This window comes from Sander vitreus, chromosome 24, assembly GCF_031162955.1.
Source record: "Sander vitreus isolate 19-12246 chromosome 24, sanVit1, whole genome shotgun sequence".
NCBI lineage: Eukaryota > Metazoa > Chordata > Actinopteri > Perciformes > Percidae > Sander > Sander vitreus.
The window spans coordinates 2553228-3129943 of NC_135878.1; the positions used below are offsets into that span (position 1 = coordinate 2553228).

General features: G+C 41.0%; 18 protein-coding genes, 3 long non-coding RNA genes, 11 other non-coding genes and 1 pseudogene across 53 annotated transcripts; 21 read left to right on the forward strand and 12 right to left on the reverse strand.

The window, feature by feature from the left end:
- Positions 1-43591: 43591 nt before the first annotated feature.
- Positions 43592-53680, reverse strand: arl13b (ADP-ribosylation factor-like 13b). 2 transcript variants are annotated; one of them, XM_078243901.1, is made up of 10 exons: positions 53235-53679; positions 50549-50619; positions 49978-50227; positions 49306-49411; positions 48860-49062; positions 48658-48772; positions 47925-48084; positions 46649-46771; positions 45804-45872; positions 43592-45077 (listed from the first exon to the last, which is right to left on the reverse strand). In XM_078243901.1, the coding sequence occupies exons 1-10, from the start codon at positions 53291-53293 to the stop codon at positions 45001-45003; spliced, it is 1233 nt and encodes a 410-aa protein (XP_078100027.1). In that variant the 5' UTR covers positions 53294-53679; the 3' UTR covers positions 43592-45000. The 2 variants fall into 2 exon arrangements, with proteins under 2 accessions (XP_078100027.1, XP_078100028.1); XM_078243902.1 differs by lacking the exon at positions 45804-45872 and having other exon boundaries at positions 53235-53680.
- A 147-nt stretch (positions 53681-53827) lies between these two features.
- LOC144512555 (gamma-glutamylaminecyclotransferase B-like) lies at positions 53828-55864 on the forward strand. Of its 2 annotated transcripts, none has more exons than XM_078243322.1 (2): positions 53828-53969; positions 54644-55864. In XM_078243322.1, coding segments are annotated over exons 1-2 (495 nt in total). In that variant the 5' UTR covers positions 53828-53967; the 3' UTR covers positions 55137-55864. The 2 variants fall into 2 exon arrangements, with proteins under 2 accessions (XP_078099448.1, XP_078099449.1); XM_078243323.1 differs by having other exon boundaries at positions 53828-53948.
- On the reverse strand, positions 55865-115628 carry LOC144512554 (FERM, ARHGEF and pleckstrin domain-containing protein 1-like). 5 transcript variants are annotated; one of them, XM_078243319.1, is made up of 28 exons: positions 115382-115628; positions 108748-108967; positions 87767-87871; positions 86236-86278; positions 85964-86042; positions 82264-82361; positions 80984-81098; positions 79145-79292; positions 78448-78543; positions 78172-78335; positions 78010-78078; positions 77821-77896; positions 77218-77452; positions 70855-71057; positions 70653-70742; positions 66561-66694; positions 65944-66025; positions 65727-65788; positions 65019-65194; positions 64790-64920; positions 64528-64596; positions 64349-64438; positions 64024-64106; positions 63622-63734; positions 61011-61171; positions 60065-60172; positions 58798-58949; positions 55865-56834 (listed from the first exon to the last, which is right to left on the reverse strand). In XM_078243319.1, exons 2-28 carry the CDS (start codon positions 108919-108921, stop codon positions 56759-56761), a joined length of 3132 nt encoding a protein of 1043 aa, XP_078099445.1. In that variant the 5' UTR covers positions 108922-108967; positions 115382-115628; the 3' UTR covers positions 55865-56758. The 5 variants fall into 5 exon arrangements, with proteins under 5 accessions (XP_078099445.1, XP_078099446.1, XP_078099444.1 ...); XM_078243320.1 differs by having other exon boundaries at positions 77218-77434; positions 78172-78338; XM_078243318.1 differs by having other exon boundaries at positions 70653-70739; positions 78172-78338.
- A 755-nt stretch (positions 115629-116383) lies between these two features.
- trnai-aau (transfer RNA isoleucine (anticodon AAU)) lies at positions 116384-116457 on the reverse strand. Its single transcript has one exon. It is a non-coding gene; the product is annotated as a tRNA-Ile (tRNA).
- A 285-nt stretch (positions 116458-116742) lies between these two features.
- Positions 116743-133792, forward strand: LOC144512960 (N-chimaerin). The gene is made up of 15 exons (XM_078243984.1): positions 116743-116824; positions 117150-117257; positions 118875-118913; positions 119028-119083; positions 120890-120921; positions 121056-121169; positions 122904-123030; positions 123556-123717; positions 127652-127729; positions 128434-128518; positions 129091-129264; positions 130162-130239; positions 130406-130543; positions 130800-130905; positions 131081-133792. Exons 2-15 carry the CDS (start codon positions 117239-117241, stop codon positions 131250-131252), a joined length of 1380 nt encoding a protein of 459 aa, XP_078100110.1. The 5' UTR covers positions 116743-116824; positions 117150-117238; the 3' UTR covers positions 131253-133792.
- Positions 133793-134269: 477 nt separating this feature from the next.
- Positions 134270-145883, forward strand: LOC144512687 (uncharacterized). The gene is made up of 3 exons (XR_013501028.1): positions 134270-134360; positions 140610-140723; positions 145802-145883. It is a non-coding gene; the product is annotated as an uncharacterized LOC144512687 (long non-coding RNA).
- trnam-cau (transfer RNA methionine (anticodon CAU)) lies at positions 134482-134554 on the forward strand. The gene has a single exon. It is a non-coding gene; the product is annotated as a tRNA-Met (tRNA).
- Positions 135281-135353, forward strand: trnam-cau (transfer RNA methionine (anticodon CAU)). Its single transcript has one exon. It is a non-coding gene; the product is annotated as a tRNA-Met (tRNA).
- On the forward strand, positions 135563-135635 carry trnak-cuu (transfer RNA lysine (anticodon CUU)). Its single transcript has one exon. It is a non-coding gene; the product is annotated as a tRNA-Lys (tRNA).
- On the forward strand, positions 135791-135861 carry trnag-gcc (transfer RNA glycine (anticodon GCC)). The gene has a single exon. It is a non-coding gene; the product is annotated as a tRNA-Gly (tRNA).
- trnag-gcc (transfer RNA glycine (anticodon GCC)) lies at positions 136978-137048 on the forward strand. Its single transcript has one exon. It is a non-coding gene; the product is annotated as a tRNA-Gly (tRNA).
- On the forward strand, positions 138164-138234 carry trnag-gcc (transfer RNA glycine (anticodon GCC)). The gene has a single exon. It is a non-coding gene; the product is annotated as a tRNA-Gly (tRNA).
- On the forward strand, positions 140073-140145 carry trnam-cau (transfer RNA methionine (anticodon CAU)). The gene has a single exon. It is a non-coding gene; the product is annotated as a tRNA-Met (tRNA).
- On the forward strand, positions 141756-141844 carry trnay-gua (transfer RNA tyrosine (anticodon GUA)). The gene is given in 2 exon segments: positions 141756-141792; positions 141809-141844. It is a non-coding gene; the product is annotated as a tRNA-Tyr (tRNA).
- Positions 142703-148014, reverse strand: nufip1 (nuclear FMR1 interacting protein 1). 2 transcript variants are annotated; one of them, XM_078243535.1, is made up of 10 exons: positions 147774-148014; positions 146933-147015; positions 146696-146797; positions 146530-146592; positions 146370-146446; positions 146086-146178; positions 145816-145997; positions 144233-144367; positions 143532-143803; positions 142703-143404 (listed from the first exon to the last, which is right to left on the reverse strand). In XM_078243535.1, exons 1-10 carry the CDS (start codon positions 148012-148014, stop codon positions 142919-142921), a joined length of 1734 nt encoding a protein of 577 aa, XP_078099661.1. In that variant the 3' UTR covers positions 142703-142918. The 2 variants fall into 2 exon arrangements, with proteins under 2 accessions (XP_078099661.1, XP_078099660.1); XM_078243534.1 differs by having other exon boundaries at positions 146696-146800.
- A 767-nt stretch (positions 148015-148781) lies between these two features.
- Positions 148782-154066, forward strand: nop58 (NOP58 ribonucleoprotein homolog (yeast)). Its single transcript, XM_078243536.1, has 15 exons — positions 148782-148936; positions 149421-149497; positions 149608-149660; positions 149974-150098; positions 150188-150324; positions 150528-150592; positions 150818-150952; positions 151369-151514; positions 151786-151912; positions 152104-152267; positions 152367-152501; positions 152980-153041; positions 153132-153277; positions 153359-153468; positions 153570-154066. The coding sequence occupies exons 1-15, from the start codon at positions 148892-148894 to the stop codon at positions 153627-153629; spliced, it is 1587 nt and encodes a 528-aa protein (XP_078099662.1). The 5' UTR covers positions 148782-148891; the 3' UTR covers positions 153630-154066.
- LOC144513091 (small nucleolar RNA SNORD11B) lies at positions 151600-151683 on the forward strand. Its single transcript, XR_013501083.1, has one exon. It is a non-coding gene; the product is annotated as a small nucleolar RNA SNORD11B (small nucleolar RNA).
- On the forward strand, positions 151946-152028 carry LOC144513092 (small nucleolar RNA SNORD11B). Its single transcript, XR_013501084.1, has one exon. It is a non-coding gene; the product is annotated as a small nucleolar RNA SNORD11B (small nucleolar RNA).
- A 984-nt stretch (positions 154067-155050) lies between the features above and the next one.
- On the forward strand, positions 155051-160748 carry wdr12 (WD repeat domain 12). Its single transcript, XM_078243996.1, has 13 exons — positions 155051-155233; positions 155624-155718; positions 155980-156074; positions 156817-156923; positions 157725-157840; positions 157927-158081; positions 158229-158274; positions 158362-158447; positions 158578-158718; positions 159064-159169; positions 159326-159458; positions 160184-160256; positions 160425-160748. Exons 1-13 carry the CDS (start codon positions 155193-155195, stop codon positions 160500-160502), a joined length of 1272 nt encoding a protein of 423 aa, XP_078100122.1. The 5' UTR covers positions 155051-155192; the 3' UTR covers positions 160503-160748.
- A 347-nt stretch (positions 160749-161095) lies between these two features.
- ical1 (islet cell autoantigen 1-like) lies at positions 161096-175967 on the forward strand. Of its 2 annotated transcripts, XM_078243645.1 has the most exons (15): positions 161096-161183; positions 162076-162108; positions 162207-162381; positions 166711-166783; positions 167754-167877; positions 168059-168257; positions 168356-168481; positions 168667-168765; positions 168931-169016; positions 169606-169655; positions 170393-170437; positions 170625-170849; positions 171382-171705; positions 171802-171897; positions 173076-175967. In XM_078243645.1, the coding sequence occupies exons 2-15, from the start codon at positions 162101-162103 to the stop codon at positions 173189-173191; spliced, it is 1746 nt and encodes a 581-aa protein (XP_078099771.1). In that variant the 5' UTR covers positions 161096-161183; positions 162076-162100; the 3' UTR covers positions 173192-175967. The 2 variants fall into 2 exon arrangements, with proteins under 2 accessions (XP_078099771.1, XP_078099772.1); XM_078243646.1 differs by lacking the exon at positions 170625-170849.
- Positions 175968-180197: 4230 nt separating this feature from the next.
- On the reverse strand, positions 180198-182944 carry LOC144513031 (uncharacterized). Of its 2 annotated transcripts, none has more exons than XR_013501070.1 (3): positions 182727-182944; positions 182472-182586; positions 180198-180613 (listed from the first exon to the last, which is right to left on the reverse strand). It is a non-coding gene; the product is annotated as an uncharacterized LOC144513031 (long non-coding RNA). The 2 variants fall into 2 exon arrangements; XR_013501069.1 differs by having other exon boundaries at positions 180204-180613; positions 182472-182567.
- A 422-nt stretch (positions 182945-183366) lies between these two features.
- fam117ba (family with sequence similarity 117 member Ba) lies at positions 183367-191066 on the reverse strand. The gene is made up of 7 exons (XM_078244033.1): positions 190948-191066; positions 189324-189407; positions 189021-189131; positions 188084-188227; positions 187296-187497; positions 187033-187153; positions 183367-186326 (listed from the first exon to the last, which is right to left on the reverse strand). The coding sequence occupies exons 1-7, from the start codon at positions 190966-190968 to the stop codon at positions 186101-186103; spliced, it is 909 nt and encodes a 302-aa protein (XP_078100159.1). The 5' UTR covers positions 190969-191066; the 3' UTR covers positions 183367-186100.
- Positions 191067-195645: 4579 nt separating this feature from the next.
- On the reverse strand, positions 195646-228731 carry LOC144512546 (bone morphogenetic protein receptor type-2-like). The gene is made up of 13 exons (XM_078243300.1): positions 227776-228731; positions 215953-216138; positions 215118-215297; positions 210219-210326; positions 209911-210002; positions 206915-207145; positions 205108-205222; positions 203637-203797; positions 203281-203428; positions 202498-202634; positions 201301-201473; positions 199861-201200; positions 195646-197535 (listed from the first exon to the last, which is right to left on the reverse strand). Exons 1-13 carry the CDS (start codon positions 227852-227854, stop codon positions 197282-197284), a joined length of 3204 nt encoding a protein of 1067 aa, XP_078099426.1. The 5' UTR covers positions 227855-228731; the 3' UTR covers positions 195646-197281.
- A 551-nt stretch (positions 228732-229282) lies between these two features.
- On the forward strand, positions 229283-286233 carry dock9b (dedicator of cytokinesis 9b). 7 transcript variants are annotated; one of them, XM_078243670.1, is made up of 52 exons: positions 229283-230076; positions 248017-248133; positions 253537-253626; positions 255129-255211; positions 256551-256620; positions 257301-257396; positions 258190-258324; positions 258491-258665; positions 259006-259061; positions 259904-259978; positions 260138-260278; positions 260937-261281; positions 261373-261455; positions 261788-261910; positions 262003-262082; positions 262591-262778; positions 263345-263410; positions 263947-264039; positions 264318-264429; positions 264692-264810; positions 265617-265703; positions 265820-265909; positions 266043-266158; positions 266488-266557; positions 266662-266787; positions 267809-267880; positions 267978-268124; positions 268360-268443; positions 268565-268676; positions 268798-268976; positions 269336-269443; positions 269666-269777; positions 270125-270255; positions 271308-271422; positions 271518-271584; positions 272244-272291; positions 272774-272913; positions 273938-274053; positions 274146-274283; positions 274501-274683; positions 274828-274941; positions 275150-275365; positions 275466-275523; positions 276601-276707; positions 277420-277542; positions 278594-278707; positions 279783-279929; positions 280609-280819; positions 281040-281230; positions 281328-281428; positions 282466-282604; positions 285109-286233. In XM_078243670.1, exons 1-52 carry the CDS (start codon positions 229963-229965, stop codon positions 285223-285225), a joined length of 6240 nt encoding a protein of 2079 aa, XP_078099796.1. In that variant the 5' UTR covers positions 229283-229962; the 3' UTR covers positions 285226-286233. The 7 variants fall into 7 exon arrangements, with proteins under 7 accessions (XP_078099796.1, XP_078099797.1, XP_078099800.1 ...); XM_078243671.1 differs by having other exon boundaries at positions 272777-272913; XM_078243674.1 differs by having other exon boundaries at positions 272846-272913.
- Positions 286234-287467: 1234 nt separating this feature from the next.
- slc15a1b (solute carrier family 15 member 1b) lies at positions 287468-298071 on the forward strand. The gene is made up of 24 exons (XM_078243518.1): positions 287468-287563; positions 288369-288420; positions 288664-288695; positions 288854-288938; positions 289418-289559; positions 289820-289939; positions 290026-290125; positions 291542-291632; positions 291725-291808; positions 292687-292769; positions 292961-293047; positions 293138-293227; positions 293368-293412; positions 293501-293533; positions 293632-293720; positions 294604-294685; positions 294788-294904; positions 295031-295171; positions 295554-295600; positions 296371-296478; positions 296565-296679; positions 296775-296912; positions 297087-297194; positions 297505-298071. Exons 1-24 carry the CDS (start codon positions 287552-287554, stop codon positions 297760-297762), a joined length of 2259 nt encoding a protein of 752 aa, XP_078099644.1. The 5' UTR covers positions 287468-287551; the 3' UTR covers positions 297763-298071.
- Positions 298072-300005: 1934 nt separating this feature from the next.
- On the reverse strand, positions 300006-310449 carry stk24b (serine/threonine kinase 24b (STE20 homolog, yeast)). Its single transcript, XM_078243299.1, has 11 exons — positions 310365-310449; positions 307528-307758; positions 306970-307026; positions 306133-306241; positions 305640-305797; positions 304281-304466; positions 304025-304173; positions 303590-303713; positions 303079-303147; positions 302733-302869; positions 300006-302115 (listed from the first exon to the last, which is right to left on the reverse strand). Exons 1-11 carry the CDS (start codon positions 310404-310406, stop codon positions 302076-302078), a joined length of 1302 nt encoding a protein of 433 aa, XP_078099425.1. The 5' UTR covers positions 310407-310449; the 3' UTR covers positions 300006-302075.
- Positions 310450-311194: 745 nt separating this feature from the next.
- Positions 311195-357108, forward strand: LOC144512542 (sodium-driven chloride bicarbonate exchanger-like). 4 transcript variants are annotated; one of them, XM_078243298.1, is made up of 28 exons: positions 311195-311285; positions 311743-313029; positions 314579-314608; positions 329289-329370; positions 336017-336160; positions 336297-336438; positions 336806-336966; positions 337587-337775; positions 340294-340382; positions 340741-340898; positions 341037-341124; positions 342140-342286; positions 342985-343085; positions 345223-345397; positions 346038-346171; positions 346344-346589; positions 348668-348773; positions 349589-349750; positions 350932-351045; positions 351562-351723; positions 352055-352306; positions 352463-352531; positions 352624-352797; positions 352886-353008; positions 353136-353200; positions 353631-353735; positions 354868-354905; positions 355352-357108. In XM_078243298.1, the coding sequence occupies exons 2-27, from the start codon at positions 312982-312984 to the stop codon at positions 354878-354880; spliced, it is 3279 nt and encodes a 1092-aa protein (XP_078099424.1). In that variant the 5' UTR covers positions 311195-311285; positions 311743-312981; the 3' UTR covers positions 354881-354905; positions 355352-357108. The 4 variants fall into 4 exon arrangements, with proteins under 4 accessions (XP_078099424.1, XP_078099421.1, XP_078099422.1 ...); XM_078243295.1 differs by lacking the exon at positions 354868-354905; XM_078243296.1 differs by lacking the exon at positions 354868-354905 and having other exon boundaries at positions 336300-336438.
- Positions 357109-358793: 1685 nt separating this feature from the next.
- On the reverse strand, positions 358794-361947 carry LOC144512775 (glucagon-1-like). The gene is made up of 6 exons (XM_078243697.1): positions 361866-361947; positions 361662-361768; positions 360806-360961; positions 359902-360018; positions 359270-359413; positions 358794-359188 (listed from the first exon to the last, which is right to left on the reverse strand). Exons 2-6 carry the CDS (start codon positions 361757-361759, stop codon positions 359164-359166), a joined length of 540 nt encoding a protein of 179 aa, XP_078099823.1. The 5' UTR covers positions 361760-361768; positions 361866-361947; the 3' UTR covers positions 358794-359163.
- A 1824-nt stretch (positions 361948-363771) lies between these two features.
- Positions 363772-377456, reverse strand: LOC144512895 (dipeptidyl peptidase 4-like). 2 transcript variants are annotated; one of them, XM_078243863.1, is made up of 26 exons: positions 377351-377456; positions 372506-372593; positions 371964-372062; positions 371100-371191; positions 370859-370933; positions 370717-370769; positions 370412-370484; positions 370109-370229; positions 369327-369481; positions 369121-369218; positions 368035-368164; positions 367631-367669; positions 366992-367090; positions 366796-366866; positions 366461-366511; positions 366226-366338; positions 366014-366061; positions 365823-365921; positions 365645-365714; positions 365354-365548; positions 365041-365095; positions 364681-364780; positions 364530-364588; positions 364343-364415; positions 364058-364131; positions 363772-363981 (listed from the first exon to the last, which is right to left on the reverse strand). In XM_078243863.1, the coding sequence occupies exons 1-26, from the start codon at positions 377354-377356 to the stop codon at positions 363889-363891; spliced, it is 2229 nt and encodes a 742-aa protein (XP_078099989.1). In that variant the 5' UTR covers positions 377357-377456; the 3' UTR covers positions 363772-363888. The 2 variants fall into 2 exon arrangements, with proteins under 2 accessions (XP_078099989.1, XP_078099990.1); XM_078243864.1 differs by lacking the exon at positions 377351-377456 and adding an exon at positions 372705-372915.
- Positions 377457-378579: 1123 nt separating this feature from the next.
- Positions 378580-387919, forward strand: LOC144512636 (grancalcin-like). 2 transcript variants are annotated; one of them, XM_078243461.1, is made up of 9 exons: positions 378580-378722; positions 379806-379940; positions 380442-380669; positions 381821-381890; positions 383262-383305; positions 384615-384762; positions 385496-385609; positions 386341-386399; positions 386850-387919. In XM_078243461.1, exons 2-9 carry the CDS (start codon positions 379902-379904, stop codon positions 386874-386876), a joined length of 729 nt encoding a protein of 242 aa, XP_078099587.1. In that variant the 5' UTR covers positions 378580-378722; positions 379806-379901; the 3' UTR covers positions 386877-387919. The 2 variants fall into 2 exon arrangements, with proteins under 2 accessions (XP_078099587.1, XP_078099589.1); XM_078243463.1 differs by lacking the exon at positions 379806-379940 and having other exon boundaries at positions 378581-378722.
- Positions 387920-390170: 2251 nt separating this feature from the next.
- Positions 390171-392954, forward strand: LOC144513020 (uncharacterized). Of its 2 annotated transcripts, none has more exons than XR_013501068.1 (3): positions 390171-390573; positions 390714-390828; positions 392562-392954. It is a non-coding gene; the product is annotated as an uncharacterized LOC144513020 (long non-coding RNA). The 2 variants fall into 2 exon arrangements; XR_013501067.1 differs by having other exon boundaries at positions 390191-390573; positions 390733-390828.
- Positions 392955-398493: 5539 nt separating this feature from the next.
- On the reverse strand, positions 398494-455432 carry LOC144512710 (voltage-gated inwardly rectifying potassium channel KCNH7-like). The gene is made up of 18 exons (XM_078243588.1): positions 455357-455432; positions 454285-454515; positions 433157-433312; positions 428826-429305; positions 427710-427730; positions 426806-426829; positions 425839-426053; positions 421061-421486; positions 416080-416311; positions 415788-415955; positions 414871-415070; positions 412563-412815; positions 409572-409771; positions 408791-408869; positions 405210-405485; positions 403327-403486; positions 399785-399962; positions 398494-398912 (listed from the first exon to the last, which is right to left on the reverse strand). Exons 1-18 carry the CDS (start codon positions 455430-455432, stop codon positions 398628-398630), a joined length of 3660 nt encoding a protein of 1219 aa, XP_078099714.1. The 3' UTR covers positions 398494-398627.
- Positions 455433-517930: 62498 nt separating this feature from the next.
- On the reverse strand, positions 517931-520186 carry LOC144512972 (fidgetin pseudogene; annotated as a pseudogene).
- Between the last annotated feature and the right edge of the window lie 56530 nt (positions 520187-576716).

Genomic DNA, 576716 nt, shown 5'->3' on the forward strand with positions numbered 1-576716 from the left:
TGTAATGGTATGGCTTTAAAAGAAAGTACTATCACACATCAAAAAGAAAAGAAAATATAAAACAGATGGTGAGTTCTGAAGTTTTAGTCCACGTCTCACCTTTGATTGATACAACAAAACCATTTTGGCTTCACAATTCAACTTGTTTACTTGTGACTGCCAATTGCCCAATCGCTGTATCCACAGATATAGATACAAAGCCAAGAGCCTCTAGTGTTTACAGTCTCCGCTTCTCTGCTGCAAAAATAGCAGCTCTCTGGATGTGGAAGGCTCATTGACAGATCCCTTTTCAAGAGTAACTTGGCAACGGTTTCACCCACTTTTTCATTTAGCTACGCCTCTCTTAATGCATGGTCAGATTTTTGCCATGACAAAGGCTGATACATTGTCAACTAGGATGATTTTTGATTGGCAGGTGGAGTATTCAGTATTCAGAGTAAACAGTGTTGGAGAAGTGCCGTCTTTGTAAAAAAAAAAATATTTTTGACACAAACTGCCTGTGAAGGAGCGGTCACCTTTGTGGCTGCACATCATCCACTCAGTGACCTCCAAATATCAAAATTGTAGCTGAAAATGCTGAAACTAGACTTTTTCTTGCGGTACACTACTGAAGATGATTAAAAGTTAGTGAATCCAGGAATTCTCTAACCTACACTGGTAATGATTAACTCCTCTGAACATCAGTTGTTTTTGGTAAGCTGCCTTTTGCTGAGTCCTGAAAACCTTGCTTTAGGGCAGTGCCAGTCATTTTACAAGTGCTGATCCTCCTCCTCCTAAGCGGATTGGGGGGGATGTTTTGACGTTTTGCCCGCCTCGGTCAGTGATAAGGATGACCTGGTCATCTCACAGCTAGCTCCTACACAGCACTGTCTTTTCTTTAGAGAATAAGACAACACACTAGTGGATGTCCTTGCACGGGGAAAAAAGCGTCCTTGTGACAGCAACTGCACAAGAGAAGAAGAATATGAATTGGTTTTTCCAAGCATGTTTTGATTTTCTTTTGGTTGTTAAGTTGTTGACAAGTAGAGCAATTTCTAAAGAGCTGTGTGGTTTTTCTGTGTAGTTGCTATAAAAGCTACCGATAATAGATGAAAGCAGAAGTTAAGCCTGCTAAAAGCATATTGCGAAATTTCAAGACAAACATTTAAGCAAAGAAAGCCAACATTAGCTGCAACCGTTTCTCTTTCTCCTTCCTTTCCACTTTCATCTGCATTTATTAATTCAGAAAGTTCTGCAACCCACAGACTGCTGCAAGGTGACACAACTGGAACAAATTGCCAGCGTTGCATGAACAGAGAGCGTTTCTCTACTACAAGATTTTGTAAATAATTGGCCAGCAAATTGGTCAGGTTTACAAAGTCATTTGTTCTCAGAATTAGTATGTAGAGCAAATTGCAGTGGGAATCAGATGTTCCTTTATGCTTTTAGATTTGTTTAATTCAAACGTGAGCAGGGAAAACAGATCCTTTCAATGCTCAGCAGTACGTTCTGTGAGAAAGTGACACTAATAATGGCTTGTGTTGAGACGTCTGTCAACTCCGTATTCTCCGCAATGAAATAAATTCCCCACAAAAGGGACATGTCTCTTGCTTTTTGAATGCAGCCAGCACCATCTAATTTGTTCAATTTTCACCACTGAAAGGGTACCAATTTGTGGAGCCGAGAGAGGAATTTTCAATTTAGCAGAAATCACATCAAGAGTCCGCCTCTACGACATCAAAAACCCAAACATCTGAAGTCACTGAACACATGGTAGAGACACCATAGGAGTATGTGATACAGATCATCGGAGGCACTGCAGGAATAAAAGACCATCATACATAAATCCTCAGCAGAGCGACAAAAAGTAACTTATTACTTGATTTAAAATGGTCGAAGTACAGAATAAAGCAAGGAATAAAAGTGCATTTTCCAAAATGTCAAACTCTTCTTTTAAACTGTTGCTATGGTTTGCTTCATTTTCTTAGCATGTTTTTTCAAACTTGAACTTGGTTTGTGACTAGAAATATATTTGTTATGAGTTAAACCTCATCACTCAATGCTAAGGGACTATTTTATTTGTTAGATGTTGGCAATATTAAAAGAATTCAAGGCTCAAAGCACAAATAAAGCCCCTGCAGGGGTAGTGTTTTTGATAGGGCCAATAACTAAAATAAATGCAGTTCAAGGCGCAATAACGCAGGCTCGGGGTCAAGGGCTTGATGCACAGCAAAAAGAATATCTGCAATTATTCATTCAAAAAAAATAACTAGTTAACTATATGGGACAGACAAAAATACACATTTTTACAGCTGTACTGATGCACATGACCTAGAAAATGCCTCAATTGTTAAAAATCAGCATAAATATGTGCACAGCGTTCCTGCTGTGACTGGCGACTACAGTCAAGTTAACCTGATGAATGAGTTGAATTTCACAGAAAGCCTGTGTCCTTGGTGGGCGCAGCTCGTGTTAGTCTTTCGCAGTTCTGATTGATAGTGGCGGATGCTAATTCCATGGAAAATGATGCCATTATTCAGGGGCTCAAATTGAATTACTTCATCCATTGGATCTGCTTAACATTTTCCCCATGGAGAGTTTAGCAACCAGTGTAATCTCCCCTACTTACTTTCAAGTCCCGTTTGTCATGCCTAGTCTCCGTCTCTCTGCAGTGTTGTTTCAGTGAAAGCTCTCTTTGCATGAATCATCATGCACTGGTGTGTAGTGTGGTGCCCAAACACACATACACTCAAACATGTTGGGTAAAGTCACAGGTGACAGAATAACTCAGAGTGTCTGAAATTCATCCAAGGACATCTGTGTAACTTTGTAGTCATTATCCTGCTTCGACGCTTTTAGATAACCAAAAGATATAAATAACTTTAATATATATTGTAGTTATATGTAACTGCTCTGAAACGGAAATATAACATCAGTTTAATTAACTTTTAGTGTTTTATGGTAACCAAGTGTTTTATAATGTTAGGTTAATGCAATTGTATGCCATTTCCTCCATTGTATATCTTGTCTACTGTGTACATAACCCTGTTCTGTCAAATATGTCACAATAGTGTGTATATTTTGTGAAGTATCGTATTGTTTAATGACTCACGCTCATGAAAAAGCAACTGGGCCTATTTTTGTCATTGCTGGCCTGTCTCTGCATGTCATTTTATCTCTCAGCTCTGCGTACTGTCCTAAAGTGCTGAATGTTTCTCGCAAATTTAAACTTCCTTAACGCACCCGTTACAAAACTCTAAATAAATAACTCTGTTAGTGTTTTAAGCAGTTCTAAGAGCAGGAAATCTGTGAGCAGCATATTTTACACAATGGAGGTAAGAAGAGTTTTCTTTTGTAGTTATAGATAGCAAGAGAGTGTAAATATATATTCAGCGTTAACTGTGCTGTCAAATGTGTGTGGAAGTGTGAATATAAAGTGTGAGAGCTGTGAAGAACTAAGAGTGTTTGTAATTGAGATTATTTCTTGCCGTTTGTAACAGGCACACTGAAATCTTAACTCTTTAGTTTCTTACAGCTGTATACACCACAAGATAAAAAGGATATACTATTATATGACATTTACAGAAGTAAACAATACAGACCAATATATTTAAGGTAATTGTACTTAAACTATGTATTCCTATTAATGACAATGAATTTTCGATACATACATTTGTTACTTGATAAACTACTTGCATTATTCTATTGTGTTGCAGAACCTTGTTACCTAAACATGATGGCAATTTTACATGTTGGTCTAAGGTCTGAAAAATGGACAAATAAGTTACAAATCCAGTCTTATGCCGACCTTACACCAAACGACTTTTCAAGCGATTCCAATGTTGCAGACAAATTTCCAATATCGGAATGAAATCGCAATTCTTGCTAGATTTGGGGCGTGCTCCCGTAGTCTGAATCGTTTGGTGTAAGGTGGTCATAAAACTCAGTCTGAGCAGTCTTGTTCCCGTTTTGACGTTCCGACAAAATAAAACGTGTTTGATTATATCAGCACTTTTAAGTCTTGGTAAGGAAGTCTTTACACAGTCCTACTTGTTTAGACTTTCCATAAGAATTCCCACATGACAAGTCTGAACTAAGTGGAGTATGCCCACAGATAGGCATGCACAAGAGTGTAATGTCCTGACACAAGATGATTTAGCATGTAGTGTGCAAACTAACTGTCAGACTAGGAAGTGACACTTGCAGTAAAAAGCTATGATGTGCAAATTTGAATGAGAAGAGGATTTGCTAAGCTAAAATATTTTTTCAGGAGAAAAAAAAAAGTGCAGAAATTTGAGAGGCTTTCTCCCTCCCTGCCAAGAGCGAAATAACCAGGCAGCTTAACAGGACTGTAAGGGACACAGCTATTCATACCACAAAAAACAGAATACATCCTGACATGATGGTTGACTCTCAGGCTCTGGTTTAACAGCATTACTAGTTCAGGCATGTCAAACAAGTTCAACAAGGACCCGGTGTACTGTCGGAAACAGCTACTGTATTACTGATAACACATAGCTCAGTGGAAAGCTGTTTGATTTGGGAAACACATTCATTTTGTTGGGAACTACATATTTGTAACAAAGGATGAAAAGCACTACCCTGCAGAGATGATGATGCATTTTGAGGACAGGCTCTGAGCTCTTGATGGATGATACAGAGAACACCAGCTAAGGACCATTACTGCGTGAAGCCAATTTTCCACAAGAGCTTTGACATTGAGCTCTTGCGTGAACTCCAATACAATCCAAAGACCCCGTGATAGAGAGGTACAACCTAAAACACCATGGTTGGTGAAGTCCCTGCATGGCCTCTGGCAGCTGATACGCTCCACTTGTGCAAGCGAGTTAAATTCGTGAGGCGAAATTGCTGAGCAACGTTTGCATTAACAGGCTTTCCTGCATTAGCTTCAGAATAGGTTAAAATGTATTCACTGACTGGAAAATGTATTCATTCTCTGACTGAGAGAGGATGATCCTCTTATTCTGTGGCGGAACATAAAATATAAAAGGGCAGGTACACAAACTTCCAGCAAGTCATTTACACAATGGCTGCAGTAAAATGACAGTATTAGACTGATCTTTTCCTCAGTTACAGCCATGAGCAAAAATGACAGTAACACAGACCTGAGGGTTGGGATATTTACTAAACATACAGTAACTGAAATTGTTTAATTCAAGTTACTATGGATTTAGTACCTTCTATATTACTTTCTCATTGTATTCATAGTCTTTAGCCTTCTTTATAGTCATTTATAGCAGCAGTATATCAAAGGAAAGGTTGATGAATGATAAGCCAGTTTGTATGTCACAGAAATTCTATAATACATCCATTGGAACACCCAGCAAACTTACTGTAGTTCTGTCTACTTTACTGAATCCCATCACTAGTGTTGGGCTGTAACACAATACTCAGTAACACATTACAGTATTTGGATTTTTGAGGTTGAACGTTCCTTTGTGGCCTTGGAAATACCAGTTGAATATCATCTCAAGGTCCATTTCATTTATGACCTTACTAACCATTAGCTGGTGTACATAGTGGAACATTTAGTTGCTAAAGAGACAGACATTTTGCTAGGATTGGGTGGAGACCAAAAGAAAGCCAAAAAGGAGAGTAAAATCTTGGACGTATATTCATCAGGTGGCAAGAAACACGACCCCAAATTAATGCTAACGTTGCTCCATGTCTGTTGGTCGTGTAAATCAAAGTGACATATCAATGTTGTGTCTAAGCTTGCTGTGCTGCCCCAAAGTGGCCAAAAAAAATTTAAAAAAACTAAAAGCCTCTCCACATAGAAGCCACATATTTGTAAAGTTCTTGAGTTCTATAGAAGCCGACATCTCACCAGGACACAACCAGAAACAAAACAATTTAGTCTAGCTGACAGAATTTGGCTCTAACGTGTGTATTCCCCTCACTGTTCCTTCAGCTGCTTTTCACCAGCTCTGTGTTTTAGAGGGGTTGCTGCTCGTCCTCAGCTGAACCTACAGGGCCTATTTGTGTACAGAGTATCCAAGAGTGATGAGCCAGGACGGGTGAATAGAACCACAGAAACCAGTTGTCTTCTCTCCCAAATGGGAATCCCAGAGCGAGAGGCGGCCTGTCAGTTCCATCAACGTCTGGATAATCCAAAAGAAGAGACAGCATTTTTATTGGCCTGTGTCTCACTCCAGCACCAAGACCACCAGTCTAATAAGTCTGTGATGCCTCTCTCTTTCACTCTTTATTTCGGGCCTTCTTTTACTTACAGCTCTCGTTTTCTGGCCTCAGGTAGACAGAAGTTATTTATGAACAGAAGTCTCTTCATCCAGGCACAAAACATTGACAGCGAGCATATTATTCCCGTGGTATTCCATTGCTCTCGTTTTAATTTAGTGTTACCAGTAGGGATGAAGTGAATGTTTACAGATCGGTGCATAATATTCTTAGTGGTTTTTCATTTAATTATGAATTGCTGACCATGTACTTCCATGAATCAATGTTACATTTCAGTAATATATAGGATAAGGCAGTTATAAGTAGGTGCTAAACTTATGTGCTCTGTGGTCAAGCTAAATGAGATTTACTTGTTCCTGTACAATTGGTCTAAAACCCTTTTGTTTGCGCAAAATGCACACAAACTTGCCTCGTTTTCAAGTTAGAAATTGGACTACTTAATGTTTAACAGTTGGTTCTTTCATTTACAGCTGATGTTGACTAATTAGCCAGTCAGTTAGTAGCTAAAGTGCATGCAAGTACCTGGAATACCACTTATCTCCACCAACCACTTCCAAATCTCATTACATGAGCAGAATTGGTTTGTAAATGGTAGGAAAGTGCCTGACAGTAATAAACACAATACAACCAATAGGGAAATACAGTTCTCGCTACTTTAATTGGTGCATACATCCTGGAGTCATCAGCTTGGATACAAAATTAAATCCAGATTTGTAGATCTGCAAGCTCAAAAGTCTAAAAACACTCTGTGCACTGCCTACTGAGCACCAAACAGAAAGACTAGTTCGAGACTAGGTGGTGAACATAGTGGAGCATTTAGCTTGGCCTTATGACCTTTGTACTCCATTGGTCCGTAGCTAACCAAAAACCATTTAAAAATATATAATTATGATTTTTAAGATTACATTACATGTCATTTAGCTGACACTTTTATCCAAAGCGACTTCCAATTAAGTGCTTTCAACCCTGAAGGTGCAAACTCCAGACAAGTAGTAAGTGCAAGTACATTAGCTTTAAATAAGCAAAACTACAAAGAGCCATATGAAAGTGCAGCTTCCAGACAGACTTTTTTTTTATGTTTATCCGAGGTGTAGTCAGAACAGATGTGTTTTTAGCCTTCGGCGGAAGATGAGTAGGCTTTCGGCCATCCTGACGTCAACGTAAAATAACACCACATTTGCAAAAATGCCATTTTACCCACCAAACTAAAAAACGTTTCCCTCCCATTTCTTCCAGTGGTATCTTAATGGATTTTTAATAGGTATTTCAGAGGATCCAAGAAAGGCTGTACTGGTCTTGCTTAAGTCACGGTGAACAGATGGCATTCCAGGCAGGAAAAAAGGGAAGAAATAAAAGAGTTTATTGATCCAGCAGCTTAATTAAACAAGACTGAGTGTCAGTGCTTGGACCGCATAGTGACTGAACTTCACAGCATCTGGTATGAACCCTGCCAGACAGAGAGAACACAAAGGCACAAATGCAGAGATAATACAGCCTTTGTAGACACCCATATAAACATGCACATCAAATATAAACACATCTACACACATGGGTCAAGGCTCTGCAGAGCTATAGGCTCAGGAAAGTAGTTAAAGAGGGAGTACCAAGGTGTAGGATGAGCATAACAACAATAGCTGTACAAGCTCCCAAAGGATTGTGGGATATGTCTTTGCAAAATAGGCTCTTTGGGGGCTTGCTGCAGTTTTTCACCCCTGGGTTGCTCTGGCATAACTTGTTCATGTTGCTTCATTTTAAAATCTTACCAAAAATCAGCACTGAAAAAGTCGAGTCAAACGCTCTCAAATAGGAGCAGTCAACTGTTTAACCCAAACTGTTTTAATAACGTGTAATAGTAAGTGTAAACGCGCGCGCGCACACACACACACACACACACACACACACACACACACACACACAGGCCAATATTAAGCCTGGGCTCTATTCTGGGGGGCTGTCGAAAGGAGACTGATGGAGGCTGGCAGACAGGCGTTTAGGGAGGAGTCCGTCTGTTCCACAGTGTGGCAGAGCCAGCCACCATCCATCTCCATTATACACATCCACATGCCACTGGGCAGGGAACAACTCCTCTGGGGGTGTGGGAGGGAAAGGAGGGGTTGGGATGGATGCAGAGGAGGAGGAAGGGAGTGTCTGTCAAACTCCGGTTATGCGGTTGTTCCCAGCTCTTGCTCCTCCTCAGCTTCTACATGTGTAAATCTCTGACAGAGAGGAGCAATCAGTGAAGGGACATGATGTGAATGCATTCTCTGCTCACCTCTCTATATCAACGTTTTGTATCGATTTATTTTTTTTATCTAGTTTAGACGGCACACGTTTTATTTATTTGTTCTTTGCTAGCTAATCCCTGCTCGGCGGCCCAAGTGACTTCAGCCAACTCCCTGCCTTAAAGAGAGACTGACTTTTGAAATATTTGAAATATTACTCTTGCACATACACAAACTGCAGTTCATACGCATGAACACACCCTTGCTCGATTCAATACACAGCGGTTTTACTGCCACAGCCTTATTTGGTCTTCAGCTCAACAGTAGGAACTAAACAGTGTCACAGATATTGTCCTAAGCAAATACCCCAATTGATATTATTGTGATTATAATAAGGATTAGTAATCATGAAAGTACTAGAGGCAATAATGAGGCTGTTTGACAATATCAGCTTAAGGACAACTTGTTTGCTTTTTCTGGAGATTTTATCTGCATCTCATGTCGAGCTCCAGAAAAAGCTAACGAGAACCAAAAGCTACTGAAACTATTTCCAAAGTCAAAATGAACTTTTATTTTCAAAGACAGTCCATTAATAACCAGGTAAAAATATTTTAAGTCGAAGTATAATTCCCAGAATAAAACTTTTACTAAAATTAAAGTTTCATACAACAGTGTATTTAAAATGAATTCTGTCAGATACCATTACGGCCATGGAACTAAAAATAAATTATGATTCAATTCTATCTAAAGTGCACAGTCCTAGCTACATAAATATATTTTGGGGCATTTTATTTACTGTAGAAAGTTTGAGTAACAGACATAAAAAAAGACTGCAACAGAGAAGAATGACAAGACAAAACCCAAAATGACCACACCGACATGGATCACTGAGCCTGCAGTGAGGCCCACTGTCAACACAATACTGAGCAAAAAGATTAAAAAATAACTTTCAATCTGCAACAGGCACCATCGAAAGAAATCATTATTCTCCTGCAACTCCAGGGGTTGTGGACACGATCTGAAAGTGGCCAAATTATTTGAAAGATATGAATAAGATCAGACACAAATGGCTGGCTAGAAATGTGGTCGCCATGGGAACAGCAGCTGGAAGATTGTGCTCATGTGGGGAATTATCAGTCATATTGATTAAGTTTAACTGAACAAGACTAATTATGGGAAAGCTCTGTCAAGTGGCCTCATCTCGAAACTCACAAAACTACTGCTTCACGTTGGGATATCACAAATGATAAAGTGAACAGAGTATTTTAAAACCTTCATATACATAACTAGTCATTTTTAAAACAAGACAGAAGTAGGAAAGATGCAAGCTTCTAATTTCTAGCCAGTTAACATTACACGGAGTGTAATCATCCCCGAATCCAATAAAGAGCTGGACAGAGGTGCTAACATTAGCTTAAACTCTGATAGCCTCCAAGAACAGCTTCTCTGCTAATGCTACACAGTGGACGTGCTAGTCATGAACAGGGCTATTTGTAAAGTATATAACCCCACAAACTAATGTAACTAGTTCCTTGAGGTAGGATTGTTTACTACAAGGCAGTAAGACATACTAATGCTTGCATGTTACGTTAGAGCATATAAATACTTAAATCTATTCCTTCCACTTCTGTGCGTTTGTGGTTTTGGAAAGACTAAAAAAAAACGTGAGTTATGATTGGACAATTGCCGTTTGAGGGAGGGGTTTAGCCAATGGTCAGCCTTTATAGAACTAGAGAATGAATTGCTTTCCTGTCTTTTTCAATCCTTCCATGTCTCTTTACAGATTACAACCGTATGTGAGATAGATTTCCCCCCAGACACAGGTGAAGAGGATCTGATGTTAAAAGTGGAGGCGTGCCAGCTGGTGTGTAATCACTGTTTTAACCTCCCACTCGGTCATTAATCAAAGTCAACATACTCCGGCGGGAGATGTGATCCTCCAGCCTTGTCCACCCCAACCAACCGCTCCCATACAAGGGAGCTGACGACCGGAAGGTCTGAGACAGGCAGCTAATTAGGGAAACCACAATGAAAAAGCTGCGGACCTAGATAAAGAGAGAGAGATTTATTTAAATAAGTAGTGATTTAAAAAGTCAGTACGTGTTAATTTGTTTGAAGCACAGCCTTGCCAGAGGTTGGACTTGCACCAGTCGTTTAAAATCGGCAGTGAACACAGCCCACCCCGCGTTTGTTAGATTTCTTTAAATCCATGAATTGAATGAATTAGAATTTTTTACCAGGAATGAAGCCAGTTCCTAAAACATCTTTGTAGTCTGAATAAACAGCTTTTCAGTTGAGAGTTTGATCTTTAATTGACCCCAAGAGGCCTCTATGGCTTTTAATGAGCTATTGATTTACCTGAGTGTTTTTGTTTGCTCATTTGTATATTCATTAAATTATTTTACTATATTTGTCCAGAATTTCAATTACTGGCCAACCTGCAGCGCCACTTTCCTTTTAATTTATGTCTGTTTCTTTTCTTACATCTGTGTATGTCCATTAAACCTCTGAGTAAACAATGGAGTCATGAGCTGTGATATAAGGCGGATCTTTAGACATTGTGAATGTATTATGAATCCGGCAGCGACACACAAAATACCAAAAGCAAATTTCAACCACATACACCGAGTACAAAACTGTCCAAAAATAATGTTTAATTTATATAATTGGCGAGACACATAGCTGGTGTTTCGTTAATTATTTATATTTAGGATTATCAGCTGGTATTAAGATGCTCACAATGTTTGAGGCAGCAAGAGTGAAACTAAATGTGGATGAGGATTTTCATAGCGTCATCCAAAATACTCTCATCTTTGCGCCACGAGTACTCCACAAGGCCCATTTCCTCCTCAGTCATTTCTGATTTACATCATAATTCAGTTATTTATTGAAACCAGAAGAGTATTAGCTACTTTACATCTAGAGAATCTGGGTTCAAGAACCTGCAACCCCACAAAAACCTGGGTTTGATGCTGCTCCATATAATTCAGTTTGGCTCCCAAGTCATCATTTATGATTTATTTTCATTAGGCAAGGCGCTGCTGCTGTTCAATTCATTCCTTCGCAATAAACAGTGATTGTGAAACCAAGCTGCAGCTTAATAAAATACCCCACGCATCTTCTTGAGTAGCGGCGATGAAAAACGCTAACAGGCATCAGTTGTTGTCCCCCCGCCCTCACTCCTTCCAACAGTTGTAAAGTATGAAGTGCATTAGTGAGATTACACCTCTATTACTTTTAACAATATTGCTGCTCCTGAGTGGCAACCCGCTGTTGGTTGTTAGTCACACTTATCAACTCAAGGGAAGCACAACTTCAAAAAGCGCTCAGATCTGAGCCAAGCAGCCAGCCATTAGAGAAGAAACAACATATTAGCCTTGCTGTGTCTGATGGCTCCTTCTTCCAACTTAGAATGACAGTGTAAAATTAGACTAAACTGATTCGGAACAGACCTTGACAGTTCAACCTCAAGACAGCAGCATAGGTCTTTTTTTCTTCTTGCATCTAGGTTTATTAAAAGTGTTTGTTGACTGCAGCACCGCTCTAACTGCAACCACAGTCCTGTCTGTGGCTGAATACCATGTTATATAGAGTAATACAGCATTTATCGAGATTTATTTCTATTATTAAAGAAATGTTTTTCTTTTTATCTTTATTTTATGTGGTCATCTCTTATTGAGAGCATGGTTTGTGTTAAAATAACTTGATAAAGGGTCAGGGAGACATTGTCATATGGGTTGTTAAGGTGAGAGGACTAAAAAGCAACTAAATAAACAAGTTGTGGTTTTCTTCCTGGAGAGGCCTGTACTACGAAGCAAGATTTGGCGTTAACGAGCTAACTTCAGGTTCAACCCAGGGTTTTCTGTACCACGAAGGTGGATTAGTTGTTACCGGGTTCAATCGCCGTGGTAACTCACGCTGAACACCTAACCTGGTCGGGAGCAGGTTAAGATGGAGATCAGAGATCAACCGGTGTTAAAGCACCGCCTACTGACCAATCAATACTCGATTGATAACGGCGTCGCCGCTCTTAGAAGATCCGGTGGAGCTCGGTGAGGGGGGGAAGAGAGAGAGAGAGAGAGAGAGAGAGACGCTCATAAAAGTTAAAACATTTAGAGACCGACAATCCCGTTAACATTCAACATGGGTATCTTTATGAAAGATATAGATTTTCAGTGGAGGGAATTACATATAGGCTATTTGTCGGCTTCTTCAGCCGTGTGTCGCCAATACGCACATCGGTTAGAATTATGTTTTGACATTTTTTTATTTTCTCTCACGATCGCTTACCACTGCCAGGGTTTCAACTGAAATAAAAGGCTAAAGCAACGACAGTTCACGGAAAGCAAAAGTGTAATAATGGTCAGATCTTGTGCCTGACTGATGGGGAAGTGTATACTATTATAGTGGGTGTACTGTAGCCCACTGTATATTGGCCAGAATCTGCATTTGGGGGAGGAAGGGGGTGTCCTCCCCCAGGAAAGTTTTAAGCATCAACGACTTCATTTCCTGCATTCCGATACACTATGCACTAATGCACCAATTTACGGTAAAAAAATACCTTTATTCAGCCTATAGATGTTAAGAAAAAAGCACGGATGACAATTCAAAATGTATCAAAAATATAATGGAAAGTAGCCTATGTTGTTACGTGTCATTGGGCATTTTTAAGTGGGTAGCCTATATAGAAATCCTGGAGCTTACTATCACGTAGACTACACCACTGGAAGTGATATTGATAGGATAAGCGTTGTGATTTACGTAAAACAGTGTCAGCTTTTTTTGCCAGCTTTCCTTCCTGCATTTTGCCTGTAAAACGTGTTTGTGTTCTTCATATTTATGCAGAATTATAGTTTGCTCTTCTTTTTCAAAATATGCAGCTCTGGTAGATGTTTGCGATTGGTCGCGCTGCGCAAACACCGCCTCTTTTATGTGAACGCGTGCGCGTGCTGGATTGGGAAACCCTGGGTTGACTGAACTGGTTGCTAACTAGCGTTGTGACACAGGTTATGCGGGACCGCGGTTGTTAGGGTTAGTGAAGCCGGGTAACTGAAAGAAACCCAGGGCATGTTGATCTTGATTCGTAGTACAGGCCTCTGGAGTCTTGTCAGGCAACCAGTGGAGACTATGGGAAGTCAATGCTAGTGGCCAAGAAATACACTCCTGTTAATTAGTGAGCTTTAGAGATGCTGGTTGATTTTGGTAGTGTTGGACAGAGCCAGGCTAGCTGTTTCCCCCTTGTTTCCAGTATTTATGCCAAGCTAACCACCCGTCTCCATCTTCATATTTACCGTACAGACATGAGATTGATATCGATCTTCACATCCAACTCTCGGGAAAAAAGAAAATATGCATACATCCTAAAATGTGGAACTAATCTACTAAAAAAATGAAAAATAAAAGAAATTTAGATAATACCATGGATTTAGTCTTATAAGCATTAACAACTAGTGATATCTGACCATAAATCTATAGGTATATTTGCACAGCCTTTACAATAAAACATTTGATACATAGCTCAAAAATAAATATTGGGTAATTCTTTGCTGATTATAGCTGAAAACAAGCCTGTTATGTTACTTGTGTGCTCACAGGTATAACTGAGCTAAACAGACCTGTAACAGCATCAGACTGTTAGTGATTCAGCCGTTTCCTGCACTGCATCAGAACTGCTGCCATGCGTTTCTGAATATTTAGTGCTTTTTAACAGAACTTTTATATATAATCTGCATGTGAGCATGTCCTACCCAACTGTGAGGTTGTGTCAGTGGTGTATATTGTATTAACTTGTATTAACTTGACACCATGTGGTTCTGCTGTATGGTTCTTTCCTTTTCCGAATGAGTATAGAATAACAATAGTATATGGATAACAAAATGCAAAGCTACACTCTGCTGCATCCAAAACCGCCTACATGCTCTCCTGCTGTGGCCTATTACAGATGTTGGCAACTCAAGTCCCTACAGACCCTGGGGAAAGAATTGAGAAGGGCCAAGGAAACACAGATGTGAGACACATATTCAGCATGTCAGTCAGAGCATATATGACCCTGTTCTTTCAAGCTTTGATTATGTTTTCACAAGACACTGGTTCCTCTGCTTTCTCCTATAATTTACTATGTTTTATTCATAAAGTGGGTGGTATACTGTATGTCTTCAGCTTCCCCAATCCTTTGCTTTCTCCTATAATTTACTATGTTTTATTCATAAAGTGGGTGGTATACTGTAGGTCTTCAGCTTCCCAAATCCTTATCGGTGTTCTCTGTACCCAGCTGTGGCATACTACTTTACTTCCACCATCCACACACCTGAAAATACCGCGCGCCAGTGAGGGGCGAGTTTGGTCGAGATAAGTTTGTTTGCTCCTCTCTGCCTCTAGGGAGCCCATGGGGAGCCCAATACAGTCCATTCAGCTATCAGAGCAGCGAAGGGCATTTCGGACATCAGAGCAGCTTTGTGTGTGTTCACAAACGGTGTCAGCCTGTCGGTCTGACCAGGCAGCAGAACAATTAGTCACAGGGGACATAGGTGAGGTAGTATGTAGTACTCCACTATTTGTCATTGCTTGTTGTTTCTACACTTTAATAACACTTTGTTTCCCCATTTTCAGTGTTTATGCTAAGCTACATGTACGTTAACGGTCTCCTACACCAAACAGACGCAAGACTGATATCCATCTTCTTATCTAACTCTCGACATCAAAGCCAGTAAGCATATTTCCCAAAATGTTGAACTATTACATAAGAAAGAATTACTTGAGAAATTTGACTAATCAATAATGAAAATCATTAGGTGCAGTCCAAGATGAATCAAACAGTGTAGAAGAACCAAAATAGTGAGATTATCAGGGTGTGTAGGTATAATTACATTCCTTGCACTGAGCATGCTTTCACTATTGAGTCACTCTATCGTTGTACTCTTAGTATAGAAACTAACTTCAGTACAGAAGAGGTAGAGTAACTGATATTCTGGCCATTCAGCCTTCTTTCAACTCACTTGATGTAATCAAATCTGGTTTTAAAAAGGTAGTGTTTTTCAAATAGGAATATCTTACAAAAAAAAGTGTGTTCAGGATTTCAGTTCCACCCACTGTGGTGCTGCTAAAATGTAAAAACTGTACATTCAATCTCCCATTGAAAAGGCCCTCTTAAGAATTTCTATGGCTCAGGCTGGAAAAGCATCTGCAGAAATAGGCTCTTTTGTACCTGAACCTTCTGCTTCTGTAGCCAGAGGGGACTTTTGTGAAGTGACAGTGGAGTGGATGGCCTGGGTCATCTGCTATTATTGTATTTTTTGTTTGAAATTGCTACATCAATGAGGGTAGGGAGGTTCGGAGTAGAGAGGCTTACTAAATGTGTTCCAGCATCTCTGGTATTCAGGAAAGTGTTTTTTTTTCCTTGCTTCTGACTTACTACAGTGATGAAAAACAAAGTGCTAGTTTGAATAGTTGGAAACGAGCTACAGTCTGCAGGTAACTACGAGCACAATAGAAACATCCATTGATTTCTACTGTGAAACTCATACTAAGTCTTGTCCATCCAAGTGCGGAGAAAATATGTAATGTCAATGGCCATGTTTAGACCATTTTAATTACTACAGAAGAAGAAATCCTTTGTAGTAAGATACTCATTTCATGGAAACAAGACAGTAAGCGGTCATTCCTCATAAAAAAATAAAACTTGACTTAATAAAATGACAGCTGAAAGTTCCTGCTTGAGACTTTTTCTCAGTAAATCACTTAAAGTCAGAGAACAAATTACTTTTCATTAAGAAATGCAAAGACAAAACGCAACATCTTCATGGCTAGCAGCTTCAAATTGGCAAAGTATCAAATAACAAATTCAATGTTCAGTTTTTTTCAGTATTAATTACATTTTCACACTTAAACATAGAACTGCAGACGGGAATACATTATTTTCTGCCATTTATCCAGAGAAATATCTACAAAATCTGGATGTAAACGCCCATAAACCACCTTCATTTCCACAAACTGCTGCTCATCTCTCACCATGTCTCTTTCACGTCTTCAACTGATGGTAGAAATAACCACAGTATTTGTATTTTAAGACATTATGCTAGTAAAAAAAACAAAAAACTGACGAGTACACCATCATAGAAAATGTATTATTCAGATTTCAAATCACTGGCACATTGATAGTTCAGGCAGAAAATACACCTACTTATTTCGTTCCAAGCCTTGATTGTGGGAGACTTTAGATTAGGACTGCATTTATTTTAATGATGTCTTGTCTGTTCAGCACATAAGTAGAGCCAGTAATGAGCAGCTACTTAGCCTGGCACTGTATTTACATGCTGTATCCTCATATGACCTTTCAAAATAAATCCACTATCTACTGAAACTGGCTAAATCGAGGATTTTACAGAACAGACTGCCACATTTTTACTCCATTTCTCAATTACAGGACTGGGTGAGCGCCGCAAGAAGACAAGACCGTAATGATCAAACACAGACACACTCAACTTCCAGCGCCCTCTCAACTCATTTGTCCTCTCTCTCTCACTGTCTGCTGCAACTTGGCTCAAAGCTGCAAAGTCTCGACTAAAGAGCAAAGGTCCTTAAAGCACACAGACGTACGTGCTCAAATCTTACATGCGGTTTGGTTTGAAGAACTTTCATGACATTCAAGAGCTTTATAAGGGCTTAATTTAAGAGCATCTGCTTGGCACTTTAGTTACTGCTGCTACGCCTATCAAGCTTCCGGTTATTGTACGACACATTTGCAGTTTGTGTTTTCGCTTTTAACATTACAAGAAGGCGGCTTTCAGGAGGAGGACTAACTGACGTGTGTGGAAAATATAACACTATCTCAGGTAAATTTGGCTGCAGTTGCTAAAAGTGTAAACTTGCCCAAATCCAATCCAAAGCTGCTAAAGTTAGCCTAAAGTCTAGGAGCATCCTGGCTTCTACACAGTGGAGAAATTCACAGTGGATGTGGTAGTTGGGAACAGGACTCTCTTTATGTAATATGTGACTGCACAAATGAATGGAACCTATGGAGTTAATGATGTACTCTTTGGCCTTGAAAGTAACGCTCGGTTACTACTTTAGGTAGTAACTTACTTAGCCTTATTTGCCTACATTTGCAGTTTAAGTTAAAGGATATCACTGTTCCTAAAACTTCTGCTCGTATTTTTGTTTTTGGAACGATCAATTGGACATGCAGGTTTTTGTGCACCTCCCCTTAGACGTACCCATTTTTTCACACGCTTTTATCGTCTTTCTTGGATTTTGGCTATTTAAAGATTTGCTTCATCCAATCTACTCGCTTCTGACTGAGCAAAACATGTACGGTGACTATCTGAATAGGGAACACCGAGGTTGTCAAGGAGCAAAATTCATGCATTTCCAGCCAGGATCTCAGGGTAGTTACTTTCTTTAAAAACACATAATTCATATACTTAGCAGCTGGACATTCACAGAGGCCACAAAGCCACAAATGTGCGTCTGAATAAAACATGCATCATAAAAATCAGATAACAGGGACTTTTCTAAACCCCATGGGCCCATATAAAAGTTATACATCACTGATAAACTAATTGCCCTCTCACTTTCCTGGAGTTAATTGCCTTTGGGTGTTTCATTCTACAGCTTAACTCCTTGTTTGTTTTTAAAGTATTTATTCATATAGCAAATTATCATTCTTTACACTCCCTCCCTCTCTCTCATTTTGCGCTCAAGCTCTCTCAATTTTCCTTTCCAGCCTAATCTGGAGGTTCAAGGTGAGCAGCAGTAGACATTTTCTATCATGAATAAACCATTTTATGCTCTCTCTCTCTCACTCAACACCACTATTGAGCAATTTATTGTTTGAATCAGTGCCATGGGGAATATATTATTACAATTTTTTAAAAAGTAACCCAATGGTCATGTTGAAGCACATACTCTTCTGGGTTAGGGGTCATATCATTTGTACACAATTTTGTAAAAAAAATCTGAAACTTTAAAGGGCATCAACAACAGTCAAATAAAATGTTATTTTCGGCTTCTTCATTCTTCCCCTGCTCTACAACCAGCGGTATCAATTTGGTGGGGGTCTATCTTTTATTAAAGATTTCCCTGGCAGTACTGCCTTCTCCCCATATCAAATTAATGCAAAGGCATGCTTTGCATTCTTGCCATGTTTCAGATACATAAGACTGCATGCAATAGCAAAATAATACAATTTACACCATGACCTCGGCATATTTTAGCATGTTACCAATTGGGCAGACATGTGTGGACATTATAGCTGTCAGATAGCTTAAGTAGAAAACGACTCATCGACGTAATAATAAAATGACATGCTTTTATAATTGCCAATTTAGGGATAAAGCATTGTTTTGGCAGGCTCCAGAAGTTTAAATGAAATGCAGGTTTTTAAATTTTCAAACTGAGTTCCAGCAAAATGTCTAAAGATACTACTTCAATCAATGAACTACCACAATAAAACTCAGAGCAGATCAACTTTTTAAGGCAAGGATTTCCTATTCAAAATTCAGTGTCAGTAAGTGACTTCTTTGTGCCAATCCTTGGCTTCAAATGCTACAATACCACAGAAAAAAACCAAAGTAGAAATAACAAAAACTGAAATAAGGAAGACAAATACTGCTATCCATCTATTTGCGCTTTCTCTTTTCTCTTGCCTCAGCTCAGTGAGTGGAGACTGAGTAGCTTTCTTGCAAAGCTTTGCTTACCCCTTGTTTTTCAGTTCGTAAAGCCTTTTTCTATTGGCAGTAAGAGACGTGAATTGTACGGCACAAGAGAGGAGGTTGCAGTCCCGCTGGTCATAGATGTATACTGTACATCTGGGAAGATTCATTAAGATGTTGGGCTTAAATGTGTGGAGGAAGTTTGACATTTCAAACGGATCACACCCCTCACAAAGGCAGTAATTTAATAAACTGCAAAACTGCAAAATCCTGGAATAGTAGCTTTGTTAGCCAAAGAACCATGCAAATGAGGCATGTCTGAAAGTCCAGCTCATACATCATGTTATACGCGGTCAACTGAGCCTTGCACACCCGTCACGTCTCCCTGTATATGGCTTCACACTCACATTACCGCGGACGTCTGCTTACAGTTAAATCTACTGACAGAAACCCTCTCCACCTGTATCAGTTGTGCTCAGTTTGAATGCACCCTGGAGGGCTGTATTGTCTATGTTAATTCACACTGGTGAATTATCATAATGCTCCCCAAGTGTTAGTTAACATGTTGCTATGGATTCCTAGCTGTCGCACAGAATTCCCGCAGCAGGGAGCATCCCCATGAGCTGAATCATACCGACAGACAAACTGTAACTGCATTCGCTTTGTGACAGAAATAAAGCTAAGTACGCGTCAGAAATGCTGTTCATGGCTTGTTCACGATGTCCAAGTGAAGGGAGCTTTCTAAAGTCTGAAGAAAGGCTTGGAGGCAACTAATTTAAACAGAAGGCCTGTGTTAAAGGCTGGACATGTGGAGTTTGAAAAAAATGAGGTGTTTACCAAGGAGGGTTTAATGAAAATAGCCATCCAGTAGCATGATGGGAAGTGTAAAAGACAGTGCTTTTGGAGCTTAACCCATACTAGGGACTAAAAGTCTAAATATCTAGGTTTGAGTACTTTATAGTAGCTAAAAAGCGCAGCAAACTGCAACATAGTTTTTGAGACTCCCCTTTGTTAGTCAAAGATCAACATAACCTGAAATATAACAACTTGACCTTATTCTGACTTATTAAAAACACATTTTTGGATCTCTGGAAGACTAACACAATTTACAACCTTAAATCTAGCAAAACGCTTGCAGAGCAGTGGTCACACTTTGGCCGTGGTGTTAATGCATGCATTTATTTGCTCTCACACTAAGAAGCTGTACCTTGAAGACAGAGTTAGACAAGTGCAGATCAGCTGGGCATCATGTGTTCTGTGACTGCTCCTTAAACCAGCAAAAAAATTAAAATAAACTAAACAAACTGGGCTAAATAGAGAAAATGTTTGACCATCACATGAGAGATTTGCATCATGGCTTACCTCACAGTTTCACACACACAAAAGCATACATGCGGTCACAGTACTTAAACACCCCCCCCACCCACCCACCCAGGGCACCCCACTGGTGTCCATGTCTGAGTGATTAATGGATGTTCATTGTACCCCACACTCACCTACATTCAGATGTTTGATTGATGGGCCTGTATGCATGACAGATGGACAGATTTGGCATGGCAGAGCACCCAGGCAGGGAGTGACACCTCGGTTCTGCCGCCATCAGCAGCCACTTCCTACTTAGCAAGTACAGGGAGAGGAAATTATGAGTGAGAGAGAGGGGAGAAAGGAGAATGAATTTGCCATTTTCAAAGTGCAAATGGCTCACATTTTGTTTTGTTTCTCATTTGAACTGTTCAAAAAAGCAACTGACATTTTGTGGAAGAAAAAACAAATATCACTGAGAAAACATGAAACCAACATGACAGGTGACCAAGTTTATATGCCCTGACGGCATGTGGTCACATTACATTTCCGTCCTACAAATACTCGCTATAAAAGTTGTGTTGAAGCCCTACGCTGGATCGTCCTTGTCCTTTTGAAGAAAAGCATCAACTGTGTTTTTGATAATATGTAAAAGCAGGTCATGCGACATACATTTGTATTTTTATGTTGTGCGATATTGATTAGATGAATTTAATGCAGGTTCAGTAGACCTAATGGGGGTTTTGTGCACTGACTCTAGGGCAAAACACAGTCTGCCTGTGCTGGCTTTGGTGATTGAAACAGAGGATGTCAAAGATAAAAATTGTATTCATGATGTTGTAATGTCATGTCTTTTGTCTGCAACTCATTGTTGTTGCTGTCTGAAAAATAGACTTTTAATCTCCCATGTATGCCTGCACCTAAAAGTGGAATATCGTGAAAATACCTGCTGAGAACTCTACATATGTGAACCAATATGCATCATTAGCCACTGTGTCTAATCTCCATGCATCATTCCATCCATTTCAACAACAAGTCTTATTTAGTGGTATGTGACATCATGTCTCTACTATCCATCCATACCACTAAAGCTCATAGTGCTGCATTTCAGCTACAAGACAGAAGCAGAGAGAGACCCTCTATTCTGGGTTGCTGAAATGAAAGCGGTGGTTTCTGTTAGAGCGGCAGACAGAGCCATAAATCATACGTCTACTAATGGCAGCTCCAAATGGGCCCTCTCATCAGACAAGACAAGTGCCTTGCTTTTTGTGCTACTTCAGGCTCCACTATAACATCTGTGCGCTCTCAAGCAACTGTGCATGAGATATGTGTCGCCCTTGTATTCATTAGGAATTGTCTACTGAGCACTTACAGTTCAATTTAGTGTAATTTAGAGCGTAACTGAAAAGCAGACTGTGGCCAAGAGAAAAACAACTTTTCATCATCGTCATGACAAATTTAAAAACTTTAATTACATTTTCATTGAGAACTTTGATTCTGGCTACTTTAAGATCAGATTTTTTTTTTTGATATGTCAACAATATAAAATGTTAGTTTTAAAGCTCGCATACAGCGATTAAATGTGCTACAATACACTTAGATTTGCAAATCACAAACAAACATACTCTTGCTTTCTTATGGGATCTTTGTAAAATATTGACATTTTAAGGCAATAACCAGAGAGAATATCTACTCTACAGTGCTATAGGACCATACAAAATAAAAACAGTTTAATTTTTAAGTGACCTGAAACCAGTCACAGCGAGGATGAGGGCTTTCAAGTGCACTCGTGCCAAGATGAGGATAATCCAGCGGCTGATACGACAACCCACTCTGAAACCATAAATTAAAAGTCATACTGTATTCTGCAGCCTGTGAGACCATGGCACAATTTGATGTCTAACCCCAGAAGGGGTCAGTGTCTCTTTTTGAGGAGCAAAACCATTGAATGTTGGTCTTTTGTTCCATTTGGCAAGCGTATAATGGAGTTTGAGAGGGGTATGCTGGTGCAGTATGGAGATAGGGACTGAATGGAGGAGAATGTAATTACTATACCTGTCTATGCAACAATGGCTAACCACCTTTGTCGCCCCTCACTCCACTTAAAGAAGCCAGACAGCAAGTGCTGTTGGATTGTGAGAGCACAAAAGCCGCCCTTGCTGCAACTCCCAAATCAGTGTCTTGTGCTCGTTCTCAGACAAGAGAAAAAGAATATGTCAAATTACGTTTTTAGAAGTAGACGTGTGTGTGTGTGTGTGTGTGTGTGTGTGTGTGTGTGTGTGTGTCTCGATGTGAATTGTCTACTTTTCTAGCAGCACTGGCAATGTGCATTTTCTTATCTACTTTGTTACGTAAAAAAAAAAAAAAAATGATACCTAAAATTATAGCGGGCATTCATGCAAACAAAAATAAATTGCAACAACTTATAAGAGGAGGTAGAGATTGTATCAAATTTAAGAATGACAAAAACCAAAATCTTCTGCATTTCTTGTGCATCATTTTCTACATGCTCTCCAAATTTTGCTCAGTTGTCTGGTATCTTTAAAAACTTTGGGATCTTTGCAAGATATTTAAATAAAGCCCTGTGGGTTTAAACAATGGCTGGATGAGTTTGTATATGAGGTAACCCATTAGAATGAGAGTGGTTAAAGACATGGGTACAGGCAATCTTAAGCCCTCCATCTGCACAGCAGTAAAGCCCATCACTTTAGTGTCATATTCCCTATGTCAATACAGTCGCCTCCCCCTCAATATCTGCTTTTCTTGCATTTACTGAGCGAGCAGCAGAGAATGAGCTGCTCCCCTCAAGGCCATAGCTGGTTATTGCAATACAATATGGTTACAGCCATTATGCAGTGCAAGTTATTACACTTTTACATAATTTACTATCCTTCCCCTTCGGTTATGTTGCATGAGAAGGACGAGCTGCTCATCAGGTGTCACACCCTCCCACGACTTGCGAACAGCTTGTTTGAAATGCTGTGGTAAGCACTCTGGGTTATCATGCATGCAACATAAGCACACTGCAGCCAATTATAGAGGAAATACACGGTCAGTGTATGATGATGTCACTCTGTGATGAAGCAACATGATACATGAGGAGGAGTAGAAGGAAGAGGAGAATATGGGCGATGAACGTGATTATAAACATGATGATGTAATGTCATGAATAAAATGACACCAGATAGCGTAAAAATGCATAATGTTACTCTGAGCTCGCTTTATTGAGTTTGTTTTCCTGTACAGCACTGTGTTCCAACCTTATATTGGTTAAAACACACTATAAATAAACTAAAGTCTTAAACTAAAGCACTTGAACTTGGTCAGCCTATGAAATGGCTGTCATTCAAAGCTCCTTGCTGCTTCAGTCAGCACTTGACTTGGCGGGTAAGAATCACTTGTCTCGTAAACAACAGAGCGTTGGGCTTCAAACTAGGTGCATGATCATAGACTGTTGAAGCACACCTGCTGGCAAATGTAGTCAGGTACTTGAGGAGCGTTTCCCAATACCAAGAATGCAAAGAACAGACTTGTGTTCTTGGGGAGAACGTTCTTGCTAGTTGTACCTGGAAGAATGAACTCGCAAGTTCACAAGCACAGAAAACACTGTTAACAACAGTTTGAGACGATACGTTCTTCCTGTTATTGCTCAACCCCCCCAGCACAGAGGCTACCTGCAGGGCTCCAAAATAACAGCTAGAAATAAAAACCACAACAATATAACCACTTTGTATTAAAACAATCTCCGGACAAGAAAACCTCATAATGCTATTGCATTATTAAGAAAACTATTGTAATATTGAAAAATAAAACTTACTGAGCTTTAATTTTATTGTTTATGGTTTAGCTCAAACACCCCTTACTTATTCAAAAGAGTGGAACGCGATCCCTACTATTATTAGTGTATAAGTCAGTTTAAATTAAAATATAAGTATGCCTATGCACTAGTGTGTCTTATGTGTTCATGATCGTGATCATTTCTATATTATTGTAGTGCACTGTATATGGAAATTAGCAATTCAAATTATAAAGCTTGGTGTCTCCCCTTTAGTCTACATAACATGTCATAGCATGTTACCACTTTATGTACAACTGTTCATTTATCATACAGACTGAAACTCAACTTCTAATAAATCAGAAAACTACACCAAAAAAATATGAACTAAATACTAAATCGGGAAGAGAAAAGAAACGGGTATCTCTCTCTCCCCGCCTCTGCCTGCTGTGTGTGTGTGTGTGTTTGCTTGTGGAGTTTAACTCCGAAAAGGCAGTTAACCACAGGTTCCCGTTAATCTTATGATGAACATGTGTTGTGATATTTAAACAAACGATCCGTCAACGGCGAAATAAAAGCCTCTTATTTACGGGACCGGTCTAAAAGACCTCCGGCTTCCAGCAGGGTCTCTGAGCGCGACTATCCGAGCGACGAGCTAGCGGCCCCGGCAGGCGCAAGCTGGCGGTTGCCTCACTTCATGGAGCTCTGAAAACTCAGAAAACTTTGGCGCAAATTGTCAATTCGGCAAAGATTTGCGCAAGACTGCCTACATTCAAAATCTAAACCGTTCATTTATCGCCTAAAAATGTTCTCAGAAGTGAATTTATTATTAATTTTTGGGCTGTCTATGTACCGGAAACCCGACCATCATTGAATTCCGAAATGAATGTTGGGATACGGGTGCTGCGAAGTTCATACAAGTTACCAACCAATGCATCCTCGGTAAAATGGGCGTGTCAAGAACATTTCCGGGAATCTTAACTGTTCTTGGTGAAATGCTAACTTGTGTATTGGGACAGTACTTTGGAAACACGAGATGACGTTTCACAGGGACACAAGAACACAAGTCAATAGAAGAACACAGACTGAGAAACGGCCGTGGATTTCCCATTCCTTATTGTATCCATTTCAAGTTTTCAGTTTATTCTATTAAAGCATTCAGGGGACTCATGCCTCATAAAGAGACGTGTTATACGGATAAAATAATTGACATTTCAATAAGCTATTATCATTCAGCCTCACACTGGCGGCAGCTCTTCACCATAAAATCTATTTCATTACTGCTTTGACTCATTACAAGATTGATTTCTTAATGCACCAGGTTAAGAGTAGAAACCACCACAGCTGAGCTTGGCTGATTCACCTGTTAAACAAATAACATGAAATCACCTGTAAACCCTTTTTAAGAGTTAACATATCTTTAATAGAAAAGATCCTGAAAACTGCAACGACACATATTAGAAAAAGTGGAACTGTTACAATTACTGATATACCTACGTTTTTAGTAGTGTTACCAAAACAATACTCCTTTCAACACCTCTAAGAAGTATTAAATACATTTTTTTCCCATGCAACAAAAAGAACCAAAGTCCTTAAATATTAAACATCGTCTTAGCATACTGTAGCTGTACAAAATAAATATAGTTGGCCAATTTAAATTCTGTATAAGTAATTATACATTTGACCAGATATCCAAAGCCACATTTCAGTACTTGACAACTTTCAATAAATCTTTTTAAAATACAACTTAAGTGAAATTAACTTTTCAGATACAAACTTATGCAAAAAGAATTGCTACTTTATAAATTATGTCATTAAGAGTTTACTAGAGCAGGCTAGGGTGAGGCCGTGCAGTAAAGCTGAAATTAGGAGGTTCAAAAGAGGCTTTATTATTTAGCAGGTTCTTAAGGTAATTCAGGTAGTTTCTTCAAAATCTATATCAAAGTCCAGGAACATAAAACTTAAAATTTCATTTTATTCATCAACATTAAGAGTCTGGTACTTTTCTGTCTCTTGGTGGTCCTTTCACAGTCATATTTTCCCAGCTCCTTCCAGCAATGTGTTCTCTTAGCGCGTTCCATTTGTACCTCGGATTTCCAAGTCGGAAACTGACAACCTTACACTACCCCGAGCTCAAACTCCAACATGGTTGCTCCATACATCAACAGTAGTGAAAGCTGTGGTAACATACAGTTATTAGTCTTATTTGTGTCACACTAAATTAGTCGTACACACACACGGTACTGTTCATCTTCTATCTGTGGACACGTTACACTGTTTGCATGTTGTTATCAACTGGTATTGCTAACAATGGCTAACCTAGCTAATGAAAACACTGAAAATCCTACTTGTTAAATGGAACGCATTCAACTCCAGTGTGATGTAATTCCCAGCTCCGGCTTCTGAGTTAAATGAAACACACTATCTGTGCCCCCTGCCTCCTTTGTCCTGCCACGTGTGAAGCTCCTCAGCCCTGCTTCAATTAGGTGGCTTAAACACCTACACCTGTGTGAGTGGATGAAATATTCTGGGAGCTGTAGTGTGTGCCCCAGCAGCCAATCCTGTCTGTGAATGTAGCATCCCTCTAGTACCTGACCCCTTGTGGTGTCACAATATTGATGCATTGTGGAGTTTGAAGCACCAACTAGCAGCCATCTGCATTTAGCTGTGTTGTTTGTTTAGCATCCTTGCAGCTGCTTGGGAGTCAGTGTCTTGCTCAAGGACACTTCAGTTGGGAGGACACTTTCCAAAAAACAGCAACTTGAGTGTGGTTCAGAGACAAGCATCTGTTTATCCACTGGGCCACTCCACAGTGTTTTGCTATTCTTGCAACTTGAAAAGTGTCAAAGCAAGAACAGATTTCTTTTCATACTCTGGCCTTCCTCACTTTTCGGTGACAGCTGCTGAGTTGGCACATGTGCATCATGCTCTTAAGCACAATCTGAGCTACGACAGCAGCGCTGACAGTGCACAGACACAGAGGACACTCGGTGGATCTTTGTGGGTCTTTGTGATTGGCAAAAAGATATCAAGTGGAAGGACCAAAGCAAAAGCAATTTTCAGGAGCTGAGGGGAATATATTGAGGTCAAGTGAACTTCGTTTTTTCCCACATTCACTTTACATGAAGTCTGGTCTGGTAACACATTCATTATGTCGGAACAGCGGCCCCATAACAGCCCATGGCACAGTCCTGAATACTGATTTCCTGAGCTCTCATGATGTATTCATGCTATAGTCATGTTACATGTGACAGTGGGGTAGTCTCAGTAGGAGGTAATGTCAATATAAAAGCCCTCAATCCATTTTTTTTTTTTTTTTTACTAAAATGTGAAAAAAGCCATGAAGATGAATGTTTTTCTGCCTTTCTGTGCTATGATTTTAAACTAAATTGACAATGTCAACAATGTCACATGTTATTAGGGTTGGGTACCGAAACCCAGTTCCACTATGGAACCGGTTCCTACACAACCGGTAGGAATCGGACCGGATTAGAATGCAAATTTCGGTTCCACTTAATGTGTCGACTGAAATATTTTCCATCCGTCGCTCCAAAACGGACATAAAAATATCACACATATCTCTGTAGTCTACCGTTAGCTAGCTACCGTAAATGTAGGCTACTTTTAAAATGCGATATTTTCCCTTTGGAAAGTACTTTAAAACGTTAATATATTGTTAAAATTAAATAAAAAAAACACTATAAAACAGCCTTTCTTTGATATCATTTTTCAGTTTTTCAAGAATCGGTTTAGGAATCGGAATCATTTTAAAAGCACCGGTTCGGCATCGGAATCTTAAAAATCCAAAACGATACCCAACCCTACATGTAATTGTGATAAAACAGACATCGGAGAGGCTGAAAATCAAAACATGTTTAGAAATGCTCATCAGTAGACACCTCAATAAAAATCAGAGGAAAACAACCTTCCAGCTTTTAAAACAAAATCCAAAACCCAATAATTGCTCACATTCTGAGAAGTGGGAGCTTATTTTCGTGAGTGTTCATCTATCCCTGAAGAACCCTGAAGAGCCCTCACACCACACCCAAACACACTCAGAGACCGAGTGACAGAAAGAGAGCAAAAGGTAAGCTGTGCTGGGATGCATGATTTTACGGGGCCTGCTTTAATGTCTGTCTGCGATTCTGCAAAAGGCATCTCACTCTCTGGGTTTATTGACCGGGTCCTTTCTGCCTCGGCTGCAATGACCATCAGATCAGCCATCCTTTACTTCACAGTTTATGAACTTCAAAGCTGCGCGGCCAAAAGTGAGCAGATGATGGACTGCAGGAACATTAGAGGGAGATAGCAAAAGAGCCAAGGCTGTGCTCCTACCTGTTTAATTTCAAATGAGGGGGATGACAAGGCATCCTGTGAGTGGAAGGTATGGGTGGCCTATAGCTAGTAAATAAATCACAGCCACAGCATACTGAGAAACAAGGCCCTGTGATGCTTTGTAAGTAGTAAGTGGGAGTTTCTGATCAATATCAACATCTAAAGTGAAGCTAGCAAAGAGAGACCTTGTTTGTTGGGATATTTTGGCTGGTGAGTGTTGGATATTTATAAAGGAAGGAGATGAAGCAGCAGAGGAGGCAAATGCTCAGTGAATCACTTCCTCTTGGTCAGAAAATACCATGAAATGCCACATTTTGGAGATATTTTCAAGCTAGAAAAACTGTTACCTAGCCAGATTAAAGGAATAGTTAGACATGTTGGGAGATATGCTCATTGCCGTTTTGTAGAGACTAATGTGAGAAGCTTGAGACCACTCTCAAGTCAGTATGTTAAATGCTGGAGCCAGGCGAGGGTTAGCTTAGCTTAGCAAGAAACAGCGAGCCTGGCTTTGTTTAAAGGTCACAGAACCCACTTCTAGCACCTCTCAACTCCCTTTAATCTGTACAAAAACAATATATAATATGTTTATTAGTGATCTTTAGAAGTACTGGTATGCAGATTTTATCATCTTTGGACAGAACCAGGCTAGCCGTTTCCCCGTTCCAGTCTTTGTGCTAAGCTAAGCTAAGCGGCTGGGTCTTCTCATCTAACTCTCAGCAAGAAAGTTAATACTTGTATAACCAACTATTCTTTTAAAGCCAGTTGATGAAATACTTCTTTTGTATTTATCTTTGTTAGTGTTTGTTCTACAGCATGGACTGCAGTAATGGTTTCCATTAGTTTTCATCTCTATTTATTATTTCCAAAGATGAAATTCTATGTTAGTGTTCAAACAGCAACAAAAGCAAAGCAAACTTTAAAAACCTGTCCAATTTCTTACAATTAGAGGAAAGTGCTTTCATAAAACATGATGCATGGGAGATATTGAAAATCCCATCACTTTCAAACTTTTCTTTTCAAATTTCTTTGATAATAAAACTGGCCAAGTCAAGGGACAAAGACTGTTGGGGGGCTTTATAAATATAACTAATAGATGCGTCCAACATTCAGGGTTAGGCACATTGACACCAAGACCTGAATATGTAATTTGTGTCCTTTATTTTAGTCTGAATACATTTATTTTGTCTTCAGATCTTGATTGCTAATTTCAGCCAGACAATTGGAATAAGGGCCTGTTGCACACATTTGCATGATGCCTGTAACCGTTTTTGTCTGTGCGATGAATTTAATGAGTTTAGTCTTTGTGGAGAAAGATGACCTTCTAACATGACACTGCCAGATAAAAAAGACTTTGTCTCTGCTTAAACAAAATAACAGCAAATGTCATCCCCGAGGTCCAGGGGCTGATAATAGGTTTGATGTGCAACTCTTTCGACTGAGTCTGACTTAGGTGATATTTCATCTACTGTATGCATGCCCACACCCCTCGATACACTCAATGACACGTGCACACATGCCCAACAGAAGGGCACACAGACACAAACACCCACCCAGGCGCACGGATTGTTTCGCATTAAAAAAATAAGATTGCAGAGTAGTTTATATTGTCAGCAATTCACTCGCTGCTCTGATAAAGCAAAAAATCTACAACATGCAGGAAATGAAGTGATGCAAAGGAGCAAAAGGTCCTCTCATGGTCCCCTTCACAATGATGTGTTTGATTGACATTACAATCTAATCTGCATAACCATATTGCACTTTGATACATGACATGACTGCCATTATGTTTACCATTACAAAAGAGTTTTAAAACAGCTTTTGTCACTGAGTGTTTCTGGTCCAATCATCCACAACAAGCCCTGTGCCACCAGAAATATGGCCAGTTCAGGTCTTCAATCATAAAATTCAGTTAACCCCTACCCCGAACAGCGATAGTCAAATTATAGCTTAGAAAAGCCTGCCAAGCTATTGAAGCAGTGTGTAAAGTATGGCGCTGTCGAATAAGCGACACTCTATATAAGAGTAATGGATGCAAACGTTAGCATACCCAGCTGATGACCAACAATACTCATTTCATACATTATCCTATGGCAGTGGACTTTAACGTTTTTTAAGCCAAGGACCCCTTAACTGACTACTTATATTGTATAAAATATAAAATGGAAGTTGCATATTAAACTGGACGTAAAGCCCTTATACATACCTTCTTTTTTTTTTGCATAAAATACTAAGTTATTCAAATAGCCTAATAATTGTTGGCGGGATTTATAAATCATGTTTTAATGTTAAACATACATGTGGCACAGTGAATCCTTAGGATGAACTGGATCTGTGGATGGCTATCTTAGTAAGGTAAGCCAGTAAGCCTGTCACCAGTGGGGATTTATATTTGCTAATAGCATATTGACTTAAAATTCATTCAATTTTTTTTTTTTAAACCTTAAAAAATTAACTATAATTTGGAGGCCCCCCTGCATTGACTCTGAGGACCCCCTAGGGGTCCCGAACCCCCTGTTGAAGATCCCTGTCCTATGGGGTTACAGGTTACATACATAAAAAAAAATGAATTTACAACTGATGCTGACGTTAGCTAGCTTAGAAATCTAGACGCACCCTAGCGGCAGCAAATGTAATTTGCACCCAGGGTCAGTCTAGCAACTCTCTGTTGGCTTGCGAGCTGGCCAATCACATCGTGTATAGAGTCGGTGGGCGGGCTTAACATAAGGACAGCAGAGTTGCGACGGTTCCACATGAATTCCCTGCTACTTGAAAACAAAGATGGCTGCTGCTGCTGGCGAACAGCGATCTTTCGAATCGGCTTTGGCCGCGACTCTGGAAGACTTGGAGTTATTAGCAGTCATTAAGAAGTCAGTCATTCTTAAAAAAGGAAGATGTGTTCGGAGTTTTGCCGACCGGATACGGCAAGAGTTTAATCTATCAACTAGCGTTGCTCTGGTTGGTTGTCGCGCTATCCTATTGCGTGCAGAGGGAATTTGAAAGACAACCGTTTATCCCGCCCCTCGGATTGAGCCCTGCCAATGGGGAGTTCCCAGACCCAACATCTGGATGTGGGTCTGGCTTGTCAGGCTAGACGTTAGCAACAAACTGGTTGAAAATTTGAACAGGTAAACATTAAACTAACCTTTGTCTTGCTTGTTGATGTATGTAAGCTAAGCAGCCAAACAGGGTTATGTTTGTACAGAACTAGTTCTACATTTCAAGACAAGACCAATAGAGTTTCTTAGTTTCCATGTCTTCTACATGCATAATCAACTGGTGAGGACATCAACTCCTTACCTGGGTCATGCAGCTTTAAACAATGGAACTTGCTTGAGCACTTTGAGTTTATGAAAAAGAAAATTAAACTGGTCGTGTAAACAGCATGGAACAATGGACTGTCAGAAACCTGGATCTGCAGGGTGTTTGATGGATTGAGCGTTCTACCCACGCAGTTTCAAGTTTCTACACTTCCTGAGGAGGACAACACACAACAACAACATACCGGTTATGCTTCTTCTCAGGTCCTTTGGTGATTGCTCTCCTCACCCACTCTTTCCTGTAACAACACAAGTGGAATGATCACACTTTGAGTGATTCTCCGAGAATTGTTTTCCTTTTACACAGGTCTTCTTCCACCCACGCTGTCCACTCACACATTACTTTTGATTTGCTCATTTCACATCTGCAATTTTTCAGCCTGCAGTATCGGACCTACACATCGATTGTTCAGTCAAAATGGCTGTGTGGATTGTCCACTGGAAGGAGAAGTCACAATGAGGAATGCAGGTCGAGTTGAAGATGAGCGCTGCCCTCTTATGCAAGGCCTGTCTACCTGTAAGCACAGAGGCACAGACTCTCCATTACAGGAAGCTTTTTGTACTGAAACATTTATGATCTTTCTGATTTTATGTCCTCTTCCAGGCTGCCATTAATTTTAATGGAGCTTGTTAATTTATATTAAGTTATGTGCATTAATCCCCCTATGTTATCCTGTTTCTTACTCCTTCTAGTTCCTCCACAGGAATTATCCAACCAGGTGGCTACAAATAAGATAGGTAGATTGAGAGGGGGTGGGGGGGCGGTCTAATGTTCCCAGGGTCCTATGTTCTTTATATAAACTAACTATTGTAAGAGATTGTTATGGTGTGTCAGGTTTTCAGGAGTTGCAGGTTTAGACCCAAATGCAGAAGAAGCGACGAGGAGGTTGCAGATAGAGTGTCAGTGATTTAATGACAAAAAACAAACTTAGTGGCCGGGTTGGTTCATTGGTAGAGCAGGCGCACATATATTTAAAGGTTTATGCCTCGACGCAGAGGTCCAGGGTTCGACCCCGACCTGTGACGATTTCCCGCACGTCTTCCCCCTCTCTCACCTGTCCTGTCCATTAAAAAGGTGGAAAAGCCCCAAAAAATAATCTTAAAAAATAAATAAAACTTACAGTTAACGTAAGATGACGAACTGACACCAGATAAAGGACGCACACAGACTAAATACAAAAGCTTAACGAGGGTCTAACGAGTAACAGGTGACATGAGGGCTGATGAACAGGTGAAACAAATCAGGGCGGGGCAGACAATCATAAAGGCAGGAAGACATGACACATGGGAAGTGACTCTTACAAAATAAAACAGGAAACTAAAAACAGAAGATCATGACAATGCGCTAGTTTGCCTCAGCGAAATATTATTGAAAAGTTATCTTATGGATTACAATGTCTTTTTCCTTTCCATCCCTCACTATACTATATCTATTATTTATAGCAATTATCTTGAGGTTTCAGGCGAAATCTTTGTAGCTTTTAGCTTCCTAAACGAGTTTACTTTTAATTCAAGTATATGTAAGTATACGTAGAAGTAAATTAGTCTTTATATCTATATGTGAATGCCATTGTGTAGACATATCTTCTTCTTTTTTTAACACTTATCAATATCACACAGTGATAGTAATGTAGTCCTGATTCCTGCAGGTCCTAGCAGTCCTGTGAGAGTCTGACAAAGATGGAGGGATTCGACAGAGCTGAACTCTTTGGCTGTCACCAATTCAACAATTTGTTCCGTCGGCTACTGCACCATCTCTATTTCTCTGTTGTTCACAACCTTGTTTCTTCTGCTGTAAATAAATCCAGTTTCCGAGACCTTGAAGTGTCTCAGTGTGTCTGTGAATTTTCGAAGCCAAAGATGAAAAGTCTTTGATGTAGCTTGTTAGGTTCCCTTCCTTTTACAATAGCCTATGTTAAGGTGCTGTAATTGTTACACTTGTGGTGTAAATAACCTTTGCAGCCGATGATTAATCCTGTAGGGCCATACATCAAACAATGATGATTTGATGATATGAACCTGAACTGTATTATGCCGTAGAGTGGTAGGAAATAGCCACACGCACAGGGTCACTCGAAGTCTACAGACCAACTCTATAAAACATACATCGCCTTTGGGTAAAATCAGTCTCCTCTCTGTCTGATTCACCCCTCAGGGAGCAATCATTCTTCAGTACCTTCAATACCTTTTTCTGCAGTCGTTTTCCTCTGCCTATCAACGTCAGACACCACACTGCTCTTGGTGTCGACTAGTTTTGATTTGTCGTGTTGCTTTGATATGACTCTCTGCCTTCATCTGCTCTCAGAGTCAGAGTTATTAACTGCCTGAATGCATTGATCATGCAAAATAATGATTTCCTATTCCAGCTTGAATGTACAGCCCAAGCAGAGTATCTGGCCATGCTGAAAATGTGTCTCTGTATTGAATATATTTGGTTTTCTGTGGGCAGGTTAGAGTAATTTGCAGCTCTGATCAATATTATTATATTACATTTTGTCAACGGGGTCGCTCACAGAGGGAAAAATACCACCTAACTACATTTCCCCTTAGCTCTAGAGAGTTTTAGCATATTTAGCTCTTTCTGTTATTGGTCGTATGGTCCCACTTTGACTGTGTCTCACCTCTCTTATCAACCCAGGAAAAGGTAGCTATTATCATGGGAAATAAAAGCTCTCTTAAACCCACAGGAGTCGAAAGAGAATAAAACAGAGATTAAAAGAGAGTACATATTGGACTTACATTCATCGGGTGGCCAGGAACACAATGAAGGTTAATGTTGCTCCGTGTCTGCTGCTAGAGTAAATAGGCAACTGTTTGCTAACACGTTAGCCATGTGAACGTTATTCCGCGATAAAACAACAGTGAGGTGTTGCGGTGCAGCGTGCTAATCTGCCCCCAAGTGGCCAAAATAATCAATTGTTACTGCTTAGTTCCGCAGCGCTGTGGAGGAAGGTCTGGTAATGCCAGACTATGCTTAGAGTAGTTCATAATTTAGTTTTTCTTTCTCTCTTATTTAATTATTACCATAACATACATTTTTAAATACATTTTTTTTGTAATGGCTGGGAGTTGTTAAACATGGAGAATTAAAACAATTATATAGTATATATATAATAATATATAGTATATAGGCCTACATTTTAATCTTAATATCTCCATGATACTTAAGAGGAGTTTATTTCCCAGTGTTAAAGCTATATCAGTAAAAGTATGATTCATGAAACATTTAACATCACTTGGTTGCCAGATCTGAGGAGTCATGCTGCAGAAAAGATCAGAAATATATATAACAGAGTCAAACCACGGGGGGCTTTAAAAGTAATGAAAAGACTAAATTAAACTTAGAAAGAATCTTAAATTGAAGTGTAAAAAGAATAGGGAGCCATTGTAACACAGCAAGGACTAGAGATAACTTACAACCTAAAAGCCAAATCATGCAGCTGCAGGCTGAGGGGTTGTCTTCAAATACTTCATTTACACCAACTCATGAACTCTCGCTGGTCTCTGTATTCTCATTCTTACATCATCAAAGATCCAAATCTAACATTGTCTTTGTTGGTTTCCACATCCTCTCTCTCTCTCTCTCTCTCTCTCTGTTCTCTCTCTCTCACACACATACACACACACACACACACACACACACACACACACACACACACACACACACACACATCTTTCCTGTCGCTCTCTACTGTGTTCTCTTCAGCAAAGCAGAAATCCTTAAAACAACAACAATGCCAGTGCTTTGCTGAGCCCATGGAGGACTGACATCAGAGTGTTTTGGGTACCTGACAGCTCCCTAATGATTTCTTTTGGCTTTCCCATCCTCCGCTGTCTGCTAAGAAGCTATTATGGCCCAACTCAGCACGGATCGGTCTTTCAGTTGGTTCTGTTTGTGTGTGTGTGTGTGTGTGTGTGTGTGTGTGTGTGTGTGTGTCTAAATGTGTGTCAAAATCACTTCTTAATCTCAGTTATGCATATGCTTGCACATTAAATAGCAAAATACACACCAACCAACGAAAAACAGCATAAAGAAGCTAAAAGAGGAAAACACTGAGTATATTGGTGTTTGAATTTTGACCAGACAAAGAGCCATATTTGTGATTTTGATTTTTCTGACAGCAAGAGACACTCAATGAAAAAAGAAAGACTACCTAAAACATCTCTTTAGTATTGTGCTGTCAATTTTAGCCAAATGACATCACTCAGAAGCTCTATTCAGCTTAAACTCAAACGTTCAATTGTGTTTACACATCAACACATGAAATGCACAAAAGCCACTGTTTGACCATCATACACATACAAAATGTTACCATCCTGCGAAGTGTCAACCAATGCTTTATTTCCTCTCTGAATTCCCCCAGTGCATATTAATTGATGCAGCTATGCTTTTAATTAAACCTGTGGTGCACCATTGACCTGTTGATTCATGATATTATATGCACAGATGCACAGTTCACTCACTGTTTCATTTCCAGCTAAGTAATGGTTCAAATCTCAAATGTGTGTTCCCTCAACAACAAGTAGAGATCTATCAAAACGGTCCTGGTGGTCGAGGAGCAAAGGTGCCAACCCTGAACCGCAGCGTACCTGGTTGGAGTCCCTATTAAAAGCATCTAGAAATATCTCTTCCACTCACAAGAATGACTCAAGCAATGGAGCCTCTCTACATTTTACATTTAGCTGTCAAGATGCAGATGGAGAAGTGAAAAAAAGGACAAAGTCAACTATCAACCACAGACTGTATTGTAAGCTTCCCAATGCCCCTAAGCCTTTTTGCTTCCTCACTGGTCCCTAGTCAGACTAATTGACAAAGTACAAGGAGGGTTTTTTAACAGGAAGTCCTTTGACACCTCTGGAGACTCTTACATCTTCTAAAGAACTACTTCAATGTATTTGTCTAAATAAAGCATGCTTTGGTGTATTTCTGACCTCAAATGTTGTCTGAAACTGATTTCAGTGATATAGTTTGAAAGCTTGGTCCCGTATTTGTAATCCTGCTAAGGAGCACTTTGCTAAAAGTAAAGAATAAGACACATTTATCAAGCAACTTACCCCCACTCACAGCAAAGTGGTGGAGTAACCTTTAAGAGCAGTTCTCTAATGATTACATACTTAATGACATATACTCAGGACAGACACAGCCAAGATGAGTCAACGACTTTCCTTACATCTGCTCTCAAGTAAAAAAAAAAGAAGCTATATAGCTTATATTGAGTCTGCAAGTAGGAATACAAGTGAATGATTTTTACTTTATATTCAAAATGCTCACTTTTAGCAACTGCCCTGATGAAAAACTCAGTCCATTGTGTGCCACTTTCAGCTTCTGTTGTGGCCAGGTTGGGTCAGTGGGTAGCGCAGGTGGCACATATACTGGGAGGTTTATGCCTTGATGCAGAGGTCCAGGGTTTGAATCTGACATCTGATGATTTTGTGTAAGTCTTCCGCTCTTTCTCACCTAGCTGTCCTATCAATTGAAGGTGGAAAAGCCCCAAAAAATAATCTTAAAAGAAAACATTCAACTACTGTTGGCTTTTTAACTCAGAAGAACACTTCAATCATACGTCAGTCCCATTTAACCTAATATTAGTCTGCACTCTTTGACGCAACCAAAAAAATGCATGCTTTTTTTTGCCAGATCACAATAAGAGAGCTAATTCTGAAGGTTAATTGTCCAGCACTATCAGAACAACAACATTTGTTCAGGATATCTACAACAGTGAAAAACATACACCTATTCCCTGTGTTTTTGTTCCCATATTGCCTCGTATAGCCGGGCCTGATGTTCCCTGGATGTTCCCTCAGTGCACCCTCACACCGCCCTGTCACTCAAAGGCCGATGGCTTAATCTATGTCGAGCTTCCTTCACACTTTTAGCCCCTGTTTTGCTGAGCCTGGCCAGATATACCACAACCTTGCTCTGCTCCTTTTTCACCTTTATCTCCTCTGTCTCTTCTCCAAATTCCACTCGCCCATTATTTGCGTTTTTTCCTTTCTTTTCTCTATCACTCTTTCTGCGAACACCTCATTATGCCTTATCTGCTTTTCTCATTCTCTCTCCAATCTCTCATTGCCTTTCCCCCCTAATCTCCCTTTTTTAGTGCCTCTCTGCATCTCCTTCTGCCATTTGCTAACCTCTAAGTTTTTTTTACCGAACTTAATCAAAGCGTGCATTGTGTCTCTATCAGGTGTGCTGATACCTAGATGTTGTTGGAAATGAATTAACTAACAGCAGAGTGCATGTGGCACATTAGCCCATTGTTTTAGATGAGTACTTGCATGCTATGAGGCTATTGGATCAGAAATGTGATATGATGTGACATTAAAATAGGTCCACCATTAGCACAGCCGAGTGCATTTGTACATAAAGGCACTAGATAGCGAGGGCTTTGGCTCAGGTGCTTTGCAAGTTTGTATGTATTCATTTTCACCAATACGTGCAAATTGCTTTTGTGGAACAAGCCTACATCTCATGAGCCAGCACTTACAAGCTTTTTATTAGTTACATTATGGGACACACCAGCCACTGCCAGTTTTTTTTTTTTTACAGAGCTTTAACTGGGATTTTGCGCTTTAGGGCTTAACAATTAATTGTTAAGTAGATAAAATGTCAGAGATGTATTCCCAGAGCCCAATATGACATCTTTGAACACCTATCTTTTGTCCAAACAACAGTCTGAACCCCAAAGGTATTTAATTCACAGTAGGGAATCTTAACATTGGAGAAGCTGCAACCAGACCAACACGCAGTCAAACAGTCAATGCAGGTGATAACATCTCTACGGGAGATGAAAATGGATACACCACATAAAAAGGATTTTCAAGTTACTAAATCTGCATGCAACACTACATAAAGGTGGGTCACATTGGATTGCAATTAGCAGTATTTGTCAACTCTAAAAGTAGGTTGAGGAATCAGCACTTTGATATGTGAGTTTAAGTGTTAACATTTTATCCACGTTTGTATTTGTATTCCCAGTGATGTAAATCCTAATCCCTTCACCTCAATACAAAAGCTTCAGCAATACTTCACCCTTATGCTCCCCTGCTGGCACCATCTCTGTATGTAACAGCATTAAATGTACATTCAAGCAGCCATTGTGTACATTTAGCAGCTGCTCTCAAAATCTGCTCATCACATGCTTTGACTTTCCCCTTTTCTACCCTGTTTAATTACAAAATGAGACATTACATAGCTTCCATTAAAAAATACAAGCTTTGTGCTCTTTAGTTAAAACCAGGCTGCAGCCACTGAATAGCTGAATACAGTAGATGTAGCTTCTCCTGAGCAACATTTTGCTCCTCTATTGTCAACAGGCTTAGTTCAGACACTTAGTCGGCCCTGGAACCATCCTTAAATTCAGCCAAGATGAATAGCAGACTCAGAGACTCAGAGTTGTCAATAATGTCCAAGTAGTCCCAACTCTGTGTGCTATTTATGATGAGCTGCATTGCGGAGCTGCATTGCCCTCTGCAGGCAGTAAGAAATGACTGCACAGGATAGCAACACAGCAGCAGTGATTCCCTGTATACTCCCTGTATATTCCCCCTCAACCCCCTGAAGCACACAAGCACACTCAATTACCTATTACATTTTCTATCTTATTTTAAAGACAGATGCACACACCACAAGCCAGAACACAACTTGTTTGTTATTAGCTCTTTAGTTAACCCTCAGGGTTTCATGACAGGTTGAGTTCTGTTGCCACACAGCTCACCCCGGGCATATTCTTAAAAACTTGTAAAAAAGCATCGTTGCTGCATTTAAAGAGATACAGCATGGTGTATTATAAATGATACAATATGGAACTAGTATCAAAACAGCTTTGGGAACCTTTTTTAGCAGATGCCAGAGAGATATTTGGGTCCAGATTTGACAAAATGTCGACAGCTGTGGATGTTTGCAGGTGTCACTGTGGCACGGTTTTCCACACAGATCCTCAATTCTCGTGTCTCCTCAATATTAAAATGTTTGAGGGAGTTTCTAAGCCATGTATGCGCAAAACAACTGTACCCTTTTAAGCATTATTGAAAGGTTCAAAATATCCACACACTGAGTGGATTAAGTGGCCACAGATTTGATATCTGCATGCAGTCACTGTCCATCAGCCCGCACGTGTCCTTGAGTGAGACATGATGGCCTTTCTGCTCATCTATTGTATGCTATAGATACAATAGAGCTTTACACGTATTACATTATACAACTTCTATGCTTCCTCCTGATTTGTAATGCAATTACATTTGTCAGACGTGTTAAAAATATCAGACTAATAATGTGATAATAGCATCAATCATAAGAATTGTTGGATAGGAGTGAGTTTCTGTAAATCTCCTCCAGTAGGCTACATGTTTAAGTTAAGAAGTATTACCTGGTGTTATTAAGCAACAGATGGTTGGATGTGCCCAAATATAACATGCTACGTACATGCCATATTCTCAGTCAACATTTTCAATGAATGGTGACTCACTGGCAACAGCACAACTGCCCAAAAAGACTTCATCTCAGTTCATGGCCCTTTTGCTGCTCGCTGTTGCCAAGTGATTTAACGCAATAGTGATTCAACCTATTCCCTGTCCATGAAAGCGTTTATGTTTGCTGTTTTAAACGCTCAGTGCCAGCTGCTGTAGGTCATTCTCGGGAAAGAATGCTCTGGCGCACAGGAAGTGATGCTTTTTATGTTTCCAGAAAAGAGCCATTTTATTTGGTATAAACAGAAGAATAAAACAAATAGTGCTGGACACATTTTGATTGAGAGGAAATTATCTAGGAAGATATGTTATCAAAATAAAAGCACAGCAAATAATGATCCAACTGTTGTAATGTCACAGTAGAATATACTCTATCCTCTAAGGAGTTTCTCCTTACAGGATAGAGTATATTCTATATAAAAATCCATATCCTCAGTTTATGCCTCTTGTATAACAATTACAAGCAAGTCACAGAGCTAAGCCTTTGGTTGTCTGAAAAATAAATACCCGGAAGTCTTTGAAAAACCCCAGAATATCTTTTGACAAGTCAACACTTCTGAAGTTATTCCCAGAATCCTTCTAACTCTTGTAATCTGACTCTTTTAACCGTCTGGGTGAAACTCATGACATTCAGCCAACTTTACTACAACTATCTCATTTAAATAAATATACATTCAATGTAGAGGTCAATCAATATGTGACAAAATTTGATGAGGCTCACAGATGACATCGTGACTTGACGCCAGATACATACAGTAGAATGTTCTGTTTCTATCTACCCTCATTAATCAATATGTCACCCGTCCATATATGCTGCAGATTCTGTGCAAAGTGTCACTTTAAATAAACACAGTGAAACAGCTCCTCAATGTTTTTCTTACGTCCTACAGAGCAAACTTGATGTCAAATTGAAATGTTTCCGACGCAGCTACAATGGAGTATGATAGCAGTACATTTTTATACCATCAAACTTTGCACCTTCATTTGCACAACAATACAGAGAGACACCCATTGTATAAGACAAGAAGATAAGATACCAATTTCTCCACTGACAAGATCCTCAATAGAATAAAATGCACTGCTGCCTCATTATATGATCCTGCAGCTTTCGCTTGCATGGGGTAATTTTGTAATTTTAACAATTGCATAGGCTACACAATGGCGCTACCTTTTCATTGACATAAAAACTTCCTCTCTCCTTACTTAAACGTGCTCTCTATAGACTTTTAGGGGTTTGCTGAAAGGCATTCTGGGTTATCTGAGAAAATCAGTAAGTAAAACAGATGCAGACAAGCAGGTCTTGGGGCGGGTGGGGGGGGGTGTAAAGTACAACACTTCATCACAAAATCGCTCCTGGAATGGACTGGACGTAATAGATTGATATCAAGGAGTGTACGCATAATGAGCGGGGGATTGATGGTTGAAAGCATCTGCTTAAGGGCACCAGTGCATCTGCAGTTCCTCGTCCTGCAGGACTCAGGATCATTGCACAAATTTCAACTCCAGCGTCGTGACATCACTCACTTAAATGAAGCCTGTCTGTGTATCGACAACAGGGAGAACTGTAATGAGACAGCACATTATTGCAATGTTCCTGTTGCAAGTGGCATGGCCTGTAGAAGCTGCTAACAGATGTTTGACAATGTCTAAATGAGGTACAGCAGATTGCTGTAGCTCATTTCCAAAATTACTCATTTCCGTACTGTTTACAATTGTGAAAAAAAAATCATCATCTCTCTCTGGAGCTACATTTTCCTCTTTTTAGTCTTAATGAAAGTCCTGGCAGATAATTCTCTCCCTGCTGTCCCTGGATAAAGAAGTACAGAAAATGAGGGCAGCCCACTCTCATCAGCACTTTGTAAACGTGCAATTACTGTAAACAAGGGACTTAAATCTCCTTCCATCCTTTAAAGAATTGTTATAATTTTACATCTTTGTGTTATCCATCATCTTGGAGCAGGTGTCTCATTTTTCCAGTTCATTTTAGCATGAAGCTTTGGTTGTTTTATTATACAGCACGATTCCACGTTGAAAAATGTTTTGCCCCTGGGCAGTTTAATTGGTTTTGATGACCGATCACTACTGTAATGTGTGACCAAAAACAAAAGAGATGGTGTGTCTGGGCTGTGTGTGTATTATTACTGTAATGAGTTAATTCGGTTCGTTGTGCTCATAAACCATGAGTCAGACAACGTGACTGGTATGTTTTCTAGGCCCATAAAGACATTTTACTAGCAAAGTTATTAGCAAAAATATGATTTGAATGCAAAACCACTCACAAAAATCTGACACACACAAGTTCATTAAATGGTTCAATGTTGCTCTCTCTTGTTTTGATCTCTTGCTTTGAGTCTTCTTTTTTTTCATTGGTTCTCTGGTGAGCTTTGTAACAAAAAAAGATGAAAAGCCCAGGTTATTTTACTATTTAGGTTACATTTAGGGTGTCTTCATTCTTCTGCATCTTATTATAAGACCTTTATGCCTTTAAAGAAGATCTATTTGTAGGACAAATCAAGCAGGATTGTTTTACCTTTCTGGAGGTGAAACAGAAAATTTAGGTTGATTTTGAGGTTTGTAGGCTATCAAAATGTCTGAATATGATCTCATTGACTAAGCTCTGCCACCTTTGGTTACTGTGCACTATAGCTACACTATGTAGATATTACAGTAAATATTAGCATTTTAGAGGGCTTTTGTGCCTCAGACGGTTTTGTTACAGTAGAGCCAGAGTCGTTAAATGAGCGTTCGCTAAACTGCGCCTCCAAACAGCGATTATCCAATCATAGCGTAAGCTCTGATTAGCATGCGGCTAAATATCTTATAGTTATCAGTTGTTTTTTTACAATTCTCAGCAGTGGCAGTGTTATGACAAGCCATAACCCTATTCCTAGTCCTCATGTTAGAAGACCTGATTACGATATTACAGTAACTGTGTACAAGCCTATGAGCCAGTACCAGATATACTGAGTAATCATCAGCAGTGGCAAACAGACACAGGTGTATGCTAAGCAGGTGCTGGATGATGAACCAACTAATGTTCATGTTGAGCCAAAAACAAAACTACGCACTCTTCAATTCCAATCTAGTGACAACTGCTCCTGATAGGGGTGCACGATTCAGAAAATGTCACGATTCGATATCTATTTTTAGGCTCAAGATTCCATTCAAAAATCGAATCTCGATTCAAAAAACGATTCACAGTATGTAAATGTAGTTACTTTTCCCATGTGATTGCAGTACACATAGTTAAAAAAACCCTAGCTCCTAATGTAGAAATAATGCAATCAGAGAAACAAACACAAATTGATTCCAAGCAGTCAAGAATATATTTAAAACATCTTTAATTGTGATGTTATAAAATTCAAACTGCGTAGAAAAAATATTTTTTTCAAACATCTACATCATTAACAGGAGAGTGAGTACTGCACTATACATTTGAAATATATTGTAGTTTTACAGCTATATTTCATGGTGTTTCTTTTGCTACACATATTCTCATGTGTTCTGACCCAATACTGGTTGTTCCAGGTGTCGGTGTAATGATACTTTCTACTCCATCATCATCCCACTGAAACTCTTCCAACACACAGAAACTTAACTGGGGCAATGTTGTGTTCCAAGTTCTTCTTTTTCCATATTTGGGTTTTCTGAGATGCAATTTTAGCTATTTTCAAAGTGAAAATGGGTGCAGGAGACGGAGTAAGAAAAGCTGGAACAACAACAGCACTGGCTCACACACCTCAGGGCCACCCAAGAGGCAGCAAGTCTGAGGCTGATTCCTGCCTCCAGAGAAATATCACTTTAAAAACAGATACACAGTGTAAACAGCAGAATGCATAAACAATCTGTAGCCCTGTAGACAAATATATTTTTATATTAACAATGAATAAAAAGACCTTTATGATGCTGCTGGCAAGGGACAGAAAATGTTCCCTATTACTGATTTAACTAATCTTTTCATGGCCGTAAAAACTTTCAAAAAGACATTCAGTACTAAAACTGACCAATTAACAACAATTGTGTAGTGTAACACTTGCACGTACAGTAGTGTAGTGTAGCAAATCATTCCCACAATTCACCTCATTTAGGTGTTTGCGAAAAGGGAAATGTTTCCAACTTTAAAAAGATGACATTTAAAGCACTCAGCTGTGAAAAGCCACTTAAGACCTCCAAGAGATCACATACACCTTTGTTTACACTACAAAACCAAAAGGTGCCAAATTAATGAATAAAATATGGTCATTTTTACTGGCGGCGTGTATACAAATCCATTATTCAGTAACAGACATAAACATATATAAGGTTATAGCGGACAGATTAAAATTCTTTGTCAATTAAAAGCATTTCAGCTGGACAAATGGAGTCCAAACCGTCCAACACTGATATTCACAAAAAAATCAATGCAGTTTCAGTCTACAGTAGCGGAAAGAGTTCAGCACCAAATGTGCTTTTGTCGAGGGGAGACAGAACCTGACATAAAATCAGTTCAGGCAGGTTCATTGTTTCGCACTGAAAATGTATCAGTTTGTGGAACCACATATGAGCTTCTGAGCAGGACTTCATTTCCCATGTTGCTCCCGTGTTTGGTGTCTGTCACACTTTCGGCGCTCCCCGGCTCCCACACCAGGAGTCGCCTGTCTGCAGTGTCTCTTCTGTTTGGTTGTCTACACACCGCTCACGTGAGACAGAAAGCCAGAGAGCCATGATTGGAGGACCTCAATCAGTAAAGGAGGTTAAACAATGACGTCTTGAGTGTCACTGTTAGGCCGCGGCTTGTTCGCAAGAGGCGGGAGGGGCTTCTTGTAAAATTCTGTGGAGGGGGTGGAGAAAAAGTTTGACTACGTTAGTGTACTACATCCATCGAGTCCTGAAATAGTAACTGTCAATTAGAGCCCTATCTACAACAATGTAACAATGTACGCAAAAAAAGAGAATTAGCCATGGCGGTTGCTGCACAGAGTGAGATGGGATATGTAGACTGGGAGGAAAAATGTAGAGGAATCCACAGACAAGCCTTTGAGTTAATATAAAGATGTCTGCCACCATGAACGATCCACACACATTCAAACATATGCCTGGTGAGATGCAGGAGAAGAGAAAGACAGTGATGTGGGTCTGTGATATTAATTAACAGTCAACACACATCTTAAGCCAGACAGAGCTCAGTGTTTCCTCGGCAACATCACATTGAGCAATTTACCACTACTGCTGTGAAAGAAACAAATCCACCAGACTGTCTCCTTAGAAAAACTACTGTAGTGCTACTATTTGCAATAAGTATTTTTATTTTATAAGATAACGCCACAACAGAAAAAAGTGCTACAACTGTTAAGTGGGTTCATATTGCATCCAACACATTACTGCCTAGAGGAAACACTGATGACAGTTAGTCAATGAGTTAATCCACACAAAGAGCAGGTTAGTGAGAGAGTGAATGGCTGATCTGGCTTTGAAACAAAAAGGAAGTAATGCATGAAACTGAACAATGGTTAACAGTGAGGGATGAAGAATGGTCGGACTTCACAGGCATCTTTACCAGAATGTCTCGAGTCCCCGAGTGGTTCTAGTTTTGGCAGCCTAGAAACTTTGGGTGTGGCCCATCCCACTAAAAATAAAAAATAAAAAATATGAACAGTTATCAGGACAAATCCTAAAAAAAAAAGTCAGAAGTGATGCTCCTCATAGCAGAAGTCGAATCTGGTTCATCGGACTCCTTTACAGATTTGAGAATGCTCAGAGGGATTAGCAACAACACACAACAACAACAACAACAAAACAGCGTATCTGACAATCTATAGCTAGACAGCGACACTGGCTACATGCTGGATAGAAAGTTTGCTTCATTATATCAAAGAAGTATCAGTAGTCATGATCAAGCAGTTCAACGACAGAAATTCCTCGTCGCCATCCTTCCCACAATTTCATCATCAAGGTGCTCTATTGATGTTTTCGACAGCGGGTGAGATTTACATCACAGTGGAGCTCTTCACCGAAAAGCCCTGATTGTACTATTCCTCCCCCGCAAGATTTCAAACTGATCGGCTGATCAAATAGTGCCACATGTGTCCATATGTGGTTGTGTAGAATTTTTTTTTATTGAAGGCTAGCATGTACGGCTAACTGGCTGACAAATGCATTGCAATTCCTAGAAATGCTCAACAATTAAAGCCTCCAGTTGGTTCATCATGTTAATGTAAAGCGGCAGCTGCAGGAAATAGTCAGTTTGCATGAGCAGTGACTTCACACAGCTCTGAAAAGACTAACAGCGACCAGTAAACAGTTAAATAAATCTGAGATTTGAATGTAGGATCGAAGCGTAGGAGTGAAACTACACAGAGATTCAGTTAGAAACTACAAAAGTGCCTTTGAGGACCGACTGACCTGGAGGAGGTGGAGGGGTGGGGCTCTCTGCTGGCCCGTCCTCCGTCCTCAGCGGGTCCACCCTGTGCTTCCTCTTCAGGTGCAGCTTCCTCGTCTTCTTTTTGTCTTGCTCGCCTGTTGCGGCTGCAAGTACAGAGACATTTAAAAAGGGCATGAACAAAGAATCCAGATGTCTAAAGTGGAAAGGGTCATTTTGGGCGGCCATCCAATTATGAAGACCTCATCCACATTGTCAAAGTCATTTAAATATGGAGCCATGGCATTGAAACTCTTTTAGATAACAACACAAACCTATAATTTCTGTAGCCTACTACGAAACAACAGACTCCCTGATCCCGACTCGTGTTCCACTCCTCACACCGCTGTCTTCAGACAAAAAGTCACCTTGTGAGACCGATAACGTTGTCACACACTTTTAATATCAATCTAATCCTGTCCGTAGCAAAAACAATCACTTTTAGTGGACACAAATTGAGGCTGCACAATTGCCTCATTAGGTTACATTGCAGCTTGGTTTGTGCGGTCCCATCGCTGCGATCTCGCTCAATTCTGGACCAATTTCAAAGATTTTTGGTCACATCAGTCTATTAGACACAAATGCATGGGGGAATGGGGTCTAGGTTAAAAAAAAACGAAATTACTTTTTAATAAAAATCAAATAAGAGTGATTCCTCCCTTCTAGACTGGAGCAATTACCAACTGTTACCCCAGTGCCATCTGTTTAGTCCCTTCGTTTCTCTCGTTATCATTTTCTTAATGTGTAATTAGGTTTATCTGAGACATTCAGTACTCTGAGCTTAAAAAAAAGAAAAAAAAAGGAGGATACATATCAGACAGTTGCTTAGTTTGACTGGGTGTCTCTTTCACATTTTAAAATATACCTTGAGATATCTTTGTTGCCATTTTGGTTTGTTTAGTCATTTGCTTTCAAAATGAAAATAGATTTACTATCTTGCTTTCTACTTATCTACAAGCTCGGACTCCCCCCCCCCCCTCCCCAAAGCTGAACCACAAACTGCGAGGAAAGACTCTTTAAAAAAGGCGCCCGCTGCCCTCACATCTGATCATTTTTATCTGTTGTTTCTATGTAACTTCTAAATGAATATCTTGGCAGAAAAACACATTTTATAAAACTGTCGAACTATTTGCCAAGTGATTGAAATCATGAGGTGCTATCCAGTCAACCGGGCACACAGCAAATCCCAGCCACAAAGCTGTATACAGTAATAAAAGAAACGAGAAACGTTTGAAAATGTTTCAGTGGTTTGGCGCTTACCTGAACTGGGATTTTCCGGCGTTTGTCTTGTGTTGCCTGGCTCTTGGTCGCTGTCGTCCTCGTTCTCCTCTTCCTCTTGATCAGCATCTGTCTTCGGGGTGTTGGTCCTCGCGGCCTGCGGCTCTTGTTGCCTCTTCCTCTCCTTTTCTTTATCCTCGTTCTGAAAGGAACATGAAAGCCAAAAGCGATCTTTCCTGAGCTCTGAAAAATATACCATGACTTCAGCTCCAACTGGAAGTCTTCAACAGTCTAAAACGCAGCAATACACAGTAGGGCTGGGACAAAATGCTTCTGTCCCTTTCACGATACGTGTGTGCCGAATGGATTTGTATTGCGATTTTCATTTATTCTAGACGTATTGCAATTCGATAGTATTGAGCATTGCGATTTTCTTTTCCTTCTTTAACAAAAACAGAAGTTGAATAACACCCTTCTAAAAGACAATATATCATGAGACATTTCTAAATACTAATTGTTTTGTAAAAATAATGTCAGTCTGACAGTTATTTCATCTGTAAAGAAGTACATCACACAGATTTTCTGCTTTCGCTCTGTTTTGCTGGAAGCAGATATGTCGTAGTCGCCGCCAGCGATACCGTATAAACAGAAAATATTAAGGGGAATCATTGGTAAAAAAAAATATTGATTCTAGGGAAATGCAAAAAAAACAAAATCCCCATATATACGATTTTCCATTTTTTCCCCCCACCCCTAATACACAGTGGTCACACACCTCCATAATCACGTTGCTGATTGGTTGGAAGGGGCTCGGAATGTTTTCATCATCAAGCTTCTCCTCCTGGATCTGCCTGCCCTCACGTTCGGCCTCTTCCTGCTCCTGCCGTTCTCTGTGGACACAACATGAGGTGGGATTGTTGAAACCGTGATCCAATGTGTTCATTTGATTCCACAGATGTTGAGTTGCATGTCCTCACCTCTCCGCCCGTATCCGCCGCACTCTTTCCGCCCTCTCCTTCTTGTCCTGGTCCTCCTGTGCGCGCTGCTCGGCCGTGTCCTTCTGCACGCGCTCAGTAATGGCCTCGTAGTCTTTGGCAATGTTGCTGAGGAGCCACTTCATGCCTTTCTTGATGGACTTGTCGAACGTTTTGCCATAGCCTAGAACGGCTGAGCATGGCTCCTGTGGTAGGAACATATAGCGAGAGTTTAGTCCTCACTAGCACAATACAAAACTTGTGATTTTGAAGGATACCTTGAATGAAAGCAGCCACCAGACTACAGTACATGCCATATGCTAAAGAAGGAGAATGAACTGTTCTCAAAAAACAAGCCTGGCTATTTGTCTATATTTTGGGTAAAACTGCAGTTAAACCAAATGCCCTTATTGTCATTCAACCGCCACAACAGGTGCACAAACACTTACAATCTGACAGAGACACTTGTTCTCGTTAACAAGCTTCTCCAACGACAGGTTCTCAATGATGTCTGCTTCAGCCAGCGCTCCCTCTTGGTCTTGTTTGTTGGCAAGCCTGAAAGCAGAGCAGAATAAAGAGATATTAGTGATTTATGTTGTGAAGAAAAAGCTAAATGAATACAAACTTTGAAATAACTCTCCTGTGACTACACTAGAGCAGACCAGCTCCAGGTACAACCAACTCAATCTTTGAAAAGAAAGATAAAAGTAGCTGCAAGGACTTATCAAACTCAACCTTTGCATAGCTGCATAGTTATTAGTGGCTGGAAATCTTATGGAAATCTTATGGAAATCTTACGGAAATATGGCTCTGCCCTGATTGTGGATTGTTGATTACAACACTATCTGCATACCTGGGGAAATATTTTAAACTATCTGTGCCTCAACCTGTGCTGATTTTGTGTCCTGATTACTGAAAAAGCAGATGCCTCCAGGAATCGACCTGCAGTGCACGTATTCAGAAACAAATTGGACCAAGCACTCGAGACTTGACTTTTAGGCCGGGCAATTTCTCTATAATCTCCTCCTGCTTAACACCTCGCCCTCTGTGATTGTTTTTTACAACTTCATGAATTCTGAAACTTTGTCAAGTATTATTTCCTTGGCTGATACAACACTCACACTAGCACAGGTTTCCCTGCGATGCGCGGGTGCTGGAGAACCTCGGCCATGGTCTCCCGTGTCTCCTGGATCCTCTGGACGTCGCTGGAGTCCACCACAAACACCACGCCGTGCGACTCCGAATAGTAGTTCTTCCAGATGCCCCGGATTCTCTTCCCGCCACCCAGGTCAAAGATGGTCACATCGAACTTGCCCTGCTTCAGGTCAACCTTGGAAAAGCCCACTGTAGGAGCCACATCCTCGGGATTCTCTGCAAAAAACAATCAGCAAACATAAATCATGTTACAGAGACAACGCATTCGAAAAGGTCAATAAAACCTTATCAGACAACTTACTTTTGCAGTAGCAGTGATAAAATATAAAAGCAGCGAGGCATAACTGTTGATGTAAAATAAACATGATAATAAAATATTAAACAGAAGAGTAAATGAGGCGTAACAAGATGGAGGGCATGGTTTACAAACTCAACTGTTCTATTATTTACAATAGTTTTTTATTTAAAACAAGAAAAATGTGCAAAACACAAGACACTAAATATACATTATTGACATTTATGACAAACCGTTCTAACCTCCTTGGATTCCTCGTACTGTGGCTGTCTTCCCTGCATTATCCAGTCCCACCATAACCAGAGTCACTTTCCTGTTGGGTAAGAATGAATACATATGAACAGAGACATCACTATCCCTCAGGTCCAGAAGTCCGGGTTAGAAGTAGGGCAGAAGAAGAAGTCTGATGCCATTTACTGTATGGTGCCCTGCATTCAAATGTGCAGTGTATGAGCTAAAGAAGCTGCATTAGCTGGCATAAGATCTCATGATGCATTTGAAATGGCACGGATAAGCCAATTAATAATCGGAATGACCAACGCAATCAGAGATCCGCTCAATAGACTAGAGTGAGTCAGCAACAGTCACGTGGTCAGCTAACACAAATAAAACAAGACAGAGATACACTATATTTGCTCAAGGCAATATTAGTACAGATGGTTACAGTACTCAAAAAGTCTTCAAAAAGCATGGTGAATCGTGAAAATCCAAACAGACATCAGTCATCCCAGCAAGTATGTACGTATGCATGCACACACCTGGACAGTAAGCCGGGAGGCTCACCAAGTTGCTCAATGGTCCAAATATCTTACTAATGCAAAGAGACCATCTCTGTTGAAATTTGAATATGCAAGTGTAACTTTTCTGAAAGCAATGCAACATTTCCATTATAATGTCCCTTAACAGGGACATAGTCACAGTCTGACAGCATTTAGCCCCAACTAACCTGTCCAAAATGAAAGAAAACGGTCGAAAGTTTAACTCTCAATAATATTGGAGAAACTGAACGCACTTTTTGAAAGGACCTTTCAAAGATAAAGAAATAGCTAGAAATGTAGCACCTTGACAGTAGATGCTTATGCTGTAATTATAACAGCAACCTTGCAAATCTTTAGGTTTACATTATGGCTACTGGCATTAAACTCTTATGTAGAATGGAAAAAACCAAAATGCTAAATATAAAACAAAAGGACAGAACTGAATCTACTTTGTGAACTCGCACTGAAAAGGAGAAAAGACTGCAAACATCTGAGAAGAGATGCACATAAAGCTAAATCGTACACACAAACACACCCGGCTTTGTCTCCTGGATGCATACTTAACTTTGACACTTGCGCCGAAAAGACATCAACCGCACTATCCATCTAACTGTCCTCTCGAGCCAACTGGCCCTCATCAGGGTAGCCGCTTGTTGTGAACCTCCAGAAGGTGAGACACTGGCTGCCCTTTCTCCGCTTGCTAACCCACGCTGCTCCAAACACCTCAAAGCAACCGGCCAAAAGGAACAGACCCGCTGAACAGACCTGGCTGTAGGATTAGGTGAGGATTTCTGACTAAGTCCGAAGGATCAGATGCCTCAAAGGCACCACATGGAATAAGCACTCGCAATTACATTTTGCTGATCCTGCTGCTTCACCCTCAGAATGTTTTACATGCTCTGTATCCAGTCACAAAGGGACGGTCAGCTAAAAAATACTGGGAATCCAAGATGAAAGGTTGAAAAGACGTACTAAGATGATTATCATCAAGATCTATTTATCTACCAAATATGTTCTTGATTAATTTGATTAATAGATTAACTGTGTGCTGTATAAAATATCACATAATAAGCAAGGAAAAGCAAATGTATTTGTATAGCAGCTTTCAACAACAAGGAAATTCAAAGTGCTTCACATAAGTAAAATAGACAGATAGATAGATAGATAGATAGATAGATAGATAGATAGACAGATAAATAGACAGATAAATAGACAGATAAATAGATAGATATGAGATAGTCAAATAAAAATAGATAACTCAGACCAGATAGAAATAGATAAATGAATGAAACAAGTATGATGACATAGTAGTATCAAACTGAGTAAATGAACAGATAAATAGACAGATAAATAGACAGATAAATAGATAGATAGATAGACAGATAAATAGACAGATAGATAGATAGATATCAGCTCTATTTAAAATATCTGTAATAAGGCTCCGTTATTTACAATTTTGCAGATCGTTTACTTACGGTTATAATAAAACACAGGCAGTATTTCATACAAAACAAAATGATCTTCAACATAATAAGACAAACTGTCTGCAGTGTGCATTGGGTGCCATTTAGAAAAGTCCAACAAAGTGCTTTCGTTGCATTTTATTTGGCTGTGATGGTACAACAAAGCTATAATATGAGCATAATGGAAATTCTTCATTACTTGGGTCAAACGCCACTGAACTTAGATCTATCAAGGTTCAAGTTCTCAGGCTCCCTCCAACAATGCTAATTAAATTTGTATAAAACAGAAAATCACATGTTAAAAAAAACTAGATGAGAATCTAAGACATAAGAATAGGCCAAGTTCAAATATAGAGATAACTATATAGTAAAATGTGAAATAAGGTAATATAAATGTGTGGACGAAAGTACCTGCAAATGGATAAAATGAATGTAAACATGAATGTATGCACAGTGAGAAGAATATATATATATATATATATATATCTGTCTGATCTGTCAGTGGTTGTAGCTATTTTAATATGTTGTGTAATAAAGTAGATTATAATGAACTGCTTTGACCCACAACATATAGTAGTGACCACAAACTAAGATTCCACATCAATTGACGACTCATTCTTGCAAACTATTGAAACAAACTGATTTGAGTAGTATGTTTAGGACAGGAGGATCAAAGATTTGGTCCTCATGATAAAAACAGAACTTACCTTGCAGGCTCTCGCCAACGTTTCAGCCAGTTGCAGCAATTCGCCATCAGGCTAAACATCGCAGTCCAAGTCCAGATGACTGGGATCAAGTGGTCATCGAGCCCTAGGCGTCACAACACTATCCGACCTTGTTTAGCCAGCTGATCGATTCTTAACCTAAATTGGCTACATAGCGAGCTAATGTAGCTAACGTTAGCAATAACGGTATCTTGGTAACTCGTTTAATTTCAATCTCAGCGCATGAGTGAGTCTGTTACCATACGAATGAACGTTGTGCTCACTAGTAAAATAAAACAGGGTTTCACATATAACCGAATGCAGCTACGATAAAGTATTTTACTCACGAAAATATGAGCTAACGTTTCTTAGCGTTAGCTGACTTGTAGCTGCCGCTTTGTTTACGCCGTCTTTTCTGCTGCTAGGCTGCAGACGTGCTTACGTCACCTTCCGTAATCAACAAATCAGCGTCGTTTTCTTTTACTGTCTATGGGGAGCTGCATGGATGTATTAAGAGAACTTGTTGAAAGAGCGCCTCCTGTGGACGATAAAATAACCAACAGCTGTGAGTGAAGTTTTGTGATTGAGAACTGCGCATGCGCTGTTCACACTGGTCATCTGAACAACCTCAAGGAGGAAGCACTTTTTTAAATCGTCTTAAAAGAAGCCATAAAACGTCAAAAGAAGAAAAAGAAGATCTTCTCAATCACATTCCTGGTAAGGCTGTACTCCTTCAATGTAGGTTACATATTATAATTGCTTTTAGCCGTTTTGCATTGTAAAATAGCGCTTTAACACGGTTGGTCCTGGTATACATTATTAGGCTACTCTTAGTTGTATTTAGTCAAGTTCTGTATTTACTTACAATTAGTAAGTTTACTTACAGAATAAGTACAATTTTGATGTACTTGGAATTTCCTTGAGTATTTGTATTTTATGCCAACGTTACTATATACTTCTACTCTACTACATTTCAGAGGTAATACAATTATACTAGGCTATTTACTCCACTAAAATGATACACATTAATGCATTGTCAATAATAATAATCCAATTCTGAATGAGTACGTTTACTTATGGTACTTTTGATGCAAATACATTTGTACGTAACTTATGTAACATTTTCGATGCCTCACTTTTGAGAGAACTGTGGAAGGTGTTATTCAAGACATCCCATGATGTGTGCAAAGCGACATTCTCAGACCAGTTTTACACTTACAAATGTAGACATACTGTAGATAATAGAAAATATTAAAACTATAATTCCATAGCTCAAGTAGAGGTATTAAAATGTAGCCTATTGTTTAATGCAAAATCATATTAAAAAAAAAAAAAAAAAAAACATGGTGACAAGTTGCTCAGCCAGCTTTATTTGAATGACCCCACTACTGTTTCCTTGCTTTATTTCACAGGTGTCTGCTCTCCTGTAACCACATGGCTCGTGTCTTCGTCTATGGCACCCTGAAGAAGGGGCAGCCCAACTACTACCGTATGTTTGAGAGTGCCAATGGTACGGCGGAGTTCCTCGCCTCGGCCTGCACCACCCAGAAATACCCACTTGTGATCGCCGGCAAGTACAACATCCCTTTCCTCCTCAACATCCCCGGCCAAGGTCACCGAGTCCAAGGAGAGATTTATAAAGTAGACGACAAGATGCTGAAATTCCTGGATGACTTTGAAGGGGTTCCCACCATGTACCAGCGGACTCAGGTCGATCTGGAGGTGAAGGAGTGGGTGGGGAAGACAGAGGGAGAGGAGAGGCCGGCAGCAGGGAGCAGCACAGAAGCGTTTGTGTACAGCACGACTGCGTACCAGCCAGACTGGCCCTCACTGCCCGGCTATGAGAGCTACGACGCATATGCAGATCATGGGCTCGAGTATGTGACCAGAGAAGGACGAGACTGATGTAGCTCAGTGGAATGAGGAGAGCAGATCCAGAGTAAAGAGAAAAATATGATCCACAAAGTTAATCTGTTTGTTTTTTTTACCTCTGAACAACGATGCCTCAAAATATTGTCTGCAGAGCAGGTGGAGAATATATATCAATGACATCTCAAGAAAAAAATGTGTCTAGTTTTGTCAAGTTTGAGTACTTCATGACTTAAAGACCGACTTGAAATCAAACTAGGAGGTTGTGTTGTGGTCCAATTCCTACAGTATGTGCTGCATCTTTAAAAAAACAAACATCTTAATGCATTTTAGTAGTGCAGAAGTACGACAAGGTTTTCATCTTTTTAAAAGGAAACACAGCCTGTTGACATAATAACCTCAACATACGGAGTCACATGTTTGCTGTTAATCACGTTATGATAAGAGTAATTACTATGTCAATATGTAACCGGTCTTTAATTGATTAGTCTCATTGTAAATATACTTTAAAAAGGGCATTCATCCTGCTTCTGCTTCTGTGTTGTTTATCCTCCAGTTCCTCAAGCATTCAAATAGTTGCACAAGTTTGTAATGTTTGACGTGGTACCCAAACACTTTGGTATTTATTAAAATAATGTATGCCACACCTAAAACAAGTTTGTGTTAACTTCTCCTGAATTGTTACTTGTGATCATGCTCTTTGTTGTGTGGTCCTCATCCCATCTGGGGGTTCTGTGCCTAGAGATAAAAACACAAGACATCAATTTCTGAGTCATCTCTTTATTTTTCATATGAGCACAATCTTTTCTCATCTTTATTTAGAATAGTAAAATCCAGAAAACTCGAGGAGCACAGAAGAGAAGGTATTTGGCAAACGGACCAGTGAAATCTCTGTTGGCGTTGGAAGCAGTGTTAAAATCATTTATCCTTCTAAACAAAGCAGAACTCACAGGAAGACATAAAAAAGAGGACATTTCACAGTGTATCAAAGTACTGTACAAAAAGGAAAAAGATGGATCTAATTGTGTCCAAACTGGCATTATCTAATTATACATAGAAAACACTGTCATTACTGTCATTATCAAGAGTCTGTTCACATGCACACAGTTTAAAATCCTGGCTTAGGTCTTAATTCAAGCATTTTATGTACATGTAATACTCTCATTACAAAGGTGTCATCATACAGGAATATTTATCAAGGAAATGCAAAAAAAAAGGTGCACAAACTCATGGCTTCAGTGTCCCAAATACTTCTGGTAAGTCCCATGTATACCATTTAGGTTTATCATGACGATAAAATCCTCCTTGTTGTAAACATGATATGTTGTTGGGGGTGAATATTCAGTCTGTGTGTGTGCATGTGAACAACACTCAAAACACTAAAATACACAATCGGTAAAGGAAAAAAAACGTTGCCAGCAAGACTTTGTGTTGCCAGTTTGGAGTAGAAAAAAAACTGACATTATGAATTACATCGTGGACAACTGAAATCACAGACATCGCTGATCAGACAAGTGGTGCAGAAAGTGTTAGAAGTGGGAGGATCTCTGAGTGATGGGTATGTGATTGTGTGTCTGATATAATAAGAGTCTTTTCTGGTGTTGGTGCAGTCTGAAGTCCAGATCTTCACCCAGGCGAGCGTCTCTCTGTGCACATCATCAGTAAAGGTCTTTCCTGGTGCTCGGCAGGGAGGGGCTGGCAGAGCAGGTGGCACTGCGGATCACCTCCATCCACCTGGTGGAAAATGATGGTTCTTATAATACTGAAGCTCAAACAACAGTTTGTGTTTACTTTCTATATGTGGAGTGAAACTGTGGAACGGATTGAGTACATCCTTAAAGCAATGTCCAAGTATGACCCGGTTTAAAAAGATGTACAAAAATATGGTTTTCACAAAATACAGGGAGGAGGAAGGGTTTTGACTATCACAGACTTATTTGATTACAGGATCAAAAATCTGGGTGGGGAAAGTGAATGAGCAGGGCTTGTCACTCCCTCATTAACACCACTGAGGTGACCTTGAGCAAGGCCCTTAACCCCAACCAGCTCCAGTGGAGCTGCCCAGTGGCCAGCAGATCAGACTGTGGTTGTACTGGGCAGCTTCCAGGTATGAATGTGGAACTGTGTGAATGTGACAGGTCGTCGCTGCAAATGAGAAGTTGTTCTCAATCGACTTACCTGGATAAATACAGGTTAAATAAAATTTAAAAAAATGACTTACATTATTTATTTTTTATGGTCAATATATACATATACACAATACACATTTGTGGTGTGTCAATATACATAATAGGAAATTGTAAAGAACGTGTTAAATATGATATAAATACATTATGATGTAAACATGTAGCTATTCCTGATGATTATTATATAGTGGTGGAAAAGGGGGGAGGATTAAATAAGCTTTTGCTTTTTCCTATTCCTTTTTTTTTACATGTTTGAAATAAAGCATTCATTCATTCATTTTGAATAGTGTATAAGTGGACTGCACCAAGGTTAAGTTTCTGTCTTTGAGTGCTAAGATGCAGGTCAGGTATTCGGGCTGCACAATATATAGCTTTTTATTTTATTTTTTTTAAATCGTCATCGCGATACCAGCTGGCACAATAAACACATCGCGAAAGGCTGCGACATATCGCAAAGGACACTCGGAGCGTTTAAAGAAACTGTCAGTAGAAAACTGCACTTTATAATGCGACTGTCATTCTTTCTTTAGTAGTGTATTTTATATTCAATACAATGTTCAATAAAAGAAGGTTGGTTTCCTTTCATTTGTTTTAAATTCAACAAGCATTTGTTGTATTTTAGCAGAATAACAAAAGCAGCAGAAATGCAGAACTGAGTACACTTCAATGTTTGTTTATTTATTGCAAGTACATTGTTATCACAATATTCAACAACGTTATGTGTCATTTGTGCAATATGTACGCTATTGGGGTTGTGCAATATGTTAGTTGTGCAATATCTCATTGTGCAAGGGCCTTGCTACACTTACTGCGGAGAATGCAGCCAACAGCGTTGTTCAATTAACAAATGCCAGTGAAAGGAGAAGTTAATGTGCTTCCTATATAGGTACCTGTTTAATGTATATGGACGCAGGTTTTGTGTTGCATGAGAGTATGTGTTGAGAGATGCTTATTTTCTGTATTTTGTGGTGTCTTTGTAAAGCTGCAGCGCTGCAACTTTCACTTCTTTTAAATCAAGACTGAAGACTTTTCTGTTTGCCGCTGCCTTTTATTAAATCAAGAAATTATCATTTCCTGTTACTTTTCTTCTTTAAATAAACCATTTTATTTATTCTTTATATTCTTTTTTTATACTCCATTTAAGCCTGTTTTTATATTATATTCTCTTGGCTCTTTAATGAGTGTTTTATTTGTTTTTGAACGTCATTTTCTTTTGCATTTTGTCTCAGATCTTTTGATGTTTTGTGTAAAGCACTTTGAAATACCTTGCTGCTGAAATGTGCTATATAAATAAACGTGCCTTGCCTATGTATGAAGCAATCAGCATAAATATTATAATACATCTTCTTTCCAATCTTATTAGACAAAGTAATCAAAATCAGACGTCAAAATTAAACATCCATTCCCATTTCTGATCATCTGCACACCTCAACATTTCGTCTGAGAGTGCTGTTGATTGAAACTGCTACGGTTGTGTAAATCCCCATCCCTGATCACCCAAAATACCGTACCTTTCAAAGGTGTATTCGCTCTCTGATCTGAAGTAGTAGACATGGGATTTAAAGTGGAGTTTGAAGACGTAGTCTTTATGGATGCTCTCCGACTCAGACGGGATGGTGACGGAGTAGCCCAGCAGAGGGAGGCTGGCCAGAGGGTAGTCATCCTGTGAGCAGACGAGCCAGAAGGACAGGGAATCCTCAATAATGGTCTTTATGCAACATAATAATAATAATAATAATAATACATTTTATTTATAATGCACTTTACATTTAAAACAAATCTCAAAGCACTACAGGATAAAACCATCAATTTAAAAGACAGATAAAAGCTTAAAAACGGGAGAATAGAATCAGCAGCAAGTTAATTAAAATGTATAGATCTTGCTAAAAAGTAATGTTTTTGTTTTTTTTAAACTCTCAGTAGTCAGAGGTGGTCTCTGGGCATTCCAGAGACGAGGGGTGGCCGAACAGAAAGCCCAATCACCCGTGGTGCTGAGCTTAATCCTGGGGAGGAGGAGGCAAATTGTGTTTGCAGAGCGAAGGGATCGTGTGGAGGTTAGAGGGGTGAGTAGTTCTTTCAAGTAGGTGGATGCACTGATGAGAGGAAAGAGACCTTATATTCAATCCTGGTGGAGACGGGAAGCCAATGAAGTGAATGGAGAAAGGGTTTTATGTGTCTGTATTTTTTGCACTCTCATCAGGATCCTTGCAGCACTGTTCTGGACATATTGTAGTCTCTGAAGACTCATGTTAGGGATCCCAATGAGCAGTGCATTGCAGTAATTCAGTCTGGATTACCCAATGTAGAGAGAAGGTGGTACATCTCTGGAATGAAGGAGGAGTTTAGTTTGGGTGGCTGGTAGATGAGAACTTTTGTCATGGGAAAAGGGGGTTTACATTTAAATGCCAGCCATTCAAAAGAAGACCGCTCAGGCAAAGGCAGAGGGGACAGATCCAGATCATTGCGGTAGATGACCGAGATGACAGAGCACCACCACGACCCGTGCTGCAGACTTTCTGGAGGTAGCAATAGCCAGGGGAACAGGTCTCATTCAAAAAACCATCTGGTTGATGCCAGGTTTCAGTAAGGCACATCAAGTCCAAACACTTATCCAGTCATGGTCCAGTATCAGTCCAGTATGATGAGGCAGGATTTATTTGTTAGAGAAAGTGCATTTAATAGTAAAAACATGTTCCTACATTCCCTTATCAGACCAATTCCAACACCACTTAATTGCTGTGTCATTGTATTCTTACTGTATGTATTGATATATCTAACCTGGTGTGACTTGTAGAAGAAGAGGCTGAAGTTGGTGAAGACCACCCAGAGTTTCTGCCAGCCGTTACTGTTCTTAAACTTCCTCAGCAGGTTACCTGACAGCTGGTTCTGAAAACACAAGAGAAGAGAATGGAAACTAAGTCAACAAAAGACACAGGAGGCTCACTGAAGTAAAGCAAAGACACTGATTCCATTATAGTGTTTGAAATGGTGGGAAAAAAAGACAGGAAAGAGAAATCTGTTAGGTTCTAGCTCTAATTACACTCCTTCATGCAAAGCCAGGACATCAAATATTACAATTAAAACTTGTTTGGGAGGAGGTTGGCACAGTGACAGATACTTCAGGAATATTAAATATTCAGTAGTCTTGTAACTAGTGTGTCCAGTGAAATGTAGTTCTCTCCATTTATCAGAAGGTTTATCGCGTAGTTGTAGTGACATTACGGGAGAATCAAGACATTCTCAGCAGCTGTGGCTTTTGCAGTACCTCTCTACTCCAGCGGGTGTCACTAAACGACAGGCTGTGTGCTCTGTACCAGCAAACCACAGAGAAAGGCACGGGCCCCTGAAGGCTGCCATGGGGCCTCGTCAACTCACTGGCCGGACTACTACTGGCCTCTAGTAGTGTCAGCATGGACAGACAGAGGTGGAAATGGACAAACGGACAAAAATGGAAGGACGTAGGACATAGGAGGAGACACAAGGTGGAAGAGATGAAGATGGAGGTGTAGAAGAGAGAAGAGGGGACAAAAACACAGACATGAGAAGAAAAGTAAGACAAAGGACATTGAAGCAATGGTCCTTTGCCTGTGGAGAAGAGGACTGAGACAGACAACACACACACACAGATAAACACACAAGACTGGACTCCGAGGCTTGAGAGTAGGAACAGGTGTGTGTCATGTGTGGAGAGAGAAAGAGGATTAAAAGAGACACAGTCCGGTACCTCCACGGCAACACTAAAGTCCACCATGGACACGCTGGTGTTGCGATGCCAGCAGACGTGCACGGTGGTGTTACCACGGTGACCCTGGCGCTCCAGAGATGAGCGCGAGCCGCAGAGCTCATCCTCCGACTCCAGCTCGGCTCCACCGTCCTCCGACAGCTCTGGGGAATGACGGGGAAGTTTAAATGTGCTGGTTAGCGGAAAGAAACGGTGCTCTCGCTGGGTAGAATTCATAGAATAGACACATGAACTATCCATCACTTCATAAACTCTGTGTACACTTATAACAAGTCAGGTACATTTATCTACAGAGCACATTTATAAACAACACATGTTGAAAAATAACCAAGAGATGGGTCTTTAGATGGCTTTTAAAGACATGAAGATTAGACACTTTATGGGTTCCTATTAACAAGATTAAAATATAATATCATCTGTGTTTTTTAAAATACTGACTAATACAATTCATGCTTTGGTATTAAACTCATTTCATCTTCACAAATGTTGCGACAGAACTTAATGCCAAAGTGCTGACTACTTAAAACCCTGACAAACAAGCTCTGCAGCATCCTGAATATTGTTTTGTTACGCATAACTGGCTAATGTTTGGTATTTCAACTGGTTCCAGCCAGAGGTGGAAACTGCCACTAGACAACTTGACTGGATCCAGAAATACTACGTTTGGTGTGAGCCTCCTGCTTTGCTGCTGATCAAGGGCAGATTATGAGCCAATAGGCCCCTGGGCACAGACATGTACGAAGCCTGCACTCTGTCTACATAGAAACATGACACCCAAACACAAACAGCGTCAAAGAGTCTACTTTTACTCATTTTGTGTCACTTTGTAGGTGTTTTGCGTCTATTTTCTTGTCATTTTGCGTCTTTGTAGTAACTTTGTGTCTCTTTGTAGTAACTTTGTGTCTCTTTGTAGTAATTTGGGGTCATTTGTAGTCGTTATGTGCATGTCTTTTATCCTTTTGTGTCAGTCGTTGAGTGTCTTTTTGTGGTCGTTTTGCATCTCTGTAGTCATTTTGTTACTCTTTGTAGTCATTTTGTGTCATTTGTAGTCACTTTCTGTATGTTTGTGGTTCAGCGTCTCTGATCATTTTGTGTTTTTCTTCCATTCAGTAATCCATCCATGCTGCTGACCCCTTTTACAAGAGTTGAATTTGTAACAACAATCTGGCTTTAATAGATTCACTCTGCCTATTAGTAAGTACAGCTAACACTACAAACATTCTCATTCTTGCTGGCAGCAAACACAGAAACATTTATAAAAGCAGACATGAATCAAATCATGACAGATTAATTAAAAGTTAATATTCAGGTGGATTCAATAATATGAAACAACAGTAGAACCACATTTATGGTTTTAACATGGCTGCAGGTCTTTGATACAGAACAAAGTGCCGAGCCAAAACAGTGATCAAAGCAATTTCAATTTAGTCTGGAAAAAATAAAGGAGAAAAAAAAAACTTTTGTTGTTACTTGTAAGCCAATACTCTTCAACAGTTTGAGGTAAAACGTACATAGCGGGTGATTTAACCGAGGGACAATGAAGACGTCAAACCAAAGGTCACCAGGTGGAAGCCTCATTGAACATGGTGACAGGCGTTTATGATAAAAAATGAGGGAAAAAAAAGAAGAGAAAAAGGGGCGACAGCTGGTGCCTGGACCTACATATATCAGGTGACATTAAAAAAATATGATGAAAGACCAACTGGAACAATTCACCTGGAATTATTCATGAGGTGCTGACAGCAGCCGTCTGTCATGTTAGAGGGAAAGAAAGGGAGGGAAGGATTGAAATATATCCTCAGGTCCCAGCTAAAGTCCCTGCGTCACATCAACTTCAGCTGGGAGATTTTTGGAAAGAAAAGCCATCGCGGCTTACAAATCCCATGTGGAAACGTACCCAGAACCAACTCTCCCGTGGGGCTTTTTATGACTTTATAACTTTCTGATTCCCACAGACCGTCCTGCAATATTTTGATGATGAAGTGATGTTTGGGCAGAATGAAGTTATTTGGGAATGATGGTTCAAATCCTCGGAATCAATGAAAACCTGAGTGATCATCATCATCATTCTACTGAGATGCGGGCTCACAGACAGACCAACTCTGATGCAGTTATTTCAACTTATTAAGATGATGTTTCGGTAAAACAACAGTTACCTGACCGGCATTTGTACTAACTAGGACAGGTGTCACAAATCCAGAACTCGAAGGTCCGACACATAAAAAGAAGTAAGAATCTAAAAAAATAAAAAGGACTGAAGTCAAAATAAAAAACATCTTACATTCAAATAGATATAGACGGAATTCACAAATGACGTTGGCATGTAAACAACTTTATTAGGTACACCTGCACTACTGCAATTTAATACAACAGCTCAGCCACAACGTCTCATTTTATATGCCTATAATAATACAGGTTTACCTAATAAAGTGGGCACATAAAACAATCTTGTTTTCTTGATAATGTACATTTGTGCTGCTAATGTACAACTGTTCAAGGTCTTTGAAATACACAAACTGAAATAGAAGTAATAATAAAAGTCCACAGTGAGTCTCTTACACCCACATACATTGGCTGACATTGGAAGACTTACTGTTGTCAGAGAGGCTGGTGGACAGCAGGTCAGTGTTTGGGCTGCTTGTCTGCTCTGCCAGGTCGATGGCCATCCTGATGTCCTCCACCCACCGCTCCATCTCGGACTCACAGCTGGACGCAGACAGAGAAGACACAGAGAGCGCGAGAGAGAGAAAGAGAGAGAGAGAGAGAGAGAGAGAGAGAGAGAGAGAGAGAGAGAGAGAGAGAGAGAGAGAGAGAGAGAGAGAGAGAGAAATGTTTCTTTTTGCATCTGCATGCTGTGGAAATATTAACTTCTTTGTTCTATTTTCATTTCTTTCATTCACAGGAGATAGATTTTTAATATTATGGCTTTTGTATCATCGTGATCATTTTAAGAAAAGATATATATATATAAATATTTATTTATGTACATGTATACCTGGCTGCTACAACCACAGACTGGCGCTGTCCAAACAAGGTGAACGAATGAGGGACTCCCCACTCCTCCTCACTTTCTCTGATCTGGAAAAAAAAAAAGAAAACACACACTCGGTAATCCTAAATTTGGTCAATGCATGTCAACAAAAAATAATTATAACAACAACATCATATGCTGTAAAAATAAGCCCCAGCATCCAAATAAAACATAATTTGACAACAATACAGGTTTCAATTCTGTACTAGTTATTCCTGCAGCACAGTGCTTGAAGTTACTCAAACCGAAAAAGAAAAGCATGTTGTTAAGGGAATATGGTCGCTCGTACCGTCATGCCATACAGGGGCAGCTGGCCATGAACTTTAAACTGGTTGGATGGGGTCATTCCTCGACTGGTGTACACCAAGGAATCACTGAACTGGGGAGGAAGGAAGGGAAGAAGTGGAGGTTAGGTTTTTGTTTTTGCTGATATTTGATTCACTTTGAAAAGTAGCTGAAATGTCCTACCAGGAAGAACATCCTCTGCTGAAGGCCCTTCCCTGAGAGCTTGCTGAGGCAACCAAGCCTGATAAATTCCTGCAAGTTCAAAACAGACATGCTATAATAAATATTCAGGTATCAGAAAGAAAGCCAAAATACATTTGCAGAATCTCGCAGGTCTTGTCACTGAACAATTTACGCCTCAAACATGAAAACTAACTATTTAAAAAGGTAGTTACTTTGACTAATAACACCAAAGTGTCCAATATAGAAATGTAAAGAGTCTAACCCTCCCGGGGATGGCGAGGTTGTCGATGCCGGTCAGATCTTTCTTCAGCTCTAGAAGCTTCTGGAAGTTCTCCATCTTCATCATGGCGCCTTGGAGCTGTAGCACCATCTCTGAGATGTCCGCCAGGGCCGCTAAAGATGGGTTAAGGAAGACCGTTATAAAAAAACAAATACAAGACACATTTTGTTTCACAGGTACAAAAATACATACACAAAAGAGACATGTGTACCTCTACAGTCCCTGAAGTCGTCGTGGGTGGGCGGGTAGTGCTTGCAGAGCCTCTCCAGGATGAGTTTGTAGTGCAGCAGGCGGTGGAGAGGCCTGAGGAGGAAGATGTTGAGGGGAAGGTAGCAAACCCTCTGCTGCTCAAAGTCCCGACACGCTGCCTCCGCCTTCCGACTGGACCTGAGGAACAGAGAGGAAGGAAGAATGGAAAATGTGTGTGTTCAAAATGCTCCTACAAGGTTTGGTATTGAAAATGAAGATAGTACTTGATGTCCTGTGATAAGGTCCAGGAATTTTGGACGGGGATACATGATAACCTATGTCGGATTGTAGGGACCCTAGTTCCATGCAGCCCAAGACTATTTGTTCTAGGAGATGGGTCAATCCTTAGAGAAATAGTTGAGCACATAAAAGGTTGGGTCCAAACTTGTTTAATGGTAGCCAGACACATTCTTTTAAGAGGACGGAGGAATGATGCCGTTAATCCGAGAGTGGGCTTGTGAGATTGCTAGGGTGGCGGCGTTTGTGAAAGAACGGTTTGCCAGACTGGATGTCTACACTAGGAAATGGGGAAGGTACTTGATCTTTCTGGAGGGCTCCTAAGAAGCTTTGTGCTGGGCTTATGGTATTGTCATTTATAATTATAATAATAATAATAATAATAATATTATCCCTTAGGAAAGCTAGCTTCTAGTAGCCTCCATTCACACACCTGCAGGCCCGTTCCAGTTCGACCAGGCACTCTGAATGTTTCTGAAGATGAACTGTCAGCTGCTGCAGATGCAAAGACACAAACAAAAATTAGAAAATGGAAGAAAAAAAAGAGAGAGAAACATAAAATTCACAAAGAAGGCATCTATATTTCCTAATCCAAATCTTATAGATGAGGGCTTGTGGTGCAAAAGAAAATAAGAGTGATGTGTAGTTACCCTCAGACCCTGAATGTTCTTCAGGAGAACGTCACCAATTCGTTGATAGTCTCCTTTAATGTGGGCATTAGATCGACCCTCCCTAAAGAAGAGAAAATAAATTAGGATCTTCTTTCACATGCAGTAGCATTGATTCACACCTAGATGTCAGGCTACAGCTATGTTTATACTACACATGACTGGAAGATCTTCACTCCATTCCCACAATCCCATTCATCTTACCAGCAAGTCCTTGGGCCCTTTCCAAAAAAAAAAAAGGTTTGCGTGTATGTTTGAGTGTGTCTCTCCTCCTGTATGTCATTACAGAAATAACACAGACAAGATTCCCATACGGACTTTGCATGTGCCCATTTAGTTCCCATGCAAAGTCACATTATATAACCTTGTATGTCCTTCTTTATTGAAGTTTTTTACATCCTTGATTTAACCCCAAAGCTGAGTTGTAGGTTTTTAAATGCTTTTATATGTATGTATGTATGTATGTATGTATAGTATGTAGGTGCATTTAAATGTAGATACTTTGCTTTGTAGATGCATTGTGAGCCAAATGCTCAAGTCAGTAATCATTTTCTGTACCAAACTTCAGTTTTCTGAATGGGGAACAGACAGATACTGACCACTGTGCCAGCCGCTGCTCCACCTCTTTGAGGAATCCCTGGTGGAACTTGTAGACCGGATCGTAGCTGGCAGAGATAAGATTCTTAACAGAGTCTGGGAAGGCCTCATCTTTCCCTGCAACGCTCTGGAAGGACTACAAACACACACACACACACGCACACACACACACACACACATATACAGTCACATTTACAACATTGATTACAAATGTTGGCATTTGGAAAAAAGAAAAAGAAAAAAGAAAACATGCATTACTTGCAAAATAAAGATAAAAAAGTCCTATCTGCCATTCATATTCTCCAATTCAAAGCAAATGTTCATGTTTATAGCAACATCTAAGAACCACATTAAAGGTCCTATGACATGCTGCTTTTTGGATGCTTTTATATAGGCCTTAGTGGTCCCCTAATACTGTATCTGGAGTCTTTTATATAGGCCTTAGTGGTCCCCTAATACTGTATCTGAAGTCTCTTTTATATAGGCCTTAGTGGTCCCCTAATACTGTATCTGAAGTCTCTTTTATATAGGCCTTAGTGGTCCCCCCTAATACTGTATCTGAAGTCTCTTTTATATAGACCTTAGTGGTCCCCCTAATACTGTATCTGAAGTCTCTTTTATATAGACCTTAGTGGTCCCCCTAATACTGTATCTGAAGTCTCTTTTATATAGACCTTAGTGGTCCCCTAATACTGTATCTGAAGTCTCTTTTATATAGACCTTAGTGGTCCCCTAATACTGTATCTGAAGTCTCTTTTATATAGACCTTAGTGGTCCCCTAATACTGTATCTGAAGTCTCTTTTATATAGACCTTAGTGGTCCCCTAATACTGTATCTGAAGTCTCTTTTATATAGACCTTAGTGGTCCCCTAATACTGTATCTGAAGTCTCTTTTATATAGACCTTAGTGGTCCCCTAATACTGTATCTGAAGTCTCTTTTATATAGACCTTAGTGGTCCCCCTAATACTGTATCTGAAGTCTCTTTTATATAGACCTTAGTGGTCCCCCTAATACTGTATCTGAAGTCTCTTTTATATAGACCTTAGTGGTCCCCTCATACTGTATCTGAAGTCTCTTTTATATAGACCTTAGTGGTCCCCTAATACTGTATCTGAAGTCTCTTTTGATATAGACCTTAGTGGTCCCCTAATACTGTATCTGAAGTCTCTTTTATATAGACCTTAGTGGTCCCCTAATACTGTATCTGAAGTCTCTTTTATATAGACCTTAGTGGTCCCCCTAATACTGTATCTGAAGTCTCTTTTATATAGACCTTAGTGGTCCCCTAATACTGTATCTGAAGTCTCTTTGATATAGACCTTAGTGGTCCCCTAATACTGTATCTGAAGTCTCTTTTATATAGACCTTAGTGGTCCCCCTAATACTGTATCTGAAGTCTCTTTTATATAGGCCTTAGTGGTCCCCCTAATACTGTATCTGAAGTCTCTTTTTATATAGACCTTAGTGGTCCCCCTAATACTGTATCTGAAGTCTCTTTTATATAGGCCTTAGTGGTCCCCTAATACTGTATCTGAAGTCTCTTTTATATAGACCTTAGTGATCCCCTAATACTGTATCTGAAGTCTCTTTTATATAGACCTTAGTGGTCCCCTAATACTGTATCTGAAGTCTCTTTTATATAGACCTTAGTGGTCCCCTAATACTGTATCTGAAGTCTCTTTTATATAGACCTTAGTGGTCCCCTCATACTGTATCTGAAGTCTCTTTTATATAGACCTTAGTGGTCCCCTAATACTGTATCTGAAGTCTCTTTTTATATAGGCCTTAGTGGTCCCCTAATACTGTATCTGAAGTCTCTTTTATATAAGCCTTAGTGGTCCCCCTAATACTGGCCTTGACCAACTGCCATCCTTTGCTTGTTTGCAAGCTATGATGTCTCTCTCTCTCATGGGTGGGCCAAATTCTCTGGGCGGGCAAAGCAGAGAAAGGGGAGGTAACCTTTCCTCTTATGACATCATAAGGAGGAGACTCCAGACCTTTAAGGGAAGTAATACTAAGTGGCTCTACAGTGAAGCATCGAACAAATTTAAGGTTAAAGCCAAAGCAATTAGTTGATCGGCATTAAAATTAATATGCAACTATTTTGGTAATCAATTAATTGTTTAAATAATTTCCTTTTAGCAAAACTGCCAATAATTCTCAGGTCCAGCCTCTCATTTGTGATGATTTGCTGCTTCTCTTTGTCTTATCTAATAATACATTTTATTTTTGGGGGTTTTGGACTGTTGGTGGGACAAAAAAAAGCAATTTGAAGACGGCTCTCAGGACTTTAAGAAATTATAAAAGGCGGGTTTTTCCCTATTTTCTGATATTAAAACCAAATGATTAATCAATTTCATGAGAAAACAATTGTCAGAATAATCCATAATGAAAATGATGCTTTAAAACAACTTAACACACTATATACAGCAGACACTGACGGTGATTACAAGTGACATATGTGAGGCACCACACACACGGAAACACACAATACAGGTATGATCCCAACAGACCCCTGGATAGGAGGTCGGCGGGTCAGAACGAGTGATTTGACTTGAAAGCACGATGACATTTGTTTGCATCGAGGATAACCATCAGCTAGCTCACACACACACACACACACACACACACACACACACACACACACACACACACACACAGTGACCCTCCTGGCTCCCCGGGCGAGTGCACTACAACCCCTGGCACAAAGGTGTTATATTCCCCTTCAGAGTAAATCACACACAACTATGACAGCTCGTGCAGACAGGAGGCCGGCCAGCTGTTTTGCAGAAGGACTCGGTGGGAGGGAGGGAGGGAGGGAAGGGAAGGGTGTGGGATCTCAGGTCTGAGCGGTGCCAGACCAAAGAACATTTTTAAGAGGTTTTAAAAAAAGCGCCAGCGCACGCCTTCCTCCCACATGAAAGAGGGGTGGAAACTACTGTTGGGAAGAAAAACAGCTGAGAGGGAGAAAAAGACACACAAGAGAGTGGAAATATGATATTTTTTCACTCCACAGCACAGCGAGGTCAGAAGTCCGCTTCAAAATATTAAAGGTGATGCAGGCAGGTGCTTGCTGCTGTAGGGGCTTGAACCTCTCTTTTCCTAACTAGTATTTCTACTCCATTCCCGCTGCAGATTTTCCACTCATTTGTTACAGACAGACAGTAAAGTTGAATCACATAAAAGGCAAAGACACAGTCTGACCAACAGTAAGCTGCACTTTCAGCCTAGGATTTAAGATGCAGATGTTGTATTTATGCATGCAGAGAGTGTTTTTTCCCCTGTGTTGATTTTAGTGGTTTTACTTGTAAACTGAAGGGCCCGGAGCTAATAGTCTGTGTCAGCTTAAAGAAACAAGATAAAATGCTTGGCGGCTTAAAAAGGAGGTAAATTCTAACACATGCATTGATTTCTTGTGACAAACCAAAGAGAGAGTGTCATTTAGAAAACACAAGTAACTTAAATATGCTCACTAGGAAGATGTCATCTGTCCTGCACAAGACAAATGCTCATAAAGCCTCAGATGTTCAACCTCAGTCTTCAGTCTTGGGCCAAACTAAATGCACAGCAAAGCCCATTTTCGGGATGGGGATTAAAAATACTGGAACAGAGAGCTGAAAAAGCTCTAGTACCCCAATGTAATATGAATGTCTATGACAGAAAGGACCATCAGCTTGAGATTTTGGTTTTACTTTACCAACATGTAGGCTGTAAAAACATCAAATTCACATCCTGATTCCAGCGCAAACCAACAATGACTCACTGTCCCAACACATAAGCTTTTAAAAGACCAACTTCAGCTCAAAATGTCTCAAAATGTCAGACTCCGAAAGCTGAAACAACCAGGGTTGGCTCATTATTCCAGTAACAAGGCTCTAAACAGAACAAGCTGGGTTTACTCTCTCTCTCTGGGGCTGTAGGATTTAGGGAATGGGTTTACACTTGGCCAGACTAGCTGCTAGTCTGATCACAAATGGCTTTTAAAAGACTTCGGTCTCTCAGCCAGCTGAGATTGGCCTTGCATTTAGCATCAACATGACAACAGACTCAAGTACATCACCTAAACAAAATATGGAAACTATAGAACTTACCTCTGTGATGACCTGCAGGTCTTTGAGGTAGGTCCGCTCTGTGGTCAACAGTTCCTTGGCTATGAAGTAGGCCTTGTCTGTGGGAAACTTCTGGACACAAACAGAAAGATGAGATCAATTCATGAATCCCTTTTTAGATTCTTTAGATATTTTACACAAAATCAAAATTTCCATCTACACTCTCCCTTGTCTTTATGTCTACCTTCCTCCTCGCCTCGTCTTCTTCATCGTGGCGGACACATCCAGCATCAGTGAGCAGTGGGCTGGTGAGAGGTGATAGCAGCCGTCCCTCAGGACTCTGACCCAGAACACTGATGCTGCCCGTCCCCCGTCCATTTACCGAGCCATTACCGTTAACGACCACATGGGGACTTCCCTCCGGAGAGTCCTCTGAACCGGGACTTTCTGGGGGAGGAGAGGAAAATAGGAAAATGGAAAGCAGAGGGAGAACAAAGAGTGAGATAAGGGAGAAGATGGTAGGAGAGGATAAGGGAGTTAAAAATAAATCCATGATTCATTCCTTATCATTTAATTCTTATAGTGACATGTTCATTCTTTACTCAGGCACTTCTCAGTGGAGAAAAAGGCATCTACATTCACCCTGCATTTAGAAGCTTAAAATATTCCCCAAATGATTCCTCTAAATGTAACCAACATGTGTGGCGATGAATTTCAAAGTTAAGACAATGGTACACAATCAGTCTTACACTATGGGTCAGGACCCAGCTGTCATGTTCAGTCAGGGCGCAACATGACAGAAATGCTATGATCACTCAACTCAGAAGGAGGCTACATCTACTCTATTTGGATTATTATCATCTAAAATGTGGTTAAAGAAATAGTAGATCAAAAGAAGGAAAAAAATAATTAACTGTTAAGTAGATGTTAGTAAGGAGCTACAGATTATACAAGTCAGTTTATTTGCAAGACATATCTGTGCATTATAAGGGTAAAAAGACAAATAATGCGGTCACGCATTATAAAAAAAAAAAGCTGTCAAGTTAAGATAAACTTTCTTTCGACTAAATGTTTAATTAATTAAACATCGTTTTAGCCCTGGTAGAAAACATATCACTGCTACATTTTAACAATCTATCAATAGTTTATTAACTTTTCCATTTCCCTTACAATGCTCTATAGATATGATCTTCTATAGATGTGTGATAGTCTTGCTAGTTGGGATGACGCCTAAAAAGGAGTCTGGTATGATTGTAGCTGAAATCTATTTCTGGCAACTTTTTGGGGAAATCTCATCATCCGGACAGAAGAATAAAAAGTTTTCACTACAGCTAGTCACTACAAAGGTTTACTACATGGTACTAAGTTGACTGTATACTTGCCCAGGTGCAAAGTTTCCAAAGAGTCCACTGTTATACACCAAACTGGATGGTAAAACCATGGCAACCAACCACAGTGCAGATCTGTGACGGGTGCCATAAAAGAACTTGCCACCATACAGAAAACAAACTACCACGACAAAAAACACATGAAGAGACGAGCTAGACAACACGAAACACTGACAGACACGGGTCGAATCACGTGTGCACATGCAACAACCTCTACTCTACAGGCTAGCTACCACAACACAAGACATGTAGGGGTCACAACTAAAGCGGGTTGAGGGTGTGTGGGTGGGTGTTTGAGGGGGTGGGGCGGTTGGACGTCGATTTCATCTACAGAAAATTCTGGAGTCCCTTTTCTTTGAACATACAAGGTCGTTTTTTATTGACACTAGTGCACACAGTTACAGTGTTAAAAAGAGAGATGAAAGGTATAAAGAAATAAAACCTCAAAGAAGTCACAAGAAATAAAATCCAGTGGGTGTTTTGTCATGAAAATAAAAAAAGGACAGGTGTGCAGGAATACAAAGTGTTACAAGACTGACAAAGAATAAAAGAAAACCAGTGAGTCAGTGCATCTTTAGGCCATATAGAGAGTGTGCGTGTTTAAGGACAAGGTATTGTTTAAATGCCTTTCTTTTGTAAAGAATAAAAAGACTTTTAGGCACTTCTTAAGCTAGATTGACAGCAGTTTTTACACCTTTGCATGTTCAGTATTTATTGTGATTGTATGCTTTAAAGCAAAACTGCCACCAATCTTCAAATCCGAAAATTAGAATAGCCAGAAAGCCGGTTTATCCCTTCGAAAGAAGTCAGTCAGTAAAAAGTGTGTTATTTAAACAGAAAAAGAATCACAGATGTGATGCTAAAACGCCACCTTACACCATTTAAATTATCTAAATTAAAAGAAAAATAGTTTGACATTTTGGGAAATATGCTATTTTAAAAAAAATAAAATGAATGCATTTTTCCAAAAAGTTGAACTATTTGCTTTAAGCAGCCCGATATCAGTCAAATACGATCACATCATCCCAGCGTGTATACCGCAGAAAAAACTACAATCATTTTACTTTTTCGTTTTGAAGCAAATCTACAAAATTTGGCTCTGATTAACATACAAATTACAATAGGAGTACAAAATCACAATCTATCAGATTGTTACTCTATGTACAGTACATTAAGATTACAAAAAGCCTCAATGGAATTGACTTGCTGCAAGGGCTAATTGGTGACAGTGAAAAGGAAGACGACTCAACCCCAGCGTTCATGTGTGTGTGTGTGTGTGTACATCCTTTGACAATACTCAGACTTTCACACTTTACAACATGTCTTTCAAAGATATCTTTGTTTTTCCACTTACGTTTGCATTAAGCTTAACTTTACTTGTGTCTGTCTACCTTCGCCCTCTCCCTCTCCGTTAAAGAAAGCACTGGAATTGAGTCGGCCCTGTTTTGTCCTTGTGCACAGTGAGAAAACCTGGGTCAAAACACAAATGGTTTCTGAATGTTTGAAAAAGACAGGGCGTGGTAAATTAATCATGACGGTGTCGTAACAAAAAAAGGCATGAAAGCTGTGATATCCCAGAGTGGTTAAGTTTGAGTTCTACTGCACCTAATGCTTCTCAAACATTTGAAACCATTTTTTGAGCCCTGTGATAGAAACACCGAGTGACAAAGTGAGCAAAAAACAGAGCACAATGACAGAAAAAGCAGGGACATTGCTCGCCTGGTTAACATGCACTCAGAGTCAAGAAAAGGAAAACGGTTCCCACCAACATGCTGCTTAAAAACAGTGCATTTACAAAGCATGAAGCATGGACATTTTGTTTCAGGAAGAAGCTCTGAGGAAAGAAAAGGTTGTTTGGCTTTAGAAGGTGACTACACGTGATGAGATGCTGATGACATTAAGTCCACATTAAGTCACTTCGTAGATTAAACCCTTTAAATCACTGTTTTAGGGAGTGCCTAGGCTCCTTGAGTTATAGCATAACATTGGAAAAGTTGCTAAGAAGGTAACTCTGAAATTAGAAATCCAGCTCAGATTTCTAATAGAGTTTCCTAAAATTAATTCTAAATATGTACAGTTTAAATTGGTGCTTTTATGCACTGTGAGTCAATCATTCATACATCTTTAGTTCCAATGTATGCTAAATAACAATACATATTGAATTAGTAGCTACAGAAAACACAAAAACATGTGTTGCTGTGAGCAGACAGCCAGCAAATGACAGTGATTGGAATGGAGTGCCAGCACACCTTCAATAAACAGCATTGTAACAGAAGAGCATTCGGAAAGTGGAAGATAACAGTGAGCTACCCTTTCTGTGTGTGGTTGTAGTGCATGCCAGGGGCCGAGCCAAGCAAAGCAGACAGCTGTGGATGGTCACAGCCTTAAGGACGATGGTTGGCAGGTTTGATTATTGTTTATTGTGTGCGTAAGAAAGAAAGAAAAAAGAACGATAGAAAGAACAAGGGTCTTCATACTCTCCCTAACTTTTTAAACTGATGCAAATGTACTCCGCTAATTGTAAATACAAAAGAGAATTACTACAAAACGTCGCTACCACAAACATTCAAATTACAGTGCAAGTTGCCCACAACAGACAGACCAAAATCGAGTGAAAGCATGAAAAAGTGCTCCGTAGAAAATCAGCTCGGGCCAAAACCGAATTAGAAAGGCAGAGTGGCCGCTAGCTACAGAATTCCTCCCACAACTTACACATTTAACACATTTTACTACCAAGTCAAGTGTATTACTCTACAATCCATCGTCAACCAACAACATTCAGATATACTGTACAATTAAGAGGAATATCTCTCAGTTCGCCAATCCGTGTTATCCTTGTGGTTAAACACAATCCAAAAAAACCACAATCTGTATATAACATCTGACATAAAACTGTTTCCCCCTTTAAACCTCCATTGGAATCCATTAAAGACCCCCAGCTATCATCTTAAAGCCCTCCTATTGCACCTGACAACAGTGACATTATAAAAGTGTGATTTACCGAAAATGCTACATTAGGACACTACACAGTATTACAACAGACCAGAGTTCTATAGGGGGGGTAATGACCAAGAGAGGCAGCAGATCCTGGTCAACTCAACAGCTTTCAGAACAGGTGCCACCTTAAAACCTATTCATCTCTTGCTTCAACACCTTAATATCTCAACAAGCGTTTACAAAAGGTGAGCTACAATCAGCAGAATTCTAATTCCTCCTTAACAGAATAGAAGTACGTAAATAGTAATAATAATAAACGAGCGAGAATTGCAGAAATAATCTTCCCCCAAAAAATGTAGGATTCTACATGTTATCCTTTAGATTTCCTAACTTCCCTACATCATCTGTATGTTTCATCTTCACGTACAATGACACTGAATATACAGTTTTTAAATTATGGCACATTGTAAGGAAGGTTACACAGAGTAGACTGATTCTTTAGCTTTACAGAAAACTGTCTGAAGTGCCTCCAGGCTTTTAGGAATGCTTCTCCCTTTAACAAATAGCCAGCCAAAATGTTGACTTTGTGTAAAGTTAGACTAAAGTCAGCAGTTTGCATCCAAAATTCTATATAAAAATGAAAAAAATTTAGAAACAATGGACGTATTATCGATTTGTGTAAAAGTAGGGCAGTTGTTTCTATTCACAGTTAAAAAAAAAAAACACAAATATGTCAGAAATGTTGATTTCCATATAAATATGTGCGTCTAACAAACTAGAAACTTTGCAGAAAATGTGTGTTTGTTTAACCTAGTGTTAATCTATTAATGTAGCCGTGTGATTAGGTTTTACACAGTCGTTTATCTGTATAACACTAAATTTAGATGTTACAATCCTTACAGATATACGATTATATTTACTGTGCATTATAATGCCTAATGTGAGACCAAACTACTCGCATATCTTAACCCTTCAACAGCTAAAAACCCGCCCTCCTATGTCTTCCTCGTTAAAGCGGTAGTACCCTTCCTCTCCCTCCCCCTCACCATCATTCCCCTCCTCCAGCTGGAGACTCCTGAAGGAGAACTTGCTACGAGGCAGCGGGGACGAGTTCACGCCGTTCGAGTTTACCGAATTCATGGAACTGACAGCAGCGGGGTTGCCGTACATTAAAGGATGGCTGTACGCGCTACTACCAGTGTCCGACTCCGTGTCGCTGGAGTCGCTGCCGCTGCCACTGCTGGTAGATCCGTCAATCATTTGGACCGGCTGGTTTTGATTGTTGTTACGTGTCGGGTTGTTACCGGGCTTTCCCTGACGACCGAACAACCGCTGCACTGTGTTGGACCGTGCCTGACTTGGAACCACAGGGTTCCCCGTATGATTGCCGTTTGTGAGAATCATTCTTCGCTCCATCGGGGCAGAACATGGGGCTTGGGCACGTAACCCGGAGCGATGAGGGTCATGTTGGTGGACGGGGGTGGATGTCAGCTGACTGAGAATGAATGGATCTGTATCGGAGCGATTTCGCATGTTGTTGCTGTGATAGGGTTTGGCGAAATGTGTCGGCGTGTTTGAGGTGATCGGGGAGTAGCTGCCGTAGTGGTTTGGTGGGTGGGATGGCGGCGGGAGAGTGGGAGTTTCCACTGGGAATACTCCTGGAATTTTACTGAAATAATGCCCGCCGTCATCCCAACGTGGGCCGGAGCGTTGCTGACCGTGGCCGTTTGTCATCTCAGCGTGACTGACAGAGTTTGTGCGGTGGTGGAAGCTGCTGATCACCGGGCTGGAGCACTGACTACGAGTCCCGGTTCCTAACGGTCGCCCTACTACTGCACCTGGCTTGTCTCGACCCTGAAAGATTTCATCCAGCAGCGTGCTGTGGAGCGGAAGGCGGCCATGAAATGAACCTCCATTGGGCAAAACTTCATCATCTGTTAGCGCGTGACTCACGTTAAACTTGTTAGACACCGGAGACTGATCTACAGCGCTTCTGTTACCCAGCATACCTTGCTGCTGCAGCCCTATCATACCCTGCTGTTGATGCTGTTGCATCAGCCCCTGGTGATTGGTGTGGTAGAACCCATTTACATCCCCGAACAGACTCCCAGCTTGCCCCCCATTGCGACTGCTACCCCCATGCTTATTATTATACACACAAAGCTCATCCGCATTGCTGTTATTTGCACCGCTGTGGCCCCTGGGAGCCCGGTTGTTCTTTGTCACATCACATTCACTGTCTATGTCGCTGCAGTCTATGTAAGGAATAGAAGAGCTGCTGCCTTTGTTTGCCCTGCAGGATGGACCTGGGTTGAGGAACTGCGGCTCTGGTGCTGATCCCGTGCCGTGGTGGTTCTGTCGGGACTGAGTCGGGTCTGAGCCGGGCGCTGCTGGTATATCGTAGAAGCCGTTGGTGGTTGATGTGGCTGCCGGTGGCTCCTCTGAACCATTACATTCAGCTCGACGGCCCAGTCTGGTTGAGTCAGGCTCGTCGGCTACCTGGACAGACATGGCACTCTGCAAATGAGTAAAGGGAGGAAGAAGAGCGACGAGTCGAGGAAGACAAAAGGAGACAGCTGAGGAGAAGCTTTTTAAACTCCTATTAAACTGGGCTCATTAAACTGAATTCCAGACTTTGAATAAAGAGGGAAAAGAGGAAGAACACTGCTGAAAGAGCTGCTTTGGTACAAAAACAGCTTTGTACTTTTGGCCACAGAGCAGCTCCAGATTTAAGAGGGAAGGAGAAGTAATAAAAACAGACACAGAGTCTGTAAATGTATACAAGTAAAGTTAGAAGGAAAATTAAAGATATATGAACTAAAGCAAACAAAAACGAGACTATGGGTGAATAAAGGTAGGTGTGTGTGTGTGTGTGTGTGCATTACCTCTCTTGGCACTTGCGATCTGAAGGACGACGACTGAGGGGACATGCCGCTATTGGACAGGATCTTACTGTGCTTCCTGAAAAGAGGGGAGGGAACAGATGAGGTCAAACCATGTGCAACTAACCAGGAATACAGAAATCTGATTGGTTTCTGTTGTTGAAGTATTCTAAACAAATGAGAGAGATTCACCTTTCAAATGGGACTTTCTTCAGCTCTGAGTCTTTCACATAATCGATGATCTGCTTCTGGGTTCGACCGCTGCAGGTACAAAGAGAGAAAAGCAAGAAACAATTTAAACACAAATGCAAATGCAGTAGTTTTCTATCATTTCGATTTCTGCCCTCTCCTTACCTGAACCGGAATGAGGATCCTCTGGTGAAGAGGATGGGCTTGGGTTTGGGCTTGGGCTCCTCGAAGAGCCTGAAGAAGGCGTGATACTCTACACAGATCTTCCAGAAGATTTTACAGCAATCCCTGCTGGCCATGGCAAACTCCAGCGTGTCATGGTGGGCATTCTGCTGGAAGACGCAGAGGCAGATATACTGTAAGTATGGATGGAGGGAAGGAGAAATGCAGGACGGATAGAAGAAATAAGTAAAGGATAGGGGAGGTGTTATATGGACTTACAGCGGGGTCTGCTCTCAGCTTGATTAGGAACCGTTTGCGTTTGAAGCTGAGCTTGCGAACCTTGGACCAGTTGAAGGCGTTAATTTTTGTGTAGCCCTGAATAAAGACATTATGAGAAGCAGATTAATATTCATGAAGGACTTGGACATTACTTGGATGAATTCTCAATGGAGAATAAACATCAAAGTATTTTGTCTCAGCTTGACTTCTGCTGGAATTTTCAATCTGACAACTTCTAAGCATACAATAATATAATCTCCATATCCCAAATGTATATTATTTATTTCCTATAAATTCAAGACAACATATAGATTTACTTCCTAGTTTTCTCTACATCTTATCCCAAAACGCAAGCACACGTTCACATTCTTCTCCCCTAATTAATTAAGAGGTTGCACAGTTGTGGAGTGAGTGGAGGCTTATCAGTGAGGTGGCAACCCAAAAGAATATCTTCAAAATGATTTGTGAAAACAAAGAAGAGGTTAACAATGGTCACACTCCACCCAAACAACAGAAGTCAAGGGAAATTAGCACACCACAAAAACATCTCTACAAAATATTATGCATGTCCTTCTTCCAGAAAACAAAATCTAAGGAATTTACAGCTCAAATCTCAATATGCAGCCTTGTTCTTGACTCTGGAACTCATATTTCAGCAAAACAATTACAGATTTTAGGTAGGTTATTATGGTTTTACCTGGAAAACCAGCACACCAATGTGCGCCACAGCCAGACTGAGTTTAGTACCCTCTCGGTCCTTGGCTGGGTGCAGACGAACACCGTACATCTCCAAGCGCCGAGCGATTTCCAGCAGCTGGTAGTCTGACTCTGCAGGAGTCTGCCCACTGTGGAGAAGAGTGATCAATCAATCCATTAATTATCCATCAATCAACATCATCAATCAGCAGCTTCCTCAAGCTCAAAAAAGAAAATCATACTTTCTTCTTTTTCTGTTCTGTTAGCTTAAAGTGAAAGTGTCTCCACAGATAAAGGTGGACATCGGGGACTGTTATCATGGCAACAACATTATGGATTTTTAGAGTACTTTCCTCCATTTACCCCTCCCCCAGTGTCATTGTCTATAGTGTATGTACCAGCTGTTAGACATGACCCATTCCAGGTTTCTACTGCAGATTTATTGCGAGTGTAAAATCAACAAACATATGAAATACACCACAGGATCAGATGGCAATACCCACTGTGGGCAGAAAAAAAAATCTGCCACAAAAGAAGTTTGTTTCCTCACAAATCTGAAAATAGCTTCCTGTTTCCTGTATGAGCTGCTGAATTAGCCACTTCCTTCCTGCGTCGGCTAAAGGGGGCTGAGGGATTAGAGACGAGAGGGGGAGCAGGAGCCCACAGGAAGAGTATGTGGTTCACAGTGTGACCGTGCCAAATAATCAACAAGTCTGTGGTTTGGTTTTCAGCTCCCATATGTGGTTAAAGACGGGTTTTAGGGGAATTTGCATGTCCAGAAAAACAATGAAATACATTTGTGATGTATTTGCAAACAGCAGTGGGTAAAACACAGCTATAATGTAAATGAGGTGTGCTGGGTAAATGTGTGGTCGCAGGGGCACAGAGGGAGTGCAATGTGGTATGTTTGCAGATAGCCACCTCTGCGGGGGAGAGATTAAAAGTGTGTGTGTGTGTGTGTGTGTGTGTGTGTGTGTGTGTGTGTGTGTGTGTGTGTGTGTGTGTGTGTGTGTGTGTGTGTGTGTGTGTGTGCATAAGCAGTTGTTGGTAAAGAGATAAACATCTCTGCAGGAGAGAGACTTATGGGTTGGGTGTAATTGTGTAATGGGTGTGTTTGTGAACGCACATTTGAATAAAGAGATAAACATCTCTGTGTGTGTGAGACTTGCCGTGGAAGTGTGTGTGTGTGTGTGTGTGTGTGTGTGTGTGTGTGTGTGTGTGAAAAACAATTGATCCTAAAACCTTGAAGCTTAACACCACACAAAAACTGATCCCCAGTCAGACTAAAGTTCAGCTCATTATTGTTTTTCAAGCATGGCTAATCTTGACCAGCTATTTACAGGTAAACAGTGCTGCTAATGGAATTGTGTAACGAGATAATTTAAGTTTTTCATATAAAATGAATATTCAAAGCAGTGCATTTTCAAAGATGAGATGAAGGAGGAGATGAAAGATTTTTTAATTTAGAAATGCACCGTATTCTATGCATTAGCGGTGAGTCAAAATAATATTTTTTTTTACAAAAAAAGCCAAATATTTGCCAATTCCAGCTTCTCAAAAGAGAGTATTTGTTTCTTTTCCCAGTTTTATGTCATAGTTAAATCGCCAACTTTGGCTTTTGCAATGTTGGTCATATAAAATAAGTGATTTTCCATACCTTATAGTATAAATTGAATGTTTTGTCCAGAGATCCATTTGCTACTTTAACCTAATACCATTGCTGTTGTCACCACCATGTAGAGCGCCCTCCTTTTATCTTCTAAAAACCGAATGTGTGTCCATGTGAACCTGTACTGAAAATAGAGTTAATGCATGTGTGGGCATGTGTGTGATAACTCACACATGCTTGCGGTGGCAGTCAGTGATCTTGTCTCTGATGGCGTCCTGGTCGGGCAGGTACTTATTGTGGAGGAGATGCTGCCAGCTCTGGGTTTCATCAAAATCTCCTATCTCGGCTGATGGAGAGAGAAAAAAGGAGAGGGAGGAGAGGTGTCAAAAGGGTGAGAATACAATATTTATTTGGGGTGAAAAAGAAAAGAGAGAAATGGGATGGGAGGATTAAATAAAGATGCAGAGTGCTGAGGAAAAGAGGAAATGGCCAAGATAAAGATAGCATGAATCTAACCATATACAACATAACAAGGAAAACATACAGTTTTATTTTACCTGCCTCTATTCTAGTTCATTTCTCATTAATACCCCGCTCTAATCTAGTCTGCTGTAGATTAGATGAAGTGTGCTGATGCGTGCCTCTCCATCTGTTAAATACCAAACCCTCATAGTGTACTGTACCACCACCCGCAGGTGCAAATACAGGCCACAGCACTGACAGTTACCACGGCAACCAAGTGATATTCTACAGCATGCTGTGTGTGTATAGCAGCCCTGCCGCTGTCTGCAAGACTGAATTGAATCCATAAATTCTACATCCTTCACATACGCTGTGATGAAGACTTATAGCTTGACGAGCAGGTGCTGGGCGATGGAAATAAAGTGTTCCTTTAATTCAAATATCTAAATATAGGTGATCACTGATGCTTTATGTAACTGGAAAGACAATGGAATAAAGAAAGAGGGACGCGAGGGCAACATATGATCTGGGATCATAGTCTCATGCTGGCAAGCATCTGTCCTGCTGGAGCGAACTTGAATCCTAACAAAAGACGACGAGATCCTCTTCCCATTAGTGTTACAAGTATTCAACTTAACCGGTTTAAAATCAAACTAGAGACAAACAAGCCATAGTAAGTGCAAAGGGAATATATGTTATGCGTTTGGTGATTTATAGTCAGTCTTTCATGTGCTTTTTCATTAAATTGGGTCTCACAATGAGACTAAAGTTCATTTTCAGACATGGAAAACCTAAAAAATTGCTGGCTTCTTCAAGCTGTTAAAGTGATGGGTTTTTGTTATTCAGACATTGTTATGGCTTTATTTAGCAGTAATGCTAGCATTTACAGCGTGATATTTGTCACCTGGCAAGTGAGAGGGAACTGTGAACAGCAATGAGTTATAAAATGTTATGATAACAAGAATTTTTTATTTTTTTTTTCCCCTCACAGGCAGCATCCGTGATGGATTAAAAAAAACTACACATACATGTGTGTGTTATGCACTTACACTGAATGATGTGGGAGACCATGAGAGCAGCGCTGGTGTCGTTACAGATGAGATGACCGCATGCCAGGTCGTGTTTAATCTGCAGGGCAAACAGATACCTAGAGACAGAGACGGAGCGAGAATAACAGACACAACACAGACAGAAATGGAAGAGAGGGTGGGAGGGAGAAAAGACAGAAAGCAAGGAGTTAAATAAGGTTATTAGCTTAATGCATGCTTTATAAAGTCAACTGTTTAAAGCAATTCCATTACCATCAAACAGTTGGCATTTATACACACACAGCTGATAATTTGAATCCACTGACCTCAAACCCTAATTGAGTTTATGCCCTTTTTAGTTAATCGTTAAACTTATAACATGATCTGGACCACATGACTGACACACACACACACACACACACACACACACACACACACACACACACACACAGAAGACTGTAGTGCATTAAGACAGCTAACCTCAAAACCAACAATCAGCTCAAAGACAAAACATACACATAGTCCATAAATTCTTTCTGCTTCGGATGATTTTTTGTATATTTCAGGGTAACAATGAAGCCAATGAAAGAACAAACACATTCTACTTTCTGTTGAAGGACAAATGGTGGACTGGCAGAGGTGCACATTCAGAGTGCATTCATGTGTGTATAAGTGTGTGATTAATGGTCCACAGCAGCTTTTTATGCGATATCCAAATCCACCTTTTTATAACCGCATGATTATCTCTCTAATAAAGTTAATGAGGCATTGGCGAGTTTGGATATCTTTTTATTTTAGCCTGGAGTCATTTTAGTATTTAAGAACGCTGCACCAATTTAGAGTGAAAAATACATCATGCCAATTCAAACTCTTAAAAGATACCAGAGTGCTAGTTTACTTAATGTATTAGCGACACGGGAAAGAAATGGAACAACATACAAAAATCTGCATCTAAAATCTCTTTCTGTTCAACAATATTAGTCTTCACCTCCATCAGTGGTGCCGACAGCTGTAATCCTGTACGCACCGTGCATAACTTTTTTTGTTTATGCATCTCTTTTGTTGTTACCTGGGCTGGATTTTACCAGGGAGTGAGAGCGCCGTTTTCTGTGACACATTTACAAGTTTTCTCGGCACTATTTTGAGTGGTTTAATAAACCGGTTAATGCGAGATCTTTACTCTCCTCTCTGACTTGTAAGTGGAACCTTAGAGTGAGCGTGTGTATACAGAAGTGTGAATAAATGGATCACCGAATCAATTTACACCGCGCACTAGACATTGGTTTATTTACAGCCCAGAACACGTGTCTGAAACAACTTTACGTGTTCGCCCTTCAGTGGCTTATTTAGATATTATATTAGTTTTGTTGAAAGTCACTACAGATATGACTCCATTACCTTGACCATGTGTGAAACTATGAATATTGTCTGAGAATGTCAGGGTTTCTGCAGGTTTCAACAAGTCAAATTTAAGACTTTTTAAGACCTTTATCGCGACATAAAAGTACAACAAAATGCAGAGTCACAAAAGTACTCGCAAAGTAAATATAATTATAAAAACTGAATAAAAGTAGAGTAGTAGAGTAATAATGAAAAAAATGAAAATGTTCAATGAGCATTAGAGGTAGTGTTGCATGGAAGTAGGAAAATGTAAGCCCCGTTTAAAATTATTTAAGACCTAGAACACAATGCTTCAGCTTGTTTAAGACTTTTAAAGGCCTAAAATATTGATTTTGAAATGTTAGACTTCTTAAGACCCCGCTGAAACCCTGGAAATGTGTGCATGTGTGTTTCTACGTGGCGGGATTTGTGATGTGTATTTGGCCTTCTGCATGACTCTTCTGCAAATATGAGCTACTGTATGAGAGCTCTGGTGGTTTTTGTGCGTACTATAAAATAGAAGCCTGCTGGTACCACTGACCTCCATCATATTAGAGCAGCACTGATGGCCTATGTCCCATTTTTAATAAAAGGCTAATACAAGCCTGATATATCTTCAAAGAACTCTTTCTTCCATCTGTCCGTCTACATATTTGGTCTTTGCCCACATTAACCATCAAAGGAAACACTGGCAACAGTGAAATGCTGTGAGAGTTAAACAAAGAGGTGGAAAAAACAGCTGTGCGCCCACTTCCTGTTTAACGCTGGAGGAGTCAGCTGGCTCACTTCAAGACAATATGAGGTCAGTGGAATATACTGGCCAGCTGAAAGACCAAACATCATCAGTGAAAACTATGCAAAGCGTTCTGAACTGGTGATAATATTCTCTTGTGAAATTAGAGATATAATCCTCAAGATTTCAGTCCTGGTTGATTGTTAACACTTGTCTTGTTGATGCATTTTTGTGCTCAGTGGCAGTCTGCACAAACCTCAGTATCAAATACATTGCATTGCATTTCCTGCAGTTACTTCATACAGCTCTCATTCAGCTGCAGCAAGTGCAAGTGAACAGAGAGGCAGATATCGAGTTAAGACTGGATTAGATGAATGCATCGTCTCCTGTGAATCCCTCTCAGTTTATCTGCAAGTCTTGAAAAGTCTTAAACTGAATTCAGTTTCCCTGATAAAAGGCCTTAGAAAGTATTAAAAAGTCTTACAGTATCTGGGTTCAAAACACATTAGGACTGGTTGTTAAATCCTGCTGGGAAGTGCTAAACAAGTGATACAATAATAAATAGTTCTATGCTTTCTAGGAGCGGTCTTTACAAGTCTTACATTTCTGCAGAGATTCTGGCATATGAGGGCAATTTAAATGGAGAACTGGAAGGGTTGACCCTGCCTAACAATAAAAACTCCTATATAGAGAGGTCATTTCAGAAGGTAAATAAACTGAATGGCTCTTGCGGACTGTAAATAGTATTAAAACCGGGGTTTTATTGTAACTTTATTCGATTTCAAGAGATCCCCTCACAGATGGGAGGCTCGCTTCCTGCTTGGCTCTGGTCTCAAGTAAACCCAGCTGGGCAGTTAGAGGGAGGGAAACACAGCATCATGGGAATATGTGGCAGCAGGATAAATGTTTTGGTTAGGTGATGCAAAATGGTGCTGTACTGTAGCTGAAGTCCTGATTGAGCTTACGGACTGTGCGGTCTGGCTCTGTCAGACTAAACAAAACAAAAAGGCAGACAAGATGGTGGCTGATAATTTACAACAAGGAGTTGAAAAGGAGGCAACAGGTGGAACATTTGTCCCACATGATTTCATCTTTGAATGCTAACAGGAAGAAAAAAAAATAGATGATTCTCCAGATACAGCTGGGTGTCGCAGATTAGTGTAACATCAAAATATATCTTCCAGAGTGACAATTGTAAGTCTTTTTTCACAATAAAAACCCAAACTATGGATCAAAAGTGGTCAGAGCATTCATCTGATTTCAGCTGGTTTGGAAGAAGTTTTCAAGAGCCTTGTTCCCAGATGAATGACCTTTTTTTGTTTGGGTCCAAAGAGGAAAAGAAAAACTTGTTTGATGTTACGGCATGAGGATATAAAAGTGTTATAATTGGTAAGTGGCTGACTGAGGAAAACAAAAAGTACAAAAGAAGATGCAAAGATATTGTAACAAGGCCTCTGCTAAATGTTCAGACACAGCTGTGAAACTCATCCTAAAAAAAGGACTGAAAAACATTCTGGCCAGACAGAAAACCAAAAGCAAAACAACATGTCTTTTAATCTACAAAGTTCCTCCTCAGATAGGTGTGGTTCCTGTGTGGAGAAGACTTACCGAGTCAGCTCCTCCAAGAGCTGTGTGTGGTCAGGAGGGAAGAACTTCACCACAAAACGAAGAATGGTGTTTTTAGGCCCTGGAGGAGGAGAGGGTTATTAAGGAAGAAATCGGTGTCTGATTTAGAACGATTTGAGTTCATCTGTGTCTAACGTTTACTAAATGACTGTAATTTACGAGGCATGACTGGCTGTCCTCACTGCAGAGACACTCCGATGTAAGACAGAATAATGTAAATGCGTTTTTAAATCAGTAATGTTGAAAATACTCACGTCTGATTTGTTTCAGCGTCGGTTTCAGCAGATCCAGCCACACCTATGGAGGACAGATCACAACCTGACTATAAGTACTGTTCATCAAAGGCTGACACTTGATGACACTTTTCTCCTAAAATTCCGCAGTGAGAATGACTGTGGTCCTTCTGCAAATTGTTGGTTTAATAGTTCAATAGCATAGTGGCATATCAGAAGGACTGCCATAACCCCAACATCTAGAAATAATCATAATTTGAGCTGGGACTGTGTCACCTTAGTTAATTTCCACTCCAAATGTTACATAAATGGCAATGAGTTTTTATACTAAAATCATTTGTTTAGGTTTACTTTGGTTGGTGTAAAAATCTCTACATGATATAAACATGTCAAATCCTTACAGTACAATTCCAATCATTTCTTCTGAGGTTTCCTAGAAATAACGTTGTACTGTTGTATTAATAATTGGAAATATAGGACATTCCTTGTTCTGTTTACATACAGCATAATATAAATCCAGCAGTCATTTATTGTTGTTGGATTGCTGACTTGCTTTGCACACAAGCAAAAGACTGTCTAGGATACACTAGCAATTAGTTTTTCCCTATAATAAATGTCAAATAAGAGTTCTTTCCAGGGAACCTCTTGGACATTAAGAAAATATTTAGAAACTATGGACCGGTAAAATAAAGTTTGTGCCTCATATGCTGCTTGTGAGGTCTTTTGATATGTAGTGGAGTATATATTTGAATGTGGGTTATCTATACCAAGATAAGAAATGCTGCAGTTATCTACTTGATGTAGAGCTGCATGTATTTGTGCGTGCGTATGTATCTTCCTGTGTACGCGTTCTGACAATGTTGTCATTATTTCTTCAGCGTTACATCATTTGTTCATGCCTGAGGCACTGAAATGAACAGTTCTTTTAGATTTTTTTGGGGCATTTCCACCTTTAATGGATAGATGGATGAATACAGCTATGAAAGGGGGGAGAGAGAGGGGGAAGACATGCAATCGTCACAGGTCGGACTCGAACCCTGGACCCTCTGCGTCGAGGCATAAACCTCTATATACGCACGCCTGCTCTACCCACTGAGCTATCCTGGCCACGAGAGTCCAGTGTTTGAGTACACTAAAGTATTCCTTCATTAGTATCTTTTTTTTTTTTTTACGCACTAATGCAGATTCTACTAGGAAAATCCTCTGACTATACTGTTGAAACATTTTAGATGATAAAAATAGATCTGCCTAAGTCATGAGGTTTTCAAACTAGACGACAAACAAGACAAAGATTCTGTTAAACGTTTCCCCTTAGGTTGTAGCTGCAGGCAAAGGTCACAAAGAAATTATAATTTATTGTATTCATTTTGTAATGAAAGACACAAATAACAGTACGACAGGAAAAATAGGCTTTCTAGTTCAGAAATATTGCACTAAAAACAGTATGTATTGTACTATTGTGCAAATAATTTGTTGCAGATAATCATAGTGACTAGATGTTCTGCAAAACTGAATATATGGTAATAAATACCACTGTAAGTGTGTCTCTCACCGTCATCTTGCGCTGGTCTTGGTACTCCAGTCCAAAATAGTCTCCCTCTGACAGATTGAGATGAACGCAAACCAGGTCAAACAGCACTTTGCCGGGGGAACGTTGCTGCAAGAGAAGAACAGGGGTGGGGGGGAAAAAAGATAATTAGATTAAAAATAAAACTGGAGGACAGGGGAGGTGAGAAGAGGAAAGGAAAGTAATGCAAATGCCACAGTGTCACACAGCATCTCATCAGGGGAGTGCTGGTAATGGAATTGAGAGGAGATCAGGAATACAAGTCCTTTTCAAAAGGTTATCTGGAAATGATTTAAACCTAATAAGTCTCCACATGGTCATCAACCTTTCCTAAGAATTGTACGTTATTTTCAAATATGTCTAATTTAAAAAATAACCCGGTGAGGAAGGTGAGATGCACTGAAAAATCCTGACTAGTGGATTTTTTTTTAACAAGCCTCTTCTCCCTTAACGAGCTGCTGACCTTTGACCTGATGTGTGGTCTAGGCTTCAGGTTTGGGTCTAATGAATAGCTGGAGGCTAAGGCTCAGCTGGGAGTGTTCAGAAACAACCACAATGCCCCTGGAAAAGTGTGTGTGTGTGTGTGTGTGTGTGTGTGTGTGTGTGTGTGTGTGTGTGTGTGTGTGTGTGTGTGTGTTCTCTCTGTCTAATGATGCAGCTATACCTGATGCTGGCAATGCAGAGATAGCATTGCTTTGTTACCATGTACTGTATATACCAATGTTTTTTTCTGAACTCATTCGGCAGCAGGAGCATTACAAGTACCAAAAAAAAAAACTCTTCTCTAGAATTTGGGATTTCCTACATAGACACAGGTCGTGAAACCAAACCCCAAAATTAGCCCAGAATAATTTTCTCCGAGGCCACTCAAGCTAAATGGTACCACCCTGAAGAGTTACAGCGTACTATTATACATTCAGTTAGTCTGGCGAGGCTCTAGTCAAGAGTATGTAGTTGTTTGATGGAAAACATCCATTCAATTCGACAGGCAGATGTAATTATAATAGATACACTATTACTCATACACATTTTTACATAACACATTGGCTCATCTCTCCTCTTTACACGTTTTGTTTAAGCAAACTGTAATAGAGGACAAATAGCAGGACATAGCAGATAATTTAAAGTGTTTAAAACGTAAAAAACCCAAGCATGTGCAGTTGTAACCTACGCTGTAGTTGGAAAGTAATAGAGGGAGAGAGGAAACAAGGCAAAGAAGAAAAATGAGGAGGAGAGGAATCAGAGCGGCGAAGGCCAAGGTGTGAGCCAAGTCTGTCACCATCTGGCTACTGTGTGTGTGTGTGTGTGTGTGTGTGTGTGTGTGTCCGTGTGTCCATCTGTTTCTGTGTGGTCAGCCTGTCTGTAGGGACACACCCACCCACTGCACTCACACACACACACACACACACACACACACACACTCACGCAATCCAGGCCTCTAGAAACAACAATGGTAGTCAGACAGCGAAGATACAAATTGACTAAACGTCATCCCGTGTGCATGTTATGACAGAGAGACTGCGAGCTCGACTTGATGGATGCCACAGTCACGAGCAAAGCTCAGGGATCCCTGGGTAGTGGTAATTTTGGTTTAAAGGGGGGGGAGAAGGAGGAGGAGGTGGAGGAACAGGTTAAAGAGAATCTAGGAGCTGGTTTGTCTGCATTTATTTGTGTAAAAAACAACTTATTTATCCCCCATTTGCATTGTTTTTTGATTAAACAGTACTTTCAGTCAACTATGCACATTTTAAATTTGCTTTATTAAGACTTGCATAGAAACGCTGTTACGAAATGTCCAACTTCAACAATGCAGGGTCCAGTTTTCTGAAAACAATGCTGGGCTTGGAGGAGACACAGGAGCTTCATCGTGTGGTGACCCAAGAAGAGGAAGATAGCAGAGTATGGCGTTAGAGATCTAGACTCTACAGACTGAGAAAAAGAGGGAAATTAGGACAGAAAAAGAAACATTGTATTTTTGTATCAGGAAAGGAGAGGACTCGCAATAGGAAAGCACGAGCAAGAAGCTGAAAACGTTTGGAAACCTAGGTGCAGCAGATCACGTTGCACAAGAGGAACTTAATTAGATGGAGGAAGATTTCCAAGTATGTTTTGGGTAAAAGCAATTTCCTTTAATATCAGCAAACCCTTCTCCAATAACTACAGTAAGGCTGTGTGCACGCTTCGGGGAGATATCCCATATCACTTTCAAGTAATGTAAGACACTGGAATGCAGAGGTCAATGTCATTGAGGAAATGGTGGTGAAAGCTTTAAATATCAATACCACTTAGAATAACACCAACCAACCTGACAGCATTGTGTCTGAAAAAAGACCTAACTTTAACCTCAACTGTGTGAAAAGAAGCTGTAATGAAAAGCTGAGAGCAGAAGTGCTGGAAAGTGAGGAAAGCAGAAGCCCAAACTGACTTTAAACCAAATTGGCGTGCTCAGATTCAGCTCTTTTTTTGGGCACTGAAGAAACCCTCTAAAAACAACAGTCGCTGGCCAAGTTCACTGAATCTGGAAAACCGAGTGATGAAAGAAGTCAGCTTCAGACTTCAAAGTAAAGTGTAGAAAATGAAACCTGTAAAGCCTGATAATCTCAAAATTGATACATGTAGGTTTAGAAGTGGTGAAACAAAAACACCCAGGACCCTCTCATCCTGTTTGGGGCTATAGCCCTGATTAATTACTACTGTGAACAGTCAGAAGAGGACTCAAAATACTGTGTAAACCTTTCACTTACAGGCATAGTTTCCCATTATCTGAGATAATACCTGTAAATTTCTGATTTGACCGCTCAGTGTTTATTGGTGTTTTAAGCCCCCAACGTCTAGGATTAGGCAATGGTTATGGTTAGGGTTAGAGTTAAGGTTAGGGTTAGGATTAGGCAACTGTCACAGCGCTGCCTGGAAGGAGACGTTGGGGGCTTAAAACACCATCGAGCCCGCTCAGTTGCTAATCCCCCCCCTCACTAGCATTGATGAGCCAACTTTGTATCAAGCGACGGTCGTGTCTTAAATCATCAAGATCAAAAAGGTCAAGGATTCTCTGGTAGCGGAATGGATGTCATTTATCTCTTCCATGGGAAAGTTGTGCTGGAAAAGTCTGACGCTCCTTTCCTTTCTACTTTATTTTGTGACACTTCTGGCATTTTCTGGATAGAAATAACAGCCCTGGAAACAGATAAGGTGAAACTCTAGCAGTCAAAACAGCCGTTTTTGTGAATTGTTTTAATAAAATCTATTATCGAGCAGACATTTTTAGTATTTAAAGGTCACCCTTAATTCCAGACATTGCTATGGTGGATAAAGCTGCTCTCATGTGCTGTACTGACTTTAAGAGGCTTCAGATTCACCTTAGTTTAATGGGGTGAAGCCATCTTTGTTAGTGTGATCGCCTATTTACAATCCAGAGTTTCAAACTGAATACCTGACAATGTGCGATTGTGACAGGTAGTTAGGGTATGTTTGTTCAAGCTGTAAACTTTTTAAAAACAAAGCCAATGCTGCTTACTATAAGTGGCACTTGAAATGGAACAGCCTGTTCTCATGATCTGCTCTCATCTTGGCAACAGTTTCAGCAGAGGAAATGGTCACCTGGCCGAGGTCCAACAAGATATATATAGGTTTTGTTTATAATAAAATAAGAGAAGAATAAAAAAAAAAAAAGGCACTTCCTGGGTATCAAATTGGGGAAGTGGGAATCTTCTACAAGTTCATAGATTGAGAATTTAAAGGTATAAAAATAACCAATGTGTATGCGTCTATATTTTTCAGTTGAGCAGAGCAGACTGGGTCGTGTGGAGCCGACTGAGGTCCTTTCAGTTCAAATCACAATAACTTCATTCAGCAACTACTATCAATGAGCCTTTATTAGTCAGCCAGAAACACACTTGTGCTAGCTCACTTGCACACAGACACATTTTTATCTTGGAACTTGATTTTTGTCTTATCTAGCAGAAGTGGAATGATGCTCTGCAAACCCGGACGTATTGACCACATTCTCTGTAGCATATGCACACAGTGAGACATTCATTGGCATGCATGCTCACATGCAGACACACAATTAAAGAGTCTGAAAAAGCTATTGAAGTCAGGCTTTCCTGCTGCAACTCTGGACTGTAAAAGCAGCCTGAAAAGGCCAAGATCATGTCCTTAAAGGCAGGGTCCATTTTTCCACAGCTGTCCTATTGGATTGCCCCACACTAACATGGCTCTTGTATTTTAAGATATTTAGAAGGATAGCAGGTCTAGCAGTGAGCCTTGACAACCAACTGTCCATCAGTGGATTCTGGCTTCAAGCTTGGCAATCATCATCCAAGCTGAAAAACTACTTCCAAAAGGGACAAGTAGTGCCTTAAGAAGTCATCAAAATAGCTCCAGACGTGGGAAAAGAAACACAAACCAGCATGTATATTTGCATCTTTTCAGTGTGTCCTTGGAAAAATGTCAAAGTTCTTGTTTGATGACACAGCTAATGAGGAAAACATGACACATTTTTTATTGATGGGACAGCGCACTGCAGCTAAATAACTGGTTGTTTTTCAGCAAGTGAGAGTCACAAGGGCAGTCTGCAGCTGTAGCAACTTCTTCCTCTTTCTGTTGACCTTTTGCTGCAGCAAACTAGACTCAATTATAGTGGTGCCCCTGAAACTAAATGTATGTTAGGAGGGGTTGTGTTTCACAACCGAGCATAAAAATATACATTACGGTCAGATGGCACGTTGATTGTGGTAGATCCCACGCAGTGAGCGTTTCTGGTTTGTGCTACCGACAATAATCAAGGCTGGAGTTCACTTTGGCAGCCAACGCTGATTGTAAATTTACAAAACTGCTAAAGATAGGCACTGAAAATGTGTCGGATTTAGCTTAATGATACAATGCAATTTGATTAGCAATTAGGGAAGATGTTTCTTTCTTTTTCTTTGGACCTCTTGTCTACTAGATTCAGCAAACACACATCTTGTCCTACTTCCTTTTAATCCAAGACCTCTCTCATGCTGGCTCAACTGGAATGTTGTATATCAAAGTAATTGCTGACTCTATTCTACTCTCCAGTTGCCCTTTTGCCCCTTGAGACCTATAGCTAAGAAAACCTACATCTATTTCACTTCACTTTCTCTTTATTCTCTCCTATTGTCATTGTTTATCTGTGGCCAATGCTCCCTTTATGTTAGAGATGAATGGCTAATGAAAATGCATCATTTAAAGTAACAGGCCTCTTTCTATCTATCTTTCTCCCAAGCAAGTTAGTAAAGCAGTCACACCAGTAATGTCTGTGTCCATAGCTTAAAGTTCAATCTCTATCTCACTCTCATATTCTCTCAAGTCAGTTTTCCATTTACCATATAAAAGGATAACAGACATATTTTACCTATTCATTATTTTGTTTGTCTTCCAAAATGTTCCTTCACTCTCCCTTTCTACAGATCCTGTCTTGCCCTGCAAACCACGGCCAAGTAAAATATTCTCACCATCTGCCGTGGGGTGCTGAGGGTTTACAGAGAGCCCCACAGCGTCACTGATACAAATGACCTATGAACCCCCCCCCAGCCCAATAAATGGATGCACATGACATTTGTAGTATTCATACTTTGGGTTATGATAGATTACATTGATGCGCCCCACTGCAAAAATGATAAACTTGGAAAGGGACGTATCGAGACTTCTCACGCTTTCCAGAAATTTAAAATCGAGATATCTTACTGCCCCTGCAGAATAGACCTTTTTCACGGCAGACATGTTGACATGTCATAGTAGGAAAAGCACAGGTCTATTCAAAACCATTACTGATGGCTGCATTCCACTTAGGAGAGACCCTGGTATTGTGCATGCTGACTCACTGAAATAGCTCACTGGGACACTTGATGGAATTGAGCCAACGTTAAAGTTATTAATTTCAGCTGTGCTTTTCCTACTATGACAAGTCAAAATGTCTGCTGTCAAAAAGGTCGATTGTGATTTTCAAAACAAGTTTCAAGACATGCATGACATAAAAGATTATGACTTGAGGCAAACTGGCATAAAGTAAAGGGATGTTTGAAAGGTACTTCTCTGCAGTCCTGCACTCAGACTAATGTCAACAGAGACAGAAACCAGATGGGTGAGACTGATGATAAGAACTAACCGCGGGGGAAAAGACAGGAAAAGAAACACCTCAAAGCGGTTCAGTTTCTTGCTTCAGTCCCCTGCTATGAATTCCAGCAGGGATCTCTGTCAGGCATATGAGAGAAGAATGTGTTATTACTGTGAGGTATTAAAATTGTACCATTACTAGATGTTTTTTTTTTTTTTTACTCACAATTTAGCAGCAATAGCCCAGAAATTGACCTTTCTAAAGAGAAACATGTCTGGGATTCCATCAGTTGGTTATTAAGAATAAATCGTGCTGACTTTGAGGTTATGTGACAAAGAGAGAGAAGTGAGAGGTATGGGAAGACTGAAAATAAAAGCGATAGTTACAACCTGCTGAGAGAGCGCCAGGGAATCACCTGAACCTTAACTCAACTCCTGCCTGCCTGTGAGTGTGCGTACTAAGGTGTAATTTGAGCTGTAAATCTGTAGTTTTTTTATTTTCATGGTCAACTTACCTTATCATGAAATTCTGAAGGTTTCATACCAGAGAGTATGTCGTGTCCTGCTGCTAAACTGCAGGTCACTGGGCCAAAAATCAACAGAGAGGACACAGCTTGAGTTACAGCAACATCAAGACAGCTACAGAAATTCTAAGGAAGAGTTTGAATCCAAAGCTGTTTATTCAAAAGAGTCTTACTGATTTCTTTTCTAATTTATTCGTTAGTATGCATGCTATGATTTTGTCCAAGAACATTTACTTGAGCAGTGGTTCCCCAAGCCTTAAAAGAATTGAGTCTCTGCAATGTTTAATTGCCTAAACACACATGCTACAAAGTAGACCATAAAATCTGGTTTAATAGTGTCATGTTAAATTCATTGTCAGAGTGCTATTTCTTCAGCTTTAGAACTGATGCTACAGCTTTATTTGATGCTGCCTAAAGCAACTTCTCAAATGAGGAATCACAAAGGTGATCCCCCCCCGTTGTTCTTCATCCCCACTGTGTGCTGCACAGTGGTTAACCCAGCAACTGCTCAGTTTATGTCAGAGTTAGGAACATGTTTTCCCTATACCCTGTGGGTGCCAATGTACCATCTTGAAAGATGGGGTATTTAGGAAAGGAACAGATCTGTGTGGCTATCATTTATATGGTGCAAATTCATGACCTAATCCACCCTTTGAACTCGGATATTCTCATACGTTTTAGTACCTGTACCTCATCAATATCACCCTGGTATGAGGTTAAAGAATGCTGCGAGCCTAAACAGTACAACTTCCCCTCAAGGAAAAGAGAAAAAAAAAAAAAGAGTAAAAACGTACCACTGAACAGCAGGACAGCTGGGATACGCTTCCTCCCTCCTCGACTGTCCACCAATCACATTCGCTCGTTCAGATTAGGTTAAACGGCTTAACCTAGCCAGCTCCTCCAGAAGGGAGAGGACTCAGGGTCTCTCTCACACACACACACACACCTAACTGGACTGTTGAATAAACAGCATGTTGGCAAAATACCTGCTCGCATTGTCAGCAGTGACAGCAAGGCACTGTGGGAAATTAAACTGGCAACAGCCCCTGATGGGGGAGGTTAAAAATGCCTACAGGCTGCTATGAAGACAACAGTGTGTGTGTGTGTGTGTGTGTGTGTGTGCTCACAGCATACTTGAGGCAGACAATTAAATTGAGCAGCAGAGGGGAACACACATCAAGGGGCGGTAACCCACGAACACCGTGGTGGACACCGGTGGTCAGGGAAGCCGTCCGACTGAAGAAGGAGTCCTTCCGGGATATGTTATCCCAGACGACTCCGGAGGCAGTTGCAAGGTACCGAAGGGCCCGAAGGGCCCGAATGGCTGCAGCCTCTGCCGTGAAAGAGGCAAAGCAGCGTGTGTGGGAGAAGTTCGGAGAAGACATGGAGAAGGACTTTTGGTCGGCACCAAGGTACTTCTGGAAAACCGTTCGCCACCTCAGGAGGGGGAAGTGGAGAACCATCCAAGCTGTGTACAGTAAGGATGGGACGCTGTTGACCTCAACTGAGGAGGTAATAGGGCGGTGGAAGGAGCACTTTGAGGAACTCCTAAATCCGACTAATACGCCCTCAATGGTAGAGGCAGAGCTGGAGGATGAGGGGGGATTGGCATCAATTTCCCTGGTGGAGGTTGCTGAGGTAGTTAAACAACTCCACAGTGGCAAAGCCCCAGGAATTGATGAGATCCGTCCAGAAATGCTTAAAGCTCTGGGTGTGGAGGGGTTGTCTTGGTTGACACGCCTCTTCAACATTGCGTGGAAGTCTGGGACGGTGCCTAAGGAGTGGCAGACCGGGGTGGTGGTTCCCCTTTTTAAAAAGGGGGGACCATAGGGTGTGTGCCAATTACAGGGGTATCACACTTCTCAGCCTCCCGGTAAAGTCTACTCCAAGGTGCTGGAAAGGAGGGTTCGGTCGATAGTCGAATCTCAGGTTGAAGAGGAACAATGCGGATTCCGTCCTGGTCGTGGAACAACGGACCAGATCTTTACTCTCGCAAGGATCCTGGAGGGAGCCTGGAAGTATGCCCAACCAGTCTACATGTGTTTTGTGGATCTGGAGAAAGCGTATGACCGGGTGCCCCGGGAGATACTGTGGGAGGTGCTGCGAGAGTACGGGGGTGAGGGGTCCCTTCTCAGGGCCATCCAATCTCTGTACGACCAAAGCGAGAGCTGTGTCCGGGTTCTCGGCAGTAAGTCGGAGTCGTTTCAGGTGAGAGTTGGCCTCCGCCAGGGCTGCGCTTTGTCACCAATCCCGTTTGTAGTATTTATGGACAGGATATCGGGGCGTAGTAGGGGTGGAGAGGGGTTGCAGTTCGGTGGGCTGGGGATCTCATCGCTGCTTTTTGCAGATGATGTGGTCCTGATGGCATCATCGGCCTGTGACCTTCAGCACTCACTGGATCGGTTCGCAGCCGAGTGTGAAGCGGCTGGGATGAGGATCAGCACCTCTATATCGGAGGCCATGGTTCTCAGCAGGAAACCGATGGAGTGCCTTCTCCAGGTAGGGAATGAGTCCTTACCCCAAGTGAAGGAGTTCAAGTACCTTGGGGTCTTGTTCGCGAGTGAGGGGACAATGGAGCGGGAGATTGGTCGGAGAATCGGCACAGCAGGTGCGGTATTACATTCAATTTATCGCACCGTTGTGACGAAAAGAGAGCTGAGCCAGAAGGCAAAGCTCTCAATCTACCCGGTCAGTTTTTGTTCCTACCCTCACCTATGGTCATGAAGGCTGGGTCATGACCGAAAGAACAAGATCCAGGGTACAAGCGGCCGAAATGGGTTTCCTCAGGAGGGTAGCTGGCGTCTCCCTTAGAGATAGGGTGAGAAGCTCAGTTATCCGTGAGGAGCTCGGAGTAGAGCCGCTGCTCCTTTGCGTCGAAAGGAGCCAGTTGAGGTGGTTCGGGCATCTGGTAAGGATGCCCCCTGGGCGCCTCCCTAGGGAGGTGTTCCAGGCACGTCCAGCTGGGAGGAGGCCTCGGGGGAGACCCAGGACTAGGTGGAGGGATTATATCTCTAACCTGGCCTGGGAACGCCTCGGGATCCCCCAGTCGGAGCTGGTTAATGTGGCCCGGGAAAGGGAAGTTTGGGGTCCCCTGCTGGAGCTGCTACCCCCGCGACCCGACCCCGGATAAGCGGATGAAGATGGATGGATGGATGGAGGGGAACACACATGCACAATGTTGTACCATTAAAAAAAGCAATTGGAGTCTCGTGTAGGATGGTGGTCAGTACGTTTGTACTATGCCTCGTGCAGTAATGAGGTCTGTAAATCTCGCACAGGGCTGCTTTGTTTCCTAAAAGCCTCTGGAGCTCCATCGAGACAGAGGATGATAAAATGGAAATGGTGCAAGCTTTTATCTATAGTGTCTTACAGTACCGTGAGTACACTTGTAGCATGCTGTAGGAAGACAATCCCTATCCATGGTTTAGCTTTAAATGCTGGTTCCTAATATGCCAAAGATGTATTATTATTAGTCAAGGAAGCCAACCCTCTGACATTATCTATACAATGATAACACAAGACAGGGGAGAGAAGTGAGGCAAAGCTCAATAGTTGCAGCAGCAGCGGCTGTAACACACATTTCATGAAGGCAATTAAGGTCCTTTAAAACCCTTAGCACCCATTTGCTGCTGTGACGTCAATAACATGTCAAATCTGAACACAGACATGATTCACATAATTAATGTTACCTACACTTTGCGAGGATATTTTTTTTATCTCTGATGTCCTTTGCATATACATGTCATGAATCCTCTTAGAGATCTTAGAAAAGAAACGCTACTTATAACTCAAGTACTTGCTGAAAATCTTCCCTTTTTTAAGTTTTCTTCATTACCAAAGTAATCCAGTGGTAGTTTTTTTTTTCTGTACATACATGGGTACACTGCAAAAAATAACGGTAAACGAATACAGACAAGTTGTAGGCCACAGTATAACTGAATCCATAATAACATTATATTTGCAGTTAATGTCTTCAAAGCATCATTGGATTTGTAGTTCTTAAACATTGAGTGTGATATTCTTCCAAATAGAAGTATATAAAAATAGGAATGACAAAATCCAACAACAGCATCATAAATAGTGTGGATACTTTTGCTGCAGTCTTATGAAGAGCTTTAGGTTCCTCACAGCAAAGAACCAGCCATTTAAGCAAATCACAGATGCCAAGGTTGCCATGAGTTTTTGTTTGTGCACGTGTTGCTGAAACAGATGATTTATGAACCAAAAAAAGGGTGTGGAAACACAATTGAATAATTAAACTAGGCGTGCAGTAAACACATGTGTGTGTGTGGTTATGAGGACACATGGAGGATTTACAAGTGAGTTATAGCATTTTAATTACGCCACAGTCAAACATCTTCAATGTAATTAAAACTGGATCTCTCAGTGGCATCAAAGCATGTCAATCAAAAACACATATTATCATTAACACCAATTTTACAATCTCTGCAGCCACTCAACTTTAAATGAAATGTAACCAAATAGCAGTGATATGGGAAAAAGCACCAAAAAACTCACTCAATGTATTTGAGAGTAAGAACAAACACACTTTAATCACATTACTCAATCCCAGCAAAGTAGGAAAATGATTCATCATTGGAAATTCCCAATTAGGGCTGTAAAGGAACAGTGCCCTCAGAAGTCTGCAGTGAATTGTGATGGGAATGATGAGATAAGCATGATGAAATGGCTTGACAGAGAGAGGAGCATGAAGTCTGAGAGAACGAGGGAAAAAGAGTGATAATAAAAGTAAGAGAAAGGTGAAAACCAAAACTACTCATGGCCAGGTTGGCTCAGTGGGTAGAGCAGGTGCACATGTACTGAGAGGTTTATGCCTGGACGCAGAGGTCCAGGGTTCGAATCTGAGCTGTGACGATTTCCTGCATGTCTTCCCCCTAGCTGTCCTGTCAAATAAAAGGCAAAAAAGCCCAAACAATAATCTTTAAAAAAAAGAAATAAACCCAAAACTACTTTTCCTCCCAAACATCACATTTCAAGCCACATCCCCCTGCTAGTTTTTTCAGAGAAACAAATGGCTGGAGACTCAGAGACACAGCAGGGGAGACGCTAATGAATTCCACTGAGGCTTCTGGAAAACATCCAAAACGGAGACGAGGAGGGAGCGAGGAACGAGATTAAGATACTTCACCTATTGAAAGAGAACCCAGTTCAGCATGCTCCCAACACACACACACACACACACACACACACACACACACACACACGGGTGAAGTTACAGGGCCTGGTCCAGATTTACGACAGAGATTGAGCGAGGCCTTAGAAAGGTTTAATAAGGAGCCATGGTTAACACTCATCAATGGGGAGAAATCTCATTTAGGATACTGAAACTGACACTTGGGGTTTAAACTGCTTTCTAAACTCTTTGCATGCCCACTTACGCTTTTCTTTCCTAATCAAAAAGTGAACTGAACTTCAACCGAGTTCAGTTCCAGTCCTCTCCATATTCATTGCTGCCATCCAAACTGCAGTTGGACAGTAATGCAACCCAAAAGCAAACAGTAAATACAAAAAACAAAAACTTGAATTTCTATAATGAAATAGGTGGTGTTTCTGGGGAGAACTAAAGCACGTAATCACATATGCAAAGGGATAACCCTAACAAAAAAAATTACTACTATACATCATCAGGTGCAGATTTACGACAGCAGAGACAGCTAGAAAGTGGAGCCACAAAAACAACTCATGTCCAATTCACGCCGCAGAAAGAACAGTAAATTGTTCATTTTACTCCATATTGACTTTTTCGAGATCCCTCTCACTGCCTTGCTGCATTGAATTAGGTTTAGTTTTCAGGTGGAAGAGAGGGAAAATCAAAAGCCAAAATCTCAAAACGCACTGGGAATTATCTGATTAGGAAAAACAGGAGTGCTGCCTGAAGCTAAAGTCCTGCTGTGTCCAACACCAACATGTATGCCCAACTGCAGCTACTATGTTTTACCTCAGCCAGAATCATTTTTCAAATACAACAGGAGCTCCAAATGAGTTTTGGCTCCTTTCCAGGGTGTCTGGTAGCGATGATAAATCGACCCGCATTTGGCTAGTGGCTGATGGTTAATTTCCCATTGTGTTTAAAACAACAGCATTGAGGTATTGCCATGCCAAACTGGAATAGTAGCTGGGATGACAAGGATGCTGAGATATTATTATAGCACGTTAAGAATCAAAGTCTAACAACTCCAAATAAATACAGGAAATGATCAATATCCCACCTGTAAGAATGGAATGACAAGACAAACTTGTAAACATTACAGTGATCATTTTCATCACAATCCTATGCTCCAAACCTGCACTTGTAATCCACAAATATATGCGCCCCAGCACCAATTTGGTGCGGTGGTTTTGTGTGGCACAGTAAAACAGAGGTACAGTGATTACCCTAAATGAGGCCCAGCTCTTCCACTGTTGGCTTGACTAGCCTCCTCACTGGGGACCTCATTCACTGCAATTACAAAAAAAAGGATCCCATCTGCAGCCAAGCAGAGTGGACAGTGTTTGCTCACTCACTGGCTGCAGGCGTACTGCAAAAGGCTTCTGTGGGAGACGGATGTGGGCCTGTATGCATCGCTTTCTCTTTCTCCCAATGCTGCAATCCCCCTCTTTCTCTATCACAGTCAGTGTAACGCCACGTCTCTTTTTCGTCCCTTAGCGGGGACCCCTTCATATATTTCCTACTCCCACACTGCTCCCTATTCAGGAACAATCTCTCAGTAATTGTTTCTCCATCAGCAATAGTCTTCCACTCACTAAGCAATAATCTCTCTGTCTCCTTTGCTCATTCCCTCCTTCCTAGCTCGGAGGCAGCTCCGTCTGTGACCCTGTCTTTGAACTCAGCACGTCTAAATGCTTCCACGTGGCTCCACGTGCACACGCCCACCTTAATAGCAAAGGAGAATGCATGCCTCTGCTGAAACAGTGCAACAGTAGTACTGCACCTACATGTTCATGTCTTACTCTAATGTGTTACCTAATCAATCCCACATAATACCAAGAAAGTGGTGAGATGAGTGACTAAAAAATGCAATATCATCATCTCTTTCAACCTGGCTTTTTTATACTTTAACAGTATGACACTTTATGAGGAAATTAATGTAATGGAATTTGTTCCACAGGCAGGTCAAACTTTAGGGTCAGCTAAAGAAGGAAAAATATGGAGAAGAAGTAGCTGAGAGGAAAGTCAGTCCACAGTCACAAGTCCCTCTCTTGAGGTCTTGGACCACAGGAATGAGACAGTAAATGCCAACCATTACATAATACAGCACAACTCCTCTGTGTGAGACATGCACACAGGGTCCCAGAAAAATGTTGACGGCTGATATTCATTCAGACATTTGTTTCATACAGAATACAAAATATAGAATAGTCATTTACATAACAACAAAATGATTGCACCATCTCTATTAAATTAACTGTTTGACCCAATAGTCACTCAGCAGTTACCGTCACCATTAGAACCATTAAATGTACACACATATATCATAATGTTTAGTGCCTTTCTGTGTCCGCATGCATGCACACGTGTGTCCATGGTCGCATGACTGAGGGAACATAAGAGTCCCAAACAAGTAACTGGAGCTTACCAGGGTCCCTGGAGTAGGCTGTAGTTCCAAAATAAAAGCACCCAGATGGTAACAGGAGCTCTGGAGAAGGCTAGATTTTTTTTAAAATAAAAGCCTGAAGACTGCCTAAAAGACTGCCGTGCCTAGTTGATAAACTGTGACTGGCCAATTGCTGTTCGGGGGAAAGGGTTGCACAGAGCAGAAAAGGCCAAAAAAAACATTAAGTACACATTTTTATAATTTAAAATAGTCTGCTGTGTGACTCAGTGCTGAGGAAAGGATGATGCATCAGCCATGTATTTAAGTGATAAAAAAAAAAAAAATCATTCACATTCACATCGATGAGACATTCATGAAGGGGAGGATATTACATCAGCAAATCTTATCAAATATTTATTTTAATAGGACTAGAATTAACTAGTCTTAAGGGTCGGTAGAACTGCAGGGCAGGTCATAGCACGCAGACATGCACTCACTGTGTACACGTTCATGCACATTGGCCTATAAACTCACATAACGTGGTTTAATGTGGCCCTTGTGGGTTCATAAAAACAGCATCAATATAGGTTTAGCATGTTACGGTACTGGATTGAGCAGGGACTGGGGGTTTCAACACAGAGCAGGTCTCTGCGGACGATGACGAATGAGGCCTGCCAAAGCTACTGTTAGTACTGTATGCGCTCCAAGAAAGCAGAAAGAAGGAAGGAGAATATTTGGAAGATCAGAAGCAAGAGTTTGAACATGGGATGGTTGGATAGCTAGAGAGTGAGAGAGAAGAGAAGAAAACCCTAGTCTCTGCCATGAGACGATGGGTCATAAACTTGCAGAGATCACAAAGCCAGTGTTTGAGCCTCACCCTGAAATAACTACATTTTACAATCCTTAAACATCACCTTGGCTCTACCCACACATTCAAAGCACTTCAACTTAACTGCCATGACTCCTGCCAACTTTAAATGCCATAAAGAATCTCTCCTTCGCTCTCGCTCTCTCTCTCTCTCTCTCTCTCAAGAGACGAAAATGGTGGAAATAACTGAATTTCTATGAGTTTTAACATGCTTTAGGGCAAAATACTGCAGTAGAGGACATACAAACATCCACAAATTTAATTTGAGGAATCTAGCTGACTCTTGTAAAAAAGAAAATAAGTTTGTTAGTCCAAACACAAAACTTAAAAATAACTCTGGGCACTATAACAGTCTGGTTCTGTGCATACTAATTAAAAAATGGAGGCTGAATTAAAACTAATTTCCTCAGCTCTTGCTTGGGCCAAATAGCTACGGTCTCAGCTGTGAAAGCACAACAATAAGACATTAATACCTCTGCTGTGGGGGTGGGATGAGACACAGTTAACCCACAAATGTGCAGAAAGCTCCGGTAAAGCGTTTGGACAACATTATGGTAAGACTCTGCTTTAAAGACAATACACATTTAGATCAAGAGAAACAAACATTATGGAAGAAATAAAAAGAAATGTCATTTACCTTTCTATACCCCTTTGCTCCCTTTGTCTTTAAAAAGACACTTTAAAAAAAGGGAGTGACTGACTCACTATCTTTCCTTCTCATTCCTTTAATATCTGCTCCCTCCACATGTGTCATTCACTCCCAAGCTAGCCGACAGCACAAAAGGCCCATCCATTTGAAATGTCAACTGCTCCACATCGGAGCTAAGGAGGGAACGTGTGTGTGTGTGTGTGTGTGTGTGTGTGTGTTTGTGCATAATGTGGCCAGGGACTTGTAGCTCATTTATTATAGGCCTTGGGGGACTGCTAGTCCATCAAATGATGTTGTCTACAAAGCGGTTCTATCACCCCCCCCCCCCATCTTTCCCCAGCTCTCTTTTAGACACATGCACACACAAGGTCAAAAGCATTGCAGATCATAAAAGCCATAATCCAATCACGCAACAAAAAAAACATTATGATCTTTTTGCACCTGAACAGGCACACCCACACACACACACATGCAAACACAAAACCCTGTCCAGCCTCTCCTGCCATCTGTTTTTAAAGCTTCACTGAGATAATCTGTCTTGATGTGTGAATATATTGGCTGGTCTTGCAGAGATTACAGTCAAGTAATCATGCTAGACAAGACAAATTATAACTAATCACACACCACTGATTGCTACATAAAAGAACACCATGCTCCCTCAGTATTATATCATTTTTGAGTGAAAGCTCTGTCAGACAGGGCACATGTGGCTCCAGGTCTTAACCACTATAATATATATGCATCGTGAGGGCAGGTCCATGGGGGACATGCTTAACTGAGCTCTCCAGGGAATCAGCAGGATTTCATCTTTGCCATAATGTGGTCCAAGTCAAAGCTGGAATATGAAGATGTTGCAGATGTCTGACAAATCTGCAGTGAACTACAGCTGCAGGTGCCATCATGGAGATCCAGTAGAGAATAGGATGTGTGCAGATATTGGCTATAAATGGCTACAAAAAATGTTTTGTTTAAAACATAGCTCTGATGGGGCTGCTTGTTCCAATATTTCCAGAATTGACAGAATCAAAACGTGTTTTTTTCCTCTAAGTCCAGTTAAATTCTATATTTTTTGTAAACAAAAGACTAAAACCAAGGCTGTCTCTTCTCTACTATGCCTGTGGTACTAAACCACAAACCCATTTATTCCTGAAGAAGTAAATCTGTACAGCTGGGCACTGTAGTTTCTAGAATTTGTTACTCAAGAGACTATTGAAGACTATTTTCTGTTGTTTGGTGCCCTCATAAGCATTTCCAGCATAAGGATGGTGTATGTGTGTATACGCTGCAGCTCATGTTCACCATACTATAGGAATTTGTCAACCAGTGCATGTTGTGGCTCATTAATGTGTTTTTAATTGTTTTTGATGAACAATGGAGCTGGTATTGCACAGAGGAATAAGCTACACCCATGCTTGTTAGTAAATTCTATGTTGAGGATAAAACATTTTTTTATAGAATATTACCAGATGAATCCTATGTGGTGGTAGTCAATCCTGGTCCTTTCACTAAAAGGAGTATATTTAAAATAAGTCATATTCCCTGTTAGAAACAGGTGTGAGTTACAGTAAAGTGCAGTCACTTGTTCCTTTTTGCTGAGTTTCATTAATCTCCACCACACAAACCAAAATGGTTTCCTTTGGAAAATTCCCTTCAATCACGCTGTGACCTCATGCTAAACTGAGGGAATCTGGGGCAGGACGCTTTACTTGCAAGGGCAAATCATGCAACAAAGGTTTCTCTCTGGCATACATGTAAACACCGCAGCTTTGACGGATAAAATATGTAATAAAATCAATTATCAAAAAGGACTGACTCAAAAGTGTTCATAGCACAGTGAAAGCAAATGCAGACGGTCAAAATGTCAAGAGAAGAATCCACAAATAGGCTCTGTGAATGGTTTCACTGATGCTAAATTACATCAACAGTTGAAACCAACTGAAAGCAAATGAGTAACACACATCCTCCATTCTTCACCATGCACGCAAATACAGACACACAAACAGCACATCCTCTCTTCCTTCAATTATTCACCAGGTGGGAGTGAGCGACGATGTTCTGCACTCACACACTCCTCGACCTCGCTGCTACCATTCTACATTAATAATAAAGCTTCCAAGTGTGTGTGTGTGTGTGTGTGTGTTTGTCAGTAATGCAGTGTGCGCTAATGTCGCGTCATGATGTTTTATTTATGTAATGTATACTCAAACAATGTGCATTTACTCAATGTCAGTTCAAAGAAAAAAAATACTGAAAATGAATTATCAAACATTAATTATCAATAAACAAATGCTTTACTATGTGATATACGCAGAAGCTGAATAGCTTATTTTTCCTGTTATTTAATAAGAGGGAAAAGCTGCATTAGATTTAAATGGTATTCAGGCTCTGTGCCTCGAATAACAGAAGAATTCTGATAAAACTTTGCAGGATATCCTTTTGATCTAATGGATTCCACGTTACCCCTCATGGGAATCTGGCTAATAGAGTGCGTCCACATTCCCAACTGAAGGCCTGAGGATACAGCTGATTTTTATAAACACCAGAAATATCACGAGGACAGAGAGTTTTAAGGATGAAAGCCTGAGCCCTCAGTGTTAACCACCTGGATCCAAGAAACATTATTGAAGACCCATGTTGCACCAGAACGTTTTGAGTGGTACGTATCGGCTCAGTATTTGTTCCCAGCCAATACGCAGCAGCAAAGAAAAAGATGAATCGGTGCATGCCTATCTGCCCTGCTGAAATATGCTGAATAACAAAAACATGTCACATCAAAGCCTACTTATGATGTAAGAAAAGTACATTTAAGAGGGAACCATCATGTGGCTGGGTTGGCTCAGTGGTATAGCAGGCGCACATATATTGAGAGGTTTATGCGCCTGTGATGGATGACACACTCTCTCTCTCTCTCTCTCTCTCTCTCTCTCTCTCTCTCTCTCTCTCTCTCTCTCTCTCTCTCTCTCTCTCTCTCTCTCTCTCTCTCTCTCTCTCTCTCTCTCTCTCTCTCTCTCTCTCTCTCTCTCTCTCTCTCTCTCTCTCTCTCTCTCTCTCAAAAATTAATGGGGGAAAAGCCCAAAAAATAATCTAAAAAAAAAAGAATAAACCATGTCTACCTTGCACAAAAATAGTATATTTTTAGATAAAACAGATGTTGACAACGTTTTCCTTTGGGGACATCATTTGAAGTTGGAAAATCGCAATAATATTGTATCGTGACGCAAGTATCGTGATACTATCTTATGGTGGGGTTTTTGGGGATCCCCACCCCACCATGTTGGGTCTTAAAGTCTTTTAAAACATGGAATAAAAAAGGTTCAACTTCAAACATCGATCAACCTTAAAAAAAGGTTGAAGTTCATCATCGATCACGGCAAGCTCAAGTCAACATTACAACAGCATCACGGCATTTCAACATTGTTACTCAAAGTGTAAAGATAGTGTGACTGTTGATGATAAAGAGCCCTATGTTCTGGATCCTTCAAATGTATTGCTCCTATTCTGCAGTCCTCTGGCTGAGGTTTAAAGATAACAGGCTCAGTTAATGAACTCGCCTGCAGTAACAAAATGCCCAGTCGAGTACCAACCTGAGTGTGTGAGCTGCAGGCTTATCTGTTGATTCACACGTTAGACTACACCTACTGCCCAAATACACTGGCGGGCATTGTAACAGGAAAATACAGATTACGTGAGTCAAGACAAAGACAATGCCTCCCTTATTTCACCCCAGAATCTGTAATAAGCACAGAAAACATTATAAGTCATTCATTTGGTTCACTTTCAATGCAGCGTTCCTCAACTCCTGCTCAGGTCTCTTTTCCTTCTATCCCGTTATCCTTTGATCCATCTTCACTCCTCCCTTCAATATTATTCCCAGTGCAGTCCTCTGCTGGTTCCCATTTCACTTTTGTAAGAGCAACAAAACACTCTGAAACAATAGTGTGTGAGTGCAGTATTAGTATTTTGTGGTCATGCTGCTGTTGTCAGCTGAAGCGTTTTGCTCTCCCGTGGTCTGAGCCGTGACGTATAAAGATGTTCCACAGAGATTAGGCATTCTGTGTGTGTGTGTGTGTGTGTGTGTGTGTGTGTGTGTGTGTGTGTGTGTGTGTGTGTGTGTGTGTGTGTGTGTGTGTGTAAGACTAAGGACAGAACAAGACAGGGGAAAGAACGATAGGGGAAAGAGATCCCTGTCATGAGGAGGACTGCTGTTGCTGCTTTGTGGAGAACCACAAGGCCGGTGTTCTTACATCAATTTGAGAAGACATCAATTTAGGATTTTGAGAAAAGCTAAGAAAACACACACAAATGCTGCAGATGACATCCCTCACACAGACACCAGATCCCAGCCCTCTCCAGCCCACATACATTCTTGGCATTTCCACAAGAGCCAATTAAAGCTCCCTGAAATGGCAGCTCTGGATGTTCTACAAGCCAGCTGAGACAGTGAGACTCGCTGCAATCTTTCTTAATTATCATCACAAAAACTCCCCAAATTCTAAGCTGATAATACAGTGGCTGGGTTTTCTAAAAAGGCATGTAAATCACCGAGGAGGGCACAAAACCAAACTCTCTGTCAGCTTGCGGCAGCCACTAATTCAGAAATTTAGAACTACTCCCACGCGGGGATGACATACCAAAGCACCGCAGCACTGATGTCATTAAAGCTGCTGCCTGTGCAGCCTCTCGGAGGACCCCTTTCTCTAAACAGCATTAGGAAGCCGGAGACCTGCCAGAGACAAACACATGCCTAACACACACTTATATGCAAGCACACGCTCTCACATAAGCTCACACAAAGATTCAAAACACATGAAAATACTTTAGATGCCAGGGTGAATACTGGCTAGCATCTACAAAGAATATACATCTATGCACAGTATGTTTGTTAACAATGGGTAGATAGTAACACAAGTGACAGATGAGGACTACCTATTATAAACATGGAACCAGAGAATACATTTTTAGCCTCAGCAGAATTGGTGGGAGACCTGTCGGCATTAAATCAGCACTCAGAAAAGCAGAGGCTGGGTCTGTAGGTGTGGTGTGCTTAGACAGGAAGCTGGTGTCTTTCCCACTTCCTGTGTACCTCCAGGAAGTGGGGATAAGACTAAAGGTAAATGGAGCATATTGAGCTATCCTCTATCAAACACAACTAGTGATGGATTGCAAAAGGGCTGATGAAACAAAAGGAATATCCCCAATGATACGCCACATCTTTTTTTTTTCTTTTTTTTTTTTAAAAGATCAGTCATTCATGTGGGGGTGCAGCAGACATTCACCATACACATATTACTCACCGATATCTGGAAGACTTCCTGTGTGTCATCGAGCATCTGGACCCTGATGGAGACTTGTCGCCCTGGAGGCTGGGCAGCAGGACGCAGGCCTGGCTCCAGGGTGGACACCCCAAAACTTTCAGGGGCGCCCAGCCTCTGTCCGGCTGTAGACGGCTTGTCGGCTGGTTCCACCATGGTGATGGACGCAACAGTGAGGGGCTCTCGAGCTTCAGGAGGACGTCTGGAGGAGAAAGGAAATGATTAGGGCTGCACAATTAATCACAATTTTATTGAAATATGGACTAGTGCGATATCCAAATTGCAGGGCTACAAATCGTGTCCTACAGACTAAAGAAAAGATCTTTGATTGGTACAGATCCTCGCAAAAATTACACTATAATCATTTTAAGTTTAATATTTTTCATCAATCAATCACATCACAATCACAATATCAGTCAAAATAATAGTAATTGGATATTTTCCTCATATCGTGCAGCCGTAGAAAAAGTAGTTTTTTAATTTTTGTCTTTTTATATGTGCTTCAAGCCAACAGTCTGTGTTTTGGGGTATTTTGGGCTTTTTAAACACACATCAGGCTGTTTTTGAATCAGAAGGATCAGGCATTTCCTCTAACATTCAAGCTTCTACATAGGCCCTCATCTTAAATAGCACAGTTACATCATGTCTGTGTGTTGTTAAATGTATGCACTTGTATTCCTATAATCTTTTTATATGAATTGTCAAATGTGATAGAGATGAGATGCTTCATGAACCTCGCCAAGTTGCTTTCTGGTACAAAGGTTTCTTAAATGTGGGGAAATACAACATTTTTCTCGTACTTAAAGTGGAGTAAGAGACTCTGTTGTGTTTGGAGAGAAACTTTGTGCTTAATTAGTTCAAGAAATGTGCAAAACTCTTGCCACGTTTATTCAGTCTAGGTTAAATTGACCTTGCACAATGTAAAAACCACAAGACATTTAGTCGGTGAGTTTTCACTGGTGATTTCTTTATAGGTCAGGATGATGAAACCACTGACTAGAGCAGCCCCATACAGTATGACAGCTAAACTTTAGAGCTTGGCCAATGCACAAAGAAGCAGACAGACATGTCTCACACCTTGCTAGACACACACTTGTTCCAGCTGCAGCACATGAAGGTGGGATTCCCTACAAACCAAACACAGAGCTCTGTTTAAGACCAGTTCAGACATGAATCAAAGCTTCACAAGTAGGGCAGATGAGATACGGTCTGAGAAAACACAAAGACGCTCACCCCCCTCTCTCTTCTTTCAGACACACACACACACACTTTCCAGTGCCCCCCACCTCCATCCCACACTTGATAAACCTCAACCTCAGACAATAAATATGCTCTCAGGTGACATCACAGCCGAGGAATGTTTTAGAAGACAGTCAGGGGGCAATGCAGGGATGAGGGTTACACACTGCAGCTGACCTGCCCCGACATACAAACAGTGATTTTCTATGCGAGTTCAATCTCTTAGATTCCTTTTTTTTTTTTTTTTTGCTTTCTCCAAGGTTAAATTGCTATTTTTGTCTTTATTTCAGACACATTTGGTCATCATTACTTGTCAATAAATCATTAATCAATATGTCATTAGGGACCTATTTGACATCATAATGATTAACAGGTCGTTAGATCTTTATTTGTAGTCACAGGTTAAAATCCTCTGTCACCTGCTAAGTAGGCCTGCACGATTTGGGGAAAAATATGAATCAAGATTTTTTAGCTTAGAATCGATATCACGATTTTCTGCCACAATTTGTTTCTCACGAAGTGTAATGTTAATTGCACACATGAACCACGACAAAACAAAACAAATTGGCAGTACCAAACATAGATTTTTTTTGGCACCTATAGCACATTGCGCATCACCACGAGCCTGTAAACACAGAGGCTGCAATGAAGAGCAGGGAGAGCATTGCAGCGCTTGGGAGCTCTTTAAAACCACAAACAGCGTTTGTGATGCAGTCGGGCTCGTAAAATTAAATGAGAATCAAAGTCATAAAAAAAAAAAAATCAAAGTTGTTGTATTAAAATCGTGAACAGGGTGAATCGAGATCGCGATTTTATAACGATTAATCGTGCAGGCTTACTGCTAAGCAGCATTAAAGGTCCATTTGTCAAGACCAAATACAGTTTGTCATCAGGTTGTTGGGGCTGTCCGATTCCAAAGTCTTCTCCAAATGTGCCTGAAAAACACAGCTTTTATTGCCCAAATCTGGAGAATAAAACTGGTGGTGTATAATTTGTGGTATTTTGTAGACTATCCTAAAAACCCACAGAGTGCAGGTCACTGTTGTCTGTGTGGCTGGAAGTACAATGGCAGTACGGTGAAGGCGCTGTGCACAAACTACTTTGGGGAGAGGGTGCAACAATAAATGGAATACAGACAATATGCAACAAACAGACTAAAGCTATCAAGCTGCTGAACTCCAAGAGTAAATCTTAGCACAGCAGAGCACGGGTGCAATAAATACATCAGCACTTTTTGCACTTTAATTATTACAGTTACTGTACTTCTTAGGATGATGTGTTGTCTGTGTTGTCATGTGTCTCCTAGGATGCTTTGTTGATCTTATGTTTATGTTGATTTTATTTCATGTGGATTTTACTGTTGCATGTTTGTGTTGTGAAGCAACACATTGTAGCACTATGTCCAAGACACATTTCCCCTCAGTGACAAAATAAGTGTGTTCTATTCTATTCTAATAATCTACAATAATCTTTTTGGATTTTTGGACTGTTGGTCAATCTTCAAGACGTCATTCTGGGCATTAGGAAATAGGGACAGGCAGTTGGTACTATTTATTTATTGATGATGAAAATAATTCATAATTGCAGCCCTACAGCAGAGCCTTCAGTCCTCCAAACGTCAGATAGTCGTAGTCCAAAGGAAGAGGCCCCAGATATGGCACCCAGCCTCCAGGGGTACGGCTCTGTAGCTGACCTCTGAGTGAAAGTGGACTTCTTCTTCCTGAATCACTTACCACAAAAATATACCATATACTCCTTGTGGAAACAAAATGAATGCAATAAAAACCCTATGCAAAACTCTTTTTACATAGAAACTTCCCCTTTGTTCTTTCATACCTAATCCAGCCTTTTATTTCCAACGTGAGAACCGAATCTTTCCAGAATTCAAGACCCCATCTTCGACTAATCCCTCCACCTGCACACACAAACAAGTACCTCTCTTCACCTTAGTGACAAAAGCTGAAACTGGAGCCTGGCCAAGGCAGTGACCTAAGAATAAAAGGACCTGACATTCAAGTTACCCATTATACACCTGTGGGGAAATGCCATTGTTCTTGTGTACTACTTCCCCACTAACTGTACTGAAATGAACACTCTGCTCGCTTGTTTATTAGTAGTTCAGTATCGGCCAGTTAGGGTGAGTTTTTTTTTTTTTAAACATTACACTCACTCAGAGTTACCTACTTCTTTCTCCCTGTGTCACCCTAAATCAAAGCAAAACAAGTGTCAACTCAGAGCCAGCTTTTAAGCTCTACCTAATCATTTACAAGCAGGTGCCAATTACCCTGACAAACATCAGTAGATCATATTCTGTAGGCCGCGGGGTTGGTTTGTCACCTGCACGTCTTCAGTCTCTCAGCACAAACTAGTCACCAAGGAGCCTGTAGGGTACATTTCAGGCATTTTTAAAACTGTTTTGAAACCACAAACACAAAACAGCAACTACAGCAAGAGAGTACTTTCCCACACTTAAACATGGAGGAGTACAGCGTCCAAAAAGCTCATCCCTGGGCCTGCAATGGCACTGAAACACAATACAGCTACTTCCGCAGTTCTTTATACGGGTTTTCCCTTATGAACAAAAATCATAAGTGTTGACTAGATTGATTGAAGACGTTGAGGATAACACACTAGTTGTTAATTTAGCATCATTCTGGATTCATTTCACAACAAAAGAGGAAATTTGGAAGCAGAAGTTTCATCATCTCCTCAGTAGGGGATGGGCTGGGGATTATACATGGAGTAAATTGAGAGGAATACAGAGCGAGTTGGTCACACAGGCACAAAGGAAGCCACTGTGGGAGCTTCCAGCAGCGGGGCTTTAAAACTCAGAGGGACCGAGGCCTCTAAAGCAGCCTTTGAACTGGTGTTAGCTGAAAGTTTCCCAAGAGTTTGTGAGAGGGACGCCAGGCTCTAGGAATCAAACGTGTGTGTGTGTGTGTACACAAGTGCATCTACAGAGAAGGAAGGCTTTATGTTTTACAGGCATTACAGGCAAAGCTGGTTTATATTCGTTACTTATTTCTTTTACATAAATGAGGATGTGTCAAGTGAAAGTAAACCATTACATAATCTGCGTTTGAATATTCAGTAGGAGGTTGCATAATAGGCCAGCTATAAAACAGGCCAGACAATCAATCCTTTGATAAGTTTTCAAAGCAACATGAGATAAAACCGCATAACTATTGATTATGTTGAGGGGAACATGACGACACATGCCAACAATACAGACATTCTGAAAGAGGATCAGGGGTCACAAGCTGAAACTTACTAAAAAGGGATGTGACATGGAATGTTTCACAGATAAACTGCTAAGCTAAATTTGCAGCAGTGTAAGTAGCAGTGTTTCTATTGGGGATTAAGCTGTTTTATTTATAAAATGTCAGAGAATAGTAAAAAAAAAAATCCTGCTACAAATTCCTTAAGCCTAAAGCGATGTCTTTAGATGTCTCATTTTGTCCGACCAACAGTCTAAATCCAAAAGATATTCAGTTTACTGCTAGCAAACTAGTTTAAAATACGAAAGAAACCAGCAAAAATTCACATTTGAGAAGCTGAAATCAGTGAATTTCAGCTCTTATGAACAGCTTTGTAATCAAAATAAAACAAAAAAAGCATATGGGAAACTGCAGGAGTATGTGGATCATTTGGTAGGACAGAACTTGGATTTCTATTTAGAAAATGACATGAAAGCTGTGACAAATATTCAAAACACAAGGCCAATTCCCAGACCATCTGTCCTGCATTCACTGAGGAACGCTGTGGGATTCGATCAAAAGCTCTGGGAATAATTAAGCAAGTGGACCTTGCATTTTATATTTACCACATACAGTGCAGTACGTGTTTCCAAGGTCAAGTATCAATCTTCAGGCTCAAACAAGAAAAAAAATATATGAAAAGCTGAAAATACAGATAATAGCGTGGAGCTCCATACAATACATTAACATGCACAAAGAGCCTCAGCTAAGGACCATAAAGGGTGTACATTCATTACTCGATTGTGTTACTTGTTGCCATTTTACAGGAGGAAGAGGATCGAATTTAATAAACAGCTACTGACTAAACTGATAAATGATGCCCTCAAGCATCAACTACAACCTGGCAAAGCACAGGTGGGGATGAGATCAAGGCCACAACACGGCTCTTGACAGATCAATAGGCTGCGCTTGATACCACGTTTTATCAAGGTGACACTCTGCACACGCCATGCCATTAAGCTGCTCTTTTGCTCTCGGGAGAGGTGTGTGTGTGTGTGTGTGTGTGTGTGTGTGTGTGTGTGTGTGTGTGTGTGTAAGAAAGAAATAAAGAAAGGGAGTGGAACACCAATTTCTCCTGGCGTTATGGGTGTCATACCGATTGTGAAAGTGAATTGGCAACAGGGCAGCATAGTGATTAGGTACACCACGCTTCGAGAACACCCATGCTCCACCAACCATCAAGACAAAGCAGATCCTGCTTCCTCCCCACTGACCCTGTGCTCTGACCTCACTGCCAAAGGGGGTGGGGTGCAAAAAGAGCACATGTCCCCCAGAGATCAATAAATGAAAGGGATTTGTTTTGTCACCTCATAGGTGCCACACATTTTTGCATACATCCTCCATTGTTGTTTGGTCAAGGTTTGCCTGTGACAATACCAGGGACCTAGAATGAGTGAGGCACTGCACAACATGCAGCAGCTTTGTCAAGTGAAATAAAACAAACACAAACCTATATAGAAAGGCACACACATCAGAGTACAGTTGGCACAGTTCAAGCCCCATGATGTAGGTTAACAGAGTAATCCTTTAGGCCAGAGTAAAGATGTCAGTAGGCTAAGGCAACCTGATCACACACAAGAGACAGGATTGGTGTATTGGTGTGTGTGTGTGTGTGTGTGTGTGTGTGTGTGTGTGTGTGTTCAATATTAATGTGCATGTGATGACAATAAGCTAAGCCTATTGTAAGGTTTGGTGAATGGAAAGGCAGCTGGGAATAACAGAGGAAAGAAGCTGGAAAAATATAAAACATCACCTAAAGTACATGCCACAATATATTAACTTTGTACAAAAATGTTGCAATACGTGTAAATGTTTGAGGATTATTTGGAGATCATTGTCTATCATTAAGCTTACAGTAAAAGAAGCTCTGCTGGACCGCCTAAAGCTCAGCCGATTAGGAAACTGAACAGGCTGGCTGCAATGGAAGCGAGCTTATACTTAGGATATCGGGCTCATCAAACATCACGCAGTGTTGCGTTAAGAGGTCTTTAAACTGGAAACGTACATTGCAACACATGTGGCTAAATCTTACACTCAAGTGTGCTCTATACAGGGAATTAGCCTACCAGAGAGGCTACATGTAACCTCGCTTCATATTCAGGATAGCATGATTTCCTTACCCCCCTCTTTCTTCAGGATCCACAGATTGTCCGTCAGCGAGAGCTTTTATTTCCAACGCAGACGGCAAATCCCACACAGTGCTGTAAGTTTTGATCAATAAGTCCTCTCTTCGCAGCCGAACCGCTCCCTCTCAGGTGGGACGTGGTTCCTGTGTGGTAGCCATTGAAACAAATGTGGGAAACCGTGCATTGAGCTTTCTACTGGAACAATAAAGAGCTACACACCGCCTCCAGCACTAGCGCCCCGGCACTACATTGTAAGGCAGGGAGAAAGTAAAAATCAGGGTAGCTAAACAGCGTCACCGCACGGTAGTTTTGGGAAATAGCAGCGTGGAGGCAAAGGGTTTGGGTTTGTAGCTACTGCAGTTTTCTTCATTTAAAATGCTCGAATACATATAGCCTAGTAAACTATGGTTAATTGGTAATACATATTGTGTTAGTAATAAAGTTAGAGAGGGTTTATTTTGGGACTGAGCACCACATAAAATCCGTAAAACGTGTTGGAAAGGTTAAGACTAAAAAATGTAATATTCCTAAAATGTCTCTGGATTAGAAAAAAAGTATGCAATCTGTTCTTTCATTGTTTTTACCGAAAAATATAGAAACCGACTGACACCTCATAGGCTATGTTAAAAATAAGAGGGCAGTGAAAAACGTCTTTTTTGTTAATAGCCTAGAATGTGCACATAGTGTAGGCTATTGCTTAAACTTTTTTTTATTATTTTCTTACACGTACACTGGCAACGTACTGGTATGCAGGGAATGTAACTAAATACATCGACCAAGTAGGCTATAGGCTATTTAGGCAAATAATTAATTTGAGGTAGGCCTACTTTATTGTATTTCATGTATTTCAGTGTCATTTTACTTTACACTTCTACTCTACTACATTTCAGAGGGAAATATTGTACTTTTCTGATGTTATATCATATGTGCAGTGAAGAAAATGTACTTACTTCCTCAGTATTTCGGTAGTCATGTTATATTATGGAAAAAGATAGTTGGCCAGTACGGGGATCGAACCCGCGACCTTGGCGTTATTAGCACCACGCTCTAACCAACTGAGCTAACCGGCCACGATTCTACCTACTGCAGACATTATTAATTGTAAATGTATACATTACTCCATTGTCTTGAGTTTGTCATTGTTTCTGGAGGGCAGATGGCTGTCCAGCGAGATATCTGGTTAGTTATCTTTTAAAAACATAGCTTTGCCTATTACAAAAGCTGGGACATGATGTAACACAACTTCACTACATTATAATATTTGTTATTTTAAATTTTATATAAAACAAACTTTAAATCGGGAGTGACGACGTCTTTCTTGCCACGAAGTACCAATAGCAAGGTCCGTTGCCATAGTAACTCCAGAGAGAAGGCGAGACTGCTCTGCTCACGTGACCCAGCAAGATGGCGACCACACAATGCAGAATGGATTTGACTGTGAGTACCCCGTATTATTAGCTAACCGTTAGATTAATAAACCAGTTTACAATTTCATATTGTTGTCTGTGCACTTGTGTGTTGTATTGTATTACAAAGCAAATGTTTTCTTTCCAGTTAAATGTAAAAACAACATATATTAGTTGTGTTTTATCCTCGGTTCAGCCTCCCATGTGAAGTACTGAGTCCGCTAATGTTAGCTCTCTTATAATCTGAGCTCGATCATTTATTGTTCCCCATCTGTTTTCACTTTAGCCAGAGAACCTCACCACAGTCAGTAATTGAATACTTTCAACTTATTTTATTTTTACCTGTTCTCTTTTAGGATTTAAACTGAGTGGCTCCGTTTTGCTGGGAATTTGGATCTGCTGGTTAAATTGTTCATCATAATCATCATCATATCACGGAATCAAGATGGCCCTAAATGTCTTTGGTAAGCAGCATCACGCCTCATATATTCTCCTTTGTGCTTTCACCTGATTATATTAATGATGTGTTTGTGTGTTTGAATTTGTTTGCTTGTTTGTCAATTGTTATGGTCATGTTTCTCTTATGTTTTTAGGTCAAATTGGGAGAGATCACTAGAAATCTTATTCTAGCAACTATTTATTCAAGTACTGCAGGAAAAAAGTACTTGTGTACTTAAATATTGCCATTTTGTGCTACTTTACACTTCTTCACCAATTATGTGAGACATATAAATACATTATTTCTCCACTACATGCATTTCACAATTACAGTTAGTGGTTATTTTGCAGATTAAGGTTTTACATACATATATATGGTCATCTGTTTAAACATTAAAGTGCTGTTGCCACAGTAATGCAGCTGCAATAATAATTAATTACATACTTATACCAATATAAACACTGACAGGACTCCTGCTACATAAGGAATACTTTTATTATACTTGAAATACAGATTGCTGATGATTATTTATCAAAAATCTCATTGTGTAAATATTTTGTGAAAGCACCAATAGTGACACAACAATATCGTTGCGATATCGAGGTATTTGGTCAAAAATATTGTGATATTTGATTTTCTCCATATCGCCCAGCCCTATATACAATCATTGTATTTGTCAAAATATCCGCAGGTTAGTGTTACATGTATTATGTTTGAATATTGACACTTCACACCATGAGCCACAATGAGTCACGGAATAAATGTACACAGCACAGAATTTTAACCCGAAAGGATTTCACGAGTTCAGCCAAACTCCAATGGGGTGCTTGGGGCTGAAAATGATTCTGTTCTTCTTAGTGTATAGTGTTGCAGAGAGTCCAATGTTAATATCAGTGTTGTTTATGGTCTTCAACAGCTGAACAAGCACCAAGGACACACTGCTACAGTTTTGGTATTGATCTACAATTCATTTTAGATGGGTAGGCCTGAGGGGGTGACCGCAAAAGCTTGTCTGGGAGTAGGAAAGATAAACATCACAGTGAGAGCTCCATTACAAGCCACCCTTTCTGCAAAGCAATATACATAAATCTTTCACAGATTTCTGTGCTTCACAGAGTAGAGTTATGTATGAATTCACTTAGTCACCGTTTATGCTCAGTGAGGTTTTTGTTCTTGGAAAAGAACGTCATCCATCAGTGTGATACCTTGAGGTAATTGCACACAAACTAAAGAAAAGTAAAGTAGCTAAAAGCCTTCACGTCATGTCATGCAGTCTTTGTGAGGATCTTTTAGTCATAAAACTGCTTATTTAACTTGTTTATTTGGCAACGGCATTATTGATATTGCAAAATTTCCTTGAGCATGCTGGTGCTTCCATTAAACCAGCATTTGAGCATTTATGATTGTTTACATTAAGGCCCCTGCAAATAGATGCTCTGTTATTTTTATTGCTTTAAAATAAGAAAGATGAAATCAAATGACAGATCTTATCTGGTTTATGGTTCATATCAAAATTGAGACATAGATCAGGCAGATAAAACCAGCGCTGATCATTCTGTTTTGTCCACTTGGGGGCGCTGTAGCAAAGGACATTAAGTAAGACTAACTGTTTAAGACCTTGTTGTACTTTTTCTGTTCTCAGATCATGATGAATACAGGCCACCAGTGTGGAAGTCTTACTGTAAGTATTGATGGGACATTTACTGTGTTATAAACTTTAATTTTAGGATTGTTGTACTCTCCTTCTTTGCCTTGAGTGTTTCTTTTTGCTGAGGATTTGCTGTGGGTGACACAGTGTACCAGCTCCAGCAGGAGGCACCTCACCCACGCAGACTCACCTGCACCTGTGAGGTGAGAACACACTTCCTAATTGTCAACCAGCAAATGTCATGTTTCTTTTTTTAACACAATATTTAGTGGTAAGACTTCATGGTACTACTCTCCAAAAATATCACTTTACTTAGAACATTTAGCAAATAAAGGGTCTATAAAGTTTAAGGAGGTGCCTCTGATTACAGATGTGTTATTGCGGTTAACACATGAAAATGTAGCTTATGACTAAGCCACATTTTCATGTGCAGGAGATTTGAGCTTGAGTTATCATCTAGGTATGCCCTTTCACAGGTGTTTTATTTGAATTAAAGCCAAAGCACCCTAAGGAGGTCAGTTTGCTATCCCATTACCTTGTATCTTCACTTAGGCCTATTCTATATTCTCCAGCATTACACTATGACCAACTGCAGCAATCATTGTATGGATCAAGCCTCAAGCAAGCTGAACATTTTTTAGCGTGTGTGTGTGTGTGTGTGTGTGTGTGTGTGTGTGTGTGTGTGTGTGTGCTAAATGAACAGCTGGTTGCTTCAACGCCGCCCTGGCCCAGTCAGGTAGTCAGTGCTGACCCACTTAAAATCATCAGACAGACGGAGTAGAAGAGTCCCCGTTCCCCCCCGGCTACCAGCAGCTCCATGTTGTGTGTCTGCTGGGAGTTCAGCCATATGTGATTTAATGATGCACCAATAAGCATTTATCTAAATCTGGTACTTTTTAATTTGTGGCATGTCAGGGTGACTAAAATGAGTAGAGACTGTCCTTTACCTGGAAGACCTCAGGTTACATTATTATTATTATTATTAACACTGAAAACGTTAGCTTTATCAAAGCTCTATATACACTGTCCACTACAGGTGCCTAATATAGGATGTTCATAACATTAATAAATTGGGACATCATATTAATAAACATTCAGAAACAGTGTGTGATTCCAAGCTGTGGCGGGTCAACATTTCACTCTGTGACAATTTATTTCGTCATTTCAAAATATACTTGATGCAGAAGAGATTCAGAATGGGTTTTGTTTATTCCTTCCAGCTCAGCACTCTATAATGTGCAGTCAAGGATGTCTATTGAGCATTAGTAATGGGAGTCTGTGCGCTCCATGCATGGCTTACTGACAGACCCTTAGAGCAGTTTTGGTAAGAGAAGGCTAACTTTTACTTTTTCCATCCTTTACATTGTAGGCTTTTAGTGAATGCTGCTGTTCACCATATTGAACTGGCAGGAGTTTGGTTTTTGCTAATAATATACAGTCTACAGTCTATGTACACCTAATTTTATATCTACTCCTGTCAGAATAGGAGATTGTTGACATTATGCACATGCAATGCTACATTTGTACCTGTACCTTAATATATAAGTGTGTATGTCCCTTACTTTCCTCTCTTCCTTTGTTTCATTAACACACACACACACACACACACACACACACACACACACACACGCCTACCTTCTCTATCACAGACACAAAGCATCCAAATTAATATTCAGCGCTCTTTGTTGATTTATTGGCTTCACAGCAGTTTTGTTGAGAGCAACAACAATGTTCAGCTTTTTATCTGACTCGTGCAATATTCTCTGTGCCCACGCTCTCACGAAGAGCACACAGTGGGTACAGTTGTGGTGGCATTTCACACACTATATTGCTGTTGTTTTTTTGTCCTACAGAGCAATAAGACATTATTAGTTTTGTTATACTGCCATGTAAACATTTCCTTTTCTTAATCTTCATTGCGTAGTTGTTTCCTCAAATGGCCTCATTCCGCCCAACAACATGTACCTTTTTAGTGTTTTACAGACTACTTATTTATCTCTTCCCTGCAGGTGGACAACCGACCTAAATACTATGGAAGAGAGTAAGTTGGCCTTGATCAGTACTTTATGTGAGGCACATTCCCTCAATGCATCTCCAACAGTTAGGATGGTTTGGATTACTTGAACTTAAAGTATTTTATTTTTGTGAAATCTTTACCCTGCTTTTCACGTCCAGGTACCATGGGATGATCTCAAGAGAAGAGGCCGACCAGTTGCTGAGTCAGGCCGAAGGCAGCTACCTCATCAGAGAGAGTCAGAGACAGCCGGGCACCTACACACTGGCTCTAAGGTAATGCTTGTGTCTTATGCGTTTATCTAATTTAGTGCGATGCAGACAATCAAGAACAAATGTGAGCTCAGTGGTGCCAATGCATATGTGTAGGCTTTATTACTGGAGCAGGGATTCCAGTGTGTTTATTAGAAAATGAACCACCACAACTCGTAAAACGGTAAACTCAGATCAGAGTCTGGAAAATCTTGAAAGTCAAAATCTGGAGAACAACACCTGTTTCTGATTAGAAGCCAGTCGTAAACTCTTTATCAAACGGAATTGGCCTCATGATAAATTATCAACAGTTTCCCTTGTGTGATTTAAGCTCAGACCAATTTTTTGTTTTTTAAGACATGAATATTTCTCGGTCCATGGAGCAACGAGCAAAGATGTTTAATTTTATTTTACAAGTCCTTGGAAAGTAAGCCAAAAGATATAACTAAATATATTTTTGCCTTTACTGTGTGTGTTCTGCTTCTCCACTTCTTGTGAATCCCCTGAGATCTTATTAGGAACTGTTTTTTCTCGTTTGTCTATGTCTGCACATATTTGTGTGACAAGGCAATAAAAAAAAGAGGAGGCGCTGTGCTGTGTGAACGTTGAGCGTGTCTGATCGTGTGTTCATGCCACAGGTGCTGTGAGGAGTCAGGGTTTAAAGGCAGCCTTTGGAGTTGTAAGCTGCTCAGACTGAGGTGCTTATCTCTAAACTCACATGGCTCCACACACCTTTCCTCATGGGAAGAGGTCAAAGTGTGAGGGAGGGAAAGTTTGTGGAAGCTGTCTGAGGTATCGCCGTATCTCTATTATTCACACAATGTTTTGGGCATCAGGCCTTCTTCAAATCAAAAGTTGTCAGAATAAATGGATATATGCATATGGAGCCAGAGTGTGCAACACTTTTTCTTATTTTCAAGTCTACCTCCAGTGATGATCAGCACCTGGCTACAACCCTTGGTGTGCATTACTTTTCTATATTATATAGAAGTTTTAAATGCCTGAATAGTTTGTAAGCATGTCAGTAGCCAGTTGTGCTTGAATGTGAGCTATCATTTTCTCAGATTTAGGTGTCATACTTTCAAATGAGTGCATGGCATAATTTGAATTTGGTTTTGGGTCAGTTTGCTCTATTCATAGCCATGTCATTCTTCCACCTGCACACGTTCCTCTCTCTTTTACTGCCTCTACTATCCCTGTGGTTATAATTACCTTCCATAAATACCCATCATAAACTAGTGTCCCACTCTGGGTCAGCAGAAAGGGAAAGGTTGGATTTTTGGGTTAATGATCTAACGGAGCCGTTTTATCTCACGGTGGTTTCATTGGGATCCACCGTAGAGCAGATAATGTGTTGGCCCAGTTCAGAGTCTGTCTATCACAGAGTTTGTGCCACTTTTTGACTCTGTATTATCTTAGTAAAAGGCTGCAGTATTTTTGTGCGTTAAGAGAGAACATGAGTAGAGGTTGTTTATGATGAAGCCTCTTTTTTTCTTCTTTTGTTGTATTTTTGCTTTGGAGCTACCTTCCTTTATTCCTTTTTGTCACGCCATTTAAAGCAAAAAGCCAGCCAAATTTGTCATTTTTTCATATATTGATTTGGTTCCAATCTTGTCATTTTGATCAAATGTTATATTAAAAATAAATATAACTAAGATTCTAAGCATTAACCCAGATGCCTACTTGACTTCAACTTTAAGAACCCAGTCTGCTTCTTGACAATCTTGAAGCTTAAGCGTCTTCTTCCGTTCCATCCAGGTTTGGGAACCAGACAAGAAACTTCCGTCTCTACCATGATGGGAAGCACTTTGTTGGAGAGAAGAGGTTCGAGTCCATCCACGACCTGGTCACAGACGGCCTCATCACACTCTACATTGAGACAAAGGTGTGTCCATGCGTCGCTCACTCTTTCCTTTTTAAACATACTCTACTATTAAAAACACATGACTTTCTGCGATGGCTCTGAGAACAGTGCTGCACAGTTGGACCCATTAATCTGGGCTGTAATCACTGAATGTAAATGCTGATTATGGATGATTACAAAATGGAAGCATTTAAAGCTTTCAGCTTATGTTTGCCAGACGTTCATCTCGACTCACAAATGACGACCCTTTGATCACCGCTTGTTTACTCGATCATCTGAGTCCCTGGTTTCCTTCAAAATAATCCCTGGAAAAAGAAGGAACATCGGCACGTTCTTGAGCTCACTCCCCATTAAGTGTTTATTTGTTGTACTAAGGGGAACATAGCGGTGCTATTAAATTAAGAATATTATTGCAAGACTGAATCCAAGTACAGTTGGTTTCACAGGCAGGAAAAATAATCATTTATACTGTTAGGGCACCCTGAAACATTGCTATTGATATGAACGTGCGGCTGTCGTGTTAACAGTAACCTTCTCTTCTGTCAGGCAGCGGAGTACATTGCTAAGATGACCATAAACCCCATCTATGAACATGTGGGCTACACCACCTTGAATCAGGAGCCCACCCTGAAAAAACACCTGCCACAAAGTCCCGAGGCCCCAGATGGACCCGCACCGGCCAAAGACGAGCGTAACGCTGAGGAGAGGGTGAGGATGAACACACATGCATGAATGTTGACGCGGGCAGAGTGTCCACTACACTAGATGACGGCATTTTGGCAAGGGGTCATTCTCAGGAAGTATCTTCAGCTAAATAGTGAAACAGCTGAGCTTTTCGAGGCTGCTTAATAATAATATCCTCAACATTCATTACTCTTTGCAAGAAATATGGATATAGAAACTGTGTAGGAACCTAGGCCAACAGCATCCTCCAATTAACATATGTTTCTGGCACACTGACCTGAAGGCTTCTGGGTTTTTGAGGGGTTGGTTTTAATAAGAAATTGAGTTGTGTTGGCCCAGAGTATTGGCTTACAGACCAAAGAATATCCCCTTTAGGAAACTACAGTCTGAAACTAGGCGTAAAAATAACCATTATTACACAAATTGAATCTCTTTGGCTGGGTGTTTTGCAAATTGTCTTTGCATGTTGTAGAAGACAAATTAATGGTGATAAAACGGTGAGATCAGTATGAGTAGAGACATTGACAGTAAAAAAGAATGTGTAGGAACCCTAAGGTTTTTAGGACGGATCAATGATTGATTGAGACTACACTTGCATCTTTAAATGTATGCGCCTGAATCCAGAAGACACAAGTACGGAATGTTCTGAGTTTGTGTTTCAGTTCAGCAGAGCAAGGATCAGTCATTTGCAAGTGGGAGATGAGTGGATTTACGCTGTAGGCCGTATGCAAAATCATAAAGCAGTAAATGTTAGCATATACACCATCATAATATTTCCAGAATGTTGTAAAAAGTATAAAGCAACGATAGATAAATGTTCAGGGTAAAGGTAGGGAAAGTTGATGTGTGTTCAGTACTAAGATGGAAGGATGAGAGTTGAGAAACATGGTGAAAGAAGAAGAAGAAGGAGAAGAAGAAGAAGAAGAAGAAGGAGGAGAAGAAGGAGAAGGAGGAGGAGGAGGAGGAGGAGGAGGAGGAGGATGGATGCAGAGGAGCGATGGCCTCAAGCCAAAGGCTCTGCAGCAAAATTACATAACAGTAGTTTGCCTGCAGAAAGCTGCTGTCTCCCAGAAGCTGCCTACTAAGTATTCAGGAATCGGGTTTGTTGTTGGCTCATTAGTTTCCATTCAGCTGTGAGATAATGGCTTTCCGTGATTAGTTTTCAACCCAGAGGACAGACAGGAAAGTTTTGGTGGAGCTTTTTCAGAGTTTGAAAACAGAAGTTTGGAGATGAGAGGTTTACTTTGCGATGTAGGAGCTAACTCATATGCTAATCACTAAGCAACATTTAATGTAACTTTCTGTTCTGCAGCTGCAGTTTGTGCAGGTGGGTGCATGAAAATGTGGCAGGAGATTCAGACACACACACACACGCACACACACACACACACACACACACGTACACACGTTAACACAAGTGTAACTCAGTCCAGTTAAAATGGAAAACACAAAACACACACCAACAAGCTCATAACAAAATAGGTGTAGTGCATGCAATGTGTTTATCTGCCACACCAGCACTGAGGCCTTGTGTGACTTGCAGTGCATGACCACCTAGACTGCACCTCATACATCACTGTCTGTGTGTGTGTGTGTCTGTGTGTGTCTGTGTGTGTGTGTGTGTGTGTGTGTGTGTGTGTGTGTGTGTGTGTGTGTGTGTGTGTGTGTGTGTGTAATGGGGGAGGTCCTGTGTACGTGTGTGCTTTCATAATTGGGTGGATTTGCAGACAAAGCATTATGGCTGTGACATTGAGACCAGAGGTGGCTCTCTGTAGGGAAGACGAAACACACAAGAAATACATATTTCATGCAGCGAATCAGCTTTTATCATAGGTTAAATGCTGTTTTTTATGTTCCCTGTGGGTTTGATATAGATGTGGTTCTGGTGATGACTTTTGAAATTAAAATTTTGAAGGCCTTGTTGTGAGAGTGAGTTCACTGGACGGTGACAGGAAGTATTTTTGTGAGAGGAGAAGGCAGTAACCAGATTTGAATACCTTTTTATCTGGCAGAAAATACAGAAAAATATGCATATTAGGAGCTTAAAGGGCCAAAGATAAATATATGAGTTTGTTAAGCATAACCAGCTTTTTTCCTTTTTTTTCTTTTTCAGTTGTTTTTTGATTATGTCTATATTCGGGGTGCTCTTTTGTTATTCCCCCCGCCATCCCCACACAATGAAAACGGTCATTAAATATCCATGACCAGTCATACATATTCACTGTGGTGTGTATATAAGCTGAGGATTAGTGATTTGAAGGTGCGGTTGCTTGTGATAATGGCATTCTCTGTTAAAAGAAAATCCGACTTAATTCAAATTCCTTTTTTTATTATAACGTTTGTCACGACTTTTCCACAAAATACCATTTGCAGTAACTTGTATGAAATGAAAAATATCTAAAATAAGATCAAAACACATAGCTTGAAGCTTGTAGATCTATCTCACACCAACAGGATTTAATACAGTCCCACCTCTTGCTTGTTGACAGTTTTGCTCAGCCCGAAAATGTCAAAAAGTCCAAGCATCCACCCACCAGAGGCGCCACTTAGCGAGAAATCTCTAAAGTTCCCTTCTTAAGTGACAATTTGGCCTTAAACTGTTGTTATATAATGTCACTTGTATGTTTTAAGATAATGGAGGACCAGGGCCATCTAAGGACATGGGATTGTGTATATTCTGTCGAGCATATATCAAGCAAGAAACACTAACATAAAGCAGCCGATAGCGGTTGCTGTTGTTCACAGTGGACAAGAGAAATCGGGAAACATCGGAGCAAAAACAAATCGATGTTGTCGGTAAAATGACAAAAAAGGGAGGGAAACAAAAATTGTGAACAAATGAATCAAGTAATAGCTTTTTTATCAGCTCGTTCTTTTTCTCTCTCTCTTTCTCCTACTCTCCCGGGACATAGAGGTGGCAGAAATTGGTGACGAACAACAACAATCTCTGTATTCTGATTGGCTTATTCTCCTCTCTATGTGACCTGTAAAATTCATCCATTGCTGCAGCGTAGCTCAGCCTCCCCCTCCTCTTCTTTCTCTCTCTCTCCGCCTTTATCACCCCCCTCCTCCACTATTTCTGCCTGGTGAGTGTGTGGAGGGAAAGAGGATTAACATACACACACACACACACCGAGCCATGTGGGCTGAAGCGCTCACCTACACGAGACTGAGAGACAGGAATGCACATTCTGCAGCATCAGTCCGGTTTGAAGGATTTTGGGAACGCGTCTCAAGACGATTTATTGAATCATATTAAGGGAACTTTCTTTCACAATTTATTTATTTTCTGTTTTTTATTGGCTGGCTGGCTTTTGTTGTTTTGTTTTTTTTGTTATGAACTGGAATTGCACCATGCAGCCCCATCACTATGCAGAGCTAATCTGATTGGCTGATCTTTGTGATACTAAGACGGCAGGATTGGTCCTGTGTTGGGATGTTGTTGTCGGCTAAAGCTTTGAAATGATTTGAGAGTGTAGTTGTTGTACTTATTCCTGTTTTTATTCATTATTCTGGCCATTTTGTTGTCATTTTAACACACTCTTTATTAGTGTTTCCTTTTTGGGGGTTCATATTCAGTCTGATTGTTTGACTGTATTTATTAATGGGATTTTGGTCACAGAGCCAGCGTTTGATTTTAACCTCCAGTGTGAGTTGAATTCACACCAAAACTACAGATCCCACAATGCCGAGCCGAGAGTCATATGTCGTTAAAAGAGGTAAAAAGCAATCCTGCAGGCGAGTCGAGAAGGAAACGGGTCAGAAGGGCTCTTTGTTTACAGCAGCTCTCGGTTTGAATGTAAGCGCTGGTTCAATTCCCTCCCTGCCAGTCTCCGACACCAGCTCGGACCCAAGCACAGGCTCTGGGACCCGTCACAAGCGGGCACCAGCCCCCTCCAAACCCACCTCCCCTGCTTCCACCTTCTGGCAACCAATCAGATCTTTTGCCCTTTCGCAGCTCACGTCGCTGGTGCGGCGGGCCACCCTGAGGGAGAGCGACTTGGCACCCAAGTACGAGAAGGTCCACAACTTCAAGGTGAGCTTCTCCTTTGCTCCTCCACCCTGTCCTGTTTATGTGTGTGTGTGCTGAATGATGCCAGAATCGCTGATTTAGCTCATGGGGTCTTATTCAAATTCACCTCAGAGAGCGCAGAGCGCATTAGGATACACACATAGAGAAACACACATGTGTGCATTTACATTTCAGGGTTTTGAGCCTTTGTTTAGTGCTTTAGATTCACAGATTTCCATTTTATAAGTAGCCATTAGTGAGCAGCACAAAGGTCAGAGCCACAGTGTGCTGAGCTCAAGGGGAATGTGGACACACACACACACACACACACAAAGAGCACTGTAATGTGATGGAGGTTATTAGCATTTCATTATAGTGATGAGAGCCAATTTATGCAAAAAAAAAATAAGCAGATCAAAATTCTGTTCTCACTGTAATTTTTCTATAAATGCACTTTCAGCACTCCTATTGTGTCTCCATCATTTTCTTGTCCGTGTCTGTAATAAAGATTGGTCACATGAATATTTTTCTCACCTTGTTCACGTTGTAGACTTATATAATATATAATATAATAATATATATATAATTTTAGCACATTTATCTGGGTTTTTCTATTTATTATTTTGCCTGACCATATCTGTTTTCACTTTGATATTTGTTGAGAATTCTGTGATAAATTTACGTTTGAAAATATTCAAATTTCCCCTTTCCTCTGTCTGTTTAACCAGGTTCATACATTCAGAGGCCCCCACTGGTGTGAGTACTGTGCCAACTTCATGTGGGGTCTCATCGCCCAGGGAGTCAAGTGTGCAGGTAACACACACACACACACACACACACACACACATATAGACACAACACAACATAAACACATCCTTTGTCACACACATCAGTCTATAATGCGCTTTTCTTTCAATCCAAAAAAAGATTCAATTTCTGCTCCTCTTTGCCTCCTACACTGTGTTCGACATGTTGCGCCTCCTCTCTCTTAAATCGTGACTCAAAACTGGGACAGCAGGCTTAAAGTTAGTCACTTTTGTTGTTGACTCATCTGCTGTGTGTATCGTGGATTTTAAATGTTAAAAGATCCAATTTGGTGCCAAAGAACACCCTGTCTGTGTGATGAACTGTTCCTCTGCAACGCCTACGTTTAAATGCACCTTTCTAGTTGTAATGCTTTAAGTGTCAGACAAAATTACATTATACTGATATTGCTGTTGGGTCTTCAAAGTGGTGTGAAGATCTGAAAGCAGGGTAACGGAGCACAGGCACACTTTTAATGTAATAAACAGCCACACAGGATGTTAGAGAGCCGTTTTCAGGTCAAGAGTGGAAATACAGTAATGTAAAACTATTCACTTTTATACTCTGTCTTTCTCTGTCAGACTGTGGGTTGAATGTCCATAAGCAGTGCTCCAAAGTCGTGCCGAACGACTGCCAGCCGGACCTGCGGCACGTCAAGAAGGTGTACAGCTGCGACCTGACCACGCTGGTCAAAGCCCACAACACCAAGAGGCCCATGGTGGTCGACATGTGCATACAGGAAATCGAGGCGAGAGGTAAAGCATTGTGCTTGCTTTAAAATGTAAGAGAGAGAAAGAGAGAACACCCAGGAGGCCACCGTGTGTATGCAAAACGTGTGTGTCAATGGTATAAAGCTGTACGCAAGCAGAATAAATCCCACATGTGAGAGTGGGAGTGCTACAATTCTCCCCCCATGGGATCTGAGTAATCATAGGGGAGCTGCCACAACCAGGATTTTATTGACTACAATTCAAGACCTGAGTAAAACTAATATGCAAAATCAATAAAGACACCTGACTTGAAGTGATTGAACTTGACAGGAGCAGGAGAGCAATTCACTTCCCATCCCCCGCTCTGTCTCTGTTGTAGTCTCTCATCAATCTTCACTGCCATCCGTCTCTCTTCGTTCATATCTCGTCAATGTGTGTGTTTTACTCCTATTTCTGTATCTCCTTCAGTTTAATGAATTTAAGCTGTTCCATTGGAACAACCAGAGAGAAACCATTGTCACAAACACATTGCTGTATATCAGCATTCATCAGCCGCTGACATCTACAGAATAATCAGCCCATTTGAGTAATCTGCAGTACTGTAGTAAAGAAATTAAGGCTGCAAACAGCCATTATTTTCATTATTGATTATTCTGCCCATTGTTTTTCTCCATCAGTTGATTAATCGTTTAGTCTAAATGTGTAATAAAATAGTAAGAAATGCTTGTCGCCTGTCTTTAAACGTCTACTTTTGTCAAAGCAGCAGTCCAAAACCCAAAGATATTCAATTCATTATCATAGAAGATAAAGAAAATCAGCCATCAGCAATCCTTTGAGAAGCCAGAACCGGTGAATTCTGGCATTTTTCGATTGAAATATGTTTAAGCACAACAATTTCAGTTCACTTAATTTATCAAATTCAACTGTCGTCGTCCGTCTCAGGTCTCCAGTCAGAGGGTTTGTACAGAATATCGGGCTTCAGTGAGCTGATTGAAGATGTCAAGCTGGCCTTTGACAGAGGTGAGTGTCCTGTTTCTTCTCAAAGAATGTTCCTTTTAGGATCAGTGAAATATCAATACAATTCTGGAGGCGAATATTCCATAATCTTGGGGCTTCTTTCTCTCACTGACTCGTGTTTTTTTTGGATGGTTTGTTTGGACGATGTATCGACTGATTTGTTTCACAGATGGAGAGAAGGCGGACATTTCCTCAAACGCTTACGAGGACCTCAACATTATCACTGGAGCCCTGAAGCTCTACTTCAGAGAGCTGCCTATTCCCCTCATCACATATGATGCCTACCCACGCTTCATAGAAACAGGAAGTAGGTCTTTACGCTTTATGTACATTATTACATAACATGGAAGAATGAATGGAAGGGCAGTTTGGAAGCCAAGCTGAGCTTTTGTTGGCACTAGGCAACACGGACAAGGTGTCCGGCAAATGCTACAAATCAGAAAAAGATGTACTATGTGAAATGTATTTTCATTACTCTTGTCATTATATGATCCTTATGTGTTTTGCATTGGATAGGCTATGTTTAGAGCTCCTTTAATCTGTGTTCATTTTGTGTGTTGCAGAGATTGCAGACCCAGAAAAACGTCTGGAGTCTCTCCACGAGGCCTTGAAGCTGCTGCCGCCAGCTCACTGCGAGACGCTGCGATACCTCATGGCTCACCTCAAGAGGTCTGAACACACAAGTCCTGGTTTCACTCCATCGTATACCTTTAGTTGTGGTAGCGAAGTCGTTTTCAATTCAGCTTAGTGACGGGGGTTTAATCACTCGACCTAGATTTATTTCTAGTTTTGCGGTCAGCTTTGCCTTCCTTTTACACATACTTTCCGTCCTCTCTCCTTCCAGAGTGACCGAGTACGAGAAGGAAAACCTCATGTCCAGCGAGAACCTGGGTATCGTCTTCGGCCCGACACTGATGAGGGCCCCCGGGCTGGACGCCATGACGGCGCTCAACGACATCCGATACCAGAGACTCGTGGTGGAATCGCTCATTACCAACGAAGACGTGTTGTTCTGAGAGGAGAGGAGGGAAACGATTCTACCAACGAGGAGAGGAAGGACAGACAGATTGGGAAGCTCTCCTGTGAAAAGAAGTTGACTTATTGCAAGAAAATGAAGAAGGAACACGCAAGATACCTGGAAGTTGTGTCTTGATAGAGAGGACAACAAGGAGTGTTTTTGTAAGGAGTGGATGGAGGGAAGAATGAAGGAAGTGACTATTTGCAGTGAAAGAATTGATTAAAAAACATGGTGGAGAAGAAGTAGATGGAAGGATGCAGTGTTTCCCTACATTTTAAATGCAAAACTCAATCAACAGACTAGAAGCTTCCACAGAAGATCAAAAATGTTTAATGGTGTACAAAAATTGCCCAGCCTTACTTGATAGAATAAAAAGAGAAATAGGTTCTCTATCCTAAGGAGAAATGAATATTAGCATTGCAACAACATGACATTATCTCTGTAGGGAAAACACTGTGCGATCCATCTTTTTGTTAAAATCTTTCTTAAATGGATGCCTTGACAGTTGTTAGTTTTCTTCACCAGACTTATTTTAAAAATCAGCTACATTACAAAAGCTTTTCTTAGCATTGTTTGCATTAAGACACATAAACTGAATGAGCCACAAGCTTCTAAACAAGTGTCAGAGTGATTTCAGTGAAAAATGCAGTAATGCTCCTTTCTAATCAGCGTTTCCCTCCAACTCTGGTGGTAAGAGATTAGTTAGTTTGCTTTGTGTCCCATAGTGTCAAGATATAATCCTCCTCAAGAGAAGAAGAAGCACTGACTTCATAACAGTAGACAGCTGAATGAATGAATGAATGAATGAACGATTGGAAAAATGGAACCACTCACCCATAACGCTAACTCATTTCTCTGAATGGAGCTTAAGTGACTTGGACCTACTGTGTTTTTATTCCTCTTTTCAACCTCTTTACTTTACAGCTCCCTCTTCTGTTCCATTGACTGAAGTGTAATTGTAGTGTCATTTTACACTAAGTAGTTTTTAGTTGCTTGCATAGAAAAAACAATGCAGACTTACTCTCGTTTGTGTCATATTATAAGCTTTTGTTGCTGTATAATTACATAACAACTGATGGAGCATTACATTAAATGGTTTAACTTTTTTTTTTTTTCTCACTGTCCCTGAACCAATCTTGTGTTCTCTCACTTCTCCACCTGCCTGCTTCGCCTCTGAAGGTGAAAAATTACACTTTTTAAATAGAACGTTCAAAAGGAAGCTTTGGAAACTTTTCTGCAGCAGGCACACATACATTTTCCTCCGCATATTAAGTATTTTCTAGTTCTTAAAATTGGCTTATTGTCTCCACCCAACACTAATTCATTGGCAGATGGTGAAGAGAGGAACACATCATACCTGACTTGAAACATAAAAGTGTTAAACAGTGCTTTATGTTGTTTTTGCTTTGGTTTGTCATTTGTATAAAGCAGTATTGTAATTAAGTAGTGTTAACAAACACATTTTGTGCTCAAAATACTAATTGAAATTCTTGATTGCTTTCCCGGATACAATTCAACAGATTGAAATAATGATTTAAAGGCTGACTTTATTGGCCTGAGTGGGATAATTTAGACACTTCAGTACCGAGATGGGTTTTGAGCGCCACCACGTTATGTGAAATTTTAATATTCCCAAATTTTAAGCAAGGAAGCTCAATAAAGCAAAAACTCATAATGTTAATTACTCTGTATCCGTGTTGACAATTAAAGTGCTATTGGCACTTCCTTCTCTCAATGTGCTAGTTGACAATGAGGCCAAATTGTGAGAAATAATATTGCTTACACATACAGTAAGTACAGCCAGTTTGATTTTCTTTTCTTTTTAGGTCAAAAATAGATTAGACCTAAATACAAGTTCTTGTAATCAAATGGCATACATTTGACTGAGTTTCTCAGTTTTCTGTGCTCTGATGTGATGAAAGCAGTATTAATTGTGGGATGATGTTGCTGATCTGTAATATGAAGAAGTGTATTTGCCATGTTTTTGTATTTTTTTAACATAGTGCCATTTGAAAAGGGTAGAGGTGTTAAGTGGATGCCTTCTGCATGTTACCCCCATCTCAACTAACACACTAACCCCCTTTTTCATTCATTTCTACCCCCATTTCTGTCGGGGGTCATTGATTTCCTATTCCTAGTGCGCTTCATTTGCAGGACAGTGACGACCCACCAGACGCCAAGACCCAATTCACTGTTATTCACAAGAGTTAGGGCTGTAAAAAAAAAAATCAAGCGCACCGATCCATTGCTGGGTGCAAAATGGATGTAACATAAAAGTAACATCAGCATTTTTTTCTAACAAATCTTGATTTTAGTTTTTCATGTGTTCTTTATTTTAACTGTTTTGTTGACTTTATGTTGTACTAACTACCATCAGCCTAACCCGATGATAACATGTGAGCCTTCAGTGATCTGTGACACTTGATTTTGTTTTTATTTTTTGCAACATGAAATGTCAGTTTTTTTTATTGTCATTGCTGTAAAGTATTTCTATATTGTTTATGCATGGTGAAATTAAATTATTAAATATGGCTCTCAGTTGGTGCATGTCTGAATTTTGTTCATAACTGACTCTCCAGCCGTCACTCCAGATAAAATGTGCTCCTGAAACAATTCCTGCTTTTTATGCACTAACATGAAAGTATACAATTGACCCAGCATTTCACTGATAAGATAAGATAAACCTTTATTGATTTGGCTTTAGGTATGTATGATCAATCTTGCACGGCAGCTGGGTTCTCGCGATATCAAGCGTTCACGAGAGAGAGTCTAACCCCTTAAAATGAAGCAAAAAGTCTGAAAACTGATCTATAATGTTATGTAGCAGTTGGTTACCACTGAAATATATTAGTCTGGGGTCACAATGCAATGTATAATATTTTATTAGCCAACTGATAATGTAGTCAGACTGAAGCCGCTGTTGTAACGTTTTTATCGTTGTGCGATTGTGCACACAGCTCGCGTGAGTTCCGCTCGTGGCATCGGATCATGTTTGGCCTCCTCCTATTGGCTGCAGCTTAATTGAGGCGCCTCGGTGTCTAGAGGTCGCACTCGCTTCGCTTCTTGGACTGACAACGGAGGAATAACCTAGCTACTCACCTCGCAGGTATTGCCGTTTGGTTTAATATTTTCGGGAAAGTTCATGTTTCAAAGTACAAATTACACCATACTGTTAACAACGTGCTCGTAATCTCTATTTAAACACTTCCGGTTTAAATGTTTTCGGAGCCTCGTTGGCGCAGTAGGCAGCGCGTCAGTCTCATAATCTGAAGGTCGTGAGTTCGAGCCTCACACGGGGCACTTCTTTTGCTACCGAATTGCCCATATATTCACATACTAATAATTTATAATCTATGTATTGTATGTAATGTATTACAAAATTAATTTCCAACATTCTTTTGCTGAACACATTGGACATTGAATTAAATATAAAAGGCACTACTAAAAAAAGTGACACTTACATTATAAAGTGCAGTTTTCTTCTGATATTTACCTTCAACCAACACAAAAGATCTGAGTGTCTTTTTGCTATATGTCGCAGCCTTTCATATGTCTATATTACTGCAATTTGATGTCTTGATGACGTTAAAAGAAATGATATATTGTATTTGTAGATACAGTGAATGTTGTGTTACAGAGTCGAACTCAATTTCACTAAGGGCCACACTGGAAACCAAAAATCACATCAAGGGCCGGACACGTTGTGTTTATTCACATGCTTTTATTTCATCGAAAAAGTCAAAAAATGTAAAAAGCAACAAAAACAATGAAAAACAAACGCCAGAAAAGGCCCCAAAAACGTTGGAAAAAAGGCACCAAAAGTGTCTGCAAAAGTGACAAAAACTTCAGAAAAAGCGACAAAACATTGAAAAATTCACAAAAAGGAGGGCCAAAATTTATTGTGAACCTAAATTGATATGTGGGCCGGATCAAAATCTGCTCGGGGTTGGATTTGGCCTTCGGGTCTTGAGTTTACACGTGTGTTACAGCGTTTCTACAAGTGGATTGCTTTAAGTTGTATTTGGAGCCTCGTTGGCGCAGTAGGCAGCGCGTCAGTCTCATAATCTGAAGGTCGTGAGTTCGAGCCTCACACGGGGCACTCCTTTTGCTACCGAATTGCCCATATACACGCATGTACTAATAATTTATACTCTATTGCATTACTAAATTAATTTCCAACATTCTTTAATTGAACAAATTGATCCAGAGTTGTTGCTTGAAAAACAGTTTTCACCATAGTGTAGCTTCTTGTGCTACATTGATTCAATTGGTTGGTACAAAAATACTGGGCTTTTCTTTATGTAGTATGCCCGGCTAGCTCAGTCGGTAGAGCATGAGACTCTTAATCTCAGGGTCGTGGGTTCGAGCCCCACGTTGGGCGCAATAGTTTTTTCTACATTCTCCTTTCTATAGTAAATTGTAATTTAATGTTTATAAGTGACATTTTAGTTGTTCTGTACATTGGGCTTAACACAATAAATTTTTTCTGGACTAGAACCTATTTAAAAAAAAAGGATGAGAAAGTATGCTATGTGAGCATTGGTGGTTCAGTGGTAGAATTCTCGCCTGCCACGCGGGAGGCCCGGGTTCGATTCCCGGCCAATGCAACACTGTTTTTGCATTTGTTGTTACACTGCTACATGTAATAGACACAATAGAGCTGTTTGTTTTGTCTGTTTGTTTAATCACACACACCCTGCGCCACAGACTACGCAAGACTGCCTGGATGCCACTCACGCAGTGTCCATTCAGAGAGTAAAAGCGGAACCCAAAGTGTAACTGTGGGAAGGGAGTAAATATCACGAGGTGTGATCTGTAGTACATTGACATTGCAAATATCATTCAGCTGGTTATAGGGAACGCGTGGATATGAGTATTTTTAACTTGCGTGAAGCTGGCCCCCCATGCAGGAAAACAAAGGAAAACAATAGGGTTCCTCAGCTCCACTGGGTCTGTGGCAAAACGGTTCACAGACCGGGGGTGGAAGGCTAGGGGTTCGATTACCTGCCAATGCAACAGACTTTTGTTACACTTAAAGCTAGGTTTTTGTATGAAAACAGTGTAAGCAGTAAACAGTGGGCCAGTGGACAGTCAGTACATAACTATTGTTATAGGAGGTAGTGGAAGTGGTGGAATGGGAGGAGAGGCAGACAGATTATGCAGAGAAGTCTATCTCTCCTCATCCCTTTTTTGAAGCATTGTAGAGTTGCACAAAGTCCTCTACCAGGCCCCCTGTACTCCTCCTGCCCATCCCTAATACACCCCACAATTGCAGATCGTCCGAAAACTTCTGCATGTGGGATGACTTTGTGTTGTTGCAGAAGTCAGAGGTGTACAGGGTAAACAGGACTGGGGAGAGCACAGTTCCCTGTGGAGCTCCAGTGCTACTGATCACAGTGTCAGAGAGGCAGTTCTTCAGTCTGACAAACTGTGGCTGCTCTGTCAGGTAGTCTGTGATCCAAGATACCAGGTGAGCGTTCTGCATCTGCAGAAGCTTATCTCCTAGTCTGAGGGGTTGGATGGTGTTAAAAAGCACTGGAGAAGTCAAACAACGTGATTCTCACAGCACTTTTTCCCTTTGTCCAGGTGAGAATTCCCAGCTCCAGCTTCCAAGTTCCAAGGTAAATGGAACGCACTAATACCTAGTTCAAGCAACCCACAACAGTGACCCCCATGTCTTGTCAATGACAGGGGGCAGAGCTGCTTTGAAAGTTTGTAAGTGAGCATTGGTGGTTCAGTGGTAGAATTCTCGCCTGCCACGCGGGAGGCCAGGGTTCGATTCCCGGCCAATGCAACACTGTTTTTGCATTTGTTGTTACACTGCTACATGTAATAGACACAATAGAGCTGTTTGTTTTGTCTGTTTGTTTAATCACACACACCCTGCGCCACAGACTACGCAAGACTGCCTGGATGCCACTCACGCAGTGTCCATTCAGAGAGTAAAAGCGGAACCCAAAGTGTAACTGTGGGAAGGGAGTAAATATCACGAGGTGTGATCTGTAGTACATTGACATTGCAAATATCATTCAGCTGGTTATAGGGAACGCGTGGATATGAGTATTTTTAACTTGCGTGAAGCTGGCCCCCCATGCAGGAAAACAAAGGAAAACAATAGGGTTCCTCAGCTCCACTGGGTCTGTGGCAAAACGGTTCACAGACCGGGGGTGGAAGGCTAGGGTTCGATTACCTGCCAATGCAACAGACTTTTGTTACACTTAAAGCTAGGTTTTTGTATGAAAACAGTGTAAGCAGTAAACAGTGGGCCAGTGGACAGTCAGTACATAACTATTGTTATAGGAGGTAGTGGAAGTGGTGGAATGGGAGGAGAGGCAGACAGATTATGCAGAGAAGTCTATCTCTCCTCATCCCTTTTGTGAAGCATTGTAGAGTTGCACAAAGTCCTCTACCAGGCCCCCTGTACTCCTCCTGCCCATCCCTAATACACCCCACAATTGCAGATAGTCCGAAAACTTCTGCATGTGGGATGACTTTGTGTTGTTGCAGAAGTCAGAGGTGTACAGGGTAAACAGGACTGGGGAGAGCACAGTTCCCTGTGGAGCTCCAGTGCTACTGATCACAGTGTCAGAGAGGCAGTTCTTCAGTCTGACAAACTGTGGCTGCTCTGTCAGGTAGTCTGTGATCCAAGATACCAGGTGAGCGTTCACACCCATCTGCAGAAGCTTATCTCCTAGTCTGAGGGGTTGGATGGTGTTAAAAGCACTGGAGAAGTCAAACAACGTGATTCTCACAGCACTTTTCCCTTTGTCCAGGTGAGAATTCCCAGCTCCAGCTTCCAAGTTCCAAGGTAAATGGAACGCACTAATACCTAGTTCAAGCAACCCACAACAGTGACCCCCATGTCTTGTCAATGACAGGGGCAGAGCTGCTTTGAAAGTTTGTAAGTGAGCATTGGTGGTTCAGTGGTAGAATTCTCGCCTGCCACGCGGGAGGCCCGGGTTCGATTCCCGGCCAATGCAACACAGTTTTGTTACATTGCTGGAGTGTGAGAACAGGAATGAAGAAAAGGCATACATACAACTAAGTTGATGGGTTTTTCTCATTCTTGCATCCCATAGACTTAAGGTTGGCCTTCCCTGCCATACTTGGTGAGAAGGTTTTATTTTACACCACTAAATAAACTTTTCGAGCAGAGGGCACTATGTGGATGGAGCAATAAAGGGGGGAATGTGGGAATAAAGGGGAAATGGTGAAGCACTTAAAACGGGAAGACACTGCCGGCAAAGTGTAGATTCGTACCCGATCACTCATCTGACTATTCACACCCCAAATCACAAAGCGATCCTTCTCCTCTCCACTCTACAGTTTTTACTTGCTTCATTTTCGGCAATAAGTACTGGCATTAGAAAAAGGTGGGGAAAAACACAAGCAACCAAAGCTTGGAACTGATCACAGTTTATGCGGTTTTCATTTCAGTATTTCCCAGACATAGACTAATTTGTGGCGGTGTGCCACATAATCAACATCGGCTGATTTGGAATTGAATGTGCAGTGTTCCCAATGCATTGATATTATGGAATTAAAAGCTATTCTAAGGATTTTGAGCATTATTCACTTTTTTAAACACCCTGCTATTATTCTGAACACAACTGTATTTGAAAGATGGAGACAGCTCAGAGCCCAAAAGGCCCCCGATTCATTTCCTCCTGAACAGGTAAGCATTAGCTTCAGGCTAATTTATCATGGCTACAAGGGACAAGCATTTTATGTAATTTCAACATTTGTGTACTCACATTAAATTATATAGCTAGAGTACCCAAGTTGGTTACTTGCAAAAATAATTGATACACAGCCAGTAAAGTGATCCCGACTGGTCCTGGCTAACCCCAGAGGACTGTGAGTTTGCAGTGTGTTTAGCGATTGTTGCCGTAATTCTAAGCCAATAAAGTATGGTCAGTCTGGTGGAGAGGACGGCAAGGTAGTGTTATTATTAGTGGTTCCTACCATAGCTAATGCCGAGGAAATGTGTCTGTCCATTGGGTGGAGAGGACGGCGAGGTAGTTATTTTTAGCCTTATTTTTTGCCTTTTTAGCCTCAGTCTCAGCCTGGTAACCTCCGTGAACTTTGAGTCTGGGGAGGAATATTTTGAATTTGTACTGCAGTAACTATTTTAAACACTAGCTGTCAGTAGAGCTGGGAGATATGGAAAAAAATCTAATATCACGATATTGTTGACAAAATACCTCAATATCGATATTGCGGCGATATTGTAGTGTTGACAATTGGTGCTTACAAAAAAATATTTACACAATGAGATTTTTGATAAATAATCATTAATGTGTATATAATGACTAAGTGGGTAAAGGCAAATAATAGAAAAGCTAGAACAGTCTGGTAAAATGTTTTACTTTACTGTAATCCAGCCATTAAAACCAGGGACAGATTACGATATCCAAAATCTAAGACAATATCCAGTCTCATATCACGATATTGATATAATATTGTTATATTGCCCAATTTTCCCAGCCCTAGCTGTCAGTATTACATATTGCACCTTTAAAACAGAGAGTAGCCTACACGGCAGTACAGCAACATGCAGGGACAAACTGACACAATTTATTTTACACATGGACAGAAATAATATATTGCATTTAATGCCCCATATACAACAAGGCACACATAATTAAGAATTAATCATAGACAGTGTTTTTCAAAGTTTATAAAGTTTCCTCTATCTCACCAACTTACAAAACTGCTTGATTTTTTAAGGGAGTCTGGGGACTTTCTTCCTGGGCCTCTGTATGTGTAACATTTGACACGCCTGTCAATAACATTGATTGGTATAGTCAGGTTTCAGGCCTCGTTGGCGCAGTAGGCAGCGCGTCAGTCTCATAATCTGAAGGTCGTGAGTTCGAGCCTCACACGGGGCAAGTGTTTTTGTTATTTAAATGCCTGAAATTATCTGCAGTCACACATCAACACATACAACATGTATGACAAAGGCCTCTCAAAATCTGACGAAAATCCCAAGCCGCCATTATCAGCCAGCTGGAGAAGCCAGACCAAAGTTTTCGCGCACGCGCAGAATGTACACTCAAGTCGGCATCGCTTCGGTGTGTTCCAAGGCACTTTTTCGACCTCGGGGAGCCGACTGATCAGTCCAACTGCCTTTTCGGCCGACGGTCAGCCTTCGGGTTGGTGTGTCAGGGCCTTAACAGCTGTTTCCAGCAACAACAAAGCACAGTCCCTTCGTCTTTTCTTTTTCTCTTTCTCAATAAAATGAAGCTGCCCTCAAGTATGGTCTTTACTCCACTCGTACTATAGAAGAAAGCTGGTTTAATTTAGCAGGAGCACAGTACAATTCAGTGTGTTACATGGTTTCTTTCTCATGCAGTCCACCAAGCATTTGTCGTCAGAGATGATGACTTCATATACGAGATGAAGAGAAGAAGAAGAGATGAAAGGACAGCCATCTTACCTTGCACGGCAGCTGGATTCACAAGATCAGGTAAGATCCTGGTCCTTACTTTTAGAGCCCTGCATGGTCAAGTTCCTCCCTGCATCTCTGACTTAATACAGCTTCATACTCCCACCCGTAGTCTGAGGTCATTAGTTCTGAGGCTATTATTGGTTCCCTGCACTCATTTTTAAAACTAGAGGGGATCGATCATTCCAAGCAGTGGCTCCTAGGCTGTGGAATGACTTACCCTCATCTCTACGTTGTGTGAATTCTGTCGAATCTTTTTAAAAAGCAATTGAAGACTCTGCTACTCAAGCAAGCTTTTTAGTTAGTTGAGGGGTTTTTATGGTTGTTTATGTTTTCTATTTGTACTTAAATGGTCCTGTATTTGAATGTGTTGTGTTGTATTACATTTTATTGTGAAGCACTTTGCGATTTTTATCTGTGAAAGGTGCTATACAAATAAACTTTACTTACTTACTTACTCATGAGATCACATATCACACGAAAATCCATCTTTATCAGGCTTCAAGTAACGCGTTTGCGTCTGAACTACCAGCTTTTCGAACCAATCAGCATTCGGTGACAGCCACGACTGGGCTGTTTGCTCAAAACAACAGTGGCTGACATGATAGATAGATGGTTCATCCAATCCCCTGCTAGGAGTTTTTCTTTTAAAGTGCCTGCCCATTTTAAACAGTTTTTAATGAAAGCTTTTCAGATGGTTTGTGTAAAAAACAAACATCTGGCTCGTCAGGTTAACAGCCATCATCTCTTCCCAGGATGCTAAACAAACGCTCACATTTGGCGTCATGTGAGAAAGCCACCGATGGTCGTTCAGACTTGGCCTGGGGTGTCTCTCACAACCATAATGGCAACCAGGAGCACTAACGAATGAAGCAGTATCGATAATCTTGACAACGACCACACAGAGGTTAAATAGCTGGGTTTCCCTCCCATTCAGTCGGGACTGAAGCAGTCTTTCAGATGAGAGACGAAATGTCTTTGAGCACCTTTAACCAAGTCCAGTTGCCCTTGATTTTGAAAATTTTCTGTGAAGCTTTCCCAAAATGTGTGTCCCCTTTGATAGCTCAGTTGGTAGAGCGGAGGACTGTAGGTTGATAATTGCAGGCATCCTTAGGTCGCTGGTTCAACTCCGGCTCAAAGGAAGTAGTTTTAATTGTTTGGTGATAGCGCAGTGGATATCACACATACCTTTGGTGTGGGAGATCTGGGTTCAATTCCCTCTGTGGTACATCAACCTATGTGTCCCTGAGCAAGACACTTAACCCCTAGTGTGACCAATGACATATATAGCAATTGTAAGTTGCTTTGGATAAAAGTGTCAGCTAAATGACATGTAATGTAATTTGTTGTTGTGACTGTAGTCTTTTAAAGACTGTCCAACTTCCACAATGCTGAACTCTACAAACACAAACACAACTTCCAGCTATTATATGACTAAGTACTGACTTACAGAGGCCACAAATATAATGTTCTTCTCATTACATGTGAAATAATTATCATGCAGTTGTGTTGAATACCGATAATCAACTTTACTGTTGCTGGTCAAGTGTTTGAGACTAAAAAGAAGTTAAAAGCTCAGTTGGTTTCTAGGCAACAAGTCTGTATATAGCTGCGCTGTGGACACTGGAAAGTAAACCCTTATACAGAACCTTTATAAGAAGTATCTTGTTTATTTTAGAGGAATGTAATGTTCTTGATACCATAAGTGTCAATACAGTTTAGAAAAAGCTTAGATGTTTTCATAAAATAAGTCATTTCTCAGTTTATCCATTGGGTATAATGGTGTAACCATAGAAATAGAATGAAATCTCATTTTATAGGTGTAACAGAATAATTTGCTAAATGGATAGTTAAATCAATCAAAACTCATCTTGCCTAATACTAAGTGAATGTTTATACACTGCCTATAACATTTGTGTTACTGCTAATATATAATAAAGAGCTGTAAATACACAATTAATATGGATTCCCCTTCATTTGAAGAAATGTAAAATGATCTATAGAGTTGATGAATTTATTTCACAAGAAAAAAAGGTTGTCTTTCTTCAGTATATAACATGTTACAAAAATATAAATGATTTTGTTAGTCAAACTAACATCATATCACATAAAAAATAAGTCCTTTGAAAAATAACAATTTGAAAGAATTAACATCAACCTCTGAAAGACAAAGAAAATCTCCCTTTTATGCTTTAGAACAAAATAATAATAATTCTTTAGGACATAACAGCACCAGGGCTCTCCCATATTTCATCATCAGAAATATAAGAGGTAGATTGGATTTGATCTGTGCCTGTCAAATAAGGGTTGTGGCAGTCTTTGGTAGTTATATCTTCAGTATTTTGGATGAAATACCCTGCAACCTGCTCCACAGAAGGATCCTTGGATGATTCTGAGCACTTATGCAAGTACTGGTTATCCACAGCAGCTTTACTTTTTCCTAAATCCTCCTGATAACTAACTTTTACTGAACTCCTCTCTCCACCAACTAGAGAGGTAGACAGAGGCACAACCCTGACTTCCTCTGATGGCTTTTCTTGTCTCCCTTTATGCTCTCCGGTTGGGATAGCTGGTGTGACTTTATCCCGGATGCCCTTCTGGTTCTGAGGCCTGCTCTCCAAACCAAAGAAGTTGTTTCGGACAACATAGCGCACACACTGTAGGAGGACATTCCTCTCATGGCGAATATCTGGGGCCAGTAACTAAACAGAGTTATAGAACATAGGGAAGCTTATGAGGGCTGAGAAGATGCATTATCTTGATAATACACATTTAAAATTGTATTAATTCAATTTAAAATGTCTGTAAAATGTGCTCGTATGATCTTACCATCTGAAGTAGAGTGGGACGACGGGCCTGCGGTGTATCTTGGTGTCCTCCTCTACCACCCCTTCCTCCCCTGCCTCCTCTTCCCCATTTTCCTCTTCTGCTGTGAGGTGTGTGAAGGGCACAGTTAGGGTGGGCGTCTTTCTGAGCCTCTGTAACCTTAGAAGAGGTTTCCAGGCCTCTAGAGGGTCCTCTGTCCTGGGAGTATGGTGGCATTGTGTTTAGCAGAGCTTGGTTTTCTTGTACAAGGTCTTTGGCTCTCTGGATAGGGATGGCTGAAACATAAGGAAAGAGAATAACACATTTTTTTACGTTTTTCCCGCAACATGCTATTTCCCAATGTGTATTTTGTGTATCGATGTATATAACCCTCATCTTACAATTGAATAAAACCAACCTACCTATAATATAGCCTTTCTTGGGTCAAATTAAATTACTTAATTCATTATCTAGGGGTTTAGATAAAAAGTAATGGCCAAAGACCAATTCAATTCAATGTTGATATAACCGAAAAAGTGCAAGAATCATGGAAGTACATCAATTTCATTAAATATGCTGATCTACTTCAAGTGCTACATTTTAGAGGCAGTAAGAGACAGGGGTGCTATTTTCATGGTCCAAGGTGGAGTCTGGAGTTTTTTTGTCTGAGACCAAAGTTGTTGAACTAATACACATTCTGTTCTGTTGGATGGTAGCAAACTTACCCTCTGGTTCTTCATCACTTTCACTCATGGAGCCGTAGTTGGCCACCAGAGATCCCAGAGCTGAGCTCATCTGTTTAGGCGCTACAACCAGGACACCAGTCCTGGACTTAGGAGCTGGGTCCTCTCCGTCTGAATCTGGAAGCACGTGAGAAATGCATTGAAATACATATCAGTTACTTGTTGGTGTTTGTCTTCTTAAAATGAAGACAATATCAAACCAACAGTAGTTTGATTTTGTCTATGATGTTAATGATGGCCAAAAAAAAATGACATAGGAGTGATAATAAATGCATGGTGACATATTTTAGGTGATTGTTTACAGTCTTGCAGGACTCCAGACTGCGACCAAATGGTCGCATTTTGCGACCAAAATTTGAGTGTGCGACTGAATTTTACATCCAGTCGCACATGTGTGACCAGTAAATTTGCCCCCTTTTTTACACATTAAACGTTGAAATTTCATTACCTGACAGCGCGTAAGCTCAAGCTTATCTGTCCTCTGTGAAAATTGACAGAGAGCGGAGCTCTGACACAAACACACACACTTGCACGCACACACATAGCTGCGGACGGTGCAAACTACGTCGGCTCTGCAGTTTTGTTGAAGTCACAGTGAGTCACGGAAATGCAGATAAAGTGGTTTCAAGTGTGGTTCCAGTTTTTCAAAACTTCACGCAGACGCCGTTTGCTGCGATTTGATATTAATGGAGAGCCGAAAGCAGTCGCGGTGCTGTTGACGTTACACTTCCTAAGCAGGCACAACAGTGGTTTCTATGCCCTGGTGACTGACTGACAGGCTGAGGTTGTAAGGCAAGGTTACTTTATTTCTACAACACCTTTCAGCAACAAGGCCACTCAAAGTGCTTTACATGAAACATTAAAGAGCAATTAAAAATGGTCATGAAAATAAAACAGGCTAAAAAAGAATATACAAATACAAGAATAAAAGTTACATTGAGTAAGAAATGAATAATTATTCAATTTAATAGGTTGTAGGGATGGGTTTGGGAGGAGAGAGGGAGGGGTTTTATTTTTGTTTAGTTTCTTTAGAGTGTTACATATTCTAATAAAATAAGGTACATAAGATAAATAGGTTTGACAATAATTTTTACAACTGAAATAATTGTTTTGTAATTAAAGAGGGAAAGTACCAAAAGAAAGGTACCGTTGAGTAACGGAACCGAATTTCAGGTATCGGTACCGATATTGGTTCAGTAGTAGCCTAAACAATGCATGTTTAATTTGAAGTTGAATTCATTGTAATTGTAGACTAGAGCTGGTAAATATATATTTTTTGTTTTTCATGACAGCGATGGTGCCTGTCAGTTAACCTTCTATGTTGCATCTTCAAAAGTGACACTGAATTTGAAACAGCACATTGTAATTTCTGCATCTATTATCAAAGTATTTATTAGTAATACAATTTAAATTAGTAGAAATGTGAATATTTGGTTTGTATGTTGATTTACGGTGTGTGCCCCTAAATTTTGTGGTTGGGGGCCACTGTGCTCCTAGTGAAAAAAGGTCGTCTGGAGCCCTGTCTTGAATACTGTGCCCTGTCCTTTTCAGACAATGTCACTCACCATGATCACTGCTGGCCAGCGCTCCCAGTGGATCCCCGTCCCTGCTGGGCTGGGTGAGGGGCGGAGGTCTTTCTGTAGCACTGCTGCCTGATGGGTGAGGGCCTCGAGGGTGTTGCCCATGGAACCCTCTGTTACCCCAGCCACGGCCCCGACCCCGTCCTCTTCCTCTGCCTCTCATTCGTCTGTAAATAAAATATTGAGATTTAGATGAGATTATCCCAGGCCTCATGTCAAAGTAAATGAGTTTAAATATACTACTTTTACATTTACCCAAACTGAGCTGTCTCTAGAACTGCCCCCGTCTCCTCCCGCACCTCCATCACTTTTTTCTTCTTGTCGATATTCTGAAGTGTTGGATAGTTTCTGGAAAAACAAATCAAGGTTCAAGTTGAAAAACAACAATCATTACGTTTTGCTGATTGAAAGTAGACATCATAGGCAAAATTTATGTATATACATTGTAGAAAATCATCCTTTGGTATAATGTCATTAATAGTTCAAATATAAATTAGAATGGCTGCCACACTTTAAAAAATCTATTTGTTAATACTGACTTGCGCCTCTCCTCTCTCCATTTTGCAATCTCGTCTGGTGTGTCCAGCTTGATCCTTTTTGCACCTGGTGCGTGGTTCTGCAGTCAAGATATAAAAAGACTGAGCAAAGGAAAATACTAAGAGCATAAGTTTCAGATACACAGTGAGTTGTTTGACCTACATTTTTCCAGTGTATGCTCACTATTTTTTCATGAGCCATGAAGCTGCAGTCAGGTACAGAACACTACAAAAGAGATTTGATAGAGGTAGTCAGTAGAATTTGAATATTGATTTCCATAATTGACATGAAATAAAGCAAAATATGCTTGATAGATATATCAAATTACCTTGACATGTTGAGAAACATGTTCCTCGTACTTCTCTTGGTTTTTGAAGCCCCGGTCACAGGTGTCACAAAAATGAGAATACTCTGGTTCTTTTTTATTTTTCTGCTGTGGATTATAGACATCAATTCACTAATGTTGCTGGGCTCGTTCTCAGTGCACAGTACACTACTGTTGTATGACAAACACTATTAAGGTCAAAATCATGATTTATGTGATAAAGTTCCATCAGATAGGTACCCTTTTCCCAGGATTAGGGGCTCCATAATTCTGTCTTCCACCTCGATGTCCACCTTGATGCCATTCCCGATCAAAGTTTTGACCTGAAGGCAAGACCGAAGTTAAAGGCATGACAGCGTCTCTCTCTCACACACCTCAATCTTAATAATATGACAGTATTTTCTTTATGACTATTAAAAGGGGCACTCCACCAATGTTACACACCAAGTTGAGTTTACTCGACATGGGGGGGTACTACTCCGCCTGTAATGTCTTCTGTGGCCTTAAGGAACTTTCTCAAGTCTGAGAAATAACCTTCATAGTATGTAATCTGGGTTATCTCATTTTAGGCTTGGAGACTGCAATTTTTTAACACTAAATTGCCAGAGTGGGCTATCTCTTTAATACTCTCTTTTATCCTACACAGGTTTTAATTTTTTTTAAATTGTCTAAGAAAAATCCTTAGTAATATGGTCATGATGATGACCAGGTAGAATTAATTCCTCATGTAAAATGGCATAAATTAGTTGGATTACTTAAGGAATTCATGCAGCCTGTAAGACCAACAGGGATAACACTCAAACTACAGTATGATATTTCTGACACTGGTTGTGATTTTGACAGTGGATTAAGTAGGCTAATAGCATGTATAATTATATCAAGTAATGTCAAGGAGAATACAGGACAAGTAAGTTAAACATGATAAAATGTGCTACTTACAGGTACATTTGTTGGCGAACTTCAATTTCATCGTTAACTAACTTTTTCTAAATGTGAAAGTAGCAAACTGGAAGCTGGCAATAATACCTTGTGTCTTTGGGTTTGATCAGCATTGGACTACTGTATAGGCTAACTTACTCACCGTGTGGACGTTTAGATCCATAGTTTCCACGGCCTGCTGGGAAACCAAAGCCTGTCGCTGCCCCGTGATGCCATCCCGCCTGGCCGCTGGAGTCCCAGCTGTGCTCGGAGGACGTCTCGCCCCAGCTCCACATGCTGGGATGGAAGCTGCTCGAGTGGGGCTGCTGCTGCTGGAAAGGCTGCATGGAATTTGGAGGGGGGCAGCCGAAGTCCGGCGGAGGATAGTGTCCCGGTTCATTCATACTCCGTGCCCGAAGTCTTTCTTAACGTCGACAGTGAAATAACGTTATAGTTGAAGTAAATTTAGGTTTCTCACCATGCAGCTCTCACATGTGCATGTTTTGCTCTAGTGTACTTTACACACACGTTCGTCACTTCCGCGAGAGCAGGAAGGACATGAACATGAACACAACAAAAATAAAAATAAAAATCTAAAAAGGGCGATAGTTATCACCCTTTAGCTATGATAGTTTTCTTGAAATTACACATACCATGCTCCACTGCATCAGTGTTTCTTATGTTCAGACTGTGTGTCTGTTTTTACAAAAAATATACAGCCAGTACGTTTGCGAAAACGTCTCGCGAGATTTAACACTGATCTCATCTCTTTGGGGTGCCTGTTTGAGGAAAAACCCCGTGTGGAATTTATTTTCTACTTGATGAGAAATGTACATAAGGTAACGGAAAGCCCAATAAGTTATATATAAAAAAAACCACACAAATAGTTATACGTAAATACTTAACATACATAAGTTAGGTGGCACTCGTTTTGTCATAAGCCAACTCACTGTTTGTATATATATATATTTTTATTTTTATTTTTATTTGCAGTGTTAAACTATGTGCATGACGTAAACTACGTTTAGGCTATACTCTTTATGAAAAACCAAAACATACGGAGTAGTTTCTAAATCAGCTGAAATATCTATACAGTTTTACAATATTTCGGATATCGGGTGATATGGAAAGAGCGGATTTGGCAACCCAGCAGTTTCCGGTGCTCTCTCGCCGCGTGTGTTTCAGACAGAGAGGGAGCAGCAGCGTGGTGACGAGAAAAACCTGACGGCTCTCAACTTTGAGAGCGCACACATTCTGTAAAGTATCCGAACTGCTGCCAAAATGCTCGTGTTGTTTGAGACCGCCGCTGGATATGCAATATTCAAAGTTTGTATTCTCCTTCTGTTCCATGTCATTTAAAGAATGAGGAATTATTAAGGTTTAAACGCACATTAGCTAACGTGCTGGAGTTAGCTTAGGTTAGCCTCGCAGCTAGTTACCACAGCCCACGTTGCTTCAACTGTATGTAACCTTACTGATAGTGAGCAGAATGATATCGTAATGTTATAATTGGTACTCCGGTATGTGAACTGTATAATTTAATATGTTGATGGTACCGTTAGATGGCCGTGTTTGTTAAGCTAATGTAGGTTGGCAGTGTGAAGGCCCTGTAACCACGTGTGCATGTTGAGGCAAACTTATGTGACTGTCTCTAACGTTACTTATCCCAACAAGTTTATATGCATGTACAACATTTTGTAAATATTATCAACACAAAATCCTGAGTTCAACTTACATGCCAATGTTGGTTGATTCCCAGACCTTTTTTTTAATGCAAGACCACTAACTGAGAGTTTCTGTTATATTTCAGGTGCTTGATGAGTCCAAGCTGCAACAGGTCGACAGCCTGTATAAGGAGTTTGAAACTCCTGAAAAGGCAAACAAAGTGTAAGTGTTGAAGGTGAAATCTGCTAGCTGTCGGCATGTGATACTGTGTAGCACGTGTAAATTAAGTTCGATGACTAATATCTGAGCTGTTTTGTTTTATTCTCTGCTAGTGTGAAACTGAAGCACTTTGAGAAGTTCCAGGACACAACAGAAGCCTTAGCAGGTAATGGTGTATGTCTTTGTGCACTAGCTAATGTACAGCTGATCTGTGGTCTGTGATGTAGTTCAGTGTCTGATTTAAAAAAAAATATGAGGTATTCCAAAGTACTCGTCACTACCACTGAGACCACATTGTCAGCAGGTAGTTTAGATGACAAAGAAGGGTAGTTGGCCCCTTTTTAACTTAGCAATGATAGATTGGGTGTATACTACAATTCCCCCTCAAGCATATTCGGTTACATTTTTTCTGGTATTAATGTGTCAGTTTATGTAGGTGTTAGAATTAATTTAATAGTGTTCTTAACCTCTGCCATCAGCTGTCACTGCCCTCACCGAGGGAAAAATTGGCAAGAGTTTGAAGAAAGTGCTGAAGAAAGTTGTTGCTAAGGAAGCTCACGAGCAGCTGGCCATCAGTGATGCAAAACTCGGTGGGGTTATTAAAGTAAGTGACTCAACATTTACGTACATAATTAGTAATCCGTAACTGCGTTGCATGCAAGAGTTATGTGTCTAACAGGCTCTGGTTTTCAGGAAAAGCTGGACCTGAGCTGTGTCTACAGCCCTGCTGTGGCTGAACTGATGAGATGCATAAGGAGCCAGATGGAGAGCCTCATCACTGGACTTCCTCCCAGGGAGATCAGTGCCATGTCTCTTGGATTAGCTCACAGGTAGATGATACACAGATACGGTGTTGCATATATACGATTGCTGCCTATGATTACACTTGCTGTCTGAAACGTCCCTGTAGATTTTCCTCAGCATTCGTCACTACCACTGAGGCAGCATTCTCTCGCCAGGCGTAGGAGGATCAAAAGTAGTTTGCCATGTGTGAAAATAAGTCATTAATAAAGCTTTTCTCTGTATTTTTCAGTTTATCCCGCTACAAGCTGAAGTTCAGTCCAGACAAAGTGGATACTATGATTGTGCAAGCCATCTGTAAGTTGTATTTTTTTTTTTTTTTTTTTATGCTGTAAGAAAAACACTAAAACAATATGTAGTGATAAATAAGGCTGCAACTAATTATTTTCTATCAATCATATTTTCTCAATTTATAGATTTTATTGGTCTTTGGAATATCAGAATTACCATCACAATTAGCTACAGTGATGACTGTTTGAGTATGCAGTCTGACTTTGATCATTTCTTTCTTTGTCTCTTCAGCTCTTTTGGATGATCTGGATAAGGAGCTAAACAACTACATTATGCGCTGCAGAGAGTGGTACGGCTGGCACTTTCCTGAGCTGGGAAAAATCGTCACAGACAATTTGGCATACTGCAAAGCTGCCCGCCACATTGGTAAAGAATACTCTGCATTTGCACATAACTGTAAAAAGCGGTACTCCAGCGATTTGGTGTTGCACGTTTGCAAAGTTAGTAGGTTTGAAAGAGATTATATTAGTTAAGATTGATCCACAGAGGCAGAAATGCTTTTAGTCCCCAGTATGGGTGAATGCCAAAAAAAAGCTGGATACTACATTTCCCATAATGCAAGTTATTAGTGCATTTCATTACCCAACCCCTGTCTGGTAAAACCCCAAATCTGTTTGAGTTTCTATTGCAGGGTGTTAGTAACACATTTGTAGCCTCCAAACCCAAGCGTCTTGGATTCTAAAGCTCCTCCTCACTTGCATAATGCTTTCTAGAGCAGCCGTGTGATACTTGCATAAAAGCATCAGTGACTGTATTCCTGAGTGGCAATATTGTGTCTCCAGGTGATCGCACAAATGTGGCAGGTTCTGATCTGTCAGACATCCTCCCTGAGGAAATTGAAGCAGAGGTTAAACTGGCTGCAGAGATCTCCATGGGAACAGAAGTGTCGGAACAGGACATCGGCAACATTAGGCACCTATGTGATCAGGTTTGTCTCTTCCTTTCGTCATTACGCGTTCACACCAATACGTACTTATTTGTATATTTTACTGTTGAGCATTGGAAAGCTCAAGTGACAGTTGTGATGATGACGACATTTGTCTTTATCCTGAAACAAACAATGTGGGTTTTCAGTCACTACCTCATCTGAACAGTCACAGTAGATAGCTCCTGCTCATAACTACAGGATTGCTTTGATAATTTTCTTTGATTATCTACTGGCAGTTGTACTACAACTCGTATCTCCTTCTTTTCCATAGGTGATTGATATTTCAGAATACCGCACTCAGCTGTATGACTACTTGAAGAACCGAATGATGGCAATCGCCCCTAACCTGACAGTAATGGTGGGAGAGCTGGTGGGCGCCCGGCTCATCTCACATGCGGGTAAGTCACTGAGAAGCGTTAGTGTGAAAACCAGCCAAGCGGTGATGATGACGACATTATGTCTCTTTCCTGAAAATGACTGATGTTTTTAAGTCACTACCTCATCTGAGCTTGTGTAAAGAGGCTCAATGAGCTGGTACTGGTGAGAGCATCATATTTACGTGTCTGTCTGTTGTTTCTGTGTTGTTAAGGTTCCCTTATGAATCTGGCAAAGCATCCGGCCTCCACAGTGCAGATCCTCGGAGCTGAGAAGGCTCTGTTTAGAGCCCTCAAGACTCGCAAAGACACACCCAAGTATGGTCTCATCTACCATGCTTCCCTAGTGGGCCAGACCTCTGCCAAGAATAAGGGCAAGGTAAGTCCAGAAGGACCCATAACTGGACTAGGTAATGATCCTCACAGTCTAGTGGTTAGAAAATAAACATGGGCTTTGTTTTCTGTAATTTCTCTCCAGATCTCTAGAATGCTCGCAGCTAAAGCATCCTTGGCTATTCGCTATGATGCCCTGGGAGAGGACACGAATGCAGAAATGGGAGTAGAGAACCGTGCCAAACTGGAGGCCAGGCTGCGCCAGCTGGAGGAGAAAGGAGTAAGTACAAGTAGAAAAGATAGATTTTAGGGATACCCTTTTCGGTATCCCTGGTACCACTCTGAAATGTACATACATTTTACGTATTTTTAATAAGAATAAGAGGCATTGTTAAACGTTCCAGAGTGTAAGACTTCGTCTCAGTTCCCAAATTATTTTAGAGAACTCCAGAGGTCTCCTCAGTCAGTCAGGAGTAGCACTGGCAGCAGATACACACTACAGATGATGAGTTTCTGAAAGATACAAGGTCTAAAAAAAAAAAAATAATAATAAAATCACTCCTTGACGTTGCTAATACTTGCCTCCAGGAAGTCTTTTTACTAAGCATGTATTTACTTAGTTTTTTACATATTGGCCCAGATAATTTCCTCCTTTCACTATTGCCGTGGTGGTTAAAAAGGTCAATGTTTATGTATCTGACTGCTCTGGGCTTTCTTTCTGCTGGTTGTCTGATCTTGTCTGTTTTTTCTCTTCTCAGATCCGAAGAATCAGTGGAACCGGCAAAGCAATGGCAAAGGCAGACAAATACCAGCACAAGAGGTACATACTCACTAACAGCCCCATTCCAAAGATTCTATATTTCCACTTGTAAATATGAAAGGTGTTAAGTACCTACTTGCTTCTCCACAGTGAAGTGAGAATGTACGATCCATCCGGCGATTCTACTATTCCCTCCACGTCAAAGAAGAGGAAGTTTGAGGAGGTGGAGGAGGCTGAAGAGCCCCAAACGCCAGTGGTCAAATCCAAAAAGCCCAAAAAGGAACGAGTAACAGAAGGTGTGTAGAATAGGAATGAACCTTAATTGCCCACAATAGAGTTTATGATGCTCAAGATGTTTTTTTCTACTTGTTCTGTAGAAGCAGCAGAAACGTCAGCAGCAGCAGAGGAGACTCCCAAGAAGAAGAAGAAGAAAAAGGACAAGAAAGCAGAGGAACCTGAGGAGGAGGAAGAGGTAGCCGTAACGGAGGTAGGAATCTGTCGGTAGTCTAAAGGCTTTTCAAGAAAGATTTGACAGTTTTGCATTCTTTTTGTTGCGTATTTGTTGTGCTCACTTCTGTTCTCTCCCAGCCAACAGAAAAGAAGAAAAAGAAGAAGAAAAAGGTCAAGCAGGAGGAAGAAGATGACTGAAATAATGGACAGTGTACATATTTTCTGTTTTTGTCATTTTAGTTTTGTGTCATACATTTATATCTATCAAGAGCAAAAGTGTATTGAGGGCCTGTTTTTGGACATCAAAAAAAGAGTTCACCTTAAAGAACAATCATCAGTGGACCTCCTTTTTATAACTGCAAATAAGATGTTTGAAATCAGTATATTTGTGTATGTGTGGGGAAAAAAAATGTAAACTTTTTTTTTTTGTCTTTATTTTTAAACTGTTAAGTTTGTAATCTTCTATCCTGGTTGACTGTTTTTATGTTGATTTATTTTTTTAATTTGCAAAAACATCTGTATCAGACATGTCTCAAATTCAGCGCAGAGCAATGAGTTGATGAGGAAAGAGTCTTCTGTTCTCTGGTGACACATCTTTTGCCTGCCCTGGTGAAATAAACATTTTTTTGCTGTAATGCTTTGGTTGTACACACTGTAGCTGTATGAACATACAAATCACATTTAATTATTCAATGCAAAACTCAGACTGCTGGGGTGGATCATTTTAGTTTATATCAAATGTTTGTCACCACATGTAGTTGCTTTTGTTTCACTGTACGAGAAGATAAAATCAGATAAAAGTCCAAAGTTTGAGTCGGATGCGTCATTGCACTTCAAGCAAGACTGCGACTCAGGAAATAAGTCTTCCTCTTCCAAATGAAAACGTGAACTTGTAAGCAGGAAAATGCTCCCTTGCATCATCATCAATCATTTAGATTGTGCCACCTCAGCTGTTGTGCTATGACCCACCACTAGCTTATTGTGACTAGTTTTATTTTTTAAGTTACATTACTGAAATTTGACTTAAGCATGTCAGATAACAATTTACATAATCTGCAATGGTGAATTGTGTAGGCTACTAAGTTAAAATGGAAATATAAGCACAGAACTGTTCAAATCATAATTATACCATGTGTGTTACAACCCTTTTTAATGGAGCAGGGCCGATACTTGCGGCATTGAAAAATCAATTGTTATGAAAGGCTTATAACCATAATACAAATGTTGCACACAACATCCCTTCATTAGGAGACTATGTGACCATACTTTTAGTTAAATTAGATCACCAATGGGTGGAATGTGACTCGGTACATTTGAATTACCGGTACTGAACGTACGAACTTTAGATACTTGTACTGTACTGTCCTTGTACAGGACGAGTATTCCATGCTACTTAATATATATTAATAATATATAACACTCACGGGGTCCATATTCTGCATCCCTGCATTGTGAGTACTTTTACTTTTGATACTTAGACGAGTACATTTAGCTAACTAACAGCATCGTTTGCCTTTACTGACAATTTACTTGAATCCAATCCGTTACTATGGGCAGGCATTACTGAGGAGCACAGATCTACATCATCGATTGGCTGCATCTGTGCTCTGCTGAAATGCCTTGCTCTTGTACCACATGGCACGCACTACAGACTATGGGCACGCATGAGAGTCAGATGTGTTATGAAGAAAAAGATTAACTACTTAGCCATATCTTAGATTCATATTGCTAGTGCTCTGTAAGAGAAATATATAACTAAAAATGTCACAGTTACAAGCGAGGTTCTTCACAGAGGACAAAAGGTGAGCTCTTATTCCCTTAACGAGACAAGAAAACTAAAAGGACAGGAATGGCTAGCGGGCTGGCTAACAAGCTGTAACTTACAGTAAACAGTACCGTTACGACATTACTGTGAGACACTACCCTGCCTTTACCCAGGCATGTGTACTGTACATTTAGGCTTCGCCTCTTTTAATATTAACCTCAAATAGTTCGTAACGTTAGCTGGTTTTAGCTTGTTGATTTAGCTAGCTAGTGCTAACAATCCCAAGATATGACTGACTGCTGTCCTCATTTGCATCTATGTTATACAGAAACTTACATGACCAACTAATCCGTTTAATATTAAATGTATGTGTGTATTTGATGGCTGTAACCTACGGTACAAACTGAGAAAGTCTCTTTCTTTATAGGTATATTGTAGATGATGTCCCATTCTCCATCCCTGCTGGCTCTGAAGTGCAGGACCTCAGTAATGTCATCAACAAGCTGCTGGAGGCCAACAATGGTAAAACACACACACACTTGACTTTATACATTAACAAGTATGTTTGACTATTTCTGGCACACAGTTCCCCGGCAGAGTTTTGCAATTAAAGCCAGCACTTAATACTAGTGCACATTTAGAAGAGTTATTACTTAACACAGTGTTAACTTTTTATTACGTATATATTGTCTTTTCTATGTTTATACTGATCTTAATTTATATCAAATGGTTGACAAAATCTCAGTACTTAATCAAAAATACTTGTTCTTTTTGTTTCCACAGCATCTCACAGCAAAGTGGAGTTTGACTTCCTGGTCAGGGGCCAGTTCCTGCGAACGTCGCTGTCCATCCACATGGACACAGAAGGCATATCAACGGTATGACCGGCCTCGCTGCTTAAACCTGAGTGGATATGCTGTGTGCCTGTTACATTAGCGGCACTGTAGACTGTATCAACAATGTTTTATTTCCTGGATTGTTCAGGTGCCGCCGGAAATTTTGTCTGATGTCCCTAATTTCCGGCCAGATGTCCGTTACCTTCCTCTTTCTTTGTGTTGGCATTTTAAACTCAGGTGGATTTCTGAGGACTATGGTTAACTGCTCCTCAGATCTCTGCAGGGTAAATCCAGACAGCTAGCTGGACTATCTGTCCAATCTGAGTTTTCTGTTGCACGACTAAAACAACCTTTGAACGTACACATGTTCCACCAAAACAAGTTCCTTCCTGAGGCTATTTTGCAGAGCCACCGTCAATGTTGTCCGGGGCTTAGTGCCACCCAAGACGATTGTGATTGGTTTAGAGAAATGCCAATAAACCAGAGCGCATTTTTCTCCCATCCTGCAATGCTATGTGGACTGGCCTGACCTTCCTTTGCAGCGCTGTGGAGGAAGGTCTGGCAATGTGAGACTTGTGGCACTGAATCCTTCCAGTGACTGACAGTTGCATGCAAGCAGTGTCCTGTTTTTTTCTTGCTAAGATTTAATATTTATTTTTCATGTGAAAGCAAGGACTTCTACTATGTTTTCTTATGACATGAGAACGATTGATTTAGTGGGTTTTAATTGTCGTGGAGCACATCCTTTGATATTTATGCATCGGTGTGTTTGTGTGGGTTTCAGGAAGAAGTGGTGGAGATAGAGTATGTAGAGCGGATCACAGCCCCAGAGCCCGAGGAGTGCATGATGCACGATGACTGGATTAGCTCCGTAGATGCAGATGCTGAGTGGTAAGATGATAGATGTCAAAGGGGGGGACATTTTCCCCACTTTTCATTGCATTTACATTTCCTTGTGTCCTTTTTGGTCACAGTAGTACATTATGTAACTGGTTGCTTCAAAACATCCAAGAAATTGTATGTTTTTAATCAGCATTACACTGACATCACGCAACACAAGTTTGGTTTCCCAAGCAATACTCTTTGTTGTTTTTGTGAATGTTACTTTACGTATTTAGTTTTCTTCAAATAGTTATAATAGAACAAGGTGAATATAATAGTAATGAAACATTAGAATAAATAGATGAATACATTTAAAAAAAAAAAATGGAAGAGACAGACATTCCAGACATTTGCAAGAAATGTCTTAGTTGTTAAACATTTAAGATTCTCAGGACATCTATTGAGGTGGTACATACTATTGTACACATCTACCATTAATACTATTCTACAGAGCAATTTTGTAGTTATGTTTTTTTGCGAGGTGTTGATTTAACAGTGTGGTCATTTTGGAGAATGTATTTTGTGGTGCCATTGAGTTGTATGATGTTATACTGACAGTGAAAGGTGTTTCTATTGTTTTAATCAGAGCGGGTAGGCTAAATGATAGAAAACCCTCTCTGTATAATGCAGTACAGTTGAACAGCAGCAGAAACGGCAGCCTCCAAAATGATCATACGCAACTGCAACTGCGACATGCACTGAGTAACCCCTCCCACATCCCACCATCTTTGGTACTTCTGCACTAATATTTCTTGTTATGTGGATATTTATCTGCAACAAGTCAACATCACATATATTATCGTTTTGCAGGATCCTAACAGGGTCATATGACAAGACAGCCAGGATCTGGTCCGTGGAGGGCAAGGCGGTGATGACGGTGGCCGGACACACGGATGTGGTGAAAGATGTAGCCTGGGTCAAAAGAGGTGAGCAGGACAGAGTGGCAGACATTTACTCTGCTAGTAATAATGGCAGCCTTTCTCAAAACATCTGTGTCAACGTTTCTGTGCAGACGGTCTGACCTCTCTGCTTCTGACGGCCTCTCTGGACCAAACCCTCCTGCTATGGGAGTGGAACTCTGAGAGGAACAAGTTGAAAGCCAGACACTGCTGTCGGGGACACACGGGGAGCGTTGATGCTGTTGCAACAGACCCCACTGGCTCAAAGGTAAAGAGGGATGGATAGGGGTTAAGAAGGAGTAGCATTGAGTTGGAGCGGTAGAGAAAAACGAGGATGGAGGATGACGAGGGACGAATCTAAGGGGTTTCACTGTTGTTATATGTCAGTCAAAGCATTTGTGTTGCTCCCATACAGTTCTGCAGTGGCTCCTGGGACAAAATGTTGAAGATTTGGTCAGCAGGTAGGTTGCCAGAATGACTGATTGCATGTTAAGTATTACTGAATGAGACGCAAATCTTTAACATGCTACACCCGTTTTTCCTGTCAGTGCCCACAGACGAGGCAGACGAGGTTGAAGAACCTGCTGACAGGCCGAGGAAGAAACAGAAGACTCAACAGCTAGGCCTCACCAGGGTGAGTGGCCCAAGAGAGCTATATCAGCATGGCTAACCCGGTTATAGAAAAAAACGGATATATTAGTCAAAGTTAACATGTTGAATTATGAAGGAATAACAACAAAATCAGGTTTGTCCCACTGACGCAGACTCCCCTGATGACCTTATCTGGACACAACGAGGCGGTGTCCTCTGTCCTGTGGTGCGACAGCGAGGAAGTTTGCAGTGCATCATGGGACCACACCATCCGCGTGTGGGACGTTGAGACGGGAGGAATGAAGACTGCGCTGGTGAGAAAAAAACACTGACAAGCAGAAACTGGGCCAGAAACCGAACTGATTCAGACAGGTGGTTTACGTGCTTTACTTGACGAGTTTGTAAGTGCAGCCTGAGAGGAAAACTGCAGGCACTATTTCAAGTTTTTCACATCTAGACGTTTTGTTTATCTATATTTTTTACAGTCCATATATACTAATAATATTTGAACATCAAGCATAAGGCAGTAAAGCACACTGCTCTTTGCAAATGCAATCCTTTCAAGCTTAAACAACACTGAAATATTGTAGATTAGTGAAATTGTTAGAAAAATTGACGGTATATTTTGGTCATTTGCTGATGTTTTATTTCTTCCACAGACGGGCAGTAAAGTATTTAACTGTATTTCCTACTCACCTCTGTGTCGACGGCTGGCCTCGGGCAGCACAGACAGACACATTAGACTGTGGGACCCTCGCACCAAAGGTACCGCTGTACCCAAAATACCATTCGCATCTTAATGTCAGAGATTATTTAGTCTGCGTCTCCTAAAAATACCCACATCAACATTGTTTTATTTCCAGTCTCTGCGAGCACTTCTCTCTTCCCCGTTCTAAGCGCGTCCTCTCCTTTCCCCCACAGACGGGTCGCTGGTGCTGTTGTCTCTGACCTCCCACACGGGCTGGGTCACTGCTGTGAAGTGGGCGCCGTCACATGAGCACCAGTTGGTCTCCGGTTCCCTTGACAACCTGGTCAAACTGTGGGACACCAGAAGGTTTGTGAAGCACGTAGTTCATAGTGTATACTTTTACATAAGTAAAAAGTAGTTACATTAGTAAAATCTGTGTTCCAATCAGAAATCTGCAACATATTCCCATTAGGACTTAAAGGATGTTCTATAGTTTTGTCATTGTCAACAAATCGACTTTATTTAGTCCATCTTTCAATACTTTCTGACTTCCCTGACTGGCTGATAAATCAATCAATAACCCTAAGTAAATGGTATTATTTAAATGGTATGGCACAGATGGTTACCATGTTATTTATGTATGTATTTATTTATGTACAGAACATAATACACCTACTTGGTCAGGGTCCTGCATGGCAGACATTTGATTAGACTTAATTTTATTTTCAGTAGCTAATCAGAGCATAAGCTGGATCATGAGCCATACTGTTTGAGCATGAGGGGTTACTTGTGCAGACATGTAGAGCACTGCAGGACATCATGTTAATTCCACACATCTGATAGTAAACTGCTTTCTGTCTGAAACGAGCTTCCTGTCTTTGTCAGAATAAAATACAGTGTCAGTTTATAAAATGTTTCTTCAGCCTACACCCACTGCATCTCAACACTAATCTCTTTTGTTGGTACTGTATTTTGGTATACATTTGTCCTTTTTTGTGGGTCTTTTGTTTTCCTTACTCTTTGTGTAATAAACCTGTGTTGGCATTTCATGAATGAAGTTAACACACAAATGTTGCTTTCATATCTCCCAGCTGTAAGGCTCCTCTGTATGACCTAGCGGCCCACGAGGACAAAGTGTTTTGTGTGGACTGGACAGAAAGCGGGGTAATACTGTTTTCCACGAATATAACCCCAAAGCAAAGAATATTCAGATGGATAAATAAAACAAAATATGACTGATATACTGAAGAACAAAGACGCAGTTCTACACAAACACACTTAATACATAAAATCAATGTGTAACTTGCTGTTTCCTTTTATGTTTCTTTTCAGCTGATGTTGAGTGGGGGTGCAGATAACAAGCTGTACACCTACAGATACTCAGCCTGCCAGACAGATGCGGGGGCATAGGTCAACAGCCAGCATGGACTCCAGAGATCCACCACATCCATCCCCGCAGACAATAAGGACCGCATGTTGGACATTATCAGTGTAGTTACAGGCAGACGAAAGCAGCAGTGAATGAGAATTTTGTATAGTACAAAACTTTGCTTGCTATCCTGGTTATTTTTACCCCTCAATTTTTACACATTTTCTTATGGATTGTCTGTTTTCCTGTTACCCAAGAAAACTATAAATTAATTTTGTCTCCTGAAATGTCTCTTCTATTTAATGTTTTATTCATTTGACAGTATATTTGTGATATTTTGATGGTGACAGTTAGTGGAAGACACAAACACACAAGTTATATGATGAAAAATACCAGAAAAGGTTCCACATACAAATCTTCCCTGTTTTCTAGAGAGAAAACGGCAACACACTGAATTTAAGGGTGAGATTTCAACTGGTGATTGGTTTTAAGGCCATGTGTAATGTGTGTTATTAGCTGTGAGCAGCTCCTCATTTTAATAGACGATCATCGGTGTGGCCTGATCAGCTGATCAGCAGCGACCCCGTGTGTCCAAACAGCGCTAAAGGTATTTTGCATATCCTGTTTCTCTGACTCACGTTATGTCGGCAGTTATTGGCAGAGGAGGCTAGCCGAGCTGCGCTGCATAGATGCTCGGAGTGCTGCACAAAATTAAAAGCAAGGTAAAGGTATATTCCCCTTCTTAAATGATCTGACCATAATAGAAAAACCGGGCTTGTTGAATTGCCTCGTCGCTTGGTCAAATGTTTTCAAGGCATTAACGTTACTGCTTTTGCCACGACATTTGCTACGAGCTAAACTGCTGCTAGCACACCAGCTCTTTCACTGACGCTTTCTGCCAGGGTTTTTCCGACTACCGTTAGGTTTTTTTTCTACTTTTCATCCTTGTCATCAATGTATTTATAGTATCGATACATGTCAGAATGACAGAAAGAAAAAGCAACGGTATGCTTTTTCTTACCGTGCCATCAAGGCAGCCTTTCTTGTAACTGAACACCTGCCCTTCAGCCAGCTGGCTCTCGATTCTCTGACTCCTTGAAGTAGCAGATGATCTCTGCTCCAACAACACTATTAGATTAGCTTTTTAGCCTTTAGCACTGATGAGTTTTTGTCCAGCCACAGATGTCATCTTTGATAACCGCCTATAACTCGATAATCATTTACTGGGGGAACAACTGTCAGCTCTGTTTTAATGCTTGCTGTTTTGCCATATGTATCCCAGCGAAATTCAACAGGAAAACCAGCAGCAGTTCATTTTTTTCAGTTCGCCTTTTTCATTCATTGTTAGAGCCTGGCTGTCACTGACATTAGACATTAGTCACTTTGAGTCAGTTTTACACAAAATCTTATCTAGCTAACACAGTCTGCAGCCTTCAATCAAGTACAAATGCCTGGTCATGTCTTTCTGTGTGAGGACCATAAATAAGGAAAACATATCAATGCCAAATGGGTCTTACTATATTATTTTATACTTTTATGCCATTTTTGAATCCTCTTGCTTTTATCCTTCTTCACCCTCTGTAAACATCATCTCTATATTTCTTTTGTTTTCAGAAGAGATAAAGGCTGATATCCAGTGATGGACGGGTATGTGTAAAATCCATGTTTAGCTACACATAACTGTTAACATCAATACCATTATTATTAAGATGATATGAAACACTGTTGTTATGTCTGGGCTCCAGGTTTGCCGGGGACATGCTGAGCGGTGGCCGGGCTCTGCTCGCTGAGGACAGCTCGGTCATGGCTCGAATGCAGAAGAAGTTCTGGAAGACCAAGCAGGTCCTCATCAAAGCCACGGGCAAGAAGGAGGATGAGTACGTCGTGGCCTCAGACGCAGACCTGGATGCCAAGCTTGAGGTAGGAGAGGAGAGATGAACTAAAGCAGAGATCTTTAATAGGTGGTCCGGGACCCCTTTATGCAGTCCTCAGAGTTACTGCAGGGGGGGCCACCAAGTTATTCTTTAATCATTTAAAAAAAAAAATGTTTTCCAAAAGTTAAAATATGTCACATGAATCCATCATATTATTAGCAAAGATACATTTTAAATGTACACAACATTGATGATAACATAAGAGATGCTTACTGGCCTGTAGGTAAGGTAGACATCCACAGAAACTGTGCAACATTAAAACATGATGTATAAATATATGAATATGTCAGATATTATTATTTTAATAGCTTAGTATTCGATGCATCATAAAAGGCTTTAGGCCGCAATACACGTTATTGTAGGCGCAGTTTAATATGCAGCTCAATTTGATATAATACCTAGTAGGGGGGTCCCTGCTCTGTCTTTCTTTCAGCTAAGGGGTCCATGGCCTAAAAAACATAGAAGACCCCCTGTACTAAACCCTAAATTTTTTTTTACTTTACATTTTTAGTTGCAAAACCATAAGATTTATTTCCATGTGTTCTTCACCAATCCGTCATTCTAAACCTATTGTCATCCATTCATCCAATCATGTAAATGTTCCTTCTGATTATTGTTTTTGTTCTCCTGTAAACACTCACCACTCTATCTGCCATTGTGTCATCATTTCCAAGGAGCTTTCTACCTCTTGTGGCCCTTTACTAAGCATTATTATTTGTCCTTTTCTATTCGATAACTGCGGGAGAGTATTTCATTCTGCTATAAGCATAGCTTCAGTTGAAAGCACAGCAGTAAAGTATAATGATACCAAACGCTTCACAAAGATCATTTTTTTCTCAGAACCTTCTCGTATGAGTGGACTGCATTTACATAGCTCCTTTCTACCCAACCTTACCTCACCTATTTACCAATGGTGGCTGAGCAGCTAAAGCTTGCACTCCATGCCACCTCTCCATTGCAAGTAAAGGCGCTGCATTCAAAGTTCTACTTAAGTAAACATGCGGCATGCCCCTCTGTGGCTGATATATTATTACACACAACATTATTAGATTATTAATACTGATGCATCAATGTGTAAGCAGCAATTTACTGTTACCCATTGGTAGTTAAAGTTGTATATATCCACTGAAGTTTTTTTTTTTAATTCACACTTGTCTGTCATCCATTTCTGCAGCATATGCTCCTACAAATGAAATGTTGCTTGTGAGATATTTTGGAAAGGAGCACACATTCATGTACAGTTTTGTTTACTGTTGTAAACTACAACATGTATGTTTTATTGTGTGTCATTGTAAGGGACTATGTCTCTGCAGAATGAACACAAAGAGAGGTTTTTCAGAACATCAGCAGTATGTTGGTACAAGTGGTCCATTGTTTGCAGAGAGCTTTTCTTGCTGTCTAATTATAAGAGTTCTAATTATAGGTAAGCTGTGTCACACCACATCACAGCTTTGGGAAATGATGTCAAAACAGGGTACAGTTTGTTCCTTTGCCTCTCAGTCATGTCTCACCGGTGCAACACATGAGAACGGACAGTTTGGATTGGCTGAAACCTGACTGGCATTTACGGTAGCTGTGACAGGCTGTCTGACTGTCTGGTCCTGTGAGACAGGGACGTGGTAGAGTTACACTGAGCAGCTTGAGACACACTGGGAGGCTTTTGTTCGCTCTGGAACAAGATCAGGCCTCTTCTGTCCTCCTGCTCTCATTGTGCCTCCATTCATCCCCAGAGATACGGCGACAAACTCAGAAAAGAGGGGAAAGACTGGTAGAAGCAGAACCACATACAGGAATCCCACGCCTCTTTCTCTATCACCTTCATAAATGTCCTCTTGACTCAGCCCTCTGCGAAGCAGCAGAGCACTAAAACCACCAGGGCAGATTAGATCTGGAGCCGCTTCTGAACGGCAGCCTTACAGTTAACTTTGTTTTATCTGGTTTTTATCACAACATTGCCTCAGCGTATGTTCAAATTTCATCTCTGCTGCGTTCACTTTTTTGACCTGTGAGCTACTTAAATGAAACATCAGATCAGATTTTGTCAATGTTTGTGTTTGTCATTTTTCAAGCATCAGTACTATTTTCAGTTTCTTCCAGTTGAAAGGGAATGTGTCCTTATTGAATCATTATTTTGTTATATCCTTTGTCTTTCATCAGTGTCTTTTTTTTCTTTGTCTGGGTGATGAAGGGAACTTACAGAAAATCTCAATTTGAAAAACAACTGAATGTAGCGATGTGTGTGTGTGCACAAATGCAGGCGTGGATGTTTATCTCCATCTGCCTCTGTTTTTTCCCCTGCCATATTGCTGTGACTCAGAGCAGCTGCCATTAGATTAACATGTTCTCGATGAATCGAGGTGATTGGAATCGGTCATCTCACTAATAAACGTTAAAAAGAAGTGTGTCGTGCAGAAGCGGTGGCCTGTACACAGCCAGCCAGAGATCTGACACAGCCAGGTGTTTGGCCCCTGCTGAGGCAGACAGAATGAAGGTAGTGACTGTTTATTCTACAGTTAATCAGTAACTGCAAGTTCAAGTCACTTCCTCCCTCTGCTCTATTACAGTCTTAAATCTGCCTGGGTGCAGGGAGAAGAAGCGGACAGCACTCTACTCTTCTTTATACGTTTCCACTGAATAACAAAGTCTGAAGTCATTAGCTTAGCTTAACGCTACATGCAGACCAAACCATTGAACATTTTCCAGATCAACCTACAGCATTTGAATAGGGAGTTCCTCTGAATCACTTGTGTAGGACAAAGATTTTTTTTCTTTCAGTGCAAAATGATTATCTGCTGAATGTAGCCAACTGTTTTTTGTTTTGTTTTTATCTTAGGGTAGAGATGTGTTAACATTCTGAGTTTAATTTTTATATTTTTTAATTAGTTTAAAGTGCTTATATTATGCTTTTCCCTTTCCTTTATTGTGCATGTAATCTGTTTACAAAGTGAAAAAGCCCAAAGTCCCCCCCAAAGGGACTTACCATCTCCAAAAGAAAACACTGTTCACCAACTGCTCCAAACAGCTCTATTGTAGTCCAGCCTTTACTTCAGAGACAAACATGGTCACTTTGGAACACACGTTATAATGCTCGCCTAGCTGCTAGCATGGTACGCCCTCATGCTCTGCTTCTGACTGGCTAGTTGTCCTTACCTAGGTACTGTCAGGGCACGCCCTCATACTCTGCTTCTGACTGGCTAGTAGTCCTTACCTAGGTACTGTCAGGGCACGCCCTCATACTCTGCTTCTGACTGGCTAGTAGTCCTTACCTAGCTACTGTCAGGACACGCCCTCATACTCTGCTTCTGACTGGCTAGTAGTCCTTACCTAGGTACTGCTCATGTGCGACTCCCAACAAAGATAGAACAGAAGTGAGATGTCTCACTCTGTAGCTAAAACAGAGAGCTCAACACTTGGCTTAGCTGCTGTTTAGTAGGTCTTTTATTCCAGCAGACATTTTGACTTGCCACAGTAGGAAAAACAGGTTATGACAATAGTTCTATTAAAGTGTCCCTGTAAGTCATGACAGTGTGACAGTGAGTCAGCATAAACAATACGAGCGCCCTGACACTGGAGCAGCTGAATAGAAATTAGCCATCATTATTTATTTATTTATTTATTTTATTTACAGCTGTGCTTTACCAGGATAAAGACGAGAAGATCATACATTGAAAAGAGGTTGATTTTACTGAACCCCACTCTGTCTGCCATATTGAGATGTCTCATCGTGGCTGATGATTCTGTGATCTCGCACACACTCTTCCTCAATGCTGTGTACTCTGATCCCTAGCAGTCTCTAAAAGGTGTTTCTATTTGTATCCTACTATGTAAACCGTTTTTGAGGACTTTGAAAAGCTCTTTGTAGGGGCGACCGCTACTTCATCCAGTAAGAGCGTGTGCCCCATGTAGGCTGAGTCGAAATGGCCCCAAAAATAATCTTTTAAAAAAGAAAAGAAAAGCTCTGTATAAATCTGATGTCATTTTTAAAGTCGAGGTGACCCCTTTATGCTTTAATCTTCCCTTTCTATCAGACAGCAGTACAGGAGTGGCCTTGTGTTGCTACGACACACACTCCTCATTTAGTCACTGTTGTTGTCTGCCAGATGGGAGGAGAGGGGGCTGACTGCCAGACAGAGAGCATAAAGAGAAGAAAAAAAAATGTTGTGTTAATTAAGTGAGAGGTTGTAGTGGCAGAAAATCTCCAAACCACACAATGCTTTAAAATGGAACTGTTCTGAGAAAAGGTCTCAAGATGAGACTTTCATAGTAACCTATTTCGTGTGTGAAGTATTCTAATCGGGCCCGTTTGTCTCTGCAGTTTTTCCGCTCTGTTCAGTACACGTGCACAGAGCTGCTGAAGGTCATCGAGAAGTACCAGCACAGGATCACACGTGAGTGACAGCCAAAACTACACCTTTTACATGGTATCTCTTCGCCGACTAACAATAGACTTTTTCACGGCAGACATGTTGACATGTCATAGTAAGAAAATCACAGGTCTATTCAAAACCATTATTGATGGCTGCATTCCACTTAGGAGAGACCCTGGTATTGTGCATGCTGACTCACTGAAATAGCTCACTGGGACACTTGATGGAACTGAGCCAACGTTAAGGTTATCAATTTCAACTGTGCTTTTCGTACTATGACAAGTCAAAATGTCTGCTGTGAAAAAGGTCCATAGGGGGTATTTATTTCAGACGTTACATGTCAGATTAGTCAAGAGGCATTTTTTAGAGTTTGTGATCATGTTGCTGTTTTGGTCCCAGATATGACACATTTAGGCACATGGCAGTAGCAGCTCCCCTATGTCTTCTTCTTTTACAAACCGGTCTCCATGGCCTCCAGATTTTCTCATACACCCCCAATTTGCCTCTCAATATATATGTCAGTCTCTCCATGGACATACATTGCGCCATAGTCTTGATCCAAGCACCAGTTGTAGGTACCTATATTTTCTTCCAGATGAGAGCTATAGTCCGTTTTGCTTGTAGTATAGCAAAATCAACAAATGTATATTCTTAGGGTTTCAGATTTGTTGGATATAGGTCTGCAAAACACTTCTAAAGCTCAAGATGGTTCGTGAGAGGGATTTTACGATCATATTAGCCTTAATGGCCCTGGTCTTCACTACTCAAAATAAGTTTTGAACTATGTCCTTACCAATACAGTCATGGTATGAAGAAGTCAACTACGTAATGACATCACTCACTTAAATCAATCGGTGCCTCTTGGTTCAGGGGATTTAATAAAGCTAATAAAGATTTCCATTAATAATCTATATTCTCATTTAGTTTTGTTCTTAAGCCATTTTGTCCTTTGTGTACATGTGGGACTTGAACTATCGAGCTCTTTCTCCAGGCTTGTCTCAGGAGGAGAACGAGCTCGGCCTGTTCCTGCGCTTCCAGGCAGAACACGATCGCACAACGGCTGGCAACATGATGGACGCCACCAGCAAGGCCCTGTGCACCTCCGCCAAGCAGAGGTCAGCAGCGGAAAATAATGAAGCAATGATCATGTGTTAAAGTCACGAATATACGGTGCATTCTAAACTATCTTAAACTCAGAAGGGAATAAGTGCGCTGCCTGCTTATTTTTGCTCTGAACTATTTTTCTAAATACCTTTTTATTTTTTTTAATGAAATTGTATCTGCCTTTTCCCACAGGATGGCACTTTGCCCGCCACTGCGCCGTTTGCACCAGGAAGTGGAGACGTTCAGGCGGCGAGCCATCGCTGACACGCTACTGACAGTCAGTCGTATGGAGAAGGCCCGCACCGAGTACAGAGGAGCTCTGCTCTGGATGAAAGATGTCTCCCAGGAACTGGACCCAGACACCTACAAACAGCTGGAAAAGTTCCGCAAGGTCGGAAGACTGCTTGTTTGAGTGTATCACGGTGCGGGATGTCACTCTAAACTGAGTGTATGTTTTTCATTGTCTTGTTTTTATTTCTCTGTTGCCAGGTCCAAACCCAGGTCAGAGGGACAAAGAGCCAGTTTGAGAAGCTGAAGAACGATGTGTGTCAGAAGGTTGACATGCTGGGAGCAAGCCGCTGCAACATGCTTTCCCACTCCCTCTGTACCTACCAGGTATGTCTCTGTTATCCCATGCTTAATGTACAATATGTAGTATGCTTTAAGAATGACTCTTCAGGAGGGAGTAATCAGAGAGAGTCACCAGTACTCCTGTCAAGTATCCTGATCTGTCTATCGGCTTGTTTGTCTTGCTTGTCTTTGCCATTTATTCAATATGTCTTTCCTTCCTGTTATGACAGACCACTCTGCTCCACTTCTGGGAGAAGACGGCCCACACCATGTCGGGAATCCATGAGGCCTTTCAGGGACATGTACCATACCAATTCACCACACTAAAGGTACTTCAAATTTAGGAGACACCAGTGTGCAATCCCAAGTGGACAGCAACAACACAGTAACAACACAGTATGAATACCCAAATGTATTTATAGCAGTCCTCAGCTTAAGATGTCTGTTAATACATGTCTTTATGTTATATTTAACTGTATTTTTCCCTCCTACAGGACCTGCGTGATCCACTGGAGGAAATAACAGACACACAAAAACAAGAAGATAAGAAGCAGAAGGCTCTACAGAGCAACACAGACAGGTGAGAAAACACACACACTGAAATGAAATCCAATGTAGTATGTTGTGTGTTCTTAAACCCAGTTATAACAGATACTCGTGTATTCTGCCATGCCATGTGTCTCTGTTTTCATGCCACTACTCTCTTCTGCACTGTCCTTATTCATTCACACACACACACACACACACACACACACACACACACACACACACACACACACACACACACACACACACACACACACACACACACACACACACAAACAAACAAACACTCCTTTGTTGTCAGGCATTTTCCATCTCTATAATTTCACTTCACGGTCGGCTCTGTCCTGTCTGTATTTTTGCACACTATCACCTCAGTTATGTCTTCATCCAACATGAGGCCAATGTCATGCCCATGTTCACTCACAAGTAAGTGTGTGTGTGGCAGATTTTATACATGATGATCAGTAGTGATCCATGTGGTAGCTGAGGGCTTTAGAATAGTGAACCTGAGACTGCCGCTCCAAATCAAATAGAGGCTACTGCGTCGCTAAAAATAGCAAAACTGTGTCTTGCCAGCTAGATAATTCTTGCTTTTTTCCCCTCCTCCCTTCCTCCTTCCTCAGTCTGGTGTCCTTGGATGACGACAAGCCATCAGGAAGTGCCTCTGGTGCAGGTATGTGCTGCCCCCTGTAGGCTTAAACATAAGTGAAATGTTTACAATTTTTCTTAGTTAATCTGGCACAGTCAGATAATCAAATAATCATGATCCTCAAATTGACTGAGCCTGGTCATTGTTCTGGACAGAAAAACACAGAACCTGTGAAGACATCACATGTAGCAAATGATTGCACCATGCTAAGAGAGTTTTGTGTACTGTAAGGGCAAATATCAGATATGAAACTAATAAAACGATGTGTCCAGAAGCAATTCTGCAAGAGTCCCTAATGACATGATTTTTTTTGTATGGATTATTTGTCTTTCCTGTAAAATGTTATGAAAGCTATATGGTGGCAGTGATGAAGTGGTTTATATATTTATAAAATAAAATGTTTTATTACACTTTTTTTTTTATAGTATTTTAAATGAAACCGATAAAATAATGTAGAACAGAAATGGGGTCAACAATTACAGACAAAAAATAATAGGTTAGTTGTTGTTCCTACTGGAGTGGATAAATTAATTTACTTTTGAAATGAGTTGAATGTATTGAGTGATGGCCTTTTGCAGGATAAATGAAATGTGCAATATGAACACCTACAAAAAATCTAAACAGAAAAGTATAAGGTACTGTAATGTAAGAAGCCACATTTTGACTGCATGCATGTTATTTGGGCTGTATATTTCTGTTAATGTTGCATTGTCAAAACATTGAGTGTCATCCTGCTGTTTGTGGTGTGATGTCCTTTCCAGACCCCAACCACAGCAGTGATGGACAGAGCCAAACCAGTGACAGTGGTAGGTGTGTGTGTGTGTGTGTGTGTGTGTGTGTGTGTGTGTGTGTGTGTGTGTGTGTTGAGAACCTCTACAGAGATGGTATTGCTTGGCATTTTCCATAGCCAGCACTTGTGTAAATAATAAATGTGTACACTGGGATTGTTGTTGCTGACTGTGGACTGGATGCCTGTTGGCTTTATGATCTTAGTGCACCAAAACGCCACCACACCTATCTCAGCCCTACACAAGCTCCGTGGACTGTCAGCGGACTCTCATGACGACCTGATGCTCATGGCCTGTAGTCTGCCACAGTCCCAGCTCCCAGCTCCAGCAAATGTCCCTCTCCAGCCCCAGCTCCTGCCTCCTGCTCAGGGTGGAGACCCGAATGAGCTCTGGGGCTTCGGAAGCCTCCAGTCACAGCTGCCTGCCACCGGTAAACTGGCCTGCTGTCTCCTGTTTCTTCTACCTGTGAATTCTGACTTCAGGCTGCCTCGCTGGTTCTCTGCATTCCTGTTTCACTTTGCTTGGTTGTGGCACACATTCCCCTTACTTGGGATTTGAACTCTTCTTCCTTTTGCACTTTGGATCTGGATTCAGTCTGCATGTCTGGTGTGAGAGGCTTTGTTTCCTTCCTTCGTCATTTAGGATAAACAGTCAAGCATCTTCTTCACTTCTGATACTCACTTCTTTCACCATTTACAGTGAAGTTAGGGCACCTGTAGTTCTATTGTTAAGATGTGATCTGCTTAAAGCAATAGATTTTTCGTACCCATTTTGGAAATTGCAGTCACTCGTGTCTGTAAATAGAAGAATGAAAATTATGCAAGTGAATAATTTTCATTGATGTAATCTGAATCTCTGTTTATAACACACTGGTGCTCAGACACATCCTTTCAGAATCAACTGGGATGTATTTGCCTCTGGTCTAATACAGCACCCCTCCTGTCTTTCTCCCTTCCCTCTAGGTGGGGCTCTGCCCTCAGGTGGTCCACCCCACCCTGCTGGGACAGGGCTGAGACCGGAAGAGGAAGATGGCGAACGGGGCGACATGGCTTTTCTAAAAGACCTCCTTAGCCCAGACGGGGGGGCCAGCGACGAGTTCAGCAGAGAGTGGCAGGATGCTTTTGGGCTGTTTGAGCCTCCCAGCAATCCTCCACCGAGCACGGGAGCAGCAAGTAGTGGACCATCAGCAAGCAGTGGCCCAGCAGCAGCACATCTGCCCTCAAACCCCCCCAGCCCCACAGGCTTTCTGCCCTCCCATCTGCTGGATCACAGTCTGAGCGCTACAGGTCAGCTACACTGCCCTCTGCTGGAGGGGTGAGCTCACTGCTAGCACACTGACCCATCACTTCCATTACTCTTCTTAACCCCGCTTTGTCTTCTAGGCTGGGCAACCCCACCTATGTTCCAAGCTCCGCCCCTGCAGCCTCCTCCTGGTCAGAACCAATCAGCTCAGCCGGCTCCAAGTTCAGCACCAAATGGTATGCTCTTTCCCTATCTGGGCTCTTGCCTCTACTTGTGTTTTTGTGAACCAGTCGTGTACATTAGTCCTGGAATATTACACAGCCCCCAGGTTTGCTGTGGTAGTTTTATTACATCGAAATTGTTTTAGGAATATGCACCATCTAAGCAAAATATCAGCTGAAATAATAGTCTTCAGACTAGATTTTGACACTGCGTATCATCCTCATCATGTTAGTTGTACATGATGTTGTATCTAGAGCTCATGTTATAGAATCTCATATAGTTATTAAATATTGCAGTTAATGATATAGTTAAAAGCATACAGTAAAAAAAGAGTTGATTGCTGCAGTTACTCATACAGGCCACAGGGCTGCAGCGGCATGTTGTCTATAGTTGCAGGTGATGGGGGAAAGTTGTACAAACCATAGATTGTATAATATTAATGGACAGCGCATGTGCGACGTCACCCATTGGTTTGTGGAGATCTGCTATGAGTCGTTGAGTTTGCCGTTACGGTCGCAGCCATCCTGGTTGCAGATGTGACGATTTTAGACAAGAGGGAGGAGTGAGGGAGGAGCCCTTACACTGTACGTTACGTTACACACTTTCACTGGCAATCACATCATAGCCACGCCCTAAAACACCACCTGCTTTATCGCAGATTTTAAAATCAACCAGACCATAATTCAAAAAATGAACATCATTCTGTGTTGCAGAAGACTTAAAACTAGCAATTGAGACCATAAACTCATTATGAAAATGTTTACTGAGGTAATAAATCAAATGAGAAGTGGGTCACTTTCTCATAGACTTTTACAGAAACTGACCTATTTTTGCAACCGCAGGTGTCTCCCCCTGCTGGAATCCCGATAGAATGCAGGTTTAAGGCACTTCCGCATTTGCAGCACTTCGCCGAACTGGATGCTTTGTCCATTAATATTATACAGTCTATGGTACAGACTAAGTAGAAAGGCGAGAGAGAATCTTCATTAACACAGAAAGATGTTAACTAGTGATGCAGTACGTGTGTTCATGTATAAAATGTGCACTTCGTTCGGTAAAGGGGTAAAATGAAGAAACGTGTGATTCCGGTCATTTTTTATAGAAGCTACAGCTAAGTCCCCTCACATATTCCAGACACCAGTTGCTAAACGTAAACTTTCTTCTTACGAAATGTGTGTGTTTGTGCATGCAGCGACTCCAGGTGGATCCAAAGACATGTCTGCCTGGTTCAACCTGTTTGCAGACCTTGACCCCCTCTCCAACCCCGACGCCATTGGACGCTCCCCAGAGGAGCTGCTCAACGCCTAAAGCTGTGTGTGTGTGTGTGTGTGTGTGTGTGTGTGTGTGTGTGTGTGTGTGTGTGTGTGTGTGTGTGTGTGTGTGTGTGTGTGTGTGTGTGTGTGTGCTCTCTCTCACAAGATCTGGATGTCAGCAAGTTTTCATCTCGGTGAAAAAACACACGCACACGTTGATGCGCCTGCATTTCTGTAACCAGAAGAGATGGGTGCATATCCACACAGGCTAATACATATTTGTGTTACACTGGCAGGTGTTATTTTACACTGGAAAAGAAAAAAACAGTTGGTTGAGACGATTGTTAAAACGCTCTCTGCAGCTTTGTAAATGACTGTTAACACTACACGTGGAGCTACTCACTCATATACACACAGCAGACCTCATGTGGTTTGTGTTACCTTTCAGTCATTGCAGCTTCTGTCAAGCGGAGAGAATGTTTAGGTTACAGGTCTATTTTGGACTGGCGTTTTTCTGTGTTAGTCTGTGTTTGCGTTTGTTTGGGCGTGTGTCCGTTTGCTGTGTGTACACATCACAGGGGACCCAGGATGTACAACAAATCTCTATTTACTGCTTAATGTTGTTTAAACATCGTAGCACATGATTGTCATATATAAATAAAGACTGTACAGTATGTATATATATACTGGACATTATGTATGTATGAGATAAGATGGGAACCTGAGCCTGTATTTGCATACAAAAACATCAGTTGAAGCTCAAGCTGCACCAGGTGCCTGTATCACCAAGCAAGATTATCGGGTTATCCAGTCATCTGTGGACCTAACTCAGTGAGTTAATGATTGTAATTAAAATATACTTTTATTAGGAATCAAGAGTTTAGAGCCATGCTAGCAGCTATTTGAGGCTGTACTAGCAAAAATAACGGCAGACTTTAAAGTAGAGTGAGACCTCTTCCTGCAGCTCTCCCCTCTCTCTGCACACAGGCAGTATGCGCGGAACAGCCAATAGGAACGTGCGCTCTCTCTGCAATGACCTGTGATTGGCCAAAGTCTCCCTTCACTGTCTAGATTTTCTAAAAATGGAGCCCAAAGGAGGTGCAGAAGTCTAGTTATCTCTCAGACCATCATGCTGACAGTTTATTATGGAACTTTTGCCCAACAATGGCAAAAATAAATTGCCTACCACAGCTTTAAGCTAAATGCAAAGATCTGCATGCTAACTTGCTTACAATGACGATGCAGGTATACTTTGGTATAAATTAACCATATTCAATCATGGCTAACATTTGGTTATTCTCAAACACACAGCTGAGGCTAATGGGAATGTCATTAGGTATGCAGGTATTTGATCATAAACGTAAACGTATTGGGCAAATTGAAATTTTTACCAGAGGATGGATAAAAAGCCCACATTGTAATTTCAGCTCAGTAAAAATTGAAATAGAACATTTGAGCCAAGCTCACTGATGTTAGGCTCAGTGAAGCCAGGTAATCCAAAGTAGAACTTGCTTGTGATACAGACCTCCGCACACAAACTTTAATAAATAATGTTATTGTTAATTCTCTGTTTTCTGTCTAATGGTCCAAGCAACACTGAAATGTGACTGCCGACTGGTCTCTGGAGAGGACCGATGCTGCCATTATACTGTAACAGCCTGAACTAGAGTCAGTTTGTTTGTGGGTTTTGTGACACCAACAGCCTCTTTATATTTATCTGACCACCTTCATCCCAGATTCTACTGGCTCTGAATGTGGGTAAAAATAGGACACGTCTGAAATTATTTTCAGTCCTATCTGTCGTTAAGATTCCACAATCACAAGTCCAAGGCCAAGAAAAATGCATTAAGGATAAAACCTTTAGTTAGTCATTTTCTTTTGAAGAAAGTTTTAAAGTAGGACACAGAATTAGATTATTTAGGGGGTGGGTGGGCTATTTAAGTCCTATAAAATCTGCAAATAACGTCGCCTAAGATGCATTAAAATGTATTTATTTTCAGATTATATCACTGTATGCAAAATCAGATGCTTATGTTGTGCAGTACACTGATAAACTTAACACTAAAATATCACTGTAAAATCTATCTATTTTTAACTGTGTGTTGTGTGTTTTGAGAATTCAGATGAATTTTCGATATTATTCTTATAACAATACATTGATATATTATAACAATATATTATTGTTTTATGGGAAAAGATTCAACACTGGAGAACTGTTACCATGTCATAAAATAGATTTCTAAATGACCTTATGTGGATTTAATTCCCACTGATATTTGTGTTTGAGGGGGGAATAAAATGACCAAGAATGACATTTTTTTTTTTTATGTTTACGAATTGGTTTAGTGAAAAGTTGCAAAATGAAGATGTCTTTGTTTTCTGAAATGTATTTTAAGGGAAATATACCTCGGTTATTGAGATGTGCGTATCAAGTCCACATGCACCAACAGAAACCAAATCCTCAGTTACAACATTTGTGTGCCTGTAGAAATCACGCTCAGTGGAGCTAAGGTGATCGGAGTGCATCATGGGGGAAAAAAAAAACTCTGAAAAACACTTTTTATACAAGCTGCATATTATTATTCTGCATAAGCTTTTGTTTTGCTACTAATGCTCCTATCCACGTGCAGTGGTCACAAGGGAAACTGATGTATTAGTTTCTGTCACATGTATTGAACTTTACTCTTGATTTACACACCTTAAACAAAGAATGTACTTATCAAGTCAATCACAAATGCTTTTATTTAATTCAACTATGCCTTTTTATTTCACTCGAGGGGTTTAACAGATGACAACTTGGCAGTTCTGTTTTCAATAAACTGGACAAGCAAACAGAATCATTGTGTATGAGTATTTCTTGTGTAAAGCCTCATTCCAAAATGTTGTTTATCCACTTTGAAAAAAGCTGAAAAAAGTTGATATCTGAACTAAATCTGTATTTCTACATGTATGAATCTGCTCTTTCAAACTACCTTTTTTCGGTAAACGGATGTCTAAAAACGACCAATCAGAACATGTCGCTGTAGGTGTGATTGTTTTTCAGCAAGTGGATATTTCATTTTGGAACAGAACTCTTCATTTCTTCACTTATTTCATTTTTAGAAACATTACTCATGCCAAATCAGGTCACTGAATAAATGACATCCACACTTCTCACTACTTCTACTCTGCTACAGGTTTATATCATTCAGGATTCCCATTGGGTGAGGCTACATAGATAGCAGCTGTACTCTCTAGTTTCAATAAAAAAAAGAAAAAGAAATGCTGTGGTAGTAGCGTGTGTGCTTTGTGTAGACATTAATCTTGACTGGTGTTCATTTTACAACACACGTACAAGGAGGATATTTCCATCATTAGGTGATTAGGATCCACAAACAACCACTGATATTGAAAGGAATTAGTTAAGAAATATAATAGTTTTTTTCAGTGTGGTGTGTGTAATCTGAGCTCTGTTATTTAGGCTTATGTGACTTTAATGTTGTTTGTGCAAACATAAGTAAGTTTTTAACACGTGCCGTTATGTTGATGTGTGAACAGAGGGGAGCCTGCAGTCTCCGGAGCTAATGAAACGCACGTTGTGTTCTGCAAGCTGCAAGAATACTGTATATCGGTAATCTAATTATCTATAAAAGTAACAATAATAGATTAACAAATACAATAACAAAACTGCCCTAGTAAGTACAGACAGTTTAAATCCTGATGGAACAGTTTGAAAACGTTTTGGAACTACAGTTCAAATAATTTAGGGAGTTTTGGGGGATGTAAACAGGAAGTGCAATGTTGCCGTGAGCGAGTTAGCTGTGGGAGTTTTGCCGATATTCGTTTACATTTTTGGAGGATTGGTAGCATTAAATGATGCCGAATTAGCTATTAGTAGTTTGTTATTGCATGTACCATGGATGTACAGACAACCATAACTGGGCTGTTTTGTTAATGAAGAAAACTTAAAAACGTGCTGATTATCAGGCAAATTCGGAAGTTTTAAGGAGCGTTTTTTTCCTGTGATATGTAAGCGGATTTACGGACGTTTACTCGCGATGGACATCGAAGATAATTATATTCTCATGAAGAGTAAGTCACAATGAATCTAAACATATGTGTATCATATCAGATTTAAATAAGTGTTAAGTAGAAAATCAGGCATCATATCAATAATATAATAGTGGGCTCATACCAGTTTGGCTTAGCAGAAAGAGTGTAAACAGAAACAAAACCTCCCTACCATCACCTCTAATGAACTGCTCTCCTGTTTTTATGCTAAGCTAAGGAGAAACAAAAGTAAGACAAAAAACAAACACAGAAGACTAAGTGCACAGATTAAACATTGTGGGTTTAGCAAGCTGATTCTGATATTCTTTACATTAAGTATCTTTATATATTTGATTGTTTTGTACCAAAAATACTGTGTGATGAAATGCTCTGTGCGTGCAAAAGTCTTTTTGGTGTGTGGATAACCTCCATCATCTTCAAATGATTTAATACGCCGTATTAGCATATATGGAGAAGTTCCTTCACTCCATTCATGCCTTCTTCTTTCCGTACTCACTGTATCCTCATAGTATTGTATGTCATGAAATAAATTAATAAAAAAGTAAGTAATAGTATGTATTATGTCAAAAAAAAATCAGAAAAAGTCAAACAAAATGTCAAAAAGTGTTATTACATAGTTATTACATTGTTATAACACTTATAACATGTGTTATGACAAAATAAATCTAGCAAAAAGTCATAAAAAAAATGTCAGAAAGTTACACAGTTGTACACAGTAAGTGGATGTAAATTATTTTTCGTCCATAAAAAAAAAATATATATATATTTATTTAAATGTCCTACTCTGGTCTCTTCCTTTCTCAGAGTTGTCCTACTCTGGTCTCTCCCTTATTCTGATCCCTGCCTGTTCTTGTCTTAATACTTTCCTAACCTCTTCTTTGCCTGCACTTCCTTTCCTAACCTCTCTTTCCTATCTAAGGGGCCTATCTATGTGCACATACATTGATACCGAGCTGGTCTTGAACCCAACACCGGCGCCTTTAGTGTTGAGAACAAACCAACCGCGCTATCCACGCATGTACACCTGAAACAGTTCTCCGGGTGTATTTGTCTTTGTCATTCTGGGTGTAAAGCTCAAAATAAACTAACCATTCCTGTGTTGGAACCCATGATCTTTGTGTCTTCCAACCAGCGTTCCTTCACACTGAGCTATCACATCTACAAGCTGCACCAGTTTAGTTGTGTATTTGTCTTTGTATTTTGGGTGTAAAGCTCAAAATAAATTGACCATTCTTGTGTTGGAACCCATGACCTTCATATCTTCAACCAGCATTCCTTCACACTGAGCTATCAGATCTGATGCAAATAACATCTGTTTAATTGTCTATTTGACTTCTTCATTTTGGGTGTTGGCCCTTAAAATGTAGTGTGCTATAAAAGAGTTAAACCCACAAACTTCTGAACAGCTGATGTGGTGTTCATCATGCTGAGCTACATCTGAAGCTGGAAGCTGTTTGGTTGGAGGTTGTGTTTAACGTTCACGTCACTGAGGCGAGAAATTAAAAAAAAACTTTTAACTGAGGTGGGATTTGATCCTTCAATCTTACGTTGTCACGTCAGCATCTTATTCTGATGAGCTATTCCTCAAGCTGGAAGTCGTTCTATTATTTGTTCTTCACACTACCGGGAAGAATCCTTGGACATCTTTAGCCAGACAGGGGAGCCAGGGGGATATATGCTAGATCGGATCCACTAGACGTGTCGATGTCAAAGGACATGCCTGGTGGCCTGCCTTATGGCCTCTGATTGGCTTACCCTGTTATCCTTACCATATAACCAATCCCCACTTCTCATGCCTGAACCTAACCACGTCAACACGTCTAGTGGATGGGATCTAGCATCAGCCACTTCTCTCATAATGAAAACTTTCAGGAGTGGGAGGGCACATGAATGACTGAATTAATGAGTTAACAAATTAAACATTTATTGCCCCCAGGGGACCAAAAGAGGCAACACATCCTTTGTCCCACACAGCATTCAGCTGCTTATTAACAAGGTCTGGCCACATGGTCCGATGTGGCACTCTTGGACTTGCATGGTGCTTTGAATGTTCATTATAGAGAGAGAAGTGGCTCAACAAGACAGGCTGATGCATGCTAGATCCCATCGACTAGACGTGTTGACGTGGTTGGGTTCAGGCATGAGAAGTGGGGATTGGTTATATGGTAAGGATAACAGGGTAAGCCAATCAGAGGCAATATAAGGCAGGCCACCAGGCACGTCCTTTGACATCGATCCGATCTAGCATCTATCCCCTGGCTCCCCTCTCTGGCTAAAGATTTCCAAGGATTCTTCCCAGTAGTGTGAAGAACAAATAATAGAACGGAAAAAAAAAATCTTCCAAGCTGAGGAATAGCTCACCAGCATAAGATGCTGATGTGAGAAATGTGAGGTGGAAGGATCAAATCCCACCTCACTCAAATATATTTTTTATTTTTTTATTTCTCGCCTCAGTGATGTGAACGTTAAATACAACCTCCAACCATCAAGCTTCCAGCTTCAGATGTAGCTCAGCATGATGAACACCACATCAGCTGTTCAGAAGGTTGTGGGTTTAACTCTTTTACAGCACACTACATTTTAAGGTCCAACACCCAAAATGAAGAAGTCAAATAGACAATTAAACAGATGCTGCTTGCATCAGATGTGATAGCTCAGTGTGAAGAAATGTTGGTTGGAAGATATGAAGGTCATGGGTTCCAACACAGGAACAATTTGTTTATTTTGAGCTTTACACCCAGAATGACAAAGACAAATACACCCAGAGAACTGTTTCAGGGGTACATGCGTGGATAGCGCGGTTGGTTTGTTCTCAACACTAAAGGCGCCGGTGTTGGGTTCAAGACCAGCTCGGTATCAATGTATGTGCACATAGATAGGCCCCTTAGATAGGAAAGAGAGGTTAGGAAAGGAAGTGCAGGCAAATAAGAGGTTAGGAAAGTATTAAGACAAGAACAGGCAGGGATCAGAATAAGGGAGAGACCAGAGTAGGACAAGTCAGATGAAGGAAGAGACCAGAGTAGAACATTTGGAAAAAACATTTTTTTTGAATTTTCTTTTTCATAAATTCTAAAAAAAAAAAAATTTAATGGACAAAAAATAATTTACATCCACTTACTGTGTACAACTGTGTAATAACACTTTCTGACATTTTTTATGACTTTTTGCTAGATTTTCTTTGTCATAATACATGTTATGAGTGTGTTTAGTGTTCATTGTTATAATGTAATAACTATGTAATAACACTTTTTGACATTTTGTTTGACTTTTTCTGAGATTTTGTGACATAATACATACTATTACTTACTTTTTTATTAATTTATTTCATGACATACAATACTATGAGTATACAGTGAGTACGGAAAGAAGGCGGCATGAATGGAGTGAAGGAACTTCTCCGTTGTGGTCCGGAAACTCTGCAACTCATCTGGGGAGAAAACAAGAGAAAGCAAGAGTTTATTGGATTGTTCTGCTCCAATACATTTGGGTCCATTTCTTTTCCTCAATGAGGAATAAAAGACACCGAGACACACGGTAAAGCTACTAGTGCCGACACCTGGAGCTCGAGCACAAGCAGAGGACAGGCCGTGTTTTGTTGACATCATTTAGTATCTGAGCTGCACCCTACGGTCAACTGCATGCAGCTGCATTGTAATCCAGCTGACACAAAGCCCGTAACAAATGAAATGTGTGACACGTATTAATATTAGGGCTGCAACCAGGGGGGAAAAAACCCAAAACCCACATACAACAACCCAAAACCCACATACAACAACCCAAAACCCACATACAACAACCCGTCACCATCACATTTCTATGGCACATGGCTAACGTCAACTTCTCCTACAGCTGACTGCCTGATATTCAGTGCTGTGGGTTGTTTATGGCAAAAATTGCCAGCAAAGTGGTGTGGCTTTAAAAGTTTTGTCAACCTTCACAAACGATTCTGTGGCACTTTCACAATTTAAATAAATTATTTTATTAGGGCTGCAACTAAAGATTATTTTCATAGTCGATTTATCCGTTGATCTTTTTCTCGATTAATCGATTAGTTGTTTGGTCTATAAAATGTCAGAAAATGGTGAAAAATGTGGATCAGTGTTTCCCAAGAAGCCCAAGATGACATCCTCAAATGTCTTGCTTTGTCCACAACTCAAAGATATTCAGTTTACTGTCACAGAGGAGAGAAGAAACTAGAAAATATTCACATTTAAGAATTATTTAAGTGACCAATTTAAGAATTTTGTCTTAAAAAATTACTCAAACCGACTAATCGATTATCAAAATAGTTGGCGATTAATTTAAGAGTTGACAACCAATCGATTAAACCATTAATCGTTGCAGCTCTAGATTTTATATACATGATGCCAAGTATTTGTAATCTATTTCTACGCCATACAGGCGTTAACACAATGTGTGTGTTCAGGGATGCATGAAGCTGAGGGCGGGAGAACAATATTAAGCGATGAAGGTTGGGGTTAGAAGTACCAGAAAGAACTTCAATCTACTTTCACACTTGGCTGCATTATTTTCAGTGTTTTGTCTACAAAATGTCAAACTCAAAACCCATCTGAGTGGAGAAGATGGAACCAGCTAAACGTTGTCAGAGATTTATGACAACTAACAACAGCACTACACCACCAAGACTACCACACTCACACGTCCTCTCTGACAGCTTAGCAACAACTCTAAAACTAACGCTGCCGTCAGTGTCGGGAGCTAACAGAACATTCAGCTTCAGCACTAATTCTCTGAAACATTTCACACATTGCTTTGTGTGTTTACTCCTTCAAAACCCAGCAGACCTGCCGAGGGCTTCAAACTACAACCTTCTGAACACCAAAGCAGCCGCCTGACCGGCGGGTTTTAGAAGATGTAACACAGGGAAGACAGCGGCTTACACTCTGCTCTATCACTACATAGTCCTATTATACTTCTTCAGCATAAACAACACAACACAACCTGGGTCTAACACACACACAAGGTAACAGTTGTGCCACTGGAAATATCTCTACCACAAGCAGGAATTAAACCCGTGCAAACACTTAACCACTGACCTAACAACACAAGCATGTGAGCCATCAAGTATTTTCTCATTAACATTTAGTTTGAGGAAATGTCCACAAACAGTGTCTCAGTTCCTCCAGTTATATATATTTTAGAATCCTTACTGTGGACAATGTTGTTGAGATTCTGGACTCTGTGTGACCTGACCCTTTCAAATGAACTCAGTCCCTCAACATTAAACACAGCAGCTGTTAATCCTGAGAGAAAGCATGTCCTACCTCAGAGCTTCAGCACAGAGAACACGTTCCTTCACTTGGTCTCTAGAAGGTTCCTCTTCTTCCCAGATGGCATCCACTGAGGCTGCATATCTGCAGCTAGGAGACAATAAAAGCACTGCAGTCGCCACACAGCTGACAGTCAAAGAGTAAAATCATACAACAATAATCAACTGTTATGTAATTTATAGTTATATTTATAGTTTGCATTAGCACTGGAATGTGGAAATGTTCATGAATACAATGGCAAAGACAAACCTGTAAACACCAGTCCACCTGCAACCGTCTATTTGCAGAAACACAAACAAAACCGATATAAAACGCCATATTCCTTCTCACAGCGATGCATACTTTTCGCCTAGCATCATTCCGGTGAATGTGACCGCGGGCTCGTTTGTTTGTTCGCTCCAAACAGCCACAGTACCAACTGTACAGACGTTAGCATAAGCTAGCTGTAAGTTAGCAACGGGACACAGGAACCGTATGTTTGTTTGTGTATCCGGTCTACGGCGAGTGGATAGTGCCACTGATGATTGTTGCCTAAGGAGGGAGACTGCTGTGTGACATGCAGTCCAGCCTATGACTGACCTCATAACGTCCTCCATTCGTCTTTATGAAGCTGATTCATAATCCATAAATTCATCCGCTCAAGTTGCTACATGTCCAGAGGTCGCAGAGTCGTCTTTGGGTCAGTTTGAAGTCGGCCGGAGGTCTGGAGTGTCAGTGCCACATGAGGGTCTTCATCAGATACCTCTCATTTATCATCATCATAACATCATTAACTCAATGAAGTGATGATTGTAATTAGAACATATACAGTATATATTTTTTTTTATGATTTACACACTTGAAACAAAGAATGTACTTATCAAGTCAATCACAAATACGTTTATTTAATTCAACTATGCCTTTTTATTTCACTCGAGGGGTTTAACAGATGACAACTTGGCAGTTCTGTTTTCAATAAACTGGACAAGCAAACAGAATCATTGTGTATGAGTATTTCTTGTGTAAAGCCTCATTCCAAAATGTTGTTTATCCACTTTGAAAAAAGCTGAAAAAAGTTGATATCTGAACTAAATCTGTATTTCTACATGTATGAATCTGCTCTTTCAAACTACCTTTTTTCGGTAAACGGATGTCTAAAAACGACCAATCAGAACATGTCGCTGTAGGTGTGATTGTTTTTCAGCAAGTGGATATTTCATTTTGGAACAGAACTCTTCATTTCTTCACTTATTTCATTTTTAGAAACATTACTCATGCCAAATCAGGTCACTGAATAAATGACATCCACACTTCTCACTACTTCTACTCTGCTACAGGTTTATATCATTCAGGATTCCCATTGGGTGAGGCTACATAGATAGCAGCTGTTGGTTTGCCCCCCCTAATAGTAGTGTAGACTTGTTAGTGTGCGAAGTTTTATATCTTTTTTTTGTATCCTATTCACTACAACCTGAGATGGACGATGTAATCTATTCTTAAAATTCTCTGAAGACCAAATTACACTCCTGATAAATAAATACATTATTATTCACAATAATGAGACATGTAGTAATTCACAGTACTCAGCGGAGAAAAAGCGGGGGTGGGTGGGGGGGGGTATGGTACAAATTGACTCATTCAGTTACATATCTTTGTCAGCCGATAATACAAACACAGTGTGCCTCTATATTTACAAACCCAGTACATTCCTATCGCACCGTAGCAGGCACAGTCAAGTAGTAATGACATTTACAGGAAGATGGACCGGGGCATGGAGATGCTGCCAGCCAACAAACTATACTGCAGACATCCAAAAGTGTCGCCAGTCTCAATCAGGTGGTGTTTACCATGTGGGACAATGTGTGTATGTAAAATATGGTTCAGCCTTTTTCAATTCAATAGATTGTAATAGATAAAGAAAAGTAGTTTGCATTTTTGCTGCTTTTGAAGGAAAAAAAGAAAAGAAAATGCAAATGAATGTGCGTTTCCATCCACTATTGTACAGTATGTGTAGTAGTTTGATTCATAGAGATACTATTAAATCATTGCAGAGAAAGAGGGCACAACAACATGGCATGATTAAAAGAGCTACAGCCATTCTTTAAATAGACCAAAACATTAAAGTTGCGGGCTGTAACACCAAAACAAAGAGTGAAAAGAAGCGAAAAAGCTCCGTAGAGCTCAGGGGAATTGCAGATTATTATCTTTAGGTCTGTCACTACTAGTGACACCTTTCACATTACATGAAGTCATTTGATTTATTGTTCATGTGGAATATCGATTAATGCAGCTTTAAGGTGATGAGAGATACTTTGATTTAAACCAAATCTGCATGGTCTTTAAGGTTTGAACTTAAGCAATGTGGACTGATGTGGAAACTTTATTGAAAAGTTAAGAGGAATGTCAATCCATTGTTATGTATATGTATTCTTATGGTTTGCAAAGCAGTGTTTGGGTTCAGCAACCTCTCCATGCTCAGGGCCCTGCAAGCCAGAGGCAGCCTGTCCTGCGAGGACGAGGCCATTCTGGACACATTTCACAACAACACTAGCTGAGCAAGACAGAAGGGAAATCAGCATTACAGTGACGGTGAGGGAAAGAAAAGGAGAGAACGAGCTGGAAAAAGGAGTAACAGAAAGGGGTGGCTGTGATGGACGTGGAGTAAAAAGGGGGAGGGGGGAGGGACATTATGAGCAAAGGCTGGCGCTTGGGAAGGAGGGGCAGGCAGACACAGGTTGAACACGCTGCACACATCATAGCCCTGGCCTGTGTTTCCCATAGATACACAGCAGCTGGCAGGGGACCAGTTCACTGCTACCAGTTAGTATAACAAAGGCATCAGCTTGTACCAGTTTACAGTCAGCTTTCACTTGAAATGGCTGAAGAAAGTACAAAACAGATGTCTAGGTTTTTGTCACAGGTGGTCTTAATATACATTGTTTCTAAGCGTAGTCTGTGTACCTTACTTTATATTTTCCTGCCTGTGTGTATCTATGGCCCACCATAGTGCAAACATCATGTGTGTCATGCTAAAGAAACAGACATGATCAGAGCACTACGCTGGTTTAGCGAAACTGAGCGGTCTAAAATATCAGGCACATTTTTTAACTTCTCCTTGTCACGACCATTCAAGTTTTGCTACGATATACATCTGGCAGCACCAAAATTAGCCTCTCTGGTCAAACTCTTGGTCGCCAAGAAAACCAGCGGCCTTTTTTTAAAATATTTTTTATAATGGAAGGCATATTTTATATCAAGAGAAATAACTACAGATAGAAAAAGAGATATGTCCGTGGAAAGGCGCCATGGTATAGTACGATGAAATAAAAGAGTCGGTCCTTTCGCCCTTTTCCTCCCAAAAAACAGGAACATAACCAGCACTAAAGGTAGAAGAAAGCGATGAAATGTTAGCTGCAAAATACCTGCACAGGACTGCAGGACTCTCACGTTGTTATTGTCTGAGGAGGAGAGGCAGTGGGAAGCGCTTTTTCAACAAGATAAGGACATCAGAGAGAGCTTAGCTGGCATGCTGAAGGCATTTATTTTGGAGCAGAAGGGTTGTTTCCTAGTAAATGTTTTCAGATTTTGTGGGAGGGGAGGGGGTTCTTTTGGGGGCTGTGGTAACTTAAAGCCTTGGTGGGCCGTCAGAAGCTCTCGGGCTCCTCCAGGAGGCAGGGCTGGGTGGACAGAGGCACGAGGGACGGGGACAGGCTTCGGAGGCCCACCCCGGAGCGAAAGGTGAGGTCCGGGGCTGGGAGTAAGGGCTTGAGGATGCTGACCAGGCAGAAGGCAGAGCCGCTGTTAGGGATGAAGTTGACCTTGTTGCGGTCGGGACACAAAAAGGGAGGGATGTCCTGCAGAGGTTTGGGCCTGGAAACACACAGGCAGGGACACATTTAGCTTCCATAACAAGTGTACTAATACAAGTGGTGCCATCACCTATCAAAAGTGTATTATTATGTTTACATTGTTTGTTGGGGATTATTTTCAGCTACGGATTCAAATCTTGGGAGTATTTGGGGCAGCAGGGCGGTGTATGTGGGGTTGAGTCAAAATAAACTATAGTGTGTGTGTGTGTGTGTGTGTGTGTGTTGATGTTAATGAAGGAACATGTCACTCACACACACACACACACACACACACACACTACTTGTTAGTAGATACATTCAGTGCTGGTTTGAGTGTGCATATGGGATTTTTTCACAATAACAAAAAGATGACGTTATTCTTTATAGAAAACAATAAAACAAATTTAGAATATCAACTGACTTATTCTGGAAAGGATAGGTCTAGTTGTGTCAAATCAAACTTTAAACCTGGCTAACGTGTTAGCAAACAGCTTATTTACTGCTGGAACTGCAGACTTGATCATTCTCTGTGGGTTTATCAATACGAACGACACCTTTCACATACAAGTAGTCACTTGATTATTGTAAAACTATTGATTAAAGTTATTCAACGCTTTTAAAGGCAGTTTTAGTATTTATTTCACAGTCATTTCAGGTGCTGCTGATATGTTGTAAAATCAAAAGTGTGTTTGGTCCAGAGGAATATTCATGGGGAGTTTTCTACTCACATGGTCTCCTCAGACACTTTGACTTTCTCGCAGCCCTCTGGAGGTTCTCTCTTGAACATGTAGCTGTTGTTGGGTCTGGGAGAGGCAGCGTATTTTGGCAGCGGGGAGCAGGGGCCCAACTCTGAGGACAGGCAGAGAGGGGAGACTGGGGGTCAAAGGTCAGGTCAGCAACAGATCACGCTCAAAGAGGCTTTGGCAGGGCGTGTGTGTATAATATGCATCGGCTACAATATGTGGTGTGTGTGTGTGTGTGTGTTAGTCACCTTTGTCCTCATAGGGGCTGCCTCCAACCGTGTCATTGAGGACGGTGAGGTAGGAGGGCGAGATGGAGTCGGGACGGCTACTGCAGTTGCTATGGTTCCCACTCAGGCCGCCCCCTGAGGGGGTCTGTGTGTCGATGCTGCGTGTGCTGCTGCTGCGCTGTGGGGGTACGGGTGGGGGTGCACGGTGCCCATCTGGGACATCCTGTGGCCACACACACACACACACACACACACACACACACACACACACACACACACACACACACAAATGAGGTCACAAACAACGTTGCACCAGGGGCTTAATCCCTGGACATTAATGATGGTAAGATTTGCATTGGTACGCCAACATCAAAGTGCACGATGCGAGTGCACCGATTAAAAAAGTGTGCACCGGATACAATTTGGGATGAACTCGCAGATGCATTTTTCAGAACATTGATATAGCAGTAAACAAATATTTGGTATGTAGGCACCCTAAGCAAAGAATGAAGTCACACTCCCTCTGTGTGTGTTGTAATCTGAGCTTCTCTGTTCTTTGTTGCATGCATGCGAGCGCCTAGTGTGCCGGTATCTGACACGAGGGCCGTGACAAAGCGTCTGTATTTGGTGAGTTGGGGAACGGCCTGTGAGAGCCGTTTGGAGGCAATTCCAGTACAGCCCCATTAAAAATAAAAACTTGAATGATAATTTCTTTAGTAAAGAACAAAACATTTTCAGGGAAGGATGAAACATTTAACAGTACATTTTCAGAACACCCTAACCCCAATCCCTTAGTCAGTGGAACTCACAACGATGGTCTCTTCCTTTTCAGGGGTGTCTCGGATGATGATACGTTCAATCTCCTGGTTGAGGCCCTCCACGCTGTTGCGGAAACGAGGGGCCGATGACTTGGATATAGGGATGGGTATCAGGATGGTCTTGGGCATAGGTGACTGCAAAACACACAAGACCCAAACACACACATGGCTGCAGTTAATATAGATTCTGTGCCTGTTTACAGATGTTGCAGTGAGCAGGAAACTTTAGACACAGACATGAAAAATATAAAGAGATGCTTCATTGTTTTTCTTTCCCCAATACAATGATAAAAACCAAATTGATCATCTTTATGTTACTTAAAAGAGTGTTCCTGCTAGCTAGTGGCTCTTTGTATCAGTTAATGAGCTTTTCAAAAGGTATTGTGATAAAAGTTGCATGATAACTCAGCCAGTCCTCCTTTCTCTTTGTCTCATGAGGCCCAGAAAACAGGACAGCTGCACTCCAGCAGACTCCACAGGGAGCGTAAAACTGGCCCTACCGCTGTCACCGACACAGCAACATGACAGGAGTGGGCACTCAGAGCGCGTATGTGCGTGTGTGTCTGCAGTATCAAAGGAACCCAATTTAACTGACTTTTCATAGACCAGAGGCTGTTAGAAACCCCACGTCACATTTCAAATTAACAGGAGACACACACACACACACACACACACACACACACACACACACACACACACACACACACACACACACACACACACACACACACACACACACACACACACACACACACACACACACACACACACACACACACACACACACGCCAGAGCCAAACAGAGACATGAGGAAAAGTGGGACGTCCTCAAAATGTTTCAGATCAGAGAGCCATCCTAGTTCCTCTCAGTTAGTTCCTGCCACATGGCAGACATACAAACACTCCCACAAACACCCTCTATCGATCACCTGCGACTGGATGATGGCATGGCTGCCATTGAACGGGGACTTTCGGTCTTTATCCCTCCGATGGCGGCTGCTGCGCTTGCTGCGCTGAAGCTGCTGACGCAATTTGGCAATCTGGAGGGTTTCACAGACATACAGACAGACACTGTAAAGCAGACTTCTAGATGTATACAGATGTATCTTTTCAGTAGTGGTGTGTTGAGTGATAGCTGCTGCACATTGCTTAGAAAAAGCATTTATTTACAGCACAACAGAAAAGAGCATTTTTCTGTCGAAATGGTTGTTTATTTAAGCAGAGAAACTGACCTCCTTGAGCTGGTCGGTGCTCCCACAGGAGGCCGAGCGTTTGTGAGAGCCCCTCCTCCTCTCATCTGCCCAGGCCCTGGGGGTCTGACACAAACACACACACTTACTGGTTACAGCTAAATATCAAACATACAAGCACAAAATAGATACATTTGGAGAGCCATAGGAGAAAAGAAAAGTAACAAGAAAACTAGACCTGGATTCAAAAAACCATAAATAATGCAAACTAGAGACCATCCTGCGATGGGATCACACCAGCCGCGACGCCAAAACGGGTCAGGGCCGTACCCCAATGGCCCTTTACCTACTTCCTACCCCCCTTACTTCCTAGAATTGCAATACTAATCAAGCATTTAACTACAAACAAGTATCGTGGGTTTTATATGACAGCAACATTGTGTGTGTGTCAAAAATGTTTTCTCCTAAGCAATGTAAAAACACCTGAGGTGGTTTTGATCTGTTTGACTGAGATCACCTGCTGTTAACGAAAATATCTTCCAGCTTCTGTTTGACCTGAGTCTGGTTCAAAGTCAATTTGTTAGTGATCGTCAGAGACAACACAGCATGATGATGCAACCGTCTGTAATCTCTCTTAACCTCTTTGCATTGATTGCCTGCTTCATAAACACACATAGCCTACATCTTGCAAGCATTCAGTATGGCTTGTCTGAAGCAAGAACACACACACGCATGCACGCACGCAAAGACAACTCTAACCATCTTGACTTTCCTACACGTCAGTCTGTCAGTCCACTACTTGGTCCAGACTAAAACATCTTAATACCTATTAGATTAATGCCATGGTATTTTGTACAGATGGTCCCCAGAGGATGAATCCTACTGACTTTGATGATCCTCTGACTTTTCCTCTAGCACAAGCATCAGGTCAAGATTTTCATGTGTCCAATACTTTGGTTTATTATGACCAAATACCTGCGAAACTAACAACATTCCCATCAGCCTTAGCTCTACTTCGTATTTAGTGCCAAATCCCTGGGTCTAAATACAGCCTCGAAGAGCTGTTAGCATGACTGTGGACTCTTAGTCTAATATTTAGTGACAATTGTTTGTCACTAAATATATATATATATAAAAATACATGTTTATAATTTTTGGTTTCTTCTCCAAAAACACTGTTATAAATGCAACCCACTGAAATCGTTTCACCTCACTGGCTCTCTCATTTCTGATAGATAAACTTTTGGTAATTTATGATATTAGCACTGTTTAAATACAAGATACAATTTGAAGAGGGAAACCAGTCAAGCCAGTTATCTAATCTTCCCAAACATTTCACAAAAACAGAGGACCCTATTCAATCCGACAGAGAGGTCCTAACGTATGGAACTTTTTTTTCCTATTTGGTATAAATGAAAAAATCTGCAGAGCATATTTAAAATGCATACTGTTTTTTTTTCCAACAGTCTAATTTGTTTCATATCATTTAGGTTGTATATAAGCCCTTTTGGATATCTCTTTTCTTTGCACATACATTTGAATCATTTATATGTTATTTGTTTGATTTTAACCTGTGCATGTAAACAAAACTCAAACTCATGCACCACCCACCTCAACATCAGCACACACACACAGACTTAATGTCGCCCCCCCCCCCGGCACTCACCTGCGTCGCTTTGTCCCTCATGTAGGGAGATTGTTGGGGCTGGCTGTCGTCCTGAGGCCAGGGACCTGTCAGGTGAGAGCCAGCGAGCGCGCCCTGTGAGGGCCACAGCTGGACGCGATGGCGGGAGACCGGGAGGAGAATGAGGAGCCGAGTGCTCAGAGGGAGAAGAGGGGGACGCCAGAGGACGCAGAGGAGAAGCACAGGAAGATGTGGGAGGTTAAGGCCACTGATGTAGTCTGAGGATGAGAGAGAGAGAGAGAGAGAGAGAGAGAGAGAGAGAGAGAGAGGAGTCAAGATAAGATAGGTCTGCCTGTAGATATAAACAAATTATTTGTCGACACGTGGTAAACACATCAACAAATCAACAGACACACAGCTGGCCTGCAGGATAAGCTCATGACTGTCTTGCTCTTGTCTGTCTAGGTTTGTGTGTGCATTTGTGTCTATGAGTGTGTGTTGCCAGATAGATGTTAATCCATCCCGTGCTGGGCAGAGCGGATACACTCCCCTTAAAGTCTCACACAGCCCTCTAGTTAATGGCATTAAAACAGCTTAAAGCATGGGGGTGGGGGGTACTGACCTTAGCCTCACTGACCCTGATTCTGAGCTGCAGCAACATGGTCTGCATGATGGGTGCACGGGTCCACTGTCACAACACACCTTTATAAATCTTAATAGCTCTTAAAAACAATGCTTTTAATGAGGATTTATTACCTAAAGCAAACCTACGTAACTTCTGCAGCGGGCAGTAACAGGTACAGGGTAAATGATGAATGCTAAAACATGGTATAACAGTAACACAATTCGAGAAGAGTGACAAAGTCGGCAAACAGCCTCAATAGTATCAGTTACAGCAATATCTAGCTAATGTTAGCTAAGACCAGCCACCATAACCTACTGGTCATACCAGCGCAAGTGAGGCTGTTGCAGCAAAACGCCAGAGTGTATTATTGAATTGAGCAAAAATGTGTTTTTACTACTTATGAGTTCAACCTTTCATTTGTAAAAGGACAAAATTACTATTTCTTCATTGAAATATTACGTAGTGTTTCTTTAATTTATCCAATACAGTTTGGGACATCTCAATGGCGAGGAGGGGGAAGGAGGGTTTCTTGCGGGGCACAAGAACTGGGGAACAAATGGATGCTTATTGCATTCAACTGCACTTGAAATTTAACTGTGATATCAAAGAAAAAAATCCCTTTTATTATTAATATTGCTTGTGAACACCAGTTTAAACAACAGAACAACAACGCAACATGCACACACACACACACACACTTTCATGTATACAAAGCACCTTGCAGGTTAGAGATTGCATTTTTTTTTTTAAGCGTGGGTCCTCCCAGTGGGAAGTGAAAAGCTACCCGACCATAACAACAACAACACACTGCACATGCAGGACGTATCCATACGCACAAACACACAGCATCGTGTGTGTGTGTGTGTGGCCCAGGAGCTAAATTTGGCAGAGGCCTTGACCAGCACACATTGCTGTTGCTAGGGAACAGGGCCAACAGATCTTCATTAACACACAACCGTGTGTGTGCGTGTGTGCGTGCGTGCGTGTGTGTGCACACACGCGTGCGTGGGTGCGTGTGTGTGTGTGTGTGTGTGTGTGTGTAAACAGGGATGTGGGCATCAGCAGTCTGATAGCAAAATGCTCAGCCTTCTTTATTTGTACTGCCGATTTTCCTGTCTGTACACACAAATCAGCAAACCACTACAATGTACTGAAGGCTGACAGCAATAGTAGCACTGGCAGTAGTACTAACAGTAGTAGATATTACTTGCGAGTATCTAAGGTTTGTGAGGGATATCAATTCAAGCCTTTTTGAAGGCGCTACACTGTTACCACCTGAGGTCACTTTAAGCCAAGAGCAAAAGTGGGACAGCCAACTTGCACAGAAAGTAATAAGCACGGGATGTAAATCTACTATTTTCTCCATTGATTAATCATAGTGTATATAATATCAGAAAATGCCACAATCATAATTTCCCAAAGCCCAAATTGATGCATTCAACCAACAGTCCAAAACCCAAAGATAGTCAATTTACTCTTATACTATTTAGAATAGAGAAAACTGAGAACACCACTACATATTCACATTTAAGAAGTCAGAAGCAGTGATATTTTTTGTCACTTTTGCGTAACAAATTTCTTAAAATAGTGGTTTAATTTTCTGTTAATTGACTATCAATTAATTGTTACAGGTCTAGTTTACATCTGTGCATTTTGAATGGCTCTGAACACCCACACTGGTGTTTTCAGTCAACCTGGCTGATCAGACCTCTTCCCAGGACTGTGTGAGTGTGTATACTATAGACTGATTGATTGACATCTTCCTGAGTCTCCTGTTAGCTTTGTTGCACCTGTTAGGGCCGGACAAATTACACCAGTATCATCCTTATTGGTAGAAAAGATGTGTGACCTAATAAATTCAAATTCCATCTAAGCACCGGCCCACCTTCAACCTGAGCAGAGATCTAATCAGCCGCAGTAACTGAAATCTCCTGTGTGGGTGTTCAGAGGCTTTATCAACCACACAAAATAAAACAATATACATTCATCTTGCAATTGCTCGGTTTTATAATCAAAAACTAGGGCTAAAGCAGAGATAATGCTTAAAATATACAATTGTGGGCCTACAAATCTTGACTACGCTTCCATTTGAATAAATACAGTACTTACACGTATAAAAGATTGCTCCTTGTATATCAAATCTCCATGCAATCGCATGTACAGTAATATGTAGGCCAATTTTGTTTACTGGGAGACACGCATGCAACCCCTCCCCACACACATCATCAACACATACTCCATGCTAGTATTAAGACCTGAAGCCCATATGACAGAAGAATATTATCCAGGCTCATGATGTTTAAAATTAAATATGTATGTGTGTGTGTGTGTGTGTGTGTGTGTGTGTGTGTGTGTGTGTGTGTGAGCATAAACATCACTCACCTGCAGAAACTGCGCTGCATGCAAAGGGGCATGGAGCTCTTCAGCACCTCAGCCCCTGTTGATATTTTGCTGCTACTCGAAGATGCTAAAGAGGTGGCGGGAACATACAGGGCAGAAGGACGACAGTGCAGGCTACAAGCGAGAAAAGCCCTCTTAGATATAAACAGGCAGACATGGAAAAGATACTAAAACGTCTCCGCGGGTATAGTGGTGATACAGTATGTGTCAAAATGGGCGTTGCTGAGTTCGCTCCCTGCCTCCTCGTCGTCGTGGATGGATGTTTTTCTCTCCCGGCTGATGCGGCACGATGGCTGAAGCAGCTACCAAAACGCTTTCTGGTCGAAAAAAATGAATATAAAAAGAGAAATTTGCGTAGTGCACCTGGCAGAGTTCGTGAGATGTCGAAAAAAGACGGAAAAAATTTACAGAGGGACAGAAAATACAGAAGGGATAGCAAAAAGAAGGCGGTGATGCTGGGCTAGCCTCGGTTGACTGGAGAGGGACCAGTGTGAAGCACGGCGGGATAACCACTAAAACTTCCGGTTGTTGTTTTCAAAGTAAAACCACATGTCCTTGACCATGGCACTGGGAAAATAACTGGAGTTGGTCCCCGGTGCGGCTGTCCACTGCTCCTGTGTATATGATGGGTTAAATGCAGAGGATACATTTCTTTTCAATGTTTGTGAGTGCTGAGCAATGACAAAATAAATCTTAATCATGTTACGCTATCTTGAAGTCAGATCATGTGTTACAATCTAGTTTTAATCCGCCATAATACAATTTTGTGTTTATATGTTGTGTATTCTTTAATATATGTTTAATCAAATTACCACACAATCTGAGACCATGTGTAGCAACAGAACAACTGGAGATTGCTAAAAAAAAAGGAGGATTAGCAATTTCTTTCCCGAGGGGCCACCCTGCAGATTATTTTGCATATGACGATAAAGACTGGTGACGTTACTGTGCGCCACATTTTATATATATATATATATAAACCGACAATAGTCAGTGGTAAACACACACTGCAAAATGTTTATATAGGTTTGTTGCCATATAAATTTGAGCTCCCTAAAATGTTGTGACATCACTTGCAAGTACTATACAATACATATTTGATATTATTTTGAATGCAATTCGGTCACTTTCCGGTCCTGTCGTGCTGTCCTGGCTACTTCTAGCTGACTTGACGCTACCGAAGGAGAGCTCTGACGTACTGCTCGTGCTGATGATGCAGTTGCTAGGGCGCGTGGAGCAGACGGCGGAGAGAAGATGTGAGGTAAACAAGTGGAAGAGAGGAAATGTCTCCCCCCTGTGTCGACTTTAGAAACTGATGGTAAATTGACAGGGATGCACAAATCTGTATTTAATCCGTTTCGGACTCCCTTGTCTAATATATGTTATGCAAATTGTTACCAAAATGGTACCCAAAAAAAGGTTTATTTGGGAACAATATTTTTTTTCCTGGTAAAATTAAACTCCTACTTTACATAGCCTACCTGTATCAATGAAGTATGAAAAATTAAAATACACACCTGAGAAAAATAGAATGGACAATACACAGCCATCAGTGAGATGTTTTAAAAGGAAAAGTGCAACATTTTGGGTAAACCTCAATTGGAGGAAATTATTTCCTTTTTAACTTCTTTATACAATCGCTACTGATATGTTTCCATTTACATTACTTTCTAGAAAAGGTCTGAAACCCAAATGAAACATGTCCTGAACAGATATAACCAACAATTGTTTCATACGTTTATTGAGTTTATTTTCTTCCATATTGACTTGAAAATGTTTACAGAAACTGTACCGAGCAGATGCATAGCAATGGAATCAAAGGCCATGTCCATTGAATGCAAAACAGAACTCCATAAAAATGATGCAAATATCAATGCAATACACATACATGTTTTTTTTTTCATACAAATTACAGATTACAAAAACATAAATGAGATTTTTTCATATGCCCTGAAGCAGCGCTGAAAATACAGAATGAGTACAATGACATTTCAGCACGCCTGTACAGCGCTAGGCCCCAACAATTCAAATGCTTGCTGACATAAAGAAACACAACACACACAGAGACACACACACACACACACACACACACACACACACACACTCTGAATCAGTCATTCCAACATCAAGGGATGAGACAACAAGAAGCAGAAATAATATCCAGCGTGCTTCAGAGGGGTTTGGTTTCTTTTGGACTAGTTTCTGATTTCCAACAGAGTTCAAAGAGCAGAATCTGGGCTTTCTAGTGTTTCTAGTCTTTCAGTCACATACAGACAGCTAAACACACAGTCCACAGTGAGGTCAGGTGATAGAGATACAGCGATTGAGTCGGCCGACTGTAACAGATCCCTCCACAGATTTGATTCTGGTGATTGTAGTGTTAAAAGACCCCAGAGTTTGAGCCATTTCCTGGTGTAATTGTGCAAGCAGAGGAGTTCCATGAAACCCCTTCTTTTTTTGTCAGCCAGTTCGGATTGATTGTTAGTGTTTGTGCCCCCCTAAAAATAGTCCAGAGAAGAAGGAAAGAGTAGGATTGTCATCCATTTTCTCCTCTTGAGTCAGGGGGTGATAGTGTACAGTGGATTGTTTACAAAACGATTGTGGCAATTCATAAGTGCAACAGAGATTAACATATTAAAATAATGACGGGATAAAACAATGATCAAAATAATGGAAGCGATAAAAACATTGAAAGCATCTAAAAACTAAATCCTATTGCACAATTAAAAATTCTGATACAAAAAAAATGGATACATAGTCGAAAAAAAGACAATTTGTATTGCATACAAATCAAGGAAATACTTCTTTTTTTTATTTATTTATTTTTTTAAAGTAGTTTGTTCCGTCTTTTAAGACCATCAATTCTTTTACAGTGCCTACTCCCGAACAATGCGTGATACAGCAAAGTACGAGAAAGAGACTGCTCAAAGGGTTGATTGTTTTTCAGCCTTTTTAAGTTTAGAGACCACTTCTTGTTGTGGTCGCAACAAACAGGATTTTCTAAACACTGATTTTAGTCGGTTGAAAGTGCACATACAAAGAAAGAAATCCACTCTAAACATTGCTATGCTCATGAGGATGAAACAAAGAAAAAACGACAAAGGGAGATTAATAAAATGCGGAGACAGAAGCAGATGAGAATGCTGCATAGCTGGATTCCATTTAAAGCAATGCCGTCATCAGAAAGACACAGGAGTGAGAAAGATCTAATTACTGTACACGATCAGACTCGACTGTTAGTTCACAAGACCCTCCATAGCTTCCTCTTGCTGATTTAGAGCAGAGAGCTCAACAGACAGAAACCAAATGCTCTCTGGTTATTTCTTTTCAGTCTTGCCAGGGGGCCTGAGTTCACACGTGCGTGTCGCTGGGCTCGTTGGCCATGCTTCCCCCCCGCAGGTAAATAGCCGAACTGGACTTGGCCCGGTTCTGACTATGAGCTTGACCGCGGGAGGACCCGTTGTTGTTGACCTCAGGCCCCCTGGTGTCTGTGGAAATGGCCCATGTGGTGGGTCGCCACTTCTTCAGGGAATAAGGCGTTTTGACGCGCTTCTTGATCTTGTCTCCTGTCCCCAAGGCTCCATCTGGCTGTACCAAGCCCTCCCCTGGAAAACAGGAAGGAACACCGATCAGTACCTTGTTGCAAGTTTCTACACCAGTGTACATGAAACATATACACAACCAGTCGCCTGTAGGTGGCTGTGTACGTGTCCCTAAAAAAGGTCGCATTAGCATTAGTATTTATTTAATCTGGATAAACGTACAAAAGAATTGTACGACGTACAATTTCCAGGATAATTGCCTGACATCCGGCACGTCCGCTCTCTCTGTGTGTTGCCGTTCTCAAAATCCCTTTGCTTCGGGAAACGACAAACTTTGAGCTAGCAAGCTACACGCTGAAAATGTTAGTATAGTTTTGAGGAAAATTTGGATGGTGCAACAAGGCAGGCCTGCTTGGTTCTTTCGGGGAATGATTTTAAAGATTTACAAAGGATATGTTTATGGCATTTACTATCTAACTGGGACGTTTTGGGACAGATTGGAGAGGATTGCTGTGGACGAAGTACACACGGAGATACACTGGTAAGAGCAAAATACGTTTTGACCATGTATCAGCTAATTTAAATAGCTCATGTTACTGTATTGCGTCAACAGTTAACTTCATTTAATATTGTAGGTGGTGTTTTCTTTTGCGGGGTGGAAATGTTCCACCAAAACAAAACTTCCTGAGGCTATTTTGCAGAGCCACCGTCGCTGCATCCAGAGCTTTTTTTCTCCTATCCCAGAATGTATGTGTGGAGGGGCCAGGCCTTTCTCCACAGCGCTGGCTGGCAATGCGAGACTACTATTTATTAAAAGAGCACTCCAGCATTTCAGTATTACCTTTCAATAAAGTTGGGGAGATACTATCATAATCATAGAAATAATCACAGTAAAGGTGGATTTAAAAAAAAATAAAAAATACAGGACATGTCTCACTTCATCCAATGCAGGTATTAAAAAGCATTGATTCGACTGAGACTGCCAATTGTTATCTCATAGAACAAATTAAGTCAAAGCTTTGTGGGGGTTGCGCTGTAAGAGCAGGATTCTTGGATTTACGCAGGGCATTAGACGTTGTAAATCATTAATGTCCTGTTGAAGTTTAACGTTTAAATTTTTCTGAAAATTCTACGAGATGGATAGAGTCCTATTTGACAATGTGAAGGCAATGGACACGGACTGGAACAAAGCTCCGTAGGCTATAATGTTTATTCTCCGTACCCGTCTGAATCCTAACATTTGATGCCATAACTCCTTTGTGGATTTGCCTGCCCAGGGACCGCTGACAAAATGTAGCTACTGAGCTAATTCTGGGACAGGCAATGACTGTCCATTGTCCCTGTTAAATAAACAAATAAATATTATTGTAAAAAAAAAAAAAAAAAAAAAAGTGATATTACAAAAAAGAATCAAAACCCTAACCCTATTTAAGCTCCAAAAACACTTTACAACTAATTCAATAGACCCTTTCTGCCTGGTAAATGTTCATTTCCTTTCAACTCCTTGCCCCAGGAAGTCATTATAATCTGATATATCACATTCCAGTGGGCTTTGGTTGTATGCAGGTAAACAGAACGCTGTGGCAGAAATGCAATCTCGGAATCAATCGGCTATTGTCTGACAATGATTTCGTTTTTTTATTATCTTTTCAAAAATGTCTCATTGTCTGCATTCATATGCAGATATCTGTTTATAGAGATTAGTTGTCTCTCAACTCCAACTCCAATCTCACGTCTCAAGTTGCTAACTGAACACTGCCTACAGAAGAGGAAGTCTTGGCCCGGATATCCTCCGACTACACCGGAACCCCCAAATATTGGCCGTTGCCCCCGAGGGCTAAATTGTCCAGTGAGATTGCCCAGTATGTAACCCAGACTTTGGCCCCCCCTCTCTCTCCCCTTTCATTTCTTCAACTGTCCTCTCAAAAATAAAGGCAGAAAATGCCCAAAAAATAACCTTTAAGAAAATAAAATAAATAATAATAATGTAATTCAGCTATAAAGTATTGAAAGTATGAGTCAATTGGGTTAGTCAGTCAACAAAAAAATAAAACTATTTTAATAACTGACAAATCATTTTAAGTAATTTATACAATAAAAATGCCAAACGTTTGTATGGTTTCTCCAATGTGAGGATTTGCATGTTATAGAATTACTTTAAAGATTAAAGGTTTTTTTGTTTTTGTCAACAAATCCCATGTGCACATTCAAACCAACAATGAGTGTATCTAGTAAGACGTATTGTCTGTCTATCAAAGCCTGATACATCTTAAATCTCTGAGCCATAGAGCTCCATTGTTATTCACAAACTGTTAGAAACACACCAATGAGCCGCATAGTTGCACTGGACATGACAATCTGGTGTGAGGTGTTGGTGTATAAGATCACCTAGTGAGGCCAGATCCTGTGTTGTGAAAGACAGGTCCAGGGAGTTGGGTCTCTCAGGCCTGCGGGCTCTGGGCTGCCTGAGCAGGGCCTCCCCTCTCATGGTGACCGGAGCTTCCCCCTGGGGCACAGCGGTACCGGATCCCGACCCCGTGCTTTCTCCTGGCGGCCCAGTGGTTTCCCTGCTTCCTCCCTCCCCGCTCCCCTCCTCCTCTCCTCCATCACTCTCTCCTCCGCTCTCCCCGTCCCCCTGGCCGTGGCCGGTGTTGCTGTTGTTGTTGTTTGTGTTGGGTCGGGCTGAGCGGAGAGCTGCGACACTCGCGGACGCGTCTCTCGCATCGGGATGCTCTCGCTCACGGCTCAGGAGCGGCTCGTGTTCGTCAGGGCTGGCTGTGATGACGCCGAGGCTCAGGCGGCCGTCGTCCGATCTCAGGGCTCCGGATCCGTTCTGAGTTATGCTGGATCCTCCAAAACCTGTGGCTCCACCTGTGGCCAGGGATGAGATCCCAGCGCTGGCGTGACCGTTAACAGCGCCATTAACGCTACCATTGGCGTGCGTGTCTCGTAGACCGGGTGTGTTGTTTGTGCCTGTGCCCCGATGAGCCTCTACAGCTGTGTTTGTGCCCGTTACTGCACCAATGTTCATCTTTGTTCCCTCCACCTGCCGCAGGTTGGACTTCCCCGAGCGTCCAAACTTGAACCTGAGCGAAGACGATGAGGATTCCTTCTTGGCGGGCTTGGTGCGCAGGGGTAGACTGGACGGCCTCTTGGGCAAGTTCTGCTGCTTGGGCAGGGGGAAGATGGTGCTGGGCATGGGGGCAGCAGGGTCTGACGTGCCTGCTGCCTCACTGGCCATCTTTATGAGGGGGTAAAGGAGGCTGGAGCTGCCAGGGCTCAGTGGATCTGGAGAGCAGAACTGCTTCTGCGAGTGCTCCATCAGGTTCTCGTCCGAGCTCTCCTTCAGGTTCTTGTCCACCTCTTTCGGGTCAAGCTTGGTGGTTTCCAGGTCTTCCTGGGTCAGGTGAAGGCAGACGGGGACAGTGGCGGTCCCTGCTGGTCCCTCAGAGTCCGAAATGATAGTGGTGGTTGTGGTGGAGGCGGAGGGGCTGCCTCTCAGGCCCATGCTGGTGCTGCTACCCTCTGGGCTGGGCAGGCGGGCGTTGGCTTGCTGCTGGCGCTCCTGGTTGATGGAATTCCTGTTTCTCTCTCCGGTCCCAGCCCCAGCTCGACCACTCACAGAGCCAGTGGTGTCAGCCTGCGTGTTCTTGGCAACGCCCTCATGCTCTTCAATGTAAGTGGAGGGGTGGTCTGTGTACGGGCCAGACTTTGGCGTCATGCGATTTCTGGCAGAGAACATTAAGAGGAAAAAAGTGCAGAAAACGTTAAAGAAAACATTTGAAACAGGTACAACAATGATATAGGTAGTTCTGTGTTCATGCCGACCTCTCATTGTGCAGTGTGGTGGACATGGGGTTGAGTGTAGGGCTGACAGACTTGGAGCGGTCCCATATGAGGAGCAGTTCTGCCAGTCGTTCCTCGGCACACTGTGCTGTGAGTCGGGCCTCAGCGTCCTGGTCCCAACAGTCCTCCATCGTCTCTTTCAAAGAGCGAACCGCCTGGAGGAGACACGGTTTTAATATTTAACAATATGAACAAAATAAACACTGATCGCTATAGAAACATTTCCTGGAAGAAGGGATCACTTTAGCAAGGGATCTCTTCACAGCCAGTATAAACAGGAGGCAGAATTACAGCAACAAATACCAGTTTTATTGTCACTATGTGCATGTCAATATTGTTTTAAGACAGACGAGGGAAAAAATTATGCAACAAAGGTCCCTGGCAGGACTACAACTGGGGATGTTGTTGCTGGTCTTAAGCCCTATGCCACAGGCGTGCCCATAATACCAGGGGCTTTTAAGCTCAGGGAATCTTTAAATGATAGGTTCACATTTTTTCAGGTCTATGAATACAGTTATTGGTCGCTGTAATTGTTCCTCCTTTACATACCGGGTGCAAAAAGATCCCTTTATAGGATAATTTCAATGAAAGTGATCGGGAACTCACATCCGTCACTTCTGTGTAAAACATGCATTCCTAAATTCAGCCAAAACTAGTACAACTCTTTAGCAGTGTGGTAGTTAAATTAAAAGGGCATTTTCTAAAGTTAGTCATTTTTGTGCCAAGTTCCTCTTTGTGTTGATCTCTCTGCATTGCAGTTCAGCAAGTAATCACACTTCCAGGAAACACAGATGGGGAATTTCAAACTAAAAAGGCTCACTTTGGAGGATATTAAACAGTATTTCACAGCTTTATTCTGGGATTCTGGTTGGAAATTAGCTGCATATACAGAAGATAGACAGATACCTTTATCAATCTCCAGAGGGGATTAGGTTTACTAGATACTAAAATATCTATATGTGAAATTATTTTTCTCAACATGCCAGAATTTGAATCTGGCCAGTGACCTTAATTGCAAGATGTACCTCTCTTTTGCTCCCAGTATTTCCTGTCTGTACTATCACCATCTAATAAAGGCAAAATACCCAAAAACAATCATCTGAAAAAAACAAACAAACAAAAAAAGATAATTCTCAGAAAGGACAGCTGACAGTGTATTATTATTGAAGTCCAACTTACCAAACTGTTCTCTTTCCAGGCCTCGGGGAATTTGGGCCGTTGCTTCTCCCTGGATACCAGGACCTGCATGTCCTCAAACGTCGGGTGGTTCCCTGCCTCCGCCTGAAAGGCCATCTGGTACTCTGGCACAGACTCTCCTAGAGGTAGGACAGGAAGGGGAAGGATGAGTCTTATGCCAAAAACACACAGGACGCGGAAGTGCTGTGAAGCAGAGCCATTTTCCGATTTGTCTGGCCACACCAGCTGCGATCAGGAGCGGAGCGGCGTCTCCTCTATTTCTTCCACGAGCCACAAGCGAATGTGTCTAGCCAGGTAGTAATCACATACAGGAAGGCCCCAGCACAGCCGAATACTTTTCAAAATAAAACACACTTCAAAATAAAACACGCAGGTTTATGGTGATTGTGGAGAGGAGAAGGATCGCTTTGTAACCGCCGTGGAGAAATCAATGTCAGCTATGAACAGCCAGGCACGCAATCAGGCACAAATCTACGCTTAAGGCCGGTGTGTTTTTGGCGTTAGACATCTTGTAGGTAGCAGAAATTTTCATTAAACCCAGCATCTTCGCAATTAATGACGAAATGTCAGGGTCTGCTTCCCACTATGATAAATGTGTATTTAATGACTTTCTGCTATATGTAGCGTGGGAGGGGCTCATTCTTGTGAGGTCTGTGATAATGGCAGTAAAAAAATACTACACGCATTCATGTATTAGGTGACATGAAGCTCATCTGATCCATACAACTCAAAACAGACTTCACACAGTCCTTCCGTCTGTCTCACCAGGGAAAAGGTCAGTACATCTCATGAAGGTCTCCCAGTAGATCAGGCCCAGGGCGTACATATCCACCTGCTTCAGCGCCGACTCGCAGTCCCTCAGGTTCACCGCCCCCTCCAGGACCTCTGGAGCCATGTAGCGAATCGTCCCCACCTGGTAGACGGAGCAGGAATAAAAGGGTGGGGGGGGGCGAATTTAGGAGGGGTGAGTCATGAGAAAACGTTTGTGATGAAAAATGAGGTGAGAGGAAAACAAAACAAGTAAGACAAGGTGAGAAATGATGCGATAATGTTCCAGATGATATATGTTTTTCCTGCAATTATCTTCTATTGCACTGAATTCAAAGCTGCTGAACACTCACCTCACTTATAGCAGCGTTTTCCTCCTCCCCGTGACGCGCCTGCCTGTTTCCTGTCAGCTTCATAGACAGGCCGAAATCAATGATGACACACGAGCCGTCAGCCTTGACGAGAACATTTCGGCTGTTCAGGTCCCTGTGGGAAACCGCTGGCTTGTACAAGTCTTGATGGATGAGAAAGGAGAAGGGGGAAAAATGAATGGCAAAAGAGAGGATCAGCAGAAGACACCAAACAAAAAGGACTGAGCTAATTTATCTTTCATTAAACATCTAAACCTGTACAGCACTCCCACATTTTTTGCTTCGAAGATACAATGTATTCAGGCAGTTTTTGTGGTATTTGCAAATGAATGATAACATCCAGAAAATCCCTTCACATAGCTTTCTATTCCCCTCATTACTCATTGTTCACCAAAGCAACATGCACTGTCAACAGACAGCTAAACCCTCTAATCTAATCTACAACAATGGGATTAAGACCATATCACATAGTAGCCTCTGCCTGCAGTATTTTACTGTCCAGCAGAGGGTGCAGTGAGGCAGACTGCGGGTGGAAGTTGTGGCAGCCACAACAGTTATCTGCTGCCTTCTATTGATGTGGAGGAGTGGGGGAGGATGACGATTGTACCAAAGCCTGAGAGATTCTGCTGTTAGCAGCTACACACAAACACCAGCCCTCTCTCTCTATTCTTTAACTTCTCCGCTCTGCCGATCACTTTAGTTTCGCAGAGGGAAAGAACGAAGGGAGATGGACACTCCCGCTTGTATTTGTCACATGCTTGCACAAACAGAATAACTTCTATTCATTTACTTCAGACACTACTGCAAGTGCACTTTCTTCCCCCCTCACTTCTAAGCCTGTTTGAGGTTTATCTGTGCTGATGAAGGAGGAAGGCCAAGTGCAACCACTGAGGCTGCGGTTTGGTGACATGAAAAAAAGAGTCAAGGCTTAGTTTAGTTGTCACTTTTTCAAGAAGAATGATTTCATTGAGCCACAGGGATATTCACATGTCATCTGAATCCCTATCTTGCGTCCGCCTTCCTTCCCCCAACTTTGTCCCTCTTTCCATTTTTTTACACTGTCTGGGGATAGCTTGAGGCCAGTCTATGAATACCCTTGGTTGGGCGTGCACGCAGTGTGTACGTGTGTGTTTGTCAAAATGCAGGGATGCAAAGTGCTCCAAGCTAAACAGACCCACGTGGAGCTGCAGTGTGCATGTTGTAAGAAGGCTCACGTGCCAGGCAGTTAGACAGGCTCGAGATAGTAATACACACACACACATCTAAACTAACAGGGCACAAAAAACATTTCCATTTTTGTTTTGTTTTTCAGTAACAGATGGAAGCAGTAGCCTTGAAACTTGAGCCTGAGTAAACTGTGAGCAGTTATGTAATTAACCATGAGAGTGTGTGTGTGTGTGTGTGTGTGTGTGTGTGTGTGTGTGTGTGTGTGTTCATTCGCCCTCCAGTTCACCTCCTTTGTAGAGCTCAGTGTGTAGGTACGCCAGGCCCCGGGTGACAGAGTGTGCGAGCCGGCAGCTGCTGACCCAATCGTTGGTCTGGATGCCCAGGTAGCGATTCAGAGAGCCCTGAAGAGGACATGAGGAAATGGGACAGGGAAGGAAAGAGAGTGCAGGGAGTGAGGGGCAAAGGAGGGATAAAAACAGACAGAAATAAAGATGGATGAGGAATGTAAACAAAGATTAGACAAAGATAGGGGAGAGAAGGAGAGAGAATACAGAGAAAATCAACAACCAGCATCACTTTAAATGATCTGACAGATAACAGGGAAAAACTAAATTTAAAAAAGAAAAGAAAACCCAATTATGGCTAAGGCTCACCCAGCACAATATGTCTGCCCATGCTATTGTGCTCAACCCCATCTCACACACATTCACTTGAATCAACTAAATCCCAAGGTCAAGACAGACAACTTGCAAAAATACTATCTTCACATTTATAATCTTGAGCTCTAAAAAAGGCAAGCCTTTAAGCTTAGATCTCCCTGTGGAGTTTCACAATAAAACTGACATATATATATAAAATAATATATATAGCAATATGCCATCACCACCTAAAAAAGGCCTTACAGTTTCCTTGAGATTTTTGCAGGAGGAAAGAAATGTGCAATTCTGGTTTAAGAATTTTGTGTAAAGATGATAATGTCTTATGAGGAATAAAGACTCGATAAAAATGTTTACCAGAAATTATATCGGATATTATTAGTTTCCTTCCTCAATTATCTCCGTCAGCCTTGACAATCTATTATTGGCCAGGCTCTGACCCACAAACACACACACACAGACTTCATCTTTTCTCTCACAATCAATCGCAAGGCAATTCGCACATCCGCTACTAAAGAAAATTACATTAGATCCGTTTGTTTTAAATTAATTATATTATCATTTACTTTAATGCATTTTATGTCTCAGTTTCCTGTCCTGGCTTGCACCGTGTTTCCATGACAACATGTATTAGCGTAATGATTACGAGACACAATAGGCTCCTTTCATAGGCTGACTTGTAATGATGATGCTTGGACAGTAAACCTATTCAGTTCAAAAGGTAGCTCCGCATTCATATTGAAGAGTTCCTGGAGGCAGTCCTCAGCAGTCAGTGTCAAAGTGTTCTATTGTTACACCAGCTGCATGTTCATATGTCTGCAGGAAAAGCTGTGATGGGTGAAATGATGTGTTGAATTTACAATGACTCTACCCTGTCCATCCCTCAGAAGTCACATTGAAGTTCTTCCTATGCTCAGGCCTGCAAACTCATGTGAGGTTTTGCTGCTACCATTGTAAATTAAATATCTTTGGGTGCTGTTGGTCAAATGACGTCACCTTTGGGCTCCGGGAGAGGAAGGCATTTTCACTATTATCTAAAATGTTCTAAACTACACAATTCATTTAGAAAAGAATCAACAGATTAATCAATGGTTAGAAAAAAGTATTAGGGCTGCAACTGTCTCTTGATCTGTACCAAATGGGGAAGTGCTTGATGTCACCCATTTCCTTCCTTGACCCCTTCTTTCCTCTCTGCAGCACTTAAGAATTTAATGACGGGCAGTGAAACTCCAGTCATGTAACAACGCCCACAACACGCATTGTGCATGCATTAATGGAACAAGAAGCAGCATCCACAGTGAGTTGTTAGATAAAAAGCTCCATGTCCAGCTCCTCAGCAAGGTAACAAACTCATTTTACCATGTCCTACTGTTGTGTTGGGACATGCTGTGGTGTGCAAATCGTGGCTGCCCATGGCTGCCCCCCCCCCTTACTCACATGTGGGTAGTAGTCCATGACCAGCAGGTATTCTGTGCGTCCCTCTGGGCCTGTCCGCTCGTCGGCGGCAACAAACCGGGCGATATTGTCATGCTCCAGCAGAGGAAGCCGGTAGATGGAGCATTCATTGAGGAAGTTCTGGCGGTTGGCTGCAGAGAACACCTTCACAGCCACAGGCCGCTCATCCAGAGAGCCACAGTAGACCGTGCCATATCTACCACGCCCAATCAGCTGAAAGAGGTAATGGTGGTGGCATGGGAAAAAAAAAAACATATATATATATTTATAGATTTTTTGTTGTTGTAATTCAAGACCTTAAGCTCTCACTTGTCAAACACGAAACATGAAAACAGTGTGAATAAAATGAAATTTTTGTTTGTGCTGCTTGCAGGAAGAGGGCTTGAGAACTACAAAGAGGCAGAAACAGAAACGCATGAAGAGAGCTACACAAATAGAGACAGCCAGGCAGGCACAAGGGAGATAGGTAATAAACTAAATTACAGGCGAACTGCAGGGGTAAACAGTTAAAATGGCCTCAAGTCAGTTCCAAATCATTCAATTAGTGTCCTGAATAAGCCAGAGCACAGCATGCCATTAAGGTCTAAACATTCTGCTTCAAAAGATAATCTGCATGGGACTTAGAAATTAATTCAGGAGAGCATCCATTCCTGTGGGATTTCCACCTCCACGTCTGGCTATAAAATATACTGTAAAAACAGTGGACTCTGTTTTGTCTTTGAGTAAGACTCCCTGGCTCCCCCCCCCCCCATGTGAAAAGATCTTGTGCCTGCATTTGATAAGGCACAAGGACAGTGTTCTGAATTCAACTCCTGCCTGAAAAGATATCGCTCTCTGACTCTGGTCTGAAATGCACTGAATAGATGTTAAAAGAGAAAACAAACGCCTCTCTGTAGTTGGATCATAATGTTCAGTACTGATTGGCTGGCTGTTTTTCGGTCTTAATTCATTTTTGAGACAGCTAACATTTCACATTAGAAGACATACCACTCTATTAGCATTATAGCCAATTTACTAGAAATCATACAGTTAATATTACTGTGGACCTTTTTTTAAAGCGGTTTTTGATTTACATCTGTTGTTTTTTTTCTGCCTTCCAGTCAGTTTTAAGAATGATAACCAACTTGCAGAGACTTGAAATCTGCACCAGACAACTCAGTGCTTGGTTCTGGGTTTGTCGGTAATGTTATCATTGTGTGGTAAAGCAGCTGAAAGCAAGTATTGTCTGGTTCCATGTAGAAAATAAAATACACAGAAGACACCAGCACGATCCTTTAAATTAAATATGTAGAGCTCTGCTGTTTGTAAAGATAACACAGTTAAAAAGGGATTTTTCTTTAAACGTGGGTCTTATTTATTTAATTAAGTCTATTCTGACTATGTGTCATGCTAATTTTGCACTCACTTCGGTTGAGCTTCAGGAAACACGACATCAGCAAAACAATATCAGGAAGGGCAGCGCGAGACTGAAACTGCTTTCAGTATTACATAAATCATATTAAACATTTGTCTCTGACTCCGACCCAAAGTAAACACTGAAACTAGCTATTGTACATGACTGCATAGGAATCTTCTCCCGGGGCATTTTGCTGGCTAACCAAGCTAGCAGCCTATTCATTTGCACTCGCTGTTTGTTTACCTGTATGTGGCTGTGGGTCACTGACGGTTTAAGGCACCTGTCGACAGTGCAACAACCATCGTGTCATTTTACCGCATGTCACACTGTGGAGATGGATCTAAGTGTCCGGAATCTCTAAAATGGAGGTGGTGGAGCTATTACAACTCAAATAGGGTTGAAAAATCTCTGATTTTTCCTTTCAGCTTTCATCTGACAATAAGCTTGTGAGCAGCACCAAAACAGCCTTGTATTGCTTTGAAAACGTGTCTTTCACTTGGAGAAATGATTGAGCTTGTACATCACAGTTAGAAAAGAAATGACAAACTGACAGATCGTGAGGTTTTTAGAAAAGTAAAAGTGGACTTTCAAAGTCACAGTTGCCATCATGCTGTCTCCTGTGGCTGGATTTGATCATATCAGTGGCTACATTGGTTTCTCCTGCAGGCCTTTTAATCCCTGATAAATTAGGATTTATCAAAATAACAAACAAAAGCAAAACATCGGACCTATGCATATGAATATTTTGAAGACAGGGGAAAAAATGGAACGCAGATGGTGAGGTAGTGAATTGAAGCCAGTCATTGTGACTGAATATCATCCAGACTTTATTGACTTCCTATCACAATATGAGTTCTCCCACTTCCAGATCAGGTTTTCCGGATCCTGTGTCAGTGTGAGCAAAATCCTATTTTTGTGCGCCCTGACCTGTCACTTAATGCGTCCTGCCGTGATCGGATGATAAAGGTCACATTGAAACGACAAATGTAACCGTAAACCTTGATGTATTTTTTGCCTCTATGCCTTTGGGTTCTCCTTTCTCTTTCAAACTCTTGTTTTCCTCTCTCCTTCACATACACGTTTCCTTTATTTAGCAATTCACAGCTAAACCATTATAAATTGTGACGTCAAGCCTGGTCGACATGTAATATAATTATCATGACTTAACTTTGTAATATAAACTGAAAAAAGAAAAACAAAGCACAGCAGAACAACAGGCCCAGGGCCTCATTTATAACCATTGCGCACGCACAAAAAAGGGTTTGAAATGTACGTACCGGTACATCACTTTGTAAGCATAAATTGGGATTTAAAAAAAAAAAAAAAAAAAAAAACACACAACATATGACCTATGCATACGAATATTATGAAGACAGGGGGAAAATGGAACGCAGATGGTGAGGTGGTGAATTGAAGCCAGTTTGTAGAATTATGTATAATGATGCCTCTCACATTTTATGTCTGCTAAACTAAATATTTTGGCTCTTTCCTAGGCCAGACAATTATAATTACAAGTTGGAGCCCATCTAGACACAAAGACAGAGGTAGAAAAGTGAACAGAGGCTACACTGTGGGCACTAACCTCCAGCAGTTTGAGATTGTCTAGGTCCAGAGAGCTCTCAGAGCTAGCAGCCTCCATCATATTCAGGTTATGAAGGCCTTGCTTACCATCGCCTGTTAACACACACACACACACACACACACACACACACACACACACACACACACACACAGTTCAGAAAATTTCAAAACATGGAGATGCATTTAAACAAGAGATCAGCTCTGACTCCATTCGTTAAATGAATTGAAATTCAACCACAAACATTTGAACAGCCTTGAATAATGAATGTTCTCTGCTCTTCCTCACAGCGTGGCACCATGGTAACTCACCGTGCATCATGCGGTAACCAAAGAAGGCTGCTACAGCAACCACGGCCAGCACGGAGACTGTTGCCAGGGCAATAATTACGGTCTCTTCATGGCGCAGTGTGCGAGGGTCTACAAAAAAACACATCAATTACAAAAAGTTAAACTGACTTTAACCTTTATGTGGGAAGAGCAAATGGCTGAAACTATCACCTTTGATTATGTGAGCAGGAAGTCAGAAGAAGGCTGATATTTATACACAGTTACCAGTTTATTAGGTACACTTGCACAGGGATGCAATCCAGTCCATCAGATCTGCAAGCCTCATGTTGTGTGTTGATTTAAATATTCATATAGATAATGCACTCCATAAATTCACCTTCAATACTCACGGTGAGACACGCCATAAGCCTCTTGGCTTTTTGTGCACATATGTTGTTACTGTATGATTCTTTTGAGTTTGAACCTGTTAGGATTTTGCTTTGTTTAACATGTTCTTGCTCTATTTTGTACAGTGAAAATTACAAGAGACTAGGGGTGGTACAGTTCATGAAAAAACATCCGAACCGCTCGGTTCGCTTGTCTCGGTTCGGAGCGTGTGTGTGTCGCACGGTTCATCAGTACACTGTTAATGTGCACTAACCACTTACTGCCGTAGTGCCCACTTTATACACCTATGTTAAAACACTTACTGGAAACGACCATAGACAGTATATAAACGACGAGGGGGATGAGCGCGACGAACGCAATACATGACAGCTGATTGGACGAACGCGTCACGTGGTTGTTGCTGCTCCCGAATTTCAAAACAGACTCTAATGGCGTCTCGTTCTGAATACGATCTCGTATTTTACGAAAATAGTTCACCGAAACGTGTTTCTGACAATATTTTAAGCGAGAAATAGGCCATACAGTTGCTGAATCTGTCTGTTTTTTTGATCGACAAAGGTCAGTTTAAAAGATTTTCGTCAGATTTTGAGAGGCACCGAGCCGACCACTCCTCAGGTGGAGTGCGGAGTGCTGCTGCTGCTGCTGCAGGTCACGTCACGTGCAGAAATGTCAAGTGGGAGAGATGAGGAAGGCTGCCCGGAGTTGGAGGATGCCCTAGCGTCGTATATAGTCTGGTGTGTGGGAACATTTTGGATTTCATGTTACCTATGATGACAGCAGAAATAAAACAATAGATAGAACTGCCACTGTGTCCATGTATTGCGCAACATGCATTCAATATGCTAATTTTAGCTATCTATCATATGCTGAAGTATATTTCTGGAGTGTTAAAGATTAAAAGAAAAAATAACAAGAACCGTACAGAACCGAAAAACGTGACCATAAAACCGTGACACGAACCGAACCGTAGATTTTGTGAACCGTACCACCCCTACAAGAGACAGTGCTGGATAATGAACTGCCGTGAACTGAAAGGTGTTTCTAACACCAACTTACTGCTGCTGTTTAGGTAAAAACTCCAGCAGGGCACTGCAGTCTTTGAAACACTTTTTGCCTGTGAGTGCAACATTTTGAATATACTGGCAATATGTTTGTGATGTGTAAAGTGTTTTAGTTTTTCACTCCCAAATACACAACACAGGCCAACATACACACACACACATTTAAATGTCTTGGGTATGCAAATGTGTGTGTTAGCGGACGATCAGGCATGCCATGAAGTGCATAAAAGACCAAATTAAGCCACACAACAATGAAGCATGGTCAACAGACTGGAAAGCAGTGCAGGAAGAGAGAATCAGAGGTGGGTGTGGGAAGGGAATGAAGAGAATGAGAGAAAGAAAATATGTAAAAACAGAGAGAACACCAGAGAGCTGGTCAGATTAATTTGGTTGGTGGCAGGTAGAAGCAGTTAGCTGAGGCGGCTGCAGTTCCAGCTGTCAGGTATTTGTGATTAATGAAACCGCATCAGCTATAAGTACGACTCTGGCGATAAACATGCACACAACTTAAATATACCAACGCTTGCCTTGCTCTTATATACCACTAGTCTACAAACTCTGCAGAAATTGTATAAAAGTCCAGAACAGCTGCCCGGATACCCACAGAAACACAAACTCCCGCATCTGTTACATTAGTCAACACACACACACACACACACACACACACACACACACACACACACACACTGGTGCTGCCGTAAGACACCAGCTTTTATCAATAATTGATGACTTTGAGAGCCTAAGGGCGCCTTTGATTGACATCCTAGCATGAGCACGCACACACACACACACACACACACACACACACACGGGTTGACACAGCAGCTCTCAGTGCTGAGGTCAGTGAGTTCATCACCAACAAGAGAGTTGCACAGGAAGCCATCTGACAAACACAGGCGCAGACACACCCAAACACACCACAAATCTGTTGAAAATCTCCATAATCTTAATGTTATTGCCTACGTTTATATCACCACCAGTATCATCTCATATTCTCTCTCTCTATATATATATATATATATATATATATATATATATATATATATATATATATATATATATATATATATATATATATATATATATATATATATACACACACACACATATACACACACACACACTACACACAATATTAATACAAAATAGAATCAACAAGTAAATGATGTCATATTATTATAGATTACACTACCCAGCAGGTTATAAAGAAGCTCAACTTAACTCAACCTTTACCAGAAGTTTAGTGATTAGATAACGTATTCTGTATAATGAGTAGAGGTGTTGAAATTAATCAAATAATCGATGCATTGAATCGTGGCCATGGACGATGCTGCATCGATAATCAGGCTGGCCGTAATCGATTATTTCTGTTTACAATTTAATGTATGCCTAACAACCTTTCTGTTTACATATTCTGGTATGTTTTGCACATTCAGGAAGTGCCATTTGCTCAGTGCTGTAGTTTTATGTATCCAATTGATTTAGTATTCAAGCACTGCAGAATGTTTTGTTTTTGAAGCTTGAAAAGCTATGAATTAAATATCCTATATGGCTTTAATAGAAAAATGTATTTGACGCATCGAGATATCGAATCGAAGACATGATGATTGAATCGAAAGATCAGTGAAAATTCACACCTCTAATAATGAGTCTTTTTTTTTGGGGGGGGGGGGGCTTTTCTGCCTTTCATTTATTTTTTACAGGACAGCTAGGTGAGAAAGGGGAGAGAGAGGGAGAACACATGCAGGAAATCGTCTCAGGTCGGATTCGAACCCTGGACCTCTGCGTCGAGGCATAAACCTCTCAGTACATGTGCGACTGCTCTACCCACTGAGCCAACCCAGCCACACGTAATGAGTAATTTTACTTTTGGTATTTTATGTATATTTTGATGGAAATGACTTATTAAAATATCTACATACTTCTCCAACCACCTAGCCCTGAATGTTGTCATCCATGGTTCTTGGCTTAAGATCACTAAACAGCCAACTGACTCAAACTATTTCCTACTTCTAAATTATACTGGCATGAATCTGCCCAGACATGTTGGGAATAAAAAGAAAGAGAATTTAAAGTTTTCATACGACCCAAACATAAACCTCTCTGATCAATCAAACGTCCTACTGACGCCAAATGGTTCCTTTTCCCCCCCAACTTTCTCCTGCCTTTGTCTCGTCATCTGTCTACTAAGTGGAACAGTCAGCGGCACGCCCGCAGACAGACAGACGGAGCAGACGCCTCGTAATCCGAGGAATGCAGAGAGACGACATGGATGGCAGAGTGTGTTTGTGTTTATGTGTGGGCAGGAGAGATGATGAGCTGCCGCCGTCACCCCCACCCATTCCTCCTGCCACACACATTGCTTTCATTCACAGCTAAAATTTGAGAGCAAGGAATAATTACAGATACTGTACATCTGTTTGCTTGGTTTGACACCTTACTAACAAACTCACCGACAACTTACAAAACACAACAGGCAGGCACAGATAGAAACAGAACTCAATATCGAGCACTTCCGTGGCCCTTTAGTGGATATAATCTAGTAAGGACACTGAAAATGGTTCTAGCATATCTGTCCGTGAACGCAAACCAATTCCTCTCTGCAATTCGTAGCTCTTAAGGTTCATAATGGATAGCACTCAGAAAACTCAGTTCTAAGCAATGTGGATGAATAATGAAGCAGGAGGAAGAGAGAAAAAAGTAGCTACAAGTAGGTGTAGGTATGACAGCTCTGACGATATCAAAATATCATTTCATTCTTTTCTGTTAATAGCTTTATGATTTGGAACTGTGTGGGCCTGCCTGGGTTTATCCTTCTAATAACTACTCTGTGTGGGCAGGCATTGGTTTTCTCCCATTCTTTTCTTTGTTAGTCATTTTTCTTTCATTCATTCCTCCAATGCACCCAATTGTGTAAGATGTTTGCAACCGTGGCAGAGAAGTTAAAATCTCCAGACATGGCTCCCTGAGTCTATTTATCTATATGAAAAATAGGACAATATAACCATCTAAAATAAATTCAGGCAGTCTAGATCCAAAACAGACTTCCATTCAAAGAAGTCACAGCTACCTTCTAAATACAATACAACTCCTCTTTTAGTTTACCCTTGCAGTTGAACTGACCCGATGTCACAGTTATTCAGTGGTGAAGTGATTTCCCTGACTGCCTCCGTTTGCCAAAAATGGTCAGCATATAATTCAATACTAAAGCCTTAAGAGTATTAGTGTAGGCTGAGATCTGGCTTTGATTCTATCTGGATGACTTGCTTTTGTCGGTTAGCTGACCACCGGTCATATAAAAAGAAGATGCATCATGACTATAAAGAAATTATTTGGCAAGAAATTAAATGAAACTCACTACAGAACAAGCCAGTATTGGATATCATCTATTGTATGACTACATGTACAGAGCATAGCGGTGATTGATTAACTGTGGTTCCACTTTTGTGCAAGTGTGCAAATATGTCCTTACAGATGGGCTGCGCCGTGGTGGGGCTGGGCGGTGGGAAGTCCTCTGTGAAGTTGACATTGCACATGTCGCTGCCACAGCAGCAGAAGTGGTATGTCCCATTCTGGATCTGTGGAGGGAGGTTGGTCACCACGCAGCGGTCGTCTTGGCAACCTTTGTGGTCACCCAGGTGAGTCCAGCAGCCTGACAGAGAGAAGTGACAGATCGTAATGATAGTTGATAAAAAAAATGATAATACTTCAAGCTAAATATTGATCGAATACTTTTCAAAGGACGTCTTCTTTTTTTTTTGATTGCCCTATTTTTTCTACACATTTCCCACAGGTGGCCTATAGATATGAATGGTGATGACACAGCAAAAAAGTCACGCCCACAAAAGCATGGTTAACAAGGCGGGGTCTGTGTTTCAAGATGGGTCGGGTGGGTTGCCGACAGGGAGAGAGGGCGCAGCGGGCATTTATGCTGCCATGTGTTTTTGTGTATTTCTACCACTATTATGACATCTTTATTTAAGTTTTGGATTACAGACAGGGTTAAGTGTACAGTAAGAATACAGGGAGCATATTATTTGATACTTTATTTTAGATTTTAGGGGTAGTGTATTTCGATCGACCAATATCCATATCAAATAATGCTGCAGCACATGAGCAGAACCGTTAGGTAGCATATCTCGATAGGGAGCCCATATAGACAAAACCCCCGGCCTAGGTTAATTTTATATATATATAAAAAAAAAAAAAAAAAAAAAGGGTTGAATAGTCGAATCAGCCAAATCTGATTCAAAAAAGAAAACGTCTGATTTGAGCACCGCACTAGTAGATGTATCTAAAAGTTGCACCTTGTTTGACCAGTCGCACTTCGCCTGGAGGACTTTTCTCCCACAGGCCAAAGCAGTGGCTGCCCTTGGCACATCGGATGGTGGTGTTCTCTGGGGAGACCCGGCCTTCGCCCCGCGCCACCCGCTCCATCTCCCACTGCTCCTGCTGGTCGGTGAAGGCACACTCCCTCTCCTCACCCTGCGCCGCTGTGAAAAGACACAGTTGGATGACATTCTAAGATGGAGGCAGTTTGTGTTAGTGTGGTGAAGAGAGAGGAAAACAATTTAGATGTCATGCATTTACACATTATGCATTTTATTTATTTTTGTCTGTTAAACCAGCTACAGACACAGATTGATACTTTTACTGTGTCTGTCCATACAAGAAGATTCCACAGCTGTCTGGCTTGTGAGAGGCAGCCATCTTTGCAGGCAAAGCTCAATAGCAATTTAAAATGTAGCCTGAAGGACATAACAAACACACTCAGCAAAGCAGAGAAAAAGGGCTGGAAACAACCCGTGTTTAAAATATTAACAAAAACTGCAAGATGACCATGAAAACACAGCACAAAGAAAAGAAAAATTCAACTGCTTTAAAGCCCATAGCCAACGTTCTATGTTGGGTTTAAAGAAAATATGGATGACTTTTAGATGGTGTTAAAATTGTGTGTTTCTTGAGTGAAAAGAAAAGCTAGAATGTGTCCAGTTGTGAAATGAACAGTTTGCTTGTTGATTTGCAGTGAATGTCTGGGAGAGTGCGATGCCAGGGAGAATTAGTTTGAGCCAAAGTCAGAGTGTGTGTTTGTGTACATAGCCTGCGTTTTGGGTAATTTCTGATAAGGGAAACATGATGTGCCAGTTTGTTTCCCCTACTCCCCAGCTCCTCCCTTTCCTTCATCCGGGAAGGGGGGTGGGGGTGGAGAGTCTGCTGTGGAGGGGGTGGAGGGTGACTGTTCCCTGCCCAAGGTCAAGCTAGCCTGTGTGGGCAAAAGGTGACGCGATGGAGTGGTAGCTCTGCTGGGCACGCCGCCAACTTCTCTCCTCTGCTGCCATCATCAGATAAAGCTATCAACCCTGGGCTACTGTGGGCCTCAGCTGCCCTCAACCTGTGGGCTTCTACTGCCTACTGTTCTGTGGGAAAGGAGTTCAAACTAATGGTTAAGTAAGTGGAGGAATTTTCGTTTTGATAAGGAAACTGAATTTCAATGAGCCAGCAATGGCACTGCCAGGGTTAGCAGTTAGATTCCCAACGGGGCAGACGATTATCTACTTGCATGTATTTACAGCACAGTCTCTGGGTTAAAATGACCACCAAATAGTACACGCACTACATTATTATCGTACATATTATGCTGTACATGTTCTCACTGTATCAAACTAAAAGCTATAAAAAAAAACAAAAAAAAACAAAAAACAATACAAGCATGAAATATACTAAATAAATACTGAGCATATGAACAAAGAAAAGCAATCGTCTCCTAGAGCTGGGTTTTCATTTCAGCCCACAGCCAATCTCTAGCTCTTTACTTGGAAGATGTGGAAAAAATAGTGGATCACAGTGACACAATGAACATCAGCTCTACCATTAAACCAGAACATTAAAGGGGAGACATAATGGGCAGATATTCATCGATATTTGACTTTTTTTTACTGCTAAAGGGGAGGATAAGTAACCTGACTCTGCTCGGAATTTGCTCGGCATATCCATCTGGGAACTTTCCGTTGGAGAACTTTTGGGAAGGGGTGAAAATACTGGTTAGCTGATTGGATAAACCATCTGTCTATCACCACCTATGTTGGTGGTAGTAATGCCCACACTGTGCCCTTCAAACATATTTTCCTCTTTTCCACCTCTCTAACAAAAACTACAACTTCACATTGAGTGAAAGTCCTTTGTTTTGTTTTCCTCTGTGCGCATGTCGTCGGTATGGATGCATATTACTTTGGGGGGTTTCACTGACTATTTAAGGGCAATTATGGGCGTGACATGAAGCCGCCAAAGCTGTGCCACATTTAGAGCTGATAGTGAATTATAAAAGGGAATCCGGCGTAGGATGCGCGCGGGCACTGTTTCATAAATCCGAATATTTCTGTGCATACTTCTGACGCAAATTCGCCGCACAGTTTTATAAATGAGGCCCCTGGGCTGTGGAGGCGAGGGCAAAGGTTGTAGAGGAGGAACTCTGCTAAAAGAGGAGAAACATAAGGGAACAATTGAAGGAAGTGCAGAACCGGTAACAACACCCATAGACACTTAGACAAACAGACTGACCTTGTACACCAGGATTGGAGAAATCCATAGAGAAGAGTATCTCATATCTGTCTCCCAAAGCTGGGTAGATACTGTATGCTGACATGAATTATTCATATTTTTACTACAATTCAAGGCTATGAAATGAAAAACCCTATAATGATGCTCGGTCTTTGAGAGCTCCTTGGCATGAAAAAACTGAAACAGCAGGTAAAAGGCTTATGCCGAGTTTAATCTAGAAATTGATTTTGGGTTTTCATTCACAGGTGTGATTTTAAGGGAAAATGTTGATACTTTTATAATTATATAATTTAATATTTTTTATATTTAAATACATTTTTGTTGCATTAATACAAAGCAAGAACGCAGTGCCTCAATATTAACTGTACTAAGGGCTGTGATGGTATGGAATTTCATTTCAGCGGTGAAAAAGCAACGTATCACATCGGTCTTGAACTGCAGTGTCTTTTTGGAGACTTTGTAAAAACAATCTCTAACTACAACTGCAAGCAGTTATGACGGGGCCCAAGCCACCCACGCCAGTCGCCCCCGACGCCCTGGGGAGCGTGCGAAAGCGGAACCCGAAGCCGGGTGGCGGGGAGGCAAACGGCGGTAAATATCGAGAGGCGCGAGCCGCGACGTCTGCGGTACGTCGCCGTTGCAGACGTAGCGGTCAACAGTTCACCTCCACGCATATACAGACTACCTTTAACATTTCTCTAAAATAAACAAACTTTTTAACCCCCCTGACCACAGGGGACAGCAGAGAGAAATGAGAGTGACCGAGAGGGTGGAGGGGGGGACGCAGGTGTGGTGGTTGAAGGAGCAGGGGAGGTGGTCAAGTTGTTGCAAATGGCGTCATAGGCCGATTTATGTTTTCCTCCGTGGGTGCTTTGTGGGAAATTAAGAATCAATGCCTCCGACATAACCAATCACACTATGACAGACGCTCCACTTAGCACCAACTGCAATGTTTAATTGCACGGTATCGGCGCTTATGAATGGTGTTGATTTTGGATTGAAAAAGTGAGAGAAAAGAGTTGAATTTGTCCACTGTGAAGGTTGTAGAAACTTTGTCAGGTGGGTTAAGAAGTTTGTTTATTGTAAAAAAACCAAAGCAGCATGCAAAAGTAAAAACCGGTTGGAGGCAAACATCAGTAAATATTGAGAAGTGTGAGCTGCAAGTCTGTGGTACATTTCCATTGCAAATATCCCATTAACATTGAGTAAAAGGGCCAAAACTCGTCTACGTTGATTATAGAGCCCCCTAACGGCCAAAGAGCCTTAGAGCGGCATGCCGAACGAGCACCACAAGTTTCGTGTTGAATGCATTTACAGTGGCAGAGATATTGCAATTGCAAATTTCCCATTTAAGTGCATTGAGTTATTGGCCAAAACAAATAGACGTTGCTTATAGCGCCCCCTAAAGGCCGATCTTTGCCAAATTTGGTAAAGAGCATCGTAGTGGGATGTTGAACAATGATCTCAAGTTCTTTGCTGATAACATTTAATTTGGCCGAGATATGATACGATACGTGTGTGGTAGCTAGCTAGGAAACCCCATAGGCCACACCCACTTTGACCCCTCAGTACCCCACTCTAGAGATGGCCTCAGGTGTGTCCCTAGATGGTACCCATCAAATTTTTAAAAATCGGATGAGCCGTTCATGAGATATAAACTTTTCGTACTTGTAGCGCCCCCTAGTGACCAATTTTCGTAAAACGCGTGTGCGACCTCCAGAGGGTCATGGCAAACAAGAATCTAAAGTTTGGCATTGATAGCATGTATTTTGGCTGAGATATGGCAAAGTTGGTGTTTTCATAGTTAGCTACACAAATTTGTTTGTGCGTAATATGCGCAATTTTTATCCTATCAAAATAATTTCTATAAACTTTTTGTCAGGCCCATCTGGAGATGCTACCTGCCAAATTTCGTGCCGATCGGTCGCACGGTCTAAGAGGAGTTTGAAAAAGTAGGTTTTTGATAAATCTCGATTTTTCACGCATAAAAGTTTAGGTGGAAATGGGCGTGGCCTATATCACGTGATTCAGTTGGATCCAGGGAATGCGTGGATGTATGGTTTTAAAATGTCTGGTGTACGGTGTAGGAGTTATAGGGCCAAACACGTTTTTTCTGCTATAGCGCCACCTCGTGGTGGAAGTGGGTCAATTGTTGCGCCTGAGGTCCTTGCGGAGTTTGGGACCAGTCCTGAAAATGGCAACCCCCCACCATGTACGGTTTAGGCTGTAGTCAGAGTTTTAGGCGGAGAAGAATAATGGAAAAGATGATGATGATGATTAATCAGTAGAAAAACAATAGGGTTCTACATCCCTGCTGTGCGAACGGCATAGCTTTGCTATTGCCGGTTCTTGCAGAGTCGGGCTTGGATCCCTAATGATAAAGCAGTGGTTCTGACTGGGCATGTGTGTGTCAGCTCTAATCTCTGAACGCATTGCGCAATGGAATAACATGAGATTGACCCTACAAAAAGATTTGCGGTGATGAACTCAACCCCGTGGTAGGCATCACATGGCCATGGTATTGCGGCCGTGCGGTTACCGTCACAACCCTACTACTAAGTATGTAGTAGATATCACGTACCCCAATGGTGATAGATAATTGTTTCATTGTGTGGGCATGGCGGCACATAACAAGCGTGCACAACGGAGATGGAGAGCACCGACTGCTTCTTTAATTCCCATCTCCTCCTCATTCTTAACAAATAGGGACTATTCAGCTTCTGAAACATATTTATTGGATTAAGTAGCTCAATACACAAAGAAAAGTGGACAGAGAAGCAAGAAAGTGTAGCATGGGATGGAGCTCAAACCCAAGCAGTTATAACCAGGGTTTGTTCATTTGTAGTCTGAGCCATGGGAGCACTCCTGTAGTCAGATTTCATTGGTTTGTCTGCCACTCTGCTTGACTGTGGTTGGTTCTTTGACTAAAGTGTTTCTTAGGAGCATTTCTGGTCGGATGCCAATCTCTGTATTTATCTCCGATTGACTGTGGCAGGCTCTGTCCCTGGTTCTGCTCTGTGGAGCTTGCTGTGTGATCTTGGCTTCCACTGCAGTATTGGATTGTGGGTCAGAGTATGCAGGCAAGGCCATTGGAGCGAGGCAGATGAGAAAGAGAAGAGCGAAAGAGAGGGAGAGAGAGGGTAGTCATATCAAAAGGCTTCGGAGTAGTTTTCTGCTCCAAGCCTGTTCATTGGATGATGGCGGGCATTGCTAAGTGTTTACCCATGGCCCAGTTATTTGCTAATCTCTCTCCCCCCTCTTAGCCTCCTCCCCCAATTGGCCTTCAGTGCACCCCCCGCCCACCATGGACTACCCCCTTCCCCTCAGCCTCGCTGCTAAAAAACAACAGCGATCTAATCAGGCTCTCTTCTTCCTACTGCCAAGGCCCATTGGAGAGATGCAAGAACACAGCAGTCTGAGACTTGATTAAAAGTCACCGACTGTACTAATGTGTTGGCTGTTTTCTCTCCACAACTGGTTCCGAGTTCACGTCCAAGATTAGAGGCAGAAACACACGGTGGGAGGGGCGGAAAAAGCAGAGGAGCCCTTAAGGCTGAAACGTGTTTAATACACCCGTGCACGCACCATCTCCTCTGCAGACATGCGTGCACTGTCCACAGCCACAGGAGTTTCCAGGCTGTGCTCTCTTGCTTGGGTGCTGATGGGGAGAACTGGTATAAAGCTGCTATGTAAAGCCGTTGTACAATGCCGATTCTGTGCGTTTATGAAAAATATATGCATTTGAAGCGTCCTTCTCTCTAGTGTTTACGTTTTCCACCATGTGAACCAGCCGCCAATAATGTGCCATCATGCATGGCTATAGCATCCACAGACAGAAATGTTCATAATGCAAAGAGGCACTATATATGCCCATGTGTACGGTGTTTTCATTATTGCTCAAGCTGCTGCAGGACTACAGCCATCAGAGGCATGTATCGTCCCTAATCGCACCTGCTGCTGCTGTTTGGGCACATGCTTGTTGCTGAGGTAAGGATGGATGGGTTTGCTGACACCCCCAATTTTCAAAGTCTCCTGGTTGAGTTTAAAGGGGTGTGTGTGTGTGTGTGTGTGTGTGTGTGTGTGTGTGTGTGTGTGTGTGTGTGTGTGGGCTTTAATCTGTCCCATCTGTTGCCTCGGGACTGCCCACCCCCCCCTCAAAAACACCACCGCTCAGTCTGTGTCTGTCTGGGTCTGGTACAGTTATGCTAATCCTGGGGTTTACATGACCCTTAAAGCTTAGAGGCCTCCATTATTGACCACAATGCATTTATATCAAATATATTATACTCCACCCTGCCCTCCCTTCCTCCCTGCATACCTAAACTTTCCTGAACATGTGATGAAAACAAATAGTGGCCAAGGTGGTGTTTACCATCACACCACAGGGGGCATAATCTCAGATTATTTATGAGCAAGCAAAAGTTTGGTTGCAGGCTGCGTTTGAATGTAGTCTTTGTTTAGAACAGCTTTTCCTTGTTGAATAAATAAACAGCCACTACAGGCTTGATTGGCTACATATTACACAAGCTCCACAGCCTGCGGTTGTCTGGTATGATGGGGTACCTATTCTATGACAGCTAACAGGTGCTGTGATGTTATTGCAAACTAAGACCTCATCTTCTTTTTTTAGTAGAGACAATGAAACAATGATCGATGATGGAAAAAATGATTGGCAACTATCGCTTAACTCATTTGTTAAGCAAAAATGCCCTACATTTCCGTGTGCCATCTTCTGGATTGCGATGATGACCTTGCTTTTCTTTGTCATATGCGACAGTAAACTGAATATCCGTCTAAGGTTCTGGATAGCGTAGCAGGCAAAAAAAAAGCTTTTTGATGAGATCACACTGGGCTTTACGTAAAAGTAAAGGGCCTCTTACACTATTATTTCGTAACGTTTTACATACCAAATGATTAATCGAGAAAAGCTGAACCTTATCACTAGAGCTAGACAAATATATCGGCCAATATTATCTTATTGCTATCTATATCGATATATTGGTGTATATGTTGGCTGACAAGTAACAAGACATTGCAGTACAGAAATGCCAAACCATATAATACTATAATATTTATATCTGTATCGGCTAGACTATACTTATCACCCCCAAAAGCCACCTTTTGCTCTCCTCATCTTTTGTTGTTTCTCAGAGGAATGCTGTGAGTGCAAAATTGGTCTGAAACCCGTTTTATTTTTTACCAATGATCACTTGTAATACTGGGATCTAGTAACTGCACCTTGTTTTGCAACTATTATAAGCTGATGTGGATAGAAACATAGTAAACATAAAATATACACAGGGGACATCTACAATAACCTCAGATATGGCATCCCAGCTACTATAATAAAAGCTAGACTGATAAAGCCTTGCAGTTGCTAACAAGTAGCATTCTTTTTAAAGCTTCCATCCATGAAAACCACCACCACCGAAACAGTTCAGCCCGAGCAACATTTTTTGCGCGCTCTAGACTTATTGTCTCTGCTGGCCAAGGAGAACGCTTCGTGTTAATCATAGGCTGTCACTCTGAGTTACCATCTCAAGGCTGCACCTTTTGTTTTATAAAACATCCACTAATTTCTCCTTTTTGCCAAACCAGGTCGGCTGAACACTGTGCTATTGTATCACGCTTTGCTTTTACCTCTGCTCAGTCCTCAAACCAAGGTGCTAAGAGAGACAGACATTGATTTTTTCATCTAATAGAGTACAAGGCTAGCTGTATTAGAGACCAAATGCCCCCCCCCTCCATTCCAGCATTCATTGGTCTGTTTCTAGCTGCAGTCAGTGTCATCTCCTCTCACAAAATAATGTGGACCGAGTGCAAAATATAAAAAAAATCAAAGTGGGCACAATTATTTTATGTCCTTCGGCGTCTCCAACTACTTATTTTCCTGTCCTGAGTACTCATTATATGAACTCTATTTTAGCTTCTACACATTGATTGCCAGTTTGACAACTGATTTTAACATTTTATGAGCTACCTTTCCCCTATAGTATCCTTGTGTTTACCTCCAGAAGGATGCTGCATCCACACCCCAAAAAAGACCATAATGCACATTCAGCAGATGAACTTGACAGCTATAGGTGATGCAGCTTGATAGTGTGAGCCCCTCGGCTTTGGGCAAATCAGTGCTGTTAATTGAAACACAGACATTAACATCACACATTCTAATTATTGTGCTGCTTTCTTATGTCTCTGGCTTTCATTTTAGTTGACATTAAAGCCTTTTTAAACAAATGTACATTTACTGGAATTATTATCAAAGAAATATGAATACGGTATACGATGGTGGCATAAGTCAAGAGCTGCTTTTCGCAGTTTTATATAATTTTCAAAATTAATATTTTTGGGTGTTGTTGGACTGTTAGTCGGACAAAACAAGATATTTGAAGCCGCCACCTTGGACTTGGAGGAAATGTTATGGGCATTTTTCACTATTTTTTGACGCTCTACGAATTAATTGAGAATGTAATAGTACATTTAGAAGAATACTTCACTGATTAAGCATTGCACTCCTGTAACATTGTCAGACTCACGATAGACCAAATCGATACAGAACAACCAGAGATGTTGTCTTTTTTTAATTCCACAATTTCTTCTTTTTTGACAAAACCATACGCCTACATTACCCACAATGCAAATTGACCACTGCCAGGTCCATTTGAGGGTTGAGTGTGTTATGCTAGGAGCAGAGATGAGGAGCGAAAAAGTTTTGATAACTCCACACCCCTAGATTTATTTTTTCATTTTCAAACTTGTAGTCTTTAGGCTCAACCGACGTTGACTCAAGTGACATCACTTGAGGACATTTATCAGACTTTACACAGCTCCCTCTGGAGACACTAAAGACTTAAACAACTTTTTTTTCACATATGCAGTAGTACTCCCCAACACATGGAAACACACTTTGTTGTGTACAATCGGTGAAGTTCCCCATTAATTGATGAGAAAAATGATAATTAGTTGCAGTCCATAATACATGAAGGAGATTTATTGTGCTCTCTCTGCACTATTACAGCCCTTCCTTTCCTAGTTTTCAAAATGTCTCTGTTGCAATGTCACCGAGGAAAATTCCTGGCTGTGTATGTATTGTACTTCGCATTTAATATTCTGATTCATCCTCATTTTTAGTCTTCTCCAACCAAGCTTGCCATTAAAATCACAGATTAAATGCCAGGGCTGACAGCAGCCTGTACCTGGCTCACCAAATGTTGTGGGCTCCAATCTGAGCTAGCCCATGTGGTAAACAGACTCACAGCCATTCAGAGCAAGTCTGTAATCTCAAGCCACTTTCTGTTGAGCCGCTGATGTGACCGCAGAGCCGACAGCTTCAAGAGTCCCCCATGGCTGGAGAGTAGCAGCCTGGTTGGGGAACAGTGGGCCTGTCAACGCCACAGTATGGGGCCCGAGAAACACAGCTTCGAGTTTGGACAAGCGGAGCAAATGAGCAGTCCTTTTCATGCTAGGGTATAATACTTCTGCTCTAATCCTCTTTGGACACCAAAACCTCCAGTTTACCTGGGACAACAGTGTCTGGTGTAGGTTGTGGCATACATTATGAGCGTGCATATGCTACAAGTTGAACTTTACTTGATAACAATTTGAGCTAAAGTCCGTCCCCCCTAATGTCACTACTAAAGAACACCTGTGGTCACGCCGCAGGTAGTGTCTGCAGGCTGGTGCCATGTTTGGAACAGTTTCTACTCCAGATTTTTGAGCAGCAGGCATACACCCACACACTGATTAGTCACAGGGGACAGAGAGCGGAAGGACGACACAAGCTCAGCTGCAAACAGGTTAAACACATGGCAGGTGGAAAGAAATGAAAAACAATTTGAAAACGAAAATAAACAGAGGTAATAGCTGAGATGGTAAAAGGGTATGATGGGAGGCAATAATGTTGGAGCAGAGACAGAGGGAGCAAAGGAAAAGGTATTGGGTCAGAGCCATGACTAACAGTGCTCCTAAAGACTATTGGGTCCTCTGCTTCCTCTCGTCGTCATCATTACAAGTATCATTTAAAGAAATGGGCCCTAGGATTCTCTGCTTTGCATTCATGAGCCAAACGGCACCACCGAGAGAGTACTTTGTCTCCTGTCTCTTTACAGTCATTATTACAACAAAATCTGACTGCTGCCCTACATCATTTTGCATGGTGATGATTTAATTGGAATTTATTAGCTGCTTACATGGCGCGCATGCATACAAGTATCCATTAATCGTCTTGTACTGATTATTGAGTAAATATGTAAATCTTCTGCCAGTCACTGTAGTTGTCAAATTGCTCTCGGGGAATACTAATTTGCATGCCATGTCTCAGAGGTGAGCTTATCAAGGCAATAATATTTTGTGATGATGAGATATCTTTCAGCGTGCAGGCTGACATGCTGAATTGCAGTTTTACATTTTGCTAAATATTACCCCCTACGGATCCTACGTCACAACCGGACAACTCATCTCTTCAGTAAATGTATCATGCCCCGCTCTCTCAGCTGAATCGCCCCACTTCTTGACCTTACTCAGCTATACACTTTAGTTTTTCTAAATTTAAGTTAAAGCAGCATGCTTGTATCCCGTATTTCTTCACGTATGAGGTAATCAGAGGATGTCAGAAATGCTGTGTGGACATTGCAATGTTAACAATTACAGTGCTCGCTTGTCATTTTAATGAAGAGGGAATTTAAAAAAATACTCAGACTACCACTTGTCTGTAAATGCAAATATGGGCATGGTCTCTCTGTACTACCAGCTTTAAGTTATGAACAACAAATTTCCCTCGGATTAACAAGCCTAACTGCAAGACCACCTATTTTCAAACACAGTGCCAAAGTCTAAGCACCATGTTGAACTTCTATCACCTGAATTACCCATCTTGTAAAATACCTTTCCTGTCTTCCCACACATTCCACCTTTCCCCCTCTTGCATGCACTGTTCCTCCTTCTCTATGCAGCCCTGCCACTATCTTATCATGCCCAAGGTCTCACAGAAGCCTGGCTTCAGCCCAAAGTCTTAAACAGGGGCACAACTTGGCAGACAAGGACTGCGGTATGTTTGGCAGTGTTTTTCCAGGCCTTTGTACACAGAATGATTAAAAATGAGCCAGGGGTACACTTGCTGCTCTGTTCAAGAGAAGATATCTATGAAGGTTTACTTAACTATAATGAGATGAGCTACACAGTTAGCTCCAGAAATGAGCCAGGCAGACAACAAGATGGAAATGATAGTTAGACAGACAGACAGACGGGTCTGCCAGACACACCAATACATAGGGATGATGTGATGATTTAGGAAATGTATGTCTGATATCGACTGCTCATAAGGACGACTATCTGTATTAACATTACAAAAAAAATTAGAAATATAATAAACACTAGGTCTGCCCCTGTAAAAAAAAAAAATAGCCTAATTTGGGTAGAGGCTGAAGTATCTCACATTATTCAGGCTAGAATATCTGCACCAACAAACTGTGTGGACGAAATACAGACAGCAGGAATCCAAAGGAAAACATGAAATATTCATAAGAAGCACATGTACCTCTTTCCAAAAATCAATTGAATTATAAGCCACTTACCAGCCACAGAAGTCAGGAGAATCGTCAGGCAAAACCCAAATTTAGCGAGTGACTTCATTGTGATTCGGCCCAGAGCCATGACAGTGTACACCGACTTTGGTCTCGTAGCTGGAGCTCCTTCAAGTATTTGTTATACGTCTTCTGGTCTTCTTATTTAGTAGATGCCACTTTGTTTTCAGCCCCTTTTTCCTCACGTCAGCTCAATAACTTGAACTGATCTCTCAGGCATGGAACCACACATTGAGAAATGATGCGAAAAAGAGGCGCTGTGGTGTTGCGGTCGGTCGACGTGATTTGATAACTAAGATTTACTGCCAACAAAAGTTGGTCCTGCTATCGACCGGACAGATACACCAAGCAGCTAACTTGTTTGGTGGGTCTGCCATCTACAACTAGCCAGCCGACAACGTCCATATCTGCTAGCTAACATGCTAGCTGCCTAAGGCGACTGTCTGGTCCTATAAAACTTAGGCAAAGAAGGTAAATATAGCAAAAATAACCGACGCACAACTAATTCGTATAAGTACACACCATTCTCAGTTGTAAACTTTAAAAAAATAGTCCACCCTTTCGCAACAACAGGCACGAATTTGGCATTTAAACGTTACGTTAACCAATTAACGTTAGCTCGGTTAGGTTGCAGGCTGACTGCTATCGACGCTAACCGATGTTAGCGTAATAGCTAGCCCGTTAGTTCTCCGCGTCCCGTCTCATTTCACGGTCTTCGTTGTGGGGGGAAAAGTCAACCGCGCCACAGTGAGCTTTTCTGGTTTGCGGCGATTATTACTCCCGTTCTAGCAGACGACGGGTCGAGGGATAGTGTATATTTTGGTCTGATCTTCCCCGAGGCAGTCGGCAGCATACAAATGCAATGACGGGTTGGAGCTCCACTGTGCAGACAGCCAGGGCGGCTGGGAACGCCTCGTTTGCAGGCTTGTCTGGACCGCTCGTCTCCGGTATCGGGTTGCTGTGGGTTGGTGTTGGGGGGTGGAGGACAGTCCTACACAGTCGGGAGGGGTGCTGCAGCGCCGCTGTGCCGCAGACTGTGGATAAAACACCCTGGAAAAAAACATATGCTGCAATCAGGCTCTCGATGCAATTCTCCGAGTTTTTAGTTAGCTGTAAACACTATTAAAGCTTAGCTCAATATGAACATGCATTATAAATCAATTTAAGCAATCTGAATGCAACCTGTGCAATTAGTTATTTGCCAATTATTTGTAAAAGGCTAAATGAAAATATTTTTTTGAAAACATTGCAATAGCCTAATAATATATACAAATTGTTATTATTATTATTATTATTATTATTGTGTTGTTGTTGTCATTATTCTCATTGATATCCCCTTATTTCAATGTTTTCCACGTTGATCTAAAAGTTACTATTTCCGATTACTATTAAAGGCATCACTAGTTATTCAACTATTAGTGTTACTTTACTGCCTCTGTGTGGTCAAATAACGTTATACAGAGTTTAAAGCCTAAAACACAGACTTTATGGTTAAAACTATGAGTTAAAACAATAATCATTCCAGCAGGTGGCAATGTTAGCCTGTGCCTATGGCAGAACAGTGTGCGGTTTGTGATTATATAACCTCAAAATGTTTGATAAGCAGGGATTGAAATACTTAGCATTCGTTGCTATCTAAATCTCCGAGGCATTTAATATTCATAACTATTATCTGTTATGGAAACATTATGCCAAAGATAGAAAATACCATAAAGTGGTATTTCGACAATAAACTGAGTGTCCCACAGCCACACTGTAGAAATAATGCAGTCACGTTATATAGCCTACATTAGCACTTTTTCATCCTTAATAATGCCTTCAAATATGATGAATGAGTTCGTTTGTCCCACTGGACATTATTACACTGAGGAAGGGGGGCGTGCCAGTTTGCGCAAGGGACCTCCGCTGACGGGACAGAGCGTAGCTGGCTTTGGATGTTGATCTCCGATTTCTGTTGAGGTGAAGTCATCTCCTGGTATCCTGTACTACTGTAGATATGACTGAGCTAATGTAAAGTTTAAGAGAAGCGTAACGGCAGGATAAAACGGCACCAGTGTATATTTACGCACGTCGGACAGTCTGGAGCGCAGGGTTTTAGCCTTCGTACCGCCGCTTGGAACAGCCCTCACAGTCTGCTCTTCTCAGTACCTGGCTGACTGATGAAAGGCAGGCTGTACAATGGCTTCTGCTCCACCTGAGGCGAGGAAGTTTACCCGGGGGCTCAACAAACCGGGCACCGCCGCAGAGCTGAGGCAAAGCGTCTCCGAGGCTGTCAGGACGTCAGTGTTGATGGTAAGAGAAAAAAAACTAAACTGTCTGTTATGCACATAAGAAGGCCGAATGCAGGTGCTTGCTAATTATGGATGGCCTTAAACCCTGACATCTTGAGTTATGAGCTGGGCCACATACATTCTATAACATCATTTATTTGGTGACATTTGTATAGTTATCCTGTCACTTGCTGGTGCATATTCCCCATGTCGGATTAAGCAGCGTGTCTATTGTTTCAACTTTCTGAAAGGGGTTGCCAGGTAACTGAAACATACACCGCCAGTTCTAGGGGACAATAAACACACACACACACACACACACACACACACACACACACACACACACACACACACACACACACACACACACACTCACACACACTCATGAATGCTTGCACACTTCTTAAGTTCATCCTGTCATCTGACGCCCCAGGTGCACGTGGCAACCAGATAGGTTAGAGACAGAAACAGCTGAGTAATGACAAAGGTCAAATTTGCCAGACACAGTCTATCTAGTTCTTTTCAGAGAAACATGTGTCTATACTGATGATGATGATGATGATGATGATGATGATGTTGTATAGGTGTGACATCTTCCTCTGTGTTAAAACTTCGTTATATTGTTCCCTCATAAGTCACTTATTAAATGTAAATTGTGTTTTTAATTTCTCTGCAGAATGCACTGTTGGTGGTTCAGTTTACCTTTTGTAGTGTCGTCATCCTTAGGGAGTTACCCCGTGACTGTGTCTTGTTGCATAATAGTGATCGATATGCCATTTCTTTCTGCAACTAATGGCTTTTGCTGCCAATTATGTCTGCTGTCTCTCTCCATGGTCCCAGTGTGCCTACTGATCTTGTAATACAGTCATCAAAAGGCACAGACAGTTTAGTCTCACTTAAAATGAGAACTGGGAGCCATGAAACCCACCCTAACTGTCAAGTTAAATTGTCAATATAGTCATCTGTGTATCCGGCTCATAGTATACCAAAAAAGTCAGTTCAAAACATAGCCAGGACACTGGAAGTAAAACGTTTTCGAAACATGTTTGTATTTCCATGCATCTGCATCAAGCATACATTCAGTAGTATCACACTTGACTTGCTGGTATCATTTCTTTTCTTTTTTTTTTTAGATCAATTTTTTTTAAATTATTTTTATATTTTTGAACATACAGAACAAACACAATTGAACAAGAACAAAAAACCCTCTCCCACCCCCCACCCTCTGCGGTCGTGAGGAAAACAAAAACAAACAAATAAGCAAAAACAACTGGTATCATTGCTACATGTTGCTGAGACTTTATTTTCAAGTGCCTGTGGATAGGGGGAGCTTCGGGGTCCAGCCACTGACCAGTGAGCATGAGATCTGGTCAGTGTCAATGAGTTTGCATTGGGGTGGGCATGGGTCATCATGTTACACTCACATACTGTGCATCATTGCCTTCATTGTACAGTGAGGCTATGCACTCAGACAAAAAGGGAAGCAAAAGTGGACATTTTGTTGCACAAAATGGTGTGATTGTCAATAGGGCAGTACATGAGCTACTGTATGTTTTGTGCATTTTATATTTTGCTCCAAATTTCAAATTGTTCACTCTTACTCTTGCCAGTCTTGCCAATAGAGCAAGATGTGTAGACAGGCGACAGTTAACACAGACCAACCAGTAGGAATTGCTAGTTTTGCGAAAATCTCATTATCCCTCACCGATTTCCCACCCATGCTAGCTAGAAGCATTGCTACCAGGACATCTTAGAGGAATACTTTTGAGAAATCTGCTTATTCGTTTTCTTGCAGAGAGTAATTTGTCCAACTTGAAGAAAAAATGTCTACCAACACTTCCGAAGGTCACTGTTTAATCTGTACAAAAACTGAAATGAAAATTGATAATATGTGGTTTTACTAGGGGGGTTATATGTGAAACTGTAACCTATTTCCCATAATACAACCAACAACATATTTGGTTAGACCCTCCCTAAATTATAAATACTTACACCTATCAAACTCTACAACTCCAATTGTACCATAGGTTTTCTGTTATACATTTGTAGTCTCCAAGTCCAGGCAGAGCTAACCCAGATGACATCACCATGACATTAGATTTCACAAAAGTCCTACAAAGCCTGTTTTTATAAGCTGAGTAGTAGCCTACTACCCATGACGAGTAAACGAGCGCCCCTTTAACTAATTTTGGCAACTGTACATTAAAGTCAGGCTGAATTAGCCGCAATCTGTACTTAAACAACTTTGTAACTTAATGGTTGATCACAAGGTATGCATCTGGGTCCCATTATGTGCCTGTAATGGTACTTCTGTATCTCTATTTTTTGACTGTGTATTTAGGGTGCAGCTGTTTCCCCTGCCCATTTGACATGGAGACTGACATGCTGGTATGGTAAAAGCAAATATATATAGTATACTGGACATCAAAGAATTTCCTCAACAGCTCAGATTTCACCCAGCAAGTAGCAGGTTGGCCTTGGATTGCAGTGTGATGCTTAACTAAGCGCAACTATGATCGGATCAAACATAAGGATGGAGGATTTTGTAGATGGACAGGTGTTTGCATATAAAGAGTCTCAAATGTTACATATATACTCTTCCTGGTATAGTGGAGCACAATCCATTATTTAGTCTTAATCTCCACACTTGACAATTATGTCATTAATTCTGTCTTTGTCCGGAGTGTGTGGAGTGGCATAATGGATGTTAGATCAGATCTCTGGGCCGTATTTCATAATGGATGAGATGATGGTAGGTGTCCTGGTTATTTTTAAACACTAAGCACCCAGGGGACCATCAATTATGAACACCTGCATATGTGATAAATCATCTAGATTCAAGACTGAGGCCAGATCAGGCAAGTTAGATGCCTGCGCGCGCACACACACACACACACACACACACACACACACACACACACACACACACACACACACACACACACACACACACTGCAGGCGTGTCTGGCTCTCAGCTATACCTTAGTAAACAAAGTGGAGGCCAAGCAGAGCAGTAAAGACAGCCCCTGCAGTTTTAATAATCACTTCCAACTGCGGAAAATGCTTGCTTAGAGGTTTTTATACCTCTTTCTGCCTTGCTGAATGAGTGTCTTTACTCATTTCTACACACACAAATGCATACAAACAGTCTTGTCTTTTTGTCTGTCTACTTTGTTCTTCTGCATCTCTAGCTATGAGACTCAGAAACACTAACCCCATAATGTGCATCCTGATACCTTACTACCATCTCCCATTTATTGTTGGTTCAGACCTGCAGTTCAAACTGTGGATTTCCACTTAAGAGTGAATTCCACTTTAGAGGATTTGGTCTGATTAGTGCATAAAAAAAACTGGCAGCAATAATCTGCAGATTTGCAGATGCTTTAGCAGTGCTGACCTATATCTGTGTCATGATACAGGACCTGTGATGAAGCGGGGCATTTGGTCATCTGCTGGTTTTGTGCTGTCAGAAGTTGCTGCTGCTGATAGCTGAGGCTACGTCTTTTCTGGCCATGCGGTTTCCATGTCTTCTTTATTTAGGCTACCTCATACTCTGTCGTTACCACCCTTACGCTGGCGTAAACACCCGCTGTCTTTGCTTTCATGGCCAGTCTGGCATGTGTGTCTGTGTATGTAGACAGTCTTAGACTGTCATTTACCTTCCTTAGAGCCTTAAATTGACAAAAACAGCAAGATTCAGCATCACCGCAATACAAAATTCCTACTTCATGACATGATTTTGACATGTTGCCAGTTTCCACCACAATCAGCACGCAAGGCTGTGATCATTCTTTAGAGCCTGCAGCCTCACAAATGAAAAAAATATCTGTTCTTTTTTGAGTGCCACCTCATTTTTATTGGATAGTTGCTGCATGTTTGTTTCTGCTAAATAGCCTGCAGTGTTGATTCAGGAGAGCGTGTAAAGGAGATTTCAAATGATTGCAACATCTTAGTGTTTTGAGGCTTTTGTTTTCTGCCTAGCAGACAGTAACATTACATTTCAAGTTAAGCAGACAGTTTCACAAACTACCACAATTCCAACAGATCTTTGTGAATTGTCTCATTACTGTGAAAGAATGTTTAACAATGCCCCAATGGTTAAATGAAAAATGTTGGCTAAAGACGAGGCTGCCAAATAATCATATTCCTAAAGTACTTCGATGGGAACTACATCAGTATTGTGTATGATTGTTACTGACAGTGTATGATTTACTGTAACAACCCTGTGTCTTTAATATACCCAAAACACTTGCTATGTCAATGAGAAGTACAGCCTGCCTTTTCTGCAATAATTGGGCAGTGACCATACAAAATCCATCTGACCCAGTTGACCCAATTGCACACCCAGTTCTCTGAGTAAAAATAGCCATTTCACTTTTGTGTGAAAGTCATTAACAATCCTTTTGGCTGCCTGAGAATCCTTCCATGTGAAAGTTTGTCTAAGATAGTTAGAATTAGAGTGCATTAACCAGTGGCAGAGTGGCCGAATATATATATATATAATTATTATTATTATTATTATTATTATTTTTTTTTAAATAGAGCGTGCTGGTTTAACTCATTACTGGTTTGTTAGCCATGAAGAGTAGGCTATTGAACACAGACACAATCCATTTTTCTTTTATACATTGTGCCCTTGAGGTTTCTGTCCTATTCTGCCAGATTACCTGCAGGCATGAGACACTCAAAACACACATCACATGAGTGTAACCCAGATTTGACAGTGACATTCATTTCTGTTAGCCTGAATTTAGGTCCCTGATGATTTTATTGGAACATTCACCTGAGATGAAGAGAACCAGTTACAACTTGCACTATATACACTAAAAGTGCAATGGGAACATGATCAAGTACATGACTACTCTCCCTGTTGTGGACAAGGGCTCATGCAACATAAGATTGTGTATAATGTCCATTTAACAAAAGACAAATTATCCAGTATAAATCCAAGTGGATGATGTGATGAAATCAATTTCTCCTGTTTTCAATGTGTCCACTTCTTTGGTTTATAACCAAATACCAGCAAAATGAATGACATTCACACCAGCCTCAGCTGTACTTAGTGTTTAGTGCAAATTAGCAAATGTTAGCATGCTAACATGCTAAACTAAGTTGGTGAACATGGTAAACATTATACCTGCTAAACATCCACATTCGAGCATTGTCAGTGTGAGCATGTTAGCATATTGATATAAGCATGTAGCTGAAAGCACCACTGTGTCTAAGTACAGCTTCACAAAGCTGTTAGCATGACTCTTAGTCATGTTCCATGGTCATTAGGATTAAAAAACAAACTTGTTATGCTATGTAATCACACTGGACATGGATATCCCTCTATCTGCATTCCCGTGACTGATCATACATGCTAAAATAAATGTGGATTGATTCATGTGGATGTTGAGGGATTGTTTTTGAAAAGATGAGGTGAGTCATCAGGCTTCAGTGTTGTTGCAGTGTTAGGAGCAGCCTGTGGGAGGCAGCAGTGATGCACATCTTCTACCTCTGTCCTCACTCTGCTCTATCCTAGAGATACTGTGAAATGATCATGCTGTAGGCATTCAAACATGTAAGGACAAAGATCTGTGCTTTCTTTGAGCAATGGAGAAGAAGCTCTTGTGTGTGTCTTTATTATTGTGTCAGCATTTAGCTATGGCGTGGGGCATTCACATTCCTTAGTCATGGAATATAAGGGTTTCATTCAGTAATCCACCCTATCAATCTTAATAGGTTTTGATTGATTCTTTTTTTGTTGTTGGTTTATGCTGCTTGTGCAATGACGCTGTGTATTGGCATGAGTGATGGCTGTCCACCAAAAATATCCCTCATTTGTTGCTTTACTTTCTATAAAATAACAGTATCTTGTTACCAGGAGACCAACCTTAAACTCTCATATTTAAATTGTCAGATTCAAAGACGGCGTATTAAGGGTTCACTGCATTGAAAAGCTGATAAAAAAAATCCACATTTTGGTCTAAAACTGCAAATACAAAAACCATAAAGTTTATATAGTACATTTATGATCAAGAAGGATGTAGTAGACTGTTTTGTGGATTAGAAGATGAGCATCTGAGAAGAGCATCATGTTTTTTTTGCTGACTGAGGGGGGTTCCATCTTTTCCACTGCACCCTGTTTACAACTGATGAACTGTCTTTTGTGGATTCTGATGAAATAATGTTGTGGTCTGGGGCAATCTGTGGTCTCCCTAGTTTGCAGATGTCTATGTGAAAAGGTTATTGGGTGCATTGTGGGGTGCAGTGTGGATTTCATTAGATTAATGCATCCTCTGAGGGATAGCCCTAATGTAATGACATTGTTCAAAGAATGCTGTTGAGGCTTTTTAAATAAGCCTGAAAACACAGCAATGACTCAAACTAGCTGGCAACTTTTAAGGGGCACTCCACCAATTGTACACTTAAAGCGTAACTCTCGCCAAAATACAACCTAAGGTCTTTTTGTGAATGTACCCGAGTCAAACTTTCGTTTCAAAGCATATTTAGGACGGAAGCGCCACTTTTAAGATGTACCGTATTTTGGTTTTTCGGTCAAATGGCCTTTTGAATGGAAGTGCTAGGGGCACTTTTATGCTAGCCTCAAAATAGCTATTTTTAAAACACTAAGAAGGCTCGACACAACGTGAGACTTTGCTCGAAGTATCACCAGTGTCTCTACACCTTAACGAAAGCATTGACAACATTGTTTGTGTACCCAGAGTTTACTAAAAAGTTTCCGGCCGCTATCACCTCAGCAGTCAAAACGAGTCGATATCAAAACAAGTAGCCTCAGATTTAGTATATCCCTTGTGCACCGGTGTAGTTCATGTGTAGAGCCCCTGGTGATACTTGGGGCAAAGTTTCATGTTGTGTCGAACCTTCTTAGTGTTTTAAAAATAGCTATTTTGAGGCTAGCATAAAAATGCCCCTAGCACTCCCATTCAAAAGGCATTTGACTGAAAAACGAAAATACGGTACATCTTAAAAGTGACGCTTCCGTCCTAAATATGCTGTTAAACGAAAGTTTGACTCCTGTACATTCACAAAAAGACCCTAGGTTGCATTTTGGCGAGAGTTATGCTTTAAAGATCACTGAAAGGGCTAATAGTATTTCGACTGCAACTTTAACTTTTTCAGTATTTCACTAGTTTAAAATGTTTCCGTTGCAAAATTTCAGCAGAAAATGTAGCTTATTCTAGTTGTCATGTATGGCCACCATAATAGTTGTCTTTCCATTATCCATTATTCCAAATACCACTTCTACTTCGTGCTCTCTCCTGCTTTTTAATATGATTTCCCTTCTTACCCTTTTTGCTTCATCATCCACTTAAAAGTAGGTGAGTGTGTCATCCGCTGATGAAATATTTACACCAGCCACCAGAGAGAAGCTGAAGAAAATTCAGAGAATTGTTTGCATGTGCATTTAAATTAGCCTTACATAAGTATCCTCCAGCTTACACCCTTGATTCTGAAGAGAGGATGTGAGGATGATGTTATGTTAATAAGATGGTGATTTGCAGAGTGTTGTCTTGTTTGTCCTGGTTGTCCTATGACGAATCATGCTTGATGGATCTGTCTGATCAAGTGTTAATGGCTGTGGGCCTGGCAACGCGGGTCAAGAGTAGTTAAATCACTCCTTTTTATGTCTTGGAGCACATGTAAATGACATCAGAACGATGACTGCATCCCTTGTAATTCCGTAGTCAGTGCGAGAAAGTGGAAGGAGGGCAAGAGGCAGAGAAAAAGAGTAAAACATTGTCTGCAGAAGCCAGTTTGTGTGCGTGTGGGTGAGTTTGTGTGTGTGTGCGTCTTTGTTGGTAACAGTCTGCTTTTACTGTTAACAAAGCATGCCGAGTCAGAGAAATGACTAAGCTGTGAGAGAGAGGGAAGGCGGGAGGGAGGGAGAGAGCCTGCTGGGAGGAGAGAAGAAGTGAAAGTGACAGGCATGTGTGCATGATGGAGAGAGATGACAAGGTTGAGAAAGGAGGGAGAGAAAGCAAACCAGTGAGGAAGAGTGAATGAGAGGGAGAGAGCAAAGTGAGAGCGTCTGAGCATCCTCATCCCCGAGCAGAAGAAGGAAGGAAGGAAGAGGAGTCGGAGAGTCGACGCCCTGCTCCGACTGAATGAGCAGCTTCTCTCCTCTGCGCACGCATCCATCCCTGCTGAGCCGTACACAGGGGGATACAACTGTGTCTCACTTGGGCTGAGATTTGCTATCAAAGATAGTGGTTGCGTTTCAAATGGAATGATTGGGAATCCCCGGCTGTGGGAGAGGAAACGGTTACCTGAGTGACTTTTAAGTACACCTGTAAGAGGAATTATTTCTACATGTGGAAGAGGACAAGGTTGAGAGATCAAGTTGGGACTGCTGCATCTACCTGGACTATAAGGCGAAGAGTTTAAGAAATTAGGCTCCAACAGTGAGATCTTTTTTCTCCTGCATGGTGGTGGTGAGTGTGTGGCGGCACCATGGGATGCACCACCAGCGTGGTTCTGTTGGAGGGGCTGCGCTCCATCCTTGAGAGGAACTGTGGCTACATCAAGGGGGCAGTGGAGCTGGGGGCTCTGGAAGAGGAAGAGGAAACACTGAGTCTGAGGGGATCTCAACACTGGATTCCCACCACTGCTCTGGTAAACCCACTTTGAAATATTACCTCTTTGCCGTCGTGTATGTGGATCATTTCCAGTTATTTTCACTCTTTTGCAACAAGTTGTTGTTGTGTTGTGTTTGACAGGACAGCTAGGTGAGAAAGGGGGGAGACATGCAGGAAATCATCACAGGTCAGAATCGAACCCTGAACCTCAAGGCATAAACCTCTCAGTATGTGCGCCTTCTCTACCCACTGAGCCAACCCGGCCACAACAAGTTGTGTTTTTAATTCAATTAAACTCCAGACTGCCTGTAGAGAAGACTTTTCTTTTTCCGGTTTCATTTGCAAACAATTATTGAGAATCAGTGACTCCACTAGCTATTGTTTTTTTCCCTCACATATACATATAACACCATGTCTTCTTGAGGTAAAAAATCAATAATTTACAGATTCAGCGCAGATTCGTTGGATTAAACATGAGTTACTGCACAGATCAGCAGAATTTTGGCTAATAATCTTCTTAATAGACTCCCCTGAGGAACTAGATTTAGTAGTCAAGTATATCTTTCAGTGCCCCCGATCACACAATTACTGTTGCAGCACATCAAAAGCTTAACGTCTGGCTGCAAAGGGAAATGTAAGATAAGTCTCAGGATTTGCACGAGTTTGCCTGTACCGAGCAAGAAAAATAAAATCTAGGCCTTGATTCATTTTTCCTTGGTCTGTAGTCATGTTGTCTTCTAGTTGGATTTATGCACTGCTACATTAAGCTACTTCCCTCAAGTTAGCTCCATTAGCCCACAGCCTGCATGTGCTAAATCAAAGAGATTTAATGGACAATCAATAGCGAGGGATTTAAGCAGGACTGCTTGTGCGCACTAAGTCAAGGACATTCACTATAAACCATTATCCCTTTTGGATGCAGGGTTTCCTTTACAACCATAAAGCTGTGGTTGGCGTCCCATAACCCTTCCTTTACAACAACAATTGCCTCAGTTGCAGCGGAATATATCGTTCCATCAATATCCAAATCACAGTTCAGCTGGGGGACACAGGAGATTTAGAATGGAGCATTGGACTCAGTGCAGATTCTGACATTTTGAGCTTCCTTAAGAATTAAAATAATGTATAAACTGAAGTAGATTGGTCGGAGAATCGGCACAGCGGGTGCGGTATTACATTCAATTTATCGCACCGTTGTGACGAAAAGAGAGCTGAGCCAGAAGGCAAAGCTCTCAATCTACCGGTCAGTTTTTGTTCCTACCCTCACCTATGGTCATGAAGGCTGGGTCATGACCGAAAGAACAAGATCCAGGGTACAAGCGGCCAAAATGGGTTTCCTCAGGAGGGTAGCTGGCGTCTCCCTTAGAGATAGGGTGAGAAGCTCAGTTATCCGTGAGGAGCTCGGAGTAGAGCCGCTGCTCCTTTGCGTCGAAAGGAGCCAGTTGAGGTGGTTCGGGCATCTGGTAAGGATGCCCCCTGGGCGCCTCCCTAGGGAGGTGTTCCAGGCACATCCAGCTGGGAGGAGGCCTCAGGGGAGACCCAGGACTAGGTGGAGGGATTATATCTCTAACCTGGCCTGGGAACGCCTCGGGATCCCCCAGTCAGAGCTGGTTAATGTGGCCCGGGAAAGGGAAGTTTGGGGTCCCCTGCTGGAGCTGCTACCCCCACGACCCGACCCCGGATAAGCGGATGAAGATGGATGGATGGATGGATATAAACTGAAGTATGTGAACCAAATCCATATATATATATAGTGTTTCCCTTCATCATTTATGCAGCTTGAAAACAAATATTCTTGTTTTCCTCTGACTTTGATCTCTCCAAGCCAGTAGAGGCTTAACCATCCCTTTGCAATGCTAAAACACAGCTAAGCTACGGTAGCTTCCTGTATTTTTTGGATTCTCCGGCACTCCATTCCCTCAGAGGTCAGCACTGTCAAGATGGCTTGCTATTGGTCAACGTCTTTTTAAATCCTGTTGTGTCATGTACCTGTACAGAAAGGTAAATGTCAGCATAGATGAAGTGTTTAATTTAATAGGTCCAGGTCACCAGTCACCTATAGCACTTCAATTTAGTTTTTCTGAACAGTATTTTGATTATTTACTGACTAATTTTGTGATACCCGCTAATGAATATACTGGAATGTACAAAATACAATTTCGGAAGTCCTGCTACCAGCTTCCAGCATTCTGGTCCAGTGCAGGCTATGGATCATGCCTTTTTTTTTAAACAGACAGGGCACTGAATGAATCTACATTTTGTTCCTACATGTATAGACTAATCCCATGCAGGGACTTTCTTCGCTTCAGTTGATGTCGCTGTACAGTTTTGAGCCGAGCTCTCAGCACTTCTGAGCGCTCTGACATCATAGCGACTTAGGGAACTCCCCTCTCCCGTATCATATTTAACTTGTCCCACATGTTTTTCCCTGAACTACCTGGAGCCACACAGTAATATAATGTTGACCGCAAGACAGAGCTGCTCTTTGCTTCTTTGATTAAAGGACATTCTACATTTTTAGTGTGATGAACAATGACTTGTGACAGATGAGTGAGCTAACTTGCATGTGATAACTATATGTGTGTGCATGTGTGTGTATCACGGTCAGTCTGAAGGGGAAGTTTGACTTCTTTTCGGGCAACACCCTCACATTTTCTCTCTCCGGGGTGCCTGTAGCGATGGTCGGCTCGCAAACATTACGTCAACCTGCCCTTATGCAATTCTCCACAGTCTTGTGTGACGCTCTACGTCTATGTGTGTGTGTGTGTGCGTGTGTGCATGCCTCTTGGGAAGGGTGTGGAGGGCTCCCATGTCCTAATGGGTTCAAGCTGTGTAAATACAAATGGACGTCATCCTTATGCTTCTTTCTCTCTCTCTCTCTCTCTCTCTCTCTCTCTCTCTCTCTCTCTCTCTCTCTCTCTCTCTCTCTCTCTCTCGCTGGCTTTTCTTTTACGTCAAGCTTTATGCCGATGGTCTAGTAAACTAATTTGCACTCCCATCATACACACATTCAGACACAAACTCACACACCCTTGTGGTATTGCTGGCATAATACCAGCGATAGCTCCAGGAAGTGTGATGGCATGAGAGATGTGGGTGAATGAAACGGGATGACCTCAGTGTAGCCAGAGCCTTTGACAAGAGGCTGATTATCACGCTGAGCTGGTGACGCTGTCACTGAGGCCACTGCAGGACGATGGGGACGCAGTACAGTCAGCAGTCCGTTACACACTGAGGCCAGAGGAAAGTCAAGTCAGAAACCTGCATTAGATTTGATTTAAATACTTCACCTCAAAATATCCTTTAAAACAAATGACTTTCCCCATTTAGTTTCATCTCTCATTCTTTTTCCCCAACTATATAAATTATTAAAACTACTAAAATAAAATAGTTTCAGAGCATCAGAATCCAAGTATTTGTAGCAAAACAATTGCAATGTTTTACCAAACAGTACCTCCAATTGTGAATAGAGAAACGAAAGAAGGTACTTATTGCATTTTGGGGTGAGTTCAGTGGATTGTTTTATCTTGTTGTGTTAAGAGTTCAGGCCAGACTTCAGTATGAAGACCATCCCGTTTGGCGTTTTTAGTGAGAAAAGTATGCTGAGCGACTGGTTACGGATGCCATGATGCCCCACAGAATGATTTCAAAGGCCCATAGCTGTGAAACGCTTGAATGATATGTATGCGTATATTGGAGTATGTATTGTACTGTATTCGCCATTGTTAACATTAACGTGGTCCTGTTTTTAGGTTATTAACTGATCAATCTTATTTACATTGTTTTTTTAATTGAATGGCTTGGTGGGCTCTTGAGCTACACACTTATGTCCTCTTACAATTTGTGTTAGTTGTTACTATTGCTGTGGCAGCAGCAGCTATCCACACTTACTGTACGGCTACTCTTTTCATGATGGTTATTTCTGGTTTTTCCATCTCACCTCACCCCATGGGTGCCCCGTTGGTAAAGTTGAACCACCTTATTTTTCAGCATGTGTGCAGTTTCCTGTGTTTTTTAAAAGAAGTTATTTCTCTGAATGGCTTATTTCAGCAAGTCCCTTTGAAGCAAGTACAGTTAAAACAAGTTATGCAAATTATGCACAGTGCCTCACACATCAGAGAACCCTGCTGTCCAAAAAGTGAAACTCACACACATGCACACACACACACACACACACACACACACACACACACACACACACCCTTACCCGCCTTTGTGCTACATTTTGTTAGGAGCGATGGTGCTGAAACTGCACCAGAGAGACGACGGCCTTTGAAGTCATCCTGACCCGTGGCATGTCATCGCCTCTCTCTGACATCCCACCTCTCCCCCTCTCATTCTGCATGCCAAAGAGTCAGAAAGATGCAGTGGCTTGTATACAGCAGTGTAGTTTGGGAGTTGTGTGTAACGCAGCATAAGAGAGAAAAAGGATTTGCATACATTTACCCACAGTAATTCCTCATTGAAAACTTTAAATGTCATCATTCTGAAACACTCTCTCCGATAGAAAACAGCTGAGCCTAGGCGCCTCCGTTGCGCAAAGATTAAAGGAGAGTGATTCTCCTCGGAGAGAACGCTGACTGGATGGAGAAACAAGGGGCAACTCAAACTGTTCCTGGAGCAGCAGGAGAGTGTTTGTGTTGCATCTGAGAGCCGGATAAGGGGGAAGAGTGTTTTAATAGACCCTGCTGTGAGTGCCCGCTGCAGCGGATATGGAGTAGCAACAGTTCAAAGCAGAGCTGTATATCAATGGGGAGTAGAACTTTATCAACACAGATTGAGTGTCTGAATGCGGCTTGGGATAGTTAATTTTAGTAATTTTAACAGTAAAGCAGTACCATCCATCTGACAATCAAAACTGATGTTAGAGAATAACCTAGCTACCATAAGTTACCAACAGTACACTATGTAAGAGAGTACATGCATTACTTATTCCAGTATAATTACACAATATTCACCACAATAGCTACTAGTTTGTTTGCTTGGGAATTCGTGGCTCAGATCTGAAGTTGGAAGCCTCTGGATAAAGCTGACGGTTAATTTGACGGTTGTAGTAAAGTAGTAAACATTTTCTTCAGTGACAACAGATATAGCCTGATCAACGCAGGATTTTTTTCAGGGACAATACCGATATTGATATTTGGGAGTTTGAAACATCTGATAATGATACATTGGCCAAGGTTCATTTTATTTATATAATCCATAACATCAATTCAAAATGTTGAGATGGTTACCTTAAATTAGATTTTTTGATTGTGACTAAGAAATCTGCTGGGGACAGTTTATAGTTGAAAAAATGAACTTCACTACTATCTAATAGACGAACTATAGAAAGATGACACTATTTTAAAACATAATTTTGGCATTTCTTTACTTCAAATTTCTTGTAATTTCTTGGCCGTCACCAATATTTTATACTGGCTGATTTATTGGAGTTTATGAGTTAATTCCCCTACACATAGAGTACATCAATACTGATACTCTACTACTGTAAATTACTTAATACGTACTGTACATCCATGCAGAGATCACAAGCATTCTCATACCCAGAATGCAACACTCTTAAAGGGGAACTCCCTAGTTTTTTCACATGAAAATGTGTTTATACTTTGCATATGTGACATTTTTTTAGTTTGTCCAGAGGGAGCTGTGTCAAATTTGATAACAGTTACTGTCGCCAAGTGATGTCACTTGAGTCAGTGTTGTTTGGTTCTGAAGACTACAAGTTTGAAAATGACCTGGGAGTGTGAAGTTAGAAAGAAATGAGCTCACCAGACCTCTGTAGCTCCTCATCTCTGCTTGAGGCTGGAGGCTCCAGACTACATTGTCCAATGGTATAAGAGTGCTATGCTAAATCTGTGGAGTGCTCTTTTAAAGCAACAGGCCATTGGGGCTCTTCCTGACAGCTACCGTATACTGAGTAATGGTATTTTGGTTGCCATTTTATTATTGAGTATTACTTTTACTTATCTTCTCTTGTACCTACTGGTAGGTAATGGTACCCGGTAAGTATTACATTGATACCTAAATGTACAAAATACTTACGCTGTAATTTTTTTTCTTCATTCATCTCCTTTTCTTCTACCTTTTCTGACGCTTTGTATTTTAAACACAAACACACACACTAGGCAGGCGGAGCAGGCACATAACAACATGATTTCTGGGCCTCTTCTAAGTTTTTAATGCGGGAGTGGTCCATTTCTTCTCCCCTCCTTCTCACACAATTCACATACTGTACATACAAACACACTCATATTCACACACACTCTCACAGCTGCACAGCTGTGAGGGTGGGAGGGACCCTATATCCTTCTGATGAGAGACAGAGCGGGGGAGAGAGGGAGAGGGAGGCTGGGTTATTGTGACTGAGTACAGAGGGAATCTCACTGGACGTCGGCAAAGCTCTCCCAACATTCACACACTGCGGGCAACTTTGTGCCATGGCAGTGTGTGTGCAGTGAGTCTCACACCTGTTTACAGGCAGGCAGGATTGACCACCATGCAGGGCCGGGCTGGCAAAGCCCCCAAAAGGGAGATGGTGATAGAATCTCCACAGCAGTACAAGAGCCTGGCTGAGATTGAGGCAGAGGTGGAGACTGGTGGGTCACAGGTGGCAGCGGTAAGTGTGTGCTGTGCCATCTTTTACATAGAAGTCAATCTCATTTTTATAGAATCCTCTCTAGTTCTGGTAGTTGTAATTGGAACCGATGTGATCTGAAAGTTTTCTATCTCTTAGATTCCATTTTTTTTTTTTTTTGAAAGGGTTAGACGGAAATGGGAAATAGCACCATCAGGGTACACCTCTCTAGGGGATTGAATGTTGATCTTTTTTTAGGAAATGGAGCACTTGTGGCTCTCTCTGTTCATTAACTGTTTCTGTGCTCCAGAGTCAGACAGATTGACAAATTGGCTGCAAAGTTGGTGCAATGATAAAGTTAAAGAACACTGTAAAAAAACAAAATATACTGTATTTTCTTCTCTTTTTATATTTGACTTTTTTTTATACATGTAGATATTTTGTTGTAATTGGACTGGTGTTTGGATACCTAAGAATTTGCCACTTTACTACTATTTTTCTAAATGCATGACATGTTTGTCATTTTATTGCAAAACTTTACTAAATTTGGATTATTTTTTCATCGGTAATTGAAGATTATAAATTTGAGTTCACTTGTTAGGTAAGAGTATTATTAAACGGACAGTACACACATCATGCTCATCTACCTCATGTCTATTTCAATCCTATAATTACAATATTGTTATTAATATATTGCCATTGCACTGATCTGCCTTGCACTGTACTCATATTTAAATCCTAAAATCTCAGTCTATTGACCGATATTGCACTATTCCTTCCCTCTCTTTTGTATATTTTTTGTAAAATTGTAAATTATATTGTATTGTTATACTGTACACTATTTTCTTTATATTCTTACCGTCAACTCTGTTTTTTATTCTTAATATGTTAGGTGTACTTTGAGAGCAAAGATTACCGGAGTCAAATTCCTTGTTTGTCTACGCAAACCTGGCCAATAAAGCTGATTCTGGTATTTGAGCTTATGGAGCATAAATAACAGGCCTTTATCAGCCTTTAAGTTAAACTTGATCTCACAACTGTGTCTCTAATGTATTTATGTGAGATAGTTACTGGCAGGTCACAGTTCACAGCTGTTTGTTGTTATCTTCTGTCTGAATGGCTATTATCCAGATGGAACTCAGGAATGACGATTTTCGGCTTATCAGATGATCTTTTACATCCAAAGGGCTCAGAGATATGAAGGGATATTTTTATTACATCATCAGGAGGATTGGTTGGACGAATCAAAATGTAAATCTATGGTCAGTTTGTTATGTGTTCATTGGACCCAGACCAAGAGGCTAATCCAAATGATATTGATCACAGCCTCGCCTTGCGGCCACTTTCCAACCAGGGGAAGTTTAGAAACGCATAGAACGATGCTAACTTTTGTTCATATTTTGTCTAGTAGCTGATTTTTCTGTTTCTTTGTTTATTTGTCAGTAAAGGGAACTTTGCACTTGAGATGTAACTAATGTATATTAACTTCCTGTAATGTAATCAGTCAATAAACTGCAATCAGTAGTCATTTTTGAGATTCTAGGGTTGGTTGGTCAGTCAACTACTTTGGTCCATTGATAATATAAAATATTCTAAAAACTGTTGGATGGGTTGCCATTAAATGTGGTACAAACATGTCTCCTCAGGATGAATCGTAATAACTTTGGTTATCCCTTCCCTTTTTATCCATCATCAGGTCAAAATGCTAAACTGTCCATTACCTTGGTTTAAGACCAACTACCTGCAAAACTAATGACATTCCCATCAGCCTCAGCTTGACTTTGTGTTTAGGGCTAATTAGTAAATGTAAACATTGCTTAAACTAACTAAGATGGTAAACTTTACACCTGCTAAACTTTAGCATGTTAGCATTGTCATTGTGGGCATGTTAGCATAGTGACGTTAGCATTTGGCTTAAAGTACAAAGTACAAACTGCAGCCTCACAGAGCAGTATCGGTACACTCATTTCCATTCATAAATCTGGCCTTTAAATAATGGAAGGAATGAAATAATTAACATTGCTGAGTTAATCTTTTGTCTCTTTTTGTCTCACAACTTCATGCACAGTGTCCTGATTTTAATATACAGGCACAGCCACACGTGTGTGTCGTATGCAAGGTTCTAATATCACAGTCAGGCTGGTTGAGGGAAGAAATGCTGGAGGAATCCCTTGGGGTTTTTTCTGTGGAATGTTAAAGCTGATGTCTGCAGCGCTGGGGGAGTTTAATCTCTGCTAGATCATGAACTATGCTACACTATCTTACCTACTGCCAAGCACCAATGCTTACAAAGCCATCTCTGTTATAATGTAGCATAAGGATTTACTGAAGAATCCTGTTTGGACTGTACATAGAAAATTGAAAATTCTCAGCAGAGTGATTAGTAGAGTTGCAATGACCACTACTTCTCTGGTTCAGGTTTTGAATGTGAGCTCATGACACAGTGACTGGTACAGTGGCACACACACACAGACGCTCGCTCATCCATACATCCCTCGCTTCTCTCATCTAGCATGTCCTCTTCTGTTAACCCACATTCATCTCTGTCTCTGTGCCAATTCCTGCTGCTGTATCTCTCTGTACTCGGTGAAAAGACAATAGCAACTTGTTGTCCAGTGTGAATACCCCAGATTTGTAACTCATGCCATACACTGATACCCTTATTAATTGTACAATTATTGGTCAACAAATGATGAAAATGTACTAAAAGACCACACATATTTATAGAGAACAAAACAGGTAGTATATTTTGCCACATTTGCCACTTGCTGATCCACTGCTGTAATCTACTTATTTTTAGACAAAGCCGAAGATCATAGAGCCTCTGGACTATGAGAATGTGCTTCTACAGAGGAAGACCCAGATCATCAGTGATGTTCTGCGGGACATGCTGCAGTTCCCCACGGACGACTTCCAGGTAAGACGTGGAGAGCGTTATTTTTTGAATCCTAAAGGTACACCTTTCCCTTCTTATAGGTCAAACTCAGTTTCAGAGCAATGTATCTGGTATTAATTAAAGGCTGTCCACGATAACGCAGAAGTTGGAAACCACGATTTACCTGTAGACAAATATGCCACTCAATAATAATACTCTTTGTTGTTTTCTAAGAGCTTGCTATCCACGCTAACATTTTAATTTCAACAAAACAAATCAACACCGGTTCTCAGTTTTAAAGGGGACATATTATGCCCAGTTTCTGGTTCAAACTTGTATTTTGGGTTTCTGGAAATGGTTAAATAAAGCTGTGCTTAGGAATACAGCTGCACTGTGTATGTATTTTTAGATTTATGATTTTAATTAGTCAAACACTTGATAAAGGACTGCAGCATCAGAATGGTCCATGAAGAGATCCATGAAGCAAGAGTTGAGACGGAGGGGAAACAGTCCTTTTTGCAATAGTCTCACCTCCATTTTGTTTTACCAGGGGAGACAAATAATTATGATGAGAGGACAAGGGTCATATGAATGACAGAGGTAGCCAAAGGCCCCAGATGGAAGCTGCTCAGTGTGGCTATGGATGTATATGGGAGACTGTAGTTGGGTGAACCAGGATGTTGCAGAGTTAGGGAGGTTGGCCCAGTTAGGTCAACTGATTTACACATCGCTGAAGTCTTTAATGGCTAAGTTTTTTTATACCTTGATGTTTAAATTCATCTTCACTTTTTAGGAAATCAGTTCCTACAACAGCTGGTTACGATAATATGAGAAAATGATATTACATGATAAACCTGTGTGTTGAATCTGCTATAAATTTGACTTCTACATGCACTGCATGTAATCGTGGGCTCACACTCTTATAAACATTTACATGCTACATAGATCAGCTGCTTGTGTTCAAAGAAGCTCACAGACTGTGTCCACATTACATCACCGCAGGGCTGAGATGGATCTCAGCGGGGTCCACTCCCAGTTTGAGAGAGAAAGAGAAAACAGACAGACTCATGCTGAAATGTTTGTCATTCCTCATGTCTCCTAAGCATGTGCTAGTAATCAGACTGTAAAGGGTAAGTCTGGTCATTTTAATATTTTTGTCATTGTCAACAAATCCCATGTGCAGAGCCGAGCCAATGTATGTATCCTCATAACAAGAATTTCTTATTCATCTGTGACATAGAGCTCCATTGTTGTCAAAAAACATATTAAAAACATCAATGAGCCACACTGTTGCACTGGGTGACATGTTCCTTGATTACCATGAACACAGACACTGTAGTTTATTTTGACTCAATCCCACATACACCTTGGTGCTGCCCCAAATACTCACTAATACCCACCAAATGTGGATTAATCCACTACTGAAAAAAGTCCCCAACAATTCAATTCAATTTCATTTTATTTATAGTGTCAAATCCTAACAGAAGTTATCTCAGGACACTTAACAGATAGAGTAGGTCTAGACCACACTCTATACACTATACACTATAATTTAAGGAGACCCAACATTTCCCCACAAGAACAAGAATTTGGTGCGACGGTGGTGAGGAAAAACCCTGGCTCTTGGTGGGCAGCCATCTGCAAATACAGTATTTCCTCCTGTTTGAGTAACGTTTGCTAAAAACTAAAGTGGCCAGCTGTTTTATGAGATTACTAAGCCTTTTATAAAGATTAAACTATGTATTTGTGACCAGTTTTCTAAGATCCTCCCTTTCTCTGTCCATTTTGTCATACAATACATACAATAGTCAAATTAAGGCATCAAAACAAGAGAATAGATACACTTGTGGAACTTAGAACATTAACAATGTATTGGGAAATCTTCAACATACAGTCTGCTTCTAGACTATTTCACAATCAGTAGATGATAAGTGGTTTTCAAGGCTGCAGAGCACAGCCATTGCTAACTGCCCTGTTTGTGTGTGTGTGTGTGTGTGTGTGTGTGTGTGTGTGTGTGTATGGTCCGACCCAGTCCGTCGATCTGTCTAACCTGCCATATGTTTTACATCACTGGGCTTAGAGAGGAGAAGGTGGGAGCTAGCCAGACATATGGGTCTAGCATGTACACGTGCTGCACATGCACACACACACATATGGATACACAGTTGCACACAGTAACTGGGTGGGCAAGAGAGTGCCTCGATGTGGAAGGAGGTAAAGTGTTGAGTTATAGATCAACCAGACTGTCCTCCCCCAAAAAACAGCCGCATATGTTGTCTATACAAACAGCTTATTACGACCTGTGTTGTTTATTGTTGGGCGGTGGTGGACTTTTATCCAGGAGACCCCTGTTTGTGTCCCGCGTGGAACGAAAAGCCAACATTGATTTATCTTAACTTGCGTACGTAGGTTAATTTACGTAATGTACTTAATTAACGTCACATACTCAACATACTTAACTTTGCGAATGTAGCTTAAGTTACAAAACAAACATACTTATTTTAAACCAAACCATGATCTTTTCCCAAACCTAACCAAGTACTTTTGTTGCCTAAACCAAACTATTTGGTCATTTAGGTATGAGGATGTGTTGGGATCAACTTCCCCTTCATGTGGATTCATGTAGAACAGGAGAGATCCTTGGATGGGTATTGGACAGAATGTGGTCAATATTTTAAGATTTTAATTCATAACGGAGTATAGTAAGAATGACATTTCTCTTTTGCAGAGTCTTCCAAGGTTTGATCCTGCACATATGTACAGATAAAACACACTACAGTCACTTCCATCTTTCAAACTAGAAAGAGGTCCTCAGAACACTCACTCCCCCCCCCCAACCGCTTTGCCCAGATATCCATGCTAGAGAATTTAATTCTGCCCTGCAGATAGGCTGCACTGCCTGTGGGAACACGCTCCCCTGGCCTAGTGGAAGCCATCAAAGCCCAGCTTTAATGACTGTGAAAGGAATGCTGTTAATTGGCAGCCAGCAGTTCTTGCTAACAGTTGATTGACAGGGGTGTCCTTTGGTCAAAGTCTCCTGTGAGTGACTGGTCAAACAGGCAGGCTGTGTATGTGTTCAATCATTTGTTTTCAGTGAATCGGAAAAGTCAGTGCACCGACTGAGAAACCGGCTCTGAAGCATGTGCGAGTACAACTGTAGTGTCTATGATGTGTCATACTGTGTTATACTGCATTATGCTAATAATTCAAAAATGAATATTCAGCCATTATCTACTCACCCTTGAGTTTTATAATAACCAAGCACAGGCCCCTTATCCCCCAATCACCCTGCTGACACTATTGAAGTTAAAACAAAAGTTGGACATTTTGGGAAATATTCTCTTTCTTGCCTGGAGTTTAATGCTGGCTCCAGCTTCATATTTATCAGGTAGACATGAGAGTGGTATTGATTTTATCATCTTTCTCACAAGAACAAAGCAAATAAAAGCATTTTCTGAATTTCCATCATTTTGTTTTGCTTTTATACAAGAAAACCTAAAAGGTCTGTCTTATTTGATGTCTTTTAGCTTTTGTAGGCAAACCCCTGCATTGCCAGCCTGAATGAACAATATTTTCCTCACTGCAGATGTTTTAACATAACTGGACTGAATAAACTGAGCTCAGTTTGGGCTACTCACAAGTCTTTGATAGCTATTGCAAGAGTGAACTGGAGAAATGAGGGCAGAGGCTCAATAACTGTATATGCTTGCCAGTGTAAGAATAGGAGTTTTATGACAAAACTAGGTCATTGTGCCACTGTTTCCTACTCATCTTTGTGGGTTGAGTAGAAAAGCAGAACACTAAGTGGGAGCAAGGCCCGAGGCGCCTTTTGCTCCTCAGCTATGGATCCTCGCTCTCCTCTCTGTGGCTGTAGCTGTCTAGCAGGATGAAGAATTAGGACTGGAATAATAAAGGCTGCAGAACATTCTTTGCAGTACTGTTTTTTCTCTCTCTTTTTTTCTTATAGCGACTCAAAAGAACAAAAGCACCATCTCCTTTCATCTTTTTAACTTTGTTTGAAAGAATAGCTCATGATTGATGATCAATAATATGATTAGACAAGATTTATTACCCTTAAATCTGAAAACGAGTGGAAAACGCAAAACCTGCGTGCTTAGCTTAGATAGCTAACTTCCTAGCTTCATAGTTATGAGACAGATAGGAGAGTGGTAATGATACAGATATAATGATTTTCTCGGCAAGAAAGCAAAGAGGCGGATTCGGAACGGTTTCTCTAAATGTGACAATCTGATATGATTTGATTATCTGGATGAATGAGAAGGAATCAGAGAGGCAGAGTGTGGAGGGGGGCGGGGTTTGCAATCAGATACAGTAGAGACAGGTGTGTTAACTGACACAGCTGATTCTTGTTGGTCTAATTACACTCTCCCTTCATAAGCAGTAGTGTGCTGGACCTTCAGATGACTTTTGCAAAACAATTAAAAAAGTAGCAATGGGTTAAAATAATAACCGACAGTTAACACCAGTACGAGGCAGTAATGCAACATATGGGATGCCAACTGCCAAAACCCTTAAGAAGAAGAAGAATAATAAGAAGACATTCAGATGACTGCCACACACCACGGACAGAAGGAAGCTGCTGCGCCGTGAGATATTGTTTAGTGGAACTGCGTTAAAAACTCTGAGCAACTGGACTGTGCGAGCAACCAGAGACATACAGTCAGAAAGTGTGTGAATATATTAGGGCTGGGACGATGTGCCTTTGTCCCGATTTGATTCTTTAAGCATACGTGGGTGCCGATTTGATTTGTATTGCGATTTTCATTTATTGCGATTCAATAGAATTAAACAAAAACAAAAGTTGAATAATACACTTCTAGAGACAATATATCATGAGACATTTTTAAAAACTAATTGTTTTCCCAAAAAAAGTCATTTGTAAAGAAATGCGTAACTTTTTAGTTATTCTGCATTTCTGCTTACTCCGTTTTGCTGGAAACTGATATGATGTAGCCGCCGTCGGCGGCACCCTATAAACTATAAATATTAGGGTGAATCTTTAGGTGAATCATTGCTAAAAAAAAATAATAATAAAACATAGATTCTAGGGAAGAGAATCAATTTAAGAAATGGCCGCAAAACAAATCACGATACATACGACAGTTGTAAAATGACTACTGTTTGTAAATCGTCTGTGCTGACTGTGGTTTGTGCTGAGGGAGTCCCACGGTGGCAGCGAGACCTGCTACAATCTCTGACCTTCCTTTTTGAAGGAAAGTACAAAGCAAAGTGCCATATGGGGATCAATACAATTTCATATAACCATGAGAAGCAGTGAAACCAACACCAAACATACACCCAAAGCAGGAAATGGTTTACCATGTGAGTGAATTTTCCCTGTTGTATAAAAACACCAGCAGGATGGATCTGCTGTGCCAGTCTCTTCTATCAGTTTTCATGCCTGCTTTCCCTTTCTCTCCTCAGATCTCCTGCCTGAGGCGCCAGGGCAGGACTCTGTTCTCCACCGTGCCAGAGACTGCAGAGAAAGAAGCTCAGTCGTTGTTTGTCCAAGAGGTAAAACTAATACATACCTGGACGTAAGCCTTCTTTGTTCATTCTTTATCCCTTGGTCTTGGCCAAAGCCTCAACCTCTCTGCCCTGACCGAAGCCCTAGTCTATCCTTTTGTTTGGAGCACAGCCATGTTTTCTCTCATTTCTCCCAAACACAGGTGCTTCGCCTCTGTCTAGATAATGCAACTAGCTCTCACGCCCTGAAGACCCATCAGAAACTGGAGCTCTTCAGACACGTATCCAGCCAACCATTCATTCTGAATAGTGTATGGATGAAGCAGAGCTGATTCGATTTCAGAGGATGCTAGTGTAAAAGAAAAGTGTCGTTGACCGCTCCCATGATTTACAGACGAGGGAAAACTGATGTGGTGCACGTCAAAAATGCCTTAGCCTTTAAATGAACTTCCATTTGTGTTCTCCGCCCTCACATGTTTCCTGAGTGCAGAGGATCGGCTACAGATGGGGTCCACAGTTCAGTAGTAGTTCACGTCGTGCAGTTTCAGAGGAGCTGTGTGTTGGGAGAGTTGGGGGTGCGGCCTGATAGGGCCTGATAGGGCATAGTCCCCCATGGCTGCAGCAAGAAATGACATCATAACTACATCTGGAGTAGCTGTGAGACCTTATACAGATGGGCTGTTCCCTGAATTGATTTTTCTTCTTTTTGGTGACCCTTTGCCTCCAATCATTGTGTATTTTAGGAATTCGCAAAACTGAAACAGATATTGGAATAGCTCAACTCAAGTGATACCACTGGTGCTTGTTTTTGTTTTATTTTTTTAAGATTATTTTTTTGGGCATTTTAGGCCTTTATTTTTATAGGACAGATGAAATAATGAAAAGGGAGAGAGAGGGGGAATGACATGCAGGGCGGAGTCGAACCTGCGGCCGTGTGCGCTCTACCACCTGAGCTTCCCGGGCGCCCGTTTTTGTTGTTGTGTCAAGTATTAAGGTTGCCTCTCTCCTCTCTATAGGAAGAAATTAATTGACTAACATAATCCCTTAAAAGATTTGGCTAGCAAACTTCCAGGGAACTTTATTAGCTTGAACAGATGACGAAAACAATCAATAGACAACTGCATTGGTCTGAAATGAATAATTATACAGAACAGCCCCATCTGGATGGATTGATTTCTGTGGAGGAGATGAGGTATTTTCAATATTACCTTTGTTCAGTAATTTTAATCCAGTCCGGAGCACACGCGTCTGTGATTTTCCACCTGCTACCCCAGTAATATTTACAACCCTATGTGCCCTGAGCTTCAGTTGGATGTGATTATTTTAGTTGTTTTTCCATAGTTGCATCTGCTAAAGCTCCTTCAGGTCTTAAAGTCTGCCTTAAATGCAACATTCCAAGTTGATTCTTACTAAAATGTTTTTGGATAGAAATCCAAGGTTGTTTTAGAAACCAGAGTCTGTCCGTGTCTGGACCATGTATGTAAGTACTTGTCTTAATTTGCTCTTGTTGAAATGACCCCTCACCCCCGCTTCACTTTCTGTCTCTGCAGTGTATCAAAACCTACAAGTCTGACTGGCATGTGGTCAATTACAAGTATGAGGAGTATTCAGGAGACTTCCGCCAGCTCCCAAAGTGAGTGTGTGTGTGTGTGTGTGTGTGTGTGTGTGCTTCAGCTATGCTAACAGGTGCTGTGAGGTGTAGACCATTTTCCTGGCAATACACATTTTTAAAAGAGTCTGTAACAAACTGGAGGTAAGGAGTTTGATATGTTACTGATTTGCATCATGGGAAATGTAAGACCCATTGTTTTTAACTTCTCGACCCATACTAGCCCCGTTTTGGGACTGTCTCATTCACTGTATGGGAGGCAGTCATGGATGATTCATAGAAAAGCTTAGGAAAGGGCAATGTCACTTTTTTAAATTCAGTAAATAAAACGATTTACACCTTTATTTACTCTGCCTTTAAACCCCCCAAATTCACTTGAATACTACATTTAACAGATAGGTAACTTTGGATGATGGTGTCAGTTTGACAAACTTTTTTTTTTATGCATTTAATTTGCTAAGCAAATTGTTATCTCTATAGCTTTATATCCATGTACTGTTCAGCTACTAGTCTGTTTTGTCCATTGCATAGCACACAATGCTGCAAAAGCCCTCCAAGGGATATTGTAAATCTTATTTTGTTCAGTGACACTGCCCTTTTGTTTACAGCCCAGTGGATGTTTTAGCCAGAACTCTAGAAAGAAGGAAATCTGTAACGGAAGCTCCAAGCTCTTCCACAACAACAATAGAAGGCTTCCTATGTTTTTCTACCAAGGATAAGCAGAGCTATTCTGGGACTGCTGTTGATTGCTATCATTAGAACTCAAGGGAAATCCCACAATCCTTACAGTATGTGTCCTTGGTCGAGCCACTTTCCTAAAGGACAGGAATGTGCTTTACAGATGTTGTGTGTCATGTTTGAAACCTTTCTAGAGTAAAACCTAGACAAGCCGTGGCCTTGACAAAACATTGTATGCTAGTAGTTCCCCCGAGCAGGCTGGGTCTTGTAAAGGTCAAAGGGCAAACTGTCCGCCTGGGGATTGAGCTGCACTTCGAAAAGCAGCTGCAGTATTTGGGCTACATCCTGTAAAGCTAGAAGCATTTTCCCCAAACCCCCATGATTGTTTTCCAAAATTAACTATAATATAACATTAATATTATAATTCCTTTATTTGCCAATTACATTTACACATACAAGGAATGGACCCTCTGCATTTAACCCATCCTAACTAATAGGAGCAGTTGGCAGCCATAGTCTGACACCCGTGGACCAACTCCATTTATAATGCCTGTACCTACGTCAAAGGCAATTGTGTGTGCGTGCGCAGTTTGCAGTACATGTAAGTCCTTGGGTGATATGTTCTTTTAAGTAAACTGAAGTTGAACTAAGTGAGCAAGCAATTATCTTTTTCCTGTACTTTCAGTAAGGTGTTGAGACCTGAGAAACTGGCAGCTCACCTGTTTGAGGTGGATGAAGATGTAGAAAAAGATGAGGTGAGTCCATCAATCCAAATCTTTTTCTCCTCTTTATTTAGGGAACACGTCTGTCCCATAGTCTTCTCACAATTCACTTCTGAAATAAGTTTAACCTTTCTCTAGGCCTCAACAAACCCTGTTTAAACAGAAACTTGATTACAAGGGAATGCAATAGAGCGCGAACTATTGAATTTATTGCACAACATTGTATTCATTTATTTAATTTCACTCCTTTATAACAAGGCAACCTTTGGATCTTTTGTTTAATGTTCTAAGCCTTCACCGTTTCCCAGAATAGCAGACATCTTCATGACATTAGTAGCATTTTAAGGGCATATCTCCTCCAAACAATTACCTCACCTCAAGCATTGATTTAACGAAACACCAGTGACCTTTAATGGACACACTGTCACAGCTGAAATCCCCAGAGATTAAAAAAGTGCGGTGTTGATCTAAATGTTGCTTTTAATGAAGAGCATTCTTCTGAACAGACCGTCAATGTGGGCAGTCAGCAGATTTTCAACCTTACAGTGTGCAATGAAATTTATGTGAGAGCATGTATGTTTTATCCATTAATGGAGGAGAGGGAGACGCATACAGACATACATGTACTGTATGTAATTCTCATCTGTGTTTAGTTTCATTTAAGTGTAAAATACACATGCTAATGTGTGTGTTCTCTGCACCTCCTCTTGCAGGACACAGCCTCCCTCGGATCTCAGAAGGGAGGAGTGTCTAAACATGGCTGGCTGTACAAAGGCAACATGAACAGTGCGATCAGTGTTACTATGCGGGTGGGTACGGTAACAGCTTTAACCACTAAAGGCGGCACAGCCTTTCACAGCCCCTTCTAATAGTGTTAGTAGTGACTTTAGCAATGTTGATATTGATGTAAATACACTTTTTAGGCAATGTGGTTAAAGTGTCACTCCACTGATTGTACACATGAAGTAACTCAGCAAGAGGAGTACTACTAAGCTTGTGAAAAACAGTTGTATGTTTTCTGTAGCTGTGGAGGAGCGTAAAAGATGAAATAAATAAAATGCATTAACTTGACATAATTATTGTCTTGAGAGCTCACACAGCTCTGTGATGTGTACACCAAGGAGAATGTATTCCTGCTCCTCTTGATCATCCATCAATCTATCTACAGTGTCCTCTTAATATATAAATATTTTTTTTAACAAGACTGCTTTCCCATTGTGTAATACTTGGTCTGCTTAGTCTTTTTTCCTCAATCAGTCAGTCATCAATCATGCAGAAAACTAAGATCTATCATTCGTTCTCTTTTGATCAAATTGGATTGGTCGTTCTGGATACAAAAAATAGTAAGCGTGTTGACAATATTCGCAAAAGTGTTTTCTCTGTCATAACTTTCAATGTTAGGTAAATACAAATCTTGGACTTTCTCCTGTCAATTTCTTTTTCTCTCTGCACGTGGAAATCAAATTAGCCATTGCTTACGGTAGCCCATTACTTGTCGTACTTTATCATTTTACCCTTGAGCTTTCCCATGCCCCATCTCCATTATTTTTAAAGAAAAAGAGGCCATTTGGGATGTTAAAGTTCTCTAATTTCATCCTCTAGTCCTTCAAGAGGAGGTACTTCCATCTGGCCCAGCTGGGAGATGGATCCTACAATCTCAACTTCTACAAGGACGAGAACACCTCCAAGGAACCCAAAGGAACCATCTTCCTTGACTCATGCATGGGGGTTGTTCAGGTAAACGATCGTATGCACTGGGGCTTTTAAAACCACTGCCCCAAAATATGAATTTAGAAAAAGTGTGCATTCTTTAAGCCTCTTGTAGAAAAGGGACCTCTAGAGGCCTATGATGATAATAATAATGGACTGTATGAAATTAATGTTAGCATTTGTGTTCTTTCAGAACAGCAAAGTGCGTCGGTTTGCCTTTGAGCTGAAGATGCAGGATAAGAGCACGTTCCTGCTGGCTGCAGAAAGCGAAGCAGAGATGGAGGAGTGGATCGGCACCCTCAACAAGATTCTCCACAGCAGCTTTGAACAGGCCATGCAGGAGAAGAGGAACGGAGACCTGCATGACGGTGTGTTTTTGTGCACTTTATTTTATTGCTTTGACATCTTGTCTGTTTTATCAGCTTAATTATGACTGCATGTACTTATTTGCCTGCCTTACAGGGTTTGTGTCTGCATTTGTTTGTCTCCATATCTCTTGATGCTTGCTGCACTTGGCTTCTTTAATTCGCCTGTAGCCTATGGAATAATGACTATAGAATAATAATCTCTAGGATGTTTCTGATAAACAACTTTATTATAAATATATTTTTCTTATGTAATATTTCCCTCCTCAGAGGCAGAGACCAACACATTATGATTTTATATAATTGCATCAGCTAACAGAGTTAACGTTGATCTTTCCAACAGATGAAGATCATGGAAAAACGGACCTCTCCTCAGGAAGTTTTCAAGACGGCTTTCAGGTAGGCTTTTTCTTTTTTTAACATGTTAAAACAATGCTCACCTCTGTTTAACCATACAACAAGCCACACCATATGGATTACTCCACATACTGTAGACTGAAGTGCTACGAATGTCTGAAGGTGCCACAACGATCCTCACTTGGAAGCAGTCTGAACTGTAACAGCTTTGCTTTGAGTGGAATTGCTAAACAGCTGTATTTACTGCAACCAGGTTTCCTGTTGGTGCTAGCCAAGCAAACATCTGGTAAAGTGTGTATGGCCTCCTTATGCAGAGGCCAGATGATGCCAACACTGGTGCTAAACAGTGGAACGTGGCAGTCTGAAAACAAACTTTTAAAGGCATAGTCTGATTTGCTGTATTTACAAAGTCAACATATAGAGAATCAAGTTTTTTTTTATAATAATCAAAAATGGATCAAATGACTCAAGTATCATGTGAAAGAGGTTGCTTGAAGTGACAAACCTACAGATAATTATCACCCAATTCCTCTCAGCTCTACTGGGTGTTTTAGCACCTTTCAGCTCATTGTTTTGATTTTCCATCCCACAACTTAAATGTATTTGACTCTCACAGTTCTCATCAACATGGTTTCCAGCCGCTGTTCTGATAAAGAAAATGCGTGCAGACTTGGACTTTGCAAAGGCAATGTGAATTTACATTGCACTGACCACACTGAATACACTGTCCTTGGATTTCCTGACTACATTGTTCATTCCTCCATTCAGTTTGATACTGTATATCTAAACCAGGCCTCTGATATGGACAGCATGATAGATTTAATTCCACTTTCTTTTAATAACAAGCTGTTAATGTTAAATAATTGTTATGCTTTGTTTAACAGACTGCCAGAGATATTGAGTCTAAAATGAGGAGTGAAGCTCGTCTGAAACTGTTCACTCTGGACCCTGACACACAGGTGATGAAGATAATACCTGACTACAAAGCCCTGCGCATTTTGTGCATTGTTTAAAGTAGTGTTTAAATACTAACTAGCACCACAGTCAGTTTATCTATTTCATGACCAAAAGTTTGTGCTGGGGCAATTTAAGGCTTCTAACGTCTCCTGTTTCCACAGAAACTGGACTTCTCTGGCATTGAGCCAGACGTGCGGCAGTTTGAAGAGAAGTTCGGGAAGAGAGTCCTGGTCAGCTGTCATGACCTGTCTTTCAACCTGCAGGGCTGTGTTGCAGAGAATGAAGAGGGTCCAACAACTAATGTATGTTTCAAAAAAAAAAAAAAAAAAACAACAGTTATAGTTGAAGGTGTTAATTACAACCCGCACTCTTCTTGACATAGAAATCACACTTCTATGAATGTACATGTATTTGCAAGTACAAAAACATGCTTCCAGCGGAATTTGAGGAAATGTCCTTTATCAAACGAGGGCGAGGTCCGAATCAGTTATGATTACAGACACTTCATATGGCCCTCTTGGCTGGCCTCCATCAAAACTGGTGGTGTTGGCATGAGGAATGGCCGTTACCATGGCAACCAGTCTGGGCTTCCCACCATGAATTCGCACCAGGACTAGGCTGGTTTCCTGCTGTCACTCTCCAAGGTCTCTGTCTCTGTAGGAGGACTCCTCCTTTTACACTCGGCACTCAGCTGGGAAACCACAGCTATTAGCTCTGCTACTTAGGAAACACACACACACACACACACACACACACACACACACACACACACACACACACACACACACACACATTTGAGTAATGGAAATGCATGGTGGAAAGAGTGAATGGAAAGATGAATTACCTCAATGGCACATTTTGACTTGCTGGAAAATGAGAAGTGCATTAGGTTACTTTCTTTTTTTTAAACTGTTTAATTTTTCATCACACAAATATTTCCCTTCATCTCTTTCATCAAAGGTGGAGCCTTTCTATGTGGTCTTGTCCCTTTTTGACGTCCAGAACGGTAGAAAGATCTCGGCCGACTTCCACGTGGATCTCAACCACCCTTTGGTCCGAAAAATGACATCAGGCTCTAGTAGCAGACAAGACTTGCACATCAATGGTAGTTGTGATGGTCCCCTGGCTGGCCCCAGGCAGGGCAGTGGGCTCCCAGTGGGTGCTCTCCAGTACCCCAGACAAGGGGTGTTCTCAGTCACATGCCCCCATCCAGAGATCTTCCTAGTGGCCAGGATTGAGAAGGTCCTGCAGGGGGGGATCACCCACTGCACTGAACCCTACATGAAGAGTTCAGACTCCGCCAAGGTGCAGAGATGACGAGGACGTGGCTGTATTTAGTGTGCTCAAGTCATCTCAAATAATTAAATTGTAAAATAAATTCCCCTGTTTTCTGTAGATGGCACAAAAGGTGCTGAAGAATGCGAAGACAGCCTGCAGCAGACTGGGACAGTACAGGATGCCTTTTGCCTGGGCTGCCAGGTATGAAGACCTCCCCTTCAAAAAAAACACAAAGGAATTTAATCCCACTGCAGCATGACAGAGAATGAACGGGAAGAAAGGGCTATGACTTGTGATTTCTTGCATTTAAGGAAAACCTTTTTAGCTTCTAAAAATCAAGGGGACTTATTATCTTGTGCCATAATATATATAGTGATTCCGATTTAGGATGCTGCAAAAAGAACTGTGGAAACTGTCAAATGAAAGTCAGCGGGCCTCTGAGACAGAAATCTTTAAACCACTGGTGTAGAACTGAAATGTGCTCTTTCTCCAGTAGATTCAATGAATTTTTTTTTTTTTTTCTGTCTCTGCAGGCCTGTGTTCAAAGATGCATCAGGAAGTTTGGACAAAAGCGCTCGCTTCTCTGCTCTTTACAGACAGGACAGCAGCAAGCTGTCAGACGAGGACATGTTCAAACTGCTGACTGACTTCAGAAAGTATGCTTTTTCCCTCATCTTTTAAATATATCACTATAACTGGTTTTGATACATTTTTGTAATTGCGGTTTCTATGTCTGCTTTCCCAACAGACCAGAAAAAATGGCCAAACTCCCTGTGCTCTTAGGGAACTTAGATGTAACTATTGACAGCGTGGCCCCGGATGTAACCAGTAAACCCTCCAAATATTTACAAAATCACTTTAAATTAGAGATGCTCCGATACTGCCTAAAACGCTGGTATCGGTAAGTACTGGAGTTAACGCAGCGATCTGATACCACGTAATAAAGCCCTAAATAAAATCTACGTTAAAAGTAGTTTGTTCTTTTTCTATTGTAACAGACTGTCAAACTGCAGAATAAAAGAAAGTTCTGGGGCGTTCATTGTTTGTTTGTTCATGTTTCACAAAGAGTTTAACCTGAGCCGGACCGACAACAAAGATAGAAATCATATCACATCCATACAGGGATAGTAGTATACAGTTGTTAAAACATAATCAACTATATGACACACTGGTATCGGATCAGTACTCGGTATTGGCCGATACGCAAGTTCAGGTATCAGAATCGGTATCGGGAAGCAAAAAATGGTATCGGGCCATCTCTACTTTAAATTGTCTATTTACAGTCATCAGACATTAACCTTTGAACCCAGTGACTCCTCTCGTTTCCTGCCTGCAGATTGTGTCACTTCCTCCTACATCCCTGTGAGGAACTTTGAAGGCAATGGGCCTGAAGGCGCTCTTCTGGAGGTGGAGGAGTTTGTACCTTGCATCGCTAAGTGCTCCCAACCATTCACCATCTATAAAAACCACCTCTATGTGTACCCAAAACACCTCAAATATGACGGACAGAAATGCTTTGCTAAGGTAAGTATGGAACATAGGAATACATTGAACTTAATGTAAACACCGTCTTGAACAAGAGGAAATAGGGGACTTTTTTAATTCTGAGCCTTTCTGTTGCTGGTAAGATGATCTGCTGAATCAGTATTTTGCCCTTTGCATGCAACATAAAATCATTCCAAAACATACGACTTATCCGTTTTGGAAAGTGATGCTTTTGCTTGGCTAGCATTCTCTTATCATCATCATATTGTGCTCCTGTTTACCCTATGAAACAACTGGCAACTGCCTCAGGCTTGTTCAGCCAAGCAGCAGAGCTGGCTAGAATTATCCTTACAGAGCAGCAGCTTCTGATTAATACAGGGTTGGTATTTTTACTGACAGCTCCGTGTAGGAAAACAACCTGCCTTCTCTCCTCCATCCATCTCTCTGCCCTTTTATTTTAAATAAGAGCTGGCAATCCTTTGCCTAAAATATTTTCCCCCTCTTTATAGAGAGAGGCACAGTAAAGAAAGTGTCTGGCAAGAATTGGTTCTAGGCCAACGGGGATATCTTGGAACTGGTTTTTAACTTTTGTTTCCCCTCTCTAGGCGAGGAATATTGCAGTTTGCATTGAATTCAAGGATTCTGATGAGGATGAAGCCCAGTCGGTGAAGGTGTGTTTACATCACATACTGTACATCAGAAAATGCTGAACACAGTTATCATTTCAGCTCTTTGCCCCCGCAGAATCTAAAAACCAACAGATGTGTGGACTCGAATCACGTGGCATGAACTCATATTAGACTTCTGACTTTTGATTTGACAAAAAAGACTTGCAAAAGACTTTGGACTTGTTGGTCTTTATTTGGATCTCAATTTGGGACCTTTAGTCTTGGTTAAGGGACTTCACTTTGAACTTGCTGGTCTTGACTTGGGACTCGTTGGTCTGGACTTGGGACTTCGCTTTAGACTTGTTTTTCTTGACTTTGGACTTGTTGGTCTTGAGTTTTGTCTTGACTTTAGACTTGTTCTTGACTTTAGACTTGTTCTTGACTTGTGGTCTTGACTTTGGACTTCGTAGCCAAACCAAAATAGCACTTTATACATTAAACCATATTGTGATGACTATGTTTGAGATTAGAGTGCATGCTGACTCATCTCTCTCTCTCTGTCATGTTTGATTATCTCCTACCTTTGTAATCTAATGCAGTGCATCTATGGTCATCCGGGAGGTCCTCTATTCACTAAGCAGGCATATGCAGCTGTCTTGCACCATCAGCAGAACCCAGAGTTCTATGATGAGGTATGTCTGTGCTCATGTTACTCATCAGTTTTATTAATATCATGCATTCTGTAGTATGCTTATAATGGCTAAAATCAATCAGTGGAGAGAGTCAGATATGCTCAATGACATATATATTTTTTGAAAGCAGTGTGTTCATCAAGTTTCGGTACATTTCAAGTCAACATTAAATTCTCACTGGAAATGCTCCGTTGGCAATTTTCACTTTGATTTTCCTGAACAAAGCGACCTTTTGTATTAGGGAACCAACCCCAGGAATCTGTTTTTCTCACCTTCAGATAAAGATAGAGCTGCCTACACAGCTGCATGAGAAGCATCACCTTCTCTTCACATTCTATCATGTTAGCTGTGACAGCAACAGCAAGAAGAAAGACCTGGTGGAGACTCCAGGTAGGCTGCAGCTTTCAGTCATGTCTCCCCCCTCTGAATAAAAACACCAGCGGGGATTTTAACAAACAATGCAATGAGTTCATGTAAATATCTGGCGTCCATAATGTGGGACAACGCAGTTTGATACTGGCATACTTTACCCAGTGTAATGGTAGTTTTTATGAGTCTCCCCAGTAGCTGGAGATATTTGAAATTGTGATCTTCATGCTGCAGCCTCCCCAGTATTACCACTACTTCACAAATGTACCTGCTTTGCACACAGTGGGTTCAGCATGGCTGCCTCTGCTAAGGGATGGCAGAGTCATCATGAATGAACAGCTGCTGCCTGTGGCCGCCAATCTGCCTGCCGGGTACCTCGGCTCCCAGGATGGTGTCAACAAGGTAAAAAAATAACATCTGATGAAATTGGCATGCACTAGGGCTGCACAATTAATTGCAATTAGATATTTTCCTCATATCGTGCAGCCCTAGCATGCACTAAAAGTCATGAGTCTAGGTATCATCTTGTTTATGGCAAGTCATATAGTCCAATATTCTGTTTAAGTAAAGGATGTATGTGCTTTAGACCCAAAGTCAAAGTATTTCCCTGTATTGCCCTCAACAATTATCCCAAATGGTTTTAAAGATGGGATTTTCTGATGCAGTTTGTGGTTAATGGTTAAAGATCTTAGCTGTGATTGGATTGAGACCTTGCAGAGCTTTAAATGGCTTTTACATGAAATGCCTGTGAAATCTGATCAGCATTAAAATGTAATCTATCTCACCATTAGGACCCTTCGGTGTTTCTTTGATACAGGGCTAATGGGTTTAGTGTAGATTGAATTAATATGTACACAAAAGTGGCTCATTGTGCATAATGCTTAGTGCTAATTTCAAATGTAACTGCTTGTGTAAGTGTCTTTCTTAAAATGATTGAGCCTATAAAGTCAGTTGTTTGGTAGGACATCTGTTAAAAAATAAACCCACAAACTGGCCAATCTTTCATAAGAACTCTAGTTTAAAAAATCCTAATTTGTTTTGTAGAACACTGCAGCCATATGGCAAAACAGTTTGTCCTCTTATTTTACAAAAAACTGATTTGTCAATTATGTCTATGCATTAACATTTAGACATGCTTCTATAAATCCACACCATGCAGTTTTTATTCAATATCCAATGCAATAATTGTTGCCCATTTGTCATTGTAGAACTCTGGCTCGGAGATCAAATGGGTGGACGGAGGAAAACCCCTGTTCAAAGTCTCAACTCATCTTGTTTCCACAGTTTACACTCAGGTATTTACACATTATATACATTAACACTGCCTGCTCATTGTCCTTGGATACAAACATAATCTCAATTTACTTTAAAATGCTAATAAAATGTCTTCAAATAAAATGTGATCTTTTAGGATCAGCACTTGCAAAACTTCTTCCACCACTGTCAAATCATGGAGATGTCAGAACAAGCTTCAGAGGGAGAGCTGGTGAAATACCTGAAGGTATTCTGGGCTTTAATTTCGAATGCCTCAAGGAAAACACAGGAACACACCCTTTTGTTCATGCCTCATCAAATACGATCTTGTAATCTTGCATCTATCATTCATTCTCTTCTTACTTCCTCCCCTCCCTTAGAGTCTCCATGCGATGGAGGGTCATGTGATGGTCAACTTTCTGCCCACCATCCTCAACCAGCTGTTCTGCGTTCTAACCAGAGCCACACATGAGGATGTGGCTGTCAACGTGACCAGGCAAGCTATGTGTTACGGCAATATTTTTGGTCTCTTTTAAATTTGTGCGTAGAAAATTATAGTAACAGCACTTTCATCTGGTTCTCAATCCAAAGTGCATTCCCCTGTTTCTCTTTAACAGCCTGAATCCCTTTTCTCATTAGACACTCACCAATGTCTAGCACACTCCATGTATGTGTCTTTTATCTGTTGTGTGTGTGTGACTAGTCTTTGAAGCTCTGTAGGCAGTGTGAAAATGAGGTGTGAATTCCTATCTTAGATTGTTGCTTCTAGCCAGCCTTTGTGCCTTCTTTCTTGTTTTATATTTCTTTTATCTGTTTTTTCTTTAGGGTGATGGTTCATGTTGTAGCACAGTGCCATGAAGAAGGGCTTGAACATTACTTGAGATCTTATATCAAGGTACAGTCTTTTCTCACTATATTTATGCTGAAAAAATATTTGTATGTTTCTGTAGAAAGTAAATTGATACAATCTGATTCCCCCTCCCCAATCTCTACTCTCAGTTTGTGTTTAAGCCAGAGCCTTATTCCTCCACCAATGTAAAAACGGTTCATGAGGAGCTGGCTAAAGCTATGACGGCCATTCTCAAGCCATCCACTGACTTCCTGACTAGCAACAAGCTCCTGAAGGTAATAACTATTACCTCACTAAAGGATGTAATGCTTTCATTTTAAGCATTCAATTTTAGGCAGATTATTTTACACCCGCAGGGAATCATTGGTATAGACTATAAATGATACCTTAAATATCATTAAATATATTTTTCAATTACAGATAAAAGCAATCAACTTAGCCTGTGCAAAGGCTGGCTGTGGCTATTGCTGACTTTTACTTTGTGTATAGCTTTCTCGCTTGAGCTGATGACTTGGTTTAGTTTTGTAGTTACTTCAAATTGTATTATACATTTATATGGCTTAATATTTATGATAAAACAGAAGTCAATACGTCTGATTCTAAACTCAGTTTTGACAAACGTGTAGCCCTCGGAGGCAAGTGAGAAATAATTCTGGTGATCCATTTTCTGAGCCAAGTCTGAGCTCAATAGTTTTCTCTTGTGTTTATGACTGAAAAACAGGAGAAAAAAGGTTTTGCCAGGATAATCTTTCTATGTTCTACATTTTGTCTGTGAAACAGGTGGGGAAATAGTTTAGCTTGTTCTAAATAGGACTATAACGGCACATTCAATTAAAATAGATTTCTAGCTAAAAGAACGACATAACAGTTATGATGCATAACTTGCTATACTATATGTACCTTGCATTTAGATTGCATGGAGAAATTTAGAACATGGGGGTAGTAGTGCACGTCAGCCTCTTGTGGCCAAAATGAGTATTACAACAACAAACATTTATGATACTGATATGACAAAATAAATTCAGAGAGAGATTTTCCTGGCATAACCTTATTTATTTTTAATCTGTCCTTAAATCCTAAACAGAGAAACTATTTAGAACAGACTCAGGAAATGGACCAGACATTTTTTGGTTTTTCCTCACTTTGTTTTTCTCTCTCATGGTTTCTGTAGAATTGATACATTTTCCTACAAAATACCTTTTTCAATAGAGGTTCATTAAAATGTTAGCATGTTATAAATGAATTCACATTTAGGGTGGTAGTTTTCCTTGCCTTGACTCTGTGTTTGTGTTGCAGTACTCGTGGTACTTCTTTGAAGCTCTGGTGAAATCAATGGCTCATTATCTCATAGAAAGTGGGAAGGTCAAGGTAGGTCTTGTTTTAATCTTCTCTTCATTTTTTTTTTAACCTCATTTCTCCAAACCTAAATCCTCTCCCTGTTTTCTTTTTCGTTTCTCTTGTCCAGCTCTCCAGGAACCAGCGTTTTTCAGCGTCTTTCTACCATGCAGTGGAGACCCTGGTGAATATGCTGATGCCACACATCACCCAGAAATACAAGGACAACCTGGATGCGGCTCGCAATGCCAATCACAGCCTGGCAGTTTTCATCAAGGTTGGCACTCTCCCAATGCCCTATAGCCATTTTCATATGTAGATGAATATGACAAATTGCCCTTTGGTTTTGGATAAACATGGAAATGTCAAGGACTGTAGAGATATGTTTAAATAATTCTCACAGCAGATTGTTTGTTTGTTTAATGATCAACATTATTTCAAACAATGATTTAGTTAAATCCAAAGAAATCACTACATCTGATTTATAATGTTGTACTCACCTTTTCACTCAGCGCTGCTTCACCTTCATGGACCGAGGCTTCATATTCAAGCAGATCAACAACTACATGAACTGTTTTACGCCTGGAGACCCAAAGGTTAAACACCCTCCTGCTATCATCTTTAATGTTTCTATTCAAGTGATTAAGTATGAGGTTAAAGCTGAATTGAAGCCATACAAGCTTCCCTAAAATATATTTTCTCTTTTATTCTTTCAAGACTTTGTATGAATTCAAGTTTGAGTTCCTACGGGTTGTTTGCAACCATGAGCACTATGTCCCTCTTAATCTGCCCATGCCCTTTGGAAAAGGCCGAATTCAAAGGTTCCAAGGTAGATTAACGTGACTTTCGTCTAGGCGGAGTGCAATTCATATTCTGCTTATTCTCGGCATCATTTTCTATTTCAATCTTTAATTTGAGATATCATTTCTGTTGATGGATGCCTGCTGCAGATCTTCAGCTGGACTATTCTCTGACTGATGACTTCTGTCGAAACCACTTCCTGGTGGGGCTGCTGCTGAGGGAAGTGGGTGCTGCTCTTCAGGAGTTTCGAGAGATTCGTCAGATCGCCATCCAGGTGCTCAAGGGGCTGATGATCAAACACACGTTTGACGACCGCTATGCTTCGAAAGTGAGTTTGACAGCTGTCGACCTTCTTTACTGTGCTTCGAACACCCCCTGCACACATGAAAATAAACAGCAGTTTGTTACAACATAGGTTCAACATCGCACTATTTTGTCTTTGGTCTTAGAGTCAGATTTTGCTTTTACTTGTGCGTTTTGTGAATTTTTTTAAGCTAATGAGCATTGTTTGAGGTGCCTGAGGCCTTAGATTTTCATTGCAAACAACTACTTATGTTATATTATGCACATGACAAAGAGCCTTGAACATTCTTGTACCACAACCCAAAGACATTTTTAATTTGGCAAAGTTTTTGTGTCTCAGTTTTGTGGCTACTTGACTCATGACCACCTACTGTGTCATTCCAGAGCCAGCAAGCCAGACTTGCCACCCTCTACCTTCCTCTGTTTGGTCTGCTCCAGGAGAACGTCCACAGACTTGACATTAAGGAGTCCGCCCCTCTCAGCAACCACAATGTAAGCCTGACACCTAGTGGTAGGAGAGGGAATAGCAGCTTTATCCGTTTTATCCCAGCAAGACCTGCCCTCTCACACATTAATTACGTCCCAAGTAATTAATGTGTCAGCTTAAGATGAATTCAAGGCAATATTGGTGTTTTCTCTTCAGCTGAAACATGATTTTACTGTGATTTGTAGTTGCTGAGCTAAACCAGCTCACTTTGTTGCTTTCTGTCCCAGAATGCCAGGGAGGATTCTCTGGCATCCAACTCCATGGTGACCCCTCAGAAATCTGGGAACTGCATAGAAAATACTCTCCACAAAGATGTATTTGGAGTCATCTCTGGAACAGGTAAATCCTCATTCCACCAGCTTACTGTTGATAAGCGCATAGTCCGAGCTAATGCAGCTGAAATGCTCTTGTAAATCTTAAAAATGAGCAAAATGTTCTCTCAAAGATCTACTGTACTTGGGCTATTACTTTAATCCTAAATATAAAGCTGAAAGTTCAGCATCCTAAAGCTAACATCCCTTTTATTTTGTCCAGCCTCATTTTCCATGTGGACCACAAACAAAACATTTGCTTTTGCAATTTTTAACTTTGCAGCAAATGTATATGCTCGTCTGTAAATGAACTTGGACGCTGTAGATTTATCCCGTCTTCTGACATGTAACAGAGTATTTGTGCTCTCTCTGCAGCCTCACCTCACAGCTCTACTCCCAACATGAGCTCAGTTCACCATGCAGACTCCAGAGGCTCTCTGGTCTCCACTGACTCTGGAAACAGCCTGCTGGACAAGAGCAGTGACAAGACTAACTCCCTGGAGAAGGTAGATCAATACTTGAATCATAGGCTGAATGACTACTTCATTTGCAAAATTTGATTTGTGATACAAGGCCCTGGTCTGTGAGACCAAATGTAATAACGGTGAATGAAAGTAGTGCCATGTTGATGACCGAAGGGTTAAGGTATATAGTTTTGCAAAGCTCTCCCATACATTTGATTTATCTTCACTCTTGGACATCCTCACTCTCTTCCCATCCCCTCCTCCAGAGCTCCCACACCCCTTCTCCTTGCTTTGTAACTTTCCAACCCCACCAAAAGGAGAGATTTACCAGGAGGCACTCAGTCAACGTGCCCCCTCTCCCCCTGGACCCTGAGGACATAGTCCCACCCGTGAACCGTGCGACCAAGCGGGTCACCATGGACTTCTCCCTCCTCTCGGTGCCCTTGCCTGACCTGCTGCATGACAGTGACAGTGATAATGACAAACAAGCTGCAGGCCAGAGGGTGGATGGAAATCCTGAGGAAAACATACCTAAACAAGTATTCTGTTTGGCCTTTGTGACCTCTTCACCAGAGACTTTTGGTTACAATTGTACAGCAAATTTCAGATTTGTAATGATTCAATAAAACCAGATCATCTGATGCTTTTCGGTACTTCTTTGTGTCAGTGAATTCCAGTTTAGAGACCAAAACATTCAGTACTCAGATAGCTGTACAATATGTCCAAAATCCTCCCAAAGTTCCTCTTAAAATTCTTCTCTTCTGTGTGTCCCACATCAAAGAGTGTGGGTGCTTTTAGAAATGTGGATGTTGAGCTGACAGCTGACTCCTGAGCCCTTTTCAATTATTTCCTCAGATGCCGTAAAGTAACTTGAAATGTGTCTTCAAACCTGCAATTGCTGTTATCTCAAAGCACAGAGCTGCTGCAGCAAATGTGCTTGTCTTGCGTACTCTTCCCCCCCCACCCAAGGAAGATACTTGACATTTCTCATCTCTGAAGTTTGGGTTGTTTAAGTGATAGTTCTAATCTCTTCAGTCTAAAACTTTTTCTCTTTTCTTTGTTCCGTCTCTCGCGACTTCCTTTCTGTGCATCAGAACCAGTGTGTCTCGGCTCTAGGCAGCAGTGTGCTGCGCTGTGACAAATTGGACCGGGACGAGATCAAAAACCTGTTAATGGGCTTTCTGCATATCCTCAAGAGCATGTCAGAGGGTAAGACTGCCTGTCTGAGTCATTGTACTGGATTTTGGCACATGTTCATATAAACAGCTTCATAGTAATCTTTTCTTACCATTTCATCACCTCAGAGGCCCTTTTTGCATACTGGAACAAAGCATCTCCCTCAGAACTAATGGACTTCTTTACATTAATAGAGTAAGTACAGAACTAGACAACGTTTTTATAATGTATTTTATGTATTTATAATGTGCAGTTGAGAGTGAGACATGGGTCAAATTTGTTCAGCATCCCTTTAAAAAAGTTGCTCTGATGTCCTTAGAGACCAAAAATGTTTGTCAGAAATTCCATTATATACATTTATTTCATTGAGTTAAATCTTTTCTATGAAATAGATCAAATATGCATTCATTTTCAGAATCTTAACCTTTTGAAAAAGCCAAAAATGTCCCTAGTGATACACGAGGGTTAATCCAAAAATTAAACTGAATGCCAGGCTAGCAATTTCCCTGTTTTCACTTTTTATGCTAAGCTAAGTCATTTAATACTGCTCAAATACACATTCTCTCTTTGCTGAAAGTAGGAAGCTGTGCAAAATGGTAAATGGACTGCATTTATATCGCGCCTCTCTACCTTACCGGACAGAGCACTTTACAATTTGCCTCTCATTCAAAATATAAAGTGCATACTGAACAGCCTATATATAAAGTATGATTATTAACCTTTGTTTATTGATAGAACATATTATGCATAGTCATTTCTGACTATCATATGAACTTACTGTTCCTAAAAGTTAGATGTAAATGCAAGGTCTTGAATGCTCTCTGACTGAGCTTCTCTTCTTGTTTGCCCTGCAGAGTCTGCCTTCATCAGTTTAGATACATGGGGAAGAGATTCATCGTCAGGTAGGGTGTTCAAGGAAATAAATGACGTCACATATCTCATTTCACACTGAACTTATGAATTCATTCTTGAACTGATACTAATTATGTTCATTATCTATGCAATAATATGACTGGCCCCCGTGCACAGACTTACAAACGGCAGTCTTACTGAATCTTTTAACCCCTTTCTTTGGTGTGTTCTCTCTTCTGTAACACTGCTGGCAAGTTGTTTTGTGGTTAATATCGCGGCCCCAGGCCCCTCCTGCATGGGTAAGACATTGCTGTATTTTTGTTCCACTTCGCTGAATTAAATGCATGATGTTGCCGTTTTTTAATACCCCATTACATTCTAGCAATTAATGCATCTGCTGTGTCTCTTTCTATTGCTTTTTTCACCACTGAGACACTTCTCATTTGATTTGTGTTCATCTGATCTGTACTTGCTGTCTTGTGAGTTTAACTGACATCCAAGCCTACGGATAATGGTATTTGTCTTCTGCCAGCAGGAGCCAGGAGGGGGCAGGGCCTGTAGCTCCAGACAGGAAGTCTCTGACTCTGCCCGTTTCTCGTAACAGGGCGGGGATCTTGCATGCCCGCCTTCAGCAGCTGGGAACTCTGGAGAACGCTCACACCTTCAACAACAGTAAGCCTTCCTGTTCTGATTTGTATAGGAGAAAATAGTGGGAATGAAAATGAATAAAGCAATTTTTGCAGTAAAATATATTTTCCCCCTCCAGAACTGACACAGCAAACATTACACTACTTCTTCTCAGTCATAACTCAGTCAAATCAAAGTACACGGACATCACACACACACTGCTTCAATCAGCAGAACTCACGTTTCACAGTGGTGGTAGATGTCAATAAATCTGTTAAGAACTTATAGCAAATAAGCATCCTTCTGCTCAGCAGCTGGTTCAGTCTACTATATAGTCCTCCATTAGGAATTATTAAGGAAGTACTAATTAACGGTTCATTATCAAGCCTATCCTGATTTCCCACTTGTTTCTTAATTAATGAATCGTTTACTAATCTTTGCCTACTAGTCTATATCCACGACGTTCCACTTAGGAGATTGTTTCGGTACCGCCGGAAATTCTACCGGATGTCCCTCTTTCTTTGACTTTCGGCCGGATGTCTGTTACCGTCCCCTTTCTTTGTGTTGGCGTTCTAAACTCTGGTGGATTTCTGAGGACTATGGTTAACTGCTCCTCAGATCTCTGCAGGGTAAATCCAGACAGCTAGCTAGACTATCTGTCCAATCTGAGTTTTCTGTTGCACGACTAAAACAACTTTTGAACGTACACATGTTCCACCAAAACAAGTTCCTTCCCGAGGCTATTTTGCAGAGTCAACGTCAGTGTCCGGGGCTTAGCTCCGCCCAAGACAATAATGATTGGTTTAAAGAAATGCATCCCGGAATGCTGTGTGGACTAGCCAGACCCTCCTCGGCAGCGCTGTGGAGGAGGGTCTGGCAATGCGAGATTACAATAACAATGACCAAGCTTATCGCCTTCCATAAACAAGCAGAAATAAGTACACACATTCATTTAGTCATTGGAACTGATTAACAGCATAATCAAGCAGATGATGTGCCAAGTATTCGTTAATAAATAAATTAATAAAGCGATATCTCTAACGGTGACCATGACATGCTTTGTGTGCAGTGTACTCTCATACGGAAGCAGATGTAAGCAGCCAGTGCCTCCTAGAGGCCAATGTGTCTACAGAGGTATGCCTGAGTGTGCTGGACACACTCAGCATCTTCATCATGGGATTCAAGGTATTTCCTTTTGATAGTGAGACATAGACATGACATTTAGCATCCTAATCCCATTCTGGTGGGTTGGCCCTTACAATCTGCTGTGTCCTCAGACTCAGCTGAATTCAGATCTCGGTCACAACCCCCTGATGAAGAAAGTTTTCCAGGTCCATCTGTGCTTCCTGCAGATCCCTCAGTCTGAGGCCGCCCTCAAACAGGTCTTCACCTCAATCAGGACCTTCATCTACAAGGTGACGGAGTCTCTCTTTCTTGGTTCACCCTCTGTTTAACAATCCCATTAAATCACACTTTTTGAAGGCAGTTGATTTAAATTCATGGTTATCTAGGGAAATGGAACATTTGTTTTATCTGTTTTTTGATAGCTCCATTTTATCTTTAAATATCCTCTTAAAACCTAAACTCCATTTGTCATGCACTCCATCCTGTCTCTCCCCATGTATCCTCCAGTTCCCCTGTACCTTCTTTGACGGCCGGGCCGACATGTGTGCCTCTCTATGCTATGAAATCCTCAAGTGCTGTAACTCCAAGCTGAGCTCGATCCGCAGTGACGCCGCCCATCTTCTCTACTTCCTCATGAAAAGCAACTTCGACTATACAGGACGCAAGTCTTTTGTACGAACACACCTGCAGGTATGTGTGTCTTATTTGAGAGTGGATATGGGTGTTTTTACTCTTTGCACAGTTGTTTTGATGTAGTATGAAAGCCGTGTTCTTGTATGTAATGCTTTAGTGTAATATACATTTTTTGTTTGTTCCGCCTCTCTATTCACCCAGGTGGTAATTGCTGTCAGTCAGCTGATTGCTGATGTCATCGGCATCGGGGGTACCCGTTTCCAGCAATCTCTCTCCATCATTAACAACTGTGCCAACAGTGACAAAAGCATCAAGGTGAGGAGTGGACGCTGCCTCACGGTGTGATGAGACACACTTGATCAAGCCATTAATGTACTGTGTTTACAGTAATAACCTTTACATTTTCTTATTGCATCAGCTCAACACACAGAAGAACAACAAACCAGAAATAAATGATTAAATAAATTGAAACCACGAGACTATGAATATTAATTTGAGTAATGTTGCTATTGTACCATTGTAGCACACTGCATTTCCTTCCGATGTGAAGGACCTGACAAAGCGCATCAGGACAGTGCTGATGGCGACAGAACAGATGAAGGAGCACGAGAACGACCCGGAGATGCTGGTAGACCTCCAGTACAGCTTGGCCAAGTCCTACACCAGCACACCCGAGCTCCGCAAGACCTGGGTGGACAGCATGGCTCGCATCCACAACAAGAACGGAAATCTTTCAGAGGTAAAAAGTTTTTTGTTTTGTTTTTTAAATTTAAATTTCAGTTAGTTGACAGACTTGCAGGGAGCTAACCTGTAACTTTGTTTGTCTACTTCACCTCCAGGCCGCCATGTGTTACGTGCATGTTGCTGCCCTGGTAGCAGAGTACCTGTGGAGGAAAGGTGAGTCGAGAATACAGTCCAGTAGGAGTGTGTGTCTCCTGGTAATGGTATGCTTCCCTTTACAGATAATAACCGCTGAACATTTGAACGCCATTCCAACATTTTTACAGTCCCAATTTACAGATGCCATATAATGAGTCACTGGTAAATGTTACCACAGTAGAAAGAAGTTAATTGTGGAATAGCCTTTATTTGATTGACTTGTGTACTGAAGAAAGATTATGGGCAGTAATAAAAATGCCTTGTCTTATCAAAACTAACCACGTCAGCTCTAATTAATGCAGATTGTTTCTCATGTTTTAATAGGACTATACTACACTAAATCAGTACACCAGCAACAATTAGAAAAATAAATCAGATTTAGATGATTTTACAGGTGAAGGGTGACTAAAATATTATTATAAAATTATTTTTCACACTGCTTGGTTCTTTAACTATATATGTGTAGTTGTGTTTCTCTCTCTCGCGCGCGCGCGCACACACACACACACACACACACACACACACACACACACACACACACACACAGCTTCTATCTATATAGCTTCTATCTATATATAACTATTGCTTCTGAAAAGCAATAGTTCATTGTCAGGTCAGAGTGGCCTCAACCCTCAGACCTCCTTTCCTTTTATAGAACTCGGCACACGAGGCATCATACCTGCACTCATTGCGAATTTGTAAGTGTCAGTTGAATTTTTAGCAGAGAGCAGAGAAATTCCAAACACTCCGAACACTGCATTACCTTTTTTTCGGTCCACAGAAGTTCCCCTCATTTTTAAGAGTTTAAGCAAGAAAAAATATGCCGATTGTTTGTGCTTAAATCTTTCAATTTGTAGGTTGTTGTCCATGTGTGTGTTGAAAATAACCATGTTGCTGAGTAGGATGATCCATCTGAATGTTGAATTCTGCGTTTGTTACATTCTTCTAGCCATGATTGAATTTAGGTCCGGACCAGTGCCAGAACGCTGACATAGATATTTTTGTGTCATGAAAAAAGTAATTTTTCTTGTTAACTTTGAGGGAATAACGAAAAATGAAAATGCCCCTGATGTTGGTTCTGTATCTGTATGTTAGGTATGTTCAGGCAGGGCTGCTCGGCTTTTCGTGTCATCACTCCCAACATCGACGAGGAGGCAGCCATGATGGAGGACGTGGGGATGCAGGATGTTCACTTCAATGAGGTATTGTGATGTTGTACATGCCATATACTGTACGCCGTGTTCTAATATCTGCCAGTCCCATTGTGTTGTCCAAGCATTTAGGATGTTTTTAAGTTCCTCGTTGGCATCACGTGTCACATGAGTGTCTAGAAGAGCTCTTATCTCTTACGAGTATCAATTGCTCTGTGTAGTTAGTAGACTTAATACTGTAGACTTTGACACAGCTCGGGACATGTGTTGTAAATCACATGTAGAAAATCACTGAGCTGTCAGACGGAGCGGTCTGTAGAGGGACCAGGGTAAGCACTCCTAGAGATGTTCAGAGATTCTTACTCAAAGTCAGTCCCGCAGGGGCTGTTTTTTATTGACACAGCGGCCTGAGATCAGATCTCCTGGTCAACTGATAACCCAGTGAAATTAAAAGTGATGGCTAGAGAATGTGTGAGCTTTTATGAGTTGGTCAACAGATCTGTAGGCAATGGAAACTGCTATTACCTTCCATCTGCTCTGAAAACCTTTCAGCTTGATGAGCTGGACTCATCCCCCAATAAAAGAAAGGAGATGATGGATACATTTCCTACCGTGTCTGCTGTCTTTACAGGAACACTATGCTCAGTTTAAGTTCACTGTAGCCTTCTAGACAAATACAACAAACTGAATTGTCCCTCTTTGCAGCAATTAAATATTGTGAGCCAACTGCAGGGAGGGAGTTTACATTTATTTCTGTGTCCAGGAGGTGCTGATGGAGCTGTTGGAGGAGTGTGCTGATGGCCTCTGGAAGGCGGAGCGTTATGAGCTCATTGCTGATGTCTACAGGCTCATCATTCCTATCTACGAACAGCGCAGAGACTTTGAGGTAAACTGCACAGTGATAGAACAAGGGTTGCATGGTCAGGAGTAGAGCATCATTGCATAAAGTTGCCAGAGAACATGGTGTGCATCTTAGATTTAAAAAAGTACAATAACCCTGCAATAGATGCATGAATGCCATATGCTTATTTAACCTAACTACATCATGTTTTCAGTGCTATTAAGAACAGAATGGGTTTTTACTTGTTAATCGTGTGTCTAGAAGTTGTAATTGGTTATGAAGGTTAGAAGTGAAACTATGTAATTTATGAAAGAAGAAATAAGACAACCTTAATTTCACAAATCAAACGCAACATTTGAGCTCAGTCTGGTTGTGTAATGATGTCAGTAAGCAACTGATACGAGAACGTTGGGAAATTAAAGCAAATTGACACTTGTGGACACATGGGTTGCTGTTCAACAACAGTTAGTCTTGCATTTGATGATGATGATGATGTTGTATCACAATGTGTTTAAATGAGTTTCAGCTTCAGCAGTTTAGCTGTCAGGTCCACAACTTTCCTGTTTTAGTTCATTCTCACCACTCTGTTTCCAACCGCAGCAAGTTTCAGTTTTCTGCAGTTTTCAGTTAAAATGTGCTAAAAACCCACCGTACACTACTGTAAACCTGCTGAGCACCAAACAGCAGATAAGACACAATAAGCAGTTAGCTGGTGAACATGGAGTATTTAGCAGACAAGGAGCCAGATATTTTTCTTAGGAGTCGGTGGAGACACAAATCTGAGCTGAAAGAGAGTGAACCTGACTTACATTAATCAGGTGGACACAAACATGGCTCCAAATGAATGATCTTGCTGTGTAACTGCTGGGTTTGTAGATTTGCATATGCTTGCTGACATGTTGAACATATCAACGTAAAAGGCGATGTATTTCAGCTGCCCCCAAGTGGCTAAAAAACCATATTCATGTTTTTGCTATTTTAAATAAAGTGGTAACTAAAACATTCAATTTGATTTAACCTCCACTGCATAACTGACTTGTCAAAGTTAAAAAAAAAGTTATTCCAACTTTTCTCTCTCGTTCTTTTTGTGGAACAGAAACTGACTCACCTGTATGATACCCTTCACCGTGCCTATACTAAAGTGATGGAGGTGATGCATTCTGGCAAAAGACTGCTGGGCACATACTTCAGAGTGGCCTTCTTTGGACAGGTAAGGGACTGAGGTTTCAAAAGAAAAAACAATGTAATATAGTAACCAGCTATATTTTCATTTACCTAGCATCAATGCTAACTCAATCCAAACGCATGCCTTTTACACACACACACACACACACACACACACACACACACACACACACACACACACACACACCCCTACCTACCTTTTTGATTTTTATCTTTTTAATAGAGATTTCTCTTCTTTTCTCCCCCCCCCCTCCAAGGCTGCGGTAAGTGTGTAAAGGTTTCGCTGTGTGTGTGCGCTCTTCCATGTCCTTTCATCATTATATTGATTTAGGGCTGATGTTTTTTTGTTTATTTTTTACATTTGTGGCCAAATGTAGCCTACATTTAGCTCTACAGTGGCGGACAGTAGCGGAGAAAAACTTGGGTCCCAAAAGTAGGAAAATAGTAGTTCAATGCAGACAACAACAATGAGCTGTAATCTGAGCCAGCTGTACTTTAAGTGCCATTGCTGTATTTTCCCTCAAAGCAAAATAGCAAAATCTTGCACATACTCTCTTTTTGTCTGTAATCCCATTGGATGCTTTGGGTAACCTCTCCCTTGATCATTCCCTCCCCCCCCCCCACCCACACGTCCTTGTACTTTACCATAGATACACGACTGAGTAGCTGTGCTTGAATAAAATACATAATGTTTGTGAGGTGACTAGCTGAAGTTAGCATGTGTGATGTTTTCGTACTCCTCTTTATTCTTGGGTCTTTTTTAAACTTATCATGTGGTGTTTAAATTTTGTTCACAAATTATTATTATTATTATTATTGTTTTTGTTTAATTGCTTGTCCTTTAAGTAGCTTTTGTGTATGGTACCTCACTCAAATGTGGTGTGCCATACTGTACGTCTCTTATATAGTGTGTTTTCTTTAACAACCAATGTCTCTGCATTGTTTTGTATTTTGTTTGCACTGTATGTAGTGTCAGAAATGTTTGTCTTTATAGGCTGCTGTACAATATCTTTTTCAAGGTTTGACTTATCCTAGCTGCAGGTGATAAAGTGGCCCAGAATTCATTGCCAGGCATTTGACTTCTTTATTCTTCTCCACAGGGCTTCTTTGAGGATGAAGATGGAAAGGAATACATCTACAAGGAGCCAAAGTTCACTCCTCTGTCTGAGATTTCCCAGAGGCTCCTGAAGCTCTACTCCGACAAGTTTGGTCAGGAGAATGTCAAAATCATTCAGGACTCTGGGAAGGTGGGATCACATTTGTATGTGTTTATTTGACTGACGATCAATTTTATTTAGGACTAGGAGGCCTTGTTTCTTTGCACATACCTTGAGACCTTGCTGTTGGGAGTGGGAACGATGACATCTCAGGGTTTTCAAGTGGGTGCCCTCCTTAGTTAGCATTTCTCTGACGAGCCCACGACACCTCCAGAGGGTTTAGTGAGGAGGCCTGGCGTCCCAGGCTCACCCCACTTGACTTCATCTCCTTTTTTATGTGATTTTGGAGCTACGCTGTTGTCTTTCCTCTTAATCCAGAGCCACTGGCTTGCCCTTTCAGCAGGAAAGGGCCTTGATGGCTTGACATTGGGCCTGGCCTCTGATTCCCATGTCCTTAAGCAGCCTGGTAGTTAACATGTCTATGAAGTGTTTAAATGACTGACGGTAAATGGTCGACCCTGACAGTTGTGTAATGGGAGAACATGTAATTGGTTTGTAGTTCAGGGACAGCATCACAACTGCTATAGTCAATATGTTTTATTGATGATGGATGAAATTACTTTGTATGTAATGTGAGAGGATTCACTTGTAGTTGTAGATTGATACCACTCTTGTACACGCTAAATATAAAGCTGGTGCCAGGAGATGTTAGCTAAGCTTAGCACGTTTGAAACAAAATAAAATATCCTTGTTTCTTGTGCCACCACAGGTGAACCCGAAGGACCTAGACTCAAAGTACGCCTACATCCAGGTGACCCACGTCACACCGTACCTAGACGACAAGGAGCTGGAGGACAGGAAGACCGACTTCGAGAAGAGTCACAACATCCGGCGCTTTGTGTTTGAGACGCCATTCACAGAGTCGGGCAAGAAGCAGGGAGGGGTGGAGGAGCAGTGTAAACGCCGGACCGTTCTCACCAGTAGGTCACACGTTGATGAAAATCATTCATCACCATAGCAGTTTAGACAACGAACTGGAGCAGGAAATATAATGTGGATTTAATGTGGAATAAAGAAACAAAACAAGTCTTTCAAGCCAGCCTCATCACCCTAGCAATTGTACAATTTATGACATTTGAAAATCTAAATTTTTGTCCTTTCCGTCCGATGATTTTCTCCCCTAATCCCATTCCCATCTAGCCACCCACTGTTTCCCCTATGTGAAGAAGCGTATAGCAGTCATGTACCAACACCAGACCGACCTGAGTCCCATTGAGGTGGCCATAGACGAGATGAGTGCCAAGGTGGCCGAGCTACGACTGCTGTGCTCGGCCTCCGAGGTGGACATGATCCGCCTGCAGCTTAAACTGCAAGGCAGCATCAGTGTTCAGGTACAAACGACCAGGACAGGCTGCTGTCAATCATTGGACTCGTCGACTTGAATAGCTTGAGCGTAACTCATGATCTTTGACCGCCGTTGTTTTCCAGGTCAATGCTGGTCCTCTTGCTTACGCCAGAGCCTTCTTCGACGAAAGTAGTGCCAAGAAATATCCTGACAACAAGGTCAAACAACTGAAAGAGATGTTCAGGTACTTATCAATGACAGACATATTTGCATATGTAAAACTACAACTTCTCTTCCCTCTGCATCGTTTCCTGTTTATGGCAGAACCTCGCTGCCTTCAAGTTCAAGTGACAAGCACATTTGATTCACATTTCAACAAAAATAAATATAGAATTTAAAATGTACTAGAGGTAAATTGGTCGGTGGTTCGATCCCTGGCCCTGCAGTCCCATGTCAAAGTGTCCTTAGGCAAGAGACTGAACCCTGAATTGCTCCCAATGCCGCACCATCGGTGGGTTAATAGTAATTGTTAAGTGTCAGCTAAATGAAATGTAATGTAATTTGCATGGTCTGAACGGTATTGCACCAGTAGGTAGGTGTATGTTAAGCACAATAAAACACCAGTATGACAAACAGAGTTGTAGGATATATTATAGTTATATGGAAAGAAAGATGACACAGATGCTATTATTGTATATGTTTAGTGCTTATATCAGCATACCAGTGTGTAAACCTCTATGATCATGTTTAAATGTAGAGCTGAATTTCCCAAAAATTGGCAAAAGAAAATGCAAATTTATTTCCATCCCCTACTGTGGATGTGAATATTAGGAGTTTGGCGCTAAATCTCCAGTTGGGTAGCTGCCATTGGGCGAGAGACAGGGTACACCCTGGACAGCTCGCCAGACTATCACAGGGCTGACATCATAGAGAGACAAAAGGATGAGGTGGAAAACATTTTAGAAACCTGATGGAAATAAGGCTTTGCGTTTGTGTTTCGTCATTTGAGGACGGTTAGTCTCCTCATCACTGCCCACAAATCTGATGTTTTCAGCTGCTGCCATTTGTAGTCACCTATTCTCTCCTCCATGATAACTAGATCGGTATCCAGCATCATTTCTGTAGGGATTGTTGTATTTTGAAGGTTGAGGATGAATGACTGCCCTGCTTATCAGTCTAATGACTATGGAAATATGGCCCACCACGTTACTTTTCACTTCCTATTCTCTGCTTCATGTGAGTTTTTAAGTGGCACTAACATGCTGTTTCCTCTCACCTCAGGCAGTTTGTGGATGCCTGTGGCCAGGCGCTGGGAGTGAACGAGAGGCTGATCAAAGAGGACCAGCAGGAGTATCATGATGAGATGAAGGCCAACTACAGGGACCTGACCAGAGAGCTGTCAAACATCATGCATGAACAGGTAGGAACGCCACAGATGGATATGTGCTACAACATTCAGACCGAATGCTGTGGAATTAGACTGCTACGAGTCTTTTCACTTTGCCAGACAAGCTACAGGGACCGGATTTCTTACACATATTATTGTCCAGTGAGACAAATCCCTCCAATTAACGCAGGTAGTGCACTCTATAAAAAGTCCTCAAAACAGGTCTGAAGTGAATTTATAGAATTTTTCCAGGTCCTCAAAGGAAGCATGGAGCTCTGTTTTTAACACACCTGTGCAAATATTTAGCAGTGTCTAATCAAAATGACCCCTGAAAACCAACATTTCCTGTCTAATGAATTCTACTGATTCAATCATACTACTATACTGTTTTGTTGTATTTATGTTTGTAGTATTTCTGCTTATTGGTTTGTCTTACTTTCTTTGTATTAGCTACTTCTATGTGTCCATGTTTATTCTATTTGTTTTCTTATCTACTCTTCTATGATTTACTGTAAGATGATGTCTCGTTGTCATGGTGCATTATGGTCCTCATGTGTTGGAAACACTAATTTGTAAAAGGGCCAGATAAAAGATGTTGGAGCTTTAAATGTGTACATGCAGATATAAACATTGGATTTTGTGATTCTTGATTAAAATGTGACCCCCACAGTTCTCCAAGGTACTTGGGGGTTCAGGGTGTCCACCAGATGGCATGTGGAAATATTTAAGCTGCACGTGCCTTAGTTTCACGCTGTAGCTTCATATTTACCAGCATATGCAACTACTGTAACCTTAAAGACATGTCCACTGCTGCAACTTCTGCTCATTTACTAACCATATCTTCTATATCCTGCTCTCTGTGCTGGCCTGAGCAGATTGGATGGTAATGCTGCTTTTGTTACTTTACTGTACTCTATAGAGATAGTAAGGGACTGTATGAAAACTGTTAGCATGGGGAGTGGGGATGAATCTTATTTTTTATTTTATAAAAAAGCAAAGCCCATGCCAGTGTATTAATATTTTCTTTGGATCCCTCATCTGACTCAGAAAAGAAAATGCTCTGTCCCCCAATGTCTCAAAGTCATATCTTTATGACAAACATAACAAAATGGTGAATTTACATAAATAAATTACAGCCACAAAGTCTTCACTACACTAATTGAGTAACTGAACATGGATGGTAGCTTTGTGGCTGCTAAAGGACATTGATATTTTCGCCCCACTCTGGTTTCCAAAAAATAAGAACAAATATTAATGTAAATCAGTTGGAGTCCATGTTGGAGCCTGTTATGCATTAGATCAGATATCTGATTGTCCATCCTAAATAAACCAAGGAGAGACTCATAAGCAAATACTATACGATAGCATTTTATTGAGAGAAATAAAGCCCACCTATGCACTAGGGGTGGTACGATTCACAAAATCCACGGTTCGGTTCGTATCACGGTTTTAGGGTCACGGTTTTCGGTTCTGTATGGTTCTTATTTTTTCTTTTAATCTTTAACAGAAATATACTTCAGCATAAATTAGCATATTGAATGCATGTTGCACAATACATGGACACAGTGGCAGTTCTATCTATTGTTTTATTTCCGCTGTCATCATAGGTAACATGAAATCCAAAATGTTCCCACACACCAGACTATATACGACGCTAGGGCATCCTCCAACTCCGGGCAGCCTTCCTCATCTCTCCCACTTGACATTTCTGCACGTGACGTGACCTGCAGCAGCAGCAGCAGCAGCACTCCGCACTCCACCTGAGGAGTGGTCGGCTCGGTGCCTCTCAAAATCTGACGAAAATCTTTGTCGATCAAAAAAACAGACAGATTCAGCAACTGTATGGCCTATTTCTCGCTTAAAATATTGTCAGAAACACGTTTCGGTGAACTATTTTCGGAAAATACGAGATCGTATTCAGAACGAGACGCCATTAGAGTCTGTTTTGAAATTCGGGAGCAGCAACAACCACGTGACGCGTTCGTCCAATCAGCTGTCATGTATTGCGTTCGTCGCGCTCATCCCCCTCGTCGTTTATATACTGTCTATGGTCATTTCCAGTAAGTGTTTTAACATAGGTGTATAAAGTGGGCACTACGGCAGTAAGTGGTTAGTGCACATTAACAGTGTACTGATGAACCGTGCGACACACACACGCTCCGAACCGAGACAAGCGAACCGAGCGGTTCGGATGTTTTTTCATGAACCGTACCACCCCTACTATGCACCTATTGTATATGACTTATGGTGCACACAAATATCTTATGTAGCATATATATATATATATATATATAAAATTTCCCCAAGCGGGAAGAATGAAATAAAATGTAAATCTGGTATAAAAAAGTCCCCACCCCCACTCTACAAAAATGTAGACGACCTTCAGCAAACAAAAACAACCTCATCCTCATATTTTTTTTCCCCTAAATTTTCCTACAGTCCCTAAACTTAAATGAACATGCATGTGTGCGTTTCACTTTTAAACAGGATGAAACATATTTTTCTTTCCTAATCTTCCTAATGTACCTTCTTTCTAGATAAACCCAGTGGAAAACGGTACAAGGAGCACTCTGTCCGACTCTGTGGGCATCTTCAACGCCATCAGTGGCACACCAACCAGTGCCCACCCGCATGGCTCAACCACCATACTCTGATACAGATATTTCACACCAGGCTCAAGTCTCCCTCACCACAAATGACTGACTAAACTACCTGCCAGTCAAGAGTGAAAAACAATTAGGACACATTTTAAGTACCGTAACACAACCTAAAGCCTAATGCATTGGTATTTTTTTTATCCTGCTATTTCTGTACATGTCATGAGCTGGAAATGTAATGTTCACTCCCTGTTATCAGTTGGCCCATAGTTCTTGTTTCCTATGGAGACTATTCAAAGATGTTGACTTGTGAACAGTGATTCTGTCCACTTATTGCCAGTTTTGGGTCATTTATCCAGTTGTATAGTTTGTTGTATCCTATGTAAGATGGCGTTAAGCACAGCAAGTGTGTATCCATACTGTGACTGACAACCTGATGTTATCTTAATTATCATTAAGCTCAAGGGATGTTTTAACAAACGAGGGACTTTATGCATTTGACCCAAATTTACAACTTATTTTTGTTGTTTTTAACTGTAGGGCTCCCATTTATGTACAGTGTTTGTAAGAGAGTGAATGAATAAATGCCACTGCTGTAACCGTACATACATTCTTAAGCTAATGCAAAATATTTTTTACAATTCCCTTGTCAATTATTTTCCATTGACACCCTGTTACAGCAGATGCATTTTTCTGTGCAGTGCAGAAGCATCAGTTTCTTTTATTTTACTTTGGACATTTGAAAGAATTATTCACTCTATTTTAGGCCAATCGACGTGTATAGAAACTGTCTAAAGCCAAGTGAACCACAATGTTTTAACCTATTTTCTGTAAAGAAAAGTGTGTGTGTGCAATATTTTCTATTGTTACCAAGGCTACCTACAGCACAGAAAACCACTCTTGCCAAAGACATTAGAAAAAGACTGCAAGGCACGCCAAGGGGGTTTGTTTCTTTGTCATGTAGATTCCTTTATCTGCGAGAGAAAAAAAACATTTTTACTTAATGACTGCTCATGTAAATATGTTTAAGACTTATAAATAAATAAAAACGGTAATAATACCTTCTTCCATGCCTTGCGTTTGTATGTCCATCATAAAGCTACTAAAATATCTCTATTTAACCAGAAAAGAAGCCGACCAAGATGAACTGGTGGAAAACCCAAATGAAGAAACTTTACACAGTTCAGGAACGTAGGCAAATTAAACATCCAAGATCAGGAGGGGACTGTCATCTAAGTAGTGGTCCAAAGTAATCCATGTAAGCAGGATCTGTGGATGCCAAATGTCTTTGTAATGACCATGTATGTACGTGCATCAAAACAGCTCTGTATCTAATTAGGTTGTGGGGACATTTGACCATCCTCTATGAGCAAAAGAGGATAGCGCTGCAGTAGAAGACAGAGGACCATCTCATCAACACATTGATTATGATCAGATCGGGCTCCTGGGAAATGGGTTTGGTCAGAGGGAAGTACAGATATGCATTGGAAAGTTAGGAGACAGGGAGACAGAAGAGGAAAGAAAGGAAGCCTTGGCATGGTGCTTGGCGCGGACAGGCTGGACACCTGTCTGTGAATATTGACACCAAGGTGGAGATTTTTAACTCCCAATATAAACCGCCCTAGATGTCTGTATGCCCTTAAAGGGAAGGAAGACAAGTTCACTTGACAAGCCATGGATGAGAGAATAAAGATAAAGATCACCATCAGAAAAAGACAAAAAGCCTTGAACACACAGGGTAAGACACGTGGGGAATGGGGGAAGAGAAGTATGAAAGTGCAAAGAAAAACCATTACAAAAATGAACTTCAGCATTTGAAAAAGGAAAACACAAAGAGGGTGGTGAGAATTAATAAACCCAACATCCACTTCATGATTTGCTCCCACAGACAAGCGCAGAAAATACAGACCGCTACGGAGGAGCAACAATCTCACACGTCCAGTGCTGGAAGCAGTGAGCAGTCAGACTGTACAATACACAACTGAATGGAACAAATGATGGAGAGCTGAAGTCTTTGGGGTTTGTTTGTGCTTGATTGTGTGTGTTGTATATTGTCATGTAATGATTTTTTTTATGATTGGAGTATAAATGTATGGGTATGTGTGTATGTAGATAAATATATATATATAGTTTTTATGATGTATAGTATAGATATATTTATCTTCATGCATGTAAATTATGCTTTTATTCAGTTGTAAACTGTGAGCATGAATGCAAATATCTCTCTATCTTTATCTCTTTCTCTCTGATGCAGAAGCTACAGACTCCCAACCATCAGTAAAGCTAAAGTATTGCCAGACGGTGTTAAAACAGGCATAGAAGGACTTACTTTAGTGAAATACAGAAGATGAGTGACTCATGATGTTTGGCTGTTTATGGCTGTATGTTATTGTGGGTAAGTTGGACAATTATGATAATGAACTTCCTGTAGTTACCTTCCTGAAAGTAAGTGTAAGTGTGTGTGTGTCTCTGTTTGTGTATGTGGATGAGTTGGCATTATGGTCAGTGTCAGAGTTAATGGAGCTGTATGTAGTGGTCACACTGAGCGGCTGCACATTCATTGGAGAAAAACAGCAGTGTAACCAGGATGCTGACTCCTGTAAAATCCCCCCCTCCGCTCTCTGTGTCACAAACACTCTGAACTGTGTCATTGTTTTAGAGATTTTGGCTGCTAAACGTGTCTGGCGTGAGTCCTGCTAGTGTGTTATGGAGTGTGTTTGTGCGTGTCTAGTTGGTGAAATACAGAAGAATTCAAGATTTATGTTGTAAGCTCGACCTTTTTAAGTTTTATATGTTTTAGTCACTGCTGTTAATATCATGAATGCAGCTTCAGTTCGCTCCTTGCATGTATTATCACATTCCAGCTAATCCCATTTTCAGTTTAAGTATTAAGAAATACAGTTAAACATTACTTCCAGTATCAGCTCCTGTAAAGAGACATATCATATTTATCTGTAAAGCAAGAGCCATAAAGTGATTACTGACTGACACACACAGCTGTGATTATAATGAAGAGAATGTACTGGGAGGTGGGAATAATAGTGACTTGCATGTTGGGAGGTGCTGAGCGCCATGTGTGTGAGCCACAGTCCAGCATCAGTGGGCGTTGCAAGAGGTTATTTAAGAAGCTGGCCAGGCCTCAGCTCGGTGTTCCTGTTGTGGATCTGGACAGAGGTCACAAGTCTCTCTGTGTCTTTTAGGGATTCAGTCAGACAAAGAACCCGAAGTGGACACACACAGCAGCCATGGCAGGTGAGGATGGGAACCCTGTGACTGGGGATGCTCAGGAACTCATCCTTACATTTTGGGATTACTTTTCCTGCAAGATTTTAGTTTTAGAGGAATATTCTCTGTTTATACTTATACAATATCTGACATTCACACCAAACCAGTTCATGTTTGTTTGATTGGTCTCATCTAACAATATTTCTGCATATTTCACTTTTGAGTTTTTTTTTATATCAGTTTAAATAATGTGTGACTTCATTTCTGCAGACAAAGACATTAAGAAGTCCAAGAAAAAAAATGTAAGTTCAACTCTTATTGCACTTTCTGTAGTAGAGTATTCATAAAAATGCAGGAAACAATATGCATGCAAGTTTTATACTTGCGTGAAGAACCTGCAGGCAAACTCCTTATTAGTCATTGTGGTAATATCCTGAAGTTTTTCCTTTTCCTCTAACAGGCTACTGTCTGTGGCTACCCAATAAGCATCTTTTTCATTGTGGTCAATGAGTTCTGCGAGCGTTTTTCCTACTATGGCATGCGAGGTGAGTTGATTTGTTCTGGATCTGATGCACTTTATACAGTCGCCTTTGAGTCCTGAAACAGCTTTATTCACATTTTAGGAAGCTGTTGCATTTTTCTTTTCCTCACCTGCACTCAGTGGTGAAACTGAGGTACAATTTTGAGGTACTTAAATAGGATTAAAAAAAAGTCAAATCTCCCCCCTGAAATGTAGGGGAGTAGAAGTAGAATACATTGTTAATACTCAAGTAAAGTGCATGTACCTCAAAATTATAGTTTAGAACATTAACATTAACTTTTAATACTTATTAAGTACATTTAGTTGACAATATTTCACGTGTCCGTAACTCTTACTTACTTTTACTTGTAATGGAGTATTTTTACATTGTTGTATTGGTACTTTTACTTATGTAAAATATCTGTATACTTCTTCCACCTTGTTCTGCGTCACCTTCCACCTCATTTTTACCCATTTGTCCTCCTCCTCCCTCCCCGTCTGCAGCTGTGCTGGTGCTGTACTTCAAGTACTTCCTGAGGTGGGACGATGACTTCGCCACCACTATCTACCATACCTTTGTGGCTCTCTGCTACCTGACACCCATCCTGGGAGCCATTGTGGCTGATTCATGGCTCGGCAAGTTCAAGTGAGTTTAAAATTCTGCAAATCCTTTTTTTTTTGCAACCATATAAAAAAAAAATGCATTTTTAATATAAAAATGCACCGAAATCCATAAACTGCAAATTGGCTTTATATACTGTTGTATTAGATTGGGTAGTAGAGTTGGGGGGTGGGGTTAAAATGTATCTCACATAATCAGCTTTTAAATTTCACCCTTGGATTTTTGACCCTTGTCTATCTTATCTTTATTTGAACCTGTTTACTCCTCTTCCTCCCTCTGCGCAGGACTATTGTATACCTGTCCATCGTTTATACAGTGGGACAGGTTGTCATGGCAATAAGTGCTATCCATGACATGACAGATAAAAACATGGACGGCACCCCCGACAACATGACCCTCCACGTGTGAGTTGAACACACACAACACTATGCGACAAAAATCCAACAGATACTCAGACGTTTTTGACATTGTGTCTGTGCTGTGCCCTCAGAGCTCTGTCCATGGTGGGTTTGATGCTCATTGCCCTCGGTACAGGAGGCATCAAACCCTGCGTGGCTGCCTTTGGTGGTGACCAGTTTCAAGAAGATCAGGTTAGATGTTGCTTACGCACGCGCGCACACACACACACACACACACACACACACACACACACACACACACACACACACACACACACACACACACATCCCGGTTAAACTCTTGTTTTTCTCCAATGAATGTGCAGCCGCTCAGTGTGACCACTACACACAGCTCCATTAACTCTGACACTGACCATAATGCCAACTCAACCACACACACAAACAGAGACACACACACACACACACACACACACACACACACACACACACACACACACACACACACACACACACACACACACACACACACACACACAGACAGACTGACTATGTACATGTGGCAGAGACAAAATGACACCTCTACAATCTCATGTACCCAGTACAACAGTCCTGCAATGAATACCTGAGGGCTAATTATTGTCACCTGTAATTTCGGATTTATTTACTAATAACCTCCAAGATCTTTCTTGGATAGAATGATGAAATGTTTTAAATATTTAAGTAAGCTGCTAGCATGACTGACTGACTGTTTCAGTCACAGCCAGACATTTGTCTAGAGACGAGCACACAATTGCAAACAAACTGTAGAGCACATTGTATTAAAAAAGAAAAAATGGTAGGCCTTATCTCACTGACTTAATTTCTCATAATGATGAGAATGAAAAATAGTTTTCCTTGTAATTTTGATACGCTTATTTCGTAATTATGAGATACTTTTCTCTTAATCGTAACATCTTTTCACGTAATTGTCAAAAAGGAGCTCAAGATAGGCTAGTTTTCTCATATTTATGAGATGCAGATCTTGTAATTATGAGATTCTTCTAATTATGTATCATCTTCTTACTATTCTTATGAAATAGCATGTATTATGAGATACGGAAGTAATAACAAGGTGAATGCAGTCCACTTATGTGAAATAGTTTTTCTTTCAAAAAAATTAAAATGTATACCAATGTATTTCCTATGAAGATTCATAGGAATTACTTGGAACATTTTCGGCAAAATATTTCCCATTAAGGAGCTTTTAATTCTTTAATTTATATTGTACAATACCCAATCCTCTTATGATTATACATGCACATCACAAGCAGGAGTATTATCTCTCTCACTGTCTTGCACATACTGTATGTACACACACCACACAGGCAATTAAAAAGACAACTCGCTCAGCTATCAGTCACATCTTGTCAGCACTTTTTGTATCTCTATTTGTTTCCAGCTAGTTGTGTATTAACTAATAACCCCTGGTACATCTGTCTCAGTGGCTTTATTACACTGTCCAAGGCCAGGGACAAAGATTTCCCAATTATATCAATGACTCTGGTGATACGAGATGCTATAAAATGCATCCAATAATCCCATAATTTTGGAAAGATGTGCGTCAGTGCTTTTTGTCCAGGGCTTGTTTAACTTTCCTGTGTCCAACAGGAGAAGCAGAGAAGTACCTTCTTCTCCATCTTCTACCTGTCCATCAATGCTGGCAGTCTGCTGTCTACTATCATCACCCCCATCCTCAGAGGTACGCTAACGTTGATCACAGAGCATAAAATACACAAGTGACTCACGTGTTGAATTAAAAACAAATGTGTGTGTGTGTTCTGTGGTTTCCAGCTCAGGAGTGTGGTATTCACACCCAGCAGAAGTGCTACTCACTGGCCTTTGGTGTCCCCGCTGCTCTCATGGTGGTAGCTCTGAGTAAGAATTTGTTTTCTTTTTCAAACGTGTAAGGAGCGGATCAGTACGTGTTTTTAGTAACGGTTTTAGTCATTGTTAAATGGGTACTGAACTGATTTTACATATGTAGGTGCGCTTACTCATAACAGAGTAACTTCCTGTAACTGTGTCACGTGGCCTCCAACACGGCCACGCCTCTTTAGGACTAGCGGCAGGTCCTGAGTGGATTGTTCCAATGGGAGAAGTGAACGTGAACACAGATTATGTCCGATTCTTTCGCCCCATATTCAACGTAAATATTGGACGCATCTTTCAGATATCTCCTGAAAATTCTGACACTAAAATGGCATTTCTCAGACAAACAAATCAGGAGAAATGCCACATGCCACTTAGTTGCATTATGTGAATTGTAGGATCCAGTATTTTTAGATCTTGTCAAATACCAGGGACTAAAAGTCAAGATATTTCCACCTCTGCTACTTAAAGTTTGTCTCTTGTGCATCTCCCTAATTTAATTAAAGTACATTGCTAATGTAAATAGCTGGAGTGCACCTTTAATAAATTATTTTTTATTGATTTTAATTGCTAATAAAAAGGCCATTTGTGAGGACAGCTTCTGGGTTGCCAGGTTGCAAAACATGTTATTGGTGACTTATGTCTAAAACATTAATAAATTAAGAATGAACTATTAATAAACTAGTGTGTTATACCTTCTAAATCCTTTATAAGCCTCTTTAAAGTGTGCCATGTAAGAAAGGTGTAGCATGAATATTTATAGTGCATTTCAGATGATGACATTCTAACAATGACCTCCTTTATTTTCTGATAAGTTCCTGTTGCTGTTTTGATGACATATGTTAAAATATATATTTGGTGTGTGTGTGTCTGTCTCTCTGCAGTTGTGTTTATTGTTGGAAGTGGTATGTACACTAAGACTGCCCCTCAAGGCAACATCTTGGTGAAAGTCTGCAAATGCATCGGGGTGAGATGAATATTTTTTTACTCCTGAAGGTTTTCACCTTCGAAAATGGAGGTGAATGGTTTTAAATAGAACCTAGGAACATCACATTTATTCAAACTTGAACTTTATAAACTTTCAGTTACAGTTCAGAAAACACAATGCATTCCAATGTGAGCAAAATTCACATGGAGTGTCCTCTCTGCTATCTGTAGTTTGCTATCAAGAACCGCTTTAGGCATCGTGGTTCTGAATACCCCAAGAGGACCCACTGGATGGACTGGGCTGAGGAGAAATACAAGGTAAGTTCAGTTTACATGCACAAGTAAATGCAAATACAAACAGTACAACCAGTGAAGTTCAAATTCTAATCCTTTTATGTTTGGCTCCAGAAACTCCTGATTGCCCAGGTGAAGATGGTGGTGAGGGTGCTCTTCCTCTACATCCCTCTGCCCATGTTCTGGGCTCTCTTTGACCAGCAGGTAACTACCAATGTTCGCCTTGACACTTACTGTATGTAACTGCAATTAATAGCCCATTCTAATAGAAAATAAACTGAGATAATGCATACCCAGAAGTGTACTGGCCTACAGACTAAAGAAGAGCCATGTCTCCTCCACAGGGTTCGAGATGGACCCTCCAGGCGACCACCATGAACGGTAATTTTGTAAGTGGTTTTTGATATGTCACACCTTGTGATTGCAAACCCACAGAAATAAGATTCTGTCTGACTTCCTGCTTTTTTTTCTCAACAGGGAATTCTCACAATCCAGCCTGATCAGATGCAGGTAAGACACTTGTGTTGATTACACTTTGCTTACTTTGCTCTGGCGTTTCTTGATGCTCGTGCCGACTGACTGAGAGTGACTCGCCTTCTTCCCACCAGACTGTCAACCCTATCTTGATCCTGGTTTTTGTACCATTCGTGGACAGTGTGATCTACCCGCTGATTGCCAAATGCAAATTGAACTTTACGTGAGTTTATTTTTGGAAAATATTACATTACTTATTAGTGTATGTTAACTTTGTATAAAAAATTTCGCAGACTTTCTTTTCATTAATTCTTGTCTTTGTTTAGCGCCTTCTAAATAGTAAATACGTTATGTATGTACGTTATGTTTTTTTCCAGCACAAACTCAGCTAAAAGTCTGACTCATCAGTGTATCAACTAAACAAAGTGTCAAGCTGCCAGCAATACAAGAACAATTACACATGTACCTAAAAGTTTACAAACCTTTAGTAATAATCACTCATAAAATCACTATAGACTATACACACAAATACAGCAGAATAATGTAAGGAAGAAAACTATAATACAGTGTATTTACATGTAGGGATTATTATCTCAACTCGTTTTTGTGCCTTTTTCATTTAAAGTCTATGTATGCCTGTAAATCTTTGAGAATATTAATAATTCAAAGTTTTAAAAATGTCTTTAAAAAATATTTTATGGTCCACAGACATACATGAAATACTGTGTGAAGCTTGTCAGCTTGTCTCTAAGTGATATATAAATAATCTTACTATAAGCTATTAAGCATGTATAAGCAGTATATAAATGCTTTATAACACACTACGATGTAGTTATAGGCCATTTTGAGCTTTTTTGAGTGTTTTTCCAGTTATCAACTATATTATTGTGTGTTACAAACCATATATGAATTGCTTATACTGTACATACACTGCTCATAACTGCTAAATAGGGAGATTAAATAAAGTGATGTCGTTTTGGCCTCCTGAAAACATTGTTCCTTGTGATCGAATATGGCGTAGAGACATATTAAATTAAGTAAGTGTGTGTGTGTGTGTGTGTGTGTGTGTGTGTGTGTGTGTGCGCGTGCGCGTGCGCGCGCTGCAGTCCGTTAAAGAGGATGACTGTGGGGATGTTCCTTGCTGCTCTCGCGTTCATCGCTGCTGCCCTGGTCCAGATTCAGATTGATGTGAGTGTAACACATTTAAAAACGCACATTGGACAACTTAAAAAACCACGCATTACTTTATGAAGCACAATTCACTCACCCAAATCCACATTTCTCTTGTAGAAAACCCTGCCTCAGTTCCCATCAAGCAATGTAGGCCAAGCGAAGTTCATCAACATGATTAACAGAACGCTGGACATAGAAGTTGGAACCAACAAGTTTAACCTGCAGCCTTTCACGGTAATCGCCCCAGCATGAGACACAGTACACTGACACTATTTATCCAAATGCACTAAAGCTTAGTTTGTCTGTAAGTAACCACACACACTAAAGGTCTTGTGTAAATAAGTATCTTTTCTCCTACAGGCCAATGAGGATTACCTGAACTTTAATGATCCATTTGAACTGACACTGGGGCCTAATGCAACTTACCCAGTCAGTTTAGTGGATGGCAGTCGTAGCACCGGGGTCATTGTTCAGGATGGGGCCCAACCCATGCCTATATGGGTAAGCACACCTGCTAGATTAAATTGGTTAAAGGGCAACTGAAATGATATAGTTTTCTGTCTGTCTGCTGCAACTAGGGATGGGGTAGCGTTTTATATCGAACCTGAATCTAGGTCGGGTAGGTAGCCAAATCTTTTTAGGTCATTTGTTTGGTGGGGAATCAAGACGTCTCTCAGTTAAAAAAAGATGTACTGTTTTTATTTCACTCAGTGTCCTCCCTAACTAGCCCTACCTAACGCACTTCTGATGGGTCATAAGTGATGATTGAGAGGGATTACTTTTGTATAAGTCTGTACATTGTTGTTGTTTTTTAGGAACATCCTACAAATTATACTTTCAAGTACAAAATTGTGGAGACTCTAAAGTATTTTTCTATCTCCAGTTTATGGACATCAAATCAAAGCCGGAACAGGGCGCTAATGCTATCAGGCAAGTTTCAAATTTGTTGCAGAAACATATAGGAATGAGTTTGTATACTGTAGGAGGCTTAAATCTAATGCACTGTAATTTTTTTTTAATGTAACAAAGTGATAGTGTGCCTGTGTACATTTATTCTTAGATAACACACACAGTAAAGCTGTCACGATTACTTTACGCCTGCTAATAGTAGACTGGTAATGATGATGAATCTGTATGATATTATCATCAGTGGTTCCTAACCTTTTCTGGTGACTCCTTAAAACAAATCAGTATCTACTTGGGACCCTTTGTCACATAGTATGGCCTTAAGCAAAGACTTTATTATTTTTCAGATTGTTTCATTTAATAGATGTTTAAAGTACCTAGAGTATCCAGTATTCAGCAAGAAAAAGGCCAAATTAAGATAAAAGTCTGCCTATTTTTCTTGTAATATAAATATGTATTTTGAATCATTTTCTGCCCCCTCGAGTTTACCGTGGGATCGTGGGGCGTCCCGACCTCCAGGTTGGGAACCACTGCTTAAGATGACTGTTTTGGCTACACAGAATTCTAAATGAAGACAAAACTTCAGATTGTTTTATCACAACTTGTTAGATTTTTTGAGTTGATTTTTGTTAGAAAATAATTACATGCATGAATTGAGCAAGGGTGCTTTTGATTATAAATTCAACTTTTGAGTCGTAAGGAAAATAATGTGTTTAATCTTTTTTCAAATGTTACATTTACGGTCTCATTCCAAGACTGTCTCACCTATTGTGTTCTGAATTCTCCCTCCACAGATTTTTGAATGGTTTTGACTCAGTTTTGAATGTAACAGTGGGTAACCTGCAGTTTGGGGACATCGGCAAAAACAACATGTCAAACTATGTTGCGTTACCACAGGGACTGTAAGACTGATTTCATTATATATGTCACATACAGTAATACTAGAGAAAATCTTGTGCTCTGACTGGGGTTTTTCTTGTTATGGCAGTGCACAGTTCCGGATCATGAATGATGTTGGTCAAACATGTATCTACGATTATAACCTGGGCTTTGGCAGCTCTTTCACCTTCATCATCCCGACATCCTTCACATTTGGATCAGAAGTAACTCATGAATACATTTTGAGGCACAATTCTAGCTTGAATGTCATTTTTTTGGATTACGGTAACACATCTTGGTATCTGGCTATGTCCTGTAGTGCGGCCTGAGCATCCATCCAGTGACTGACATCATGCCTAACACCATCCACATGGCCTGGCAGATTCCTCAGTACTTCCTCATCACTGCAGGAGAGGTGATCTTCTCTGTCACCGGCCTGGAGTTCGCCTACTCACAGGTACAAAGAGCTTTCCTCACATATCTGACGACAACTGAAAACACAAACATCTAAGTGACATTGGATAATAAAGTCTGTCCTAATGTTAATTTGGCCAGAGACACAAAACACAGATATATTGACTTGATGTTGCTATAGTATTTAGTTGTACTTGAATCTCCCTTTGCTGTCCAGGCACCGAGCAACATGAAGTCTGTGCTGCAGGCTGGTTGGCTGTTAACTGTTGCCGTCGGTAACATCATTGTGCTCATTGTCGCCGAGGCAGCGACACTCTCAGATCAGGTGGGTGGATTTTATATAAACCATTAGTGCACACATATCGTCCTCACGGACCTTGGGCAAGTTCCTTTTATTCAAAATAAATGCTTACAAGGTATCTTGTATGATATAACTGGCTGTATATAATACTTCATATTCAACATGAGAATTGGTTTCAATCTTCTCATCCAACTCTCAGCAAGAAAGCAACTAAACATAGTTCTCAAAATGCAACGCTATTGCTTTCAGTTTAGCTCCAAATTAACACTGTGTGTGTGTGTGTGTGTGTGTGTGTGTGTGTGTGTGTGTGTTCGTTCGTTCGTTCGTTCACTAGTGGGCCGAGTACATCCTCTTCGCCTCTCTGCTGTTGGTAGTGTGCGTCGTCTTCGCCATCATGGCCCATTTCTACACCTACATTGACCCGACCAAGATAGAAGCCCAGTTTGCCGAGAAGGACCCTAAAGACAAGGAGAAGAAGAAGAGGAAGAGTGTGGAGATGATCAGGAAGGACTCGGTTGAGCACTGCAACGAGGACAGGAAGAGTTCTGACTCCAGCTCTGACGAGGAGGAAAACAAACAGACCAAGATCTAAAGCTTCTCCACGGCTTTCCAAATGCTGCTTGGTTCTGTGTTTCAGGCCTGAGTCCAGGGCACTGCTGGGCATGTAGTGGTTAGAATGAATGGATGATGTGAGTGAAATGGTGCTGAAGTTGGCAGAACACAGACATCGGGCTTAGATGGTTAAGCTCTTGGTGGACAGTGTTAGTGAAGGATCTTGGCAGGGATTATTCACACTATGATCACCATTTTGGCTCAAAATCTTAAAAGAATACTCCGTATTACTCATATAATTAAAATCCCTTGAGATTCATTGGTTATTAATTTGTGCTTCCCCTGTTGTAAATCTACAATGAATTATTTTGCACCGTGTAGCAACATTGTTGTAATTTTAGTTTCATAGGCTTTTGTAATGTACTGGATTACACATACAAAGAAAACATTCCAACATTTATATTTATGTCCAAATACAGGGTTGTATGTATTGTAATATATTGTCACAGTTTTATATATATATATATATATATCAAACTGTTTAATCATATTCCATATTCAAACTTGGCCTGGGAGGATACTGCCCTGTGATAATGCTGCTTGCCAAGGTCTTCAAGAAAGATGCCAGGAAGATGTTGCTGTCAATAAAGGTTGTTGTTTCTTTAACCTATGCTATGGCAGTATGTTAAATACATATCCTTATTTTTTATTGATTTTAAACAACCAACAGTCTTTCAACATATGTATTCAAATACATCAAAAAGATACGCTTCTTGCCCACCTCCCAACAACCCACCCACAAACTTGAGCCATCTGTTAATAGAAAAAAACAATAATAGTAATAATACTGGTTTACAATGAAAGTAACAAAATAACACTAAAACAAGCAAACCAAAAACACCAACAACAAAAACGTATACATGAGTGTACAGTCTCACTTGTTATTGTGATCTTTAAGAACATAGGTTACTAGGTCTTGATTCCAAAAATGTAATGAATGAATCCCATATTTTATGGAAAATATGGCTTTTGTGTTTAATGGCATATGTAAGCCTTTCAATCGCTATACATGAGGATAGTTCATTAATCCATAGGGTTACAGATGGACAACAAACACTTTTCCACTGTCTAGTAATAAGACGTTTTATGTGTAGCAAGCAGAGGTTGACCAGTTTGTTTTCATATGTTTTAAGAGATAATGTTTCCGGGATAAGGCCAAGGATACAGATTTCTGGGCGTACAGGAATTTCTTTCTGAATGATGCGGGAAATTATCTCCATTATACCATTCCAAAATGTTTGAATATGTTTACAAGTCCAGATACAATGAAACAAAGTTCCTTTCTCTGTCATACATTTCATACAAGTGTCCAGAATGTTAGGGTTAAACTTATGGAGTTTTTCGGGAGTTATATATGTTCTCATGAGCCAGTTATGTTGAATTAACCTCAAGCTACTATTAATAGTCATAGTTTGTGCTTGACAACATGCCTTTTCCCATTCTAGCTCTGTAATGACTGTCTGAAAATCTTCCATCCAGGCCATTCTCTTATAGTCTGAGGACTCTCTTGATGACTTAAGCAATTTACTGTTTACTTTTGAGATTTAGCTCGGGGATTGGGTGTTACCAGTTCTTAAATACCATTTAAAGTAGGGGGTTGGTATGATTGGTTCTTAGAATGAACAAAACTCTGTATTTGAAAATATTTAAACAAATGATTCCTAGGAATCTCAAAATTATCATTCAGATATTCAAAAGGCATGAGGGTGTTGTCTTTAACTTATACTGTTTTTTGACTGACATCTAGAACGCCAACTGTCATTTTCTAATTTACTTTAACCCTTTAAAAAAAGTTGATCTGATGTCCTTAGGGGACAAAAATGTCTGTCAAAAAACTGCCATAAAATGATAATCTTTACTTTCGGAGTTAATTTTAGCCAACATCAGTCCTGATCAGAATCAACAATAACAATATTCATTCATTTTCAGAATGTTAACCCTTTTTTTTTTAAATGAAAAAAAAATGTAAATATTTTCTGTACACTAAAAAGTAGGGGGATTTAAAATAAAAAGGCATATGTCAATGATTAGCATACTGCCTCAGTGAGGCAGTATTTAGGCACATTGGTGCTTGCAGGTATAACGTTCACCATCTTAGCTTAGCAACTTATGCAACAATTGCTTACTGCGTTCACCACGTTCCACTGTGTATCGATAACGCAACTGTCAATATCAGCTCTACACACATCTAAGTCCAGGAAATTAGACACACAAAGTTCTCAGTTAGCATTAGATCTTTATTTCTCATGTCACTTTGAAAGCTTGCAAGGAGCTTACATTTAACTTGGGAATCCTCAAATGACACAAGCAAAGATTATATACAGTACTATAAACTGTCAGCTATGATAAAGGAGACCAAATGTACATATTTTGTAGTTATTTCCGTAGCATATGTTTTTCTTTAAGGTATAGATATTTATTTTGCCGGAGGCAGGTGCCCATATCCATAAACATTCCATATTTCCATACTTAACTCTCTGCAGTTATAAAAATATCAGATATTTCTTAATTTCTTTCAATCCCTGTGTTGACAAGTGCGTCTTGATGCAACTCCTCAACATTATTGCTGCATTAGCACAGTAGTAAATTGTGGAACTCTTAAGTAAACATATAGGAAAACATGGCTATTAGCAACTTTTTTCATTTTGTTTTTTCTTCCTCTTCCAGGTTTCTTTAAATACTCGACACACTTTCAAAGTGCAAAAAACTGATCTGAAAATTAAAAAAAACTAAAAAGGTGCAAATCATACTACAAACATCTGGTGAGAGCATAAAAGAGAACATGGCACTTCTAGCACGGTGTGGAAGTGAGAACAGAAATGTCTGGAGTGAGGAAATAAAGATGGCGTTGATGTCTGCAGCTTGGCTTGTCCCGATCTACGGTGTAGTTTGGCCTTGAGCAATTGTCATAATGCTATGCCTATGATGGTCCTTGCTAGTTACTCCTCGCCTCCACTTCTTAAGTAATGCTAAGGATAAATTACAAGCCAAGGAAAAATAATACTTCACACGATATCAGCATTCAACCGCCTATAGTGGTTCCCCCTTGTAATTGTTCTCGGCTCCACTCAATATTGTTATTCTCATTTAAGAGCCACTGCTGACACAGATCTACCTCAATTCTTGTCCTAAACAATGAATAAAAATTGTCTAAACATAAGTACAGGTAGGTTTCCCCTGACTACAGAAACAAAAGAAAAGCTTCTGCCTTTGAACAAAGTAAGCTTAGTATCATAGTTAGTTGGATGATTCAGCAGGTGATTGAAATGAAAACTCAGTCACTTAGAAAGAAAACACTGATGAATACTGAACTGAGTTCCACTCACAGACGAGTAAAATGAACTAAATCTCTGATGAAATGTCAGAACGTAGATGTGTGTATCTCAAAAAGGCAAGGCATTTTCTGTTCCGTTTGAGTAACTTGAAATCTTGAAGTATCTTCTTTTAAACATTATCTACAAAATGCGCATTACCATTTTGTACACAGTGATTCATTTCCCGCAATGACAACTTGTAATCATGTACAGCATGGCGACGCCCCCCCCCCCTCCTCCCACTGCCTCGGAGGACAAAGTCCACTTAAAGCACTTTACCTGAGGTTTCATTAAGAATGCTGCAATTTGCCTTTAACAGGGAGTCTTACAGACACAAAGCACACGCGCGCGCACACACACACACACACACACACACACAAACGCGCTCGCAGGTGCCCACACACATGTTGTGCATTTAAGTACGCATACACGCAGCTTGCACACTAAGATAATATCCCTGCAGGTTCATCAAGCATGCTTTCAGAGGTTCTGGGAATATGACGCCTGCATGAAGAGGGGGATTGAAGTCTTAGATTTGGGGGAGATTTTCCGGCTCCTTGGCGAGCAAATTCCATGTCGAGACTCCATGGTGTGAGGCTGGAGAAGTCTCGCATATGCAGAGCTCAGAGTCCGACTTGGCGGTTGCCGTTTTTCTGGTGGTTTTGCTCCGACTTTGAGTCTCGTCCCATCACAGCCGATTCCACGGGTTCTGCTGCCCCCTGAGCTTCTCTCTTAAGTGGCTAAAAGAAGCTCTGCACAGTTTCTGTTATCCTCAGCTTTGGAGGTCAGTCATTTTTTTTGTTTTTGTTTTTACAGGCTAGGTTACCCCCCTCCCCCCCCACAATCTCCACACAGGAGGTCAAACGTGGTCAGCTGGTACAGAATGGCTTGGCCCCTGACTTTTAATCCTCTGACCTGGCTGTGGGGTTGGGGGGCGGAGGGGGCCTGGGAGAGCAGGGCTGGGGCAGACAGCCAATTACTAGGGGGAGGAGGAGGAGGACGTCCTGCTTGTGGAGAAACTGCAGGGAAAAGAAAACACGAATGGTAGATTATTGTCAACTACTGAATGAATAAAAAAAAAAAAAAAAAAAGAATCTAGATTACATTATGGAGGATTCTACAGAAGCCCTGGGAAGCAAGGGTGAACAAAATAGTTCTGGTGATCAGTTTCTAGGCCTGATCTAAATTGTTTTCTCTCCTGGGTTTATGAGTTAAAAGGAACAGTTGACCAAAATCACAAATGCATATTTTTCCTACTACTACTACATACTATCCATCAGTCTAGAGTATTTTGGCGTGAATTGCCAGGGGTTGAAGATATCGGCAGATATCTGCCTTAAATATAATGGAACTAGATGGCACTCGGCTTGTGGTGCTCAAAGTGCCAAACAAATACAGGACATACTCAACAGCAACGTGTCTTTCCAGAAATCATGACCCGGTTACTCGAGATAATCCACAGACCTGGGTGTGAGCAGTTTCATGGGGGAACTATTTCTTTTCTACCGAACTACACCCATCAACCAGGTCACTGCACAGAAGGAAGCGTACTTATGGACGAGAGTCTTCACAGGTGAAAAAAAAAAAGTGACTTAGAAAAAATTATCCTAGGAAATGATCCTGAGTCAGATGTTACCTCTGGAGCCTGTGGACCATGTGAGCCACCAGGGAATCGGAGATGCCAGGGTAGGCCTCCTCAGCCAGCAAGATGGCCTCCCTCAGCTCATCCAGGACCATGGGGTTCCCGTTCACCTGCTCCTGTCTCGCCTTTAGCTGGGAGAGAGGAGGCAGAGATTTGGTTAGATTGATGAGAAACAGATAGGACCAGGGACCCATCTGGGTATAATTCTAATTAGCAAAAAGAAAAATGGTTCTACGAATGGCACCAATTCTGCATTTCACTATATTTAACTTAGGCCTAGTGTGAAGGAGACTAATTTGTGGCCAGCCAGTCTGTTAGTTATCCAGGTGGAGCTCCTTACCTCAGCTAATGCAGGAGAGATGACTGTGGCCAGGCTCTGTGAATAAGGCCTCTTTGGAATGTCTTTTGTCTGTAGAAAGAAAGAAAGAAAGAAAGCCGGGTTAGCTCAGTTGGTAGAGCAGACACACACACATATAGAGGTTTACTCCTCAACGCAGCGGCCGCGGGTTCAACTCCGACCTGCGGCCCCTTGCTGCATGTCATTCCCCCTCTCTCTCCCCCCTTTCATGTCTTCATCTGTCCTGTGGAAATAAAGTCCTAAAATGCCCCAAAAAAATAATCTTGAGAGAAAGAGAGAGAGAGATGAGAAGGGTGCAGTGGAAGCAAATTAAAATAGTGCAGCTTCACCTTAGGGGGAATCTTTTTAAATCAGTGTGGCGTATTTCCCTAAATAACACCACACCATCTTACTGCGGGTTCGTTCTTGTGAAAATAGTGCACATTTTCTGCAATGTTGTTCTATCATAGTGGAACGAAGATAATCTTGATCTGGTCACGCACTCATGTCTCACCTGGTCTGTTGTCCCCGACTGTCCCTCCCCATTCTGCAGCTTCTTGGGGTCCTTCTCCCGGATGGTGAAGATCCAGTCATCACTGCCAAAGTTGTTCCCGCCCGACGCCTGGCCATCCTGCTCTCTGATTGGACAGATATTAAAGAGGCTTTGAACATTTATCAGGATAAGTGATGAAGTCATGCACGTTAAGTGCTTAAAGCCCATCATAACAGATGTGGGAGGAGAGCAGCACAGAGGATGTTTCTCTCCTTCAGCGGGATGAGTTTGTGTCAAATTGACTTCTTTTTTTTTTTTTTAAATAGGAGTAAAAGAGCTGCTAGCATAATAGCATGCAGTAAAAGATAAAATAAAGACATGAGTTAAAGACATGAAATGACTGGTGTACCAGGAAAAAACAGACATCTAAAGTGAGGAGGACAGAATCAGACTTACGAGTCAGACTCATCAGAACTGGACTCTGCGGTTCTAGACTGCTCTGCCTTCCACCTCTTGTACTTGTCCACCAGCTCAGTCAGGTAGGAGGTCTTTTTCGCATGGCGGACGATCAGCTTATGCTTCAACAGCTCTTTGGCAGTTGGCCTCTGTGGAGAGGAAGAGGAGCAAGTGAGATGAGCACATGACGCAGTCAGGAGAAGCACCATCTGTACAGACAAAAAGCAAACTCTTTAAACATGAAAACACGACTTACAAAACTGGGCTCTTTGTTTAGACAGGCCTCGATAAACTCCTTGAGCGGTTTGCTGTAGTTGCCCTCCAGCGTGGGCGGGTTGTTCTTTGGGATGAGGAATAAAACCTTCATGGGGTGGAGCTCTGAGTGGGGCGGCTCGCCTTTCGCCAGCTCGATGGCTGTGATGCCCAGAGACCAGATATCAGCCTGGAGTGCACAGGGAGACATGGTGAAAACATACAAGCCAACCAACAATCGGAGCGACAAAAAGGTTTTCCATTGGCTCTCTACAGTGTTATGGTCCAGTCTGTGTCTGCTAGAGAGTGGGTGTGGCTTTAGCCTGATTGACAGGGTCAGACTGACATGTGCACATGTAAGGTGTTTGACTCAATCAAGCCCAACAAGGTGCAGGCTGACACACTGGAGGAGAACACTGATGAAGACTGGAGCTTAATCTCACATCCCTTATTTGACAGCTCCTCGCTCTTCTGTTGAAGCAGAAGTTGTTCTGGCCCTTCTTCGTGAAGGCCGTCTCAAAGCTCTTATTCCAGCTACGAGGAGAGAGGATCAAGCATCGAGGAGGAGCTAGGAGCGAGGATACACGAGAGCAGCCTTCCTGGAAGCCGTGCAGCTCAAACCCATTGCTATCTGCACTCATACGCTGACGAATTGACGTTGACGCTTCAGAGGAAAGGACGTCTCATCCCTCTGACTAAGACGCGAGGAAGGGAGGCAAATGGAGGAGCCGCGGGATGCAAGTTACGGGACGTGAGAAGGACGCAAAGAAGACTGAAGCTGGCTTTTGTTCCCCACACACAACAAAACAATTATTGGTAAATGCACCTTTTTAAAACTGAACTACACACAGAGCGGGTTGGCGGACTCAGCTGAGAGACAGTGGAGCGAGGAGGCCGTTTTGGAGCACCGACGAGAAGTATCTGGGTGAGTCACAAACACAGCAAAGCCCCTCTCAGCTTAGGTCTCATTCTCAAGTTAAACGCAGCATGCCGAGACAGTTGATTGATATTATCTGCTAGGCTAGCGCTAACATGCTGACAGATTCTGTGTTTTTAGCTAATCTAGACTCTATATATATATATATATATATATATATATATATATATATATATATATATATATATATATATATATATATATATATATATATATATATATATATATATTTGGTTAAAACAGATCGGCGATGCCATTTTGTCCTCATTGTTCCCTGTTAACTTTTATGTGCGCCTTACTCAGTTAAAAAAAAAGAAAAGCAGCCTTTTAAAAGCTACATTGCTTGTTAGCTTTGGCATGCCGTTTTGTTTTAATAAATATGGAATACACAGGAGTGTACAGGGTAAAAATCGTCTTTGACCTTACCTTTGAGTCATAAGCCGACTGTTTGATGACCTCGGGGGCCATCCAGAAGGGTGTGCCAACAAAGGTGTTGCGTTTGATCTGAGTGTCGGTGAGCTGTCCCGCCACGCCAAAATCTGCCAGCTTCACCTCTCCTTGCTCGGACAGCAGCACGTTGGCAGCTGTGGGGGGGGGGGGGGGGGGGGGAGACAGAGGGAAAGGTTGGTGCGATACAGCTCCGAGAGAGATGCCGCATCTTCAGACACTTCTGTCAATGCCATTTATCTGCATCGCCAATTTATCTAATAAAGAGGGAACTGTCAGAAGCCTTTTAGCGTAACCTGCTGCAGCGTTCAACTCAACTCCCTGATGAAATACAAACTATATAATAAATGAAACCATAAGTGGATGTCAATACCATTAACGTGCTATGTGATATCTGTGTGTGTGTGCTCAATGATGCCATTTAGTCAGCTGAAACTGGCGTCCTCTAATAGCAGCGCTCTCAGTCAGCTACCTTTGATATCCCTGTGGATCTTCTTCTCAGAGTGCAGGTACTCCAGGCCCTTGAGGATCTCTCTTAGGATCGTGGCGATCTGAGTCTCATCCAGAGCTCCGGGCTCCATCTTTTTAGAAGAGAAACAAACAAAAGTCATGAGCTGTGGGTGTCAGCTGAGCCTTAGGGTGGATGATTCATAATTATACAGGGCTGACAGTAGAGCAAAACAAATGACTAACTTATCTAACGCCAAACACACAACTTTGATTCAGATTTTAAAAGAAGCAGTTCGCCTAAAATTACATTAAATATTCCAATGGAAAGAGCCAAACCAACAATAAATGTATCTACTAACAAGTATTGTGCTGATATCCCCAAAACTAAAGAAATCGCACAATAATCCAGGAAGAGGAAAAGCATATTCAGCATTTTGCACAATGTTTTATAGTGGAGGCGCCGCATTTCGTGCCTCACCGCTAACGTCACAGGAAATGATTATTTTCATATTATGTTAACGAAATGTAATATAAGGCTTATTAAGCTTCAGGGAAAACAAGCAGGTGTGCTACATCGCACAGCAAAGGCCAAGTATTTAATGAATGAGGAAATTATTCTAACATAATCAAGAAACTACATTGATAAAAGGACAAGATACAAGATGAGATGCTTCAGGATGTCTGATTCAGCTCAGCAGGTGACTGGCTGATCAATCCCACTGTCTGTTCACTTTGCAGAGCAGCACTTTGTAATGCCAGGGAAAAAAGTAAGGCTGTCAAGAGTTTCGGATACATCAATGTGCATCTCCAGCAATCACAAACGTCAGTGCAACAGAAACACAAAGCAGGAATCACTTACCAAATCTAATGCTGAGCCTCCACCTAAATACTCCATAATGATCCATAGCTTTGTGTCCTGGAACAGTGGAGACAGAGAAAGAGAAGAGAGTGAGCTGCCTGTGATGAGCAAAAGGGGTCATTAGGCACAATAGTACATTTGTGGAGGCGTATTCATAGCTCGTTTATGAAGGTGGTTACTGGCTTATTGCGAAGTGTCAAGAGCCAGGTGCATTCCGAAACAAGTCAGGATGACACATAAGGGCTTGGTGGGTGTCTGAAGTCGTCTGAGACTAATCCTTTTTTAATTTAGGATTATTCAGGGGAAAAGTGGGTAGAGGAAGAGAAATCCTTTTGTGTTTCATCTCATATGCTCACTTGGAGGTTTGACTTGGAGGTGAAAACTGAACTAAGAAAGTCAACTTAAATTTCTGCCTTCCCTGCTCTACCTGTAAAGCACTTTGGGTCAACTGCTGTTCATTTAAATGTGCTATATAAATAAAATGACTTCACTACATTTGATGCATATCATACAGACTATAACCTTTTCCTGTGACAGCATTTGTGTAACAAGCGTCACCTTCAGGTATGAGCCGTAATACTTGGTGACAAAGGGGCTGTCGCACTGGCTCAGCACTGTGATCTCCTGCTGAATGTCTTCGATCTCGTCCTCCGCTTCCTCCAGGTCTATGGTCTTGATGGCTACTACTTTCTGGGTGCGATTGTCGATGCCTTTGAACACCTCGCCAAACGAACCCTTGCCAATGCGCTCCAGCTTGGTGAACAACTCCTCCGGGTCAGCTTTGGTATTCTGGCAGTGATGGGAGGGGGAACAAAGCAGGGGAGGAAAGGGGAAGGTGGATTGAAGAAAAAAAAAAAGGGAAAGAAAAAGGAATGTTTGAAAAGGAACTGAATGTTGGGGAGTAAATAGGAAACACCAGCAGGGTGCCATTCTTACAGGATACATTAATTCACTCATTGCAACACCTTGTTTGTGTACACAGAAAGACACAGGAGAATGAAAGGGAAAGAGTGTAACAATTGGATAACAGGCAGGTTAAAAATAATTTTAAATAAAACAAAATATGCTCCTAAAATAACATTTGTCCTTTAAATACCCTAGTGCACCTTTGGTTTATTTTATTATCTGCCGATTCCATTCTCAATAATCGATGAGCCTATAAAATGAAGTTTCTCAAGACTCCACCGGCATGTCTTCAAATGTCTTGTTTTGTCCGACCAACAGTCCCGAACCCAAAGAGATTCCATATTTAATAATATAAAACAGATACAAGCAGATAACATTTTTTTGGCAAGATTGAATATGAAAATAATTCTAGCATTCGGAAAGTTTTGACACATTTAAGACCAAATATGAGCGTTTTTTTTTTTTTTTGTATACCAGCTAGGGCTGGGTAACGTGAACAATTTTGATACCGTATTAATACCCTTAACATGATACCGATAGCAATAGAGTACTTCATTTTAAATAATCCTTTTGCATTTTATGCATTTATTTTTATCGGACGCCACAGGCGTGTGGTATAGCCATACTTTCAAATGTTTTGGTGGCATCTTGGTGGCTGAACTGCCAACTCCATGAGATTCACCGCACTCAACTTCACCACACCAGGCTGTATGGTAGAGGTGTGAATCTTCACTGATCACCCAATTTGATTACGATTATCATGTCAGCGATTCGATGATCTCGATGCATCAAATACATTTTTCTATTAAAGCCATATAGGATATTTAATTCATAGCTTTTCAAGCGTCAAAGACAAAACAGTCGGCAGTGCTTGAATACTAAATCAATTGGATACATAAAACTACAGCACTGAGCACATGGCACTTCCTGAATGTGCAAAACATACCAGAATATGTAAACAGAAAGGTTGTTAGGCATACATTAAATTGTAAACAGAAATAATCGATTACGGCCAGCCTGATTATCGATGCAGCATCGTCCATGGCCACGATTCGATGCATCGATTATTTGATTAATTTCAACACCTCTACTGTATGGGCTGTAGCTGCTGCAGTAGTGGGCCAATCACATGTCGCATTAAATCAAAGAACGCTTGTGGTGATTGGCTGCAGCACACTGTAGCATGTTATCTGAATGTTGACTGAAAAAAAGCCTACTTGAACATCGCAGGAAGTGAACTAAAATGACTTAACTCTCCAGAGGCTGTTCTGTGGGAAACACAAGAGCAGGCGCTGACGAAAACAACTTCCTTTTATGACCTCTTTTGAGCAGAGAAAGGGTCAATATGCCTGTTTTGAGATCGCTAAAAATGAAACAGCTGCCTACAAGAAGGATGTCACCAATGAAGACCCTTTTGGTGCCATGAAAGATGTATTCAAGAAATTAAACAGTGATTCCCCTAATGGAAAGTGTGGTACAGAAACAAAGTGATGAGTCATATTTTATTAAAACAAAATGTGCTTTGTTTGGGAACAAGAGTTTAACTGAAATAAGAGCTTCAAGTCAAACACTGACTTTTTCTGCCAGATTTACAATTTACACTGGTAGATTAACTTGTCTTAAAACTTAAATATTGCAAGACAATTCAACTGACAAGCTAAAACTTTGAATGCACTTGCCTTCATGTCCTGCAGTTTAATTTAAGAGCACCTTCACCTGACTTGCAGCCAACACTTCTTTACAACTTAGAACCAGTTATTATGTTGTCTTAATTGGTTCCGAAATCCCAGCCTCTGATGTATCCTCACCCAAGTTTACATTTACTTCCAAAGCAGAGAAATCTGCTAACACGCCTGCACAGCACCATAATCGGGTGCATGAGGCAGTTTACATTAGGAACAGTTATCTCCTCTAGTTATCTACCCAACACAATTATCCCCTATAGGCAAAATCCTAAAGATAGCAGCAGAGGAAAGAACAAGGCTCATGTGTGCATAATAGTTTCTTTGTACAGGGGAGCCAAGGATATCCACGCTTTCAAGTCATGGTTGAAATATCGGAATTTTGAGTTTAATGCGTATCATTTTGTTCCAAAGCAGTTAACATGACAATAACTATGACGACATAGCAAAAATGTAAATTTCTGCTAAGTTGTCTGGCGTCCCATACATTATAGTTTTTATCATGGACCTATGTTTCGGTTGTTTTATATGTTACGTATTTCGATTCATTTTGACATCAATTACACACCTGACATTCATTTTCCTCAATCATGTTGCCAATTACTCATATTTGAAATATTTCCTGCCTCGAGTGTCAGATTTTACGAGGTGTACCTGAAATAACCAAAGTCACAGCGCTGGATAGGTGTGCAGTGCACCGTGCACAAACCCACAGCATGGAGTCAGTCAAAGAGTGTACATTTTGTTCTGGCAGTGACCTCAACTAGCTACTTATTGCGGAGCAAATTCAAAAGACATTTGGCTTACCTGCATCCCCGGCAGGTTACCCTGAACAGGAGAATGGGCCATGGTGATGCTGACTGGATTTGCGCCTCCAACAACGCAGGGCTGAGATCTCCTCGGCTTGACTTATGTTTACAGTCCTGGCTGTGGTAACGTTACTGTTAATGTTAGCAATCCTCCAAGACACCTAGTTACACAGGCCTACTGAGAACCGTCACAGGTACTTCTATGTAGTGAGAAAAATGTCCCTCCGCACAGGCTGGGATACCTTTCCTGTGTCCCAACCCCAAGTCATCCAAAAACAGCTGAGCAAGCTAACAGACGTTTGCTAATGCTAACCCTGAAGCTGCAAGCAAGAAATCCGCAATGTTACTTTGCTAACCAGCTGGCTAAGCGTTAACTAGTGCGTTGAATCAGATTCCCCATTCAGGGAAGTTAACGTTATGCCGCTGCAACAAATTTTAATTCTCAAAAACGAAGAAGTAGCAACAACTATTTATTTCAAAATTACCTAACTGTCACTTTCTGAAAACGTTTTCTCTCGCTAACGGTGTTGTCAGCTAGCTAACATGGTTAGCTCGCTAGCTAGCTAGCCAACGCAGACAGCCTGACAAACGTTCTGTCAGCGAGCGGGCTTGGAGCACGATTGTCTGCATACCGCAAATATCACCCACAGAACGTAGTCTTGAATAAACCGATTACCCAGCTTTTATCTTTGCACTAACTTGTCCGCAGCAGCTCTACAGGTCTGGCATCTGCGGCAAGGATCGCTCGCCAGTGTTTTTGTTTCCACCCTCACTTTCGTCCCGTACTCTCGGCCATCTTGTCGGTGCTGTGACGCCTGGCTGGGCGGATCCGGATCAACAACAACATCCTGACTTTTCCATATTCTCTCACCGGTGTGGATGGCAACTGGATGGACCGAGGTCCCCCAAAACTGTTTGAGTCAGTGATACTTAAATAGATTAAACCGTTTTGTTATGGCTGTGTGCCTCAGAATCCCATCTGAAAAAACTCCAGTTCTGTGATCTGGTGATTTGATCCAGATAGCCTGAGAAAGTGCTATTAAGATAATTGATAAAAACACATTTACACAGCTATAGGCTTAATAAAATGAGAGCTGAATCACTTTTCAGTTTTTTTTTAATAGGACCCCGTGAAAGCCTGTCAGGGAAATGTACCCAATTTTTGGAATCAATTCCCACTCATATTCCCACTACTGGTAATGTTAGGTCACCTGACCACCTGAGGAGGAGTTGCCTTCCTCCCTTAGTTCACTTTTCCACGTGTGTGTGTCCTAAGTTGATTTGCTTTTATATGACTTTTGATTGTCACCAATGCACACCCTTTATGTTTGATTCATTGTCAATGAGTTTTGTTATTTTGTTTTATTTCGTTGCAGAGTTAAAAACCACATATACCCGGACACAAACAGGCAGCAAAGACATTGAATTGAATCTGCCTTTTGCCAAAAACTGCTCTGCTTAAACAGCCCACTGCAGTGCTTACCGCTTCTTCGTCTTCTTCTTCCATGCTGACACCAATTGAGCTATGCGTTTCCCTTCAGGTAACGTCAGTCATACGAAAATCCATTAATCAAGTTCATTACGAATACACACACCGCAGTCCTATAATACTGATACATTCATGTGATTGTATAAAACCGTATACAACTGAATTGAGATAACACAATTGCATTGTGAGTAGACAACTAAATCAAATTCTTATAATTTTCCAACCGATGCTATTCTGCAGTGCATCAGTGCTAATTGAATCTAGCCTAATTGACGTTTCTTATGTTTCACCACAGGGTGGCGCCAGTGTATACACGTCACTGCAGCAGCATCCTTGTGTAATTTGGATGCTGATGCACCATCGCGGGCTGAGGCTAGACATAACGACGGGATGGCCAGTGCATTACTGCTGCTGGTGTTTTTGTCGTCGCCAGGAACATTTGAGACAATATAGGCTATCTACAGCTGTGTGCAGATTCGGTTCACAATGATGTCTGCGGCTGTTTTCAACCAGTTCTAACAAAGGGCCTGTATGGCGCAGGCCATAGGCTACACATGTGTTCGTCAAACAAGGCACGCTGCCTACATTAAGAAGGCATTGCAACATGATTGGTATTGCTGGATTTCATGATACAAAGATATCCTACAGAACTATTTAAATTGTAGGCTACCTATGAGAGACTATAATTGAGATACCCTATGGATGAAACGCAAAGTCGTTAAAATTCACAATTGCGTGATTCACATGGCCACTGAAATAGCCTGTTACAAGTCATTCAGAATAAAATGTATGTCTGTTTGTGTGGCTATAAGTCCACGTTCATGGAGGAATAGCCCTCACAAATGAATTTCTGGATAGAAGTATGCGCACAGCGGCTCCGTGTGTCAGTTGTGCGCCTCATCATCGCCGCGTCCAGGGTTGAACGCGTGTAATAGGAACTGCACTGCCTCCCACCTTCAAGCGTAAATTATGTAGGGCAGGACCAGAACGCTGTGCTACTTCCATTTGAGAAAACCCGGCCGGTGAATGTGAGGGGGGAAAAAGGGGAAAACGCAAAAAGCCGTCTTCAACCACCGTTTGACAGCGCATCACGACTTGACTACAGTGAAGCCAAGTAGAAGAAAAGATGGACATCACTGATCAAGGAGCTCAAATGGAGCCGCTCTTACCAACGGTAAATAGACACGCTATTGTGTTTATGTTACATTTTTCCATAAACTGTAGCTTTGAATCTTAGACAAAGCTGAATGGACTGTTGGCCACCCGCTTATGTAATTTCTCTTTAGAATAAAGCAGGCACAATTGGGATGAAACGTCACATCAATATATGATTCATATTTCTATTTCAAAATGACCTATATTTTGACTGCTTTACTGGTGTCGCCTGGATATCGTGACAAACATGAATAGCAAAATTGATATTTTCGCCATGACCACAATTCATATTTAGGCAAAAAATGATATGGATCACTACAAACGCCTGCCTTCACACAAAAGGCATTTGTGATGCACTGTACAGGTTGGTACAATGTTACACAGCAGTTATAGTTATTCATTTGGACCCTACATAGAAAGGCTCCTTTTTAATATATAGCCTTTCAGCCAAATCATATTTTACCTGTCCACCCAGTTTTTATAGTTTTAATGAAACCTATCAATCTGTTGCTTTATGTATACAGTACTGCGGGTCTAAGATGTTACACTGAGATGAGAGCATGAAGTGTATGATCCTAACAGTGGGAGGTACAGTATATGCCTCATCAGTTGGATGTAATGAGCTCGCTGTCTTTCCATCTTTCCATGAGGAGCTTCACTGGAATATTACAATGTATTCCTAACCCATTTGGCCTGTTTGTACGCATTTTGTGACCATAATAGAAATTCATTAAGTAAAAAAGTAATCCAATTCCTTCATGTGTCGTCCACCCCCCCGCATATGTAAATTGAGCACAGCAGGGAACAAAGGGGTCGAATCTGTGTCTGCCCAGGTCAGAGGCCTGTGAGCCCACTGGCAGAATATCAAACGAGCATGCCTTAAATATAAAACATCGAGCCACTTGAAGGCATAGCCCCTCCTCATTAGCATTCAGGTGAGACTGTGCTGAGAAGTGCTGCCTTCGATGCACTGTCAATGCCAGAGAGAAATTAAATATATTGCTTCGTGTTCACCATGTTCAAAAGCAGTGATTGCTCTGGAGGCAAATCAATACTTGTTTGTTCTAATTTTGGACGGGTTACATGAGGACTTAGTTTTCCAGAGCTCACAGCGTACAGTGAATCCTGACGGGGCTGATGTGGTGTGGGATGGCTGTTCTGTTTCCCCCGCAGTCTCGATGCAGTGTGGTTGCTTCCCTGTCATTGTAACTCATTGCCGTTTCTCCTGTCCCTCGCCTATGCAGCAAGCCAATGCGTTGTCATGGTTTCAGCAGGATGTGTATGGGTATGTGAGCTAATTTCAGGGACTCCTCGTTACAAAACATGGCCTTAACTATATTTCTATAGAAAAACCTATCTTATTGCACTCCCTTCAACCAGGTTGCCAAGGTCAAACTTGAGGGTATGTTTTATTTACAGCAGGAAGCACTGTATCTGAATGCCTCATTGCTAGACCCACATCTTTCACTTCTTTTGAGTTTACTCCATGAGCATCTGGCATGACAGTTATGTATCTGCATGCTTTCCCTTTTGTCCTCTTGACTTATTTCTTGTTCTTTGACTTGCAGGAACAAAGTTCCCAAGAAAATAAAGATGTGGTGAGTACATCTCATTCTCTTCATCTTTATATTCATCAGGTGGCACAAGCACAACACCAAATGAATGTGTATGTTGCTCAGCAGTGTCTAGTAGGGCCCCTTGTCACATTTCGGAAGTCTGAGATGTAAGCAAGTCCACCAAAGATGCATTTCTCTAACTATCTCAGATGGTTTCATTAAAGTAACTGTTTGAGGCCCTACTTAACCGAGACCTACTTAACCATCTATAAAGTAATACTATCTCCACCTCGAGCATCTACAACCATAAAATACTACTTACACATTGATGCATCAGTATTAACACTGTAATGAGGTCATATAGTTTGTCTTTCACAGGGGACATTTTACTTCAGAATGAGTACTTAAACTTTTAATATTTGAAGTACAATGTGTTGATGATAGATTCCAGGCAGGCTGTTTTCCTGATGGCTCTGTTGTGATCACATTTTGCTGGTAATCCATGTTTTTTTCTATAATCTGTAATCTACAGTAATATTACACAGATGCATTTAGTTTATATGTTTCATTAGCCAGTTGTTTAACAAATGTTGTGTATTTTTAGATCACAATTGTCACACATGTCACTCTGCATCTGGCAGCCCAGCAAGGCTGAGAACACGCTGGGTAACCAAATAGTAGAAAATGGGAATTAAGTGAAATTGTTTAATAGCCCACATAATATCCGTGTAAGCAGACAACTGAGCCAGTCGTGGTGAAGAGTTTTGATGCATGCATCTGTCATTTGCTCTGACAAAATATTGCTTATGCAACTGTGGGCTGTGAGCCAGACTGAGGACAAGACTGAGCACAAAGTGTCTGCCAGTGGCTAAACTGTGAATCCTCCACGTTCTAGAACTTCATGTTTACCCCTTAGGATTTTTTCTTTCCTAAATATTATGAAGATGCATTGATATTTGCCACCTTAGTTGTTTGATCACTGCAGTGTTAATCCTTATACTTCTTTGGAGCCGAGGTTACTACTTAGATTATTGGAATTTAATGATCTTAAATAGATTATCGCAAATCTTAGTGTTTGAATTAATTGAAACACAAGCTCAGTACAAATACTGATAAAACACCAGTTCTGACCGTTTCAGTGCTATGGCATTACACTGATCTAGTTCAACATTTTGGGAAATATGCTTATTTACTTTCTTGCCGAGATGAGAAGATTGGTACCACTCTTTTACAACAGAGATGTATCAATCTTATCAGTTACCTCTCATTTACATCTCATTGTTTTTCCCAAAGTGTCAAACTATTCCTTTAATCTTGAATCCAAACTTGATAACTCTGTTTTGGCTGCTTGGTCTTGTTGCCTACCCGTTTTGACTCTTTTGTGACTTGCCTCTTGTACCTGGTTTGACTTAGACTCGTTTGAGTCTGCATCACTTTTGGATTTGTCAAAACATTTCTGCCGCTTTTAAAATTATTTAAAAAAAATTGTCATTTAATAGATATATTATTTAATTTTGCACCGGTATGAAAAGGGGATTAACCTGTAGGAACTTGTGGAATACTGTAGTAAGTTGTTCAGCTGGTAAAGAGGAACTGAAGCCGTTGACTGTTACCTTGTTTGAAATCTCCCTGTACATGATTATAATGATCACCTGACTGTGTTTTCTGTGGCTATAGTATAATTTGTTGTACAGTTAGAGATAGCTCTCTTTGCTGGTCTCGAACTCCTGTCAACCACTTCTCGACTTGAACTTGAGTAGTCCTGGTCCTAGATTTGACTTGGATATGAGTGATGTGTTCCTAATTACAACCCTGACATAACAGCAGGCTCTCTGCCAGGCTATCCAGTTAGGGGCTGGTTGATTGGGCGGGTTGGAGAAGATCAGTGGGAACAGACGGAGGAAGTCTCCTGTAGTTGTGTGAAGCTTGTTCTTTTGAGTGTGGTGTTCTTGGATCAGTTTGATTTGGTGATCCAACTGTGCAAAACCGGCAGGCAGGCGGGCAGGCAGGAAGCCTCCCTACCGCAGCTAGGAGCCTGGACCGGCTGTGCTCCTTTCCATGGTTAATTATAGCGGTGTCAGTGGGGAGGAGGGTGAAGAGGGTATGGAGATAGGTACAGGCAGAGGGTACGGAGCTGGATAGAGAATGTGAGAGACGGGTGGTAAAAGAGGAGAGAGAGACATATAGAAAATTAGATTGTGTATTGTAGTTTTTCTGTCTAATACAAAGTCATCTTTGCTATTGAAAACTTTAATTAATTAAAAAATATCAGATGACATAAACCACAAAGACAGCATTATTGTAATTTGACGTCTCAGGCAGTGCAGCAGAAATAGTTTCTTGTTTCTTCGGATCGGTTTCTAGGACACCACGCCTCGATCACCGTTACGCTGACAATGCACTACAGCCAGAGAGCAGCTTCTTTGCCTCAGGTAGGTTGTGCAGACACACACGCACTCAGACACATGCACTTTAAGATGCACGCAATGTATCCAGTAAGACAGCACCGCCAATCCTGCTCACTGCTTCTTCTACTTGAGGTGTGTAGTGACATGTAGCTGTCAGGTGTACCGGGGCTGTGTGAAGCCCCTTGTACAGGATGGTGTTTGACTCCCTGCAACCTAAGGATTCTCTTAGGTAACAGAGCTACAGGGCTTGGAGGCTCAGCGGAGCAGAACTGTGCATGGCACAGCATCGTGATGTCAGAGCACTAATCTCTCTGGGCGGATTGGCGGATGGACTCTTGTCAGAAAACATTTGATGCTACCCTGGATGAAAGCAGTTGGAGGCAGAGTCGGAGCTGTGCTGAGCTCCCTGCTTTTGTTTTCATGTTGTGTTCGTGGGTCTTTCGGAGTGAGATTGCTGCCATATTCCAGCATGGGAAGAGCGGCTGAGGAGTCTGGTTAAGAGGAGGGTTCGACTAATACCCCAACAGAGAAGCTGACTCTATCTTTGTCTGCTATTCTCTTTGACTTTCATACAATCACAAACACACACTCTGAGTCCAGATTGGGGCTCAGGCCCTGAGCCTTAGCCTCTCATTTTACCATTGCTGCAAGCACAAGGGGAGTTAGCGGGCATCCTACCCCAACCTTATAGGAGGCACACCATGCTTTCAGTGGACCACAAAGGATTTATTTATCAGGTAGGTTACTCTGATCTTGCATTCACAGCTGTAAGAGGGTGAGCATTTAATTGATTTTGTTGCAGTTAAAATGTAATAGTTAGACTAAAATAGTTTTACCACTGAGTTTTGCCGTTTTTGGCAACATGCAGAAATGTACATTTATTAACAAGTATAAGACTGATTTGGATGCACTATTGTTGTGACATTGAGATTAAACAGTAGATACAGTAGATGACAAAAATTAGCTGGAAAAAGCTTGCATGTAATCTTACGTTTTTTTTCTAACTGCATAATGTTAATGCGTGTATAGTTGATAGTCTGCTGGAGCCTTGCCTCCTGTGCTGCAGAGAGGGCCAGTTGTCCTGATGTGAATGCGAAAGGTCCCGGGGAGGTTGGCTGACAGATGGGACTGTCATTCTGGGGCGAGAAAGGAGCTTATACCCGCTGCACTGACCCTGGTGATCTCTAAGGGAGAAAGGGGCAAAAAAAAAAAAGTCAGGAACTTTGTTTGAGCATGTTGTCACATACATTGATTCGTTCTGGTCTTTATGTGCTTTTAGGACATGCAGAAAGTTGTCCTACCTGCTAGTTCAAATCCAAGGAGCTATCAAAAATCTTAAACCCCCTTGCTGTTTCTGGAGGGCAGTGTTATCACTTCTCCGACAAGGTTAGAAAGAAGTGATGATGAAGCGAGATTCCCAGTGTACTTAGCATATTCTTCCCTCCGATGCTGATCCTGCTGCCATTGCCACGGTAACCATGGCCATCTGTAGGGATGATAACCATGACGACACGACTGCTGATAATCCATCTCCCCGCTTAGCTAGCTACAAGCTATAGAATCACTCTGGCTCTTAGCACATGCAGAAAGTCCACTAAAGCAGATTGAAAGTAAATAGACAGATTTACGTTAAGTCTTACGGATTTTGCATGAAACGCCTTACTTTGCACAACAGCTGGATTCTTAATTTCACGCAAGAATCACAGGATGACATATCCATCTTGTGTCTGAACTCAAGCTTACTGAATCAATCGGTGTCTGGTGAGAAGCTACGGGCGTGGTTTAGGTGATAGATGGATGGTTCATCCAGCCAGATATTTTTTGAAAATGCCTGCCCTTTTCCAAACAATTTCCATCACGGCTCATGTGGTTGGTTGGTTCTGTGTAACAAACCATCTGGCACATCAGGTGATGAAACCCCATCTGCTTGACTATTTTCTGGCCTTACTGTGGAGGATGTATGCAACTTACTACATCTGATATGATTTTTAGAGTATGCCTTCTGGCCTAGATCTCAAGGTATAGGTATGGAAACGTTCATCATCCCTGCTGTTATGAAAGCCTCAGGAGAGATCCCTATAGAACATAGAAATGAGGTCACATATCTGCTTCCCTGAGCGCATGTGATAATGTACATAGATTCCTGGAAAGGAGCTTGTGAGAATCAATAGGTCTGTGATTTATACTGGCCAAGAAAATGGAATATAATCTCTCAGACACATCTGGTGTTGACACTTGAAGACATCCTCTCTGTTTTATAACTAGTTACGTATGAAAGATAACATCACTGGGTAGTTAATATGCCCAGCGATGTGTCAAACTCAAAAAACACTGGATTGCTGGTTAGCATAGCGAAGCTTGAGCACAGGTAGCAAAGATGGGGAGTGACAGAATAGGGGATGTGATTGGGTGGTAGGGAGGATGTAAATTTGCCACAAACACTTCTACTACTGTATTTGTTTTGTTCTACTGCTACTAGCACACGCTCAATCTTTCATACTTCATACTGTCCATACTGCTGACAGTTGATTGCTGGGTGGGTTTGAGGTGTGGATGTAGGGGTGTACGTGATGTTTCCTTGAAATTTGGGAACGAGGGTGTCAGGGTACTTAACAGATTTTGACACGTTTCTTTGGGGGATGTAGGGGACAGAATTATCAAATATTCACTGGACAAAGGAATATAACTTCTGTTGTAATAAACACGGTAAAATGGACCTGGATCATTTAAAGTAACTTAATGTAATTTACTAAATTCAGTCTTCTCAAAAACAATCTTTAGCTTCTGCCCACCATTAGCAGCGCTAATTGCTAATAGATAGATCTGCAATTTGATGTTTCTTGCACATCTTTTGGAGTCTCGCCTCACATTTATGTGCACAGACCTTTTGTTTCTATCAAAGAACCAGGAGTCTCATTTATAAAACTGTGCATAGGATCCTTACTATAAGTGTACGTACGCCCAAAAGCCCAAAATGGCGTACGCCAAAAAAAAGTCAGATTTATAAAACCGTGTGTACGCACACCTGTAAGCAATGTTCCCTTTATAAATCAGAGATTACCTACAAGTGTGCATACGTGGATCAGCCTCTTATCCCGCCCTGTACACGCCCATTTTTAACCATAAATAGTCAATGCAAATCAGCTCATGAATGCTGATCACTATGTTAATGACACTGGCAGTTGTTGCACTGAATCATGATGACTGGCAGAGAAAAAGCTAAAAACTTCTCAGACGTTCAGTTATTGCTGCAAATTGAGTTATAATTTCGGCCTGTTCTCGCACAGTGTAGGGAAACCTGATCTATAACTACACGTATTAATAATACTTCCAAAACGGCCGCCATTACGGCACTCGGGGACAGCTTCAATATACCAGACGTATATGATAAGATTTAACAGAACTATAAATTATATCCAAACAAGCCTTAGTAATAAAGTTGAAGATTATATATAATATTTATATAAAAAAATACTTAGCTGTCTGACATTTCCCTCTGGAAACAGCTGGTTGCCCCCAGAATGGCGAGGACCTGTATTTGGACCAGGATGGCATAGTTCCGGCATGTTGCCCTCTCTACTGGACCCAATTCAGTACTACATAGATCCAAGCTTTAGGGAATCTAAATCGGCATATTAGCCAGTCATCACCATGGTCCCTGAACTCTCTTTTTCTCCTGATTCTTCCATCAGCGTGTCCTCCTGTAGTGCCAGCAGTGTCATCATGCAGCATTACGCACGGAGGGATCACCGCAGTATTTATGTTTACAACAATTTGTGATTGTTAACACCTTGCCAACATAGCATCAACTAGTGGTATCCCCCACTCCGAGATACAATTTGAAGACGAAAGAAAGTCTAATAGGCAAACACACTTTTCTTCATGCAGTTTTTGTCACGGACAGTATTAAAGTTCGGACTGATAACGAGGACGTTAAGGGTAAAGATTGCGTGAGAGCTTAACTGCTGGATTTTCAGACTTTGACATTTGATGATATATGCATGCAGTATTAAAGACATATATTTAGTTATTTACACTGTGTTCTGCAGTTATGTAATGGTAGGGTATTCCATGCAGTTGGTCCATCTCCTCCATTATGCTCCGTAGCTGACAATGTGACAGTGAGACAGCACCGATTAAACATTAAGAACACATTTTTATTTAAGATTTGAGTTGGAGGTGTTTGGAACAATTATCACTCAATACAAGCGCAAATAACACTGCTGGATTTAATCTTCATGATAACGTGGATGATATGGAGTGAAAAAATGTGCGTGAGGCATCAATACTTGAAAATATTAAGAGTAATCGTTATTCCCATTTACTTTCTGCAGTCTGACTTCAGTTCACCACCTCACCATCTGCATCGCCAATTCCTATTTTGTCTCCAAAATGTTCGTACGCATGGGTCAGAGTTTGTGTGGAGGACCGCACGTTCTCCCGTCAAGTTTGTTTTTTTATAAATCACAACCTTTGCGTGGGAAGTGGCGTACGCACATTTTCAACCCTGTTTTGTGCGTACGCCACGTTTATAAATGAGACCCCAGGTCTTTTCTAACACAGTTGTTCATTTGTTGGACTGATATTTCAACCAGGAGAGTTTCATGCGGATCCAAGCTGAAGAAGTGCTCCAACTGTGATTCTCGTAACATTATCCATGAACTCTGTTAGACCATCACTGCCTCCTAAGTGCCCACTTCTTTTATACTCCACACCTCCAGTTTGTAATACAGGCTTTCTGTTAAAAATTCTAAGCAACATAAACCTGATGACATCGTAAGGGTTGTGTTATCATTGGCGAAGTGCTCCTTTACATGAAAATGCTGTTGATGGTCATTTAAAAGTACCCTCCAGTAATTCCTGCATTCATACAAACTTCAATCAACAAAGTCAGTCTCCTATTGATTGTCACTACAGTAGCTCCAGGCTGTACACTGCCATGACAAGCTGAATTACACTCGCTCACTGGTTTTCAGCTGTGGCAGGGTAGTCTACATGTGAACGAATGCTGTGCTGTTAACTCTCAGAGAGAGGTCAGAGTCAGGAGGAAACTGGAGCACATTTTAGAGATGTGACTGTAAGATGCAGTAAGATGAGTCTTGTTAGAGGGTTCTGTTTTTGGAACAGGATGTTCAGAAAGCATCCTGTAAGTTTAAGCAGACATTTCCTTTCACTGCTGGCTGGATTTATTTTTGGACTGTATCAGTTGAAAATACACCACAAGATGTTGTGTATTGGATAGTTTTAAGTTTTTGTCATCCTTTGTTCCATGTCAGGTTAATGAATATCAGTAGCTGTAACTGCAGCAGTTTGGATGATCATTCAGTCGGTGTATGTGCAGGTGTGTGTATTTGTAAAAAGACACATAGTTCTGTTCACATTTTTTTTTTTTTCAGTTCCTGCTTTCCTGCTACAATAGTTGGTTCTTTTTCCGCTCACCAGTGGTCACCAGATGTGTTCACAAAAGCCAGGGTGGTGGCTGCCTGGTGATCCAAAGGACACACTGGCTTTTTTTTGGCCCTTTCAGGTCAATCACTCGATCCTCCTCAGGCATTGTTTAACAGTGTCGGGCATGAAACTCATTAGGAAGAGTGGTTGGGACACAGACCGCACGTGTAGCAGCCGGAGGAGTGGAATCAGGTGTTGAGAGGTCTGCCTTCCTTGTATAGAATTTAACTGGATGACCTTTCTTATCCTTTATTTTACCAGGAATATTCCCATTTAGATTCAGAATCTCTTTTACAAGCGAGACCTCTGTCTGTAACTGCGTTCTAAAGTGCAGATTGATTAAAACGTCTGTTAAGTGCAATTGGTAGTTCGTGTGTGAAATGAAATCAGTGCTTTTTGCAGTTCCCCACATACATCCGGCTTGTTTAAATCAATGACAAATAATACATCAACCTGTGGGAAACTTGTGCGTGGCCCCACCTGCTTGGAAACGTGTAACTCTAGATCCAGTACCTCCAGAGACACCTATTCTTCAGAGGGGAACACTGGTGGTAACTGTGAGGTATTGTGCTATTGTATTTTTTTGTTGTAATAAATCCTTTTTATTTAAAAGGCTGGTTTCAGGTTTTGTTATGCACACAGCAATAGAACATGGAGGTAGATTAGCTTGTGTTTAATTTAAAGTCAATAGAGTAAGTTTAAATGCCCCCAAAATGTATATTCTCAATCAGCAATTTTCTGCCAAACTCGGGTGGTGATGGTGCAGTGGATATGACACATGCCTTTGATGTGGGAGACCCAGGTTCGATTCCCACTGCGATACATCAACCAATGTGTCCCTGAGCAAGACACTTAACCCCTAGTTGCTCCAGAGGCGTGCAGCCTCTGACATATATATAGCAATTGTAAGTCGCTTTGGATAAAGGCGTTGGCTAAATGACATGTAAGGGAACAGTTTTGGTCATTTCACATGATATTTCTGTATTTTGTAAATTATAAAAATAAAATTTTTAAAACTGGTTTGAAGTGGGAGGGGCTCCGCTGGAAAAAGGTGATGTCACATATACTGTACCTCAGTGGATCAATCAGGATTTAGCAATGTTGACAGTTGTGGGGTTGGTGGAACTGATGGAAACCTTGATCACCTATATGTATTTGATAAACTCTTAAATACCCACCTGTTTTATCTTTGATTGTTGCTCATTTAGTTATGTTTTAATGCTTTAATACATTCATTAAGAATATAAAATCCACATACAAGTTTCTGTCCTGAGTTTCAAGGAATTGAATAAATAAAAATAAAACCAAAAGCTAATTACCTGCTGTAAGAATATCTGTCAGTGCAGGATATTGACTTTGAAGCTATACTGCATACATCGACAGAATCAAAATCTAGTGAAATCCAATGTCACGTTTTTCAAGGTCATGATTCTCCACTTCCCATCGCTGCACAATTGCTTGCACTGTGTACACATACAGGACATGAACATACACATGCACTCTTAACACAGTGGGACATTAGAACATCCTCTGGTCCTTGGTTCGTGTCCAGGCCTGAAGCCTCCTCTTCCCCTGTGTGTAGCTTAATCATCCACACTGCTCCGCCCCATCACACCAATGCCTGCAGAGGAACTGTGAGCGGGCCTATGCGTGATGTATGTACAGTACAAGTGCTGCCTGCATTATGCATGCAGCAGATATAATTACTGTGTGTAGGAATATGTACACAGAAACAAATCGATAATGAGTGAAGAAAAGAGGCTTATGATGGAAAAAAAGCAAATGACAACATAGCATGAACGTATATTATGTCTACATTCATCATGCCGGTCACATGTCTACCCCTCCTCCACCTCTCTCATCCAGACTCCCCTAGAGGCTTGGTCACGTGCTCTCTGCTTCCGTTCTCCCTGAAGCCTTCAGCGGGCCAACCGAGAAACGGCTGATTTATTTCTCTCCACCGCGCAGGGCCGTCTATCACTGATCCCGTAAAGGCTGGCAGATTAATCTCAACCTAGATTGGTGAGAAGGGATGCTGCTATCTGGGCTGGTCTGGGGTCTGCATCATGAGGTAGAGAAACCAGTGTCTATAAATAGTAGCAGGGACCCGCAGGCAAGAGATTCTGGCTCATCTGCCATAGTAAGCAGGGTAAAGCTTTGTTTGGGACAGAACAGAGAGGGGCATGCTATCACGCTCAGATATATCAGATAGCCATTATTTCAAATAGACTGGAAAAGGATGTGTATTTTACTTCAAAAAACACTATTTTGACCTTTTTTGTTTTTAGGAACATGACCAAGTTTGTAAATGCACACACTTCTTAGTTCTTACTATGTTAATCATACAGATCCAGTGAAAGTGGCAATTGAGTACAGGAAAATGCTCCATAGGTACTGTACCAGCAAATAGCACAATATAAAATGTATTTACAGAGTATATATGTATGTATATGTATACAATATGTTATGTATGTTTACATGCACATTAATACCCTGGCTATGAGACAAAACTATGTATGATCTGTGTTACCAAAGTCAAACTTCTCATTTATTTTAGCATGTTGATCATCACATCAACTACTACTTAACTTGAATCTATGATGCACCTGCAGGCATGGCAGAGAGTGATCAGAAACCTAGATATGCTGTTTACTTGCTACAGTATCCTGGTCTCTTTACTCTAGGAGTACCCCAGCTAGCATTACCAGGTTTCTCAAATGTTTAATCACTGCATTGCACTGCATTAGTTAACCACAAGCTTGACATCTTAAGTTTCTAACTATTTACAGTGAAATGTGGCTGCACTGTTTCTTTTCCGCAGTGGGGAAAAGTCAGTTAGATATGTTACAGTCTGCCTGTCATATACTGTACAGTGGTGCAGTGACGGGTAAGGGAGAAGCAGGGACGATATAGTGGACATGGGAGATGCTATACTTGTTAGACATGTATTAGATAGACAGGAGGTTACACACAGTTAGTCTGATTCAATATAACCCTGTCGCTTAAAAATTACGTGCCTATACAACTAAACTGCATTCTGAATTATGTTTAGAGAGAAATGCATTTTCTCCCAGATTATGGTCCCAGGTTAACACATGGTTAACATTGTGAATTGAAACAAAACTACTTGGTTAGGTTTAGGAAAAGATCACGATTTGGCTTAAAATAAGTAAGTTTGTTAAGTAACTTTAGTTACACACGTAAGTTAAGTACAATAGGCACGCAAAGTCATGTACGTACATAACAAAAGTTAAGTACGTTACACAAGTTAACTTGCGTGCCTAGGTTAAAATAATTCAACGTTAACTTATGGCTTTACATCCATCCACTGTGACATCCTCCCTACGCAGACTTTCATTAGAAACTTATTCGAGAAACTTCAAATACAAACTAATCCGGGAGAAGTTATAAATAAATTAAAGTTGTATTGGAACAACGGGGCTATTCAATATAATGCAGTATGCAATATAAACAGTGGGTTTAAAATCCTCATCCTCTTGCCATCTGGCGATACTCATGCTGGGGCTTTGAATTGCATACCAGCTGTGTGTAGTTTTCATGGGTCGGGGACAGGGAGACAGTGTGTAACGGAGACTGACGGAGTTTCCCTGGAGACCTGCAGGCCAAACCCCTGCTCCTCTTCCAGGCTAGTCACAAAGACTCACATCTTTGCTGCACCATGAGGGCAAAAAATAAGAAATGTATTAGTTAATAGGGTATATTTAGTCTTAAAAGTCTTATAATAGGTCTTTATTTAGTCATTTTGGCTACCCTGACATTGGGATATTCCCTCTCTGTCTTGAGTGCTGATTATGTCTGTGATTCCTCTCACAGTAGGCAGGCTTATTGGATCAGAGTGAATTGGAATACGGAGGCATGGACAATGACAAAATTAACACATTAAGACGTCACAGTATTTCAGATTGCCCTCAGGGGAAATCTAGGGAAGTCTGTCTACAGGGATTCTCATCTAGGCCTGTGTGCTTGCATATCTGAGAGTACTTGCTCTGATAATGTCCCTCTATACAGTAAGCCCATCATGTCAGCTCTCAGCATCTGTCCACACACTCATTTCATGCTTTTGTTTGTTTCTCACATGGTTGCCCATGTGTATGGGCGTGTGTGCATCTGAGTGTGAAAGTGTTGTACAGCCAGTTTTCTTGCTTAATCTCCCAGGATCAGAGATTGATGGTCAGCATCAGCTAGGGCACCTTTAGCCTGTCAGAATACAGTATACCACATGCCTCTGTGTTGGTTATTACATGCTGTAGTTATTCACAGTATAGTGTAGCCCTCAGTTTTTAAAAAGCAGGACATTTACAGTTCTGTTAATTACATTCTTTAGATGTATTTGTTGTTGTTGTTGTGAAAAATGCTGATGGTTTTATTTGATCACGTTTAAAGACAAGTTTACCACAATGGCCAGATACAGCCTTAAATATACTAACACCACCCAGAGACATCATCAACAAGTCAAAGGCACAGCTGAGTTAATTTTAAACAATTTAACATTAGAAAAAAAGTTGAAATAAAACTACATCATCTATGTACATTTTGATGGCAAGAACTTAAAACGATGCCTCGTAGGGCTCTGTCCCACCAGAAAGTGGCACAGCTCCTGGGCTATAGGGCTAGTTGGTGAACTGCTGTAGCTGATGAGCTGAAAGCTAATATGCTAGGAAGCTGGGAGCATGCTAGTGCTCATGAGTCTAGTTTCATTTTCAAAATGGATGTTGATTGTTATAATTATTGGGGATAACTTCAGGGGTGATGTCACTGATTGTACGTAGCCACAAACTGCTGTATGTATATTTAAGCTTGTGTCTGAAATATTTAATATTTGAGTTTGGTCGTCCTCATCAGAAAAGCATCTGATGTGCATTCACCAGATAACCCCTGCTGATTGCAAATGATGCATTAAGTTAGCTGGATTTTTGTTAATATTATTTTGTATATGTTTTATTACCAACAGACATTTCCTTCCTACTTTCAAATAGCATGTTTTTGTACCTGGTCCATTAAAATGACATTTTTGACCTACTGTACTTAATAATGTCATCTGAAGGGAAGGACATCCTTGTCAGACTACACAGGCAAGCTGCAGTGTAAAAAAAAAATAAAAAGTGGGTTTACAAGTTTACAAGGAATCTAACACACTGTTCAGCACTGTACTTATCAGTATCAGTGATTTCTACATTCAAAGTAAATGCCCGGCCCAAGACCACATGGCTTGGGCAGGCTCTCTGTTACTGTAATCGTTTTTAAGCTTACTTAAGGGAGATGTCTAAGTGTGGATCTGTTCAAAACTTTTTGGTTTTGCTTATTGTTCTGCCAACTCTGTTTGAGCTTTGCTGTGCAAAATGATGTAAATCGTAACATTATGTGTTGATTTATTTATTATTTTACATGTTGGTAGTCTGTAGACTTTTGATTGGCAGTAGGTCAGATAAACAAGTAACAGAGTGATGTGATGTGACGTGTAAGAAAGCTACAGCAGGTAAGAGGCATATAAATACCAGCAAGGTACCATCAGTGGCTAGTGTGCTGAGAACAACAAGGCAACTTAGACAATGTGAAAAATAACTGCCATTACCTAATGCAGGACACACTCAGGACCTGCAGCAAATTCATGGGGAAGTCTAGAGGGCAGAGAGCACAATGATCTAAATGATACACGCACATAGACGGAGACTGGAGGGAGACGGTCAGGAGAGGTCATCAGAAGTCGATGGAGGAAAACGTTTTGTCCTGCTGTTCATGGCCCGGAGGTGTTGGCGTGCAGCTCCCTGGGCAGCAAGGTTTTGAATTTGATAGGAACAACCACAGGATGCCATCTCTCTATACAAAGGCTAAAATTGTCAATATCACTGTCCACTGGCTTAAATGATCATGACTGGACACATGCAGCCTCATGTTATTGCTAAACCCTCGGTGTTGATAAGGGTTGGTTTACAGTGACACATATTTTGAGTTGTGTGTTGATTGAAGAATTGTTGTCCACTCATTGAGCTGATGTGGCTTGAGGGCATCTGTTCAAAACAACCAAAAGAGCTAAAATAACTCGACTGGTGCAGACACTCAGGCACGCAGTTGTGATTTTAAACAGTATCAGAGCTGACAATTTTGCTGTGCAGCAGTATTTGTGTGAACATTTTCGTTTTACATGGTCTGTCCCAGGATCAGATGATGTGTAAGTTTCCAACAATTGAAAACTGCCATGAATAATAAGCCAGTGTTTTTCATTAAATATTAAAAACAGTAAGCATACAAAGACCCGTCCCTCTTTCATTTGACAAGGTCAGAGCTATTTATAGCATGGAGTAATCTGAAATGCACTATGTTGCATCCATTAGCACGAGTCATTGTTCTTTCCACTCTACGCATCTAGCATGCTGTTGCTCTAGTTTTAAAAATAATTTGTCTTGCCAGAGGTGTGGGTGGTGGAACATTTACGTGATTTAAGGCTTACGAACGATGATGCATTCTTGTGAGAAACCGTGACTCAAAAAACGGTGTGATCTGGCACTCGGCAGATGCTTTTTTACAAATTAAGATTGGAGGCCATGGTGACAGAAGGTGGAAGATGGCGTTCCTCTGTGCGTGTTATTTCTGGACACATCTTCCCACTGGACTAGGGGTGGGGATCTCTTGCGTAACAACTTGTAGCATTTGGATGAAATATGGATTTTATACATTAATTATTAACACTGATTAAGTGTACTGGTATCATGTGTCAACTCATGTTAACTTTTGTGCGCTTCATATCTTATTGAATGTGTGTGTGGATCTGAGTCAGAGTATACTATTAAAATGTTGGTGTTGCATGCAAACTGTTCATACTCCTTATCTACGTGTGTTTCTTCCAGAGAACTGATGAGGAGGCAGTGGTGGACCGTGGGGGCACACGCTCCATGCTCAACACCAACTTTGAGAAGGAAGAACTGGAAGGTAACACCATGAGTGATCATTAACATTTGCATTACACTATTGAAACACATTTTAGTGGAGAAGATGACAGAAAATGGGCACTCTGGTGATTTTGCACTTAGGACTGGCAAGTGACACATTATGGAGTGCCCCTTCAAATAAACACATTCATATACATTTCTTTTTTCTTTTACAAAAAGCTTTTATTCTTTGTATCGTTGGGCCCATTTTGTCAGGTGTGATTTCAAGCTTAATTGATGGGATGCTACAAAAAATATTGTCCGCCAAGCAATAGAGAGTTTTAGAGTTTGATAGCAGTAAACTTGTCTAACACAGCAGAGCTTACTGAAGGCAGAAAACCTGGCCCTCCACCTGTCGAAATCATTACAAATGGATATTAGGTTTTGATGCAAGTCCTGCAGCATCAAAGAACGAGGGCTTTATTCTCTGCACGTGTTTGCATCAGCTTTTCATCCCTCGAAAAGGAGACAGGGATGCCAATTTCTGTACACAGCATCCTGAATTGCAGAGCCTGTTCCATAAAACAGGTTTACTGAGTTTTTAACTTGGCTGAGTAAAACCAGAATTGCTCTCAAATCTAAAACATAAACTAAAGAAAAACATATGGTCCAGGGTTTAGGCTACTTATCCAGATGTTGGGGATTCTTATATGAATAGAAAAATGCATAGAAAAAGATTTCTTTTTTTTAAACTAGAGAAAAAAAGATGAAAAAGTAGTAGTCGATGACAATTATTTAAACATAAATGCAGACAGAAAGGATAAGCAACGAGGAATAAATAAGTATTACAGATAGTTAACTCTATTGATAATTTAAAGCCTTTTGTTAACAGCAGTTTCACGTTTTAAGTTTGTGCACATTGTGTGTTCTTGACAGATGCGGGAAAGTGGGGACAATAACAATTCTCTAGAAAATAACTCCAGGAAAGTGCTGAAGCTCACACATGTATCATTGATGATGTATAAAACTTGATCATTAGCGGGAACATTTTTTCTTTTTGCCAACCAGACCACTGCATTGTTATGTAAGTCAAAAAAGTCTAGTATGGGAGAAAGGAGAGAATAAAACAATACATCTAAAGAATTGGTTCCCCTTTCAGTATTTGTGTTGCCAGGCAACGTTCACAGAGGCCGCCGGCAAATATGTCACTGTTCTGAAACTGCCGGTGAGATGGGGCTTTTATCTCAAGGACCCTCATCCTGGGATGATGGGTGCCATAATGACTAGCTCTCTGTCTAATGCTGTGGTAACGCTGATGCTGCGTCAGCACCACGCAGGAGCTGGAGAGCCTCTGAAGTTATCTCGCTCATACAGTGCTAAGCATAAGTGAATAACACCCATGCTTAAGTTGACTAAAAAGAGGAAAATCATCTTTTGGAAATTGATCTTAATGCCTTAATTAAAAAAATTAGGAAAAATCCAAAGGCACCAATTTTTTTTGTGAATGAATAATGTATCGTAAATAAATAAATGTTCTTCCTTAAAATATAGGGGGCATAAGTAAGTACACCTTTATGTTAAATTCCCATAGAGGCAGGCATAGTTTTATTTTTAAAGGCCAGTTATTTCATGGATCCAGGATACTATGCATCCTGATAAAGTTCCCTTGGTCCCCACATGATCACATCCCCTTCACCATACCTAGAGATTGGCATGGGGTACTTTCCATAAAATCATCTCTCAATGCAAATCAAACTAGCTATTAGACTAACTGAAATAAAACCATACCAATACGATACATTTATTCATTTTTATTATTCATTTTGCAAGATGTTAAATTAATATGATTAATCATGATATAGATCACAAATTTCAAAATCTGAAACTCATGCAGCTGATTACCAAGCCTCATTGAAATGAGTCTGCAGGTATTTATGATGTGTAAAAAGCAGTAATAATACTTCTAATAAATAATATTTGCATTGCGCCTTTCATACAAGAAATAGACCATTGGAATAAGGACATTGCATGACATAAGCAGACATAGAATGAACATAAAAACGGGGATAGAATGCAAAAATTAATAGAAAATAAGATGGATAATAAAACGCACTTGGGCTGAAAGTGAACAAGGGCAGGTGTGTTCCATTTCACTCCTCCGCTCCTGCACCGCCCATGTTGAAAAACTAATGAAACGCAGCCATACACTTACATTTGGGGTTAAAGAAAAAGGTTAGCGTGACACCTGTTTCCAGTGGGATTTAAAGACCCAGTCCTAGATTGGTTTACATGTTAGTTTGAATGATTTAAGTTAAGTAAGACATGGCGGCAAGAGATTTAAATAATAAGTCTGGTGATATTTTATATTGTTTTTACTGTTTACAAATCCAATGAAAAAAAAAGTATCACATTTGCGAGTGTTGTCTCATTGTCTGTGAAGCCAAAGCTTTATTATAGAATATAAAATGTCCAATATAACAATAGCATACTTTATAGCATATAGAATATTTCTATTTGAAAGCAAACATGGAGTCTTTGGTTTGATCATTTCACTCAGCTTTAATATAGCGTTACAAGCAGACAGCATAACATGCTTTATCCAGCCTCTAAGTTACTTTAGTACATTTGATTGGGTGACAGGTTCCTTTATTACCACTAGTGCAGTGCCTGTTCAAAACAGGTCGTTTGCTTGGTTCCCACTGCTGAAATCATGCATTATATAACCGCGACATCATCTAATAAAATCACCAAACTCAAAAGTTAAAGACAACAGCTGTTCTGTCAGTTCGGCTGTATTTACTGTAAAATTATCACACAGAGAGAAGTTAGAAGCGATAGACTGTCTTTCTTACTTTTCCTCCTGCACATCGCACAGACCCTGTCTGCAGTACTACACGACGCACCCACTGCATGACGCGCCTGCCGGCTCGCTGCTGCACCTCTGTCACTGAACAGATGTGACAGAGAGAGGTGACTGGCGGCCGCAACAGAGAGAGACCTTGCGGGACAATACCGGCGTCTCACACACACACACACACACACACACACACACACACACACACACACACACACACACACACACACTGTAGTTTATTTTGACTCAATCCCACATACTGTACTCCATCCTGCTGCTCCAAATACTCACTAGAGCACCTAATGTGGATTAATTCACCGCTGAAAATAGTCCCCAACAAATACACCATTCCCTCCTGTTTCATTAACCCTTGTTTAAAACTATAGTAGCCAGCTGTTTTAGGAACAACCAATAAGCTTGGGGATGAGAGCCACATACAGGGAAGGGAAGAAAAAAAGTATTGAAATAAGGACTAACACATTGTTGTTTTTGGTCTTTACATAGGATTTGTTGACATTGAAAACATGTAGAATATTGCCAGACAGATCCTTTAAAAAAATAATATTGAATGACCTATCAAAAAGTAAAGTAGAAAATAGAGGCAAAGTACATACATTTGTTTTCCTTAGCTGCATGGGTCAGAGTAGCTTTTATCATAGCCACGAAATCAGTTCCACAAATTAGTATTGTGTGATATTTGAATAGAAATGTTGTGTGGGCAACATGGTAATACATTTGACTTAACAACCCAACAAGCAGGAGGAGTCATAGCCCAGTAACTGCAACTATGAGAATTAATTAAGAACAGCGGTTGTGCTGCAACGTCAGAGCCGCATAGCCAAAGCCAGTTGTGTGAAAATAATGCACAACCCCCAGCCAATCAGAACCGCTGTATTCTGTGACCATGTAAAGCAGTGCATACATGAATACACACACAAAGACTTAAGGATATGGAACACCGAAACTCGGCACATCCCGCTGACAGAGGAAAGAGAGAGACATATTATGTATGACATCAGCATTAGTTCAGGCCTGGAGGAGGAGAGCTATTTAAGTCCTCCGCTCATGAGTCTTGACTCATGAACTTTAAAGCTTTAGTGCATTGTTCTTATGTTTTCCTCAGCTACCTTATTGTTCATGTCTGCAGGAATGTGCCTTTTTATTGTGGAAAATATGCATAATTTACACAATGCTAACAGCAATTCTCTGGATGAATCGGTAAAAGCTCCGACAGAGTAAAATACACTCTCAAACTGACATTTTGACATACAGTTAGTTTACCCATAATGTTCTCTGAGACCTCACTTAACCTGGATTCCTATTGATGGAAGATATTGAGTGAGTTGCTCTTTTCAAATGCTGTGATGTCAGTGTGCTCTTAGCTGATTCATGTTATGTGCATTGCTTAAATCTGATTAGTGTGCTATGATGTGATTAGTCATGTCTCCAAGCAAACAAAAACAATTTAAGGTATCCATGTGGGATATTCTCCCCTTAGACTAAAAGAAAATGTACACAGTCTGACAGTAATAAACAGAATAAGCTCCTTTATTTATGAACCTGCACAAATGACTTAACTTGAGCTAGGATTTAACTTTGACAGCAAAAAGGGTTCCCCAATGTTTTTCTATAATAGTTTCAAGGGCTAAGGTTTGGTTTCAGAGGTGAACGGGACACAATTGATAAATTGTTATATAAAAATGTTTAACAAAAAAATCTAAATGAACAACGAAACTTTACACTCAATAAAATAATGCTTTATTTATCTTTAAGAGCTGTGTCTTTTACTTTATTATCTTTGATTGATGATCAGTTCTTGTGTCTTTTTTTTAGGAGAATGATCTATAAATAAAAACAGCTACATATTCAAAAATGCCCAGGGGCTCGTTTCAGAAAGCAGGTTTAGTGAAAACTCTGAGTTTGTTAACCCTGAGATGAGGGAAACTGGGTTTTCTGTTTCAGAAAGAGAGGTAACTTCACCTCAGAGTCAGTTACTATGGTAACTGAGCCTGTGAACCTAACCTGGTCGGGAGTTTCTCTCAGTCTCCTCCCTCTGACACAGCCCTCTTTCATTTCCTCATTCATTCATTCACCATGTTAGACAGACTATAAAATGGTTTTGTTCTGAACATGACTTTTCCTTTTGTCGACGATCCCGTTGATGAAGAAGCTGTATTACTTTGCAGGGAGTTAAACATACGTCGGGAGATGATATTGAGACTATAGATGCATTTTAATTTCCAGATAACTACCTATTTGAGCTGTATCGTTTTTCTTCCCAGTCTATCAGTTATGTATCCTACATAACCTTATCGTCCTCACATCACTAACGTCACCCATCGTGGACATGCTCTTACATCCAGCAGATTCTTTGTGTCGCATTACATTATTTTTCAAATGGCAGTTTTCTTTACAACATTGGTGATGCGGATCATATTAGTAAAGCCACTGTATAGCAAAGCGCCGTCAGAAGCACTGAAACGTGTTTTAAATGTTTTTGTAGTGTTCCCTGGCCACAAACCAGTAAGAGCCATTAAAAAGGAGTTCCACAGTATTGCAGGTGAATGATGTAAACCCTTTGAAATAAAAGATTATGAATTATGATTCTGTTAATGATGATGCTGCAGCCTCAGAATGGGATTAGTAGGCCTAGACTAGATTAGTTTAGTAGGTAGACTTTTTCGCCTGCAGTATTGCACCTAAATGAAATAGATTATAGGTTCAGTACCATTTCACCAGTAATATTAGGCTATACTTATGATTAAATATGATATACACTATATTGGAATATATGCCTTTACTCTTGCAGCAATTTTCTCCCCAGGCAAATTCTCTCTCTTTTGCAGCAGCTGCTGTGTTGCTTTTTTTTAACGAAATACATGTTCAAACCCGCTGTATGTGTGCATGAATATTTCCGCCGACCTGTTCGCCTGTGGTTGTTACCATGGTGAATCGTAGTATCATGGCTCCATTCATACTGCCTTTTTATTGTGGTGGTGCACGCACGTGAACCTACTCGGAGTTGATTGAACCAACTCAAATCAGCTGTTCTGGAACCGAAATCTCAGAGTTTCCCATCTCAGGGTAAATCAACTCAGACATCAGGGTTAGACTCAGAGTTTGTTGAACCTCCTTCCTGAAACGGACTCCAGGAGTTGGGAGACTACTTACAAGCTACATTTAGTCACAACAACCTCCATCAAAGTATGGCAGCTTGGATGGAAAAAGAGAATGGGGACATCACCACCACCACCTTGCCTTTGAATAGATTACAGTTTAATAAATATCTAGTTTTGGAACTTGGTATAATGTGATTGAATGGCCTGTACTATAGCAGTGAAGCGCGCTTAATGTATTAACAGTCATCCCTTTTGTAATCTGTCATTGTGCTTTCTTCATGGTAAAAAAAGGATTAAGATGAAATGGGGAACCAATTTAATATCCTCTGATAGACCCCAGATTGTAGCGCTCAAGCATCAAAATGCCCTTAGTGTCACATTATGCTGGACACTGTGGCGCCTCTATATACGGCAGGAGAACAGGGTTTCTAATAGTCTTGTCTGTGTCCGGCCACTGAGCCGAGGGCTGGTGGGAAGGCAGCTCGACCGCAATAAAGGAGGAGAAAGTCAGCTCGCATTAACTTCATGTTGACCCTGTGAATGCACGCTCGTAGGCACACAAATCAGAGACTGGCCCTGTGCTTGCTTACATTGGATAATATCCTTTCAGAATCGCAGTCTCATTATATGTTCTTGTAAAAAGACCTTGTAAAAAGGTGGGAAAGATTAAACTAGTCTTGAGTTAAAAAGAGAGACGGAAGAATCTAAAGCGGTCTGCTGCATGTTGTCTCCAGGTCACCGCACGCTCTACATTGGGGTTCATGTTCCTCTGGGCAGGAGATCGCACCGACGTCACCGTCACCACGGACACAGACACAGGAAGAGGTCCAAGGAGAGGGACTCTACAGCTGATGATGGAAGAGAATCCCCCTCACACAGTAGGTCTTTTAAAATGGATGGAAACAAACTCCAGCAAGTTATGTGTACATTTCAAACCAGTTTCACCAGTGGACATCATGATCTAAATATTTCCTGTTGCATGCTTTCCTCCTCCGCCTGTCCCATTTGCTGCAGCAGACACTCCAGCTCAGAGGGTGCAGTTTCTGTTGGGGACAGAGGATGGCGACGAGGAACATATCCCCCACGCCCTGTTCACCGAGCTGGACGAAATCTGCCTCAGGGAGGGTGAGGATGCCGAATGGAAAGAGACAGCCAGGTACAACGCTGCAGTTGGCCACATGGGCTGGGTCTGGCCAGCTGTGCCATTTTTTTTCTATGTTGCACCTGAGAGTTTGATCCTGTTTGTGTCTGACTGCAAGCTTTTTTTAAAGGGCTGTTGTTATGGCGCCATACCTACTGTATCAGGATGTGCACACTTTATTTCATTTCACACCACACACGGTTTACCTTCATAACAACTTACAGCACGTGTTAAAAAAGTCCTTTATTGAGCAGGATGTCAAAAGTAAATGAGGGAAATTTTCTACAACAACCAAAATGCTGTGTTGGGATGGGGAATGATAAAAAAAGTGCACTTCTGTCAAATACAAATGTATCATGTCACGTGTTTTTAATGTGTGCAGGTGGCTTAAGTTTGAGGAGGATGTTGAGGATGGTGGTGAGCGGTGGAGTAAACCCTACGTAGCCACTCTGTCTCTACACAGTCTTTTCGAGCTTCGCAGCTGCATCATGAACGGCACTGTGATGCTGGACATGAGGGCCAACTCTCTGGAGGAGATCGCAGGTGAACACTTACAAATGTCCTGATGTCTTGTGTAGCTCAGTGGTTAAAACTAATATATGACTGTGCCACATCTGAGCAAACAAATGATGTAAAATTTTCCAAGGATCCATTCTCAGGCCTCTTCTTTTCAACATTTACAAGCTCAGATAATGGAAGACAACAAAATATTTTAACATTGTGCATATGTAACACATTTATTTAAAAAAAGACTCCTGATTTAGTATTGCACCTCTGTAACAATTGCTTTTTTATTATAAAATTAAACTTGCCTTGCCATGTCTGTTACTATTAACGAATATAAATTCTTAAAGTTACCATTTCAAAGATTTGGAGCAGAGGCCGGGTCAACAAGGCTGACTGTGTTTTAGTTTTTGAGGGTAGAATTAGAGTGTTTATCTGATTGTAGGAAAAACTGTGCAGCTGAAGAGATCTGGTTTGGTGCGATTTAATCAGCAGCAGTGGGTCGTTTTTTGTCAGAATAATCAGCTTAGCAGTGGTGGCCGCCACGCAGGGATACACACCATCAGGAGCGGCTTTTGTGAATTTAAAATGGACTGTTCAAAGAGTAATGTGGAAACCTACATTTGTGCGTTCCCTTGTGTGTACTTTTACTTTTGTAGACATGGTTCTGGATCAGCACGAGTTGTCGGGCCCTGTAGGTCAGGATGCCAGGAGGAGGATCCGCGAGGCCCTGCTCAAACAGCACCACCACCAAAACCACAAGAAACTGGCCAACCGCATACCTATTGTACGCTCCTTTGCTGATATTGGCAAGAAGCAGTCTGAGCCTCATTCCATGGACAAGAATGGTGAGCAAATGGTCTGAACACACACACACACACACACACACACACACACACACACACACACACCCCCCCACACACACACACACACACACACACACACCTGCAGTCTTTTTATCACCCTGTAATATTCTCTGCTTTTCCCATGGTGATCATATATGTTGTACGTAAATATATACAGTATTTTTTTAATGTAATGTTGTAATCCTTTGCATGTTTTTTTCCCAAAGCGTGTCCATCTGTGACTTACTTTTTTACTGCTGTTTGTAATCTCATTTTCTCCTCTTGTTTGTGTTTCTCCATGTTTGTGTATGTTTGTTCTCGTCTCCTGTATTTTGCATGTGCGTGTGCACGTGTGTCTTTCACCTAACCAGTAAATGGCCTCTATTATCAAACCATAAAGTCCCACAAGTGTTTGCCTGAACTCCCCAAGAATACTCCACACAGCAAAGCCTTTTCCTGTGTGGCATGGCCGCGGTGTGTGTGTTGCGCGTCATGTCTGTCCACCCCTCCATCACCTTTGAGCTCCTCCAGGAGCCGTGGCTACATGAACCCAGACACGCCCTTTGGCAATACCAACACCAAACGCCTTAGTGTTCTTCAAGCAGTTGCACAAGGCTACTGTCCCATCGCACATGAAGAAACAGAGCAGGAAATCTGCACAGGCAACCAGAGCGCCTAAGCTGATGCTAAACACTAAAAGCCTAGATAGTAGTAGTAGTAGTAGTAGTAGTAATATAATAAAAAGGAGCACATTAAAGTGGAGAGTATCATCATGAGAGGTTTGAAATGGGTTATGTGCAGTCAAGAAGAGACAGAAAACTTCTGCATTCTTAAACTCCTGCATCTTTATGCACAGTCTCACAGTCGTGATGCTCCTCCAGCTGTTGTATATTTAACTATTGAAAGTAAGGCAATACAAAGAAAGGTAGATGGTTTTAAGTATGCAGGAGTGTTTTGTACTTTCAAAGTCTTAAAGTCTTAGTCATTCTGCAGAATTATTTATAATTAAAAAAAATGTGCAGTGTAACAGTTTTCATGATAATGCTTTCCACTTCTTGTCATTGTCAACATGTTTAATGACTAAAAACGGTAGATTTGTGAATCGTGTTCTACCTTCATAACAGTTTAAAACATTACTGGTGGTAGCTCCTCGCTTTAAACTCATGGTGTAACGTCATAACACAAAATCTAATCTTCAGTTTGTTGCCTTTGGGTTCGTTATTCAAAGATTGTTTTTGGAAATACGCTCTTCACTTTTTTGCAGAGTTATTTATGCCAACCATATGTCTTTATGGTTGTGAAGCTGATTGGCTTAGCTTAGCATAAAGACTTGTAACAGGGGGAAACAGCTTGCCGTAATAAAATCTGCCTACAAGCACCTCAAAAGGTCACTAATTAACACGTTATATCTAGTTTATTTAATCTGTATAGAAAGGTAAGTGTAAAATGACTATTTGGGGATTGACAATGGGGGGTTATGTTCTGGACAATTTATGCTAAGCTAAATAGCTACTGGCTTCATTTTGAGTGGTATCGATTTGTACATCTAACTCTCCGCAGGTAAATACATGCACTTCCCAAACTAATCCTTATGAGGCAATATTTCGACATTTTGGGTTAGATGAGAAGCTTAGTGTAATTGCCATGTCTCTACGCTAAATATGAAGCTGCAGCCAAGCTTATCACAAACACCGGAAACAGCGGGTAATGGCTAGTCTGGCTCTATCTAATGGTGAGCTCTAGAAATGCTGGTTGAAAGATTTTGCTACAGAGCCAGGCTATCTGTTTCCAATCAGCTAACCTAAGCAACCACTGGCTTTACTGTAGCTTCATATTAAACCGACAGCTGTGAGAATAGTATCAATCTTCTCATCTAACTCTGCAAGAGAGCGTATAAGAGCATTTCCTTAAGTGTCAAATAATGGCTTTAGTGGTAGTAGCATCATTCCTTGACTGAATCGGTGAAACTGAGCAAGCCACATTTTCAGCGTTCCCTTCAAGAGCTGTGATTTGCTCAAACAGCTGAAGCATTCACATCACAAATTGCTTGAGATTTAAATTTAAAAGGAGCAATCTTTGACTTTGTTCCAGCAAAACTAAAACGAAAAAAAAAAAAACATTTGAAATGATCACCTATTTGTTAATTACACTTACATTTGAACTGGAAGTTAAAGATTGTACCTCATTTAGTTTACACTTGATTTGGAAAGATTGCACTTAAGGTCTACCTAAAACCACTATGTCCACTGAGCATTCTTCAGATTAATATTATGCTAACTCACCAGGTACACTCTGAAAGAGGGTACAATATTATCTTTTGTCACTAGGGCTGAACCTTTTTTTTATCAAAGGTACAGCACCTACTGCAAAAGGGTCCACTGTTGTATCATATTTTTCAGAGAATGTAACTGTACCCTCTAGTCACTCACTGGGGACCTTCGTCTTTGTGTGGGAAAGTAGTATTGTGATAGCCTGAGTCTCCATGAAAATTGACATGTTGGTTTCCTGCTCTGCCTGACAGGCCAAACGGTCTCACCTCAGTCCCAGCCAGCTAACAATGAAGGCAAACAGGACGTCAGCCGAGAAAACAGTGCTGTCGACTTCAGCAAGGTGAGCAACCAGACCCACCACGGATCCTGCTGTTTATCTACGGGCACTGATAGCTGGACACATAACTAGTGCTGTATATTTAACTAAGGTTGGGTTACGTGTGAAATGGTCACCATAAATCTCTTGCCCTGGGAAACCGACTGGAATTTAACAGGAGTAAAGCTTGTTTTCTTTTGTTGTGTGGACCATCAGGGTCCGATCCAGCCAGTATTTTGGATTTTTATTCAGATTGTTTGCTGTAATAACCACTTTTAATCTGTCTACCTTTTTGTTGTTGTTGATAAAAGCAGGACAAAACATTCATACTAATCTTTTGTCTAAAGATGCGGTGCTGTTGTGGTTTCTTTCTGCCTCACAGATTGACCTGCACTTCATGAAGAAGATCCCTCCTGGTGCTGAGGCATCTAACGTCCTGGTAGGGGAGCTGGAATTCCTAGACCGCCCTGTGGTGGCCTTCGTTCGCCTGGCTCCTGCTGTGCTGCTCAATGGTCTGGCTGAGGTTCCCATCACCACCAGGTTATACACAAACTGCTGGCAAAGCCCCCTGCTTTTCTCTGCCTCTTTCTCTTTCTCTTTGTATTCCGTATCAAGACTGGATAGATGAGCTGATAATGGATTTGACTTTTCCCCAAACCTGTCCTTTGTGTTGCACAGGTTTCTTTTCATCCTGCTCGGCCCTCTGGGAAAAGGTCCACAGTATCATGAAATTGGCCGGTCTATTGCTACCCTGATGACTGATGAGGTGAGGCCTAAGTACAACATTATCAAGGTTCAAATTGAAGATGTGGTAATGATGCTTGCAGGGTTGGAAGAAGCATTTAGATCCTTAGTAAAAGTAGTAACACATCAATGTGAATGTGCACCATCACAAACATGAGACTGACTGTAAGACTTGACTTACTTGAGACTTGAAGGCTAATAGCTGATTAAACTAAAAAAGTAGTTTTTGGAGCGCTGCCAAACTGTCATGAATAATAAATAACATAACCAGGAATGCGCTCAACGTCTCCATAACCTAATGCACACTCTCACTTGCAGCTGCTGGTACCAGAATGAAATGAAGAAAACTCTAAATTCAGATGAGAGAAATGACCCTTTCATTATCAAATTCATTTGTCTATACATATAAATGAGTAGCTTAATCGTTTTATTTTAGTTTGTTTTTTAAGGTTATATATGGCATTAGGGTACTTTATGGATTAGAGAAATCCCTGTGTAAATCAAAAGTCCACCTACCAGCTCTAGAGTTGCTTTTCTATAACTGACCTGCCCTTTGACCTCTGTTAAAAAACAGGAGAAGCCTTTGGGGATCAGCAGAGTATGACATAAAAACAGTGACAGGATTTCCCACAGTGCAGCTATGAGCTAATGTTATTGACCGTCATCAGAGCCAGATGTTGCCTTTTTCTTACGTTGGCAGCAGTCCTCTGGGATGATGAAAACAGAAGTGTATGGATGTGAGCCTACTTCATCACACATGGGATTGAATTGTACCCATCACCATGATTTGCTTTTCAGCCACCGTGTGCAAGAAATATGTTCTGTATCCCAGTAAATACAGTGTGATGTTCTGATTATTTCACATTTGTTGTTCATGTTATCTATGGGGATGGGAATAATCATCTGCCCAATAAACCCTTTATGGCACTGGTATATGACTTTCTGTAAATCCATTGAAATGTACTCAGTGACTGAGCGTAATAGCAGAAAGCAGACTTAAAAAAATAAATAAATAACTCCCTTCATCTGCTCCACAGATTTTTCATGATGTTGCTTACAAGGCCAAAGACAGGAATGACCTGGTGGCAGGCATCGATGAGTTTCTGGACCAGGTGACAGTCTTACCTCCTGGAGAGTGGGACCCTTCCATCAGAATAGAGCCTCCCAAAAACGTGCCCTCTCAGGTAAAGCATTAATCAAAGTAAAGCATTTTGTACGCATTTATTGGTTGGTCGTAACAAGGTGAACAGCATGACTGGTTACTTTTTGAAAGAATCCTCTCCATTGATGCCACTCAAAAAGCTCAACCACAAAACTAAACAGTTTGAGGGACTGTTTAGAGTTAAAAATATGTCTTCATATATCACCGTTATTTCATAATGTGGTTGTGAGTCCCCCTCTGCTAAGAAATATTTTAACATCTGTGTTCTCCTCTAGTCTCAACTGCGTTGTACTCTGTGCTTTGATGCTGCTCCCCAGGGTTCTGCTCTCAATCCTCTCAAAAACATTAGTTACGTTTTCTCCCATTAGTTATTTTCGTCTACTTTGAAAATCCACCATCTTGTTTTGGAGAGAAATGTTGTTACATAACCAAAAGCTTGCTGCAGATGGTTTAAAAAGTCTGGTTTTTCTTTTTGTCATTAGGCTAATGTAGTGAATTATTGACATACCAATGTGCAATTAAATTGCTATGCTGATGAAACTGGCATGTTCATGCATAAGACATCAATCATTTGGCATTTATTAAGCTTGGTTAAAAATATGTTGGTGTAGCATCTGGTGTCAACAAATGTCTCGGACTCAGTGCAGCTGACGCCTGTTGTTGTTCTTATAATGATGGCCAGTAATAGACAGTTGACTGACAGTGATCTTAACGACACAGGAAAAGCGGAAGATTCCCCCTGTTCCCAACGGAGTGACAGATCTTGGAGAGTCGGAGGAACATGGAGGGCACGGTGGCCCTGAGCTCCAGCGCACTGGGAAGTAAGTGTTGCATAGAGACAGTGTGATTTGTTGTACAGCAATGAGCTCTCTAAGCTCTTCTTTGTCCCGGTCTTCCTTTCGCCTGTTAGCTGCCTCACAGTCCCAACATATAAATTTAGCTCTATGAAGAGGCCAACTACCCTACTGGCCCATTATCATTCCTCACACTTCAACTCCACAAAGACCTTTTGTTTGCATTTTAATTTATTAAGAGTTTAGATACTCCACCACTCGATCCCACACATGCAGTAACATTCTTTAATATTCCAACATTGTTATATTATTTAGACTTTGCCTCATGCACTTACTAAAGTTCTGTACTTACGTACAGTTGTTGAGGTACTTGTGCTTTACTTAGAATGTTTATAGAATGTTTCTTCAAACTTCTACTTCACTACATGTAAATGTATCTGATAGCTAAAGTTACTAGGTACATTCAGATTACGTGCAATTTTTTTTTACAGATTTTCTGAAAATTCAACCTGCTCTACCTTTGGATGGAAACTTGACTTATGAGTTGTTAACACACAAGACATTTCGCTCTCAACTGCACACATGGTTTCATGTAATTAACTGTTTGAGGCACAAAGAGATCCCATTATCCAATATTTAAAAGAAACCATTAGAGAAAAGTCAAAAAAATGAATATAAATTTGTGAATCAGAACTTTTTTATTCTTATTTCCTCTCCAGTTAATCACCTCATGACCCCCCAGATTTGTCTTGTGACACTTTGGATGGGCCAGACCTTTGAGGTTGGGAACCACTGGACTAAACTACATAATTGTGTATATATAGTAAATCAAACCAGCTTCGCCTCGAACAGCTACAACAGTAAAATGCTGCTTCACCATTGATGCGTCTGTATTAACAATCTTAATGTCATGTATAATAATATCTCACTCACATGGACCATTTCTGCAGAACCAGTACTTTTACTTTTGATATATTTAGCTTATGGTACTTTTACAGTAAGTGTAATGAAGTATATTTATGTTTTTGCATTGGAACTTTTAAATGGTCTCTGAAGTCCCAGGGTATGTATTAATGTTTGAGAGTACACCTAGGCATTTAAGGGTTAAAACTCAAAATGGACCTGTAGTTATTTTTGTGAATAACTCTTTGGTAAAAACACATGTGACTAAAGCCTTGACATCAAGAATTTAATTTTCACATAATTGTATGGCACAAAGAGACAGCATGATTTGACAAGGCAAATATTAAGATTTACAGATAGGATTCAAGATGAAAAAACCTCATGCTGTCATCACCCAGAAATCACCCAATGACAAGCATTTTGAACTTGAGCTTGGAACAATGAAATGATAGTGCAGTGCGCAGGGGTGTTAGATGTACATGTTGGTGGTGAAGAGTGAGTGATGTGCTGCCGCTGAGCTGTGGTATGCTGCAGTACAGGCACTTATCCCAGCTAAGATTGGCCGGAAGCTCAGTCTCAGCTATCAAATTCCCCCCCATGCCCCAATCCCTCCACCACCACCACCTCCCGGGACATGGCATTGCTGCCTCAGACTGAAATAAGCATAACGTCCCACCTACTGTTGCCATAGCAACCCATTTCAGCCGGTTCGCCACAGTCTCAGCTCGCTGCAGCAGGAGAGCCTTCTCACTGTGGCTGAGAGTCATTAAAAAATGGATGCACGACTCCACAAATGTACACACACACTTGCGTGGATATAAACACAGAAGTAGGCTGAGTGCAGGGGCAGTTTGTGTGCCCTTTTCAATATTTTGTCTTGTGGTTCACATGAGTAACACTGTAAGTACATATACAAAATCCAAAAATAGAGGAGCTAGTACTTTCAGGAGCTATAGAAGATATGCTCGCACATTTGTTCAGCAGTGGAGAGAAGTACCGCCGTACTGCAGTTGATAAGGTCCAAATGAATGCAGTATTAGAACATAATGCAGTTTATTTTAAGGGATGGTTTGACATTTTGGGAAATAAGCATAGTCACTTCCTTTAATAAGTTAGATGAGAAGATAAATGCCACTCACGTCGAACTGTGTTTACAATGTTTGTGTTTACAGAACTGCAAAATGACATTTGTGGTTCCATATATTAGCATATACCTTTTGTTTGCGTGCAATTCTTTCATAGAATCCTTGTTTCACTACAGGTTTTTTGGCGGGTTCTTCATGGACATCAAGCGAAAGGCTCCTCACTACCTTTCCGACTACACAGATGCCGTCAGTCTGCAGTGTCTGGCCTCCTTCCTCTTCCTCTACTGCGCCTGCATGTCACCTGTCATCACCTTTGGAGGACTCCTGGGTGAGGCAACAGAGGGACGTGTGGTAAGAAGCAACATCTTTATTGCTCCCAAGAGAGTCTATGATCTTGGACTTAAGCTTGTAATAACAGATTCTTTTTGGCTGCTTAGGGTGCACTGGAAACAAGTTGTGAACACAACGTTACCATATCATCACCTCGTCTTTGTACAGTCATAGACATTATATTCCAGAGAATGGAGTTTTGAAACATTTTAGAAACAACCAAGGTCAGATGTTTTCTTCCCTAGTATTTAGGGATGACATGGCTCAGAACACAAGCTCTTTTTCACCCTGTATCCAACAGTTGACACCTCTTGCTTAAAGGCACCTAGAAACTAGTTGCTGAGTGAAGGGAACGCACTCTCTCTGGAGAGTACCACTTAACATAATCTTGAGTAAGGTCATGTTCCACGGCTGGATTTTTAGGTATTTGCAATAACACAAAATTAAATGTGATTTTAAATGAGGTTTTCTTACTTCTGGAACTAAACCCAAAAGTTCCAGTTGGTCTTCGGCTCTCTATACCTGCTAAACGTCAGCATGTTAGCATTGTCACTGTGAGAGTGGTGCCATGCTAGCGTTAACATTTAGCTCAAAGCACTACTGTGCTTAACTGAGTGATTGTTAAGCAGTTGAATCAGAGCATTATTTCCTGTGTTCCCAGAGTGCTATTGAGTCCCTGTTTGGAGCTTCCATGACTGGAATAGCCTACTCTATTTTTGCCGGTCAACCCCTCACCATCCTGGGCAGCACTGGGCCTGTTCTTGTCTTTGAGAAAATCCTTTTCAAGTTCTGCAAGTAAGTTATCATCTTTTTCCTTTTTTTTTTTTAGTACTAATTGTGTTTTTGTTTAGAGTATAATATTTCAGTGTTTATGATGTATGTGTGTGCTGTCTGCTTGAGTGGGGGTGCCCTATCTAGTTGCTTATCCCTTTTATTCCTGTGTATATGTGTGCGTCCTGTCTCTCAGGGAATATGGCCTCTCCTACCTCTCCCTGAGGGCCTGTATTGGCCTGTGGACCGCCTTCTTCTGTCTACTGCTGGTGGCCACGGATGCCAGCTCACTTGTCTGTTACATCACACGCTTCACTGAGGAAGCTTTCGCCTCGCTGATCTGCATTATCTTCATCTATGAGGCTCTGGAGAAGCTGATCCACCTGGGGACGCACTACCCCATCAATAAAAACAACAACCTTCAGAAACTCACACAGTACTCGTAAGAGCTCTTTTCAAATCCATAAGTGTCTTTTTTGTGTGTCTGCTATAGTTTTGGACTGTTGGATAAAGTAAGTAATTTGAAGATGCATACTGGCATTTTTCACAATTTTCTGACATTTTATAGAGGTTGTCAAACTGAAAGGGAGAGTAAAGGGGGAGGGGGTGGGGGGGGGCGTGGAGTGAGAGACGTGAGGTGTTCCTTCTTGAAACAATAACTCTCAAATCTCTTAAATTTCTTAAATCTAAACAAACAGACATATACATATATTATACATATATATTTTCGATTCAGTGTGACCTACTCTTCCAGATGATATTTATTGTCTCTGATCATCTCTAATTAACGTCCATAAATTTACTTCAAAAAAAGGATTATCCATATGACTCTAGAATTTGCCTTAAATTGTCATGTTTTTAAGTTTTCTTCAGTACAGTGTTATCTATTGACTGTACTGTCCTTGTCTGTACATGCACGGTGCCAATTTGGATAAATGTAAACAAATATAGGCTTAAAATCAGGGCTCAACTTGTAGTCCACAGAACAGAACTAAGTGGGAGGGTGCTGTTGTATCAATTTTGTCTGAGGGAGGGCCTACACTTTAAAAAACCCTGTTAGACTCTATGGATGCTCGATTAATAATAAAAAAATAAAAACGTTACTCCAAAAATAAGTAGACTGTTGTCTCAAAAGAGTTTAAATATATTTGGACACTGAATCAATAAAAAACGATTCTTTTCCTTTGAGGAACAGCAGTAACAATATAGACTACCTCACACACTCAGTATCTCGAGTTCAGAAGCTATTTACTCGACCTTGAATTTAGGGGGAAGTCGATAAATGACCTGCACCCACTTATTAAATATCTTTGGAAAGATTATGAACTAACTAATGTTAAATATCCACTCTAAAACACACTAACCCTTGAAGCATTCTGTGTATTGTTGTTGCAGCCTATGCTGCATACACAGTGTACCCAACTTGGCACAAGTGTTTTGCTGCATCATCAAACAGATGGTGATGTTGTATAGTAGACATGCTGCCCAGTTTTCCTGTAATGGGTTTTGCTTTATGGTGACTAATCCCATGTTGAGTGTGTGTCAGGAGCATCATGCATTATCCCGTCACATAAGCTGGCTGCTGGACGATGTCAAGCCAAAAGCTCCTTCTGTGTTTTGTATTCTGATGTAGTGGACATCAGGGGATGCTGACATTTAGTTTAGTAAAATGCCAGCAGAATAAGTCCTTTCATGTTGATGGCTCAACATGTTGGAAGAGGTATGAAATGTAGAGTGGAACTTTGAGGAACGCAATTATTCTGCACATTATTTTCTCAATTATTGTTCTATAGAAATGTCAGAAAATATTCACTAATTCCAAAAGCCCAAGTACACACATTGACTATTAACTTTTTATCTGTCTGTCTGTCTGTCTGTCTGTCTGTCAACACTAAGAAACCCATCAAATATTCACATTTGAGAAGCTGAAAATCGGGGATTTAGATAGTTTTTAGATTACTTTAGAAAACTTTAGATTACTAACACAAAAAAATAATATTGTCAGTATTTATGCACGTTCTGTAATTGTATCTACACTTTCTAATTATACACAGCTCATTAGGGGTGTTTATAGAGATTGGAGATTATTTCATAAATTATATTCATAAAAAGTGATCCTTTGGTATATAGTTATTAACCTTAACAGGACACAATATATTGGGTGGACTTTTGTGTTCCCTTTAAATGCAGTTGTTCTTTAACTATGGGATGTCCTGCTAGCTACAGGTCTTTGGAGAATAAATGTATGGTATCCTAATCTAATATTAGACGTTATGATTATATGTGTACAATGCTGTGTATTTGTTGGTGAACACAAATGGTCCTCGATAGGTGCCTTTTCTCTTAATTACTCAGAATCTTAAATCTCTTAAGAACTGGAAGCCAAATTGCTTGTTTGTTCGTTTGACTTTCACTTTTAAATGTGTTTTTAATGAATTCATTTATTTTCTATTTGTTTATTCACTTTGTTCTCTTATAGTATTTAAGAATATTTAATATATTTAAAAATATTCACCATAGGTGTGCGTGTGTGGAGCCCATCGACCCCAGCAATGAGACCCTGAAGTACTGGGAGGAGAGAAACATCACGTCCTCCCAGGTCAACTGGACCATGCTGGAAGTCAATGTAAGGAACCCTTGCCATTTAGAGTGAATTATAGCAAAATAGCTGTACATAAGTCACATAGAAATAAAGGTCTATGGCATTGAGATCCTTAGATCTTGCGTTCAGGTAGATTTCTAATGATGGTTAAAGAATCCAAAGATGATCTCTGGGTCTGTAAGCTGTTAAGAAAAAGCAATCAAAGTGTCATCCTGAGTGAAGGAGAGAAAAGAAACGGTTAACGCAGACAGAAATAGCACATGTGAACACAGTTGCTTACCCAGCCTTCAATAAACACACAAACAAAATACCCTAGAAAGTTGGGGATATTTATACACTCTCTGGCACCGTGTTGTGTCTCCCACACTTTGCTTCACCAAGAAGTGTTATAAGTCTAGGCAGGGATTAAGAACATGTGGGCAGGATTTTCACAGGATTTAGCCGTGCAGAATAAGCATGGAGATGAAGTGTGAAGACTGGATTCTCTCACTGTCCGACACAAATAAGTAATGCCAGTGGCGGCATTCTGTGTCACTGCTACACATGCTTGTAGACGTATAGCCTCAAATAGTTTGAGAAGCACCCAAGGCCACTTGGATTGTATGCAAATGGTTGAATCGTGTACTATTAAGATTTTTAACGCAGAGAGTACTGAATAAATCAAAACTGAATGTAGCAGATTGCTCAGACTTCACTAATTCACCACTGACACCGACATCCATCATTGTCATTATCTCCATTGCCATTCTAACCATTTTTATTGGCATCATTATCACCACCACACTCATCATCATCATCATCATCATCATCATCATCGCCGTGTCCTCTGGTGCCAGTAGGAGTGCGAGATGTTTCACGGAGAGTTTGTTGGCAGCGCCTGTGGTCCCCATGGCCCCTACATCCCCGACGTCCTCTTCTGGTGCGTGGTCCTCTTCTTCTCCACCGTCTTCATGTCCGCCTTCCTGAAGGAGTTCAAGACAAGCCGCTACTTCCCCACCAAGGTATGTATCGCACTTTAGTCTTCCCTAAATAATGCACAAACACTAGGTATGTAACGATGCATCGCGAATCGGTTAAAAATCTGAATAAATGTCTACCGTTACAGATAAAAAAATGAATCGCAATGCAGTTTTGAAACGGCCTGGGGCACAATCCACTTTTGATTTCACTTGTTTGACTTCAGCCTTCACTACATTTTCTTAGATCATTTATTTGAAGAGATTTTTTTTTCCTATTTATTTAGTTATTTGGATGTGGGATTTGTTTTAAAAATCTAATTTTAATTTTTGAAATTTGTTTTTATTATAGATTCAATGCTATTTCAGTTGCACTTTTGATAAGAGGACACATGTCGTTTTGCAGTTTCTATAAATAAGGGAATCATTTTCTGTCATTTGTCTACAGCTCATTCTGTTGAAAAAAATGTGTGAGACAGTCGCATCGTGAACTTAAAATTGTGAACCGTATTGAATCGTGAGTTAAATGTGTATAGTTACTAACACTACTTCTTACCATCTTTTTAAAATATTTTCATCAATTGTGTAGAACAGGCGCTTATAGAGTTCCTGTTTGGCACTGTCTTCAAGTGTATAGTAGCTGCAGAGTTTTATTTTTATAAAATAATTTTATAGTTTTACTTCTAATTTTGTTATGGGACTGAAATTGGTTTAGAAGCCGTGGCTTTGCCTCTGTCTGGGTCATTTTAGATTAGTTATGCTGAGAAATCCTGCAGTCTGTGTGGCCATTCTGTGTGTGCAATTTCTATGTTTTATCATTGAGATGACACTCATGAGCTAATGTGTGGCGTGATGCTGGCACACTAATCTATAGTATACCAGCGCCACCTTGTGGTGATGAATACTAAACTGTATTCTGGCTGTGGTACAATATTTAAATGTCTAAAGTCAGACAAAAGATCTGCTACAGAATCTTTTTTGGAAAGAGAAATATACAAAACAAAAAGAATAAAAAATGGGCTACATCAACAGAGAGACAATCAAATATATTCATATTAGAGTCTGTAAAATAAGATTAGCTGGGAGCTGTCACTACAGTGTGCATATCTTTTCTGTGGCTTTAGCCTTCAGTTTGGTTTTTGATCCAACACCTGAAGAGGTTTGTCGACAACATTTAAATGTAACATGGAGTTTGTCTGAAGAGTGTGTCTCTTTGTTTCCTCCAGGTGCGGGCCATAATCAGTGACTTTGCCGTCTTCATCACCATCCTTATTATGGTTCTCGTAGATTATGCCTTGGGGATCCCCTCACCTAAATTACAGGTCCCCAACAAGTTCAAAGTAAGTTCACATGAAAGCTGCTGTATGCATCTATTTGATATTTTTATTTAGATCTTGAAAGCCAAAAAGACAGGTGAATGCACAACAAGAATGTAAATTAGATTTGATGCCAGCCATGTAATGTTATCATTTTTTTAGACATTGATATATGCTCGTATTGGTTTTGTTTTGTTTCCACACGTTTGATCATTCAACAGCAGAAAACCAGATAATAGAAGTAAAACAGATGTGACGGGACAGGTCAATAATTGCTACTTAACTCTAGAATCTAAGCAACTGCATTACAATTGATTGTAGCTTGTCAAATGTTTCCTTGCAATGTGCATATTCAACTTTTAAGTTTCTTTCCTGTTGCTCAAAATAACTATTCGCAAAATGTAAGTCAAAGCCATGTAACTAGTTCTTTGAAATTTGTCTTAGCTCGGGAGGCCTATACTGTAGAAGCACACGTGTGCATTTCTCTACATATTATCACATTCTTTTTCTAATTTCTACCTTTCTTTTGACTGTCCCCAGCCAACCAGGGATGATCGTGGCTGGCTTATAAACCCTGTGGGGCCCAACCCCTGGTGGACCACCATCATCACCTTCCTCCCTGCTCTGCTCTGCACCATCCTCATCTTCATGGACCAGCAGATCACAGCCGTCATTATCAACAGGAAGGAGCACAAACTAAAGGTTTTTTTTTTTAAACCTTCAAAAATCACAAAAAATAACCACATGAATGCCTTTTTTAACAAACATATATTATTATCATGCTCTGTAAATCACAACCAATTATCTGCATCAATGAGAGATGCAGGTATTTGTAGTTATTGCCTACTTGTGCAACGCATGTGTTAATGAATCTCAATCTCCATCTGCCTCTCAAAAATTAAATCATTAGCTTCAGGGCTGCTGTTGTTGACCCTGACCTCTGATTTTCCTAAAGTGTGCAAGCAATAACAGAGAAATCATTTAAGTTAGCTATGCTGTATCTAAACCCCCTGTCCTTGTCCTGCCCCTGCAGAAAGGCTGTGGATACCACCTGGACCTGTTTGTGGTGGGGGTGATGCTGGGCGTGTGCTCGGTGATGGGCCTGCCGTGGTTCGTGGCAGCCACTGTGCTCTCCATCTCCCACGTCAACAGCCTGAAGCTGGAGTCGGAGTGCTCGGCCCCCGGAGAGCAGCCCAAGTTCCTGGGCATCCGAGAGCAGCGCTTCACCGGCCTCATGATCTTCACCCTGATGGGCTGCTCCGTCTTCATGACTTCTGTGCTAAAGGTCAGCGGATAAACGCCAAAATATACACCCACACAGTCATTTTACAAATATTGTCTTTTCAGTTTATTTTTTCATGATGACAATAAAAACATAAAAACATTTTTTTATTAAACAATAGTTTTAGTCCTGATCCTGAATATTTATGTCTGTCTCCAGTTTATCCCCATGCCTGTGCTTTATGGAGTCTTTCTGTACATGGGGGCTTCCTCACTCAGAGGCATTCAGGTGAGCTCGGAATATTGCCTGCTGATATTTTTTCGGAAGATGTAATGGAGAAGAGATGCAGGATTCATTATTGTCCGTGTGTATCTGTGCAGTTCTTTGACCGTCTGAGGCTGTACGGCATGCCGGCCAAACATCAGCCAGACTTCATCTACCTTCGTCACGTCCCGCTGAGGAAGGTGCATCTCTTTACCATCATCCAGCTCACCTGCTTGGTCCTGCTCTGGGTCATCAAGACCTCCAAGGCTGCCATTGTCTTCCCCATGATGGTAACCGGGGGCGTTTTTGTGTATGCATGTATACTTGTGTGCTTGATGTTTATGATTGGTTGATATCTGTCTGTTTCTGTGGCATCAGGTCCTGGCCCTGGTGTTCATTCGTAAGCTGCTGGACTTTATCTTCACCAAGAGAGAACTGAGTTGGCTGGATGACCTGATGCCAGAGTGGAAGAAGAAGAAACTGGAGGATGCAGCAGAAGAGGTGTGGTAATAAACAACAGCGTAGATAAACAAATGCAAACTCTGATGACATAAAATGCCTACCACTGCAGCGGCAAAGCTGCTATCCATGCAGCGTTTCAGATTTTCTCGTCTTTTTTCTTCTTCAGGAGGAGCACAGTATTATTGCAGAGGAAGAAGGCATTGTACAAGTGCAAATGGAGGGACCCTACAAGTAAGTCATTTAGATTTTTAATCATATTCTGCATTTAAGGTGTCCAAGCTTCCCTCAAAAGCAGTTTTGTCAGTGTCAACTGCTGACTTGATAATGTGTGACTTTGTTAGACTTGAAGGAATAGTTTGACATTTTGGGAAATAAGAATATTTATTTTCTTGTTCGTGGTAAGATGAAAAGATTGATACCACTCTCATTCTTTACACTAAAAATAAAACTACAGCTGGTAAAGAAATAGTCAAGAAACCTTATAAAACCACGAATTGTTGTTTTCACATTTCTGTTTGGATTAGACAAATGCGATTGTATGTGTTAATTACTGAGCTTTAAAGATGCTGGTAGGCTAGCTGTTCAACTATTGCTTACAACAGGTAGTTTGATGCGAGCAGCTCCTGTAGTTATCAGTCTTGCTTGCTTTGTGTTTTTGAAGGAGTGACCCAGCCACAGTGAACATCACTGATGAGATGTCTAAAGGATCTTTCGGAGGTGTGTGGAAGAGTGTCAGCCCTGGTGAGAAGGAACCAAGCGCTAAAAGGTTAGCTTCATAATCCACATTACTTTCAGATATCCAGATCAGTATCTCTGTAGTCTATATATTTGACGTTCCACTTCCGGGATTACTCCGGTGCGGCACGAAATTCCGCCGGTCTTTTCGCCGATATATCCGTTTCTTTCCTCTTTCTTTGTGTTGGAATTTTAAACTCCGGTGGATTTATGAGGACTATGGTTATCTGCTCCTGACATCTCTGCAGGGTAAATCCAGACAGCTAGCTAGGCTATCTGTCCAATCTGAGTTTTCTCTCACACAACTATTTTACAGTGGCTCCGTGCGGAGTTTAGCGCCACCCATGACGATTGTGATTGGTTTAAAGAAATGCCAATAAACCAGATTTTTTTTCTCCTATCCCGTAATGCTGTGTGGAATAGCCAGAACCTCCTTCGCTCCTCAGCGTGTGGATGGTCTGGCAAAGTGAGACTAGTATCTCTTATACATCGCTTTGAGGGCTTGAATACCACAATGCACAGAGACTTACTGATTCCAATGTGGTTTGCAGGGTCAAAAAATGTCAATTTCAAGGGAAATATGGTTTCTTAAGCCCTATTCGCACAGGACAAGTATTACCAGGGGACCACGCATGATTTAGAAATAACCCCCCCCCTACGTCTGTGTTTCATGCAAAGTCTGTATATGATGCCAAGGTTCTGTCAAAACTTTTATTTATTAATTGTCGAAGCAGCCAATACAACACCAAATCACAGCGATGCTGATTCACACAGGACTAATATTATCACGCGACCTCTGTGTTTTGGCAAAATACGATAGATCATTTGCGGTGGGATTTTTACTTGACAAATTACAGACATGGTGGATTCACACGGGATTAAGATCACAGACGACCTCCTCAATTATTTAAAATCACTAGAGGTCCCCAGGTAATACAAGTCCCGTGCGAATCGTACTTTTGGGCGTTAAAGCAAGCAGTGGCAACTGTTTATTAGCGAAATGTTATGGAACATTTACTTTTTATTTTTCCAGGAAACTGAGGAGCTAGTATGTTTAGATAAAAAGGATTTATCTCAGTGAAGCTGTGCCTTCACAAATCTCCCACAGTGTAGACTAACATTGTGTCTCCCGCCTGCCTCTCTCATTCCATTTCACCCCTAAGCTCCCCTTCCTAACCCCTCAGAAGCTGAAATCCCAACGGTAAGTTGTTCCCATTCCCTGTCAGCATGGAGTGTCTTCTGTTTACTGCTAATGACTGTTGATTGCTGCATGATGAAAACTGTGTTGGACTTTGTGTTATGATTCAGTGATGGTAGTTGACTCAATAAATAGAGCGATAAATCCGTAATAAACAGAGGTTGATGAATTGACAGCACAGCATGTCCTGGGTGTGCATGTTACTTCAAGGACACATTTTATGATGTCCTCCGCATGTTGTAAAAGTTGTAAAATTGATAGCTTTATTTTTCATTAAGACGTAGCCTATCGTATATTTCAATGTCACAAGATATTGAAGAGTTAGGGCAAACCTCTATGACATATTTGCATGCTGTGTGATCTGCAATGCATCTGCACCTGTGTCTAGAATTAGCTTTTTGTCTATTTTATACTTTGCTTGGTTTACTTCTATTTTCTTCATCGTGCAGCTGTGGCGGTGAAAAGCGACACAAGCGGCGGAAGCATGAGAAGAGCTTGGACAGGGAGACAAGTTTGTGATGACACGTACTGGCAGTGCCACTGTGCTGTCTATCAATAGATCAAAAAACTAAAAAAACTGTACCGTGCCACACACAACCACCTTTGTACTGTGCTACACTGTGTTTTTGTCATGTAAGTCTGTGTGCAAGTTGTGTAAAACAAATAATTTGTTTAGAAATAGTATTAACACAGACTCATTTGTGTTCTTTTTCTATGTATATCAATGTTTGGTGACACCAGCAACAGAAAGAAGTCAGACATATATGACACTGACAATAACTGCTGTGTCAATGGGCCAATTAAGTACACATTTTAAACAATTTTTAAATCTACTTTATTTGTATTTTGTATGTTTTTATATTTTTCCAACAGTTGTGAGTTGTCCTTTTAAAAACCTGCCACAGCAAACTGCTAATGGGTGGGTTTTGTGTGCAGTATTTAATGCTGCATTTGACTTGATGCACCTCACAATAGAAAACCTAAAAATTAGATATTTGCCAATACTAATCTATTTCATGGCATTCAACAAAGTTGGCTATACAGTAAATCTAGTCTTTTTTTTTAAGTATTAAATATACATTTTATATATTCTGTATATCTAAATGTTTTTCTGACAGTGACAGCTCATATTACTCCAGAGTCTTCTCCATTTCTATTTTACAAATAAATGTCTCTCCTCCAGTAAAGCATTTCCCCAAACGGGTTAAAGGAATAGTTCTGGGAAGCATTCTGGGAAATACCCTTATTTGTTTTTTGTTAGACGAGAAGATCGAACAAAAACTGAAATGTTAAAATGTTTAGTTGTTAGGAGTTTGCAATAGCTTTATATTTAGCATACAGACATGAGAGAAGTAATCGGTCTTCTCATCTAACTCTCGGCAAGAAAGAGAATAAGCATATTGACCAATAATGAACTATTCCTTTGAGGAAAGTATACTTTGGGGGCAGTTTATTGGAAAACATTTTCAAGCTAGAATTTCCGCATAGTTAGTAACTTTCAGTACATCTACTGTAGCTACTTGGCCTTGGCTTTTTAAAAACAAAACAAATTTGCAAATGCCGATCTAGGGTGACTGTTCAGAAAAATCTGTTTTCCACCTGCATACTCTTTCTCATCTTGTCAGTAAGTGTCATCCATGGACATGTGATCTCCTATCCAAATGACCCTCAATGTGTTAGCATCTGAAGCTAATTGTTTAAAAAAAAACAAAAAAAACACCAAAACACCTGCATGACGGTGAAACAGACTTGACTTGTCTCGCTGCAGGACCATGGTTTCTTCTAGAGATGCAATAATACCTTTTTTCTGGGAAGGGAAAAATGTAATAAACGGTAAAGAGTCTTAACAATGTATAATACATAGTATATTTTATTCATGTAAAATGTTACTAATATGTTACTAACATGAGGTCGGTGTTGAAGGCAGGTTTTTGTTGTAGATGTTCTTTTCCCATTGTCTAATTGATGGTTCTTAGTTGATTAGTGAAACTAATAAGAGGTCAGAATTATATCGATATCAAATATTTTGACCACTTCTCTGTGGAATTCTGCCTTAAATTTGGTAGTGATAGCTGTACACTTTCTGTTTAATAATTTAAGTCACCTGTATAGAAAGCTAACAGTTCAGTTCTGTTGTTATCGTGATTTGTTTCATGGGAAAGAGAGGCTGAGTGAGTGAGAGCATAAATAAAGATCTTAAACCAACTCCGCTGAATTGTGGTAATTTATTGATCCCTATACTTCAGAGGTCAGTGGACATGATAGCTAATTCTAACTGTACTACTACTACTACTACTTATAAGATAAGAAATAACCTGGTACCCAAGTATATGTAATTACTTTTCTAAAATTAGTGATACGCATGGCTATTCCACTAGGGGGAGTTCCACAGATTACAGGCCCTGCCGTTTTAAGAGCTGTATGGGAAAGGACTCTTTCGGCAGCTGTCTTGTGGAATGGCTTACCTTCCAACCTTAAATTGTTGAGCTCCTCCTACTTTCATTTTAAATCTTCAATAAAAAAAATGGTTATCAAACCCATAAACAAAATCAAAAGATCCTTGAAGTACTAGCAATATTGTACTGTTGTCTGTACTGTATTGTCTGTTTATGTGTCTGCTTGTCTGTCTGGGAATTTATCCCTTGTTTTCTATTGTGTTTTAGATCTGTTTTACTTGTTTGTTTTGATTATTAGTTGACCCCTTTGTCCTCAATGTTTTTAGTCCATGTGGTGTTACTCCACTTCCATCTTAAGGACCACAATGGAAACAAGCCTTTGGGCTTTATTGTGTTTTTATCCTTTTGAACACCTCTTGTTGATTGTTGTTCAATAAAGTTTTTCAATTCAATACTATATATATACATATTTAAAAAATGTAAAGTTACTTTATACAAGGCAGAAGCTCCATGTCTTTGACCCCATTGGGGGTAGGGGGCCAGAGAGCACCCTGGGGCCAGAGACTGAAGCTTCTCTAGCCTTCGTATGGCAGAGCTACAGGAGAGGACTGGATCTCTGCTGTTCATGCTCCCAGAGAGACCCCTTTCTTTGTTTAAAATGACTTCATAAATCAGAAATAGTGGGAGAAATCTGTAAACAATTTTGCAATTCCTGCAGGCCTGTTTTGGGTTGTGTTGTGTGGCTTTCCCTGATTCCTGATCCCATATGAGGAAAACTAGAACAGACTTGGATTACATGAAATTACTGCTACGAGAAGATAATCGTGTAAGTTTACATTTGGAATTAATGTCATAAACAAATAAGTTATGAAGTATTCATATTTAAGTTAAGATAATGATCCATTGAATCAATATTCTTAAACCAATAAGATGTATATTATTCTGAAATGGGCCATTCTGCAAAATGAGTGCTTGCTGTTCTGTGCCAAATACTCGCTAGATAACCAAATGTGGATCAATCTGCTGCTGGAAATATTCCCCAGCACATGGACGTTTTCTTCCGGTTTGAGTAATGTTTGATAGAAACTACAATGAAAAATGACTGATTAAAAAGGAGTTGGCAGGCCCGGAGGCGCCCTGGTGGCCAAGGTTTTTTGGTGCTGACTATGATCCCCACCGTCCCAAAGTCCAGCTGGATATCTTTTATATGTCATTACCTATTGCTTTCTCACCTAATTTCCTGGCATCTCTCTACTGTATGTCTAAATACCTGTGTATATATATAAAAAAAAAAAACCTGAACAAATACTTAAACCCTTGTGTATCACTAGGGACATTTGGGCTTTTCAATTTTTAGATCATTTTGGGGGTGTTGATGCCTAAGGCATACACTTGTGTGTGGGTGTGAGTTTCTTTTTCGAATTTTGGAAGTTCAATCTTAGCTCCTAGAATAGGTTTATAATACACTGTCTAATTAAAAATAATGCCACAAATGCACAATGAAAAACTTTAATTTGCAGAGCGGAATTAATAATATGCAATCAAAACCAACTACACTACATGTGTTTTTTAAAGGCCTACCTGAGATTTCACTTTTTGTGTTCTTGTTTTCACTTTAAAAATATAGAAAATAATTTAAATTTGTAGAAAAAATATGCCATCAATTTCATTTCTTCTCTCTGGTTGCACCATAAAAACTATGGAAGAGTAGTAGTTTTTGTATCTTTGCATCACATACAGTAAGTAAAAAAGACTTACAAATTTAAAATAGTGTTGACATTACAACATGCAAAGCAGTATGACTTTCTATTCCTCCTGTAGATGGCTTTGTGTGCAGCACACAGAGTGAGTCCTTGAGGAGTGTCTTATTGGTCCTCTTGTCTTTTCTTACTGCAAAAGAGAGAACATCACAATCATGCCGAGCCTAGCATTTCTGGCAATTATCATATCAGCCATGTGCCTTAGTTTTACCTCCACCCTGAAGGCTTGGAGGTCATGACCCAGAGTAAATATTCTTTGGCAGCCATCGAGTCCAGCACCTTGTTCACATCACTGGTGAAGCTTCCATCTACATGCCTCTTGCTGAACGCCTCACCGCGCCTGTCCGTTTCAGATCTGAGTAGGTACACATGCACACAATGTAAACACTGCCCATTAAGGGTCAGTAACCCCACAATGTGGACACCTGCCATTCGAACTCTACTATTTGGCCTGCAGTGCAGCAATCATCAGAAAATCATCCTTTTCATTGTGATTATTCTGATAGGTGAATACATTGTGTTGCTTTGATCATTCCATGATTAGTTCATTGTCTGCTGGCATGTTTTGTGTCAAAAAAGAATCATTTCACGCAATCATCACACAGTAGTAACATATCAATCAACGCAGTGCGAAAAGTTCAGGTGATTTATTTTTTTAGCACAACCACAAGGAACATTGAGGGAAACGAAGCAAAGAAAGGGAAAAAGTGGCACATGAAGCAGTTGATTAGCTCTTTCTCTCTGACTCAGTCTCTCTTGTCATGGTGGAATCAGACACAGGCGGGCAGGCCGTTAGGGGTTTTGGTACTGTAGGAGGAGGAGAGGGATCGAGGAACAGCCTACTCTCTTCTGACTTGTCCAGACTTGAGCCGGTTAACAAAGTCTTTGATTGCCTGGTCCTTGAGATAAGAGCTCACGTCACTGGTGAAGGTCCCATCCGCGTGGCGCTTTTCTTCAGCACTAAAAACACACAATGACACTCAGTGAGGGAAATATTTTATATTATTTTTAAATTTTTTAAAAGCTGAAGAGTCTGAAGTAAAAACCTGATCAGGGGACTACATCCCTGTATATCAGTGGTCAAAAGTACATTTTCCCAAGTACGGTGAAGTTCCATTAGTTGTTAGCCGAGGCATTTCCCCTCTAAACTTCTCACATGGGTTAATTTCAATAACTGTTCTAGGCCGAAGAGCCTAATTCAAATTATCCAATATCTTACCAAAAAATGATTAGAGAAAAGTCCAAAAAAATGAATATAAGCCTATATTTTTATTTTTATATTTAAGCCTTTGTTTTCTCTTCTATCGTCTTTCATTAATGATCACCCGACCCCTCAGATTTATCTTGTGACCCTTTGGAGGGCTTGATCCTTAGGTTGGGAACCAAACTAGCTATTGCTTACTGTATATTAAGTTGTTAAAAATAATGCACAGGGTATATTTTACTGCAGAATGAGTACATTTACTTTTTAAGTACATTTATCCGATAATACTTCTGTACTTCTGCACAATTTTGAATGCAAATTGAGTTGCAATGTAATTGAGTATTTTTACATTGTTGTACTGGTACTCAAGTACTACATCCGAGTGCTTCTTCCACCACTGCTGTTTAGCCCCCTAAAAGTTGATTGTAACATCCTGAGCTTTAATTTAACCAGTGTTTGATTATTTAAGAAATAGGGCCAAACAAGACGAAGCTTTTTACAATAGATTCTTATGATCATTTTTAGAATGCATCCCACACTGACCCGCTCCTCTTGTTGTTCATCAGCCACCGGACGAAGTCCTGCGCCTTCATGTCCTCCAGGTATTTGCTGTAGTCGTTTGAGAAAGTTCCCTCCGAATGCCTCTTCATGTTCGACAGCTCCCTCGGCTCATCCACTAATGTGTCGTCTGCCTCAAAGCTGCGGTGCAGGAGAGAGAACACCGTTTGACAATTGCAATGACTTTGAGTTTACACCAATCCAATATAATTTGAACAGTTTATATGACCAAAATATATGGGTTAGGTTTGCATAGAATTCTCCAAAACACTCAAGATGATGCAGACAAATCGTATGTAAAATGCAGCATCTGTATCTTCCATACATATTTTCACCACAGGTGTAAAGCAGTATCAACTTTTCATTTTCTATTCTAGCTCCCATTTTGCTTGGCTACAATTTGTTCTTTTTTTCTACAACAGACTTCCAAATTACTTTGTATTTATAAATGTGATCATCCACATTTACAGCATCATAATTCTTTAGTGAATGACAAGATGTACAGTAGCCTCTATCATCCATAGTTTTAATTCTTCAAATTACGTTTTGCCTTTTATCCTCGTTACTTGGGATACATTTGGGGTCTTTGAAGTAACAACGTTTCAGTGAGTAATGCTTTTGTTGTCATGTCCCCATCATTTAGCAGACTTTGGATGAACTATGGAATTTAACCTAAAATGAGCCACCTATAGCACAATTTCAATTGTGATCCAATTGGTTTCGCGACATAGAATCTTCTATTTCTGTACGCTAAGTATGACGTTTTAATACAGAGCTCCTAAAACTAGTTAAACCTGAAACCAAAGACATAACATAATTCATTTAGATGTGATTTCTCTACCTTAAGCTGTCATCAGCCTCCTGCAGAGGAACCTGCCAGCTGCTCTGGACAAAGCCGAGAACCAGAAGGATACCAGCCAGGGAGTGGATGCTTTTCATGGTTATAACCTACACCACCACACAGACACACAGACAGAGTGTTTTCATATTAGATCAGACAGCTAAAGTTAAAGTGGTTTCGCCGTTGCAACAAAACGCAACTCACCTTTTCTTCTTTCTTTCCAAAGAACGGTGCTGTTAGTTCCTCTGCTTGTTGCTGTCTCTAACCCTCCAATCGAACTTCAGGGGCTTATATACTGTTATAGGAGGAGGAGGATGGGTCTGCTCAGGTGGGCCAATTTTACCACTCTGCATGGTCCACCTGTTACTCTCAACCCATTAGACACGAGCCCCGTCACATCGGCCGAATCAACAAGCCAAGCATTTGTTCAGCAAGGGAAGATGCTATTCATGCGTGAGGCCAGCTGGTACTTAGGTGTTAAGATCAAACAAGCGCAGCTCATCCTGTCCATCATAATGGGAAGTGATAGTGTGCTGTCATATGTGGAAGGTGAGTCAGTATTTGTGGGTTCTTTCCAATCAAATTTAAAAGACGGGGATTATTGACCATTTATTTCATCAGTGGCAGTTATCTCCATTTTTACAAGGGCCATAGTTCAGTAAAGATGCTCTATAAAAGTAACCGTCATATGTTGCTATATATAACAATACAGTAAATCTTGAATATGACTCTCACATACACTCCTGTGTATTTTATTTGTTAAAAAAGATATATCAGCAGTGTGTCAAGGCTGAAATAACACTATTTCTCAGTTAATATTTCCAGAAATTCCCATGGATCCAGCTTTATTCAGTAGGCTACAATGAAGAGTACTGAGTCGACTGTAAAAGAAATAGTCACAATTGTCAGAAATTGAACTTATTTCCCTTTCTCCTTTGTCTGAATTCATTTCACACATGAAGCCCAGTACCTACTTGCCCTCTCAACCACCTCACCTTCTTAAAGAAATATAAGATGGAGTTGGGGCCAGTATTTTCACCATGAAACCCCTCCATAACCTTTACTCTGACAAGACTGAGCCTACAGCCAACATACTCACAATAACAGCGGTGGAAGAAGTATTCAGATCTTTTACTTAAGTAAACGTACTAATACCACACTGTAAAAATACTCTGTTACAAGTACGTAAGTATCATCAGGAAAATGTACTTAAAGTATTAAAAGTAAAAGTACTCAAGGAGAAAAATCCTCACATTTTAGAAACTGGAAATGATCCCAACAGTTCTGTCGATCAACTAAGTGTTTAATGGTCTAATCATTTCAGCTGGACTTGTTATATTGTTGGGTAGTTTAGTTTATAATAAAACATCCTTTTTATAAACTACATGTGTTTTGTGTACACAAATCTCAATTTGTAAAGTAACTAGTAACTAAAGCTGTCAGATTAATGTAATGGAGTAAAAAGTACAATATTTCTCTCTGAGATATAGTGGAGAAAAGTAGAAAGTGGCATGAAAAGAAAATACTGAGGTGAAGTACTATCATTGTACTAAACTAAGATGTTAACATGTTAAACATCAGCATTTTATAATTGTCATTGTGAGCATGTTGGCATACTGACGTTAGCATTTAGAACAAAGCTGCTAGCATGACTGTAGACTATGTTATGTATATTATTATTATTATTATTATTAGTATTATGTTCTGTTGGAAAATTCAACAATAAAGGCTATCATTGATGATTCCCCCTCAAACTGAAAAAATAACATGATATCTCAAACAAAGAGTTCTCATTGTTGAATTCTTTATTTTATGAAACAATTATTACATCAAACAGTCAACAATCTAATACATTTTGTAAAATTGATCAAATTACTTTTACAATTACTTTACAATACTGTAAAAACTATGTCCAAGTAGTACAAGTAGTTACACTTTCATGTCATTATTGTAGCCTATGTCTTGTTCCCCAGGTCAAATATAGTTAAATTCACAAAACAAACTTTGAAAAGAAATCCACATTTGAAGTATTTGTAGTACAAGTAAACATGTAAGTTATCATTTCCAGAGAAGCAGCTTTTTTTCTGACTTGATGCATGATAAAATTGACTTGGACCACTTTTTACTTTCCTGACATTTGGAGAACTAAAGACTTAAAGACTTTGTCAAAAATGTTTGTTTTATTCACATGAGGTTGTGAAAAGAGATATTTGTGACCCAGTGGACTTTATGCAAAGCACCTCTGTAGGAAGTGGCTCATGTGGGTGTAGACGTGTTGATTGGCTGAGCCGCCAAGCCCATGATCCTTGTCTGTGTACCACTGAAAGAAAAAGGGACATTTGTTTATTATTTTAAGTCTTCCAGTCATTCCACTTTGGAGTTTCAAGATAACTTACCATCGCCTCAAAGTCCACCTGCTCGTCCACTAGAGCTTCAGAGATCTCGGCTGCCTGCTGGAAATGAACATTGTCTAGAAAACATAACAAAAACAAAAAGAAATTAACAAGGTTTTCAATGCAATCCGCCCATTTTAGTCAAGAAAGGTCACCAAAGACTTGACCACAGTCTTTTCCAAAATACTACTTCAAGTGTCACACGTGGAGAGTTTGATCTGATGATAGCGCTAGATAGGTCAACAAAATCCTAAATCCTATTATTAATTATGGCACTGCATAACTCACCATCAGCTGTTCCATGAATCAGAAGATACTGCACTGAATGGAAATTCTTGGCCCTGGCAGTTACTGTTGAGTTCTGCACACAATCAGATTTTTTTGTTTATTGGTGAAAACAGGCAATAGCATAACTAATAATGACCGTCAGATACAAGAGACAGTCATAACATCACATAATATGTGTGAAACTTACAGTGTAGGCAAGAGAATTCTGTGAGGGCTCCATCATGTAACGCTCTGTGTAGATGGAATCTGGAATCACATCATGTGTGCCATTAAAGTGAGTGTGTTAGGTATGGGAGGTTGTTAACATCAAGAACTTAAAAAGACAACAAAAAAAATACCATAATATTCCCATTTGGACACTGGAGCGACCGCCATTCCACATTTAAAAACTCCACTTCCTGATCCCAAGGCCATTGACGTCACATATCCACCATAAGACTGTGAAGAAAAAAAAAAAAAGCTCAATTCTGTAGCTCATCCTAGCCCTTTAGTAAAGACTAAGCACACTGACAGCAGGGTGAAACATTAACTCATTTCAGAGCCATTTATTGCCCTCCGAACTATGAAATAGCACATATGCACTGCATATTGCTTAAGAAACAAAGATTATCAAGGTGTTTCATTTTTGATAACAGTTTCTGTTTAAAAACACTTATTCTTTAACAAAACAGTTTGAATACAAGTCTTTGAGAACTTACCCAGCCCCAAATAGCAACTCTGTCTTTGTCTATGAAGCCCATTTTGATGAATTCCCTAAAATATATATAAAAAAAGACAATTATCTCAATAAGGACACTACATTACAAGAATGACAATTGGCCTTCTGATCATCATAGTAACTTGGTGATGCTTATGACATTTCCTGTGTGTATGTCTGTGTCCTGGGCACATTTCAACCACAGAAACAAGTCAGATCCAGTTTTATCAAGCTTTCCTGGGAAACAGAGGGTGAAGCTGTTTGTTCGAGCGAAGATGCATTGACTTGTCTAAACTGGTCCTTGCTTTCCTTACCTGGCTGCTGTTATCTGATCTTCCACCTCATAGGTTCCCAGACGTTTGTAGATTGCATGCATTAACTTGTCGCCTTGGTAACCGCTTCCTCTTCCGTCAAAGCTTGCGACGATGATTTTCTCAGTGCTGGCCAGGTAGGTGGACCAGCTTACCCTGTAGACGAAGTCTGCTTTCTGACTGCAGGGACCAGCATACCTGGGAGGTTGGGCAAATCAGTATCAGTTTATGAACTCTTTTGAAAATCATTTTTAATTTTTTTTCTTTTCTTTTTTTTAAAAAATAAATTCTTACACATCTATTAGTAAAGGGTACTTCTTGGATTCATCAAAGCCAGGGGGCAAAAACATCTGATACCAGAGATCTGTCAAAAATATGAACAGTCAAGATGTAAAGAAATTATTCCCAGTTAGTTAAAAGAGTGTTAAAGAAAAATGTTCTTTATTATTTTAAAGTAGTAGAATTCACTTACTGTGTCCTTCAAGTTTGATGGAGGACCGGCGCATAGTGGGCATTTGGATGTCAGCTATCAGGCTGCTAAATTCTTTGTTGTCCTCCAAAACATTTAACTCTACAAAATATAAAAATAGAGAAGGCTCATTCAAATAACATTTTCTCCTCCTTGATATGATTGTTAGATTTAATTTCAAATTTGTGGAATACCTTTATTTTTCCTAGTATCCATGAGAGCATAGAAAGGAATGCCAGGACCTTTGTGTAAAAGTTCCAATAATATTAGCTATTTTATATATTTTTAAATATAATACTTACAATACAAACAATAACTAATATATTACAGAATATATCAATAATACAGACATTGGTGTATTGCACAAATAAGAGGCATAGGAAAAAAAAAAAATAAACAAACTAACCACTGCAGCTCATACGGTAGAATGAGGCATTGTGGCTGAAGTAGGCAGAGTTATACTGACAGTCTTCTCCACGTAATGCACAAGTCAGACACTCGGTCCCTTGATTGGTCAACCTGACACACACACACACACACACACACACACACACACAAACACTTTAAGTCTAAAGAAATGCTTTCTAATCAAACAGTGTCTTTAAATAAAACACAAACACTAACATAATAAAGACCCTTACTTGTAAACATTCCTTCTTCCTGGTTTGCCCCCTTGATTACTTGAATAATATCTGTGGAATAATTGGTATAAATGAGTGGGGTGGAAATTTCAGACTGTAGCAAAGGAGGAATTCAGCTCATGGGATATCACAGTTTTATCTCTAACTCCATCATAACTTAACGACAATCTCAACGTTTCCAGAGACACCAAAAATGTTTGGGAAAGTGCATAAAGTGATGCATCCAGATCTAGATCTAGAATATTTCCATTTGATGAAAAGTTTAGGTTTTATTAAAGCATTGTAAATAGCAGCACAAATTATAATACATGTATGCAGATGATGCAACAACTTACACACTATCCGCAGTTACTTTCAAAATGTCAATGACTTCCCATTCTCCAGTGGTGATTGCTTTAGCTGTGCCCTGCATGATGAGTCAGAACAGAATGTGTGTAGGTGATTACATGCTACAGAAAAATATTGATGATATTGTGACTTAAAAAGAGCTTATTTTGCCCATGTGATTCTGAAATGAATCAGTCTACCTACCCCGAGCACATGATGGATGTGCTTGTACCCTTTAGTGTCACTCATCAACAAGTAATAGCTGTTCTTGTCTGCGGCAAAAACTGGTTCTGGTGGAGAGAACTAGGAAGAACAAGTATATTATTATCATATATTTTCTCCTACTTCTGTACTTTGTCTGTGGCTCTCAGCTACACACCTATTCATTTCTACTGAGAATGTAAAACTTTAAAAAAACAGCTCACAAATATATATATATATATATATATATATATATATATATATATATAGTTTCATAAAAATAAAATAAAAAAAGGTTCAGCAATTTCTAAAAAACAGTTGGACACGGGAAATGGTGCATGTGTTGGGGACTATTTTTAGCAGCTGGTTTACCCACATCTGGTGCTCTAGTGAGTATGTCTGACAGCAGAGAGGTATATGTGGAATTGAGTCAGAATCAACTACAGTATGCAACAGTGTGGCTCACTGATGTGTTTTCAATCATTTTTGGACAACAATGGATCTCTTTGGCACATATGAATAGATACGTCAAGCTTTGGATAGACATGCAATATTTGTAACATTCATTGTTGTTTTTGGTCTTTTCAGGGAATTGATAAAAAGAAAAGTATAGAATGTCCTTTAACAGTGTACTGGACTTACCCGTCCAATCCAACCCGTGGGACTGTGTACCTCCAGATGCTGTAAAAAGGAATACAATAAGTTTTTACAGCTGCACTAAGATAGATTTTATATATAGATACAATATACCAGATCGTATCAGTCTAAACACTAAGAGACGTTGCGACACAGAACTACATTGTACTGTTAAGTTTATATGTAGGTCTTGGTATATTCTATCTCAAGAACTGCTATTGGATTCTCATGAAATGTTGTAGAAACAACTGTGGTCTCTTATCCTCCCTTTCAGTAAAAAGTGCTGTAGGATTTATTGCTATTGAAATGGGTTGGTTCTCTGTGTGACACCAGTGTAAAATGGCATGCCATAAATTGTTCTAATGTAGAAAAATAACATGAAATAATTGTTCATAACATCATGTTTTTACCTCAACAGGATCCCACTTGACTCCACTAAAATTGTAGATCTGAAGGATGAGGTGGTTTTGTACTCTCTTCAGCCATTGAACAGCTATTTGTTCATCCGTCACCCAAGTTACAGTGGCCAAGTAGTGCTCACTGAGGACAAGAAAAAATGAAATACAATATGACACCGGTAAGCTCCTATCTTTTTCTGATTCCCTTCCCTGATAGCAGGAGGCAACATTTGTTACTCAGATTTGGTGCAACATTTAACCATTTTTTTTACCACTTGAGAATTGATCAGAATTGTCCAAAATCTCTTCAAAATACCAAATTTTGAGTCTGTTCGGTGTGTTCCGTGCCGTCGTCCGTCGGAGGAGCTGTTGGCCTTTATTTTGGCCGACCCGACATGCTCAGTCAGAGACAGGGCAGTCGGGACTCACCCGGAAATAGCGTGTAGGATGAGCGTGACTAAGCCTCTCAAAATCTGTGGAAAATCTTTTAAACTGACCTTTGTCGATCTGAAATGAAGACAGATTCAGCAACTGCACGGCCTATTTCTTGCTTAAAATGTTTTCAGAAACACGTTTCGGTGAACTATTTTAGTACAATATGAGATTGTATTCTGAACAAGCCGCCATGACAGTCTGGCTGTAAATTTCCGGAGAAAAAAGACCCACGTTATGCGTTCGTCCTATCAACTGCCGGTTTTTACTTTCTGGGAAACAATACAGAAAAGCGCTGCCTGCTGCTATGGAGACGTATTACGTTTTGCGCACACGCAGAGCGTATGCTCAAGTCGGCATCGCCTCAGTGTGTTTTGAGGCATTTTTTTGGACCTCGGGGACCCGACTGATCGGTCCGACTGTCTTTTCTGCCGACGGTCGGCCATCTGGTTGGTGTGTAACAGCTCTTAAGGTGAGAGGTCAATGGACCCCTGTGAAAATGCCCATGACAAGCTAGTATGACACCACTGGGTTCATTAGATTAGCAAGTTTCATATGACACTAATACCTTCCCTCTATGTTAAAAACTGAAAGAGTTGGCCGGGCCCGCTGGCAGGTCGTCAGTTTGTTAAGATGTTAACAGAAAAATAGAGGCTGTTTTATTACCTTGTGTTGAGTGAGGCTGGAACAAAAACTTCAGTAATTGTTGTTGTGTTGTCAGTGTCCACAACAAACAGTTTCACACTAGGGTTGGGAGTTCCTGGCTGCACAATAAAAGAATGTAAGATACACTCATTGACATACAACAATGCAATGATCCCAGTGAAAGCTTGTTAGAGTCAAACAAGCCCTGGAGGGATGTCCTACAGTACCTTTGGATAAGGAATGGAAACAGTGCTGGGGTACTGGTACTCGCCATACCAGGAGTACTCTATAGTGTGGACCTCTGTGTCATTGAACTCAGCATAAGCCACATACTTCCCTCCAGGTGACCACCACAGTCCCTGAGTGGATGAGAACATCTCCTCTGGAAGGGGGAAAGCGTGAATCTGATTAAGGATTACTAAATTCGGATTCAGGACCATGGGGGTCAGGTTTGGGATTCAATTCCCACTACAAAAAAAATATCAACGTTGTCGTATGTTTTTACTGCATCTGAAACATTTCATCAGTCCTCTATTGGGTAATTATTTAACCGTCTAACTCACAAAAAAGCATTGTCATCCAAATTTATTTCCTATGTCCTGACTTGGCATGCTAGAGAAGCAAGATTTCACAATAACATTTCACACATTTATGGTCAATTTGTATTGTATTTTATTGTTTATTGTATTGTATTGAAATGTCACATCACCATCTCCTGATTAGAAAATGTGTTAAATATATATCAAGACAATATATGTGTGCGTTGCAAATACATAACATTACACAATTTACATACATTAAATATACAAATGCTGAAGTGAAACTACTCCAACAATTACAATTTACTCAAAAAAGTAGCTACATGTAATGGATTAAATGTAACTAAGAAGTTTAAAAGTGAAAATCCAAGTACACCAAAATAGTACTTAAGTACTAACCCCCCCGCCTGATGTTTTGTATGTTTGTATCCTATCATTCATGTCTTTGTGTCTTATTTTGTGCCACTTACCCTCGTACACCCAGTCCGGGATCCCATTTAAAATCAGATTCTCCTTGCCAGTAAAGGTGACTTGATGTGGGGCCGATGTAGCGTTGGTCTTTATATACACATTATTTTCCCAAACGTAGGCCTGAAAATACATAATGATTTGTTTTCTGAACCCTCACAAACCCAGATTAAACCCTTGTTGCTCTGCTAAAGTGTTTGGGAAAGATTGTGCTTGATCACCTCATCAATCACCCACTTCAAAGCCAAAACTGTCACTCAAAGTTCTACTCGTACAACCAATCTTTTTTGTGTGTCCAAGCTTACCAGTTTGTGCCCTTCAGGAGACCAGGCAAAGTACTGGATTTCTTCAGGAATGTCAGAGGGTGTCACAAATGTGCTGAAATGAAGTAAAAAGAAGAAGATATTTGGGGAACTGTAGTGAGCTTTACTTATGTGCTGTATTATTATTTTATTTCAGAAGAAATATTCTTAAATAATCTACTTTGCATGCATAACATACCATTTGGTGGATGCTCTTAACTGGAGTGCATTGCATTATTATAAGTGCATACATTTAACTGTCCATAGAAAGCCACATAATGAACACACATAATAGTTCAGGTACTTACTGAAAGTTCCGGTCATAAAGTGAATATGTAGCTGTAAATGAATGCCGCCACAGCTAATGGGACAAAAGAACCACAACACCGTGGTGTGAACACTTTAGCTTTGAATATGCATCAGATTAATGTGAATAAAAGCTTAGTGTACCTTGGAATGGTTGCTTATGAATGCAACATATCTGTGGTCAGCAGACAGCTGGTAATCATAAGCGCCTTTTTCGTTCTGTTTTGGAAAAAAGAACGCTGTTGTGAGAGTTTCACTGCCCATGGCCTCACAGACAACACTGCATTTGCTTTGATTGATATGTATAGTTTTCGTGCTGATTTAATGTGGTTTATGTTGCTTACACAAAAGAAGCACACAGATGCACACAAGCGGGGTGACTTACAAACTTGTCTCTGCTCAAGAACTCTGACACCACTCCTGTGACGATGTTGTGGAGGAATACTGAGCCCTGGGACTTATTCAAATACTCATTATCTGTGGAGGAAGATGACAAAAATACCGTAATTTAGAATAAAATATTGGATTTAAAATGGAGTGTGCAAATCCCTAAAGACGTCAGCTAACCGGTTACACTTTATAACAAGGGTTTAAACATGCTTAAGTAACAAATGTATGAATTGTGATTATTTAGGAATTAATGATGGATGTATCATGAATTCCTGCTGCTCGCCATTAAGAAATGATCATGCCACTATATGTTTATGTAATTGGTTAAAGGGCAACTTCACATATTTTACATACAAAGTTTAGTTTACGCGTCACAAGGAGTACTTAGTAGGTAGCCTATAAACAATATAATAGCCATTAATTTGGTATCAATTATATTAACAGTCATTAATGGATCATCCATTAAGTGTTAACCAATCACATGAAGTCATTGTGACGTTATCATACCTTAATGGTGAGCAACAGGAATGCATGATATATCCTACATTAATTCATGTATTAAATCACGTCTTGCATTAGTTAAGGATGCGTTTTTTTTTTATCCTTATAATAGAGTGTTATGACAAAAAGTCCATGTATACATCCCATAAATACATGAACACACAGACAGACACTTGAATGAGGGGATTGATCGAAGTGAATTAGTAACTAGACAAAGGAGAACCATGTAGCTGATAGATAAAAAGCACCCTCAGAGACACATTGACAGTTTAGACAGTACAGTACACGTGTGGTTGAAATCAATGTCATCATGTTCCACCTCCCCCATCTCTCCTTTTTACAGGTTTCATTCTCCCACCTGAGATCCACCTCAAGCTGATGGACTTTGGTTTCAGCGAACTGTTGAAGACATCCTCCAGGGTGAACGTTCTCATGTTCTGGTCCCCCTTCTGCTTCTCTGAAACACGTTAGAGAGTTAGAACCTGACTGGGGCTGGAAGGTTACAGGGTATGGATATGATATCATACACATCATCATCATCATCATCGTTATCATCATAAAAGAAGCTAAGTACTGTAAAGGCTGTAACAGATAATGACGAGTGGAATATTGCTTACGTCAGTGTGTGTTTGGGGGTAATTATGGGAATTGTCATAGTGTGTACTGAGTGAGGATGAAACTTTTGAAAGGCACTCACATGTTGTATCAGAGAAATGAATGCTCTCGTTGTGATGTCATACCCTGATTTCCACCAGTACATGTGTTTTCATTCTTAGATGGAAAACGGTCCAAATGGATCATGCGTAATGACGCGTGCGTAACTTTTTTTCCGGATGTGTTTAAAGGTCCGTCGGAACACAAATGATGCATTAATATCAACATTTAATAGCAAAGACTCACCTTGCATATACATAACCGTGGGTACCGCTATCAAAGTGACGACCGCTGCTACCCCAACGACTCCGAGGAGCACCTTTCCGATTGAAACCTGCGCAGAGTTGAACGGACAAAAGTCAGAAAAGTGCACCAAAATGCTGCTTGCGAGGCATACGCCAGACGCCAACATAACATCGATATGTATGTATTAACAAACCAGCACCATTGTTTCTGCGCGTCGGTGTGTCACCAATATCCGTCCAAATCACGCGCGGAAAACACTGAAGTTATGCGATCGGCTGGCTGTTAAATATTATCTCAGCGGAAGTTCCAAAGGTGGGACAATAACTGTCCAGCGGAGTAAAGTTCGTCAGTTTTGATGGTGTTCCAGTGTTTAGAGGAAGCGTGCAACTTGCTTGTAAGGCTGTTCCCCAAGCTCTCCACTATTCAAAACATGTATTTATTCATAGGCTACGGCCATCTCCCTGAACATATGACCAAATAACGTTTAGAAAGACTTTCCTTATACATTTGGTAACCATTATTCTACTTGTAAACTTCCATTCATATAGCCTTAAATAAGTTTCATTTTTGTTCAAAACCGCAAGACGTTTGTACTGTCTATTAACAATTATTGTCTTATTCCATTGACTTATTCCGTTTAATGAGTGAATAGAATGAAATGGTCATGGTATGGCTAAGTAGACCAGTACAGTAACTAGAAACAGGCCGGCAGTGATTCATGATACTTTGTTTTGTTACTGTCATCCAGCTGTTATACAGATGTAGAAGGACTATTAACATATCCCATGGGACCTCCACACCGCGCCACTCCCTCTCGTCTGCTTAGCTGTCACTTTCCATATGAGGACAACTCTATTCAACTGTCAAATCAGGGCACCCTTTAAATGAATCTTGCCATGGGATCACCATGATGCCAAATCAGGCCAGGGGCATAAAGTGGGGGGCCCGTTCCCTACTTCCTGCGCCCCTACTTTCGGAGCTCTTGCTCGCCACACTACACACCTGTAAAGTTCCGTGACTATCTTGTATGTTTGCAGTTATTTTTTTCCTTCCTTGTGCCCAGAACTAACATTGCATTCTGGGATCATACTATTACATACATACGGTTGCTATTTTAATCTGATTATCTGCAGTAAATGTATATAATAAAGTAACCATTTGTCTACATGTCAACATTCTTACTCTTTTAAAATTAAAACTCTAGTGCGTAACTTTGTGATATTAATGAACGTCCGTTACATTCAAGCCATTGCCAAATGAGTTGATACAAAGCTAATTAAGACTATCAGCTCCACACACCTCTCTCTAGATTTCTCAGTATGACTATGTTCAGGAGATTGTGGTGACTTTCCCGCGCAGAAACTCGAGTGAAGATAATGACCTCTTCTGACCAGTCCGTCATGTTTTTTTTAATCCTCCGTGTCCTCCTTGGCTACTAGCAACTGAAGGATATTCAGTGGCTACCAGCACACTGGGAGCTCCCACTCCAGACTTCCATTTGCTAATTTACTAATTTAAAGTTAGACATTGTTGATTTTCCAAAAGGTTATATGAATATCTTCAGGCTCAATGCGCTTAAATTTCCCAATTTTTAGGCCGAGAAAAAAGGAAGTAGCCTTTCGTACATTCAAGTACATTTTATTAGTTAATTCCTGGCTGAGTAGAGAACATTCGTAGAAAACAGATTTTAGCAGTAGCATGTAGGGAAACTGACGATGTAAACTGAATTTGATTTCTTATGTACAGTTTGTAGCTGTGATGCAGAATAAAAAATCTGCTGAATTTAGCAGACTGTTTCTGCTTAGGGTGGAGATGTGTGAATGTTATTAAGTGTGCGTTTTATTTTATTTTAAGTTGTTTAAGATCTGCGGGGAATTCTGTGGAGTTCTGCATCCGCAGATTCCATGTGGCCCTGGAGTCCCAGTACTCAGGTGCTGAATAACATTGAGGTATGACCAGTCCACCACTGCCTCAGATAACTTTACGCTAGTGTTTGATGGCTGATAACAGCTGGGACGAAGGTTAATAAACAGATCCATAAATGCCGTACAATGCATACACTGTGTTTACATAATCATTAATAGGCTATTCTTCTTGTTTTGGTCTAGTTCCTGAAGGCAGCGTGAGAACTATGTCAGTGAACTGTGACACGAGGTTGGAAACTCAAAAAACAGCATTTTATAAGAATGATATTAGATTTTTGACATGACACCGTAAAAGCACACTTTGGAACAGGGGGTTTAAAAAAAATAAAGTCAATTTTAGTCCATGTCGCCACAGTCTGGAAGTTTTCACCTTTGTACATACTGCAAGTGCTGACCAGTCACGGTCAATGCTAAAAGCCTGTTAAAAGCATAACAAATATAAAGCTGTGCCTTTATGTGGAATAGACATCATATTCTGCACTTGTTCCCCTCATACCGGACATCCTCAGCAAACAAATAGACAGTGGATGTCTTCCCTAATGCAGCACAGCTTGTTTGAAGAGCATTAACTCCATTTACCTGACACTAAGAACAACTGACACCATTTATAGGTGTCACTTTGGACACATTTTGTCTTATTGGACAGATGTAGTGTTGGTGTGTGGATGACGTACGACAGAAAACAAACGTAAAACCGGCGTACGGTCATTTCCACGCAAAGCTCGGCATTTTTCAATATGGACCTGAGCGGAGGCTACGATCAAATCTCACGTCAAGTTTAAACTCGTGTACGCACGTTTTCGAGTCAGTGTGGACTTGCGGTGCAGCATATAATCAGTTCAGCAGGAGAAGTAGAAGTCATCAGTTGATCACTTATCAGCAATGGCAGATCTGGCTCTTATAGAGGACCTCTATGCGCCGGTAACAGTGCACACGTACGCGCACGGGCCACGGTGGAGCGCTCCATCGGATTGATTAAGGGCAGATGGCTCTGTCTTGCATCCCTACTATACACGCCAGAAAAAGTCTGCAACATAGTTTTAGCCTGTGGGGTTCTGCACAACATCGCAGAAAACAGGGTGCCACAAATGTAGTGATGGAGCCAGATGACCTGATACCAGCTCACGGTTGCCTGGCTCTGACTCATGAAAAAAAAGAGTAAAACGAGTAAAATAAAAGACACTGCATAAACTCCGCTACTGTACTGTACACCTACATGTAGGCCTAAGAGATTGCAATATAAGCCTGTATATTACTATTAGGACTATATGTCAAGGATGTATAAATTAAATAAACTTCAGCTGGAGCCCGATTTACCACCGCAACACTGTTGACTGCATCAGTGATCTCTTTCCATTCAGAATTCTTTCTACAGCCTTTAATAGTTTTCAGGCTGCCAAATAATACACACATTAGTGCAAATGAACCTGAGACATCAGGGTTTCAGTCTCCACCTCTGAAAAGTGCCGATTCTTAGCCGGATTACGTCTCGCCATGTCGTAAATTGTAGGGGCGAGGCCTCAAAACCGAGAATATATTGGGGCGTGATATTTAATTACGATCGTTCCCAGCCGCTGCATTTATCAACGTACGACCGTCCTTACGCTCTGATTGGTGTGATACGAACGTTTTATAAATCACACGTGAAGCCTGTCGTAAGATGATGTCTGCGCTCATATCTGCGCTGGTTTCTACGTTAGGTTGATAAATGAGGGCCAAGGAGAGAGAGATGGGGCAGAGAAAAACAGAGGGGAGAATGAATGAGAAAGGAAACAGCCATTTATGTATTACAGAGATTGAGGACAAGCTCGTTCTTTGTGAACTCATCTTAAAACTGCCACTGGACCTGCACCAAAAGAAATAGCCCATTACACCGGCTGAAATATAACATATCATAATTCAAATGCAACACTTGTGATTTGCCTCACAAAGACACATTTAACTCAGTTAAATGTTGCACATATTAAATAGAACTGTGGTGTACAATCATTTGTCATAGCTACACCACATGGTACTGTTTATATCCTGCACTTAATATTGTACTTGAAAATCTTAAGCAGTTATTATAAGAGAAACGTCCAGTGTTTATTCACTTGGAAAAACTCGCACTGGGTTTTGATTTCAACAGCTGTGTCCGGGTCAGTGCTGTAATTGCATTCTTGGCTTGAGCTTTAATAACGTTGGAGTGGAATTTGAAAGTTATTGTGTGGGAGAACCTTAAAGCATTGTTCTGTACTGTAGCAGCAGCTGACCTCAACACTGTCTTTTACATTAGTTAGAAGTACTCTGATCTTTTATTTAAGTAAAAGGACCAATACAACAATGTAAAAATACAAAATTTCATTAAAAGTCCTGCACTCAAAATCCTAATAAAGTAAAGTATAGAAGTACTATTAACGTAGTTGTTACTCTCGAGGGAACACTGGGGTTAATTCCTGCTTCCTACAGTAAGTATTCATAAGTGGTGGAAGATGTTTTCATCACTCAATCCTTCAACAATATAAAAATAATCACGATACATTTTTTACAATAAACATTTACAATAAAAGTCCTGCATACAAAAATCAGATGAAGTAGACTACATACTAACAATTATCAAAACAAAACTTAAAGTAGCTGCTACACTCATTTATATTCATTTTGTGGAGCTTTTTACCACTCAAACAAGGAGGTCCAAGGAGCTCCAACTTGACACTGCTTTTGTGTGTGTGTGTGTGTGTGTGTGTGTGGGTTTTTTTTTTACAAGAAATTAAGGAAAAGTTTATGTCTGCAGATTTTAAATATTGTGATCTTGAGGAAGACACATTTAAAGTCATGCCATAATGTGACTTTAATGTTAATAATTCTTATTAAACCTGTGTAGGGTTTTCCTACAAGCTCTCACATATAGATGTTATCAAGAGTATTACAACATATTTACCTTCATAGCTGCCAGTTTATGCTCTCATAAGCCCGCACCACTATCAGCACCATTCACACTTGCACTAATCTAACTGTTAAAGCAGTTTCAGTGTATGAGCGTCAGCATGTCACCTCCCACCACAGATGTTTGTTTAAGTTAGAGCTGTGCGACACCACAGAGCTTAACAGGAAGTTGTGGCATCCTTGTAACTTCTGATACATTTATATCACAGTTGACTATCTTCAACATCATACATGCTTTGTGAGCATTTCATATTTTTTGTCAAGCTTTTTTTTTTCAAGGTTAATAAAGCAGAGGATGAAGATTGATGAAGATAAACTATGATATTCCATATGAAGTGTAGCTAATAGTTTAAATTGCCCCATATGTTTATTTTGTTTTCTTTTATTGTATTCCACTTCATGTTTCTCTTCATTGTGTTTTTGTAAGTGTAAGGTATTTCTTTGCCTGATTTAAAGCACTTGAAGTGGTCTATGCTTCTGTTTGAAAGTTGCTATACAAATAAACTCTGCCTGCCTTACCTCACGTGATAGAATTAAAATACATTTGGTCTTTTCTTTATATAGCAAAAGTTTCAAAAGCACCATCTAGTTGTGGCAGGAAGCCATGCAGGACAGCCAAATATTCTTCCTAAAATAAAAAACTTTAAAAACATTTTAAATGGATCTCCAGCTTTGTGAAAGAAAGAAACATGCCATATTTTAGACTATACAGGAACAGGAAGAACACTGAAAATACTTATGAGAAGTTAACACATACAGGGAAAGTGGAGACTCTTAACTTCTGTGGCAATGAGGAATGTTATACAGAAGTTACCAAAATAGTATATATCATATATATATTCAGTGGACAGTGTGCATTGATTTTTCATCAGCTTTGATGAATTCATTTTTTAATTGTTTATTTCTACACGTCTTAGTTTCAGATCATTGTGTTCCGAACCGTTTTGACCACCCAGAGAAAGCACCTTTTTCAGAAACTTCGTAAGGCAGACCACCACACCTTTTCACTGTCCGGCAAGGTACTGTATATCACTATATTATTAAGTTTCTAAGATAAATTGATTTAGTAAAGAGGATTTAAGTTTATTTTTTTTTATTTTATTTATTCCTGCATTTATCCTTGGTTCACACTCCAGTCCAGTTGGTGGCGGTAATGCAGCTTTAAGTTGGTTTGCCAACCGCCAATAAACCATAAGGAAGATGAAGAAGGAGTCTCGCTCGGATATGATGTAGAAACTGTTCAGACCTATCGGAAGTTGCAACCGTGTAACAGACAGTCCGTGTACAGCGTTAATCATACTGTAAAGATTTTAAACTTGTTACAGTTTGCCCTATTTCACCAAATGGCTTATCCAGGATACGGCGGGGTGAGTACATTATATGTAACGTTAGACGTAACAGTGATTTTAGAGTGATAAACGAGCTACATGGGTTGACAGAACAGCTAGCTTGGGGCTCTTGTTTCAGTTAATTACTCATCATTTGTCACAATATGTTATGTTACAAGTTTCCCTGTCTTCCTGTTGCATTGTTGATATCCATTGACCGCAATTAGGCAGGTTTTTTTTTTCAGTTCAATTTGGTAGTAAGAAGCCATATGGCGTCTCCAGTTTATAAGAAATTGACTGAAAAATTCTTCCGTCTTCCGGGATGGAAATTCCTCAACATTCAAGAGGACTAAGCAGGCTAAGCATTACCTTTAGCTTTCTAGCTAGCTAGGAACGTTACGTATAGACATATACATTTTTTATTGACAAAAAAACAACAACATACAAAACTCGTAGGGGAAAGAGAATATATATGCGTAGATACAACACAAATGTTGTCAATGTACAAGAAAGAATTACCTAAGGAAAAGAAAAATAGAAACAAAAAGGGGGCGCTACTTAAAAATACACAAGTCAAAAGCAAAAATAAAATAAACATTTAGAGCGGCACACAAGGGGAGATTAATCAAAACGGTAGTTTCCCAGATATGTCACTACACATTTTTCTCGCAATTTTACTAGATTTGATCTTTTTCAGTGAGGAACTAATCAATTTCAAATCATTTATACAGACCTATACATATGCAAGAAGCCTTGGCCTACAGTTTGCTTATACAACTCTTATTAGAAGCCTAGAACGTGATTCTAGTAATTACATTGTAGTATAATTAGTTTAATATAATGCTATTATAAAAAATACTCTCAACGTTGAAGTGAATGCACTGACTGGAAATCCTTCATTACTGGCACTATAGAACCACCCTTTTCCATTTTTGTCCTACTGGACAGTCACTTAAATTTGACTTATTAAAAAAATTCCTTCAGTCATTAAAACTTACGTATTAAGAATGGTCTGACACTTGTTAGTAGGATTTGTGAGTATACACTTGAAGCTAAAAGTAACTTATTAGTAAAGTCTAAGTGAGTGTAGAATGTTGTAACATCCTCAGTGTTGTGGAATAGGAACTACAGTACAACCCACAATGCCCTCCTTCAGGCAAGCATTGACTCCTGGGTCACCAGGGTCAGTGCTGCTTCACTTCAGCTGCTGACACGCCTATGGTCATGATTAGGATTACCTGGAAAACACACAAGAAGGTATTTTGGAAAGATATTTCCAAAACAGTTATGTTGACAATATCAGTAAATGCTATTTTGGGATAGTCTTCATTAAAATCTTAAATTAGTGTTACAGAATAATACAGTAACCATTCAAAGTGAGAAACTTCTGTGGTGGCCCTCAGTTACCTGGCAAGTTTAAATATTTATATTTAATATTTTGTTATTCCTTGTCTTTTCACAGCTCAGCTGATATAATGCATATCGTAACCCTTTTTATGATATAGTTGTAGTTAATCTGAAAATCAGTAAGAAAGTCATGAAAAATCTCTTTTTATGCTGTGTGTAAATGTCACATGTGTTGTCAGACTTGTTATATTTTTAATCAAATGCTATAAATCAAGTCTGAGCACAAGAGAAGAATTAGGTCATTCTTACCATTTTTACTTACAAAACAAAATCTTACTTTACCTACCTACCTACTTACTTACTGTATACAAACCAGCCCTGGTCTCCTCTCTGATCTGTTCTCTGCCTCAGTATGGGGGTCCCATGCCAGGAATGCCAGCTCAGGGGATGCCTATGCAAGGAATGCCAGGAGGGCCCATGGGAGGCGCCATGCCTGGGCAGATGGGTGGGCAGATGGGAGGGGCACCACCCCAGGGAGGATATGCCTCTTATGGAGGAGGCTATCCAGGCACATACGGTGCCCCACCCCCAGCTGCCAATGATCCAATGTGGAGTTACTTTACAGCCATAGCAGGCCAGGTACGTGTGGATAAACTGCAAGTTTTGATTACTCTTGAATTATTAGAAGAGCACACATTATACATGTGGTCTTTATAAAAACAACTAGGTTTTCACTACAGGTTTTGTTTTCACTTTCACATTTCAAGTTTGGACAAGAACAAGAAATTCACCCTTTGCAGATATTTCAGGTTTCATGAATCAGTTGAGTAACTACATGAGACAGATAGCAGGGCTTTGTCCTGTCTTGATTCCACTCCGCCTCAGTTGTCTTTAAGTGTAAAACCAGTCATTTGCTGGGCCAACTCTAGCTCATCCAGTAGTGTGTGCACCCCATGAGTCCTTAGCAATGGTCCATGTTCCCTTTGCTGCAAGTCAACACCCCCCCCCCCCCCACCCCCAATTACCTGTTTATAATGCATGTATGTATGTATAATGCATAAAAAAGCCCAAAGAAAAACAAAACAAATCAGTCATCTGCACTAGTAAGATGTTTTTTGTAATTGTTCTAATTATCTACAAAACTATGAAAGATTAGAATGTCTTAATTAAAAGTAAAATGCAGTACACAATGTTTTATGTATGCATTTACTGTGTCAAAATAATAGTTATTTAGCTTTTTGTTTTTGATAACTTTGAATTTTTCATTGCACATTCAAATCAAAGCACATTGCAGACACAACAAGTATTTCACTTTCTTTTTGATTTTAATCTCATGTAGGCATTTTAAATCTTCCAATCAACTGCTTCCATTTGGATAATGCTGCACAGGAATTTTCAGAACGTTTTTCGGACATTTTATAACTTTTTTTTTTTTAGTTTGGACTCCGTTGAAGTCTGTTTGCACTGATATGCTTTCATTTTTCAACTTTTGTCCTGAGACCTTAGAGAGCCTAGCGTAGTAAGTGCTATCTACAATTATTATTATATTGTTTTTAGGGTGGACAACACTATTCCTATCACACCGTTGCCGTTTTCCTTATTTTCACTCAGCATACAGTAGTACATACAGTAGTACAGTAGTGGTAGCATACACAGGGACATAGGCGACTTTTCAGTGTGTTTCCCTGCTCTCATCACTTTACACTTGACCAGCGGGCTAGTCTCTCCTGAACATTGTTAATTCCTCTGAAAGTCCCACATGGCTGAATATCACTTTCTGCTCTGTACAGGACGGTGAGGTCGATGCAGAGGAGCTCCAGAGGTGTCTGACCCAGTCTGGTTTCACTGGCAGCTACACTCGTAAGTTCCCTATTGTCACTTCCACAAAAGAGGATTACTGAGACAAAGAATTAAGACAAATGAATCTATGTTTGAGGTACGTTTTCTCTAGTTTTGGTGGGTGTGTCAGAGATGTGTATGTAAACTTGTAGTAATAATAATGCACACTAGGTATGGGCCGGTTACCGGTTTCAAGGTATACCGCGGTTTAAAAAGTCACGGTTTCAAAACCACTAACATTTTCTGTCCTACCGTTCCTAAGGTATGAGCTGTTTTTTATGAGTAGACATAAGGACAGGAAGTGCAGTTTAGAAATCTCTCTCCTTGCCAATGTGCAGTGTGTTTAAAAAAAAAAAGAAAGAAATTACATTTTAAAGCTGTAATTGCAATACCGTGGAACCGTTGCTGAAGGTTATCATACTGCCAGAATTGCATACCGGCCCACGCCTATTGCACACACACAGAGTGTTCAACGCACCGCCGTCTCAGTTTAAATAAACGTTTTGCTACGTTTTGTCGGGGCTGAACGCGCCCGTTTCACAAAAGTTGCAACGCACAACTCCGATTTGATGAGATCATTTCCTCTCCTATTACTATAATATAGTATAGTAGTAGTATAATATAATAGTATAAAATCTATCTGCAATTTCTGAGAAACAAGTCATTTGTGAGATATAAATACTACCACCATTTGCAAATTGCTTTTGTGAAATGGGCCCTTGGAGTCTACATTATTGTTCAATAGAGATTACCTTGAGGGGAAGTTAACCAGGACTTGTTCAACCACTATTAAAATGGTTTCCTCAGTATTTGGTTGACAGCTCACCAGTCTGTGTCAGTGACTATGAAATGAAATAGGTTTATTTTATAAAATATCTAAAAATATGTCACAGATTTCATACATGAGGTGAAATTATAACACGTAGGTTGTATCTCTCATCAAACACATTTTCTACACATGGCACCAACTTTTCAGTGTGATCCTTGGCTATGATATCAGTCTTATTTATTATACACTTAATGAACTGAACACACCAAGTGCCCCTAAGATCATTTTTGGGTCAGAGAAGCGCCGCAAAATTGTGTTTTTCCAGTATCCCAGTAGTGGAGAGTTGTGCATACCATATCTGGTGTACTTATTTATTGTTCAGCTGTTTGGATCCTTATTAACTCACACACTATCAAAATATGCTTTTTAAAAGTTGGATATCGAATGCTTCCAAAACACTGCAGTGAGCACATTACCTGCACCAGTCCAAGCCCAAAACCTCTTTAACATTGAGAAGTGACTGTTACCATCATGGAAGTATTTCTTTGCTATCTTTTGAATAAAAATTCCTATCTTAACTTGTCTAATTCTTAACATGTTTTTTTTTTTTTTTATCTTTACAGCGTTCAGCCTGGATACGTGCAGGATCATGATTGCAATGCTTGATGTATCCTTTCTGTACCACTGGGGTTAAGTTGGAAAAAACAGTCAAGTTTAATTCTGACCATCACCCCTGCTATTCTACTCTGTCCATTCCTACTCATTATGGGTGCAATAGACAGTGTTGTAATGTAACGAAGTACAAATACTTAGTTACTGTACTTAAGTAGAATTTTCCCGTATCTGTACTTTACTTCGTTATTCATATTTCCGGAAACTTATACTTTTCCTCCACTACATTTCCCCTAAGTATCTTAAGGCCTTTTTATGCTTCTGTGTCGAATCGACGGCGTACCCCCGCAGACCCGTTTACGCCGTAGCCTGACTGCACCTCTCGAAAAATTTAACTACACGTCGCAGCGATGCACGTCGCTCGGCCGTGGCTCGGTAGCGTTGCATTTCCCCCGACTCATTTCCTGGCTCTCCTTCTCCATAAACAACATGAAATCAAGGAGAGGGTTAACTTTTCCTGCTCCAGATTTCCCACCGTGGTCAGAAAGCACAGGGGAGACACTTTGTTTCTCTCACTATGACTCTAGAGTCGGTACTCGCTCCGAAGCTAATCGCGTCACTCTCTCACTTCTCCCTCGCTCTAACACACTCCACACACACACACACATGCAGGCTCCACGCACACACCAGCGCACAAGTATAAACATCAGGCCACTTATGTAGGCTACGGAGAAAGCTCTGCGTGGAGTATCCACAGAACCATAAAACAAGCTTAAGTCACTCATTACTACAAAATAAAATCAGAAGAAATTTGTTACACTGGAAAAAAGCAGGTTTGGGGAATCATTGCTCCTAGATTGCCAAGTTTGTTGCCAAGCGGCAAAAAACAAACAAACCGTAGGCCAAAACTAAAGAAGAAGAGGAAGCATAATGACTGATGGTGTCATGGAAGCACCTGGTGCAGGCTCTGCCGCCATGGTAACAGGCGATGACCACCCCCCGCCGACAGTGGTGATGAAGATAAGGTTACACACCTTTGGCCGTGAAGTTCATAATCATTCTACTTTTACTTCTAATAATTAAGTACAATTCCTTTTGATACTTAACTACAGAAAACATCACATCCTTTAAGACTTTTACTCAAGTCATATTCTAAAAGGTGACTTTAAAGTCTACCAAAGTCATTTTCTGGGAGATACTTTGGAAGTATTGCTTTCAAGTACTTTATCCAAGTACTGGCAGTAGGTGTGGTGTTCAACCCTGGAGCAGGTTAACCAGCTGCTGTCTTCATTCCAGTCACTCTGCTGCTGTTATTATCCATGTGCGGGTCAGCAGTTACCATAGCTTAACCAGACTGTCACCAGAGGGACTCTACGGGCAAGATGGGTTTCAACGAGTTCAAGGAGCTGTTCACAGCTCTGAGCGGCTGGAAGCAGAACTTCATGATGTTCGACCAGGACCGGAGCGGAACTATCGAGCCTCACGAGATGAATCAGGCAGTCAACGCTATGGGTGAGATTCTTTAACGCTTTAACAGGATGGATATTTAATGTGATGGTGGAGACACTGTGAAAAAGTATTTAACACAGAATGTTTAATGACACTTAATTAGACTTAATCTATTAAATCAGTTCCTTTAATCTGTGAGTGGTGTGATCTCTCCCACTCTTCATATAATCAATAAAATAAAGGAAAACATTACATTTACATTCTCACTCATTAGTATATATGCTCTATATTCTTAGATGTATTCCTCCTAATTGGCAGTCAGTTGGTAAGAGGAGGAATTACAATGGCATATAAAAATATAAGTGACTTATTTGCTTCTATTGCATTTTGGTCCATTCATTTGACTTCAATGCTTTTGCTGTTGAATTCGTCAATCGTCCTATAATACATTTTGTTTAAAAAAAATCCCAGAGGCTTTACATTTTTGATATAAAATGCCATTTTGTGCAACAGCAATTTTTCAACATTTAAAAATAGTTTTTAAAACTCCGGACAAAATGCACTTTAGTGATACTGTATTCTAGCCGAGTCAATTTTTGATTTTTGAGGCTAATATTACGATTTTTTTGATAAAAAATAAAATAGAAATGTGTGCAAGATACATACTCGGCAGGATAAATTGTGTAAAGTGTCAACTTTGTCAGTGCTCCCTGGTAGAGAAACTACAGTATGTAAGGGGTCATAGACACTCTGTTGAAATTAAAGTCTGACATTTCTTCCCCCCCCACTTCACCAGGCTACCGTGTCAGTCCTCAGGTTCTGAATGCAATCATCAAGCGCTACAACAAAGGAGGAAGAATCTTCTTTGATGACTACGTGGCTTGCTGTGTCAAACTGCGAGCTCTCACAGGTATGAAACACCAAACCAGGATCCACTTTAGACAGAAATGACCTGACACGTTCAGTGAACAGCCACCCGCGTGTGCAGAGACACGCTTTTAATGTGGACTGACAGTGAAATTGCGTTTGGGTTCATTCCACCTGTAATCCCTGTTGTCATCTCTCAAGTGCTGTGACATTCTGCCTGGCTCGGTGCACAAATCCGTGTCACAAGTTTTTATGACATAAATGTTTGACCAGGGGTCCAAGCCCGAGCCACGCATGCAGAGGAGAGTGACTCCTATTGAAACCGCTCAGGTTTCTATTATTATTTTCTTCTTCGCTAAAAGTGTTACTGCTGCCTACGCCGTACAAGTTATGTAAGTGAAGTTTTAATGGGAGGTGTAGAATGGTGCGCGTACCTCAGACACCAACAATGACTCATATCCACCAGCAGGTGGCGCTGTTATCAAGTTAAAGGCATTTGGCCAGTAGCTCCCACACCGTTCATCGCCTATTCTAAGTTAAGCTGAATCTCGTCATATAGGCCACGACCATTTCTGGCAATATTATTTTTTGCAAAATCTGCGAAACCTACTTTTTCAAACTCCTCCTATGCTGCGAGTCCGATCTGCACGAAAAGTTGCAGGTAGATAGTAGACCCTCCTACTGGAGGGGGGGGGGGGGGCTGCATACCTGCTTGCATGTCCAGTTGAAATGGTGACCCCTCACTGCTGTGAACGTTCACTCTTCCTGTTCCAGATAGCTTCAGACGGAGAGATACCATGCAACAGGGATCTGTCAACTTCCAGTATGACGACGTGAGTTCCATTTCCTTTGTGTAGCTCTCACTCCATCTTTACCTTTTTAAGAGTTGCAATGCCTATATCAAAGTGTCTAAGGGACTGTATGTACGCGACATTATTTTTTTACTTAATTGAATGTTGATGTGTGATTTCCGTCTAACTTTATACGACAAATTTAATGTGACCACCCTTTTTCCTACAGTCCCTTATTCTACCTGATTAAAAGGAAGTATATTTGCTCTGCTTCAGTTTTCACTCTCAGCGTGTCAAACATGTTCAGGATACAGACGTTTCATGTCATTATTTTAAGCTGTTTCATCTGGCTGCAGTTGGAGTTTACCTGCATGTGAAGCAGCTCAGTGCAGCTTTAAAAAAAGCGTCTCCTGTTGAGATCCTGTGGTTGATTCGACAGCTTTGTGGTTGACGCTCTCTCCCTCTCTTTGTCTCTGCACCTCCTGTTAACAGTTTATCCTGTGCACAATGGCCATCTGAGGTCTGCTGTCCCACACCACCAGGTCAGTGCGCCTAACGAACCAATCGGTGGTGGATTCTGGACCACTGCCTCATGAGAATGCAGAGGGAGGCCAGTATATTTGACTGAGCAGCCATGAGCTGCAACAGGAAAGTGCCCATTGCTTGTAATGCTTGCTGTCATGCTTTAGTCTTCGTATGTCACACAGGGATGTGCTGAAGATGTATCCGGTGTACACACACACGTGTGTGTGTGTATGTATGTATGTATCCACATTAGAGGGTTATATAATACAGTGTCTTTAAAGCCCTTATGTGTAGTATTTCGGACTTTCAAAATAAAGGTTGCCGATAATGCTGCACATTAGTGTCAGAAGAATTTGAAAAATACTGTCGACACATAAAATGAATTCACTTAGAGTCTGTAAAGTGTGAAGGAAGTAATCAATCAGATATCTCTTATAGTTGGAATAGTATGCTTTTGGGGTCTCTTATTTTGGAATGAGCTCCGCCAGGGCAAAGGGAACTGATAGTTTAAGGATGTTCTGACCTGTGAGAAGCCTATTGTGCCATTATAATCCCTGAATGTATGGTCTAATATATTAAACCCATTTATATATTACTTCATGGTAATGGCAGCATCATGATTAATCAAATGTAAGCAGCGTTTACGCATACCATGTTGATTTGCTTTTACACTGAACCTCATACATTTTTTTTTTTTTTAAAGCTAGTGCATTTTCTCATTATTTGTTGTAATATTTTTTTTTTTATAAAACCGTAAGTTATAGATGCATATTAGCTTGATGTTCAACTCGATAACAAGCCAAAGTGACTGTGAGTCGATATAAATCCACTTCAATACCTGTCATTAATGATTGTGAGATATAAAAGTATGTCCATATGCCAGAGTTTTTGCAGCTGTAAACTCTGTTTTCCATGTTTCAGTACAAACAGCCGAGTTTTCATTTGGAAAGATTGCATTGAAGTCAACCTCTACACACAACCCATGTTGGAGTAAAGATTGTATTTTGTTATTTACAATAAACACTTTCTAATCAGTATGTATTCTGTTTATTAATTTATACAATAGCACATGTGTCCCCATTCTATTTACCAGGTATTTAATTTCTTCAAATATAGTTAAGAACAAAAACATTTCAAATTAGCTGTTAAGTGTTGCATTGTATAAAATACAGTGGCAAACATTTAAAAAATGCATAAAAACAATTGTGAACAGCACTAGATTTAAAAAGTGACATTTATATCCAGTACAGCAACTTCTTCTAATCTGTGCAAAAGTTTGCAAATCCCATGAAAGTTCAGTAGACTCAGAAATCACAGAAGCACAACAGTTGTAAAAAAAATCAAAACTGCCTGGTAGAGCTGGGCGATATGGAAAGAATCTAATATCACGATATTGTTGACCAAATACCTCAATATCGATATTGCGACGATATTGTAGGGTTGACAATTGGTGCTTACAAAAAAATATTTACACAATGAGATTGTTGATAAATAATCATCATTAATGTGTATATAATAACTAAGTGGGTAAAGGCAAATAATAGAACAGCTAGAACAGTCTGGTAAATTCAAAAAATGACATCACTTTACTGTAATCCAGCCAATAAAACCAGGGACAGATAACACTCGTGTCATATCACGATATTACGATATCCAGTCTCATATCACGATATCGATATAATATCGATATATTGCCCAGCCCTACTGCCTAGACCAAACTGTAGATGTCCCTTACAAGTTTTGACTGCAACTGCAAATACCCCACAACTAAGCTTACGCAATATTGATAGGATGCCGGTGGTAGTATGGTCATTCTGGTTTTTCAACTTCAAGCATTCTTTTTGTCTGAAAATACCACTGAAACATTCTGCCTGTGAAGGTTGAGTTGTTAAACTCATACAGCAAATTAATTCACAACACAAATGCTGTTAAAAGATGTTTATTTTTTCTTTTGTTGACGTATAAAATTATCCCCAGAGCGTATTAAACTCTAGAAATATACCAAGATTCTGTTCATTTCCAGTACTGCATCATTATTGCTTTCAAAGACTGACAAAAGTCTTGTTGTGCTATTGGATGTCCACACAGCCTCTACACACATTAACACTACGCTGTGTTCTGTATTTTTGAGCTGAAAAAGACGTGATTTTAATCTGTTGTGGCAATGCTGTTTACAGTAGGCACGCTAAATATACAGATAAATTAGATAGATAGTTTGTGACTGTGTCGATCGTTTGGAGCTGCTGATAGAAGATGAACTTCAAAGCTGTGGAGTGGATATAGAAATGCCTCGGAAAGAGAGCGGGACAAGAGACACTCCACCTAAAAAAAAAAGAAAGAAAAACAGCCTCAAAAATTCAAATCCTCGCACTTACAGTAAAGCATGTGAATACCTAACATGCTGATGTAAAAGTCTCACCAGGGATGTGATGACAGGCTGCAGTGAAACAAGAAGCTGGCTTTGCTGTGCACTGTGCTGCTGCAGGAATTCACCTCAGTGCAACTGAAAGAGAAATTCATGCATATATTCAAGATTTGTTTTTATCCCATGCATTTACAACAATTAAGCCAATTTTTATTGACTGGGCATGATAAAAAAAAAAATTACTTGACTGATATTGGACATTCCAATATTGTTTAGCCAGACAGGGGAGCCTAAGCAGAGAGAGAAGTGGCAACGTGTTTCTACCCTGGTGATCCTAATTGATCTAATTAAAGTTAAATTAATAAATCTAATTGAATGATGAATACAACCTCTTACCCAAACATTTCCATCTTCACAGATAGCTCAGCATGATAAAAACCAACACAACTGCAGCTGCAGAAATGGATAAATAGATTAATAGAGTAGTGGATCAAGCCTGAAATGTATTTGTACTCATAACTTCTACAGGTTGAGAGGACAACTAAAAGCATCCTGTGCTTTTTCCCAGTGAAATTACTATAACCTGAGATGGGACCTTGAGTGTGTCTGTAAATGTTGAGGTCCAGCACCTGAAGCTGAGGTTGCTCAATGTGTTTACCTTATATGTGATTTGAAAGAAACTCGTATTTGGATTGTTTATTAAAAACATATTATCAAACTACTTTGTTTGATTTCATTTTTTGTTTTGTTGTTCTTTAATGCCCGTTCCCCTGTTTTGGTATGCATCTGTAAATGATCAAGATCGATGATGATGATGATGATGATAAATGAGAGGTATCTGATGAAGACCCTCATGTGGCACTGACACTCCAGACCCCCGGCCGACTTCAAACTGACCCAAAGACGACTCTGCGACCTCTGGACATGTAGCAACTTGAGCGGATGAATTTATGGATTATGAATCAGCTTCATAAAGACGAATGGAGGACGTTATGAGGTCAGTCATAGGCTGGACTGCATGTCACACAGCAGTCTCCCTCCTTAGGCAACAATCATCAGTGGCACTATCCACTCGCCGTAGACCGGATACACAAACAAACACACGGTTCCTGTGTCCCGTTGCTAACTTACAGCTAGCTTATGCTAACGTCTGTACAGTTGGTACTGTGGCTGTTTGGAGCGAACAAACAAACGAGCCCGCGGTCACATTCACCGGAATGATGCTAGGCGAAAAGTATGCATCGCTGTGAGAAGGAATATGGCGTTTTATATCGGTTTGTTTGTGTTTCTGCAAATAGACGGTTGCAGGTGGACTGGTGTTTACAGGTTTGTCTTTGCCATTGTATTCATGAACATTTCCACATTCCAGTGCTAATGCAAACTATAAATATAACTATAAATTACATAACAGTTGATTATTGTTGTATGATTTTACTCTTTGACTGTCAGCTGTGTGGCGACTGCAGTGCTTTTATTGTCTCCTAGCTGCAGATATGCAGCCTCAGTGGATGCCATCTGGGAAGAAGAGGAACCTTCTAGAGACCAAGTGAAGGAACGTGTTCTCTGTGCTGAAGCTCTGAGGTAGGACATGCTTTCTCTCAGGATTAACAGCTGCTGTGTTTAATGTTGAGGGACTGAGTTCATTTGAAAGGGTCAGGTCACACAGAGTCCAGAATCTCAACAACATTGTCCACAGTAAGGATTCTAAAATATATATAACTGGAGGAACTGAGACACTGTTTGTGGACATTTCCTCAAACAAAATGTTAATGAGAAAAGACTTGATGGCTCACATGCTTGTGTTGTTAGGTCAGTGGTTAAGTGTTTGCACGGGTTTAATTCCTGCTTGTGGTAGAGATATTTCCAGTGGCACAACTGTTACCTTGTGTGTGTGTTAGACCCAGGTTGTGTTGTGTTGTTTATGCTGAAGAAGTATAATAGGACTATGTAGTGATAGAGCAGAGTGTAAGCCGCTGTCTTCCCTGTGTTACACCTTCTAAAACCCGCCGGTCAGGCGGCTGCTTTGGTGTTGAAGGTTGTAGTTTGAAGCCCTCGGCAGGTCTGCTGGGTTTTGAAGGAGTAAACACACAAAGCAATGTGTGAAATGTTTCAGAGAATTAGTGCTGAAGCTGAATGTTCTGTTAGCTCCCGACACTGACGGCAGCGTTAGTTTTAGAGTTGTTGCTAAGCTGTCAGAGAGGACGTGTGAGTGTGGTAGTCTTGGTGGTGTAGTGCTGTTGTTAGTTGTCATAAATCTCTGACAACGTTTAGCTGGTTCCATCTTCTCCACTCAGATGGGTTTTGAGTTTGACATTTTGTAGACAAAACACTGAAAATAATGCAGCCAAGTGTGAAAGTAGATTGAAGTTCTTTCTGGTACTTCTAACCCCAACCTTCATCGCTTAATATTGTTCTCCCGCCCTCAGCTTCATGCATCCCTGAACACACACATTGTGTTAACGCCTGTATGGCGTAGAAATAGATTACAAATACTTAGTCGGTTTGAGTAATTTTTTAAGACAAAAGTCAAAATTCTCTGATCCCAGCCTCTTTAATGTGAATATTTTCTAGTTTCTTCTCTCCTCTGTGACAGTAAACTGAATATCTTTGAGTTGTGGACAAAGCAAGACATTTGAGGATGTCATCTTGGGCTTCTTGGGAAACACTGATCCACATTTTTCACCATTTTCTGACATTTTATAGACCAAACAACTAATCGATTAATCGAGAAAAAGATCAACGGATAAATCGACTATGAAAATAATCTTTAGTTGCAGCCCTAATAAAATAATTTATTTAAATTGTGAAAGTGCCACAGAATCGTTTGTGAAGGTTGACAAAACTTTTAAAGCCACACCACTTTGCTGGCAATTTTTGCCATAAACAACCCACAGCACTGAATATCAGGCAGTCAGCTGTAGGAGAAGTTGACGTTAGCCATGTGCCATAGAAATGTGATGGTGACGGGTTGTTGTATGTGGGTTTTGGGTTGTTGTATGTGGGTTTTGGGTTGTTGTATGTGGGTTTTGGGTTTTTTCCCCCCTGGTTGCAGCCCTAATATTAATACGTGTCACACATTTCATTTGTTACGGGCTTTGTGTCAGCTGGATTACAATGCAGCTGCATGCAGTTGACCGTAGGGTGCAGCTCAGATACTAAATGATGTCAACAAAACACGGCCTGTCCTCTGCTTGTGAGCTCCAGGTGTCAGCACTAGTGTGTCTTTTATTCCTCCTTGAGGAAAAGAAATGGACCCAAATGTATTGGAGCAGAACAATCCAATAAACTCTTGCTTTCTCTTGTTTTCTCCCCAGATGAGTTGCAGAGTTTCCGGACCACAACGGAGAAGTTCCTTCACTCCATTCATGCCGCCTTCTTTCCGTACTCACTGTATACTCATAGTATTGTATGTCATGAAATAAATAAATTAATAAAAAAGTAAGTAATAGTATGTATTATGTCACAAAATCTCAGAAAAAGTCAAACAAAATGTCAAAAAGTGTTATTACATAGTTATTACATTATAACAATGAACACTAAACACACTCATAACATGTATTATGACAAAGAAAATCTAGCAAAAAGTCATAAAAAATGTCAGAAAGTGTTATTACACAGTTGTACACAGTAAGTGGATGTAAATTATTTTTTGTCCATAAAAAAAAAAAAATTCTAAAAAAGAATTTATAAATAAAGTTTCAAAATGTTCTACTCTGGTCTCTTCCTTCATCTGACTTGTCCTACTCTTCTCTGAGATGTCCTACTCTGGTCTCTTCCTTCCTCTGGGTTGTCCTACTCTGGTCTCTCCCTTATTCTGATCCCTGCCTGTTCTTGTCTTAATACTTTCCTAACCTCTTCTTTGCCTGCACTTCCTTTCCTAACCTCTCTTTCCTATCTAAGGGGCCTATCTATGTGCACATACATTGATACCGAGCTGGTCTTGAACCCAACACCGGCGCCTTTAGTGTTGAGAACAAACCAACCGCGCTATCCACGCATGTACCCCTGAAACAGTTCTCTGGGTGTATTTGTCTTTGTCATTCTGGGTGTAAAGCTCAAAATAAACTAACCATTCCTGTGTTGGAACCCATGATCTTTGTGTCTTCCAACCAGCGTTCCTTCACACTGAGCTATCACATCTACAAGCTGCACCAGTTTAGTTATGTATTTGTCTTTGTATTTTGGGTGTAAAGCTCAAAATAAATTGACCATTCTTGTGTTGGAACCCATGACCTTCATATCTTCAACCAGCATTCCTTCACACTGAGCTATCAGATCTGATGCAAATAACATCTGTTTAATTGTCTATTTGACTTCTTCATTTTGGGTGTTGGACCTTAAAATGTAGTGTGCTGTAAAAGAGTTAAAACCACAAACTTCTGAACAGCTGATGTGGTGTTCATCATGCTGAGCTACATCTGAAGCTGGAAGCTGTTTGGTTGGAGGTTGTATTTAACGTTCACGTCACTGAGGCGAGAAATTAAAAAAAAGGCTTTTGCCTGAGCTGGGCTTTGATCCTTCAATCTTACGTTGTCACGTCAGCATCTTATGCTGATGAGCTATTCCTCAAGCTGGAAGTTGTTTTTTTTTCGTTCTATTATTTGTTCTTCACACTACCGGGAAGAATCCTTGGACAGCTTTAGCCAGACAGGGGAGCCAGGGGATAGATGCTAGATCGGATCCACTAGACGTGTCGATGTCAAAGGACATGCCTTGTGGTCTGCCTTATGGCCTCTGATTGCGCACCACTGAATAAAGGAAGCTACGTTAGTTTAGCTAACAGCTAATTCGGCTAACCGCTAGCTGAGACAGCATGTAATAACTTTAAAAGACCCTCAAAATAAAACCTGAAAATAACCGTTAACATATATAACGGCTGTTACGTCAGCTGTAGACGGCTTTACCCAGTGCTAAGTTTGAGTTAACGTTATTTTAGACTGAATCAAGCTGTCAGCTAGCGGTTAGCCGAACTAGCTGTTAGCTAAACTAACGTTAACTTCCCGGCAGAGGCTAACGTCAGAAGGCGTGGAACAGATCGTGATTCGTGCAGTGTCGTAAATCCTCGTGACGGATCGTGCAGGCAGCAGAGATCGGGTGCTGACACCCCCCTCCTCACCAGCATGAGTTCCACCAATCAGAGACATCACTGTGGGATTGTGGATTGTTCAGGATTGTGGGTAATGAAGTACTTATCCAACACATCGTGAAAAAAAGACATTTATCTCAAAACAAGGGTAGTGCCCCATGATTTGTGGTGTCTATATGAGCATATACAATCGCTGAGTCATGTCGGCATGCTGGTTGTAAGTCTATCATCGACGATTTTATGGCTTATACTTGACTTCTTTGTCAATGAAGAAATACTTCCGGAACCCGCTGTGGGCGGGACTGTTGAGCTTTATAAACAATCTCCACTCCTCATGCCTAGACCTAACCACGTCTAGTGGATGTGATCTAGCATTTTACCGAGAAGCATCAGCCACTCCTGAAAGTTTTCATTATGAGAGAAGTGGCTGGTGCCTCTCGGAAAATGCTAGATGGTGGCTCAAGGTGGTTAGGTTCAGGCATGGGAAGTGGGGATTGGTTATATGGTAGGGTAAGCCAATCAGAGGCAATATAAGGCAGGCCACCAGGCACGTCCTCTGACCTCGTCTAGTGGATGTGATCTAGCATTTACCAAGCGGCATCAACTTAGCCACTTCTCTCATAATGAAATAATAATAATACTGACATACATACATACATAATGAATTTTACTGACTGGACACTACTGTCTGTGAGGACAAATACTGTAGAATCCTCAGACATCTTGTGAAGAACTTTCTTATTAAAGCTCTGCAGAACAAAGACACTTTTCTTTGCAAGACATTGGTGAAAGGACTAAGGTGCTTCTGGTGTACTGGTAAAATTGTAAGTAAATGGGTCCAGACTATAAACAGCCACATTCAACATGTTTCATCCCACTACACTGATTAGTAGAACACTTGGCAATGTGTGATGCTTAACTTCAATCAGTCTAACTCTGGCACATTTCATTTGACCCACTTTGGTCCCCTAATCATTTTCCTACAGTCCACAGTTCCACCTGATTGAAGTTGTTTTTCACTCTCAGCATGTCAAACATGTTTAGTATACAGACGTTTCATGACACAGTTGGAGTTTACCTGCATGTGAAGCAGCTCAGTGCAGCTTTAAAAAAGCGTCTCCTGTTGAGATCCTGTGGTTGATTCGACAGCTTTGTGGTTGACGCTCTCTCCCTCTCTTTGTCTCTGCACCTCCTGTTAACAGTTTATCCTGTCATGCAGCTGTAAACTCTGTTTTCCATGTTTCAGTACAAACAGCCGAGTTTTCATTTGGAAAGATTGCATTGAAGTCAACCTCTACACACAACCCATGTTGGAGTAAAGATTGTATTTTGTTATTTACAATAAACACTTTCTAATCAGTATGCATTCTGTTTATTAATTTATACAATAGCACATTTGTCCCCATTCTATTTACCAGGTATTTAATTTCTTCAAATATACATAACAAAAACATTCAAATTAGCTGTTAAGTGTTGCATTGTATAAAATACAGTGGCAAACATTTAAAAAATGCATAAAAACAATTGTGAACAGCACTAGATTTAAAAAGTGACATTTATATCCAGTACAGCAACTTCTTCTAATCTGTGCAAAAGTTTGCAAATCCCATGAAAGTTCAGTAGACTCTTCAGGCGCTGGACGTGTCGAGTTAGGCTTTAGCAACTTTTGTTCTACATCTGTGCTCGAGAAAGAAAGCTTATCAAAAAAACACACCCTGCGCTCTGCTGGAAACACTTGGATTGTCCTGTAAAGGTTCTTCTTTTATCTCATCCATCTATGTCCTCATTATTTCTGACTTCTCTGGTTCCCACTGAAGGAGTCAGGGGACAAAATGAAGCCCAGGCTTTAGATGACAGTAAAGTGTTGGGTTTTAACACGCTGAATTACGCTCATTAAGGTTGAAGTCGATGTAGAAACTCCGGAGAATGATATGAGAATCAATGTGCAATATTAAATCAAGACAAACTATTTCAACGGCACACAGTGCATGCAGCACCCAGCTTAAAGCCTGTCACTGAAGTCTTGCTTGCTACACTGAGAGGCTGTGCATTGCATTCATCACCTTCCCATCACCCACCAGCAGTCCACAGCATCCTAACAAACATCAGGGGCTTTAAAAACTATCAGGTACATACATTTTTTTTTAGAAAAATAGGCCTAACCATTATTTCTTAATCTCTCTGGATGATGTGCTGTACCTTACAAATCAATATATGTCACACACAGTTGATTGAGACCTTTTATAATTTAGTCAAGTGCGGTCTCCATGCAATACATGAGCGGGTGTTGGAACTTGTGTAGTTAGGAAACTAAATAAATGACTAATTCAATTTTGTCATGCAGTTCACCCTAAATTGTTTCAGTACATTTACATCTGACAGTGGAGAAGCAGGTTTTTGTTGCATTGGATTGACGTCATTTGTAAAGGCTAGAGCAGGCTTGTAAAGCTAAGGCTATTGAAGGCTGAGCTGTGTCCTTGGCCCAAAACATGAAAAAAAAAACATTTTTGTTTTTCTGATGATGCTTTCTTAGTGGTGGTTTTTTATTTACGAAATTGTACTTTTTAAGAAGACAATGGAAGACCCTAAGCATGCAACCAAAAATCGTGTGGGATTGCGTCGGCTCTATGGCAAATGCAGGATGTTGCTTCCTGTCTGCCAGTCAAAAGTTTACATACACTTGTAAGGGACATTATGTCAAGGCAGTTTGGGGATTTTATGTCTACAGCTGTTCTTTTTCTATGATGGAATGATGGAGAAAACCAGAGAAATCTGCCAGCTCATGTGTCATTTGCTGGGAGAGATGTCTGGCCCTCTCCCATTCAAACTGATTTCCAGCCGTCCAGAACCTGGACGGACCAATCACAACAGGTGATGAAGATTTTTTTCTTCTTTTCTACATTTTTTGTGGGTTGTCTGAAAATCTGATGGGTTAATAATATACATGCAACTACTTACAGTAGGCCTACTGTATGTTAGAAATATTGGTGGCATAAAAAGCTCCCAGCATAACCTGTGCAAACAACTACTGTACAAGTATGATGGACTGGGAACAGTGGTCTGGAAGAAAACTGTCACCTTCTGCTGGAAGATAATGTCCAAGAGTCGCCAAAAAACATCTGCCATGATTTACTGTAGGAGCCGCAGACAGAGAAATACATTTACAATCATTCTTTCACAGAAAAACAGTTGTGAAATAATTAAAATCCCCAAACTGCCTAGACAAACTGTAGATGTTCCTTACAAGTTTTGACTGCAAATACCCTACAACCAAGCTTACGCAATATTGATAAGATACAGGTGGTTATATGCTAATTCTGTTTTTTAAAAACTACTAAATTCACAACTTGAAGCATTCTTTTTGTTGTCTGAACATGCCACTCAAACGTCCCATGTGTGAAGGTTGAGTTATTAAACTCACATAGCAAATTAATTTACAACATGAATGCTGTTAAAAGATGCTTTTTTTCTTTGTTAAGGTTGTATACAATTATCTCCAGAGCGTATTAAACTCTAGAAATATACCAAGATTCTGTTCATTTCCAGTACTGCATCATTATTGCTTTCAAAGACTGACAAAAGTCTTGTTGTGCTATTGGATGTCCACACAGCCTCTACACACATTAACACTACGCTGTGTTCTGTATTTTTGAGCTGAAAAAGACGTGATTTTAATCTGTTGTGGCAATGCTGTTTACAGTAGGCACGCTAAATATACAGATAAATTAGATAGATAGTTTGTGACTGTGTCGATCGTTTGGAGCTGCTGATAGAAGATGAACTTCAAAGCTGTGGAGTGGATATAGAAATGCCTCGGAACGAGTTTCAAGTAGCTTTGTCCCTGTGAAGAGGGAAGAGTCATAGAAAATGAGACTTGATAGCTACAGTTGTCTGTAAGCATGCCAAGTTCACACCTGATTGCCTGGTAAGTTGCAGTGTGTGTGAGAGGAACATGCGACAGAAGAAAAGAAACCATGAGAAACAAAAACATGCATATCTCTTTCAGAAAAAGCACATTAGGTGCCTCATGTTGCTGGCAGTGTTCTATTTAAAGTATGTACACAGTAGATGATGACTTTACATATGGTAATAATATAGTGTATAAATACCTCTGTATAAATGGACTTTATACATTTAAATCAGAGAGTTGGAAGGGCGGGGGCTGGGAGATTTTCCGAAAAGGGATGGAAGAAAGTCTACAGTTTGTTTTCATTTGCATATACAGTCTCTTTCTTAGACCCTGAGTCAAGCTTGAGAGAAGACCTTCGGTCGACGTCGAAGGGCTCGAGGAGGCCTACTTTCCTGGAAGCCCCGGGTCAGAAACTGGCCTGTGGAGTCCCAGCATTCCTGAGCTGCTGGGGACATCAGGTAGAGAGGCCTGTCGGCCTGATGGGAACCTCAGTGGCTGTTGGTGGTGGTGTTGCTCTACAGAGTCCACGCCGTTTTGTGTGTGTCTCTGCTCGGGGTCTGTGTCACTCTCGAGCAGTCCATTCATGTTCCCGTGTGGAAGCGTCTCTGTGTGAAGGAGGACTGTGGAGGTATCTTTGGATTTGTTCGGGGCCTTTTCTGGGCCAGGACTCTGAAGAAGAAAGAGTGCAGTGGGCGTCATGAGCCATTTGGTAGAGAAACTAAAGACAGATATATCAAAGGAAGTAGACTACACACAGCTACCTTATGAATGTCTGTTGAAACTAAACTAGCTGACCGAGCACATACTACTGCAGACTCTGGACATAGTCTGTACATGATACATTACATACATACATACATACATTTATAGTGTTTTACGATGGCTTTGGCTCAGTTCACAGCATAGTTTCAATGTGCAAAACTGTTCATGCAGAGAGTCAGACCTCAGGACCTCAGTACAGTATAGAGTACAGTACAGATACCTCATATTAGCACAAGTTTTAATGCTAATTACTAAGCGTATAGATCACTGAATCAACGCAACATGCTTTTAAGAACGTGTATTTGTACTTAGTGTGGGTATCTTCCAAAGTTACAGTACTTTTAGTACCAGGTTTTTGCTTCCCTGGACAGTTTCCTTGCTGAGCCGTGGCAGCACAAAGAGGAAATTATGTACAGAACAACTTTAGCTTTGGAAGATGTCCACTTAATTTGTCTATCTGTGGCAAGGTTATTATAGATTTACATTCCCAAATCGTTTTATTTTATTTTTGACTTTTCAAATTTATTTTAGTTAGTCATTTCACAACTATTTTATGATAGTAGTAGTGTAACGTCTGACTAGTACATTCAATTCAGTACAAAAAATAATAAATAAGAGTTTTGTTACTCTACAGCATTTTTAATTCGGACCTATTTGTTTCTCATTGCTGTTATATTATAGGTATAATCTTGAGGAAATGAACACTGCAGACTTTTTAGTTTGTCAGCATTATTGGTCATTAATCTGTGGATTATTAATCAGCAGGGTGTGTGCTGTACCTGTGGCCGAGCCGGAGCCGGAGCGAGGCAGAGCTCTGACACCGGCTGCACCCTGATGGCTGGCCTCTGGTACTCGGGGCTGGAGGTGACGGTGCTGTAGGCGGGGGGGCCGGACGTGGTTTGCCTCTGGAGGAGCTGCAGGATGGCCTGGATGTCTGAAGTCATCTGGGACTCCAGTCTGATGGACAGACAAAGAATAAAACAACAAAGGAAGTTGTCAAACATTGTGGTTGCAAAAATTTCTCCTATATCTGCCTGCTGAAAATGTTAGTGGTTGAGGCAAAACGCCCTGTGGTGAATACTAACATGAACAAACGATGATTAAGAGTTGATTGTTTAGATGCTCAGTGTTTCTAATCAATACTGATTCACCTACAGATGACAAACAGCAGTGTGTCATCATCACACAGAACAAACCTGGATAGCAAATGAATAAGATGTCTGTTTATTAAAATAAGTCATCTAATATTGATTGGTTGTTGTCACAATTATGACAACAATTAAATGTGTAATGATGCTGATCACGACCAATGATTAAACCAGTACTATAAAAGCCCAGCATTCTTACTGTGCTGCTATCAATGTCACATCGGTACAGTGTGTTAGATGTAAAGGTTTAGTTTGCCACTGTTTAGCAGTGCTTGTGTTATAATGTGTTGTACTTCATTTTGTTAGTTTCTGCAGTGACCTAAGTTCACCAGAAGTATCAATAATTACATCTCGCTCAGCTGTCAGCCCTAAAAGTAATATGATGACAGATATTATCTTTTGCCCTACTTTTCTCAGGGGAAGAAACAAAATAGTAATCCCAGATGGGAAAAGCAATCTGTTGAAACATTGTATGTCGTGTTTCTAGCCCTTTCTATACAGTTATACAGCTATCATTATGGGATGGTGGATGGGTGGTCGATACTAATACCAAACACTAGAGGGAGACTCAGCCTTACTACTGCAGAGTATTGTCTTAGCCCAGTGCTCCTGAAATGCACATTCCCCAGAAAGAACAGGAATTCTGACTTAAGTAACAATACTCAATTACTTGTAAACACTCTGCATTCAAAATCTTACTTAAGTACAGAATTATTATCAGAAAAATGTACTTAAAGTGTCAAAAAGTACTGGTTTGCAAAAAGAATGCACCCTGTGACTGATGTTAAAATATTAACCAGTAACTGGCTGTGAAAAAAATGAAATACACATGAACAATCCCTCTGAAATGTAGTGGAGTAGAAGTATAAAGTAGCAGGAAATGAAAATATTCAAATAAAGTACAAGTAGCTCATAATTGTATTTAAGTACAGTGCTGGATTAAATGTTCTTAGTTCCACCAATGTTTTCTGTTTCTATAGGATTTTAACGTTAAGAAAAAAATCAATAAGAAAGGATAATAAAGTCTAATTTTATCTTACAATGAACACTGAAATCGTTCCAAGAGGTAAACTCATAAATTGAAGATAAGGCTTTGATATTTGCTGAAAGTTTCTGTATGGCAACCAGGTACCAGAAAATTGAACACCTGCACTGTCATCACAATGCAGCAAGTTACATCACCTCTTTTCTCCACACACACTCCTTTTTTTTTCGGTCCATCAGCCAAAACGAAAGGAGACATGGAAAGAGCGAATAGAGCAAGCAGAGACTTCCAGCGTAGAGAGGAATGCCTCCTTGTCGCTGTGCCAGGTGCCTGTTTTGCTCTTTAGAGGACAATAAGTGCAGATAAACCCTTTGGCTCCAGTCTGTTCTGTAAAATGAGAGTTGGTGGTGCAGTGTCCATGTCCTGCTGCCTCAGACAAATACTCACCCAAACCAGCATAAATGCATGAATGATGGGGACACTCACTGGCCAATGTTTCCACTGGGAGAAAAACCGTGTGTAGAATCCTGATGAAACTGTGCTGATTAGTTCATCAGTATATCTCAGTGTATAAAGTGGTGGAGGAGAACACCATTTCCACCATGATTGCACCAAAACTCTGCAACTTCACCATGACATCCACCATCCCAACCTCTCGGGATGACGTCAACAGTATTTGCAATGTGTCTGCATCTGGTGTCTGCGTGCTATAAATAGCCAGCCAGCCTCCCCCTCATCTGTATCAGAGCACCAGCTGAGAATCACACCAGTCCCCTCGTTCTATGCATAACGCGGCTGCAGCGGGTGTCTGGCCTAAAATGTCTCTGTGCAAGTTTTCAGCCAATTATAGGCAGAACCACAAGGGCTTGTATTGCAAGCTCCGGAAGATGACGTGGTTAAAATTACGTTGAAGCAAAATAAAATAAAAAGCCTATAATGGAATGCTGAGCCAAACAGGATCCTTTAGTTATGTAAAGGTCAAGAGTCTCATCTCTAAAAGGACACATGGACTTCAGACTTCAGCTCAAAGTTTGAAAATATACTGCATATTAATTGCCATTAATGTTATCCTGATTTATTTGAAATTCTTCACAGATTTTGCATTACACATAAATACATGTAACATTGTCGGACTCCTCATGGGCATTTAAAAAATAAAAGGCTCAAATCGATGCAGCAGAACCAGAGATACCTATATTCCAGAGAGTTATTTTTTTAGTCCCACATTCATCTTCCTTTTTAAAAACCTAGCGCCTACATTACCTACAATGCAACTTGGCCGCCTGCAGTTCTCACTTCTTTCCAACTCCACACCTCCCGATTTGATTCAAACGCGTTGCCTTCAGCTCCAACCGATGCTGACTCAAGTGACATCACTTAAGGAGATTTGAACAACCTTTTTTACATATGCAGTGCTCAACAACTAGCCTGGGAAAACCCTGACAAACTTCCAGCAAATTTGAGATTTGCTCTGCAAGTCAGTCTGGCCAAGAGCCCATTCAAGCCCATTTCCAATTTTTCCAAATTGAGGCACCAATCACAACTGTTGAGGCGGGCTTTACACGATGACGATAGCGCAGCAAATGCGAGCAGCTTTTTGTTTACATTCAACATGGCGGCCACCGAAGGGCAGCAACCCGTTGATGGCGCTGTCGCTGCTACATCACCCGGATCGTTGGTCTGATTGGTTGAAGGACTATCCAATGCGCCCAGAGGCATTTGAGCGGTGTCCGTTGGTGACGCCCCTTTGGAAATGAGCTGCGAATGAACCTTGCCCAGACCCACTCTCAGTTACAACTGAGAAGGGTCTGGTGTCAACCAGGCTACTCAACAACAGCTGGAAACAGACTTTGATGTTTCCCCTGTAAGTGTTAAAGTGTCAATACCACATTGAAATGACACATGAAGTTCATCGCATCCTCTGAAACAATGATATGATTTCAAGTCAGAGAAGGAATGCATAAATGAGGACACAGATCATCAGCTTCTCCATCCTCATGAGGACGTATAGAAAAATATCATCTTTATAATGTACGTGTCTCTGGATGTTAATGAGGCAAAGCGCATTTTAACTTATGTACTGTGGTCTAAGTAGTGTGTGATATTCAGTGTTTCTACTCGAGCACTCAGGACAGGTTTAACTGAAGTGCTTTGGTTTTACGACCAACATGCTATTACTTCTCCATACCTGTTGAGGTGCTGCTGCAGCAGATCCAGCCGTTGCTCCACCTCTCCGTAGGTGAGGTCTGTGTCGCTGTCGTCCTCCCCGGTTGGCGTCTCTCGACACTGGGCTGACTCCTTCACAACCTCGTCAGGACGCTGACGCACCCACTCGTCTGCATGTAGCTCTGGAGGGAGAGACGTGCAAACACACACACATGCACACATACACGCACACACACGCACGCACACACACACACACACACACACACACACACACACACACACACACACACACACACACACACACACACACACACGGTAAATGATCTCTGTTATTAGAACAGTGCCTCAGGGAAGCATCTTCCTGTGTTGTGCCTTCTCATCATTTAGCTTTACTAAGCTCTGATCAGTTTACCGCCTCCTGAATCCTAACATCTATCCTACAGAGGAAACACAGCTCTGACCCTGGTTGACACGCTCAGTGGGATTTTTGTTCCTTTCCTTTTGGGTGTCTGCAAGCGATGGCTGGAGATTAGTAAATTGGCATTTCCTGTATGTTGTTCTCACCAGGCTGTTTATAAGAATCAATATCACTCTGCTCTCTACTCTGGCAGAAATCCTCTTGTGGCTGCAACAGCTGAATTATGGGATATTAATATCAAATCAGTGTCCCCATCTTAGTGTAGATTCACGCTGGCTGAGTGTTACAGTGTGTGTGTGCAGGAGCTTTGCTCACAGTGGATGGTTTTATGGGTGTTTAAGCAGAAAGTGCAGTTGCTTCTTCTGACAGGAGGTCATATGAGGTCAGGCCACAGAAACACAAACTGGTGCGTTTGCTCGACATGCAGCAGCAGGGAGACGGTGAAAGGAGGATGATTTCTGCTCGATGGTGTTTTAAGCCCCCAACATCTCCCTCCAGGTAGTGCTACGACCGTTGACTTCAAGTCACCTAACCCTAACCTTAACCCAAACCTAATCCTAACCATAACCATAACCATTGCCTAATCCTAGTGCCTTCCAGGCAGCGCTGCCTGGAAGGAGATGTTGGGCGCTTTAAACACTGATAAACATGATTTCTCCGGAGCTTTCCGGGGATCTCCATCCCCGATGCAGCTTTGTGTGGAAGCTGCTCAGTCAAGCCTGCTGCTCCCACTGTCTACTCTCCACTGGGATCCACAGGAGGATTTCATAACTCTTGACTTGTTTTGTCTGGGTGACTGTACAGTGTCACAGTTTCTGAATTAACAAATAAAACCACATTTATCTCTCAGGTTTCCTTAAAATGATTTAAATGTGACCAAACTCAGCAGATACAGTCATGTCAACAACATGGTTTTACCTAATGTTTCCTGTAAATCATTTATTTGGTCATGACCTACGATCAAAAGGGGTGACCCCCGGGCCGGTTGCTGGATATAATCCGCTTACGTTTTATTACTGAGTGGCTTTTAGGTTTCACCATAATGACACATAATCCCTGTTTGGATTTGTAATAGGTGTGACATTCCTCCTCTGGGGTTTAGGGATTTTTTGGGGTGTTTCTAAATTAACTTCTGAGCCAATTACCATTCTGGAATAAAACTTTAGAGGACAAGCGGGTTTACGGGAAAGTTCATGTCTGTTTAGACAAGACAGTTATTTGCTTAATATAGATGGAATTAAAACAGTCTCCTCTGTGTTATTCATGCATGTTTTATTGTTTTTTTTTTGTTTTTTTTACATTTGGGCAAAAATAGAAACTATCTTTTTAGGATAAGCATTTCTTTGAATGACAGGAAAGTAAAAAAAAAATGGCTTTGAAAGCTGCTTATTTTTACTTGAGCCAAAAATAAATCCTTTGTTACTAAATAGAAGGCTGAGAATGAAAAGTACTGTAGGAATTAATAAGGTGGATGTTTCTATCCTCACCTTTATATGCCTGGCTCTGCATGTTGTCTCCGGCAGCCTGTGCGTCGGAAGCGCTGCTCAGCCCGAGTCCCACGGTGTGATCCCTAACCACTGGGTAGCCCAGCACACCAGAACACAAGGGCCTCTGCTCCTCTTCCTCCTCCCTGCCTTCCTCCTCCTCCTCGTCCTCTCCCTCGTCAGCGGACTCTCTCCTCTCCTCAGCGGCCAAGGAGGCGCAGAGCTGCCTCCCTTGCTTGATGTCGCAGTAGGTGGCCGCTGGCTCCTTGTTGTGGGAGCCTACAGGGAGAAATGGTAATCAGGAAGTCTGCTGTGGGAACACGGACTGCTCTGCTTAGAACCCTCTGCGGATGTCAGGGTAGTCTCATTATCTCTGACAACGGGTAGCGAGTGTTTTGCTTTAGGGTTGCACTGAGGACAAACAATGTTAAAAGGAGAAGTTAGCAGTGAGCCCTTTATTTTCTAAATGACTTATGCATCATGCAGTGGTGGAATGTAATTAAGTACATTATATATATTATATTAAGTACAAATATTGAGGTACTTGTACTTTACTTGAGTCTTTTCTTTTCATGCCACTTTCTACTTCTACTCCACTACATCTCAGAGGAAAATATTGTACTTTTTAGTCCACTACATTCATCTGACAGCTTTAGTTACTAGTTACAAATTAAGATTTTTGCACATGAAACACATGTAGCTTATAAAATACAATGTTTATTATACATTTAACTACCCATCAATATAACAGCCTACAAGTCCAGCTGAAATGATTAGACCATTAAACACACAACTGTTTGGATCGTTTCCAGTTTCTAAAATCTAAGATCTTTCTGCTTTGAGTACTTTTACTTTTAATGCTTTAAGTACATTTTCCTGATGATACTTACATACTTTTACTTAAGTAACATTTTCAATGCAGGACTTTTATTTGTAACAGAGTATTTTTACAGTGTGGAATTAATAATTTTATTTAAATAAAGGATCTGAATACTTCTTCCACCACTGGTATCATGTCATGCGTTTACAAGTCAAGTATGATCGACAGTAAATGAATAATGCTCCTGTTCAGCTCATCAGACTGGATTCTACATCTTCACACCTGATGGATGGAGGCAGGATATGCCGGCTGTTGGACTGTGAAATGGACTGTTAGGTACATTCTTTATCCTCACTTGTGTTATATTGGGAGATGGTGATACTCTATTCAGACCGCCTGTAACCATGGCGACCAATTAGATTTGCCAGCCAAACTGCTGAGTGCTGCTGTGCGGAGGCTCCGTCTCCAAGTCCCCTGGCTGTTAGAAATCATATTACAACTGTTTCCACGGTGCAGCTTGCTCTCAAACTGCATACGGTCATCTTAAACGCTGCCCTTCTGTCCGAGGGCAGGGAGGCGGCTGTGTTTAAATATAGTGTAACTGATCTGAAGAGTTTTTCTAACCACACCAAGGTACTCAGGGGTGTTTCATAACGGAGGCTCAGAAATTCACAGTTTATTGGGAAGGGTCTGTATGATATGAGCCTGATAAACTGAACCAGGATTAACAAATCCAATGCAATAAGCAAAACAAAAGAGATTAAAGTTGATTAATGTGACATGTACTAGACACGTGTTAACAGTGCAGAAGTAAAGAGGAACCTTTGGGAAAAGAGGTTATATGCCTCTTTGCTTTGGGGAAGTTCAGATGGTCAAAAGGGGTAAGTTTCTATAGTAACTTAGGCCAGACTTATTTAAATCTTCTTTACGAAATGGAATTTTCTAAAAGTAAGCCTGATTTACTGAAGTAAGCCTAGTTCATCTGGCAATCTGGTAACCGTGAAACATCCCTCTGATGTAATTATCACTTTGGCTATTAACTAGGGTGAGCGCCAGCATACCTTGATAGTCGAAAAAACAAAACAAGAATGAGTGAGTATACCTTTGGGATGTTAAGTGGACATTTAAAAATAGCAGCAATAACAATGTTTTAAATGAAAATAAACTATTTCAAATAAATCCTCTCTAACAAATAGATCTGTTTAAATCTGCATCAAAAAATGACTTTTACTGTAGTTAAAGCAAGCAAGGAACATCAGTAAATCAATGTGCATTTGTCTATGACGCCTACACACGGTATCCACGGTAACATCGCTCTGCGCTGGCTGTGCCATTGTTTTCTTATGGGGAGAATGCCGCTGAGCGCTGCGCTCAAAGTTATCTCAACTTTGACCTCGTTGCCGCTGAACTTTCAAGGCCCAACCAAAGCCAAAAGCAATGATGCTGTATACCTGCGCTTTTCCTCTGTGCCTGCACTATGCTCTGTACCCTACCTCACGGTTTTACCTCTGATCATGTGTAGACGGCTTTACAGTATATGTTGTGCACAGCTGCTTCATGCTTTATGAGAAGCTTCGCCTTGAGTTCATTAAATCCCTGCAGTGTCTGATTGGAGAAGTGCCGTGCCAGAGCACAGTGACATTATGCACAGCTGTCCACTGTGTTTACCTTCTTTAAATCAGGTGCAAATGACATCATGCTGCTACAGCATAACCTCTACACACATGACTAAGACTAAGACTAAGGCTGGCTACACACTGGCTGCGAGGCGTGAGCGTGGCGTTTCTGTTGCGTGTCAGCTGTGTGGATTTTTCTGTCTTTACACACCAGAAACGTGTCTGACGCAGCGCTGCTGCTGCTAGCCTTGTCTGTACACATATATGTTTCTCATTGATAAAATGAAATACCATGTTAAACATAAATATATACTGATTTGATTACAGCAAAGACAACGTTGGCAGTATTGACGGCAAAATAGGCTACTGAATATTTCCTTCTGTATTGACAGGTGCAATATTAGAAAATCGATTTTTAATTTTTTTTTAAATTACATTTATATCTGCATTTATATCAAAACATAGAGAATTTCAAACATCAGCATGTCATTTATGAATATGTATTCGTGTCAAAATGACATATAACTCAGCATTCTGCCTGTTATGCAGGAGACATCAGATTATTATTTATCTTGGGTGTCACAGCCTCCTTTCCAACTTAAAAAAGAAATGTCAACTGTTCCTATGTTATTCAAAGGTTAATAAAGGTAAATGGGTTAGTTCCTTATGCAGTAAAGTGTTTAGATAACATGTACAACAAAGACGGATGGACTCAAAACATTTTTTACTTCATATCATTTGACCTCTTTGGTGTTTTTATGCTTAAGAGCAAGTCTGCTAAAATATGTTTAATTTCTGTGTTAGGATCTTAATAATTGTCTTAACAATAAATTACATTTACATGGTTCACATGTCTGTGTCAGTCACTGGTGCACATTGCTACTGAAGTGAAATAATTGCTCTACACCTATGCACAGACGATGGGAGGGGCATTACCCATGAGGTCTTTGTTCTGCTTTCCCTGTCTTAATTCTCTAATGAAGCTGCAGAGGGACTGAGATGTTAGTCGGCTGGAAAAATGATGTAGCTATGAGCAAGTGTTTAAAAAACATTGAACAGGAACAGTGTGTTGGGTCTTTATTTTAAAAGAATAAACATGGTTTTATGGTTTTAAAGCCCAGTAGTGATGTTGTGTGTCTCAACCTGACCTGTGGAGGTTTTCCTTTTGTAGGACACTCGTCTCCGACACTCAATGTCATCCGAGTCAGTTGCTTGTGCGCAAGTCATCTGTAAAGAGACAATGTATGATCAGAACCATGTAAAATATAACGACCCATACTAATGCACGTGTATATTAACAAAATGCAGTTTGGTGTGTCTGATGGTCTAGGGTAAATTCATAAAAGTATTAAATGAATAGGATTAAACTTTTTTCCATTTAAACGGTTCTTTAACTAAGGAACATGAACTACTGCCCATCTTGTTGGAGCTCCATGTATCTCCTGTTTTGATGTAATCCTACCAGAACCTTCTCTTGTGTCTCACTCTCTTCTTTCCAATTCCCTGAATAAATAACAGGCCAACACAAAGTGCATTTCCCGCTCGGTTTTAAAAGATAATTAAAGCAACTGATAAATGTGGGTTCTTGTTCACATAATGGCACTAGCCTTACACGTCTTCCCACTACACTCAATTCATCATAATTACAGTCCACATCATGTCCACAATGCCCAACCCACCCCTAATGCTTGACTAATACTCTCTCACTCTTGTCTTCCAGCCAATGGCAGATTAAAGGAAAACGTCTCAATTAGCCCTCATGCTTTCATTTCCACAACCATGGATAAACTGACGCACTAAAGAGAATTAATAAGAATGCCATTCATCCAATTGAAATAGACATGACACGTGGAATAGATTGTTTAATTTAAAGTGAACTATTTTATAATCAGAGACAATAATTGGTGGTGGCACCTCCATGCTGATTACCTTTTCATCACGGAGGTCAAAGGTCAGCTCCAGGTTTTTAAGGAAGTGGTCAGCAAACTCTGGATACATGTCCAGCACCTCCACAATCTCCTCCCTCTGAATGGTGTGGAGATCACAGTAGCTCAGGGCCCGCACGTCCGCACACGATTTCCCCGGCTTGCCGTACAGGTGGATCATCTCGCCAAAAATGTCGTTCTTACCTGGGGGGGATAAGCAATCAAATTTAAGTAACTGACTGCTGTAATCTAATCAAGGATATAGGCTTTTCTATAAGCTAATCTATTCTTGGCTTCTTCAGAAACAACATCCACAGTTGCTAGGAGAACATGGAGTAGCATGGCATGTAGAACAGTGTGTGGTGACCTATAAAGACGGGCCACCTGGCAGAGAAGCGCGACAATGCAAAAGAAGCCAAAGGGCATCCCAGTCATCTAAAAAAGGATTTACACAATGCCAGTCTGTGCACATGGAAGTCACACACGCCAAACATTCCTGTCTCTGTTCAGTGTGTAATGACCTACATGGAATGGCCACAGGGTTTACTATGGTTGCTTTAGTGGGGTATCTGTCTGAAGTCGGAGATTATGGAGCCACAAAGTGTTTAATATTACATAAATAATCATGAAATAAATAATAACTTGGATTTCTTTTTAAATATACAAATAAAACAATAATTTAAGAGATGAGTAAAACCAAACTTAATGTTATTTTCTTATTTTCATAATGAAAGAGTTTCACAACACTTTTTAGTGACATTGTGAAAAAGTATTGTGAAATACAAATTCCACCCAATAAAAGTCTGTTATTATGAAAATGATGAATTAACATTTTAATACGAGTTGAATCTTAATAATTCATCATTTATACATGTTTCACAATTTATGTATGATTATCTATAGTATCTCATAATGTATTTTCTATTCTATTTATTTAATACTGACCACTATGGGTTCCATAAAGGATGGCTCTGCTTAGGAATATAACCTTATCATTTCTTATAAATTATGAAGGGGGGGGTCACATTCATCTTGTTCACAGTATTGAGCCAGTTGATTATTACTAATTTCCATCTATTTAACATTGTGATCATACTGTAAGCCCCAGCATTTCCATGTTTAGTGTGATGTAGTACTATATGAAAATGGCACCATAGTGTGAAAATGGAGTAATCAGCAGTTCTCTTGCTGTAGCAGAGAAAATGTGCTGAGTTGTGTATAACCTACAACTTCAACATCCATGCTTCTCGCTCATCATGACCCTATTGTGTCATTGGTTTTTCGCCAAACCTTATTGGCTGCATGAAAACAGTCATTAGAAGAAAATCTAATGCATAAAAAGCTTAGTAGGATACACCTGCTGGCTGCTGGGATGAGAGGGGAGGAGGGAGATGAGATTGGATGTGATTACATTTGGATGCTGTGGATAATGCCATGTGGCTCAGTGGCTCCCGTCACCAAAAACTGCATCACGCCACACTGACGACCTGGTGAAACGCTCACTCACTTCCATTCTCAATCTGTCACTTCACTTTTCTCCTGAATTCCTCAAACTGCCCCCTTCCTTTTATTCTCCTCTTCATCCTCCCCCATCACTTGTCTTGTCCTTCTCCCCCGCCCATTTGTTCAGCGCTCCATCCCTCCCTGCTTCTTTTGTCATCCATCTCTGTTTGAAAGCATTCATGCTCTCTTTTTTCATCAACACTTCTTCTGCTACCCTCTCCCCACCATGTGTCCTCCCCCACTATTTTCTGTCTCCTTCCTTCGTCTGAGACACAACTGTGAGGCGGCAGCATCACAATGTTCTTTGAAGTAAGTTATTACAACATACCCATGGGGGATCACAGCTGCCAAGCCAGCCATATTACAGCACAACGGAGCCCTCTTCATTTAGTTGGCCCACTCGCGTTTACATTAATGGAAGTCAGTTCAGGCAAAGCTAAGCCATTAGGAGGCTTGGGCGCATGTGAACCTGAGGCATCCAAAAACACTAAACATCTTTAATGTTTCAATGAAATCAACTGTTTTAAATACAGTAAATAAACTATTCAAGGAATACTTTAAAGTTTTGGGCAATTTTCTTGCTGAGAGTTAGAGAGAGAGAGTTAGATGAGAAGATCTATTCCACATATACACATTATACCTGTGTGTATATATTACTGTAATATATACAGTATATATATATCTATCTATCTCCAGGAAGTCACTGTGCCCACCTTTGAAATATTTCCTGCATATTCCTTGTTTAATAACTTGTCGTTTTTACATTTCAGTTTTTGTAGAGATTAAACAAGATATTAACAACTGAGTTTAAGAGATGCTGGTAGGCAGATTTTTTTCTACCTAAAGTAAGCAAACCCTCTCCCGGCTCAAGCTTCATATTTACCGTACAGACATGAGCGGTATATGTCCTCTTATCTAACTCTTGACAAGAAAGCCAATACGCTTATTTCCCAAAATGTCAAACTATTCCTTTAAATAAAATAAACATCAATCCGTGCAATCCAGCCATATTCACTGTAGAGTTTGTTTATTGCACCCATCTAAAACAAAGAAACAAGATAATATCTAACTTCTGATCACTCAAACCTATATATAATAGGGCTGCACAATTAATCACAATTGTATACAAATCGCAATAAAGACGCAATAGTGCAATATCCAAATTAATTGTTTGTTAATGGGAAAATATGTGTCAAACCATTCTGAATGAAGTATTGTTGTGCTGCAGAGACATCCCGGCCTACAAATCGTATCCAACAGACTAAAGATAAAATCTTTGTTTGGTACAGATCCTTGCATAAATCAAACTATAATCATTTTAATAATTTTCAATGAAAATGAGAATAATGATACAAAAATGATTGTTCCCTCCAATATCATGAATCATGTCGCAATCGCAATATCAGTCAAAAATAATCACAATTAGATCTAATCCATAACTAACTACTGGATCGCACAGAAATGTGTTTGAGGTGTACAGGAGTAGACCCACCAAGGATGGCCACTACGACGTCATCTTTGAGGATTTCGATGGAGCCGCGGGAGACAAAGTATAGCGCAGTCAGCACATCTCCGGAGTGGACTAGGGTGTCTCCAGGGGGAGCATGGGTGGTCTTGAACCTCATGGCAAGGGCCCGGAGGCAGCCCTTGGTGGCTCCGTGAAACACCTTACAGCCCTCCAGGAGGTTCTGGTTGAGGTGGAGGCAGATATCCGCCTGCAGGCACTCTGGGAAACCCTTCAGGACCTGTGTGTGAAACACGGGTCAAGGCGGACAAGATTATGGTCAGAGGTCATGTGGGATGTTGTATGCTAAAAAACTCTCAGAGCTTTGATGTGCATGGATTCATAATGTGTGTTGAATTTTGGTTTGAGGTGAAGTTGCAGGTCAAATTATTTTCTGAGAAATTTGATACAATTGCCACTTGTGTTCTTTCCTTCTTCTCAAAACCTATTATACCCTACAGTCTGCGATGTATTTCACCACAGAGCTACAATTCACTGTTCTACTGAGCCTTTCAGCACATTTAGCAGCAGAGGAGAGACAAGACAGAACATTTAGAAACCGACAAGCTGCAGATGAAGAAACCACAAATTTAAAACACAGGTTCAATATGTATTATGTCTTCCCTCCGTTAGTGATACTCTAGCACATTTTTTTCAAGAATGTACTGCCTTTTTGTACTGAGATGATGATACTACTCTATGAACCATAACCTGGTACAGTACATGGAAGACCAAAAAGCAACAATATTCAATCTTGCCTCAAAGAATGTCTGTCTATTGAAATTAATACTTGACTTATTCCTCAGTACTCTGCTACTATTGCTATGTAGTTAAAAAAAAAAAAAAACAGAAAAAAGTATTACAAATGTCAAAACTTGTTCATTGGTCAAGCATTCCTACCCATCCGAGTTAGCCTGGGAGACAATGAAAAATATTTTGAAAAGTAATTTTGACATTCAAGTTAACATTTTTTGTGAGGACTTTCTGATGCATTAAAACAGACTTATAATACACTTACCCTTTAAAGACAAAGATACAGTGACCACTGACCAAAACAGCTAAGGATCGACAGACAACGTGAACTGACTGTAAAGGACCACATTACCAAACTTTAACAACATAACAGACAATGGAAGGTTAGGAAAGGGTCTTTGACAACACATAAGGGGCAGTTGAAACAAGAAAACACATTTCTTATCGTTGTCATTTGCACATATAATACAACGTGCTAAGGACACAAGCACAGCTAAAGAAATGTAGCCTGAACTTGTTTTCTGGCTCTGACAGGCTTTTTGTTGCTCAGAATCAAAAACTGATCAGTAGATTTGGAAAGGAAAGACTGAACAACATTTGGCAAGCGCAGGTGCCACCACGGAGCGTGCCGCCAAGCCTCCCACAATGGGAGGGAAACCTGGCAGCGCGCGGTGAGGCTGTGCCCACTCTCACAGGCGTGATTCACTTGGTCTCTGGTACCAGATGAATATCATGGGGTTGTGTGAGAATAAACAGATTTCATGCAAAAGGGACCTCGAGGCAGGGCACATACAAGTCTATCAGTAATAGGCAATTAATGTGGCCTGCAAGAAACTTTCAATGTTATGTGTATCCTCTGCAGTAACTGGCATGCATAGGTAGATTAAAAAAAACACATCTATGATGGACAACAACTGTTTACAGTGTGTTCATGTATGTAACAGATAAGACACTGAGGGAACAAGAACATGCATGTTTAGGACAATAACTAAACATTTGCATATTAAAAGTCTAATGCTATCTGTTATTTTCTGTACAAAAAGCTAAAAGCTACTAATATCAAACACAGCTAGATGAAGCTCTACCAATGAGGAACATTCATATCAACATTAGTTGGGTTAACACATGTACCTCCTGCTCTTACCAGAGTGGTGGGTGTCATTCCATTTGACATGAGGCAGACATGGAAAAGACAAACTTATATAAGTACCATGAACAGTATCATGATGAGAAAAGCCAGAGTTACGGCGTGCATAAGCAGTATCTGTGGCTTTCATTTCACTCGTGGCTATGACTGAACATTGCACAGTATAATCATGATGAAAACATTATATTATACTATGCCAGTGACATAGCGAGATTGCTTCACGATGTGGTAAGAGCATTTTTCGACAGGATAGTTGAAACTCACACAAATGATATTGGAAGGGGAGAAGAAGCAACAGAAAAAAGCAACAGCGCGCTTATAATTTATATTTTGTTACCATCCAGAATCCCCCCCAACTAAATAAAAGACATACTGGTACACACACTCCTCTCGTACCATATTCATATCGATGCCGTTAGTGTATGTCCAGGCGTGTTGGAAGTACTCCTCTAGCCTCTGCCTCAGTGGGTTTGGGATCTGGTGGAAGCGGATGAATTCTTTGACCCGTAGCATCTGGAGGTGATACCTGGCTGTACCTGAATACAACCTCTGGATGATGGCGGACACGTTCCCAAAGATGCTGGCGTACATAAGAGCTGGGAGAGAAGCCATACAGGTGACCATTGAGCCATGGTGGCTAAGACTGGTCAAACACAGTACCTACTTCTTCTTCTGTTTATTCAAAACAAACCACTGTTGCTCAAGGAAAGGCCTACCTGGTGTAATGCAAACAATGTCATGCTCTAAAAATGTATTAAATCACAACTGTGTTATATCAGGGGGTGTGAATAATACATTTTAGGGCTGACCCCTCTTAGTCGATTAGTCGACTAATCGGTTGTTTTGGTCATAGTCAGTCATTTCTTTAATGCACATTTCCAAGAAACATAAACATATCTCTGGTAAACACGAGAGTTAAAGTGGCGCTTTTGCATGATTCTTTGTGAAGAAACACAGTTCAGATCTGTTGATTAAATCAACTAATCGATTAGTCGACAAAATTGTAGTCGACTGTTGTGTTAGTCGACCAAGAATTACTTTAATCGTGGACAGCCCTAGTTCATTTAAAATACAGTGGATCTTTCCTTTAAAATGACCATGTTTAATAATTGAGTAAATCCAATATTTACTGGGGTGTATCAGTGTCTTTATCTGTAAAACCTACTGTAAAAGTCTGGTTATAGAGGTTCAATAGCTACATGAAATACTGTATATGTACTATACTGTAAATACTTATATAACCCTGATAACTGATGGTTTCAGTAATACAAGAATTAAAATACTGTATGTGCTATCACTCAGCTGTCACTCACATCCAATGAGCATGACGCAGATGGAAAAGATCTTCTCAGAGTTGGTGTTGGGGGAGACGTTCCCAAAGCCCACACTGGTCAGACTGCTGAAGGTGAAGTAGAGTGCTGTGACGTACTTATCTTTGATGGAGGGGCCCGAGCTGGGATCACTGTAGTTGTATTTTTTTCCTAAAATGAATAACAATAAAATAGTACACACAATTACTAAAGTTGTGTTTAACAGCAAAAGTGACCCTACATTTTACTTTCTTAACACTTTGTTTGAAAGCAGAACAAAAACAAGGAAGATCACCTATTGACACCCCCAGGTTGTCCAGCCAGCCAATCTTATGCTCCAGGTAAGGCTTCTCCACGTTGCCAATGGCATACCAGATGCAGGCCAACCAATGGGCGATAAGGGCAAAGATGCACATGAGCAGCATGAGGACGGCAGCACCGTACTCAGAATACCGGTCCAGCTTACGGGCGACTCGTACCAGCCGTAGGAGACGGGCCGTCTTTAGTAGACCGATCAGTGTGGTGGTCTAGAATGATAAACAAACCGAGAGATATACACTTAAAGGCCACCAGTGTCATTAATAACAAAGATTTTCAGAAAATTCCACATAATATCTTTAATGTAAAAAGTAGCATAACTATATCTGTCAAATTCATTTAGAAATGTAGTGGAGAGAGGTAGAAGTAAAAAACTCCCCTCTCCCCTGGATTAACTTGTAAATTGTGAAACACCTCCTCAAATGATGCTGGGACCTCTTTGCCTTTTAAGTAGAATGTATTAAAATTAAATATCTTAACTAAATCAGCAGTTTTATACAGTCAACATTTGAAAATGTTGAAACCACATTGGTGACATTCATATTGTCCCAACAAGACAAAATCATTTTCAAATGAGACCAGGGGTTTCTGATGTGACTTCAACATGTGGAAGACGGCAACAGAAAATCCAGGATCATCTCAAGTACGTCACTAGACACTCATAACAACCTTTTCCAGCAATCAAAGTGAACAAGTTGTTTGTCTTCTTTCAGTGTCAAGGGTTGAAGTCAGGGTCATGAGGACGAATAGCTTAGAGATTCAAAAACATATGTAGCTTAGGAATGCCTAATCTTATTGTCTTATTGTCATTACAAATCATGACAGTCAGCATGGAAGTCACTTTAATGAAACACACACACACACACACACACACACACACACACACACACACACACACACACACACACACACACACACACACACAGCCTTCTGTTCTGTTTAATTTAAACACTTTAATCCTCCCCTCTCAATTTTCTAGCCTGACTAAATTAATACACAGACTATGGGAGGAGTGTTGGTGAGAGGGGGGCAGCATACAGCCATGACACCAGTCTCGATCCATTAGTGTCGTGGAATTTGTAAGCACAATAAGTGAGAATGCTAATAGGTCCTAACACTGCCTATCGTGCCTGACAATTAACCATAATATCCGTGGGACATTTTTATACACTGGCACCCTCCTGCAGTAGTCGTGCTACCTCATGTCTATACGTCCTTAGTTTGTACAGGTGAGAGTAAATATTACATCATCTACTTAAAGTATTACATTAAAAGCAGTAACAGGGCTGGAGTTTTTTTTTCTATTTCTTCTTCTTTCTTTAAAAAAAAAAGATGATACATGAGGGAGAGTGCGTCTCCATCATGGTGAGAAAGAGTGCTGTGGCTGCTTCTGATGGGTCCATTAATGAGCCTCCGTCCTCCCAATCTCACGAATAAATCACCACCATCATTCACTGCTGTGCATCCGGCCAGTGCCCCCTTTCACTGACAACTGAGCGAATAACGAATGAATCATAAATAGGAACATATGAGCCTTAAATTATCCATCATCTGTGAGCATGCATTGCCTTAGGTGCAGTGCTGCTGACTCAATCTGAGTGACCTGCACAGATGACACAGCACACGGTGTATGATGTGGCCCACACAGTGTAATGTTGATTAAAATCTGGGCTTACAGTAAGTCGGAGGCATGTGGGGCTGAGGAGCCAAGCTAAATCTCCCATTAGCAGCCAGCTGTATAAAACATATCCGTCGAATATCCCTCTGGCCATCTGTCTTTCCAGGCTCTGCTGGCCACTTTAAAACACCAGGAGTCAACCAAAGCTAGGATGCAACCTTTTGACTCTGTGTACATGCTATCATATATTAAATGTCTTCTCATGTTAAAATTACTTATAAAGTAATATACCATGATTTTTTGATATTAGCTGTGAAATGCTCCACTATGTTCACCAGGTAGTTGCTAACTTTGTCTGTCGATGCTGGGTAAATGAGCTACAGTGATTTCTTTTTTAGGGCTTTTTCACTGAAACAACTGCCTGCTGCAGCAGAAAAAAACAATGCTGATGAGAGCAGCAAAAGAAAGAAAGAAAGAAAGAAAGCAAGCATGCTGGGAGATGCTGTAGAGCTGAGGGGAACTGCATAGTTTCCTGCCTGTGTGTTCATCACTGCAAGCGACACCTTTCACATACACATCCCATGTTATCCATTGTTACTATTAAAATACTGACTACCATGTTCCTAACCCTTACTGGCTGTCAAAATGTCACAAGTGGTCATATTCCCTCGAGACTATTCTATACACTAGAGTGGCACAGGTCGCAAAACAAGTCAGCAATATTGCTTTGCATATTCATCTAATCTAATAACACAACAACTATATTTTTGTCTGAGTAAATGGTACAATGATTTTAAACACAAGTCTGTGTCTATTTGGACTGTTTGCACTATTTCAGCAGGGCAGAAGTGAGATTGAGGGGGCTGCTTGTTACAGTGAACCTGCCTCCTCTTTCTTCTCTGTTTAGCACAGCCGTTGCTGTAGGTTTTGCAGCATAATAGATTTGGAGTGCACTTCTGTGGTCTGCTTCAACCAAAGGCAAAACTACTGTACATTTTGCAATCTATCAAATGTGAGGCGTAAAAAATAATTAGATAAAGCTTGTTTAACTTGCATGAAAAAGAGAGTAAAAGCCATAAAACAGCTTTGTGCATTTGGTTCACTTTAAGCTCAAAAAAGTGAATCTAATATTTGTGAGCATAAAAAGCTCTCGCCTAAGGTTAAAATCCAATCAATAATAATCAGTGACATGGTCAACTTTCTGGAACTGCTTCAATGACAACAAATAAAAACCTGACACTGTGAACCAATGTTTATATCAATGTACATGTATTACTGAGCACTGAAAGAGATATCTCTCTTAGTGTTCAGGACTATTGAAAAAAAATAATACTAATTTTTCAGTAAAATTACCTATGCCCTAAGACATTTTGGGTTAGAAGTCTTGGCTGAGTTCAGTTGTTAATGTGCATTGATTCTACCCTGCCCAGGATTAAAGGAAAATAATATTTGGAGCACATTTTCACACTAAGCCTCTGTAATTTGCAAATACCTCAAATTTGGAACTTATGTACATGTGAACGTGGACATAATAGGCAAATAATATCATCCTATCACAACAGGACATTCATATGAAAATGATGGAGGAGCTCATATGACTCCTGTACATAAATTCAGCATCAGACCATTTTCCAGCCTGCAGAGCTAAAATCCTGCACTGACAAAGAATCTCATGAGAGATTTCACCCTGCCATGTTTCTAGTCAAACCAGAAAAAAACATCTTACCATATTGATAGTTCCCAGGCAAGAAAGGTGCACAGATTAGGTCTAAAAATAGTCTGGGTCTCTGTACAAAGAGCTAAAATAACACACCTTCAAGACAAGATCTAAAACTGTACATGGATGTGTTATTTTCAGTTTCTGCTGGTGATTGGAGGAGCTAAAAATACAACATTTTGTCATTCTACTCATCCTGTCAATGTGTGCTTCTGACACCAGCTGTAACGGGAACACACATTCTGTCACTGCGCCAGGCATCTAGCTGTATGACGAGGACATACATCGTGCTGTGGCTTCACTCAGCTGTCTGCTCTTTTTTCTCCACCTGCCACTCACTGCCAGCCTCTAGCCGTGGACCCCTTCACAGGAACACGCACCTAATGGTAAATAATGACTCTGCAAACCAACAGACTGACATCAAAACCGCCCTCAACGCACACATCAATCTTTGTGTGTGTGTCTGTCTGTGTGTGTGTGTGTGTGTGTGTGTGTGTGTGTGTGTGTGCGTGCGTGCTTGTGTGTGTTTGGGGGGTGTTTGGTGTGGCATCATGCACCACCTTTTAGTAGCTTGTGTGCTTCTTCTCTGCTTGCTTTAGTTCTTCCATAATTTAAAAAAACTGAAAGCAAGAAGCGAGGTGGCAGCCTGGCATCTAACTGCAATTCACTTAACTAATTAATATTCAAGAGTACAGTAGGTACTAAATGCAAAGGTAAGCATTCCGGGGTTGACTTATAATGAGATTGTTATTGCACTCTCTAAACGGCTCTCTCTGAGCATTAGATAACTTGCTAAGCCATCTCCCTCAGACACACATGAGTAAAATTGTGTCTCACAGACACGGTGGTTAGGGAGGCTGAGATCTTTTTAACTGATTTGGATTGCCCGGGGCCTTGCATTCTGGCTCTGATGGAAAGAGAGCGGAGGGAAGCAGATGTGACAGCCGAGCGTCAGATTGCTTTAGAAGTCTAAACAGCTCAGAAACATGAGTGGCCCTCACATTATGATGCAGGAGTAACGCAGGGGGGCCTCAGCTTTGCAAAGTGAAAAAGTTTGTGCACTCAAATTTGGGCTTCTCAAATAGTAGTATCAGATGGATGTACATGTAGCTAAGTAGAAGAGCACAGAATCTTCAACATGTCCAACAACCAAAAGCTTCCTTTGAGGAAGACTCTCTACATGAATCCCAAACTGTCAGTGCAGTAGGGCTGCACAATTAATCGCAATGTTATCAAAATCGCAATGTGGACTAGTGCAATATCCAAATCGTAGGGGACGCGCAATATTTGTACAAGACAAAATATGAGTCAAACCATTCTGAATGAAGTATTGTGGTGCTGCAGAGACATCCCGGCCTAAAAATCGTATCCAACAGACTAAAGATAAAATCTTTGTTTGGTACAGATCCTCGCAAAAATCACACTATAATCATTTACATTGTTTTAATTTTAATATTTGTCAATGAAAATGAGGATAATGATTGAAAAATGATAATTCCCTCCAATTTCATGAATCATATCGCATTCGCAATGTCAGTCAAAATAATCAGAAATTGATATTTTCCTCAAATCGTGCAGCCCTACAGTGCGGCATGACTAAGTAATTAATTCCCCCTCTCTCACCTCATCTGATCCTGAGCCAAAGATGAGCAGGTCAAATGGGATGGCGGCCACCATGTCTATGAGGAACCAGCCCTTAAAGTAGTGGATGGCAATCTTGGCCGGGTGGCTGACCACTTCCTCGTTGGCATTGACGTATGTGGTCCTAAAGTTTATAAGGATGTCCACGATGAACATGATGTCCACCATCAGATCCACCACATTGAGGGGTGAGCAGGAGTAGCCACACTCCCGCCTCCTCTGCTCCTCGATGTCATTGAGGAGGAAGGCAGCAGAGTATGGTGTGAAAATAGCAGTGTAGATGACCAGCAGCAGGATCAGCCAGTCCCACACTGCTTTGAAGGGACTGTAGTGAAGGATGGTCCACTTGTCCATGCGCGGGGTTTGAAGCTTGTACTCGGGCAGCACGTCTGCACCCAGAGAAAGAACCTGAGGAGGGGGACAGAGAGTTTATCAACTTACTCACATGAAATTTGATCAAAGTGAAGGATTTATTTCACTGGTGTCTGAGCTGTTTGATATCTGCGCTGCTTTCCTTTCCAAAAAAAAAAGAATGATGAGTTGCAGAAGAATCTTAAACATGCCTTGTGGTTCAAGAAAATATGTTAAATTCAGTAGAATGTAAATACAGTTTAATATAAGCCAACATGCATTAGCATTTCCGTGCCGTTACATTGAAGTGCGTGCTGGTTTGTAGGATTGCATTATGACATATAACTGAAGATTAGGTCAAGTAAAAGTCATATTTGTTGATATGTGAGTAATCTGGCTGCAGGATTTGAACTTCAGCACCATGACTGTACAGTACATACTGTATAATCCGAATGCTATTCAACATCCTAGAAAACCTTGCATGAGCAGATTACTTGAGGCATACTTTTCCCACTCCCCCAAATAAATAATTCACGTGTTAAATGAAGAATGAAAATAAGCTTCTAGTCTAATAATTTGAAATTTTAAGTATGTATGCATAAAAAGATTCTCTCACATGTTCCATACAGTAGCAAGCTGCTTTAGAGCTTTGCAGGCCTCTAACTTACCATGCCCAAATACAATTTAAACTGCCCCAAAGTAAATGCTGGCCATCCCAATAATTAAAATAGCTGGATTTCAATACAATACAATTATTTTGATAATTAGAAGTGATGCATAGCATAAATAAAACACCTTTGTCCCCAACTCTTCTGCGGTATGTTTTGCCATTGTGCCCGCTGGTGACACCAGAATGCGTAAAATCCCACCACCACTTAGGGACACCATTGAAACTGCCCGACAGTTGCAGAAAGTACACTGCTTTTAGATGTGTATGTGTGACCGAGTACTCTTTTGCAATTCTACATGACAACTTCGTCAGAGATTAATGTTAAGGTTTAACTAACAGTTGTATTTTTTTCTCTACCTTCAGTCCCGTGACCGTCCCACAATTCATTTTCTATTGTCCCTGATATATTTAAGTTAAGTCAGAGCCCTGGCCATGGTTTCATAACTTGTGAAAATCCTGTGTACAGCTACTGTTGAGGGAAGAACATATATTGTGATCACTTGTGTGACAAAAAATATCTAGGAAGTTGTTCATAATTTAGCATTTGAACAGAAAAAAAAACAGACAACAAACAAACAACAGCATACATACAATCCTTACAGTGTTTTGCATAGAGGATGGAGCAAACATCCATTCTAGCGAGCCTGGATGCCCCCATCATTATCTCTGTTATTGCAGTTACCATTTATCACTGAATAACTTTTACCATCAATATTACAGAAGCGTCATGGACCATTTGGGATTAGAGTTTCAATGACTTGGAAGTAATTACAGGCGCGGGCAGAGGATACCATCGAATTATCTAAGTGTCCGACTAAGCTCTAAGGAGTAATGCAAAGAGAGAGAGGCAGGTAAAGTACATGAGCTGGAAGGGCAGACAGGCAATTACTGTGTACCCATCAGTGAGAGAATGAAACAGAAAAAAGACTGCACTACTTTCACCCATCACTTATTGCATTCCCCCTTATCTCTGCTGTGGTCACCTTCCCAACCCCTGTGATTGAGAGGACTCGGGGACAGAAGGATGATGTATGCTACCAAAAAGGCTGAAGTGTTAATAACTGAATTAGTTATTAGAAACTCCTGCCCTCTGTGTGATATGGAGGCTCAAATGCTTTTACCCTCCCATATGGGTTAACCTTTGAAATCGATCAGAAACCAAAGGACAGACAAAGGAAATGTCTTCTATTATTCATCAGGCTGTCACTTCATTAAAAGCGGGTGTTCCAAATGCTTGTTCCATTACAGTCACAACTCAATATGTAATTGCTGTTGACCTGTGCTTAGATTTTTGTGTTCTTAAATTGATTTCTGCTAAAAATAGTCAAGACAGGGGTACAAACAAACAAAGAAAAGCTTGCACATACTGTACCTATAACCGTTTTGGGGATTAACCAAATACACCTCATACCACTCTATCTCAATGTGTTAAATTCCTCGCACAAACATTGTTTGTGATCAATAGTGATGATACAAACATGGCAACTGCACTACATCGCTTATCACCACAGATGCATTACAACTCGGCCAGCTAGGAAGCCTGGGAGGAGTCGGTTGGTTGGCAGAATGACAGCTCTGGATTAACATGTTGTAGCCAATCTGTTTCTAAATAAAAGATCATATCTTAATTATTTAACATACCTACTGTAGCTATGTGCACTTGGCGCAAATGATCTCTCTTGTGAGATAATGGAAGGCCTGTTGTGTGTTTGGCTTGGCTTCAAACACTATGCAAATGAGCATTAGCTTTCTCCCTTCTCCGGTTCTTTTTGCTCCGCACTGTCAGGGCTGGGCTATTATTTATATGAGTGGAGTGTTCTTTCATGTTTCTGGGGTTAATCACGTGGCTTCCATCATTAAAAATTATGCATGTATGGTTTGATTCCACATCCAGCTTCAGATAACCCCTAGTTTAAAATCATACATTAATGGAAAGTCATGGGCATCTAAGACTCACGTGTGCATGAGCTGCATGCACTGAGACGTTCAAAATGTGCAAAACAGCATGTGAGCTGCATGTCTTCTTTCTTTCTTAGTTGACCAGCTACCTGGGTGAACCCTCCATCGGTCTGCGGTAGCTGTGAGGCAGCCAAGGCCAGGGGAAAGCGTGTCTGTTCAAACGCCTCGATCGTGGCTTCAAATGAACTCAGAGGAGTCTGGAGTTGGTTTCAAGACATCTGCCGGGGGCAAAGAAAGATACTGGTATAGCTACCACTGTATCCACAGAAACATGTAGGTAAGTATAATTCCCAGGCAGAGCAGTGGTTGGTGGGGGGACATGCTCAGATTTTGGTGTACACACACAAGAAGTAACACTTCAACTGGTTTTCAGTTTCTAGTGTGCCACAGGTTACAAAATTCCATTAAAACTAGATTAACAAGCACGGCCTCTCTGTTGCTTGATAACTTTGATTTTAATGCTGGAGGGAGAGGTCAGTTTGGTGCACTGTGGTCTGCTCTGCCTCTAGTGTCAGGCCTTCAGCTGAAGTTGCCTTTGAGTGTGAACAGGGGTCAGTTTCTGTGCCCTCTACCCATTACACCGTTAATGGGCAAAAATGCAAAACTAAGACCTAATCAGTGATTTGGTGCTGCCTTGGCCTACAGTACCCATGGGGATGCATTAACTTAAAGTACTTGTCTACTCTGCCTTTCAGCCCTGGCAGGGAAGTGAGAATGTCCGTAACTCTAGAAATATGGCCTGAGCTCTGGACACTGTCTGGCAGCGGTAAGAGTATCCCTGATTATCTGCCGAATGTGTCAGACGCCTCTGCCGTTTTACATACCAAGACCCTTGAGTTTCAATGAATCATCCTGAGGCACACGGGGCAGGAGGGGGGAAGAAGGGTGGGGTGTGGATGCTATCTGCTGACTTCATCGGCTGCTCAATCTGTGCAAGTGTGATTTGTGATGACAGTAAATTATATTATGATGAACAATACTATTGAATTCCACTGTCTCTCCACTCCAGTCTGCACAACTTCAGACAGTCAACAAAGGATTGGTGGTATGAATTATTAAGAAAGGCAAACTATATGTGCCCACTACTGTTCTTAATTGTTTCCCAAAACAAGAATCTACTAACAGATGGTTGGTTAATAGATTTTATACAACATTGATTTGTAGCCTGCACATTTAGCTAACTTCTGTACAGTCACACTTTTGTTTGTCTTTAGAAAAGTTTTCCATGAGTCCTTATATTAATAATAATAATTTAATTTCTATTTCTTTGAGTGAGCAGTGCTGAGTGTTTTTAGACTTTTTTTAAATTACAAAATATCCAGTATCGGCCTCAAAAGTATCAGTCAGGATTTAACTGAAACTTCCTATTGTATGAAGGATTTGAAGATTCCAAATGTACATGTTTGAAATACTGTATATGGAACTGAAATTAGCACTTAGAAAGGGGATAAAAGCAGAGAATCTGTGGGTACTAGAGGTCTTCATGGGTTTTAAAATGTTGGAGCTGATACTGAGTAGGCTCGGATCAATTCAGATCCACTCAGGATTTAAACATATTGGCATACAGGCCCTATACACGCGGCAGTAAAACCAGAACTTACCCGACCACATTAGACCGGGTTTAATTTGGACCTTGGCCGGGTGCTAGCTCTTGCTAGCATTACTTTTCACATGAATGCAGAGATTTAAGGCCCACACGATTGAAAACATTCTTAGTCTCAGTTTTCACAAATTCAGAAACTTTTCACAGATTTTTGTGGAGAGCCTCGCTTGGTCTTACCTGCGTCACCTTGTCGGTTACATTGTGTGTGCGGTCTTTGACCTTTGGGGCGATGATGGTTTTCTCAGATGATGGAGGGGAGGGGCACTTCTTCTCATTGTTGGCCTCAGAGAAGTTGAGCGTGATGAGGGGAATCTTGTTGATGGTGCTGTACTTGTTGAGGTTGGAGTCGGAGGTGGAGCCGAGCAGGCTGCATTTGATCTGGCTGAGTGGCCCTGGAAGAGAAAGCAACAGATGGAGGATGTCGTCATTAAAAGTTGCCACATCTTGTACTACTTTTGGGCTATTGTTGATCTAAGCGTTTCTGAATTGTGGACATCAGAGAACAGTCTAGTGTTCATTTGTGATTGCTGTGACATGGGTAGTGAGCATGGGGTGGCCCTGACTTTTGGAGTGAGTTCAACCACAACACCACACCGGGAATACAACAGATACTGAAATATAAACACTACACCCTCTGATTGACCTGTCTAGGGTGAACAGGCCTTTCACAGTTTCTCATTAAGAAATAATGAAGAACACTGATGGTGAAAGAAAAGAATGATTCAATGCACAATCAAATAATGCAACTCAGTTAGTCAAACCATCTATCTGTTCTTCATGCTATACAGTGTTTTCTAAAAGCGTAATAAGAACTGACTCTCAGAAATCAACTCCCTGCCTTATTGTGAAAGCATTCAACACTGCAACAATACAGTATGTGACAGCACTACACACACTGACATTTGACCCAATGAGAGTAATAAAAAAGTGAAAAAGAGAGAATTGCTGCCTTGTGAGCTAGCCGAGGAAGGTTGCACTACCCCCCCCCCCTCACAAAGTACAGTGCAGTGATTGAGGGTCAAGGACAGAGAAACAGACAGCTGAGAATGAGAGATTGCATGCACAGCTTCAATACATGCCACAGTAAGGATACATCATTGCAGTCATGAAAAATAATTTCAAAAAGGAAAAGCTGAAGCCATACCCCCAGCCATCCAGGAGTGAGATACTAGCAAACCAGAAGAGAGAAGAAATAGGGGGTAAAGGGGAAAGTGGGAATATGGAGGGGTGGTTGGATTGCAGGGTCAGTAGTCATGGGTACAATCAACATTACTTAAAGTATCACATTACAGCATATATCAGGAAATAGAGAATATGGCAGCTCTGCGAGCGAACCTTTATACATTTCAAATTTACATACAGTACTGTGGAGCTAATATTAAAACATTAACATTGGCCAGTTATATTTTATTTAAATTTTTGAACTCATTTGATCCAAAAAAAACTACTAAACATGAATGTGTCATAATCTGTGTCAGCGAGATAATGTCGTGAAATGCATGCAGCATCAGCACTGCTACAGGTCCATTGCAAACCAAATTTTTACGTGAAAAGGACAAGTGTGAGCATAGAGAATTGAAATGGAAACACAGTCAGGTTTCTTTTCATTTACTAAGACATAGCAACAAGGAACCAGAGGTTGCAGAGAAGAAAACAGAGGTTACAGACAGTGGGAGGTATCATCTTGTAAAGCTTCATTGATTTTCTTCAATGAACAAAAAGGAAAATAGAGATGTAATGCGTTGCTTCATGCAAGCGCGTGCAGAGGTCAGTGTGGTTTTTTAACCAAACCTTCCCCTGGGCAACTGGTTTGGGATTAGCAGGTCATGCGCACTAAGACTGAGTCATTTAGTGCTGTGCCAGTGTTTTGAGGCGCCGGCCCAAGCACTTACAAACACAGGCAGTCATCCACCAGCGCATTTGCATTCAACATAAACCTCAGTCATGTGGGAAACTCATGCAACAAGCAGGCTTTGTGCAGAATACTTTATCCAATAGACGGGCTCAAATTGAACAGGTCAAGACGCAGCAGGGCTGCCGTTTGTTACCTTTCATATTGCGACCATTGTCTGTGTGAGAAGAAAGAAAAAAGGGTGAGTGAGTGGAGGTAAGAGAAGCATTTCGGGTGCTTCTATGATGACAAATGGGGGCATCAACCCCCCCTATACTGTCCCCATGAACAATTAATTACTGTGAAGTAGACATATCACTGTGTCAACCACTGGGATCTATTTAAATGAGAATTGTAGATAAGGGGATGGGGGTAGACAGATTGGCCTGGAGGAAACAGCCAGTCTGGGGCACTTTTACCCTCATCCAAATGAGGGCCAAAAGGCTAATGAGTGATTCAGACTCAAGGGAAGATCAATAACACGCAGTGTAGATGGTGACTCACTATAATACTGATTAAGAGACTGGCATCCACATCTCAAATCTCCTATTTTGGGCACCACAGCGAGTTTGGTAATTAATATAGCCAAATTATAGTAAATACAAGTAATGCATTTGTTCATAAGTCTCTTAATGTAAAACACAACAGTTGGGTATTCACCACATCTCACTCTTTGCTTTTGACTGACATCACTTGGCAAATAGTGTTTTTGTTTGAGCAGTGGTCACCAACCATGCTCTGTCAAGGGCCAAAATTGTACTTTAAAATAAATAAATAAATAAATAAATATTTGTACTTTTCATATTAAAAGTTTACTTTCTTCACTGAAAAGTCCATTCTAAGTATGTACACTGAGACTTTGAGTTTCCACATCACACTTGTACTTTTTAAACAATTGGCTTTCAAACTAGTTGCTTTGTCCCAAAGTCCTTTTGTACGTTCATGTGCTAAACTGAGATTTAAGGTGAGCTCAAAGAAACTTTTTTTTAGTGTCAAACGCTGCACAAATATCTAAGTGACACAACATGAACATAACACAACATCAACCATAGAGTGGGACATACAGCAGATAAAACAACTTAAACTGTATTTTTTAGAATTGTTGAGTCTCTGTAATTTATACAGTGTGGCTTGGACTTACTCTAACTGTAATGTGTCCTGAGCTAATTTCTGTAAGGATTTGACACTATAAATAAAATTGAATTGAAAACTGAATTGAAACTGTATTTGTTTGAAATTCAAAAAATTAGGGCATAGTACAGCAGATTCCTACCTTCACTGGCGTGTCTGTCCCTGAACGCCATCTTGGAGTTGGACCCAAAGCCTTCCATGTCATGTACGGAGGAGGCTCTGCGAATGCTGCACACACTCTCTCTGGAGGCGGTTGGAGTGAGGCCCGGGATTGACGGAGCTGCAATGACAGTACCCTCCTCGCTCTGTAGTTGGGTCTGGGTGATGGACTGGTCCGGGTATGTCCGATCCCAGGGGCCCTTGGGCGACGAGTGGTCCAAAGGCCCGGACACGGGGGTGGAGCAATGGCTGGGGTCGATGAGGGCGCGGGTGTCATTGGCGTAGGAGGGACTGCAGCTCTCACGGGTGGTGGGAAGTTGGTAGTCATGCGTAGCCACTGAGCCATCACTGTGGCGAGGGGAGTCCACCATGACGGCATCGGGGTCTTCCTGGGGCAGGGACTGCTTGCTGATGCCCAAGAGAGGTAAGGCCGGGAAACGGAAGCGAAAGAATCTCCCTTTCCCTGACAGAGAAGAGAGCAATGATAATAAGATTACTAAAATACTATTCCAAACGAGCAGTTCATGGTGACCAATAAACACTGTATGGAGTGCCTAAGGGCAGTTTGTATCACATAGACAAATCTAAGGCAGTGTATAGCTAAGTAACTCAGTTTTCGTGATGTTATTTGACTGCTTTGAGACCAAAAACAGCACAAAAACAGAGTGTAGGGTGGTTTTTAACAACCCGGTCTCACGGCATGTAAATGTCACGTTATTTTTAATCTATTGAAATGTGTTCACGGGGCCAGTGGGATCAACATAACCCCCACCGACCTTGTGTTGTGATTTTCAGGTGTGTTTGTAGCAGAACTGGCTTGCAGTCTTCAATATCCCTGCTGACATCTCGTACGTGTTTGCCAATAGCACTGAGAAGCCTGCCAATGCAGCTATCTTAAAAAGACCCTGGCAGATCAAAACAAATGCTCGTTCTGCCTCAGGCACTAGTTCAATCTTCAACTTCCTTCAATTATTCATGGAGGAGAACATTTGGTGAAATATTATAATGGCAGTAATACGTTGAGGATTCAATCCTGTAAAGGATAATGTGTAGGATTTTAATGAATGATTGATGGCTCCGGGGGAGATAGAGGAGAGTGTAAGGCAAAGTGATATTTAGGGTGCTGCTGCCATGGCAGTAGGTAGTTCTGAGGGAATGGAAAAAGTGAAGACCCTGCTCAACTGCAATATCTGCAAAGAGTGGACCAGCTGGGGATGTATTCAGAGACACAATAGGTGCTAAAACATAACATAAAGAGATTTTTTTAGGCTGAGGAGGGAGCAGCATCTCAATCTTCCTTATTGCTCCTTCTATTGTGGTGAGACTGAGAGGGAGGAGAGAGAAAGAAAGTAATTTCAGACACAATGCTCTGTGTATTCTTGGGTTAGTGTAGTGTAAATTAAGTCTCTAACCTAATGCTGATGACGCCAGAAATGATCATTTGCATTTAATTGGTGAGCTCGATCAGAAACTAGTGAAAATCAGCACAGGACTAAACAAGTCAATCATCTTAATGAAATGATGTTGAGTTGGTGTTTTTTTCTGACACCTTAAAAAAAACTAATGAATGGTAGCAAAGAGCTATGTTTTCTAATTACTGTGCCTTGAGGATAAACATATGCCACAAATCTTTTAATTAGCTCATAATTCAGTTGGCCGTTCGTGTGCTGACAACAGTGTATGTAGCTGTATTTAATTGTTATATTGAAAGGGCTGAACCTTGCAGGAATAGGCTGCCCTTTGAGTGCTGTTACTGGGTTGTGTGTGTGTGTGTGTGTGTGTGTGTGTGTGTGTGTGTGTGTGTGTGTGTGTGTGTGTGATCACTCTCACTTCCTCTCCAATCCTCTCATTCTTTCTCAGCAAAAACTCACCAGCGGCTTTACACAACCAACGGACGTACAGTGGCCCTTGTTGCTATGATACCAGATAATATTTGCATTGAATATTAATTGGGCCCTCAGATCCTTCTGTAGGGGAGTGAAATGTCTTTCTGTAATGTGAGCATGATTCAGATGTCAGGGAGAAGTAGAAAGAGAACAATAAACCTTCATCCTTTGGTAGAAGCGGGGCAAAGGTGCCTTTGTTCTTTTTGTTTCGGTCTTGTTTTTGTTTCTCATTTGCATGCAGTGTTCTCCTACCTTAGGGAGTGTTTACCTGGCCTCCCAGTCCTCCTATTACTCACCAGCTTTAGAAAATAACACGGATAATTCGGCCGTGTCGCCACTTTGCCCCATACTCAATTATAGAGAGAGAAAATTGAAGTATGATTGCAATTAGCCTGAGTTAATAGTATTTATTTTGTTATGTTATTTTTCCTAATTAGACAACTGTCAGCAGAGTGTGACAGTAAATATGGGGAGAGAGAAATCGAAATGTAGACAACGTCGTATGGTCTGTTGCATAGACCTATACCTTGTGGTTTCTTAAAAAACAATATATTGTGCAGCCCTATTTCCTACTGATGCCCAGTTCACTGTTGGATGCCTTCCAAGTGTTCTGCTTTTGCCTTGCAACAATACTAATATATATGAATCACAATGCATAGCCAAGTTAACCTCTGAAATCAGTAAAACATGTTTACACCTGTCCCCTTTAAACTACTAGTCGAGAGTTGTGGCCAATACATTAAATGCCCATTGTCTTTTGTGCATGTGTGCGTTAACTAATGGATCTGTGGTAGTGATCCTGCTCAGCTACAACAAGGCAAAATGGGAGAATCCAAGATGGTGGCAGAATGGATGGAAAGCAACTGAGCGGCAAAGATGAGTAGCACTGGATGCATGGCAACACATGGATCATCCCCTCACCATCTAAAGGCAGCTGCTCCTACACATACTTTAGAACTGTTCTTCGGAATAGAAACACCATGGGTTTCAGTGAGTTAAATTTACATCTGTAGCAGTTTGTACATCTGTGATGTTCTCTTAAATTATGCATTTATTCATGATCTGTGACCTCTGTCCATCTGCTAGTTTAAAAAAATCCAATACTAGGTCTCTAGAGTTAACTGAGGGAGGGCTGTGTTGAAATGGGGCAGAGCAATACCAACTCTCTCCGGTAATCCCTGGGATGGCAGAGGTTGCATGTAGGCAGAGAGAGAGACAGACCTTGTAAACATATCTGGACCTCACCAATCAGACTTGCGGGGACGCCCACTTAGATATTCAGATAGACTTTAATTCATAAAGAGGCCTGCTCCATCAGGGATTGCCCTTGTGCTCAGGCTGAGCAATTAGCTTCCATAGAACAGTGAAAGGGGAAGGCCTTATCAGTGACACTTACACGCCTGCACACACACACACACACACACACACACACACACACACACACACACACACACACACACACAAATTGAAAAGCTTATACATTCATGCATGGTTTCGCAGTGGCCTGAGCGTACGCACAATCACACAAACACACACAGACAACACTTGCTTATATACTCAACACACACATCCCCACTCTTTCCACCACACACCCCATGAGGCAACGCAGCCTGTTAGGAGCCTCATCCAATTACAGTCATCCAGAGGTGACCTATGGTCCTCCATGCTGCTGCTTCATTTGTCACGGCCAGGAATTTGAGAAAGAGAGAGAGACACAGAAGAGAAAGGAGGCATCAAGAACATGTTGGAGAGCAGCGCAGGGGAATTGGCATTACACACTAATACAGCGACAGCTCTGGGAAAAGCGCTCTCCAGCACTGCTGCAGTAGTTCATCAGGCCATCCTGGCAGGCTATGAGCTATAATTGGGCCAGACCTCTGAGATGATGGCTGCCTAACACATCAGTGTCTGGTAAACGCTGGTGTCAACGTGCCAAAGGAGCTATCTAGCAGGGAATTCCTTTACTTCTGCAAGTAGAAATGAATGCACAAGGTGGAGGTCACTACAAGTTGTGTCTAGGTTTAAGCATTATGCTACAGAGGCAAGATACTAAACATGTATCTATTATAGCATCTAGCAGGGCGTGCAACATTAATACTAGGGTCATCTCAGTAAAAAGGCACAAATTGATGTGGATGTGGGAAAAGGTTACAAGTAATAGTAGGTCATGAGTGCCTGTTACATTACTAGTATTCCTTTACTTCCTCCCTGCTCCTCCAATCTAATCCTGTGGCGACTTCTTTCTTCAACTGGAGCACATGCAGCACATACAGTATGAGAACAGAAATGTTTCACCCTTTTTAAAGTGCAATATTTGTAACTCTATATTTATAGCATGGTACCAACAAGGCCAATATTAGGGAATAAAAGCTTCCACCAAATGCCATATGTCATGCTATTTCTCCAGCCCGTTTCTGTCTTTACTCACGGTGGTCAGCTTTGGATGGCGTGGTGTGGTTGAGTCTCTCCAGTGAGTCACTGCTGCCATCATCCAGGACGTAATCAAAGTTAAGGATGAACATCATGACCACGCCCTCCTCGTTCTTCACAGGGATGATATGGGTGACACACAGGAAGTTTGAACCTAACCAGCAGGATAAGAAAATCAAGGTTAGAAATGGGTAATGGTTTTATGTTGTGTGTTTGATGGATTTATTCATAAGGATCACTTCCTGAATCCTGAAATTATGAACCCCATCAATCTAAAAAGGAAAACATGCTTGATTTAAAATCCCTAACTTAATTATTTTCTGTGCAAAACATAAACGTAAACAGAACAGCTTTTCAGATACACAACGGCTTGACCCTGGAGCTTTCCATTAACACTCTTTGACATTCAAACATCTTATTCCAGATAAAGCTGTGTGTGCGGAAAGGCCTGGCAGAGAAATGAGGGTGAAAAGGTCAAGAGGTCCGCTGAGAGGAAAGCCTCTGGAGCTGAATGATTTCATATATCCAGACATGCCCCGAGTCCGTCCTGCTGCTGGGTACTACACGGTTCAGTACAGTCAAATACAGAGAAAACATCCATTCACCTCAAGTTAACATTAGTGCCTTACCCGGGACAACATTCAAAGTCATCACAAAATAACATGAAAAACAATGTGCACACACAATGAATGCTTGGTATACATTTCCCCAAAAGCAACCAGATATGTCTCTTCCTTCCTACCACTGAATGTTCTCAATCCGATGGAAATAATGACTCGCTCTCAGTTTCTAAACCCCAATAATTGAGTTGCCAATGGCTCCGCAATGGGAGGTTAATTTAACGCGACTCTGCTTGATGCTTATGCCGCATGTCTAAATGTTCCTAATTTATAGAATAGAATAGACTTTGTCATTGCACAAGCTTGTTTACAACTAAATTTGCTGTGCCGTACCTGAATCTAAAAGTACTAAAAGTAATAAATACACAAATGACAACTCTAACATAACACTCGTGCACAGTCATCCCAGTCAATAAATATATGAACCAGCATATATCAAAAGAGCATTCAAGAGGTTAACAGAGATGGTGCACTCTTAATACCAAATCTCTTTTCTTAGCTTCAAATTAAATAGTATCAAAAAAAAGAAAAAAGATACTTGTTAAGCTATCTTAGATTTGCCAAGCTTTAATAATACGTTTAAACAGTGGTATCTCTGGCTGACAGCACTGGCAAGATGGCATACACAGAAACTATGACCAGGACTACTGGTGTAGAAAATTAAATGTATATGAAGTTTATAAATAATGAACATGGACATCTCTGGAAGATGCTCTCCCTCACATTAGGCTCTTAGTCCTGCTGTCACCAGGAGGCTATTTATAGCTCACCCAGCAGGCACCCAGCCTACAGCATTTCTTTCTGGGGGAACACAGAGACACAGACACACAAGCACACACAGCTGAAATTCTGACTCTACTCACAAATGTGTGTGTGCTTGCAAACATGAATGCCTTTGCGCACTCACACAGCCACACACGGACCTACACAGGCAAAAATAATTGCAGAATACCAGTCTTCGTTCATTTTCTCGTATTGCCTTGTCGGGCTCCAAAATCCTATTGTGCAGCAATATAACAAACTGACTGCTTCAATAGACTGGGGTTTGATTTATGTATTGGGGAGCCCTGATTCTGCAGGGCTAAGCAGTAACCTGCCCCTAATAGTACATCAGTGTCACAGTGAGTGGATGGAGCCATTAATTTCAGTCAGAGGGAGTGAGGGGGTGGCAAGCAGTATCACGCCTCCTCAGCTTTCGGTGACAATATGCAAAAGAAGCCCCTACTCCAAGTGCAGGTGTCTCTCTTTTCAGGAACAGTCTGGATACTGTAGCTACATTTAAAGGGAATACATACTGTATCAGTAGAAGTTACATGATTTACCTCTGACTTACAACTTTGAATTCTTGTATTTCACCACAACAGGCTTTGTGAGTAATACAACTTTTATGTAGCCCCTCATCTAAAGGCAATTTGTTGATAGTTAAGTATAAACGTGTCTGTTTTACCTCCTCCTGTTTTACGACCAATGATGAGATTCCTATTTTTCGAAATCCGGAAAAAATTGACTTTGTTTTCAAATTAAAATACAATGATCAAGTCTGTCTCCATGGGAACAAGTGAGCGCTGTAGAAAAAAAGGAAAATTCCTTGGCCAAGTTGGATATTAGTCTCATTTGTCTCAAGCACAAAGCAACTTCAAGATGTTTCTCAAATGAAATGAATTCTACTGAAGACATCTGCCAGTTTATGGAGAACTCTGACAAAGTGAGAGAACATTTATGTTCAAAATGGGCATATTTAACAGTTTATTTAATATGTATGCACCATCATACAGCAGCATCAGGGGCAATTTCCACCCTAACAATGCACGAAGATACAGTATAGACGCAGATAAAGCTTTAGCTAGAGGATACATTCATAATGATTGAATGTCTCCCCTGTGGAGGAATTTAACAACACAAATGTAAAACAAATAACTAGTGAACTTGCACACAGACTAGCATGCACATCAACAAAGGAGGGGATGTAACCCCAGCTTTGTAAAGCTATCTGGGTGCGTATGCATGGAGGCATGCACTAAAAATAAGCCGCGTGGAAAACACAGGTATTTATAATTCATAGGAGCTAAGTATTATGTTCTAGAAAGCATAATGGTTGGACTTGTTTAGGCAATATAAGAATGAGAGGAGGCTCGATAGTTATGTGCCTGTGTGTTGAGAAGGAGACAACGAGAGACAGACAGGGATGGTTAGATATAGATGAAAAATTTGTTCCCAAAATTGGATGAAAAAATATAAAATATAATGTGTGGATACATTTATTATATTTTCCATTTGGCTTATTACAGTTATTGACTGTTTATTTTGGTTCATCATGAGGTTCATCAGTGTTTTGTTTATGCATGTGCTGCTTTTTTTCATGTCACATTGTTTTGGATCAATTTGAATTTGAAAGGGAGAGGAAGTACATGTGGGTCTCAACCATATGTGGGGATGAGAGGGGTGTGTGTGTGCTTACATCATGCATAGGTGTGTGTGAAGATAGGAATACAATGCTGTATGTGGGTATGACAATATGGGGATGACAAGAGACCAAGTGGCAGTTTGTGTGTGCATACGGGTGTCTGCAATAACCTCCACTCTGACCTGCAAGTCTGTTTATTTGTGCTTTAAATCTACATTTAAATGACAAAATGAAAAAAATAAAATCTACTTGTGCTGTTAGCCGCATGATTGTACTCATTTCATTTTTCCAGTACTTTCAAAGACGTACATGTGTGATGAGACACAACATAATGAAGCCATTTTGAAGCAAAATCAATCTGCTGATTCTGTTTATTGTCCATTTCCCTCTCTTTCCCCTCCACATCCTAATATTACTTACTTTGTTTTAGTCACTGCCACTCTTTCCCTTGCTTTTTTCTCTCTCCATATCCTCGTCTGTTTTCCCCCTTCACTGTTTTTAATCCACCCTAGCCCTCACTGTTGTTTTCTTTTTCTATTGCTACTGTATTTCTCTCACTATTCTTGGTTCTCCCTTCTGCCTTACTGTGCCTGCTCTCCCTCTCTCTCCCTATTTGTGTATGTCTCTCTCCTTGAGAAATTAGATAGCTTCCCAGGTTCTCTGCATCAAGGCCACCTCACGGGTTATAAGCGGACAGATAAAACAGATCTCCGGTGCTGCTGCCGATGCAAATTTCTCCTTGTCTGCCTGAATATCCTGCCTCAACAGAGGGTCAAAGACAAACGCACATAGATGCACACACACACACACACACACACACACACACACACACACACACTTGCACAAACAGAAATAACATTTACATTTCCCAGTTGCACATTGGCATAGAGACAGACAACCATGCACACAAGCATGCACACACAAACACTAATGAGGTTCACAGATCTCAGTTCAGCACACTCCGAAGCAGGGAAAGACACTGGCTCACACACACACACACACACACACACACACACACACACACACACACACACCTACCGGCAGCATTAATTAGCAGAATGTTCTCTGTCCAACTAAATCTAATAAGCAGCCGATGGAGCTGGTTTACATGGTGCAGTGTAATGAGAGAACGCACCTTTGAAGGGAACAAAACAGCTTTAGTCAAAGCATCTCTGTCCTGAATATTCATACGGACCTGCAGAGCAAAACAAAGTTTGGCATCCTAATGTGATACATCAGGTGCCATCTACTTCAGATATATGCATTTAGAAAAAAACAAAACCTACTCTTGTCTTTCAAAAACAGCATGACTCAGCATTCTCCATCGCAAACTTAAAATCTACAGTCATGGATGGATGGACTAAAACAGAAACAAAAATCTGTTCTTTTCTGGTCTCTAATCTGCTGAGGACGGCGGCTGGAGGAAAGTGCTGACTTGCAGTTTGTGAAAGAGGCAAATAATCTCAAACTTTGGCAAGGTGAAATTGAGCTGATAAACACAGAACTGCCAATCATCCACATAAACGTCACTAAATCCAGAGTCAATCCTATATATAACAGCATGATAAGCCTTCTGAATTGCCAGTGCATTGTTGCACCAGCCTGGTGTATCAAAGTCAAGCCACAAGCCTTAAGCCTGAGTGGAAATGTGGGTCTCATTTCCTCCCTGATGCCGCGCAGCCTACCTGGATTAATAGGGCTACCTGGTAATCTGTTGCTACACAGATGGCTCGGCAGAATGACAGCACAGTGTGGTACCAAGTGCATACACAGAATATGCCAAATCACAGTATGCTGAGGAGCTCTTTAATCTTTTCAGACCAAAGCTGCATTGTTTAGCGTCATCTCTTTTGAACACACCACTACTCTGGTACTGTGGGGATTCAGGTTTACCTCTGATAAACCAAAAGATTAAAATAGGCAGATCTGTATACACAAAGTCACCTCCACAGCAGTTTGTGTTGGACTAGATGTCTCTCCAATAAACTACTTGGATGACTGGTCCAAGACATTAGTCATGGAATAAGCACAATGATATGTGCAGACATATGGATAAATGTGGCTCCTCATCCAAAATGTACTGAAGAATTAGACAATAATAAAGGTGACTTTTTAAGATTTATTTCGTCCTTGTTGACTTTGAGGTTTGGACTGAAAGCAGCACCATGGCTGGACTTCAAGTTCAGATGAGGACACTCTTACGTTACATTGCACTGATACACCACTGACCAACTGTTCCCACAGAGTTGTGCCTTCACCTTCATTACACAGAGCTGTCCAATACGGTGATACACACACACACACACACACACACACACACACACACACACACACACACACACACACACACACACACACACACACACACACACACACACACAGTGCCTCTGGCCACAACTTCTTTTCCTAAAGTCATATTAATTATACTCTATTAAGGTTACATCAGTTCAACCTTATTTTAAGCTTGAGGGCTCACTACTCCTCTGTGGTAAAGGTGATGCACATTTTCTTCTCACTTTCATTTCATTCCACTCAATTCGTATTGAAGCACTGATGTGTTCGTTTTAGTTTTTATGCATTGTTTTTTAATGGAGATGAGGTTTAAAGTTTCCACATCACACAAGTTGCTTATTGGACCATGACTGGTTCCAAACTAATTGTGATGTCATAAAACCTGCAGAAACCCTCCTCCTCCCAGCAGATGATGTGAAAACAGCCTTCTAGAGTCAAACTCTGCACATACATCCTGCACAGTGAATATCAAACAACACAGTCAAGGAACAATGAGCAAAACAACAACAGCAATACCACAATGTAACAACTGTCCTTCATTCACAATTCTACTTGAGTAAAATTGCTTACGTATTACCAGCAAAATGTACTCAAGTAGAGTTGCAACGATGAGTCGATTAATCAAAAGAAAATTAATCAGCAGCTTTTTTGATAATCAATGGCAGACATTTTGTGTCCCCGTGTCACCTTGTGCTATAGGACAATGTGATGTGCCTTTTTCAAAGTTTTCTGATGTTTAATAGACCAAGTAATTAATAAAGTAATTGTGGAAATAGTTAACAGATTAATTGATAATGAAAATAATTGCTAGTTGCAACCCTAACTTTAAAATATCAACAGTAAATATACTCATAATCCAATATGGCCCATTTCAGAGGGTTAATATATGGAGCCCCCAAGGTCCTGAAAGTTTTTTTTATTTTATGCACACAAGATAATAATTTGTGCACACAAGTTACTATCTTGTGCAGCAAATAAAAAAAGAATATTTTTTTCAGAACTTCAGTGGCCCTCCTGTTAGTTTTGTTGCAGGAAAAGTTATACCGTTATCATCAGTACATGGCGAGTTCACGTAAACCAGTAATATGCAGTAAATCCAGGGCAAGTGACAGTTTTGGACAGAGAGAAGAGGACAAATAACTCTGAACATTGTGGGTAAGCTATCCTTTTAAATTTGTGCTCCATTATTTTAACACAGCGAAGCCATGGGGAAACTTAACTTACTGAACAAATAGGAATTGTTGAGTGTGTGTTCATAGGCAGTGCCGTGAGAGGAGTTCTAGTTTCAAGACGCTGGAAATTTCATTAGATTCTATTTCCACTATCAATAATTAAGACAATGCAGCTCAACGTGCGCTTTTTTGTTTTTACAGTGGCAGGGTAGCTAACGTGTAGCACACACACTAATCAGTTAGTATAAATGCATTATGTCAAGTATATGTTTGTCTCTCACACAAACACACAGATCAGTTTATCGTGTGCTGACCGGTTGAGTCTGACAGTGAATGCAAGCTAGTGGCATATGGAAATCTGGAGAGCCCTCATTTGGAGAAACCGCAGTAGTATCACAGTCAAAATCATTTTAAATTGCAGCCTATGTTTTTTTGCCCAGGACATGGTGTGTGTATGTGTGTACAGGTGTGTGTGACACTGATGTGAGCTGAGCCTCCAGCAGCAGGGAGCTGTTGGTTGGTGCTACACTGCACTGCTTGAGGGGTTACAGTGACATCTCCCTCCTCGTTTCCCTGCCTCCCTCTCTCTCTCTCCCTGTCAAAATCTCAGCAGGGAGCATCTTCGCAGCTAATTGTCATCAAGTCAACTTATCTGGGTCGCTCTCTGACCCTGCGTCTGCATATCCGTGTGTCTGAGTCAATTACTGCTACACTATCATTGCCTCCTATTTGACTTTACTTCCGAAGGTTTAGCAAAACGACATCATTTTGTGGTTGATGACATGTAGCACAGGGCGTTTTCAACTTGTTTTAGGGATAGAAAACATACAGTAATTCCCTTAACTAACGACACTGCTGGGGAAAGATTATTAGAGTCGGGGAAATAAAAAAGTTAATTGACCTTGTCCCAGAGGGAGGAAGGTTTATTTTTTTTGCCTTCCATTCCAGGGAAAATGTCCCTTCCCATTCTCCCCCGGTAACATTCAGTTGTACTAAGAGCTGTGTAACTCTGATGCCAGCTCTCTAATCCAGGAGGGCTATCTTATCCCCGGGGTTACAACATCATCAGTGGCGGCACGGGGGCCTGATGGTTGGAGAGACTGTCCCATAACCCAAAGGTCACATGTCAAATTGCTGCAACACAGATGTCTGTCCATCATTGGGCATATCAATGAAAATGTCCACAAGCTACAAACCCAGCACTTATTTGCTCCATTACTGTAGAAAGTAAAGCAAGGTACAAAAAGAGGTAAAAACAAATGTAACTGTTTCACTGCGAGTGACTAAAAAAATCATTTTCATTTATACAGTACCCTCCTCCCAAGCTCTAGAAGTTATCACTCCCGTGGCAAGACAATTTAATCTTTTGTAACTTCACTGCTGTTACCTCTACTCAATACCACTACAGTGCCTTGACCAATTACAACAAGAAACTTCAGAAAACAAAGCCAGAAACAAATGATGTCATGATTATTTTGATACTCTCTCTCTCTCAAATGTGGACACAGTCCTGAACATTTTTTTTTGAAAATGTTATATAATGGCTATTGCATTGATATATGTTCTAATGAATTAAAGGAAATCGGTTACAGATGGGTCACAAATCCATCTACTCCCATGTGCCGTTGTGCAATTGCCTTGACTAAACGGATAGGACCTGTGGGTGTGTGGAGACAGCCAATTTCACCTGCACTAGAAAACCAGAAACAATCAAAGTGAAGAGAACATGATGAGAAAAATCCAGAGCATTAACTCTTTGCACATTGTGGCCGGGTGTTGTCATTGCATAATTACTTTGAACAGGACTTGATCATTTTAGCAAGAGAGTCTATTATTTAGGGAGAGTCCTTTAAATAGAAGATCACATATTTGAGTCACACAAACCTCAAGGTCCCTGCGTTCTGTTCCATGTGTTCTTTCCATTATCAGAGTGTAGATTGCAAGCTGTAAGAGCGTTTTTCATTTAGCGGCAAATGACAGATGTCAGATGACAAGATATTCGAGTGCACTCTAAGTCAGGCAAGGATTTAATATCTTCAGTAGAGTTTGGATTTCACTCTGAGATAATTCACTTCAAATTAGTTTTTGTTAAATTAGTTTAAAAGAAAATATAAACTGGTGCTGTTTAATGAGTGTATCCAAATACAAATATCTTGGAATAGGAGATCTCATACACTGACAAATAAATGCTAACTAAAGCTTAGTATGTGTTTTAGAATCAGAGGATGAGTCACAATGGAGAGCATAATACAAATAATAATTTAGTCATTTTTAATGTTATGGATTATGGTCATCTTCATTCATGCTTCACTCTCAGATTCAACACATTATGCAGCTATTTTTCCCATGTTAGCTATTTCATGCAGCATTGTGTTCTGTTAATAGAAAGGTTTGATGTTGAAATCCCTTTATGCCTGTAGAGTGAAACGTATCGAATTGTACTTTTTGTTGACTTGCTAGGTCAGATTTGTGCCAGTGAGCGGGGAGATAAGCTAAGGTCATGGAGCAAGTCCTGAGATATCCATGGAATACAACAAAGCCTTGCGTAGCAGCATTAACAGGAATAATCTCTCTGAAGCTTTAGGCACCATGCGGTGTCACTGCAAAAGGTTATCTGGGAGATCATGGTGGGTGATGGAAGGCTCTGCGGACTCTGTCAAACAGCAAGCTGTGAATGGTGCCATAAATACACTGTTTATCATTATGAATGTGTGGTGCAGCAAACAAGATACCACAAAGAAAAGTGACTTGATTGGACGTGTTGGAAAATAAAAGCTGATTTTTATGGAACCCTGAATATTTGGACTCTTTGAAAACAGATACTTAATTGTTCATTTTTATATGCTAAACATATGTCAGGTTGTTTTTTTTGTCCCTGGCCAATCGTGGTCCTGGAAGGACAGCAAAAACCGCAGCATGCACAGAAAACTGAAAACAACGGAACTCAATTTCTCCTGATGACTATAAGGATTTGTTCCAGTTTTGGTTGTTAAATGGTCACATGGTGACGTCCTTAATAATGGTGCACCTGGACTATAGACTTCAAAAAACATTAAAATACTTTTCAGAATTTCACTGTTGACATACAAAAAGCACATGACAGAAATGAAGAAGAAATACAACTGTTGGGTAAGCTATTTATTATTAAATGGTTAGGGTTTCAAATTGTTAGATTATCTATAAGCAGTTGTATTTTTGATCATTATGTCTCTCGTTTTTGTTTGTCCTAATAAAATATTGTTGCATGTCAGTATTGACTCAGTGTGTGATTGCATATGTCTTATTAGTGAAACAGATTTTTCAGTTTGCTCTGTGTGTGTTGGTTCAGGACATCAGTGCTCCAGAGCGGCTGATCGAGATGTATATGTATAAAATGCCCTGCTGGAGGATGATCAGCATCACAGCACGCCACTCATATAATATGTATAAAGCTACAGAATGGATACTGTACACACAAACTTTTGCAGAATAGCGAAAAAGGCCTGTTGGTTATGGTAAGGATATATTTTGACTTCGCTGTAATGCCCAAGGAGGATGTCCCAGGTGGCCAGGTAACATCCCAGACTTTAATTTTGGAACCAGTACCAGGCGTCTTGGGGGGACTTTCAGATACGAGTCATACATCGTTGCAATGTTTTCTGGGAAAGATGCTGGGTTTGATTCAAGAGAGTGTGAATACTCTGACGCCCGTATTTTCAATCAAATACAAAACTTATCTAATTTTCTGAGACTGAACTGACATAGACTGATAATAGGGCATAACATATCTGCAAGGCTCGAGACTATCTGTGTGCCATTGTCCTGACGTCCTGCAGACGGTATAAAATGTGTTACTACGTTCCTACGTCGGCACTTCCTTGCCGAGACTTTGCTCTGCTCTGCCTGTGTCTGTCTCCAACTTTAGGGGTGGCTGGCTTGTCCCATAGTCTATGGTTGCAGAGATGCAAGTGACGGTGAACTTGATCGCAGTCTTTTTGTCAGCCAATCCTATTCTCCTGTGCTTCTTGGGTGGTCCAGAGCAGGCGTCTGATGTTTCTGCATCAAGCTAGCCATCACTCATGTCTCCGTGGTCAGACCAGTCGCCGCTGAAGTTGGAGTGCCATGTATTCTGACCTTTATGGTAAATGGCTTGAAACAGCCCAGAATACACATACAGGTGCTGGTAATATAATTAGAATATCATGAAAAAGTTGATTTATGTCTGTAATTCCATTCAAAAAGTGAAATTTAAAATACTTGCAAAACAGTGAGATGAAACAAAACAGTGGAATTTAAAGTTACGACACATCAACAGAAAATCTCCAATTTCAGTCCATGCCAGTCTCAAAGACCTAAAACAGGTTAAAATTAGATGCAACATGGCACAAACTGAGAGGACCCTACTTACACTGTATTACATTTTAGTGTTGTTGAAATGTTCGAGTTAACACATTTCAACGTGAAATGATGATGATAATGGGTAATTACCTTCAGGCAGCAAACATATATTAACTGCCAATAAATCAATATGAAATAATGCATGTATGACTCCATTAGTATATAAGGGTCAGGTCCCATTAGCTCTGTTCTCTAGCCTCGAGCCCCATAGGCAGACGTGCCAGGATGAATTTGACAGTTGTAATGATATATCGTGGCTCTTTCAACGGTCGTCAGCACAACACTATGCTGTAGGGCTGCATAATTAATCAAATTTTAATCACGATCACGATTTTGGCTTCCCACGATCTAATTCACGTGATCGAGCAATATTTAAAATGCTTCATTCCGTTCATAGCACGCTCTGTATAAAATTTTTTTCCAAAGCTCCGTAAACCACTCTCTGATCATGTGCCTCCATGAGCCAATCAGAGTTGTTCCCTGCACTGCGCAGCTTAGTTTAGATGTAGACGGTCACAGAGGACAGAGTAACGTGAGTAAAATTCCACAACAGATAGCAGTTTACCAGTAAACGCAACATTTTGTCCCGTCTGTGATGTTTTTCAGACAACAGCAGTGACCAGTGCTAGTTTTGTGCGAGTCTTTTAGCTCATAGCTTTAGCGGCAGGCTGTTGTACGTCCCGCTGTTGGAATCCTCTATAGTGAAATACAGTCACACTACACTGTTTAGCTGTCAGCATTTTAGCCGTGTTTAATCCAGTTACTACTGTAGCTAACGGTAGGCTAACGTTAGCTGCTGTGTAACGTGTTATTAGTGTTAACTAGCGTGACATGCAGCATCAGAGCGCAACGCAGACATTTAAGTGGCACCGTAATCCGCGTTGCTATTTCGTCCGGTAGATACCGGGCACCGGTGCCCTATTGGCACCAGATTTTAACATGCGCCGTTAACGTGAACAGAAAATTGCGTTGCCTGTATCTTTTCACGGCAAACACGCATGTTTGGAAAGCGGTCGCACAACAGCTGAAATGGCATACTCCTTCATAGTATCCTTCAACAAAGGAGGAATGTAGCACAATATGGATGTATTGGCAGGAATGTAGCACCATATGGACGTGAAAGCAGTTATAATTAGCCTATGTGACAATAACATTTGTTTTGGTTAAAATCAACAAATAATCGTGATAATTAATCTTGATCAATATATTGATCAAAATAATCGTGATTATCATTTTGGCCATAATCGTGCAGCCCTACTATGCTGTAATGCACATAGAGACGTTTTTTATAGGGATGGCAAAGTGAAGGTGTGACAGAAAAATGTGTATGTGGTGACAACGAGGTATGTTAAAACGTGACTGGAGAAGTACAGCAGGGGTATGTGTCGACTTTACATCCCTCCACTTTGTCTGCTTTTAAGCACTCAGGTTTAAAATGGCAACAACCAAGCAGAGTAACTACAAATCTTCTTGTATATGACCAATCTGTAATTCCTCTTGCTGGCAGCCTGGAGGCCATTGAAGAACTTCATTTTAAATGAGATCCACTGTGAGGCATGGACATAAAGGAAATCGAAGCATTTGCCACAGCACAAATCTATCCATGTCACTTGAAATTGAGAGTGGGGGGTTTGCTCATTACACTCCTTTCTCTCGAGCTCATAAGAACTGATGAGAGCAAGCTGGGCAGCCGTATTTAGAAATCACACACCATTTGCCAAGCAACTCCATTATTTATATGATCCTTTATGGGTTTAGTCCATGTTGGCCACAACAATGCATAGATCTAAAGAGGTAACTCCCCCTGCAGAGAGAGGGACAGAGGGTGTTGGAGACAGAACTAGGGCCATCCATAATTAAAGCTACTGAACTGGATTCAAGAGGGCGTTCCCCTAATAGAAGAAGCCACCTGATATTCAGCTGAAACTGATATCTCTTTCTCTGACACCTTCATCATTTATTCGCTCATGCCTGCTCAGTCACTACATCCCTCACAGTCACACACAATGTCACACTTATCTTCGGGTGAACATTCCTTCTTACATCCCCACACTGCCTCCGTCTCATTTATGTGCCTAATTTTGTCTTTGTGTTGCCCCCTCTCTCTTCCCCACTGCATCTGATCTTCTCCTTCCTTTTATTCCATCTCCCTTCATGCATTTGTCTTTCACAGACACAAGCTGCCCACTGAATGCTCTCAAACACAGCTGAACCTATGAACGTAAAAAGGCAGTTCACACAACTTGGTAGAGTTGCATCAGCAGTATCTACACTGCCAGTACATGAAATGTCCATCATAAAGACACCTTAAAGCAGCTTCAAATGTAAAAAAAATACCAACATGTATTTGTAACTGTTTTGTCTAATATCTAAAATTCAATGTTTAATCTTCTTCCCCAGGGTTTGGGTAATTTACATGGTTGCCATGGAGTTTCAGTAATTTTGAAGTATGTGGCAGCCTAAGTAACTTGGGGAACTCCACCGATCTGTTTCTCAGTTGACTGTTAACACACACCTAACAAACCTCAGACTTCACTAGAACTAATACATTAAGTTACATTAATAATCACTAAAATCTACAGTCTAAAAAGTTTCATTTCCCACAGAGCACACATCAGAGTTTGTTTGCAGATGTTGGGAAGTACTACTGCATATGTGAAAGTTGTACACTGCCTTCATTGTCTCCACAGGGAGCTGTGTAAAGTCTGATAAATGTCCTCAAGTGATGTCATCTCTGCATAAGGCTACATTAGCTGCTAGCAGCATGACACACCAAGATCTCTGACTGAACTGTCTGCGATTGAGTTGCAATGTGGGTAATGTAGGCGCCATGTTTTGACAAGGAAGAAGAATGTGTGGAATAAAAAAGATGATATCTGTGGTTCTACTGCATTGATTTTGATCTTTTTTTCTTCTTCTATGTCCTACAATGTTAAATCAGTGGGGTGCTCTTTTAAACAATGCCAAATAAAGCAGATCATTTCACTGAAACCAAGACATTTTAACTGATTAGTTGGCTAAGGTCGCTAATATGATTGAAGACTGTTGTTGGACAAAACAAGCAATCAGCAAAATAGTAAGCATTTTTTTATTATGTCGAAAAAATTACATCTTAGTCCCTAGAGGTAGGTATTCTTATAGTTTAGTTGAGAAGATGGCATGTATTTTATAACAGTGTTTCCTCTATGTTGATAGCATAGTGGCGGTGCGCCACGGCAAAATTTCCAGCGCCACGGTATCAGAAATAGGGCAGACGCACAACAGGATTTCCGCTATGTACACCATGCACCACCGTTCCTTCGGCTGTTTATGAAAAGTGATAAAATCGTAGAGCCGTCTGCTCTACTGAACTCAAGCGAACTGTCATTCGCTCTCTCCCCCTCTAGGGTGAGCAGAGCAACTGGAACAGTGACAGGACGTCATCACTCGCAAAGTCATGCCAACCAAATAAACAACAGGGCGAGTACTACTTCACTCAAGTGATAAACAGCGACGAAAGCCGCGACATGAAATCCGCACTCACGCGGGTCCCGTGAAATTTGACAGCTACAGTTTATTGGAAAATAGTGTTGGGCACACTGACTTTGATGAATTTACTGTTTAGCAGACCCCAGATGAGACAAGAAGCTAATGTTAGCTAACGCTGCTGTGACGGTCCCTCTGCCTCTGACTCCCCGCTGCAGGAGAACGCTGTATTCCTCTGACACGCTGTATTAACGTTACTGTTTTAAAACCGTTTTCCAGGTTAGTGGGGGTGCATAAGGCTCAAAACCAACATGAAAAACGTGGCTAGTAATGTTCACTCAGCGTTTAGTGTGGTTGTTGTTAAACTGTGTAAAATGAGCGGTGACGTTAAATCACCCTACGGTACCGTGTATATCAGCTAAAATTAGCAGATAAGCCCGTACACTGACGTCCAATTCACCCCCCCCGCTGAAAGAAATTCTAGAGGAAACACTGTTATAATATATAAAAGCTATGACTGATTCCAATCTGAAGTTTCTGCATTGATATAACACATTTTAAAGGAGCAGGAAAAAAAACTAATATCAGTGAGCATCACTGAAGCATAACCAACTTTAATCTATTTATAGGGCGACATTTGCAGTCTCATTTGCTATTGGCAAGTGAAAGCTTTTACCATGTACTGAGCTTATGGATTTCTTGATGAACCAAGACCCCTGAGAGTTGGCTCTTTAGTAGGTAAAGCAACACTCATTCATTCATAGAGCAACTGTTGCTGAGAGAATATGTTCTGCTTTGGTAAACAGTTTATTTTTTACTAAGTGATTTTTAAAGCTGTCATTAAGACAAGGAGGTTTAAATATTTAATCTCTAACTTGGGACATTTATTTGCAGCGCTGAATGAATTCATTAACAAATAATAGACTGCAGACTAAGAAGCATTGACTGTAGCGTTAGTTGTAGCTACTAACTGCAGTGTATTGTTCGATGTAAGATCTGAAACAGGTGGTCTTTAAAATGGTGTGCTTCTTGGCCAGCTATTGCGTCATCATTTGCATTTGTTTTAGATAAGAAGATCATCTTGGGAATCCAATTTCTCACTACTTTACTGTCTGATTACACTGTGAAGCATTTGCATTTAAAACACCATGTGACAATCTTTTACAAAACCCTGCCAGAGGAAAACAAACCCAAATCCAAAATCTTGGCAACATTTCTGCATTTACTGTAAGGCCACATAATGGAAGAACTGTGTCATTGGCTAATTGAATGGAACATAATTATGCTTTAGGTCTTTTCATTTTGCTTTTTCATCTGTGTGAAATGTATCATGTGTCATCTCTCTCACATAGCACACCCACAAAACATACTGTGTGCACACACACCAGTGTGTGCACCACTACATTACACGTAATGACCACTGCAGTATCCTCACACAGGCACAGATTTGTTTTTCATTGGTTACGAGTGGAATAACTAAAATGCAGAAATCATGGGATGATGATATTAAAGAGCAAAGCAAAATAGCACTAGTGCATCACTCACTGTCTTTCCAGGTGCTAATTGAGTTGAGAAGAGGCACTGCTCAGAAAATGTATCTACATGTAGGTTAACAAAAATCTAAATGACAGAAAAGTCAAATTTGAGAATAGCTGCCCTTTCCCAAGTTTAAGAGATTACTTTTGAAGCAAGTGCAATAAACAGCTCAGCATCTAAATGTCAAGCAGAGAGATTAGGAATAAACCTTTGCCACTTCAATGACAGCTACTTCTCCTAAACAGGTCATCGAGATTAGTGCACTGGAAGGCAAAAGGACCAGTGGTTCTGCGGAGGAACAAATCAGAAAGCATTAACAATGTGCCATAGATTGTGCTGACGAACAGAATCTCCTTCACGGACTGTAAAGGACAGCGATTGATGCGTTTATGCAGACCCTGGGTCACATGGATTAAAAAGAAGAAGATTGCCACACAGAAACCCAGGGGTCCACTACAAGGACAGCAATCAGCTTGCCGCAATGACATTTCCCCTGGAATTCCAAAACAGGAGACTATAGAGATAGGGACTGAGCTGTGTGTGTGTGTGTGTGTGTGTGTGTGTGTGTGTGTGTGTGTTTGTGTGTAGATAGGGGGAGGAACAGAAGTAGTTACATCTGAAATTAAACTATTTCTTAAATGGCTGCAATCTGAAATCCTTTTTAGTGTTATAGTGTCCCATTCTTTTTGACTATGTCCATTTATGTTTTCAAAGATGTACTTTACAATGTGTTTATTTTTCCCACTGGAGCTGCCTGCCTCTTCACATTTTAACCACAAGATTATAAATGGTTACACATACTAGAATGTTTGATACACACTAACATGTCAGAGATTTAAAAATAATGCATACAATACCGTGGCAAAGCCCCAGGAATTGATGAGATCCGTCCGGAAATGCTTAAAGCTCTGGGTGTGGAGGGGTTGTCTTGGTTGACACGCCTCTTCAACATTGCGTGGAAGTCTGGGACGGTACCTAAGGAGTGGCAGACCGGGGTGGTGGTTCCCCTTTTTAAAAAGGGGGACCAGAGGCTGTGTGCCAATTACAGGGGTATCACATTTCTCAGCCTCCCCGGTAAAGTCTACTCCAAGGTGCTGGAAAGGAGGGTTCGGTCGATAGTCGAACCTCAGGTTGAAGAGGAACAATGTGGATTCCGTCCTGGTCGTGGAACAACGGACCAGATCTTTACTCTCGCAAGTAACCTGGAGGGAGCCTGGGAGTATGCCCAACCGGTCTACATGTGTTTTGTGGATCTGGAGAAGGCGTATGACCGGGTGCCCCGGGAGATACTGTGGGAGGTGCTGCGGGAGTATGGGGTGAGGGGGTCCCTTCTCAGGGCCATCCAATCTCTGTACGACCAAAGCTAGAGCGGTGTCCCCGTTCTCGGCAGTAAGTCAGACTCATTTCAGGTGAGAGTTGGCCTCCGCCAGGGATGCGCTTTGTCACCAATCCCGTTTGTAGTATTTATGGACAGGATATCGAGGCGTAGTCGGGGTGGAGAGGGGTTGCAGTTCGGTGGGCTAGGGATCTCATCGCTGCTTTTTGCAGATGATGTGGTCCTGATGGCATCATCGGCCTGTGACCTTCAGCACTCACTGGATCGGTTCGCAGCCGAGTGTGAAGCGGCTGGGATGAGGATCAGCACCTCTAAATTGGAGGCCACGGTTTTCAGCAGGAAACCGATGGAGTGCCTTCTCCAGGTAGGGAATGAGTCCTTACCCCAAGTGAAGGAGTTCAAGTACCTTAGGGTCTTGTTCGCGAGTGAGGGGACAATGGAGCGGGAGATTGGTCGGAGAATTGGCACAGCGGGTGCGGTATTACATTCAATTTATCGCACCGTTGTGACGAAAAGAGAGCTGAGCCAGAAGGCAAAGCTCTCAATCTACCGGTCAGTTTTTGTTCCTACCCTCACCTATGGTCATGAAGGCTGGGTCATGACCGAAAGAACAAGATCCAGGGTACAAGCGGCCGAAATGGGTTTCCTCAGGAGGGTAGCTGGCATCTCCCTTAGAGATAGGGTGAGAAGCTCAGTTATCCGTGAGGAGCTCGGAGTAGAGCCGCTGCTCCTTCGCGTCGAAAGGAGCCAGTTGAGGTGGTTCGGGCATTTGGTAAGGATGCCCCCTGGGCGCCTCCTGTTCCAGGCACGTCCAGCTGGGAGGAGGCCTCGGGGAAGACCCAGGACTAGGTGGAGGGATTATATCTCCAACCTGGCCTGGGAACGCCTCGGGATTCCCCAGTCGGAGCTGGTTAATGTGGCTTGGGAAAGGGAAGTTTGGGGTCCCCTGCTGGAGCTGCTACCCCCGCGACCCGATACCGGATAAGCGGTCGAAGATGGATGGAGGATGGCATACAATACAGTATAGCACTTCATTATCACTGAATTACATTATTCAAACTATGGAAACATAACATCCTGATATACAGTATGATTAATTGTACAGCCATACTTGCTATAACAAAAAAATTAGACTTTTCGAGCAGTCTGCCTTACTGAAACAGGTGTATGACTTTCCCTGGAGAAGCTCTGAGTCAGGTCAGAGGAAAACACTGAGGTAATTAGAGGCACAGCATACAGAATGGTAATGAGGCCTTTTCTCCCCTGGCAGGGTCCGACTGTCAGAAGTCCTCCACCTTTTTTATTCCATTAGTCTCCTGTGGGCCAGCCAGTGGAGGGAGGGCGTTAGGCAGTCATTGATTTCCCCTCTCCAACGCACCGGTTTTGAAGATCAATGCAAAATGAAGGTATTTGTGTCTTCATTATTGCTGTTTGCTCAGTGGATCAATGCAGATTGAACCCCCAGCATGGCTTGGCTGACAATAAGCCGGCCTAGAGAGCCATCAGACCTGTTATGGTCATGTTTAAAGTACTTAAATCCTTTACCTCACTAAAAGCACAGTATAAAAATATTCCACTATGAGTGAATGACCATTCAAAACTTACGTTAACCAAAAGTAGAAAAACATTCAAGCATCAAAGTACTCATCCTGAAGCTTGGATTCCCTAAGGCTGGTGTTTGGTAACGTTTCATATAGCCTTCAAAGTTCTTTGTTGGTTAATTAGTTTAACAAATATTCCCAAAAGGGTACTACATCATCACCTTGTGGTAATGCAATACTGTTCACTAATGAGAGTCCTCACTAATGGTTCCTGCGAGCCTAACTTTAAACATACCTCCACAGAACATCTAGAGAATGTTCCTTGATGGTGCTTGTAACAATGCAATGTTATGGTAAGTTTAGTTTTCTCTCACAAGAAAGTTGTATACATGTTAAAGGAACTTCCTTGGTGAAAACCTGTTTGTAAGAATGTTAGCCTTTCATCAGATAATCTTTGCCAGAAGATTTCTGCATCTGAAAATTACTCAATGGAATTGTAAATTACAGTATAACTAGAAACGTCCACTGTCAGATAAATGGTGTGGACTAAAAGTACAAACTTTCCCTCTGCAATCTGGAGTGTAAAAGATACAACTTGGTACTTGAGTTAATGTTCTTAGTTAATTTTCCTGGGTGTGAAATTTGTGGCAACCATAAAATAACCCCAATCACAGGGGCGGGATCTCATCTCTAGCAATGGAAAAGAAGTATTTATGATACAGACTGAGCTTCGAATGGTGTAAAAGACAATATAAAACAGGACTATGGGTTGCACATTGACTCAAACACTCAAAAAATAAGCTGACATGTCCACTCTGCCTACTTTCTCAAGCATTCTCCAGTATCATCATCTCACTTTCAACCTTTGACATCACACATATGTCTCCAAGGAACTTTTGTCATTTGTCACTCTTCTGCAAACTGTCTTTGACTGCTCGCCCTCTGGGTTTTCTTATACCTGCCTGAGAAGGAATTACACAACTGAACACACAAGTAGGCAGTCTTTAAAGACCACATCCTCATCACTGATCCAGAGCTCCCATCTCTCATCAAATGTCAAAAACAGATTCCCTTGATAGCATCCTGTTACATTATCCATGAGAACATCGATCCATTTATAAGCAGAGATACATTTTAACTGTTTATCGAGCTCTGGAGCTTTATGAACCTCCTACGTACGATTACATTTTGATTTATTGCACAGCCCTACCGCATGGGCTAGCTTAAGTGTGTTAGGTTGATTCATAAATAACTCACACAACGTATTAAAAATCATTGAGGATAAAACACAATAAACAATGACACCAGACAAGCATGCATGGATGATCCTCCACTTTGGTCTTATAAAACTATTAATCCTAAGTGGTGCCATGGTGACACTTAACTAGCGTTATGCGAGGAGACTTAATCGTCTGAATACATTTGTCATTGTCAGAGGTCACCACATGCACTCACTCTGAACCAGCACAGTCAATGCCACTAGTTTAAACTTTCACTGCGCAGCTGGCTTGCAACTCATCAAAACAATGCCAGCTGTCATGCCAAGTCAAGATCTGCATGCAGTAATCATAAGCAGCATATGCACAGCAGTAGATTATCTAAACCAAGGAAAAGCTATACAGATACAGTCAGTCACAGACAATTGTCAGGTCTGTGACTACTAACAGGATGTTAAAAATTCTAACATAACAAAATGTTGTGAATGTAGCTGAATGAATGCAGATTAACAACTGTGTACACTATACTGTACAGCAAATATGCTATTTTTCTGGAGATGATGAGAACAGAAACAGAAAAACCACACGCCCCACAATTTTTACATTAGTCTTTAGGGAAGTGAGCTACATCCTTCCCAGGGTGCCCTATCCAGCGCAGGCTAATGAACGTCTCTTCCAGACGCCAAGCGCATCATTTCAAAACTGGACTTCACAGCAAAGGAAACCTTCACAGCTGCTCTTCACCCCCGCAGGGTTCTAAATGAGTGCACTCAGTGATTTGCTGCTGCAAAATGCTCCAGATAGAGCAGACTCAGAACTAAAAATGACCCACTGTGTACCTCGAGTGTGAGAGAGAAAAGTCACCTTTTACACATTTATCCCACATCTACGTGTCTTGCATTAACACTGCAGCTGTCTTATGCAGCACACAACAAAACCAGTTTCAACCACTGGAACACAAATATATGTTTTAATAAGAGTATTATAAGTATATTGTTGGAAAAAACAAACAAACATGTTGGTTACTTTTAGAGCGGGAGTGACAGAGCCTCATTAGGTCAGCCTGCATGCATTTTACAGTGAGAATACTGCAACAGCTTCATGTCAAGTGCTGTACATGGCAACACATGCTACCTGAGCCCACATAGAGAGCCCACAGTACTCACCATCCTTGCGGTGGTAGGTGATCTCCACCTTGCGCTCCTCTGAGCCCAGCAGCGCCTGGGCCACCTGAGCCACTGAGTGCCTGGTGGTGAACTGGCCGTGCAGGAAGTCACAAGTGCACGGCTTCTGCATGACGTCCGGCCTGGAGAAGCCCGTCATCTCGCAGAAGCCGTCATTACAGTAGATAATAGCGCAGTTCTGTACCCGGGCATTGGCTATGATGAATTTCTTATCTAAAAGGAGAGATTGAGGGAGGAAGAATGTTAATGTGGATATATTAATTGATACAATAAAACATTAAGTATCCTAACATTAATATGACGAAAGAAAACATTTCACAAAAAATATAAATACAGTTAGGTGGGTATAATCTGTTTATCTTCCATTGTATTCCTAATGAAGATGCTTAACAGCAGTGAATAAAAACAAAATTAAGCATGCCAGATTGCTTTATGCTTCAATAATAATCATGTGATCATTAAAGCTTGATTATTGCACTTAGGGAAATCCTTGTTATTTGACATTTCATTTGAAATATGTAAGGAAAGCCACAAATTTTTAGCTGTAAAACCACATTTATGGCAGACTGATGATGGTTTACTCCATTGCTTTATTCAAAAGGCCTCCAGCATGGTGTGCAGCAACACTGCACTGCTAATAATCTATGAAAACTAAACAAAACTGGAGGATTTAATAAGGGCAATGCAGGTTTTTGGGGATATGAAAACTCTGAAAGTTAATAAATCCCTTAATCCTTGTTTCTATGCAGGTTTTTAAACTACATTTTCCACTGGAGCAGGTGAGTGTGTAGCAGTACAGAACTGTAAAACAAGATAAGGTAGCAGGATAATTAACTTAAAATTACTTTTCATGGACCTCTGACATATAGTTTATCCAAATCACTGGGGAGTAGAATTAGTCTATTACCTATCATAAGCCTTGTTGTTATAAAAGCAGGCCTACGTGGCGATAACGACTAAATAATTGTTCTCAGGATGCAGCAGGACAGACACAAAAGGCAGGCAGCACAACAACGCACCCACACAGCACTGGGCACCAGGGAGAGGTACTCACTCTGTCCTTCGAATTTCCGAATAATTACTCCCAAAAATGTGTTTTGTGGCGCAACATGACCCCTCCGGACAGGCATGGTTCCCCTCCAAAAATAATGACGACAAAAAAAGCTTTGGCGGTCCAAGTCCAGGCAAGCCGGTCACCCAAAACGCCTTCCTTCAAGTTCTAGCGGGTGACAACCGAAGCCAGAGGGGCTCCCCGTTTTCTTTGTCACCAGTAAGTCATCCTCGTAAGAAAAGCTCCCCTTCTCTCTCTTTTCCCCCCGTGTTTCCCCTTATTTCAACTCCGATGCGTCGACCCCGGTTGAGCGCATCGCAGAGGCTTCCCTGCGCTTCTCGCCGATGTGAAGCTGAAAAGAAAGGAATCGGTAAACCGCAGTTTAACAAACATCTCACCGTCGCTCCTCGAAAGCACTGTGCGCGTTTGGGTCTAAGTGCGTGTGGAGGTCTATTGTTGTGAAGGGAGGACTGATGGTCTCTGAGGCCAATGGCTGAGAGGCTGGCAGACCGGAAAGGTGCAGCACCGACACTGCGAAGGGAAAACCCCACATGGATGCGTAGACAAAGCGACAGGCGGAGAGGTAGTATAGAGGCAGGGCTGGCTGATAACGGATTACTGTAACGCGTTACAGCGATGTTAGCTTACTACTCCCATGGTTTGTTTCATGAGCATGCTTATAGCCTACTTAGCAGCATAAACAATGCATAATCACCTTATAGTTTATCGTATCAGATTTAAGTCGAATTATCCAAATATTACCTCTTCCCTCCGTTCATTTCCGACCTTATCTCACTGTCACACAGCGAGTAAAATAAAGGTGGTTAACGTTGGCTTAGTGAGTGCTAGCTAGCTCAACTTTACCTGCTAAAACAAGACTTACTTTTATGATGCAAAGGACGCAGAGAAGTAGCATAGCCTAATTTACAAAAATTCAACAAATCACGGCGACGAGTAATGCAACATTTGCCTACTTTTGACACTAATGAGAGCTTATTTTCGGAAAACCTGTGACTTTTCTCTGAGTCACGAGGCCAATTTCTAGTCTTGGGAGTGGTGACGTCAGGGCAGCAAACGCAGGTGTACCGCCTATGTCATTAATGGAGAGCCCCTGGCCACGGTTATGTTGGACAGTCGTGTTTTAAATGTCCTCTCTAGCCTTGAGTTTCTTTCTACACATTGTTTGCATAAAATTCTCCACCGTCACTGCCTCAGAAAAAGGACAGCTGCACACGAGCTGGCGCTGGCCATGGTGCTGCCGAGGCTTTTCACTTTCCCTCCCACTGGTACATAACATAAACATTTTGTAAGCGGCTTATACAGAGCGATAAGTCAGTTGAAGGGGTCCAGGATGGAACCAAAGTTTGCATCCTACAACTAAAATACATGATTATTATGATATTTTACTGATTCCTACTGCCATTGTTTGTGTCAGTTGTGGAAGAAGTACATAAGTATTATCAACAGAATAGCCTATATAGGCCTACTGAAAGTATATATACTAATTGTTCAGATTCTACCCTTTCACACCCTAGTCATTATTATACACTGTATATTATTTTGTTATTATGTGTGATGTACAAACAGCAAGGGGGTATGACATGCAACAGAAGTCCCCGGCTAGAATTGAACCGGCAACTTTTCAGTTATGACTATGAAAGGCGCTCCATAAGCAGCAGTTTAATGTTGCCGGTGGTCGATGTTGAGCTAAATTGAACTACTTACCTATATACTACATACCTATTGGGTTATTGTATTTGTTGAGCCCATGCTTTGTATGTAAAAATCATAATCTGCATAGTAAATACTAACTATAGCTGTCAGATAAATGTAGTGAAATAATTGTTTTGATATTTCTTATATATTGAGTATAAAGTAGTACAAATGGAAACACTTAAGTAAAGCACACATACCTCAGAAATGTACTTAAGTACAGTAGGCTACTTGGAATCCTTATTTAAAGACAGTCCTGTAACAGTGTTAAGGTAATTTGGACCGCAGGTTTTACTCTCTCCTTTCCTATTAATTTATTCCTTTCCCTCTTTCCTTTCAGATCCAATTTATTTCCCTCTTGTGCATGTCTCTTTCAGTGGCTCACTCTAGGACATGCACATACAAACAAACACACCCAGGGTCTAGTGAAACATCTGTGTGTCTTAGACTAGCTCTCCCTCCAGCTTGGTCCATTGAGAAAACAACTCAATACACACACATGGGGGGGGTTGGAGAGAAGGTGGCATATGCTGCTTTTATGACCTTTTGTTTTATGACTACAGACAAGTGAACGCAGCCTTTGTGCAACACGTTTCTCCTTGTCGTACACCGACAACTTTATTTTTTCCCCTGTGGCCTACCTATTGTACATATTATATTGGCTTGCCTTAACATGTATCAGTACTAATGTGCATTTTGTTGTCCACATCCAATTTCTCATCACAGTTAACACTGTAATGATATATGAATCCATAAAAACAACCCGCAACACAATTATTTTTTCTCTCCCCTCCATTTCCCCCTCTCTGTCTCCGTCACACAGCAAGCACGACTCACTGACTAACAGCGGTGAAACAGTAAAGGGTAGGTCTGCCCTTGAGTCATATTCGCATTAAAGGGAGTGACAACATTAATTCATTGTCTTTTAGCTCATAATATTCTCACTGAAGGGACAGCCGGTGGTTACGAACACCCTTTTTAACAGAGAGTAGAACATAATCTTTAAGAAGTAAGTAACTCCTGCACACACACACACACACACACACACACACACACACACACACACACACACACACACACACACACACACACACACATCAGTTTCTTTATTACTCTAGTTTAGCACAGTAGAAATTGAGGTGTAGTATAAGGACACAGTATCAAAAAGCATCTACCAGGTTAGGAAAAAGCCTGATAGAAATATTTTGAAAGCTAGACTGGTGTTTTCTTTTGGAAATCTCCTCTTCTAGAAGACAAACAAAACCTTCACTTTAAGTTTAAACGCTGTCTAAAAGAGATATGTTTGCACTGAAAGCTCATTCTACCCAGACCTCATTTTTTATTATTTCATTAGTTATGTTGGGGAACATAAAACATTATTGCCTTGGGGCCAGGCCAAAAGCCACACTGAAGCTATAACTACAGGTCCATTTCAGCACAATGGACAGCTCCCCAGGCAGAACCCTTTAATTGTCCCATCATAGTCCAACACTTTGGTCCAGACTGAAATACCAACTGGTAAATGGATTGCTATTAAATTATGCACAGACATTCATGGTCCCCAGAGAATGACTATTAGTGACTTTGGTGATCCCCTGACTTCTCTTTTAGTGCCACCATAATGTTGACATTTGTGGTTTTGTGGTTAAGCAATGTATAAAACACAGCAAATAAATAAATAAATAAATAAAGACATGTAAATATACCAATCACAAAACATTTTAAAGATGAATAATTAAAATAAGAAATAGCGTATGATCAAATAAAAAAAACTAAAGTCACTTGATATGAAGTGCAATCTTTGTAGAGCTACATCTGACTATATGCCAGGAGCAGGTTTTGCTGTCCTGGGAACAAGCCTCATGAAAAGGTCAGGTTCTGTAACCCACAGTGCTCCATGGGGCTTTTTTGGGGGTGAGATGGGTCAATTGGTTTGAGTTAAGAACAAATGTTTAAACAAGCTATCACAACTCAAAATGTGTAAATGTTTTCCGAGAAGTGACAAAAATATCAGCATGCTCACATCTTCTTGTTACCATGTGCTCCTTGAATTTCTCTTCCCAGATGCTATTGGCAACGAGGCCCAGTGCTTTATTGGAACTGATAGCTATAAATAGATAAAACTGTATTTACTTTCCATTTATCTGGAACATCACGTAGGCTATCTGTTTATGTCCTTTATGATCCCGACCATGTTTATGAGCCATGGAAAGAGAAGGAAATTTAGTTTTTCCCTAAGATGCTGTTAAGGTGTAATAAATAATTGGAAAATAAACAATCCAAGAGGGATGTGGGTCTTAGTAGTAATACACAAGGGTATTCTGAAGTAAAGCTAGAGGGTTTGAGGATATTTCAGAAGAGGTATTTGCTGTGGTTATGAGTTCAGCTGTATTGCATTCAGTGCAAACAAGTTATCATTTAAGACCCTTTGCCTCATGGGAAATATTGTCTGTCAGGAGAGACACATTGTTCAACAATTTTATGGTCAAATGTATCTATCTTGTGGTTCTACAACTGTAATAATAAAGCCCGACTTACAGACACTGAATGTTACTTATGAAAAAATAATAATTAGAGGGCTCTAGCCTTCTAGCGAAAGGGCAAAAAGTACAAAGTTTGTCTCAAGCAATGCCTTTCTTTGAGCAAGGATGGATGCTATTCTCGGTGTTTTGAAAGTTGAAAATGTATAAAGCTGAAACAGCCACTTTATAATTGGAGCTGAGTCAGCAGGTGAATGATTACAACTTTGCCCCATGGGATCATCACCATTATTATGATGTATTGGAGAAAGAAAGAATGGTTATTACTGTAGTGTGTAACCTTGCCCTGGGCCCTGCTAATTAGATAGACTAATATCAAACACTGCAAGCCCCTCACAGGCTGTCACTCTTGTAGCAAAAAGGTTTTAATTCAGCATTTCATTTTGTAGAGTAAAACAGTGACACAGAAGGTGTAATTGGTGAGTATGGAGGCTGGGATTTAACCTGGGTTCAAGACCCCTTGACAGCAAACATCCATCCCGCTGAACTGTCCTCGAGCAAAGGCAGACACTGAATTCCCACCTGCTTCTGAGATGTTGAGCAACATTGAAATCTTCCCTCTTCAATCAATAGACTATCACATCATTTCTTTCTCAACTGTCAGCAGTGAAACATTTAAAATTGGCTTTGTCATGCAGAATTTAGGGATGATGCCTGCTGGCAAATAGCCCCCATCCATTTATTGTGACAGGATTTAAAGGTTAGGACCTACACTGGGTTTATTCTCCAGATTTTATTGAGTGTAAGAACACTAACATGGTAAATTACATGGGCTGCCAACAAACCGGCAGTGATTTCCCCCGGTGGTTGTAAAGGATCTCTATTACAAACCCCATGCAGCCTAATCCACTCAACATCAGCTCATTCATGACTAGAAAGAGGTAGTAGATGTGTATGTGTATAGTAGATGTGTATGTGAGTGTATTAGTATTTATATTTGTCTGGTTATATCTGGATATGTCTTTATATCATAACACAACAGCTAGTCTTTTTGAGAGAAAGGTTCTACAGAAATCAGAATGTTCTTTTTGTTTATACACCCATATGGTGAATTGTTACCCTGAGGCAACACACATGTCTGAATGGGGGATGTGGGCAATCAGTTTGATCGATACACCATCAGAAGACCCCGGAGGAAATAAGTAGGAAAAAAACAATTCATACAGTAGAGGGCTATGAAGATTGAGGCAGTATAAAGACTTTCTAGAGACTAATCTTGCTTACACAAAGTGATGCTTTGAGCTTGTTGCTAACATTAGCATGCTAACATGCTCACAGTGTCAATACTAACATGCTGAGGTTTAGATAAGTAAATGTTTACCTGGTATCGGCATCTTAGTGAAGTTTGTTAGCAATAGCCATAAACCAAAGTATTGGAAACAATTCTGATTTTGACTTGATGGTGGCACTAAAGCTTATCAAAGTTATTACAATTCATCAACCTCATGATGGCACTAGAGAAAAAGTCAGGGGATCCCCGAAGTCAAAAGCATTCATCCTCCGGGGACCATGAATGTCTGTACAAAACGCCATGGCAATCCATCAAATAGTTGTTGAGATATTTCAGTCTGGACCAAAGTGATGGACAGACAGACCAACCGACCAATAGGCATTGCTGTCCCTAGAGCTACAACGCTAGCATTGTTAAAAGATGGAGATGAAATTAAACTGGCGTTGATGATGCTGTAATTATGATAAGCATAATCATGATGACAGTGGCGTTAAGCTCAGCAATGATGATTTATCTTAATGGTGATAATGGTTGTTATAATGATGATGCTAAATTAGTAGCATAAATGAGGGTAGCCCACCCATGCCAGTCCTATAAGTGCGTTCCTCCGTGAGACAATACATTCCCCATAATCTCCCAACTGGCATTGGCCTTTCGCCTCTGCCGTTGCTAGGAGTGTTTTTGAAAGGAGAATATCCCCCCCAATAGCCTGACTCTATCAGCACGGATCATCCATTCATTTTTACCTTAATCTGTTCAGTATGTGGAGCAATTTAGCTTGGGCAGTCAGGCCTTGGCCCCTAATCCACAGATCACTCCAGGGCAAATGCCTGCCTACACCCAGGAATGACCGCCACGGTCTCTATTCTCTCTTGGTTTATTTCTGCATGTTCTTGTTTTTGTTGGCCCTTGATCTCCGCTCTGGCTGAGAGCCATGGAAAGACAAGGCTGACCATCAGAAATATTACAGCTGAATGATTACAGCTAAAGTAAGGCAGAATAGAAAAGTCTCAGAAAATTAGGTAATGAAAGTGGAAGGAAGAGAAAGGTAGGTGCCGATGATGAAGACAACAACAAAGTTATCCAATGTTGCTGGTTGGACTTTTGTTTTTTCTGCTGTCACCCGTCCAACTTTGTGCCAGACTTTTTCCACAGCTGGCCCCTTCCACAGATAAATGTCTCACCTTTCCTCATCTGCTCCCTTGCTATCTTTCGGGAACAGTTCATGGGAAATACGCGCGGGGGATGCAGTGTTGGCGTGTCAACGATAACCCACGTGTCACTCCAAGATACTGCCAGCGGCTCTCTGTAAACCCATGGCTTTGTCTTCTGTCAGTGTCGCCATCACAGCTAAACGCCTGTGACTGCACAGCTCATCGCCAAAGAGAGGTGTCATCCCAGAGATGTATCACCCTGCACATGTCCCCATTTCTTTACTGGTCCACTCGAGGTGCAAAAGTGGAGTGACTGTGACTCTGGGTAGTGTGTGTGACTGTTGTGTATGTATTTGTGTGGTTGTCCTGGGGACAGTGAGTTTTAGCCCATTGGAGGGAGGCAATTTTGGAAAAGTAAAAGGTTATTTTAACCTATTCCAACTTCTTTATGGAGTTATGACCATGGCCAGATGAACCTGTTTAAGGGCCCGAGGGCAGAAATTGGCCATTCAATTGGCCCATCTTGCCTCCAAGTTCCCATCAAATACAGTGCACAGATATTACTCCAGTACTCTTATGCTGAAATACTACCAGTTTTATTGTGTCTGTGTTACAGAGCTGCTCGCTCTGTCTTCTCCTCAAGCGCAGCTGGTCTTGTAAACACATGTTAATACCTGATATTTGCACTCATCATACACCACTGTAATAAAATGGGCAGTGATTGCCATTACAGACGGTGACAATTGCATCTATTTATGAGAGCAGCTGGATGTTCCCCAGCTACGGAATCACAAATAAGTTACATGAATCATCTTCTGGCAACAATAGTGAGTTGGCATTTGTATCTAAGGAAAGATACTAACTTGGCAGCCGAACTACTTTGGGCCCCATTACATTTTAAATCTAGCCTACTTTCTATAAAATCAAACAAGGATAGAGTCAAAAATGTGAATAGTGAGCATTTTCCTCCTCCATAAACATGCCTTGGAAACAGTTTTTATCTGAAAATTATATGTTACTGTCATAGCATTCAAGACAGTTGGAAGATGAGAACGGTCAACAAAATGAACATCATTTTTGCTGCATACTCTGAGTACAATGCGTACTACACACATTATTGTTGACAGAGCACACAAGGATGGGGTATATTTAGATTTTGTTTACCTATTGAATTACTCTCTATACTCTACGAAATGATTCGTAGAGTACAGTAGCTGGTCTAAATCTAGCTCTCTAATATGTATAGCTCTTGTGGTTACAGTGTATATTCATAAATAGATCCTGTAGTTATGCAGTGTTTCATCCTTTCCTGGTGAAATACATTTATTCAAAATTGATTTAACATCCCATACAAATCTTAAAAACTATTAATTAGAAACACCTAGACCAGTAGTGGCCCCAAGAGTTTTGGGCTAGTATCCCCTTACAATGAAGCAATGTCTACTTATGACCACACATAAGAGTTTTTGTAGGCTTTAAAGAATAGAAAGTCTAATATTTCACAAGAAAAAAGGAAATCTGAAAGAAAAGACATAAAAGGTAAAAATAATAGCTTTGTATAACACATTATGTCACCCCTTTAGTCATCTTGTAAGCCCTCATATTTATCTCAGGGACCCCAGGTTGAGAACCACTAACATACATTTGCAGTTAAAATACTGAAAGAAGTTAAAACATGATATAGCAAAATACAGTTAGCCCAAAAGAAAAGTTGCAATGGCAGTGCAGGAAAAAGCTTTAAGTTTAAGTGTACGTGCAATTCAATTCAATTCAATTCATTGCACTTAGTCAAGTTAAAGTGCTGAAAGGAGTTAAAGTTGTAGTGGACCTTGAAGTGTCATGTCTCCCAGGCTGGGAACCATTGACCTAGACACTAACCGACAACTTTTGGTGTTTGACCAATAAAAAAAACAATAAAATATGAAACACATTGGCATAAAATAAAAATAATAAGAATAAAGCATAAAGAATAAGCAATAATGATATCTGCTTGTAAGTGTACGGTATGTTCTTCCACACTGTGCCTATACTGGGAATTTAAATGTGTGTGTTCAGTCTTGTCACTTCATGAAGGGTTGATGGTTTCTGATGGCCTAACTATGAAGAGGTAATCCCTCTGGAGACTCTGGTTTCCAATGCAGTGGCTCCATTCCTCCTGTTTATTACCAGTACCGTTGTCAAAATCTCTGGCTCTGTTACTCGCATGCTTTCATTCTGTGCCAGATCCAGCCGGCCTGGGGGATCAGGAGCCAGGGTTGCCGTGGCAACTTGTCCTATGCCTATCGCTGGAAGGATCATCCCTGGATTGTGTTCCCTGCCACCTCCACCTCCCCACAATGCAAACACAAAACAGACACACATACCAACATCTTCACCTCTGACTTGTCCTTTCCTCTTTATTTATTTATCCATCTTTCTTTTCATTCATTTTCTCTTCATCTGTCACTTTATGTTTCACTGAGTCAGTCAGGTCGGGCAGCATAGGTTTTGTGCAGCAGCCAGAGTCAGATTTAATAGGCCTTTATCAATGGCTTGTTTAAGTGGAGCAACAGGGTTAGCCATGGTTCTGTGGGATTCCCCATCATGCCTCCTCCACTGGCAAGGCATTAGTCTGAAGTCGGTGGATGGCAAGGATCTGAGTCTTTTGGATATCTGCAGCTGTCCAAGCTGTAGAGGGAGGGGGAGGTTCCAGGATTGATACCTGTGCTATGGGTCTCTGACAGGTAAATACTGCATGTGGACAGCTCACAGATGCATGCATGCATGCACAAGCAGACACTCACAAGCATACTGCTTTACATGCAGATACAAGAAACTGTTAGAGGGAGATCTGCACTAGAGGCAGACATTATCTTACTGGATCAGTTAAACCTTAAAAAAGTTCATTCTTTTCACTGCACTGAAGCCTGGTGAAAGGCAAAGGGTAGCTGATATTATGACCTGCAGTTATATAATTAGCAACTTCACTTTCTGTTCTTCCAAGTACAAGCTACTATACTTATATAAATATAGTAACTGTATCTAATCTAATTTGCTAGACAGCTGACTGAAGATCATGCCCGCCCTCGGCAAAAATGAATGGACAAGGGTTTACAGTCATGGTAGCAGCTCCGTTAGGCTTTAAGCCATACTTGTTAATGTAAGCATACTAATGCTCACATGCTGATGTATTTTAGATATATTTATCATACTGCCTCAGTTCAGTGTGTAAGCATGCAAACATTTGCTAATTAGCAATAAACACAAAGTACATTTGAGGCTGGTGGGAATGTTATTAGTTTTGCAGGTATTTGGTCATAAACCAAAGTATTAGACAACTTAAACATTTGACCTGATGATGGCAGGGAAAAAAATGGTAAGGAATCACCAAGGCTTTAATGATTTATCCTGAGAGGAACATGAATGTCTGCAACAAATTCTATGGCGTTATGGCAAATGTGAACGTCATGTCGGTGCAAGAGGAAAAGTCACCAAAGGGGATTATCAAAGTCACTAGGATTCACACTCTGGGAACCATGAATATATTTCCCAAATTTTGTGGCAATCCATTTGGTAGATGTTGAGATATTTCCATCGATGACTGCTGTTGGTGCTAAAGGAAAAGCCATAAGTCATAAGGATTCATCTTCTGGGGACCATGCATGTCTGTACCAAATTTAATGGCAATCATCCAATAGTTGTTGATATGTTACAGTCTGGACTAAAATGGTGGACCAACATTGCCATCCCTAATAGAGCCAGTCCACTCGTATACCCAGAATTTAGATAGCTATTTACATTTACCTCTGTCTTTTAATTGCTGTTCAAGTTTGCTACCTGTGTTTCCTACTGCCTCCAGGCCACTGTGACTGTGGCTGATCAAAGAGTTGTGAGAAGTTACCAGGTGATGTTATTATTTTTCACATGAATATATTTCCTGCAGCGCTCAGCTCTCAGAGGAGAGACAGACCTACACTGTACAGTATAATAAAAGCACTCATCACCGCAGTACAGTACTGCAAGTGAACGTGCACTGGCATCGGCTGCACCAATTTACCACCAAAAGCTGTGGGAGTCGACACATTGCTCCCTACAGTCCAAATAAAACAGCTAAATTTGTGTCTGGTCGCTTCTGACAAATTGAGTCACCTGGGGCGCCTGGGAAGTTGCTAAATCCATTTCCCTGGCTCTGAAAAAAATGTATTCTAATCTGACAATACACATTACTACACACACACACACGCATCATCGACTCTGCCTAATATCTTGACAGGAAATACCATTTAAAAGATATCATACAAGGTGAAGTTGCCCACCAATTTCCTCTATTGATTTATGGCTAATGACATTGAGATATGACTGCAAAAAGCTCCTACATTTAGCTTATTGACACGCTGTATCGAGTGACAGATAGCTGACTGAGAATCCTATTCTAGGATAGTAAAGCTACCGCCAGCTAATTGACTCTATAAATGGCTAAATAAAGATTGTAGCTTTAATCTACGGGGATATGTATTTGACTGTGTTCAGTGCTTTAGCGCTTCCACAAGTTCCTGAATGCCTCTGTTTGTGTGTCTCAGGGCCCAAAGATCTAAGACTGAAAGCATTATCTGTGTGTTAAATTCTGAGAGAACAAACTCAGCCAGTATAAATCCACATCCATCAGAGTTAATCGGCTCTGTGAGTGCACAAACAACGCAACAGTCAAAACCTCAAGGGGTGATCACACAAATCAACACTAATTAACAAATAGTTTGACATTTTGGGCTTATTTTCTTTCTTGCTGAGAGTTAAAAGAGGAAATTGATACCACTCTCAAGACAGAGAGTGGTATCGATCTTCTCCTTTCTTTCATCAAGACAGTGAATAAAATGTTTAACTATTTCCTTTAATAATAGACAAATCGCAGTGTTGCATAGAGCCAGTTAGAACTTGCACAGGCTATATACTATACTATGCTATGCTTCTGAGGGTACCATTTCACACCTAATCTCTCTGCAGTCAAGATATCTGGTCTGTTTAGCTGATTTTTATTTAAATGAACCAATTATACTGCTGGTAACTGCAGCAGATGGCTGGACTATTTCTTGTACATTATACTTCCACTGCAACAATTTACTGCCTGACTTTTGGAGTATTCACTGTGAACTAGTGTCAGTTAAATAATGGTGAAAAACAACCAGTAATCTGTAACCCAAGACATTCACGCTGAGTCTTAGTTTACTGAAGTTATAATGATGTATTAAACACAATTAGTCAGAGTTGTCAGCAGCTGATGGTGTGACGCCATCAGTGCATCTCACAGGGCCTCAGTGTAACAGGAGCCTATGCCTATCGAGGGCAAGGGAAACTATAGAAGCGTCCTATAAACTGAGACAATGACGGCAGGATTCAGTTTCGCTCATCAACTGGCCTCATTAGATGCTTCAAAGTTCCGTAGATGTAGGGAGACCTCGGGAATCACCTGAATCGTTTTACACAACGTTAGTTACGGTTTTGAAATGTAATCAGAATACTTTATTGATCCCCTCGGGGAAATTGTTTAGTTGCAGTTGCTCACAGTCAAATTCAAGGTAAAATAAGAGTAAGAAAAGAGCGAGTCAATACGTGTATAAAGTAACATAAAGTAACACAGCTACAGTAAGAAATAAAAACGTTATGAAGAAGTAAAGTGAGGTTAGGTTAAAAAGTAAGATTAGGTTAAAAATAGTGTTTCTAAAACAATGGGTTGTACAAATAATATTGTAATGCAGTGTGAACATGAATAAAGTACAGTGTCAACATTAATACAGTACGAACATAAATTTAAAAAAAAGCACAGTGTGGATATAAGTAGCAGCAGTGAATAAATAATAGATATTGCACCAAGTAATTATTGTACATAATAAGTCCAAGAATATTCAGATGTGATGTGGAAATACATTTTCTTTTGATGCTTTCTCAAAAGAAAACGTGGTTTTGCAGTGATGTGAGCTGCAATCAGTACTCTCTGGGTGGTTATAAAGGTGATCCAACTGTATGGTGCTACAACCCTAAATATTTTATGACGCAAAAGTGTGAAACCTAAGCTTTGGTTAGACAATATAGTCCAGCTGGAAGGGGAGCGCTGTCATTGTTACAGGTGAATGGGAATGTTAAATCTCAGTGGTTACACAGGAATTCACCAGCTTTTGTTCAGTGTAATCAGAGAAATGTGTTGCTCATAAAATCTCATCTCATGGAAAAACAATAAGTTTATATCGCCCTCTGTTGGCGATATTATTTAAACACACCTATCATATGTCTGGTATAACAGTGTGACATCAGTCACTACTAATTCCATCAGCCTCAGTGCAATCTATGCACTGGGGCTCCAAACATGTTTTTAGACATATTGAAAATACTCTGCTTGGAATAAAAAAAATTTAGCCTATGTCTGATATAGGTTTTTCCACAAAAAAGTTCAATTACCATGTTTTTTTAAAAGAACAATAAATATAAAAATCCAGAATGAATACGTAAATATTGTTAATTTCAAACTGCTGGACACAGATTGTCTCCTCTTTCATTCTCAGTGTGTGACGTGGAGGTTTCAAGTTTCCACATCGCACTTGTGTTGTTTTAATACTGGATCGTGATTGGCTTCTAAATTAGTTGTGATGTCATAAATCCTGCTGGTACGTAAGTTCTGATCTCATTCAGGTGAGATCAGAGAAACTTCCCGTCCAGCAGATTTATGTAAAAAAAGACTCATAGTCAAACAACAATGTCAAGAGCAGCTTTTTGTGAGGCAAAGCTAATTTCAACCACGTGTTTCATGTTTAAAATCTTATTCCGATGTATGTGATGTTTAGCACAAAGTGGTACAATTAAAATTGTACTTAAAGAAATAGAAATGTGCTTATTCGCTTTCCTGCCGAGAGTTCAGAGAGATCAGAAGATAGATAGATAGATTATTCATCCCGAAGGAAATTTTAGATTTTTTGATGACACAAAGAACACCTATAAACTCTCCAATTCACACATTATATATTCTATACACTTTGGTTGTTGTACTGATTAAAGAAACAAGATATGACGTGTTAATTTGTGAGTTTTAGAGGTGCTGGAAGGTGCGAAATCTGTTACCCTTGGACAGAGTCAGGCTAGCTCTTTCCCCATGTGTAAGCTAAATGGCTGCTGGCTGTAGCTTCATATTTACAGGACAGATATAAGAGGGGTATTAATCTTCTCATCTAACTCTTGGCAAGGAAGCGAATAAGCACATTTCCCTGAAACTATTGCTTTAAGTTACTTTTTCACCTGGATGCCTTCAAACTTTAAGTGGAAATCTCAGCAGACAGTTTTGGAAGACACCAAATCGGCACCGTACAAAAGTTCAGTCAAACACATCCGACCCTGGTCCTCATCGTCCTGATTTGATTGATCGCGATCATTTACAAGTCTTGTTCTCAAGGGGAAAACACAATCTGAAAGAGGAGCCAGGCTGCACAAACGCACAACCACAGGTGTCGGTTGATCTCGGCTGTAAGGTCACGGCTTGATTTCACGATACGACTTGTGTCTCGATCAATCATTTACAACACCTTTATAAAATTAAACCCAATGTCAGCCGGGGCCTGCTGCCAGTGTAGCAGAGTATCGCTTGCTGTCATTAACTATAAACCACCTAAAGAGAGCAGGATCAGAATGAAACTAGAGGAAGGAACTTGGCCAAAAGAGAGTAATATACCTGCCTATCTGTCTGCTTCCTTTTCTCCATTACTCAGCCCGAATCACACAAGTGTCTGAGTGTGTGCGTCTGCACCGCAGACCCCGACCAGGACTCAGTTGAGATGAGAGGCCTTGTCATGTCTGAAGAGATCTAAACCACTTAGAGGATGAGCGGTGGTCTGAGCTCCCTTCAGACATCCTAGCGCAGCATTCTGCTGAGAATGAGTGAGAGAGTAGGCCTGTTTAGCTACAGATAGCGACTAAGTGCCCTGTTAGTTCACTCTATCTCCAACCCTTCTAGCTCGATTCCAGAGAACCTCTTAGGAGATGCTGTGCAGCTTCTCTTTTTTTCTCCTCTCAAAAGCAGCTGAGCTCAGAAAAACACATTTGTCACACTGGGGAGCTTTACAGGTATCATCGCCTGTTACAGCCCATCAACCTCCTCTTACAGTAAAGGTTTATATACACAGGCTGCATTTGTTAGGCTATTAGGTAGACCATTTATGAGCATGCCGTCTTCTTCTTTTGGGGACTATTTTCAGCTGCAGATTAATACACATTTGGTGATCAAGTGAGTATTTTTGACTCAAAATAAAACATTTTCTTTATTGGTGACACATGTAAAATATGGTGATGTAATTAAGGGAAAAACTCTTTTCTGAGGCAGTTAGACAGACACGTACAGACTTAAGTGACCTCTAACATTACAGTTTCTTTTTACACTTGGAAAGTGATCAAACTGTATTCTCTAGGCTGCAGGACCAGCTTGACTCATTCTCCCCATGTAGGAAAAGTTAATATGGGCTATAGGTTTACTGACACAAACACCCCTGTGTTATATCTAAGTGGCCATGGGTTCAAGATTTCAAGAATGCTTACTGCAGTACACGTTGTAACATCTCTATTTTCAGGCCGGGCTCGATTTGAAGAGGCCCGAAGCAAAGCTGTCAATCAAACTCTCACATGGACGATCTCTTTCCATTGATCTGAGGTGGCAGGAGTCACTTTCAGGCAAATGGAAACAGGTCTGGTTTGGAGACGTAGGTGAAAGGCGCACACAGCCGGTCTCTGGCATGCCACGTGCAGCGTTGTGGGTTCTCCTAATGAGACTCTGCTTAATGAGAAAGCTAGAGAGCTCAGCAATGCACTACAGGGGAGACATATTTTAACAATAGACATGAGAAGTTTTCATTTTAGTCTCTGTTTGTCTAAGTTTTGAGATTTTGAACACCTGCTTTATAGACAGTTGTACATCTGTGTACCATAACGCAGGCAAAGTGCTAAATGGAAAGCATGGACACACAATCTGTGCTCCAATGCCATTTAAATATTAATGCATCTACTGTACTATGGAAACTCTATAAGGAGAGAATGGCCAAGTTTCCTTTCAGCCTGTCTGACTATATCAATAAAACACCCATATTCATCAAATTACAACCCCCACTTAGGCAGAGTACAGTGCACGGTTCACCATTACACAGTTCCATTAACCCACTGTCTGACAGTCACATCAACATGTCATGTGATCTAATTCAGTTATTTTGCGCGGTCATGAATCATCAAAAATAGTGATACGTTATGATGTTAATGCAGAAATAGAACAAAGGCTAAATATTATTTTTTTGCATGTCAGATAAAATATATCAAGGGTTCATCTCAGAAACAAAGGACAACACACAGTGAATCTAATATTAGCACAAGACTATGAAACAGGTTTTAACATTTGCCTCTTTCAGCATCACATCACTTCCATCACTTAGTATTTGCACGGTCAGAAAGCCATTTAAATGATGATGTGGCCATTGTACACCATAAAGTGGAATTCAAACAAGATGTAAAAGAAACGCAAGGCTACGTAGCAAGACACAATTATGATTTAAAGTGATTCAAATAAAATAGAAGAAAAAAATAAGCTAAATGGAACATAAGATAAACCTTTACAGTACAGTGTAAGATATGAGTTCATATGATCTGAGCTTGTTTTTAAACATAAGACGGTCCATTGCATTCAGTACCAGCAGATGGCACTCCTTTTGCATAAATGGTTAAGAACACAAACGATGCCATCTTGCAACAACACACACATATATATATATATAAAACTGTATTTTGTTTTCAGCATCTTATACACTGCTATGCCATTTTACATTCCACGTCAGTTTTTTTCTTTATCCAATTGCCACCTGCCTACTAGGCCTACATAAGAATTTAAAGATTCCATCCAGACATGTTTTCAGACATACCCAAATACTAAATTATTTGAATAACAATTATTTTCCCACAAACTAAAGCTACTAAACCAATACTTGACATGACATCCACTCCGCAAAAATGTGGAATCTGTGAATATGCAGATGTTGTTCAATTTAAAATTGTAACAGCTCAGAAACGATATATATATATATATTAATATATATATATATATATATATATATATATTCATAAAGTAACTTAATATCCATAAGGAACACAAATGTGGAATAAGAAAAAGCTGTGAAAGTAGCTTCAAATCAAAAGGAGATCACTACACAGACGCCGGCGGAGGTCCGTGTGTGCTCAGGGAACAACTGGTACCTTACCATTGGCAACTGAGGAAGGTAGCTATATTCCTCCATATATCTATATCTATATATCTTCCTATGAGGGAAGATGAGGTTTCAACCAGCTAGTGATCTTTGGAAATATCATGAAATAGGACCATAAAACTGGTCCTTCTAATAGTTACTGAACATTCTTTCTAGCTTCATAAACAAATTGAATAAATAATTGAATATTCTTCTAGTTATCCATGTATTAATTAATTAATTAATTAATTAATTATTCTATCAACTGAGGATGTTTTTTATTCCAAACAACCAAAAATGTTTCGCTACTGATAACCTCCTACTAAATCATTATACCTACTTACAGCTGCACTTAGTTGTTTTTGCTTATGCAAATTCAAAGAAACCAGATACGTAACACACAAAAAATAAACGCACATTAAAAAAAATTGTTTTTAATTTTTTAATACCCCTTATTGTGTGAGGGAGGATCAGGTTTCAACCACTGAACAACAGACCTTTTTTCACAGCAGACATTTTGACTTGTCAGAGCAGGAAGAGCACCTGTGAAACTAACTCTGTTAACAATGGCTCTGTTCTATTTAAGTGTCCCAGTAAGCCAACATGCACAATACCAGGACCCCTGAATTAGCTCACCTACATGGAATACACCTGTGCTTCTCCTGCTGTAATATGGAAATGATCTGCTGTGAAATCAGAATCGGAAAAGATTTATTGCCAGGTAAGGAACAATTACTAGGAATTTGCTTTGGTTTGGTGCATACATATAAACATATTAAAACATTAATATGAAATAAACAAACAATACATACAGAAACAAATAACATACACATAACTAAATGACATTAAGAAAGAAAAAGGAGGCTGCATGGATTAGTGCAGGGTGTGCAAAACATATTTGAGGGATGTGCCAAGTTCAGCACATATAGTTTGTGCAGAGGAAAAAGGCCTATAGTAACACATGTAATGGCAGCCACGAGTAACATCTGTAACAAAATAGATTTAGCCTTCTGGAATTACACCTTTGGATATTTGGGAACATCATGATGAAGACTTTCTTCAGTGCATCTGAAGAAACTCATGTATTAACTACAGATCATGTAATAAGGGTGCAATATTTAAAGAAAAACTGATCATTTAGGCTAATACAGTAATCTGCCTATAATATAATAAAAATGTTGAGTGTATAATAGTAATAATATGAATATAGTAGTATAATATGAAGTTATTACATGTTATGCAAATTGTTAGATTAGTGGTATAAATGTTGAATAACTTGACATATAGCCTATTGTAATGAACTAATTCCATTTCAACCTTTATAATCAGTTTTATCATCAGCAGCCTCAAACACATCTACCCAATATTTACTTAGCTGTGCTTTTTGCTGTACTGTTGCTTTATCAACAAAGTCAATACAATTTAATTTAGTTATTCTAGTAATCTATTCATTATTATATCAAAATAATAAACCTACAGTACAATTTTCTGCTGCTAAGAACCTCCTAATGCCCACTGAAATATGTGCTTTATACCTAGTAAACTAGCTCTCAGGTTACAGTGCTTAGAGGGCTTAATCTGCATCTTCTCTGATTAAAATGTACATAATTGTCCTTTAATTCTCCATGAAGTCATTTGGTATTTACATTACGGAGGCTTGTTTAACTCCCCTCTTAATAGCATTAAAAACCTACATGGTGCAGCATTTGTAACATCTAGAGTGTTACCTTTACCGTTGTCAATTCCAACCTTGTATTGAGTTACCCTCTGAGAAGCTATTTATCTTGTTAGAATTATCTTTTTGTGTGGAAAAATGTCTTTTCCCAGCATGCCCTCAAGGTGGCGATACATATCAGGAAACAAAGTCCACATCACGGCACGCTTCATTTCTGTTACATTTAAGAAACTCATGCCTGATGTCTTACTGTGTGGGTAATGAGTGGATGAAATAAGGAGCAGTTAATACTTGAGTCAAATTATACTTTAATTCCTCCTTAAACTGTAGCAGCGAGGGAGATGTTTTCACAAGGTGGAGAAGGCCAATTCAACTGTGCTTGGGTTTGAATTATAAAACAGGATAAAGAACAGATGATGAATATTCAACCGGGAGAGTTGAGAGTGAGTTGAGTTGGTTTTCTTGTTACAACATTTAAACCTCTTCTTCCACACCCAAAGATAGCATTAAACCCCTTTTATTAATATTAATTTATTTATACAAGTATAACATTACAAATGATTGCTTCCATGTACGCATAATTATCATCACCTTAATGACAGGTGTAGTTTGAAGAATCCTGCTATTTGTTTGAGGATATCAAGCTGATTGTAGTTCATTATGTGAGTCTTGGCTATGCACTGTGTCCTGCATCGGGGGGGGGGGGGGGGGGGAGAGGGGGGCTGCAACCTACAGGTGGGCTTTCTCTCCCGGGGCGTGGGAGTGAAGAAGGAAGTAAGGTAACTAAATCAATATCATGTGAATTATTAAGAGCTTCCTCCGTTGTCACGCACTGTGGATCTCAAGCTCGGAGAGGTACGCTCCCTCCTCCCTCCTTTTGTTTTCTTTCTCTCTTCCTTTATTTCCCTTTGGAAGTTGTCGTCGATGCACATACCACACCATTTCCACACACGTGTGCATTCACGCCGGACACGAACACACGCACATGCACTGGTCTTTAAGCTCACCCTTGTTGGAGTGCTCATTAGTCAGTGCAGTGATGCAGTGTAGCCCTGTCATTAGCTGAGAGCTCTGTGTCCTCCACTCCCTTCCCTCCGTTTTATTCTTCTTCCTCTACTAAGGATTCATCTTCATTTTATCTCAGACGCCAGGGGCATTCCAGAGATCTACATGACAAAGATCTCCCTAATTCCACTGACGTTTAAATACCCTCTGCAGACGGTCTTTATTAGCAGAATTGAGATCATGTACCCTAATTGCCTTTGTCATACGTGTCACTTGTTACTGAGGGAGCTAAAAACTGTTGAGGAAAGAGTGTGTTTCGACTCCTGCCTTTGTTTCTTCTCTTTGGATGGTCACAAATGTAATGTCGGTCATGTACTGACAACTCTATCCAGTGTCTGTATCTTAATTGTTCTTTTACTTAAGTAAGTACTCTTAGCTAAATGCACTTACTGTAAAGTATCAAAAGTATAAGTACTGGTTCTGCCTGTGACTGTGAACTGTATCTTCACCGCTACAGTTTCATATTTGTATTTTTCTTCCCGACCAAACGTAGACCCTGAGATATTTACAGCACAGCTTTGATGGATTTTATTTTGCATTCATCTTAGCATCACCAGTAAATGTGAGGTTTGGGTGCCATGCCTTCAGAATCAAAGACTGATGGCCTCTATCATCATTTTGCAGCAACTTTCAACAATTACGCAGTGAGAAAGACATCAGAGAAGAGGCAGCCATTAAATGTCTCCACAGAGTGATGCAGCATGCAACACAGCCCTGAGACATGTTCTGAGTCGAGGGCTTGACTCCCACTTTCCCTGGACTAGAGCACCCCTTGCCCAACTGCTGCAATCATTAGAACTAACGCTACTGCGCCCTGCAGCTGTGTATAGAGCTCAACCGTGACCCCCACTTTTTTTTAAAGGCATACTATGTAACTTTTCCCTCTTCGGTCCCCCTACAGGTTGTCTCATTAGAACTCCAGCTCGCGCGAGCTGTCGTTCCAATGAGACAACCTGTAACAAAAGTTACATAGTATGCCTTTAACGGCTCTGGTTCCGGAAGTGTTTTTCAAAAAGTGCTTATATAAAGAGTTTTACGTCTGGAACCAAGCCAAACAGCTACGAGAGGAATTGTGAGCATTAAACATTTGATTTGGCGAGAAAAAACATTTTTGAAAACGGCAAAAAAATGCAAAAGGTACAAGACTGCGTACAGAAACTATCATAGACTTCAATGGTAGAAGCTTGATCTAGTCATTCGCGGTTTGGCGGGTACGGTAAATGTTTCCATGGTAACAGCGCGTTGAACCAATCAGAGACGTCGCTGTTACGCTTAGGGCTGTAGTGGTGTAGTATTTCTCCATAAGATAGCGAATAAAATGTGTTTGTCTTAAAATAAGGTTGATTTCATACGGACTTCTAGCTTTTACAGGAGCAGAAACTTTCGTTTCACAACCTCACAGCTTGTGTTGAGCTCTATTCTCGCATTGCCATTCCTTCCTCCAGTCCACAGCGCTGTGAAGGAAGGTCTGGCAAGTATTCCAGGATGGGAGAAAAACGTGCTCTGGTTTATTGGTATTTCTTTAAACCAATCACAATCGTCTTGGGCGGCGCTAAGCGCGTACGGAGCAACGGCGCCTCTGCAAAATAGCCTCGGGAAGGAACTCAAAAGTTGTCTAGCTAGCTGTCTGGATTTATCCTGCAGAGATCTGAGAAAAGATTAACCATAGTCCTCAGAAATCGACCAAGTTTAAAATTCCAACACAAAGAAAGCCCAAGGTAACGGACAGCCGGCCTAAATGAGTGAAATCCGGGGGAATTTCCGTCAGCAACGGCGCAATCCCGGAAGTGGAACATCGTAGATATAGACTAGTAAGTACAGGTCCACCTTCTAGGAAAGGCATTCTGGTAAATGTAGGAAATCAGTGACTGAAGTTGAATTGGTGAGGCAAGCTTTGGGAAAGTAAGTACATCCGCCTAAAAAATTTATTTATCATGAAATAACTCCTTCATGCACTTAATATGTGATAACTAAAAATATAAGAAACGAGATCTTTACGTAGTGAGATCACAATTGCTCCTTTAAAATGTCTACACTTCGCAGTCAACTCAAATTTGACTTTGGAACAGACTTGTCAGTCGCGTAGCCAGTAAAAGTTTGATCAAAATGTGTTTTGTTATGAAAAATATTCAAATGTTTGTAAGAAAAGAAAGGAATATAAACTTGACATATTATTGACTTGTGTGTTTTCTTTCTTGATTGTACATCACAACCCCCTGTTTTTGTTGTGTGTGTTTAATGTGTCTTCTGATTATAACTGAACTGTTGAAACAAGCTGCAGGAAGCCTCTGGAACGCAATTGGTTGCTATGGACTGTCTTTTCAGCCAATGTAACGTTATTGCAACAAAAATGGCTTAACAAAGTTCTTAAAGTATTGTGTTATTTAAAAGAGGAGCTTCTTATTAAATAAGAAGTTGTGAACGCGGATGACGGCTTAGCTGAAACGCGATCGTTTTCTTTGCCCACATTAAAGAAAATGACTCATCTGTGAGTGATGGACTTTTTGTTTTCTTTGATCCTTATCACTGGATCCTTGGATGTTTTTCTAAATTTCCAACAATGCTCGGCTGAGAGTTTTCATTCTTTGATTTCCTTTTACTGCTGATTTGTGTAAACAGCTGCTTGCACATTTGCTGCATGGGAGCTGACCATGGTACTGAAGTTGAGCCCTGAAGCCAGGTGAAGAGTCAGTGGGCACAGAGCCCTGAAGCCCCGCCCCCACTGCCTGCACATAGCGTTGGTCGCTTGTTTATTCACAGTTTATTAATATTGAACATGTGTGTCCAAATTGCACTGACACTTCACACTGCACTTCCTAAGTCCGCCCGTCCTACAGATATGCGGTCAGAAAACGGTGAAATACACTTAGCGGAGGTAGTCATTTTTTTCCCCTTTCAAATAGGCTGTAAGATAAAAGACCTCGTTGGCTGCTTGTCCTGAAAAGAGGTTCTTAAATCCTTTGGAAATCCTTAGGCATACAGTATCAGTCACCAGTAGCCCGCTACGGACGACATGGTTTAAGCCTACAGAGCTGTGAAGCCCTGCTCATATTGCTGCAGAGCTGTTCGCTTAGTTTTAGTCCCAGTTTATTGATATTGAATGTTTCGTGTTTAGAAATTGTACCAAATTCGACACTTCACGTCTTTGGTTACCCAGCAATACACCTGCTGAGCGTGAAGTTAGTTTAGATCAGTTGGCTGCTTCTCGAGATATTCGAAATGATGCACTCACTCACCCACAAACTGATATTTCTTGCTTTATAGTTTGATGAAAAAAATGAATAGATTATTAACAGTTTCTGAGAGATAGGGTTGGTGCATACACAGGCAATAACATATAGCTAACTAAATGAAATAACTAACAGTCAACTTCAACCTCTCCAATCAGAAACCACTTTGTAACCCCGTGATCTCCCGGCGCACTTAGTCTTCCAAAATATGAAGCTATTGTAGCATATGGAATTCCCAACCACCACCTACACACACCTACACACATGCATAGTGCAGCAGAACACCATCCTCCATCACTCCCTCCTTTCCTCTCTCTCCCTCCTTTAGCTCTAATGACACTAATGCTTGTGCAGGCCCATGGGTGATGAATCCATCACAAAGAGAAGATATAGTTATTCTGTCTCGGGATGCACACGACACATCCCAATTTGTCTGAGCAGAGACGGGTCCAACACACAGACTGATGGGATACACTGCTGTACGCATGTCGTCCTATCAGTCTTCCCCCGGCTCTTTTGCTTGCCGTTTCTTATCTCCGAGTTGGCCTCTTGTTTACTGACACCATCAGTTAAACGCAACATCCTCTAACATCTGTTCAGCTAAGCACAGACACCCAGGGAGATGTTGAGGAAAAGTGTTCAAACTAAATTCTAAAGTTGTTTGAAAAAACATCATAGCCAGGTAAATTTTTCGTGGTTCTTAACAAATACGACTCTCAATTTCTAGCAAAACCACATTTGCGAGCTATTTCTGTCGCATAAACACTCATCACATCCAACCTGTTGTGTTATCAACTACCATCAACAATGCAATTAATGAACACAATGATGATAGTACCAGGAGGACATTCCTCTTTGCTCATCATGCATTCCACACCGCATGCTATTACAAATGACCAAACACTCCATATAATAGCACATCATTTAGCCGATGTCCTTCGCTGGCTTGGCTCCCCACATACTCCACACTGGCCATCAAAATCTCTGTGATAGAGCACATTAATTACACCCATCCAGAGACAGCTATGATTACAATTTCACACGTTTGAATGGACTACAGCCATTTGCCACAAAACTGCAGAGGCAGAGCAATGACTTTGGTGAAACGGGAGGAGGCAGGGATGGGGGGGGGGGGGTCGTTCTTAATTCTCCGGAGAACTGCAGATGCAGGATATGTAGACGCATGGATGCTGACAGCTCTGGCGTTTAAGCGATGTGCTGTAATTGCATGCAAATGGACCTGAATTTGTATCTTAACACGTCTTCATTAGCTGGTTCACAAGTGTCTGCAGCTTAGATGGAGGGACAATGGAGGGTTGAAGTTAATTCTTAGTAGGCTGGCTCTGTTTTCATATTGGACAACTTTAATTAAGCGATAGATTAAGTTTTAAAGGGATGGTTTAATGCATTGAATCCCATGAGTGCTCTCATAAACAGCAGAATATAATCAGTCAGTGATATCTAATGGAGTTGAAAATAGACACAGACATCTATATTTTCTACACCAAGAGCCCTTTTTCTCCTACTTTCAATAGATATTGCACTAAAAGTCTTGGTGTATTTCAGATGGATTGCATATTGCTTTAATAAAGTGGTATTAATGGTATGCCTCTATGCACGATATGAACTTTACCAGTAATAGTTATTCTGTAAAGAAATAGTTCAGCATTTTGGGAAATTCTTTATCTTGCAGAGTTAGATGAGAAGATCGATACCACTCTCATGTCAGTATGCTAAACATGAATATTAGCTTAGCTTAGCTGAGCATAAAGACTGGACACTGGGAAACAGCAACATGCAGTGTGGCTTTCTCCAAAGGCAATACAATCTGCCTAGCAGCATCTAATTAATATGTTGGCTATTACTTATTAAAACACATTTTATTTGTTAAATCTGTACAATTCTCAAGGTGTAAAAATGACATTTTTGGTTTTATGGTGGGTTACATGCCAAATTACTTCTTGGCTGAGAGTAGTGACTTCCTGAAGTCTGTATGTGTGTAGCTTTTGTTGGGTTCTATCATTGAATATCTACTACTTTATAACACCAGGTGGCACTTTTCGTAAAGACTATATAAGATGGAGACTGTAGACTGAATACGTAGAAAAAAAGATGGCAGCTATTACTAAATGTGCATGATACTATACTAATATGCCAGCTACTGAGAAGTATTACTTTAGCAATTTAGCTTGTTGAAGTATTCATGTTGAATTCATATTGAATGGACAAACTTGCACATTACATATTGCAATGTTAGTATTGAAATATTGATTGTTGCAGCTTTAAAAAAAGAAAAGCTAAGTGCATCACCAACGGCACAGATTTTTCCGTTATCTATTTTCAGGTCTGACTCAATCATGAATAACAGCTTTGGTGTGTAATAACCGTTGATGGGGATGAAGTGTGCGGCAGCACACATTATATTCATTCTCTGTAGCGAAGGGTGTCTCAACTCTGTTTTTTTTCTTGTGTCTGGAATTGTTTTGACCTGTAATCCCCAAGATTATAGTGGCTAAACTGCCCACTGTGTGTTTTCATGCTCTTTATCAACTCCTGGTATGCTAGACTGAGAGGACTGCTGGCCTCTGGATGCCCTTAGCCTGACATTCAGGGATCACAGGGGTAGCTCGCTGTGCGAGAGAGAGAGTGTCTGCAGGAGCACAGGTGTCTCCGATGCCCTTGGGGTGGAGACCAGCTCCTAAGACGTAGCAGTAGGTCAGGGGGCACAGCAATTAGGAAGCAGTTGGAAGCATTAATTAGACGATATATCACTTACACTACTGTTGATATAGACTGTGTACTATAAGCTGAAAATAACCTCTGGACAACTTTACCTCCTCGTCATATTCCTGTTAGACTTAAGTTGTGCCAATTATTGCCACCCACTGTTTTAGTAACCCCACCTGAAGTAACCCCAAAGCTGGACAAAGATGACATAACACTTAGAAATGATAAAAGGCAGAAAAATGACAAATAAGTAAGTGAACCTCGGAGACGATGCCTGGAATGAGAAAAACTCTGTGCCATGTCTTCAGGCAACGTGTCTCCTGAATTCACATCAGGTTTATTTTTTTTTCCTTTTTTCTTTTCGGACGGTTTCACCTGTGATCCGAGCCCGCCTTGAGCAGTTTGATTTTCCTCTCTGTGCCTCCAAGACAGGCTGTGAACTTTCAAAGGCGTAAAGCCGCGCTGAAAACTCAGAGAGGGGGGATCTAAGCCTGCGAGCTCGGGAGCACTGCGAGGATGGTGGATGGGTGGAGGCTGTGGTTGTTTAGAAACCATAGAAATGCAGGTATTAATGGGGATTGACAAGGCCACTCACGTGAGGGACGGACAGTCTGCTGAGACAGACGAGAGCCGTTACACGAGAAGGACATGACGTGCACAAATGGGTTTGTGCAAGCAGACCTCTTCATAGAAACGTCCTCCAACCCCCTGTGTGTGGTGAGTCGGGTGATATCGTGGCGAGCAACACACCGCCAACCCTTCAGTTTAACGATAAGGCTCTTCCTGCTGTTGCCGTACCTCTGTAACCCACAACCAAAGGATAAGCGAGAACACAGTAGCAGCTCCTTAGGAGTAGCAGAGGCCATTTTGCCAAGCCACCGAGTGATTGACAGGAGCTGACGATAAAGGGAGAGAGGAGCGGTGTTGAAGGATAGCGGCCTCTGTGATGGAGTGCTCATGGGGAAGAGTAGCTATTGAATCCTCTTTTTAATCTGTCTGTCAAGGTTATTGAAAGTGCTGTCTTCGTTATTGCATGCCAGCCTTGGACTTGGAGGGGCCATGAGAACACACCCTGTTCTGGTGGGCTGATAAACACGCTGTAAGCAAACACACACATAGGAACTGAGACAGATGCACACACACGTGTGTATAAAGGCAGCAAAACGAAAATACATTGCACTTTAGGCATTAGAAAAGTTGTTTCTTCATGCAAAACAAGCCTGAGTGGAAGGTAATGAAGGGGAAGAACAGTGAGCACTACATCTTTATTGAAGCTGTGAATGTTGCGAGGTGGACAGACCATTGATCCCATTAAGCCCCAGTTTAATGCACTCTTCATACCGATGGCTGTTCTTTTTGCCCTGCGTCTCCCCCCGCGGTTGTTCCAGCCCAGGTTGAACCGAAGGGGGCTCCACTCCAAAGCAGACCCCTTTTTCAATCAATGTCCATCAGTGGGTCTAGCAATAAGTTGTCAATGGGATTCTCATTAGGATTCAAGTATGCTTTTGAATAATATTGTATAGTACTGAATCACACTGACAGATGACTGGGTGAGTGGCAGTTGAGAGCTTGCCATGGAGTGAATTTTAATCAAAAGAGGGGATAGTGTCAGGCAGAAATTTATGTGTCTTTCTCGAACCACTGATACTGCATGTTCCTGTTTTGTCTAATAATCTTTAGAGTTTACCCTACCATAATGAGGTTTTTATAACCGTTTCTTGGGCATCATGTATAAAAGACTGCGCAGCTTTCATACCAGAAGATGGCTTACGGCCAAAACTTGAAAAGTACCTACGCACAGAAATATTTGCATGTATAAAACCGGGCGTCCGCATCTCAGTGTCAGTCCAAATGACGCACAATAAGCAGTTTGAACCCACTGATGTAATGCCGTTTATTTTCTAGATAATTTATTAGAGGTTAGTGAGGCCAGCGTCTCCACGGCAGGTGACAGTGCGCACGGATCCGCTGCGCCACACATGGATGAAATAATGAAATAGTAAATAGGACTACAGTAACAGAAATATGTGCAGAATCAAGACAGTCAAGGAAAGCCCAGTGTTTGGTGGACAGGGTACGCCTTGTTCACTTACATAGCCTACAAATCATCCACAGGACCAATTACGCATCCCATGAGTTTGCCCACCCGACACAGCGTTTGTTCCTGGGGAGAAGGATCCATGCGTCCCACCTCCTGTGCGCCATGGACGTCTGAGCCTCAGTAACTACAGACTCAGACACTATTGCATTTTCCGTGCCGATCTTTTTGTTGCACAGTGAGTAGATATTTCATCCATGGGAAATACAAAGGATGACTGAAAATATTTTCTAAGTGGAGTTTTCATTCATTTCCCGTCCTCATGTTTAACAGAGGTTAAGTAGCCTGCGAATTAATCAGAATCAGAAAGGGTTTTATTGCCAAGTACGTTTTTTAACACAAGGAATTTGTTTTGGTGTTGTTGGTGCACGTCACACATTCTCTAGATGGAATATTAGACAATATAAGTACAGGTATAAACAATATAAGTATATGTACACAGTATGTATTAAATTTAATTAAAAATAAAAGATAGAAATAAAAAAATTAAAAAAAGAGCAAAGAGCATTACAGCAGAGAGAGAACAGTGGCATGAAGAGCCAGGGATGGAGTGTCAGGGTGGTTTCTGGGCCTTGTTAATTAAGGCTAGGGGCGGAGGGGAAAAAGCTGTTCATGTGACGTGAGGTTTTGGTCCTGATGGACCTCAGCCTCCTGCCAGAGGGGAGTGTCTAAACAGTAAACAGTAATAAACAGTTATTAGTGTGAAAGATGTGAAACATTATTCACATAAATGAAAACTTTGATGGAGTATCAGTGGATATAATTATGTTTTTTCATAGACAACATCACAGACGTATGCCAGTAAGTGAAGTGGAAACATTATCTTGTAATGTTTGGTGAGTTTTGGCACTTTTCACTTTTCACGTAACAGAGCCAGACGAGACCGTGCGGACGACCCGCACACTCTCACGTCTGCTCAAAAGTTTGCGTGACAGCTCACACATTCTTCGTCTGCAAGCTTTTCGTGCGTACGCAACGTTTATACTGCCCCCTATATGAGGCCCCTGGTCTTTTAGTACCTTTAGAGGATAAGGCTTCCATTATTCTGTTTTTCTCAAAGCCAACTTTTGAATCATACAAAGTGTTTGCAGTATAGGCATATGATACTTGAAATGGATGTTCAAATAACACAGGTCTGTGCTATCTAGCCTTGTTTATTTTGTATTTACTACAAATTTCATTGCCCCACTAATAAATTATTCATTTTCCAACTTGTCGCAGCAAGAAGAAAAAGCCCAATTAATATCGTAAAACAGCTGATGACTGTAGTATTTAACAAACGTCACTCAAAATTTTATTGGGGACTATTTTCAGCTGCAGATTAAGACATATTTGGTCCAATAGCGAATACCTGTGGCAGCAGGAAGGTGTATGTGGGCCTGAGCCAAAATAAAACTATAGTGTGTGTGTGTGTGTGTTCATGTTAATGAGGGAACATTTTTACATGGTTACATTTTCCACAGTGTGGCTCATTCATTTGTTTTTAATAGTTTTTGGACAATGAAGATCATGGCCCGGAGGAAAAAAGATATATATCAGGCTTTAACACACAATATTTGTTAGACACATGCAAGGCCTGAAATTAACTCCTGACAGAGAGCCAAATGTGGGTGAATTTTGCCATTTGCGAGTGAAACTGTCAATCTACCTGCAACGTTGGCTGGTAGCACATGAGAATTAAGTGATTCATTAGTTGTTTTTGTCACTGTTCTTCCACATTCCAAACAGGTCCGCCATTTACTTGGATTTAAGCTTAAAAATATGGCGGCACATTACGGGGGTGAAGAGGCCAGCTGAAACAAGCAACCAACAAAAAGATGAGGATGATTAAAAAAAAAAGTAAAAGAAGACGATTTAATATCAAGTGGACCGTTAGCAACAATGGCAATGTTTGGGAGTGGCTGATTTACGACATGGAACGTACTGCGGTGCAGTATTGTTTTATAGTTATAACATTGACAGCACTTAAATGTGTATTAAGTAGGGGTGGTACGGTTCATGAAAAAACATCCGAACCGCTCGGTTCGCTTGTCTCGGTTCGGAGCGTGTGTGTGTCGCACGGTTCATCAGTACACTGTTAATGTGCACTAACCACTTACTGCCGTAGTGCCCACTTTATACACCTATGTTAAAACACTTACTGGAAATGACCATAGACAGTATATAAACGACGAGGGGGATGAGCGCGACGAACGCAATACATGACAGCTGATTGGACGAACGCGTCACGTGGTTGTTGCTGCTCCCGAATTTCAAAACAGACTCTAATGGCGTCTCGTTCTGAATATGATCTCGTATTTTACGAAAATAGTTCACCGAAACGTGTTTCTGACAATATTTTAAGCGAGAAATAGGCCATACAGTTGCTGAATCTGTCTGTTTTTTTGATCGACAAAGATTTTCGTCAGATTTTGAGAGGCACCGAGCCGACCACTCCTCAGGTGGAGTGCGGAGTGCTGCTGCTGCTGCTGCTGCTGCTGCAGGTCACGTCACGTGCAGAAATGTCAAGTGGGAGAGATGAGGAAGGCTGCCCGGAGTTGGAGGATGCCCTAGCGTCGTATATAGTCTGGTGTGTGGGAACATTTTGGATTTCATGTTACCTATGATGACAGCAGAAATAAAATAGATAGAACTGCCACTGTGTCCATGTATTGCGCAACATGCATTCAATATGCTAATTTTAGCTATCTATCATATGCTGAAGTATATTTCTGGAGTGTTAAAGATTAAAAGAAAAAATAACAAGAACCGTACAGAACCGAAAAACGTGACCATAAAACCGTGACACGAACCGAACCGTGGATTTTGTGAACCATACCACCCCTAGTATTAAGTGTGTGTTCCTAAGTTCAAGAATAATGCAAGTGCATTTCCTGTATTTCACCTTTATGAGGCAAAGGAAAGCCTGTGTGGCTAGTGGATTTTAAAACCCACCTGCCATAGTGGCTGGTAGCCAAAAAAATTCACTTCAGGCCCTGGACAGGCTTTTGTGATTAGTTGACAAGCAGACAAATACAGAATATCACCATCTTCAAAGACATGTTCGTATAATGTCAGTTTGAAGTGGAAAGCAAACTTTGTGGAAGAAATCACCCTCCCCGTCCATTTGTAATATCCCGAGCTGTGTGAATTGCATGACCAACCAAATGGAACTAAACATAATTAAGATCTACTCAAGGTTAATTTGGTCAGTAATGGTATTAAGTATGTATGGAGTAGCCTTTTTCTAAATACCAGTCCATTAAATCTGTTATTAAAAGGAGATACTGAAATGAGACCAAGCATATACACATTAAAAATAATTAGTTTGTTCTGTATGTTTTTCTTGAGAGAGTGTAACTAAGGTTGGATTTTAATGTTTATAATCACTAATTTTCCTCATCATTCAAACCTGTTTCTTTTCACAATTTCCTTTCCTTCTCATTCTGCATGGAGCAAGTCATTCATGTGCTTTTTTGATAAAAATGGATTGGTCGTCGTGCACTCATTTGAGCTCCATTCAAACTACAAATAAAAGACAGTCTCTTAGAATTAAGCTTTGGTAGGCAAGGAGTGCTACTTAAAAACTGGAATCTATCCAAGAGAAACATTCTTATTGATTTCATTTGAAAACTTGGTCACAGAATGCCCTTAAACTGAATCATTTCCATATACCAAGTGTGTTGCTAGTTATCCCTTACAAGGCTAGCTTCTATTAACAAAATGGTCTGAAATAAACAAATAATCCATCAAGACCCACTGCTTTTCAGACAGCTCTACCTTCAAAGGCTCATGTTGCCTTGTATTGAAATGTTCCTGTATTATTTGATCATTCATTTCATTTTAATAATAAAGCTTTGGAAGATATAAAACCTCTGAAAGATGCATCTTAGTGGAGCAAAATTACTTCTTTTTTGTTTTTCAATGTGAGGCCTGTAATTTGTGCTGTCCCTGAACCAGCAATGGCTATTAAGAATGACTTCGAAAGCTACTGTGTATGATTACACTTTTAGTCTAGTCAACCCTTTTCATATGTCCTTGATACAATATATTAATCTGATGTTGAGTGTTTAGAGTTTGAAACAAGATACCTGTGTGTGTTTGCATGAGTGCACACATGGAAATATTTGTTTAAGAGGGATATTGTTATGACCATAACATTATCAGCTACAGTGGCAATTAGAATGTCTGCTTGTGCGTAAATGTGTGTGTGTGTGTGTTCACAACATATGCTGGAGTCAGTGGGGAACAGTTTTCCCCAGAGAGTATTCCTCACAGCCCTCCAGTCAGTGTCTCAAATTAGAGGGAGCAGCAGCATAGCTGTGCCTCATCCACTTTAATAGCATTTTAACTGTTATTGGAGCTCTTATATATGAGCATTCAGTGATGCTGGTCATGCCGGCACGCCTATGAAAAGGACAGTGGCACACATAGCCTCCAAGTGAACTGTGACAGGCCAACTAATATGCCTTCATTGGGAAACAGTCATTATATAGGTCACCTAAGAAGTGTAATTAGAATGCATTGTAGATGCATTTTTATTGAGAGCGTTAAATTGAAAGGGGGAGTGCAATCAATGGCAAGTCGCTATAACGATGCAGTTTGATAGATTTGGGTAAAACAAAAGGTGACTGTTTATGGTAGAGATGCAAAGCGGCTCATATGCAAGAGATAGCACATGTATTTGCTACCACACACAGACACACACAACACACATAAATGTCGCCCATGAGGCTCGATAGATGTGTCACAGTGGGGATGTGAATGCGAGCCAATTACATTTATAATGTCAAACATGGGGCAGAAATTAGCTTCAGTATTATTATGTGAAACTAATTGCAAGAAAATGCTAAAATGATTTAAATCACCAGGGCTATTTGAAGACATTAAGACATTTTGAAGATAGCTACAGCACTAACAATTTGTACCACCCATTTTATAATTACATTTAATAGGTTGTCTTATCAGTGCTCTAAAAGTGGATTCGGATTATCGCAGGCTGGACCAGACCGACAGAACAAAATTGTATTTTTTGAGTGATGAGTGCTGGCTATTCTGCTCATTGGAGAAGGGGGATAGATAATATTCTGGTAGTTAAACTCTTGGATTGCTTCTACAAAAAGGTAAAATGGAACAGAGAGCCATGCTTTGTATTTTCAAGAAGGCAGTCTGGAAGGTACGATTGGCATTCACTGCCACTTAACTTCCCACCGCAATAGATTTCCTACAGTATGCAAAGACACATACAGAGCGTGTTGCCGAGCCGTCCTCAGAATTGACCCCAACCAGCAGCACTGACCTCACCATTGTTGGTGCTCTCAGCATTCAGATTGTATGCTAATAAGGGCAGCGGATGGAGGGAAGGGGAGTCAGAGACATGCTTTGTTATTAGGTGTATGCAACACTTGAGTTGCTGCTGCTTATTAACGTCCAGGGTCCAACACTTGAACGGTGCTATAAATTATGTTGGTTATACAGTATGTAAGTATTGTCCACAACGGATGATTGTAAAAAAAGGCCAAAGAGATTAAATGTAATCTTTTGCACTAAACAGAGGTTTTGCCACAAAATTCATTTCACTCACTGTAGGTTAGTTTGAAGGACAATCAACACTACAGTGCAATCCATTGTTGAATACAAGATGTGGACTGCCTCCATGTTAGCTGTATGTGTCACAAGTAATCTCTGAACTGTGACTCCAAGTCAGAAAAAGAATGACAGAAGATGTGACAGAGAAAAAAGAAGTAGAGCGAGACGCTGATGAATGGAGGAGACATGATGAGGAAAGTGATTGTGTGTACATTTGAAAGGAAGCCGGATGGAAGGGAGATCTGTATTCTGTGAGCGTAGGCCGTAAAGGGCTTAGGGCTCTCTGTCCGCAGCACCTGAAAGCCTTATCCACAGGTGTACAATCAGCAACATAAGCAATAGGCTCTTTACCCTAAGACCACATCATTCGCGGGCCAGCCATGCAGACCCAGGGTGCCACTCGGAGCTTAGAAGGAGATTAAGGTCTGGATCTTGTGAAGGAGGAAATGTATCATTCATAAAGCAACATTTCCTAATGGTGTATGATGTCCACAGCATGTCTTAACCATTTAACCTCTGGCTAAAAATTAATTCCATTTCCAGTTTTGCTTTAAAAAATGTACAGGATTTCAGATAAATAGCTTATGTAATAGCCAATTGCTTTTTTGTATTACACATATTTACTTCAAAGAGCCATACAGTAGTCTTGAATCCCAGGTTTGGATCTACAGTAATGTTATTGCTAACGTTAATAAAGAATACTCTGCCGAATGAAAACACGAAAGAAATCAAATTCCTTTTGTTTAACATTTCTAGTGTTTCATGTACAGCGCAATTGATTAATTGTCAAACTATTGAATTAATCACCAACTATTTTGATAATCGATTAATCGGTTTGAGTCATTTTTATGAAAAGTAGAAATTCTCTGATTCCAGCTTCTTAAAATGTGAATATTTTCTAGTTTCTTCACTCAGCTATGACAGTAAACTGATCCACATTTTCCACCATTTTATAGACCAAACAACTAATTGAAAATTGGTTTGTACTTCCTATACAGTACATGCCATCATGAAATCCACACACACACACACACACACACACACACACACACACACACACACACACACACACACACACACACACACACACACACACACACACAATTAGCCATTCCAGACGCAGGGTGATCAGCAGAGCCATCCTGGCCTGAGACAATTAGAGACCCCAGAGGTGGCTGCACATCACAATGAGTCCTGCGGCCATGATTAAAACATCAGCCACTCTCTATGCAACGCTGACGGGAAAAGAGATACTAAAAAGACGAAGGGATTGAGAGTTTAGTTCTATCAGCTGTCTGTTAAAGAGGTTCCTGATTTAAAGAGGGGTTTGTACATCATTTTATGAGCTGGAAGAAGTCATCAAAAGGGGGTGGGTGGGTTGAGCTTCATTTAATCTTCATTGTACATACTATTCCCCACACACATACTGTACACACACTAGGGAATTGGAATCTGGTTCATTTGTAATATTCACATTCAAACTTGTAAGACAGAGGGAGGTATGTGAAAATATCCACAGAGCACAAACCCACAGACTCACTTGCGTAAGATTACAACAGCCAGTGGATTACCACAGCTGCAATGTTGCCATCTTCTTTGACATTTGTGGTTTTGATATGTATCTCCTTGAAGGGAGATTTAGATGGCAAATCCCTAAAGTGCTTCATTGAGCCAAGGTGCATACTATTCAAAAAGCTCAGAGTTGTTATGAATTTGTCCAGAATTAATTACTGTAATTTCTCTCGTGAATCTTCACTTCCAGAATTAAGGGGATTGTGTAAAACATTAGATCAACCAATGATCAACCTCTAGGTAAAATACCTTGGGAGGTGCACCTAATGAACCTTCAATTGGCAAGCATATTTAAACAGAGCACAACACATAGTTTTGTCTCTCTTTCTGAATCGCAATGACACTGCAATTTGTTGAAAAACCAAAAATACAGTAAAAGCATAAATGTGAATCCTGTCCAATCTCTTGCAATCCTAATCTCACAAAGGAATGTGTGACTTTGTACTGTTTAAATGTATGAATTCCATACAGAAAAAGTGCAGCCTTGTGCATTTTCAGTCATTGTCATAAAACATTTAGCCATAGTGTACATCAGAAAATACTTAGAGTACAAATTTATATTGGCAACACGACTAAGCTTTTCTACAAAACTAACCATCTCCTTTGTGAACAGTAACAAGGACTTGACATTCTGATGCCACTGACATGTTCATTAACATAAAGATTTACTTTTGAGGAATGGACTACAGATTTTGAGCAAGTTACAGGCTTTTGCAGGTCATCCATTGTGTGGTGCTGTTTGTAATAATTTTTTTGAGAAATCGACTTTAACAAATGTAAAGAATGATTGGATGTTGATGTACCAAAGCGAGAAAAACTGTAAACTCCACGTCCTGAGTTCATAATTAACTTCTGTTCAGCCTTAAAGTTTCTGTTGAAGTCTCAAACACGATATGAGATAACTCCATCTCAGAGGACATGAACTCAGTGTCCTCAATGGTAGCCACTGCCTCATTACTGTTGCATGTTAATTGAAAGTTGAACTAAATGAGCCTGGTCCTTGTAAGACACTGGCATTTAAATATTTGCAGGTTTTTATTTTATCGATTACGTTTACATGCACATAATATTCCTGTTTTTGCCCTTATTACGAAAAAGACAATAGTTGTAATAATTTCCCTCAAAACCTTGCTCTCACACTCAAATAGTCACTGCTCGCGCTTGGATTTGCTGTGCTTGTGCTCAAACTTTGTGCTTGGACTCAGATATTTCTCCTTGCACTCAGACTGATTCTGCGCTCTTGCAAATCTTCTCCTCTCGGATTTTTCCTGCGCTCTCGGATTGTTTGTGTGACAACCCTATCAAAATTCAGCAACCAATAGAATGCCAGCTGTAGTGTTGACCAATGAAATGATCCCTGCCCCAGTTGAGGGTGCGTTTGTTTTATGTTATAACATCCGTTGCGGACGGCTCCTCTGTAACCATGGATCTGTAACCCAAGTTTATTTACCCCCGCCGTCCATCGCTTTATTATTAGTATATGTCAATAATGTGCACAGAATGGTCGACGCTCTTTCACCTGCACCCATCAGGAAACGGGAGAAAGCTTTGAAGTGGGACATATCATGTTACGTACACAACTATGAGGGTGAGTAACATAAATTAAGCACATAGCATATGGCGCTAGCCATAGCTAGCCTAGCTTGATGTCCGTAAACAAATAGCTTTTCTTTATATCGGTAGTTTAGCTAGCTAGATTGAACGACATGACTGACAGTATGTGTGTATTTACAACTGGTATTTAATGACCCCACTCTGTATTTTTTCCTCGTTTGGTTAACCATGTTCCTGGGGATTCGGCTGATTTCAGACAGGCTAGCATATAGCCTAGCTTGATGTCCGTAAACAAATATATTTTCTTTATAGTTTAGCTAGATTGAACAACATATGACAGAGAGTATGTATGTATTTAATATCAAATTCGGAATATTGTCATATTTGGAATAATAGTGGAATATTGGTGTGCATGTAAACGTACTCACTCATGCCTGGTAGCTTTACAAATCTTGTAGTAACAAAGACAATGTTTGATCTGACATTTGAAAAATAAATCCTACAGAGTCATGTAACATTGAATTAATGTGTCGCTGAAACATTCATAATGCTTTAACAAAACACTCCTGAATATCATCATCCAGCCTGAGCCCACATTTCCAATACTGGCTCCAGTCAAAGAAAAACCAACCTACTCACATCTATTCCCATTGTGATCTGCCCTCGTATCCCCAGTCCTCACTGCCTCGGCCAACCCTCATCTCCCCCTGCCTCCCCTCCAACTCCTGCCATCCCACCCTGCTCCGCCTACCCTCAAGAGCCTTGCTGTCCTCTGATCTGGAGCGACACCACCACTTACTCAAGGCAGTGGTCCTCCCAGAGAAGGTTGAGCTATCCCAGAGTCCCTGTGGTGCGCAGCCCTCTGTCCCTCTGTTCTTATGGTTCAGTCACCATTGAGCAAAGCCACATGGGAGCTCCACTCCAGCGCCTACCTAACCCACAGTGGTCCCACCGAAAACTCCCAGCACACCCACTGTGCAGTGTTCTTTTGTGCAACCAGAGAGGATGAGATGTCGCAAGTTTCAACTTTGAGATGGATGACGAAAGAGCGTTTTTGCGACCGTGGCAGATCAACTGTGCAAATGTTCACGATGTTTTATTGCTTCACTTTAAAAACATTAATCCTAACTAAGACAAAGGACACATAATTAGACAGACATTTGCTGGTTAAACCTACAGTAAATGAAGGGAAAATAACGCTTGTCTAACACAATCTTGTATCTAATGTGTCCAAGGTGTGGCTGCTGATGCTGTCTCGTTGCATTTGAGATGTTGCTGCATCCCCTCCTGTTCCGACACATGCTATAACGGCTAATTAAATGTGATGGCTGGTATTATTCAATTCGGAAACAGTCGTACCTCAAAGAGCAAAGAAAATTACAAAATTGATTTGATGACAGCTAAATTGCACGAGAAGGCCTTGATTTAACCAGCCAATGTAAATGAGTCCAATTTAGAATTGTGTAATGCGGCCGGGAGAATGTGGCGGAAAATGATCACGCCGGCCAGTCACAGATATTAAAATGAATTATATCTAATCGGAATTTTAGTCACGCTACATTAACTAATAGAAAGTTATTAACATTTCAAGAGCGCGGGGAGGGAAGCTTTTGCCTGCAAAATTAACAGTGGCTGGGCTGACCCGTGGGCCTGGGGATGGGAACACTGTAATGACAGCATAATGGCATATTTACATTTAAAACCCTGCTGGTTAATAATCAGATTCAGAATTAGACGTTAAGTCAAAGGAATATTTGGTCTGCCCTCCTGGCCTCTCTGCAGAGGGTTTCTGTGATTTCAATACTTCAGTCTAACTTTTAATTTCCTTCACTATTTCCACCTAATCTTTTTTTTTCTTCATCCTCCCTCCACATGTCACTGCTGTCTTTTGTATGGTTGGAGAAGGTCTTTCATCTAACATGTTACAGTAACGTGCCAACTCCTTCCCTTGTTCCCGTCTTTATTTATTTCCTTCTTTAATCTTTTCATTATAGAAATATTGCGTCGCCCACCTGTGTTTGTCTTTGTCTCCCTCTCATGATGAGCCCAGCCTGTCATTAGGCTAGAAGGCCATCCCTGACAGCAATTTTACCTCTGGCAACAGAAATTTGTATTTTAAGTGTTTGACTTTTATATTAATTTTCTTTGCTCACCAATATCACTTCAGTCTCTTATGCTTCTTCAATCCGCTCCATTTTTTTAAGTTCAAGGGCTGCAAAGAACACAGAGGAATGCTTAAAGACAACGCTTTCGACGCTGTTGATACCTGCCAGGTTTTGTTAATTTTCAGAGTACAGTGAATAGCCATAATGAAACGGCATCCACCAGTCAGCCAAGGACAGAGCAGCATTCAAAGATGTTTCATCACTTATCATTGCCCACTGAGCCATTAGCATTCACAACATATTACAAGTTTCATGGACATCATACAGACGATTCAGATGAACTCAAAGCAGTCAATTCTTAATAAAAGGCATCAATCTTTCAGTATTCACAAGGTTTGTTTTCATGACCGGAGGTTATTCAAATTCCAGTGTTTTTCAGTAAGTGAACACAACAATTTACAAGCACACAATGTGAATGTGTGTGTGTGTGTGTGTGTGTGTGTGTGCGCTATTGTTTCTGGGTTTCGCCGGAGTTGGGCTGACCTCAGGCTCAACACGTTCAGCGCCAGACATCACCGCTTCTCTGCTCCCCTCATTTCCACTCCTTCGCTTGTCTGCAACTGCTCTGTTCATCCGCAGCAAGCGATGAAATTTTTACATAGGACAGACTGCTTTTTTGTTTTATAATTTAACACAGTATGGAGGAGAGCAGGAACCGGTAGCCAGTAGTATAGTGTGGGGAAGTATTTCATGTTTGATAAAAAGGGAAGAACCGCGCTTCTTTTCCGGGGGTTGTCGTGGTGGTTTTAAAAGCTTTCAGGTTTCGGGAGGATTTAGTGGGAATGTGTGTGTGTGTGTTTGCAGACACACGAGGAAGGACAATATCTGGGTTCATGTGTCAGGGTTGATTCATAAAATGTTCCCTTTACAAGATGTACGATGGTATTTGAGGAAAACGTGCTTTCTATGTCCTTTGAGGTTGACACTTTTAGCTTTTGACATTCATATGGGGTGTGTGTGTGTGTGTGTGTGTGTGAGTGAGAGAGACTGTGCAGTAGTATCTGTGTATGCATTGCCAGTGCAAGCGGTGGTCTGTTCCAGAAAAAAAACAAAAAAAAAAACACAAAGAACGTCTTGGGCTCTGACGTCTGGCAGCAGACCTTCCTCTCAGCCCACCATCTGCTCCCCAGGTCACCAGACCCCCCCCCCACCCCCCGAGCTTCATAACTGGTTTTAATATGCACTGATGTGTGAAGTGCTAAGAGAACGCGCTCTGATTTTCTGTCTACTACGATTTACCCCCCAACAGCCATTGTTAAACACATCTCTTGGTGCCCGGCTATTTCCTCTATGTCTAGAAACACCTCACACTAACCTTGAACATTTAATATTCCGTACCAAAATACATTAAAGACACAAAAAGCATCTCCATGAAGCCATGTGACATAATAGTTCCTTGTGGCATTTTTAACCATTGAAAACCAAAGTTATTCTTTATGCAAGGCAGGTGATAAGGGAGTAAAAAACAGCACTTGGTCATCATCAAAGGACTTGCTGGACAAAAACTCGGGCTGTCGAAATTAACGCAATGAGTTAACGCAAATTCCTTTTAACGGCACAATTTCTTTTGACACGTGATTAAAATGAATTAATGGCAAGTTCAGTTTCAAAGCCCCTCTCCTCCCGATGGTTCTCACCACAAGACTACAGTTATTTGAATGTACTGTGAGTTGAGTTACCACCGGAGAGTCTTGAAATATATCTTCTTTAAAATAAAAACTATGGACAACCATGCGATTAATGGTGGATACATATTTTAATCGATTGACAGCCCTAATAAAAACACAAAAAAACGTCTTGGTGTTGGCTTTCAGAACGCGTCAGCTACTCTGTTGCTCAGGTGATAAATGTGCAGACAAATGGAAAGGATAGCTGGTGTCAAATGCTCTTATATTTTGCTCCCCTGCAGGGGAACAGAAGCAGCCGAAATCTAAAGTGTTAATGCAGGTTACAGTGTCGTCCGAGCAACTGCCTGCATGAGTCTACCAGCAAACATCTCTAAGATGTTCAAAGTAAAAATGTGTTTGAGGATTGATGCAGTCTCTAAGCTACGCTCAGCAATTATCTTGTTGTTTTCTTGATACTTTCAGCCTGCAAAGAAAACTCTCACATACCATTAGGTTTCTTTTTGCTACCTTGCTGAGATAGTATGAGATTTATGCAGCATGTTGTAGTTACTTTATATAATTAGACTCCCTGTAATGGCAGGTTGAGGGGGATGCAGGAAAAAAACCTGTGGACAAAGTCAGTGAGTGTGTCCATCTGCTGATCTATTTTTTTTAATGCCTCTCTCTCTGTGTGTGTGTGTGTGTGTGTGTGTGTGTGTGTGTGTGTGTGTGTGTGTGTGTGTGTGTGTGTGTGTGTGTGTGTGTGTGTGTGTATATGTGTGTGTGTGTATATGTGTGTGTGTGTGTGTGTGTTGGAGACCAAGGTGAGCGGCGGGGCATGTATATACAGCATGTGTGCTTGGAAAACAAAAACAAAAAAAACAACCCAAACAGTTAGTCTCCCCCCACCACTTTACAAATGAAATCAGTGCTGTGAGGCGGTGGATTAATATCATAAGGAAGGCCAGAGTGGGCCATTAGAGTGGTGTAATGTTGCTCCGGGGCCTTGTGATGGATGGCCATCGGTGCTACGGCCCTATTTGCACACAGTCACCTCTGTGGTGGCCGCCATTAGCAGGACATGGGAGGTAAGGGCTAAGGGATGGTGATGAGGTGGCTGGAGCAAGGTTTTATTACAGAGGTGTGTGTGCGTGTTTGTATTTCACTGTACAGTATATGCCTGTGTGAGTATACGAGTGTGTTCATATTTGAGTGTATGCGAGGACGCGTTTCTGAAATTGTGTGTTTTTAAAGTGTGTGTGTGTGTGTGTGTGTGTGTGCACGCGCTTCAATTCTTCAGCAGACAGATGTTGCGCTCCCCGCCCTCCACTCTATCTAAAGTGTCTGTCTCTCTCAGTGGACGGCGGTAGTAGGCAGCAAACACTCAGTGTAATTAAGACAAATTAGCCCGGATGGCAGCTTGCAATAACAACAACATATGTTGGGAGGTTTGTGTACAGAAGAATACAATCAAAATCATCATTAGCAAATCACTTATCGCAAACAGAATCACATTTTCCACCTTGGAGCTCTTGTAGATTAATAAGATGCCTTGATTTCTTTTAATTTATTTATCTTCCTTACGTCTTTCATCACTTGTTATTTGCCGTTGCCAGTGTCTGTACTGCAAGCTTGCTCTCTTGGTTTCTCTCGTCTTCTCTCCGTTGCTTTCCATCCCTCTGCCTTCCTCTGTCACGCTCCATGTCAAGCTTTCTGTTCTCGCACAGCACAAATGCAGTTCACAATGATAACGGTGGCAGATTAACCATCAAATAAAAACCCTAAGTCATTTTTTTAACAATGGGTCTTTGATTTCAGACAGAAGTAGAAAAATGGTTCGCTACCGTTGAAAATTCAGCCTTCAGCTCACTCAGAACATTTCCATCCAACGTTTTAATGATGTGATGCTAAACTAAAAGCTTAAGCTATTTTCCACCTGCAACTAAATTAATAGGATGCCTTTTCCTTTTTAAATCTTCTTTCCGTTTATTTCCATCTCTCTGCCTTCCTCTATCACTCTAAGTAGTCAGGTTTCCATCTAAATGCATCGCAAATTTGATCAGAATTTCCAGAAAATTGGCAAAAGAATATACAAAATGAATGCTTGTTGCCATCAATTACTGTTATGTGAATATTAGGAGTTGGTTCATCGAGATAAGCAGAAAGTGTGGCCCATTCTCCAGTCAGAAAACCATTCTACCAATGCAGAAGTGAGCGCAACAAGATGACGTAATGAAAAGAGTGCCAGTTGAACCCCAGAGGGTGAAAAACAATGTAGAAAACTCGATGGATGTTTTATCCCCCTCTCTCTATTCTCTGTTTATCATACCACAAATGAGACAAGAATTAGTTAGCTTTAGCACAACTCACAATCTTCCCCGTCGCCACTTTGTGAGGAGAACGGACGGCGACAGCTCCGGAGCACTAGAGACCTTAGCGGCTCAAATTCACCAGCTGAGCACAAACCCCAGCTCCGCAGGGCTCAACAAGCTGGCGGCAGCTAGCCCTGGGTCTAACCAACGAGCAAACCCACGATTAGACCCCCGCTGCGTCCCCCTGGTCTAATTCTGTGGGAAACACTGCACGCTTCATGGGTTAGAATCTATCAACCGTAGCTACAGTAGCAAGCGTAAGCAGAGTCAGTCTCTTTGGTTCTATCGTCTTCTCTCCTGCACTCTTCCTTTGTCTTGCTCTATCGCTCTACATGTCACTGCCCTTCTCCTCACTTCTCTCTCCATCTCCCTAAACATTTCAAAAGAATGAATTACTTTGGGCTGTCACTTGGCCCTGGCCAAGAATTCATTGTTGTGGGTCAGGTGTCATCTTTGACAGGAACCATCTCATACAATAACTACATGGATGGACCTTGACTTGAAGTGCTTTCATTTTTTTCCCCTTCTTCCTCCTCTTCTCATATGCATGCTAAAAAGATCTTGACTATTGTGGGTACAGAAAGAGGTATGGGAGAGATAGGGAAAGTGGTGAGTGGATCTGTGAAAAGGGTGGCAAAGCAGAGATCAATACTGAATAAATAGATTCAACTCGACCACATACAAAGTTACATGAGGAGTGAAAATATCAAGGGCTCTCGCCGAGTTATGAAACGTTCCAATGAGAGGATGAATAAACTGTCAAAAGGACTGGAGTATTGCAACATTCTGCCCTGCCAAGGTACCTAATGCATTAAAGAAAAGAAAAACGCATACAGTAAAAAGATTCTGGCTTAATGTGTGCCATACAGTAAAGATTAGAGATGAGACGATACCGATACCAGTATTGGTATTGGCTCCAATACTGCCTAAAACGCTGGTATCGGTAAGTACTGGAGTTAACGCAGCGATCCGATACCACGTAATAAAGCCCTAAATAAAATCTACGTTAAAAGTAGTTTGTTCTTTTTCTATTATAACAGACTGTCAAACTGCAAAGTTCTGGGGCGTTCATTGTTCATGTTTCACAAAGAGTTTAACCTGAGCCAGACCGACAACAAAGATAGAAATCATATCACATCCATACAGGGATAGTAGTATACAGTTGTTAAAACATAATCAACTATATGACACACTGGTATCGGATCAGTACTCGGTATTGGCCGATACGCAAGTTCAGGTATCAGAATCGGTATCGGGAAGTAAAAAATGGTATCGGGCCATCTCTAGTAAAGATGGCATTGCAGTGAACATACAGCCTGTGTGAGTGTGCTGGGGACAGAAGGGCTTCAATGGCATTGGACTTGAGCAGACAATCTATTTACAGTGTGCTCAGGGGAGCTTATAAACAAATGTTGAGTAATTTCAGCCAGGAGTAATTACCCTTGCCGCTGACAAGGAGAGTGTGTTAGCACTCCCCTTCACCCTCGGCCCTGTCCAGAAGGCTTCTCTCACACACTCTCTCTCACACACACACACTCACACGTTTGTCCAGCAGTCGATACCACAAACACTTCCCCAGCTTCGCGGTTTCACCCCCCGTTGAAATATTCCTGCCTGCTTGGAAAAATGCAGTGTTATCACTGCATGTTCCAGTCAAATATTTGTTAATCTGCTACATCTGCTAATCTGCCACCAGCAAAGTTTGTTTTAATCAGCAAAAGTGGCCCTGCCAGCCAAAAGTAGAGGTTTCCAATAAAAAGCCAAAAAGACACGGGAGAGATAAACCGTTCAAAGAGATTTGTGTGCCTCTGAGCCGAAGATCGACATTTTGCAATGAGCGTTAGATGAGAAGATTGATACCACAGCCCGGCTCATTTAAAAGTACTGTACATGTCTGTCTGTGCACGCAATAAACAAATGAGGCAACATGGTAATTAAAACGTAAATAGTAAAACATTTTATCAATATCAAAGCTGAGTAAATGATTTTATGGTTGCGATCTTTGTGAATATGGATAACGCAGATCCAATAAAACCATGTCTGCTCTTCCAATATTTAGTTTTGGTACAAAACCTAATTAATTAGCAATAAATCTGCAGGATGTGGCCTTTTTCAGCTTTATCGCCGTCATTAAATCTAAAAAAAATAATATATATATATTTAAAAAGGTCCCACAACTAGTTTTCATTTGAATGTAATCGAGTACTGTGTCCTTTTTAAGAGATTTAAAAAGTCCTGCAAATCACCTTTAACCCTTGATTTATCTGGGGATTTTTGACTGACAGCACGCTCTCTTTTTTCACTAAAATGCATCTCAGTCATCCTAAACGACGTATTCAGAAATAAGTTTCATAAAATTTGGAGCTTTTTTTGCAACAATTGTAGTCAAGGATAAGTCAAAACAATACTGTCTTCGAGAAAGGTAACAACAATAAAAGAAAGATTTGTTTGCAAGCTGGGTTTCTCTAAGCCAGCAGCTCACTCACCTTCATTAGGATTCTGTAGGCGCGGTCATCAGGCCAACAGATCATGTTATCGAATAAAACAAACAAGCAATCAAAGTCACATTCATTGCTCCATTGTTTTACATTTTAATCATTTGCAAGATTTAATTACAGGATTGAAATGTAACTAACGAACAAGCAAATTCATTTTCACCTTAACCTTTGAAAGGCAAGCCAGATGCAGGCTTTATCCCATCTGATCAATTATGATCTCTCGGCTCAAACGGAATGGATTCCCATGCAAATTCAGCCGGATCAATCTGCATTTCCTGCAGAATCAATGAAACAGCTTTTCCAGACCTTCCAGAGACAATTGTATGATTAGAAGACGAGATGATAATGACTGGAGAAGTACACTCAACAGATTCTATTAAATCAGAACAAAGGAAAGCTGGAGGCTTGAAATATAACCAGCGTTAGAAACTCCAGCATGTCAAGGCAGAGGCAAAGCAAGAGAAAAACTACTTCTCGTGTTCAACTCTTTAAATTCCAAATAGCGAAGCTTTAAAAGCCACAGCGGAGGCCCTTTCCGCCCTCATCGCTGTCTCTGTTCTCCCTGCCTTTGATTCCTACTGAGCAGGGTAAAGATGTGAGAGAGGTGGCTGCTTAGGCTGGGTCTCTTGGCAACTGGGCGTCCCATGTATTCTAGTGTTGGAACTATTAGACAGCAAAGGGAGGTGTGTGTGACTGCAAACTGAGCAAAGGCTCGGGGATGGAGAGGGAACAGGATGGAATATATCCACTATTAAGTTGTTTAATTGGCATGAGAAATGTAGGTGTGAAGAATTTTTATTTTATTTATTTTTTAAAAGAAGCTTTTCAACAGCAACCTTTTTAAACGCAATCTCTCAAAATGTAGCTACCACTCTCACATCTGTAAGCTAAATATGAAGCTACGGCCGGCTGGCTATGCAACAAGAGTATTACTTAGTGAGTTTTAAGGTGCTGGTAGGCTGGGATTGTTTGTTTTTTTTTACCTGTGGGAAGATTTAGGCCAGCCGTTTCCCTCCGTTTCCCTCCGTTTCCCTCCGTTTCCAGTCTTTTGCTGCATTCCTGTGGTGTCAGAATAATCGGAAAAATGGAGTTCCCGACTGGGAGAAATCAGGTCAAGTCAGAAAAACTCGGAAAAGAATGTTGGTACACGAGTTGTACACAGTGAGTTTATCAGAGGTTTTTCACCTGCAGCAAAACAATGAGCTGAAAGACACTAAAATACTGCAGAGTGATCTTGGGTTCGTCCTAAAAAACAACACCATTCACATAACAGTCATTGTTTTATTTCCTATGCCCAAAAGCAGCCAAATTTAAAAAAAAGATTGACTCTCCAAAGCATCATAGTATAATTTGTGTCATTGTAAAATGTAATGACACATTGTAAATTACTATATTTAGGGTATGAGGAGTTGCAGCGTTCGCCTAGACCCGCGGGGATGGGTGTGTAGCCACAGTCATGGCGCACCCCCACCCTATCTCTGCTTCTCCCAATATAAAGCTTACATATACTTAGGGAGTAATGAGTCGCAGCGTTGGCCTAGACCAGCGGGGGAAGGTGTGTAGCCACAATCACGGAACACAGCCTCCCTATCTCCCCTTCTCTGCAGCTCTTAGTTATGCAGTTATAGTTCTAGACTACCGGGGTACCTCCTTTGACACACTGAGCTTCTCTCTCCTCTCTCTTTCCATCTGTGTGTATTCGTGTCACAGAAATGCTTGTTACTAACAAAGCACCGGGGAGCTTATTCCTCGGAGTCCTTATGTTCTTTTTCCGACCAGCATCATCATCTTGGATCATGATGGCACCTACATCATGGTGGCAGCTGTCGCCGTGGTCATGCCCTACGCCCTGCTGTGCCCTATTACACCCTGCTACGCACTGCAATGCCCGGCTTCGACTTGCTATGTCCGGCCAACGCCCTGCCACGCCCTGTTACGCCCTGCGACACCATGAACTATTACAACTATTACAATATCTTTATTGTGACTATTATTGCCATTGTTCATCATACCCCCAACCGACACCGTCAGACACAAAAGGGAGTTTTTCCTCGCCACTGTCGCACTTACGCATTCATGCATGCTCTTGGGGGAATCACTGGAATTGTTGGGTCCTTGTAAATTATAGAGTGTGGTCTAGACCGACTATCTGTAAAGTGTCCTGAGATAATTCCTGTTATGATTTGACACTATAAATACAATTGAATTAAACTCTTCATCACGTCATTAAAACCCTTGAAATTCCAAGAGAATACTGAGGACATGTTCCTTCCGATTCACACGTTTTAACTAGTTGGTTCAAACATGTTGGGTTCAGGCAACTCAAGGCAACTTAAACATACGTTTAGAAAACCTTTGATCGGGGTAGAAAACTTGCATCAGTCGTATCAGCTGGGAATGAAACAGAGGTGGTTGGAGGGAAAGTCTCATTTTCACTTTCCACTGAACCATTTCAATGTCAAACTTCTGTGCTGTGTCCTCTACATCATCCATGGAGGGGAAATATACGTTTCCCACTTATAGAGGACATCATTTGCAATTTAACGCATTATGCTCAATTCAACATTAGTGCATTATCCGTGTGTGTATACACAGTATATACTGTGACTGTATATGTCTCTGTAGAATGTAATGCATACTGCTTTGTCCTCTCTGTGAACAACTTTTTCCCCAGCTGATTTGATATGCTGGGAGGGTGGCGGGCTACGTTAAGCGCCATTGTGTTGCCTTGGCCGAGGACTGCAGGAAGTTGTGTTGGCACGAGGCCCAGAAGCAAGGTGAGGACAAACACTCCCAACAAACACTCACTGACAGCCACAAATCTACAGACCTGTACCTGCTACATAGTACACGTATGTGGGGTGTGTGATAAGTGTTGTGCACGCATGTGAGCACATGTTTGAGTGTGAATGCACATGTATGAGCAGGCCCACCTTTCATCTGTGCCGAGATTTGGAAAGGCTTCACTTTGCACAGGCTCCTTATTTCTCCCTTAATTCATTTGTGCTCCAGATTCACTTGGCTGCTGGGATAACCTGGGAATGATAATGAAGTGGAGAGGGAAAGAAAGAGATAGAAGCGGGCACACACAGACAGACAGACAGAGACAGAGAGAGAGAGAGAGAGAGAGAGAGAGAGAGAGAGAGAGAGAGAGAGAGAGAGAGAGAGAGAGAGAGAGAGAGAGAGAGAGAGAGAGAGAGAGAGACATCATAGCACATGGCTCCTTCTCCTAGCTCCCCTTTGAATTTGTTCGGAATGGATTTAGGGCTTTTCACCGAGTCTTTTAAGAGAAGATGGATCTTATTAGTGCTGATTGCTAGTCATAGGACGTTTTCTGCCTCGGGAACCCACCTTGCTTAACCCTTTCACAGATGCATAGGGACTGTAGCTTTACTAGAGTAGGGGCTTCATAGCATTTTATCAAATATGAATCCGGTATTGACTCCACTTATCAAATGTGAGACCTTTCAAACGCCTCTATCCAATTTGTATTTAGGCTCAACCCTGTTTCAAGACAACAGTAGTCAGTATTAGTATTTTTTTTCATGAAAATCCCTGCTTTCTACAATATCAGTACATGGCAACTATAGTATGGTGATTAAGCAACAATACCACGGTTAAGTTTAGAGAAATACTGTGGTTTAGTTTACTGTAATAAATAGGCACACGTCACTCCGACCTCCACACCTAGCATCCGTTTTCAGCCTTGCTATATAAAGGTCGCACTGCTAACTGCATTGGCACTGGATGTCAACAATGGATGTACAGTAAACCGCATACTGGGTTGTTAGTTCAGCTTTCAACGTTTTTACTGTACTCAAGTACTGTACTTAAGTACACATGAGGTACTTGAACTTGAGTCTTTTCATGCCACTTTCTACTTCTACCCTGCTACATTTCAGAGAGAAATATTGTACTTTTTAGTCCATTACATTAATCTGACAGCTTTAGTTAAAAATAAGACTCAATTGAAATCTGTAATTAGCCTTTGTTGGCTTGCTAATTGTCAACAAGTATAACCTGAAAATGAGATGAACAGCATAAGATATGACATTTTGATTACAGCTGCAGCCTACTCACTTCTGCCAACCTTAAATTTCAGAGAAGACTCATCACTCGGTTGGATTGTTGGACTGCAAAAATACACTGTGCACTTGTAATAATAGAGTGTTTGAGAGTGATGCCTTTTCTCTAAGAAACCGTCTTTGTTACAATTTGGCTTTCAGGCAAGTAACATAAAGCTGCTCTAATACATACAGTATTCACACACACACACACACACACACACACACACACACACACACACACACACACACACACACACACACACACACAGTTAATGGATGTATTGCCACAATGGTGTAAAGAGGCTTACTGGCAGGTACACGTGCAGGGATACAATGCACGCGGCAAAAAGGCTGGTTATACTGCAGGGCTGACAAGGGAAAGAAGAAACAGGTGAGCCGGTGGATGTGGGAGTCAGGTGACAGGGGCAGGTGGAAAAGTCTGAGGGCAGCTGGTGGACGGGTAGAGAATGGCAGGGAATGGGTTTGGGGAAGTGGGAATGTTGCTGGAGGGGGGGGAGAGGCACAATGTGACAGACTGTAACGTGAAGGGTGTTGTTCACAGTGCATGCAGGGGAAAGCCACTATGAAAGGAATACTTTTCAGATAAACGTCATTTTAAAAAAGGTAACGTTACAGACAGAAACTTATTTGTCATTGCGATCAACAACTCACGTGTGTGTTCTATCAATACCAGGTGTCTCAGTTATGCTTTCTGCATGGACGCTCACAGGGACATGAGCTGACACGGAATTGTGACAAGGAAAAATGATCTTTTATACTCTGTGCAGGTTTCTCCTCGCGGCAAACCAGCAGCTCTTCAAAGTTCTCCATATTTTATCCGCCCATCTGTGTAGTTAGAAAATGTTAGGTGCATAAATCAGGCATAAAGTATCACTTTAGTATGGCGTCACTTACGTACCTGCTCTGCCCTATGACTTATATGAATCAAGCTGATGGGTCCACTAATTTCACTTGTGATCTTTCAATATTTAGTTTGCCATTTTGGTAAAGATTTAGTTACGTAGCTTAGCTGAAGGATCAAGTCTATTTCAGTGTTGTCAGTCTCCTTAACTCTAACTGACTTTGGTTAAAGAGCACAATTAGGTCATTTACCTAGTCAATGAGTTAGTCTCTTTTCAGAATGAATGGTCTGTGAATCGGCAAATCACTTTCAATTTCCTGGCGTAACTTAATTGAGCTGTATGCATGTCTTGGTTAAATAAGTATTCAGAATGGCTTCAATTACTTCTCTGTAACTAATTGATCTTCCCTGAAACAATGGCACCAATAGAGAACTCCCAGCAGGACACAGGCCTTCCCTGCAGGAAAGCAAACGCAAACGCTGCCACTAATTGAAACTATTTCGATTAATATGGAGCCTAATCAAGGCTAAGTATGCAGCGTCACAGTGGGTCATGCAGTCGGAGCGCGTATTCCCATTCTCTCAGTCTCCTTTTTGTTTTGACACAGCACCTCTGTGTTTTGACAATCTCACCCTCCTCAATACACAAAGAAACAATTCATCCTGCGGAGAAGAGCGAGCAGACGCAAGGGGGCTTGCAGCGGGGCCAATCGATAAACAGAGTCGGAGCTGTGATTTATTTACCAGTGTGTGTTATGTAGAGACGAGTGGAGGGAGAAGAAAAGCCTTCTGATATGGCCACGGGCAGCCAACATAATGGGGCCCTCTCAATCTTCAGTGAGTGGCTTGTTGGATTGTCAGGCAGGTTTCCGCCCGTGTTCAAAAGCGCTATCCGATCAAACCCCCGAGACGCGAGCGACCAGACAGATGATTACTCACTGTAAACGATCCAGGAAGGGGGGGGAGAAAAGAGAAATAACTGCAGCAGATATTGATGACTCAATAGACTCAGTGACAGACGATTCCATTTGTGTCGAGATTAAGTGTTGACTGTCTTGGATCAATCATAATATAGGCCTCTTATTGAGCATAAAAACCATGTTTAATGTCATTAAATCCAGATCTGGCTTCTCGTCCTCCTCTGCCTATTCCTTCTTTCCTAGAAGCTTACACATATCTGGCAGCCTGCCTTCTATAGTACGAGCCTGTGAGAAGGAGGCAGAAAGACAGTGGGGGATGGGGATATGAGTTGTTGTTGGTGGTGGTGGTGGTGGTGGTGGGGGTGGGGGGGGGGGGGGGGGGGCATGGGTGAACAAGGGGAGATGGGAGAAGAAAAAATAAACCTCGGAGGCAATCATTTCTGGCAGAGTGGTGGCAGTCAGTTTGGGTGTGGGTGTGGGTGTGTGTGTGTGTGTGTGTGTGTGTGTGTGTGTGTGTGTGTGTACACACGTTTTTGCTTTTTTTGTACTTTCAGACAGTTTGGACGTGGCCAATGCTCAGCAAGGGCCAATAACAGTTTACAGACTGCTGATGTCATCACATTTTGACAAACTTCTCAATCTGGAGTGACCTTCGCGGTGCTCAAACACACTCACCTCTCTCTCTGCATCTACTCTACTCCCCCTCATCTCTGAGCAGAAGTCGCCAGTAGCAGGGGGTGTTGGGTTTATTACAGGGATTTGACTACGAGAAATATACACTTTACATAATAGCCTGCTTTTATATAGTAATGAGGAATATAGGCTGTTTGATAGCCTCTAAAATAAAAGCAAACCTAAGAAAGAAGGGGCTCTGGGAAATGCATAGCAACAATATGAACATTTCTCTTATAGGGCAGCAACTAACCATTATTTTCATAGTCAATGAATCGGTCGATTATTTTCTCAAATAATCCATTTAATTGTTTGGTTTATAAAATGTCAAAAAACGGTTGAAAAAGACAAAAACAAATCCATGATTTGCATGAATGCAGCTTGAGTGGGCCCTTATTTACCTATTTATAACATCTAAGAATTACACTTGTTTGTAATGTTTAAAAGAGCCAATTAAGGCATAATTAAAGTTGGCTAAAATTGAAGAATAAGGCACATTCATCACGTGACTTAGGCCTACTGCTTCTTAGAGTAGTAAGGGTTGCAGTTGCCTTTAAGAGCAACTCTTAAATAATTCCATGCAGTCTATGCTTAGAAGAGGAATAGCCAATCAGGCACAATTACAGTGACACAAACCCAGACTACTGATACCAAGCAGCTTATTAGTATGTAGTGTGTTCACACTGAAAAATAGACTCAAAGCAGACAGTATGCTTACTGCAGTAACTACAGTTGATTTTTGAGTGTGCTGTTGATGGAGATGCAGAGCCAAGAAATGTCGGACACAAATCGGACCCGGACCCGGGTAACACTATTAACAAGTTAGCCTTTATTTACAAGTTGTCAAAACCAAACTTTGTGTCTTACCTTATGTAACATTAGTTGCCTTCTCCTCTGTGCCTGGCGCCTGGCCATCCTCCTTGCCAAGAAAAAGGGTCAAATCCATCTAGGTTTCTGTAATTGCTCTCTTTCTGAATCCACTCCTTACTTCAGTTTAAAAGTCCACTTGCTGTCGCGGTGACGGATCATGACAAACGCGGCTCGTTTAGATTCAGCTAGGCAGTTTTGTTGCACCTATCATAACAAACATAACACCGCCACGTAGAACAGAAAGAACTCGTTGCTCGATGTTAGCATCGCTAATTTGCTGATTGGCCTCACCTGTGCACTGTGACCCTTCACCTCCTGAGCAGGGGCACGTCGCACACACACACACACACACACACACACACACACACACACACACACACACACCAGGGTTATTATAGTAAAGTTTAAACTAAAACGAAATCAAGCAGTAAAAACTATTTTTACTAAACTAAAACTAAATAAAAACTGACACCTTCTAAACTGAAACTGTACTGCCAGGCATTACAACACACTGAAAACTAGCTGAAACTTAACTGAACTGAAACCCAAAAGTAAAAAATAAAATAAAATAAAAACTCATTTCAATTCAAAACTGTTATAACCTTGACACACGCACACACACACACACACAGCACTTGACCATGTCTGATCTCCACTCGGGTATTACACATAATGTTAAACAGACCCAGGACCTGTGGTAATGGAGCAGAACCCAGTTAACGGTGTGGATCCGAACCTGTACGGGTTCCGGGTCGGGCCTCGGGTTCTAGGGTTCAGGTAGACCCTTAAAGATCTCTAGTTTAAAATAGTAGTATTCAGTAGTAGTATTTATGTTGCACAATAAAATCAATGCAATAAGAACACAACAAGAAAAGAAAAAAGAAAGATTGTGCAGGTGAGATTAAGTGAACCCCTGGAGGCGTATAGAAAGGATCTCACCTAAGGAAGAGAAGGAAAAGAAGTATCATGAGCAATTACAAAAGTCCTAAAAACTACAATTTAAACACAAGTAAGCATGGAATTCAAAAAACAAGCATACAATAAAGGCATTCAATAAATTAAAAGAATATAGATATAATGGGGATGTGTGTGTGTGTATATATATATATATATATATATATATATATATATATATATATATATATATATATATATATATGTATGAGTGTTTATGAGAGACAGGAAGGCCAAACAAAATCAGATATTCTGTTCAGATCAGTACAGACAGTCCTTAATTTAAGTGGGGTAACATCTTATTAAATGTTCAGATCAAATGCAAATAGCAACTAAAACATCAGTCCACAACATGTCTCAGAAAGTGTGTGCTCATCTGTTTCTGTGCTGCAGTCATCCATGATCTACTCTTAACAAACTTCAGAGGCCTCTGGAGCTCCTAAATGTAATAGCATGCATGCCAAAAGAAATAGGATACATCCGTAATATTGTTTAAGTTTGCAAATAGGTAGTAAAAGTGTAGGATTTTTTACTTTTATCTTTAAGTAGTTCTGATTTCTGGAAATGCAAATCCCCACCCTGTGTGAACCAAGATTTGATGTGATAAACCTGTGGAGGAACCCAGGGTTGACACTCACCCGATCAGTCAGGCCCTGTCCTCGCCAACCCCATCTCCCATCAGACTTCCACCAGATCTCCCCTTTCCCTTCCACCCTCAGCCTCATCCTCCCCCACCGCCGGAGGCCTTCGCCCTGGGGCCCACCTGACTGACAGCTGTTGATTTGGATCTCTCCATCACACGCCAGATAAAAGAGGGATTCAGTACTCATTCCTGTTTCTGCCTCCGCTCCATACCTCCCTCCAATCCCCGGCGCAAACGCAATTCCCAGGCACCGGACTTCTACAGGGCCTCCTAATGAAGTCATTCCCAGCACACATGATTGGGTGAGATTGCCACCACACCACCACCACCATCGCTGCAACTGCCGCCGCCACGATCCCCGCTCTCCCCTCACATCTCAGGTCTCCCATCCCCCATCGCCACTGAGTGTACTCATGTGGAAACAGCAAGTAGTTGTGTGCGTTGCCTGTGTGTGGGTGTGTACGTTTGTACATCTGCAACACATGTGGCGTGGTGTGTGTGTGTGTGTGTGTGTGTGTGTGTGTGTGTGTGTGTGTGTTCTCAACTAAGCTAACACAGCCTGACTGGCTACTAATTGGATGTCTCCATCGGCAGTTATACACAATGTGGCATCATAGCCGAGAGAAAATCACATAGGAAACTACAGCTCCAACACGATACACTGTGGAGAAAATAGAAGCGGTTTAGCAGTAACGGATTTTCCTCGCAGAGCAGGAAAAAATCAGATGATGATCAGATGATGGTGTTGGTACAGTATGTGCTGTTATAGAATCAATCACAGAGGCAGAATTCAAGTTATTTCAACCTGTCCATCACTGTCTCGAAAGATGAAAGGCTTTGATGAGCAATGATCTGAAAAAAAAAGGTAGACATCTAATGAATCTCTCATAATAATAAAAAACACACCTCCACCCACATTCAAAAAACTTGTCTTTGTAGAGGTCTCTTGCAGAGCCTAATGCACATCACAGTCCCTGATAGTTCACTCAGCGACACCTCCTCAGTAGGAATCCTCCAGAGACAACCTCGCTGGCTGTCAGTCGGTGGGTCTGCCACTCACTGCTAACACGACAGCCCATCCCCGAGTGCCTGTGAACACTACACAAGCGCCACCAATTTGACAACACAAAAAAAGCAAGAGAGTGTTTCTGAAGGTACCCTCCTGTGACGCCGGAAAAAGGCTTGTTTTAAGTTTCTTTTTGCCGAGGGAGGTGGGCTTTGGGAGTGAGGATGACTCACGTCTGACTCCCCGTTAGCGAGGGGGCTGGGCGATCACATGGATCCCATTCTTTGGCGCCTTTGAATCTTGATGATGGCTGCACAGGAGCATCTTAAGAGAAGAGCTGGAGTGATAACAGCCAGCTGTTAAACCTAAAGAACATCCCTGATCTCGAATATCGAGTGACACCTTGTAGATACGAACGAATGAATGAATGAATGAATGAATGAATGTGGTCTTCAATCACACTGTTAATTATTATTTTCTACCATATCAAAGCTCATTCCTGTTGTGATTTAGAATCTCTGATAAGTGTCAATTAATAAGCCTCTAACATATAATTTGCATGACAATAAATGCAATGCATTAGCAATATGCCAACATCATGCATTATTAAAGATGGACACCATTAACATAATGATATATTAGCATAATCAAGACCACCATTTGCATGCGAGATGTTCCATACAGGATCTCCATGCATCAGCAAAAGGTGAAGCCAATTCATCTTTCATCTTCAACATCAGAATCTGAAATCTCAGCTTAGTTTTAGTCACATTGCCGTCTAATTTCTGAATGCAGGATGTCTACTTGTAATAGTTTTTATACTATGTTTGCGGTTTAGGACTTATGATTATCGATAATGGACTTGTGTACTTGCACTGTTTCCCATACTATTGTCCCGCATGGACAGATGTCAACAGCATGTGAAAGAAAATAGAAAATGTGATTAATTTAAATCGTGTGTTAGAATACACAATGGGATTTTAATCATTAAATCAGAAAGGTACGGGTTTTCAAGTTATATTCAAAGTGAGGCAATGTGCCCCTGATAAAACAAAGACAAAGGCGCTTAGCATGTGTTCTCCTAGTTAAGATTCCCTCTCAGCAGTAATACAATGTTTCTGAGTGTCTGCTGGAAAACAAGTGGAAGGTCAAGAACACGAACAATAGATGTTGATTCCAATTATGTGTAAAGCATTGAACAAGATGCGCTAATGATGGCGTTGTCGGGAGAAAAAAGGTGTTTATGTGCTACTCTCCCGAAGCCTGTGGAACAGTTTATTAGGAAAAGGCTTTATTTCCATAAAGGCTGATAAGACTTCAAATGATTCACTGAAAAACAGTCCTGGCATCAGCACAGCAAAGCGCTGTGTGTATTTACCTCTCCCGACGCTGGGAGACAATCAAGACAAAGATGATAGCACATTTTGAAATGCAGTGGAGAGGCATAATGAGATTGCAGCTACTTCAGGAACAAAACCAGACAAAATGCTTTTCTTTTCCTTTTTCATAAATGGCTTCTTGTTTTTATTCACTCACACCAAGAAAAAGGCCATCGTTTTCAATTAATGAAGCAGAGAATTGAGTCCGAGGTCCTGCGGGATATGGATTAACTATGATGGCTTAAGGGCCCAATCTCACACTGAGTCTGCGCTGCGGTCTGCATGGAGGAATTTCTCATTCAAGGCCTCCACCCCCCCAACCTCCTACCTCCAAATCATCCATCCATTCCTCTTCCTAAGGTGAGTTGCTTCAGCACAGACCGCTATTAGTGGTAGGGGGAGATAAAACTGTAAGTGTTGCTCCCAATTAGTGCATCAGTGACCGCTCTGTGCCTCCTCCACGGCGAGGCCTGCAAGGAGGGAGAGAAGGAGGGAGGAGGGGCCGCCGCGCAGAGTGAAAGATTGGAGGAAGGATGACAGGAAAGGAGAGAATGGCATGAAGACGATAGCTTTGGAAAGGAATAAAAGAAAGGGAGTGGGTTATAGAAGTAGCTAGATAAAGAGAGGACACGCGATGAAAGGGGGAGAGAAGAGAGTGAGTGGTGGTGTGGAGGGAGGAGGAGGGAGGGAAAAGTGACAAAAAAATGGCTTAAGCATTCATTTTGAGTGGCGAGACAGGTCCTATTAACATTTAACAGCGTTTGCGCAACTTGGTGTGGAGGTTAGGATGCAAATGAGGAGGAATTAAAACTGGCCAGAGGTTTGTCATTGATGGATTGCAGTCTGGCGGTACTCACCACTTCCCAGTGTCCATCACAGACGATTACTGTATAATTAAACCTTATTTCGGGACTCTCCGACGCATAATTACTTGTGTGGGAATGTAACCATCATCTAAAAGCTCCAGCAAAATGCTTTAGCATTTAGTCTGGCAGGCTGCAGTCATTTTACAGACCAGTGACAGATAGAGCCATCTGATGATCGGCAAAAAAAGAACAGTCACTTTTAATAAGAGGTGGGAAAAAAATATTAGACGACAGTGTGCTGATTATAGGAAAATTAGGCTTTTAAGTGGTAAAGTCCTTTGTGCTATTTGCATAATTTATTCCGGCTTTACCCCTTATGTTCAACCACCTCTGGTATTTTTTTTAATTTTTTTTTTTTTGCGAGCTGTGGGCAATTTCCTCTCATATTTGAATGGATTGCACATTTAAGACTACTTAAGGAAAATGATCACTTAGCATATTTTAATTGTCGTGGAAAGAGTGAGCAGAGGTGTGAGGCAAAGCTTATGGAATGAGGACCCTTTAAAGTGAAGAGGACACAGTGGTGTTGTGGTAGATAACCTCGGGGTGCACACACACACACACACACACACACACACACACACAGGTAGTTCTTTATACTGGTAGAAAGCATGTGAACCTTTAAATTACAACTAAAACTAAAAAAGACTTTCCATGAAAGTCTGCTCCCGGATTTGGATAAAAACACTTGCCTTCGATGATATTTCCTGTATCACTCCCCCTACCGAGTCGAGCCGAGACCAACTGCAGCTTTGTGAATACAGGTTATTTACAGAGCAGCTTGCTGCTACAATATTTATGAAGCTTAGCGCAACAAAAAAAAGGTGGGCAAAATGATCTAATCTCTTCTTCCTGGTCGTCTCAAACTCTGTAAGAAAAAAAACATTCGCTTTAAATGCGATGGACAAAACAAAGCTTGTGGCATAGATTATTTCTGATCATGGCTATAGCGTATTTCAAAGCGGAAAAATGAAGAAAACAGCAGCCCTCGATGCACTCTAACCTCTTGTGAAGCGTTTTGAGTTTTCACAGATAATTATAGAGGCTATACAGCAGCTTCCCACACCTCACCGCCAGCTATATAATGATACCTTGAAAATGTAGTGGGCTAATGCACATCATTTTCATTAAGAGTACTCTCATAAAGCAAATTCTTTGTGATGGGAGAAAGATAATTAATGCTTTAATGTTTTGGTCTTGCCACTCTTACCACAGCAAGAGAAATGAATTGTTACATTTTAATGAGAGAAAGCGACAGCGCCGGCTTACTGCGCAACACGGATGATTTTATAATTGCACACAAGGGTGACTAACTCAAGGCTCATTAAGAAGATTTTTCAGCTGGGCTATTTTTTGGCAGGACAATACATATATTTTTTTTCCCAATTCTACTGATAAATAAATTCTGTAATTAATCTTTTTTTTATTCATCCCTTCTGAGCCTTAATGTGACAAATGATAAAAAAAGAAGACATGTACAAGATATAATCTCCCAAGAAAATGTCTTTAATGAATCGTTTGTTGCTGCTTGTACCTAAGATTACATGAAAATACATTGACTGCAAGTATGGCAACATATTCACACATATAAACAAGTGGTGCATTTGTATTGTATGTATAGGTATGTACAACAGAAACACGTTACACTCTGGTTTTAAAGTTGTGCAAGTGTGTTATATATACTAACAATTTATAAAATTCAACACACTAAATAAAAAAAAAAAGAAGAGTGTGCCCACGTATATACACATTCACACGCGCACAACCACAGTAGTTCACAAAAGATTAAAGCAAATGTATTGGATTATACATTTCCAGGTCACCTTTAGGCTGACCCCAACTGTTCCATCCTCACAAATCGCTTGTGAGTGTTTTTTTTGACGTGAGTGTTATCAGGTGTGTGTGTGTGTGTGTGTGTGTGTTTCGCCTATAGTTCCGATCTGACACACAGTGACAGAGACACACACACACACACACACACACACACACACACACATACACTAGGCTATGCTGCAGCCTGCGGTTGCACCATCAGCTAAATGTTTTAAGTACAGTCATCTGAGGTAGACTGCGCAAAACTTGTTGTTGTACTCGCCACTTCGTTTTTTATGGTTTTTTTTGTTTCGTTTTTTTATGCATTTTTCACAAATGTCTGACATTTGGAAAGACGTAAATCAAATACCACGTGTGTTTTGTAGCCATGAGGTAGAAATGCTTTAAAGAAGAACTCTAGCGTCCCATTTAAGGAAAGGTTTCCAAAAAAACAAAAAAACAAAAAACAAAAAGAAGCTAGATTTAAACACCATGTAGAAAAAAAAGGTCAAGACACAAAAGACAGACCACAAAACACCTAACAAACAAGCATAGCATTGACCGGTGTGTTTCAAGTCGTTTGTTGGTCGGCTGTGGAGAATGGGGGGAGAGAGAGAACGCCTGTGCTGTTGTTGTGTGCTCTGAAGTGCATTAGTAGGTTTTTCTGTCTAAAGGGACTATCTCTCCAGAGGATTTGCTGACAGAAGGAATTCTGGTACAGATTGTTTTGAGGGTGGTTTTCTGACGGACCACTCTGCTTTCCCCTTGTGCTGCCGCCACACTGCCTGGCTGTCTTTCCTTTCCGTCAATTTTGCTGATGCTCAGCAGAACTTTCCCCCCTCCCCACATCAGGTGCTGCACTGATGGTGTCTAGACCAGAGATAGCAGCACAGAGTGGGCCTGAGCATACAGTATGCATCTCCTACTTCAGATATTGTTAAAAATCAAATAAAAACAGGATGTACAATAAAAGTTGAAAACTGATCATCGGTTCATAAATGAAATCGCCTTCAGGATAAATACCAGACAGACAAAGCAAATACATTTCAACAAAACAATATAACACACAAAATGCTTTAGTGCACGTACATTAAACTACTTTAAGTACTCCTGTGTCACAACAGTGGAGCTAAAGGACAGCTTCTTACATGGTGACAAGGAAGAGACAAAAATACATTCCAATGGAACACAACGGAGAACAGATAGCCTTCAGAGATGAAGGACTTCAAGACTAGTGCCACAATTCCTCACTCATGTTACAAAGCTTTTCAGTCAACTGAAGTATGTATCCAAATGCATTTAGATGCCATTTGTGTATATATAGTGAAACCTAAAACTGATTAACACCGTTACAGTCGAGGAAAAGAATGATGTTTGAATCTGGGGCCGTCATTTTGGGTAAAACATATCTGAATACTTTTTTCTGATTGTAAAGTGATTAAAATAGTGTCCTTGTTAACTGTGTAAACTCCTGCTGGTTGGACATGAACATGGCCACTACAATAAAAATAATTATTACATTGCATTACAGAGATGTCAATCAACCAGAATTGCTAGTATTAGGAAATTACCTCTGAACTTCAGCAAAAATAGTAATGTACTCTTTTTTTGCGCACTTTAAGGTATAGGCATGTAGGATATGTACTGAAGGAATAACGGTTTCTAATTTAAATTACAGGAGTGGCATCCCATTCTACAGTTAATCCAGTTCAAATACAGCTAAACTGTGTGAGTGACAAGGCAACATCCATATTTCCATATATAGGCTGTGACACCTATCAAATCCAACTTAAAAACTAGCAGGATATCTGGAATGAGCTCCCTTAATCCTAGTTTGCTGTTATGAAAACAGATTTTCCTTAAATGCAACAGATGGGCTGCTCACTGATTTTCAATACAGCATTTCTGGCTGAAACCATCTGGAGTAAACTAAATCAAATGACATTAAGTAAAACATGTAATTCACACAAAGAGAATAATTGTGTTTGATATCGCTGGGATTTGAAAAAGTTTTTTGACATTTTGGAAGAAACACTTATTTGCCGAGAGTTAGATGAGAATGTCGATACCACTCTCATGTTTGTCCTTTCAATATAAGGCTACAACCAGCAGCTTAGCAGCACATACAAACAAACATTTTTGTTGTTCACTTCAGTTTTCGTACAGATCCGACAGAGGCAGGCTAGCTGTTCCCCCGTTTTCAGTTTTAATGCCAAGCTAAGCTTTCCGCTACTGGCACTAGATGGATCTTATTTAACCCTCAGTAAGAAAAGCAAACGAGGGAATTTCCCAAAATGTCGAACTATTTCTTTACATTTTTTGGAGATGTTTTTAGCATCAAGTTTATCCACATCAGAGAATACATCTCCTCTCACTAAACAGTCTGACAAATGAGCCATTATTTTGCGCAGAAGTTAGCTGACAAATTGATGGAGCCTCCATGCAGCCTAACCATATAGCCTAGATCACGTAATATAAACAATGTTGATTATGGTTGTTTTAATAAATATACAACTCCCACCTTCCCAACACCTGCTTGTCTCTTAAAACCCCCAAACAGCACAGCTGGGCAACTGCTCTGTGGCTTTTCAAATTTGAATTCATTTTTTTAAAGCGATGGAAATAAGCTTTAGGATTGGTCAAGTAGAAACAGGCAACTAGAGCACCTGCTATGAGGGAAAAAAAGAAAAAGAAATAATGTTTTTTTTCTTTCACTATTGATTATGCTCCATCTTTCCAGAAAATATCTAGTACATTCATTGTCACCTCTTTGCTATTTATCCTAGCCACTTGAGGTACACATAACACTGCTTTGCTAAACATAAACTGCCAAACCACCTCGGATTCTCCTCTCAGATCGTAGTGCTTTTCATCAAGCTATCTTGAGGTACTGTACAATTTACAAACGCTTTCCTGAGTTTAGTTTGTTACGTTTGCTTGTTTTGCAGACAAAGGTTCAGAAGAGATGAGTGCGAGTCAGGGCCCAGACTACTGCCGCCCTGATGGATTTCTGCTCTTAGCAAGACAAAGAATGATTGACCACCACCAATGGCAACTGTCAATCTCTGTTTTTCAGACTCACCGCTGAAGTTTTAAAGCTCTTAATAATCATCAGCTCATGCCATGAATGTAGATTGTGAGGCAAAAAAAAAACAACAAAAGAAAGAAAATCAGAAAGCACCACTTCAGGCACTTGGATAGCCAACTAAATCTCAACAACAAGAACATAACGATATATACACAGACACTGGGGCGTCTCTTCTAAAGCCAACTTGCTTTCAATGTGTAAACAATGCCTGGCTTTCTGGAGTGTCAAGCATTCAAATTAAAATTCTTGCTCATTAACTGCAAAACTACCAGTTGTCTCGTCAAACCAGGTCTCTTGGTGCGTCTAAACCCTGCTTGTGAGATCTCAGTGGGCTTGTGTTGGCCTTCTGTGTGCCTTTCCCTCCAGCACAATGCTTCTGCCCTGAGGGGAGGAATTGTGGATGCCTCTTTTTCTCAAGGGCGGAATCTATCCTTTCACTGGCTGCAGCCGTACATTTTGTTCCACTCAGTGTACGTGTCAATCTCTTTCTGTGATATACTGGATTGGAATTTACAAAAGACACTCTCAAAGTCCTGGTAGGTGAAGGGCCTGACCTGTCCCCTGGGCATCATACCCGACATGTCCATGCCCTGTGCAGAGACATGTAACAGACCTACGAGGGCCTCTTGGCAGAGTCTGGCCAGGTCCAGTCCAGAGAAACCCTCGGTACGCTGGACCAGCAGCGCCAGCTCCTCCTCGCTCATGCAGTATTTGTGCTGAGATTGAGCCAGGAGCTGGCTCACGATCTGGTGTCGGGCCGCGCCATCCGGCAGTGGCACAAGGACCCTCCGAGCAAAGTACCTGCGCAGCCCTTCGTCCATGTCCCGGGGTCTGCTTGTTGAGCAAACCACCAACACTTGGTTGCCGTCGTCGCCTGAGCCCATGAGAAGTGAGTCCAACTGGGTAAGTAGCTCCCCCTTCAACCGGTTGATGGGACTCTCTTCACTGAGGTGGGCTGACAGCAGCATGTCCACCTCACTAATGAACAGTACTGATGGCTGCCGGCAGCGCGCCACCAGGAAGGATGCTCGGATAATTTTTTCTCCCTCTGCCAGCCACTTGGTGGCCAACGTGGAACCGTTGAGCTGGAGGAAAGGCGCCCCTAGCTGGCTGGCCAAGCAGCGACCCAACAAAGTCCTGCCACTGCCCCTGGGGCCAAACAGCAACACGCAATGGGGTGCTGGACCTAAACTGCTGAACATGTCCGGACGCAGAATGGGCCACAGGACCTCCTCCTTCAGGGTTGCCTTGGCCAGTTCTAGTCCTGCAATGTCACTCCAATCCACTGGGGGCCCCTGCTGAACGATTTCAGAGGTAACCATGTCTAGGAGGTGAGGGTCACTGGTTTTCAGCTGCTCTTCAGCATGCCGGGAGGAGGAAGTGGATGAGGAGGAGGTAGGCCCTGGCGCTGAGTGCGAGAGGTGGAGACGGTGATCATCAGCACCCTGCTCACTGAGGGAAGGGGAGGTGAAGCTGGCAAGGGAATCTGCTGAGCGGGAACCCCCCAGGGTGGAGGTGACATAGGCCGGCGGAGTCAGTGGCCCACCTGTTGCCTGGTTGCTGTACTTCCTCTGCTCTGAGGACATTGTGGACTGCTTCTGAGGATTAAAAGGTAAAGACGACTTTTCAGCACTTCTATCAAATCCACCACCGCTAACGCTGTTGGAGCCTCCGTTTGCACTGCTGCTGTCTGCTATCCTGTACATGGGGCTCTCAGCCGAGCTCCGAGCCTGGCCATAGCCAAAGTTAACATAAGCGGAGTCTATCTCTCCTTGGCCGGTCATGTAGAAGGCTTTCCTCTTCAGTGAGTTGGAGGAGCTACTGTTGAGAGGGGTGGGGGCGATCGGGGTCAGGTTGTGGCTCTGGTATGGGTATCCAGGTAAAGTAGAAGATGGGGGAAGGGGTGTAGGTGCAGCGATGCCTGAGGGGAGATATGAGGATGGAGGGGGTGCTCCCCCAGGGCTGTATCCTGGCCCGACTGAGCTCTGAGCTGGGTATCCTGCTGGGGGGTAATTATAACTAGACAAGTTGGGGGAGCCTCCGTTGTAAGCTGGGACTAAAGTGGGGTGGGAGGGCGGTGGAGGGGGCGGCTGCAGGAGCCCAGAGCTGTGCAGTGGGGAGGGTAGTGCTGGGGCGGGGGCAGACTGGGAGCTGTAACTACTGTGCAGGTAGGAGCTGCTGTATGGAGGGCCATATTCCTGAGAGGCCATGGAGGAGTGGAGGGCAGTGGCAGAGTGGCTCCCACAGCTGCTGCTGGAGTAGCTGGGCTCGCTCAGGGTGCTGGAGGCCAGGCCCGGGGAGCTGCACATGCCAGACACCACCTCCGAGGCGGCCGCCACCCCTCCCTTTCTGACGGAAACCCCCTCGGGGATGCAGCTCATGGGGTAAACGCCATCCTGCCAGGGCTCTGATTCACCTTTCCGTCCGTTCATCACACCTGGGGCCTCAGAATAGGAGCCCGGCATCTCCAGAATGCCGGAATACTTCTCGGCATACTTCTTGAGCAGGTTGGAAGCCGTGAGGGCTGAGATGTCGTCATTGGCCCAGGCGTACTGGTAGGTGGCCGAGCGCTGCAGGTGGCCAGGTACCGCCCTGTAGGCCTCAGCCTTGTGGGCTGGTGAGCGCGTGGTGGAGGAAATGTCGAAATGCTGTTCGGCCCACTGGCTGTGCTCGGGGGTCCACTGCATCTTCAAGCCTGAGAGAAACGGAGACAGATAACCGCACGTGAACACATTGACGTGCTAAAATCATTTTAGCAATAATTAATAGGACAACACCTTCAAATTGCCTGGGATGGAGTATGGTCAATTAAAAAGGTGAGATATATATATATATATATATATATATATATATATATATATATATATATATATATTATTTTTTTTATTTATTTATTTTTCTTCCTGATACATATGAAAGGGTTTTGTGTCTAACTGCACATGAATTGTTAATTTCTACAGATCATAGGAAGGCAGGTATAGTGCGGTACAGAGGGAAGGTGGGATGGCTGGTTACACCAGCCTAATGCACCCTGGCCAGACCAATAAGACAGAGGCATTGAGGGTCACTCTATAATCCCCGGCTCATCTGAGGTGGCTGGAGATGGGTTTGAAAATGCGCCTCGCCGAGTACCACAAAGCAACACACACACACCCATACACATCCACCCCCCTCTGCTCATGGTGCTTTCATCGAACACACACACACAAACACGCACACACACACACACACGCACACAGGCCCATGCTCAGACACACAGGCGTGTAAAAAAAATAAAAATATATGCCTGCACTCAGGCGTGCTGGCGTGCACAAGCACACACGCACACACACACACACACACACACACACACACACACACACAAGCTCACATCCACTGACCCAGACGGACAAACACAGGCACGCACACAGGAGCTGTAGCGAGCAATGAATTACAACACATTGTGTCTCAAGCTTAGTTCCTGTCTGCACAGCTCCACCTTGACCTCCTCTCTCTTTACCTTTCTGTCTGCTTCTCTTCTTCATGCCTCCCTGCCGTCTTTTCTTCCCTCTGTCTTTCTTCTTTGCATTTTTGTCATCCATTTTCCACCTCCCCTCCTGCTAGATCCTTCTGTATTTCTCTTTACATCCCTTTATTCCGATTCCATCTATTTTTGATATATATCTCTCTATCGCTTCATTCCCTTTCTTTCTGCCCCCCCCTCCCATCCTCTTATTTACTCCCTCTGTGCTTGCTTCGCCTCCTCCCCTCCCTCCTTCCTTGCTCCATCTCATCTCAGACACACTCACCTGGCTCTCCCCTTTATTGCCTCAGGAGGCTGGAGAGCCACTGTTTCCTTTAATCCCAGCCAATGCCATCTGCAAACACTGACGGTCACACAGCGACTCCATCGTTGTCTCAATATCAAAGCCGTGGCGCTATCAAAGGCTGGACGGGGCGTAATCACAGCAGCCGCACGGCAGATTGAACCCCGTTTGATTTGACTTAGTGCACACAAATAAAGGATAATATCAGTGTCATTTAGGCTGCTTCCTCTGACTTATTGACTGGCTGCGGTTGCATGTAGAGATCCACAGTTGGGGGTCTGGTGAGCAATGCCGGCTTCAGAATTGGTTTATGTGTATGTGTGTTTTTGTGCTTCTGTGAGTAAAGCAGGCATGCACAATAAAATCCATTCATAGAGAAGCAAATCTTCCCTTCCTCCCATCCATTTATGCTACAGCAAACACAGACACACAACAAAAAGCAGATATCAACACATACGCGACCACTCTCTCTTGCTCTCTTTTCCGAGGCCCTGTGTTTGTTTGGTAACAACACAGAAAAGGGTGGGGGGAGATCCCCAGACTCCTATTTCCTCTCTGATTCTGCTCTCTATCCGTCTCTCGGCAGACGCCAATGGCTAATTAGCAGAATGGTGATCTGCTAATTGTCTTAATTTACAACATTGTAGCCGAGGGGAGTCTAGCAGAGGCTGGCAAGCATGTCACCCTCCCAGTGTACCGAGCAGGGACCGCTTCAGACAAAGAGCTGAGTGGAGGAAAGTTTTGTATTAGCTGGGAGTCTCATTTAATATTGAGAATATATATTAAGGGGAAGCGGCACCATAAAAGGGCAGTATTTCAAGGAGATAATTATTACTCAGGAGAACTGGACAAAATAAGAGAAAATGAAAGATAGGTTTCACAACAATTCTTCTATAGCAACCAGGTTTATGTACACCATTATATTGTTATTATATATAAAATCAATGGTAATAAAAAAAAGATGTAGTTTGTAATTTCTTGAATATGGCCATACTATCTAAGAACTGTACATGTAATATCTACACAGAATGAATAAATTATATCATTGAACAGTTGTCTCATGGAAGCAGAGGAAATCAAACAATGTTTAAGGGCTTTTAAAGTTGGGTTGTTCTCAGGATTGTATTCTCAAGCTACATGTTTGATCTGTAGCTAGAAGCTAAATGCTGGTTTGGCAGTGCACATGAAATCTCGATTATTTCTACATTAGCTCATTAATAGATAACAATGTAGCTGTGGAAAGTGAGGAGAGAGAGGGAGACCCGTGGAAAAGGCTTCACACGGTGCACATTTTGTCACAGTCTTTAGTCTGAGTGCAGAAAACACAGGCACACTATGGAACTGCCTCATTGATGCAGGGTCAATCTACCATGAGTCCCTTGATTCTGCCGCAGAAATATCCCCCTTCACATGTCATTTAATGAGGCATTAAGTAATCTTCCATTCAGTAATCTAATTATTGACCACCACTGGTGATCAAGGTACCACAACAATGTCGTACAGCACTTCACCCCGGCCTTCCCTCTGGCTGTGTACTGTATTCTGGCTTTATGTTGCAGTTGTTGCCTGGCCTGGTATTTTCTGGACTCTAGAAGCTGCCATTGCACTTCAATGCTCTCTTTGTGACACAGCAGACATTTTACTAGACTGCTAACTAAAGCTGCAAAGATTAATTGATTAGTTGTCAACTATTACATTAATCGACAACTATTTTGATAGTCAATTATTTTGAATTGAGTCATTTGTTATGAGAAAAAAAACATCAAAATACTCTGATCCCAGCCTCTTAAATGTGAATATTTTCTAGTTTCTTCTCTCCTCTGTGACAGTAAACTGAATATCTTTGAGTTGTGGACAAAACAAGACATTTGAGGACGTCATCTTGGGTTTTGGGAAACACGGATCGACATTTTTCACCATTTTCTGATATTTTATAGACCAAACAACCAATCGATTAATCAAGAAAAATATCGACAGATGAATCGAAAACGAAAGTAGTCGTTAGTTGCAGCTAAGGCAAGATAGCTATTCGGGATGTTGCATCGATGTATCGATGCGGATAGAGACGAGTCTGCATCGATGCATCGACAGACCATAATCGATTATTGTCTACTGATGTTGCATGTTCATTTACCGGTCGATGCTTTTTTTGTTTCTGCCTTTTATCTGCTGTGTTCAGACTGCGCTACGTTCAGGAAGTGTCTTTTTTAAGAGCAGATATAATAAATAGGGAAGTTCATATACATCTGACTGCTTCAATTTGTTATTGAAAACCATGTTTAGCAATATATAATAATATTGAGGAGGTGAGGCATCGTGATTGAATCGAAGACAGTATGGTCGTAATCAAATTGAATCGTGAAAGATTCACACCCCTAATAGCTATCATGTTAACATTAGCTAAAGGCAAATTTACTAACTTTTTTTTGAGGAACCAACATTTTGGTAATCTTGGATTAAGGCTGTTTCAGGACAATAATCAGTTGATTTAACACATCTCTTGAAAAATAAAAAAAACCTGGCACTGCATTGTAAACAAGTGCAAATATTATGATGTGTTAAGATGGATGTGTCTTTGCACTGCCATGATGAATTGGCCTGTTTAGGCTTCGTTTCAGTGCAGGGAGGTGTACAGAGAAATAGATGGAGATGAAAAGAAGTGAGAATGGAGAGGGGGATGACAAGGAAGAGAGGAAGCAAGCTCTAAAAGAAGATGGGGGGGGGGGGGGGGAGAGACACAAAATAAAACAAGCCTTGTGAATCACACACACTGTTCACTCCACACAGTTTGACAGTCCATCAAGCTGCGATATGTCCTCCATTTAAAGAAACATGAATCTTTCTAATTCCATCATTAATAAAGATAACATATATAAAAGAGTGTGTCAGGCTCCATCAGGGCTTTCATCTCTTCTATAATGAGGTTAATGCAGAGACGCGGTGATTACCCCAGCAATGCAAATGAAGGCCAAATGATAACTTGCACTATTTAAATAAGGTAATAGCGATTACTCTACGTTATTCAAATGAGGACAGATACTTTGAACTGAGCGCTTTGAACTCGCTGCTCCTTCTCAGAAACATATGAAAGGGATGGAGGAGGATTGACTTTGGAATCATTCAGTGTATATCCTCTAATTCAATGTGATGTAAACCAAGGGCAATGAGCAAAGTCACCTAATGTGCTGGTGCAGGATGGACAGGGTGGACTAGGAAACTAGGTAGCCTGACTCACAACACTCCTTTACTTATTTTTGAAAGACTTTGAAAGTGATTGAAAAGTCATTGAATTCATGGTCAAAGAGAAAAAACTAAAACATTGAGACACAAGACATGGGTTAAAATCACAGCTGTCCATCATAGTGTTTTTCTCTGGATGTTAATAAGAAAAACTACTCTGAATGCCAATTCATTTCCAAAAAAAAACTTCCAAGGGCCTTTTCTTATTTAAAATGTGAAAAGAATTATGGGAAGCCCAATTCGCCCCGAGCTTTAATACTGAAATGAGTGTGTTCTGTGTTTAGCCTTCGTCAGTGTGACAGGATTACATGTATAGACCATTCAGTTAAAAGAGTTGTCCACATTTTCCTAGAGTAGCTGAATTCTTTCTATTCATTCTTTTTTATTTTCTGCTTATCGCACCTCGATGGAGCTGCAAGCTTACAGCATATCCCCTTATTTGATTTTTCTCCACAATCTTTCAAGGGTTTTAAGGCCTGGGGGGAAGTTACAAAGCATTTAGATGGACACATGCAGTAAAGTGTGTGAGTAAAAAAGTGTGTGATTGTGTTGCGGAGAGAAAGGAGGGAGAGAGATCGTGCACTCAGCTGAAACAACATCCAACAGAAATCTTCTCCACCTTCTGAAACGTCAAGTCTGCCAGTGCTTTTTTTATTTTTTTATCCTTCTCCAGCCTCCACATAGAGAAGCCTAATCATTCTCATTACACTCGGCGTGCATCTGCATCAACAGAGCTGCCTATTACTGTGCATGTGTGTATGTGCAGTAAACAGCTCTTTAGAGAGAGCTAATGAGCTCTTTTAAGTCTGTCCGCTCTGTGATTCTGCAAGCGGGATGTCAGAGCAAACTGCCCATTTTGGTAACGTCATAATTAAGCCGTGTGTGTGAGTGTGTGGAAAAAGAGATGCCGGCACACGTCGACGCCGCCATGCCCACACACACACACATACACACACACACACACACACACACACACACACACACACACACACACACGACGTACACGTGTGCCCTTCTAACATATCGTTCTAACATAAACAGACACTGAAGACCTTCAAAAACAAACAATCATGTCATATCTTTTTAAAAATCTGTCCCCGACTGAGTGTAGGAGGAGCTGCATGACGAGCGATAACTTCATCAAAAGAGACCTGTTTTCACACACCACCAGGGAAATCTTATTCAAATCCTTATCAAATACACCAGAGGGCATCTTTTAACCTCTAAATCGCTGCACAAAAAAAAGCCTGAATATGCGCTGTATGTAGCTATTGTTTCGCAAGTGTGTGTATTCTCATGCGCGCAGGCCTTGTGTGTGTTCGACAACCTCCGGACCACCTTGTTAATGAGTCCAGCACACTGTGACTAAGCCACGGGCTACGCTGTATTGGCACACAACCTACAGCAGAGAGTCAAATAATGTGATTAGGTCCTCCAAAAGGCAATTAATTATGAAATTAGTCATGAGCTGGTGTCACACACACACACACGCATGCACGCACACACGCATGCACACACACACACACACACACGCAATCAAAACTCCCTGTGTTTGTCTGTAATGTGTACTCTTCAGAGCAACAGTTGCAGGAAAAGTGATAATAATGTAAAAGATTGAATTATTAGCAGCCTTGAAGTGAGTCAAAAATGTATAAAATAAGAAATGTGTGAGCTAAATTCCTCTTCCATCACCAACAAAAGAGACAACAAAACTGTTCTGCAAGCCAGACTTCTCCTCTGCACATAACCAACAAGCCCGAATCCATGTCTTTGAAGCCGGCAATTCAAGTTCAGTCGCAGCTTACCATTACAATTGCTATGTCTGTCGCAAAGCAACGACGACACCACCACAACAACAACAACAGATAAGGGAGTAAACAGAGCGAGTTCAAAGTCTAGACGGCGAGCAGTGACCGGGAGAGATGAGCTGTCACTAACTCAAAGACAGTAAGAGATCGCTGTAAAGATGACAGCTTGGAGCTGCGATATAAGGATATCTGACAAATGACAGCAAGTTAAAAAAAAAAAAAAAAAAAGAAATCAAATATTCATTGTAATCTGTGATCTTTGACCTTGTGATAAGTTTTCGCCGCTCCGACCATCAAACTCTGAAATGTCTTTGTGGTGCGGGTTTGGAGTAAAAAGAAATTCAGCTTTGAGAAATAGTCTTCCTTCTGGTATGTAAATGTTAAAAATATTAGGGTATATTTAATGATGACTCTACATTTAGCTCGCAGAAGAAATCAGACCGCTATAAATCTCTGACTAAATTCCAGAGGCATATCATCGCCACCCCTGCCAGCCAGTATCAGATCTTCCTTCGAGCTGTATAAATTGACACTGTCTAAATTTCCTTTTACTAGACAGACTATTGAATGGGTGGGTTAAATGGGTAGGGCGCAGTTAAACAAATGCTCCGGATCAAGGAAATTGTGCGTGGCTTCTTTTGTCATTCAGAGAGGAAATTGAGAGATATTCGGCGGGGGCTCGGAGCTGCTAACGCATGGCATTCATCTATAATGCACTCGGCCTGTCCGTCAGCTACTCCATTTCCTGTGACTAGCGCAGCGTGCCTAATCACCCGGCTCGACGCGGGGTTCCTTCCTCAAAGACAGCCCTGCGCGCACACACACACACGCACACACACACACACACACACACACACACACACACACACACGCGGTCACCCAGGCAAGAATGAAGACAGACACAGGCAAACAGATTATTCTTATCTGGAGGACAAAACATCTGTAAAGACTCTCGCCATCAGGAAGGAACAAATCATCACTGGGAAGAAAAGACATACCTCACTTAAACTGAATGGCTTATTACTGATCCATATAGCATTAATACATGTATTAACTTAATAAAGCCATTTGCAACAACTTGTACAACCCAAGACCTACTTTACTAAGTTGTTACTAATGTCTTTATCAAGTCAATAAAGCTTATTAATTCTCGCTTTGGATGAAGCAATTAGTAACAACATAGTAACAACGTATAAACCCCTTCATTAAAGCTTTATAAGTTGTTACTAATGGCTTTATTAGGTTAATAGTTCTTAATAATAATCCACATACGATTTATTAACTTCATAAAGACACAAGTAACGCCTTACAAACCCCTAAGAAAGTATGTCTTATTTAGGATGAATGAGTTCTTACTTCTGGCTTTATTAAGTTAATAGTTCTGAATACTAATCCATAAGCAATTTATGAACTTTATGAAGACACAGGTAATGCCTCAAAAACGTTAATAAAGTATGTCTTAAGGATTAATAAATTGTTACCTTGGCTTTATTAAATTAAATCATTTATTAATTCATATAACTGATCTATAAACATTAAACAATTCATTCAGTTAAAGTTGCTACTACTGGCTTTTTATAAAGGATTATGAATTGTGACCAATAGCTAAAGTTCTAAAATCATTTATTAATTCATATAACTGATCTATAAACATAAATAAACAAGCTATTACCTTCATAAAGTCATTAAAAATGGATACTTTTTTTTAAATGTATACGTTGTTACCAATGCCATATTAAGTGAATGAATCTATATTTATAAGCATACTTTCTTAAAGGTTTACAAGTAGTTAATAGTCTTTACCACGTTAAAAATCCTTATTAATTAATTCCTATTACTGCTATATTACATTAATAAAATGAAAGCCATTAGCAACTGCTTAGAACTCCCTTTATTAAAGGTTTACACATTATAACTAATGGCTTTATGAAGTTATTACATTCATTAACTCATACTGATCTACAAAAGCATTGACTAACAACTTATTAGCTCAACAAAACCACTTATAAACCCATACTAAGGCATACTTTAAGGGTTTGTAAGTTGCAGATTTTAAGTACAGTATGTCTTATTAGAAAAAGTGGAAACCAAGCAAACCAGAACGTGGTACCATCTTCACATTGCAGTTTAATATAGTGGCAGGCAGCCCATATAGCTTAGTAAGTTACCGATACTAAAGTAACGCCTGACAGACTAACTCTGCTTACTGTGTATGACAAGTAATACCGTCGTAAGACTAACATCCTCCTACACTGGTGTCAGTTAAAGCTACACTGTCCATGTCTGCAGTGTTTGTCAGGAACATTCCCTTCAAATTGCTCTGAGGCCGCTGCTGATGTGCTCCTACCTGAGGCGCAGGATCTTTTAGAGTACCCCTGAGGTTAACATGGGCCACATACTATTGATACTCCTCTGACGCCCAGATCCATACCTGTGAACCACCACCACTTTATTTACCTGTGTGTTCAGTAATTAAAATAGATTTCTGAGAGGAGGCCTAATCCTTTTAGAAATGACATTGATCCGGCTACCAATTCATGAAAGCTGTGCTGTAACTTTGTTGGGGTTTTTATTCCCTTGCCCTACACTCTTCCCATACAAGCGGCGTTGAGGACGCTCTCGCACCTTCCTCCTCGATGGAAACTTCGGAAAGTCCTCGACATGAAGGACGTCATTTAGGGCCAGGGGGGGCTGCAGTAGAGGGGTGGCAGGTGGAGATAATAGAGAGGAAGCCTCTAACCTCGTCTAAAGCTGTCTGTCTTCGTAAATAAAATGAGATAATTATTGAGTGAACAACATTATTCGCCGACGACGCACTCTTTCTTCTGCCCCCCTCCTGCTGGTGCAGTTGTAAATCTCAACAAACACGGTGCTTTTGGACATTAAGTGCTCACTAAGCACAGTGGATGCATCATATTTCAAGAGCAGGCGTTGTGTGGGTGAGGAGCTGGGGAAAATGGAGTGTAATGGTTATCCATTATCTTATACGGCAACGGCGGCAATGATCATTTTCAAGTGACTCATTTCTGGAAGTACCTATCTATTGGCCACTTTGAGAGAAGACTTTGATGGCTAATCCAAAACAACTATTCAGAGGTCATTTACCACAGCAGCGCCGAGACACTCTGCACAAGAGAACGCTCCAGCCTCCCTCATTATTCAAATACAATCCTCCGGAAGATCAACATCACAAACAGCGGCGCCGCAGTCCCAGAGTGGGCGATTACCTACACAGCATACTCCGGTCCAGAGTGGAAACATTAACAATGCATCAACAAACGAATATATCACAATTGAAGGAAAAGTTTGAAAGCGATATTTGTCAAGGGAATTAAATAGTGATACTGGAGTGTATTAACATATCAATGATCCCACTTGTGGAAAAGCTTCAACAGTACCCAGATACTAAGCTGTGTCTGTGAGAGAACTTTTATACTATTCAATCATATTATATTATTCTGCCGAGGTAAATGTATTTTAAGAAGTGTAGGTGCGATGTTTGTTTGTGTGTGGTCTCGTCTCCACATGAATGGTTACTTAACACCACACTGATTTCCCCTCAGCAGTTAGAGAAAAACCAGCCGATGCTCAATGATGCATCACCGTGTTTGTTGCCGCCAGGCTGTGTGTATGTGTGTGCATATGTCTGTATGTGTGTGTGTGTGTGTGTGTGTGTGTGTGTGTGTGTGTGTGAGTGTGTCTGTGTCTGTGTGTGTTATCATCGCTGGCACGTAGACAGACAGCCCAGGAGTGACTGCTGGAGTGTCACCATCTGTGGATGCATTTATGTCTGTCTGCACTGGGCTGTGTGCGTCTCAATGTGTGTGTTTATGTGTGTGGGTGGGTGGTTTGGATAAGGGGGGGCTGTGGTGGGGAGAAGGGGGTGTGCACTCAGTCAGACAGTAGACTTGGACCACGGCTCCATAGACTGTTATGTCTGACAACAGCAGGCCAATTCGGTGCCAAATACTAACTACGCTGCAAAAACTGTCAGTTTTAACGAGACGACAACAAGTATTACTTTCTTCAAAACAAGTACAGCATTGTGCTAAAGAGCTGAGAAAATTCATGAAATAATGGAAAAATGTAAAGAAGATATATATTAAACTGTAATTTCATCACTAGGGCTAATATATAAAATGGACAATTTCAAAGCTGTCACATGACTCGTTAAGATGGATTTTTGCAGTGGAAGAACTTGGCAAGCAAGCAAGATTAGAGTTCAACAGCAGTTGGTGGAGATTAACGCCCGCCGTGAGTGGCGCACGTGCGAAGGTGTGTGTGCATGTGTGCGTGCGTGCCTGTGGTGGGGTGTGTGGATTACTGAAGAGGCCCTAGCTGGGATAACCTCTACCACCAGCCTGTGAACTCGCAGGATCCTTCACAGTGCATGTTTGGAGTGTCAAATCCTGCACACTTCATATAGATTCTGGTAAGATCTGCCAACTCACGCAATCTCACTGTGTCCCAATAAAAAAAGGAAAAATGGAGTCGCTTAGACTCAGATCCACGATCCACGAAACTTGTTAGGCTTTGTGTGACAGCAGAATATACAGGATGTAGTGCTGACTGACAGGATAGGTGAGAGTGAAACAAGAGGACATGTCGCTTAAGTACAGTACATGCATTTGGATTCAAACTCTACCGATAGCGGCTATGAGCTCCAGCCCACACAGATTCATCAGGACGCCTCAACAAGGCTGTCAAGCTGGTCCTACAGCTGCTTATTCTCCGTCTGAACTCACATGTGCTGTGTATCTGCAGCTCCGGGTGTTAGAAGGAACGAGTGCTCAGGTATGACAGCGGCGCGCGCACTTGAAGCCTGCGCACATCTTTAAATCCACTGTGGCTCGCATTATGCTGGAATTCACACAGGTTGTCTAAACAGTCAAACAGCGGATCAATACGCCCATCGATCGGTGGCATTGAGACTGAACTGGTCGTGTCGAGGGGGCAGGAGATTCTCACTAGAGCTCTCTGCAGGCTGCAGGCTGGAGGACGCACGTACACAACACGCACGCACGCACGCGCACACGCACACACACACACACACACACACACACACACACACACACACGTGAGGATCTGGTGTGTTATACAATACAAATATGTGGGTATGCGTCTATACAGATTTTATGAACACACTCATGTGCGTCTCCACTCATATCTGCCTCTCAAACAGAAACTCTGGCTTCCTTTGGACACGTCCACAGCAACACTACAGCATTCATCTCATACGAGCAGATTCAGGTCCTGTCTGTTCAAGTCAGAGCAGTCTGCCAGCAGTTTGTCTCAAAGTGAGGGCATCCAGTCAGCTTCAGCAGCTGAATATCAAGCTGGCGGCCGCCGCATCTCCTCGCACTCGACTGACACAGTCAATAGCTCTGCATTATTCATGGGGATGGCGGCGGCCGATGAGATGGCCTCTCACTGAGGGCTGGATTTCAACAGTCCCAAACTTTACAGGGGTTGGCGGACGTGTGACACCTTCAACAACTGCTCATCGTCAGCGAAAAATGACAACGTGAGGCACAAGAAAGGGCACGCAACTTCAAAGGGGAGGCATTTGAATTTGTAAGCAAATTCAAAGGCAAACGTGTGAAATGTGGAATGAGACTAAGTTTGACATGATAGTTTGAAGATAAACCTTTAACAATGAGGTGTTGGTGCCTTTTAAATAAAATGGAACAGAGCTAAAATAGCCCCACTCTGTCAAATAAAGTACATATTAAGACTCTCTTGTCAGCTCCTCTTGTTTGCTATCAAGTCAATAAACACGGATCACAAAGTTAACATGAAAACCTGACGCGTCTCTTTGCGCTAATAAAAAGAAAACAAATCATAATTTCAAATGTTGCTCATCCGTGTTTGCTGATTTCCATTACACAGACTAAAGACATCAATTAGCCAAACTGAAAAAAAAAGAAGAAAGAAAGAAAAACAATAAAGAGTTTGGAGTGAATCAAACAAGACGCAAAGAGAACCAGAGGCAATGAAAAACATCAGGCTGCTTGATATCAGATCTCGGAGGAGGAATTTGATGGGCACCGATGAGCAGAAGGCATCTCAGGAGAATTGGACAGAGGAGAGATTTAATGTGATCATAGGGGACGCTCATCTTTCAGGGAACGGGGTAATAATGAGCAATCAATAACGTCCTTAACAGAGTTAGAGCGAGTGGCTGACAGCAGATGTAAGGCTCCGGCTAACAGGCTACGTCTGATCTCACATTACCACACTGGATCTGGGTTTAACATGCACACACACACACACACGCACGCATGCACACCCGCGTACAGTCTGTATGCACTGTACATGCGTGGACACCAGCATATGGACCAAAGCACCAACATATGGACACGCATTTCCTTTCTGTTTTTCTCAGTCACTCACACACGTACACATGTATGATATCTCACACACACACACACACACACACACACACACTCGCTCTCCTCAGGTGACATCCACCAGCATTGTGTCATTGTCTATCGATCAATAGCTGTAATCACATTCACAGGCGAGGAACACGGTAGTAGGCTCTGTACTGTGAACACAGGCGTCTCAGTTTATGCGCCGACGGCTGATTTCACAGGCCAAAATGACAACCACTGCTGGCAGATTCTCTCAGCTGTACTAATAAAAAAAAAAACATGCAGTATAAAGTATTTAAAGCTCTGTACTCTGCCGCCTGCTGTCTATACGGGTAGAGTAATAAATAAAATACCATCACCACTAGGGTTGGGCCGATTCTACCTTTCGATTCTGGTTCTTATCGATTCTCGATCCCGATTCTTTGAGGGGTGGAGCTGAAACGGGTCACATGCCTATTATCACAAATAAGAGGAAAGTTCTAGTTTGATTCAATGGTGGTTTGCAGTTTTACCGCTTTTTCAATGTAAAATAAAGCCACACTAGAGTGCTGCTTACTGTGCTCCAAGGCTGCAACACAACAAGCGCCTGGCCGCTTCGGAAACCAAAACTTGCGCATGTTAAATTGGGAAGCGATGATCGGATTTGAAACCAAATCCTCTAAATGATTCCAATGGAATCGTAATTTTTGAAACAATTCCAAGTAGGAATCGGTTCTCGATGCCCAACCCTAATCACCACCTCTTCTGTTAAAAAATATTAGGAAAGCTTACTAACTCTAAACATGGGTTGTCACTTTTTATTCAAATTAGAACTATCATTACACCTCAAAAGTAATATCTAATATGTAATGATGCGTTTGAATTTAAAATCTCCAGGCCGTGCCTCGTACTCTAATTCACTGGCCGTCTGACCCATGGCATGAACTCTTACCCATCTACGCTATTGCTCTTTTAGCTAACGCAAGATAGAGATAACTAGTATGCTCTATGCTACTTTTCGCCCAACGGATAATAATAAGACCAAATTATCTGAGGAGTAATGGAATTTGGAATTTGGCAACACACATGGATGAAAATGTGGATGAGTTTGTTTATTTCCAGTCGTAGCTGCAATTAGAAAGTAGCTCAGAATTCAGATCATTTTCAATTAGTTGTTTGGTCAATAAAAGGTCAGAAAAAAACATGTTTTGTTTTGTCCGACCAACAGCCTAGAGCCGAATGATACTCAATTTAGCATCATAGAAGACAAATCAAACCTAATATTTACACCAGAGAGGAGCTGTGAATTTGGCTTACTAATCCAGTAATCAACTCAGTCATTTTAGATCTAATAAGCAGCTTTTTAAAGTGGCCATATTATACTCATTTTCAGGTTCATAATTGTAATTTGAGATTGTATCAGAATAGGTTTACATGGTTTAATTTTCAAAAAACACCATATTTTTATTGTACTGCACATTTCTGCAGAACCTCGTTTCACCCTGTGTCAGGTCTCTGTTTTAGCTACAGAGTGAGACCTCTCAACTTCTGTAACATCTTTGTTGTCAGTTGCACATGCCCAGTAGCTAGGTAAGGATTACATGAGCTAGCTAGCTGTTTGTGCAACTCTGGCCTGTACAAGGCAGGATTAGCTGGGAGACTTCTTCTAAACAAGGGCGCACTTCCAACTTTGTGTGGAATACCTGCAGAACAGGGACATGGAAGTAGTTCTATACAATTTATTTTGTAAATTAGGGTGAATTTGTATGTGTGTTGTAGCGGTGTTTTGCCATTGAGAACGAGCTAGCATGCTAACGGTTAGCCCCCTAGGCCCCTCGTCTCGGCTAGTGACGTAGAAAGCCGTGCAGATTTTGAACAGCTCACCCGGAGACTGAAGGCAGGACACATTCAGAAACCGTATCTCACTCAAAACAGCATGGATGGGTTTTTTTTTCAAAGTTTGTATGCGTGTGGAAGCACCAGAGACCCAAAATAACACCCCAAATCCCAGAAAGTGATTTTTTCATAATATGGGCACTTTAAACTGTGTCTTTTTATTGGTTCAACATTCTCAGATGTCACCACTAAGGCCAGGCAGCCAGTAGACTTCAATTCCCCATATTGAAGTTTTTTGTCTGACGCTGGCCTGAACAATTCAGTTCATTCAACTGCTTACGCTACAATGCAGCTGACAAAAATATGAAATGTTTGATAAAGATCTGGACATTCCAGTCAGTGTTGAAGTTGAAATGCCAAAATCCAAGAACCTTGATAACAATGTGAATGTTTGTGTGTGTGTGTGTGTGTGTGTGTGTGTGTGTGTGTGTGTGTGTTGGCAACTTAATGTACCTTCACATATTTTCAGTGCAATAGTTCTCGCAGCAGCCGCATTAGAAACTTTAGTTGTCACTCTAAATAAATAATTACAGCTTTATTACTGCAGGGTGCAGCTCCAACCCTGAGGCAAACACAGGATCTGTATACTTGTTTATCATCTGGACACAAAAATGCTACACAAAAGTATAAGACGCATAGAGATAAACGTCTTCTTGTCCGTAAAGAAGATGGATGGATAGAATATGATCAGGTAGAGAGGTTGAAGAAAAAAGGGTGTGCGAATTAGCAGTGAAAAAAGGACGTGCAGTATTTTTTGAAGAGATGAGCTGTGACATAAGCTAAGGAGTGACTGTGCTGTCCTGTTGGAAGGGGAATGTCATTCCGCCACTGAAGTCCCAGGAGGGAGATGAGTCAAGGCAGAGGAACAAAGGGCCAATAGCACAGCTTGATATTCAGGCCATGATATTTTCAGTTTTGGAAAGCAGTCATGATACAGTAATTTCCTGCAAAATGAATAAACTTTTTTGTTAATCCCTTTTTTCTTTTTTTTACATTCAAAACTTGATGACTGCCTGCTTCTGAAGACATGTACTCAGCCAGCAGCCCTACAGTACCTGCACGGCTGAATTTTCATTTTGTAAACAATATCATGCTGTTGCAGATGCTCCAACCCTTGTCAACATCTTGTGCAACAGCTGACCAGATGTGTCAGAGGGTTTCAGCGTCTCCTAGCAACAGGAAAACGTCCTGGCACTACGAGCAAATCTGAACACACAACACTGATTTCTCTACTGTGTCGTTTACTAAAGGTTTGCTGTCCAGCTGAACTTCAAAAAATGCTCCAAATGCACATTTAATTCTGTGTTTGTTCTGTACATTTTACACTCACTCACATTGTTGGGCCCAGATTTCTCTGCGAGTGCCCAACCACCGCTTCATCACGGATCACGGCTTCGGTTGTTAGTTGCGCTGAAGCTCTCAGACCTGGCTACGGGCCTCTTATCTTATCAGTCAATCGGCAACAGCGTGCAGGAAATGAGACGCACAAACAGTGATACTGCCAGCAACACTCATCTGTCAAGACACGCTGGCTCAATTACCATGCCGTAGCACAAAGACTCGCACAAAACAGGACGCGCGGCGGTGAAGTGGATAAATTGAATTGCTGACGTTATACAAGCTAAGTCATTAGTCGCGTCCATATAGGGAAACCAAAAGCTCGGCGGAACGAGAGCACGGAGGTGTTGTTTTATTTGGTGTAGCTGTGCACAAAAGGAAGTGATAAACTTCTTGCAGCCTGGGCATAAATCTGCATTTTTCTAATCATGAGTGTATGTGTGTGTGTTTGTGTTTGTTTCTGATGCAGCCCCCTCATATTACTGTACTTGTTTGCTGCCTCTGTCTGGAGGTAGAAAGAAAAAGGGAGGGGGGAGGATATATAAAGAGAAAGAGAGACAGAGACAGAATGGGAAAGAGATACACTGAGAGAGAAACAAAGACTGAAACAAACACATACAGAGAGAGAAAGAGGGAGAGAGACAGAGACAGAGAAATAGAGAGAGAGACTGGGAGGGATGCTGATGTGTGTACTGCATCCCAAGGGATCACTTACTCAGTATAGACACAGCACTGTAGGACAGAGCACAGCAAGGGTTCATTGGCCAAAATCTCTCCTCTTTACACACACATAGACACACGCAACCCCTCCAAGCAATATTCCTGTCAGCACTCGTCCTCTGAGGATACAGCATTGACTGAAGTGGAGTGAATGTAAGAGGACGGTAGAATGAGGGGAGGAAGAGAAAAATATATAAAACGGAGTGATCAGGAGGAAGCAGCAGGAGGAGGAGTGTCCACCTGGCCAGTGTCCAGGGGAATTAAACAGTCTGTTTACCGCTCTGAGCGCCTCAGCAGCGCCATGTTAGCCTAATGGCACGGACATGAAGCCAATTGATTTGTGGACCAATAGACCTGTCCCACAGCACAGGCAGATTACCTAGATCACTGGCTCTGCATCGAGTAGACATCGCTTCTCATTCGAGCCCCACAGGCAGCCGAATGTGAACAGGGTTTAATGTGCGTCTGTGTGGGCATGCTTGCATATATGTACACGTGTCCCGAGGATTAGAACATGAAACAAGGGGGCTGGTTTATGTCCGTACGGGGTTCATTCATAACTTTCATATGGTTGCGTATAGGCCTAATTTATTGTATTTTTTGAATGATGATGTATGCTTCTCTATGGGTTTGGGTAATAAAGGCAGCTTTGGGTGGAGTTGTAATGTTCTTAGGATCATACTGTGTTATTTTTACAAAATTCTGCAGCCCAAATTAATAATTCTGAGCAAGCTGTAGCAAAAAAATGGACAAAATTGTTAAAAGATTGGATTTTTGAAGAACCTCATAGGGCGGAACAATTTGAGGAAAATATCTTACATCAGTTTTTCTGACTAATACTGTGGTTGTGTCTTACATTGTGATTACTGATTGAATAGAATCAGATTAAATAAGGCAGTTACTTGAAAAATACTTGAATGTGATCATGACATAACATGACAAAAGTGCTGTTTTCATTTAATGATAACAGCTGACAATGTTTCGATATTGGACTATCGATACGTTAACGTTAAGTGCGATAACCTTTAAGTTTAACGGAAGATTCTTTTGTCATTTACACTCAACAACTGCCGAGCTACCTGCTAGCTAACAGTTTAAAAACAAACGTAAAGCAATGGCCAAGATTATTTCTGTAGAAAAATACTTCCTCAAAACTATCTTTAGCCAAGCAGACATCAACTTACGGAGATAATATTTAAATAGACAGGCAAGAGTTTCTGTTTTGTTGTTATATAAAAGAAAGTAAAAAAATATTATTTTTAATAAAAATTGCAACAACTTAAAAATTGCAAAGCAATTGCAAAAGTTTTTAAATACTTGGTTTATTTTCTGTTTGCACTGAACATCAATTCCATCATTTTACATGTTGTCTAAAATGTATCCATTCTGTCATCCATGTTGTATTGAAAAGTATTCCTATTATTATCATCATTATATCAATTTTGCCCATATTGGCCAGCTCTACTGGATCCTTCTCAAAACCAAATGTGATTGAGTAAGAATAAATGTATGATGATCCAGCGAAAAGCTAAATTAGTTTCCTCTGTTCTGATGAAGTTGACATTTGAGAGATATAAAGTCACCCAACTCCAACAGTATGTACATACAGTACAGTATATACCTGATGTTAAATGTGGATTGGGGAGTTCAGTGAGCAACATTTTCCCAGACGGATATAGTTGGCTGCATGCACGATGCCCATTTCTGGCATTAACAGTGCACATTGTTCCAAATTGAATGATACACCCAAATATAAAAAAAAAAACCTTGCTGCAGGACAATGAAAGACCACACACACTTGAAACTACAGTTGTCCATGTATACGGCCGAGGAGTGAGAATAATTCCACATTCTCCACAGTTTTCACTCATGTCAGTGTCCCAGTTGATAAGCATGAAAATCCATTTATCTACAAAGGAACTGTATGGTCCATAGTGGACAATGTCTCTTTCATGGTCCCTTGCAGGCCCTTTTTTTCGTCCACAAAGCCACCCAACTGACTCCACCACGTCTGTAATAGGCCACATTCATTTGATATAAACACATCAAGGGAGATATTGCAGTGGTTTTTGCCGTGCATCAAGAGAAGTGGTGCTGGTTCACAGAAGCAGCAATATGCTCTGAACATAAAAGAACAATGGACCCAAGGCAGATGCAGTTAGGCAAAAAAAAAAATAATAGATACAGTGGCCTGGACACCAAACATGTATGCTTGCATGGAAAACCATAGGGAGACACGGTACGGCTCACTGTCATCATCATTCAGCCGTTTTCTCCTTTTGTGAGTCCAGACTGCAGAGTGAGCAGGAGGACGGAGATCCAGAATTATTATTACAGAATATATATCCTTTGAGGATGAGGAAGAGGAGCCGTCAGATTACAGATTAGAAGGTGGGGAAGAGGTGAGATTAAACATGCGGTCTAGATGGTAGCCGACTAATACAGCTCACAGCTCGGCTAAGGGAGTCAAATTATGTCCTGTGGATTATGCTGTGGTTAAAAGGGGAAATGTTTAAAAAAAACAAAACAAAACAAAAAAACGACTCTCCTGGAGATCCCTATTCAAACACGTTCCACACCGGTCAATGTTATTCATTGCTCATCTAATCCATATTTGTGTAAATGAGGTGCACGGAGCTTTACAACACCAGGCAGACACAAAAACCTTTGAGACTCTGGTATTAACAATGATGCTACGTCTTAACCACCCTCTGGCTAATGCAGCTAATGAATGAGAAAGCGCTAGCAGGCGAAGGGCTCTAATTCTCCTTCACAGGCTATCATGTTGCAGCCCGGAGACAGATCAATACCATTTGCTCAACACACAGGAGGCCTGGGAATCTATAAAAGGGCTTTTATTGAGTAATTAAACACCCATTACTGTCCCGTGCAGCCAAACAATAAATTTGATCAGCCTCTCAGGCGCAGATCCAGCCGTGATTAATACTCAGTGCATGCAAGACATAAAAGATCACAATGACATTTTGCAAAGTCCTGTATAGACTGTTTGACGGTGCAGGGACAGGGACAGGGGTTAGCTGCTTACAGCGGCAGTTTCAAGGTTGCTTAGTGGAGCCGGACCATATGAGAGCTCTGTGTGCAAGGAGAGAGAACCTCGGCTGTATGACCCTGCTGGTCTGGGATCCAATCCCTGATGCCGCCATAGCAAGCAGCATCCCCTGCTTCCTGTTAAAGACACAACATCTTACGGCAGCGACGAGCTTCAGAAACTGCTCGGACAAGAGTGATATTTTAAGCCTCTTTTTCTTTTTGCACTTTGGACTGTAACCTTCTAAAGGCTCACAGTACAGTTAAGTTACTACTTCATATGGCACCGATATTTCTAAATGTCATTTTTAACACATTTTAAAATCATTAATATTCCAAATTAGTAATTGGTATAGGCTTAAAATACACATTGGTAAGTGTTGAGGCTGTTGTTTAAAGAAATACAGTACATACATACATTTATCAGCTTACACATTAACACTTTAGCTCCCCTTATTAACATTTATAAGCAGTATATAAACATTTAACAAAGGGATTGATGACACACTATAATGTAGTTCTAAGGACATATATTGAATATATATAAAAGTATTAATATATGTAAACCTTTTCCTAAAAAGGTGTTTATTAACAAGATATATTAAGATTAAAGTCCCTTTGAGTTGCTTTATTTTGTAAATTGATCTTTGCAAGTTAGACAGTGTGCAGGAGTTTCTTTACAACTTTTGACCAACTCGTCCCTCTCCGACGCACCTGTCTTATGCTATAGATGTGTGGAATATTTTTCTTTTCAAAATGTATCATTTGACTGACATCCTGTACAGAGCAAGGCAGAGAGCCTGATGCTTGTAGGGAGAAAAAAGAAAGACTATTTTGACCAACACCTCTATTCTCACTTGACAACCAACATAAAGAAAACAATTTTTAGCAAAGTAGGAACACTATTATGTCTTTTCAGAGAGACTGAGGGCTGAACTGTTTTTTCCCCAATTTTCCAACGTTCTTTTCCACACTTGCACAATTGAAAAACCTGTTACAATCCCATCCTTGTTGGAGAATATTTAGCGTTGTTGAGCCAACAATATGGCATCTGGGTGATTCTCCTAAATATGAATGGCCCATTCACAGGGCTCAATGGAGTCGCTTGGCAATGGCCCTTCTTCCCCTCCCTCCTCCATACTCAAAACAATATTCAGCGCAGCAGTCTTGGCATTTTTCCCCGAAATCAACAAAAGAGGAACTCGAAGCTGTTCCTGAAACCCTCAAAGCATTAAGCCTCTGTGAGATGCAAGTACTTGGCACAAGCAAAGCGATTTAACGACAATGGGCAAATCATACAGTGCTTTGTGAGATTTAGGGGATACAATAGCACTCCGTTTCCAAAGCACACATTAGTAAGCATGTCATTGGGACCCCCTGGGGGATTTGAGCGGCCTAGAGGATTGTGTAGTGAAGAGGATAAATATATGTTACTGGGCAAGAAGATGGACCACTGCCAATGCCTCCCTCACGCACAACATACTGTGGATTATGAGTGTGTGGAATACATTAATAGAATAATCTTCTGAACACACAAACTAACCCACAAAGTGAACCCATTTGGCTTGTTAAGCATATACATTGCAACACTTCCTAAATCAATTTACAAACATTTAACAGAGCACAAGAGGTACGGATGAGGAGAGATTTTCTCCTTACAAAAAATGATCGCCCGCTATGAAAATAAAACAAAAAAATATACTTGTTATAAATGTGCGGCGCTTGCAGCCATGCTGACCTCTGAGTGCTAAACAAAACCAACAACGGACAAGCAGACACCCACTCAAAAGTCAATACCATGCGTGCCTCCTCTTCCTCTTGTATGGTTAATGCATGATGCCAGGTAGGGGAGACAGACGGAGAGTAGGATCTCATTATACGCTGCACGCTATCATTAGCTATCTACCACATGTGTCCATCCTGCCAACCGAGTTGTACAAGCAACATCCTAATGCTCTCGCATGCTTCCGGTAGGGAAACTTGGCCCACACACACACACACACACACACACACACACACACACACACACACACACACACACACACACACACACACACACACACACACACACACACACACACACACACACACACACACACACACACACACACACACGATCACGGGTAAGCATACAAACCACTTTCTTGCCCAGCCGGCCTTGGTACATGAAGAGAAGTCCTTTTTAAGTCATTTTTCAAGTACAAATAGTAATAATGGTTCCTGCTTTTCTAAAATGAGGATTATCTACTTTCGATCTCTACTTTTTTCTGCTTTATATGATTGTAAACTCAATATCTTTGGGTTTTGGACTGTTGGTCAGACACAACGAGATATTTAAAGACGTCGCCGTGGACTCTTGGAAACTGGGATAGACAGATATCGATTGTCTGATGATTTATCGCTATTACAATTAAACCCTTAGTTGTGGCTCTAATTAAAGGCATCACCACGTACATACAGGTGCAAGTTAGAAATGACGTAGACTAGAGCTGAAACGATTAGTCGATCCACAGAAAAATAATCAGCAGCTATTTAAGTGATCTATTAATCCTTTCAGTCGAAGCAAAAATAGTGAAAAAATGCTGCAGTTTCTCAGGTTACAGCTTCTCAAACGGGAGGATTTGCCACTTGTTAATGTCATATATGATAAGAAATTAAATATATGTGGGGTTTAGGAGTTTTTGATGAGACAAAACGAGAAATTTGTAGATGTCGCTTTGGCCTCTAGGGAGCTGTGATTTGTATTTTTTTTTACTATTTTTTTGACCTTACACAGACCGAACGAAAAAAAATTAATAAATAAAAAAAGCATTGGCAGACTATTCGATAATGACTTTAATTGCTATGTAGCAACAGCAGTTGTTTTTGCTCTCGCTCCCTGTTTGTGTCCATCTCCCAGAGGCCACAGGCAGCTCAGAGATGCTGTGCCACACGCCCAGCCACTCAACATCCTTTGTGTCCATCCCTTGGCAGCTTGCCAAGCTCTCTCACACACACACACACACACACACACACACACACACACACACACACACACACACACACACACACACACACACACACACACACACACACACACACGCACCCCAGTTCTCCCTCGAACCAAATGAGCCATTGTTCATTAACGCGCGCACACACACACCTTTGCCGCCACGCAGACAAAAGTGTCCGACTTACTTGCGGCTCGCGCAAGATGCCTCGCTAATCAAGACGTTCAAGCTGAGCTGCAGACGGGAGGTGGGGCTGGGGGTGGGGGGGTTAGCAGACGGTCACTATCTAGCCTGAGCTCGCTGTTACCAAAATCAGATCATCCAGCCAGAGCCAGACTGAAGAGCAGCAGTGGCGAGAGATTACAGTCAGATCCTTCCTCTCTCTCATAGCTGTCATTTTCTATGGCCCTTGTGGGGGAATAAAAAGGCTCTCGTTGGCGTCCTCCATCGTCGGGCCAAATGAGTGATGAGCTCCTCCGCATATCAATGCACAATTTAACTTAAGACTTCCGTGGCAATAACCTAATTAGAAACTGCGCCTTCTCATTTGAAGGCACAATGTAAAGGATAAGCTGTACGCCGCCATCTCTATCGCTGTCTAACAGTGCGGAATATTCCAAAGTGGAAGTTAGATTTTTTTTTTTTCTTCCTTTTTTTTAATAAGTCCTTAGCATATTTAACACTTCCACATGCTGAATGTTTTAATATCTGCCTGAGAATCCGGGCCATGGGTGGTGGAGATTGCTGGTAAAGAGTAATGGGAGGTGAGCTGGGGTCTGCTCAAAATTCAGAAAAGGGGGCAGCGGATTGCAAAGAAGGTAGGAGGGAAAGGGGGGGAAAAATCTACAGCTTTGATTTGATTAAAACCTATGAAAATGACGCATTACATAAACCAAAGACAGTTCAAACATTTTGGGGGATTCGGAGTTCAAAGAAAGTGAGATAATGCTTTTTAATGCTGGAATTAACATGGAGATGAATTTAGCTAAATGTCTCTTCATGGGTGGAAAATAAGAGGCATAAAAATCTGGAAATTTGGTGACACTGATCTCAGATCAGCTTTGGCTCTACTGGCTTTAAAAAGGTCCCTAGCTGTTATTATATTGACCGTGATCTGATTGTGGAGCTGCTCTGGTCTTTATTTCATCTGTTAATGTAGTGACTTTTCTACTATTAGATCATTTGAAATGCATTTCTTCAGATGCAGATTTGCAGATTTCTTCTCCAGGATTTTTTTTTGGGGGATTTTCTTTTACAATACCTAACTCAACAGTATCAGTAACATCACATGCTGAGCATTGGTTAGAAACCTGATAAAACATCTGATGGTTCAACTGTGATACATAAAAGCATCATCTTGGTATAAAGCATCACAGGTTACAGCAGGTTCCGCAGTAGTGAGCTGAAAGTATTATTCCACCACTGAGTCAGTCTTGTGTGGATACCCCTCGCCTTAAGTACACCCATCAGATTTTGACTGGATAATAACCAGACGGCACTGGGAGAAAGACATGAGGGCAGAATGAATATAATTTGTGCGTGAGTGAGTGTTCGAGGAAAGGGTTGACTCCAATTGCAACACGAAAAAAAAAATAATCCACCAACCGACACAAACTGTCAGTCACAGCAACACTGAACCCCCCCCCCCGCCCCAACTAAATCCCAAAAGCCAGTGTACCAATACTGAAGGAGGAAAGGAGGGGGAGAGAAAGAGGAGGAGGATTGAGTGGATCACGGTGTCAAGGATTTTTAAGGAATAGGCGTCCACTCATCTACGGAGAAACGTGTTTCGGGCAGCGGCGCTACCGACAGCTGCCTGCCGTCTCTGGGAGAGGAACTTAGATCAGCGAGGAGGGGCTGTCAGCGAGCATGTAGGGAAACACACAAAGACTTACACAGCCGCGCTACAGTTAGCTGACACACACAGCCCCAGCACTGTCTTCTGGGACGGAGAGAGAGAGAGAGAGAGAGAGAGAGAGAGAGAGATGAGGGGAAAATAAGTGGACAAAGAGTGAAATAGATGAGAGAGCAAGGAGACAAGACAGGCTGACGCACTGTCGAGCAAACGTGGAGGGAGGAAAGGGGAGGGGGGGGGGGGTGGGGGGAGAGAGAAAGATGAGACAGAGAGAGGAAAGATGGAGAGAGTGAAACAGACAGACGGATCCGAGAGGGATTTGTTCTATTTGCATGCGCCGGGCTCCCATGGGGTCCAGCTCCGCTCGGCGAGCCGAGAGCACAAAAGATAACACTTAACATATTTGCTAAAAGATGACAACCCTGGTTGGGTCTCGTTTGAAGAGGCCCTTTGTCGGGACGTGCAGACAAGAAAAATCCACTGATATGGACGCGGCTGAGACTAACAAATGTCTGTGTGTGTGTGTGTGTGTGTGTGTGTGTGTGTGTGTGTGTGTGTGTGTGTGTGTATCTAAAATGAACAATATTTCCACACATCGGGCAGAAGTCCCACGAGGCGGGCTAGATCGCACGCCGGTGGCTCCGGGACGGTAAAACAGCTTTTAATGGTAAACATTACAGACTGATAGAAAGTGTCAGGATAATGTATTTATACGGCCCCACTGGGAGTAGCGTAGCCACCCTCGCAGCCCACCGGCTCTCTTTATTCATTTGAGGGAAAAGTATTTAGATAAATAAAGGCAGAGTAAAGGGTTGCCTGTTTGTAAAGCACGTTTTCTTCTATTCCTGTTATCTCTCCTCTCTCTGTCCCTATTAGCTGTATCGGGGGGCTGCCGGAGATGTGAGGCGATACGTTACGTGTATAATGGAGGGGGATTATTGCTACTGTCACTGCAACATGAGCAGACAGCGCATGCAGAGGGACGGATCTTAAGCCGGGGACTGTAGCAAACAAATAGACTTAGAGGAATAAACAAACCGCTGAGTGTCTACATTATTTACATTACACACAGAACCAACACACGCACAGCTGCGCCTGGGTTTTCTCGGCTCACACACACACACACACACACACACACACACACACACACACACACACACACACACACACACACTCTCTCTCTCTCTTTCTCTGTACAGTACATACAAACTCAATGACCATATGGTCATCTAGAATTCTCTTCTTTAACAAAAACAGCAAAAAGGCAAGCTGAGACTTCTTTGCATATCCTCCAATATCTCTCATAAAATCTCATCCACAAATCTGAATCACAAGTGTAATCAAAAACCCATCAATTATGAACAAATTGAAATTACAAAGGTGCATAAAATATGCAATTGTATGTGTCAATTGTAAATAAGTGCATACCTTTATATCTGTAATATGTCATTTTAGGTCATTTGAACACCTGAGATCCAAATAGAAAACATTCTATATTTTCATTACAGTTAAAGTTTCACCATGTGGACACACCTATAAACCCAAATATGCACACATTTGCAAATGCACATGCAGCATGTGTAACACACACACACACACACACACACACACACACACACACACACACACACACACACACAGTTATTTGCTTCACGTCATGTGCTGCTGATGCACTTGTGTGTATGTGTGTGTGTGTGTGTGTGTGTGTGTGTGTGTGTGTGTGTGTGTGTGTTACACATGCTGCATGTGTGAGAGAGAGACAGATCAAAGGTGAAAGGTTGAGTCCTCACTAATAACTGCTACAAAAACCAAGAATGTGCAATCGTGGAAGTTCAGCCCAACAGAAAGCACATTGTGGTCTCGAACATAACTATTCATTCGAAAAGTATCCGCTGCCGTTCTTACTTGCAACAGGGTGGGATGGCTATTTTCTATTTCAACAATCCACCATTGTTCTACATGAATGTAGAAAACATTGCCTGCAATGACACTCTGCAGCGTTACAAACCACTCACATGAATCGTTTTTTTTTTTTTTTTTTTTTTAAAGTACCTGCAATTTGAATGAAGGCAGGATATATTTATTCATTATCGCTGTTTATTCCTGTTATCAATGCACAATGATCTCACTTCAACGTGTTAATATTTGGCAACTTTACTGCAATAGAGTAAGAAACATGAAATGACGTGTAACTAATAAATGAATCCTGATTATAATTACACATAATACACATGATTGTGCAGTGATAGAGGCCTTGTTCACTGTGACTCCAATCACATCTACTTGTTCCATTAAACAATTGTATTTCTATATTTTTATATTCAAATGAAAAGAAAACTCTGCACACAGTTGTGTGTGTATGTGAGAGTTTGTTTTGGAAAAATAACTTCTGCCTCATATCCATCTTACTCATCTCTCACTCATCACTCTTTGATTTAAAAAAGAAGAAGTTCAAGAACAATATCTGAGAACAGATTTTAACGTCTTAAAACATCTATTAGGCCATATGTAATTTAAAAATGTTGCACGCTTGTATTAATTACCAGGTGGTAGTGTGGCTGCTGAATGACAAAAGGCTGTGTTAGTGTGATATGAGCAACACATAAAGATGGAAAATAAACCTAAACAGGACTGCTGCAATTTTAGAGATTTATCCTATATAAAAAGAAATAAACAAACAAATGCACCATTTTAAATAAAGGTGTGAATACACACACAGTGAAATAAATACATATAAATACACTCCGTGTGCGGTGTCACCTTCACCAGCTACTGGAATTCATCTTTACATTTTTACACCTTCTAATACATAAATAAAAAAAAGAAATAAAAAAAAAAGTGCATAAGTTAATGAAATAATCCACCTACCATAGACGCTGCTGCTGCTGATCATCTCGTGCTGGAACAGTGAGAGGAAGAGGGAGAGGAAGAGGAGATGAGAGCATTGGAATTAATTTGTGACGGATAAAAAAGATGTCCCCTTCAACCAAAAAAAAAAGAAAAAAAAAAGAGAAAAATGTTACAGACACTTTTTCTTTTTTGGTCCTAGCACTGCTCGGATTTCAAGCCGTGTGAAAGGTGGGCCCTTCAAGTACTGGAGCGAGCAACTCAATAGGAGAGGCATCTAACCTACATGCATCTCATTAGAAAGTGGAGCCCGGGATGACAGGCAGCGGTGGGGTGGGGAGGAAGGGAGGGAGGGAGGCAGGAGGAGGGGGTACAGGCAAATCAACTGGTGCAGCTCAGTGATTGTTTGGGAAATGATGCCCAGACCTAAGTTAAATCTGTTGATAACGCCCTAAAATGCCCAAGCTTGTCAAAAAAAATATATAAAAAAACATGCTGCGGTGACATTGTCTCCGCTCTCTGCACGCATGCATAGGGCAACTTGTTGTAACCGTATCGCCGCAGCCGCCTGATAGAGGCTGGAATAGCAAGTTGTGTATTTTTTCCTGTTGAGTGAGTGCCGCACAGCCAACACATAGAAACAGCAGGCAGGCAACCTATAGTGCAGGCTACGTGCCTTTGCGATGTAACCGTGGCGCAGGTGCGCTCCTTGAAAATCACATTTAAAAAAAAAAATCAAATAAATAAAACGTGCACAGCAATTCACGCTCAGGTATCGTTAGCAATACGGGAAACTTGTAAAATGACTAACCGCACATGTCTGCATGATAGTGAGGTAAACGTGTCCTCTAGAGCCGCGCTGCCCGGAGAGCCTGTCTGCTCTGTCCACTCTGTTTAATTGCAGACGCAGCGGATCAGACTATCCTTCCCTCCTTACCTGCTTTTTTAGCGACAGGTCGACCTCTCACGTGGGGGGTTAGGGTCGCATCGATCCCGGGGAGGGGTTCTGCTGATGAACGGGGGTGCCGAGGTTAAGCCGGGTTGCGTGCGAGCTGAAACCATCCCAAATGAACGCAGGAAACACTGACCACAGCCACTGCCATGTTGGAATTTCACCAGCCCTGAACAGCTGCTTCTCAGACTGACCAGTACGCTTCCCACTGCGCATGCGTGCAAAGGGGTAACGCAAGCAATAAAAAAAAAAAAGATCCTCACTTCCACTTATTGCCCATAAGGTTATTAGGGGGAGTCTAGTTTGTAGTGCGTATGGGAGTCCAAATGGTGAGAAAGATGAAGCGTAGAATGAACAGAGAAGTGTTTAGAAGCCAAAAGAAAGACTGAAGAGCAGCACTGCACTTTAACTAGTCGCGTCTACTGACTTGAATCCGATGTTTTAACAGATTAAAGGTGAGACAGTCTTTCTTTTTCTACTGCACACTAACTTTAAAAGCATTTGTGACAAGTTGAGTCTTTAATCTGTGGAGGTAGTCATTTGTTAAAATGGACAGTGTGTAGCCTATTCTAGAATAATTATGAAAGCCATTTTATCCCAAGAAAGCTGTAAATTGTGGTTGCAAATAATATCAAATGATGCAAACTGGTTTAGTGAACCAATCCTAGTATAGTGAGGATAAACTCCGCTCTAAAGCCTATTGAGTGTGAAAACAGCCCATCTATAGCACACTGGAGGCCACCTAGAAGCCCCCTGGCCTCAGCTTTGGAACCCACTGAAGTGCACATGGGGGTAAATCTGCACACCCGCCTCCCCGTCTGCCCGAAATGTGACTCCAAACGTGCCTGCAGTGTCCATGTATCTCCCCGTGATAATTATAGCAGCAATATGGAATTAGCAATTGAAGCCCTAATTAGAATGAAAATGTCCCAGTTAGCTAGTTATCAAAGCATCAGCGGGGAGACCAGATTTAAACAAGACATCAAAGATGGAATAACTATCAGTTCATTGTTCCTAATCACACCCACACTGAAAATGTGGTCATATCAAATGTAAGGGGTTAATAAAAGGGTGTAAATAAAAATGTGGACACAAAGTCATGCCTCACACACACACACACACACACACACACACACACACACACACACACAAACACACAGAAGGTCAACTTAACGCACGCGCTTCTGCATGTGCCCCTGCAGTCAAACATGAAGCCCTGGAGTTACCACTGAGCACATATGTAGAAAAGTGGATGGTTTCCTTCCTCCACCTGCTGTTATTCCCAGTCTGTGTTTATTAGAGCAGCGGCTGCAGCAGATTATACACTCCTGCAGGCCAGAGCGCTCTATTACTGAGAGCTACAGCCCCACCTATCACTCTCTATTGTCTATAATTAATTGTCGTTTTCACAATTCCATCAATTCATTAAATTTGTCAAGCCTGCAATGCAATCAAGGTTTTGTTAGCGTAATGAAAATGGATTGAAAACTCAACTAATCGCTGTGTAATGGCTTTGTAAAGAAGTCTTTTTGTTGTGCAGTGCTAATTATTAGTTAGTAATTAGACAAAAGCCTTAAATTAGCGTCTGTAATGTTTAAGTGAGAAAAACAGGGCTTTGGAGTATATTGTGTAGATGTATTTCCATGCGTGCTCTTTCTCTTCTCTGATTAACATACACAAGGCAAAGGTATGATTCAAGTGTGTTGAATATGCAGTGTTGCTATAAAAGGCACACATTCATATGGAAAACCTTACATATGGGACATTTTCAGGTTGAATTTATGACATATTTTCTGATTTGTGACGACACAAACTGTGTGTGTGTGTGTGTGTGTGTGTGTGTGTGTGTGTGTGTGTGTGTGTGTGTGGTGGAGGAGATTTAATGGCAACATAAATCTAAATAGATTTTAGACATTAGCCATTGGAGAGGTAATGATGTAAGTCTGCCACTAATGAGCTTAAGCTCTTAATTGAATAGGAGGGGGGTGGAGAAACGCGTGCACACACACACACACACACACACACACACACACACACACACACACACACACACACACAACCCTAAATGCACAAAAGGATCTACACACAAAGACACATCCACACATACTTACAAATACAATCCTGTGCTGGTGTGGGGTGTTTTCCCCTCCCTTCGCTCTCCGGGGTCATGAGGGGGGGGGAGTCACAGCTAAATTTCAACTCCAGTGCCTGCGGACTTCAGTGTCGGCCCTCATCACTTCACCACTGCACTTTTTCAGCTCCCCCCACCCCCCATACGCACTCGATAAAATAAAAAAAGAGGACAGATTTAATATTTCTCCTCATGTGTTATTTATTAAATCACTGCTATAATTGATACACAAGTAATTTTCTTTAATGGGAGGCAAAAACAAAGGCGTTTTTTCCACAATCAGTTCCAAATCAAAGGACCCATTGAATGTCACACTAATCAAACCTCTACTGCAAATGTTCCATATTCACAGTATTAGAGGAAAAACATGCAACAAATCCCCGCTGCTTTGATGTCCCCCATTCTAGACACATTTCATATTTTTATTCATCTCTTCCAAATAATTATCAGCACTTAACCCCGCCATGTCTGCCAAGACGTAAAAATGTCAAAATCAATTTGGATAAAGGAGAAAGCTTATAGGATAAAATGTCCCTTCTTTATAAACTGTGCATTTAAAATAGACCATGTTCCCTTGGTAATACAGCCTATGAACATGTTGCATGATAATATTCAATTTCTTTTATTCATATATAAACAAAGCCCCAATGAATGGGGTACAATGGTGGGAAATCCCAAAGAGGGAGAAAAAGGGGAGATTAGAAAAGCCCAGATAGTGTTTCCAGTAGCTCAGATAAAGAAGAGGGAAAATAATGTAGGAAAATAGAAGAAGGGATGAGTCGTCTTTGCTCAGAGGCGAGTGTGTGTGTGTGGCCAATCCACTTTTATGAGCCCAGACTAACGTCCTGGTGGGACACGGCGTAGATTTGAGCAGAGCCTATTGAGCATAAGCTGCTAAATTTGGCAATAAAGGGAATGTGATTTACTGTAAGCTTCACTGGGCCGAGAGCGACGCAGCCCTTCGGCATGTGTATACACACACACACACACACACACACACACACACACACACACACACACACACACAGACACACACACACACACACACACACACACACACACACACACACACCTGTGAGCAAAAACACACACACACACACACACACACACACACACACACACACACACACACACACTAACAATAACTCACTCACTCTGTTACTGTCTCATGCTCTCTCCCTCATTCTCCCTGACACACACACACACACACACACACACACACACACACACACACACACACACACTGCGAACCCCTGGCCGGCTTGCCTCTGAGCCCCACATCCACGCAGCCACTCATGCGGCTCAGCGGCAGTGACTTTGACAAATAACCAGGAAGTCCTGGTGTTGGCTTAAAAACTCCAACTTGTTCAGTTGCAATTCTGCATTTGTCCTGCGTTAATGGCTGTGGAAGTGGCTTTGGAGGTAATCTGTCAGTGATTGATTAGAGCCCGGCCAAATCCCCTCACTGAACGCATTGGTAGGCTGCAGGCCCGCCTGCTACTGTGTGAGGCAGAGAGCAACACAGAGAGAGGAGAAGACAGGAAGATGAGAAACAGAGGTTTTCAGTGTGGGAGTGCATGTATGTAGGAACATCAACTCAGCAGCAATTCAAATGGCAAATTGTACCCGTACTGATAAGAATACATTAGGTAATAAATACTGGATCAATTTCAAAATAAAATACAATCCGATTAGAATTTCTAAAAGAATCCCTGTATATTTTGTGCTTCTGATCTTTATTAAAACCCAATATGTAGAAAATAATTGAATCTAACACGTTTCTATTTCACATAAATTAACATAAAGCATTGTTATTTCGCCATATGGAACAAGGAACATTTTGCAAATATAAAATATATTCCTTTTATTTGCCAAAAAAGTCGTTCACGGACAAATACATGTGCAGTATGTTATCCTACATAGTGACGTGACTTGTGTTTGAGGTCAGTCGACCCCAAAGAGGTCGACCTGTAAGGGCTCTTATGAACAAAACTTTGGATTTCGGAGGGGTAGTGCTGTGTAAAAAGTAAATAAGAGACTCCAAAATAGAAGTAATGTGTCATTTTGTACAAGACACTGAGAATATTTTCACTTGTTGGAAATCTTGCAACTTTTAAAGGGTGGAGTCATGAGTTCAAATATTAGTGTGAACATCATATAGCTTCAATATAGAGCTGGAAAAAGCTGTATTTAGATCATTTATTTAAGTATAAGTGGAAATAGAACAGTATAGACTTACTCCATTAAGTAAAAGTCGTGCATTTAGTAAAAGTAGGTATCAACATAAAAGTTTATTATGGAGGATAAATGGCTCCTGTCATCGTTAGGCCTATATTTTTCAATATGATATCATTGTCTTATTACTAAACATGCACATAGTAGCATAATTTTACTGATAGAAGCTGGAATAGCAAACTTTTTTTACTTTTTTTGTTTAAATAATCATTTGTAGTTATATATTGTTGCTGGTCGAGGTGGTCGTAATTTACTTAAATGTAACTACTTTTAATACTGCTCAGTCATATCTTATGTATATTCAACAATCATATACTGTATATACAGGTGTATAAATATATATAAACGCACAGTCTACGTGTCAGAGAACTAAATCTATGCCTGCAATTTGATTTCGAGTAGCTGGAAGTTTGCTGCCTTGCTCAAGAGTACCTCAACAGCAGCCATAGGAAAACGGTAGAGCACTGTAGTGCAACATCATGTATTGTGATGAAACGTCGAGTCACCACACTGTAACATGTGTAAGGATTGATACGATTGGTGATGCTAACACTTCTGTACCATCACAACTAATTGTTTTCCAAACTCCATCTGATTCCCAGTGGAGCTTTGTCAGAGCCTGGAGGATTCTCTCTTTTTATTAGGATGAGACTCTTTGCAGCTTAAGATCCACATTATCCTCCATCTTGCAAGGAAAAGACATCTTAATGGCTGCACCGATTTAATCAATTCTAACACTTCACATGCTGTAAATGAATGAGTCCACTGATGATTACACTTCCCATGATGTAATCGTCACTTTTATATACGAGTTGATGACTGCGTTTGAATTTTGCATGCAATTCAAATGATGCTGCTGGTCAGGTTGTTTATGGATATAATCACTAATCAGCCTAAACAAGAATGCAATGCATTTAAATGTGTGTTGAATGGACACTTACAGTATGTGTAATATTTACAAGTTACTAAGACTGGCCATGCAAATGGAAATAATGGCTGTTTAGCAGTATGTCTAAACGGTCTGCAACATTACTGTCCCTTTCCTAATCAGTCAGAAAAAAAAGATTCCATTTCTTTTTCTTCTTTTCTTTTATAATCAAAGACGAGCCAGTCCTTTTTACAGAACATGTAAAGGCCCTGACCATGAAAATGTTTAGCGCGAATCGTAATATCGCTTTAGTGATAATTATTCTGTCCGCCACAAACCTGACTAACAAAATGGAATTCAATCAGAGCCTGTGCATAATGACAGTCATTATGAAAATAATGAATAAAAAAGTAATAATGACATCCCTGTCTGTATTCAGACCCTCTTTTTTCTTCTTACACATCTCCATGGTGATCTGAATTATTTTGTTGAACTCTACATTCTGGCTGGTCCATGGCTGCTTTAATCACATTGTTTTTGGAAAACCAAGCGTTGTGTGTGAGCTCTATGCTTAGACTCATTTAATTAAGCACTTGAGAGGTGTAGCCGAGTCTACAGTGGTCCAGCGTTGTCTCCTGCAGTGGCAAGTGCAGGGTTATTGTTGCTGACCGGTCCATCTCTCAGTAGCTCTCTGCAGCTCTCTCTGTCGGCGCTTAGAAATAAGACAAATCTCCCTCTGAGCAAGAATTTGCCTTTCCACCACTAATGTGAAGCAACATCTGATAAACAGGAACAATATAATTATAAGAAAAAAACATCTCACCAGGGTTGTCGAGGAAAAGATTACGCATGCTGGGATTAAATGACAAATCTCTGGCTGCTCTACGCCAATACAGCTGCAATGCATTGTAACGATAAACTGTCTGTTAAACTTTATGTTCTCCAGATTTACAATTCTGAATTAAAACAATTTAATTGACTAGATTGCAAATTCAAATTTCTCAGCTGGTACTTATACTATATGTGACAGACTGCATTTTAGCCCTATTACAATCCGTATTAAGTGTGTGTTTTTGTGTTCTGTCGTTTGTTCCTGGGAGTATTCTTTCCTAGCTTCCACACAGTATATGTGTGTGTGGTGGACCACGTACTTGAGGTTTACTCTTTTGATTCAATAGCGCTCCACATGGATGGACTCAATCAGATACCTCAAACCCAGTGAAGGGTGATGTTCAATGGAGCTGAAGTTACACCACAGCAGCTCCTCGGAGAAAAGACGGCCTGGTTCTCAGATGATGGATACATGTAGAGGCACTTCTTACCCCTGTAGAAGCCACAAAGAACTTGCATTGTTGGAGCATGTGAGATTCAAGGCTACACTTAAAATAACACCTCTTTGGATTTTTTTTTTTTTCAAGTTCAAAACAACTTTAAATCAAACAGATTCAAATGTGTGTTCAAATAATCAAAGGGGTGGCAAAGAGATCACATCATTTACTAAAATCTGATTTAGAACAGATGTATATCTTAAGATGGAGTTGCAGCTGCTACATTTTCTTTTTCAAAAGTCTGTCCTGTCTCTCCAAACACTTACACTCAGTTCCTGAAAAATAACTAGGAGCAAAAGAACTTGAAATGGCCAAAAGGGTTTCTGGCCCTCGAAGCCATTACTCCTTGAATACCTTGAGGATAATGAAACTGGGCCAGGGGAGAGCGGAGATGGAAAACTGCTGTTGGAGTGCACTGAGCCATTGCACATTTCTGTTTGAACCCATAACACTGTGGCCATGTGACAAATGATAGCAAACACAGAGCCTGAGTCACTCGGAGGAGAATTTAGTCAAACCAAGGGTGCATTCTTTTCTGGTTTGAGATGTTTTACTGTTCAGGTTATGTTTGTGATAATTATTAAGCCCAGTTCAGTTGACAAGAACCTATTTGTATTCCTGCAACAAATCGTCAAGTAACCTCAAAGGGAAGAGTTTGATATTTTGGGAAACACGCTTTTGCTTTCTACAAAATAAAATGCACCTTCCAGCACCTCAAAAGCTCACAAATTAAGATCTCGTTTGTTTAATCCGTATAAAAAAGAATTGTAAAAGTAATTGTATTTTTTTAACCTTTGGACGAAGCCAGGCCAGCTGTTTCTCCCTACTTGCGATTTTATGCTATGTCTGTAGCGTCATATTTAAAAGGTGCAGTAGGTAAGACTTATAAAATTAACTTTCTGTCATATTTGCTGAAACTGACCCTATGTTCCAGTAGAACTACATGAAGCAGGTCATTTAAAAAGAAAATCCAGCTCCTCTGGCACCACCTACAGCCTGTAGTGAGATTTTCAAAATCCACCGGTCCCTGTTCAGATCAGGGCCAGGGGGGCTGTCTAACTGCATGTCAATCACTGCTCGTGCACACACATTCATTCTCCCTTGTGGGGGGAGACCGTTTTGGGCTTTAGCGGAAAGGGGGGAGGGACTGAGAAGTTGTCAAATGTTACATTTTTTTGGCTAAGTCCTGGATATTCGCAATCCTACCTACAGCACCTTTAACAGATAGAGATACAGTATGAGAGACATGTACTGTAAGAGTAAGTAACATAAGTTTCTATTTGTCATACCATATCAGAGTAAAATCCTAATATCGATTTCCTCGGAACAGGGAAATACATTTTGTTGCACTTACAGCATGAAGCACTACCCAGACTATTTCTGCTATGAGTCACATGTCAATTTGTGCCAGTTCTATCTGAGAAATGAACATTGTCTGGGAGCAGACTTCCTGATTGGTCATTTTGAACCAGAGAAGTACGTCTGCATGTCCTGACCTCTGCCCGTTGTTTCTTCATGCTCTGCTGTATAACAAGACCATTGCACAGCACCGACGGGAGACAGGTCTCAGCTGCTCGCACTCTTATCAGAATGGGCTGTGCGGAGTGAGATGCCTCAAGGAAGTATCAGTAAACAACGCTATAGGGTTCCAGTTGCTATACGCTCAGGCGCTCATGCAAAATTCAGCACTTTGTATGGAGACTGAGAACAGGCGGAGGCAGAAGGCATGGGTTATGTTTTAACTGGTGAACCTTCAGAACTTGACTATTCCCTCTGTAATTCAGCCGGAAATGTTTGCACATTTGACCCGAGAGCGCGAAACAGAAATATTAATTGATGCACTTATACATGAAGAAATTCAAACAGCGGTTTCTTTTACAGAGCTCTATCTCTAACTAGTTATCTCTCGCAGTCTCTCTCTTTCTTCCTCCCAAGTCCTTTAATGGTGTGATCGCCCTTAACGCCACTGTAAATCTCTCCCCAACGGCTTATGGTTCAAATTAATGGCCCTGCCATAAGTGTTTGAATTTCATGAATTGTAATAATACTTACATCACAAGACACATGAAGTCATGTCTCCCTCTCTACAGTGGAGATATGATACATTTTAGAGGGATGCGCAAAGTGGTCCCCTGGTACGGTAGTGATGTATTCTAATAGACTGTGCTGGCCAACCCCCGGGTGCAGATATTCATGATTCATATTTGAAGGCTGCAGAACATTTAAATGGGACATTAAGTGGCGAAGAAGATTAAAACACTGTTGGCTTTGTGGAATAACTGGGACGTTCACTGGTGGGGTATTATGCCTTTACTGATAACTCTGCAGGTTCAAAGCAGTCAAAATATATGTAAGTGGAACTGAAATTTGAATTCTCTTCACCTTGTATGTAGGGAATTATACTGCAGCTATTGATTTTTGGCTGTAGACAAATTTATGGAAACAGTGTTTAAGCTTCAAGCAGTTGACGCCCTGTCAGCTCCAGTGGTACGCTGGTAACCACTGGAGAACCTCGTACTGTTTAGCCTACAAACATTGATTAAGAGGCTTTTTCTTCTTTCCAACAAGCCCACATAGCAATGGCTAAGAGCCACTCGCGCGGCATTGAACATTCAGCATTCCGATCAAAAAGTTGCAGCTAGCATCTAGGAAAGTTGAAGCCATCGGCATCATCAGAGTCATTGGTTGTGTTATCAGAGGAGGGGAGTTGGCTGGTGGTAGCAGTCTTTCTTTGGCAAATGACCAGGCTGTCAAAATTCACAGCAATGAGTCCTGAAAGTCAGCACTCTGTACAAATACCCAGTGATTTGAATCACGACACGGACACATAATCACAGAGAAAAGCTATAGAGCGCTCAAATGAAAAATGGTGCTAAGCTATCAACATCAGCCCCCAGCTGGTTTACTTCCTGTGTGGCCATCGGAACTAAAATGATAATGCAAACAAATGTATTGAACCGAATAAATTACAATTTTGACCAAATAAGAACAAAGGTTATATAAGTTTTATATTGACAGTATAGAAATGTGACTATTTGTAAGCTGCAAATAATGTTAGCAAATGGACAAAAATGTCCTTGTCTGTCATGATGATCTTACAACTTTATCCAGCCATTATTATTATTATTATTATTATTATTATTATTATTATTATTATTATTATTATTATTATTATTATTATTATTATTATTATCATTATTATTATAGGTGCATGTTGTATAACATAGATGTGTATGTGTGTGTGGTGGAGCAGGAGGACAGACTTGATGATCGCCTGTCTCCTGGTGACTGTGTGGAGCCAGCCAGCCGTGGCGAGGCTGCCATAACTACCAGTTGAGCTCTGTCAGGGAGATGACCCACTCTCTATTCAACAAGACCTGCCACCCTGACAGACAGACAGACAGACAGAGAGCATGACGGACCGTAAGACAGGCGGGCAGAAAGACAAAAGACACAGCATGTGAATATTTTATAATAATACTCTCGACTGAATCCGAGAACTCACCGTCTCGCTCCAAACAGCTGAAAACAGAAAAAAGCTATAGGTGTAATTGGACCGCAGCAGCGCAGGTCAGAAGTCAATGGTCTTATGTGAGGACTAACACCATTTAAGACTAATTTGATACTATGTGTTATTGTGCCTTTAACTTAGTTTCTAACCTGATCTGTATAGAGGTTCATTGTGCTTTTAAAAAGAGACCCGCTGCCCTGCAAAAGGCCGTCTAATGGTTTTTCAAACCCAGAGTATTACTTTAATGTACTCTAGATCAAAGGATAAAACAACCACTTCTGCACATGAGGGGAAAAAAATGTAGTGAAAAGTGCAGAAAAGATTTTAGATTTTCTTTATACAAATGATTATAGTCTTGTAAACGATTAAAAGGCACTTAAGCGAAAATCAAAGCACATTTATTATGTATTTTACCCCGCACATTTCCAAAAGTAAAGAAATACTGTGTATTTTGCACAGTTATTGTGGAGTTATTAAATTACTAATATGGTGTAAATGAAATGCAATGAAAATAACTTGCCTTGTTTTGTTGCATATTGAACAGAATTGAATGCAGAAAATAATGCACCACAACTAAGTTCACAGTGTTATAAAGCAACGATTCCCACAGTGGGGTCCGGGGCACTCTGCGTGAAAAGTTTTCAGATTTACTCAAATGTCAATTATCAAGATATAAAAATTTTTTACAAAAAGCTTCACAGTTAGGGTAAGGTGGTAAGGGCTTCTTCGCTGAAAAACAGATTGAGATTATCTGCGATAAAGACCGTAAACAAAGTGTGATGTCTAGTTAAGTGGGGAACATCAAGTAAGAACAAGGAATAATGTATGGATTAGCTGCAGCTGCTCGCTCCGGCTACCGCTGCTGCCCGCTGGTCAACCTGTACGGCATGCCACAGCAACCTCTTATTTCCGAACATTCATCTCTCCCCCCGCCACCCGAGGGCCGGTGGTCTAGCATCACGTTAACTGTACAGCTATGCTTAGCTCCGTAGGTGGTAGCTCAAGCTTGACGTGCTTCGGTGATATTTTAATTCGGCTTTACACAACGTGCATGTGGCTTTCGACTTGTCGACGAGCCGTCCGGGAGTTTTGGAAAATGAAAAGCGCCATTCAGGATTTCATTGCTGCTGTATTTCTCCATCATGCTTGCAGCCTGCAGCAGCAGGATGTGTTACGAGGAAGTGGCAGCTTGATGATAAGTAACGGTGCTGCAAAGGGTCAAAATAGTAGCCTGTTAGGCACGACGCAAAGCCGAGTGAAGTGTAAAATAAATTATAAATGCCGGCATGCAATTAATGCGATTAAAAAAAATGTATTGCATCGTGTTGGCCCTTAATCGCATCGTGATTAATGCGTTAACGCTGACAGCCCTAATATGGATTAATGTCAATATATACATATATATATATATATATATATATATATATATATATTTGTACAAGTGTTAATTGGGTTTCTCATTAAAAACCAGGAAGCTCCCATTTATATATGTGCATGTAGTGTTTGTGTGTACTGTTGCTTCAGTGTACCTGTGCGATACTGTGTGCATTAGTGCGTTAATTTTGTCATTGGTGTTTGTGTGCAACTAGCGGGGTCAGGACCCGGGCTGGAGGCCTGTCCCTGGAGAGCTCGCCTCCAGCGTGGCCAACTAACACTACAAACAATTAAAAACCACTGCTGCTTCCCCCAGGGCCTTTCGGCTTTATCCAGCTCAGGTTGGAGAAATCGCTGCTGTGCTGCACAAGAATCCAAACTAAACCCTCGGTATCTGGTCTATAACGATGCCGGGCAACGCAGAAGATGGAGAGGCAGGATCGATACGGCTACAGCCTGTGGACCAGTGTGGAGACAGGGGGCTATTATTAGGACGTCCTTTCTTTACCACCTGAGCCACTTACACACTTAGGATAGTCACACACACACCAACACATACACACACACACACACACACACACACACACACACACACACACACACACACACACACACACACACACACACACACTTACTTCCTTGGTTTGCAGCAGTTCCAAATATTCACATTACAAAACCAACAACATGTTCTCTCTCTGATACTTTGAATTCACTTGAACAGAGGCAAGACTGCTGCAAAATGAATCACAACTTTGCGGGCAAACAAATAATTCAGACTCAGACTTCAGACTTGCCAGATGCAATAGAGGCAAGTCGGCTACACAGACTGGGCCTTATATCCAGAGCCAAGTCTATTGGAATTAAATTAAAGGATCTGAAATTTATTAGCAGAACAAGGTTAGCATACCGGCCAGCCAGCAAGATAACCAGTCGGCCAACCAGTTATCTCCCTGGGCATATGCTGTGTCCACTGCTTCAGAGCCCCGCTGTCAAAGCCATTGTGAATTCTAATGATCACAGTGCATCCCAACCGGTCAACACACACACACACACACACACTCAGAGACACACTCCCCGGTCTTCGCTCCAGGGGTCCTGACAAAACAGGAGACGGCAGGGACTCGTCAGAAGACAGCGATGCCGGTGCGCTCCACCTGCTCACTGATTCTTACGCCTGGAGGAGCCTGAGGGCACTGCCATCACACACCCTCCCTGTCCACAGCAGACACACACAAATACATAAATCGATAGACACACACAGATGCCCACATACTTACAGACACACATAGATCCACACTGCACATAGACACTCTGCTCCCCACGTCTCCCACTTACTTACCTCCCACCTCTTTTCTTCCTACCATCCTCTCCCTTGCGCCCCCTCCAATTCGACCCTCTCAGTATCCGGTTGTTTGTCCTCCTCTCTCACCCCCTCGTCACCCCCATCTCCCCCCCCTAACTGCAGAATGCATGAAACAACATACACACATATCTACACACCCTCACCTGTCAGGTAACATCAGAAAGGGGGAGAGTTGAAGAGACGTGACAGCACGCTGAAGGAATCGTGTGCCAGGAACACAGACCTCGCTCCGTTCACCTCTGTTGTGCTGGAACACAACGAGCTCCAGTCCCTCACCTTTGTTAAGGATCAGACCTGTTTGGAGAGCTGCTGGAGGACCTCCAGCAGTCGGAGCAGCAAAGACACGCTGAGGAGAGGAGGTAATATATAGCCGAGTGTTGAGAGGAAGTTCTTATAATCAATAGGCACAGAGAGTACGTTGCAGAGAAAGAAGCAAAGACAGAAAGAAGGAAAGAAAGCATGGAATAGGGAGGGCCAACACATGCAGCCCGAAGGCCTTTTCACTATCCATCAAGTTCAACAAGTTGGCCCGAAAGCTTGCAGCTGCCATATGTGGTGCACCATTTACACAGTAAAGTCCAACAAGTCAGCAGCAGCCCGGCAGATGATTTGTTAGAGAAATCCACCAACCTCAACGATGTTAGAAGGACAGCTAATGCTGCACTCCACATTTCTGGGCCATTTTTTGTTGATTGGTGGTGTGCCTTTATTTCTATAGCTATAGAAAATATGCCAAACATGGGGGAGGTTATGTCATGTTGTGTTTTCAGCGGTAGATTAAAAGAAATAAATTTTTCAGCTATCTTTCACTCAGAATGTAAATCTTGAAAGCTCCATTATGGCAACAATATTGAACAGTAACAAATCCATGTCTCCAACTACATAGATTACAACCAATTTGTTGTTCATTTTGGCCCCAGATTGTTGTTTATTTTTTTTGCATTTTGATTGAAATTCATTTGGCCAGGTTTTCAAAGGTAACTTTATTTAATTTTAGTCAATGAATACCCACATTCAGCCATATTCTGGGAAATGTAGGAAATCAGTACAGTACAAGTAGAGCTTGTTGAAAGAAAGCGGCTTCTTCAAAAACCTAAAATGAATAGATGAACGAATAAATAACAATTCAACAGAGTTCATGGTAACAGCACGTACAGACCTGTAATTAGTGGCAAGGTTGGTTAGGTTACTTTCAATGTTTTTGGAATAAATTGAAAGATCAGTAAAATTAATAGAGTTGTCATTGACCCTGTGACAGGTTGGTGAGCTAAGGGGGTCTTCCTGTCTTCTGCACATAGTATACTGATACAGACCTCAGCCACTATGACCCAGGGGAGGATTATTCATAGAAAGAATGCATTTGAAGGTTTTTATAAGGTTGTGTCTATCATAATAAAACTATTTTAAAATCTTGTTTTTCTGTCCTGAATGTTGAATACAATATTATGGCTATGTATGTGTCCAAAGCACTCTGCATGCAAAACTTCATGTATCCAAGCTAGGAAAATGAATTAGTAATATGTCTGCATGCACTGGCCTTGGGAAAACACCCCCTCTTTATAATTAAGCCACTGGCAGACTCCAGCAAACCTTAGCGCAAACCTCTACGTCTCCTCCTGGTTTGAGGGGAATGTTAAAAGCTATTGGAACTAATTGGTTCCCCTGCCTCCTGTTTGTCATGGGAACGACAACAATCAACGGCCTCCATCAGCTCCTCCGGAATTAGATAGTCAAACAACAGGGTGGTTGTCTCGTGTTACGCCAAATAGACTGACAGTCAGTCGGGCATTAGTGAAGACTGATGTCACGCATTAGTCACTTACAGGGGGGATCCATTTGTGTCTAGCGTCTGCTCTGCCTCTTCTTCTGTGTTTGGGTTTGAGCCACAGCCAACAGACTTATAAACTTGTTCAATTATCATAAAACAAAAAAAGAATCATAAGTTCTTTGTTTATTTTCCCTGCAAGTGTTGGATTAACTTCTCACACTCAGCAAAAGCCTCTATTGTCTAATGCTGCTTCTAATTTCTTTATTTAATTTACTTTGGGGGAACACTCCAGTATTTATATTAAATAAAAGCCCTCCACACAGATTTGAGGGGCTATTTGCAAGTTAGAGAATGCCACTTGAACAATAACTACCCATTTCTAGTGTTAGTTATCCTGTGTATCCACAAGAGCCATTTTCATGAAGGGGGAGGGGGGTGGGGGGTGATTTTGCTTCATCAGGAAGAAGTGGATCTTCTAAAAACAGTAATTTTGTTTCTGCGTCTTCCCCCCCACCCACCCTTACATCTCGAGAGATGGTGCGGTCTGATTCTCTGCGTGAAGTGCCTCTCGACGCTCTCAAAACTTACATCATGCATTGTTTCGCCGGCTGGCTTGTTTTGTGGGCTCTTGGCCCATTCGGGTGCTGGATTGAGTGTGTGTAGGTTAGTGGGTGGGCAGCAGGAGTGGGTTCTCTGCGAGGGGCAGGAGATGCTGGAATTCCTAATAGAAGGTAATTGAAAATGAGCACTTAGCTGGTATTTTCCTCATGCGCGATGAAAGGCTGCCGTAATCATGTGCTAGACTCTGTTGTACTCAACAGGCAAAGGAAGGGATCATTACTGGATGCTATGAATTATATACAGTAGGTGTTTGTCATGCAATCACACAAAAAAACAAAACGCTAAAATATCATGTGCTCGCTCAAACAACTTAAGAACTTTTTGCAGCCTGCTGAAGCTTTTCTTTTGTACTGAACTTCTTGTTGCTGGCGGGCAGAGAGCAGCAGCCTTGAAAGTTGTACTAAAATGTGACAAAATTTGTTGAGTGGGCTGCTTGAGGATGTGAAGTGGATGGCTCACAGAAAGAGCCTCCACTTCAGTATTCTTACTTTTTCTCTTTCTGTGTGTCTGTCCTTCTCCAGCTGTCTCTGTCACCCTTACGATAGATTTTGGCAGTTGCTGCAGGCTTTGAGTTGATTCTTCATGTAGGATGAGGTCTTGTTCCATTTGTGCAAGTGAAAAGGCAAAAATACGCTTTTTTAATGTTGAGTACGAGGTATGGTTACCACACTGAGGGAGATGTCAGGAGAGATGGTGAAATGGTCAGAAAATTGTGATGAATGGCAAAATAATGCCGCTATTTACTTCCATTGTGTTCTTTGAGGACGTGTGGATATAAAATCTTTTTACAGTTGTAACATTGGGAGTGAGAACAATTTGATTTGAAGAAGAAGAGGAGAAAAAGCAGAGGAAGAGAGTAAGAGACAGTGAGAGGAGCTCCCTGAGAAGGAGAGCGCACAGACAGAGGTCACATGATCCAGTTCCAGCTCTGATAATCCACACATTTAAACGCTTCGACAGCGATGGAACTGAAATTCTATAGCTGTCTGCCTCACTCAATCAGCCACAATATCTTGCTCCAGCAAACAGAAGCTGTGGTGCTGCCGCTTAGCACTGGGATAATGATCAGATTAAAAGCTTTGACTGGTGAGACTTGGACTAATGCCAGGTGATGGGAGCAATTTGCTGCCCAATCAACGCAGAACGAAGGAGGGAGAAGTGCACTATTGGCTACTGCTGCCAGCAGGGAGGGGTAATGGGGGCTTGGAGAGAGGGTTGGAATCATACCAACCCCAAAAAGCAGCTGGTGATTCAACAGTTCCTATTGTCAGATTCCATTACATCCCCGCTGTCTTTGTCCTTTCTCTCTGCCTCTGTTTCTCTGTCCATCTCTCCTATTCCCCTTCTAATCAAGATCTTTCTCTGTCTTCCTCACTTTCACTCAAAAAAAGGCCTTTTCGCTGAAGAATATTTCTTCTTTTATTTTGGCTTCATGTATGCACACACACTGTCACTAAATCCAATGCAGCTCTCATTGAAAGAGACACAGAGCAGGATAAAAAGAAGATATGAAGAGCAGGAAGTGATGATAAAAAAATGGCAAGCAGAGTCTGAAGGAGATGTCTTTGTCAGTGAGAGAAAGACATGAGTGGGCCGGCGCGCTAATCATCGATCGAATGATTAAGGCAGATGAGGAGGGCTTTTTCCCTCAGTGAAGGATCTGATTGTTGGTCTCCTCCCGCCATGGTACCCAGGGAGCACGCCGGCGGCAGCAGCTCGGAATCAATACACTCAATCACGGCTGAGAGGGGCAGCGTCAGTCACGCTGTGCCAGACTATTAGAAGCAGGTAGGCAGACAGTGAATAACTCCATGCTTCTCTGGTCCCACCTCACACCACAGGGGGAAGCGATGAACTTGCTGGCTGACTGGCTGGAATGTGTGTGTGCGCCTGTGGATAAGTGTGTGCAGTTGTCACACCTGCTTCCGGTTTAGTTAAAGGAATAGTTAAGCATTTTGGGAAATATGCTTCTTCGCTTTCTTGCCGAGATTGAGATGAGAAGATTCATACCACTCTTAGTAGTAATCTCTTAATAGTAGTTATTAGTCGAGAGCAATATCAATCTTATTATCTCACTCTCGCCAAGAAAGCCATGAAGCATATTTCCCAAAAATGTGCAACTGCACACACGCATGCTACATCAACAGTGATCCACAGCCTCACGCATGTACACAAACAAGCGTGCAGCTCATTTCGTTAGCCGGCATGTTGCAGTACATAAGTACATCCCTATGAACATTAGCTATTAGGCCTGGTGCCCGGTCTGCTATAAGTCTCCAGACTTGCATACTGTTCCATAAAAAAAACATGCTGTAAGGAAAATGTAGACTATCGACCAGTTGCTTTGACTTTTGTAGTTATAAAATGTTTTAAGAAAATCATTATCAACCAATTGAAAATAGAGGTCAGCTGTTCACTGGATCCTTTTCAGTTTTCTTCCATGGATATTGAAGTTCATAAATACGTATTTGGGCATGGCTGGTCGAGTGGCACTATATCCATGGTATTGAAAGAGGGATTCAATTCTTGGATGTTTTCTTTTGTGGTACAAAAATCAAAAAACAGCCCTTCTCTGCTTTTTTCACAAATCGCTCCCTGGCAACAGGTGTAAGACAGCATTCAGCCCTGCAATCTACCTAGGAACTGGGAGGCACATACCAACTGACTGGTATTTGTTTTCAAGTGTGGACTGAGGATGTTGAAAAAAACTCTTACTTTTTGAGCCATTAGGTGAAGAAATCTATTTTCAGAAAAATGTATAACTGATAGTTCAGCTGCACTTCGTCCTTGTAAGACAAAAGTAAATATTCCAGCACTTCACCAGTTTTCACTGACTTTGGACTAAGTAATAACCATTTATTTTACAGTGTCTTTGACCTTTTTAACAATACCCCCTTTAGATTCTCAAGTTCCAACACTTCATAATATTGCACTGAAAATGATTTTGTCCTCTTTTTAGACAGAAAGGAATAACAAATCATTGTGAGCTTTGCTGTTACACAATATCTTCTATGCATGCACATCTTTATCTTGCTTCTTGAAAACCTTGTGCACCGACAGAAATGCCCTCCTTCTCCTATAGACGACATCATCCTAGGTGGCGGGTAAAACACTCGTTAGTGTTGTAAGAAAGGAGGAGAGGGGAGGACGGCACTTCTCAGACAGCTGTGTCCCTGACAGAGAATGGATGGCCCAGGTCCATCTGGATGCAACAGCCCTGGACCAACATGATGTATATACATCTTCACTGGCCAATGGGTGCCATAAATCCCTCCTTCACCATGGTGACCGGCGGTGACAGCTAACCGAGGACCACAGCCTCCATCAATCTGTCTTTATATTTTCTATTAGGCATGTAGACAAATACATTATTCAGATATTAACAGATAAGAGGTTCTGAACAGATTCACATTTTTGGAGCAATGTTGTTCTTTTCCTCCACTGACCACTTTTTCTCAGTGTCATGACTCAAATTGAAACAAACAGACTTCATGGAAAGGAGGATAAACCATAGAGGATCTATGTCAATAAATCCATAATCCATTTTTTTTTTAATTTATAGACACATTCTGCCTCCTCCCTGTATAAACTTCCATTTTTTAAAAAGAAGAATCATGCAAAATGGCCCAATTCAATTGTGACTTGAATTTTCCTCCCTAACCCTTAGTCATTCGGCTTCGAGAGGAGATTGGAGGGCATCACCAGGATGGGTACCATTTACAAACTGTGCTTATACATCTGCTGCTATATGTCTACCTGTCTGTCTGTATAACCAATAAGCAACATAATGTAACTATTTTACCCTAAAATAACTTTATAATGTCACTGCAACCACAACCTTGGGAAAACTTGGCACCATCGTTGCATCTGGGGCTTCCAGAGTTTTGGCAGCCCGTGCATATAAAAATCTACAGAGCTAAGTGCTAGGCCGCCAGGCTTGCTCCGTCTTTCAACCAGCTCACTCCTTGGTCCGGCACATTCTATTTGTAGACATTTAAGACTCTTCCTCATGACACTCTGAAACACATCTTTCTTGCTGGACTGTCCGCCCAGTCGGTCCTTAACTTCCGCTTTGTGAACTCCTACAGCTCCATGACACCCACCTTAGCCTGGCAACCAATAGGAACGATTGTGCCGTACAGTAACCAGGGCTACAAATTCTATTTGGAACACCTGTTTAAATTACTACTGCAGCAAGACTCTGCACAAACACAGAGAGACAGTCCACTCACAAACTGAGGCACTTTTTATTCACGTCAGGTCATTTATGGCACACATCACGCTGCTCCAAAACACCTGACACAGTTCTCCAAACAGTTCAATATTCAATGAAATCCAACAGCCAGCGTGGCTGTCAGTCTCTGGTGTGTGTCAGAAGTCCCAGGTTCCAGCACACTACTGCATAAGTATAATTAGTCAACAAGCACCAGCTGTGTCAATCAACTCACCTGGCACTGATCATCGCTACACCTCTCCCCTGCCGCTGAATGCAAACCATGGCCACATCCACAAATACAGTAGGCTAACGCTACTCTCCCGCTGAGGACACGGAGTGACTGCAAAGCTGCATTCATAATCGTTCAACCAGGGGTTAAAGTGGGCCGGCACCTTTGATTAATAAGTGAATTAATCTAATCATCAGCGTTTCATCCGCTCATTGCCGGTAGTCCATGAACAAGTCAGGTGTCTGTGGTTAGTTCACCGGTCTGTAATAACACCAGGACAGTTTGCTGTCTGTGCTTAGTTCACATGTCTGTAATTACAGTAGGAGAGTGTAGTGTCTGCTATCTAAACTGCTAAAGTCAGTTAAACAGGTGACATGTGGGTAGGCAGCAGGTTTTTGTGAGATAATGATGAGATAAAATATATAAAATGTTATTTTGTATAATTTGAGAGAACTTAAAAACAGATATTTTGTGAATCTATCTATCTATCTATCTATCTATCTATCTATCTATCTATCTATCTATCTATATTGTTTGTTCTGTTTCCCCATCCATTCACAAGGTGTTTTGATTTCAATAGTATCCGTTTAGCAGACCCTGCTTTTGAGTTGAGTATTTGCAGCATTCCTCTCTAATCTCCATCTTTAAAAAAAATAAAATAAGAGGCAACCTTGTCAGCTGAGCAGTGGAGATGCAAAGAGGAATTGGAGAAACGGCCTTGCTACAGGACCATTCTGAATATGTTAACAGCGCCGTTTCCCTTGAACTGTCACAACTTGAAAATCCACTGTGTTAAGAGCTTCACATGCAGGCAACCATGAATATCTGCCATTTCAATAGACTTGGCCACAGAGGCCCTTAAAAAGCACTTGTTGTAATACATGACCAATTTCCCTGCAGCGAGTGCAGGGGAGTATTAACATCTCCTCAGCCTGGTTCGGTTTTAATGTGATGGAGATGTTATTAGAGCCATCACAGGCCCAAATGAATGGCCAGTGGAAGCGCCACAGCAGGAGAGAGAGGGGGGAACACATCAACCTTCGCCTTACCAAGGACAAGGACACTTGTGCTCGTAAAAAGGAGTAGTCGGATTGTTCACAGCAGCCATGGCTGCTAAAGCAAGCCTTGGAGTCAGGCTTACATGTTCATATTACACTCACTTAGTCAGCTCATTCTTATTGAATTTCTTTGATTTGTGAGTTCAAGATGCCACTGACTAAAATTGTTTTATTTCCCATTGCTCAATGCAGCATTTCTACTGTATGTAGCTATACATTATTTATAATAATAGGGGACCTGCTGTATTTAATGATCTTCTAATTTACAAGATTGTTTATTATGAAAAACGTCATGGTAGGCCTATGAAATCAAATTAAGATACATGTGTTCAGAAATGGTTATTATGATATTATTATTATTATTGTGGTGCTGTGTGCATGTGTAAATGACCATGATTTAATTCACACTGTACCTTGTGTAATGTACGGAATTTAATATATCTGCAAATCCATTTGATTAATTGTGCTGTTCTGCATTGTTGTGTTAAACTATTCTCCCTGTGAGGTGCTCTCGTCTTTGAACAGTTATTCTGCCTCCCTGCTCCTTTGAAGTATAATTATTTCACTTTAATTAGGTGCGAATCATGCTTAGTAAACACAAAAACACGGTCTCTTCAGATTAATAGGCCGGGGTAATGCGTTAGGCACGAGGAGTTGCTCTGAATGGACTTTGGCTCCGCTCCAATTCAGGCATGATTCCCATTGTGCTGCAGCTCCCAGCCTTGACGAACTGACCAGTGACTAGCAGTTGCAGAGGGGGGAGAGTGAAGATACAGGCCCGTGTCCAACACTGAATTCTATTGTTTCAACACAAAACATGTTGTTCTTTGTTGTCCGCTATTAATAAAACATTGGCCACAATCTGTCAGTCAAATACAGCAGAATTAGGCATGAGGCACCTCGAACCAAAACTGAGTATTACATAACTTATGCAGCATGCAGCGAGAGCTTTCTGCAATGCAAAATTGAACATTTTTGATCAAAGTTACATGCTGATTTCGGCAAATTAATTTACCATTTTACACGCAGCCTTTTACTTACATTACACATTCAAAAACAGAATAGACCGTTAGTGCAATCTGGTGCATTTCTTCGACACACTTTTTAAAGAAAGAAAATCGAAGCGGTGCAGGCTTTGTGTTTCAAATCAGCTGAGTTAAACATCCCTTTAGTCACACAGTTTACTGAATCCAAACAGTGGATTATTTCATGTCAAACAATCTTTAGATGAATTTAGATTACACAAAAACGACCAACCTCTCCTTAACACATTCAATTATACTATCAAACTGAAAAGATAAAATGCTCTAATATTTACTTGCCAGTTTTAGCAGCTATGCGGAGGTAGGGAGTGGAGCGGGGGGGTGTCGCTCTCCTAGCAACTAATTACTTAAGCAGTTGTCAAAGGTTTGAAGCTCGCTCTTGAATTCCAATGAACACTGTCCATGGACAGCGGTGGTTTTGCATATATTATGAATATTTCAGCTTCTCCCAGTAACCTTGGTGTCGTTTGGCAGATAGGGGCTGGCAGAGAGCCATTTAAAAGCTTCTCTGTTGCAGAAGGGAGAAGACAGGGTATTAAGCTTTATCTATACTTGACATTTCGAAGCATTTGTAATTAATTCATATAGAAAATCGTTCCCCCGTTTCTCTAAATGAATGGCTGTGAACGGTTGGTAGCAAAAGGTAACGGCTATTGTTTCTATGAAAGGACACCAGACACAAACCAAAGTAGTTAAAATCACAAAAACACAGAAACACTCACACGCATATACAATTTCTTTTTTTTTAAAGCCAATGGAGATTCTTCCCAACATATCGACATATCTGTTTACGCACGCTGTTCAAAATTCAAGGTAAGAGCGCACACACAGCCAGACCCTGAATACAATCACAGAGGTTTGAGATTCTGAGTGTGAATAAAGATGCATGTGTACATGTTAAGAAATGTGAAAGTGCAGCCAGATGGACAAAACTATGGTCTGTCTGCATGTCACAACTCCTGGCAGGGAGCCAAAGACACAGGTGTGTGTGTGTGTGTGTGTGTGTGTGTGTGTGTGTGTGTGTGTGTGTGTGTGTGTGTGTGTGTGTGTGTGTGTGTGTGTATGTTTGTGTCTGTGTATGAAACCTAATACACGTGAAATGGATCCTTTAATTTGAAAAGTTGTTTTGGTGATGTTTAGTACTCCCTGAATTCTCGATGTACACCCCCGTATACATACACCTTGTGTTTTTATTGTCTTTCCTCCCCTGTGTCACAGAAAGAGATGAATATATTTCTATACTTCCTTTATGTTTAGATTGGTTGACTGAAAAGGCTGGCATGAAATACTTAAACACATGAGTCAGACCTTCAGATAGCCTGAACAAATTGGCCTTGCATAGAATATTTCTGCAGTTGTTGTCCTCCAATGCTGGCCAGCAGCAACTGGAAAGCATGTTATTACTGTTTCACAATAACTTCTTTCTTAACAATATGCAGCGATAAGTCGTTATTTAGTTGCACATGTTGGCTCTTCCAACATGGAATGAAAACAAACGTTCTGAAAAGCCTCTATAATGCAATAGCTGCTTAGCTTGTAGGCAGGGAATTTATCTGGTTAAATAGCTTGGTGGTAAAAAAAGAGAGATATTTGTCCATTTTCATTCCACACATTCTTCTGCCTCCTCAAAACCTGGCACCCACGTCACCCATAATGCAACTTGACCAACAACAGCTTGGCGTAATTTTTTTATGTGTAGGGTTCGGTTTAGTCAACAAAGCTTCTTGGTTAGGTTTAGTAAAAAGACCGTTGTTTGGGTTAAAATAAGTAATTTATTCTAAGTTTGTTACATACCTTACATTTGTTACTTTGGTTAAGTATGTTACGTACGTAACTTAACTTTAGGTACATAAGTTAAAATAAGTCAACGTTGACTTTTGGTTTCACACAAACAGGACACGAACAGCGGTCTCCTGGAGAAAAGTCCTATTTTTGTTTGACCCATCAGAAATCAGAAAGGGTTTATTGCCACAATAAGTTACACTTATGTGGAATTTGCCTTGGTGAATGGTGCATACATGAACAAACAAACCAACATATTAAACATTAATATGAAATAAACAATAAATACAGACACAAATATGTACATACAATATTACTTTTGCATAAGGAAAAAGAGGCTGAATGGGTTTGAGTGCAGCGTGTGCAAATAATATATAATATGTACATGGGCAGATGTATAGTCCAGGATAAATGTTAGTGCAAAGTGTAGTGGCTAGGGATGTGGGGGGGTTGGAGGGGTTTAACTGTCAGTGACAGTGACAGTGGAGGACCGGGCCTTGTTGGTAAGGCTGACTGCAGAGGGGAAGATACGTTTTTGGATGATGGACCGCAGCTTCCTGGCAGTGGGGAGGGGTTTGTGTCCACCCCGACCTCCTCCCTATGCAGACATTGTCACTTTTTATCCTACATCATCTCACAGTGCCGCGGTCGAGTAGATGCTCTGAGCATCTAATATTGCCACGGATGGATTAACACTGCAGTTAGTTAAAAGCCTGGTGCGTCTCATACGGACACTAAAGGGTGCCTTGTGTGTCGGTATCAGACGCAGAGCGCCACTAACCAAACTGTCATTTTTGACGAGTTGGGAGTGAGAACGGGTTGCTCAAGCACAGATGAGGAGCTACATAGGTCAGGTAAACTGACTTCTTTCCAACGCCACACCCCCACACTCTTCAGCTTCAACTGATGCTGACTCAAGTGACATCAGTTGAGGACATTTCTCAGACTTCAAACAGCTCCCTCTAGAAACACAAAATGCTTTATGTAATAGAGAAATAGAGTTGTATCAGGTCGTCTAACTACTGTCTTTGCTCTTACTTCAGAAGTTGATTCTAGTAATTGTCAATCATCTATGAAATAACATTTCTTTGATGCTCCAACAGGGGTGCTGGGCTGTATTTGTTATTCCAGATGAATTTTTCCATCCCGCCTACACTGCAGTTCCAAAATACCCGTTGTAGAGCTAAGATCTCTGACTGCTTGTAGCCAAATATGTGACTACATTTTAAAAAGTGTAAAAACAATTCTCTATTGAGTATTTGAAAATGCATAGAGCGCACAGTAAACATATTTACATATCAAAAAATACCATATGCTCAGTTTTCCCTGATAGAGGCTTAGCTCTGATATTCATAGTAGCTCAGCCTCTTTCCTGGAGGTGATGCCAATCTACTGAGAAGACTATGCAAGTGTAAAGACTTCAATCTGCATCTGTGCCTCATCTAAAGCCCAACCCATCCACACCATTGTGTCCATTTTCTAAAAGAGTGAGTGAGTTAGAGCAGCGTGGGGGTAGTGAGTGAGCCTCTGAGTTTGTGTGTGTGTGTGTGGGGGCGGGGGGTGCCTGTCCGAGAGGTTGCCAACTGGCATTAGGGGAATGTGAATCAGCGAGGGACCACCGCGGTGGTATCCAGTGGTGTTGCAAGTGTCCCCCCCTCGACGCACTCACACCCCCGCCTCCACCCCTGTGTTCTCTTTCACAATCCACCCACCCCCTCCCGTCCCCACCCCAATCCTTGTCCCTTGTTTCTGCCTCCAGCTTTAGCACTTCCTAGTTTAGTTCTGCCTGAGTGCAGAGCAGCTCTCTCTCCAATTTAGTGAGTGGCAGGGAAGATGCAGACTGACACCATACTGATTCATTTTGTGTGTGTGTGTGTGTGTGTGTGTGTGTGTGTGTGTGTGTGTGTGTGTGTGTGTGTGCGTGTGCATGTGTGTGTTTGTGTAAGGGAAAAAATGATGACGTAAATAAGGTTTACATGTGTATATGTGTGTGTAAAGTAGAAAAAGAGCACAATATCTTGATTTCACCTCTATAATCTTTCTAACATTATCAGCAACTGTTGCCACATGACCTGTGTGTGTCTTTCCTAATTAATAACCCATGCATGTGAGAGAAAAGAAGACAAAAAAAGAGGCTTTGTTAAAAAGGATCAAATCCTATCTTTTATCAGCTGCGATGCCATATCTCTAAATCCTTTTTCTTTTCATAGTGAAGACTGGTGTTCGCACAAGAGCTGCTTCCATGTGAAGCCTGTATGTGTAAAAAGCTATAGCTCTCTATGAGAAGGCCAGCTCTCAGTCTTCAGGGTGCCATCCTGTGGCAACATCAGAAGAAATGTCAAAGATTTTGAAGGCTTGGTTAAATACAACTGGATTTCTTTGCCTCAAACCTTCAATGACATTTTTGGCTGTCTGAAAGGTCAGCATGCAGCTCCTGTGAAATGCTAGCTCTTTTGGGGTGAACTTCAATACAGGATAATAAATCCCTCTCGGTATTTTTCTCTCTTTACTTTCAGCCCTGGCCTTGCCACAATAGCCCGTCAACAAGTAGGAAAACATACATGCCTTGATGGATATTTCCGTGCATTCTGTCTTGTGTGTGAGAAATCTCTTGGTCCTAAAGCAATTAGGATATTTAGAACTCCACAACTGTACAACTGATGTTGATGTTAATGTCTGCAAAGTCATTGAAAAGAATAGTTAAAGCATTTTTTTATCTTCAGAATAATCAATGTTTCTCATCTGTCAGGGTAAGTGCAGTGTTTAGTCATCACTTCATTGGTTATGAAACCAGATTGAGCTGTGCCCACAAAAATCTGCAAATAAGGATTTTTAAGTTAATTAGGTTAGTTTGGTTACCTAATCATAAAATGTATCATATTGACTGGAGTGTAAGTTAGTTGTTAATGTCAGTCAATACCTCCCAACCATAAACTTGGCCATTTATCTTTTCACATGTTACACACAGAAAATGTAACATGTTGGTGTGGATGCTTTAGAGCTGATGGAAAATATTGTAACTAATTACTCTTTAAAACTTTAGCGTGTAACTTTTGTATATTAATGAACGTCCGTTACATTCAAGCCATTGCCAAATGAGTTGCTACAAAGCTAATTAAGACTATCAGCTCCACACCAACTCTCTCTGTATTTCTCAGTATGACTATGTTCAGAAGAAGTCGTCCGGCGACTTTCCCGCGCATAAACTACAGTTTTTTTAATCCTTCGTGTCCTCCTTGGCTACTAGCAACTGCGTGGGGGAGGGCTGGGGGCGGAGCGCGATCACGGAAGGCTGCATCATGTGGACACGCCGACAGTCTTGTTGTCATTACTTAGAATTCCTCATGGGGGCGACAGAAACTACGCACTATAGCTTTAATTAGTAAGGAGTAATTTATTTAAATTTGTCAAGTAGCTTGACCTACACTGGTGTCACAGTACATGGCCAAAATTCCATACTTAATAAGAGCTAAAGCGTCTCTGTTGCAAATAAGCAAACTTCACCGACTGAGGAAGGCCATGAGATGTGGTTGAAACCTTTGGAAACAAGTTGGGCCTTGTGTTCAGAATGCCAACAGGAAAACTAGTGTAACTGAGAAAAAACAAGAGTCTACTGTATTGCAGTAACGACAGTGCAAAAGGAAATCTTAATTACTTACCTTTCCATTCTGCATGCGAAGGACACACTGGAGAGTCGACTCCATTGGTGTCAGCATGGAATGAGACGCAGTCAGCAGATTGGCAGTTGAAGCAGAGCATTTATTGACAGGAGGCAGATTCAGCGCGTGTGTGGTTTTAACCCTGCAGTGAGATAGCACACTCATTACAATAAATCAGAGCATGGACATAAATTGTGTGCATTAAGGTAGTGATGTTACGTTCTGTGCCGAGGCTTTAAAGTGCGTGTCGAGAAGTCCCGGACGTTTTCCGTGAAGCGTGTATCAAGGCTATCGATTTTGACAAATGACCTCATTGATGACATTCGAAGCCTCGCTGCCCATCCAAACCACGTGAGCGGTTTAGGAAGTGGATCCAATCTACACGGTTTTATTACACATCCATGATCTACACGAGCACATTCACTGCCCTCTGCCCAGTTAAACCACTGGCACTTTCCAGTTTTAGAATACTACAGGGCCACGAACGGATCAGCCCCAGCTTACAGCACCAGCTTACATCCAGGACATGGACAAACTCTATACCCCAACCCGCCCACTCCGCTCTGCGTCAGCCAACCTGCTTGCTGCGAACGAAATCCCAACTGTTTGCTGTCCCGGCTCCTAAATGGTGGAATGACCTATTGACATCAGGACGGCCGAAAGCCTACGCATCTTCCGACAAAGGCTAAAAACACATCTCTTCCGACTGCACCTCGGATAAATTTTTTTTTAAATTTAAATCTTTTTTTATCCAAGGTGCAGTCGGAAGAGATGTGTTTTTAGCCAGCCAATTTGCTGGCAAGCTTCGATGCTTCATGAGGCCTCATCTCGCCATCACTACACAGGGTTTTCCCCAGAAAAGTTGCTGGAAACCCGGTGGAAAATGTCTTTTTTTCTGTCGAGGGTATGGCTGGGGCCAGAAACAGACTGATGGCAGCATTAATGTAAAGCCCAATATTTTCTGTGACAACAGAGTCATGGTAGGAACTGCGAAATTGAGAATTTAAAAAAGGTAAGCACAGCTTCCATTAATAAGTCAGTGCTAAAAGCTAAATGTAGATTTGAAAATATGACCACCTCTAAGTTTCCAACCGAGCCGTCCCACTGCAACTGTAGTTTAAAAAAATGTCTTAAAAATATATTTTTTTTAAATGTCACAGAGACTAAGGCCTGGTGGGGGG

What these genes read in the sequence shown, in the direction of transcription:
- arl13b (XM_078243901.1), bottom strand. Translation starts at nt 53,293, where the DNA reads ATGTTTAGCCTGATGGCGAATTGCTGCAACTGGCTGAAACGTTGGCGA. An exon ending in ACAAGTGTCTCTGTCAGATT is followed by an intron (nt 49,063 to 49,305) that starts GTAAGTGTTTGT and finishes TTCCTACCACAG; the next exon opens with GAGCCATGCTCAGCCGTTCT. An exon ending in CGGCGGATACGGGCGGAGAG is followed by an intron (nt 48,773 to 48,859) that starts GTGAGGACATGC and finishes TTGTGTCCACAG; the next exon opens with AGAACGGCAGGAGCAGGAAG.
- LOC144512554 (XM_078243317.1), bottom strand. Translation starts at nt 108,921, where the DNA reads ATGGTGGAACCAGCCGACAAGCCGTCTACAGCCGGACAGAGGCTGGGC. An exon ending in AGCTGAGAGCAGACCCCGCT is followed by an intron (nt 78,339 to 78,447) that starts GTAAGTCCATAT and finishes TGCGTCTTCCAG; the next exon opens with CAGAATGCCCACCATGACAC. An exon ending in ACCTCGCCATCCCCGGGAGG is followed by an intron (nt 64,597 to 64,789) that starts GTTAGACTCTTT and finishes TTGAACTTGCAG; the next exon opens with GAATTTATCAGGCTTGGTTG.
- LOC144512960 (XM_078243984.1), top strand. An exon ending in GACTCACCTGCACCTGTGAG is followed by an intron (nt 119,084 to 120,889) that starts GTGAGAACACAC and finishes TCTTCCCTGCAG; the next exon opens with GTGGACAACCGACCTAAATA. An exon ending in AGCGTAACGCTGAGGAGAGG is followed by an intron (nt 123,718 to 127,651) that starts GTGAGGATGAAC and finishes GCCCTTTCGCAG; the next exon opens with CTCACGTCGCTGGTGCGGCG.
- nufip1 (XM_078243534.1), bottom strand. Translation starts at nt 148,014, where the DNA reads ATGAATGAACCGGGACACTATCCTCCGCCGGACTTCGGCTGCCCCCCT. An exon ending in ATGTTTCTCAACATGTCAAG is followed by an intron (nt 146,593 to 146,695) that starts GTAATTTGATAT and finishes TCTCTTTTGTAG; the next exon opens with TGTTCTGTACCTGACTGCAG. An exon ending in GTCCCACTCTACTTCAGATG is followed by an intron (nt 143,405 to 143,531) that starts GTAAGATCATAC and finishes AACTCTGTTTAG; the next exon opens with TTACTGGCCCCAGATATTCG.
- nop58 (XM_078243536.1), top strand. Translation starts at nt 148,892, where the DNA reads ATGCTCGTGTTGTTTGAGACCGCCGCTGGATATGCAATATTCAAA. An exon ending in TATGATTGTGCAAGCCATCT is followed by an intron (nt 150,593 to 150,817) that starts GTAAGTTGTATT and finishes TTGTCTCTTCAG; the next exon opens with CTCTTTTGGATGATCTGGAT. An exon ending in CAAAGCTGCCCGCCACATTG is followed by an intron (nt 150,953 to 151,368) that starts GTAAAGAATACT and finishes TTGTGTCTCCAG; the next exon opens with GTGATCGCACAAATGTGGCA.
- wdr12 (XM_078243996.1), top strand. Translation starts at nt 155,193, where the DNA reads ATGTCACAGTTACAAGCGAGGTTCTTCACAGAGGACAAAAG. An exon ending in TTCTTCACAGAGGACAAAAG is followed by an intron (nt 155,234 to 155,623) that starts GTGAGCTCTTAT and finishes CTTTCTTTATAG; the next exon opens with GTATATTGTAGATGATGTCC. An exon ending in TGGACTGGACAGAAAGCGGG is followed by an intron (nt 160,257 to 160,424) that starts GTAATACTGTTT and finishes GTTTCTTTTCAG; the next exon opens with CTGATGTTGAGTGGGGGTGC.
- ical1 (XM_078243645.1), top strand. An exon ending in ACCTGGATGCCAAGCTTGAG is followed by an intron (nt 162,382 to 166,710) that starts GTAGGAGAGGAG and finishes TTGTCTCTGCAG; the next exon opens with TTTTTCCGCTCTGTTCAGTA. An exon ending in GTACCAGCACAGGATCACAC is followed by an intron (nt 166,784 to 167,753) that starts GTGAGTGACAGC and finishes CTCTTTCTCCAG; the next exon opens with GCTTGTCTCAGGAGGAGAAC.
- fam117ba (XM_078244033.1), bottom strand. Translation starts at nt 190,968, where the DNA reads ATGAGGGACAAAGCGACGCAG. An exon ending in TGAGGGACAAAGCGACGCAG is followed by an intron (nt 189,408 to 190,947) that starts GTGAGTGCCGGG and finishes TGTTTGTGTCAG; the next exon opens with ACCCCCAGGGCCTGGGCAGA. An exon ending in AAAAGGAAGAGACCATCGTT is followed by an intron (nt 187,498 to 188,083) that starts GTGAGTTCCACT and finishes GTGTGGCCACAG; the next exon opens with GATGTCCCAGATGGGCACCG.
- LOC144512546 (XM_078243300.1), bottom strand. Translation starts at nt 227,854, where the DNA reads ATGGCTCTGGGCCGAATCACAATGAAGTCACTCGCTAAATTTGGGTTT. An exon ending in TCTCCTGACTTCTGTGGCTG is followed by an intron (nt 216,139 to 227,775) that starts GTAAGTGGCTTA and finishes GTCTTTTCACAG; the next exon opens with CGGCGCAGGGTGAGGAGAGG. An exon ending in ACCACACTGCACAATGAGAG is followed by an intron (nt 201,201 to 201,300) that starts GTCGGCATGAAC and finishes GTTCTCTGCCAG; the next exon opens with AAATCGCATGACGCCAAAGT.
- dock9b (XM_078243668.1), top strand. Translation starts at nt 245,139, where the DNA reads ATGCAGGGCCGGGCTGGCAAAGCCCCCAAAAGGGAGATGGTGATAGAA. An exon ending in TCTTCATCATGGGATTCAAG is followed by an intron (nt 274,054 to 274,145) that starts GTATTTCCTTTT and finishes CTGTGTCCTCAG; the next exon opens with ACTCAGCTGAATTCAGATCT. An exon ending in CAACTGAAAGAGATGTTCAG is followed by an intron (nt 281,429 to 282,465) that starts GTACTTATCAAT and finishes CTCTCACCTCAG; the next exon opens with GCAGTTTGTGGATGCCTGTG.
- slc15a1b (XM_078243518.1), top strand. An exon ending in TTCCTACTATGGCATGCGAG is followed by an intron (nt 288,939 to 289,417) that starts GTGAGTTGATTT and finishes CCCCGTCTGCAG; the next exon opens with CTGTGCTGGTGCTGTACTTC. An exon ending in AAATGCAAATTGAACTTTAC is followed by an intron (nt 293,721 to 294,603) that starts GTGAGTTTATTT and finishes CGCGCGCTGCAG; the next exon opens with TCCGTTAAAGAGGATGACTG.
- stk24b (XM_078243299.1), bottom strand. Translation starts at nt 310,406, where the DNA reads ATGGCCCATTCTCCTGTTCAGGGTAACCTGCCGGGGATGCAG. An exon ending in ATTACGGCTCATACCTGAAG is followed by an intron (nt 307,027 to 307,527) that starts GTGACGCTTGTT and finishes CCACTGTTCCAG; the next exon opens with GACACAAAGCTATGGATCAT. An exon ending in TAAACAAAGAGCCCAGTTTT is followed by an intron (nt 304,174 to 304,280) that starts GTAAGTCGTGTT and finishes TCCTCTCCACAG; the next exon opens with AGGCCAACTGCCAAAGAGCT.
- LOC144512542 (XM_078243295.1), top strand. Translation starts at nt 312,982, where the DNA reads ATGGACATCACTGATCAAGGAGCTCAAATGGAGCCGCTCTTACCAACG. An exon ending in AAGAGAATCCCCCTCACACA is followed by an intron (nt 336,161 to 336,296) that starts GTAGGTCTTTTA and finishes CATTTGCTGCAG; the next exon opens with CAGACACTCCAGCTCAGAGG. An exon ending in CTACCCTGATGACTGATGAG is followed by an intron (nt 341,125 to 342,139) that starts GTGAGGCCTAAG and finishes TCTGCTCCACAG; the next exon opens with ATTTTTCATGATGTTGCTTA.
- LOC144512775 (XM_078243697.1), bottom strand. Translation starts at nt 361,759, where the DNA reads ATGAAAAGCATCCACTCCCTGGCTGGTATCCTTCTGGTTCTCGGCTTT. An exon ending in GAGGCTGATGACAGCTTAAG is followed by an intron (nt 360,962 to 361,661) that starts GTAGAGAAATCA and finishes CCTGCACCGCAG; the next exon opens with CTTTGAGGCAGACGACACAT. An exon ending in TCCAAGCCTTCAGGGTGGAG is followed by an intron (nt 359,189 to 359,269) that starts GTAAAACTAAGG and finishes TCTCTTTTGCAG; the next exon opens with TAAGAAAAGACAAGAGGACC.
- LOC144512895 (XM_078243863.1), bottom strand. An exon ending in TCATAAGCAACCATTCCAAG is followed by an intron (nt 370,770 to 370,858) that starts GTACACTAAGCT and finishes TTGTCCCATTAG; the next exon opens with CTGTGGCGGCATTCATTTAC. An exon ending in GTCCAAATGGGAATATTATG is followed by an intron (nt 364,589 to 364,680) that starts GTATTTTTTTTG and finishes ATGTGATTCCAG; the next exon opens with ATTCCATCTACACAGAGCGT.
- LOC144512636 (XM_078243461.1), top strand. Translation starts at nt 379,902, where the DNA reads ATGGTCATGATTAGGATTACCTGGAAAACACACAAGAAG. An exon ending in TTTCACTGGCAGCTACACTC is followed by an intron (nt 381,891 to 383,261) that starts GTAAGTTCCCTA and finishes TTATCTTTACAG; the next exon opens with CGTTCAGCCTGGATACGTGC. An exon ending in CAAACTGCGAGCTCTCACAG is followed by an intron (nt 385,610 to 386,340) that starts GTATGAAACACC and finishes TTCCTGTTCCAG; the next exon opens with ATAGCTTCAGACGGAGAGAT.
- LOC144512710 (XM_078243588.1), bottom strand. Translation starts at nt 455,432, where the DNA reads ATGCCTGTCCGGAGGGGTCATGTTGCGCCACAAAACACATTTTTGGGA. An exon ending in CACCTACCACCGCAAGGATG is followed by an intron (nt 433,313 to 454,284) that starts GTGAGTACTGTG and finishes CCTGCTGGTTAG; the next exon opens with GTTCAAACTTCCTGTGTGTC. An exon ending in CAACCTGGGGGTGTCAATAG is followed by an intron (nt 415,956 to 416,079) that starts GTGATCTTCCTT and finishes TATTCATTTTAG; the next exon opens with GAAAAAAATACAACTACAGT.